At 44.8% G+C, this 512281-nt stretch overlaps 3 protein-coding genes across 13 annotated transcripts; 1 reads left to right on the forward strand and 2 right to left on the reverse strand.

The window, feature by feature from the left end:
* Positions 1–62362: 62362 nt before the first annotated feature.
* LOC137527743 (beta-1,3-galactosyl-O-glycosyl-glycoprotein beta-1,6-N-acetylglucosaminyltransferase 4-like) lies at positions 62363–114156 on the reverse strand. Of its 4 annotated transcripts, none has more exons than XM_068248596.1 (3): positions 113997–114156; positions 75722–75781; positions 62363–66104 (listed from the first exon to the last, which is right to left on the reverse strand). In XM_068248596.1, the coding sequence occupies exon 3, from the start codon at positions 66101–66103 to the stop codon at positions 64790–64792; it is 1314 nt and encodes a 437-aa protein (XP_068104697.1). In that variant the 5' UTR covers position 66104; positions 75722–75781; positions 113997–114156; the 3' UTR covers positions 62363–64789. The 4 variants fall into 4 exon arrangements, with proteins under 4 accessions (XP_068104697.1, XP_068104706.1, XP_068104717.1 ...); XM_068248605.1 differs by lacking the exon at positions 113997–114156 and adding an exon at positions 104547–104590; XM_068248616.1 differs by lacking the exon at positions 113997–114156 and adding an exon at positions 96625–96671.
* Positions 114157–192894: 78738 nt separating this feature from the next.
* Positions 192895–442749, reverse strand: ANKRD31 (ankyrin repeat domain 31). Of its 5 annotated transcripts, none has more exons than XM_068248640.1 (26): positions 442482–442749; positions 389718–389901; positions 381113–381180; positions 378170–378237; positions 377342–377388; positions 375501–375574; positions 373752–373804; positions 358804–359391; positions 338976–339133; positions 329823–329971; positions 326761–326819; positions 324848–325047; positions 304892–305073; positions 298588–298622; positions 296821–296885; positions 293680–293777; positions 290881–291012; positions 284812–284954; positions 275864–276020; positions 272566–272651; positions 247797–247878; positions 244898–244994; positions 242858–243797; positions 210898–211038; positions 206248–206344; positions 192895–195025 (listed from the first exon to the last, which is right to left on the reverse strand). In XM_068248640.1, the coding sequence occupies exons 2-26, from the start codon at positions 389840–389842 to the stop codon at positions 194883–194885; spliced, it is 3987 nt and encodes a 1328-aa protein (XP_068104741.1). In that variant the 5' UTR covers positions 389843–389901; positions 442482–442749; the 3' UTR covers positions 192895–194882. The 5 variants fall into 5 exon arrangements, with proteins under 5 accessions (XP_068104741.1, XP_068104749.1, XP_068104738.1 ...); XM_068248648.1 differs by lacking the exon at positions 442482–442749 and adding an exon at positions 414299–414357 and having other exon boundaries at positions 338976–339097; XM_068248637.1 differs by lacking the exon at positions 442482–442749 and adding an exon at positions 414299–414357.
* Positions 442542–484214, forward strand: HMGCR (3-hydroxy-3-methylglutaryl-CoA reductase). 4 transcript variants are annotated; one of them, XM_068248694.1, is made up of 21 exons: positions 442544–442706; positions 454822–454912; positions 456691–456874; positions 460204–460315; positions 460401–460488; positions 460780–460864; positions 460954–461059; positions 466233–466339; positions 468031–468150; positions 470010–470173; positions 470277–470515; positions 472721–472890; positions 473995–474189; positions 474465–474623; positions 475379–475536; positions 476671–476776; positions 476990–477160; positions 477305–477445; positions 477528–477686; positions 478702–478856; positions 481590–484214. In XM_068248694.1, the coding sequence occupies exons 3-21, from the start codon at positions 456710–456712 to the stop codon at positions 481642–481644; spliced, it is 2655 nt and encodes an 884-aa protein (XP_068104795.1). In that variant the 5' UTR covers positions 442544–442706; positions 454822–454912; positions 456691–456709; the 3' UTR covers positions 481645–484214. The 4 variants fall into 4 exon arrangements, with proteins under 4 accessions (XP_068104804.1, XP_068104795.1, XP_068104777.1 ...); XM_068248676.1 differs by lacking the exon at positions 454822–454912; XM_068248685.1 differs by lacking the exons at positions 442544–442706; positions 454822–454912 and adding an exon at positions 442821–442969.
* The last annotated feature ends 28067 nt before the right edge of the window (positions 484215–512281 follow it).

Consider the following 512281-nt stretch of genomic DNA (forward strand, 5'->3'; position numbering starts at 1 on the left):
GATTCTCAGGGCTTTCTTTGTTTTCAACAGCATTTCCTGAACAACAGTTGCAAAATTTAACTGACATAATAGTGTGCAAGTGATTAGGGAGGCTGGCTGGTATCTTGCTATTTTGGCAGTTAAACTGTTGTTCAGGAAATGCTGTTAAAAACAAAGAAAGCCCCGAGAATCCCCCTTAAAAAGATGGACTGTCCCAAAACCTGTCATCTGTCACATTTTTTAACTGCCTACTTTTTTCGCGAAAGAACCCCTTTAAAGGGATACAAGCTGCAGCCACATCACTGACAGCTATGCTGTATGTTGTGGTTTTACTGTTTGTTGCTGAAGTTGGCATTAGCAGCAGGCACTAGCTATTGAAGAAGAGGGCGTGCTAATTTAGGTGCCAAACAGTAGTTAAGATAACAGTCATGGCACACAAGCACCGCCAGCAGCAGGCAGGACTTTTCAAAGGGAACCAGAAGCAAAAGTTATATGGAGGCTGACATATTTATTTCCTTTTAACCACCCTGGCGTTCTATTAAGATCGCCAGGGCGGCTGCGGGAGGGTTTTTTTTAAATAAAAAAAAAACTATTTCATGCAGCCAACTGAAAGTTGGCTGCATGAAAGCCCACTAGATGGCGCTCCGGAGGCGTTCTTCCGATCGCCTCCGGCAGCCAGAAGTAACACGGAAGGCCGCAATGAGCAGCCTTCCGTGTTTGGCTTCTCCTGTCGCCATGGCGACGAGCGGAGTGACGTCATGGACGTCAGCCGACGTCCTGACGTCAGACGCCTCCGATCCAGCCCTTAGCGCTGGCCGGAACTATTTGTTCCGGCTGCGCAGGGCTCAGGCGGCTGGGGGGACCCTCTTTCGCCACTGCTCGCGGCGGATCGCCGCAGAGCGGCGGCGATCGGGCAGCACACGCGGCTGGCAAAGTGCCGGCTGCGTGTGCTGCTCTTTATTTCAGCAAAATCGGCCCAGCAGGGCCTGAGCGGCAGCCATCGGCGGTGATGGACGAGCTGAGCTCGTCCATACCGCTAAGATGGTTAAACCTGGTTCACACGGACGCTTGGCGGGCATTTACTGCCAGTGTCCGGGACTCGTCGTTAAACGCTCCCATTCAAGTGAATGTGAACATTTTGTATCTAGCTTTTACCGCCATTTGCGTGGAGGCGGTGTACTGATACCGATTTTCCCCGTCGTTTTAGGCGACCCTTGGCGCTACATGTGGCGTCCAGGGCCGATTACTGCCATGTCTTCGTATCCCCCTGCAGGGACAAAAAATTCCAATAGCGATGGGAAGCCGCTGTAAGCCCGAATGAGATGCCACCGAACGGGACACCCGCTGGAAGCCAGGCAGAAGCCCATGTGAACTAGCCCTAAACAATACCAGATGTCGGGCAGTCTTGCTGATCTCTTTGGCTGTAGTAGTGTCTGAATCACACACACCTGCAACAAGCAGGCAGCTAATCTTGTAAGATTGTTGTCAGAAATATCTGATCTGCATGCCTGTGCAGGGTCTATGGCTAAAAGTATTAGAGGTAGAGGATCAGCAGGACAGCAAGGCAACTGGTATTGTTTGAAAAGAAAAAAATGGCAGCCTCCATATCCCATCAGTTCTAGTTCCCTTTAAGGCTTTACGGCTAAATATTATAACACAGAAAAAGGGATTGCAAAACAGTAACAGATAACAATCATATGAGTTATATTTTACCCAATGATAAACAATTATGTGGCATTTTACTTTGCGGTTGCAGATCTGACTGACTACAGTATTCTCACTCAAAAAGCAGAACCAGATAAAAGCAGAACCAATAGCTAATCTAGAAAGTGTCATTTTAATAATGTCATTGGAAATATGTTGTGAGGGTTTCCAGCTCATTTATTCTCATGCAGCACGGTACTTTTGGAGCACGCAGTAAAAACAGGCTCGATAGAAATCAAGAATTATCATTCATCTTTATAGCGGAACTGAAATAAACTAAAAAAATAAGTTTCACTTACCTGGGGCTTCTGCCAGCATACATTTCAAATGGGCGCCGGTAGACTTGGGCGCAGGATACAGCCGGTATATGGGTTATCCTGCCGCTGCACAAGTCCTGGGCGTGTCAATTACTATTCCCCCTCCAGGCCGCCATGGATAGTGGGGAATGATATAATTCGGCTTCCAGATATTGCTGGAGGCCGAAATATTGTGTTTTAAAAGCAACATCAGCTCCGTCTTCTGATGGCGCCGACGTTACTCACTGAGCGCTGCTATAGATGTAATTGCTATTACAGTCTATGGTGGCGCCGGCTGCGCCCAAATCTTTCTGCGTTGAAAAGCTCTGCTCCGTTCTGCCAGCCCCCTGCAGCTGACCTGTGCCCGCGCAGCCACTCAGTGATGCTCCGGTCCCTATGCCGCGGCTCACTATCACTTCACGCAGTTGGAGTGCACTGCGCCTGCCGCGCGCCTCCTCGTTCAGAGATTTTCTCGTACTGCGCCTGGGTACAGGGGACCACTCTGCAGGGTACACAGGGACCACTATAAATTTGTGAAGGGGGGAGGCCTGGTGGGGTCCGCTAGCTGGCTCTAGGGCCCTGGCGGGTTTAGAAACAAAAGGGCCTAATGCCGTTTGTGGAAGGGGGCCTAATGCCACTTATGCAGAAAAGGATTAAGATGAAATAGGGAACTAAGCAAGAAAGCGTTTTTTGACCCCGTTGATGGTCATCTGGCTTTTTTTTTTTTTTTTTAAGATTTGGTGGGGACCACTATACTCTCTTCAGGCCCTAGGCAATAGCCAAGGATTGCCTTGCGGATGATCCGGCTCTGCTCTCAAGAGGGGGGGGGGGGGGGTGGAGGAGGGAGGATGGGGGTGGGATGGAGTTAGTGGAATTCCATGTCATTGTTGCCCTGGTCCTATTAAGCCTAACACCAGTCCTGCTTGCGCTGCAAGCGCTGACCACAGAGCTACCATTAGCCAACCACCAACATCTCAGAATAAGACATTATTCGGTACTGGGCTCTAGCCATCATACTATAAAGGGCACAAGTGACAATAAGGAGAAAGATTTTATGTGATGTTTCTTTCTAAGAAATGCCAGTTCCAGATAATTGTGAAATTGAAATAATCAAATGGGGAAGTGCTTCTTTCTGTGGTAAAGATGGGCCTCTCGGTGTTGTGACTGGGCAAGATGCAAGAGCAAAAGATGTGTTTTAGCTTTCAAAAGGTGATGGCAAATGGTGACAAAATTCTGAGAACGGCCAAGTGCACACCAAAACCGCTAGCAGATCCGCAATATCCTAGCGGTTTTGGGAGCTAATTTCAGAGCGATTCTAGGTATGTTTAGTGAGGTTTTCTAAACATACCTAGCGGTTTTGGAGCGTTTTCATGTAGCAGATTACACATATTGTTACAGTAAAAGCTGTTACTGAACAGCTTCTGTAACAAAAACGCCTGGCAAACCGCTCTGATCTAGCGTTTTTCAGAGTGGATTGCGTTTTTCCTATACTTCCTATACTACATTGAGGCAGAAACGCTTCTGCAAACCGCAAACGTGCAGCAGGAGGCACGTTTGCGGTTTGCTACAAACCTCAAAACACCGATGTGCACCATCCCATTGAAATACATTAGCCAAGCGTATTTACATGCGGATGCGGCCGGCGGATCGCACCTAAAACCACTCAATGTGCACTGGGCCAACGTGTATGGTTTACTCACAACTTAAGGAGAAATTATACTGTTTTTATTGCCGACTATTTGCTGTTACACCTACAGATACATCGAAATATATGACTCAGTTCTAGATGTGGTGGAAACTAAGTCTGAAAGTACATGACCATGAGGAGCACCTATGTCGCCTTGCAAAGTGGAAAACATTGGCTGCAGGACTGAAGCTACATAGCACCAGCACCACTGAATCTGAAACTAATGCTATGGAAATAAGGTGGAGGTACATCTCTCACACTCTGCTTGATGTTGCAATGTTTCTTGCCAAGCGAAACCTTCCATTCTGTGGCCACAAGGAAGATGAGTCTTCATTGAATAAAGGAAACTTTCTTGAGATGGTTGAGATGCTGACAAAATAGGATCCAGTGCTGAAAGAGAATCTTTTGAGACGAAAGCAAAGCACATGTAGGCGTAAAGCATCAGTCCCCTTACCTGTCAGCACAAACTCAGAAATAGTTTGAGTAACCTGGAAGATAAGTGAAAGAGAAGTTTGTCAAGGATAGAAAGTCTGCTAGTATTATGAGACAATACACCAGGTAGAGGACATATTAACCAGATGTCAGATACATACAGTGGCTTGCAAAAGTATTTGGCCCCCTTGAAGTTTTCCACAATGTGTCACATTACTGCCACAAACATGAATCAATTTTATTGGAATTCCACGTGAAAGACCAATACAAAGTGGTGTACACGTGATAAGTGGAACGAAAATCAAACATTATTCCAAACATTTTTTACAAATTAATAACTGCAAAGTGGGGTGTGCGTAATTATTCAGCCCCCCTGAGTCAATACTTTGTAGAACCACCTTTTGCTGCAATTACAGCTGCCAGTCTTTTAGGGTATGTCTCTACCAGCTTTGCACATCTAGAGACTGAAATCCTTGCCCATTCTTCTTTGCAAAACAGCTCCAGCTCAGTCAGATTAGATGGACAGCGTTTGTGAACAGCATTTTTCAGATCTTGCCACATATTTTCGATTGGATTTAGATCTGGACTTTGATTGAGCCATTCTAACACATGGATATGTTTTGTTTTAAACCATTCCATTGTTGCCCAGGCTTTATGTTTAGGGTCGTTGTCCTGCTGGAAGGTGAACCTCCGCCCCAGTCTCAAGTCTTTTGCAGTCTCCAAGAGGTTTTCTTCCAAGATTGCCCTGTATTTGGTTCCATCCATCTTCCCAACTCTGACCAGCTTCCCTGTCCCTGCTGAAGAGAAGCACCCCCAGAGCATGATACTGCCACCACCAGGGGCGGACTGACAACTCACGGGGCCCCCGGGCAATAGGAGATTATGGGGCCCCTATACCAGTGTTTCCCACCTTTCACGTTATATTTTTACAGACTAAGATATAATAATTTACTGACAACAGTAAATATGTTATAGTGTGATATTTTATACTGATAAAAACCCCTGCGCCGCGCTACGCGCTGCGCGCCAAAAATAGGTGTGGTCACGCAACAGAATGTGGCCGTGGTTATGGGTGGGGCAAAATATACATGACCTTAGCAGTGGTGTAAAAGGTCTGCCGGGGAAGTTTGAACTCTGCCACAGTGTTTCCCCCCAAAATACATGTAATCTGACAGCATTTCACCAAAAATCCATGCAATTTGGCAGAGGTTCCTCCAAAATACAGATAATATGGCAGTCGTTCTCCCAAAATAGACGTTATCTGGCAGCAGCGGTTCCCCCAAATACACATAATTTGGCAGCGGCTCCCCAAAATATGCGTAATCTGGCAGCGGATCACCAAAAATACATGTAGCAGCAGTGGTTCCCCCAAAATACACAGAATCTGGAAGCAGCAGTTCCCCCATTATACACAAATTGGCAGCGGTTCCCCAAAAATACACATAATCTGCCAGCTGTTTCTCAAAATACACTTAATCAGCAGCAGTTCCCCAAAAATAGTTAATCTGGCAGCAGTGCCCCCAGTATAGGTAACCAGGTCAAAAGGTATCCCCAGTGGAAGTAACCAGGTCTATAGGTTTTCCCAGTGCATGTATCCAGGTCTATAGGTGTCCCCAGTATAAGTAGCCTAGTCTACAGGTGTCCCCAGAATAGATAACCAAGTCTATAGATGTCCCCATTTAAGATAGCCAGGTCTATAGATGTCTGCAGTTAAGATAGCCAGGTCTATAGGTGTCCCCAGTATAGGTAGCCAGGTCTACAGGTGTCTCCAGAATAGGTAGCCAGGCCTATAGGTGTCCCGAGTACAGATAGCCAGGTCTATAGGTGTCTCCTGTATAGATAGCCAGGTCTTTAGGTGTCCCCAGTATATGTAGCCAGGTTCGTAGGTGTCCCCAGTATAGCCAGGTCTATAGGTGTCCCCAGTATATACAGCCAGGTGTATAGGTGCCCCCAGTATATGTAGCTAGGTCTATAAGTGCCCCCAGTATATGCAGCCAGGTGTATAGGTCTCCCCAGTATATGCAGCCACCTGTATAGGTGTCCCCAGTATAGCCAGGTCTATAGGTGCCCCCAGTATATGTAGTCAGGTCTATAAGTGCCCCCAGTATATGCAGCCAGGTGTATAGGTGTCCCCAGTATAGCCAGGTCTATAGGTGCCCCCAGTATATGTAGCTAGGTCTATAAGTGCCCCCAGTATATGTTGTCAGGTGTATAAGTGCCCCCAGTATATCCATCCAGGTGTATAGGTCTCCCCAGTATATGTAGTCAGGTGTATAGGTCTCCCCAGTATAGCCAGGTCTATAGGTGCCCTCAGTATATGTAGCTAGGTCTATAAGTGCCCCCAGTATATGCAGCCAGGCTTGTAGGTGTCTTCAGGAGGGGAGACAGCCAGTGAAGGAGGACGATTTGCATAGCAGCGGAGAAGGGGGGGAAGTCCCCCCCCTTCACTCACCTTGGGGCCCCCCTTCCTGCCTCTCCCCTCCAGAATCTGTAAAGTGTCACACAGCGCGTAGCGGCTGACAGCGGGCGGAGACTTACCGCTGTACAGCCACCGGAGGGAGCACTGATCTGTGTGCCGCTAGTCTGGGCTTGAGAAGCCCAGACTAGTGGCACACAAATCAGCGCTCCCTCCGGTGGCTATACAGCGATGAGTCTCCACCCGCTGTCAGCCGCTGCTCGCTGTGAGTCCGACACTTTACAGATTCTGGAGGGGAGAGCCAGGAAGGGGGGCCCCAAGGTGAGGGAAGGGGATTGAAACTTCCCCCCTTCTCCGCTGCTATGCCCATCGCCCTCCTTCACTGGTTGTCTCCCCTCCTGCTCAGGGTTCTCGGGCCCTCGGTCCGTGCCCGAGTGCCCTAATGGTCACTCCGCCCTGGGCCACCAGCATATTTGACAGTGGAGATGGTGTGTTCAGAGTCATGTGCAGTGTTTTCCGCCACACATAGCGTTTTGCATGTTGGCCAAAAAGTTCCATTTTGGTCTCATCTGACCAGAGCACCTTCTTCCACATGTTTGCTGTGTCCCCCACATGGCTTGTGGATAACTGCAAACAGGACTTCTTATGCTTTTCTGTTAACAATGGCTTTCTTCTTGCCACTCTTCCATAAAGGCCAACTTTGTGCAGTGCACGACTAATGGTTGTCCTATGGCCAGATTCCCACACCTGAGCTGTAGATCCCTACAGCTCGTCCAGAGTCACCATGGGCCTCTTGACTGCATTTCTGATCAGCGCTCTCCTTGTTCGGCCTGTGAGTTTAGGTGGACGGCCTTGTCTTGGTAGGTTTACAGTTGTGCCATACTCCTTCCATTTCTGAATGATCGTTTGAACAGTGCTCCGTGGGATGTTCAAGGCTTTGGAAATCTTTTTGTAGCCTAAGCTTGCTTTAAATTTCTCAATAACTTTATCCCTGACCTGTCTGGTGTGTTCTTTGGACTTCATGGTGTTGTTGCTCCCAATATTCTCTTAGACAACCTTTGAGGTCGTCACAGAGCAGCTGTATTTGTATTGACATTAGATTACACACAGGTGCACTCTATTTAGTCATTAGCACTCATCAGGCAATGTCTATGGGCAACTGACTACACTCAGTCCAAAGGGGCTGAATAATTACGCACACCCCACTTTGCAGTTATTGATTTGTAAAAAATGTTTAGAATCATGTATGATTTTCGTTCCACTTCTCACGTGTACACCACTTTGTATTGGTCTTTCACGTGGAATTCCAATAAAATTGATTCATGTTTGTGGAAGTAATGTGACAAAATGTGGAAAACTTCAAGGGGGGCGAATAATTTTGCAAGCCACTGTATGCTAAAACCAGCAATGGAAAAGCTTAACCTTCCTGGAGTTAAAGCCACGCAGGAGGATTTCTCAGGCCCTGCTGGGCTGATTTGCATATTTTTTTTTTCGCAACACGCAGCTAGCACTTTGCTAGCTGCGTATGCACTCCGTGTGCAAAACTGCTGCTCTACCCCCTGGCGGTTTTTAATAGACCGTCAGGAGGGTTAAAGAGAAACTGTATTGAAAATAACAAAACGAAAAAAGTGCTTAATTTTTACAGTAATTATTCATAAATAATTTTTGTCAATCTTTGCCTATTGTAAAAATTTCTTCTCCCTGATTTACATTCTGAAATGTATTACATGGTGATATCTTTACTGCTAGCAGGAGATATCTGTGGAAAGAGAGGATGCATTTTTGACAGTTGGAAACAGCTGTTATTTCCCACAATGCAACAAGGCTCCCACAGTGTGATGTCAGTACCCTGGTGCTGACATCACACCGTGGGAGGGGTTTCTCCACAATATCAGCCATACAGAGCCCCCTGATGATCCATTTGAGAAAAGGTAAACATTTCTCATGGGAAAGGGGATATCAGCTACTGATTGGGATGAAGTTTAATCCTGGGTTATGGTTTCTCTTTATAGTGTACCTGAGATGAGAAGCGTCTCAGGTACCATACTTACCTGGGGCTTCCTTAAGCCCCTTGAGGCCGCTTATCCCTCGCCGTTTCCCCGGGTGGCTCCTGTCCCCCGCAATTCGACCCGAAAGCTTGGCCGAGTTGCGCTTTGTCACGCAGACGCGGCTCGTCCGTGAACACGCACCTGTTGCGGCCCCGTGGCCAGGAACAGAACTACTGCACAAGTGCAGAACAATCCCAGCCAGGGGAACGCATTGGGGAGCGTGCTGCCGAGCCGCGCATGTGCGATGAAGTGCGACTCGGCCAGGCTTTCGGGACAAATTGCGGGGGACGGGCCACCCGGGGAGACAGCGAGGGATGAGTGAACTCAAGGGGGCTTAAGGAAGCCCCAGGTAAGTATGGTCAGGTTCTCTTTAAAGAGGCACTGTAACAACATACTGTATAATAGAAGGCAGTACATACTGTATTATAGAAGGCAGTATCCTGCCCCAGGCGCAGTTTGTTGAATTCTTAAAAAGGCGGCAAAATTAATGGCAGTTTAGGCGCCAAAACCTGACCTTTAGGCGCCAAAACCTGACCTTGCCCCAGGCGCAACTTGGTCTTGATCCGTCCCTGACAGTAGTTCTGAACGATTTCCTATTGATGTTGATCGAAGCATGGGTTTTCTGTTGCCCTTTTATTTTCTAAACATGTCCAACACCTGAGTACTATAAATCTCTTTAAATACACATATGGACTGTATCTATAGATAAATACATCATGCTTTGTAGTATAAATGGGGAACGTATGAATTCCATTTACCATAAGGTAAAACCCAATCACATATTTCCCCTACCTTCGATGATGGCAGTGTGCAGTGGCGTAGCAATAGGCGTTGCAGTGGTTGCGACCGCATCGGGGCCCTTGGGCCAGAGGGGCCTTCCCTCAACCGCAGTATTAGCTCTTTATTGGTCCTGTGTTCATAATTATCACTTCTATAGACGCTCTGAATGGTAGTAATCATTAACAAGCTGTCCCCATCCCCTTCTTGCACCTCTGACACTAGTTTTCCTTGGCAGGTTTTGGTGCACCATATCAATTGTTATGTATAGAGGGCTTGGGGGGGCCCAATAGTAAACTTGCACTGGGGCCCAGAGCTCCTTAGCTACGTCACTGGCAGTGTGTAAACACCCATAAGGAGAATAGGTGTATATCGTTCTTTGTGGCTTTTGAAATCAGTCCATTACAAACACCTGCCGGACTAGGTTCCCATGAAAAACAGCTCTGATTGTTACCTGATGCAATGTTATTAACGTCAAACCACACAAAACATACAGAAATTGTATTCTTTTGGTTTTGGGTGAGACTGTGTGTAGAGCAGGTTGTTTTCCTTCATCAGGGTCATCATGTAATGACTCACACACTATCCTGGTACATACGAGAGGAATCGGCGCGGGAGACTTGGGGGCAGGATACACTGCCGGTATATGGCTGATGCTGCTGCTGCACAAGTCCCGGCCGTATTAAATACTATTCCCCCTCCAGGCCGCCATGGATGGTGGGGAATGAAATAATTCGGCTTCCAGCAATTGCTGGAAACTGAATTATTGTGTTTTAAAAGTAACTTCAGCTCCGTCTTCTGACGGCGCCGAAGTTACTCCCTGTGCGCTGCTATAGCTGTATTTCCTATTACGGCCTATGGTGGTGCTGGCTGTGCCCAAGTCTCCTGCGCTGGACTGTCCCCCTTTCACAGACTGACCGTGGTCTCCTGCTCATACGTCTCTTCTGGTGCCATCCCTGGACATTGTGTTTTGCAGAACCTGGCCCTTTCTATATGAGAATAGAAAATACACTTCCTGGTGTTACGGGAGTAGCAATATGGGGCGAGTGTTTATTCACTCATTTTGTGCTCATTTGGGAACCAGATGAGGCTGATAGTAGAATATTGGTAATAATTAGATTACTCTTATGCTTTCACCGCTACCGAATCCTATTCCAAATACCTGTAACTATGCCAAACACTAACCCCCCTCCTTTCGTAGACCTAACACCTCTCCCCTCCCCACCTGCACCTAACGCGAGCCTACTCTACATATAGTATAAACCTACCCCTACGGAGCTGATATGCTTGTAAATATTCCTAACACTAACCCCTTCCCCCATCTGTTTATCAAACCCGATACCTAATAGCCAAACTCCAGAGTCGTTCCCCGATCACCAGTACCCAAACAAACCAAATATGCAGATGGTGACTTATAATACCCAGTGACGAACCAAGTAATTGTGGTCTACTGTGGCTGTTCTTCATTGTTGTGATGTAGCCGGCACCGTCCCTTAGCTTTTGCTGCATGAATCAAATGATTCAGGTGGCATCATGGTAGTGGCGGTCTTGGCCATGAGGTAAAGGTGTCAGAACACACAGTGAATCCCATCTGACTATCTGTGGGGCTATGCACCTTCAAAGGGCCTATCCTGTCCACTGCCAAAAAACAGCTACAGTGGGCATGTGAGAATCAGAACTGAATCATGGTGCAATGAAAGCAGGTGGCCTGGTCTGATGAATCATGTTTGGGGCCCCTCCTCCCCACTCTCACCAACCAAGTGCAGCCAATTGGTAAAAAAAAACTTGTTTGTTCACAAAATCTGTCCCTGCCACCTCCTCCTGCCATGCAGAGTAGCAGGTAGCAGGAGCTACTGTCAATTTTACCTGCTTCCAGACGCTGCTTCACAGCAGAGCACTCTCTGCTGTGATTCGCCAGCTCCCGATCACATGACCCTCATGGAGTTCAGGGGCCAAGGGGTGCTCATGCTATTATTTTTGCAGGAGGGCCCTATTATAGAGTAACTGTTAGGCATAACATACAAAATCAGTTCTCCATTGCAGGCTGGTATATTAGTAAAAAGGATGCTAACCAGGCAATTCAAAAGTTTTAAATCATTCTTACTTTTTTTTTCAAATAGATTTTCTCTCCCCATGCCCCCAGGCCTTAACATGGTACACAGGTGCAAAAGAGAATTTACATGGCATGCTGAATCAGCCTGATTGGCTGAAGCCTCTGTCACTCACCTCTCTCCTCTGTGATTGACTGCCTGGTCTCCCCTTCTCTGTGGTGGTCGCATGGCTTCTAGGGTGCAGGGAGGGGGTCCAGAGGCTATCTCTTGTCACTGTCCTTGGCCCCCCACCTCCAGTGGCATGTCCACCCCCTCTCCGCACAGCTGCCGCCCACCGCATTATCCATGTTGCACATTGGGGAAGGATAAAGGCGGCGCACACAGACTCACCTAATAATGGTTCCAGGCGCTGCAGTACCCTTCTATACTCTCTGCACTACCGCCGGCGGGAGTGGGGATTTTGCTGGAGGACACAAGATGGCAACAGGATTCTTGTCACTATATAAAAATCTCAGCAATGAAAACGTGGACACTACAATATATCTGTTATGTAAGTACAGCAAGTATTTATCTACTTATATATGTGGGGGTTTTTTTTGGGGGGGGGGCATAGTATAGCTAATAGTTTCTCTTTCAGTCTAGTTACGCCCCTGACGGACATCTTTACAAGTCTTGTGGAGTCCAGGCTGGACAGGTCACATGAGGGCAACCTACACAATATTAGGCACATGATTCCCCCACCTCTTGTTTCCTCCCCCACCTCTTATTTCCACCCCATTCCTTTAGATTGTGAGCTCGCAAGGGCAGGGTTCTCACCCTTTTGTGTCTTGGAATGTTATTCATTTAATAGCTTGCACTCTGTTATACATTTTAGTCATCATGTTAAATCTGTTATTGTAATCACCAGTTCTGTATTTTGTATCAGTGTCCATATTTGATGTATATCATTGTCTGTATGTATCATTATGTATCCCTTGTTTGTTTTCTTACACTTTACAGCGCTACGGAATATGTTGGCGCTTTATAAATAAATAATAATATTGATTTGAATGTTGTGGCATTTTGTGCATTCCTGCAAGGCACAGCAGCACATTAGTGGGAACATGGTGCATTGCTCTGTTGCTCTCTATGCAGTGGTGGATGTCCCTGCATATATAACACAGTGTACATACTGTGTTCTGTAAACCACAGAATAAGGTGTATACTGCAAACAAGCCCATAGGCAATACATGTCAAACTCTGGCCCACGGGCCAAATCTGCCCCACAGAGCCATCAAATTTGGCCCACGAATGGTTTCCACACTTTGCATTTTATTTGCCTCATTCAAGACCACCAGGTAAGCCATAGCTCCCAACTGTCCCTCTTTTGGAGGGACAGTCCCTCTTTAGGAGCCCTGTCCCTCTGTCCCTCTTTCCTCCTCATTTTTCCCTCTTTATTTATTTATTATTTATTTATTTGTTGTATTTATAAAGCGCCAACATATTACGCAGCGCTGGACATTAATTTAGGTTACAGACAATATTTAGGGGTGACATACAGCAATATGACAATACAGGAATACAAGAAAACCAGATCACACAGCACAGTATGAGTACAAGGTAATGCTTAGTCAGTCACTGGATGGGAGCATGGAGTTAGGCAAGTTAGGTTCACTCAAATGCATAGCATGGGTGCACAGTAATAGAGGTGCATGATCAGGTAGGACACAAAAGGAGTGAGGACCCTGCCCAAAGGCTTACAATCTAGAGGGAGAGGTAGGGACACGAGAGGTAGGGGACCAGAGTTTGGCTGTGGGTTTAGAGCAATTGTGAGGGGTGGTAGGCAAGAGTGAAAAGGTGAGTTTTGAGGGCCTTCTTGAAGGTGTTGAAGGAGGGGGCTGCCCTAATGGGTGGAGGTAGGGAGTTCCATAGTGTCGGAGCGGCTCTTGAGAAGTCTTGGAGGCGTGCATGGGACTGGGTGATGCGGGGGACGGTCAGGCGAAGTTCATTGGAGGAGCGGAGTGAGCGGCTTGGTGTGTATCTCTGAGTAAGATCAGAAATGTAGGTTGGACAGGTTTTGTGGATGGATTTGTAGGTCAGACACAATATCTTGAATCTGATTCTGGACTGGATAGGAAGCCAGTGGAGGGATTCACGGAGGGGAGCCGCCCTGGTGGAGCGATGGGAGGAGTGGATAATTCTGGCAGCCGCATTCATGATGGACTGCAGTGGGGCTATTCGGGTCTTAGGGAGTCCAGACAGAAGGGCATTGCAGTAGTCGAGGCGGGAAATTATGAGGGAATGGATGAGGAGTTTGGTGGTGGCAGGGGTCAGGAAAGGGCGAATCTTACAGATGTTACGGAGGTGGAAGTTGCAGGACTTTGTGAGGTTTTGGATGTGGGGAGTGAAGGAGAGTGTGGAGTCCAGGGTGACACCCAGACAGCGGGCTTGAGAGGTAGGGTGAATAGTAGTGTGGTTAACAGTGACCTGCACATCTGGGAGGTCCAGGGATGACCGGGGTGGGAAGATCATAAATTCCGTTTTGTCTAGATTTAGTTTTAGGAACCTAGCGGACATCCAGGAGGAGATGGCAGATAGGCAGGAGGAGACCTTGTCCATGGTAGTGGTGGATATGTCAGGGGTGTGGAGATAGATTTGGGTGTCATCTGCATACAGATGATAGTTAAAACCCATGGAGGAGATAACCTTGCCAATGGAGGATGTTCTTTCAGAACTTAGTTCCTCTTTCTATATAAATATCGGTATTTTTCTACTAAAAAATGTGTTTGATTGACCTTAAACTTTTTTCCCATCCTTTAACCACTTAAGGACCACAGTCTTTTCGCCCCTTAAGGACCAGAGCCTTTTTCTCCATTCAGACCACTGCAGCTTTCACGGTTTATTGCTCGCTCATACAACCTACCACCTAAATGAATTTTGGCTCCTTTTCTTGTCACTAATAAAGCTTTCTTTTGGTGCTATTTGATTGCTCCTGCGATTTTTACTTTTTATTATATTCATCAAAAAAGACATGAATTTTGACAAAAAAATGATTTTTTTAACTTTCTGTGCTGACATTTTTCAAATAAAGTAAAATTTCTGTATACATGCAGCACGAAAAATGTGGACAAACATGTTTTTGATAAAAAAAAAAACCCATTCAGTGTATATTTATTGGATTGGGTAAAAGTTATAGCGTTTACAAACTATGGTGCCAAAAGTGAATTTTCCCATTTTCCAGCATCTCTGACTTTTCCGCCCACCTGTCATGTTTCATGAGGTGCTAAAATTCCAGGATAGTATAAATACCCCCCAAATTACCCCATTTTGGAAAGAAGACATCCCAAAGTATTCACTGAGAGGCATGGTGAGTTCATAGAAGATTGTATTTTTTGTCACAAGTTAGCGGAAAATGACACTTTGAGACAAAAAAAAATAAAAAATTCAATTTCTGCTAACTTGTGACAAAAAAAATGAAATCTGCCACGGACTCACCATAGCCCTCTCTGAATACCTTGAAATGTCTACTTTCCAAAATGGGGTCATTTGTGGGGTGTATTTACTGTCCTGGCATTTTGGGGGGTGCTAAATTGTAAGCACCCCTGTAAAGCCTAAAGGTGCTCATTGGACGTTGGGCCCCTTAGTGCACCTGGGCTGCAAAAAGGGGTCACACATGTGGTATTGCCGTACTCAGGATAAGTAGTATAATGTGTTTTGGGGTGTATTTTTACACATACCCATGCTGGGTGGGAGAAATATCTCTGTAAATGACAATCTTTTGATTTTTTTTACACACAATTGTCCATTTACAGAGATCTTTCTCCCACTCAGCATGGGTATGTGTACAAATACACCCCAAAACACATTATACTACTTCTCCTGAGTACGGCAATACCACATGTGTGGCACTTTTTTGCACCCTAACTGCGCTAAGGGGCCCAAAGTCCAATGAGTACCTTTAGGATTTCACGGGTCATTTTGAGAAATTTCATTTCAAGACTACTCCTCACGGTTTAGGGCCCCTAAAATGCCAGGGCAGTATAGGAACCCCACAAGTGACCCCATTTTAGAAAGAAGACACCCCAAGGTATTCCGTTAGTAGTACGGCAAGTTCATAGAAGATTTTATTTTTTGTCACAAGTTAGCGGAAATTGCTTTTTATTAGTTTTTTTCACAAAGTGTCATTTTCCGCTAACTTGTGACAAAAAATAAAATCTTCTATGAACTCACCGTACTCCTAACGGAATACCTTGTTGTCTTCTTTCTAAAATGGGGTCATTTGTGGGGTTCCTATACTGTCCTGGCATTTTAGGGGCCCTAAACCGTGAGGAGTAGTCTTGAAATAAAATTTCTCAAAATGACCTGTGAAATCCTAAAGGTACTCATTGGACTTTGGGCCTCTTAGCGCAGTTAGGGTGCAAAAAAGTGCCACACATGTGGTATCGCCGTACTCAGGAGAAGTAGTATAATGTGTTTTGGGGTGTATTTTTACACATACCCATGCTGGGTGGGAGAAATATCTCTGTAAATGGACAATTGTGTGTAAAAAAAGCAAAAGATTGTCATTTACAGAGATATTTCTCCCACCCAGCATGGGTATGTGTAAAAATACACCCCAAAACACATTATACTACTTCTCCTGAGTACGGCGATACCACATGTGTGGCACTTTTTTGCACCCTAACTGCGCTAAGGGGCCCAACGTCCAATGAGTACCTTTAGGATTTCACAGGTCATTTTGAGAAATTTCATTTCAAGACTACTCCTCACGGTTTAGGGCCCCTAAAATGCTAGGACAGTATAGGAACCCCACAAATGACCCCATTTTAGAAAGAAGACACCCCAAGGTATTCCGTTTGTAGTACGGTGAGTTCATAGAAGATTTTATTTTTTGTCACAAGTTAGCGGAAAATGACACTTTGTGAAAAAAATCTAATAAAAAGCAATTTCCGCTAACTTGTGACAAAAAATAAAATCTTCTATGAACTCACCGTACTCCTAACGGAATACCTTGGGGTGTCTTCTTTCTAAAATGGGGTCATTTGTGGGGTTCCTATACTGTCCTGGCATTTTAGGGGCCCTAAACCATGAGGAGTAGTCTTGAAATGAAATTTCTCAAAATGACCCCGCATCTTGGGGTTGGGCCACGGCACCTCCTGGATACAGGAGTTACATCACGATCTGTTTATTAAATTGAATAAACGATCCAGTTCTCCCAGCCTTACTGTAGAGAACAAAGCTGTTGTAAATTGCCAATTGAATGAGGTAAAAAGACACTTTTTTATACCAGTGTCTTGTTTTTCGGGCAACTAAATAGGGCGCTAACCTCTGGTCATTGAAATCCACCCCTCCCATGTTAGTATTATACTCATGGACGACAAGGGGTTTTTCAATGACCTGAGTTCGCCGTTGAATTTCAACTGTCGTGTCTGCGTGAATGGTGGACAGGAAGTAAACCTCCCTCTTGTCCTTCCATTTCACCGCGAGCAGGTCGTCAGCACACAAGGTGGCCCTCTGCCCCCGTTCAAGTCTGGTAGTAATGAGCCGTTGGGGGAAGCCCCGGCGACTAGGCCGCACGGTGCCACAGCATCGGATTTTTTCGATTTTTAAGTGCTGAAAGAGGGCCACACTTGTGTAATAATTGTCCACAAAAAGATGGTACCCTTTCTGGAACAAGGGTGACACCAAGTCCCACACAACCTTTCCACTGCTCCCCAGGGAGTCAGGGCATCCGACCGGCTCCAATTTTGAGTCTTTTCCCTCATAGACCCTAAAATAAGATGTATAGCCTGTGGCCCTTTCACAGAGCTTATAAAGTTTCACCCCATACCGGGCACGCTTGCTGGGGATGTACTGTTTGATGCGAAGGCGCCCGGTAAAGCGTATAAGGGACTCGTCTACGCATATGTCCTGGTCAGGGGTATAAGCATCTGCAAATCTGGATGACAGGTGGTCTATGAGGGGTCGAATTTTGTGGAGCCGGTCAAAAGCAGAGTGGTCACTTCGATGACAGGTTTCGTTGTTATTGAAGTGCAGGAAGCGCAGGATGTTCTCAAATCGTGTCCTGGACATGGCAGCAGAGTACAGGGGAACATGATATGCTGGGTCCGTAGACCAATAAGACCGCAACACATTCTGCTTTACTAGTCCCGTGTAAAGGAGAAGGCCCAAAAAAATTTTCATTTCGGAAACTTGGACTGGTTTCCACCGAAAAGGCTGGGCAAGGAACTTTTCCGGATTGGCGGTTATATATTGTACGGTTGGTCTTTGCCACAATTAAGTCTAAGAGATCCTGGGTGAAGAACAGATAGAAAAAGTCTAGGGCCGATCCTAGATTATCTGTCTCCACCTGGACTCCAGACTGGGCGGTGAAAGGGGGAAGTACGGATGCGGCGGAATCAGGGGATTGCCAATTTGGGTTTGCCAGCACCTCTGGTAAACTAGGGGTAGTACGGGCCCGTCTTCTTGGTGGCTGCGACTGGGATCTTACTGCACGTGCCACCGAACCAGTTTCAACTTCCATGCTGGTGCTCGCCACTTCACCAGGGTCTACGGAAGTACTGGTGCTAGGTCCAGGAGATGTTGTGCTGCTGGTGCCTGCCCCACCATGAAATCTCAGACCAGCACGAACACCACTCTGCTGCCCTTGAGGCCGATCCTGCGCCACCTGCGGTCCAACAACATGGGGTGTGGTACGCCTGGCTTTAGCCGGGACCTCAACCTCGTCATCACTATCGGTCAGTGAGCCACTGCTCAATTCAGGTTCAAACTCTGACCCGGAAGATTCGTCGAATGAGGCGTCCCAATCGTCCTGGGCCATGTACCCGAGAACCTCATCATCGGAATACCCCTTTCTTGCCATGGTGGTCTGCTAAATTTAGGGGGTATTCCTCTGAGACTACCCAGAAAAAAAGAGCACCTACCTAGCAAAAGGGAGTATTTGAGAGGTAGAAAGCTGTGGTCACTGAGTTTTGATAAAAAAAATAAATCAAAACTGAGGTTTACAGTGCCACAGCTATTGTATAGTGTTTTTTGCAGTGATCAGAAAAAAAATTCTGTCACTGCGGTGGGGCGGGCTGAACGCAAGTGCAGGCGAACGATCAGGCCTGATCGGGCAAACACTGCGTTTTTTTGTGGATCCTAGTGACCCTAATAGATCTGACTGCGATCAGTAATGATAACTTACAGATACTATATAGTACCAATGTTGATTAGCGACAGTGATGACGCTAATTAGTGACTGTGATGCAGTGGGCTAAGCACTAACTGACACAAAGGGGCCTAGCTAACTGGCCTAACTGCTAACACTAGTGATACTAAAAAAGTGATAGTTTTCACTGATCACTGTTTTTAGATCACTAGGATAGTGACAGGGGGGTGGTGGTGAGTGGGGAATCAGAGGCAATCAGAAACAATCACAGGACAATCAAAGGCAATCACAGGGCAATCGCAGGCCAATCACAGGGCACTCAATTCACGGGACAATCAAAGCCAATCACGGGACAATCAAAGCCAATCACAGGCCAATCAAACCAATCACGGCACAATCAAAGTCAATCACGGGACAATCAAAGCCAATCACAGGCCAATCACAGGGCAATCACAGGGCAATCAAAGCCGATCACGGGACAATCAAAGCCGATTACGGGACAATCAAAACCAATCACAGGCCAATCAAAGCCAATCACAGGCCAATCAAAGCCAATCACAGGCCAATCACGGGACAATCAAAGCCAATCACGGGACAATAAAATACAATTACAGCACAATGAAATTGAATGTCAGCACAATCAAATACAATTACAGCACAATCAAATACAATGCACTGGGAAGGTGATTGGGGGGGAGGGGGGGTCTGAGGGCAATCAGAGGGTGTGGGGGGTTGACTAGGTGCCAGCACGGGGCAGGCTGGGTCCTGATCTGGTGGGTGGCAGACACAGGGGGTGACGATAGATCAGTGAGGGATTACAGGGGAGAATAGATGTACACAATGCACTGGGGAGGTTATCAGCAGGGGGGGGTCTGAGGGCAATCTGAGGGTCTGGGTGGGTGATCAGGTGCCCCCAAGGGACAGTTTAGGGTCTGCTCTGATGGGTGGTGGTGACAAGGGGTGATAGGCAGGTGATAGACAGGTGATCAGTGGGTAAGGCAGCTGCATACAAACGTATACAGTATACAGGGGAGTGGTCTGGGGGGGATCTGAGGGTAGGGGGGGTGATCAGGGGACCCTAGGGGGCAGTTAGGGACCTTACCTAGGGGATAGCGTCCCTAGATAGTGACAGGGAGTGATTGATGGGTTTTTAGGTGGGTGGTGGGGTGCTAGCAGTGGTGTGCTGGGGTGGTCAGGGGGGGTTCTGAGGGCTGGGGTGGGCAATCGGGTGGTCTGTGTGGGTAAAAAAGTGTGTTGCTATACTTATCACCAGGGCTGCCGTCCTCCCTGATAGTCGCACGACGAGTGACCATCAGCGGAGGAGGCAGCCAGTATAATACACTTTGTTACAATAACAAAGTGTATTATACACTCTGATTGGCCGGATCGCGCAAGTTTGAAACCCGCCGGCGCTACTGATTGGCCGGCGGGTTTCCGAGTAGGGTGGGCGGAGCCTATTGCCGGCGGCGATCGCGTCATTGATGACGCGATCGCCGCACAGCCACCGCTGATGCCGCCCCCGCCGATGGGCGTATTGCGGTCGTTTGGGCCCGGACTTTGCCGCCGCCCATCGGCTGGGGGCGGTCCTCAAGTGGTCAAATTGATATATTTCTAATTTTCAAATGTTACTATGAAGGGAAATGAACCAGGATAGAAAGGACCAGTGCGGTTTGAGTTAGAAAACAACATATTTTCCTTATGAAATCTTCATGGAATTCATGACTAGGGGTGTGCTGGGGGCGGGATCAGGGGTGTGGCAGGGGCATGGCTTAAATGTCCCTCTTTCTCATCTCTAAAAGTTGAGAGGTATGGGTAAGCTATATTGGAGGTGAAGCCCTAGATCACCAGGTAAGCCATGTGCCATGTGCACTAGACACCAAGGAACTGTATGGGGTAAGGAGAGGGGTCACTAGACATCAGGGAACAGTATACGGTAGGGTGGGGGTCACTTGACATCAGGAAACTGTTTAGTGGAGGGAGGGGGCTACTAGACAACAGGGAACTGTATAGGGGAGGAGGGCCACTAGACACCATGGAACTGTTTTGGGGAGGAGGGCCACTAGAAAGCATGGAACTGTATAGGGGAGGGGGGCCACTAGACACCAGGGAACTGTATAGGAGAGGGAGGGGCCACTGGACCCCAGTGAACCGTATTGAAAAGGGAAGGGGCCACTAGACATCAGGGAACTGCATAGGAAAGGGAGGGGGCCACTTAACACCAGGGAACTGTATACGGGAGGAGGGCCACTAGACACCAGGTAACTGTATAGAAGAGGGAGGGGGGCACTAGACACCAGGGAACTGTAAAGGGGTGGGAGGGCACTAGGCACCAGGGAACTGTAAAGGGGAGGGAGGGGAGCCACTAAACACCAGGGAACTGTATAGGGGAGGGGGCCAGTAGACACCAAGGAATTGTATAGGGGAGAGGGCCACTAGACAGCAGGGAACTGTATAGGGGAAAGAGGAGGGAGCATTAGACAATAGGGATCTGTAAAGGGGTGGGGGAGACCGCTAGACACCAGGAAACTGTGTAGGGGAGGGAAGGGGGCACTAGACACCAGGAATCTGCATAGGGGAGGGGGGCACTACACACCCGGGAGCTGTATAGGGGAGGATGGGGGGCACTAGACACCAGGGAACTGTATAGGGGAGGGAAGAGGGCACTAGACACCAGGAATCTGCATAGGGGAGGGGGGCACTACACACCCGGGAGCTGTATAGGGGAGGATGGGGGGCACTAGACACCAGGGAACTGTATAGGAGAGGAAGGAGGCCACTTAACACCAGGGAGCAGTATAGGGGAGGAGGGCCACAAGACACCATGGAACTGTAGAGGGGAGGGAGGAGGTCACTTAACACCAGGGAACTGTATAGGGGAGGGGGCCACTAGACACCAGGGAATTGCATAGGGGAGAGGGTCACTAGACAATAGGGAACTGTATAGGAGAAGGAGGCGCATAAGGATTGTAACACCGCCAGTGAGTTGAGCGCAAAATGAGCTAAATGACGGCTGGGGGCATAAGACACCAGAGATCTTTATAAGGGAGGGAGTTGACCACTAGACATTGAGGTTGGCCCACGACTAGGTCCCAGTGTATAGTTTCGGACTACTGTGTATTTAGTGTGACATTAGGTATAAATGTAAAGCATATTAAAAACAAAAAAAAAATCATCATCCCTCCTTCACTTGCCTGTGTCTCCATCTATCAGAAAGGGCAGGTGGGAGAGGAAAAAGAAAAATCTTGGACATGTGCTTGGACTTACCTAATTTTCATCTACAATACATTACCCAGTATCCTCACAGATGACAGACAGGGCTGGAGAACAATGGAGAATCCTAGTGATGCAGCAGATCTGGTCTAACCAGAATATTTTTAAAAAATTTCTGCAGTTAGGTGGCAACCAATGAGTCACAGCGGAGGACACGGAGGAGGCGTGACTACCTCGTTTCCTGTAATGTAAATTATTTTAAGGCTGTGCTTCAAAGCCTAAAAATAGCTCTGCTTGTTAAGCTACAAGTGATTTCACACATAATAACCAGCTTTTCCTCTTTGTGTTTTTATCTGTTGCTGTGTGCTCTGCAGTTTTGACAGCTGGGGGCAGCATACACAAAGGCAAAGTGGCCAGAATCTAGTTACATGGGTATACATTACGGCAGAGCTTTTCAATCTTTTCACAAATTGTTCCATTTTTATCCCCTGAAAAATGTCAAGTACCACCCGTGCGCCTGCACAGTAGAGCAGACCCAATCAGGCTTGGCTGTTTCCACCGGAATATGAGCGGAGAGCCGCTACTGCGCATGCGGGCATGCTGACAAGGAGATCTTCGGGGGTCCTATCTCTGCATCCCCTCTTCTGAGGAGGAAGAGGGAAGCCTCTTTAGCATTCAGAGGTGCCCCCCCTCCAAAGGTCCTCGCTGTGCTTCCCTGCAGAATAGTTCAGACCTCAGATCAGCAGTAGCCTGACCACAGTGAAGAGACATTTGTAAGCATATAATCGGGTACAACCCTTTGTACAGTGAGGGGATACAAAAGTCCTCTTATCGGGAGGTCCACCTCACCCACTTCAACATCTACTGTATTTCTTTAGGAAAATGCTATGATGCAATCTTTCAGTACAAAATTTGAAAAACTGTATTTGCACATATACAAAAACATTTTTTTAAATGTTTTTTAATCCACGAAGTCAGTGTTCATGAAGAGTATAAATATTTCCAAGAAACTATACATAAAACCGACAAGTACTGTGGTCACAGACTCCCTGAATAGCTGCATACTTAGCTCTGAATGCCAACGGGATAGTTTTTGTGTGCGTCTGGTTGGGGCAGATGCCCCTCTCCTTCCTTTTTTTTCTGTCCGTGTTTTGCTGGCTCTTGGTGCTGGTTGGGCCATACAGAATTGTGTATTATGGCCTGAGGAACCCCACAAGTGACCCCATTTTGGAAAGAAGACACCCCAAGGTATTCCTTGAGGGATATGGTGAGTTCATAGAAGATTTTATTTTTTTGTCACAGGTTAGTGGAAATTGATTTTCTTTTCTCATTTTCCACTAGCTTGTGACAAAAAATAAAATCTTCTATGAACTCACTATACCCCTCACGACATACCTTGTGGTGTCTTCTTTCCAAAATGCGGTCACTTGTGGTATTCCTATACTGCCCTGGCATTTTAGGGGCCCTAAACCATGAGGAGTAGTCTGGAAACTAAAAAGGTAAAATTGACCTGTGAAATCCTAAAGGTATTCATTGGACTTTGGGCCCCTTTGCACAGCTACGCTGCAAAAAAGTGTCACACGTGTGGTATCGCTGTACTCAGGAAAAGTAGTATAATGTATTTTTTGGTGTCTTTCCACACATACCCATGCTGGGTTGGAGAAATATCTCTGTAAGGGCTCGTTTCCACTGTAGCGGTGCGGAATCGCCTGGATTCCACCGCTGAAGAAATCGCATGCGGCTGCGTTTCCCCATGCAGATTTACCCGCGATTTCGCATGCGATTTCGCATGGCAAGGAGCCATGCGAATTTAACCATGTCACTGCCTGTGTTAAGTTCCATTTGCTTTCATGCGAAATCGCAGGGAAATCCGCATGACAAAGCCGCATGCGATTTCCCTATTGAATACATTAGCGGCGATTCGCCCGCATTCCTGCCGCACGCGAATCTGCACGACCCTGTCGTGCAGATTTTCCCCGCACCGAAAAACGCCGCCGCACACGTGGAAACAGCCCCATCCACTAACATTAAGTATGTGAATCCTCATGCAGTGCCCACATGCGGATTCGCTATAGTGGAAACGAGCCTTTAATGACAACTTTGTGTAAAACATTTTTTTTTTTAAATGGTCATCTACAGAGATATTTCTCACACACAGGATTGGTATGTGTGGAAAAACACCCCAAAACACATTATACTACTACTCCTGAGAACGGTGATACCACATATGTGACACTTTTGCAAAAGGGCCAAAAGTCCACTGAGCACCTTTAGGCTTTATAGGGGTGCTCACAATTTAGCCCCCCCCCCCAAATGCCAGGACAGTAAACACACCCCACAAATGACCCCATTTTGGAAAGAAGACACCACAAGGTATTCTACAAGGGGTGTAGTGAGTTCATAGTAAATTTTATTTTTTGTCACAAATTAGCGGAAAATGACACTTTGTGAGAAAAAAAAATGTAAAAAAAATCAAATTCTGCTAACTTGTGACAAAAAAATAAAATCTTCTATGAACTCGCCATACCCCTCACGGAATACCTTGGGGGTCTTCTTTCCAAAATGGGATAATTTGTGGGGTCTGTCCTGGCATTTTAGGGTCTCCGCAATCATTACATGTATGGCCAGAATTAGGAGTTTCTGCTATACTTGTTTGTGAGCTTTGTGGTCTTTGGCATCAATGATTTGCATTGAAATGAAATAAATCTAATTGGCTGTGGCTCCACCTCATTTTCTGAATTTAAACCCCAGTCACCAAAAGGCCAATTGTACCAGGCTTGAGGCTTGTGCCATTAACAGTGCAAGAATGGCAGCAATGAAATATTTGCCCTTGAAAATCAATAGGTGAATTTTGATTGTTTTTTGTAGGCTCCACCCACTTTTCTGAATATTAATCCCAGTCACCCAGTGACCAACTGTGCAAAGATTGAGAACTCTACCATTGACAGTGTAAGAATGGCTGCAATTTACATTCTGCCAGTAAAATTTGTATTTTTCTCCACCCACTAATGTCCTGACGTTTCCTAGGTATGTATTTGGCTGGTGTTAGCTGTGGCCACTTTTTCTAACCCTAACACACAAATACTCAATGACCAAGTTTAGGAGATTTGTGGTCTTTGGCATGAATAATTTGCATTGAAATGAAAGAAATTTGATTGGCTGTTTGGGGCTCCACCCCTTTTCTGAATTTGAACCCAGTCACCCACCCAAAGACCAACTGTACCAGGTTTGAGGCTTGTGCCATTAACAGTGCAAGAATGACAGCAATTAAATATTTCCCTTGAAAATCAATAGGTGAATTTTGATTGGCTTATGTAGGCTCCACCCACTTTTCAGAATATTAATCCCTGTCACTATTAACAGTGTAAGAATGGCTGCTGTTTACATTTCCCAGTGAAATTTGTATTTGTCTCCGACCACTTTTTGGTTATGGGAATAAAAAGTATCCTATATGTTATTCCAGGCCATGTACTATGTGTGTGCCAAATTTAATTCAAATCCGTTTAGCCATTTCTGCGTGATCGAGTAACAAACATCCAAACATCTGAACTCTCCCATTTACAGTGGCTTGCAAAAGTATTCGGCCCCCTTGAAGTTTTCCACGTTTTTTCCCATTACTGCCACAAACATGAATCCTTTTTTGTGGAATTCCATGTGAAAGACCAATACAATGACCCATATGCAATTCATTTTTTCACCTGAGTTTTCTCCTCTGTGATATTTTTAAACTTGTCATTAAAATGCCTTTTACGCCACCAAAAAGCAAGGAAATACTCAAAATAATTTTGATAGTACTATTTTACCTACTTTTTGGTACTTTTTTCATTGAAAAGTGCTGAAAAGTTATTTTAAATCGAAGATGAAAAAATATCTCCTGGGAGAAAAGTCAGGTGAAAAAGTGAATTGCATATGGGCCAAAGTGGTGTACACGTGAGAAGTGGAACGAAAATCATACATGATTGCAAACATTTTTTTTTAAATAAATAACTACAAAGTGGGGTGTGCGTAATTATTCAGCCCCCTTTGGTCTGAGTGCAGTCAGTTGCCCATAGACATTGCCTGATGAGTGCTAATGACTAAATAGAGTGCAACTGTGTGTAATCTAATGTACAAATACAGCTGCTCTGTGACGGCCTCAGAGGTTGTCTAAGATAATCTTGGGAGCAACAACACAGTGAAGTCCAAAGAACACACCAGACAGGTCAGGGATAAAGTTATTGAGAAATGTAAAGGAGGCGTAGGCTACAAAAAGATTTCCAAAGCCCTGAACATCCCACGGAGCACTGTTCAAGTGAGCATTTAGAAATGGAAGGAGTATGGCACAAATGTAAACCTACCAAGACAAGGCCGTCCACCTAAACTCACTAGCCGAACAAGGAGAGCGCTGATCAGAAATGCAGTCAAGAGGCCAATGCTGACTCTGGATGAGTTGCAGAGATCTACAGCTCAGGTTGGGGAATTTGTCCATTGGATAACTATTAGTCGTGCACTGCACAAAGTTGGCCTTTATGGAAGAGTGGAAAGAAGAAAGCCACCGTTAACAAAAAAGCATAAGAAGTCCCATTTGCAGTTTGCCACAAGCCATGTGGGGGACACAGCAAACATGTGGAAGAAGGTGCTCTGGTCAGATGAGACTAAAATGGAACTTTTTGGCCAAAATGCAAAACGCTATGTGTGGCAGAAAACTAACACTGCACATCACTCTGAACACACCATCCCCACTGTCAAATATGGTGGTGGCAGCATCATGCTCGGGGGGTGCATCTCTTCAGCAGGGACAGGGAAGCTAGTCAGAGTTAATGGGAAGATGGATCGAGCCAAATACAGGGCAATCTTGGAAGAAAACCTCTTGGAGTCTGCAAGAGACTTGAGACTGGGGCGGAGGTTTACCTTCCAGCAGGACAACGACGCTAAACATAAAGCCAGGGCAACAATGGAATGGTTAAGACTGGTTTCATAGTGGGATGTTAAAGTCCCACGTTACAGCAGCCAGTAACGCAGCCTAACTCTCAGCATTGTAAAATCAATGTGCTGTTCACAGTGCACACGTTGCGTTACATAGTAATGCAGCACGTTTAAACAAAGTGCTGCATGCTGTACGTTATACTGGGCTAAGCCACGTTAGACTGTTTGCACATGCTCAGTAATGTTGGAGGAGGAGGTCTCCCCTCCTCCTCCGCTGCCAGCCACATGGCTAATTAATATTCACTGCACTGTGGTGACTCCTGGTGGTACTGTAGTGTTGTCTGGATCATGAACGAATCGTTCATTTGATCCGGATCTTTTTTGTGAGTCGAATCATCTGGATCATCACAATGAAAGATTCGGTTCACAGTGGATATCTGTCTGGAAGAAACAGGAACATACAGAATGTACAGTGCAGGGAAAGTCCTGTCCTGCTAGTCATTTCACCCAGTCTGCTTCCCTAGTAAAATGATTCAAATGATTTGGTTCAAAGATCCGGATCTTTTCAATGATCCGATTCAAATGATCCGAATCCTTAAAAAGATCCGGACTTCCTATTACTAACCTGGTGCGGCTGCTTTGAGAGCTGCATAACGCAGCTCAATCTGACGTCCAACTTCAACACCACCATGCGTTGCCTTAGGGGCACGTTATGCGACCATAACGTCCCCTAAAACGCAACGTCTTGGTTGGAAAGTAGCCTTAAAGCTAAACATATCCATGTGTTAGAATGGCTCAGTCAAAGACCAGATCTAAATCCAATCGAGAATCTGTGGCAAGATCTGAAAACTGTTGTTCACAAACACTGTCCCATCTAATCTGACTGAGCTGGAGCTGTTTTGCAAAGAAGAATGGGCAAGGATTTCAGTCTCTTAAGGCCCATACTCACGGGGGACGGCCGTCGCCGCAACCGCGTGGCACGCGCGTGTTGCGGCGACAGTTCCCCCGTGTGTATGATGCGCGCGCCCCGAACCGTCGCCCGTCGGAGCTGTCGCCAGGCGATTGACCTGTTCAATCGCCGGCCACAGTCGTCGCCGCAACCTCGCCGGAACTGTCGCTAGCCCCGCATGTGTATGCGGGCTAGCGACAGCTACCCACACACACCACACGGAGCTTCCGGCGGGGGGGAGGAAACTCGGCGACAGCTTCCGCCGCATCGCTAATCCCTCTGCTGCCGTGTGGATGCAGAGGGATTTGGCGACGAGCTGTCGCCGAACTGCCGCCGAACTGTCGCGCACACGCTCCCGTGTGCGGCGACAGCTACAATTGTACCCCCGTGGGTACTTAGCTTTAGTCTAGATGTGCAAAGCTGGTAGAGACATACCCTAAAAGACTGGCAGCTGTAATTGCAGCAAAAGGTGGTTCTACAAAGTATTGACTCAGGGGGCTGAATAATTATGCACACCCCACTTTGCAGTTATTTATTTGTAAGAAATGTTTGGAATCATGTATGATTTTCATTCCACTTCTCACGTGTACACCACTTTGTATTGATCTTTCACGTGAAATTCCAATAAAATTGATTCATGTTTGTGGCAGTAATATGACAAAATGTGGAAAACTTCAAGGGGGCCGAATACTTTTGTAAGCCACTGTATAATATTAGTAGGATTTGGAGCGGCAAGATCGGACCCGCACAGCCACTGGCGCTGCTAATTGGCTGGCGGGCTGATGACAAAGGCCAGCCACAAAGGATGCCGGGCGATGCACGCGATAGCCCGCAATACAGCGCCCCGGGACCGTACACCGGTCGGCGTTAGGTGGTCCTGGGGCTGCCGCCGCGGCCACGCCCATCGGCCGTGACGCGGTTGGGAGGAGGTGAAAATAGCAGTGCCATTTTTTGCAATGCTTCATTTAGGCCTCTTTCACACCAATACGTTGCGTTTTAGGGGACGTTAACCACTTCCCGACCGCCCACTACACAGGGGCGGCGGGGAAGTGGAGCCCTGCAGGACGGCCTCACCCACAGAGGCGGCGGTCCATTTAAGGGCATGGGCGGAGCGATCGCGTCATCCGTGACGCGATCCTCCGCCGGCGCCTGTCACCGCTCGCTCGCCGCAACATCCCGCCGGCTATACGGAAGCGCCGGCGGGATGTTAACCCCGCGATCGCCGCATACAAAGTGTATAATACACTTTGTAATGTTTACAAAGTGTATTATACAGGCTGCCTCCTGCCCTGGTGGTCCCAGTGTCCGAGGGACCACCAGGGCAGGCTGCAGCCACCCTAGTCTGCACCCAAGCACACTGATTTCTCCCCCCCCTGCCCCAGATCGCCCACAGCACCCATCAGACCCCCCCCTGCCCACCCCCCAGACCCCTGTTTGCACCCAATCACCCCCCTAATCACCCATCAATCACTCCCTGTCACTATCTGTCAACGCTATTTTTTTTTTACCCCCCCCCCCCTGCTCCCTGCCCCCTCCTGATCACCCCCCACCCCTCAGATTCTCCCCAGACCCCCCCCCAGACCACCCCCCCCTGTTTACTGTATGCATCTATCCCCCTGATCACCTGTCAATCACCTGTCAATCACCCGTCAATCACCCGTCAATCACCCGTCAATCACCCGTCAATCACCCCCTGTCACTGCCACCCATCAATCAGCCCCTAACCTGCCCCTTGCGGGCAATCTGATCACCCCCCCACACCAATAGATCGCCCACAGATCCGACATCAGATCACCTCCCAAATCCATTGTTTACATCTATTCTCTCCTCTAAACACCCACTAATTACCCATCAATCACCCCCTATCACCACCTGTCACTGTTACCTATCAGATCAGACCCTAATCTGCCCCTTGCGGGCACCCAATCACCCGCCCACACGCTCAGATTGCCCTCTGACCCCCCCTTATCAATTCACCAGTGCATTAATTACATCTGTTCTTCCCTGTAATAACCCACTGATCACCTGTCAATCACCTGCCAATCACCTATCACCCATCAATCACCCCCTGTCACCCCCTGTCACTGCCACCCATCAATCAGCCCCTAACCTGCCCCTTGCGGGCAATCTGATCACCCACCCACACCATTAGATCGCCCGCAAACCCGCCGTCAGATTACCTCCCAAATGTATCGTTTACATCTGTTATCTTCTCTAAACACCCACTAATTACCCATCAATCACCCCCTATCACCACCTGTCACTGTTACCTATCAGATCAGACCCTAATCTGCCCCTTGCGGGCACCCAATCACCCGCCCACACGCTCAGATTGCCCTCAGACCCCCCCCCCCCCCCCTTATCAATTCGCCAGTGCATTAATTACATCTGTCCTTCCCTGTAATAACCCACTGATCACCTGTCAATCAGCTGCCAATCACCTATCACCCATCAATCACCCCCTGTCACTGCCACCCAACAATCAGCCCCTAACCTGCCCCTTGCGGGCAATCTGATCACCCACCCACACCAATAGATCGCCCGCAGATCCGACATCAGATCACCACCCAAGCGCAGTGTTTCCATCTATTCTCTCCTCTAAACACCCACTAATTACCCATCAATCACCCATCAATCACTCCCTATCACCACCTGTCACTGTTACCTATCAGATCAGACCCTAATCTGCCCCTTGCGGGCACCCAATCGACCGCCTACACGCTCAGATTGCCCTCAGACCCCCCCTTATCAATTCGCCAGTGCAATATTTACATCTGTTCTCCCCTGTAATAACCCACTGATTACCTGTCAATCACCTATCAATCACCCCCTGTCACTGCCACCCATCAATCACCCCCTGTCACTGCCACCCATCAATCACCCGCTGTCACTGCCACCCATCAATCAGCCCCTAACCTGCCCCTTGCGGGCAAACTGATCACCCACCCACACCAATAGATCGCCCGCAGATCCGACATCAGATCACCACCCAAGCGCAGTGTTTCCATCTATTCTCTACCCTAAACACCCACTAATTACCCATCAATCACCCCCTGTCACTGCTACCTATCAGATTAGACCCCTATCTGCCCCTAGGGCACTCAATCACCCGCCCACACCCTCAGAATGCCCTCAGACCCCAGCCCTGATCACCTCGCCAGTGCATTGCTTGCATCCATTCCCCCCTCTAATCACACCTTGAGACACCCATCAATCACCTCCTGTCACCCCCTAGCACACCTACCCATCAGATCAGGCCCCAATTTGCCCCGTGTGGGCTCCTGATCACTCGGCCAAACCCTCAGACCCCCTTCCGATCACCTCCCCAGTGCATGGATTGCATCTATTTTCCCCTCTAACCACCCTCTGAGACACCCATCAATCACCTCCTGTCACCCCCCTAGCACTCCTATCCATCAGATCAGGCCCAATACAACCTGTCATCTAAAAGGCCACCCTGCTTATGACCGGTTCCACAAAATTCGCCCCCTCATAGACCACCTGTCATCAAAATTTGCAGATGCTTATACCCCTAAACAGTCATTTTGAGACATTTGGTTTCCAGACTACTCACGGTTTTGGGCCTGTAAAATGCCAGGGCGGTATAGGAACCCCACAAGTGACCCCATTTTAGAAAAAAAGACACCCCAAGGTATTATGTTAGGTGTATGACTAGTTCATAGAAGATTTAATTTTTTGTCAAAAGTTAGCGGAAATTAATTTTTATTGGTTTTTTTTCACAAAGTGTCATTTTTCACTAACTTGTGACAAAAAATAAAATCTTCTATGAACTCGCCATACACCTAACGGAATACCTTGGGGTGTCTTCTTTCTAAAATGGGGTCACTTGTGGGGTTCCTATACTGCCCTGGCATTTTAGGGGCCCTAAACCGCGAGGAGTAGTCTAGAAAACAAATGCTTCAAAATGACCTGTGAATAGGACGTTGGGCCCCTTAGCGCACCTAGGCTGCAAAAAAGTGTCACACATGTGGTACCGCCGTACTCAGGAAAAGTAGTATAATGTGTTTTGGGGTGTATTTTTACACATACCCATGCTGGGTGGGAGAAATTTCTATGTAAATGGACAATTGTGTGTAAAAAAATCAAACAATTGTCATTTACAGAGATATTTCTCCCACTTAGCATGGGTATGTGTAAAAATACACCCCAAAACGCATTATACTACTTCTCCTGAGTACAGCGGTACCACATGTGTGGCACTTTTTTACACCCTAAGTACGCTAAGGGGCCCAAAGTCCAATGAGTACCTTTAGGATTTCACAGGTCATTTTGCGACATTTGGTTTCAAGACTACTCCTCACGGTTTAGGGCCCCTAAAATGCCAGGGCAGTATAGGAACCCCACAAATGACCCCATTCTAGAAAGAAGACACCCAAAGGTATTCCGTACGGAGTATGGTGAGTTCATAGAAGATTTTATTTTTTGTCACAAGTTAGCGGAAAATGACACTTTGTGAAAAAAAACTATTAAAATCAATTTCCGCTAACTTGTGACAAAAAAATAAAAACTTCTATGAACTCACCATACTCCTAACGGAATACCTTGGGGTGTCTTCTTTCTAAAATGGGGTCATTAGTGGGGTTCCTATACTGCCCTGGCATTTTAGGGGCCCTAAACCGTGAGGAGTAGTCTTGAAACAAAAATGACCTGTGAAATCCTAAAGGTACTCATTGGACTTTGGGCCCCTTAGTGCAGTTAGGGTGCAAAAAAGTGCCACACATGTGGTATCGCCGTACTCGGGAGAAGTAGTACAATGTGTTTTGGGGTGTATTTTTACACATACCCATGCTGGGTGGGAGAAATACCTCTGTAAATGACAATCTTTTGATTTTTTTACACACAATTGTCCATTTACAGAGGTATTTCTCCCACCCAGCATGGGTATGTGTAAAAATACACCCCAAAACACATTGTACTACTTCTCCCGAGTATGGCGATACCACATGTGTGGCACTTTTTTGCACCCTAACTGCGCTAAAGGGCCCAAAGTCCAATGAGTACCTTTAGGATTTCACAGGTCATTTTGAGAAATTTCGTTTCAAGACTACTCCTCACGGTTTAGGGCCCCTAAAATGCCAGGGCAGTATAGGAACCCCACAAATGACCCCATTTTAGAAAGAAGACACCCCAAGGTATTCCGTTAGGAGTATGGTGAGTTCATAGAAGATTTTATTTTTTGTCAAAAGTTAGCGGAAATTGATTTTAATTGTGTTTTTTCACAAAGTGTCATTTTCCGCTAACTTGTGACAAAAAATAAAATCTTCTATGAACTCGCCATACTACTAACGGAATACCTTGGGGTGTCTTCTTTCTAAAATGGGGTCATTTGTGGGGTTCCTATACTGCCCTGGCATTTTAGGGGCCCTAAACCGTGAGGAGTAGTCTTGAAACGAAATTTCTCAAAATGACCTGTGAAATCCTAAAGGTACTCATTGGACTTTGGGCCCTTTAGCGCAGTTAGGGTGCAAAAAAGTGCCACACATGTGGTATCGCCGTACTCAGGAGAAGTAGTATAATGTGTTTTGTGGTGTATTTTTACACATACCCATGCTGAGTGGGAGAAATATCTCTGTAAATGGACAATTGTGTGTAAAAAAAATTAACAAATTGTCATTTACAGAGATATTTCTCCCACCCAGCATGGGTATGTGTAAAAATACACCCCAAAACACATTATACTACTTCTCCTGAGTACGGCAATACCACATGTGTGGCACTTTTTTGCAGCCTAACTGCGCTAAGGGGTCCAAAGTCCAATGAGCACCTTTAGGCTTTACAGGGGTGCTTACAATTTAGCACCCCCCAAAATGTCAGGACAGTAAACACACCCCACAAATGATCCCATTTTGGAAAGTAGACCCTTCAAGGTATTCAGAGAGGGGCATGGTGAGTCCGTGGCAGATTTCATTTTTTTTTTGTCGCAAGTTAGAAGAAATGGAAACTTTTTTTTTCTTTTTTCTCACAAAGTGTCATTTTCCGCTTACTTGTGACAAAAAATAATATCTTCTATGAACTCACTATGCCTCTCAGTGAATACTTTGGGATGTCTTCTTTCCAAAATGGGGTCATTTGGGGGGTATTTATACTATCCTGGAATTCTAGCCCCTCATGAAACATGACAGGGGGTCAGAAAAGTCAGAGATGCTTGAAAATGGGAAAATTCACTTTTGGCACCATAGTTTGTAAACGCTATAACTTTTACCCAAACCAATAAATATACACTGAATGGGTTTTTTTTTATCAAAAACATGTTTGTCCACATTTTTCGCGCTGCATGTATACAGAAATTTTACTTTATTTGAAAAATGTCAGCACAGAAAGTTAAAAAAATCATTTTTTTGCCAAAATTCATGTCTTTTTTGATGAATATAATAAAAAGTAAAAATCGCAGGAGCAATCAAATAGCATCAAAAGAAAGCTTTATTAGTGACAAGAAAAGGAGCCAAAACTCATTTAGGTGGTAGGTTGTATGAGCGAGCAATAAACCGTGAAAGCTGCAGTGGTCTGAATGGAAAAAAAGTGGCCGGTCCTTAAGGGGTAGAAAGCCCTAGGTCCTCAAGTGGTTAAGGTCGCATAATGTGCCCCTAACGCAACGTATGGTGGTGTTGAAGTTGGACGTCAGATTGAGCCACGCTATGAGACTCTTGGTGCTAACCTGGGAAGTTCAGATCTTTTCAATGAGTTGCATGATTCGAATCGGATCATTGAAAAGATCCGGATCTTTGAACCAAATCTTTGATTCATTTTACTAGGGAAGCAGGAAGCAGGGGTGCAGCAGAGTGAGAGGTGCAGGAGAATGAGGGCACATTGAGGGTGCTAATAGGGAAGGGAGAGATGCAGCAGGAAGATTGTGCTTGTGTGTTTCTTCCAGACATCCACTCCGAACCGAATCCTTCATTGTGATGATCCGGATGATTCAAATCACAAAAAAGATCCAAAGAGCCGAATTGTTCATGATCTGGACAACACTACAGTGCAGTGAATATTAATTAGCCATGTGGCTAGGAACAATAGCGGACTCTCCCCTTACTGAGCATGTGCAAACAGTCTAATGCAGCTAAAACCGTGTATAACGCACAGCATGCTGCACTTTCTTTGAACGTCCAGCGTTACAATGTAACGCAACATGGGCACTGTGAACAGCCCATTGATTTTTCATTACTGTGAGTTGGGCTGCGTTACAGGCTGCTCTAACGTGCGTCTGCAACGTCCCACTGTGAAAGCAGCCTTAAGCTACTAAATCCCACAGATTTTTCATAACTTAATTAAAGCACCCCTGAACTTAGAAGAATATATAGGCTAACATACTTAGGTATTAACCACTTGAGGACCACAGTGTTAACCCCCCCCCCCCCTCCCCCCTTCTAAAGACCAGGCCATTTTTCTGTAAATAGGCCACTGCAGCTTTAAGGCCTCGCTGCAGGGCTGCACAACTCAGCACACAAGTGATTCCCCCCTTTTCTCCCCACCAACAGAGCTTTCTGCTGGTGGGGTCTGATCACTCCCCCAGTGTTTTTATTTTTTTTTATATAAATGTTTTGGTTTTTTTTAAATAAAATTGTATATTTATTTTGTATACCCCCTCCCTTCTCCCGCTAGCTGTGGTGCCTCCCAGGGGGACAGCTGTGTCACACGACTGTCCCCAGTACAGCGCTACAGTAGATCGCAGCGCTGTACAGCAATAAAAGTTGGCGATTTCGCTTTTGCGATCGCTGCTGGGAGACTGAAGACGGAGCGGGGATGCGCGCTTACGTGCGTGCAATCTCCCGCAAATCACGCCCCAAGGACCTCACACAGATCGGCGTTAGGTGGTCCTGGGCCTGCTGCTGCATCCACGCCTACAGCGTGACGCGGTCGGCATGTGGTTAAACAATGCATATTGCCTGCCTGTCCTGCTGATCTTCTGCCTTTAAAGGATACTGTGGCCTCAATTCTGGAAGGGTTATCAAACAAATTACCTCATGTGAGGTAATTTACCTCATGAGATAATGACCATTAAGGAATTCTGGTAGATTTTAGTTATGTTTACCTCATGAGGTAAATTACGACGTAATTCATAATGTAATTTGCATTAATTTTACTGAAAATAGCTATTCTTTCATGGAAATTAGGGGGCATGTTAGCACATCATTTACCGATCAGTTATGGACCTGCCTGTACCTGGAGGTAAAGTCAATTTGTATTCATTTTGCAGTTTTTAGTGGAGTTCCTATTACTGTTTAGTGTCGTTCCTATTCAGGCTGTGTAATAGAAAAAATTAGTAGAAATAAAACTCCAAATATTTACTGGATTTTTTTTTTTAAATAAGGGATGCCTATAAATACACTTTTCATAGGTTGCTACATAATCAAATACACCTACACCCCTCAAAAAAAAAAAAAATCTTCCAAAGGCTATTCTAACTTATGGAAAACAATTAACCACTTTACCCCCCGCGGTACGAATTTCTCCGTTCCTTTTTCCCCCCCTAAAAAAACCAAGGGACGGAGAAATCCGTACCTTCCGCGCTACCGCCGCTGTCCACGCGCTCCTGCCGCTCGTGCACGCCGCCGCCCACTTGCCCTGGAGATCAACGAACGGGAAAATCCATTCCCGTTCATTGATCGAAGCCCCCCGCAATGATCCGCTGCTTGCTGTATTAGAAACAGCGCGATCTTTGTGATTTTCTCAGCCTCGTACTGAAGGACGCTTACAGGTCGCATGTAAACAAACTCACTATGGCCATCTTGTGGCCAAATAGTAAAACTACACCCTAAAGCATTTTACATATACAAATACATTAGTTTTCCATAATAAATTAACTCATTACCTCCCACACTCCCCAATTTTTTATTTTTTTTTGTAATTAAAAAAAAAAATATATACAATAAAAAAAACAAAAAACATAAATAGTTACCTTAGGGAATGAACTTTTTAAATATTTATGTCAAGAGGGTATAACACTGTTACTATATAAACTACGGGCTTGTAATTAGGGATGGATGCAAAACTGAAAAAAGTGCACCTTTATTTCCAAATAAAATATTGGTGCCAAACATTGTGATAGGGACATAATTTAAACGGTTTTATAACCGGGACAAATAGGCAAATACATTTCATGGGTTTTAATTACAGTAGCATGCATTATTTAAAACTATAATGGCCGAAAACTGAAATATAATAATTTTTTCCCACATTTTTTCCTATTTTCCCATTAAAACACATTTAGAATAAAATAATTCTTGGCATAATGTCCCACCTAAAGAAAGCCTAATTGGTGGCGAAAAAAACAAGATATAGTTCATTTCATTGTGATAAGTAATAATAAAGTTATAGACGAATGAATGGAAGGAGCGCTGAAAGGTGAAAATTGCTCTGGTGTTCAAGGGGTAAAACCCCTCAGTGGTGAAGTGGTTAAAGACTACTAATATTTATTTACTGCATGCTTACCACTAAAATACCTCATGTTTTACCTCACTTTATGCATTTACCTCATGTTTTACCTCATGTTCGGAAATGGAGAAAAATCTTTCAGAATTGCTAAAAAAAGAGGAAAATACCTCATGAGGTATTTTACCTACCAAAAAATATTTACCTCACATAGCTACCAGAATTGAGGCCAATTAGGTCAAATTAAAATGCCAAAATAGAGAGAGAGAGGAGAGAGAGAGGAAACAGGGGCGGTCAGTGCCCTTTGACCCAGACATACTGCGCTGCCACATATGCGGTATGTCCTATGTAGCTGCCTGTGACTGCGCTCACCGGGACATTATCGCATGTGCAGTATACTGGTCCCTGGCAAGCAGCCCAATCCTCCCTTTATTCGTCAACAACTTTATAACTACTTATCCCAACAAAAGGATCTATACCTTGTTTTTTTTTTGCCTACATTTTACTAAGAATTATTAAAATGTCCGTATCACAATGTATGGTGACAATATATTATTTGGAAATATAGGTGCAATTTTTCTGTTTTTGTTTTCATGTGTCCGGTCCATAATTACAAGCCCTTATTATGTAGTAAAATAAGTCCCCAAGGGCTGGATCATACTGCAGGTGTTTTCTCAATTTTTTCTCCCGCGTGCACTTTTTAAAAACTCCCCCCAGTCCCCCGCCCCCCCCCCCCCCGGACGCTTGGAAGTGAATTACAAAACCGATCGGAAAAAAAATATGCGACAAAAACCGCCCAGCGCTAATGGCCACACAAACGGAACGCAATGTAAACAAGGCCTAAGGCAACTATTTATTTAAAAATATTATTATGAAGGAATGCTGCGCCACCCGTTCAAAAAACCACACTTAAAGATATTGTAAACACAAGTCCAATAGTGTTTTTTTCCTTTTAGGCAAACCAACAAAGTCAGTGCGCTGTGTAGAGATTCTCTGAGTCAAATCACAAATTCAAAATAGTCCACTGCGCGCTGCAACAACCTGAAATAGATCATATATATATAGTGTAATCCTGCTTGGAAAAGAGCATAACATCACACATCCAATGTGCAGGTGTAATAATAAGTGTCCACTCGTGATCCCACCACCAGTACGCTTGACGCTGTATGCAGAAGTGCGGGTGAGGTGAGACGCCGTAAGTGTACCGAGCGGGACGCCGCGCACGGACTTTATGGAGAGGCACACCGAGCCCAGCAGATTCACCGCTGTGATACGCTACTAAACCCTCTGGGAGCTTGTGAGTGTACAGTAAGCGCGAGAAGCGCAGTGTGATTTTATACGGAGTATTAATATATTGCGCAATGAGAGTTTTATATGTTTTATTAAGGAATAAAAGAGATTAACCTTTGGAATGTGGATATGGATCATTGATGAACCTAATGTACCATATGTTTGAACAAGTACCCCACCCTAATCTGGTGGCTACAATCTGGTGAGCCGCTCTTATACTAGAGGTGGTGGGATCACGAGTGGACACTTATTATTACACCTGGACATTGATATATATGATCTATTTCAGGTTGTTGCAGCGCGCAGTGGACTATTTTGAATTTGTATTTATTTAAAAAAAACATTTTATTTTTTTTTACAATTATTATTGGGGGGGGGGGGGGGGGGGTGAGGCTTTGGAAGTGGAAGGAATTAATTGTATTAATTTTTTATTATACTAAGGCCTATTTCACAGTGGGACGTTAAAGTCGCACGTTATAAAAAATTATAACGCAGACTAACACACAGCAATACAAAGTCTGTGCGACATTCACAGTGCACACGTTGCGTTGTGTGTAACGTGTAGCAATATTTACAAAGTGCTGCATGCTGTGCGTTTAGCAATACATTTGCTGCGTTATGTGTGTTGCAAATGGTCAGTAATGTTTTTTTTTTTTTTAAACGTAACGCAGTATGCAATGAAATCGGCGCACCAAGAGACACATAACGCAGTGCAAAATAACATCCAATTTTATAACCTACATGCGCTGCGTTAGGGGCACGTTGTGCGACTTTAACGTTGCATCAACCGCAACGTCCCACTGTGAAAGAGGCCTTAGTATTAAGAAGTCAGCGCAGATCAAAGAGGAATAAATACAGTCAATAACTTCACCACGGTGATATTCCAACCTCACATGGTCTCGTGGCCAACCATCACCAGAAAAGAGTAAGAGGGGCTTAGCAGCTGCCAACAACAACCCACATTATAAGGTTGTATGTCTCACATTCAGAGGTAATCCTAATGAACCTCGAGCAGATATGGATCCAAACTTCCAGCACTCCCTCACTCCGATATATGGTATGGTATTCAGGAAGGCCAATATATAAACACAACAAAAAATGCCAACTCTTAAGGCTCATACACACATCAGACTATAGTCTTTGAAAATGAAAGATCACAGACCAATCTTACCACCCTTCATGTAGTATGAGAGCCATACCTACACAGTCTATTCTATGGAGCTGCACTCCCCATCAGAAAAAAATCTTTGCAAGATGCTGCGCACAAAGATGCTGTACAGACACAAAAGATCAGTATCTGCAAAAGATCTGTTCCTGCAAAAAATCCATTCCTGCAAATTGCAATGATAGTCTATGAGATCTGCAGATCATCATACACACATGATTTAACTGACATTCATCTGCAGATCGAGCAATCATCCGCAGATCTGAAAATCCATCCTGGTGGATCTGATCTGCAGATGAATGTCAGTTAAATCATGTGTGTATGATGATCTGCAGATCTCATAGACTATCATTGCAATTTGCAGGAATGTATTTTTGGCAGGAACAGATCTTTTGCAGATACTGATCTTTTTGTGTCTGTACAGCATCTGTGTGTGCAGCATCTTGCAAAGATTTTTTTTCTGATGGGGAGTTCAGCTCCATAGAAAAGACTGTGTAGAGTATGGCTCTTATACTACAGGAAGGGTGGTAAGATTGGTCTGTGATCTTTCATTTTCAAAAGACTATGGTCTGATGTCTGTATGTGGCCTAAGTGTAAATAGTTTATTGCAAAAACAATCGGTATAGACCGTTAAAAATAAGATAAAAACAAGGACTTACATACGGGGCCCAGGAACTGGGAACCCTTAATAAAAACTTGCGTGTGTGAGCTGGTCCACAGCCAATAAGACATTAAGGTGCCGCCTGTCTTCTTTCCGACCGGTTTCTCAATCTAGCGGCATCAGGGAATTTTTTTATTATATATGCAAGCTGTGTGTGTAATTTTACTTTTTCGCCACTAGATGACACTGCAGAAACTATCCTGAATTACCAGGAAGTGTTAATTTTTTTTTTTTACATTTTACATTACTTTTGCTACTTTCTTTATTATCAATGGACATGGCCCCTGATCAGGGTCATTCCCATTCATTACAGACATTGTGATTGGTTAGTGGAAAGCTAGCTCCCCTTCACCAATCATGGCTCTCCATGTCCCGATTGGTACGAGCGGCAGATTGGGCGCGTGCGTGCATGCGCAGCAGTGAGCAATGCATTAAAAAGTCCAAGAGCCGTTAAGAGGCTCCAGCAGGATGTTTTAATGCGGCGGGTTGTGGCTGATGTGTTTGATACTCTGATAGGGACCAAAGGATTGCTGGTGGACAGATGAAGGATGTGAAACCCACAACTTTCAGCTCTGTTGCCAAGCAATTGTCTGTGCTTTTAATTATTGCCAGTGCAGCCGAGTAACAAAGTTACTACCTCTGTATATGTTTGTCCTTGAAGAAAATCTGACGCTCTTAGAGGAATACAAAGGCTATTATGTATTTACGGAGTTGACATATTCTGCAGCACTTTACTGAGGACTTTGAAAAAAATCCCTCTGAGTGACAATGTAATGTGATCTACTGTAATTACTTTTTAATGAATGGCAGTTGCCAGGCTGTCACACGCACCCTTCGGCTTCATTAGTCTGAGTGACACACCTGCAGCAAGCAAGCAGTAGTATCAGAACACTTGTGTATAATGTTGCAAGAGGTACTTTGGCTGGCAACTTGGTTTACATTTTGGCTCCTTGTGTGATTGAGTTTGACACAACTGCCCTACAAGGTTCATACCCACCACCTGATTTTTGCTACAACCTCTTCGCAATAGGTGACCTTTTTTCATGATGAACAATCATTTCTCGTGATATCGTGTAACGTCATTTGACTGGAATTAAACAATGTTCAGCGGCATGCCGCGATACCGACCCTCATGTCGGATCATTGAACGACGATTGTTCAGGTCCCAATTAACCGCTGCAAACATTTTACAACTGTTTAAACTATTGTTTAAACAAACAATCCCGCCGTTTCCACGATCGTGAGGATGGATCAGGGAAAAATAGTTGGTCGCTACTGATTCATCTTCATGTGGATCCTTCGCTTAAATGATACAATTGAGGGTAATCTTTGCTCTGGGTCTTACTTGTGCTTTGAACAGGCTGTATCGGTACTCAGGTCCATGGGTCCAGGTGCTCTGCTAGTGGAGATCGACATTAAAGGGCAACTGAAGTGAGAAGAATATGGAGAATGCCATATTTATTTCCTTTTAAATAATACCAGTTGCCTGGCAATCCTGCTGATCTATTTGGCTGCAGTAGTGTCTGAATAACACATAAAACAAGTAGAACAAGCCCTGGACACCTTCCCCCCCCCCCCCCCCCCCCCCCCAGCTGTGTGCAATAACACCTCCGTCCCCTGCATATGCTTGCATCTGCCCGGTCCCCGGTCCTTGGAAAAATTCCCTGATGCTGAAGCGGTCCTTGGGTCAAAAAAGGTTGGGGACCACTGGCTTAAAGTATTAGAGGATCATCAGTAAAGCCAGGCAACTAGTATCACCTATGAGGGCTCGTTCACACTACAAGAGCTTTTCTAAGCGCTTTGAGATTTTAAAAGCTCTTACTAATGTTATCCTATGTGTGTGTTCACACTGGAGCAATGTGATTTTGTACAAAATCCTCCATAGCATTGCATTAGCAAGAGCTTTTAAAATCTCTAGCGCTTAAAAAGTTCTTGTAGTGTGAATCAGCCCTAAGAAAATAAATATGGCAGCCTCTATATCCCTCTTGTTACAGTTGTCCTTTAAGTTGGCTTTTCGTCTACTTTCTATTTGGCAAGGTAGTTATAAATTCTTTAGGGTTTCAGTATGAGGGTAATTTTTTTTTCTACGATATGGGCCTTTCTATCGAGCGCTATAAAAACAGCGCAGGATATTTGGGCGCAGCCGGCACCACCATAGGCCATAACAGGAATTACAGCTATAGCAGCGCTCAGTGAGCAATTTGGGCACCATCAAAAGACAGAGCACAAATTACTCTATACACTGTAATTCTGCTGCCAGCAATAGCTGGAAGCCGAATTACGCCTTTCCCCCACTATCCATGGCGACCTGGAGGGGGAATAGGAATTACTGCCACTTGCGAGGAGAAGAGTAAGTCTTTTAACGGCTTTATCCTGCACCCAAATCTCCTGGTGGTCAATTCTCTTGTTCCTGTATTCTGAAAATGTTGCATCCATTTTGGCATTGGTGGTTCAGAGATTGTGCCCCATATGCAGGGCATTTCATTATATGGATGACTTCCTTTTCATCAGAGAGGTGGGACCGGACGCATTTCTTTGGTTTCTTTTATTTTGGGATGCTTGTGGGAGAATTGGATGTACAACTAGCTATTGAAAAGACATTGCTTCATAGTGCTGAATTGGTATTTTGTGTTATCACTTAAGTAGGAGCAAGAACATCCTGCAGTGTGCAGGAGGTGAGACCGAGGTATGCGGGGGTTCACTCACCTGGCAGCCGCCGCCTTCATTCTGATGCGTTCTGTGTGAGTTCCATCTCCTAAATGAAAAGATTGACAAGTTTTTGTTAAAGGGGAACTGAAGAGAGAGTTATATGGAGGCTGCCATGTTTATTTCCTTTTAAGCAATACCAGTTGCCTGGCAGCCCTGCTGATTCTCTGCCTCTAATACTATTAGCCATGGCCCCTGAACAAGCATGCAGCAGATCAGGCGTTTCAGACTTTAAAGTCAGATCTGACAAGACTAGCTGCATGCTTGTTTCTGGTGTTATTCAGATACTACTGCAGGGAAATAGACCAGCAGGGCTGCCAGGCAACTAGTATTGATTAAAAGGAAATAAATATGGCAGCCTCCGTATACCTCTTACTTCAGTTCCCCTTTAAAGGAATACTTAAGCCAAAAATAAAAATGATCTTAACTTACCAGAGACTTCTCCCAGCTCCCTGGACTCTTGTGCCTACGTTGTCATCCTGGCCCCCTCCAGCCAGCAGCGGCAACCCCAGCAAAGCTGACTGGTCACAAGAGTAGGCAGCTACTGGCTCCAAGCCGCGTGCACCATGATCATGCTCCTGTTGTCGGGAGCGTTCTGCGCAGGAGCAGTAGAGATTTCTGCATTCTGCGCAGTAGCCTCCATCTCTCAGCAACATGCCAGCTTTGCGGAGGTCGCCCCTGCTGGCCTGAGGGGACCAGGAGGACATTGTGGGCACAAGACGAGTCCAGGGGGCTGGAAGAAGTCTCAGGTAAGTTAAAATCATTTTTTATTTTCGGCTTAAGTATTCCTTTAAGGGCCTGTTTCCAAAATACAAGCTTGTGATTGCGATCGTTTACGTCACAAAAATGAGTCATCAGCGATCTGTACTCACTTGGTCTGTGTTTGCAGTTATCAGCACATCAGGGAGAAAAACAAAATTCCTCCACAGCGATCGGAAAGACTCACTGGCAGTTATCACAAAACCTCCACTGCAGTTGCTCCCGCTAGAGGGGACACAACCAGTTATTAGGTTTAGAGGGAAATGAGGGCTGGTTCACATGGGCGTCTGCCCCACGTTTACCGCCAGCGTTCGGGACATGGCCTTAACCACTTGAGGACCCACCCTTTACCCCCCCTTAAGGACCAGCGCTGGTTTGAGTGATCTGTGCTGGGTGGGCTCTGCAGCCCCCAGCACAGATCAGGGTCCAGGCAGGGAGATCAGATTGCCCCCCTTTTTTCCCCCCTATGGGGATGATGTGCTGGGGGGGTCTGATCTCTCCTGCCTGCTGTGGGTGGCGGGGGGGGGGCACCTCAAAGCCGCCCTCCGCGGCGAAATCCTCCCCCTCCCTCTCCTACCTGGCCCCCTCCTGGAGATCCGGCTGCACAGGACGCTATCCGTCCTGTGCAGCCAGTGACAGGCTGTCTCCTGTCACATGGCGGCGATCCCCGGCCGCTGATTGGCCGGGGATCGCCGATCTGCCTTACGGCGCTGCTGCGCAGCAGCGCCGTACAAATGTAAACAAAGCGGATTATTTCCGCTTGTGTTTACATCTAGCCTGCGAGCCGCCATCGGCGGCCCGCAGGCTATTCACGGAGCCCCCCGCCGTGATTTGACAGGAAGCAGCCGCTCGTACGAGCGGCTGCTTCCTGATTAATTAGGCTGCAGCTGGCGACGCAGTACTGCGTCGCTGGTCCTGCAGCTGCCACTTTGCCGACGCACGTTATGAGTGTGCGGTCGGCAAGTGGTTAAACGCTTTCATTCAAGTGAATGGGAGCGTTTGTACCAGGCTTTTACTGGCGTTCATGCGAACGCGGCGTTCGGATCCCGATTTTCCCTGGTAATCGAGGCGACCCTGAACGCTACATGTAGCGTCCTGGGGCGGTTAACCTCCACAGCTAATGTCCCTCTATGGGGAAAAAAAAACACTGACCGGCGCTGAAAGCCCGAACGCAACGCCGGCCAAAGCCGGTCAGACGCCGTGTGAACCAGTCCTTACTTTTTCACATGAGGCCATGTAAGTTTGGATAGTTTTTCCTTAGTAAATAAAAATCAATTAAAAACGTTTGTGTTAATCAACTTTCCTTTGTGTAATATTTGAATTTGTTAGATGATCTAAAACTGGTGTGACAAACGTAGAAAAAAATGTATATATTATGTGTGTGTGTGTATATATATATATATATATACACATATATATATATATATACACATATATATATATATATATATATATATATATATATATATATATATATATATATACACATATATATACACACACACACCACCCTGAATGACTGCTGAAATTTGAACATGAGCGGCGATCTGGAAAAAAGGGCACCGCCTTAGGATATATTGGGAAAAGCTGTGATCAGCAGAAAAGTATGGAAAATTAAGCGCCCAAGGCCACAGCGGCAATAAAGTTACATTTGGGCACCTGATCTTACCAATTTAAAAGTTGGTATTTTCACATATGCTATTTATAGCCGCAATTTGCATAGAGGGTAGCCCCAGAACCCAAATGTAACTCTATTATTGCTAATCACGGCTTTGCAGTGGTTAAGTATAAAGTGCCACGGAGGATGGGAGTGGTCAAGGGTTAGGCACCAGCTGGGGAGGGTTAGGCACCTGCAGGGAAGGAGGTTAAGGGTTAGTCACCACCAGAGGGGGGAGTTTAAGGGTTAGACATCGGGTTAAAGGGAACCAAGGACCATTTTCTTCCCTGCAGTTTCTCCCGCTTTCTAATAGCTATAGGAGCTGCCATATATCCCCCCTCACACTCCAGTTGCCGTTATTTATCCAGGGGCAGGTGTGAAGATCGTATCTGTGACTTCTCTAAACTCTTTAAAGCACAGTGTTATAACTCCATTTTTGTCTGGTTGCTTGAGACTTCTGGTTAACGGAGTTCTGGATAACGGGTGTTTTACTGTACTCCCAACTGCTGCTGTTCAGCACCAAACAAGTGGACAGGGTCAGGAAGAACGTATTATTATTATTAATTGTATTTATAAAGCGTAGTGATGATCAGAATTTGTTCATCTGACAGAATACCGAATGACGCCTGGTAATTCCATGGAATTAATAGTTAATACCACTTACTTTTGTGGTTAATTGAAAAGCCCCCCCCCACATGCAATCTTCACCAAATTTGCCAGGTATCTTCAGGAGAATAGTGGAAACAAGGCAAAGATTTTTCAAAAAGACCTTGTAGTTTTTGAGAAAATCAATTTTGAATACTTCAAAGAAAAAATGTTTTTTTAAAAAGGGTAAAATAACATTTTGCTGCATATACTTTAACCACTTCCCTACCAAAGGTTTTTTCCCCTTCAAGACCAGAGCAATTTTCACAACAGGCTCCTCCCATTCATTCACCAATAACTTTATCACTAATGCTCACGTTGAAACGATCTATATATTATTTTTTGCGGGACAAACTAGGCTTTCTTTGGGCTGCACATTTTGCTAAGAATTGTTTTATTTTATATGAATTTTACAGGGAAGAAGAAGAAAAAAATTGCAAAAAAAGTCCTCATTTCTCAGCTTTCAGCCATTGTAGTTTAAAAATAAAATGTGCTATTGTACATAAAACAGACACATTTAATTTGCCCATTTGTCCCGGTTATTACAACGTTTAAATTGCGTCCCTAGTACAATGTATGGCGATAATATTTTATTTGGAAATGAAAGATATATTTTTTCAGTTAGTGTTTTTTTTTATACTATAAAAATAATTAAAAGCCTTTATTTACAAAAGCAACACTATACCCTATACACAATACTATACCCTCATGACATACATATTTATACAGGGGCATATTATATATATATATATATATATATATATATATATATATATATATATATTGTAAGGGAATGAGTCCAATTTGTGTAGTCTCAGGGGGTTTAGGCAGATTGCAGGGACCAGTTTGGTCTTAGAAACAACAGTTCAGTCAGCAGACCAAGTTTTAAGCTGATAGCATCAGCTTTATTTACATATCCAACACACAGGAGTACAACAAAAAACAAAACATAAAAATAAACCCTAGCCTGTCCGGCTCTAACTAACATACATAGATTCCCTCTCTATGCAATAGAGAGGATCTAGCATCCAGCTCTACAAACAGTATGTTTAAGTTTGGTTACTCACTGTGTCTGGCTCTCTCCTTACTGCAGGCAGGCAGATCCCAGGAAGAGAGAGAGACTAACACTGGAGACACCATATTTAAAGGGTTTCCCCTGAAGCCTAATGAGGCAATTAATTAGCCAGGCTTCTTCAAAAGCCTGGATAGCCTGGTGAATGGAAGTCCCACCCGCTCACTTCCATTCACTCCAGGGCCCCTTTTACCGGCTTTTCCAAAAAGCCAAATGCAGTGAAAGAACACCCTTTCACTGCTGAAATGCTTGCTGCCCTGGAGTTTTAACATATATAAGAGAGAAATCTGGGAGAAATATACACACCTTCTACCTCTAACCCAGCATTTCTCTCACACACCCTCCCCCTCTGTTTTGACGTAGGGGTCGGAACATAACTAGCCTCAAGACAGTGTACCCGGGACAAGGCATCTGCATTTCCCAGCTGGGACCCGGGTCTATGCTCCACTGTGAACTTGTAGTTCTGAAGGGCCAGGAACCATCTTGTCACCCTTCTATTCTTTTCCCGATTTTCACACATCCATTTTAGGGGGGCGTGATCAGTAACTAATGTAAACTGGCGGCCTAACAGATAGTATCTAAGCTCCTCCAGAGCCCATTTAACTGCTAAGCATTCCTTCTCTACTGTAGCATAGTTTCTTTCATGGATGTTCAGCTTTTTACTCAGGAAAACCACAGGATGCTCTGAACCTTCTCTGATTTGGGACAGTACTGCTCCCACTCCCACATCGGATGCGTCCGTCTGCACAATAAAGTTTTGTGTGAAGTCTGGGGTAATCAGCACTGGTTGGCTACATAAAGCTTTTTTAAGGGTCTGAAAGGCCTGTTCTGCCTCAGAGTTCCACTTGATCATTATAGACTTGGTCCCTTTTGTAAGGTCAGTCAGGGGGACCGCTATAGTGGCAAAATTAGCTATGAACCGTCTGTAGTAACCAGTGATTCCCAAAAAAGCTCGAACCTGTTTCTTTGTCAGTGGTCTAGGCCAGTCCTGAATTGCTTGCACCTTGTTAAGCTGAGGCTTAACTAGCCCCCTACCAATGTTATACCCCAAATATTTGGCTTCTTCCAGGCCTATGCTACATTTCTTTGGGTTGGCTGTCAGTCCGGCCATACGTATGGAGTCCAGCACGGCCTGTACCCGAGGTAGATGGGATTGCCAATCCGCGCTATGGATAACCACGTCATCCAGATACGCTGCTGCATACTGTCTATGGGGCCTTAAGATTTGGTCCATGGTACGTTGGAAGGTGGCAGGGGCCCCATGTAACCCAAATGGCAACACAACATACTGGAACAGTCCTTCGGGAGTGCTGAAAGCAGTTTTCTCTTTGGCTTGGTTTGTCAGGGAGATCTGCCAATAGCCCTTGGTCAAATCTAAGGTCGTCAGATATCTGGCTGTTCCTAGTCTCTCAATTAATTCGTCCACACGAGGCATAGGGTAGGCATCAAATTTGGAGACAGCATTTAATTTTCGAAAGTCATTGCAAAAGCGCCAGCTTCCATCCGGTTTAGGAATTAAGACAATTGGACTGGACCAATCGCTATGCGACTCCTCAATGACCCCCAACTCCAGCATTTTTTTAACTTCCTGAGATATGGCTTCTCGTCGAGCTTCAGGCACCCTATAAGGATTTATGTTAACCCTTACCCCAGGTTCAGTTATGATGTCATGTTTTACCAAAGAGGTTCGACCAGGTTTCTCCGAAAAAACATCCCTATTCTTCATTACAAGGGCCTGTACTTCTTTCCTCTGAGTGTCGGACAAGGAGTCTGCCACCTTAACCTCTGGCACTAAGGGTTCTGCACTTAGAAATGAAGTAGGCTTGGTGAACAGTGACATCCTTTCTTTCCAAGGTTTGATAAGATTGACGTGGTAAACCTGCTCAGGTTTCCTTTTACCTGGCTGGCAAACCTTATAATTTACCTCGCCAATCTTCTCAAGAATTTCAAAGGGTCCTTGCCACTTTGCCAAAAATTTGCTTTCTACTGTGGGTATTAGAACTAGTACTCGATCACCAGGGGAAAAATTACGTATTTTAGCACTCCTATTATACACCCTCCGTTGGGCTTCCTGCGCCTGCTCCATGTGTTCTCTTACTATGGGCAGCACTGCAGTTATCCTGTCCTGCATTTGGCATATATGCTCAATGACACTTTTAAAGTGGGTGGGTTGACCCTCCCAGGTCTCCTTGGCTATGTCCAACAGGCCCCTAGGGTGTCTACCATATAACAATTCAAAAGGGGTGTATCCTGTAGAGGATTGGGGAACCTCCCTTATAGCAAACATTAGATAGGGTAATAAGTAGTCCCAATTTTTCCCGTCCTTGTCAACCGCTTTCTTAAGCATATTTTTGAGGGTTTTATTGAACCTTTCCACTAACCCATCAGTCTGGGGGTGGTATACAGAAGTGCGAAGTTGGTCCACTTTGAACAATCTGCACAACTCCTTCATGACCCGGGACATAAATGGGGTACCTTGGTCAGTAAGTATTTCTTTTGGGATTCCCACCCGGCTAAAGACTTGTACCAACTCTCTAGCAATGGATTTCGATGAGGTATTACGTAGGGGAATGGCCTCGGGGTATCGGGTAGCATAATCCATTATTACTAATATATGTTGGTGTCCCCGTGCAGATTTTACTATCGGGCCTACCAAATCCATTGCTATCCTCTCAAATGGTGTCTCTATCACAGGGAGAGGGACCAAAGGGCTACGAAAATGTGGCCTAGGAGCCGAATACTGGCAGTCTGGACAGGAACTACAGTATTCCTCGACTTCACAATGTAGTCCTGGCCAGAAAAACCGTTGCAAAATTCGCTCCTTTGTCTTCTCTACCCCTAAATGTCCACCCATCACATGTTTGTGTGCAAGGTCAAGTACCATACGTCGGTATGGTTTTGGGACAACCAGTTGCTCCACCCGATCATTTCCCTTTTCTACTACCTGATATAACAGGTCATTTTGGAGGGCTAAGTAGGGACAAGAGGGCGTGGAGTCAGGGTTTACGGGTTTCCCATCTATAACTTTTACATTAGCCCTTGCTCTAGATAAAGTGGGATCCTTTAACTGTTCTGAAGCAAAATTATCCCTCCTAATCTCCAAATCAGGCATGTCATTTTCTTCCTCAACCGAGTCTACATGGACTTCCCCCCCTGGTATCACCTGGTCAACCTGGGGTTCCATGTCTACCTCATCAGCTTCCCCTGCTAAAACAGAGAACGGAAAATCTCTAGTAGCCCCAGCCTCCGGTACACCCTCAAACACGTTAGTACCGGAATCAGGGGAGCTTCCCTTTGAGCAAGATTGGTTCATAACCTTGTCTGTCTCCCACAATTTCCAAAAATGTGGGAAGTTTCTACCCAAAATGACATCGTGTGGTAAAGTGGGAACCAACCCTACGGGGTACATTAATGTCCCGTAGGCAGTTTTGATTTCCACTTCCGCAATAGAATACTCGCGAGTATCCCCATGTATACATGTAACCCCTACTTTATCATGCACATATTGAGGAGTTTCAACCAACACAGATTTCATCAGGGTAACCTGACTACCAGAATCCAACAATGCATTTACTTGTTTTCCTTCCACAACAACATTACACAGGTGCTTATCATTCCCTGTCTGTGGAAGGGCTGTACACACAATCTGAGCATACATTGACGTACGTCTATTTGTTAAGGCCATATCACACTGCATAGGTTCATCAGTTAGGCTGCAGTCTGCAGCAAAGTGTCCCAGCATATTGCACCTGAAACACCGCACTAACTCTTTATTAGGTCCTCGGCGAGGAGGGGGCCCTCCTGACACATTTTGGTACTCTCTGAGTCTAGCGCTAGTAGATTCTCCACGTTGGAGCATGCTCTTATCAGTTGTAGATCCTTTTTTCCAAGCAGGAAGCTTTCCCTTGGGAACCTGGGTTCGCTCTACTTGTTGAAGGCTGAGTAGCTCCTCAGCAGAAACGTACCTCTCCACCATTTCCACAAGCTGATCAGCAGTTTTTGGCTCTGCATGGCTTACCCATTTGCGCAAAGGTGTCGGTAGTGACCTAAGGAACCGGTCCATCACTACCCTCTCCACGATCTGTGGTCCGGTTAGAGTCTCCGGTTGCAGCCATTTTTTAGTTAGATGAATTAGATCATGCATCTGGGAGCGGGGAGGCTTTTCTGTTATAAACATCCACTGATGAACACGCTGGGCGCGGACTGAGAGCGTGACCCCCAGTCGGGCCAGAATCTCAGCTTTTAGTCTGTCATAATCTTTAGCGGCTACGTGATCCAGATCAAAATAGGCTTTTTGGCCCCTTAAAAATTTTTGGTTTTTTTTTTTTTTTTCTTTTTTTAATGCCAAAGCATCCTCCACCACATGTAAGGGAATGAGTCCAATTTGTGTAGTCTCAGGGGGTTTAGGCAGATTGCAGGGACCAGTTTGGTCTTAGAAACAACAGTTCAGTCAGCAGACCAAGTTTTAAGCTGATAGCATCAGCTTTATTTACATATCCAACACACAGGAGTACAACAAAAAACAAAACATAAAAATAAACCCTAGCCTGTCCGGCTCTAACTAACATACATAGATTCCCTCTCTATGCAATAGAGAGGATCTAGCATCCAGCTCTACAAACAGTATGTTTAAGTTTGGTTACTCACTGTGTCTGGCTCTCTCCTTACTGCAGGCAGGCAGATCCCAGGAAGAGAGAGAGACTAACACTGGAGACACCATATTTAAAGGGTTTCCCCTGAAGCCTAATGAGGCAATTAATTAGCCAGGCTTCTTCAAAAGCCTGGATAGCCTGGTGAATGGAAGTCCCACCCGCTCACTTCCATTCACTCCAGGGCCCCTTTTACCGGCTTTTCCAAAAAGCCAAATGCAGTGAAAGAACACCCTTTCACTGCTGAAATGCTTGCTGCCCTGGAGTTTTAACATATATAAGAGAGAAATCTGGGAGAAATATACACACCTTCTACCTCTAACCCAGCATTTCTCTCACAATATATATATATATATATATATATATATATATATACCAATGATCCGGAACTGGTTAATATATAGTAATTCCAAGCACTGTTTACACATTTTAAGAAAACTGACAGTGTAGGGTCACCCTCCCAAGCTTCTTTAACCCCTTGTCACCCATGCAGGCTGGTAGAGCCAGAATGCAGAGCCTGGACCACGTGGAGCTTCACAGACTAAGCTATACAATACCATGTGGTCCATTGTATTGGGGGAGAAATGTAATGTATGAGGGGAGGAATTAAAATGAACATGTTACAACAAGAAAAGTATTTTAATATTCTTAATTAACTATAAATACTTACCTTTGGATATTCCCATGCCAGTATCCTCGGAAATGTCCCATGCCAATACCCTCAGATTCTCGAAAGAGCGGCCGCACATATCGATCTTTGTACTGGCATTTGCTATTCTAAGTAAAGCAGGCCCCAGCAGAGCATCTTTTTAGTCCATCCAGGGCTCCCCATTTGTCCTTTAACCTCTTCCCCACCACAGGTTATTGCCCTATAAAAACAGGAGCAATTTTCACATGTCATGCTCCTCCCATTCATTCACCAATAACTTTATCACCACTTATGACCCCAAAATGATGTATACATCATTTTCCTCGCTACAATTTAGGCTTTCTTTTGGTGGTACTTTTTGCTAAGAATAGTTTTAACTGCACTTTAAAGAGAACCCGAGGTGTGTTTAAAGAATGTTATCTGCATACAGAGGCTGGATCTGCCTATACAGCCCAGCCTCTGTTGCTATCCCAAACCCCACTAAGGTCCCCCTGCACTCTGCAATCCCTCATAAATCACAGCCGTGCTCTGAGGCTGTGTTTACATCTGTAGTGTCAGTCTCAGCTGCTCCCCCGCCTCCTGCATAGCTCCGGTCCCTGCCCCCGTCCCTTCCCTCCAATCAGCAGGGAGGGAAGGGATGCAGGCAGGGACTGGAGTTCTGCAGGAGGCGGGGAGAGCAGCAGACTGACACTACAGAGATAAACACAGCCAGCTCTGACTAGCTGTTTGTCAGCAGCGTGGCTGTGATTTATAAGGGATTACAGAGAGCAGGGGGACCTTAGGGGGGTTTGGGATAGCAACAGAGGCTGGGCTGTATAGGCAGATCCAGCCTCTGTATGCAGATAATATTCTTCAAACCCACCTCGGGTTCTCTTTAAAGGAAGTAATAAGAAAAAATGAAAAAAAAAAGTCACATTTTCAGCCATTATAGTTTTAAAATAAAATGTGTTGCGATAGAAAAAAAACCAACACGTTTTACTTGCTCATTTGTGCTGGTTATTACAATGGTTAAATTGAATCCTTAGTACAATGTATCACGGCAATATTTTTTCCATTTGCATTTCTTAATACTAGATGAATAATTACAAGCCCTAATTTGCAAAAGTAGTAGTGATATACCCTAATAACATACATATTAAAAAAAACTGAGTCCCTAAGGTAAATATGATTTTTTTTTTATGCTGTCACTACTCTCCTGGTGCTGAAGTGAAGTCCACAGGGGTGTAGATACACAATGCTTCGGTTAGGAACTGGTTCACAGACCAATAGGAATCCTTCTATTTTCAAGATGCATACATTTGCGTAATTCTGCACCAGATCAGATTAATTTGCATCTCACTGGCCACACTCAGTGGTGTCACCATTAGCTGTTGCTCCAACTTCTGCAATCCTGTCCATCTATACAAGCCTGTTACGCTCTTACCTTCCAACTGAAGTAGTAGGTGTCACACAACAAGATGTGAGTAAATTATTTATTGTGTAATTAGCCTTTGGGTCCTTTGTATTACCAGCAAAGCAAGAACCATCTGTTTCCATCAGAGTTCTTTGCACAAGATAGTAAGCGGGTACAATTACGTAGGATAATTTACACTGGCCATGTGATGGGTGTGAGTGTGCAGATAATTGCCTGGTCAGACCATCACACTATCCACTTCTCCCTCTCAATACCAGCCGTCAAACACCAGGTCAAGAATCAAATAAAATATCGCCGCTTAAAACCTCAACATATCCGAGATAACCTTAGCTTTGATGAATTGACTGACTCCAGCTTGGACCCTGATACTCTGGTGTTTAAATACAACAAATGTGTGTCCTCCACCTTTGAGACCATTGCTCCTCTGCGCACCAAATATCTTACTCCACACCATCATGCACAGTGGTTTGATAACGCTATAAAAGAGCTGAAAAGACGAGGCCGAAAACTTGAGAGGCTGTGGCGCAAATCTCAGTCCCCAGAAGACAAACATGCCTTAATCTTCCACTTGAAGAGCTACCAAAAGGTAATCACGGGAAAAAAAATCATCCTTTCTATCACAAGAGATTGCAAATGCAGTTAACAAACCAGCCCAACTGTTCCGCACAGTGGAAAAACTCTGCAACCCAGCATGTCAAAAACTTAATATCGAGTCTTCAAAGGACCTCTGTGACCAATTTGCCCATTTCTTCACAGACAAAGTCTCCGCTATAAGGTCCGCCATCCAACTTACAACATCTGAGCCTAATATAGCGCCGAAGACCATTAGCAGAGACAACGTAACACCTTGGTCAAACTTCAAAGAAATTGATGAAGAAGTCACATCAAGCATCCTCCTTCACGTCCGCCTAACTACCTGTGACCTGGATCCTGGCCCAACACAGTTCATGTTGAACTGCCCCGACCTGTTCGTACCGGTATTCCTCAAAATTGTTAACTGTTCCTTACAATCAGGGATATTTCCTGCTTTACTGAAGGAAGCAATCATCAGGCCTCTCCTCAAAAAACCCTCCCTGGACCCAGATGCAATGACCAGCTACAGACCTGTCTCTAACCTCCCCTTTCTGGGAAAGCTAATTGAAAAAGCTGTATACCTCCAGCTAGAAGCCAAAATCCTACAAAATAACAGTTATGACCCATTCCAGTCTGGCTTCAGGAAACACCACAGCACTGAAACTGCCCTCATCCAAATATGCAACCACCTGCTCATGGCAAGAGACAGAGGAGAGTGCTCGATCCTCATACTGCTAGACCTTTCTGCAGCCTTTGACACAGTTGACCATGACATCTTGATAAACAGGCTACAGGAATACTGCGGCATTGATGGCATAGTACTTCAGTGGTTCCAATCCTTCTTGAGTGGCAGAACCCACAAAGTGTCTATAGGGCCCTTCCTGTCCACCCCTGTAACACTTAAGTATGGGGTGCCCCAGGGCTCAATCCTCTCTCCCCTGCTTTTCACGATTTACATGCTACCGTTGGGAAAACTAATCCAAAAACATGGCCTGACATACCACTGCTATGCAGACGACACCCAACTATATCTTTCCTTCAAGCCTGGTGTGACAGACCCAACTCCAACTATAAACGCCTGCTTAGGCGAACTACAGCAATGGATGAATGACAACTGGCTGAAACTAAATGCAGACAAAACTGAAGTCCTTCTGATTGGAGGGCAGAGCATGATAACAAAACAACTTAACTTGCAGTCTTCACCACTGGGAATAGGAGGCACGGATCTACGCAGCTCTGATCATGTGCGTAGCCTGGGAGTTCTAATTGATGGAGATTTAAACTTCAGAACTCAAATCTCTGCTGTGGTGAAATCATCCTATTTTCACCTGAAGAACATTGCAAAAATCAAGCACCTCATACCCCCAGAAGATCTGCCAACCTTAGTCCACGCCTTCATCACATCCCGACTGGACTACTGCAATGCTCTCTACACTGGCCTTCCAAAAAAGGCCTTGTACCGCCTACAGCTGATACAGAATACTGCTGCCAGACTGCTAACCAACCAACCCCGTCACTGCCACATAACGCCAGTCCTGCATTCCCTTCACTGGCTACCTATAGAATGGAGGGTCCTGTTCAAGATCGGCCTACTGACATTTAAATCCCTGAATAATCTAGGCCCTGGATACATGAAAGATATGTTACAGCTGCGTAGCAATCCCCGCATTCTCAGATCCACAGGTTCTAATAATCTAGTCATACCCAGAGTCCACTTAGAAACTTTTGGTCCCAGAGCCTTCTGTCATACTGCCCCTACGTTTTGGAACTCCTTACCTCAACAGATCAGGACAGCCCCATCCCTGGACGTGTTTAAATCCAGACTGAAAACCCACCTGTTCAGTCTGGCATTTGCAGAAATATAACTTTTGTTGTGTGAATACTTCATCCTACTAATTACTGAATCTGAGAGAGCCTAAGCGCTTTGAGTCCTATGGGAGAAAAGCGCTATAGAAATGTTATTGTATTGTATTGTATATAATGAGGCTTCCTAAAATGACCACTATCGCAAAAAAAAAAATTAAAATACATGTAAACATATATAAATAAGAAGTATGTTTCTTCCAGAGCAAATTGAGCCATAAATTACTTGTCTCCTACATTGTTGTCACTTACAGTAGGTAGTAGAAATAAGACAGAACCGACAGGTATTGGACTAGTCCATCTCTTCATAGGGTATTCTCAGCATGGCTTTTATTCTTCATAAAGACATTCCCTGAAAAGGATCTGTACAATGATGCTGGCCAGCCTCCCTGCTTGCTGCACACTTTTTTGGCAGTTGGACAGAGCAACTGCCATTCACTAAATGCTTATGAAAATAAAGAAAACTCTGAGAATCCCCCACGAGGAGATGGGCTAGTCCAAAACCTGTCAGTTCTGTCAGATTTCTACTACCTACTGTTAAGTGACAGCAACATAATAGAAAAGTAATTTATAGCTCATTTGACTCTGGAAGAAACATACTCCTTATTTGTTTGCGTTTACATATATATTTTACAGTTTACGATTTTTGCGATAGTGGCCCTTTAAACACAGATGCTGATTTAAAGTATTTATACATGCAAAGATTATCATTAGACTTTTGTGATAGAGGGATACTTAATTATTAAAATAGTTTCTGCTGGAATTATTTGAGTGCCATATCCAAACATTAATGGCAGTAATAATAATAATGGCAGTATTTGTATAGCGCCTTTCTCCTGTCGGACTCAAAGCGCTTGCGAGGCAGCCACTAGAGCGCACTCAGTAGGCAGTAACAGTGTTAAGGAGACTTGCCCAAGAAACTCCTTACTGAAATAGGTGCTGGCTTACTGAACAGGCAGAGCCGAGATTTGAACCCAAGTCTCCTGTGTCAGAGGCAGAGCCCTTAACCATTACACTATCCAGCCATTAAAGTAGGATAATACTCTCAAAACTAAAATTTCAGTAACTACTCTTAATTACATAAAAGAACATTTTAAAGGACTTCAGGTGAGTAAAAAAAAAAGTTTTTTTTGTCACTGCAGAGAGCAGTACAGACTTGCTTATCTCTGGCTAATCGGCAAATGTAATTATTGCCAGCAAGAATCTCTCTGCCTGTGCCTTAACTCTGCCACCTTCCTTTTCTGATGAAGTGGCTCAGCTGTTGCCAGGACAATGGGTCTATTCAGCATCAAAACACAAAAAAAGCAAAACTGTTGCTTTTTTTATGATTAAAAAAAATCCTACAAATAGCAGCAGCAATCAAAGTGCACCAAAAGAAATCTCTAATTGTGAGAAGAAAAGGAGATAAAGATGTATAACCAAGCAATAATCAGTTAAAGTTGTGAAGTGCCAAATTGTAAAAAAAAAAATGGCCTGGTCACTGGGGGGTATAAACCACTGGTCCTCAAGTGGTAAAGGCTCTAAAATGATAGTTCCAATCGGCCAATAGGGGCTTCTGGCACACACGTGTCAAATTTGGTTATCACAGTAAGCAAGTATTTGTCTCCTTTTTATAAATGCTTCTTGTCTGTATATTTTTCTGATCTTTTATAGGCAAGGCATTTACAGGCATTGCTGGTGATTTTCCTGCAGCAAATAGGCATTGGATCCAACAGCCAATATAAATCAATGGGCTTATTCACATTAAAAGGCAACCTAAAACAAAAGGGATATCGAAGCTGCCATGTTTATTTTCTTTTAACCACTTCAGCCTTCAGTGTTTTTTTCACCTTATGCATCTCAGCAATTTTAACCTCCCATTCATTTGTCAATAACTTTATCACTGCTTATCACAATGAAATGATCTATATCTTGTTTTTTCCACCACTAATTAGTCTTTCTTTGGGTGGTACATTTTGCTAAGAATTTTTTTTTCTAAATGCATTTTAATAGGATTATTAAGAAAGAAATTGAAAAAAAATCATTAGTTCTCAGTTTTCAGCCATTATAGCATTAAAATAATACATGCTACCATCATTAAAACCCAAGTATTGTATTTGCCCATTTGTCCCGGTTATTACACCATTTAAATTATGTCCCTATCGCAATGTATGGCACCAATATTTTATTTGGAAATAAAAGGTGCATTTTTTCAGTTTTGCGTCCATCACTATTTACAAGCTGAGAATTTAAAAAATAATAAAAATATACCCTCTTGACATGCATATTAACCACTTAAGCCCACAGGGTTGAATTTTTTTTTTGCATCTGAGCAACTTTCACCTCCCATTCATTTGTCAATAACTTTAGCACTACTCATCACAATGAATTGATCTATATGTTGTTTTTTCCACCACAAATTAGGCTTTCTGTGGGTGATACATTTTGCTGAGAATGAATTTATTCTACATCCATTTTAACAGGAATATTAAGAAAGAAGTGGAAAAAAAAAATCATTATTTCTCAGGTTTTGGCCATTATAGTTTGAAATTAATACATGCTACCATCATTTAAACCCATGTACTTTATTTGCCAATTTGTCCAGCTTATTACACCATTTAAATTATGTCCCTATCTCAATGTATGGCGCCGATATTTTATTTGGAAATAAAGGTGCATTTTTTTATTTGCCTCCATCACTATTTAAAAGCCCATAGTTTAATACATTGTATTTATATACACCTTTCACATGCATATTTAAAAAGTTCAAACCCTTAGGTAACTTAATGTTTTTGTTTTTTTTTAATTATTGCAATTTTTATTTTTTTTTTTATTAAAAATTTTATTTGGGTATTTTTTCATGTGGGAGGTGAACAGCTGATTTTAAATGTTAAAATATGTCTTTATTTAACAAAAAGTGGTTTTGGGTGTAGTTTTACTATTTGGCCACAAGATGGAACACAAGAACAGTCAAAAAGTCCTGGGAGCGAGCTCGAAAAGAAGATTGAAGCAGAGGAACTTTTTGAGCTCAGAAAAGCCGCAGCGTCTGAAGAGAGTTAAAAAAGTTCAAACCCTTGGGTAACCATTTATGGTTTGTTTTTTTAATTTTTTTGGGGGGGGGGGGGGGGGGGGGGAGAGAGTGTGGGAGGTAAACAGTTAATTTTAACTGTAATTGTATGTCAGTTTATTTAAAAAAATGAATTTAGATGTAGTTTTACTATTTGGCCACAAGATGGCCTCAGTCTTTTTTTATGTGTCCTGTTAGTGTAACATATATGCTTACAGGAAGCATATATGCCTCAGAAGCCGTCGGTCTTTCTAACGGGGACTTAGATCATTGAATGGGAACTGCGTTCCCATTCATTGATATCCGGGCAGTGGCACAGGAGCACGCGATCAGCCGCGGGAGCGCGCGGTAGCAGCCTTTTGGACGTAGCAGCTACGTCCAAAAGGCTTAAAAGGAACCTAAACTGAGAAGGATATGGATTTTTCCTTTTACAATAATACCAGTTGCCTGACTGTCCTGCTGATCCTGTGTCTCTAATACTTTCATCCACAGCCCCTCAACTAGCATGCAGATCAGGTGCTCTGACTGAAATCAGAATGGATTAGCTGCATGCTTGTTTCAGGTCTGTGATTCAGCCACTACTGCAGCGAAAGAGATGAGCAGGATGCCAGGCAACTGGTATTGTTTAAAGTGGACCTCAACTCTTGCTAAGGACAAAAGGAAAACAGAGAAATGCACCCTGTATGCCTGTCTAATCCCCCTCATCTGAGTCTAATCACAAGTAATCACATGGCAGAGATGGCAGATAAGCTCATTTGAAAGCACAGGATGTTAACAATATGTCTGCTTCCATGAATCAGGAAGTAGAAACAGTACAGATTTATTGCAGGATTTGTATCAGCTGTAACAAAGAAATGTTTAAGGTTATTATGCTGTTGAGTATCTTTTAGAGCAGAAAGGATGTTCTGAGTTCAGGTCCGCTTTAAAAAGGAAATAAATATGGAAGCCCGGTTCACATTAGCGTTTTTTGCAGATCGGAACCGAAACGTATACTGTACAAACGGAACAGATGTGAAAGGATACAATGTTAACCTATGGATCCATTCACATGCATCCGTTGGTACGGATACGTTCCGGTCCCCGGATCTAAAATTGCTGCAGGCCCTAATTTTCCAGACCGTTCTGCCCTGCGGAACGAAACGGATCTGGACAAAAAAATGCTGCAGCATTGGGGCAATGGAAGATGGAACGTTTCTTCACACTACTGAAGAAACGGACCGTTCCACAGGGGATGGGGGCATGTGCTGACACGAACCTGAGCGACGGGAGGGTGAGGGAGGGTGCAGCAGCCGGGCGGGTGAGGGAGGGTTTAGAAATACCTAATCTTCTGTAGCAGCCGACGGAGGTTTCCGTCTTCTTCTGTGTCATGTGACTAGTCACATGACGCACTGTGTAGTCACAGAAAAAGAAGAGGAAACCTCTACCGCCGGCTGCTGCAGAAGATTAGGTATGTATTTGCAGCAAAATTGAGTGAAAACGGATCTGATCAATCATTGATCAGATCCGTTTTCCCTTTCCATTTTTAATGTGAACCGGGCCGCAGACAGAGCCATCCGGATATGGTAAAGGGGAGCCCGGATCTGCTCACCGGATCCTTTTGGCTCCAAATGCTAATGTGAACCGGGCCTAAGTCTCCCTTTAATGCAGTTCCTGCATGCTGGGAACAGTGCACCACTCTTGCGCACACAGTGCATGCTCTTTATCAAATGTTATTAGGTATTTTGTCAACACATCCACGTTGTAACAAAGACACGTGGAGTGCAGAAAAATGTACGTAATGTCCAAACGCTACAAGTGGGAACCTTAAGTCACTCTGCAACGGATCCGCGGGATCGGTCACAGCAAGCAGACCCCACTTCTGTGCAGCCCGAGATAATCCAAGGCAGGCAGATGCGTTCCCCCATATAGCCTATGGGGATTATGCATCTGCCCCAGGCTACAGCCAAACTACAGCGGACCATCGGCTCCCGCTGGCCACACGTAGTGTGCCACAAATAGGAACAGTCCCTAAAGCTGGAAGATGTGCTGCCACGGATGAAAGGTGAGCCCATCGCTCCACTTCCAGCATAATTACACACAGTTCCATTAATGGAATATCCCCAGTTCACCGATGCCAAAATAGACAAGGTGGCTGAAATCCCATTCAGGGCTGCCATGAGACTCCCCCTCCTTCTCCACCAAATGTTTAAAGAAAACCTGAACTGAAAATTAAAAGTCAAAATAAGCATACACAAGTCATACTTACCTCCCGTGTAGTCTACTCTTCAATCTCTTTCTCCTCTCCTGCGTCCCAGTATGTCCACTGTGATCAATGGAATTCTCTGTCCTCCATTATGAAAATGGCCATCACCCCATAACAGCTTCCTGGTCAGCACACTGTTCAACTGTAACATCGTCCACTTGAGCCATAGGGAAACGTGGACATTACCGGGCATATCAGTTGTCTACTCAGCTATAACTGACAGCAACTGATATATTTCAGTTCTGACAAAATGTTGTCAGAACTGGAAGGGATCATTGTTGGAAGAAAATGGTGAGCTTCTTAGAGGAACTGATGGCAAGGTAACTAATGTTCATTTGAAGTTACCTCATTTGTTTATTTTAAATAATTTTACTCAGTACAGGTTCCCTTTAAGGCAGGGAACACACTATGCAAAAACGCTAACGTTGCGCCTATGGGCCACATGTAAAAGCGCATATGCCAGTAAGTGCCTTTTTCAAAATGTGCAAATAGCACAAATGTTGAAAATTAATGGTTTTCTGCACTGCCTAGTGTGCTCCCAGCCTGAATCTCCTTCAAGGTTCACTTCCTCTAGGGCCCTCGTACAAAGTGAAATTCTAGACCAGGCATGGGCAAACTTGGCCCTCCAGCTTGCTAATGAACTACAAGTCACACAATGCATTGCAGGAGTCTGACAGCCACAGTCATGACTCAAAGGCAAATGCATTGTGGGACTTGTAGTTCCGTAACAGCTGGAGGGCCGAGTTTGCCCATGCCTGTTCTAGACCTTGGGCTGGAACTAAAGTATTACTCGTATGATCCAGAGGTTTGACCTGGTCCCAGCCACCAGTGTAAGGTTGCCATGGCTGCATGGAAGGATAAGCCATTTGACATGTCTACAAAATCATAACTGGCTGCAGATCGAAATGAAATGGTCAGTTTTAATGAAACAAAAATTATAAAAAATACTTTATAGCAATTGTACATGTTACAGCAATGCTAAAATCAAAATTGCATCTTTATAAAAATAATAATAATCATAACATACAACAAAACATTGTAAACAAACATACGAACAAATGCCATCCAGTGAATTTTAACCACTTTCAGTAGTAAAACATGTGCTTTGTAACACTATAATTATCACTTGGCACACAAAAAATAGACTCAGTGCTTAAGAATTGAACGCCTTCTTGAAATCTCCAAATTACTATAATTTTCTGTAGATCTTTTGGTAGCGGACGTATTATTTTAGCCCATTTGCCAGTACTTAACCTGTCAGGGATGTGCACCAGTGCGTACCTACATTTCCAAGAAAGGCTGAGGAAGTTTATGCGCTGGACGAGAAGTGAAACAAGTGCAATCATAATATAAAAGAAAAAGAAAGTTGGCAACAAATGAAAAGCTATTAAATACAGCTGTGGTAGGCAACCCAACTCTTAAGGCACACAAAGATGAGAGTGGGAGGAGGTCTTTGGCAACCAATCACTTTCCGGGACAGCATTTTTTTTCTTTTTATAAAGGAAGTGTCTGAGCTTAATCAAAGCAGCACCCATGGGTTATCATCCAACCAGGTACTTCAGTTCCTAAAACACCTGCCCCCCCCCCCCCCCCAACCTTTTTAAGTTCTAGGGCTGTCATCTTCTGATTGTCCACTGCGTGGAAAGGAAGAATAGCTTTGATAAAATACGGAAGCAGATGACCAGATTTTGGCAGCATTAGAACCAATTTTGGCATATATACTTTTCACTGCAGTTCCTTGGAAATCTAAAACACAAATGACTGCTGATGTAGGGTGCCACAGGTCTAGAAGTGCTTAATACAATAACATTTGTTACTCCGATAATTTTTTTTCCAGATGATTGTTGGAGGCTGGGAGACAACGGTTGTAGGGTAATGTTGGCTGTTCAAAAACGGCCTGAACCCTGGTGGATAATCCGATTAAGTACCCATGTAAACCTAGGCATACATTGCTCAATCAGCACTAGATATGGTAAAGAATTAATAGCTGCTGGATTTTGTTTGTTTGCCTGGTCTACCTTCTTGCACCATTAAATGCCAGACAACATTTCAGAAGATACATTATCCAATATCAGACATTCTGCCGCTTGTTTTATACTGCATCATGCAGCACAAACGGCCATTCCAGATCAATGTTTTGGTTGCAGATTATTGTGAATGCCTTAGTTTGTACCCCTTAAGTACTGGGTGGTTCTGACCTTAAAGGACAACTGAAGTGAGAATATAGAGGCTGTCATATTAATTTCCTATTAGACAATACCAGTTGCCTGGCAGCCCTGCTGGTCTATTCGGCCGCAGGAGCGCCTGAATTACACCAGAAAGAAGCATGCAGCTAATCTTGTCAGATCTGACAATAATGTCAGAAACACCTCATCTGTTGCATGCTTGTTTAGGGTCTATGGCTAAAAGTATTAAAGGCAGAGGATCAGCAGGGTAGCCAGGCAACTGGTATTGCTTTAAATGAAATAATTATGGCAGCCTCCATATCCCTCTTGCTTCAGTTGCCCTTTAAGGATCAGAGTTGTCCTTCTCCTATTTTTACACTGTGATTAGCTCACAGTGATCACAGGGTCAGTAGCCACAGAACCGGCTGCAGCAACACCAAAAAGGGACAGGAGCAACGAGAATGGCTAGACCCCGCGGAGGCACGTAATTGAAATCTATGCCCTGGCAGGGTAAACAGGCAGTAAACAGGACATAGATTTAAATCACCTACGTCCAGAAGAGGTTAATAGATGTTAGATTCAATATTGATATGGAGTTTGATGTCTAGTTCACTAAAACAGTACAGTGCATGCCTAGCCTAAGATGTGATAGTCCCAGAGTTACTACTGTTAAATTAGGTCATTGGAAGCCTTTCTACGCATAAGAACCACATACAGTCTCCCAATTTGGCTTTAATAGCTACAGAGCACAGTGTCATACTACAATCTAAGATGGCCTCATCTGCCCTGTAAGTTGCCTTAGTTCTTGGTACTAGCCACAAATACGAAATGCTGTGACTTGGAGGCCCTCTGAGCGAAACAGGTGGTTTCAGCGCGAGGTGCTCACCGCCAAGTGCCAAAACCAGGTGCCCCATAGCAGCTGCAGAGTGCGTAAGGTTAATTCGAATTACATCTCTCTCCAAGTTGCGACAACTCGAAGGGGGAATAGTATTTAATGACGCCGGGGAGTTTTGTGGCAGCAGGGTGAGCCGTCATTCGCCCAACTCACTGGCGTCCCAGCAATACGTACGCCCACAGGTTCCTCTACATGGCAATTACATGCTCTTCACTGATGAGTTCTGGAACAACCTCGAAACATTCACTTTTAAATAACTTTGCAAATAAATTATATACTTTGGTAAAACAGTAATTTTGTTCCCAAGCACAGGACCACAGGTTCTCCTAAAGTAGAAGTAAGGCCACTGTACAGTACAGTTTCAGTCATCTCCAAGACAAAGAAACCCAGTCTTTCTGCATCTCTTCAATCTTTTCAATCAAGCATTTGATTAAAATAGGGTCTACTTTTGGATCAAACTTGTTTCCAAACCAATGTCCTGATTTAATGAGCCATCGTAGTTCTGCAGCCCCATAAATACAAACACTGCGAATGTGGGAGCCAGTACATGGTGGATAAAGACTTTCCTCAAGATAGCTCCACTTCACTAAACGAGTTTTGCTATCGAGGTCTGTGATGTCACCCTGTGTCCTTGGAACCTCACCTGGAACACCTGGCACACGAACAAGGGTGGCCCAAAAATGTTCATCTGGAGAATAAGTATCTTTACTCCACTCTAAAAATTCAGCGACCAACGGGTTACCAATAATGTACTGAATGAATGAACGGCTTAAAACAAAGTAGGCACTTCCAATATATATTTCAATACCAGCAGGCGGTGGAGTCTTCTGTGTCGATGTCTTGATGGGCATTTTGACGTAATCAGAACCTAAAAAATATTGAATTTCATGATGAAAGGTATAGCGCTCTTTCTTTTGCTCTGGTGGTTTTGATGTCTCAAGCATGTTCTTGCCATCAAGCTTTTTTAACTCAGAGACAAGTTCATAGTTCGATTTGAGTGGCATGTCCTGCCCACACAAATTAATGACATATTTCCACTGCACGGGGGAGGACAGCAAATCAGACAAACAATTAAGATCTGCCTGCAGCCGAGAAACATGGGCATAAATCACATTTTCAAGTTTGGATGCAATAAAAACATTGGGAAAGCAGCTGGCTAAATTGGACATGGCTTTCTGGAATTCTGAAGTTGACTTAAGGTCATAATGTATACAGTATACATTAGAAGGACTGTAGATTGTACGCAAGAGACGTTCAATGTTTATAGCATCTTTATGTACAACCAAGGAATAGGCAATTGGAAAGTCCATTTCTTCCTTTGAGATAGGCTTTTCATGGTAGTGTCGCAAATTCTTATAACTCTCACAGTCTTTGGTCATTGCTGAAACCTTTACATCATCAAGATCGAATATATTTCTCCTCCTTAGTTCTAAACTCTTCCCAATCTCTGTGGGTTCCAACTCAAAGATGGCTGTGCAGTTAATTCCAGGGGAGGAGTCATGTGGTTGCCTACTTTTGGTCACACCAGAATAGAATACCTTTGGTTCCACAAAATAACTTGGTGGCCTTGGAAATTCGATATTCATAAACTTAAAGATGCCCAGCAAAGACACGCTGCAGATCAACACCACAACCTTCTGGCGGAGAAAAAATGTAGTACTGAACCTGCACCTCTTCATTCTGCCAAAAGAAAAATTGCAAATGTAAGCATTTAGAAATAAACTTTACTATGCACTGAAATAAGACAGTGTTGGTACAGAAACTCAGAGCCAATTATGATACAATTTGTACATGGTGTGACATGTAATGTCATTAGATAAACATGTATCACTACCGTTTCTAGGGGCGGGCAAGGCTGATCGCTGTCTGTCTGGGGTGCACTGCCATTGGGGGGAGAATCGCGGCTTATACAAAAAGAGTGCAGCGGAGTGACTCACCATCCTGGTGAGATACACGGGATTGGCATCCTGGTTTCCATGGCTTCAGTGCATCAGTCATCACATGACCAGCCACCACCGGTGGTTTAGGTCTTCATTGATGCTGCTACTGTTGGATACCAGGCGGCTAAAGAGGAAGGCAGATCCTGTGCGTCTCTCACTTACTTCTTTGCTCCACTGTGCTCTTTGCATGATGGATGGTCTGGCTACTTGGGTTCATATATAGCTACCTAAATTGGGGGGGGGGGGGGTGTTACCTGGGTTCATTTATGGCTACCCCTATGGGGGGGGGGGGAGGTAATCTGCATCTACCTAGCACACACTGCAGCATGTAGTCCTTGTTTGTTTGGCACACCCCAGCTTGCATCCTTGTTTGTTTGGCTTCATGCGCATTGCCATGTGACCACAGTGAGCCTGGAGCTCTAGCGATCACTTCAGAAGCTGGCGGAGACAAGGTAGCAAGCTGAAGCGAGGAGAGGTACCTCTGCTTTCGCTTCGGGGGGCATCACACATAGCATATCACCCAGAGATAACCTGACAAACCCCCCCCCCCCCCCCCATTTTACACCCAAATTGTGGGTGTAAAAAAAAAGTTGGCTTACCCACGGCGTTACACAGCAAATTGTAAAGAGATTTGTGTAGCGTCCATCTATGTTTCATGGCGATTTTTGCCTATTTCTTTGAAACAACTATTGGATTTCCCCTTTAACTATTCACAGTAAAATGCCAGGAATCATATTAGCTCTTAGATACAGCAGGGAAAGAGGAGTTAAAATGCACGTGTATACTGCACTTATGTTCTCCCGTCTCCCCGGATCTACTTATTGTATTTTTTATCAGAAATACATTAATGCGCTCTATGTCTGAATCCATTTAATAACTCCGTTTTTAAGTGCCTCCAGCAGAAAGATGGACACGATGATTGAGGTGTAATTAGTTTTTTCCTGGTGTTCTGGGAGTCAATACAAAAAAGCATTGCTATCACACTGGCAAACAATTCAGAGGCTACAAATTATGGGCTGTTGTGCTGAAGTGAAAGCTGCAGTATGTCTGCTGCCTCGCACAGCAATTCCAGCCAACGCAGCAATCAGCTCACACCGAGCACACAGCATTCTGCCACTTATCCACTCCAAAAGACCCATCATCAGATCACATCTTCAATAGATCCAAGCAGAAAAAAAGCAGATTAGGTGGATAGACACTGACCTGAGATCTGACTGCTAAAAACCATTTCTCATAGAAAATGAATAGCTATGCTCAGAACGGTCAAGTGTGCTGGTTCCTTCCTGTGGGGGCGAGGCACAGAGAAACTGAGGGTGTTAACATTTCAAGGGGAAAAAATACTATTGACTCCTAGTGAAAAAAATCAACCTGTATCACATGGTACAGAGCAGCATTGGCCAGGGGATGCTGAGGGTGGCCAGACAGACGTTAGCATTGTTTATTTATATAGCGTGTGGAAATAATTAATATAGCCTTTATAATTGAATTGTGTTTATATCCTTTATATACTTTGTATCCTATATACTAAGAGCTTTTCAGTATATTATGATAATGAGAGCAAAACATTGTGGCGAGATTTTTTGGTGTTGCGGGGTCTTCTGAAGTAGACACAGAACCTGTCTATACCAGTATTTCCTGTGACGATTCTGAAACCCAGGAGAACTGATTTCTTGAGAAATGGAACTCTGATAATAATTTGGCTGGGAAGTAGAAACTTATACAGCAGGCCCACCCAGACAAACTGAAAGTAGCAGGAATCAGTGATGAATGGGAGACAACGACATGTGATGTATAGATGACAACGCCTATGACCAGAGTAGAAGAGAACTTTATAAGGGGTGGGAGTGGGAGGAGGAGACTCTTCTTTTTGTGCTAGCAACAAGTTAACACTTGTGTGCATGTAAAGCCTGGGAGAAAAGCCACGCGTGTAAAACAAAAACGCCTTGATCCTGACCTAACAAGTCTCTCTTGGTGCTTCTTTGGTGATGAAGTGAATTTTTTTGACAAGCGCCATCCTCTTTCATAGCAGTGTACACAGTAAAAAAAAAAAAAAAAAAAAAAACACAACACAAATTATAGGCATTTAAAGGTAACCAGAGACGAAGCACCCTCATGTATTTTACCATATATATGAGTGGGAACTTTAGAGAAAACACCTACCCTGCTCTCGGTTTCATTCTTCTCTGCTAAATCTGCCTGTTATCAGCCCTGATAAGAATCCCCGACTGAGCATTCAGTCTAGCTTTCACCGGAATGATTATAGCTGAGTCAGTCTTCTGTGATGTCTTTTCAAGCCCAAGCCTGCCCCCTTGTGGCTCTGCTTTGCTGCTATAAGGCTAAATAGCAGGAAAGCAGAGCCAGAAGGGGGCAGACTTGGGCTTGAAAAGACATCACAGAAGACTGACTCAGCTATAATCATTCCGGGAAAAGCTAGACTGAATGCTCAGTCAGGGATTCTTATCAGGGCTGATAGCAGGCAGATTTAGCAGAGAAGAATGAAACAAAGAGCAGGGTAGGTGTTTACTGTCATGTTCCCACTGATATATATGGTAAAATACATGGGGGTGCTTCGTCTCTGGTTCTCTTTAACACCTTCAGTACCAGCAAACCAGAGACTGCTGACACCAAAAACCGCCGCATACCGACGAATCGCCACTAGTGCTATTCACATCTCACAACTGTCGTCTCAGCCCACCCGCTCTGTCGTCTCTATGACAGCAGAGCTCTGTGAGCTGGTCAAAAAAAAAAATCCCACTTACCTACCTGAGGTTTCTTCCATCCCCCTGAAGTCTTCTTTGTCCCTCGCTGTCACCCCACTCTCAGCAGTTCCTCCACTGTCCTCCTCTGTAATCCGTCCGACTGATGAGTTGGCCATCCACTGTGCATGCGCGGCGCTGGCCACATGCATCTTCTATCGCACTCACATGTATGGGAGCATTCTGTGCATGCGTGGTAGAAATGTTTGCTTACTGTGCAAGCACAGAGCGCTCCCGGCCACAGGTGTGCAATAGAGGATGCGCATGGCATAGGGCCACGCATCCAGTGTTGGAGGGGGACAACGGAGGAACGGCTGAGCGCAGGATGACTGAGTGACCAGGAAGACTTCAAGGGGTTGGAAGAGGCCCCAGGTAAGTTAATGGGCAAGGTGGGCAGCAGTAGATAGACAGATGCAGTTAGGGCCTGGGCACACTGTCGCATTGCTATGCAGATTTCAGCTACGTGTCTTATGCCTTGTAAATGTTACATTAAGCTAGTCCAGGGCCGCTGATGGCGACCACCTCTGTCAAGAATCTAGCTTGTGTACGGCAGCACCCAATATCACTTGGGGCATCAGCGAGCAATGTGCTTGGCTAATCAACTTGTCAAGGCACTGGCTGAGAGCAATGTTTTCACCACATCCACTCTGTGACCCTCCTCGTGGGCCACTACCACAGCTCTCCTCCACCTTACGTGGCAAAAGAACACGTCTGTACAGCCTCGGCCCTACACTGGAAGCAAGTCCTGATCCCTGCTGGGCCTCTTCCCTTATACGCATGTTCCAGCCAGTAGTGCATGAAACACAGAGACAGAGCGTACATAGACTGCCCCGTCTGATGTGCACAGACGGGTCAGTCAGCACTATGCAGCAGAACACTACTGCACGCAGTACTTCTGTGCACAATGCTGAGCTGTCCCTTTAAATCTAGTTGAGCAACGCAGGTGCTGTGTTTTTATAAAGCACACATCCACCTCTGCAGATCAAGGCGACAGCGAGTCCTGGCTTTTATAACCTAAAATTAAATGTTTTAATTGCTGGAATATAGAACACTGGTCTGTCTTGCTTAAAGAGGAACTGCAGTAAAAATAACAAAATTGCTTATTGTTTACTGTATTAATTTATAGATTATATAGTCAGCGTTTGCCCATTGTAAAATCTTTCCTCTCCCTGAAGTGGAAGTATATTACATAACCAAAAAGTGTGAAACAACTGAAACTATGTCATATTCTAGGTTCTTCAAAGTAGCCACCTTTTGCTTTGATTACTGCTTTGCACACTCTTGGCATTCTCTTTGATGAGCTTCAAGAGGTAGTCACCTGAAATGGTTTTCACTTTACAGGTGTGCCGTCAGGTTTAATAATTTCTTGCCTTATAAATGGGGTTGGGACCATCAGTTGCATTGTGGAGAAGTCAGGTGGATACACAGCTGATAGTCCTACTGAATAGACTGTTAGAATTTGTATTATGGAAAGAAAAAAGCAGCTAAGTAAAGAGAAACGAGTGGCCATCATTACTTTAAGAAATGAAGGTCAGTCAGTCCGAAAAATTGGGAAAAAAACTTTGAAAGTGTCCCCAAGTGCAGTCTCAAAAACCATCAAACGCTACAAAGAAACTGGCTCACATGCGGACCGCCTCAGGAAAAGACCAAGAGTCACCTCTGCTGCGGAGGATAAGTTCATCCGGGACATATTTTCAGTTGTTTCACACTTTTTGGTTATGTACTATACTTCCACACGTGTGAATCCTTAGTTTGGATGCTGTCAGTGTGAATCTACAATGTTCATAGTCATGAAAATAGAGAAAACTCATTGAATGAGAAGGTGTGGCCAAACTTTTGGTCTGTAATATATAATATATATATATATATATATATATATATATATATATATATATATATATATATATATATATATATATATATATATATATATATATATATATATATATATATATATATATATATATATATATCTATTATTATACACACACACACACACACACACACACACATCACTTTCTGGTTAGCGCCCATGTTTGTTTGTAAACACTGCCTAAAACTGGCCATAAAAACCAGAATCGCGGCAGGGAGTGGCAGAAACGGCTAAGAGGGATCCAGGAGATCCCAGTGACTTGATTGGTATGTTTTTTATTGCACAAATCAGACAGGACAGATTCTCTTTAAGCTTTATCTTTTATTATCTGTGACTTCACTAATTATAGGCTGCCTATTATCCGTGGGGGTTTTTTTCCACTCTCCCACAATAATTCTCGGCCATCTCTCTTTCTACTTCTGCAATAGCAGACATAATGGAGCCCTTATTATTCTAGCAAAGCAGTCGTTGCATTCAGCGTGACTAGAGGAAAAACGAAACAGATCCTCATTTCAATGTTAGCCTGGAGCTGCCATTCCCCCACGTCATTACCTAGAGATCAGAAGGAACACAATCAATTATAGGATTATAAATTATTCCTTTGAGAGGCCACTGAAAACAATTACTATGTAGGAATTTAATTCATAGCTGCCCAGGAGACACCAGCTGGTACCTTTTTGAGTTGGCAGCTTTTCCCTGGCAGCTCATATAACAGAGCTGTCGGAACGTGTCTGGAAGATAATGAAAGTTGTGGCTGAAGTGCAATGTGTAGCAGAAGCCAGCCTCTCTGCGGCACTAGCCATTATGCACACACTGGCCACCTATCATTCAGGAGGAGAGACTTCCATAGGCTAAGAGCCAGGTGGTATAACAAAATAAAAGATACCGAGAAGGTCTTTAGCTAGAAGCACACTTAGCAGAAACACAAGTGTTGCATAAAACACTGCGTTTTTGCCGCTAATGGAAGTCTATGGGCCACATGAAAAAAACGCATATGTGTGTTGTATGCGTGCGTTTTTCAAAACGCTTTTTTTTTTTGCATTATATTCAAAAACGCATTACAAACGCACATAATAAAAGTCAATGGGAACCCAATGTATTGCGTTTTGTATACGCTTTTCAATGCATTTTTTTTTATTGTTTTGTGATGCATTTCTGCTTCCTGTTGTCTTCCAAGTGATTTGTAGAAAACGCAATGTAAAAACGCATTGAATATGCATACAAAACGCATAAGCGTTTTGTATATGCGAACCACAAATGCGTAAAAATGCACGCAAAATGCTAGAAAAACGCATATGCGGAAAAAAAGCAAACGCACAAAAAAAAGCACACAAGAAAACCCCACACATATCAGAAAACACGACCTCTCACGCTCTGCTAGGTGTGCACCCAGCATGAAGATACTGAAGAGGCTTCGCACATCCTCTTGGGTCCCACTGCTGCTGTGCACAGAGCCCTGGAACGTATCAGATAAGAGCTTGTGGGGTATGTTCTTGTGTCTGCGCTCAACACTGTGTGCGGGTACAGCCTTGCTTGCGCATAAAGCCGAAGCCCCTCCTATATGAGCAGCTTTGGCTTAGTGCTTCAACCCTTTAGCAGCCAATTTAAAGTCTTGTATGCTCTGAGCCATCCTTCTGCACTTTGAGTCCTATGGGAGAAAAGCGCTTTACAAACGTTATTTGTTGTATTTATAATTACCACCTTTGTAAACAAGTAGCTCTGACACCCTTTTTTTAAAAGCAATATTATTATTTCCAAAGCCATAATGTTAAAGCAAACCTGAATTGAAAATAAACGTATAAGATAATTCATTGTAGGTGTAGGATCAATGATAAATAGAAAAATAGTAGAACATAGAAAAATAAAAAGACAAAACAACAAAACAAACAAAAAAAAAAAAGAAAAAAAAAAACAGAACCGAGTCTTGCTTGCTAATCACTAGACACCAGGTACGGGAGAGGAAGGTGGGACCACTGGACACCAGGTGTGTTTATATGAGGGATGTGGGCAGGGTTGTGGAGTCGGGGCAATTTTGGGCACCCGAAGACGGAGTCGTTGATTTCATAAACTGAGGAGTCGGAGTCGGATGATTTTTGTACAAAATCCACAGCCCTGTTAAGTATTAGACTAAGGAGTCGGAGTCGAGGAGTCGGAGCCATTTTGGGTACCCGGAGTTGGAGTCGTGGTTTCATAAACTGAGGAGTCGGAGTTGGAAGATTTTTTTGTACCGACTCCACAGCCCTGGATGTGGGCCACTAGATGAGGTAATACACAATAGAGGATGGGGGGGCACTAGACACCAGGGAACTATATAGGGGAGGGGCGACCACTGTACAACAGGTATGCTGTAGAGGGGAGCGAGGGGGGGTATTAGACGCCAGGGAATGCTGTATGGGTGGGGGCACCCAGAGAAGCAATATGGAGATTTTAAAAGTAATAGCCTGGGCTTTGTATCTGCAGGTGGTTTCTTTCATTATGTTACATAAAACAGCAGACTTGCTCCCTTTTTATCACCATTGATGTTCTCATTCTGCATTCTAAAGGTCTACTTGTTTACTGTGAAGATCACTGAAAAGCACTATGCTGCGACAAAGGGCCAGGAACTTTGCGGCAGCAACATTTTGTGCGCTCTTCTTTAACTGAAGGAGACACCCCTCTAGAGAAGGTGTTGTAGCCACACTTGTAAGTGGAGGAGCCCTGGTTCTGCAGAGTTATGGAAGGCGTAATATTTTCCAGACTCGTTGCATCATTCTTTGCGGATGGACCTCTAGACCAGGGTTTCTCAACATTTTATTAGTGTGTACCCCTTTTAAAACCCTGTACGCATCGAGTACCCCCTAGCATAGTAAACATGATCACAAGTACCCCTTGACAAATATATATTTAATCGTAGTACATGATAATTGGTTCTAAACAATGCACAAGCATTTATTATTGCTTTTAATTAGCTAAAATACTAATTTGGTGTTGTTTAAATAAGAATTATAATTTTCTAAATCTCTAAATTTGTAATTCTTGGTTAAGTATATCAAGCCCGAGTACCCCCTGGACCCATCAGAAGTACCCCCTGGGGTACGCGTACCGCATGTTGAGAACCTAGGCTCTAGACCATGGCAGTCACCACAGGGAAATTGCTATAAACGATTGGGGGTTTAACTACATGATTTGTACTTATGACTCTTCTATTGCTCATTTTCAGTAAGTAGTCTCTGGGTGTTTAAAGAGAATCTGTATTGTTAAAATCGCACAAAAGTAAACATACCAGTGCGTTCAGGGACATCTCCTATTACCCTCTGTCACAATTTTGCCGCTCCTCGCCGCATTAAAAGTGGTTAAAGAGAGTCTGAAGCGAGAATAAATCTCGCTTCAGACCTCATAAATAGCAGGGGCATGTGTGCCCCTGCTAAAACGCAGCTATAGCGCGGCTTAACGGTGGTCCCTTCACCCCCAAATCCCCCTCGATACACCGGGGGAGCGCTTCCTGGTTGGGGCAGGGCTAACCGCCGCAGCCCTGCCCCACGCGCGTCTGTCAGCGCGTATCTCCGCCTCTCCCCCGCCCCTCTCAGTCTTCCTTCACTGAGAGGGGTGGGGGAGAGGCGGCGATGCGCCGCTGACAGACACGACTGGAGGCAGGGCTGCAGCCGTTAGCCCTGCCTCCAGGAAGAGACAGCCAGCGACTTTTTCACGACACACTTTTGCGGGGGGTGGGTTGGGGGTGAAGGGACCCCCGTTTAGCCGCGGGATAGCGGCGTTTTAGCAGGGGCACACGTGCCCCTGCTATTTATGAGCTCTGAAGCGAGATTTATTCTCGCTTCAGAGTCTCTTTAAAAACAGTTTTAAAAAGTTTGTTTATAAACAAACAAAATGGCCACCAAAACAGGAAGTATGTTGATGTACAGTTTGTCCACACATAGAAAATACATCCATACACAAGCAGGCTGTATACACCCTTCCTTTTGAATCTCAAGAGATAATTTGTGTGTTTCTTTTCCCCTGCAGTTCTCATGCACTGAAGTTTCAGGCTGCTCGTTTCTTCCTGCAAACAGCTTTGCCCTTGTCTGTAATTCCTCAGTATGTGAAAGCCCAGCCAGCTCAGAGGACGATTTATCCAGCTTGTAAAAGATAAGAGAGAAGAGAGAAGCTGCTCTAATCCTAAATAACACACAGGCAGTGTGCATAGAGGGGCCTGGAAGGGGGAGTTCATAGCAGAACCACAACACTGAAGAACTTGGCAGCCTTCCAGACACAGGCCGACAAGTCTGACAGGGGAAAGATACATTGATTTATTACAGAGACTGTGATAGTAGAAAGTGCTGCAGTAAGCCAGAACACATTAGAATAGCTTTTGGAACTTGTATTATGAGAAAAAACAGGATGCAATTTTTGTTACGGAGTCTCTTTAAAGTCCTACCCCATTGAGCAACATTAATCTATGTCATGCACTGATGAGGATCAACCAATCCGAAACAGTCTGTATGCATGTTGGATTATTGTGGCTCTGTACAATTAACAAGCTGACACATCATTGCATTCCAGCAGTTCTGGAGGCGTGGTTAGCTTACAGGGACAACAAAGGATGATTTGCATATTCAGCAGTGATGCATTGTGGGATCATAAACTCACTCCAACCACAATAATCACAAATAACTTCTGCTTTAAGAAGGCAAACTTTTGTTTAATTTTCAAAATAGAATGACATTTGCCAATAAAATACCACCATCTACTTACTCAGTTCCTCAGGAAGGGCAGCTGACAGGAAAGAGGTCCTGGAGATGGCATGGCAGCCCCCTGAAATAGACAAAGAGATAACGCTTGAATGTAGTTAAAGAATTCAGAAAAACTGTTCAGCAAAACTGACTGTGGGCAGTGTCAGCAATACATCATGACTGTTTCTTTCAATATTTTACCCATTCAAAGAAGCGCGTACACAAATGGAACTGCTCTTAAAGATTTTAAGCCTCATCTACATGTGTAGATGAGGCGGCGATCCAGCATGCAGCTAATCTTGTCAGATCGGACAATGGCCTCAATTCACTAAGATCATGCTGGAGATAAGGCGAGAGAAAAACTTACCTCCACACAGTGATAGAGTTATCTTATCTCTTCATTCCTTACGTTACCTCCTCTGTAGTTAATTTACCTCCTCTGTGGTTATTTTCACACACAGTTAATTAACAGCCTGTCTTTAACTCTGGAGTTATTTTAAGGATTGAAGAGTTAACTTAAAAGGCAGAAGTGTTAACTTTAGGTTTGCCTGAGGTAAAATGTTTCCTGAATACTACATGCCTTATCACCATGGTAACAACTCTTGAAACGTTATTAAAGACAGGAGATAAGCTTAGTGAATTGAGGCCAATGTCAGAACCACCTGATCTGCTGCATGCTTGTTCAAGGTATATGGCTAAAAGTATTAAAGAAAGCCTGTAGCATAGAAAAGTGCCCTTGGAAGGTACTTACCTCGGGAGGGGGGAGCCTATGGATTCTATCGAGGCTTCCCCCATCCTCCTCCGTCCCACGGTGTTCTTGCTCTGCCCCTCCGAACGGCGGCCATGTAAATATTTACCTCTTCAACTCCAGCGCAGTAGCGGCTCTCGTCTTGGGATCAGGTGGAAATACAGCCATTTCCGCCTGATGCTGAGCTGAAAGCTGCTACTGCGCCTGCGCTGGAACTGGGGAAGGTAAATATTGCAGGCGCTACTGTGCCTTGGATAGAAGATTATGCCAGATTGAGTCAAACTGGATTTTTAGATTAGGTACGGTAATCCCTAAGGGCTTACATTCTGAGCTGCCACTATCACCTTTTCTACCTATTTAGAGATATGAGAGATGTTTGTGGGTGAAAAGAATGAGTGATGTGGGCTGCAAGGGTCCCTTTAAGAGGCCGTGCGTATAAATGGAGGAACCACGAAGATCCCACCGTGTCTATGAGTGTCATCCTGATCTGATGAACTGTATAGTGGGTGAGGTCAATAGAAAGCTCTTTACAATAAGAATGAAGGTACCCAGCAGTATAACTATGTGTCAAAGTTGTGTGTAAGATGATGTGGCCAATCACTGAGAGAGGAGGCGGAGATATGCAAATGGTTAAAGGAGGAGGTCTTTGAAAAGTAGGAAGATGGTGCCGCTCACATGACCGTCTGACGAAGCCCTTGGGGCGGGCAATACTAGTAATGGAAGTGAGCCGGAGGGTGACGTCACCCGCTACGCTGCGCAAGGAACCAGGACAACGCAGACTCTGTTTGTATGGCAACGTGTGTCGGGGAAACAGCCGTAAAGAGGTGGTGAGAGCCCTCTGGGCATCGCTCTATACTGCATGCTAGTCTCCACTCCCCCCATATAGCAATCTGTCTATTTGCACAGTATGAACTGTCAGAGCAATAATTCAGCATGGACGGATGTTTATCTTTGGAGCGGTTAACTCTTGACAGGATTTATTAAACATGGACTGTGTTATCCACACTTCCTGGACCCGAGTGCTCTGTTAACACACTTTTTGATGCCATATAATAGGAGAGATACTCCCGGGAGTTTAGGACATTAGTGTGTATGCAGAGTATGCATGCGTAGCGTGTGTGACACAGCCGGCTGTGTTGGTTAGGCTGTTATACACCTTGAAGGCTCACGGTTTTACGGGGGATTGTGTGGGATGTTTTGTTATGCAGATTCATAAATTGTAGTGTGATTAGTAGACCATGTGGTATTGTGTAGTTTGTGGAATATCATTCGGCTTCCAGATATTGCTGGAGGCCGAATTATTGTGTTTTAAAAGCAACTTCAGCTTCGTCTTCTAACGGCACCGCCATTACTCACTGAGCGCCGCTATAGCCGTAATTACAGTCTATGGTGGCGCCGGCTGTGCCCAAATCTTCCTGTCCTGCGCTGAAAAGCACAGCTCCACCCAGCGAGACCACTGTGGGACGGAGGACAATGCGGGAAACCTCGATAGGATCCAGAGGCCTCACTCTCCCGAGGCAAGTACCCCCCTCCCCATCCACCCCCAATCCCCCCAAGGGGCACTTTTTTTTTTTGGTACAGAGTCTTTTTAAAGGGCAGAGGATCAACAGGACAGCCATGTAACTGGTATTGCTTAAAAGCAAATACATATGGCAGCTTCCATACCTCCTCTCGCTTCAGTTATCCTTTTAATAAATTCAGGCAGGTGCGAAAGATCTGTGACCAAATAAATAAAACTATATCTGCTTCCTATGCAGTTAGTTTGTCTGCTTTTTTTTAATGTAGGGACTAGATTGGCAGAGAAAACGCTGTTTGCAGTGAACTGGTTCAACACACTGAAGTTGTTTGTAGACCAAGATCATTCATTTTAATGATATGAGTGTTTTTATTACTGTCTATGTAAAATGGTGCCCATACATGGTACAATTTTTTCCGATTAGATAATTTTATTCAATTATTACGTTAGATTGAATATAAAGATTTTTCCAACGTGTCCGATCAGATCTTTCAAAAAAAAAAAAAAAATCGTTAATTTTTCTTGTTAAAAAAAAAAAAAAAAAGCTTCTCTTTGATTGTTTTGGTCTAGTAAATAGGAAAATCAAAAGTTTTTATTGTACTGTGTATGGGCAACATAACAGGGATGCATTCATATTGGAGTGCAGAGTATATATATTAGTACGTGTCGTTCACAGAAGAGTAATTAAAAATACAAACAGGATACTGTTATTTTTAATTATAATAAATTGCCAAGCTTGACGGAGACATCTGGCTGCTGTTACACCCCCATACTTTTAGTTCCAAGGCCTGACATATTGTGACTGGTTTGTGTGGACTGTCAGCAGAAGCAAAGTATGGGCATCATTTCATATCACATACATCCGGAGATAAAAAAAAAAAAGTTCACCTTAGCTCCTCCCACACCTACAGCCCTCACCTTAGCTCCTCCCACACCTACAGCCCTCACCTTAGCTCCTCCCACACCTACAGCCCTCACCTTAGCTCCTCCCACACCTACAGCCCTCACCTTAGCTCCTCCCACACCTACAGCCCTCACCTTACCTCCTCCCACACCTACAGCCCTCACCTTACCTCCTCCCACACCTACAGCCCTCACCTTACCTCCTCCCACACCTACAGCCCTCACCTTACCTCCTCCCACACCTACAGCCCTCACCTTACCTCCTCCCACACCTACAGCCCTCACTTTACCTCCTCCACCACCTACAGCCCTCACCTTAGCTCCTCCCACACCTACAGTCCTCACCTTACCTCCTCCCACACCTACAGTCCTCACCAGGGCAGGATTATCAACCAGGCAACAAAAGCAGTTGCTTGGGGCCCCATTCAGAGTCAAAGGGGCCCCATCAGCACATAAACCAGCCCTCGCCATCCAGTCAGCGGTGGCTGGAAGGTATAATGGTTAAAGGGACTCTGAGCAGTGCAGTAACTATGGACAGATGCATATCATTTTAAAGCTCTCTTTCTCCTCTTTCCAACGATATATATAAATGGCTGCCCTATGCCTTTTAGTTTTCGCTTTTTTCGCGATCGAAATCGCAGCCACAGGACGACTTTTCTCCAAAGTCGGCAGCTCGATTCAGCACAATGCAATGAAATATAAGGAACCCAGGGGGATATAATTACAAACATCATGCTGGTAGGTGTGAAGATGTAATTAATTAGTTGTGGGTATGCTTAAAGGCGTACCCACAGGCACTGCTCGGAGTCCCTTTAAGGGCTCTGCCTCTGACACAGGAGACCAGGGTTCAAATCTCGGCTCTGCCTGTTCAGTAAGCCAGCACCTATTCAGTAGGAGACCTTAGGCAACTCTCTAACACTGCTACTCCTATAGGGCGCGTCCTGGTGGCTGAAGCTCTGGCGCTTTGAGTCCGCCAGGAGAAAAGTGAGATATAAATGTTATTTGTCTTGTCTTTTCAAATGATCCCGTGATTGTCTTCAGAGCCAGGCTCTCCTCCTAGGTCCCCCTCCTGCTACTGTGCGCTCTGCCGCTGCCCACTCCGCCCTCCCTTCCTACAGAGAACCACAGCTGCAGCAAGAATGATTAGCAGCAGTTGGCAAACGCTCACTCACCTATCCATGATCCAAGTGATAGAGATCCCATCATCTGAAACCCATCTGTCTCTTCTACAGTGCAGCCACTCGCTCTGAACATCCTGATTCTCAGATCAGACAGGAAGTAGGAAGTAGTAATAGTAGTGGTAACAGAGCGGCAGCACTCTAGAGGAGACAGATGGGCTCCGGATGACAGGACCTCTTTTGCTTGGATCGCAATAGGTGAATGTGAGTCATCTGGTGCTGTCATTCTCCCCCGCTGCGGCTGCCTTCTCTGCTGGACTATCGTATTCACTGGGATGGAGGCTGCATGGCGGCTGTCTAGTTTGGGAGGAAATCGGTTGTTCAGTGGTGGGGGTGGTTATGTAATTCTGTCTGGGGAACGGCTTCCGGTTAGGCGGTGTCCAGATCTTTCTGCTATTGCCAGGCTCGAGATGCAGGGGGAAAGTGCTGCTGCTGTGATATCTGGCGCCCTCTTCACAGGGGTGCCCCAGCCCCTCAGTGCAAATGTCCCAGCCATTTATCTCTCACTCTGCATTTTGCCGCTGCTATTCCCTGCATTGTGCACCCACAGAGGAAAGCGGGCTGTTGCCCATAGCAACCAGTAGCTCGGCTGCCCCGGTGTGTGCGGCATGTTGCTGTGCAGCTGCATCTTTTGATTCTATTACAACATGATGGGGGGGGGGCCCAAATCAGTTACTTTGCTTAGGGCCCCATTTAGCCTTAATCCGGCTCTGGTCCTCACCTTACCTTCTCCCACACCTACAGTCCTCACCTTACCTCCTCCCACACCTACAGTCCTCACCTTACCTCCTCCCACACCTACAGTCCTCACCTTACCTCCTCCCACACCTACAGTCCTCACCTTACCTCCTCCCACACCTACAGTCCTCACCTTACCTCAGGGCAGGAGAATACATCCTGCCAGGTTAAATGTGGCCTCCATCTCAACAAGAGTCACCCCTCCCCCCCCCCCCCCCCTCATTGGGACCCTGAGCATTCCTGCAAAGACATTATGCTGGGGCTTCTACCCGTTCCCCCATCAATTTCTGAAGGTGTGATGCCGCATCATCACAACAGCTAGGTCTCCAACAGGGACATCATACCACACATCTCTTCCCATCACCAATGGCTGGAGGGAGGGATGTGCCGTTACATCCACAGAACACCCCCGAGAAGACCGAGCAGTGTGTTGCATACAGATGGGAGGACAGAACTGGGCCCGTATGCAATTCACTTTTTCTCCTGAGTTTTCTCCTAGGTGAGATTTTCACAACCTGTCATAAAATTCAGCAAGCAAGCAAATACTCACCAGCCTCTGTTGCTATATATCGTCCCTCCAGGGCCCCCCTGGAGTGGCGCTGGAGTGACGATATATAGCAACAGAGGCTGGTGATTAAATGCACAGCCAGCCTCTGTCTGCCATTAGGATTTTTAGAATCCACCTCGGGTTCTCTTTAAACTAAATTTTCTGCATTTTACAATTGAAAAAGTAACCAATAGTTGGTGAAAAAGTACTATCAAATTTATTTTGAGTATTTGCTTGCTTGCTGAATTTTATGACAGGTTGTGAAAATCTCACCTAGGAGAAAACTCAGGAGAAAAAGTGAGTTGCATATGGTACCTGAACGGAGAGGGATACGGAGGCTGTCATATTTATTTCCTTTTAAACAATACCCGTTGCCTGGCTGTCGGGCTGATCCTCTGTCTCTAATGCTTTCAGCCACAGAACCTGAACGAGCATGCAGATCAGGTCCTCTGACTAAAAGTCTGACAAGATTACCCCCATGATTGTTTTAGGTGTGTGATTCAGACACTACTGACGTCAGAATAATTAGCAGTACAGCACGGCCAGGCAAGAGTTGTGTGAAAGGAAATAAATATGGCAGCCTTCATATCCCTCAGTAGCGGGGCCCTTGATGCACACAGAGATGCTTTGGCTTCATGTACTGTGCAATCAGATAGTGGAGTCAAAGACCTGCACAGATGAGGGTTTTTTTGGTGTGAGGGAGCCGGTGAAGGCAGGAAGTGGGGGGTGCTTGGGTTGGAGGCTGTGGTGCAGAGTTACGGTAGTTAAGTAACGAGAGGTTAAAAAAAACATGAAAACCTTGGACATGAGCCATGAAAAGCGTTCTCCAGCAATGAACTGGCAGATCAGGTGTTTTATATTCATATTTCAAACATCTTCATAAAAATGTCCTCGGCATTTGAAATACATTGCTAATAATAACATATTCAGAAATAGGTCCCTATACTAAGGCTTCAGAGACAGCAGCTGGATCATGCTTTGAACAGCCCAACTATCATCGAGCTGCTGTCACCAGCTATCGAATGAGCTCATTATTGTTCTCTCGACAAGAGGAGCTCCAGTCTAGCAGCGCTTTCATTAGATTCCTTCAGATCAAGGGCAGGCTTCTGACAGCATCTTCCCTACTTTCCGAGATCATCATCAAGTACAAAAACATTAAGACACACAAACCATTAAAGCTCAACTCTAGGGAATCATTTCATTTTTGCTGTTGGATGAGTGTAGCAAGCAGTACAAATCCTAATTTGTTTATCTACCGTGGTTTCTGCCCCCGATGTTCCACTCACTAATCATAGGACCTTCATGACGTTCATATGAACTCTGGCAGTTCTTCAAACAGGAAACAACAAGTGGAAATTACAACACAGGTTCTAAAGCTACATACAGAGGCTGAATTATTGCTGCTGGTCATGGTTGCAGGCAGCAGTTCAGGAACTGCCGAGGGAGGCTTAAAGTGGACCTGAACTCTTGCACAGGATAGAAGGAAAATATATAAAAGTGCACCCTGTATGTATTTAGAGAGTTTAGCCTGTCTAATTCCCCCTCACCTGTGACAAATCACAAGTTGTAATTTGATCCCTCAGCTGTGTCAACTGACTGCCACAGCAGACAGCTAATTGGTAAGCACAGGATGTTATAACAATAGGTCTGCTTCCATGAAAGCAGGAAGTAGACACATTGCAGATTTATTGCAGGATTTGTATCAGCTGTAACAAAGAAAGGGTTTTCTTTGAAAGACAACTGTAGCAAGAGGGCAATGGAGGCTGCCATATTTTTTTAACAGTTTAATTTTTATTGATTTTTTTGAAAATGAGAAATACAACACAGTGTTTATAGAAGAGTAAATTACAGTTGTGGTCACCATAATATGACACTCCGTCTGAGAGATTCTTGTTGCAAACATTCTTGATAAGCAATAATAATAAAGATGCATAAATATAGTTTGTAGTATCAAATTAGTGTCACATATTGGGTTATCTATATCCAATAAACCACCCTGTAGATGAGGGAGAGAAGAGTGGAGAAAAGAAGAAGAGGAGGATGCCATATTTACTTCTTTTTAAGCACTACCAGTTGCCTGGCTATTGTGACACTACTGCAGCCAAATAGCATGTAGCAGGGCTGCCAGGCAACAGGTATTGCTTAAAAGGAAATAAATATGGCAGCCTCCATAAGCCCTCTTGCTACAGTTGTCCTTTAAAGGTTATGATGATGTTGATTACCGTTTAGAGCAAAGAGGATGTTCTGAGTTCAGGCCCGCTTTAACCACTTAGGACTGCAGTCATAAAACCCCTTAAGGACCAGAGCCTTTTTTTCCATTCGGACCACTGCAGCTTTCACGGTTTATTGCTCAGTCATACAACCTACCACCTAAATGAATTTTACCTCCTTTTCTTGTCACTAATACAGCTTTCTTTCGGTGCTATTTGATTGCTGCTGCGAGTTTTACTTTTTATTATATTCATCAAAAAAGACATGAATTTTGTCAAAAAAAATGACTTTTTTAACTTTCTGTGCTGACATTTTTCAAATAAAGTAAAATTTCCTATACATTTGAGCGCGAAAGTTATTCTGCTACATGTCTTTGATAAAAAACAAAACCATTCAGTGTATATTTATTGGATTGGGTAAAAGTTATAGCGTTTACAAACTATGGTGCCAAAAGTGAATTTTCCCATTTTCAAGCATCTCTGACTTTTCTGCGCACCTGTCAGGTTTCATGAGGGGCTAAAATTCCAGGATAGTACAAATCCCCCCCAAATGACCCCATTTTGGAAAGAAGACATCCCAAAGTATTCAGTGAGAGGCATGGTGAGTTCATAGAAGATTTTATTTTTTGTCACAAGTTAGCGGAAAATGACACTTTGTAACAAAAAAACAAAACAAAAAAAAGTTTCCATTTCTTCTAACTTGCGACAAAAAAAAATGAAATCTGCCACGGACTCACTATGCTCCTCTCTGAATACCTTGAAGTGTCTACTTTCCAAAATGGGGTCATTTGTGGGGTGTGTTCACTGTCCTGGCATTTTGGGGGGTGCCTAATTGTAAGCACCCCTGTAAAGCCTAAAGATGCTCGTTGGACTTTGGGCCCCTTAGCGCAGTTAGGCTGCAAAAAAGTGCCACACATGTGGTATTGCCGTACTCAGGAGAAGTAGTATAATGTGTTTTGGGGTGTATTTTTACACATACCCATGCTGGGTGGGAGAAATATCTCCGTAAATGACAATTGTTTTATTTATTTTTACACACAATTGTCAATTTATAGAGATATTTCTCCCACTCAGCATGGGTATGTGGAAAAATACTCCCCAAAACACATTATACTACTTCTCCTGAGTACGGCGATACCACATGTGTGGCACTTTTTTGCACCCTAACTGCGCTAAGGGGCCCAAAGTCCAATGAGTACCTTTAGGATTTCACAGGTCATTTTGAGAAATTTCGTTTCAAGACTGCTCCTCACGGTTTAGGGCCCATAAAATGCCAGGACAGTATAGGAATCCCACAAATTACCCCATTTTAGAAAGAAGACACCCCAAGGTATTCCATTAGGAGTATGGTGAGTTCATAGAAGATTTTTTTTTTTGTCACAAGTTAGCGGAAATTGATTTTAATTGTTTTTTTTCACAAAGTGTCATTTTCCGCTAACTTGTGACAAAAATAAAATCTTCTATGAACTCACCATACTCCTAACAGAATACCTTGGGGTGTCTTCTTTCTAAAATGGGGTCATTTGTGGGGTTCCTATACTGCCCTGGCATTTTAGGGGCCCTAAACCGTGAGGAGTAGTCTTGAAACCAAATGTCGCAAAATGACCTGTGAAATCCTAAAGGTACTCATTGGACTTTGGGCCCCTTAGCGTACTTAGAGTGCAAAAAAGTGCCACACATGTGGTACCGCCGTACTCAGGAGAAGTAGTATAATGTGTTTTGGGGTGTATTTTTACACATACAGATGCTAGGTGGGAGAAATATCTCTGTAAATGACAATTATTTGATTTTTTTTACACACAATTGTCCATTTACAGAGAGATTTCTCCCACCCAGCATGGGTATGTATAAAAATACACCCCAAAACACATTATACTACTTCTTCTGAGTACGGCGATACCACATGTGACACTTTTTTGCAACCTAGGTGCGCTAAGGGGCCTAACGTCCTATTCACAGGTCATTTTGAGGCATTTGGATTCTAGACTACTCACGGTTTAGGGCCCCTAAAATGCCAGGGCAGTATAGGAACCCCACAAGTGACCCCATTTTAGAAAGAAGACACCCCAAGGTATTCCGTTAGGGGTATGGTGAGTTCATAAAAGATTTTTTTTTTGTCACAAGTTAGCGGAAAATGACACTTTGTGAAAAAAAAAAACAATACATTACAATTTCCGCTAACTTGTGACAAAAAATAAAATCTTCTATGAACTCACCATACTCCTAACGGAATACCTTGGGGTGTCTTCTTTCTAGAATGGGGTCATTTGTGGGGTTCCAATACTGCCCTGGCATTTTAGGGGCCCTAAACCGTGAGGAGTAGTCTTGAACCCAAATGTCTCAAAATGACCTGTGAAATCCTAAAGGTACTCATTGGACTTTGGGCCCCTTAGCACAGTTAGGCTGCAAAAAAGTGTCACACGTGGTATCGCCGTACTCAGAAGAAGTAGTATAATGTGTTTTGTGGTGTATTTTTACATATAACCATGCTGGGTGGGAGAAATATCTCTGTAAATGACACATTTTTGATTTTTTTTTTACACACAATTGTCCATTTACAGAGAGATTTCTCCCACCCAGCATGGGTATGTGTAAAAATACACCACAAAACACATTATACTACTTCTCCTGAGTATGGCGATACTACATGTGTGACACTTTTTTGCAGCCTAGGTGCGCTAAGGGGCCCAATGTCCTATTCACAGGTCATTTTGAGGCATTTGTTTTCTAGACTACTCCCCACGGTTTAGGGCCCCTAAAATGCCAGGGCAGTATAGGAACCCCACAAGTGACCCCATTTTAGAAAGACGACACCCCAAGGTATTCCGTTAGGGGTATGGTGAGTTCATAGAAGATTTTATTTTTTGTCACAAGTTAGTGAAAAATGACACTTTGTGAAAAAAACAATAAAAATCCAATTTCCGCTAACTTTTGACAAAAAATAAAATCTTCTATGAACTCATCATACACCTAACAGAATACCTTGGGGTGTCTTCTTTCTAAAATGGGGTCACTTGTGGGGTTCCTATACTGCCCTGGCATTTTACGGACCCAAAACTGTGAGTAGTCTGGAAACCAAATTTCTCAAAATGACTGTTCAGGGGTATAAGCATCTGCAAATTTTGATAACAGGTGGTCTATGAGGGGGCAAATTTTGTGGAAACGGTCATAAGCAGGGTGGCCTCTTAGATGACAGGATGTATTGGGCCTGATCTGATGGATAGGAGTGCTAGGGGGGTGACAGGAGGTGATTGATGGGTGTCTCAGGGGGCGGTTAGAGGGGAAAATAGATGCAATCAATGCACTGGGGAGGTGATCGGAAGGGGGTCTGAGGGGGATCTGAGGGTTTGGCCGAGTGATCAGGAGCCCACACGGGGCAAATTAGGGCCTGATCTGATGGGTAGGTGTGCTAGGGGGTGACAGGAGGTGATTTATGGGTGTCTCAAGGTGTGATTAGAGGGGGGAAATAGATGCAAGCAATGCACTAGCGAGGTGATCAGGGCTGGGGTCTGAGGGCGTTCTGAGGTGTGGGCGGGTGATTGGGTGCCCGCAAGGGGCAGATTAGGGTCTAATCTGATGGGTAACAGTGACAGGTGGTGATAGGGGGTGATTGATGGGTAATTAGTGGGTGTTTAGAGGAGAGAAGAGATGTAAACACTGCACTTGGGAGGTGATCTGATGTCGGATCTGCGGGCGATCTATTGGTGTGGGTGGGTGATCAGATTGCCCGCAAGGGGCAGGTTAGGGGCTGATTGATGGGTGGCAGTGACAGGGGGTGATTGATGGGTGGCAGTGACAGGGGGTGATTGACAGGTGATCAGTGGGTTATTACAGGGAAGAACGGATGTAAATAATGCACTGGCGAATCGATAAGGGGGGGTTTGAGGGCAATCTGAGCGTGTGGGCGGGCGATTGGGTGCCCGCAAGAGTCTAATCTGATGGGTAAAAGTGACAGGTGGTGATAGGGGGTGATTGATGGGTAATTAGTGGGTGTTTAGAGGAGAGAATAGATGTAAACGATGGATTTGGGAGGTGATCTGATGTCGGATCTGCGGGCGATCTATTGGTGTGGGTGGGTGATCAGATTGCCCGCAAGGGACAGGTTAGGGGCTGATTGATGGGTGGCAGTGACAGGGGGTGATTGACGGGTGATTGACGGGTGATCAGGGGGGATAGATGCATACAGTACACAGGGGGGGGGGGGAGGGTCTGGGGGGGTCTGGGGAGAATCTGAGGGGTGGGGGGTGATCAGGAGGGAGCAGGGGGCAGTTTAGGGACTAAAAAAAAAAATAGCGTTGACAGATAGTGACAGGAAGTGATTGATGGGTGATTAGGGGGGTGATTGTGTGCAAATGGTGGTCTGGGGGGTGGGCAGGGGGGGGGTCTGAGGGGTACTGTGGGCGATCAGGGGGCAGATCAGTGTGTTTGGGTGCAGACTAGGGTGGCTGCAGCCTGCCCTGGTGGTCCCTCGGACACTGGGACCACCAGGGCAGGAGGCAGCCTGTATAATACACTTTGTAAACATTACAAAGCGTATTATACGCTTCCTATCCGGGGATCGTCGGGTTAACAACCCGCCGGCGCTTCCGATTGGCCGGCGGGTTGACGTCGCGGGTGGGCGGAGCCTATTGCCGGTGGATGCGCGCGCATTCCAGCGCGCGATCCCCGGCCAAAGAGTGCCCCAGGACCTGACGCCATTCTGCGTTACGTGGTCCTGGGGCTGCCACTTTGCCGCCGCCAATATGAAGTAGGCGGTCGGCAAGTGGTTAAAGGACACCCTAGATTTTCAGGCGAGACCTTGCAAAAGGAGTGGCTTGTCTGAGTTTTTTTTTTTAGCATGTATGAGCTTTGAACGTATGATTGTAAACAAGCGTACGTATTGATATATTGGTTGGTTGCAGAGGTGACCCCATTGAACTAGACTGAATAGGACAGCAGTACTTTGTTGGAATGCACTGAAGTGTGCCCATCAGACAGGTCTGACTGCCTGATGTCCCTGTGCATCACAAACGGATATGCATTGGTGAAATCTGCTTAGCTGTATGACAGTGTGCCCTGTCCCTAACTGCTTTTTTTTTTATTTAATCTGATAAAGACACTAGGAGGAGTATACACACAGACATAACTGGTGCAGCCAAGAGCATGCCCAGTCGACAATTCAACTAAATTTGAGGCAGAAAGTTGGTCGTATGCTTCGATCGGACATGCTGGAAAATCTCAGGCCGACATGCTGAATTGGATGTGCAGCAGTAACGGTGTGCAATAATTGTAGACGAACTGCCCGTGCAGTTAAAGTGCAACTGTCGGGCATAAAATCAATTCTTTATTTGTATCTGGTAAACAAGTAATAAGGATGCTAACCAGGCAATCCAAAAGTTAAAATCACTATTACTTTTCTTGTTAAAGGGGCACTATGGCGAAAATTTTCAAAAATTTAAATATATGCAAACAGACAAATAAGAAGTACGTTTTTTTCCAGAGTAAAATGAGCCATAAATTACTTTTCTCCTATATTGCTGTCACTTAAAGTAGGTAGAAGAAATCTCACAGAAGTGACAGGTTTTGGACTAGTCCATCTCTTGATAGGGGATTCTCAGTAAGGCTTTTATTCTTTATAAAGATATTCCCTAAAAAAAATTAAACAATGATGCTGGCCAGCTTCCGTTTGCTAAAAAGTTTTTTAGGCAGTTGGACAGAGCAACTGCCATTCACTAAGTGCTTTTGAAAAATAAATAAATCCCCGAGAATCCCCCATAAAGAGATGGACTAGTCGAAAACCTGTCACTTCTGGCAGATTTCTACTACCTACTGTAAGGGACAGCAACATAGGAGAAAAGTAATTTATGGTTCATATTACTCTGAAAAAAACATACTTCCTATTTGTATACGTTTGCACATATTTTACATTTCACAATTTTTCGCCATAGTGCCCCTTTAATAAATCATCATTCCCCAGGTTACCTAACTCTTATTTTTTACACACAAAATTTGATACACAAAAAGGAAGTTGCAGGGCATGCTGGGTTGTCCTTTTTTGCTTCTCTACTTCCCCTCAGACTTCACTTATGCAGCCTGATTGGCTGCCTCCTCTTTCCCTCCTGTTTTCCCCTCCCACACCTGTTCCTCTCTGATTGGCCAACATTTCTCATGCTGAGACAATGCATTTTCTATAGTGAAGGGTGGGCAAATCAGACAGAGGAGACTTATGCTGCTTACACACTTAAGATAAAAGTCTTTGGAAAAGGCAAGATCACAGACCAATTTTACCCCCTTCCATGTAGTATGAGAGCCATACCTACACAGTCTATTCTATGGAGCTGAACTCCCCATCAGAGAGAAATCTTTGCAAGATGCTGCACACAAAGATGCTGTACACATGCAAAAGATCATTATCTGCAAAAGATCTGTTCCTGCAATAGATCCATTCCTGCAAAATGCATTCATAGTCTATGAGATCTGCAGATCATCATACACACCTTGTTTAACAGGCAATCATCTGCAGATCATCTGCAGATCAGATCCACCAGGATGGATTTTCAGATCTGCAGATTGCCAGATCTGCAGATGAAGTCTGTTAAACAAGGTGTGTATGAGGATCTGCAGATCTCATAGACTATGAATGCATTTTGCAGGAATGGATCTATTGCAGGAAGAGATCTTTTGCAGATAATGATCTTTTGAATGTGTACGGGCATCTTTGTGTGCAGCATCTTGCAAAGATTTTATCTGATGGGGAGTTCAGCTCCATAGAATAGACTGTGTAGAGTATGGCTCTCATACTACATGGAAGGGGGTAAAATTGGTCTGTGATCTTGCCTTTTCCAAAGACTTTTATCTCAAGTGTGTATGCAGCATTAGAAGAAATTACATCAGGATTGGCTTCAAATAGCCACACTTAAAATGGGAAATGCTAAGATTTTCTCTTTTTTTACTGTAGAAAAAAACCCACTAAAATCCAAACGTGGACAGTGTAATACATGTTATGTAAGTAGAGCAAGTATTTATCTACTTATATATGTGTTTTGTTTTCTGAGATAGTATGCCTGACAGCTCCTCTTAAACCTGTCTGCCATCCACACTTTGTGTCCATGCCCTATTTCCACATTCAGGCCCCATGTGACTACTGGCATGACGTTAAACATTCGCCACGTGCTAGAATGCCGGCAACCAGCCTCAGAGAGAGATCTGTCTCTTGGTTGATCGGCCGCCAAAATTGCTAAATGTATGGCCACCTTTAGAATCTCAGCAGCATAAGGAAAAGGTGGGCAGGGAAAGACATAGAAAGACTACTGCCAGCTCCTTCCTGACTCGTAAGCATTTATGGGAATAGGGAGGAGCTAAAGTTGTCCAATAAAAAAAATGCCCAGTCATCTCAACAAAGAATGGAGTTAGAGAAGCAAGCCAATCAGGTACTTTCAATATATTAATTGCCAAAAAATACAAAACTACAATCTTCAGTAACTCAGGAAACCAGCAAAAATGTAAAGGGCCACAGGTTTTGGGTCAGTCCATCTCTTCATGGGGGATTCTCAGGGTTTTATTTGTTTTCAACAGCATTTACTGAGAAGCAGTTTAACTGCAAAAATAGTAAGATGCCAGCCAGCCCCCCTACTCACTTAAACACTATTTTGTCAGATCTGCTGCTCGACGCAGGTTCCTCACTCTGCCATCACTATGACAGCAGAGCTCTGTGAGCCGGTGTGGAGTCGATTTCATTGGCTCCTGACCCTGTGATCAAGGTGAGCCAATGAGATTGGCTCACAGTGATCACAGGGTCAGGAGCCAATGAAACGATTTTACAGAACAAAGGGTTACGTAAAATTAGCTGTTTTCTGCCTTACCAAATGCAGAAAGGCTGAATTAAAGCCGTTGTGTGGTAGGCTTTCTTGTAGTCAATCCAGGTTGTTTTCAGGTTGGTCTGTTTAGAGTAGACTAAGGTACACACTTGTCACCTCCATGTAGTATGAGGGTTTAGCTACACAATCTGCTTATAGTATTCAATATCTGTAGACCCACATACTACATGGAGGTGGTAAAACTGGTCAGTGATTGGCCAATCATTAAAAGTGTGTAACCGGCTTATGTATTGGGCAATGGCCTTGCTTGCAATGCAGCCTATCACCTATTAAACTTCAAACAAAACCCACTATGTGGCTTATTTGTTAAAGTAGCAATGTAGAACATAAACATTCATCTATTGTAGGCTAAGCAGAGCTAGAACTGTATATATACATTATTTATGATGATATTATCTGAGAAATAGAACATTTTATTATGTTTTCTATTTTAATTGCAGTTTAAATTCATTAGGGGTTGGAGTCGGTGCATTTTTTCCCAACTCCAGGTACCCAAAAATTGCTCCGACTCCTGGACTCCAACTCCACAGCCCTGAACACAATACAGGTAATAAGCAATAAGATACAACACCACAATACAGGTAGTAGTACAATGCCAGATCACACACTGGAGTGGTTGTCCCAATAATACAAGTTCACATTCTGGGTAGAGTGTACAATCCAGTATAATACACAATGAGAGAGGGCGGAGATCTGTACGGAATTACTGAGAGTTCTATGCACAGAGGGCGATACTGGTGGCTTGGCAGTTGGAAAAAGCTGTTATTCCCCACAATGCAATGAGGTTTCCAGACAGTAAAGGGTCACGACGAGAGTCTTGACATCACACTGTGGGAGGGGTTTTACCACAATATCAGCCACATAAACCCCCCTGATTATCTATTTTGGGAAAAGGTAGAGATTTCTCATTGGAAAGGGGTTATCAGCTACTGATGGGATGAAGTTCAATCCTGGGTTACAGTTCCTCTAACAATAATTTATCACAAAGAAAGGCTTCTGTAAAACAAATTCTGCACATTATAGACGGCCTGAATTAGTTAACATTTTAACATATTGGGCTCGATTCACAAAGCGGTGCTAACCCAGTAAAAGACTTTAGGCGTGATAACCATTGCACCACGCTGGTGAAAAGCCAGTTTAGGCGTGATAAGTTTAGGCGTGATAAGTTTAGGCATGATAAGTTTAGATCGCGCGCAAAGCAGCGCCATTAAACTCTATGCGAAGTGCACCAGACTTTGCTAGCGCAAAACTTTTGATCAGCTGTGCACTGCGGTGCTAACCCAGTTGGTGCTTAAACTTATCACGCCTAAAAACTTATCACACCTAAACTTATCATGCCTAAACTGAATTTAGGCGTGATAAAGGGCTTTTCACCAGCGTGCTAACTGTTAGCACCGCTTTGTGAATCAGGCCCATAGTTTGTAAATTTAAAAGGTAGCAACTAACAGTCCAATTTCTAGCAAAAAATTGTTGGTTGTAAATAATCTCTATTGATGGGCACAATCGATTATGAACAACTAGTGACGTTAGCCCGTTTAAAACGGGCTAGGTCTGTCTACACGCGCCTGCGTGCACCCGCCCGTTGCGCACGCTGCTCACGCACCCGCCGCACACCCGGCCGCCCGCTCACACGCCCGCCTGGCTCCATCCCCGTCGTCCTGCCTGTGTGAGGTTGGGTCCGTGCTGCGCACATGCGCAATAGCAGAAAGCACGGACCCAGCTACACTGCTGTACGCAGGGACAATTGCCTATTATTATATAGGATTATAAAAATAGTCATCCGATTGGATTTTCGTCAAACCAAAATTTGGATTTTCTTGTGGCTGTAATAGATAGGAAGCAAAGATTGGTTTGTTGATGGTGTAGTGAACAATTTTTCTTCCGATCAGAATTACCGTATCTGATCGCTCAAACTATTTTTCACTAGAAATTGGATCGTTCGTGGCCACCTTTAGGAGTGTTGGCAGCATTGCAATGCCGTTATTGGTGTGCTTAGAGCACAAGGATCAAGACACTTTAAAAAGGTGAAAAGGGATATACCAGTATAAAGACTTGCAGAAACGGAGGTGCACAGTATCAAGGCACTGGCCACACAAAGCCCTGTGATGTCATAGCTGCTGGCTTCAGCCAATGAAAATCCAATATTTTATGCTTTTCAGCTAAGCTGCCAAGTAGGCTACCTGCCAGCTGAAAGTTCTTTGCTATTCTAAAACTCTGCAGGGTTCAGCTCATAAATGAACATACTTTTGTGCGTTTTCCTTTCTAGGGACTACTAATCCCTTATATATTTGCAGTTATTACGGCTTCTGCTGTTCTATTATAAGCTGCAGATGAAAAGGAAAAAAAAAATAGAGAGTAAGGTTGAAAGAAGGAAAAATCTAGATCAGCACAACCTTTTATACTTAAGAGACCCTGTCACCACCACAGAGGTGAAACACTTACCCATATTTTTCAGACTAGAAGACGCTCCTGATCTTAAGGCACACCTAGGTTTAGAGGACAAAAACCAGGGGAGAAAATATATACTAAACTTGGTGCATCCTTGGTGAAGGGGCATCTTGTGGATTATGCCCCCTTTGTACCTCATGTCCCCTTGTGTCTCCCTGTGTCCTCCCCTGTCTCCCTTATGTCCTCCTGTGTCCCCCATGTGCCTGGCTCTATCCTCCTTATGTCCTCCTCTATGCCCCTTTGTGTCCTCCATATGTCCCCCTGTGTCCTCCTCTGCATGGGCAGAGTACAGGGAGTCCCCGACATTGCGGCGGGTTGGAGGTTCGTATTGTCAGATGTTCACAAGTCAGGAACTCCCTGCATTTGGACTATAAGTCACACAGTGACTTCCCCTCCCCCCCCCCCCCCCCCCCACACACACACACACTTTTGGGGGAGAAAAAGTGAGTCTTATAGTCCAAAAAAACACAGTACATTCTGTAAATTAAGACAGTTGAAGAGAATCTCCATGCAAAATACATATATTAAAACAACATACATATACATGGTTAAAGAATATGAGGTACCCTGCTGCAAGGGACACAATAACCTCAGTAGAAGGATTTACAGATACTACATTTTTTACCCCACCTAGAATGATTGGATCAGGTGAGCAAAATGTATGAGGTCTATATTTACATTTTATTATTATGGTAAAAAAAAACAAAAAACACTGAAATTCTTCCTGCTGGGATGAACACATCATTATGCCAATTCCTTGCAGGTGCATGCTGGGAGTGACATCATCTGACGCTGCCATGAGAACCGCCCTGGCTCATCTTCAGTTAAAATAAAGATTTCTCATTGCTTTCAACAGAATTCTGCTTTAAAGTGAACCCGAGGTGACCGAATGAAAAAAAAAGTAAAATACTTAGCTAGTTAGAGAGAAGCCTCTGGGTAATCTAAAGGCTTTCCGTGACCGCCTCAACCCCACCCGTTGCCACATACGGACTCTTGGAACGTATCTGGCAAGAGCTTGTCAGATGTTATCACGGCCCAGCTCTTCATACACGAGTGTAGCCGTTCTGCACCTGCGTGACAACAGCTGTGCCCTTACAGTAAGCTGAAGCCACTTGTCCACGAGCAGCTCTGTGGTATTGAGCAGGCGTGGCCATACTCATGAAGGTGCAGTATGGCCACCTTTTCGCATGATTAGGGTTTTAGCCACAAGCATTCAGAGGGTCCCTGGCAGGGGCGGTGGTCTGGAAGAGTATCTTCCTGGACGTGTCCTTTAAAGAGAGGCACTCAAAAGTATCACATTTTTTCTTTTTGAGTGCCTCTCTTTAAAGGACACGTCCAGCAGGACTTAAAATAAAAAAAATCCACCTACCTGGGGATTCCTCCATGCCCTTGCAGCCGTCCTGTGCCCTTGCCGTAGCTCGGCTCCCCGCCGGTGGCCCGAGATCCTCTCCGGTACAAGAGGTCTACTTGCACTCCAACATGCGGCTCACGTAGTCGTGCTGACATCAGCCGGACTGTACCATGCAGGCGCAGTAGTTCTGCGCTTGCGCAGTTTAATCCGGATGACGTCAGTGTGACTACGTGAGCCACATGCTGGAGCGCAAGTAGATGCTGATCTGGCGAGGTCGGCATCTGCACCGGAGGGGACCGGAAGCCACCGGAGCTGTGGCAAGGGCACATGATGGCTTCCAGGGCCTGGAGTAAGCCCCAGGTAAGTGAATCTTTTTTATTTTATAGTCTTCCTGGACCTTCCCTGTAATGTGCAACTCAGGGCTCACAATAAAATTGGTCGGTAGGGAGGAAAGTATGCACTCACTCCCAAGGAAGGCTTTCCTCTGGCCATTCCTGATCACACTGGCCAAGGAAAATGTAAATAGTAGTGAGGAGTGACAATAGCCATTTTCATTCCGCCATTGTTTTAAAAAAAGGTCACTTTTTTGCACAAATGAACATATTGGCGGAAAAATATGGGCATGGGAAAAATAATTTTCAACAAATGAAGTCTATGGGTATGAGAAACATTTTCATACAGATGCGTATATATGCAAAAATGTATGGGCATGAACACATTTTCGCCAAATGCATAGACATCAATGGGAAAGAGTAAAAAAAATAAAAAAATAAATAAATTCACAAACGCTCTAAAAAATATGCATCTTGCAAAAATTCTGCTCATCCCTAGTAAATATCATACAAGCGTATTCTGACAGCTCTTGCCATAAGCAAGTTGGTTCTCATGAAGAGCGGCATCGTCCAGCAGTGTGTGGTAAAGCGAGAGCTGTGTTTGGCGGGGGGGGGGGTCTAACTCACCTAAGCCACCACCACCCTTCCAATGGGTTCTAGACTGCCAATTCTAAGCCAATACTTCCACTTTGAAGGCGAAAGTGTAAGAAGACGGAACGCAGCAGAACATATCGGAAGGGAGGTGATGGCTTACGGTAGTTAGACCCCGCACACACAGCTATCACCTACCGCACCCTGCAGAACCCTGTCGCTTTTCACAAGAATGTTCTCCCTCATCCCTACTGACCAACCCTCTAGCAAATCGAAAGCATGGATTGCTCTTGACCAATGACTGCTTTTCCAGTGGGAGCTTTGAAGTTTCTGTAGTGCTTGTGGCCACGCACTTCTCCTTCCCCACAGAACAGAACACACTACTAGCACAAGAGACGATCACTAAGTGACTAGTTCCTGTACCGCCTCCCAATAGACAGAACATTGTAGTATAAAGTCTGTACCTTGGTTTTGTGAGATAAGGGGATCATTAGTTACAATACGTACTAATCTATAGAACAGCAGACGTCAGTGATCCGGAGTTGCATCACCTGTCAAAACAGGCAGACGTAGGACTGGATTACTAGTGTGTGTGAGCATTGTAGACTCCCTGCCCTTCCCAACATGAGTCACTTTTACTTCTGATTTCAGTCAATACCATTTGTAAAGATCTCTTTTCACATTCTCAGCACAAATGTAACAACCGATGACTTTTGCAGATTCAGCAGCAATCAGTGCAAAGCCATTGACCAAAGTTACACGTTACCAAAACTAAAAAAAAAGCTAGTTTACTTAGCCTGACGAGAGAATTCCTACACAATTACTCATGATAAGTGTTAAATGAATATACTATTTACGTACTTTCTATACAGGGAACCATAGTGTTAGAACAGGGTGGAGGTCGGCTTTTATCTTATCGGGACAAAAGAAAACCAACAATCTTTATGTGGAATGAACGAGGCAATCTGTGACAGTTCTAGTACGTACTTTACACATAAGCAGGCCAAAGTGGAAAGGCCCATTCTCCATGTATGTATTGACCCAGTGGCGTTCAGCTGGGCATGGAGAGGTCTCTCCCCACGCTAGGAAAAGTAGAGGAATATAACAAATATCTTCTCCTACCGATTGCCTAGCTTTTTCTTTACTGAAAGTAATTCGGGGTCTGGCTATTGCCGGCACCCAAATTACAGTGATTTCTTGCTGCGTTGCTATAACCGTAATAAAACTACGGTCTATGTCAGAGCCCATAGCAGGCACTATGTGCCTTGGACCCGACACAGAGATCACCTGTCTCGCATTATCCTTTAATACTGGCCGCACACCACAGAGCATTCCATATTACAGGAGTCCCAAGATTGCCTGTAAAATGTTTTTCTAGTTTAGAGTACAGAAAGTTACGATCTGTTTTGGACTTTCACTGTATGTGAAGAGCAGGGATGTATTTTCTTCACATCCTACAAAACAAGCATAAAAAAACAAAAACAAAATCCACACATGGTGGTACTCCAGTTCACAACACAGCTCTAGTCTAGTTTAGTAAACCTCATAGGAAAATTCTGCTAACATGATTGGATGGATAGCACACTTTAGAACTGCTAGGTTTCAGATAGGTTGTGGTAAACTATGCCCACACTATTCAGCCAATCACAATGCTTCATGCTGTAGAGGATGCTGTGATTGGAGAACTGTTCCCTATGAGGTTACCTGCTAGGTCCTCTAAAGTAGAGTAGTGCCTAGCCCACAACACACACCAAGTCTATCCTGTTTACAAAACCAATCAGAAATAGATATTAATTCCACATTTGTAAACACACCAAGTCTTGAGGCTACTAACTGCAGTCCTATCCTGCAAAAGGAATATACAAAGCACATAGAATGCCTAGCAATACGTCTATACAATAAATCGTTCAACTATGGCCAAAAGGTTCATGAAAGATGGAGGGATGACGGTGTATGTGTCTATGCTGGGGGAGTGGTTGTAAAGAAGGGATACATGCGGTGTTCGGGAAACATAGGAAGTAGGAGGTGTCAAAAAGTATCAATAAGTAGGAGGTGCCAAAAAGTAAAAATTCTCTGTACATGTACCGTATATTGTCATGTAATGAAGAAGTGGAAGCTGACTCAACTGGCTATCACGAGTTCCAAGAACATATAAGGTTGAAATTCTACCTTCAAGGAGTAGACATCAACCTGGGTTGTAATCAAAAAGTTTTTCCAGAGCGAGACATACTCCTGTCTAAGGTCCAAGATTTGACCTGAAGAAGTGGTTTTGACTGTGAAACGTGTTGTTCTATAAAGTGCATAATAAAGATAAGAAAAACTTTTTGAATACAGCCTTACTTGAGGTCTACTCCTTGAAGGTAGGATTTCAACCCCATATCTTCTTGGTACACGTGATAGCCAGTCCAGTTAGTTTCCAATACTTCATTACATGAAAATACACATGTACAGAGAATTTTTTTATTTTGGGCGCCTCCTACTTTCTACAAGTTTCTCTTACTTTTCATCCCTGATCAAGGGCCGCTTCCCATGGGGACGGTAGTTCGCCTCGAGACTATGTATGGGGGAAAAAAAAACGTCTCCGGGGGGAGCAGGAAGCCTCAGGGTCCCGATGAGGCTTCCCCCATCCCTGTAGCTGCAGGCAATCCAGCGCTGGCTCCCCGAAGTTTCCTGCAATCCTCCCTCAACAAGCCTGACAAGGCTTGATATTTTTACCTTCCCCGGCTCCAGCGGGTGGCGCTGTTGCGGCTCTTAGCATGGAAATAGCCGATTCCAGTCGGGTCCGCTCTACTGCGCAGATGCAGACATCTTACGCCTGCGCAGTAGAGCAGACCCGACTGGAATCGGCTACTTCCGTCTATTTCCGAGACCAGAGCAGCTACTGTGCCGGAAAGGTAAATATTTACATGCCCACCGTTCCTGGACCCGCAGCGAGACTACCGTGAGACAGAGGAGGATGAGGGAAGCCTCGATAGGATCCAGAGGCTTCTCCCTCCTTAGGAGAGTACCCCCCAGGGCCATTTTTTTTATACAGATTCTCTTTAAGTGGTTGCCTCCCTATCAACGCAACCTTATGAGTATATTCATACTATCTCTATCATTGTGACCTAGTGATATTGCACCAGACTGGGCTTCCGATGTCCCTGTGTTTTTTTTCCTTCACAAGTCTGGATCAACATTTGGTGTTCGGCATAGTTAGAGGTCATCTTCTGGGCTAGGGGAGAGGTGAGGGTTAGAATATTGTAGTTTTTAAGTGGTACTAGTTAGGCGTTTGGAATGTTAAATATTAGTGTTGGAATCTCTGCACGGGTAGGAATGTATTCCCAGACAGCTGTGCTAATACCATCAACCCAAACTGAGAAACTGCAGTCAAAGATCTTTTAGCGCAGGGGTCAGGAACCTTTTTGTATGAGAGAGCCATAAACGCCACATATTCTAAAATGTAATTCCATGAGAGTCATACAATATGTTTCAATCTGGGACAGTAGGGCTCACGTCCCTGTTGCCATGGTGATGTGTATACAGTTGATCCTCCATGCAGCGGAAGTGTCAGACACATCCAGCTTCTCTTGGGTTTCAGCAAAATAAGCAATTTCCCAGAGATCCAGACAGGAGAAATATTAACTAACAGCTTGTACAATTAGCTAGCTGACTTGGGAGTTGATTCACTTTGTAGGAGGAGATCCAAGCACTATGTCCAAATAGGCTGCCTGTCAAGTGACAGGCAGCCTATTGGGCCAATCAAAGTGTGGGGATCTCATTCTACATAGTCACTGGACCTGACAGGGTCCAGAGTGGGACAATTGGAGCAGCCGTTGGTTTTGGTGTAGCGCGAGTAAGTTTGAAAATTTTACTTGCGCTGCCACACTAAGCTGCGCTGCTTGAGCGATGTGAATCAACCCCTACTGATTTGTATGCGAGCCAGATGTAGCTATCAAAAGAGCCACATCTGGCTCCCGAGTCATAGGTTCCCTACCCCTGTTTTAGCGTTTACTCAAAAGGAGGTTAAACATAATAAGCTGAACATGTCACCAAGTGCTCTGGTGAGTGTACCCATAATTGGCCAAACCCAAATGAATTCATCTCAGAGGACAACTGGGATAAACAGCCCACAGAGTGCAACTGTGTACCCACGTTCACCGTGTTGCTCCACATGCGAAAGGTGGGTGAAGAAGCAAATCAGTGAGGGCATGGAGTTGGTAGGAGTAATGCTCTGCATGCAGGCTGAAATCCAGGCGACTGCGTGGATAGTTGGGTTTGAAAATTGCAGGCATTTAGGAAGAAAGATTACAGTGCAATGTTAATGAAGAGATTAAACTGCATGAAGCCAACTGGGTAAATTCACCGCTACCTAGGTGACATGTTCAATTGGTTAGGGTGACGCGAGGATAAAGATGCTTCACTTCTTGACAAGAATCAGCCAGCAGTACATCATGTTCTTCTCAATTTTCCCAACACTTCAGCCTCTCCAAGTCCAGCAGAACAACCCGCATACTTCACAAGTCTCGGCAAGAGACTCTCCCGTTTCAAGCAATACTTTCCTGTGTGATCTGCATGCTTTTACAGCAAGCTACACCTCTGTCAGCTGAAACCATGGCTGTTCAGCTGGCATCCTGCCACCTTCTTAGGCTTCTTGTATATATTTCCAGTGCTCTCCTCAGCCTCACGACATGACAACCCCCCTCCTCCACCATAGACAACACTAAATAATAACTCTTCATGATGAAGCATGTATCATGGCATTCACCCCCAAGCATGCTTTACTTTACACCACCCATCTCTTAACAGGTAATGGATTACATTTATCTAGGGCACACATGAGCTACTATATGAAGAAATGGCATCCTCTCTCCTGAAAAAAAAAAACACGCTATGCATGCATCACATGTTTTATGAAATCCTCTGGGGAAAATGACAGTAACTTTCTCTTCCTCTCATGGATGTTAAAGAGGAAGGAAAAGTAAGAGAAGGAGATCGAGAAGGAGCAGGAGAAGGAAAAAGGAGAAGAAGAAGTAGTGGGACATCTCAGCAGAGACAAAGAGATCAATGATGCAGCTCTTTGTTATAAGAACAATAAACAGCTAGAAGCTCAGTCATAATTTACTGCTTCCTATGTCCTTATGGAACTTTCACTCAGTTACCTGTGGGGCTTGGAAGTCTTTACATATTTTGGGGAGCAAATCTGCCAAAGTATCTGTCCCAAAGGTCGTGTCCATTATGTGTAGGATTATAGTGGTACCTAAAATTAATTCCAGATTTCGTAATACAGCATCCTAGTTTTCCATTGCCTCACAAAATGTGCCCTAGGTTCACAGGGTCTCTCTACGATTGATGGATGATGGCCTTGCTTTTTATATGAAGAAATAAAGTTATATTTTATGGACTTGTTTTATTGTCTTTTTTTCTGCTTGATTAAACCTCTACCATTGTAAATAGAAATGATGTGCAAAACGCCTAAGAAACAGAAAAACAAAACTTATACGCAACTTCCAAGACCCTGAATTACCAGTTGTGTGGACCGACCCCTCAGTGTTTAGTTTTGCTATGTTGAGGGGTCTCAAGTTCAGTAGCAAGGCACCATTGGCTACATTTGTGAAGTGCACGAGATAAAACAAAGAAAATATAAAAAAAACAAACTAAGATAGGAAAGGAAATAAATGAAAAGATAAAGGGAAAAACCAAAACAAAAAATAAATAAATAACTTACAACCACCAGGGACAAAGAGTATCAGGATAAAGTATTGCAGACTTGATATAAGCCAATGCAGGGCTACATTGTCAAAATTTAAAGATACATGCATGAGAATTATATAAGTGTGGTTTATCACCTAAAAGTAATATTGATATCTGGATGTAGTTAAAAACACATGCTCAGGTCAGAACTGGTGGATAGCAGGCGAGGAGGCAACAGTCCAAGGTCACACAAATTGCAGATGAGCAGGCATGGTCAAACAAGCCTCTTCAGGTAATAGGAGCAACAGTTTTACAGCAGTCAAGAAGGTCAAGATCACAACAGATTACAGGATACAGAGCTGGAAAGGCTCAGGCTACCGAACACAGACAGAACAATCCACACTGAATGCTGGCATGAGGAGGCCTTTTATGGCAAGACATACAGTGCTTCTGGCATGCCGTTTTCTGCAGCGGAAGCATGTACTCCAGAACACGCACTTGTTCACATTAACTGATGTGTCATCAGCCAGACATCTGCACACCCAGGATCAAAGCCATAAGTTCACTGCCAGGAAAGCACCCAGGACCACAGGCATGCTGGGAAATAAGAAGGGGGTGGTGAGAATGACAAATTGTACCTCAGAAATGATGGCTGTGAAAGCAGCTATCCAAGACCATGGAGAGCAGTGGACAGCTTAGCAGCAAGAGGCGGTGACCCTCTCTGCAGTGCTGTGACCCTTCCCTCCTCTCTATAGTGCCTTAGCCCGCGCCCCCTCTCTGCAGGGCCGCAGCCCGCGCCCCCTCTCTGCAGGGCCGCAGCCCCCGCCCCCTCTCTGCAGGGCCGCAGCCCGCGCCCCCTCTCTGCAGAGCCGCAGCCCCCGCCCCCTCTCTGCAGGGCCGCAGCCCGCGCCCCCTCTCTGCAGGGCCGCAGCCCGCGCCCCCTCTCTGCAGGGCCGCAGCCCGCGCCCCCTCTCTGCAGAGCCGCAGCCGCGCCCCCTCTCTGCAGGGCCACAGCCCTCGCCCCCACTCTGCAGGGACGCGCCTCCTCTCTGCAGGGCCGCAGCCCGCGCCCCCTCTCTGCAGGGCCGCAGCCCGCGCCCCCTCTCTGCAGAGCCGCAGCCCCCGCCCCCTCTCTGCAGGGCCGCAGCCCGCGCCCCCTCTCTGCAGGGCCGCAGCCCGCGCCCCCTCTCTGCAGGGCCGCAGCCCGCGCCCCCTCTCTGCAGGGCCGCAGCCGCGCCCCCTCTCTGCAGGGCCACAGCCCGCGCCCCCACTCTGCAGGGACGCGCCTCCTCTCTGCAGGGCCGCAGCCCGCGCCCCCTCTCTGCAGGGACGCAGCCCATGCCCCCCCTCTGCAGGGCCGCGACTCCTCTCTGCAGGGCCGCAGCCCGTGCCCCTCTCTCTGCAGGGCCGCGCCTCCTCTCTGCAGGGCCGCAGCCCGCACCCCCTCTCTGCAGGGCCGCGGCCCGTGCCCCCCCTCTGCAGGGCCGCGCCTCCTCTCTGCAGGGCCGCAGCCCGTGCCCCCTCTCTGCAGGGCCGCGCCCCCTCTCTGCAGGGCCGCAGCCTGCGCCCCCTCTCTGCAGGGCCGCAGCCCGCGCCCCCTCTGCAGGGCCGCAGCCCGCGCCCCCTCTCTGCAGGGCCGCGCCCCCTCTCTGCAGGGCCGCAGCCCATCTTTAGTAATTATAAGTTTGCTCTGGTCAACTGCTCCAATTTTGCTCCAGGTTTTTTTTTTACAACTGTCGCTGACAGAGATGATCAATGAGACATAAATAATTGGTCCTTGCATTTCAATTTCATGTAAAATGTTATCCAGCTTGAACTTGGACCAATGAAAATTGACAGGCAGGTATTCTGATTGATCTCACTTCAAGCTGCACATAATTTACATATACACATGAAATTTGAATGCAAGGAGAAATAATTTGCATCTCATTGACCATTCCTAGGGTACCCAATTTCATGAAAGCAGAATCCTGCACTGCTCATAGAAGAGCCATGTGTAAGGGCACATTTCTTCTGGGCACCCGCAATGGTTTCAGATACGGCACCCGTGCTGATGCAAATCTGCATCCATACCCCATTGCTGTGTCATGCACGGCTTGAGGGCTTATTCACAGTGGGACGTTGCGTTAGAGTCGCAAAGCAGCATTACAACACAATGCAAAAAAGGTGGTAATGCACATTAACGCTGCATTACCGTCACATACAGTAGGTATAGTAAAGCTTACAGGCAATGGAAACTATGCTTTCCTGTACTCATTAACGTGTGCGTTTAGAGGTAACGAACTGCAGCAGTGCGTTACCATAACGCTAAACGTTACAATGCAACGCTACGTCACACTGAACAACCCATAGGATTAGCATTGCAGTGTGGTAAGCTGCGTTATAAGACTTTATAACGCAGCTCCGCAACGTCCCACTGTGAATAAGCCCTCAGGGATTTGGATACAAGCTGCGAAAAATGGAAGCATACAATACATCATTTTTTTTTGCGCCTGCAAGCATTTTCGGACACGTTGCATTGAATTGCATTTAATAGGCTGCTATCTCGCCTCCAAAATAACGTTTGGAGAACAGCCGCAATTTATGGCTGCTGGATATAGGCCCTAAAACAAATCCAGATGTAGCTCAGGTGTGCAATGTGCCAGTTTCTGCACAGAAGGTATCTCTATGTCAGAACATTGGCGAGCTGTAAAGCTGCCTTTGGCTTAAATTTTAGCTGCATTTTTAACTAAGCTCCAGCCATCAAAGAAAACTACCTGGGCTTTTTTTCCCTGATGCTGTGCAAAGCATGATGGGATTTCCTATGTTATTATTCACGTTGCCTAGCAACTTGGAGGGATGATCAGGACACAGGACAGTTGGAACTGTGACTCATGCTCCCTGTCACCTCCTTTCAACCAAAAAGATGGCTGCCCTTATGAAATCAAACATTTGCCTGTTCTTAAAACAGTGTGGGTAAGAGATTATATTACCGATCTATTTTAATTAACATAACTAATGTAACTTAATGACAGTATGTTTGTTTAGGCTGAAGTTCCTTTTTAAGATCAGCCAAGTGGGTGTAGAAGACGGCTACAAGCAGTGCAAACCTGTCCCAGGCGCCTGCCAAGAAATACCTGCAGGCAATACATCACTTATACTAGTCAAACACCACAGTGCAAGCACATAAAACACTTGCTTAGGTACAATGTACAGTTCTTGTTCAGCATTGTATACAATCAACCACAGGTGAGGCCAGATAGAGGAAGAGAGGTCAAGGACCTTCTGGGCATGACTTCAAAGCTGAACGCCAAGCAAATATCAGCAGGAAAAAAAAATACTCATTTAAAGTAGACTTGAACTCTTGCACTGGAAAGAAGGAAAACAGAGAAATGCACCCTGTATGTATTTAGAGAGTTTAGCCTGTCTAATTCCCCTTCATCTGTGCCTCATCACAAGTTGTAATTTGATCCCCTAGCTGTGTCAAGTGACTGCCATGACAGAGACCTCATTTGTAAACACAGGATGTGAACAATATGTCTGCTTCCATGAAAGCTGGAAGTAGAGACACTGCAGATTTATTGCAGGATTTGTAACATCTGTATCAAAGAAATGTTTTCCTTTAAAAGTTATTATGCTGTTGCTTATCTTTTAGAGCAGAGTGGAAGTTTTGAGGGGAAGTTCTGAGTTTAGGTCAGTTTTAACTGACAAAAACAAAACAAGTAAAAATTTAAAAAATAGATTTAAATATAAAATAAATGGAATATTTTCAAGTCATTTTTAGGAGACGGAGGATAGATACAATTGTTTATTTCATTTGTTTATTTTCACCTTGGGTGTCCTTTAAAGTCACATGGCCTTGTTTTGTCAACCAACTTGAAATGAGCGAGCTGGTGCATTGTCATCATGCTGTAAGCCTCAATCCAACGCTAGGTGCACACGATACGTTTTTGCGTTTGATAGATAATTGCCATCATGTCCGATATTACTTTCGTTTTACCTCTCGATTTCTCATAGAAGGGAATGAAAATTGATAAGAAAAGACAAGAGAATCGAGCGGGAAATCGAGTGGAAAAACGAATCGATCAAAATGGAAAATTGACTGTAAAAATGCCTTGTGTATACCTAGCATAATACATATCACACTTTAGTCCAGGCATGGGCAAACTCTGCCCTCCAGCTGTTACGGAACTACAAGTCCCACAATGCATTTGCTTTTATGAGTCATGACTGTGGCTGGCAGACTCCTGCAATGCATTGTGGGACTTGTAGTTCCGTAACAGCTGGAGGGCCAAGTTTGCCCATGCCTGGGCTAAACTCTCAAAACACATACAGGGTGCATTCCTCTTTGTTTTCCTTCTGTCCTGTGCAAGACTTCAGAACCACTTTAATGTATATGTACAAAGTGTTCTGGGTATATTACCTGTACCATCCAGTCTGTACTAAATACTATATTTGTATGTACCACAGAGGAAGTGGGTACTATATAAATCAATGCAAAAAATAATAATACATTTCCCAGTAGCTCCCCGGGGCAATTATGCCTTTTAAAAAGGGAGTCTGGCGCGCCCGTGTGTTCTAGCCGCCGGGAGGTTGATATCTGGCTGATCCTGCTGCTGCACAAGTCCCGGTGGCGTTAATTACTATTCCCCCTCCAGGTCCAGGTGGATAGTGGGGAATTATATAATCCGGCTTCCAGCTATTGCTGGAGGCCAATTTACAGTGTTTTAAAAGTAACTTCAGCTCCCTCTTCTGACGGCACCGAAGTTACTCCCTGTGCGCTGCTATAGCCATAATTCCTATTACGGTCTATGGTGGCGCTGGCTGCGCCCAAATCTCCTGTGCTGTTATTACAGCACTCCAGGCTGCCTAATCAGCCATTCACACATACATTTTCCTGAGCATCTCCGCACAACCTCCAGCTCATGTCGGTCAATACTTGTGATGGGCAAATAAATGTTATGAATATGAATGTCAGTTAGGCCAGGCACAGAAGTGACAATGGCTGAATGAGAAGTGGCCAGTCATTTAGCCGGCAGCTGCATAAATTCATGAGCTGCTGATTAATCCATCGCCAGCTTCTGGCTTTCCTTTGGCCGTTGTCACTTCCATTTCCTGTTCAGTAGAAATATTCATATTCATCAGATTTACTTCTCAGCACCAGTCAGCAGAGATGCTCTGTGGTGATAACGTATTCTTCCAGCATTATTATTATGCATTTATATAGCAACGACATTAGCATAATATACAGGCATGTTACTGACCCTAGGAGGAGATCACAATCTAATCTCTATCATATAGTCTACAGGGCTCAGGAACCTTATTGGCTGAGAGAGCCATAAATGCCACATATTTAAAAGTGTGTTTTCCTGAGAGCCATACAATATGTTTCAAACTGGGACAGTGCGCATGCGCAGCGGAGGACTCATGTCCCTGTTGCCATGGTGATGTGTATACAGTTGATCCTCTGGGCAGCAGAAGTGTCAGACACGTCTTCAGCTTCTCTTGGGTTTCAGCAACATCAGCAATTTCCCTGAGAGCCAGACAGGAGAAATACCGACTAACAGCTTGTACAATTAGCTAGCTGACTTGGGGGTTGATTCACTTTGTAGGATGAGATCCCCGTACTTTGGCCCAATAGGCTGCCTGTTAAGTGACAGGCAGCCTATTGGGCCAATCAAAGTGTGGGGATCTCGTCCTACAAAGTCACTGGACCTGACAGGGCCCAGAGTGGGACAATTGGAGCTGCTGTTAGTTTTGAGGGGAGTGTGAGCAAGTTAGTAGTGCCTGCTGTGCGCTGCCACACTGAGCTGTGCTGCTTGAGCAGTGCGGCTCAGTGAATCAACATCTATTGATTTGTCTGTGAGCCGGATGTAGCCATCAAAAGAGCCACATCTGGCTCCCGAGCCATAGGTTCCCTACCCCCTAGTCTACAACATGCTATTTCTCGTCTGATCAATATGAATCGGATGATTATTTCCATCACGACCGATTTGCTCGGGTTCAATAACAGGATTGATTTTCCAAAGTTATCATGGGAAAAAAAATCGATCCGGTTATCAATCGGGAGCAGTTTGGGCATGTACACACGATGCAACTTCCTGTCAGCTTACCAGTCGATTGGACGCAAAATTCTATCATGTTCACCCAGCATAATGCCCCTACCACCGTCTAAAGGTGCCCAATAACAGTACAATTTTTAGCAAATGATCATACAGGTCCTTCTCAAAAAATTAGCATATTGTGATAAAGTTCATTATTTTCTGTAATGTACTGATAAACATTAGACTTTCATATATTTCAGATTCATTACACACAACTGAAGTAGTTCAAGCCTTTTATTGTTTTAATATTGATGATTTTGGCATACAGCTCATGAAAACCCAAAATTCCTATCTCAAAAAATTAGCATATTTCATCCGACCTATAAAAGAAAAGTGTTTTTAAAACAAAAAAAAAAAAAAAAGAGTCAACCTTCAAATAATTATGTTCAGTTATGCACTCAATACTTGGTCGGGAATTCTTTTGCAGAAATGACTGCTTCAATGCGGCGTGGCATGGAGGCTCAGGATGCTTTGATAGCGGCCTTAAAGGGATACTTAAGTCAAAATTAAAAATGACTTTTACTCACCTGGGGCATCCCTCAGCCCCCTGAAGCTGGATGTGCCCTCGCAGCCCCGCTCCGATCGTCCTGTCCCCGCCGGCGGCTACTTCCGGGTTCGGCGACAGCCGCCGACAGGCTGGGAACGCGAGTGATTTTCCGCGTTCCCAGCCGCTACATCACCCTCTATGCTGCTATAGCGTATAACATATACGCTATAGCAGCATAGAGGGTGATATAGCGGCTGGGAACGCGGAAAATCACTCGCGTTCCCAGCCTGTCGGCGGCTGTCGCCGAACCCGGAAGTAGCCGCCGGCGGGGACAGGACGATCGGAGCGGGGCTGCGAGGGCACCATCCAGCTTCAGGGGGCTGAGGGATGCCCCAGGTGAGTAAAAGTCATTTTTTAATTTTGACTTAAGTATCCCTTTAATCTCATCCAGAGTGTTGGGTCTTGCGTCTCTCAACTTTCTCTTCACAATGTCCCACAGATTCTCTATGGGGTTCAGGTCAGGAGAGTTGGCAGGCCAATTGAGCACAGTAAGACCATGGTCAGTAAACCATTTACCAGTGGTTTTGGCACTGTGAGCAGGTGCCAGGTCGTGCTGAAAAATGAAATCATCTCCATAAAGCTTTTCAGCAGATGGAAGCATGAAGTGCTCCAAAATCTCCTGATAGCTAGCTGCATTGACCCTGCCCTTGATAAAATACAGTGGACCAACACCAGCAGCTGACATGGCACCTCAGACCATCACTGACTGTGGGTACTTGACAATGGACTTCAGGCATTTTGGCATTTCCCTATCCTCAGTCTTCCTCCAGACTCTTGCACCTTGATTTCTGAATGACATGCAAAAGTTGCTTTCATCCGAAAAAAGTACTTTGGACCACTGAGCAACAGTCCAGTGCTGCTTCTCTGTAGCCCAGGTCAGGCGCTTCTGCCACTGTTTCTGGTTCAAAAGTGGCTTGACCTGGGGAATGCGACACCTGTAGCCCATTTCCTGCACACGCCTGTACACGGTGGCTCTGGATGTTTCTACTCCAGACTCAGTCCACTGCTTCCGCAGGTCCCCCAAAGTCTGGAATCGGTCCTTCTCCACAATCTTCCTCAGGGTCCGGTCACCTCTTCTCGTTGTGCAGCGGTTTCTGCCACACTCTTTCCTTCCCACAGACTTCCCACTGAGGTGCCTTGATACAGCACTCTGGGAACAGCCTATTTATTCAGAAATTACTTTCTGTGTCTTACCCTCTTGCTTGAGGGCGTCAATGATGGCCTTCTGGACAGCAGTCAGGTCGGCAGTCTTACCCATGATTGCGGTTTTGAGTAATGGTCCAGGCTGGGAGTTTTTAAAAGCCTCAGGAATCTTTTGCAGGTGTTTAGAGTTAATTAGTTGATTCAGATGATTAGGTTAATAGCTTGTTTAGAGAACCTTTTCATGATATGCTAATTTTTTGAGATAGGAATTTTGGGTTTTCATGAGCTGTATGCCAAAATCATCAATATTAAAACAATAAAAGGCTTGAACTACTTCAGTTGTGTGTAATGAATCTAAAATATATGAACGTCTAATGTTTATCAGTACATTACAGAAAATAATGAACTTTATCACAATATGCTAATTTTTTGAGAAGGACCTGTATGTTCAATACGCTCATTCATATTGAAAGGAAAGGAGATATTGTATTTAATCAAATTGAAACCATTGGAAAAAAATTGCTTGGGTCTATAAATCCCACACCATTTAAAGGGAGTCTGAAGTGAATTTTTAAAATTAAAAAACAGATAAACAGATACTCATCTAAGGGGAGGGAAGGCTCTGAGTCATACAAAGCCTTCCCAGTCTCCTCCCGGTCCCCACAAACCCCCTGCAGGCTCTCCCATTAGCAGTCCATCACCGTTCAGTCATGGACTGCTCTCTTCCGCATTGTGTAGGCTTTGGCAGGCTTCTGAAGCACTTGGGGTTCCGAAGACAGACCGCTCCATACTGCACACAAGCAAGCATCCTCTCTCGTGCACTTGCGCGATCGCAGTACGGAGCCAACGGTCTACGGGAGCCCAAGTGCTTTCGAAGACTGCCGAAGTTGGAGGAGCCTGCGGGGGAATGAGGAGACCAGCAGGAGAACGGGAAGCCTCTATAGGACCCAAAGCCTTCCCCCTCAACTTAGGTGAGTATTTTCAAAATTCCTTCAGACTTGCTTTAGCCTTATGAAAAATTGTGCAGAAATTTCTTCCACTCCTGATCAAGTTTCAACTGAAAAAAAAAAAAAGATCAGATTTCTCACTTGAATTAAAGAGAAACCGTAACCAAGGATTGAACTTCATCCCAATCAGTAGCTGACACCCCCTTTCCCACGAGAAATCTTTACCTTTTCTCGAACGGATCATCGGGGGGTTCTGTATGGCTGATATTGTGGTGAAACCCCTCCCACAGTGTGATGTCAGGACCATGCTGCTGACATTCCACTGTGGGAGCCTTGTTGCATTGTGGGAAATAACAGCTGTTTCCAACGGCCGAAAAAGCAAGCAGCATCTCCTTCCACTGACATCACCTGCCAGCAGTAAAAATGTCACCATGTGATAAATGTCAGAATGTAAATCATGGAGAGGAAAGATTTTACAATGGGCAAACACTGACTAAATCATTCATTCATACATAATTATTATAAAAAATTAAGCACTTTTGTTCACTATGTTATTTTCACTGGAGTTCCTCTTTAATCAAAAAAACTTTCAATTTTACTTTGCAAATGATTAGCTTTATTGAATTGCCTTAAAATCAGATATCTCCAGTATTCGTCCCTTCATTATGCTGGATACACACGGTGCGTTTCTGAACTCGATGCGCCCGGCGATTCGATTATTTCTGACATGTCCAATTCACATTTCAATGGATCGTTAGGTCGATTTGGCATACTTTACATGTAAATCGACCTAACAATCATCGAAATGCGCTCGGGAAATAATTGAGTCGACGCGAATCGACGGGCGCATCGAGTGCGGGAACGCGAAGTGTGTATCCAGCATTACACAAGAGGCTAATAAAACGCTTGTACGTGCTCTAATCATGTCTCATTTTGATTGCTGTAATACCCTACTCTGTGGCCTACCAAAAACAGACCGTCACCTCCCAGTCCCAACTCTGCTGCTTGTGTCATCCACCTCTCCTCCCAATCCTCTGATGCTGCCCCTCTCTGCCAATCCCTCCATTGGCTACCAATCAACCAAAGGATCCAGTTCAATCTCCAAACACTATCATACAAAGCTTCATAGGCTATCCCCTTCATCCATTTCCTTATTCATCTCCAGATATCATCCATCACAGAACCTTTGCTCCTTCCAAAAGACTGTTTTGTTGTCCAGCTTTTTGGTCACCTTCTTTCACTCTCGCCTCCAGGACTTCTCACGAGCATCACCTCTCCTTTGGTACTCTCTCCCACAGCCTATGCGTCATGTTCCAAGCCTGGGAAATCTCAAACATACCCTCAAGGCACACCTTTTTTTAGACAACATTATAATTCGCTGTAACTAGAATTTTTAACGGGGTTCTGTGGGGTGTTAAAAAAAAAAAGCAAAAAGCGTCACTTACCTGGGGCTTCTACCGGCCCCCTGCAGCTATTAAGTCCCACACCGTCACTGAACCCTCCACTGTTCACCGCCGCCAGTGACCTGCTAGTTATTCGTCTAGACAAATAGTACTGCGGCTGCGCATCCTAGCTACCGCGTGTGTCATCGGGAGTTTACTGCATAGGCGCAGCACAAGAAAGGTTTGTAATGCAGTAAGCTCTCTATGACACACGCGGGAGCGAGGACGCACAGCCGCAGTACTATTCTTCTAGTTAGATTAATAAATAGCAGGTCACCGGCGGCGACAAATGGCGGAGGCTTCAGTGACGGCGTGGGACTTCATAGCGGCAGAGGGCCTGTAGAAGCCTCGGGTAAGTGACGCTTTTTTTGTCTGCTCCCCCAGTGTCTCAACCCCACTACCCTGTAGATTGTAAGCTTGCAAGGGCAGGGAACTGCTCCTATAGGTTCCGGTTTCTGTGCAATTTATCAAATGAATAGTGACGTCGCTAAGGAGTTGTGGGCCCCGATGCAAGTTTTACAGTGCCCCCCCCACCCAAGCACTCTATACATAGCAATTGATACAGTGCACCAAATCCTGCCAATGGCAACTACAGTCTGAGGCCCGCTTCACACTAGCGTTTTGATGAAATACTTACCGGTGGCATGGGTCCGTTCCATTCTGAGAACATCCGTTCGCCATCAGGATCCGGTCAGGTCACATTCAGTTTTCATCCGGATCTTCTTCCGTTCTTCATGCGTCCTGGATCCGTTTCCAAAGAGGGGCCTGGAAGGTCTGGAAAAGCGCTGGAGTCCTTCTTGGGGAGAGCCTGCTGTGCGGACATCATCCTCCTCGTCCCGCGGGGCCCTGCTTCTGGATGGTCGGGTCCTTCCCTGTCCTCCGCTGTGTTCTGGGGTGGCTGTGGAGAGGCTGGGGGCTGTCCGGCGCTGGGTACGTCCACGTGGCCGCCTGTACCATAGAGAACCCCACAGGGAGTGGGGTAGGATGTCCGGCTTTCATCCGGAAGTGTGTGGTGCACTTCCGTTTCCCCTCAGTTCCTGTTGTGCTGGATTTCTTTTCCAGATCCGGTCCGGCGGCGGTGGACGGAGGACCGGTCCGGAAAATTGGAGCATGTTGGAAAATTCCAGACCGCAGGCCAGACTGCAGACCGCATCCGGAGGAACGGACGAGTGCGCATGGGTCCATTGATTAACAATGGACCCGTAATCGTCCGTTTCGTTTGCGGTCCGACTGCGGTCCGCAAATAAACGCCAGTGTGAACCGGGCCTCAGGTGTAAGAACGGGATCGGGAACAGTTTGTTAATAATTACCACTATTCAAAGTATCTATAGAAATGATTATTATGAGAACAGGACCAATAGAGAGCTAATACTGTAGTTGAGGGAGGGCCCTTCGGGGCCCCTCTGGCCCAAGGGCCCCGATGCAGTGGCTACCTCTGCAACCCCTATTGCTACGCCCCTGCAAATGAACATCGATCAGTATTGGTGATGTTTTTCAAACTACACATGAATCGTATGTATCAGTACTTGTGTCACTGGTTGCCCTGAGTGTACAGTATGTTGAACTGCTCATGTATCTATGCTCCCCATTTTTGTATATTTAGATTGTGAGCTCCTCTGAGCACAGTCAGTGACATGACTATGTACTCTGTAAAGCACTGCAGAAAATGTCACCACCATATAAATACAAAAATAATAATTTGATCTGCTTAGTCAGTCTACCTCTTCCTCCTAGTAAACTACATCAGTGAGTCTGCAGTTCACTGAAGCCGCAGCTCACAATTCCAAATACAGCAATGTTTCTAGTTACTGCTGCATTATTAATAGGAGGCCCACAGCAGCATTTTATGGAGAGGAGATCTGTGGTACAGGAAGAGTACTGCACGTTGTGGTGAGCAGCACACAGCATCTCTCTGCAGCCCAAGGCTACTACTCCAGCCCAGTCTGTGTGTCTGTCCTGGCTGCAGGTAACGGTACACTGACAATCTGACGTGAGTATGATTAGGCTGCTCTACATAGAAAGTAGCTGGAGAAGAGTTACTTACCAAAGTGCAGGAGCCGGTGGCAGCTGTGCGAGGAGGAGCTGCTGCTGCTGGGGATGTCGCTGCTGTCACACGGAGGCAATCTACCAGGCTGGCAGCCACAGATGCGATCCGCCCGTCTGCGCTGTGAGCTCAGAGTGTGGTTGGCAGGGCAGGAAGGAGTCTGAGCTTTCACATGTGGTGTAGGGAAGGGGGCTGGCTGACGTTAGTAGGAGAGGGAGGGCTCACATAGAAGGAAGTGGACAGGCTGTCTGCTCGCTTTATCAGCTACATCTCTCGTAATTCTGTAATATCTGATTAATTTAGCATTGCTATGTTTAATTCTACAGGCTCGCCTGCTATTGGAATCAGCATGTGTTGGCTGGCTAGGGCTAGCACAGCGGAATGCACAAGGCTGAGCCTGTGTGGAAAACTTTGAAGAGTTATTATCATCTCTGTTCTACAAAAGAAAGAATGAAAAAAAAAAAGAAATAAACAATCCTTATCAAATCAGCTTACTGGGACGATTTTGCCACTAAAATACAGAGCGGTTTCAGGGATTGAGATTCGCTGATGCAGCGGTCACAGCTGCCCACTTCGCAAATCAGAATTGCAATGCTTATAATGCTAGGTAGCATACAATTTTCTGTTATGCTGGGAGCAGGGCCGGGCCGAGGCATAGGCTGGAGAGGCTCCAGCCTCAGGGCGCAGTGTAGGAGGGGGCGCACAATTCATTCAGCTGTCATTCCTAATTGTGTTTGAAGCAGAAAGAAATAAGAAAAGGAGATACATGGAAGTGACTACAAGCCATATAACTAGAGATTAAGGTGTTGGGGGCCCTGGGGTGCCTCTAGTCTAATAGCAATCAGTGTGTGACAGCTGGGGTGGGAGGGATGGAGGGGCGCACTTTGGTGTCTCAGCCTTGGGTGTTGGAGGACCTTGTCCCAGCTCTGGCTGGGAGTACACCATACAACTTTCTGTTAGATTCTTCTGTTAGATGTTCTGTTAGAATGCATAATTAGATTATTTTCTGTAGAGCATGGTCATTACCTCTGGTGCATTGTCTTCTGTTTATCTCCTGCTGAGTAGACCAATGCCTAATTGCTCGGCAGATAGATGGTAAGATAGATACATTTCCAACATGTTGAACTTTATCTATCTGGCAGGTAAATCTAACAGAAAATTGTATGGTGTATTCCCAACATTAGATTTACCTGCCAGATAATTTCCAACATGTTGGAAATTATCTATCTGCCTAGCAGTTAGGCATTGTTCTACTCAGCAGGAGATAACCAGAAGACGATGCACCAGAGATAATGACCAGTCTCTACCAGTACTTTACAGAAAATAATCTAAAGGTAGCCATCTGTGAAGCTGCCAATGGATGACACTACAATTGTTGGCCTAGTTGGTAAGAACGATGAGAAGGAGGTAGACAGAGTATGCAATTGGTGCAGGGAGAACAGCTAGTCCTAAACACAACCAAAACCATTGAGATGGTCGTTGACTTCAGAAAGCATGCCACTAACCCATTCCCAATTACAGGTCCTTCTCAAAACATTAGCATATTGTGATAAAGTTCATTATTTTCTGTATTGTACTGATAAACATTAGACTTTCATATATTTTAGATTCATTACACACAACTGAAGTAGTTCAAGCCTTTTATTGTTTTAATATTGATGATTTTGGCATACAGCTCATGAACACCCAAAATTCCTATCTCAAAAAATTAGCATATTTCATCCGACCAATAAAAGAAAAGTGTTTTTAAAACAAAAAAAGTCAACCTTCAAATAATTATGTTCAGTTATGCACTCAATACTTGGTCGGGAATCCTTTTGCAGAAATGACTGCTTCAATGCGGTGTGGCATGGAGGCAATCAGCCTGTGGCACTGCTCAGGTGTTATGGAGGCCCAGGATGCTTCGATAGCGGCCTTAAGCTCATCCAGAGTGTCGGGTCTTGCGTCTCTCAACTTTCTCTTCACAATATCCCACAGATTCTCTATGGGGTTCAGGTCAGGAGAGTTGGCAGGCCAATTGAGCACAGTATTGCCATGTTCAGTAAACCATTTACCAGTGGTTTTCGCACTGTGAGCAGGTGCCAGGTTGTGCTGAAAAATGAAATCTTCATCTCCTCCATAAAGCTTTTCAGCAGATGGAAGCATGAAGTGATCCAAAATCTCCTGATAGCTAGCTGCATTGACCCTGCCCTTGATAAAACACAGTGGACCAACACCAGCAGCTGACATGGCACCCCAGACCATCACTGACTGTGGGTACTTGACACTGGACTCAGGGGCGTAGGAATAGGCCCTGCAGCCCCTGCGCCCGCGGGGGGGCCCGGCCCCCCCCTGGGGCCCGCTTGGGGCCGTTTTGTGGGTGCTGGAGGGGTGGCAGCATGAGGGGAAAGCCTTGCCCACAGTCGGCGGGGAGAGGGGTAGTTCCCCCCTCTCCCTCACCTCGGGGCTCTCCCCTCTGTGCTCCCCTCCAGCTCGTAAGTGTCTGTGGGGCTGTGGTGGGCAGCGAGCGGCGGGCAGATACATACCTGCTTCCGTGCGTTCCATCGGAGACTTCTCCCTCTAGCGGCTGACGTCACTTCCGGAAGTGACGTCAGCCGCTAGAGGGAGAAGTCTCCAATGGAACGCACGGAAGCAGGTATGTATCTGCCCGCCGCTCGCTGCCCACCACAGCCCCACATTACTGCTGCCCTCATTACGATTTTCAGGTGTCTGCTGCCCTCATTACGATTTTCAGGTGTCTGCTGCCCACATTACGATTTTCAGGTGTCTGCTGCCCTCATTACGATTTTCTGGTGTCTGCTGCCCTCATTACGATTTTCAGGTGTCTGCTGCCCACATTACGATTTTCAGGTGTCTGCTGCCCTCATTACGATTTTCAGGTGTCTGCTGCCCACATTACGATTTTCAGGTGTCTGCTGCCCACATTACGATTTTCAGGTGTCTGCTGCCCTCATTACGATTTTCAGGTGTCTGCTGCCCTCATTACGATTTTCAGGTGTCTGCTGCCCTCATTACGATTTTCAGGTGTCTGCTGCCCACATTGCGATTTTCTGGTGTCTGCTGCCCTCATTACGATTTTCTGGTGTCTGCTGCCCTCATTACGATTTTCAGGTGTCTGCTGCCCTCATTACGATTTTCTGGTGTCTGCTGCCCTCATTACGATTTTCAGGTGTCTGCTGCCCACATTACGATTTTCAGGTGTCTGCTGCCCTCATTACGATTTTCAGGTGTCTGCTGCCCACATTACGATTTTCAGGTGTCTGCTGCCCACATTGCAATTTTCTGGTGTCTGCTGCCCTCATTACGATTTTCAGGTGTCTGCTGCCCTCATTACGATTTTCAGGTGTCTGCTGCCCACATTGTGATTTTCAGGTGTCTGCTGCCCACATTACGATTTTCTGGTGTCTGCTGCCCTCATTACGATTTTCTGGTGTCTGCTGCCCTCATTATGATTTTCTGGTGTCTGCTGCCCACATTACGATTTTCAGGTGTCTGCTGCCCACATTACGATTTTCAGGTGTCTGCTGCCCTCATTACGATTTTCAGGTGTCTGCTGCCCTCATTACGATTTTCAGGTGTCTGCTGCCCACATTACGATTTTCAGGTGTCTGCTGCCCACATTGCGATTTTCAGGTGTCTGCTGCCCACATTGCGATTTTCTGGTGTCTGCTGCCCACATTACGATTTTCTGGTGTATGCTGCCCACATTAGGATTTTCTGGTGACTGCTGCCCACATTGCGATTTTCTGGTGACTGCTGCCCACATTGCGATTTTCTGGTGACTGCTGCCCACATTGCGATTTTCTGGTAACTGCTGCCCACATTAGGATTTTCTGGTGTCTGCTGCCCACATTACGACATTCTGGTGACTGACTGCTGCCCACATTAGGATTTTCTGGTGACTGCTGCCCACATTACGATATTCTGGTGACTGCTGCCCACATTAGGATTTTCTGGTGACTGATGCCCACATTGCAATTTTCTGGTGACTGCTGCCCAGATGGCGATTTTCTGGTGACTGCTGCCCACATTGCGATTTTCTGGCCCACATTACGATTTTCTGGTGAACACTGCCCACGTTACGATTGTCTGGTGAATGCTGTCCACGTTACGATTTTCTGGTGAACGCTGCCCACATTACGATTTTCTGGCCCACATTACGATTTTCTGGTGAACACTGCCCAAGTTACGATTGTCTGGTGAATGCTGTCCATGTTACAATTTTCTGGTGAACTCTGCCCACATTACGATTTTCTGTCCCACATTACGATATTCTGGTGAACGCTGCCCACATTACGATTGTCTGGTAAATGCTGCCCACGTTACAATTTTCTGGTGACTGCTGCTCACGTTACTATTTTCTGGTGACTGGTGCCCACATTACGATTTTCTGGTGAACTCTGCCCACATTATGATTTTCTAAAGGCCCACATTACGATTTTCTGGTGAACTCTGCCCACATTACGATTTTCTGGCCCACATTACGATTGTCTGGTAAAATGCTGCCCACTTTACAATTAATTTACAGTGAAACGCTGCCCCATTACGATTATTTGGCACCTATGGGGGGGGCCCCATCCAAATATTCGCAGGGGGGCCCAGTGATTTCTAGTTACGCCCCTGACTGGACTTCAGGCATTTTGGCATTTCCCTCTCCCCAGTCTTCCTCCAGACTCTGGCACCTTGATTTCCGAATGACATGCAAAAGTTGTTTTCATCCGAAAAAAGTAATTTGGACCACTGAGCAACAGTCCAGTGCTGCTTTTCTGTAGCCCAGGTCAGGCGCTTCTGCTGCTGTTTCTGGTGCAAAAGTGGCTTGACCTGGGGAATGCGGCACCTGTAGCCCATTTCGTGCACACGCCTGTACAAGGTGGCTCTGGATGTTTCTACTCCAGACTCAGTCCACTGCTTCTGCAGGTCCCCCAAGGTCTGGAATCGGTCCTTCTCCACAATCTTCCTCAGGGTCCGGTCACCTCTTCCCGTTGTGCAGCGTTTTCTGCCACACTTTTTCCTTCCCACAGACTTCCCACTGAGGTGCCTTGATACAGCACTCTGGGAACAGCCTATTCGTTCAGAAATTTCTTTCTGTGTCTTACCCTCTTGCTTGAGGGTGTCAATGATGGCCTTCTGGACAGCAGTCAGGTCGGCAGTCTTACCCATGATTGCGGTTTTGAGTAATGAACCAGGCTGGGAGTTTTTAAAAGCCTCAGGAATCTTTTGCAGGTGTTTAGAGTTAATTAGTTGATTCAGATGATTAGGTTAATAGCTCGTTTAGAGAACCTTTTCATGATATGCTAATTTTTTGAGATAGGAATTTTGGGTTTTCATGAGCTGTATGCCAAAATCATCAATATTAAAACAATAAAAGGCTTGAACTACTTTAGTTGTGTGTAATGAATCTAAAATATATGACATTTGTAATGATCTGCTCTGCTGTCTGCGCAGGCAGACAGCTTTTTGACCATTTTTTAGGTCTGAGTGCTGCAGGTCTCTGAAAAAGAGACCTGTCTTCACTCTGTGAGTTTCAGAGCTGCTGTTCTGGTGAGGAATTTGCATCCACTTGTCATGCAAATTGCTTAGCTGCTTCCTTTGATGGCTTGCACTTGCAGTATAAATACCATTTCCTCCCAGAATTCCCTGCTGGTCATGAAGGTTTGTTCCTGCTAACTTTCCTGGAGTCTCAGCCCTCTGCTCATTGCAGGCTATTATTGCTAACTTAGAGTAGTTTCCCTTTGGCAGTGCTCCTTGCAATTCCTATTTAGTGCAGTTAGGTTTGTTATATTTGTACTGCCTATTCTGTCTGGTCCTTGCGATTGCACTGTTGCCAGCGGTTGGCGGTAGTGAATCGTTCTGTCTTTCCCTTGCGATTGTTCTGTCGCCAGCGGCGGCTGACAGAAAATCGCTCTGTCTGTTTGGATCGCACTCGCCCTAGCGTTAGAGGCGGTGGATCTCTCTGTATTTAGTCTTGGAGTTTAACCTCAGCTGCGGTTGCTGCTGGTTACTCCTTCTGTCTGTCTTGTTGTACGGCTCGCACTCGCTCTTGCGGAAGAGCAGTGGATTCTTTCAGTCCTGTTCCTGTGTACGGAACGCACTCACACTTGCGGAAGAGCAGTGGATTCTATCTGACTTGTTTCTGTTGTCTGTTTGTCCGGAGTAAACGCTTGCTGTTGCCTGAGGTAAGGCAACCGATTAGCATTCGTTTCTGTTATTTGTTTGTTTGTGTTTTCTGTGTTCTTTTGTTAGTCAGGGTTGGCGCGTTTTGTCTCTGTTGCGCTTTTCGTGCGGAGACCACGCCATTAACGTGTTTTGTCGCTGTTGCGCTTCTCGTGCGGCGACCGCGTTTAGCGAGTGCGTTTGTTATTTTCCTTGGCGTTCGGATTGTTATGGTTTGCTGTGTCTTTCTTACTACACCTATGCTCTGTCTTTGCTCAGTCTTGTGTCGCTATTAGCAATCGCCATTCTGGCGATTGCTTTCCCACTTGGTCTTCGCTGGTGTCTGTTCACCGTCGCCAGGTGGCGACTGGATTGGTGGACATACATACATTCTGTCTCTGTGCTCACTCTCTTTCACTAGGGGCTGTCTTGCCCTATATAGCTTCCCCTCGTACAATTCCTACCTGGAATCTGTGGCGGTGCAGAGGGTTTATTCCTCTGCACTCCACAGCTCCATCTGCCGGTGGGAATTCGCCTCTACAGGTGCATTGCACCACAGCTGGGTTCTGTTATTCCGGCGTTTGTGGAGGATTTCCGCAGTGTCAGCGCACATCTTGTGCGCTGACCACGGAGATATTTCACAATCGTTACAAAAGTCTAATGTTTATCAGTACATTACAGAAAATAATGAACTTTATCACAATATGCTAATTTTTTTTAGAAGGACCTGTATATTGTTGGCACAGAAGTCTTAAGGGTACCCAGTGTCCGTCTCTTCGGCACAATCATCTCTTATGACCTGACATGGTAGGCCAACACCATTTCAACTCAAAGGAAGGCACAACAGCAAAGACTCTTCTTCCTCCGCCAACTAAAGAAGTTTGGCATGGCTCAGGAACTTCTGAGGTCCTTCTACTCTACCATCATCAAGTCAGTCCTTTGCTTGTCCATCCTGGTCTGGTACTCTGGCTCTTCTGCCAGGCATAGATACAGAATCCAGAGGGTCATCAGCTCAGCGTGATAATTATCGGGAAACCCCTTCCCCCTCTGGACCTCATCTACTGTACAACACCAGGCTGTGTGCTACAGCAACAAAGATTGCTGGCGACTACTCACACCCAGGACATAGCTTCTTCAGATGGCTCAAATCGGGCCGGAGGTTCCAGACGAGGACCACCAGGCGTAGAAACCCTTTCTTCCCTGCAGCCGTCAGACTCTTGAACACTGTCTGGGCGTAGGAACACTTCCTTCCTCGAAATTGTCAGACTCTTGAACACTGTCCATGCCCCTCTGCCCCTCTGTGACCCCCCCCCCCCGCCCCCGCTCCCAGGCCATAACCACCTGTGGTCTGTTACCATCTGGTGTTATCGTTTTACTGTTACTGTGTTACCTTCTGTTACATGCCTGTTGGTCTGTAAATCTGAATTTCTCAATTGTTGAGTTATTTTCACTGTGCCACACCTAATTCCGGACATGACCCAGTTGTGCTTGGGAGAATAAAAAACCTTCTGAAATAGTGAAATCGCAAGTCATAGGCTTTCATTATCCCAGTGCTTTGAAAACCACCATTGATTCCATGAAAGTGCAGATCGTGGCCGAAAATGCTCTGGTGGGTCTTGCTTTGTCACCCAAGGAGCAGCACAGGTGACCAGTGATGTGGTTTAGCTATGTCAGACATGAGTGAACCCTATTGTCCAGAAAGCCTCATGCTTGTTCTAGGCTCACCATCCCCCACCCTCTCTATGGAACAGAACAGGCTGTTTAAGTGTAGCTAAGGGTCCTGTCTGAACAGTGATTGTTTAAATAAATGTCACCTGAAATGATTACCATCAATATGTGTTTAGTGAATAAGCAACTTTCCTGCATCCATGCGCAGCTCCCAAAGTGTCACCTGACCCGGCAGATCAGGTGACAGACGGGGAGCTGTACACAGTGGTCACTGGAAAGCTGCTGGGAGCTGCAGGATGCATAGCAGACGGTGCCCAGAGGATCGGTAAGTTGTTGCTGCTGCTTCAGGTGAAGTTTAGTGCTAGTTTTAGTGCCAGTTAAAGCAACCGGCAAGCACATGTATCTAGCAATCCCCGCCTGTGCTGGCTACTGGGGACTTTGCTGTAATGTAATCAATCCATACTAGACACAGACAAGACACATTTTATATTGCGCTTTTCTCATGGCGGACACAAAGCGCCAGAGCTGCAGCCACTAAGGGCACATGCTATAGGCAATAGCAGTGTTAGGGAGTCTTGCCCAAGGTCTTCTACTGAATAGGCGCTGGCTTACTGAACAGGAAGAGCCAGATTCAAGCCCCGGTCTCCTGTGCCAGAGGCTGAGCCCTTCACCGGCACACTATCCAGCCACTGCTAACACCAGCCAATACTAAGTAATGTAATAACATTATACTCAACTTTATTAGTGTCAGAAAAGGAATCATTAAAACCCGACAGTCCTGCATCAGCCACACAGCTCAAAAGTCCAAGGCAAGCCAATATCAATATCTTAAGTAGCCTCAATTAAATTCATGTATTCAACAACATGGAATTCACTGAAAGTTCTCGTAATCCTGAAATTAATACTGGAATGATTTTACAGGAGGTTGCACAGGAGTTCAAAAGTTATGCAGCCAAGAAAGGTTGGACAAACTGGGCTTATTTTTCGCTTGGAAAAAGACAGCTAACAGGTGACCTGATTAACACGTATAAATACATCAGAGGGCAATATAAAAGCTTGGCAGATAAGATTTTTGTCCCTAGGCTTGTACAAAGGACAAGGGGACATGAACTGCGTATGGAGGAACTGCGCTCTGCTGTCCCCCATAAATCACACAGCCGTGCTAGGGACATCTCTAGCAGGCTGTTTACATCTGCACTGTCACTCTCGCCACTCCCCTTCTCCTCTATGTCGCCGATCGCGTCCCTTCCTTCCCCGCTGATTGGAGGGAAGGGACGCAGATGGGGAGCGGAGATATAGAGGAGGCGGGGAGCGGCGAGAGTGACAGTGCAGATGTAAACAGCCTGCTAGCACAGCTGTGTGATTTATGGGGGACAGCAGAGCGCAGGGGGGCCTGGGGGGGGGGGAGCAGTATAGCAACAGAGGTTGGGCATTATATGCGGACCCAGCCTCTGTGTGCTAATAGGATTATTAAAATCCACCTCGGGTTCTTTTAAGGGCCTATTCACACTTTGGCATTTTTGAAGATTGTGTGTAGCATTTTTAGAGCGATAACAATGCGATTCTCATTCACTGAATGTCAATCGCAGAGCGTAATTGCCGGAAAAGCACAATGTAAAATCGTAGTAGCGTTTTGTGATTCCTGGTATGAATAGGCCCTAAAAAAGAACAAGGATATTAGTCTGTGTAGGGACAACAGACTCTGAGACACATTGTGGGGAACTTAGTGATATTCTGTAGTGTACTCTGCAGAGCAATGAAGAAAATGTCAGTGCTAAATAAATTAACAGATATAAAAAAGTTAACAGTAATCAAAAGCCTAGTTTCTACCAAGCAGAAAGCATACTTACTCAGTGAGGACATGGCAATACTGTAAGAACTGGAGAATGTACATTGGCGACTATGGATAATAGTTACACTACTGAAGCCAAGTCTTAAAGGTATCTGAGCAGCTGGGTCAGAGCTGGATTAAGATGTTTTGGGGCCCTAGGCAAGGTAGTATATTTGGGGGCCCATTGTGGTCCTTTTGGTAAGCTGAAGGGAAGAGAAGTTAGTTAGCAGGTGGGCCCTTGGACACCAACTAGACCCCAAGCACCTGCCTAGGTTGCCCAGGGGATAATCATGCTCTGACTTGGCTTCTCTTAAATAAATATATAAAATAAACCTTCCTCTAAGGGAGGGTCATGAGTGCTGTGGGTTTTGGGGAAGGCTGCATACATTTCCATACTTATGGGGGCCGCTCCGTGGCTCCCCATTTACATGAGGGCCTCCATCTTCTCTGTCCCAGTAGTACCTGCAGGGATGCTTTGTGCCGGGATAGGTGAGTCCCAATGATGCTGAAAACGCAGCAGGGGCCCTGAGGACAAGATGAAGGGAGACCTGGGGGGGACCTGGCAGTGCTCGGGGTCCTGGGGCAATTGCCCAGTTTTCCCTATGAAAGTGCCGGCCCTGGCAATGTACAGGACTGGTTATCATTTTCGCCACCTCCATCCAATAACAGAGCCAAAACAAATCAGGACTTGATACAATGTTCTAGCCTTTTGGAGCTGCTCAACTCCGCTCCTCTTGATGTTGGGTTTTCTCCCCTGTAGGAATAAATTATGCGCTTTATCGTTTAAAGCCCTGCTTAAAGAGACTTTTCAGGTGGCTGTTCACATCAATGTGCCTAAATAATACCTTGTTATCATCATTCCTTATTATCAGCTCGCTCATTTCATACTTTGCCCCAGTGGCGTAGCAATAGAGGGTGCAGAGGTTGCGACCGCATCAGGGCCTTTGGGCCAGAGGGGCCCTCCCTCAATCACAATATTAGCTCTTTATCGGTCCTGTGCTGATAATATTCAGTTCTATAGATGCTAAAGGTGGCCATCAACGGTCCAATTTCTAGCGAAAAATCGTTCGAGCGATAAGAAATTCTGATCGGATTGGTTGCAAATAATCTCCGTTGATGGGGACAATCAATTACAGATGATTATAAAATCAGTCGTCCGATTGGATTTTCGTCGAACCAAAATTTGAATTTTCTTGTTGGTTGTGATAGATAGGAGGCAAAGATTGGTTCGTTGATGGTGTAGTGACCGTTTTCACTTCTGATCAGAATTTCTGATCGCTCGAACGATTTTTCAATTGAAATTGGATCATTAGTGGCCACCTTTAGAGTAGTACAACTTTTTGTTGTACCTCTGACACTGTGGTTGTCCTTGATTGGGTTTGATGTGCCGTATCTATTGTTATGTACAGAGTGTTTGGGGGCCCCGGTGTAAAACTTGCACTGAGGCCCACAGCTTCTTAGCTACGCCACTGCTTTAAGAAGTAATATTTTGACACAAAAAAAGGCATTTCATACTTTGCCTGTTATTATTAAGGAGAACCCAAGGCGGTTTTTCAAAATCTTAATAGGACACAGAGACATGTTCTGAGCACAATTACTTGCCTCTGTGTCCTCCTATTGCCGCCATTAGTACCCCTCCCAGGCTCTGCTGTCCCCCACAACAAATAGCACCAGGCTGGCGACAATCTGCTTGCCGCTAGCCTTCTATTTACCTGCAGCCTGTCACTCAGCTTCTCCTCCCCGCCTCCTCTATTGCAGGGCTCCCCCGCCTCTGTCCCCTCGCTGCCCGCCTCCGTGAGCTTCCTCCAATTGGAAGCTAAGCCACGAACCCTGGAACTTCCAATGCATTTTACCTCTAGCAAATGCATTGGAAAGGCCCACAGAAAAACACAGAGCCCATTTAGTATGTTTGTCAGCGGATCTCTGATCTGTGAAACAGTCCATACCTGGGCCCATATGCAATTCACTTTTTCTCTGAAAGAAAACCTATATCGAAAAAACAACCCCCTGGGGGATACTTACCTTGGGAGTGGGAAGCCTCTGGATCCTAACGAGGCTTCCCCGTCCTGCTTTGTCCCATGGTGGCAGCACTAGAAGCCCCCGAACAGCGGGCATATCAATATTTACCTTCCCAGCTCCAGTGCAGTAGAGGCTCTCTGATCAGAATCAGGGGGAAATAGCCGATCCCAGTCAGTTCCACTCTGCTGCGCAGGCACAAGTCGCCCGTGCAGTAGAGCAGACCTGACTGGCGCCTGCACAGTAGAGCGGACCTGACTGGAATCGGCTATTACCGCCTGATCCCATCGGGGAGCCACTACTGCGCCTGCACTGGAGGCGGGAAGGTATATATTGCAGGCGCTACTGCTGGTTTCAGGGGGCTCAAGCGCTCCCCCCGTGGGGCGGAGGAGGATGAGGGAAACCTCGTTAGGCTTCCCCCTCCTGAGGTAAGTACCCCACGGGAGGGTTTTTTTGTTACAGAGTCTCTTTGAGTTTTCTCCTAGGCAATAATTTTTCATTTTCTCTTTAGCATAACTTTTCAGCATTTCGCAATGGAAAAAGTACCCAAAGTAGTAGAATAAGTTAAGTACTATCAAAATAATTTTTGTGAATTTTTTTGCTTGCTGGGGGTTTTAAAGTGAACCTTAAGTCACATTAAAAAAACGAGTTTTACTCACCTGGGGCTTCCCTCAGCCCCCTGCAGCCGATCGGTGCCCACGTAGAGTCGCTCCGATCCTCCTGGACCCGCCGGCGGCCACTTCCGGTTTCGTCGTCACCGGCCGACAGGCTGGGAACGCGAGTGATTCTTCACGTTCTCAGCTACAATAGCACCCCCTATACTGCTATTGCGGCCTTCCTTGGGTCCAGCAGGATCGGAGCGACTCTACGTGGGCACCGATCGGCTGCAGGGGGCTGAGGGAAGCCCCAGGTGAGTAATACTCGTTTTTTAATGTGACTTAACCTCCCTGGCGGTCTATTAAGATCGCCAGGGCGGCTACGGGAGGGGTTTTTTTTTATTAAAAAAAAACTGTTTCATGCAGCCAACTGAAAGTTGGCTGCATGAAAGCCCACTAGAGGGCGCTCCGGAGGCGTTCTTCCGATCGCCTCCGGCGCCCAGAATAAACAAGGAAGGCCGCAATGAGCAGCCTTCCTTGTTTTGCTTAGATCGTCGCCATAGCGACGAGCGAAGTGACGTCATGGACGTCAGCCGACGTCCTGACGTCAGCCGCCTCCGATCCAGCCCTTAGCGCTGGCCGGAACTTTTGTTCCGGCTGCGCAGGGCTCGGGCGGCTGGGGGGACCCTCTTTCGCCGCTGCTCGCGGCGGATCGCCGCAGAGCGGCGGCGATCAGGCAGCACACCCGGCTGGCAAAGTGCCGGCTGCGTGTGCTGCTTTTTATTTCACGAAAATCGGCCCAGCAGGGCCTGAGCGGCGACCTCCGGCGGTGATCGACGTGTAGAGTCGTCCATACCGCTGAGGAGGTTAAGGTTCACTTTAAAGGCATTTTATTGACAAGGTATCAGGTATGAAAATATCAACTTGTAGAAAACTAAGGAGAAAAAGGAATTTGCATATGGGCCCAGGGAGTTTTCTCCTAGGAGATCATTTTTCATTTTCTATTTAAAATAATTTTTCAGCACATTGCAACTGAAAAAGTACCAAAAGGTTGGTGAAAATATATTATCAAAATTATTTTGAGTATTTTCTTGCTTGCTAGTGGTTTTAAATGTATTTTATTGACTATTTTTAAAATATCACCTAGGAGAAAAAGTAGGTGAAAAAATTAATTGCATATGAATGAGCCCTGGAGTGAACTGAACCATTACAGCAAAAAATAAAATACGCAGTTAAAATCTGACAGAACCAACAGGTTTTAGACTAGTCCATCTCCTCATGACTCACGAGGGCTTCTCAGAGTTTTCTTTGTTTTCAAAAGCATTTCCTAAATGGCAACTGCCAAAATAGTAAGATACCAGCCAGCCTCCCTACACACTTGCATATTCTTTTGGCACTCTTAGCAACTGCCATACCGAAAATGCTTTTGAAAACAAAACAAAAAACCCTGAGAATCCCTCAAGAGGAGATGGACTGATCCAAAATCTGTTGGCTCTGTCAGATTTTAACAGCTTAGTTTTTCACTGGAGTGGTCCTTTTTCTGATAATAAAATATGAATTCTACATTAATTAAAATGTATATAAATGGCTGCCCCCCCCCAAAAAACAAACAAACAAACATGTACATAGTCAGAAGAATGTACCTGTTTGAAACGGCAGTCCCTTATTTCCAAAGCAGAGGAAGAGGAATAAGGAAGTTTTTTTATATGAAATCAATAGTTATAACAATCAGTGCCAGCTTAGTATAACCTCCAAGTCATTTAAAATTCATATAAATACTTATATGAATTTGAAAGAACTTGGAGGTGATAATAAGTTGGTTGTTGTTGTACAGTAATATACTTGCCCAGCGCAACCTGGTTTTACTTTTAGAAAAAGTGAATTGCATATGGCTGTCTTATTTTCGGGGAAACACGGGTGCCCACAATTTCAGCCATGATGACTATTTATTAGGGGTATTTTCACACTGACCCATTGTACTGCAACGCACCCTAATTAAGGCACTGTAAAGGGGCAGGATTAAAAGTCTGTACAGTTCACACGTTATCAGTTGGGATGAAGGAGAAACACGGGAAAGAATTGCAATAGCTGAAAACACTTCTTCTTTGTTGTGGATATTTATATATGAGTAAATAAAATTCTACTTGATTTTATGCACAATTGGCATTATCAAATTACTACTATTATTGTTGTATAGTAATATACTTGCCCAGCGCAACCTGGTTTTACTTTTAGGTTTTATAATTTATGTGTGGGAGAGTGGGTAGCCACACTTTATTGGTTAGCTGCGGGCTAAATAAACTTAATAAGGGGTTCCCATAATAAGCGGCCTCCACCTTTTGAGCAATTCACTTTTTCACCTGAGTTTTCTCCTAGGAGATAATTTTTCATCTTCAATTTCAAATAACTTTTTAGCACTTTGCAATGGAAAAATACCAAAAATTAGGTAAAAAAAATTACCATAAAAATTATTTTGAGTATTAGCTTGCTGGGGGCTTAAAGGGACTCCGAGCAGTGCAGTAACTCTGGAAAGATGCATAGCATTGTGAAGTTCTCTTTCTCCTCTTTCCAACGATATATAAACCGCGATCGAAATTGCGGCGGCCGCAATTTTGATAGCGAAAATAGCGAAAAACTAAAAGGCGTAGGGCGGTGGTTTATATATCGTTGGGAAGAGGAGAAAGAGAGCTTCAAAATGCTATGCATCTTTCCATAGTTACTTGTATTACACAGGACGACTTTTCCCCAAAGTCGGCAGCTCCAGTCAGCACAATGCAATGAAATACAAGGAACCCAGGGGGATATAATTACAAACATCATGCTAGTAGGTGTGAGGATATAATTAATTAGTTGTGGGTATGCTTAAAGGCATACCCACAGGCACTGCTCTGGGCCCATTCACACTTGTGCGGGAATCGAGCGATTCCCGCTCACGGCAAACCGCTAGCGGTTCTGCAAGAACCGCTACACAATGTAGCGAGTGGCAGTGTTCTCACTGCCGCGGTTGCGGTTAGCGATAACCGCAACCGCGCTGCATGCAGCGGTTTGCCGGCGACGAGCGTTCCGCGATTAGCGATCGTGATTAGCGTGCACAGCACGCTAATCGCGATCGCTCCAAAACCGCCGCAGTGTCCAGTGATTTTTCCGCGCTAATCGCGGGAAAATCACTCCCGCAAAACGCCGGCGGTAATCGCCGGCGTTCTGCGGTTCTAAGTGTGAATGGGCCCTTAAAGGCATTTTATTTTAAGTTGTAAAAATATCACCTTGGTGAAAACTCAGGTGAAAAAATGAATTGCATATGGGCCAGTGTCTTATATGAACGTTTGCTCCAAAAGATGTGCTAGGGTTTATTTTCAGGGGATGTCTTCTATATCTACCAGGAAGTGTCTCTCAGCAGAACATTTCTTATTCCTTGGTACTGTGCTGCTCCTGGATTTGAAGGTATGCTACTGTACTGATCTGCCACCTGCCCTGTCACCCCCAGCTGATAACTTTGCTGTGCGCTGGGATGACGGGACCGGTGCCCCAACTGCACTGCCCCGCTGTGACCTAGGCTCCGCCTAGGCGACACAGCAGGGCAGTACAGTTGGGGCACCGCTGTGTCGCCTAGGCGGAGCCTAGGACACGCACGCTACCCCCTCCTGCTGGAACGAGCGGATGGTCTACGAGCGGTGATGCGGAGAGGCCTGTACGCCAGGCAATGGATACGTGAGATATGCTGTTTTTAATCTGAACTTGGTACGCTTAAATTTATTGGGGCTTTTGGCCATATTAAAAAGATTGTTTTTTGTTATGAGAACTTGAAGTGGTGTTTGTGCTATATTTATAGATCTCTGGAAAAGGTTATATTGATACGCCTATGAACTTGTTGTGCGGGTGAGCAGGGAACTGAAGGGGGAGAGTGTGTCCCCATCCTGCATGTGGTGATAATAGCTCCTCACAGCGTGTATGACTGCACAACGGTGTGCTGTATTGGAGGTTACTAGCTATATACCTGTTCTTTTACTTTAGGCACATTGAAAGAGTGCTGGTGAGAAACAGAATATCTATACCAGGGGCGCAACTGCATTCGAAGTATACTAATGCTATGTCCCCGCTTGCTGGCTGCCTCTTCCTCCTCTTTAACTTCAGCTAGGTCTTATTTTAGGGGTAGGGCTTATATTTCAAGCATGCTCAAAATTCCAGATAGGGCTTCTTTTCAGAGGTTATCTTATTTTCAGGGAAAGAGAGTATTTTTCCAGAAAATCAAGTATTTCTCACAGAAAAGTATTGCAGTAACACGTTTTACAATACAATATACAATACAATAACATTTCTATAGCGCTTTTCTCCCGTAGGACTCAAAGCGCTTAGGCTCTCTCAGATTCAGTAATTGGTAGTAGCATGAAGTATTCACACAACAAAAGTTATATTTCTGCAAATGCCAAACTGAACAGGTGGGTTTTCAGTCTGGATTTACTACACTGTACACGTTTATTTCCTTTGTGTGTATTGGAACAAAACAAAAAAGGGAGGAAAAAAGCAAATTAAACATAATGTCACACAAAACTCCAAAAATGGGCTGGACAAAATTATTGGCACCCTTAAAGAGAGACTGTGACAAAGAATTGAACTTCATCCCAATCAGTAGCTGATACCCCCTTTTACATGAGAAATCTTTTCCTTTTCACAAACGGATCATCAGGGGGCTCTGTATGGCTGATATTGTGGTGAAACCCCTCCCACAGGAAACTGTGAGAACCATGGTCCTGGCAGTTTCCTGTCTGTGAACCTCATTGCATTGTGGGAAATAACAGCTGTTTATGGTTTACAGCTGTTTCCAACTGCCGAAATAATAAGCAGCATGTCCTGTCACTGACGTCACCTGCCAGCAGTAAAAATGTCACCATTTGATAAATGTCAGAATGTAAATCAGGGAGATGAAAGATTTTACAATGGGCAAACACTTACTAAATCATTTTATACATAATTATTGTAAAAATGAAGCTTTTTTATTACATTATTTTAACTGGAGTTCCTTCTTTAACTTAATATTTGTTTGCACGCCCTTTGGAAAAAAAATAACTGAAATCAGTAGCTTCCTATAACCATCAATAAACTTCTGACATCTCTCACTCTGCTGGCCACTTCAGAACTCTCCAGCGCTTTGTTGCCATCCATTTCTAGGCAGGGCCGGATTTGTACTTTTTACCGCCCAAGGCCAACTATACCGTCTGTATGGTTGTTATCTCCGTGTGCCGCAATGAGAATTCTACTTACTTTCTATCATTGGATGTCACAGACAATAGCTATTTCAGTAATATGCGTATAGATTATAAGTTATGTTTTCCTTAACAACTTTTATGTTATGTTTGCCATTTCATTAATGATGGACCCATTGTGTCTCCATGTGAGTTAGGCTGATGTGGCTGATGTGTACCTGCAGGATAGCACTTACAGGACTTGCAGGGATGACACAAGTACAGGACAGAGAGTTCAAAGGTTAAAGCTGTCCTTGTAGACAGGGATGGCTGCATAAAACAGCTTTACTGCCCCTCACTGAGCCGCACCTAAATTTCTGGTGCCCTAGGCCATGGCCTATGTGACCTTACCAGAAATCCGGCCCTGTTTCTAGGTGATTTTTGACATATGTTTGGGGTCATTGTCCTGCTGGAAGATCCAAGATCTCGGATGCTAACCTAGCTTTCTGACAGTGCGGCCCAAAATCCTTTGGTAATCTCAGATTTCATGATGTCTTGCACACATTCAAGGCACCCAGTGCCAGAGGCAGCAAAACAACCCCAATACTTGATTTTCTGGAAAAATTTCTCGGGTGCCAACATTTTCAACCATGACTGTATGCACCGAGACAACACAGCTGCAATAAGAAAAGTCATTTGTTGTGTGATTTTCCAGAGGAATGTGCAGGTTCTTATCAGGTTCAATAAGCTATTGGATTGTTACTGAACAGCATTCCTTGTCTTACTCTCCCAACAAAAACTCACCAGTAACTCCATTTCATTTTTTGTGTTGCGAAAGTTGTTGCAAAATGTTTCAACATTAAGACTCACTTTTATACAGATTCAAAGCAGGATTGTAAGCCACAAAATCAAATTCCATTTACCTACTGCTTTGTGTTTATTAACTAGTCTACATCTTGACTCTGTATGGCAAGCATTTCAATATAATCATAAATGTTTCTGTTGTAATGGTCAAAATCTTCCTTTCTGCTTAATCCTGGTTAGTGTGTGTAATGATCTTACTGCCTTTAAATTGAATCTTAACTGAGAAGAAGAACAAGTTTCACTTACCTGGGGCTCCAACCAGCCCCCTGCATCCGTCCTGTGCCCATGGTGTGCCAAACCAATCCTCCGTTCCCCCGCATCGGCTTAGTTTCGTTTCGCTGACTGATCATTTGGCAGTACACTGCGCCTACGTGGCCCTGGCCACGTGCATCCCCATACGTGTTCACGTCGGTGAGCACGTCCTGTGCAGGAGCAGGAAGTTTTTCTCTTACTGCGCCTGCACAGAGGCAGTAGACCGCCGACTGATCAGTCGGTCAAAACAAAACTAAGCTGTGGTGGGGGAATGGAGGATTGGTTTGGCACGCTATGGGCACAGGGCGGCTGCAGGGGGCTGGTCGAAGCCCAAGGTAAGTGAAACTCTTGTTCTTCTTTTCAGTTACGATTCACTTTAAGGGGTTTTCCTTGTATAATCTGGTTTTATACTCATCGCTTTTTGTGGAATGACATTTGACTGTACTGCCTATTACAATGGCATACACTTCAATACAAGTCGACCTTGTGTATAAGTCGACTTCAATATTCAACCCTCCTTAATTTTTTTATTAACTCAAGTATAAGTCTACCCAGCAAAGTTAATGGCTGCACTTGGGGACCAGGAGGGGTTAATGACTGCACTGCATACAGTATTGCAGCCATTAACCCCTCCTGTCCCTGAAGTGCAGCCAATACCTCCGGGGCATAACTAGAAATCACTGGGCCCCCCTGCAGCGTTTGGATGGGGCCCCCTCCTGCCAACACCACCCCCACGCTTTCTGCACAGGTAAACTGAGAACCAATGTTATTAATTTGGCAAGTGCACACTTGAATATTTTTTCCCATGCAGATAAAAATAAACAGCAGTGAAGCACTGCATGAATTTTCTCCATCAATTACATTAGCTTCTGTGTTAAAATATGCATGTTTTCACACATACAGACACATATGGGACTTGATTCACTAAACTGTGATAACTCATAGCACAGCCACGCTAGCGTTTTCGAGATTCGGAATTGAGAGCGGAAATTCACGATTGCAAGCGGAAACAAGCGCAAAAACTATAGTGTGGTCGTGCTATGAGTTATCGCGGTTTAGTGAATCAGGCCCCTGGTGTGCAGAAAATGCATGCAGAAAGCCAACAGACGAGTGTGCTCCCAGCCTCAGCTTATTACACTCACTCTGTCCATGGAGCAGAACTGGCTCTGCAAACTCCTCAAGCATCACTACAAGACACAGCACTTGGAGAGAGTTAGAAAGGCTAGGGGTAGAACAGCACTGTACACAAGACCCTGCTGAACATTGAATAGGAATTGTCTACAAATCTTTGTCTACAAAAATTTGTATGATTCCTTATCAGTGGCTAAGCAGATGCAGTCATTAGAACAATTGTGCAGAGAGCAGAACGTTTTTTCTCTCCTTGCCCGTAGTTGTCAGCCTCTTAGGATGGGCCCCCTGTGGCTTCTGGGCCCCCTGCGGCTGCATCCCTTGCAGGGTCTATTGTTGCGCCTCTGAATACCTCCTCCAGGCCCCCAAGTGCTGCAATTATTTACTCCCCTCTATGCATCCCAGTATTTCCCCCCTGCCCATTTCCTTGTTAATTGCTGTGACCAGGACTTTCAGAACTGTGTTTTCTTGGCATTTCCTTTCCTCAAAGTATCACTTACCACATTGCTGCAAGTGGGAATGTCACTATTAGTTCACACATTACTCAGTGTTGCATGTGACTCATGTATAAGTCGAACCCTATACTTTTATGAAGTGAATCAGACCTACATTTCTAGACTTATACTCCAGTATATACAGTATATTTTTATTGCTGTTTTTGTCTTTTTGTCTTATCTGTAATACTGTGAATATATCTTGATGCATATCCTTATTCACTTCTGGCCCGATATTTTGCCTTTTTCCGTCCAAGCCTAATATGCCTAATATATTTTAGGGGGGAAACGTTACCTAATGTTTATTTTTTAAGGGGAGAAATGGCTAATTATGTATATTTTATGGGGCAACCACTGCCTAATTATGTGGGGTTTTTTTGTGTGAGGGAAATGCTAACAATTATATTTATTTCTGGGTCAACCTCTGTCTAATTATGTTTGGAAAAACATAGGGGGTATATAGGCTCGTGGATGACCAACAAAGTGCTGAAAAGGTTGAGAACCACTGGTTTAATAAAGCAATAAAAAACATATTTCTTTCTTTTTACTCCTTGTTTTAACCATTTAAGCCTCCTGGACGTAGAAGCTACGTCCAGGAGGCCATGTGCGCTCCCGCGTACTGCTACGGCCGATCAGGCGCATGCACGCGCACCCCCGGCTGCGGATCGTTAGCCCAGGAATCAATCGGGACATGATGCCCGATTATTGATTCCTCTAGAAATGTCGGCGAACGGTTCGGGAACTGTTCGCCGGCGAACACCTCACCCTGTGCTAGTGAAAGCGTCCTGCTTCTATAGACAGTAGAAACTACAGAAGAAGCCATGCTGGGTTTAGGTGATACTGGAAGAGTGGAAAGAGGTCCAGGAGGGAAGGCCGAGCAGAGGGATTGTCAGAGTCCTTATAAATAATACCAGGGGATACAGCAGAAGCAATCTGTAACATTGGATGACAAGATGTCACTAAACTAACAATACTAACTAACTAAGTTAAGGGACCTTGACTTACATGCAGGTACCTACCTTGTCCCACATTTTTGTGTGCCCTGGAAGCCCTTGGATTGAGAAAAGCCAGTAAATATAATGTTCAAGAATTGGTATAGGATAACTGCCAGGCTGGAATCGAGAGATTTGCTGAAACCTAATTTACAATAAAAGTTTGTTCTAAACACAATTACTTTGTTTTTAGACAAGAACTCACGATTTCCACCACAGTATACAAATCTTTTTTATGATAAAACCAGAAGAGTAATACCTTAGCATATGCTGCAAAAAACCCATGGCCTATCTCTGATTTATAGATGGCCTTTTATTCATTTGGTCTACAAGTGAAGGAGGTCTTCTTCAAGTCTGATGTGACAAAAAACCGCCACAGAAAGTACCTAAAAGAGACTTTCTTCAAAGAAGGATAGAGCCCTCTAAAGGCTGATAACCAAATCAGGAAAGCAAGGCACATATTCTGAACTAACCTCTAACAAGATGGGCAGAACCTGTAAGAGAACTTGGTCCGACTGGCTATCACCTATAACCCACATTTGGAGCTTTTGAAAAGGGAAATTCAACTCATCTTACATAAGAATGATTGACTGGGAGAACATCCATTAAATCTTACTGTTTGAATTTTTAAATATTAGCCAATAAATGATATTATACTGATTCCCTAAAAAAAATAAAAATAAGAGTTCCAGAATTCCTTCTGACTCACATAATGTGGCAATCCCTGCCTTCCAGCAGTATTAGTAGCTGTGTCACGCTTTGTGACTGGACAAGTTGACATTTAGAAAGGTATGAATAGCATGCAATTCATCTTACACATAGTTATTCTTTGTCCTCTAAGTTCTAAGCCAAATCCTTTTTACTTTTACTTTTCAACTAGGTTAGCATCTTCATCATACTTCATTGTTGTTTGCGCCAGAGCTTAAAGCCCTGGGCATACTTTCTTGTTTTAAACATTTGATTTTATTAGCCGACTGAATATAATTTTTTACCACACCCAAATAATTCGTCATTTTACCAAACGTTCTACAAAATCAATCAAACCTGGTTGACAAAATAACACTGCAGTTTCATTTTTTTTATTTGTCTACACAGTCGTTCACTTGTATCACACAAATTATTGTAGACGATTTGGTTGTATCATGTATGACTGCCTTTAGTTACCTGAAATCAGGGGCAGATTTACGCTAGGCATGAGCCTTGAGGGGCCAGCGTTCTAAGAGGTGGCTGTCACTGGTTTGGAAACATGCGCTCGCTGTCTTGGAGCTGCGCTGGCATCACCGCCCACAGAGCATAGAGAGCTGGATGGGCAGTCTGGATGTGACTATGTAGCCCGCCCATCTATCTCTCTTCGCTTTAGGGGTGGTGACACTGTGGTTCCAGGATAGTGAGCATAGGCATGCCAGGAAGGGGAAGGGGTGGAAAGGTGACAGCTGTGCCAGCCAGAGAACAGGACAGCCAGTACACTTGTAGAGCAGTTTGCCCGAGGGCGATTCCACATTCCCATTAGGATTTAAAGTAAACCCGAGGAGAGATATACAGAGGTCCACGCAAGGGACGGAGGTCTTTGCTCCCTAGTGCCCACCAGGTAACACCTAGGACAACTCTGACTAGTGGTTAGGAAAACAGTGATAACCCAGTAAGGAGACTCTGAGTGAGACAAAAGGTGCGGTAAGTATACAGTTCAGGGCAAGCGGCTAACAGTCATATCCAGTAATCAGGCAAAGGTTCAGGGCAGGCAGCTAACAGGCGTATCCGCTATCCAAGCAACGCTTCAGGGCAGGCGGCTAACAGGAGTATCCAGTATCCAAGCAAAGGTTCAGGGCAGGCGGCTAACAGGCGTATCAGCTATCCAAGCAACGCTTCAGGGCAGGCGGCTAACAGGAGTATCCAGTATCCAAGCAAAGGTTCAGGGCAGCCGGCTAACAGGCGTATCCGCTATCCAAGCAACGCTTCAGGGCAGGCGGCTAACAGGCGTATCCGCTATCCAAGCAACGCTTCAGGGCAGGCGGCTAACAGGAGTATCCAGTATCCAAGCAAAGCTTCAGGGCAGGCAGCTAACAGGCGTATCCACTATCCAAGCAACGCTTCAGGGCAGGCGGCTAACAGGAGTATCCAGTATCCAAGCAAAGGTTGAGGGCAGGCAGCTAACAGGCGTATCCACTATCCAGGCAAAGCTTCAGGGCAGGCAGCTAACAGGCGTATTCGCTATCCAGGCAAAGCTTCAGGGCAGGCAGCTAACAGGCGTATCCGTTATCCAGGCAACGCTTCAGGGCAGGCGGCTAACAGGAGTATCCAGTATCCAAGCAAAGGTTCAGGGCAGGCAGCTAACAGGCGTATCCACTATCCAGGCAAAGCTTCAGGGCAGGCAGCTAACAGGCGTATCCGCTATCCAGGCAAAGGTTCAGGGCAGGCAGCTAACAGGCGTATCCACTATCCAGGCAAAGCTTCAGGGCAGGTGGCTAACAGGAGTATCCAGTATCCAAGCAAAGGTTCAGGGCAGGCAGCTAACAGGCGTATCCACTATCCAGGCAAAGCTTCAGGGCAGGTGGCTAACAGGAGTATCCAGTATCCAAGCAAAGGTTCAGGGCAGGCAGCTAACAGGCGTATCCACTATCCAGGCAAAGCTTCAGGGCAGGCAGCTAACAGGCGTATCCGCTATCGAGGCAAAGCTTCAGGGAAGGAGGCTTACAGGAGTATCCAGAATCCAAGCAAAGGTTCAGGGCAGGCAGCTAACAGGCGTATCCGCTATCCAAGCAAAGCTTCAGGGAAGAAGGCTTACAGGAGTATCCAGTATCCACCTCCCACCCCCTCCCAACCAGCTCCTCCTCCACCCTATCCTCCCCTCACATCCTTCACTCCTACTACCACCGAGGAAGTCCACCACCTACTGCAGACTTCCCATACCACTACTTCCCCCCTTGACCCCATCCCTTCTGATTTACTCCAGCCTCACTTCACGGAATTGGCCCCAGTCCTCACTACCCTGTTCAACCTCTCCCTATCCACAGGCACCTTCCCCTCAGACTTCAAGCAGGCTACTGTACTACCCCTGCTCAAGAAACCCTCACTCGACCCCTCGCTACCCTCCAACTACCGTCCTATCTCCCTCCTCCCCTTTGCCTCAAAAGTCCTTGAGCGTCTGGTTCACAAATGCCTGACCCAGTACCTCAATGCCAACTGCTAGACCCACTCCAATATGGATTTCGGCCTGCCCACTCAACCGAAACTGCTCTCACCAAAGTGGTCAACGACCTTGCCTTAGCTAAAGCTGAAGGTAAATACTCCATTCTCCTCCTCCTTGACCTGTCAGCAGCTTTTGACACAGTAGATCATCCCCTACTCCTCCAGTCCCTCCAGTCCTTGGGCATTCACGATCTCGCCCTGTCCTGGCTTTCATCCTACCTCTCCAACCGCTCCTTCACGACCGCCTTCAATGAGTCCTCGTCCACCCCCAACCACCTCTCGGTGGGAGTCCCCCAAGGTTCGGTCCTTGGCCCCCTACTGTTCACCCTATACACATCCTCCATTGGCAAGGTTATCTCCTCCATGGGTTTTAACTATCATCTGTATGCAGATGACACCCAGATCTACCTCCACACCCCTGACCTATCCATGGACAAGGTCTCCTCCTGCCTATCAGCCATCTCCTCCTGGATGTCCGCTAGGCTCCTGAAACTAAATCTAGACAAAACGGAATTTATGATCTTCCCACCCCGGCCATCCACGAACCTCCCTGATGTGCATGTCACTGTTAACCACACTACCATTCGCCCTACCTCTCAAGCCCGCTGTCTGGGTGTCACCCTGGACTCCACACTCTCCTTCACTTCCCACATCCAAAACCTCACAAAGTCCTGCAACTTCCACCTTCGTAACATCTGTAAGATTTGCCCTTTTCTGACCTCTGCCACCACCAAACTCCTCATCCATGCCCTCATAATTTCCCGCCTTGACTACTGCAATGCCCTGCTGTCTGGTCTCCCTATGACCCGAACAGCCCCACTGCAGTCCATCATGAATGCGGCAGCCAGAATTATCCACTGCTCCCATCGCTCCACCACGGCAGATCCCCTCCTAGAATCCCTCCACTGGCTTCCTATCCAGTCCAGAATCAGATTCAAGATACTGTGTCTGACCTACAAATCTGTCCACAAAACCTGTCCAACCTACATTTCCGATCTTACTCAGAGGTACACACCTAGCCGCTCACTCCACTCTTCCAATGAACTTCGCCTAACCGCCCCCTGCATCACCCAGTCCCATGCACGCCTCCAGGACTTCTCAAGAGCTGCTCCAACACTATGGAACTCCCTACCTCCACCCATTAGGGCAGCCCCCTCCTTCAACATCTTCAAGAAAGCCCTCAAAACTCACCTTTTCACTCTGGCCTACTACCCCTCACAAGTGCTCTAAACCTACAGCTGAACTCTGGTCCCCTACCATTCGTGTCCTTACCTCTCCCTCTAGATTGTAAGCCTTTGGGCAGGGTCCTCCTCCTTTTGTGTCCTACCTGATCTTGCACCTCCATTACTGTGAACCCATGCTATGCATCTGAGTGAACCTAACTTGCCTAATCTCCATGCTCCATCCAGTGACTGACTAAGCATTACCTGGTACTCATACTATGGTGTGTGATCTGGTTTTCTTGTATTCCTGTATTGTCATATTGCTGTATGTCACCCCTAAATATTGCCTGTAACCTAAATTAATGTTCAGCGCTGCGTAATATGTTGGCGCTTTATAAATACAATAAATAAATAATAAATATCCAAGCAAAGCTTCAGGGCAGGCAGCTAACAGGCGTATCCGCTATCCAGGCAAAGCTTCAGGGCAGGTGGCTAACAGGAGTATCCAGTATCCAAGCAAAGGTTCAGGGCAGGCAGCTAACAGGCGTATCCGCTATCCAGGCAAAGCTTCAGGGCAGGTGGCTAACAGGAGTATCCAGTATCCAAGCAAAGGTTCAGGGCAGGCAGCTAACAGGCGTATCCACTATCCAGGCAAAGCTTCAGGGCAGGCAGCTAACAGGCGTATCCGCTATCCAGGCAAAGCTTCAGGGAAGGAGGCTTACAGGAGTATCCAGTATCCAAGCAAATGTTCAGGGCAGGCAGCTAACAGGCGTATCCACTATCCAGGCAAAGCTTCAGGGAAGAAGGCTAACAGGAGTATCCAGTATCCAAGCAAAGGTTTAGGGCAGGAGGCTAACAGGCAAATCCAGTATCCAATCAAAGGTTCAGGGCAGGCATTTAACAGGCGTATCTGCTATCCAGGCAAAGCTTCCGGGCAGGCACCTAACAGGTGTATCCGCTATCCAGGCAAAGCTTCACAGCAGGCGGCTAACAGGAGTATTCAGTATCCAAGCAAAGGTTCAGGGCAGGCGGCTAACTGGCATAGCCGAGGTCACAAGCTGATGTCGGTACCAGAGGAAACAGATCAAGAATAGTCAGACAGGCCGGGTCACAATCGGGAGTACAAACAGAAGCAGGGCTGGTCAGAAGCACAATAGCTACCAGGCTCACCGAGCTGCTCCTGAAATGGATCCTGTACAAACAACTATAAGCAAGATACATGGAACATCGGATGGATCCATAGAGAGTCTGATAATGCAAGCTTGAATTCAACTTCATTAAACTTTTTTTAATACAGAAAAGGAACCAATGAACTTTGGTCCATATTCCTTTGACTGACACCTGAGTTACAGTTTGGTTGTGGACAACCAGACATTGCCACCTGGTTTGAAAACAAAACTTTCTCTCCTGTCCTTGTCTGAATGGTACTTCGCCCTATCCTGAGCCTGTTGAAGTTTCTTCTGGAGCTAGAAACGTTTTATGAGAGGTTAATATGAACCAAGAGTAGAGAACTTTTAGATCTGAGGTCAGGAAATACCATTGACTGGAACCCAAAATTTGCAAGAGACAAAGCCTAACCCGCAGAAGGATGCACAGCATTGTTATAAGCAAATTCTGCCCTGGCACAAAGTGGACAGCATACATATATATACAAAGTACATTCTTTCTTTATCTCCAGCCAGGTGGAAATGCCTTACAATCAACTCCATGTAGTTCTCTGTGCCCAATGTCATAATTCTTTTCAGGTGGACTGATATGAGGGGGGTAACATTTGATGCATTTCTTATGTGAGGCAATCTTTTCTTCATTTCAGAGAGGGGTAATGCATGCTGTATTTCTGCATTTCTTATGTGGCATCATTTTTGCTGCATTTCTTTTGTGGTGTAGCATTTGCTGCATTTCATATGTGGTGGTACCGCTTCCTGCATTTTATATGTGGGGCCATATTTTGTGGTTTTTGCTGCAACATTGGCCATTTTAGGACTCATGATTATTAAAAAGTATGCTAATACATGGCCACTTTCAAGTGAACGCTGCTAGGCACTGCCTTCTTCTTTCTCATCTCTCTAGAAAAGAGGGCCCTGCCACTTAAGTTGATTACACAATACACCACAATGATTTATTGAAGGTTAAACAGCCTGACTCTTTGCCCTTCAAAAGAGCCCTATGGAAGTAGGTGTGGCCTGGACTACACTTTTCTCAGATGGTACAGGTGCTTGCCCTGACAGTCCAGGCTGAAGAGGAAGGTCCAAACACATTCATGTAACTGTGCATATTGGGTACCAAAACAGGTGTGTATGTATTATTGTAATGTTTTTACTTTCTGGAACGTGTCCCCAACAGACCAGCAGGGAATGAAAGTATACTCTGCACATTTTTTGTCTCAGTTTGTAACTGTAGAAAAAGGCCCAAAATGAGTGGCACTCCCTATTCAATATACAAGCAGTGGGTTAAAAAAAGCAAGTTATTTTCTCACCATACCATCAGCGGTAACCCCTGTCTCTTGCTGGGACGTGTGCTCGTCGGTCGATTGGAAGAAAGCTTGAATGCGATTATCCAAGGTAGAAGAAAAAAGTAGAGAACTCCGGGCACCTTCCGTCCAGTGCTTTATTGGCAAGTGTTGGCAGACAGTGTTCACGGTACCATGTCAAAGAGATACCTGCTTTTGGTGGTCCTCAATGGTGGTGGTGCGGTGGAGGTGCCAGGGCACTAGGTGGTACTGGCGACGGCCGTTTCGCGTCTATCCAGACGCTTGGTCACGTTGCGTACCACTGTGGTACGCAGCGTGACCAAGCGTCTGGATAGACGCGAAACGGCCGTTGCCAGTCCCACCTAGTGCCCTGGCACCCCCACCTCCACCGCACCACCACCATTGAGGACCACCAAAAGCAGGTATCTCTTTGACATGGTACCCTGAACACTGTCTGCCAACACTTGCCAATAAAGCACTGGGCGGAAGGTGCCCGGAGTTCTCTACATTTTTTGTCTCAATCAGAAATATATCATATTTTTTAACAATCAAGAATCCTACAGTATCACTTTAAACTCCAGTGTTTAATCTACAAACTCTCTTTTTGATGTGAATGGAAAATTTATTAAAGAACCCACCACAGCAGATAGTGTGATTACGGATACACTATCTTCATGTTATCTAGAGGATTCATCTGCAGAACCTCATCTGAGTGATTTATGTTATCTGCTTCTGTTTATATGTTGGGCTAAGTGCTTAATTATCGTTCAGTGTGCCTGCCCTGTTGTTCAATAAATATTATCACTGTTGCTGGCAGCACTATAGATAAGTGTATAAGTAGTGTTCTGCTTGGGTCTTATTACTGTAAGTGTATTGAAAGTAGTAGTAGCTGAACTAGTAGTCATAGCATCAGTTTTGAGTAATGTAACGTGATAGTCTTTTTTTATTATCCCAAACAAAAAACTGTTATAAAGACGTGTACACACACCGTACTTTTTCAAACGACGGGTCCATCAGACCCTCTTGCGGTACGGTTGTTTTTCCAACAGTTGCACGGGAGTACGAGCTGTCGGCAGACTGATAAGATACTGGGCGGATCAGTCAAAAACAGTCTTATCAGTCTGCCAACAGCTTGTACTCACGTGTAACTGTCGGCAGAACAACCGCACCGCAGGAGGGTCTTATGGACCAGTCGTCTGAAAAATTACGGCGTGTGTACGTGCCTTACGATTAGCTTTTGAGAATTATTCTCTCCGTCAGGATATTTGAATACAGAAACAGATCTATGACACAAAGCAACCCTGAAGAGCGAAAAAATAAAAAAGTTAGACATTCACCTATGGAGAGAATTCTTTGGATCCTTTACAGTCTTCCTGGTCCTCTCTCCATGCCCTTGTTCCACTGTGGACTCCTCATTTAAGTTATTCAACCTGCAGGTTGGATAAGTCTTCGGCCCTACTTGGTCAGCCTTTGGAAATACTAGTGTCTCTTCCCCAGATGAGCAGATCCGTACTGAGCACTCATGACTTGAGTCCAGGCTCGCACATGTGCAGTACAGATGCACCTGTCTTATGAAGCACTTGGGGATGTGAGTATTTCTGAAGCCTTCTGAGGACTCCCAAAGGCGTGAAATTTGAAATCTGGGACAGCAGTGGAATGAGGGGACATAGCAAGGACCGGGAAGGCTCTATGGGATCCAGAGTCTTCCCTCTCTTTAGGTGAGAATCAAACTTTTATTTATTGGCTTCAGGGTATACTTTAAAGAGATACTGAAGCGAAAAAAAAAATTATGATGATCTGTATGTGTAGGAAAGCTAAGAAATAAAGCAATAGGAACAGAGATATACGTCTAATATTGTTTCCAGTACAGGAAGAGTTAAACTTCAGCTGTTATTTATGCAAAAGAGCAATTCAGCTCCACGACTTCCAAAGTCACAGAGAGCTCTGTCTTCTGAAGCTTGTTATGTCAGCTGTCAGTCACAGTATCTTCTTTTTCCTGCAAAGGACAGGTCAATAGTTCACTGTCCTGCTCTTTAACCACTTGCCGACCGCACGCTTATACCGTGCGTCGGCAAAGTGGCAGCTGCAGGACCAAGCTGCAGGCTGATTAATCAGGAAGCAGCCGCTCGCGCGAGCAGCTGCTTCCTGTCAATTCACGGCGGGGGGCTCCGTGAATAGCCTGCGGGCCGCCGATGGCGGCTCACAGGCTAAATGTAAACACAAGCGGAAATAATCCGCTTTGTTTACATTGTACGGCGCTGCTGCGCAGCAGCGCCGTAAGGCAGATCGGCGATCCCCGGCCAATCAGCGGCCGGGGATCGCCGCCATGTGACAGGGGACGTCCTGTCACTGGCTGCACAGGACGGATAGCGTCCTGTGCAGCCCGGATCACCGGGGAGGGGACAGGTAGGAGAGGGAGGGGGGAATTTCGCCGCGGAGGGGGGCTTTGAGGTGCCCCCCCCCCCGCTAAATGCCTGCAGGCAGGAGCGATCAGACCCCCCCTGCACATCATCCCCATAGGGGGGAAAAAAGGGGGGCGATCTGATCGCTCTGTGTGCCCTCTGATCTGTGCTGGGGGCTGCAGAGCCCACCCAGCACAGATCCCATTAAACAGCGCTGGTCCTTAAGGGGGGGTAAAGGGTGGGTCCTCAAGTGGTTAAAATCATCAGAATGCTGAGTAGTGTGTAAACTGCAAATATTAGAGAATGATGCAATGTTATAAAAAAAACACTATATAACTGAAAATAAAAATATGAGAATATTTTCTTTGCTACTAATGTTCTAGTAATTATCCGTACTACACAACCAATTCATTATATCATAATTTTTTTCCGCTTCAGTGTCTCTTTAATGTGAACATGTAATACTATTAAAAGAGCCATAAATACAGTGTAGGGATGTGATGGAGGGGAGTATCCAGGGCTGGGCCAAGGCAGAGGTGAGAGAGGCTCCAGCCTCAGGGCGCAGTGTAGGAGGGGGAACACAACTCACTCAGGTATCATTCCACTTTTGTGTTTGAAGCAGAGAGAAATAAGAAAAGGGGATGCATGGCAGTGACTGCAAGTCAGATAACTAGAGATTAAGGTGTTGGGGGTCCTGGGGCACCTCTCAGTCTAATTGCAATCAGTGTGTGACAGCTGGGGTGGGAGGGATGGAGGGGCGTACTTTGGTGTCTCAGCCTTAGGTGCTGGAGGACCTTGTCCCAGCTCTGGGAGTATCACATAGGTGAATGTGGCCGTAAAGATGTCTGATTAAAGTTTCCTTTTGAACATGTAACACTAAATGTTGATTCATGTAACTGCAAAGTTTGCAACATTTGCTTTGGCGTTGTTTAGTCCACTGCTATTGTTGGCATGATCAGAGTATACACACTACAGGGCTTGGTGGGACCATCTCGGCCGAGCATTTAGTGTGTGTATGGTGGCCCCAATGCATCGCCAAGAAGTTCGGAGTGCCGAATATTCTTGGTCAATTCTCCTTACCGCCTCCTGCTGGAAGACACTCCATTTTGCACCACAAGATCATCCCTCCTCCCCTTCAATAGCAACATCAACTGTTCCACACAAGCAGGGAGGTTTCCCACCTGTCTAAAAAGAAGCAGTCATTAGACCGCTACTCAGGAAACTATCCTTGAACTCAGATGCTCTAAACAGCTACATACCTGTCTCCAAGCTCCCCTTTTTGTGGAAAGTTATTGAAAAGGTTGTGTATCTCCAGCTTGAAGCCGGGGTCTTAAGAAAAAAAACATCCTTGATACTCTTCAATCTGGCTTCAAAAAATAACACAGCTGTGAAATAGCCCTTACCCAGATCTGCAACGTTCTACACATAGCAAACGGCCGAGGCCAATGTTCCATCCTGATTTTGCTGGACCTCTCAGTGGCTTTTGACACAGTTGATCATAAAATATTGCTTAACAGGCTACAAGAGTACTGTGGCACAGATGGCTTAGTTCTCCAGTGGTTCAACTCCTTCCTGGCTGGTAGAACACAACTCCACTAATATACGTGCTTAGGTGAGATTCAGGAGTGGATGAATGATAAATGCTGACAAAACTGAGATTCTAGTTATCGGAGGTCATTGCTGGACGGCAAAGCAGCTCCAGTCTCAGCCAACACCACTAAGAATAGGGAGGGAGTTCAGACCTGAACTGATCAGACTAGGTTTCTTTTCCATGGACAGTTGAGCTGTGTGTTCAGCAAGCAGTTACTAGGCAGCAGTGAGCAGTTACCAGGCAGCAACAAGCAGTTCTATTCTAGGAATCTATTGTGGGTGAAGTGGATCACCCCAAAAAGGACATTTAAGGTTTTTTCTCTTTTTATCCTGTAAAAAAGTGCAGTCCCAAATATATTGATACCACAAGCAACAAGCAGTTACCAGGCAGCAGTGAGCAGTTGTGAGAGTTTGAGAGGCATTTCACTGCCTATAAACAGTCCGTTGAAAAGAGGCCTTAAGCTGGCCATACACTAGGCCGATTCCCGCCAGATCGACAGCAGATTCGATCACTGGGATCGAATCTGCTGTCACATCGTTCCTGCTACACGCCGAATTTCGATCCATTTCGTCCGATCCCGTCGATCGCTCCGTGCGGAAAATTACCGTCGATCGCCCGCGGGTAGGGAGCACATCGCTAGCGGCGCTCGAGTGCCCGACGACCGACGCAATAGAGCCCGCATACATTACCTGCTCCGCCGGCGCGACTGCCCCCGGTCACCACTGCTCCGTCTCCGCTCTGGTCTGGTCTCCGGGTCCGGCATGCTTCACTTCCTCCTGCCCGGCAGGAAGTTTAAACAGTAGAGGGCGCTCTACTGTTTAAACTTCCTGCCGGGCAGGAAGAAGTAAAGCATGCCGGACCTGGAGACCAGAGCGGAGACGGAGCAGCGGTGACCAGGGGCAGTCGCGCCGGCGGAGCAGGTAATGTATGCAGCGGCGGGGGGGGGGGGGGGGGGTAGCGGCAGCACCAGCACCACCACCACAACAGATTGTGAACGGTTTCAGGCTGAAATCGGTTCACAATCTGTTTGCAGTAAAGGTAGCCATACGATCCCTCTCTGATCAGATTCGATCAGAGAGGGATCTATCTGTTGGTCGAATCTGATGGCAAATCGACCGGTGTATGGCTGCCTTTAGTGTGCAGCCTTGGTGTACTGACTGATGGGGAATTCGGTTTCAGGAATTAAATCTCAGCTGTTGTAAAACATTCCTTCTATCTCCTAAGGAACAATGGAAAAATTATGCACCTTATACCTTCAGCAGATTTTCCAACCCTATTTCATTCCTTCATCGCATCCCGGTTGGGCTACTGCAATGTTTTCTATACAGGCCTTCCAAACAAAGACACGCACCACCTGCAATTATGTGACTGCTGAAAGCTAATCCTTTGATAAGTTTTGAGAATACATGTAGAGCCCGTTCTCACTAGAAAGTAGCAAAACGGTAGTGCTTAGCGCTACCGTTTTGCGCGGGAGATTTTCCCATGAGTAGCACAGTAACCTAACTGTACACTCCCACGATTCCTGATGATCGTGATCAGTGCTTGTTCAAGCACTTGACTGCGATTGCTCGAGAATCGCGGCAAAATGCTGCAGGTAACACATTTTGCGATTGCCGATAATCGGCAACCACCCGCGATCGGCAATTGCGGCAATGAGATCATTGCCATTAGGTTACTTTTGTGCTAGCGCTTTAATAACCCGCTAATCACCCTAGTGAGAACGGGCCCTAAGTGCTGAGCCACACTGCAGAGCGCTTTTAGATCCATCAGCGCTGCATTTGTGTGTTTAACTTCTTAACGACCGCATCGCGCCGATAGGCGTGAACGTGGCGGCTCCCCCAGGACCGCGTAACGCCAATTGGCGTTAAAGAGAACCCGAGGTGGGTTTGAAGAATATTATCTGTATACAGAGGCTGGATCTGCCTATACAGCCCAGCCTCTGTTGCTATCCCAAACCCCACTAAGGTCCCCCTGCACTCTGCAATCCCTCATAAATCACAGCCACGCTGCTGACAAACAGCTTGTCAGAGCTGGCTGTGTTTATCTCTATAGTGTCAGTCTGCTGCTCTCCCCGCCTCCTGCAGAACTCCAGTCCCCGCCTGCATCCCTTCCCTCCCTGCTGATTGGAGGGAAGGGACGGGGACAGAGACCGGAGCTATGCAGGAGGCGGGGGAGCAGCTTTGACTGACACTACAGATGTAAACACAGCCTCACAGCATGGCTGTGATTTATGAGGCATTGCAGAGTGCAGGGGGACCTTAGTGGGGTTTGGGATAGCAACAGAGGCTGAGCTGTATAGGCAGATCCAGCCTCTGTATGCAGATAACATTCTTTAAACACACCTCGGGTTCTCTTTAAGTCCTGGAGTGGCGATTGCAGGGGATCTCGTGCGCCAATGCGTTCGCATCCCTGCTTGAATGACAGAGCTCCGCTTCATCATCAGTCTCCCAGCGGCGATCACTGTACTGGGAGGCTGTACTGGGGACAGCTGCGTCACTCGGCTCAGGAGTGGTCGGCTCTCATAGGCTGATGCCTATGACAGCCGATCGCTGTCATTGGCTGGCGGTGGGAGGGAGGGAGGGTGGGAAAATTCAATAAATACCAAAATAGGCAAATTTCTAAAAAAAAAAATATATATATATATATATATATATATATATATATAAATAAACAAACAAACAAACACTGCAGGAGCGAGCAGACCCCACCAACAGAAATCTCTATTGGTGGGCAGAAAAGGGGGAGGGGGAATCACTTGTGTGCTGAGTTGTACGGCCCTGCAGCAAGCCCTTAAAGCTGCTGTGGCCTGAATTGTAAAAAAATAGCCTGGTCACTAGGGGGGTGTAAGCCTATGGTCCTGAAGTGGTTAAAGAGGAATGGTCGCAAAAAAATCGTAAAATTTAAAACGCATACAAATAAGAAGTACGTTTCTTCCTGAGTAAAATGAGCCATAAATTACTTCTCTCCTATGTTGCTGGCATTTACAGTAAGTAGTAGAAATCTGACATTACCGACAGAGATTTTGGGTTAGTTCATCTCTCCATAGGGGAGTCTCAGCATGGCCTTTATTCTTTATAAAGACACCTCCTGAAAAAGATTTACACAAAGATGCTGACCAGTCTCCCTGCTCACCGTACACTTTTTTGGCAGTTGGACTGAGCATTCTGAAAGTGCAAGTGCAGAGCAAGTGCATTTTGAAAATAAAGAAATCCCTGTGAACCCCCCATGAGGTGATGGGCTAGTCCAAAACCTGTCAGTTCTGTCAGATGTCTACTACCTACTGTAAGTGAAAGCAACATAGGAGAAAAGTAATTTATGGCTCAATTTACTCTGGAAGAAACATACTTTTTAATTGTATATGTTTACATATCTTTTAAATTTTAGGATTTTCGCGACAGAGGTCCTTTAAGATAACATTTAAAAAGTAGATGTTCAAAAGAATGATTTTTTTCTTCCATGCACTTTAGAATAGATTAGGGATGATCAATGAGATGCAAATATTTCTGAGTTGATGTAAATGTATGCAGCTTCAAAATGGCCCAATCAATTTAAAGCTGAGTTTAAATTGATTGGTCCATTTTCAAACTTTATTGAAAATTATGAAACATTTGTATAAATTTGCATAAACTCAGAAATATTTGCATCTTATTAATCAATTACTACTATGCAAAATCCACGCATACCACAAATCTTCCTTTTATGAATGGCTGGTTCAGGGCACCACCTCTGACACAATTTGCCATTAAAATCTGGTCAATTCAATCATTTGATTGAATTGGGTAGAAAATCGATGCCCCAACATGCTTGCCTTATCAACGGATCTAATGATTTTCGGAAAACAACAGTCGATCATACCGGATGGAAGATGTCAATCAATTGGCGGCAGGTCGGGAGCGGTGGTAGATCAATGGCCCATGGGATTATTCCTAGGTTTCATGCTGAAATCTATTATAAATCTATGAGCAGTATGTGGAGGGATCAGATCAGATTATGATCGGAGAGTGATCTATCTTTTGGCCACATGGACCGGTGTATGGCCAGTCCTACATGTCAAATTTCTCTCATCTGCATAGGAGACACAATGGGGTTAAAGTAAAAAAAAAAAAAAAAAAGTCCTTTAGTGCCTTTAATGCCTTTTTAACGCATGATTCAGAAATAAACAATCACGAGAAAAGGTTTGTGTTAATTTCATACCTAATTATGTGCATAAATCAACACCTGACAATTATGTGTAAATTCAGTAATTCCACATTTGGAATTACCCAATGAATCACCACAGGTTTTTAGCCTTATAAGTAGTGCTTTTGGTATGATAAATATTCTGTTTCAATATTATTTGTCTGGTACATTCAAAAAGAGTGGGGTGGAGTTTGTGGAGTTTAAGCGGTGGTCCTATACCAGGACATGACAAATTTAAAGCCCTGTTCTTGCACCGAAACATTTAAAAAAGTCTTTTGGGTCAAAAGATATTTCCCATTAGGCCTCTTTTTCCATTGTGCCGCTGTTTCCCCATTGCAGATGACACTCCACCTTAAAAGGTAAGATGTTAGGGCCCTTAAAAGTGCTAATAATGTCATATAATCATGAAATCGCAAGTCTATGGGGGCCCTTATCATGGCTATTCTGATCGACAGCAGTGTAAGGAAAGCAGAGCTGGTCTACCATGCCTTTAGATCTTAAAAAGTGGGTAATTTGAAGGTGCTGCCACTTTGAACCTGGGACAGGAGATGTCAAAGAGACATATGAGCAGGGTTGGGCAATGCTAACAAAGTCTCCCACCTTTGGAGGACACGATAGTGACCAGCCCCTAAGGAAACCCTCAGTTGTGCCTGGCGTAAAATCGGGGTTGAACAATAAGGGAATTGTTAGTAAAAAGGTTTGCACATCTCAAACAAGATAAGTACAGTGGCTTGCAAAAGTATTCGGCCCCCTTGAAGTTTTTCACATTTTGTCATATTACTGCCATAAACATGAATCAATTTTGTTGGAATTCCACGTGAAAGACCAATACAAAGTGGTGTACACGTGAGAAGTGGAATGAAAATCATACATGATTCCAAACATTTTTTTACAAATAAATAACTGCAAAGTGGGGTGTGCGTAATTATTCAGCCCCCTTTGGTCTGAGTGCAGTAAGTTGCCCATAGACATTGCCTGATGAGTGTTAATGACTAAATAGAGTGCAACTGTGTGTAATCTAATGTCAGTACAAATACAGCTGCTCTGTGATGGCCTCAGAGGTTGTCTAAGAGAATATTGGGAGCAACAACACCATGAAGTCCAAAGAACATGCCAGGCAGGTCAGGGATAAAGTTATTGAGAAATTTAAAGCAGGCTTAGGCTACAAAAAGATTTCTAAAGCCTTGAACATCCCATGGAGCACTGTTCAAGCGATCATTCAGAAATGGAAGGAGAATGGCACAAGTGTAAACCTACCAAGAGGCCCATGGTGACTCTGGACAAGCTGCAGAGATCTACAGCTCAGGTGGGGGAATCTGTCCATAGGACAACTATTATTCGTACATAGATGTGGAAGAAGGTGCTCTGGTCAGATGAGACCAAAATGGAACTTTTTGGCCAAAATGCAAAATGATATGTGTGGCAGAAAACTAACACTGCACATCACTCTGAACACACCATCCCCACTGTAAAATATGGTGGTGGCAGCATCATGCTCGGGGGGTGCTTCTCTTCAGCAGGGAAAGGGAAGCTGGTCAGAATTGATGGAAAGATGGATGGAGCCAAATACAGGGCAATCTTGGAAGAAAACCTCTTGGAGTCTGCAAAAGACTTGAGACTGGGGCGGAGGTTCACCTCCCAGTAGGACAACGACCCTAAACATTAAGCCAGGGCAACAATGGAATGGTTTAAAACAAACGTATCCATGTGTTCAAATGGCCCAGTCAAAGTCCAGATCTAAATCCAATCGAGAATCTGTAGCAAGATCTGAAAACTGCTGTTCACAAACGCTGTCCATCTAATCTGACTGAGCTGGAGCTGATTTGCAAAGAAGAATGGGCAAGGTTTTCAGTCTCTACATGTGCAAAGCTGGTAGAGACATACCCTAAAAAGACTGGCAGCTGTAATTGCAGCAAAAGGTGGTTCTATAAAGTATTGACTCAGGGGGCCAAATAATTACGCACACCCCACTTTGCAGTTATTTATTTGTAAAAAAATGTTTGGAATCATGTATGATTTTCGTTCCACTTCTCACATGTACAGCACTTTGTATTGGTCTTTCACGTGGAATTCCAATAAAATTGATTTATGTTTGTGGCAGTAATGTGACAAAATATGGAAAACTTCAAGGGGGCCGAATACTGTTGCAAGCCACTGTAACAGAAATGACATCTTATGGGTGCTCAGTCTGTAAACCAGGCTGTGAAAGTCTTACTAGGATGATATAGAAAAGAGTGACTCACAAACCAGCATATAATTAATGTAAAAAATTGTATTGAAACACCTTCAAGTTGCAGAAAAAAATACAAAAGAAAAGCATAAAGCCAATACAGTGTGAGATACTGTAGAATGGTACACAACAAATGGGGGCAGAGTGGAACGCCTATGGCGTCACTAATGTGCATACTGTACATCCAGGCTACAGCAGTGTAGCACATGAAGCATAGTATAACCTGGTTACAAAAAACAAAAGTGGCAACAGAAGCATTAGATGCCAATAGCAGCGTGACCCCATATTACAGAGTGTTTACCCTGACAGCACCGTTTTGGAATAATTATTTGTCGGAGGGTACAAGTTTGAGCTCTTTCCTGGCTGCTGCAAAACACTGAAATGTCCAATGTCTTAAATACTCAGAGTGAGAGTGGCACGCCCACGCTGGACGCCAGGGCCGGCCTATCTGATGCTGACGCCGCATGCACCATCGTGTCACTTCCGGTTCCAGGTGCTTCTGTTTACAGCTAGGCAAAGGCAGACGTTTGAAGCCAGCCTTCCTTCCATCTCTCTATACACAAATAGTGCCCACCACAAGTTGATATTGCTATGCATGATATTAAAAATGGACAAAGAAACCATACAGCATGTTTGTGCAAGCTGATACTCACCGCCCAGTTGTACACCCAGGATTGATGCTGTTGCACATTTTTTTATACTGATTTTATATGCTGAATTTTGGACAATAAAAGAGGTGTACTTTTACGCTATGTGAAGCGGTTTTCTATTTATGAGGTGTGCTGGAGGCTGCCCTGAAGTGCTGAGTGACAAGAGCTGTTATTGCCAAAGAGGCTTGGGGTGGCCAGATGCCCTGCAAGTGAGTAGTGACCTGCTGGGTCTCAACATCTGGTGAGTCGTTTCTCTGAAAGGGGGAATGGATGTGGTGTCACACCTCCTGGGGTGGCGGACTGCTTCCTGTCACAAAGGACATTAGGATATAGCCTGGAATACTCTTTCAATTATGATTGGCCAATCACTGACCAATTTTACCCCTTCCATGTAGTGTGAGGGTTTCACAGATATTGAATACTATGAGCAGATTGTCTAGGTAAACCCTCATTCTACATGGAGGTGGTTATTTGGTCAGTGATTGGCCAATCATAATCGAACGTGTGTACCATGCTTAACTCTCCGGATTGCCTGTGTTCATATACAATACAGCTTGGGTGCTACTCTAATTAATTAAACTTCAATGTCCAGTGTCCTAAAAAGTGATCGAGAGCACTCCATCACTGACATAAGCTACAATTGCCTTTTTGGTTTCATATATATATATATATATATATATATATATATATATATATATATATATATATATACACACACATACATACAGGGTGGGACATTTATGTGGATACACCTTAATAAAATGGGAATGGTTGGTGATATTAACTACCTGTTTGTGGCACATTAGTATGTGTGAGGGGGGAAACTTTTCAAGATGGGTGGTGACCATGGCGGCCATTTTGAATCCAACTTTTGTTTTTTCAATAGGAAGAGGGTCATATGACACATCAAACTTATTGGGAATTTCACAAGAAAAACAATGGTGTGCTTGGTTTTAACATAACTTTATTCTTTCATGAGTTATTTACAAGTTTCTGACCACTTATAAAATGTGTTCAATGTGCTGCCCATTGTGTTGGGTTGTCAATGCAACCCTCTTCTCCCACTCTTCACACACTGATAGCAACACCGCAGGAGAAATGCTAGCACAGGCTTCCAGTATCCGTAGTTTCAGGTGCTGCACATCTCGTATCTTCACAGCATAGACAACTGCCTTCAGATGACCTGAAAGATAAAAGTCTAAGGGGGTCAGATCGTGAGACCTTGAGGCTCATTCAAATGGCCAGTGATGACTAATCTACTTTCCAGGAAACTGTTCATCTAGGAATTCTCGGACCTGACACCCATAATGTGGTGGTGCACCATCTTGCTGGAAAAACTCAGGCAACGTGCCAGCTTCAGTGCATAAAGAGGGAAACACATCATCATGTAGCAATTTTGCATATCCAGTGGCCTTGAGGTTTCCATTGATGAAGAATGACCCCACTATCTTTGTACCCCATATACCACGCCATACCATCAATGTTTTTGTTCCAACAGTATTGGAGGGATCTATCCAATGTGGGTTACTGTCAGACCAATAGTCTGTTAAGTTCACATTCACATAAAAGTTTGCTCATCACTGAACAAAATCTTCTGCGTAAACTGAGGGTCCTGTACCAATTTTTGTTTTGCCCATTCTGCAAATTCAGTGTGCCGATCTGGGTCATCCTCGTTGAGATGTTGCAGTAGCTGGAGTTTGTAAGAGTTCCATTTGTGAGTAGCTAATATCTGCCGAAGGGTTGATTGACTAATGCCACTCTCCAGTGACATGCGGCGAGTGCTACGCTGTGGGCTCTTCTTGCTGAATGAAGCTTGGACAGCCACTGATGTTTCTTCATTTTGGCAAATCCAACACTCAACCAGTTTCATGAAACTTAGCAAGCAGTTTGCTAACTGTAGCATGGGAGATGGGTGGTCTCGTAGGGTGTCTTGCATTGAAATCTGCTGCAATGACCCGGGTTACTGCGTTCACCAGACATCAACACAATTTCTATCCGCTCCTCATGTGTTAACCTCGGCGACATGTCAATAACTGTAAACAAAGAGAAACTTGTAAATAACTCATGAAAGAATAAAGTTACGTTAAAACCAAGCAAACCATTGTTTTTCTTGTGAAATTCCCAATAAGTGTGATGTGTCACATGACCTTCTTCCTATTGAAAAAACAAAAGTTGGATTCAAAATGACCGCCTTCAAAATGGCTGCCATGGTTACCACCCATCTTGAAAAGTTTTCCCCTCTCACATATACTAATGTGCTACAAACAGGTAGTTAATATCACCAACCATTCCCATTTTATTAAGGTGTATCCATATAAATGGCCAACCCTGTGTATATATATATATATATATATATATATATATATATATATACTGTATATATATATATATTCAAGGGATAGTTTGTTATTTGATTACAGTGGGTTTTTTTCTTATTAGGTATTGACAACAATTATATGTGTAAGCGCTTAAACCTAAATCTATTGTATACTTTTTATATGTGTGCCCAGTGAATGCATGCACTTCAAGTGTGAACAAACTTTGAATAGATGTAAAGTCCACAGTTTTGCTATATTTTCAGCCAGTGAAGCGCTCTGCAGCTTGAGCGTATGTGGCCTTGTTCTCATTAACCATTAACCTGCCTCTCTTTTTCACCGTATCTTCACCTTGTTGGCCATATGTTCATCAGCACTGTGTATTTAGCTTCTCTTCCAGTATGCTCTGCTGCTTCATTGGCCTTAAAGGACAACCGAGATGACGTGACATGATTAGATAGACATGTATGTACAGTGCCAAGCACACAAATAAGTAGGCTGTGTTCCTTTTTTCTTTCTCTGCCCGAAAGAGTTAAACATCAGGTATGCAAGTGACAGTTTCTGTCCATGTCAGGACAGGGTCGTACTATAGCATAACCCTCACTTATAAGGAATTACAGTCATAAAACACTTTCCTGTCAGTAAATGGCTTCTGAGAGCAGGAAAGAGATAATAAGAGTTAATAGTTCACAGATTTGAGGCATACTTCAATGCATGTGTCATTAAGCAGAGACAATGAAACTGTAAAAACAGTAAAAACTAGAGGTAAATATAAAATAAAACTGTGGGATATCTAAAAAAAAAATACATTTTTAGGAGAAGAAGGCTAGATACAATTGTTTATCTCCTCAGTTTATTTTCACCTTGCACAGCACAGTATAGGCAGTGGCGCCGGCAGCAGTAGGACCCAGCGAGGGAGGAAAGATTTATGTGTTTACAATCCTGGGTCATTTGCGTCAGGCGCCGACAGGACTGGGGATTAATGGGACATGGAGGACTCCATAAGAAAAAAAAACACTGCAGTAAGTCTTTTCTCAGCCTCCTCTATTTAACAAACTGTCAGTTTTGAAAAAAAAGTTTGGAGTTAAAGGGAACCAGAGAGGAACATTCATTAAAAATACAAAAATCTTTTATACATACCTGGGACTTCTTCCAGCCCCATAAGCCTGGATCGCTCCCACGCCGCCATCTTCCGCTTCCTCTATCGCCGGTACCGGGTCCCGTCACTCCCGGCGGACGCGTCAATTGTCCGCATCACAGGGGCTCCCTTCGTACCCGTATGCATGAGGCTGCGCAGTATGCAGCCTCACGCATACTTATATGGCGGGAGCCCCCTGTGATGCGGACAATTGGTCGCGTCTGCCGGCCGACTGGCGGTAATGACGGGACCCGGTAGCGGCAGATCCAGGCAGCGGAGGACGGCGGCGTGGGAGCGATCCATGCGTATGGGGCTGGAGGAAGCCCCAGGTATGTATAACAGCTTTCCCCCAATGTCTCTAGTTCCCTTTAAAGCGGACCAAAACCAAACATTTTTTTTAATTCAAAATATTTAGTTGCACCACTCTGACACATACAAAGATAAATCAACACTCCTTCAAGCCTATGAGCATTTCAGTGCATGCTTTTCACCCTCCTCTTTGCATAACTAGGGTTATACAGGTGGCAGCCATTAGCAATTCCTCCATTGCCGGACACCATCTACTCCACCAGTTTGCCGGATTATTTCCCAGCAAAATTAAAGGAAGGGAGGGGTTCCTCCAATAAATGTAAAATATTTTATATTTGTCATCATGCAGCTGAAAAAGTCTGCTATTTATTATTATAATTTAGAAAATAGATTTTATTTCTGAAATCTTGTATTTTTAATTTGGGTCCACTCTAAGTGCCTCTTTAGGCCCCGTTCAGACTGCAGAACGCAGACCGCAACGCATGCAGACCGCAACGCGTACGAACGCACGCCATCCGCGTTCGTATGCGTTGCGTGGCTGATCCCATCACTGAAAAGTGAATGGGACAGCCATGCGTTTTTACAAAAAATGCGTGCAGCATGCGTTTCCGGACCGCACAGGTCCGGAACGCATGCAGTGTGAACATCAGACATTGCACTCTATGCAATGTCTGATGTCGTGCGTGTTGGCCACCTGCACGCGTTTCCAAAACGCGGCTGGAAACGCGTGCAGTGTGAACGGGGCCTAAAGCTACATACTCACCTGGCGATGCAGGAAGATGGATCCAGCGTTATCTCCCTAGCTACGAGTGCCCCCCATTCATCTTCCTCCATTTTCCGGCTGGTGGGTATGCGCAACGTCACGCAGTGTTACATGACGAGACTTCAAGCAATTGCGGTACTTTGCGCAGCATTCGTTACGTTAGAGATCTTAAGGATCCGATCCCCCATTATGGTCGTTATCGCCGTACAACACTAAGCGATGTTCATGTGATCGTGTGCCTGTACCCATGTCGCAAGGTCATGGAAACGACTACTTGTCACTCAAAAAATCTCTGCCCGTTTGGAAAATTGTCTGAAAAATTACGAGGTGGGTACAGGCCTTTACTGGGCATTGTGTATTGCAAGTTTTCAAAATGTTAAAGCAGTAGGATCAGCCATACTATGCCAGGGAAAAAAAAACACATATATAGGTAGATAAATACTTGATCTACTTACATAACACATGTATTATACTGTCCACGTTTTGATTTCAGTGAATGTTATATAGTAAATGACGAGAATTCTGTTCCTGGTGGGGGCCATGTCTTTTGCCCACAGTTAAGGCTAACTCATGATGTCATTTCTGCCCTTTACTTTTTTTCTTGTCTCCTCCTATCGCTGAGTCGCCTCAGCCTTGCTTGTAAACACAAGTGAGTAGGGGATTAGGTTTCAGATAAGAAGCTGGCAGGGAAATAAAAGGGAAGAGGAGGAATAAATTATAGATAAAAAGAACCCCCAGCATGCAATTCTTTGGCACGACTACTAAAGGGCCAGTGTTCCTTAAGTATGTGATAACTCCAAATCATAGACAGCAGAAAAAGTTTTGAAAGTTTTGAATGCAGACTTAGCATCTTTATCACTTAATACACTCAGACCAGTTGCTGTTGAAATTTGATTTTTATGGTGACGATACCGCTTTAATGTTCAGGCATTATACAGAACTGGATCAGAACTGTACCATTCAGATTCAATTCCTGAAAGGATACCCGAGGTGACTTGTGACATGATGAGATAGACATGTGTACAGTGCCTAGCACACTAATAACTATGCTGTGTTCCTTTTTTTTCTTTCTCTGCCTGAAAGAGTTAAACATCAGGTATGCAACTGGCAGTTCCTGTCATCAGGACTGGGTTAGACTACAGTGTGACCCTCACTGATAAGAAATTACAACTATAAAACACTTTCCTAGCAGAAAATGGCTTTTGAGAGCAGGAAAGAGATAGAAAGGGTCATTAGTTCATCGATTTTAGCTCTGGCATACTTCAATTAATATGTCATTGAGCAAAAACAGTAAAAACTTAATAAGTAGATTTAAATATAAAACAACTGCAGAATATCTTAAAAAGTCATTTTTAGGAGAAGGAGGATAGATAGATAATTGCCGCGGCTGCTCAGTTCTGATAGCCGCGAGTGCGGCTGTGCAGCACTGAGTCCTTCTCCGGCTTCACCTTCACTCCCAGCGGTCATGCGCGCTTTACGTCCACGAGACCTCTGGGAATGAGGACGGAGCTGGAGGAGTACTCAGTGCTGCCAAGCTGCACTCGCGGCTATGATAACTGCGCAGCCGCGGCAAGACCTGGCAGCCATCTTAATTGTGGCATATCAAGATGACTCAAGGGATCGAGACCCCACCGGAGCCTGCAATTTTAAACAAAACCACAGGCGGAATGAAATGGGGCTTGGATGGCATCCCTGAGGATTATTCATCAGCATAGGTATTTAACCACTTGCCGACCGCACACAGCCGCGGCATGCGTGGTTAGGCGGCGATCACGTCATTCATGACGTGATCTCCTGCCGGCAACTGGCTCCGCCCACTCTGCACCATAACCCGCCGCCCAATTACCAGCCCCGGCGGGTTTCAAATGCGGCGATCCGGCCAATCAGAAGTGTATAATACACTTTGTTTATGTAACAAAGTTTATTATACAGGCTGCCTCCTCCTCTGATGGTCACTTCGTTGTGCGACCATCAGAGAGGACGGCAGCCCTGCACATATGTAAAACAACACACACTTTCACCCACACAGACCCCCCGATCGCCCACCCCAGCCCTTAGAAACCCCCCTGACCACCCCAGCACACCACTGTTTGCACCCAAGCACCCACCTAAAAACCCATCAATCACTCCCTGTCACTAACTGTCAACGCTATCCCCTAGATTAGGTCCCTAACAGCCCCCTAGGGTCCCCTGATCACCCCCCTACTGTCAGATCCCCCCCAGACCACCCCCCCCCGACCACCCACCTGTATACTGTATACATTTGTATACAGCTGCCTTACCCACTGATCACCTGTCTATCACCCCTTGTCACCACCACCCATCAGAGCAGACCCTAAACTGTCCCTTGGGGGCACCTGATCACCCACCCAGACCCTCAGATTTCCCTCAGACCCCCCTCCTGATAACCTCCCCAGTGCATTGTTTACATCTATTCTCCCCTGTAATCCCTCACTGATCTCCCGTCGTCACCCCCTGTGTCTGCCACCCATCAGATCAGGACCCAGTCTGCCCCGTGCGGGCACCTAATCAACCCCCCACACCCTCAGATCGCTCTCAGACACACTTTCCCCACCCCCTCCAATCACCTTCCCAGTGCATTGTATTTGATTGTGCTGTAATAGTATTTGATTGTGCTGACATCATATGTGATTGTGCTGTAATTGTATTTGATTGTCCCGTGATCGGCTTTGATTGTCCCGTGATCGGCTTTGATTGTCCCGTGATTGGCTTTGATTGGCCTGTGATTGGCTTTGATTGGCCTGTAACTGACTTTGATTGTCCCGTGATCGGGTTTGATTGTCCCGTGATTGGCTTTGATTGCCCTGTGATTGGCTGTGATTGGCATGTGATTGGCTTTGATTGACCTGTGATTGGCTTTGATTGTCCCGTGATTGGCTTTGATTGTCCCGTGATTGGCTTTGATTGTGCCGTGATTTGAGTGCCCTGTGATTGGCCTGCGATTGCCTTTGATTACCTTGTGATTGGCTGTGATTGGCTTTTTTTTCTCGTGCTTGGCTTTGATTGTCCTTTGATTGTTTCTGATTGCCTCTGATTCCCCACTCGCCACCACCCCCGTCACTATCCTGGTGTTCTAAAAACAGTGATCAGTGAAAACTGTCACTTTTTTTTAGTATCACTAATGTTAGCAGTTAGGCCAGTTAGCTAGACCCCTTTGTTAGTGTCAGTTAGTGCTCAGCCCACTGCACCACAGTCACTAATTAGCGTCATCACTGTCGCTAATCAACATTGGTACTATATAGTATCTGTAAGTTATTAATACTGATCGCAGTCAGATCTATTAGGGTCACTAGGATCCACTAAAAAACGCAGTGTTTGCCTGATCAGGCCTGATCGTTCGCCTGCACTTGCGTTCAGCCCGCCCCTCCGCAGTGACAGAATTTTTTTTTTCTGACACTGTATAGCTGTGGCACTATAAAGATCAGTTTTGATTTTTTTTTAATCAAAACTCAGTGACCACAGCTTTCTGCTCCTCAAGTACTCCCTTTTGCTAGATAGGTGCTCTTTTTTCTGGGTAGTCTCAGAGGTGTACCCCCTAAATTTAGCAGTCCACCATGGCAAGAAAGGGGTATTCCAATGATGAGGCGTACAGGTACATGGCCGAGTCAGATGAAGACGATTGGGATGCCTCATTCGACGAATCTTCTGGGTCAGAGTTTGAACCTGTAGAGAGCAGTGGCTCACTGACCGATAGTGATGATGAGGTTGAGGTCCCGGCTAGAGCCAGGCGTACCACACCCCATGTCGACTCGTTGGACCACAGGTGGCGCAGGATCGGCCTCAAGGGCAGCAGAGTGGTGTTAGTGCTGGTCTGAGATTTCATGGTGGGGCAGGCATCAGCAGCACAGCATCTCCTGGACCTAGCACCAGTACTTCCGTAGACCCTGGTGAAGTGGCGAGCACCAGCATGAAAGTTGAAACTGGTTCGGTGGCACGTGCAGTAAGATCCCAGTCGCAGCCACCAAGAAGACGGGCCCGTACTACCCCTAGTTTACCAGAGGTGCTGGAAAATCCCAAATGGCAATCCCCTGATTCCGCCGCACCCGTACTGCCCCCTTTCACCGCCCAGTCTGGAGTCCAGGTGGAGACAGATAATCTAGGATCAGTCCTAGACTTTTTCTATCTGTTCATCACCCAGGATCTCTTAGACTGAGTCGTGGCAGAGACCAACCGTAAGGCCACACAATATATAACCGCCAATCAGTTCCGAATAAGTTCCTTGCCCAGCCTTTTTGGTGGAAACCAGTTCAAGTTTCCGAAATTAAAATTTTTTTGGGCCTTCTCCTTCACATGGGACTAGTAAAGCAGAATGTGCTGCGGTCTTATTGGTCTACGGATCCAGCATATCATGTTCCCTTGTACTCTGCTGCCATGTCCAGGACCTATTTGAGAACATCCTGCGCTTCCTGCACTTTAATAACAATGAAACCTGTCATCGAAGTGACCACCCTGCTTATGACCGGCTCCACAAAATTCGGCCCCTCATAGACCACCTGTCGTCCAGATTTGCAGATGCTTATACCCCTGAACAGGACATCTGCGTAGACGAGTCCCTCATACGTTTTACTGGGCACCTTTGCATCAAACAGTACATCCCAAGCAAGCGCGCCCGGTATGGGGTGAAACTGTATAAGCTCTGTGAAAGGGCCACAGGCTATACATCTTATTTTAGGGTCTATGAGGTAAAGGACTCAAAATAGGAGCCGGTCGGATGCCCTGACTACCTGGGGAGCAGCGGAAAGGTTGTGTGGGACTTGGTGTCACCCTTGTTCCAGAAGGGGTACCATCTTTTTGTGGACCATTATTACACAAGTGTGGCCCTCTTTCAGCACTTAAAAATAGAACAAATCCGATGCTGTGGCACCGTGCGGCCTAGTCGCCAGGGCTTCCCCCAACGGCTCATTACCACCAGACTTGAACGGGGGCAGAGGGCCCCCTTGAGTGCTGACGACCTGCTCGCGGTGAAATGGAAGGACAAGAGGGACGTTTACTTTCTGTCCATCATTCACGCAGACACGACAGTCGAAATTCAACAGCGAACTGAGGTCATTGAAAAACCCCTTGTCGTCCACGAGTATAATACTAACATGGGAGGGGTGGACTTCAATGACCAGAGGTTAGCGCCCTATTTAATTTCCCGAAAAACTAGATGCTGGTATAAAAAATTGTCTTTTTACCTCATTCAATTGGCAGTTTACAACAGCTTTGTTCTTTACAGTAAGGCTGTATCGTTTCTTCAATTTCAGAGACAGATCACTATGGAACTCCTGAATCCAGGAGGTGCCGTGGCCCAACTCCAAGATGCAACTAGCCGGCTGCATGGAAGGCATTACGCCTATCCAATTCCGAGTACCCCAGGTCACCGAATCCGAAGAAAATGTTGTCGTGTCTGCAGCAGGGCTGGAATAAGGCGTGACACCACTGTTTATTGTCCCACCTGTCCTGACCAGCCTGGCCTATGCCTAGGGGAGTGTTTTGAGAGGTACCACGAGCAGGTACACTATTAGAGAGTAGGGAACTCCAGACACAGCAGTAGGCGCACAAGGGTCTCTCAGTGCTATTTCACACTGCTGCGATGCGTTAGGGCAAATTGCCCAGCAAAAGTCACACTTTGCGGTCCCCCCCTAGGCTGGAAGTGCTTGACTTAACGCTAGTGCATGCCTACGTTACTGCGTGGCTTCTGCAGCAATTATGTTCGGCCCGGAAGTCATGTTAGTCTCTGGCGACGCAGTTTATTACTAGGCCGAATACTACTCTTGTGGTATTCCCTGAAGGTCTGTTTTGGGCGATACGGTGCGGCGGGCTCAACCTACAGGATATGCCAATATGCAGTGTGAAACCAAACATCTGTGTAACGATTGCGGGTTTCTATTTCCGTGGTCAGCGCACAAGATGCGCGCTGACACAGCGGAAATCCTCCACAAGCGTATAATTAGTTAGTACCCAGGTTAGGTGCAATGCACCGGTAGAGGGCAATTCCCACCAGCAGATGGAGCTGTGGAGCGCAGACGAGCACAGCCTCCGCACGCCACAGATGCCAGATGGGAATTGTATGAACAGGAGCAAGTAGGGCAGAATAGCCCTCAAAGAACTCTCGTTCTTTGAGGGCTATTCTGCACAGAGACAGGATTAATGTGTGTCCCCCAATCTAGTCGCCACCCAGCGACGGTGAACACACATCCGCAGAAACAAGAGTGGGAACGCAATTGCAAGAGATGCGATTGCCAGAAGTGACAGAAGGCAGAACAGAGCAGAGTACGAGAAAAGCAAAGGCACTGCAAACAACAATGAGAAGATAAAGAAAATAACAAACGCTAGCTAAACGCGAACACCGCACTCATTCGCAACAGCGAACGCGTTTCTGCACGATCACCGCGCGTTAGGCGCCCAGTGATAAGCGTGCCACCCTAACTGACCAATGACACACCAACACGAAATAGAGAATGCAAACGCTTGCTAACGGTTACCTCACTGAGCCTACAGCAAGCGTTCGTATCAGACAAGACAGACAGACAGGTGGGGCTGCCAGTAGCAACCGCTGCTCTGGCTAGCACACCTAAGGCAGAGATACAGAAGGAGGCACTGCCACTACCACTAGGGCAAGTGCGATCCAGACAGATAAACAGAAGGGGTTACCAGTAGCAACCGCTGCTCTGGTTAACACCCCAAAGGCAGAATACAGAAGGAGGCACTGCCACTACCACTAGGGCAAGTGCGATCCAGACAGATGGAGCAGCCAGTAGCAACCGCAGCTCTGGCCTACACTCCCAGACAGACAGAACGATTCCCTATCGACTGCCACTGGCGACAAGGCAATCGGGACACAGAAGGAAGCACCGCCACTACCATTAGGGCTAATGCAATCCAGACAGATGAACAGAAGGGGCTACCAGTAGCAACCGCTGCTCTGGTTAGCACCCCCCAGACAGACAGAACGATTTCCTGTCGACCGCCGCTGGCGACAGGACAATCGCAACAGAAAGACAGTACAGGCAAAACAGATAATACAATCCGACTGCACTAGAGGGAATGCCTAGTACAGTCCCAAGAATTACTCTAATATAAACTTTAACAAACAGGCAGGGCTGACACTCTAGGAGTGTTTAGCAGTAACAAACCATTCAACTGACCAGCAAAGGATTCTGGGAGAACATGGTATTTATACTGCCAGCATTCAAAGGAGGCAGCTAGACAATCTGCATAACAAATATATGCAAATTCCTCAGCAGCAGAGCAGGTCTGAAACTTGCAAAGCAAAGACGGGTCTCTTTTCCAGAGACCTGCAGCCCTCAGACTTAAGGAATGGTCAAACAGCTGTCTGCCCGTGCAGCCAGCTGAGCGGATCATTACAATCTGGTTTCGAGAGACCCTAATACACAGGGCTGCCAGAAACCTCTCCTTTCACATGGGACAAAATGCGTAATGTACTTCGCCACAACTCTGTGCGATTTGCACTTTGCACATTTTCCCATGAGGGAGGAGAGGTTTGTCCTCGGAAGGTAAGTAAAAAAAAAAATACAAAAAAAAAAGTACAGGTGAACAAAAAAAGCTAATGTTTGGTTCACAATATCAAGGTTTTGTTTGAAGAAGTGTATAAATGTTAACGAAGTTATTGCTTTGCTGCTTGCTTGTTTTTTTTTTCTCTTTTTTTCCATCCATTACCCTTCCAGGTGGACCGAGAGACTGACCAACCAGCTGCAGCACTGATGGTGCATCCTGACAGAAGTATTGCACGCCTGTCAGGTTACACAAAATTCTCCCTAACTTCCCTCTCTATATAGAGCTGGCCAAGTCTTCTTAGTACCACATTTTTTATCACCAATTGATTCATGTATGTAAATAATTTTATTACAACTCCTATGAATCCCCCTAGATTTTTATACATATAGACTTGCAGCAATTTTATTTTCAATGACATTTCCTATCATTCCCTTAGGATTTTTATATACATTGATTTGCAGCAATTCTATTATTTATTCACTACTTATTCATTTTGTATAATGGTTTCTAGATGCATACATTTGCAGCATTTTTATTTATGCACGCCTCCTGAATACTAATAACTGTATCAGTTGTCAATACTCCCAATTAATGATAATATATATATGGACCACCATTGTAGGTGTGCATAAGTGGATATGAAAGTATGTAAATATGCAATTCATGTGATAATAACGTTATGTTGTATATATGTATATATATATGTATATTGTAAGATTCTGGTATGCTAAGGAGCCTTTTTTTACTGATGTAGGCACTGTTATTGGCCTGAGGAAGCGGGCTCTGACGTCACGGCGGATTTTGCCGCCGCATCGGCATCGCTTCCTACCAGGTCAGGTCTCTCCAGGGTGCATCAGAACAGAAGGGCGCACGCGTGCACCCAGAGACAGGACCTTTATGCGTTAAGGAGGAAGGTCAGCTGACCGGCCGGTCAGCTGACAACTCTGATCTAATCTTGCCGCCTGATTGGTTGAGGCGAGTGGGCGGAGCTGCGGGCATTACCTCTTGCATTTAAGACCCGGGCTGTCTGTACATCATTATCTGCTGTTGCTGAAACTTTGTGGTTAAGCTCTCAGACCTTAGTTAGTTCCGAGTGTGCTTTGATCCGGCAGGACCCCTGGGATTTCACACATAGCTAGGAATTTATTGATAGCTATAATTATAATTGATATTGTTGCCTTTATGTGTATGAACCTTGCCTGAACTTCTGACTATCCTTTTGCCTCACGATTCTGTACTCAGCCTTTCTGTCTTGTTGCCTCCCCGGCCCGACCTCGACTCTGTCCTTGCCCTCAGACTCTGTACTTCCGCATATCTGATTGTTGCCGACCTTGGCTATACTCTGACTACGATATTGCTACTACGATTTTGTACTGCGATCTGACCGATCAGTTACCGACCCTGCTTGTACGACCTCTCTAGAATTAGTGATAGTCCCCAAAGCCATGGGCTATCAGTTAGGAGTACTCCTGAGCTATTGTGCACCAAAACACGTGTGATCACACCTTTATTAAAATACTGACATTTTGCTGTATCTATTACTGTTGTATTACTAACTAGTCTGGTTGAGCACTCTGATCAGCAGAGTACCACTGATCATTACATAACAGCAGACCAAAGAGTTGTTATGGAGGCTCAGATTCAAGCATTAACCGCAGCCGTGGCGCAGTTAAATGCCACTGTGACATCACAACAGGCTCAGTTGAACGCCTTGACTGAAGCCGTTAACCGTTCACAGAGATCTGAATCATCACGGCCTCCCTCTCTGGTCCGAGAGCCTAAAATGGCTCTACCTGAGAAATTTTCAGGGCATAAGTCAGATTTCAGAAATTTTAGGAATAGGTGCAAATCATACTTTGAAATGAGACTCATTGCATCAGGCTCTGAGCTACAGCGGGTAACATTAATTAAAACCTTGAAGAATGGGGATTCACAAACATGGGCCTATAACTTGCCTGAGGGTCATGAGGCTTTAAGTTCAGTTCAGGCTTTCTTTGATGCCATGGCGGTCATATACGATGACCCAGACATTGCAGCCACAGCAGAAAGGAATTTAAAAAGGCTACGCCAAGGGCATGGTACTGTGGAAGATTACACCTCACAGTTCAGAAAGTGGGCAGTCTCTTCCAGATGGGAACATTACGCTTTACTGGACTGTTTTTTGTCAGGGTTGTCTGATTCAGTTTGTGACATCATGATCAGCCATCCTGAACCCAAAACATTAGACAAGGCTACATCCTTAGCTATAAAGATTGATCGCAGGGTACGGTACTATAATCAAGGCAGGTCACGGGGTATTCCCAGAAGAACTGTGGTCTCCACCCCGCAAGTCACGACTACTCTGGATGAACCAATGCAGATTGGTCATTCAAAGTTGTCGGAGACAGAGAAGACCCAAAGGCGTAAGAAGGGCCTCTGTTTGTACTGCGGAGAAAAGGGCATCTCATACAAAATTGCAGTAAGAAGACGGAAAACTTCTCCGCCTAGGTGTAGTTGGAGGTACTACCCTAGGCCAACCTGTTTTACCTCCGAAGTTTTCAAAAATGTTATTACCTTGTTCTGTGACGTGGAAGGGTCAAGTTTTTTGTACACAGGCCTTTGTGGATTCTGGTTCTGCAGCCAACTTTATTGATTTGAGTCTGGTTTCTAAGTGGGAAATTCCCATCCTCCCCTTAGACAGGCAAATCTACGTCACCGCTATTGATGACTCTCCACTGCAGAACAAGCAACCCCTCTCGCAAACTCCCCTTCTCACCTGTCATGTGGAAGTTTTGCATAGGGAGGAACTGCAAATTTGTGTGTTAAAGATGTCATCCGCAATGATTGTTTTGGGACTCCCATTGGTTACGCCAACACTCACTCAAGATTGACTGGAACACGGGGCAATTACTGGCCTGGTCCCCCGCTTGTCAATCTTCCTGCCTTGAGAAGATTTCCCTGTGTTCCACTGAGGTTGTAATGGAAGGTGTTCCTTCCTCCTACTTAGAATTCTCAGATGTTTTCTGCCCACAAGCAGCTGATAAGCTTCCCCCGCACAGAGAGTTTGATTGCCCCATTGATCTGAGGCCGTGTACCATGCCCCCCAGGGGGCACTTGTATAACCTCTCAGGTCCAGAACAACTTGCTATGAAAGATTACATCAAGGAGAACCTTGAGAAAGGGTTTATCCGTCCCTCCAAGTCACCAGCAGGAGCAGGTTTTTTCTTTGTCCAGAAAAAAGATGGTGGATTGCGCCCATGTATTGATTATAGGGCACTTAATAAGATAACTATTCCCAACCGTTATCCACTACCCATAATTGATGACTTGTTTTCTCACGTTTCTGGGGTGCAAGTGTTCTCCAAACTGGACCTGAGAGGGGCATATAACTTGATTCGAATCAGACAGGGGGATGAATGGAAGACCGCCTTCAACACATCCGATGGGCATTACGAGTACTTGGTGATGCCCTTCGGGTATTCCAGGAATTTGTCAATGAAATTTTCAGGAATGTTCTGGGACACTTCATTGTCATATACTAGGATGACATCCTGATCTTTTCTTGCAACCAAGAGGAACACAGGGATCATGTGAAATTTGTTTTGGGTAAACTCCGAGAGAATCACCTATATGCAAAATTAGAAAAATGTCTGTTTGAAGTGTCTGAGATCGCCTTCTAGGGGTACATCATCTCCTCGCATGGTTTATCAATGGACCTCAAGAAAGTTTCCGCAGTGCTGGAGTGGCCATAGCTTGCTGGTTTGAAAGCGCTCCAACGCTTCTTAGGTTTTGCGAACTATCATAGAAAATTTATCAAGGGATTCTCTTCAGTGGTAGCACCCCTCACCAATGTGATGAAAAAAGGGGCTGATACTTACAATTGGTCTCAGGAAGCCTGTGAGGCCTTTAATCAGCTCAAGTCTCTGTTCTGTGCTGCTCCCATTTTGCATCATGTTGACGTCTCATGCCCGTTTATTGTGGAAGTAGATGCCTCTGAAGTTGGAGTGGAGGCTGTACTGTCCCAATATTCAGGGTCTCAAGGGCGCTTACACCCCTGTGCTTTCTTTTCCCGTAAGTTCTCCCCAGCAGAGAGAAATTACGACATCGGTAATGGGGAGCTCTTGGCCATAAAGATGGCATTTGAGGAGTGGAGACACTGGCTGGAGGGGGCGGAACATGTCATTACAGTTTACACAGATCACAAGAATCTGTAATATATTGAGGGTGCTAAGAGGCTCAATCCGAGACAAGCTCGGTGGGCACTTTTCTTTTCACGATTTCGATTCATAATTATGTATAAAGCGGGTAATAAAAATGTAAAAGCCGATGCATTGTCCCGTTGTTTCGAACCGGAGACAGTACAGCCCTCACTCCCTGTCAACATCTTGCCAGAACATATTGTGATTGCAGCCACAGAACCCATGGAGGATTTGGCAGTCACTCTGCAGGCTTATCAGTCTGAGGCACCAGAGGGGAAGCCGGATGGGGTATTGTTTGTTCCATTACATCTGCGGCTGCAGGTGTTGCAGATGTTTCATAGCCACAAGAATGCAGGGCATCCTGGTATAGGCAGGACTGAGGAGCTTTTGTCTCGCAGTGTATGGTGGCCTTCATGGAGAAATGACTGTAAGGAATTTGTTACATCCTGCACCGTCTGTGCTTGCAGTAAGCCATCCAGACAGGCTCCTGTGGGTATGTTGCAGTCATTACCCACTCCCACAGAACCATGGACCCACATATCCATGGATTTTGTTGGAGAACTCCCCAGTTCTGAGGGAAATACAGGGATTTGGGTAATCGTAGATCGTTTTAGCAAAATGGTCCATTTTGTTCCGTTAAAGAAACTTCCCTCAGCCCAGGAGTTGGCAGATCTTTTTGTCATTCATGTCTTTCGTTTACACGGAATACCGGTTAATATAGTGTCAGATAGAGGGGTGCAATTTGTGTCCAAGCTTTGGCGGGCCTTTTGTCAGCATTTGGGCCTCACTCTGTCTTTCTCCTTGGGTTTTCACCCCCAAACCAATGGCCAGATCGAGAGAATGAATCAGTCACTGGAGCAGTTTCTCCGATGCTATGTGGCTGATTCACAGCAGGACTGGGTAAATTTCCTTCCCTTTGCGGAATTTGCCCAGAATAATCTCCAGAACGCTTCCTCGGGGTACTCTCCATTTCAGGTGGTTTCTGGAAAGTCACCAAAGTTTTGCCCCTTGCCAATGTCCAATTCTCTTTTTCCAGCATTAGATGACTGGCAGAAATCGTGTAAGAGGATTTGGTCGTTGGTAAAAGCCAACGTGGAAAAAGCCTTTAATGTACAAAAGAGGCAGGCTGATAGGAAGCGTTCACCTGAATGGGACTTTACCCCGGGAGACATGGTATGGGTATCCACGCGCCACATAGCTTTAAGACAGCCATCGGTTAAATTGGGGCCTAAGTATATTGGGCCGTACCCCATTACAGAAAAGATCAATGAAGTAGCGTACAGAGTTGCCCTTCCAGCTACCATGAAAGGAGTTAAGTCTTTTCACGTATTGAGTCCTCCCTCCCCCCTCCCCGGTAATTATCAATGGAGAGCCTATATAGTATGAGCTAGAGGAGATTTTGGATTCCCGTAGGGTACAGAACTCGCTGCAGTACTTGGTCCACTGGAAAGGGATATGGTCCTGAGGAGAGGTCATGGGTCCCGGCTTGTCATCTCCATGCTAAAGAATTAAAACAACAGTTTCACTTGTTGCACCCTGAAAGTGTTTCAGGGGCGTGTCCTCTCAGGGGGGGTAATGTCAGTAGTAGCAAAATTACCTCTACAGCGGAGAGCGGCGCGTCTGACGTCAGGGCAGATTCCACCACCGCCTCCTCGGCATCGCTTCCAACCAGGTCAGGTCTCTCCAGGGTGCATCAGAACAGAAGGGCGCACGCGCGCACCCAGAGACAGGATCTTTATGCGTTGAGGAGGAAGGTCAGCTGACAACTCTGGTCTAGTCTTGCCGCCTGATTGGTTGAGGCGAGTGGGCGGAGCCGCGGGCATTACCTCTTGCATTTAAGACCCGGGCTGTCAGTACATCATTGTCTGCTGTTGCTGAAACTTTGCAGTTAAGCTCTCAGACCTTAGTTAGTTCCAAATGTGCTTTGATCCGGCAGGACCCCGGGGATTTCACACATAGCTAGGAATTTATTGATAGCTATAATTATAATTGATATTGTTGCCTTTATGTGTATGAACCTTGCCTGAACTTCTGACTATCCTTTTGCCTCAAGATTCTGTACTCTTTCTGTCTTGTTGCTGACCTCGACTCTGTCCTTGCCCTCCGATTCTGTACTTCCGCATATCTGATTGTTGCCAACCTTGGCTATACTCTGACTACGATATTGCTACCGATTTTGTACTGCGACCGACCGATCAGTTACCGACCCTGCTTGTACGACCTCTCTAGAATTAGTGATAGTCCCCACAGCCAGGGGCTATCAGTTAGGAGTACTCCTGAGCTATTGTGCACCAAAACATGTGTGATCAAACCTTTATTAAAATACTGACATTTTGCTGTATCTATTACTGTTGTATTACTAACTAGTCTGGTTGAGCACTCTGATCAGCACAGTACCACCAATCATTACAGTACCTTCATAGAAGATTTTATTTTTTGTCACAAGCTAGCGGAAAATGACACTTTGTGAAAAAAAAAAAACAATAAAAATCAATTTCCGCTAACTTGTGACAAAAAATAAAATCTTCTATGAACTCACCATACTCCTAACGGAATACCTTGGGGTGTCTTCTTTCTAAAATGGGGTCATTTGTGGGGTTCCTATACTGCCCTGGCATTTTAGGGGCCCTAAACCGTGAGGAGTATTCTTGAAACCAAATGTCGCAAAATGACCTGTGAAATCCTAAAGGTACTCATTGGACTTTGGGCCCCTTAGCGCAATTAGGGTGCAAAAAAGTGCCACACATGTGGTATCGCTGTACTCAGGAGAAGTAGTATAATGTGTTTTGCGGTGTATTTTTACATATACCCATGCTGGGTGGGAGAAATATCTCTGTAAATGGACAATTGTGTGTAAAAAAAAAATCAAAAAATTGTCATTTACAGAGATATTTCTCCCACCCAGGGTCCCTTGATGAGTCATATGCTGACGAAACATGTCGGGCGGAGCCTAACTACGCAACCAGGAACTAGGGAAGCAGCACGGCGGCGTCCCACGTGAGTGAAAGCCGGGAGTAGTGCGCACGAACGGCGGAAATGAGTGGGACTACAAGGACCAGCCAGCTGGTGGCCAACCAAGCGGGGGAGAGCCCGTATTGAAGCAAATACTCTATGTGCTTATACCCAGTGGGAAAGTGTGAGTGCATTATCTTTTTATACACAATACATTTAAGACGGTTTTACGCTATGAGAGGTCTTTTATTGAGTTCTAGAAATTGCACTGTGAACGCAAAGATGGCATCATAAAGTGGTGGAGTTCTATCCAGTATTTTGCCAGAGTGGTGGGGGACGACCCGGGAACGGTCCCAATGCTACAATAGACCCATCTGAGGGTCTTCCTAGACGGTGAGTCAGGCACCAAAGGGTGAGGTGGAGGCTGTTCTATTGGATGTCTGCCAGGCACAGGGGAATATCAAGTCTTATCTCTAATTTTGGATGCAACGAGAAACTGTTTCCTATGACATTGCATTGAAATGCTCATATCACGTGGATCATATGATTGAAACAGCGTTATAGAGAACTGTTGTGGCACATAAATGGGATCCTAACCTGCTTTGCAATATTGATGTGTAATACGAGTGTATTAGGACTGTTTTATAGTGCTTTGTGCACATAACTTTTAATAATACCTGAGTGCGCTACCTCTGTGCATTGTTTGTCCAAATTCAGAAGAGGAGGCGAACCAGGCATTTATTTTACTTAAATTTTTATGTGTTTATACAGCTTTTTATCTCTTTGTGGTCGTTACTGGGGTTAGCTTATTCAGTGCACCCAGGTGCATTTGTGTTTTTCTATACACTTGACGTTCGCTGCATTCAGCTTTACTGTTTTCCTCTTGCAACAGCTTGTTGTACTAATTATGTTTATGAACTCACAAAACTTGATAAGCCTGAGAAAAACAGCCCAGCTAACAGATTTTTAGAGGAATAGGTTTGTACGACTGTTCCAAAAGGCAATCTGCTTAATTAAGCAGTCTGTTCTACAAGCATTTTTCTAAAACTATTTCAGTAAAAAATACTTCATAAAACTCTTTTTTCTTGTTTATATGGGTAAACAGTTTTGCCAAGTATGTCACCAAGCAGCTATCGCCACGCCATTCCTAATAGATGTTAGTTCCAATCTAAACCAGTTCCTGCAAGTGGCAGTCAGTCGGTGCATACCACAGACACTGGGAAACAAACTAGATGTTCCTCAATGAAAAATATATCAAGAGAGAAAACTCAGTGGACAGCAACTGTAAACTAAAAAATGTCCCTGCCTGATCCCAGCCACATGTTTACACTCTTCAAATTCTTGGCGGATTTAACAATAACAGCTTCATCTTGATATGTCCCTTCATAGACTGGTGTTAGTCAGTAAGCGGGGGCTTTGTTTGGAAAGCCTGTGTCTAGTTTAGCCCCAAACCATGTTTATTTTGTTTTTATGTGCATATAAAACAGAAGCATTCCAGGATTTCTAATATAATACACAATCTGAGGGGGTGTACCAGAGAAAATAAATGCGTGCACAACTGGACAGAGCCCTGTACAGTACAATAAAAAGTGTACACACTTTATTAGTTACAATATCAATGTTTGTGTGTTTGTTAGAAGCATCAGATGAAGGGGGTAGCTGGAGGGGTCTTTGTTGATCCCTCACCACTCCTGTACGGTTACACAAAGTGGGATGTAGCTATCCTCTAGTTCCCCAAACAAAGACACACACAGAGAAATGCGGCTGTGAACTTGTGGAGTATGGCCAACACAGGGACAACATGCCGGCAGAAATGTCGCCCAGTGTGGTTGGTATACACTGTCAATGAATCCCACAGTCTGAACGTAAATGCTAGACTAACTGATGGAACTCACATGTACCATACTAAGAAGGTTGTCATATACTGTATATACACAGTGACCTAACCACCTATACCGAACATCTTTCATCCGAAGGGCTTTGGCAGGAGGGCAGGGTGTAAGTGCTATCTACAATATAAACAGTATCACCCCCCCCCCCCCCCCAAGTTACATCAAAAAATCCTCCAGCAGCAAATAGCCCACGTCAGAGCTGAATATAGGTGGTTAGGCGAGAGGGTTGATGAAATCTGTTAAAAATCTAGATCTAGTGTGTGGAAGGATTCGATATCTCTCTGTCCACATTGACTGATCTTTTGGCAACATCTGGTGCTCATCCATTAGAGCATGGACACCTTAAAGTGAACCTGAACTGAGTAAACTAAGCACATGATGTACCTGCACATGAATATTACATACCTAATTATTAGTTTTGTTACGGACCCTTGTGGCTAGGGTTTTAATCTAGTGCACTCCCTCCTTCCCGTTTGTGTTTTTTGTCAGCATGCACACAGCTTATGCTGGTGTATGTGAATTGTTTGCGTGAATACATTATGTTAGCTCCCTTGTGCGATTGGTAAGATGCGCTATCTGTCCCAGGAAGAGGACGTCAGGATGAGTGCTCCTAATCCCTAGATAGGTTTGATGCAATGAATGTTTGCATGTCTGCACTATGCATGTTACAGGGCCAGAGATAGGACACCTAAGTTTACCTGGGTACTTCTGCGCAGCGTAGGTGACTAAGCAAGAAAATGCATTCCTTTGTGAACTAAGACCCCGGCTTTTAACTTAGCTGTAGGGATAACCAGGGTCGGATTTCTGGGAAGGCCACAGAGGCCACGGCCTAGGGCGATAAAATCAGATAAGATCATAAGGGCGGCAGGACTTGGAGAGAGAAGAGGTTATATGTCAAAGTAAATCATCTCTTCTGGTCCCGCAGCGCAGCCAGCCAGCGCCCTGCTGTTACACTTGGTGGTATATCCTCCACGGTCAGCACACAATGCAGATTTTGACGTGAAGGAGGCACACACGCCAGCACAAGGAACCAGGATCTCCCCACTTTAGTGGAGGAGAGGACTGACTCCAACAGGAGATGTGGCGCACAGAGCAGGCGTAGATCCGAACAGCCACAAACAATCCTTCCACTGTAGTGGCTCAGCGCAAGGTAGCGCTGAGCGCATAAACCAGAACTCAGGAGATCAGGGCAGGTAGACAGAATGAACGTTTGCTTAACTAGTCACTGCTTAAGTGACAGCAAGCGTCCATAACAAGACAGACTGGAATGAGGCAGCCAATACGATTGCAGCGGTGGCGTGCCTCACAAGGACAGGACAGAAAAGTCGGGAAATAGAGTCAAAGAAGGCAGACGTAATCCACACAAATATACAATAGGTATGATTTCCTAGCGTATTACGGTTACAGCTATCAATGACCTGCAAACGACTAACTGACATATGTATATATCGGCGATAAACCGATATATGACATAAGCAAGGAACACTAACTAAGAACTGGAGCAGGACTAGGAACAGGACTGAACTAGCTAAGCACGGGTGATCACGATACACGCAACCTACCAAAACGTGCTGGAAATTAACTAACTGAACACAGAATATAAACAGTTCGAGTACGTATATATCAGCGACACTGATGTATTAACGTAACACAAATACCAAGAAAATAACAAACGTGCTAGTATGCGTATATATTGGCGATGAACCGATATATGACGCAAGACAAGCAAAGTAACAACTTCTGATAACAAGAGCAAAACTAGGAGGACTCGCTGACCCCTTCGCAGGAGTCAGCGCAGTCCACACGGACTAGGAACGAGGTGGGGGCCGGACAGAGTAACAGACAGAATCTGAGACTATGATAGCCCATGGAACACAGCAGGAAGCAGTCCTTTATACTGAGGTCATCCAATGGGAGCAGACATGCAGATTCCCACACAGGTGAATGGTAATCAATCACAGGCTGACAGCAGGAAAGGGCAGACAATGATATGCAGCCTGCAAGAAAGGGATTGCAGCTCCATTGCAACAGACAATGTTTGTTTTCACAAAAGCATATGAATCTGTCATTAACTTCAGAGCGACTGCAGATGGAATCAACGCTCAGTGTTAGAGCACGCAAAACTATGCGAGCAAATGCACACAAAGAAATAAAAAACTGCTTGTCTTCAGTAAAACTGCAGCCAGCAGTACATGCTACAGAAGTGATCATAACACCTGCTCTGCACTAATAGCTGAATTCCAGAGTTCCCGAATCCCTGCTTCTCTCTCTCACACTTCTTGATGTGTTATAACAATCAGAATCAATCATAACTGCCACCTGATGATCCATTCCTGGTGATGGACATACAAGTGGACGTGAGAAATAAAAGGGATTTACATTACAAAGCAGATAGAACTAAGTTCCGCTGAGTTTTAATGCAGGAATTCACAAACTCAGTGAGCTCTGCTAGTTTCTTTACTTTCTCTTTTACAGCTGTGACACTAACCCCAGAAGCAGTTAATTACACTCTTATCTCCTAACCATAATTTATGACTGTTTCTCTTTTGTTTTTTTCTTCCTAGCCAGCAGTGGTCTCAGTTAACTCTTTCCAGACTCATTTTCTGTCCTTCAGCTCCTACCATCTATAATTGCAGGAATAAAAATGCTGTTTGCTTCCCTTTCATTGCTACACTGTCACCTGAGCTGTTACTACCTCTATGCTAGTGTGTATGGTTTGGCATCCTGCTTTCCTGTAGCAGCAGTACCATCTTAGCCATCAGCGAAAGCAGAAAGTTTTGAATCAGGATGATACCATTTATTGGCTTAAAAGAAAAAGCTTTCTGCTAATAAGCCTTCTTCAGACTTTGTTCCTGTATACTGTCAGTATGTTAGAGCACACCACCATATGTACATTCAGCAATCAAAAGAGATACATAGATTTTTCAGCAAATATAAATAAATGTCATTCAGATGCTTTAAAGTGGAGCTGAACTCTTACACAGGACAGAAGGAACACAGAGAAATGTATCATGTATGTATTTAGAGAGCCTGACTAATTCCCCCTCCTCTGTGTCTAATCACAAGTTATAATTTATCTCTACACTGTGTCACCTGACTGCCACAACATCTAAGCTCATTTGAAAGCACAGGATGTTAATGATATGTCTGCTTCCACGAAAGCAGGAAGTAGACACACTGCAGATTTATTGCAGGATTTATATCAGCTGTAACAAATAAATGTTTTTCTTTAAAGGTTATGTTGTTGCATATCTTTTAGAGCAAAGAGGTAGTTTTGAGTTCAGGTCCACTATAATTACAACAGAACATCCAAAGTGGGTCTTGACAGGATGTTTGCTGCTTACCTGTTCTCTGTTTTGGATGGGCTTCTCTCCATTGCACTGCCCTGCCACTTGTATGTGACTTCGATTGCAGCCAGTCACACAGAAGACAAAGAAGCAGCGCATGCTCTGGCCACTCACGCTCCCTGTAATTTCTCGCTCCTGCCCATGGCCGGTACAGTGTTATGCATTCTTGACACGTACCGGTCATACATCAGCGTCATTTCTCAAGTATGCATGCCCAGAACACTATCAGCTGCTGTGCACATTCGGGCAGGAGCGCAAATTATAGGAATTATTTGTTGAATAGGGGGCAGAGCAGCACAACTGAAATGAGCACATTGAAACCAGTGATCGCTAGTCAGAGTGTTGGACAGAATGTTTTTTGGTGGTGGTGGTGCTGGGGGTAGGTGACAGCAGGCCTAGGGCACTGGAAAGTACAAATCCAGTACATAAGTACAGGATTAAAGGGAACCTAAAGAGAGGGATATGGATGTTTCCTTTTGAACAATACAATTTGCTTGGCAGTCCTGCTGATTTTTTTAGGCTGCAGTAGTGGCTGAATCACACACCTGAAACAAGCATACAGCTAATCCAGTCTGAGCACGTGATCTGCATGCTTGCTGAGGGGCTGTGGCTCAAAGTATTAAAGACATAGGATCGGCAGGACAGCCAGGCAACTGTTATTGTTTTGGAGGGAGAAGTCCATATCCTTCTCAGTTTCGGTTCCCTTTAAGAGTCTTGGTAGCTCCTCTGGTGTAAACCCTGTAAGGAGGATGGTAAAGTCACATGCAAAACAGACTTGATCTTTGCAGACACTGTGTCACATTTAGCACAGTTTTGTTATGAAGTTTACTGGATTCTGATTGCAGTACTGATATAGCCCTGGTCTTGCTGTGCATGAGCTGTACATTTATATTACATATATGATATTTATAGTTTTGTTACTGCTTCATAGGCATAGCTTATTGGGTACAATGTTTAAGTATCATTGATAACTATGGCAGAAGTGGTCAGTGGTGCATATACAAACTGCCTTGCTATAAATTATTTTGTCATGATTTCCATGACAACCATCAAGCATTGGACACCTCCAGTCTGTGGCTTCACTGAACTAGGTCAGGTCACTCTGATGCTGTTGGTTTCAGTGAGGGATTCTTTTCACCTAGGGATGCTTGATTTAGGCCCTGAGGTTGGGCAGTACCTAGTCAACAACAGAAGAAGAGTATGAGTTGGAGCTGGGCATAGTTTGGGATGACTAGAACTGCAGTAAATTAGATTTAGTTAGTTCAGGTTGGAAAATTAGGGTTATTAATCAGAATATTCATAGGGATGGGGAGGGTCAGTGAGATGCAGGTTGTTCCGAGTTCATGCAGGATTATGCAAATATATGCAGCTTGAAGTGGACCAATCAAATTCCACCTTGATGGAATTGGATTGGTCCATTTTCATTTTGCATACAAACTTTGCATAGTCCTGCATGAACTCCAAACTATTTGCATTTCACTGGCCATCCCTAGCCAAAAACAGTGTTACCTAGCCAGAGCTGCAGAGAACCAGGAGCTCTATTCCTGATACTTTATCCCTGCACCCCAAACTACAGGCACTCCCACTAAAAACTCCCCTTCTTCAGCATGCTCCCTCTGGTGGTCAGTAGCCCTCAAATGGATGAGCGTTATCTGTTCTTCACATTTTTAGATAGCTGCAATGCACTAGCATGAATATATTGGTTTTAAAAAGGCCAAATGATTATAATCTCTAATATCTTTCTTCTTTCATTCTAACCATCTGTCCTTTAAACCCAAAGTTCAATTTGGGGTTTTATTTTAATACTTAATAGACAGTTGAACATTCATCTACCTTTATCTGGTTTCCATTTGGCATGTCTTTAACTGGGCATATCGGGGACTGGCCAGGTCAGAGCATTTGCTATGTTAACTCTTGAAGCAATACTGACAGTACATTCTGCAGTGAGGACAATGTTCTCATTGCTGCTGCTCTGAGGAGTCACATGATCAACAGAGCAGCCAGTGGAAGTATTCAAGGGGAAGAGGGCAGGACTTTTACCTCAGAAGACAGAAGCTGATTGGGTAACTCGTTTTTAGAAATGACTGGAAGGACAGGTACACATTTTGGGAACTGCTGCTGTTATTAACATAAGAAGCTGGTGTGTTCTTTCTAGTAAGCGTACTCTGTCATGCAGATCTTTCTTCAGTGAAGAAAGTGACAGGTTTACTTTGACTGTGCAGTTTCTAAGATTTGCTGAGTTAATTTGCAGCTTGCACATTCCCAAGGGTTATTTAAATCCTAGAAGGGAATTCTGCCAGTAAATGTAGGGCAACTGAGGCAGACTGCCACCAATGTTATCCTCATGGAATTCACTCAGACAGACAGAGACATTAAAGTGAACCTCCGGACTAAAAATCGACTCAGCAGCACTGAAAAGGCCTGGTGTTTCTTTAACAGTTTCACAGCATCAGAACTTTGTTTCTCTTATCCAAGCCTCATTTTTAGCTGCACAGAAGAAAACTGCCCGGGCTTTTTTCCCCTGATGCTGTGCAAAGCATGATGGGATTTCTGATGTTGTTGCGCTCGTTCTGCTGTTTTGGTGCAATTTTTTTTTTGACATTTTGAATTTGACATTTAAAGCCAAGCGTGTGCAGCTGGGAGGGGTGATCAGGACACAGGACAGTTGGAACTGTGTCTCCTGCTCCTTGTCACCTCCTTTCAACCAAAAAGATGGCTGCCCCCATGACAAAGATGGCAGCCCCCATGAATCACAAACATTTGCCTGTTTTTTTAAAACAGGGTGGGTAAAAATTATATTACCCATCTATTCTAATTAACATAACTAATGTAACTTAATGACAGTATGTTTGTTTAGGCTGAAGTTCCCCTTTAATGTTCTTTTTACCAGGACTTCATCAGTTGTACAACTCTTACCTGATCATGACCTCCACAATTTTCACACCACTGTTTAAAGGCAGATGCATTTTAATGACCTGATGCTGTTGCACTGCAACAAGGGGATGGGCCATTGAAAGTGGAAATCAGGAGCCAGCTAATCAGTGGCGTAGCTAAGGAGCTGTGGGCCCCGATGCAAGTTTTACAATGGGGCCCCCCAAGCACTCTATACATAGCAATTGATACGGTGCACCAAAACCTGCCAATGGCAACTACAGAGTCAGAGGTGCAAGGAAGGGATGGGAAACAGTTTGTTAATGATTACCACTATTCAAAGTATCTATAGAAGTGATTATTATGAGCACAGGACCAATAGAGAGCTAATACTGTAGTTGAGGGAGGGCCCTTCGGGGCCCCTCTGGCCCAAGGGCCCCGATGCGGTCGCTACCGCTGCACCCCCTATTGCTACGCCCCTGCAGCTAATCCAAAGGTCCTTTCCATTGACAATTAGAGAAAAATGAAAAAGTTAGGCTTCTGCTATATAGGAAACATGGGCTACCCGATTCCTTTGTGTCCAGCCCTATTGCTAGAAGCCGCGTATAAACAGGTTAGTAGATGGTACCTCTTGAGACAGAACTCAGTAACTCCATTCATAGATCAGTGCTGTGACTGGCTGTAAGCTGCAACCTGAAATATCACCCTTTTACAAAGTGCAACCAATAGGCAGCTCTGGCTGGTCTGCACACACCAAGACTCCTCTTAACTAGAATCCTTTATATTGAGGGAAGCAGAACTGTAATCACGTCATCAAGTCAATATTTTATAGATCTAGTCCTAGGACTGTTTTATTATTGTGGAAATGTGTTGCAGTAGATTAGGAACTTGTCACGGTACATAAAGATCTTTTCCTTACTCCGCTGGAGAAAAGCCTCGTACACACGTATGAGATGGCGTTCGGCGGGGATCGGGGCGTGATCCCTTGGGCGACATTCTGCTTGTCTATACCAACAGCTGAAGAATAGCCATACACTGTAGCCTGCACTTCATAGGCTGGTAGTGTTGGTGCTCAAATGTGGCATAGCGAATTTGGAACACCTGAATACTCTCACATTTCAGTACCGAACAAGCAGACAGGGGGCATTCAATTACTTGCGCTTCATGGTGCATTTCATGTGACTGATGCTTCCTCCTTTCAAAGCGGAAGGGAATATCAGTCACGTGACCTTCCCATTGCTTGGGCAGCACGGTGGCGTAGTGGTTAGCGCTCTCGCCTTGCAGTGGTGGGTCCCCGGTTCAAATCCCAGCCAGGTCAACATCTGCAAGGAGTTTGTATGTACTCCCCGTGTCTGCGCGGGTTTCCTCCGGGCACTCCGGTTTCCTCCCCCCCCCCCCAAAAAAAAATACTGATAGGTTAATTGGCTTCCCCCTAAAATTGTCCCTAGACTACGATACATACACAATACATACATAGACATAGGACTATGATAGGGAATAGATTGTGAACCCCTCAGAGGGTCAGTTAGTGACAAGACAAAATATACTCTGTACAGCGCTGCGGAAGATGTCGGCGCTATATAAATACTAAATAATAATAATAATAATCCAGCCCTGGGGATAACAGTGATGCCTGGATAAGTGAATCTGTGAATGCATTTGTAGCAAGTGTGCGAAGGGTTACTGATTTTTGCTTTTTCTGGCCACACCCCCTTTCCTTAAATTACTTATTTAAATGTCCAAATTAGAGGCGATGTGCCTGGATTTTTTTTTTTTTTAATAACTAAGTACAGCGATGCGATCTAAGGCAGCGCTGTACTGGGGACAGCCGTGTGACATGGCTGTCCCCCTGGGAGGCAAAATTGTGATCCGCGGTCATAGGCTGAAGCCTTTGACAGCCGATCACGCTGATTGGCTGGCGGGAGGAGAGAGGTGGGTTTAAAAAAAATAAAGAAATTAGTAACATTTAATAAATAAATATTTATTAAAAAAAAATAAACACTGGGGGAGTGATCAGACCCCACCAGCAGAGAGCTCTGTTGGTGTGGAGAATCACTTGTGTGCCGAGTTGTGTGGCCCTGCAGCTAGGCTTTAAAGCTGCAGTGGCCCAATTTGTGAAAATAGGCTTGGTCATCAGGGGGATTTAACACCGCAGTCCTTAAGTGGATAAAGATCCCGCACATCCCATGTAGTATGAAAGTGGTCCCAACATGATTGAAGATGGCTGGGTCATATCCACCCTTCCCAGTCATTTGTCTACCTGAACTGCCAAACATCTGCAAGATTATGCCACGTAATTGTTTTTGGGTTAATATTTAAACTCCATCCATGCATATTGCAATCTATGCACCTGCCTGGCAATTAGTGAGAATCTCACAATCCTCACAGTCACGTCATATTAATGTGCACTTTGCCCACTTGTGTAATTACATTTTACTGCCATAAGCAGGAGTCACCACTTTTCCCCGAAGCTTCAAGCACACTTAGCAACATATAACATATTCAGTGATGAATGCAAAATAAAGATAAGTACATTGTATACTGGGGTTTGGCATGTTTATCTCTCTTTCACACGCACCTCTTTTCTCTCATCATTAGTTTTCTTTCAAAGTAACATTTGTGAAGAAGAAATATGGTAATTTTAAGAATAGGAATGATGTTTAGAACCAATTTAAAGGACAACTGTAGTAAAAGGGATATGGAGGCTGCCATATTTATTTCCTTTTAAACAATATCAGTTGCCTGGCAGTCCTGATCAGGGGCATAGCAATAGGGGTTGCAAAGGTTGCAACTGCATCGGGGCCCTTGGGCCAGAGGGGCCCCGAAGGGCCCTCCCTCATCTACAGTATTAGCTCTCTATTGGTCCTGTGCTCATAATGATAACTTCTATAGATGCCTTGAACAGTAGTAATCAGTAACAAAGTGTTCCCCACCCCCTTCTTGCACCTCTGACACTGTAGTTGCCATTGGCAGGTTTTGGTGCGCCATATCAATTTTTACGTATAGAGTGCTTGGGGGGGTCCCATTGTAAAACTTACATCTGGGCCCACAACTTAACTACGCCACTGGTCCTGATGGTCTATTTGGCTGCAGTAGTGTCTGAATAATACCAGAAACAAGCATGCAGCTAAACTTGTCAGATCTGACAATAATGTCAGAAAACACCTGATGTGCTGCATGCTTGTTTAGGGTCTATGGCTAAAAGTATTCGGTACACACATCAGATAAAAGTCTTTGGAAAATGAAAGATATCAGACCAATTTTACCCCCTTCCGTGTAGTATGAGAGCATACGCTACACAGTCTATTCTATTGAGCTGAACTCCCCATCAAATAAAAATCTTTGCAAGATGCTGCACACAAAGATGCTGTACACATGCAAAAGATCAGTTCCTGCAAAAAATCAGTTTTTGCAAATTGCATTCGTAGTCTATGATATCTGCAGATCTCATACACACCTTGTTTAATGGACATTCATCTGCAGCTTATAACATTTTATAGCCCCTATTTACTTATCTGTCACAATGTGATCAGAGGCAAAGGGTCACTGCCTCATCCATCCTCCACCCCCTTACCTAGTGTGTCCCCCACTACCCTTTAGATTGTAAGCTCGCAAGGGCAGGGTCATCCTCCTAATGTTTACTGTTTTTGTCGCAATATTTGTGCTGCTTGAGACTCTGCTGTACATTTGTTAGTTGTATCTATGTTCCCCTTGTCGTCTTATTGAGCTTTGTAAAGCACTGCGGAATATGTTGGCGCTATATATATATATATAAAATAATAATAATAAGACAATCATCTGTAGATCCATCCTGGTGGATCTGATCTGCAGATGGCGGTTGGTATTGCTTAAAAGTAAATAAATATGGCAGCCTTCATAGCCTTCTCATTACAGTTGTCCTTTAAAGCAGTAGGATCAGCCATACTATGCCGGGGGAAAAAAACCACATATATAAGTAGATAAATACTTGATCTACTTACATAACACATGTATTATACTGTCCACGTTTTGATTTCAGTGAATGTTATATAGTAAATTACGAGAATTCTGTTCCTGGTGGGGGCCATGTCTTTTGCCCGCAGTTAAGGCTAACTCGTGATGTCATTTCTGCCATTTACTTTTTTTCTTGTCTCCTCCAATCGCTGAGTTGCCTAATGGCCCATACTCACGGGCTATAATTGTCGCCGCAACACGCGGCGCGCGCGTGTTGCGGTGACAGGTCGCCCGTGAGTATGCTCCGTTGCACGGGCGTGCACCCCGAACCGTCGCTGATGTTGCCAGGCGATTGGCGCGGTCAATCGCCTGGCGACAGTCGCCGCCGCAACTCCGCCGCAACTGTCGCTAGTCCGCGTGAGTACGCGGACTAGCGACAGTAACCTCCATTGAAGTCTACGGAGCTTCCGGCGTGGGAAGGAGGAACGTGTGCTGGCGACAGGCCACAAATGCTGCCCGTGAGTATGGGCCATTAGCCTTGCTTGTAAACACAAGTGAGTAGGGGATTAGGTTTCAGATAAGCAGCAGGCAGGGAAATAAAGGGAAGAGGAGGAATATATTATAGATAAGAAGAACCCCAAGCATGCAATTCTTTGGCACAACTACTAAAGAGCCAGTGTTCCTTAAGTATGGGATAACTCCAAATCATAACAGCAGAAAAAGTTTTGAAAGTTTTGAATGCAGGATTAGTATCTTTATCACTTAATACACTCAGACCAGTTGCTGTTGAAATTTGATTTTTATGGTGACGATACCGCTTTAACACAGCTATAAAATCAGCTATAAAAGAGAGACAATTGAGGAAGACGGGGACATATGAATTTGGTTCCCAAGGAGGGAACTTTCTCTTTGAAAGAGAGACATATGAGAGCCGTGGATAAACAAGCCCTAATGCTGGGAACCAGGGCTGGTTTAAGCAACAATGGGGCCCCAGGGCAAAATAAACCTGGGGGGCCCCCCCAACATATACCCTGGAACAAAAATCGGCATTAGGGGACCTTTTTTGCAGCTGGTATAGTCAGGGTGTGAAGTCCCAATCGGTCGGAGCTCCACATTCTGGCTATCCCAGCCTGCATGGGGGACAAGGGGTTAAAAAGTTTCAGGAGGGGGGACCCCACAATTTTTTTTTTAAATTCCCACACTCTAAACATAAAAAAAAAAAATTGGGAAAATAGGAAAACATGCCAGGGATCTTCATACAGCCATATTGCGGCTGTATAGCGATCCCTGGCCAAAGCGCTGCGGCTGCGTATGGACCCCCAGGAAACCCCGTCAGGAAAATTATTGCGCTTTCGTTTGATGCATGTAAAATTACACTACCGTTAGGTTTGCTACTAAAAGTGACATTTACCGCATTTAAAAGTATACTTTTTTCCTTCTAAACTTTAAAATCGATTTTCTCAAAAACTATAAGGTCTTTTTGAAAAATTGTTTTTTCCTCTTATTCCCAATGAACTCCTTAACATACCCTGCAAATTTAGGGTTTCTAGAATTTAAGGTGGATTTGCTATTAACCATTAAAGTCGGCTGGTTTTTAAATGTGTTTTTTTTCTTTGAAACTTTAAAATCGATTTTCTCAAAAACTATAAGGCCGATTTTGAAATTTTTTTTTCCTCTTGTAGCCACTGGGGGCCCCTACAAGCTCTGGGGCCCTGGGGAAGCTGCCTCCTTTGCCTTAATGGTAGCGCCGGCCCTGCTGGGAACACACGATTCAATATCCTGTCCGATCAGCGGGAATCAGGCGATTATTTCCAACATGTGCAATCTGTCTCTGATCGAGAAAGAAATCATTTTTGCAAAGTTATCAATAGAATATCGATTCCTTTATTGATCAGGAGCAGTTTGGACGTGTACACACGGTACAACTTCCCATCCGACCACCCGGCGATTGGACGGGAAATTGCATTGTGTGTTGCCAGCATAAAACTGATGACTGAATGGAAACATACTAATAATAGAATATAAATATACAAACATAAGAACATATACAAACATAAGACAAGAATGTTACATATCTAGCCACAAAAACAAAACACAAAAAAAACATTTTTTTTTTCAAAACTGCAAAACAAAAACAGAAATTCAGCTTTGCTCAATATATGTAACACTTAAAGAGACTATAACTTTAAAAAGTTCCCCTGGGGGGGTACTTACCTCTGAAGGGGGAAGCCTCTGGATCCTAATGAGGCTTCCCCTGTCCTCCTCCGTCCCACGGTGCTCTCACTGTGCCTCTTGTAAGCCACAGTCGACAATTTGTCAGGCTGTGGTGCAGACGCAGTAGCACCTGCAATATTTACCTTCCCCTTCTCCAGCGCAGGCACAGCTTGACTCGGGATCAGGCAGAAATAGCCGATCCTAGTCGGGTCTGATCTACTGCGTATGTGCAAATCGCCTGCGCAGTAGAGCGGACCCGAATGGAATTAGCTATTTCCGCCTGATTCCGAGCCGAGAGCTGCTACTGCGCCTGCGCTGGAGCCTGGAAGGTAAATATTTACATAGCCGCTGTTCGGAGCCGCATTGCAAGACCACTGTGGGACAGAGCAAGATGGTGGTTTCCCCCTCCCAAGGTATCGTAAGTACCCCCAGGGGCACTTTTTAAAGTTACCGATTCTCTTTCAGTAGACAGTCCTATCCTTTCATTTGTTTTTAAGTTTATTGCCTATCCTGTTTTGCTGCAATGTTATCTTGAATCCTTGAAAATTATGAGGCATTTTAGAGACTCATTTTAAGGCTTTCGTAAGTCCTTGGAAATCAGCTTGGCGTGTATTATAAATGAGAGATTAAGGATAAGGTGTGGGTGTAGTATGCCACAGTATTATTTAGATTGTGGCGAAAGTCTCACTAGCCAGTGGACAAAATCTAAAGTTATAGGTAGAACAATTGTATATGCTTTTAGGCCTCATTCACACCAAAAAATGAAAACACAAGCGTTTTGCTTTGTTTTTTTCCCCCTCCCGGCGCTCCACTGCGCACTGCATTTTTTGAAAAAGCGCTTTTCTTTGCCAGAGCAGTTTTGAGATTCACTCCCTGACACAAGTCAGGAAGTGAACTCTTTGACCTGGAAAAGAATAAATACAATGTATTTATTCTAAAAAAAGCGATAGCAATCGCCGCGGTTTTGTGATCGTTTAGCGATATTCCTATACCTTCCATTATAACAAAAATGCCCCAGGCACCGCTTTGCTGAACGCACAGCGCATGCTCCATGCTGATATGAACCTTCTCATAGAGATTCATTGCACAAGCGTTTTGTGGGCGATTTTAAAAATCGCCTGCACTTGAAAAAAGGCAGAAAACACCCCTAGTGTGAACGAGCCCTCAGTGATACTTTGTGATGCACTGCCTGGGGTTAAGGATTGAGCAATAAATATGCATGACAAGTGACTATGGTTTTCAGTGCTACAAAAAAGGCAATGAAAACTTTGCCACTGCCGCACAGTAAGGCCCGAGACACAACGTGAGCGCTTTCCGAGCACTTTTCTGACCATTAGCGCTGTCTGAGCATTTTTAAAAAAAGCACTCCCATTGACTTGCATTAGAATTGCGGTAAAATCACAGTAAAATAGGAGCAAACGCGATTTAAAAAAAAAAAAACACGATTAAGGTGATTTTACAGTGATTTTAAAGCAAATCAATGGGAGCGTTTATTTAAAAAAAAAACGCTCAAAGAGAGCGCTGAAGGTCAGAAAAGTGCTCAGAATGCGATCATAGTGTGTCTCGGGCCTAGAGCAAAAAGTTATGTGACCTTGTAAAAACTACCAAATACAAAATACTGTATTTTTTGGACTGTAAGACTCACTTTTTCTCCTCCAAAAGTGGGGGGGGGGGAATCACTGCGTCTTATAGTCCAAATGCAGGGAGTTCCTGACTTATGAACGCTGCCAATACTAACCACAAACCCGCCGCAATGTCGGGGACTCCCTGTAGTGTGCCCATGCAGAGGAGGACACAGGGGGGAAACAAAGGGGCATAGAGGAGGACATAAGGAGGATAGAGCCAGACACATGGGGGACACAAAAGGACATAAGGGAGGCAGAGGAGGAGACAGGGAGATACAAGAGGTACAAAGGGGGCATAATCCACAAGATGCCCCTTCACCATGGATGCACCAGGTTTAGTATATATTTTTTTCCTCTGGTTTTTGTCCTCTAAACCTAAGTGCGTCTTATGGTCAGGAGCTTCTTAAAGTCGGAAAAATACGGTAAAAGTGAAACTTCATGGTCAGTGGTGTAGCTATGGGCCCACGGGCTCTGATGTGAATCTTAAGGTGGCCACACACTCTTCCAGCCCAGTTCAGTGCTGGAAGTGCTATGCTACAGACGCAGACATAGATCATATGTTCTGGTCCTGTCTAGTGCTGTCCCCCAGCTGGAAAGACATTTGTGACCACATATCTAAGATTACCAAAATACATATTCCAGTGGAGCCGGTATACTGTTTATTGGGGGACACTACCAAACTTGCCCCTTCCCGTGCTCAGAGAACGTTAGTTGGGCTGCTATTGTACTACTACAGGAAGGCAATAGTATTAAATTGGAAAAACCCTGTTCCACCTTCTATACAATACTGGAAAAAACTGGTTAACGATTCCCTACATCTATACAAAGCAGCATAAGCGGCTAGAGGGTGTCCTCAGAAATTTGATAAAATCTGGAAGCTATGGACCAGCAATAAGAGCACTTCTATGTAATTTAAATACCCCTTACCTAGGCGATGTTAATGCCTTATTTTGTAGTAATCTCTGCTATAGATGTTAAGATGAGAAGTATTATCTGTAAGTTACTTTATAAGTATTCCAGAACAAACTGTAACAGTCTTACTGGTTGGGGGGGGGGGGGGGGGGGGGGGGGATCCGGGTGAGTTGGGGCAGTAGCAATGTGCATTCATGTGTAAGTTTATGTTCTGTTTTGGTGCACCTGATACCCACCTGTGTGTGAGGGTCAGGTGTGTATTTCAATGTTTTATGTTTATAAAAGTTAAATAAAAAGAAACTTTAAAAAAAAAAAAAAGGTGGCCACACACAATAGACAGCCTTGAGACAGCGTGTAGCGTGAATCGGTGGGAGGCCCTAGAGCTGCGCAGCCGCACTCGCGTTTATGCGGACTGCGCAGCCGCCGCAACCTCCATCCGCCATTTTAGAGGAAGCATAAGAGCCCGACCCGAGCTGTGGGGTCGGGAGCCGGCCCGGGGGGCAATTGAACAGCGGGGACCCGGCGGAACTGCACGGAGGGCGCGGATGGTGTCCTCCGTGCATTTAAATGTCATGCAGGTGCTGAACTTTTTTTTTTTTTAAATTCGCCTCGTAAGTCCTTTAAGATGGCCACTAATAAGCCAACCTCTTTCATCCAATCTTACCGTTTCTACGTGATATAAGGGAACTGCCTATATTATCCATTTAATATATTCACTCAATTTACCCTTCTACTACATAGATTTGGTAAGACTGGTTGACAAAGATTGGATCATTAGTGGCCACCATTTTAGGCATTACGAAACATTTAGGGCCCATTTCCACTACATGCAAATTTATTTGCATTTTCTGCACACCAATTCGCACAGCAGTGTATTTCAATGGGCCTGTTCCCATTGTTTCCAGAAAAAAAAATCTGTGTTGTCACTTTCTCCATACGATTTGTTTTGTCCGTTTTTTTGCATGTTTTTGTGTGCTTTTTCGTTAAGGTCAATAGAACCAAAACAACCCCCCCCCCCTCCCCCCCTCAAAAAAGATAAGGTAGAGCACGTAAAAACCACATGCATATGCATTTGATTTTGCATCCGGAAAATAGCATGCAAATTCACATTCTTCTAGAACGGGCCTTACATATTGGGAGTAGTTTAAGAAAAGACATTAAAAAGAAGAGAGTGTTAAAGTGCCCCTTTGTTTTGGCCTGGGGGTGCAAGCGGCAGTGCTGTCACAGGGTCAGGGCTTGCTATACTAAATTATAACAGGCCCCGGCAGAGCATCTTTGACAGTGCCACTGGAGCTCACCATTGGTACCTTGACAGCCTTGAGAAAGCCTAGTGATTGGGTGAAACATGTAGGTGGGGAGGAGGCGGAACTGGGCAGACCTCAGGACCCACATGTAACACAGCACCAGCGTGTCCAACGTGTGTGTGTGTGGTCACACATCACAAGATCAGCCAGCGGCTTTAATTGTACATTATGCCCCTCCAGGATATAATGTACAATTACAAAAAAACATCAGGAAAACATATCAATGCAGATAGTGTCCTGGCCTATATTTTAACCGGGGACACCAACGCTGCAAGGCAAGAGTGCTATTCCTTGTTATATAATGTTAAAGGACAACTGTAATGAGAGGGATATGGAGGCTTCCATGTTTATTTCCTTATACCAGTTGCCTGGCTGTCCAATTGATCCTCTGCTTCTAATACGTTTAGTCATAGACCCTGAACAAGCATGCAGCAGATCAAGTGTTTCTGACGTTATTGTCTGATCTGACAAGATTAGCTGCATGCTTGTTTCTGGAGTTGTTGAGAAACTACTGCAGCCAAATAGACCAGCAGGGCTGCCTGGCAACTAGTATTGTTTAAAAGGAAATAAACATGGCAGCTTCCATATTCTTCTCACTACAGTTGTCCTTTAAGGCATTGTTCCCCAACCCTGTCCTCAAGGCCCATCAACAGTGCATGTTTTGTGGAAATCCACAGAGGTAGTTAATCAGCTCTGCTGAGACACTAATTACCTCACCTGTGCATGTTTGTGGTTTTCTACAAAACATGTACTGTTGGTGGGCCCTAAGGACAGGGTTGGGGAACTCTGACTTAAGGGCTCTTTGATTACCTTTGACACAGGATACCAGGGTTTGAATCCTGGCTGCAGCCAGTTATCCATTCAGCAAGCAGCCTTTAGGTAAGACTCCCTAACGCTTCAGGATGGCCTCTTGTGCGCTCCTTAGTGGCTGCAGCTCTCAAGCACTTTCAGTCAGATGGGGAGAAGCGCCACACAAATGTTGACATTATTATTATTATTCACATGAAAGGCTGACAGCAGTACATTTAACTGTTTGTCAGCTGCTCCTGTTTACAGAGGGCTTGCAGTTGGCTGCAAAAAGTCCAGCGCTTGCGATGATCCCTGGCATGTTTATCTTACAAGCAGCAGGCTCCCCTGGATACCATATAATAATAATTCTAGTTTTTGAATAGCTCTTTTCTCCAATAGCCAATAGAGTGCACTCAGTAGGCCTTAGCAGCGTTAGGCCCCATTCACACTTGCGGTTTGAGTCCGCAAGTGTCCGGGGGCAACAAGTTGCCACCAGTTGCGGATCCGGAATGTATCAGTTCCGGCTACAATAAAGTAGCCGGAACTAGATACATTGCAGTGCCAGAAAGGCACCGCAAGCATGGAGGATACCGGCGTGTAGTCCGGGCTCCCCAAGTGGCATAGGACCGATGCTGGAAGCATCCGGTCCTATTGCCAGTGTGATGAGAAACATCCGTTTCTTATTGCACAGCATGGCCGCATGTTCGGGTCAGGATCCGGCCCGGGTGCGTGGGCCGGATGACCGGACCCGAAAAATAGCGCATGTTGGAAAACTGTCCGGAGTCCGGATCCGTTCTGTACGGAACATCCGCATGTGAACATCCGCATAGACTTTGCATTGCTATGCGGAACGTACGTCCGTTTGTACAATATACGGTCCGGATCCAATCAGGCGGATCCGGACAGCGAACGCTAATGTGAACCAGACCTTACAGAGTCTTGCCCAAGAACTCCTTACTGAATAGGTGCTGGCGTACTGAAATGAGAAGAGCCAAAATATGAACACAGGTCTCTTGTGTCAGAGTCCTTAACCAGAACACTATCTGGCCACTGCTGGATAGTGTAATGGGTAAGGGCTCTGTCTGCTGTGTTTTTTTACCGGGTATAGCCACACCACCCATTCGGTTGCATTATTTTGCAACCGGAAGGTGCTTCACCAAGGCAACTGGGTGGCTAAATAGAGCATTTGCTTTGCTTTGTTAATATCTAAAATTGAAATCGCTGACACTTGGCGCTTACCTGTGTGCTTCGATTTTTGTGTACAGAGCTTTTCAAAGCGCTTTTGCAGAGCGATTTGTTTTGCACTCTTTGACCCGAAAAATAATAAATGCAATGTATTTATTTATGAAAGCGCGAACGTAATCTCAGCATAAAGCGATTTTGTGAGCATTTTGCGCTTTTCCTATACCGTCCACTGTAGCAGAATCGACCAAAAATGGTACAGGCAGCTCTTTGCTGAGCGGAAAGCAGACGAAACGCGCTGATATGAACCTTCCCATAAGAATTCATTGCACAAGCGATTTTAGGGCGTTTTTTTTAAATCGCAGAAGTTTAAAAAAAAAAAAACGCAAAAGGCCCTAGGTGGGAACAAGCCCTAAATGCAGCATTTAGCCGCCTGTGTGACAGAGCCCTAAATCAGTTAGTCATAAAATCATACAAAAAATACAGCCACTGCTTGGACTTATTGGACTACTGAAAATGTAAATGAAATTCTGCACTGGCCTCGTCTCTTACCAGAGAATTCCAAGGAACATTGTTTTCTGCCGGTTTCATTTATTAGCTCTCACGGTGCTTAATATGCCATTTACTGACTTTTATGATGATGAAAAGTCCACATTACACAGCCAGATTTATTTGTACTATATACCGTAATTAGGAATCTGGGAACACATTTTGACTATCGCGTACCAAGATGATATACTGTATGCATTTGTTTGTACAATCAGTGAGATTTCACAGAAACTAAGAAACTGCAAACCATCAACAATGCTGTAAAAAAGATGTAAAGCGAGACTCCACTTTTATTGACAAGAGGTAATAAAAAATCCTCACCAAGGTAGCTCCACAAATTACCCGGAAACATTTAGTTCTGAATAGTGAAAGCTTTTTTGAGTTTTTAAAGCACTCTTACTTAAAAAAAAAAATGCTAAATGAGGGCCAGTGCACACCAAAAAGCGCTAGCGTAAAAGCAAACACTTAGGGCCCATTCACAGTTGAGCTTTTTGGCAATTTGGCAAAATGCTCAAACGCTAGCCCTTTTTAAAAGCGCTAGTGTAATGAAACCCTATGGGCCTGTTCTTACTTGGGCGATTTGCGCTAATCGCCAAAAATCACCCAAAAACGCTAAACGTAAACGCGTAGCCTGCACCATTTTCAGGAGATTTCCCAGCGATCGCGTTTCAGTGCTATAGAAGCGCTAAACGCGATCGCGGAAAAATCACCAAGTGTGAATGGCAATTTTTTCACGTTAATTGCGCAAAATCGCCACAGCAAAATGCTAGCAAAAGCGTTAGCGTTTTGCGATCAGCAAGTGTGAATGGGCCCTTAGCGCTTTTTGAATTGTTTTTTTAAGGGATTCTAGGCATGTGCCTAGTGATTTTCTAAGCATGCCTAGCGATTTTTGGAGCGTTTTTATGTAGCCTTTTATTATATTTTGTTACAGTAGAGCTGTAACTAAACAGCTTCTGTAACAAAAATGCTTGGAAAATCTCTCTGATCTAGTGCTTTTTTTAGAGAGCGATTTTCCACTCTCCTATACTTTACATTGAGGCTGAATCGCCTCAGAAATCAGCTGAAATGCTGCAGGACCCGAGTTTGCGTTTGGGGGAAAAAAAGAATCGCTCTGGTGTGCACCATCCCATTGCAATACATTAGCCAATCGCTTTTCAAAGCGCAAGTGTTTTTCAAAATGCTCAGAACTGCTCTTGGTGTGCACCAGCCCTGAAATGTGATATATAATAAAAAGTATTAGCTATAGGCTCACTATACACCAGCCTGTTCTGGATATGAGTCTGTCTTTTAGGGGCATAACAAAATCATTTGCATATTCAGAAGTGATGCATCATGGGAAACCGTACTTGCTCACTTAAAGCAGAATTGTATTGCAAATACCTTCTGTTTGAAAAAGACAAAATTATACTTAACAAACTCATAGTTGGCTGCAAATAAAAATGAAAATGTAATTTTTAAATTCATGGAATCGCAACAAGGCTGCAATAGAACGAGTAAGCAGGGCCGGGCCGAGGCAGGAGAGGCTCCAGCCTCAGGGCGCAGTGTAGGAGGGGGCGCACAATTCACTCAGCTGTTATTCCCCATTGTGTTTGAAGCAGAAAGAAATAAGAAAAGGGGATACATGGCAATGACTGCAAGCCAAATAACTAGAGATTAGGGGGTTGGTGGGGTTGGAGGCACTAAGGCACCTCTTAGCCCAATAGCAATCAGTGTGTGATGGCTGGGGTGGGAGGAATGGAGGGGCGCACTTTGGTGTATCAGCCTTGGGTGCTGTAGGACTTTGTCCCGGCTCTGCGAGTAAGCAGTATGTGATTTTTAATGAAAGCGGGATATATCACACTGTTAGCAGGATAAAGCTGCACAAGTTAACAGAGAGCTGAGATATGCTGCAGAGCGATGCTGTCGCTGCTGCTGTACAAGTCCAGCCAATGAGGTTTATCCATATACTATTGTAAAATATAACAAAACAAACCACTACAAAAGAAAGATTAAACTGAGCGGTAACTGTGATAGGGAATAACAATTGCTTTGCCAAGAACTGCTTCCTTCAAAGGTCCAGCCTGTCGCTGTTCATGAATTCCTCCCAGATCTGGTCCATTATGTGGCTTGGAAAGAAATCCCTTTTATCATGAAGTAAAATGTCCTTCAGCCGCAGTGCTGTGTGTATTGGGCTGTGGCGGCTTGGCAACGCTGCAAGTAAAGATATTTTTATACAGTTTAAGTACCATTACTTAATGATGATATTGTTCTCAAGTCAAGCCTTGCGTTGCATGAAAGTTTTCAGCATCATAAAACAGACCATGCTATTGTCCATTGTGAAGACCGCATTAAGATACGCATTACAGGCAGTGAATTATGTCATGGCTGGATGTAAGGGGTGTGTGAACATTAACCTAACAATAGAACTGAGAAGTACAAACTGGCAGGAATCATTGACAGGAGGTGCTACCTTTACACAATTATCTATGAATGCAACTACATCTGTAATACCCCAGGCCCAAATCCCAGATATAATATAAAAATCCTGTCAAATCCTGCTCAGATCTTTCAATGGATTATGCAGTGCACACTTTTCTCAATGGGGTTGATGCACTAAAGTGCGGTAATATTGCTATCCGCAGACAACGCATGACAATATTACTGTTATTACCGGCAACATGTACCGAGAGTTACACTATTAGCCAACCTGTGGTCCTTGTTACTAACCCATGTTACTGTCAGTAACTCGTGTTACCTTAGCAACATTTGTGCCACTCGAGTACTGAGGGTTGGGGTAATAGTGTAACTCGCGGTACATGCTGCCGGTAGTAACCGTAATTAAGTAGTGCACTGTCTACGCACAGCAATATTACCGCACTTTAGTAAACCAACCCCAATGACCGTTGTTCAATTCACTTTTTTCTAAGTTTTCTCCTAGGAGGTCATTTTTTGTCTTCTGTTTAAAATAACTTTTCAGTACTCTGCAATTGAAATAGTATTGGTGAAAGTACTGTACTGCCAAATTATTATCAGTATTTTCTTGCTCGCTGGTGGCTTAAAACGCATTTTATTGGTAAGGGGTGAAAATGCCACCTAGGAGAAAAGGTGAATTGAATAAGGGCCAGTTATGTGCCCATCCCTTATAGAATGTTTGGGAAGGGGTTGGCTCAAGCTCCAACTTACGGGGAAAGTCAATATAGCCAAAGCACACAGAGGAAGGCAGTAGTGTGCACTTTTTAGCACGGCCGTTTTCACGTGAATTTTCGCATTGCGCGCAATTCACAAGAATTTCTGCACGAAAACTATATCGATTTTGCGCGAGAATTCGCATTCGCGCGCAACGCGAAAATTCACGCGAAAACGGCCGTGCTAACAGTTAGCCCCGCTTTGTGAATCAGGCCCTTTATGTTTTACCGTTTCTTTTTAAACGTGATGAGAAGTGTCACACAGGACAGGAGCATAATTACTAATAATTACCTCCCCTTACAAAAATGTGGTGGGTTCCCCAACATTCTCACTCCTTCCTCTGTAGAAACCCCATACAACCAGGTGCCACTTCTGCTAGGAATCTTGTAATAAGTGTGACCACCATAATCCCTCCACTCATACTGTGTGGCCAGAGCCGGATTAAGGCTAAATGGGGCCCTAAGCAAAGTAACTGATTTTCCCCCCTATCCCCATCATGTCATAATAGAATGAAAAGGTGCAGCTGCTGTGTGCACAGCAACATGCCGCACACACCGGGGCAGCCGCACTACTGGTTGCTATGGGCAACAGCCCACTTTCCTCTGCGGGTGCACAATGCACGGAATAGCAGCGGCAACTTGGAGCCCATCTGTCTCCTCTAGAGTGCCGCCACTCTGTTACTACTACTATTACTACTTCCTGTCTGATCTGAGAATCAGGAAGTTCAGAGCTAGCGGCGGCCCTGTAGAGGGGACAGATGGGTTTCGGATGACGGGACCTCTATTGCTTGGATCATGGATACTGTATGCTAGTGGGCATTTGTCATCTACTGCTATCATTCTTGCCCGCTGCAGCTGTGGTTCTCTGTGGGAAGGGAGGGAGGAGCGGGCAGTGGCAGAGCGCACAGTAGCAGGAGGGGGACCCAGGAGGAGAGATCAGCTCTGAAGATAATCATCAGTGGGCGGTGTCTTTTGACAGGATTGCAAGGACTGGATTATGTGCTGATGGGGCCCCTTTGACGCTGAATGGGGGCCCCAAGCGACTGCTTCTGTTGCCTGGTTGGTAATCCGGTCCTGTGTGTGGCCACGGTAAATCCTTTTCTGGATGGGCGACCTCACTATTGGAAGTGGAAGGAGGCAGGGTAAGAAGATGAAGGCCCTATACATCAGGGACCTCCTGACACTGAAGGTGTATGTTTCCCTTTCCCCAAGCCTCCATGGCAGCACTACGGGTATTGGCCCCGCCCCCTATACCCCATTGGACCATATAACTATAAGAGTTTGATCAGCCCCCCGACAAGTGTCTTTTTTCCTGTCCCTCACCTCTTGGACTGGCAGGTTGATTACCTGTGTAACTATTTTTCTTTTTTACTCCCTTACCGGCCGCATCATGTGGCTAGCGCACAGGCTGCCTCCCCTGTTGCAAGGCTGCTTATACGCTCTAATAGAGTAGAATTGCAGCGACCCCGTTCTGCTGTGTCTTGGGGGTCCCTATTTATCCTCTTCTAAACAGACCATTAAGCACTAATAGTGTAATAATGGAGAAGCTGGATATGCCTATTGCTTACCGGGCTAATAGCTCGGAATTGGGCAGGTATCCTTCCCTCCTGCAGCTGCGGAGCGTATGGGTGCTCTAGCAGCTTCTTCTTCTTCTCTGGTGGCTAGTGAGGAATGGCGCCGGTATACTCTTTGGCGTGCGTTCCACACTGATCTTTAAACGCCAAGAGCACTTCCGTCTCGGCTGAAACCGGAAGTTCGGCTTTCGGCGGCGCTGATTGGTGGAAGCTCTGGAGGCGGAAATGTGACGCGTAAGGCGTACTAGCTTACGTGTCATGGAACGCATGACTCCAGGAAATGCGACGGAAGGGGGAGTGGCCGTACAGGGAGGCGCAAGGTGATGATGCCCTGGCCTCTATTTAATGCAGCAGCGCAGGTTAGATGGCGCTGATCGGACTGTCATACTGTCGTTCTGCGGAGCAGAAGGAAAGTGTGTTCCAGCTTAGTCAGGTAGTGTGACGAGGCTGTTAATGTCTGTGTATCTTACAGTAGTAGTGTTGTTCTCTCCTGTTCTATACTATGCTATTTCTTTCTATCTTCCAGCTTGCTGCTGCTTTTCGGTAGCCTCATTATGGATACCTATTTGCCCTACACAGACCAGCACTATTATTACAGGTAAGGGAGGTTTAAGGTAAGTTCTTACATAAATGGAATTCAGGAGTGCTGACTGTCGTTTTTTTTTCACTCGTAGCGATACAAGGTCTCGCAACAAGAGAAGATCATCTCGGTCTCCAAAGAGACACACATCAGGACACTCGGAGGATAGATCAAGAAGAAGAAAATCAAAACACAGCAAATCTCGCAGAAGATCCAAGTCGAGATCAAAGTCTCCGGAGCATAGGCAGCAGGGAAAGCTCTGTTGGGCATGTGCGCAGCCTGTAGTCCCGGGAAAGTTGGTCTGTGCTACTTGCTTCCAAGAATTGGGGAAAGAATCGACTTCGGAACCAATGGATGTCTCTGACTTAATACAAAAGGCAGTTCAAGAGTCAATGCAGTTATATGTCGTCACTTCCACCTCAGTCATCTTCAGTTCAAAGTAACCAGGATTTGCCTTCTACATCAGCAGCCGCCACATTGCAAGATGATTATCAAGTGGGGTTTGATTTCGCGTTAGTGGAGCCCTTTGTCGCAGCTGTCAGAGAGGCGATTGAATGGGAGGACTCAGATAGGGAATCTGAAGAAGCTAAAAAGAAGACAAAAAAGCAGTATTATAAGCACTTGACAAAGGCCAGGCTTAAGTTTCCGGTGATGGTTGAAATTCAATTGGTTATTGAAAGTGAATAGAAAAAAACTGAGAAGAGACCCCCTCTGGCTAATAAGTTTGCCAAGTTGTATCCCATTCCGGAAAAAAATGCTAAACCACTGGAAAACTCTCCGGCTGTGGATGCGTCAGTGATTCGCCTTGCGAAACATGTGACGCTTCCATTAGAAGATACCATTTAATTTAAGGATACGCTTGAGAGAAAATTGGATTTTGATCTGAAAAAGATACATACAATGTCGGGAGTAGCCTGTAAACCGGCAATAGCCCTCACATCTGTGGCGAAAGCGATTAAAGTGTGGACAGAGAACCTGGAGCGAGGTATCAGAGAAGATGCAAATAAGGAGGACTTGATAGCATGTTTGGAAGATTTAAAGATTTCAGGGGATTTTGTTGGTGAGGCTGCCATCGATGTCCTACGAGCATCAGCCAGATCAATGCTTTTCTCTGTTACTGAGAAGAGGGCCTTATGGCTAAAATCATGGGCAGCTGATCCGTCCTCAAGACTAACGTGGTGTAAAATTCCATTTGATGGAAATTCCTTATTTGGAGAAAAGATGGATTCGGCAATTAGTAGAGTAACAGTGGGCAAGTCAGGGCTGATACCGCAAGATAAACGTCCATCAAGACAATTCTCAGCCAATCAAGCTCAATCGCAGTCTGCAAGATATAGAAATGCTAGATTCTACAGACCCGGGAAGAATGTTAAGAGACCTTGGCAACAAAATCAAGGATCAACAAATAGAACGTCTAAACAGAGGGTTAATACTTTGGGTCAACCCAACAAAAAGTCTTTTTGACAATCACAATGCCCAGCAGTGCCCGGTGGGGACAAGACTAAGGAAATACTCTCACGTTTGGAAACAGAACATCAAGTCACCTTGGGTCGCAAGAACGGTGACAACCGGTCACTTCTGGACATTTGCAAAACATCCTCCTCACAACCACTTCACAAGAACGAGGATCCCATCATGCCCAGACAAAAGACATATACTGGAAACCTATGTACAGGAACTCCTGGCAAAACAAGCAATAATTCCGGTTCCCACTCAAGAACGAAGAAGAGGGTTCTATTCGAATCTCTTCTTCGTGCAGAAAAAATTGGGGGACTTGAGACCAGTCTTGGATCTAAAGTACCTGAATTCCTTCATTCATCTCGACAGGTTCAAGATGGAATCGCTCGGAACAATTATCTCAGTAGTAAAGTAAGAGGATTACTTACTTTCCATAGATCTGGAGGACGCCTACTTGCACGTCCCTATTCAAGCATCCTTCCAAAAATATCTGCGTTTCTGCATTTAAAATCAACACTTCCAATTCGTCTGCCTGCCATTCGGCATATGTACAGCACCGAGATCGTTTTCAAAAATATTACTAGCAGTAATAGCGATCCTAAGACTTCAAGGATTGCGAGTCCACCACTATTTGGACGATATCCTGTTGTTGGGAGACACAGAGGAGCAGATAACACTTCACAGAGACATTCTGTTAAACACGCTAACCGAATTCGGTTGGCTAATAAACTACCGAAAAAGTCAGTTGAACCCAACCAAAGATATAATATATCTGGGAGCAAGGTTTCTGACAAGTCAAAATGCAGTGTGCTTACCGGACGAGAAAGTGCCGGTAATAAAGGAAAGAGTTCTGCAAGTAGTCCTCGCGACACAGATTCAAGCGAAAGGTTGTCTTCAAGTCCTGGGGACAATGTCCGCAGTTATACCGATGATTCCATGGTCTCAATGGAATATATGAGATACCTTCAACAGGGATTCCTAAGACAGTAGGATGGTCAAGATCTTCAGCAGACTATTTTAGTGAACAACAGCATGAAAAGAGATTTGAGGTGGTGGCTCACGGACTACAATCTCCAGCAACGGGTTCAATTGAATCCGGAAAATCCAGTAATCATCTCCACAGATGCAAGTACTACAGGTTGGGGAGCGACCTGTGGGACTCTGACGGCTCAAGGTCAGTGGCCAGTTTTTTTGAAAAATTGGCCGGCGAACAGGCTAGAATTAAGGGCAGCCTTCTGCGCTCTGAAACACTTCTGTCAGCAAATAGACGGCAAAGCTGTTCTACTACGCATGGACAATGTTACAGCAGTGGCATATGTGAAGAATCAAGGGGGGGACTCGCAGCCAGACTCTTTTAGAAGAGACAGCGCAGATATCCAACTTTGCGATGAAGCATCTGATTTCTCTTTCAGCAGTCCACATTCCGGGTATTCCGAACATAGTTCCGGACTTCCTAAGCCGCGTTCAAATATCGAACAACGAATGGACGTTGGAGGAGAATGCTTTCAAAATGATTTGCAGCCATTGGGAGACACCAGAGGTGGACTTAATGGCAACTGCCAACAACAGGAAGTGTCGCAGATATTTCAGCCGTTACAAGGAGCAACAAGCGGAACAAGTCGATGCATTGACGGCTCCTTGGTTGTTTCAAGTCGCATATGTATTCCCTCCGGTGCCGCTAATCCTTCGGCTTTTGCTCAGACTCAGAAGAGAACCAGTGACCCTGCTTGCTGTGATACCATTTTGGCCAAAGAGGCCTTGGTTCCCTATTCTGCAACAGATGACGATGGAGCCACCTCTGAACATCCCTTGCACCAAAGATCTGTCTTTCAGGGACCGGTAGTGCATCCCAATCCGGCGAAGCAACATTTGATGGCCTGGAAGTTGAGAGGCGGAAATTAAGGGATGAGGGGTGTTCGGAGGCAGTGATAGAGACACTGCTAAGAGCTAGAAAGAACTCATCAAATAGCACTTATCAAAGAATATGGAAGTTATTTATTTAACAGGTGGCACAAGCAGGCTTCAATCCTATACATCCACCAGTACACCAGATATTATCCTTCTTACAATCGGGGTTGGATAAGGGCCTCAGTTTTCATTCTCTGAAGGTACAGGTTTCGGCAATCTCAGCCTTGTCAAGTTACAGGTGGGCGTTGCACCCTCTGATAAAACAGTTCATTTCTGGGGTAATGAAAATTCATCCACCAATCAAACCCATGTTTGCGAAATGGGAGCTACCTATAGTTCTGGAATATCTGACTAGACCTCCTTTTGAGCCGATTGAAGAATGTTCTTTACTTAACTCTGAAAACGCTATTCTTAGTGGCGATCCCATCAGCACGCAGAGTGTCTGAGCTTCAAGCAATGAGTCATGCAGAACCTTATTTGGTTTTCCTTCCAGACAGGGTTCAGATACGGCCAGTGCAAGGATTTCTGCCGAAAGTCTTGACTTCCTATCACTTAAATCAGGAGTGGTCACTACCTAACTTTTCACAGGAAGAATCGGAGAGTCTCCGATCACTGGATGTAGCCAGAGTTCTTAAGGCCTATGTGCAGGCTACTACAGATATACGGAAAACGGATAGACTGTTTGTAAATTTCTCAGGTTATAGGAAAGGGGAAGCAGTTTCTACAAGGACAGTTTCAACATGGCTTGTAAGGGTCATTCAGGACGCATATAGAGCGATGGGACTCACACCGCCAAAGTAAATTAACGCTCATGCTACCCGGAGTATAGCTGCTTCATGGGCGGCACATGCAAGAGTGGCGCCAGACAAAATATGCCAAGCGGCTATCTGGACTAACATTAACACGTTTATTTCACATTATAGAGTAGACACTAATAGTAATACTACTTTGGAGTTTGGGAAAGCAGTTTTGACTTCTGATTCTGCTTCTGTTTTGTGTTAAAATTAAACTATCACTTGATTATTGCACCTGCATCAGTCTCCCGCCCGTCTATTCTGTTACTAGTTAATTCCCGTAGTGCTGCCATGGAGGCTTGGGGAACGCGGAAAATTGTATACTTACCTGACGGTAATTTTCCTTTCCCCGAGCATACATGGCAGCACAGGGTACCCACCCATTCGGTGAGGTGCTAGTTACAAGACACTTGTCGGGGGGCTGATCAAACTCTTATAGTTATACGGTCCAATGGGGTATAGGGGGCGGGGCCAATACCCGTAGTGCTGCCATGTATGCTTGGGAAAAGGAAAATTACCGTCAGGTAAGTATACAATTTTCCGCTATAGTGATGCCCCTAGTGTTACATTGGTGACTGTATCAGTCATCTGCATACTGAAAACAGTCTTCTCATGTAGTGTGCCAGTAATCACTAGCTGTCCCTTTGTCAGTTGGAAGGGGTGAGCATAGCTTGTCAACAAATGGTTTGTCTAATTGTTTCCTGACATCAGTGTATGCTAAGAAAAGTAGTGTACCAGTGACAGGAGGACAGCCTTGGGGGCACAGGTGTTCTTCCTTGTCTGTTTTTTCATTACTTATAAAAACTGTGTGTTTTTGTTAATGTTTGTGTTAATTTTAGAGAATTTAGTAGAGTAGGTTCTACAATAAATGAATCAGAAACACTACTACCTTGATGGCAGGGTAAGGCCTTAGGGCTCTTTCACATCAGAGCTGGTGTTGGAGAACGCTCAACGCATAAGTTTTGTTGTATGCGTTTTTAATGTGTTTAATGTGTTTTCAATGAGTTACAGCACATAGGAAAACGTAGGTATTTTTTTTTTCTCTTTTAGTTTTCAACTTTCTACTACGTTCCTCTGTTGCATTCTGGGATTTTATGCCTGCGTTGAAAACGTATTTAAAACGCGTAATGCTTGCGCTTCACATTGACTAACATTGTAACACATAACGCTAGCGTCGGCCGAAAAACAGCTCCCGGGTGTGTCGTACCGCACCACCCAAAAACGCTGCGTTATATGTAAAAGCTAAAATGAAAGTCTATGGACTTTCATTTTACCTTGGGTAACGCAAACTTTACCCGTTGCGTCAAAAACGCAAAAAATCTGCGCAAATGTGAAAGAGCCCTTAGACACTTGAGCAGTTACTAGGCCTGGTATTACAGAAATCCTGTTGTCCCCATTCTGTTTGCCTGATGAAGCGGGCGTTGTCACAGACTGTTGCATGGTCGCAGACGCGTCCTAGAACCACCCGTGAAGCACATGCGATCGCAATCGATTCTCTGCATCGTTTACGATGCAGATCAATAGAATCTGGATTGGTTGTGTAGAGGCTACCTGTAGCAAACTGGAGTTTCTCTTTCTCCCAGCTGTCACGGAACAGCCGAGAGGAAGGTAGGCAAACCTGGAAGATTTGCCGTCGATTTTTCCGATTTGCCAGTCATTGCAGTGATCAGAACAGAGGACTGGCAGTAATTTAGGTGCAGGATGTCTTTTGATTTGCTAATTAGCTTGGACAATGCTTGTGTCCAGGAATAATGTTTACTTTTAATTACCTCAGCTAGATGTCAGAGTCACCAAATTGTGACTCTATTCAGAGAACGGCTGCCCTCACAGTTGGAGCCAGACTGGCCGGAGCCATCCAGCCAGCCTAGGAAAACATAGAGTTTTGATCTTTTGCATATTTACGGAATATCGTAAATAGGATATGAGAACGGTATCATTGGATTGGCAGAACCGTGCTGCATCTTTTGATACCAGCCGAGAGGGGCCAGGGGCCCCTACAACCAAGTTATCAAACTTCTCAAGAACTGGATCCGATGCCCTAGCCATGTCTGATGTCATATTAATCTGTATTTTCTGATAATCAGGAATCTGCTATCCACCTAAATATGACATGTACCGTTTATGAGTTTAAGTTTAGCATTAGCATGAGTTTAAGCATTTAAGTTTAAGCCTAAATCTCTCCCCAAGGACTTGAACTGTGGTTGGTTGGTAACTCAGAGGGGGCCGGCATTGCCACACACCCAAACCAGCTTCATCAAAAGCACATTGCCAGTAGGCGGACCTCAGTCCTCCAAATTCCATCTGTATGAGAGCCTGTCTGCTGCTAGCCAGAGGACACGTGGTTAGTGGCCATCTTGTTTGGACTTTGCTCTGATCTGAAACAAAAGAACTTTGCTGAAATTGAAACCAAGAACTTTATGATTTTCCCACAAAAGGACATCTCTCCATGAACTTTTAAGTATCCGTTTTTCTCCATTTTTATTTTCTATACTTCGTTACCCTTTGTCTCTATAATTGTTGATTTTAACGATTTTCTGTATATATTAATTATTTATATTGCATTAATAAACCGACGCTATCATCAGTTGTTGCTTCAGCTACCCTATTATTCAGCCATACAGAAACTGAACCCAGACTTCTGAGGAGACGCTACTGTTGTTGCTAGCTAGACAGAATAGAGTGTGTTTAACCGTTTTATTTGCAGGTCGAGAAATAGCCAGTCAGTGAGTTCCTCTGTCTCAGAAAACAGAGGTGGTAGCAGTTATACCCTGAAATAGTGTGTAATCTGTAAATACCGTAACCCGCAGGCTCCCTTCTAGTCGGGCTGCTGCCCAAATTCCGGCGGTTTCTGTGCAAAGTTCGCGACCACAGCTTGCATGGTCTGTGTGCTGAAACCGGTTGGAAGGCAATTTGCGGTCTGGCCACTAGGGGTTCTGTGACAGGTGTGACCTGCAAAACACGTTGCACTGTATTTTTGGGGTACTATATAATAAATGTATTGATTTATATGAAGACAGGATCTCGTCTTTGCTTTTGGGAGGCAAGTCTACCACTTCCTCCAAGCGATTTTTAAGTTTTTATCGACTTTTATCCTACTGGCGCCTCTGTTCTACATACAAATATACCATGTCCACTCCTGGTGGAGGGGAGTGCTACCCCCTATCTTGTTTCTTTACTACAGAGAGCGACTTCTTAATCCTGAGTGAGGACAGGTCTAATCTCCTCACCTGTGTATATAGTGGTTGCCTGAATGGTAACCCATGTTTGTGAGTATAATTCTTCTCACTAATACTACTTACCAATTGTCTATAACATACTACACTATATTGGGCTCTCGGTTTCTCCTATTTTATCAGAACAAGAATGTTAAAACAGCATTGAGCGTTGATCATAAATGGTGTCAGACACCAAATATGCCCAGTTTAAGTCTTTGTGAACTGCGCAAGTGCAGAATGCTCTGCGCCATGGGAGCATGACAGAGAGACGCAGGGGTGCGCACATGCCTGCACAGTAGCATGCAACCACAGCTGTGGCCAGGGATCTTTCAGAGGGGACAATGGCACCTTGGAGGGCAATGTAACTACAGCAAGGGACCTGATAGACTGCTATGGCCTGGAAGATGCCCCAGGTATGTAAATCTAATCAACCTAATAGCAATGAGCCACTCATGCATAGAGGAAAAGCTGTGCACAAGCTGCTCCCTGCTACTGCGCAGACATGGGCCGTACTTTGTGTCTGTACAGTGCAGCTGCGCTCGTAGATGGAGGGAGAAGTTCCAGCGCAGGATCGGAGGGGCGTCAGAACATCGGGAAAGCCTCTGGAGTATCCAGAGGCTTCCCTCTACTGAAGTATCTAACTAACTAGTTTCAGGTACCCTTTAAAATATAAATCCATTTGAAAACATTAAAATATTTTTCTTCACTTAATAACTTACGGCTGGTTTGGTTCTCTGGGACTGGATGATTTGTTTCCTTCGGTGCAAATTCTTCTAGGATCATAAAACTTAATAGCCTTTTCCCACAGTATGTTATCTAAAAAAGCAAACACCAATAAAAAATGACAAATATTAGCAATAGCTTCCCCCACTGGTTTGTACCGGTTTGTTATTGTGACTCATAGGCTATGTTCAACTGGGCATTTTATTGTTATATTCCAGATGATGTTTTCTAATCCCAGTGCATTCCTTATTGCATATATGGTGATGTAGGTCCCTAGTATGTATGCTTGGAGAAATAATTCAGTCATGATCTTCATACTCAATGAGGCAAGCATATTCTCTTAAATTTTGTGTTGTAAAAACAATTAAATTAGGAGACTAAAGGCACAAACTGTTGTTGAAGTGCTTGGTTTATAAATGCAAAAATGGCATATAGTCGGTGATGAGTGAGGCTGAAGACTCCCACCTCTGTTTTTTAGAGATAGTAACATAGTTTGGTTTAAAAAAGACATCCATCCATCAAATTCAACCAGAAAGGGAAAGAAAACAAAACAAAAACAAAAAAACACCTTCTTGAGCCCGCACATATACCATTTCATCCTGGGGAAGGTAAAAACCTTACAAGTCCTGGACCAATTAGCTTTAAAATGGGAAAAATCTTCCTGACTCAAGATGGCAGTCAGATAAATCCCTGGATCAACTCACCCGGAAATTACCTAATAATTATAGCCATGGATGCCCTTCAATGCAAGAAAAGAATCCAAACTCTCTGTAAGAACCCCCGTCCCCCCAGGGGATAATTACCTCGGGAGGGAGAAGCCTCTGGATCCTAATGAGGCTTCCCTGTCCTCCTAAGCCGCGGCAATTCTATGCTGGAAACCAGAGCCGGGACAAGGTCCTCCAGCGCCCAAGGCTGAGACACCAAAGTGCGCCCCCCCCATCCCTCCCACTCCAGCCGTCACACATTGATTTCTTTTAGACTAAGAGGTGCCCCAGGGCCCCCAACACCTTAATCTCTAGTTATCTGGCTTGCAGTCTCTGCCATGTATCCCTTTTTCTTATTTCTCTGCTTCCAACACAATAGTGGAATGAAAGCTGAGTGAATTGTGCGCCCCCTCCTACACTACGCCCTGAGGCTGGAGCCTCTCTCGCCTCTACCTTGGCCCGGCTCTGCTGGAAACCCCTGAACACCGACACGGTAAATATTTTCTTACCGCGATCCAGCGCAGGTGCAGTAGCGGCTTTCCGATCGTGCTCAGGCAGAAATAGCCGAGCCCGATTGGGTCCGCTCTACTGCACAGGCCACTCAGTGCATTTGTATTGCCCTCTGATGTATTAATACATGTTAATCAGGTCACCGCTCAGTTGTGTTTTTTTTCAGCTAAATAATCCAGTTTGTCCAACCTTTCTTGGAAATTGAGATCTTCCATCCCTTTGATTGGTTTAGTTGCCTGCTTTTGTACCCATTACAGAAGGTCAATGCCCTTTCTATAGTGTGGTGCCCGAAACTGTATCCCATACTTCAGATGTGGACTCACAAGTGATTTATACAGAGGGAGTAATATACTAGCATCTCGAGATTGTATTTCCCATTTTATGCATCTCAGAATTTCATTTGCTTTAGCAACCACTACTTGGCATTGTCTACGATTACTTAACTTATCAACCAGTATTCCAAGTCCTTCAAGTCTGATGTTCCCAGCTGTATGCCATTTATTTTATATGGTGCTCTACCATTAGTACATTCAAGGTACATGATTTACATTTATCAAAATTAAATTTTATCTGCCTGCCCATATGACCATATTGTCAAGATCCTGTTATATGTTTCTATCCTTCTTAGGGCTCAATTCATAAAACATTTGCGGTAAAAAAAATTCTTGGAGGGAAAACACTGCATCGTTATTTTAGACTTTTGTGTGCTAATTCATAAAAATGTTTACACTTGCGATAATAGGTCAGGGAATTCCCGCACTAAACTGGTGGTGCTGCTGAGTTGTTACATTTGCTGGTTGAGTTGATACCTTTTCTCCTGCAGAGACAGAGTTAGTATAAAGGAGGCAGCCCCAGCATCCCTTTACATGGGCATTTTCCTGCCTCTCCTTCTGAATCTGCACTGAATCTGTCTTCCTAAACAATCTATTTAATTGCTGCAGCTTAGAAGAACTTCAATAAATGTTACATATGCAGGCTTTCTGATGTGAAATTTATCTGAAAACAGGTACCCAAGGGGTTAAAAAAACACAGCCTTGGTATTCTGGGATGCCTGGTCTGCTCTGCTCTCACTGCAGCTGCCTGGGAGGTCTTTCTCATTCACTTAGCTGTTATCCTGACTGTTACTGCTGGCTTATCGCCTTATCTAAACAGCCGGTGTTCTCCAACAGAATTCCATCTGCTCTAATCTTTATGAATTAACCTTCAGTGACATGTGTTGTGATAATCTCCGCACAAGGCGGTAAATTTCCCGCACTGCTCAGGAATTGTAGGTTTTCATGCGGAAACAGCATTTATGAATGAACACTTTGCTAAATGGTCGGGAAAGTCAGCTGTTTTGAGCATTACCGCTTGCGGGAATGCTTTATGAATAGAGGCCTTAGTGTTGGTAATTCTCCATATTTTGTATCATCTGCAAAGATGGCATTGGCTACATTACTCCGTATTCTATCTACTTAATCCTCAGATGGCTGTTTTAGTTTGACCTAGTTGTCCAGTGCTCAAAGTTGTCCAGTGCTCAAAATCTGCTCCTTTGATTCTTCAAATATCCTAATGTCATGTAACGCAAACAAGTAATATCTTCATAATAAGTGTTTCTCAACTCAGGTTGTCAAGCATTCCTACATTTGTGATTACTTAGGAAGGTGATCTTGAAGGACACGAATGTCCAAGTTCTTCAAAATATTTATGCAATGTAAAGTTCACAAAGCCATCAGTATCCAAAATAGTGGCAAGTATTTACTTAATCATGGAAAAAAAACAAGTGAAATCTCTAAGATATGTTATAAATAATGCTGATAGCATTGAGAAGCACAGCAGCTGTGCAATGAGTTATGAGGTACGCACACAATGGGGTGTATTCACTAAACTGCAATAAGCAGAATAACATGGATAAAGACTTATTGCACAATGAGTAGTGATGATTGTAATGTATTAACTACTTGCCGACTGCTCCACGCCAATTGGGGTGAGCAGTGCGACAGCCCCAGGACCGCTCCACGCCGATTGGCATGCACGGCTCTCTATGGGGCTAGCAGGAAATCGCCTGCAGGCTGCGCGCGCATCTCCTACTTGGGCGATCGCCGCTCAGAGACTGTTAGATGGCGAAGACGCCAACTAATTAGGTCGTACAGGGCTGCGATTTAAGGCAGCGCTGTATTGGGGACAGCCGTGTGACATGGCTGTCCCCTCTGTTGCTCTGGAAAGTGATCCGCTGTCATAGGCTAAAGCCTATGACAGCCGATCACGCTGATTGGCTGGCGGGGGGAGGGAGGGAGCGGGTAAAAATAAAAAAATACTGAAATGTATTACAAAAATAATAAAATAAATATTTATTTTAAAAAAGTAAACACTTGGGGAGCGATCAGACCACAGAGAGCTCTGTTGGTGGGGAGAATCACTTGTGTGCGGTCCTGCAGCGAGGCCTTAAAGCTGCAGTGGCCAATTTAACAAAAAAATGGCCTGGTCTTTAGGGGGGGTTTAACACTGCGGTCCTCAAGTGGTTCATTTCGCTTACATGAAATTTTATGTAAACTGTGGCAATTATGACTACACGTAATTATGTTTTCGAAATAAAATTGATTTTGCGTAATCCATTTGTACAATTTGCATGTTATGAAAAAACATTCCCACAAACCAGAATGATTAGGGGAAATAGAGGTAACAAATCAAACCTTTTTTTTTCTCACAAAAACTCTTGTATTTTTTGAGTAACTTCAAAGAAACAATGGTTTTTAAACTTAGTAAAAATACATTTCTCTGTGGTACACTTCAATATATACCAAGTACCAAGTGCTGTGTAATTATTTTATACATTTTAAGAAAACAGACAGTGCGGGATACCCCTGCCCAAGCCTCCATAATCTCTTGTCGCCCATGCAGGCTGGTATAGCCAGGTTTCGAGCCCGAACCATGTGAGTTTCCACACCCAAAGCTATACCAGCCTGCACTGTCTAAGATGTGGGTGGGGCTCTGGAAAAGAGGGGCGGCAAAGTCTCCTCCTCTCTCCCAAACACCTGAAGAAGGGGGAAACCCTGAAACGTGTTGTGTTTTGCTACGTTATAGATAAACACAAGTTTATATCGCTTTTTGAGTGTCTCCTTCATTTTTATATTGTATGCACTTTTATGGACTGGTGACCCACAGAGGGACAGGGTGTGTAAAGTCTGGGTTAAGTGATTACTCCAGCAGACGTATATGTATTGCTTGTATGATGCGCCAGTCGTTCTATGGATGAAAAGGCAGGAAAATTACATTATAGTGTTAGAAGTGGAGAGGAGAACAGGGACCCACATGGGTTCACAGGTGGCTGATTTTTGGCAGGGAAAACATGCACATGCATTAATGAAACCTTATTGCTTGTTCCAGTTTCTGTATGAACTTTACTCTACTCCAGCCTTGCTTTTTCATACTTACAAATTTCTACAGACCTACCTTATCAGCTACATATTTCCAGCTTACTGAAATGTTATTTCCCAGAAGAGCCTTCACCCATTGTGTTGGATCCTGGTAGACTGCTCCAGAGCAATCTCTAATACGCCCATCTGGTAGCAGGCTGACTTTGTGGCTGTAATCCTATGATAAGCACAGAGGAAGTTAGTAAGTGCCAATGTATTACAAAGACCTTTGCAGAGCATAAATAATTATTCACACCACTGAGGCTCACTGAGTCTCACAATCTAATGCCCCTAGCACTCTATAGAGCCCTAGTTGTCATCATGTGGGAGTCTGGGACACATACCCCAGGGGGTGTTTGGTCCAGGGGCGTTCCTAGCATCCTAAGAGATCTGGGGCACTTTTGGGTACTCCAGTCAAAAGATGGGTGTGGCCATGCACTGGAATGTGGGTGCAGTCATGGGTGGAGCAAAATTTACATGAACTTAACAGCGGTCTAAGCAGGCCTGTCCAGCAAAATGTTGTATGAAGCCCCTCTCTCCATCAATACAAAACAAAATGCAGCATATCACATAAAGAGTTACAGTTATCTGGCTTACAGTGGCTTGCAAAAGTATTCAGCCCCCTTGAAGTTTTTCACATTTTGTCATATTACTGCCACAAACATGAATCAATTTTATTGGAATTCCACATGAAAGACCAACACAAAGCGGTGTACACATGAGAAGTGGAACGAAAATCATACATGATTCCAAACATTTTTTTTTTACAAATAAATAACTGCAAAGTGGTGTGTGCATAATTATTCAACCCCCTTTGATCTGAGTGCAGTCAGTTGCCTATAGACATTGCCTGATAAGTGCTAATGACTAAATAGAGTGCACCTGTGTGTAATCTAATGTCAGTACAAATACAGCTGCTCTGTGAGGGCCTCAGAGGTTGTCTAAGAGAATATTGGGAGCAACAACACCGTGAAGTCCAAAGAACACACAAGACAGGTCAGGGATAAAGTTATTGAGAAATTTAAAGCAGACTTAGGCTACAAAAAGATTTCCAAAGCCTTGAACATCCCACCGAGCACTGTTCAAGCGATCATTAAAAAATGGAAGGAGTATGGCACAACTGTAAACCTACCAAGACAAGGCCGTCCACCTAAACTCACAGGCCAAACAAGGAGACCGCTGATCAGAAATGCAGTCAAGAGGCCCATGTTGACTTTGGATGAGCTGCAGAGATCTACAGCTCAGGTGGGGGAATCTATCCATAGGACAGTCGTGCACTGCACAAAGTTGGCCTTTATGGAAGAGTGGCAAGAAGAAAGGCATTGTTAACATAAAAGCATAAGAAGTCCCGTTTGCAGTTTGCCACAAACCATGTGGGGGAGACAGCAACCATGTGGAAGAAGGTGCTCTGGTCAGATGAGACCAAAATGGAACTTTCTGGCCAAAATGCAAAACGCTATGTGTGGCGGAAAACTAACACTGCACATCACTCTGTATAAAATTAAAGAGAAAAGAGACCCTATAACAATAGCACCACTCAGGACAATTATGGACAGTATCAAACTATATGCATATTTATTATATCAAAAATAGCTAAAATATTTGTGTGTTTGTAATTCAAACAAAAAAGACAAAGACAAACACTTATATAGCGCTTTTCTCCTGGCGGACTCAAAGCGCCAGAGCTGCAGCCACTAGGACGCGCTCTATAGGCAGTAGCAGTGTTAGGGAGACTTGCCTAAGGTCTCCTGCTGAATAGGTGCTGGCTTACTGAACAGGCAGAGCCGAGATTCGAACCCAGGTCTCCTGTGTCAGAGGCAGAGCCCTTAACCATTACACTATCCAGCCACAACAATGCACTTCAAATAATATTCATGGTTTAAAAACAATTAAAAATAGGAAACAGACCCATAAAATCCTCTGCCTGAAATATAATAATACCACCATGCATAATATACAATATATAAAGCCTCTTATATGAACTAGAAACTATTAAGTCCTCAAAGGGCTCAGTGCATGAGCCCTAAACGGAATAAACCCAGATTCAGCATTCAATTTTGCATGTGTAAGATGAGACAATCTCAATATATCATATGTGCTAAACAAACAATAAACAACACCACATGATTGTACAAAAATCTGTGATAAAGATGAATCATACCCAAATTAAAAAGTGTTAGATCAATAGGATAGGCAGGACCAGTGAATGAAAAAACGACAGCCTGTAGTGAGAAAAGGTTAGATCAATACTTAGCCAGGTGTGGTGGAGGAGAAGGCAAGCACAGCGGAGGCAGAGAGAGACGGGGGGTCCCCTCAAACGGACCAACTAGTTTCGCGGGAGTTACCCCGCTTTTTCAAGACGAGAGGGAGACTCTTTGATTGTATATTATATCTTGATTTAACCCTAGCACACTGCAGGCATATGTGGGAGTAGAGGACTCACCTTTTTGAATCATACTGCACATCACTCTGAACACACCATCCCCACTCTCAAATATGGTGGTGGCAGCATCATTCTCGGGGGGTGCTTCTCTTCAGCAGGGACAGGGAAGCTGGTCAGAATTGATGGGAAGATGGATGGAGCCAAATACAGGGCAAACTTGGAAGAAAACAAACAAAACAAAACAAACACAGAACATTTATATCGCGCTTTTCTCCTGGCAGACTCAAAGCGCCAGAGCTGCAGCCACTAGGACGCGCTCTATAGGCAGTAGCAGTGTTAGGGAGTCTTGCCCAAGGTCTCCTACTGAATAGGTGCTGGCTTACTGAACAGGCAGAGCCGAGATTCGAACCCAGGTCTCCTGTGTCAGAGGCAGAGCCCTTAACCATTACACTATCCAGCCACCACCAACAATAAACAACACCACATGATTGTACAGAGACTGCAAAAGACTTGAGACTGGGGCAAAAGACTTGAGACTGGGGCAGAGGTTCACCTTCCAGCAGGACAATGACCCTAAACATAAAACAAGGGCAACAATGGAATGGTTTAAAACAAAACATATCTATGTGTTAGAATGGCCCAGTCAAAGTCCAGATCTAAATCCAATCGATAATCTGTGGCAAGATCTGAAAACTGCTGTTCACAAACGTTGTCCATCTAATCTGACTGAGCTGGAGCTGTTTTGCAAAGAAGAATGGGCAAGGATTTCAGTCTCTAGATGTGCAAAGCTGGTAGAGACATACCCTAACAGACTGGCAGCTGTAATTGCAGCCAACGGTGGTTCTACAAAGTATTGACTCAGGGGGCCGAATAATTACGCACACCCCACTTTGCAGTTATTTATTTGTAAAAAAATGTTTGGAATGATGTATGATTTTCGATCCACTTCTCACATGTACACCACTTTGTATTGGTCTTTCACACGGGATTCTAATAAAATTGATGCATGTTTGTGGCAGTAATGTGACAAAATGTGGAAAACTTCAAGGGGGCCGAATACTTTTGCAATCCACTGTATATGCTGGCTGGTCTGGCTTTCTGTCGAGTGAGCTGGCCTGCTGCCAGTCCCCCCATAGCATTCCCTGACTTTCTAGAGGACCCCCTACCATGCTCCAACGGGCCTCCTATTGAGGCAGCACAACTTTTAGCATGCTTCCTTAGAAGAACCACAGTTCCCTGCATGACCCCATAAAGGCATCACAGCATCTAGCATGGCATCACAGCCACCAATATGCCCACTTAGAGGCACCATAGCATCCAGAATACCCCCCATTGCTGTGTGCCGTGGTACCATGCTGGGTGCCATGGTACTTCTATGGGGCTTGCTGGATGCTATAATGTCATGCTGGGTGCTGTGGTGCCATGCTGGGTGCTGTGGAGCCTCTGTGGAGCATGCTGGGTACTGTGTGGTGCCATTCTGGGTGCTGTGGTGGCACTACTCTGCCTATTAGGTTTCTGAGTACAAGGGCTGTACAGGCACGCTGTGCAACTATGGCCAATCCCTGTGTGGCTGCATGGCCTGCAGCACCGGGAATGCAATGCACTTTGTTGATAAGTGATCCACTATGGCAAATTGCTACACTACATCAGGGACAGCTGTACTCATGGTACATTCTGGGTCAAGACAGTCCAAAACAGTGGCTTCAGCTAAGGATTATCTAGCGGGTGTATGAGGCTTTAGGCAATACTTGAATTTATCAGAATTAAAGTTTGAGATTACATAAATAATAACTTATGAATGAGTATTTTTGTATTTCATATTCAATTAAACCCAAAATATGAAATCTGTTAAACATCTGTTTGTAGTGAGTGGCAGTAATAGAAGCCTCTCTGGTGAGATTTCGATCAGAGAAGAGTTTTGTTTCTCGGTCGAATCTGGTGACCATCTGCCAGTATACGGACACAAAAGGAAAAAAATTGAGGTAAAGCTTAATACCCTGGCTAAAGAGGCAGGACTTGAGCCTTGCCTGTCACAGTTCAAAAATATATGGAGGAGACAGAGGAAATAGGTGTTGATGTCAAAAAGAAAAAAGATAAAATGTGACAGAAATAACAACAGTAACAGCATTACAGATGGAGACATAAAAGTAGTACCAGAAAAACTAACTAAGGTCCACACTGAGATTTTAGGATCAAAATTTAACACATGAGCTGATATCTTAGAGTTATCATTTGTTATCAGCAGATCAGACAAAGATGGAGAGTGCCGCCTATTGGCCACTAACATAAGGCTAAAGGTATGTATGATTATTAGATAAAGGTCTGCCGATAATGACTGCTTTGGCCTATGATTGTTCACCTTCCTAATGTGTGTACTGACAATGTCACTTGTTGGATCGTTAACGACCCTCGACACACAAGCATGCCTTGTAAGCTAGTGATGCGTCTGTACAGCATTGGTCCACGATTTGTGGCCTGAGGGATCGTTTTCTGAGCCACAATAATTCCTCAGCTTAAGACTTCAGGTGATGGAATTCATTGCGTAAGTGAAGAGGAGGAGAACAAGTGCGACAGCAGGCCAGAGTTATCACTTCATGGCATATTGTAAGTAGTTAAACATCCTGAGAACTTTCACATATACAAATATTCAGCATTGTGAAAGGCTCACCAATCACACCCACTCAGAATCAAGACAAGTGTGAATTCCTCAAACACATGTTTGTTTTGTTGGAGATTTGTATTGAAAAACCTAGTGACACCAGCTATTACATAACACCACCCAAACCTGGATTAGCTGCTGTAACGATCGGTGTAACGCAGAGAGGGTCTGATTATTGGTGATCTGCAGTATCACCAAAAATACAGATATATACCTGATTATTGATGATCTGCAGTATCACCTGTCAGGAATATATTGAGGTGCTGATGATATTAGGAAATACAGGAACATATCTCTGTCATTTTCTGTCTGCTATATCTCACATGTGTATTCTGCTTTGAAGGGATGGTTATCTGGCTGTACTACATTTGCATTGAAGTTCTCTGGAAGCAGGGGGCTGGGACATTAGCATACAGTTCCTCTGGACAGCCAGAAAACAGGTAATTAGGAAACACTTAATCAGACAGTTGCTTTGAAGCAGATCACACAGGACATCCTGCTGCAATGTGAAAGCCTTAATCAATTGTCACCTGTAACCTGGGGAGATTGGAGGTTAACAAAGTCTTTTGTTGTATAGGACACTGTTCACATGTGGATGTCAGATCTCTGGGAAATCAAATTATGTCTGAGGATGTTATTAAATCTAGCTTCCCCCCGTCCACACAGGCTTACAGCCTCCAGGCGTATTTCATAGTATAAAACCGCAGCTAGGATAGCCACAACTTGTAGTTCTTGGAGGTAGCTCACACGGCTAGAACTAACCTGGTTCCTGACCAGAAGTGCGTACCGCCCGCAACAACACCAGATCGATACGCTGGTACGTTTATTTCCCGTTTATTTTGGTAAGCAAAATCGCTTTGTGTGTTATCTTTGTAACTGTATCTTGTAACTATTTTTACTTTGTTTTTTGTAATCTTTTTGTATATATTCAGTTCTGCACTGTTCTAGGTTTTTTCTGGAATATTAAATTATTATTTAATAAGTTTGACTTCTGCCGTACTAAACTAACACTCATAGCCTAGAAGAGACTGAAGTGTAACCGTGTATAAGTTCATGCCTAATTGTACGCTTGAGCAACACTACCGTAGGAAATTGTAATTGCATTGTGTGTGGGGGCGTTTGTCATACGTTGGCCTAAGCGCGCAGCTGACCCAACGTACGAACAACGCCAGTGCGAGTAGCTAACAGTATCGTTCGGAACGACTGTTAGTGGGTCTTTGCTTCACGACAGTGTAAGATTGCAACTGTGTGTGTGTGTGGGTGCGTGGCGTTCCCGTATTTGGCCTAAGCGCAAAGCTGACCCAAATACGAAAACGCGGAGTGCGCGCTGAGGACTCGACAGCAGAGTGGAAGTGTCTAGCAACGCTAGTGGTGGCAGTGAGAGGTGTTTTGAGGGGTTCCAGCCTTGTTTGTAGCTTAAATAAGGCTGTTCCCCGCTTAATCTGGTCAAACCCGCAGTCGGGAACCGTATACGCAGGCGTGCCGCGGGCCGGTTCTTGACATAATTGGCTGGCAGCGGTGGGATCGTTTAGTACATTAGTACGCAGTTTAGCTCGCTATTCTGAGTACTAAAGGCTGGAAGCTTGCTAGAAGCAACTAGCCTACAGAAGTCTACTCAGTGCAGAATCTATATACGTTTTTTTTTTTGTTCAAAGATACACACTTGGTGTTTGCTTTCCCTCCCCCCTTTTTTTTTCTTTTTATTTTGTGCAACACGATGGCTCAGAAAGCATCCAGCTATGCAAGGCAAAACAAAGAGATACTACTCAACCTGTGTGAGCACAAAGGCATCGAGACGGTGAGCGGCCAGACTAAGGAGCAGTTAGTTCGTGCGCTCGAGGAGCATGATGAGGCAGAACGAGCCCGTGCTTCAACGTCAGCAGATGCAGCTCACGACACGCCAGAGGAGGAATCGCTCCCGCCACAGGATGCGAGTGGAGACGATGTCCTGGATGATCCACCTAACACGGAGATGACATCTCTGGAAGCCGACCTACAGCTACTAGGTTCGGCTGAGCCCGAACTGCGCCTAAAGCTGATTCTGGAACATCGGCAAGCAGAGAGGGAAATACGACAAGCAGAGAGGGAACAAGCTGCCCAGCGACTCCAGGCCGAGAGGGACAGACTCCGGGCAGAGGAGGGAAGAGCTGAACGGCAACACCAGCTGGAGCTGGCTAAACTTCAGCAGCAGAACCGGTCTGCTGGACCCGCAGAACGCGAAGGTGAGCGAGTCCACAGAATCCCCCTGGATAAGTTCCCCCGCTATGGACAAGGACTCTGACATAGACACTTTCCTACAGGGGTTTGAAAGGACTTGTCGGCAGTATGGGGTGCCCCGTGAGCAGTGGGCAAGATACCTCACACCAGGGCTGAGAGGCAAGGCCCTGGAGGCGTTTGTGAGTCTCCCCCAGGAGGAAGAAACAGACTTTGAGGCAATTAAGAAAGCCATTATTGCGATACCACCTCACGCCAGAAGTGTATCGCAAACGTTTCAGGACAGTGCAGCGAGGTCCTAATGACAGCTACCTGGATCATGCTTGCAACCTGCGCACTGCCTTCCAGCAGTGGGTAAAAGGACTGTCAGTGGAAACTTTAGATGCCCTGCAGGAACTGATGATAAAAGACCAGTTCCTCCACACCTGTCCTGTTGAGGTCCGGCTGTTTGTGCTGGATCGAGAACCAAAGACAGTGGATGAGGCTGCGGAAATGGCCGATTCCTACACCGCCCATAGAGCACCTGAGTCCCGGAGGACTACTACGCCCAGCTGGAGAGGAGAACAGATTGCTAAACCTGTTTCACCCAGCACCCAGAGGAGGCAAGCACCGCTGTCTCCTGGATTCAAGCAACCTGACACTCGGAAATGCTTTGTATGTGACAGGGTGGGTCATATCAGCACGACTTGCCCAGAGAGGAAGAGGGAGGCCCCAAAATCCAGTGAGGCCTCAAACCCCAGTGAAGTCCCAACGGCTTTGTGTGCTACCAGGAATGCTACTGGCTATGCAGAGAATCTGCAGCTTGTCACGGTTGGGGGTACAGTTGCCACTGGGCTGAGAGACACTGGAGCAGAAGTGACTCTCATACATCCCCAGCTTGTGAACCCAGAGCAGTACATACCTGGGAAAATGATTGCTGTCAGAGGAATTGGGGGTGTCACCCCAGCCATACCCACCGCCTTGGTCCACCTGGATTGGGGGGCCGGCAGTGGACTGAAAGAAGTTGGGGTAACTGACAAAATCCCCACCAACGTTTTGCTGGGTACTGACCTGGGACGGTTAGTAGCCCGGTATGAGCCTAATCCAAACCCTGTGGGGCCTGCACCCCCAGCAGAAGTTCAGGACTCTTGCAAGGTACTGTCTGATAATGCTGTGCAAATGGGGAGTGCTGGTGAGGCCCCAGGGGCTATGGACTGTGTGCTAGGAGCCAGCCCTAGTGATTCTCCAGTGCCTAGGCCTGGAGTGGGACATGTTGATATGGAGAATGCAGAAACTGATGATGTCATTCATGACACACGGACTATCGAGGTGATCGATGCAGGAACTGTTGAGGCTACTTGTAAAGTGCTGAGTAGCAATGTGTGTAATGATACAGATAATGTGGATGTTTTATGTGATGTTCTAAATGTCAATATGTATAAGACGGATAATGTTGATATCATATGTGTTGTGCTACATAATGATGCTTGTCCTGTGGACACTCCGTCGGCTGCAGGAGTAACCAGCAATGGTCGCTGGGCTGCAGCAGATGGATTGCCCACTGAAGGGGCAGACGGCACCAGGCCGGGTCTTCACCCTTCCGATGTTTTTAAGACCAAAGGTGATGTGGTTTATGATACGTCTAATGTGGACGCTCCCTCAGCTGCAGTGGTAACCCGCAGCGCTAGTGGGTCTACAGCACAGGGACTGTCCACCGAAGTGGCAAATGTTGCTGGGTCAGCCACATCCAATCCGGAACCTGGCCCGGAGGGCCCAGGAGCCTCTCCGTCTGCAGCCTTCCTGGAATGTGTGACAGGCAGCACTGAGCTCTCTGGGGCTGTTCGATTTGACAGCAGCCTGGAAGAGCTCAGGGGGCTAGCCAGCAGGTCACCAGCTGGGAGGGGCGGGCTGAGAGGGTCCTGGGGAGTTATTCCCTCTGAGCTGTCCGAAGTGGAGGAGGCAGACCGGCAGATAATCGTTCCCCAAAGGGACCGAGAGATAGCTCCTGCCACTATAGAGGAAGTGCGTGTAGCGACGGTTGGAAACCTTCCCCAGCTGCAGCACTGTCTCTATGGTCGCAAATTCACGGTTGTCACTGACTCGCATTCCCCTGGTTGGTTACGTCAGGTTGCCAAGGGCAACGACACATTGCAGCAACCTGACCAACTTTTCCATTCCTGTAGCTTGGAGCTAAGGAGTTACCCCCCCAGGCCCGGCCGTCAGTGTCGGCTTTGGCAGGACGATTCGTTAGAATCATCTGCCGGCGCCGTCTGGAAGAGGGGGGCGTGTCAGGAATATATTGAGGTGCTGATGATATTAGGAAATACAGGAACATATCTCTGTCATTTTCTGTCTGCTATATCTCACATGTGTATGTGTATGTGCTTTGAAGGGATGGTTATCTGGCTGTACTACATTTGCATTGAAGTTCTCTGGAAGCAGGGGGCTGGGACATTAGCATACAGTTCCTCTGGACAGCCAGAAAACAGGTAATTAGGAAACACTTAATCAGACAGTTGCTTTGAAGCAGATCACACAGGACATCCTGCTGCAATGTGAAAGCCTTAATCAATTGTCACCTGTAACCTGGGGAGATTGGAGGTTAACAAAGTCTTTTGTTGTATAGGACACTGTTCACATGTGGATGTCAGATCTCTGGGAAATCAAATTATGTCTGAGGATGTTATTAAATCTAGCTTCCCCCCGTCCACACAGGCTTACAGCCTCCAGGCGTATTTCATAGTATAAAACCGCAGCTAGGATAGCCACAACTTGTAGTTCTTGGAGGTAGCTCACACGGCTAGAACTAACCTGGTTCCTGACCAGAAGTGCGTACCGCCCGCAACAACACCAGATCGATACGCTGGTACGTTTATTTCCCGTTTATTTTGGTAAGCAAAATCGCTTTGTGTGTTATCTTTGTAACTGTATCTTGTAACTATTTTTACTTTGTTTTTTGTAATCTTTTTGTATATATTCAGTTCTGCACTGTTCTAGGTTTTTTCTGGAATATTAAATTATTATTTAATAAGTTTGACTTCTGCCGTACTAAACTAACACTCATAGCCTAGAAGAGACTGAAGTGTAACCGTGTATAAGTTCATGCCTAATTGTACGCTTGAGCAACACTACCGTAGGAAATTGTAATTGCATTGTGTGTGGGGGCGTTTGTCATACGTTGGCCTAAGCGCGCAGCTGACCCAACGTACGAACAACGCCAGTGCGAGTAGCTAACAGTATCGTTCGTAACGACTGTTAGTGGGTCTTTGCTTCACGACAGTGTAAGATTGCAACTGTGTGTGTGTGTGGGTGCGTGGCGTTCCCGTATTTGGCCTAAGCGCAAAGCTGACCCAAATACGAAAACGCGGAGTGCGCGCTGAGGACTCGACAGCAGAGTGGAAGTGTCTAGCAACGCTAGTGGTGGCAGTGAGAGGTGTTTTGAGGGGTTCCAGCCTTGTTTGTAGCTTAAATAAGGCTGTTCCCCGCTTAATCTGGTCAAACCCGCAGTCGGGAACCGTATACGCAGGCGTGCCGCGGGCCGGTTCTTGACATCACCGATAATCAGATATATTACTAACCTCTGGACACCTGAGTGATATGAGTGTTTGGTGCAACAGTAATACTTTGAGGACAATATCTGGAGGACAGGTACAAAGGCAGTAAGGAATACTGCACTAGAGAACTAGTACCTTTCAGCAGCCTGAGAATCTCCCGCAGAGCGGAGTCAGGCTGGGAGAAGGAAGGACCAGAGCGTGAGCGACACCAATAGGAGGATGTCACTGTGAACTATCTCTTAACTGGGGAGATAGTTCTCAAGGTCGGGCAAGCCAGGTCGGCAACACACGGACAAACAAAGTACAAAGTGTTAGGCTTGGTGGTGTATTCTCCACAGTCAGCATGCAACGCATGAGCTGGCGTGGAGGAGGTACACACACTAGCACAAGGAAACAGGCTATCCCTAGTATAGTGGAGGGGAGGACTGACTCCAATAGGAGATTGTGGCGCACAGAGCCGGTGCAGATCCGACAGCCACAAACAATGCTTTCGTTATAACGTCTCAGCGCAAAGTAGCGCTGAGCGCATAAACCAGAACTGAGGAGATCAGGACAGGTAGACAGAATGAACGCTTGCTAGCTAGCGGCTACTTAGCGACAGCAAGCGTCCAAAACCAGACAGACTGGAATGAGGCAGCCAATGCGCTGCGGCGATGGCGTGCCTCACAAAGACAGGACAGGACAGTCAGGGAACAGCAGGATTAAGATAGATGAACGTAACACAGATAAATATACAATAAGTATGTTTTCCTAGCGTATTACAATTACAGCTATCAATGAAACTATTTGTAACGTCTGACTAACATATGTATATATCGGCAATGAACCGATATATGACATAAGCAGGAACGCTGACTAGGAATGGAGTAACACAGGGAACAGGACTCAGAAGGATTCGCTATCTCTTCGCAGAGATGAACGCAATCCACAAACGGTAACAGAACAGGATTCAGAAGGATTCGTTATCTCTTCGCAGAGATGAACGCAATCCACAAACAGGAACAGAACAGGATTCAGAAGGATTCGTTATCTCTTCGCAGAGATGAACGCAATCCACAAACAGGACCAGGAACAGGATAACTAGCTCAGCACGGGTGTTCACGGTACGCGCAAACTACCAAAACGTGCTGGAAAACTGACTAACTGAACACAGGAAATAAACAGTTCGTGTACGTATATATCAGCAACACTGATGTATCAACGTAACACAAATACAAGGAAAATAATAAACGTGCTGGTATGCATATATATTGGCAATGAACCAATATATGATGCAAAGACCAGCAAAGTATCTTTATAACAAGAAACACGATCGGGGGCTAAAGCGACAGCAAGGCAGGCTTAAGCTGAAGCTATGAAAACCCAAGGAAACCCTGCAGGAAGCAGATCTTTATACTGAGGTCATCCAATGGGAGCAGACATGCAGATTCCCACACAGGTGAATGATAATCAGTCACAAGCTGACAGCAGGGAAAGACAGACAAAGCTATGCAGCTTGCATGGAAATAGATCAGAACTGCCTGAGCTGCAGCACTACTACTTCCAGCAATAGCTGCTGCAGCAGCGATCATTACAGTACCCCCGCCCTTAAAAGCGGATTCCAGACGCTTTTCAAAACTGAAATACCCAACAAAACAGTCTGACTGATAATTCATGATGACCAGGACAGCCCGGCAAGACCGAATTCCAGAATCAGTCCCCACAAGACTGGACCCATCAGAACCAGAACCTATAGAACCATGTCCATCAGTACTACAAGCCCCAGTGTGACACCCATCAGAACCATGATTTCCAGAAAAAAGCCCTCCGAAATTCCCTGAGCGATACCCACCGCCTTCCAGGAACCGTTCAGAAACGCCAAAGCCTTTGCAATGCCCACCGGTACTGTCTTTACCAACACAAAACCCACTGTTGAACCAGTCCAAGGCACCAGGACAAGTTTTCTCAGAGACCTCCCAGAACACCTTGAAGCTCCAAAGAGATCCCCATAGGTCAGAATGCCCCTTAGGCTCACATGGAGAACTATCAAGAACCCCTATGGAACCTAGGGCAATTCCCGAGTCAGGGCCACAAGGACAAACATCAATATCAGGGCTTTCAGGGACCAGAACCATCTCTGGGCATGCAGGCAGACTGGCAACATCAGAACGTGTTCCCACTAAGGAAGCATCAGAGCACGCTAACACCTTAGACACACTTGGGCATTCTGGCACACAAAGAACATCTGGGCACACCGGCACAAGAGAAACCTCTGGGCATGTCAAGGAACTGTGAGCCTCAGGGTCAGCCAAGACAGGACCAAAACCAGGACTGGCCAAAAAAAAATCATCATGACTAAACTTCGCAACTACTGGACTTTTACGCGAGAATGCTGGATCAGACTTAGATGTCGCTGATTCCAGCAAAGTCAGTAACAAATCAGATTCAGGGGCACTAACAAGACAGGACAAATCTTCTGATGTATGCACTGAACCAGATAGGGACTCCACAACTACCTCTGGACTGGACAGAGACTCATTTAATACACTGGATTGGAGCTCATGAGGCGCTGCAGAACAAGTCAGTATTGCAGCAGCCCCCACTGGACTAGGCAAAACTGAGGAATTCCCTGGACAGGAAGGGGACTCTGGAACCTCTGCCACAGCGGCCAGAGGACCAGAATCTTTCAGGATACAGGGCTGGGTTTCAGGAACACTCATCAGACCGGACTGAAATTCTGAGATTTCTATTATTTTGACCAGAGAATCAGAATTATCCATGTTACAGGGCAAGACTTCTGAAACATTCAGAGGACAGGGCTGGAGTTCCTCGGCTGTTACAACACTGGAGAGGGACTCAACATTGGTTAAATCAGACTGTGTACAGGGCAAGGTATCTAACACAATTGCTGACGAGGACAATATTTCAATGGCTTCTGCTTTGCTGGGCAGAAATTCACCAAGTTTTATTAGAGCAGACTGTAATTCCAAAACAGCTGCTAGACAAGTGAATATTACTGCAACACCAACTGAGGTAAGCAGTGCCTCAGACCCTTCTGCTAGAGGGTTTGAAATATCCAAAGTACTGGGTGAAGCATAAGACTCTGCGAGCACAGCTTCACTGGACAGGATCACTGAACAGTCCATATTGCAGGGCAAAACCATGGAAGCACCTGCTGGACAGCATAATGATTCTGTGACCTGAGTTTCATTGGAGAGATCTACTGCACAATTCATGGTACAGGGCAAATTTATTGGAAAATTTTCTGAACAAGGTAATAATTCTGCGATTTCAGGTTCACATAGCAGATGCTCTGAGCTATTCACGAAACTAGAGCGAGGTGTAGAAACAGGAAGATCAAGACACAATGTTTGCGCATCTGAATCACCATTCATTTGTAAAATTGGAAAATTCAGATGCTGGGGTTCTGAGTTTACTAGACAGGATTGCTGGGACTCGGAAACTGATGTAGTGCATCTATTGGCATCTGCTGGATCAGACAGGAGTTGAACTTTATTAACACAGGTAATTTCTGCAGAAGTGTTTGCAGAGACAGGCAAGATTTTTCTGGTGTCTGTTTCACTAAACAAAGAGTCATGAGTACTGGCTAGGCTGGACTCGGAAGTCAGCAGGACCTCTGGATTCTCTGCTGAGAAATTTGCGCAGGGCAAGGTTAAGAATGTATCAGTGGCTTCTGTTTTACTGGGAAGTAACACTGAGTTATCCATGGTACAGGGTGGAATTGCAGGAACTTCAATTTCACACAAAAAGAGCTCCGAATCACCTGCTGAATCAGCCAAAGGTGCTGAAGCAGGCGGGTCAGAACGCCAAATTTGCGAATTCGGAGTCACATAAAAATCATCCAAAATCAGTTCCCACACATCAATCAAGGGAGCCACACAGTCATACCTACACACACCAGCCTCTATTAGGTTATAGGCTGACTTAATGCATGCGTTCAATACCATTTCACTTTTTGCACTGTAAAATTGACAAAATGAACTTGAATCATTCTTCCATTCACAGACCAGGGCTTCCATCTCTCCCCTCTCGAATGGAGGATCCCATGCATACTTAACAGCGAAACATTTAGGCTGATCACAGTCTGCAGATATGATTGTGGCAGGCACATGTATAGGGTTAATTAGCAGGTGATTGGCAGATTCCTTATTCTTAAGAATCTCCAATACCTGTAGCAAGTGTTGAACTGTAGTGTATGCAAACTTCCCTTGGTTCACAAATAAGTTGATTTGTTCAATACTCTGTAATATCTCATCATAATCATACTCAGATAATTCTTTTAAACAAAAATCTTTATTTTCCCTAGCCATGAAGGAAAGTTCATTAGTAGTTTCATAAGTCCATTTAACTCCCCTGAAAGACAATTGCATTTCATTATCTGTTAATGGCAGAATCTCATTATAGGTCTCAGTCGCTAAGGATAACGATTCTACAGATTGGACACGTTTCTTAGAACGTTTGCGTTTTGCCTTTGACCTTGCGGTCTTTAGTGATTTATTCAAAGCTGCAGGAAAATTATCAGTAACACTTTCTGCTTGCTGCTCATTCTTGCAAGCAATTGAAGGAGCAGCTGATTGGCCTGCTGCCAGGAGTTCATTAAGAGGAAAAGGCAATGGATCTATGCGCAACCAGTTATGGATCACAAACGCTAGAAATTCCAGCGGTCTCTCTTTCAAATCGGAATGATTGAGAACATCAAATGCCCACTGGAATAATTCCCCTTTAAACAAAATATAACTTAGTTGGAGTGCCCAGGTTGAAACAGGAGTCGCTTGGAGATCAGGATTGGTCAGGAACCTGGCACATTCAGAGAAAAACTCATTTTCTGTTTCAGAGCTAAGTTCTTCAAACTTCTTAAAGGAACAGGAACCATAATTAACAGTGTCATACTTTCTGGGAATCCCCCCCACAATGGGGATTGGTAATGGGGTTTTCATAATGTAAGGCTTGGTGGTGTATTCTCCACAGTCAGCATGCAACGCATGAGCTGGCGTGGAGGAGGTACACACACTAGCACAAGGAAACAGGCTATCCCTAGTATAGTGGAGGGGAGGACTGACTCCAATAGGAGATTGTGGCGCACAGAGCCGGTGCAGATCCGACAGCCACAAACAATGCTTTCGTTATAACGTCTCAGCGCAAAGTAGCGCTGAGCGCATAAACCAGAACTGAGGAGATCAGGACAGGTAGACAGAATGAACGCTTGCTAGCTAGCGGCTACTTAGCGACAGCAAGCGTCCAAAACCAGACAGACTGGAATGAGGCAGCCAATGCGCTGCGGCGATGGCGTGCCTCACAAAGACAGGACAGGACAGTCAGGGAACAGCAGGATTAAGATAGATGAACGTAACACAGATAAATATACAATAAGTATGTTTTCCTAGCGTATTACAATTACAGCTATCAATGAAACTATTTGTAACGTCTGACTAACATATGTATATATCGGCAATGAACCGATATATGACATAAGCAGGAACGCTGACTAGGAATGGAGTAACACAGGGAACAGGACTCAGAAGGATTCGCTATCTCTTCGCAGAGATGAAGGCAATCCACAAACGGTAACAGAACAGGATTCAGAAGGATTCGTTATCTCTTCGCAGAGATGAACGCAATCCACAAACAGGAACAGAACAGGATTCAGAAGGATTCGTTATCTCTTCGCAGAGATGAACGCAATCCACAAACAGGACCAGGAACAGGATAACTAGCTCAGCACGGGTGTTCACGGTACGCGCAAACTACCAAAACGTGCTGGAAAACTGACTAACTGAACACAGGAAATAAACAGTTCGTGTACGTATATATCAGCAACACTGATGTATCAACGTAACACAAATACAAGGAAAATAATAAACGTGCTGGTATGCATATATATTGGCAATGAACCAATATATGATGCAAAGACCAGCAAAGTATCTTTATAACAAGAAACACGATCGGGGGCTAAAGCGACAGCAAGGCAGGCTTAAGCTGAAGCTATGAAAACCCAAGGAAACCCTGCAGGAAGCAGATCTTTATACTGAGGTCATCCAATGGGAGCAGACATGCAGATTCCCACACAGGTGAATGATAATCAGTCACAAGCTGACAGCAGGGAAAGACAGACAAAGCTATGCAGCTTGCATGGAAATAGATCAGAACTGCCTGAGCTGCAGCACTACTACTTCCAGCAATAGCTGCTGCAGCAGCGATCATTACACAAAGACAGGAGGCTGATTCGGTAGTCCTAAGCAAGGGCGCCTCTAGGCATAGGCAGTACAGGCCATTGCCTGGAGTGCCATTGGTCCTGAGGGGTGCCATGTTGCTGGATTATGCCCAGCCCTGGGATAAGCCCCGTCCCGTGGGTGTTCTATTACTTGCTTCTGCTACATCTACTTAGTGTAAGTTGCAGGTAGCTGCCACCTCTGTAACTTGTGCATCCTTCTTTCCCCCTTTGTGCCTCCTTCAGTCCCCCTGTGCCTCCTTATTTCCTCCCATGCCTCCTTTTGTCCTCCTTTGTGCCTCAATCTGTCCCTATTGTGCCGCCTCCTGCCCAACGGTGTGCCTCCTTCTGTCCCCGTGCGCCTCCTTCAGTCTCCCTGTGCCTCCTGCTGTCCTCTTTTGTGCCTCCTTCTGGCCCTCATCCCTTTTTCTGTCCCCCTGTATTTCCAGCTGCCCCTCTGTGTACATTCATCTGTCCTCCTGTGTCTCATTCTGCCCCCCATTGTGCCTCCCTTTGTCCCCCAGTGTGCCTCCTTCTGTCCCCTTGTGTCTCCTTCTGTCCTTTTATGTGACTACTTTTGACCCTCGTGTCTTCTTCTGTCCCCCTGTGCCTCACTATGTCCCCCTGTGTGCCTTCTTCCTTACACATTTCTTCTTTCTTATATGTATTTTCTGGTGAAACACTGCCACTATAAGTGTAATTTCTGGTGAAACGCTGCCGCATTACATTTATTTTCTGGTGAAACATTGCCGCATTATGGTTATTACCTAGTGAAACGCTGCCACATTGCGATTATTTTCATGGTGGGGGGGGAGGCGCCACAGGTTTTCTTACCCGTAGTGACAAAATGGCTAGAGGCACCCCTGGTCCTAAGGCACGCAGGGTTTGGCAACAGAGTATCAGGTATAGCGAAGCACCGAATCAGTGAACAGAAGAGTGGTCAGGAAAGCAGTAAGTCATAACAGATAATAAACAATTTTTTCAAACAATATGTGAGGAGCGCTGACACTTTCCACAGCAATAACCGTATCTTTTTGTATTTAATTTTTATTGATCAATTAAAATCATTGAGTATAAAATGAATAAATTGAATTTATGGATTACATATACCACACACAGTCACACACGTTTTCTCACACAACCTGAGAGTTTGCTGATGAGTTTCTCAAAAAAGTACAGGTGCACCCATAAAAAAGTAATCAAAAATCTAAAATCAAAAATGGTTTTAGTAAAAATATATAAGATTATATAAATGTGTATGCATAGGTTTGCAAATTGATCCCACAAGTGTCCACATAGGGATATCCAATCACACTACGCCAGCTTAATCCCAATAACCATGAGGGCGCTTACTGGTAGGTGAATTGTAGTCCTCAGTCCGCTCCTATACGTCTTACCGGTGATGGTTCTGACCCGGGTCTCCCGCTGTAGTAATCCAAGAGGGGGGCTATCATAGATCTTCCCGTCCGTATCCACCCGCCGTTGCAATAGCCAGGTGAAGGAAACGGGTCCTATCCAGAAGCCGCTCGTCACTCCTCGTACTCCGCGGCAGGCACCAGTAGCACTTCCTGGGGTCAGGGTTCTGACCAGAGACGTCACTTCCGTGCGTCTCACCGCTGCTTCCCTGCGCTCCAATCTCCACCAGTCATACAATATCCACTGGTCCTACAAGGAGACAGTCGGTTCGGTAGCAGCTAGTTCCAATAGATCTAATGGGGCGCCCCACTAAAACCTCATTAACATGTTTCGACACTAAGCGTGTGTCTTCATCAGAATGATTGGAATTGGAGATAATAAACAATGCCTAGTCTTGGGTGTGAGCTCCGTGATCATCAACACCCTGGAACTAGTCTGACATATAACAGAATGATAACACAAGTCCCTAATCTTGGGTGTGAGGTCCGTGATCATCAACACCCTGGAACTAGTCTGAAGTATAACAGAATGGTAACACAAATCCCTAATCTTGGGTGTGAGGTCCGTGATCATCAACACCCTGGAACTAGTCTGAAGTATAACAGAATGGTAACACAAGTCCCTAATCTTGGGTGTGAGGTCCGTGATCATCAACACCCTGGAACTAGTCTGAAGTATAACAGAATGGTAACACAGATTCTGACAAACAGGTCTGAGTGCTTCCACGTAGTGATCGCAACGGCAGACAACCAGTGGATGACCAGCACCCGGTATATATAGCACATCGCTCTCCAGCGCCTCCACTAAGTGCTGGACCAATGGGAACTGGTTGAATCGTCAGCTGACCGGCTTGGTCAGCTGACTCCCTTCTGGCTGTCATAAAAGTTCTGCCTCTCAGCGCGCGCGCGCGTCCTTCTGAACCTGTGTGGACTATCAGTCCCAGCCACACCAGACATGGGTTGTGTACCACCGCGCTGGACGCGGAACCAGCCGCACCGCTATCCGGGCATGCGGCGGTTTCTCCGCGTTCAGCCATACTAGCAGATGTAGGCCTACGCGTGCAAACCGCCGCGTTAGATGCGGAATCAGCCGCCTTGTTCTGAGCACACGCGGCGGCTTTTCCGCGTTTTCTCACAGCTGGATAGACAAGTATTGATTGACTGAATCGATTTGTCAAATTAAACTTAAGGTGGCCATACACTCGTTAGATTAGCAGCAGATAGATGATCAGATAGATCCCAGCCAGGTCAACATCTGCACGGAGTTTGTATGTTCTCCCCGTGTCTGTGTGGGTTTTCTCCGGGCACTCCGGTTTCCTCACACATCCCAAAAACATACATATAAGTTAATTGGCTTCCCCCTAAAAATTCGCCCTAGACTACGATACATACACCACATGGTACATACATAGAAATATGACTATGGCAGGGATTAGATTGTGAGCCCCTCTGAGGGACAGTTAGTGACTAGACTATATGTATATACTTTGTACAGCGCTGCGGAAGATGTCGGCGCTATATAAATATTAAATAAGAATAATAAATAATAATAATAATAGATTTTCTGATCTATCTGATGTGTTTAGGAACGTTTTTTACTAGGAACAGATTTCCAATAGATTTCAGTATTAAATCTATTGAAAATCGATCTGATGATATTTTTTTGCCATCAGATTTCATAGGTCCTATGAAAATTGATACGCAATCTCAACAGATCGACCTAGATTTTCCAGCATGTCAGATCGATTGAAATCTTTAGACTTTGGTAGTGAGTAACACATTTACAGTGATGTGAAAAACTATTTGCCCCCTTCCTGATTTCTTATTCTTTTGCATGTTTGTCACACTTAAATGTTTCTGCTCATCAAAAACCGTTAACTATTAGTTAAAGATAACATAATTGAACACAAAATGCAGTTTTAAATGATGTTTTTTTTATTTAGTGAGAAAAAAAACTCCAAATCTACATGGCCCTGTGTGAAAAAGTGATTGCTCCCCTTGTTAAAAAATAACTTAACTGTGGCTTATCACACCTGAGTCCAATTTCTGTAGTCACCCCTAGGCCTGATTACTGCCACACCTGTTTCAATCAAGAAATCACTTAAATAGTAGCTATCTGACACAGAGAAGTAGACCAAAAGCACCTCAAAAGCTGGACATCATGCCAAGATCCAAAGAAATTCAGGAACAAATGAGAACAAAAGTAATTGAGATCTATCAGTCTGGTAAAGGTTATAAAGCCATTTCTAAAGCTTTGGGACTCCAGCGAACCACAGTGAGAGCCATTGTCCACAAATGGCAAAAACATGGAACAGTGATAAACCTTCCCAGGAATGGCCGGCCGACCAAAATTACCCCAAGAGCGCAGAGAAAACTCATCCGAGAGGCCACAAAACACCCCAGGACAACATCTAGAGAACTGCAGGCCTTGCTTGCCTCAATTAAGGTCAGTGTTCATGACTCCACCATAAGAAAGAGACTGGGCAAAAACGGCCTGCATGGCAGATATCCAAGGCGCAAACCACTTTTAAGCAAAAAGAACATTAAGGCTCGTCTCAATTTTGCTAAAAAACATCTCAATGATTGCCAAGACTTTTGGGAAAATACCTTGTGGACCGACGAGACAAAAGTTGAACTTTTTGGAAGGTGCGTGTCCCGTTACATCTGGTGTAGAAGTAACACAGCATTTCAGCAAAAGAACATCATACCAACAGTAAGATATGGTGGTGGTAGTGTGATGGTCTGGGGTTGTTTTGCTGCTTCAGGACTTGGAAGGCTTGCTGTGATAGATGGAACCATGAATTCTACTGTCTAGCAAAAAATCCTGAAGGAGAATGTCCGGCCATCTGTTCGTCAACTCAAGCTGAAGCGATCTTGGTTGCTGCAGCAGGACAATGACCCAAAACACACCAGCAAATCCACCTCTGAATGGCTGAAGAAAAGCAAAATGAAGACTTTGGAGTGGCCTAGTCAAAGTCCTGACCTGAATCCTATTGAGATGTTGTGGCATGACCTTAAAAAGGGGGTTCATGCTAGAAAACCCTCAGATAAAGCTGAATTACAACAATTCTGCAAAGATGAGTGGGCCAAAATTCCTCCAGAGCGCTGTAAAAGAGTTGTTGAAAGTTATCGCAAAAGCTTGATTGCAGTTATTGCTGCTAAGGGTGGCCCAACCAGTTATTAGGTTCAGGGGGCAATCACTTTTTCACACAGGGCCATTTAGGTTTTCAGCAGAATTTTTCAAGCCGTGCTTAAATCAGTTCGCAATTATACCTTAAATTATAACTCTGTAGGTGGGGCGCTTCAGTAAAAATAACCTCCTCTGGTTATATATAGTAAAATAAAAAGTCCCATATACTAGCGCTCAATGTCCAAAAAGATGCAACTATCCGCAGACACTTGACTCCTCAGGGCATGTATACCCCTTTAAAAGCAAAAGATATCAGAAAAAAAACATCATAGTGCAGGATGTCTATAATTGCTGTTTTCCACCTGTGTGCTCCCAAGAACCGCATACAAAACGCACCACTAGTGCCAGCAACCACTTCCACTAGGGATTAGGGCTCACACACCCCCTCTAGGTGCCTGCTCACCAGATATTTTCTTTAGATCTGCATATCTCTCAACGTCGTATCTTGCATCAATAGAGTATACCTCGCAAAAATAAAAGCCTTATTATGTGTAAAACCACTTTAATAAAACTTCTCGCCTAAAATATTATGCGTACATTATAAATATCTTGGTAAAAACCCATCAAATAGTCACCGTTGCCTTCAGGAACCGTTCCGGTCTCGGCTGCGTGTGAGCTTACTTCCTTGTTCGGCACGTCTCTCTTACCTCCGCCGGGCAATCCGACCGTCCAATATAAGAAAGAACTCATCCAGGTGCTAAGGAAAGGCCTGGATGAAGGTATCCTTACTGATGCAGAATACATACATTTGGTCCCCACGGCCCCGAGGGTTCCGGTGATCTACCAGTTACCTAAGATTCATAAAAATCTGGAGGAACCCCCGGGGCAACCAATAATTAGTGGAATAGGATCCATAAATCATAGAGTGGGACAATACTTGGATACATTTTTGCAACCGATTGTGGCAAATGTACAATACAAATTTTGGAACAAACGGAGATATTACAGACCACCATTTTAGTAACAGCAGATGTGGGGTCGATGTATACAAACATACCACATGATGGTGGAGTTGAGGCAGTACAATACTATCTAACCCAGGAAGAAAATATACCAGAAAAACAAATAGAGTTCATATTGGATTTATTAAAATTCACATTGACGCATAATTATTTTTGGCATAAGGGAGATTATTTCAATCAACGATATGGATGCGCGATGGGGGCATCTTATGCCCTGTCCCTAGCCAATTTGTATATGGCAAGGTGGGAGGAGGTGGCCATAGAAATTGGTGGTACCAATGTGGGGTTATGGAAACGTTATATTGACGACCTGCTGATACTGTGGCAGGGTGACGCAGGGTCGTTGGACAAATTTATATCAGAGGTCAATGGAATTGTACCGAATATACAACTTACAGTAGAATACGATGAACGAAAGATACATTTATTGGACTTGGAAATAATGAAAAATACGCCTAAGTTGACCACACAATGTCATTTCAAGAAAACAGACAGGAATGGGTACATACCCACAACAAGCTGTCACCATAGAACATGGATTAAAGGTGTACCGAAGGGACAGTTCACCAGAATTAGAAGGAACTGTTCCAATATAAATGATTATGAAATACAAGCTGAAATAATAAAAAGAAGATTTATGGAAAAGGGATATAGGGAAATAGAATTAAATGAAACTATAAGGGAAGTAGGACAACGAGAGAGGTTATCTTTATTAGCTGACAATCAGAAACAGGAAGAAACTCCACAGATGGCCTTCATAACAGAATATTCAAAACAACATAAAGAGGTGGAAAAGATTGTCAAAAAATATTGGCCAATTCTAATGAATGATATGGATCTCAGTAGATGCCTTCCCCCTAAACCCAGGTTCATATACCGTCGAGCACCTAACCTAAGAGATGAATTGGTACCAAGTTGTGTAGACCCTCCAAAGAGGATTAATTTACAGGGTTGGCAGGAAAAGGGTTTTTTCCCTTGCAGAACCTGTAAAGCGTGCAGGATGGGTCTAACCCAAAAAAGGACTCAATTTCGGTCTGAAGTAACCAATAAAGAATATAAGATTGACCAATTCATTACGTGTAATAGCAATCATGTAGTCTATCTGCTCACGTGTACCTGTGGGAATCAATATGTTACACGCCCACTGAAGGAGAGAATGGGAGAACACATATAGAAAGTGGGTAAAGGACATGACATCACTTTAAAAATAAACATAATTGTGACCCAAGGAATATGCAAATAAGTGGAATAGAGAAATTGGAACCAAACTGGAGAGGGTGCCACAAATTAAGGGAAATTTGTAAGAAAGAAACAAAGTGGATATATATGTTGAAAACACTTGAACCACTAGGTATGAATATTGACATCGATATCAATTGTTTTTTGACTAACGGTTGAAATATAAGTTGGGAAATTGAAATAGGGGAACACTGATATAAGTTGAATAATATCGTAATTTTTGTAAGTTGGTATGCACGGTGCAGGTTAGTAATAGATAATTAGTAATAATGGTGTTAGATACACGTAGTACGGTTGACACCCACTAGAGGGTGTATAACACAACAGCAAGCATTTAAGGTAGAAAGTCAGAGATATAACCGGTAGATGATAAGTGATTGTTTATGTAGAATACCATACAGTACATGCAACTCATCGATTTATGCAGGAGGGGGAGCGCAGAGGGGAGAGCCCGAGGTGAAGGAGGGGGGGCCTGCCCCCTCCCTGCTGATGTGCAAAGCTCTCCCCTCATGCTGCGACCCCTCTTGCCCCCCTCAAAACTGCCATGAGCGGGTCCCAGGGGGGCTTTGGGCCCTTCCCCCGCGGGGGGCAGGGGCTGCTTCCCCTATTGTTACACCAGTGTTTATGTCCTTTTGTAATCCATCTGAATTTGGCCCACGGTGTGCCTGTGGTCAAAGTGGGCCTGAACTCAGAACATCCTCTCTGCTCTAAAAGATATGCAACAGCATAATAACCTTTAAAGAAAAACATTTCTTTGCCACAGCTGATACAAATCCTGCAATGAATCTGCAGTGTGTCTACTTCCGTCTTTCATGGAAGCATCCTGTGCTTTCAAATTAGCTTATCTGCCTTATCTGCCGTGGCAGTCGAGTGACACAGGGGACAGATCAAATTACACTTGTGATTAGACACAGATGAGGGGGAATTAGACAGGCTAAACTCTCTAAATACAGACAGGGTGAATTTCTCTATGTTTTACTTCTGTCCTGTGCAAGAGTTCAGGTCCACTAAGAGCTTCTTGATTTAGTGTGGATGGAGTTAGCAAGCTGAAGGTGCATCATGACAGGTCTTTTATGCAGCACAATTATCAAACAACTTTTGTTGTGAAACAAGTTGAAACAACCCCCCAAAGAGTTGCTTGCTATTGTTCACACAACTGATGAGACTGATAAGACGTCAATCCAACTGTTCCACAACAAAAGTTGTTTGATAATTGTGCTGCATAAAAAGCAGCATTGAGCGTGTGTATGGGGAAGAAGGTAGACAGGGGTAGAACAGGGGTGATGTATAATCATTGAAGATGATAAAGGAAAAAATGTTGTATTGTGGCCTGTAGAGATATACAGTACATATCAGAAGCAATTTGATAATTAAGATATGTGACACATTACACAAGGCTTCCACCCTATCTGGCTGTCACATGATTGTTATATGCATGTGTTTGAACAGTGGACCCTTTATAAACAGCTTTTGTTTCACTCATAACTGCTTGGCATACACATTAGCAATTCGGCTGCCAAACTGCTGAATGATTCTGTTGCAGGTGAGATACTATTCACCTGTTTATTTGATTAATGGATGTTTTGAGTTTTAGAACCATTTCTGCAGCATGCTTATAAATGACTTCAGATGAATCTTGTGCTATACTTGTTATGATCTAAAATGTGTTTTTTTTCATACAGGTATTGAATTTGGCGGTGATATGAATAGGTTACATTTGTGTCTCATATCTTTTGCATGTTATCTCTCCTTGGTCTTTATTTAAAGGGAACTCGAGGTGAGAGGGATATGGAGGCTGACATGTTTATTTCCTTTTAAATAATGTGCATTGCCTGGCTGTCCTGCTGATCCTCTGCTTCTATTACCGTAAGCCATATGCTGCGTACACACTGGCGACTATGGTCGTTTGAAACAGCTCATTAACAATCGTTCCACCGACAATCGGGGAAAGAACTTTACCCAACGATCAATAACACGAACGACAAAAGAACGACATCGGGAAGATGGAAATATCCAACCTGACGGATCGTATCTACCGACAATCGTTACAAAACTATAGTGTTTACAGACATCGGCCGAGAACGATCACTGCAAGGGCCAATGCGCCTGCGTTGGATTCTGCCCAGCTTATGTACTTCCTGTGTAGTTACATTACAAATTTCAAATAAACTTTGTTTGCAAGCTAACTATCATATATTTTTATCTATTGTAACTCAATGTTGGTAGTTTTTTTTTAATTTTATATAAATATGTACGCAACATTTCCTTCTGATCGTTCTTTTATGCGAGAACTATCGTTAAAATGTGTATGAAGATCGCTGCATCCCATCGTTGCATACCAATCTTTCCAATATCGTTCGTCTGGTAACTATCTTTCTTTCTTTGCAAACGATAGTTATAACAAGTGTGTACGAAGCAATAGACTCCAAACAAGTATGCAGATCAATTGTCTATGGCAAATCTGACAACATTAGCTGCATGCTTGTTTCAGGTGTGTGACTTAGAACCTACTGACCAGAAAAATCAGCAGCCAGGCAACAGGTATTGTTTAAAAGGGAATAAATATGGCAGCTTCCATTGATCTAGCACTTTGTGTTCCTTGTAAATCACCTTTTCTCCTAAGTTTTTCTCCTAGCAGATTCTTTTTCATACTCTTTTTAAAATAACTTTACAGCACTCTGCAAATACAAAAGTACCAAAAATGTGGTGCTAAAGTACTGTAAAAATTATTCTGCTGGTGGCTTATGAGAGCCAGTTCACACTATCAGCGATTACGCTCAGTTTGCTGATTGCCAGCATAGCATAGCGTGTTGTCTTTTTGTTTACCCCACCCACTAGAAGCCTCTTGTTTGTCCCATCATCCTTTCAACCCTCTGCAATGAACAGTAGACCTTTCTTGTCTATAGCTGATAAGTGTATCTATACAGGCAGCATTCATGCATTCAAGGGCAACACTAATTGGAGGTGTGTATTAGCCCCTAAAGCCTCATACGCACACTCAACAGCGGTCAAACAACTTTTGTTGTGGAGCAAGTTGAAACAACGGAAACAAAAAGTTGCTTGTTATTGTTCACACAACTGATAAGACTTATAAAAAGTCAATACAACTGTTGGATTGGGATGGGGGAAGCCTCATTGGGACCCTGAGGTTTCCCCCTCCCAAGGTAAGTACCCCCCAGAGAATTTTTTTTTATTACAAAGTCTCTTTAAAGGGAACCAGAGACGAAGCACCCTCATGTATTTTACCATATAGATCAGTGAGAACATTAGAGAAAACACCTACCATGCTTTCTGTTTCATTCTGCACTGCACAGCTTGTTTCTTATCAGACCTGATAAAATGCCCGACTGAGCATTCAGTCTGGCTTTGCTATAATGACTCAGCTATAATGATTCCTGAGTAGAGCCAGCCAGGGGCAGGCTTGGGCTTGAAAAGACATGAGAGAACACAGACTGAGCTATAAATATTCCTGAGAAAAGCCAGACTGAATGCTCAGCTGGGAATTTTATCAGGGCTGATTAGAAGCAAGCTGTGCAGTGCAGAATGAAACAGAGAGCAGGGCAGGTGTTTTCTCTAATGTTCCCACTAATATATATGGTAAAATACATGAGGGTGCTTCGTCTCTGGTTCCCTTTAAGGGCAGGCATTATGCATCCTAGTATTTTGTCATGTCTCCATTTCCATCGGTTGGCCAGAATTATATATTCAATTCACTATATTCCATAAATATATGGAAGTCTGTGACTAGGGATAACTTTAGTGTGATTTTCCGTCTTAAAACAAAAGGTATTTGCGATAATTCAGCTTTAAGTGAACATCTGTGGCATTGCTTTTTAGTAGGCGGGCTTTTCAGTCTCTTTTAGTCCCCTATACCCTTAGAGACCCATCTCAATCATTGCACCATCATAACTGGCACATGACACACAGGAAGGAAAGTTTTTGCAGCTTCACACACAAAGTGGAGCGGCCACAAACAGCTTATAATTTTTGAAACCATTTTACTCCCATACAGTCAACATGACCCAACAATAATTAGTGTTATTTCTATTTTTCACGAGAATATGTTTTCATAAGAAATAGTTTTGAAATGATAGCAGGTATTACGCATATATATTTCTACTGCCTATGTTCTTGACACACACAAAAAAAATACATCTACCACTCATGATCTTTAGTTAAGATTTAAACAGAAACGATACAGAAACTAAGCTGTCTTCAGTAAAGAAAAGAAAATTTCTGAAGTGCCGTATTAAAGTTCTTTTACCTTACACTAGGAGACTGACTACTTATTTAAGGTAGGATCTGTCCATACAGCTATATCGATAGCTAGCGAAAACGGTCAGATTTTGACTGGGATGTATATTGCTAGTGAATTACAAATCATTTCCTGTATACGTTTATTCATCTTATTGAACTTGTGCACTACTATCATAAGTACCCTCCAGGGCGCCTCCTCATCTTCCTGTATCATTAATTTCCCCTGTGGACCAGGGGACACACCTTGATAGGTGTAATTTTTTCCGAAGGAGCTGCGACCGGAGAGAATTCAACACAAGGCTGAGTGGGGACGGTACTTTCCCACATGCGACATACAGTGGTTGCCTTATATGCAACCCGGCTTTGTGAGTATAACTGATCTTTTTCTTAATGCTTGATTGAAGCTGCACGTGAGATAATACACCAGATCGGGCTCCCGGTGTTTTTTTCCCATTCCCTTTTCTTTTTTATTCAGTAAAAGAAAAGAAAATGTACAGTCACCGACTACATTCACCGACGTCATGACGTCAGTCCCGATCCTCCCCATAGCGGAGAGTACTGGAGCTGTGCGGACGGCGGAGAGGTTGCAGCCGTCACTGGAACAAGGCTTGGTATGTAAATAGCGGCTGGATTATGTGGGATTGGGGGCACATAAAATGGCTTCCCTATTGCTGCCTACATGTACCTGAACCCCCCTCCACATCTATTTAATATATACAGGGGGACTCCGTATGCAGCGCAAAACCTTCTGAGCAGCATGCCTGATACTGTGTCGGGCATACTGCGTTCAGCAAAAATTTTTTGCTCGACACAGTGTCGGGCATACCGCTCAGGAGGTTAAGGCTGCATGTTTGACATTAAAAGGACTCAGAGCTGAACTAAAGAAAACGTTTTATACATACCTGGGGCTTCCTCCAGCCCCATACGCTCGGATCGCTCCCACGCCGCCGTCCTCCTCTGCTCACAGCTTCGGTACCGTGTCCCCGCACTTCCATCAGTCGGAGCCAGTCTCACGTAAGAGAAGTGCGCTATTTGCATATCTCTCCAGCAGGTGCTGGAGAGATACACAGAGTAGGGCACTTCTCCGGCGTAGACTGGCCCAGACTGACAGAAGTGCAGGGACACGGTACCGGAGCTGCAGACATCTGAGGACGGCGGTGTGGGAGCGATCCGAGAGTATGGGGCTGGAGGAAGCCCCAGGTATGTATAAAACGTTTTCTTTAGTTCAGTTCTGAGCCACTTTAAGCAGCCAGGACATATGGGTATTTCTTCTCATAGAAAAGCATTACTTGATTCTGATTTACAGTGTCTACATGTAGACACAAAGGTCTCATTATAAACGTCTGTAATAAGATTTTCTGTTTTTATCAAACTTTGTAATGATGAGCATGTGTGGTTTTAAACAAATAATAAGACTTTGAAAGTACTTTGCTGGAGTTATAAAATGAAAAACAACAGTGGCATAAGAAACACGTAAGCATACATCTATACTGTAAGGTGCTGAATCAGAGACATTTGCTTAGAGGATGACGTTGCTTCAGGCCTCTATCCTGTAGTCATTAAATTCTATTTCAAGCCTTGGAAAAGCCACAGATTTACTGTTTAGATCAATACTTGTAACATAACTTTCGACCTATTCTTAGGAATCAGACATCAAACTAAATGAGACCACTGCATATTAACAGCCAGTGCTGATCCAAGGGAAACTGATATACCGTATATTCCGGCGTATAAGACAACCCCCCAACTTTTCCATTTAAAATATAGAGTTTGGGATATACTCGTATAAGACTACCCCTCTTCCAACGCGCTCCAAATAAAAATTAAAAAAACATCATATACTGGTGCTATGTATGAACAGATACTGGTGCTGTACTGTATGTGGTACCCAGTAAATAGGCAATTGACTGGTTGGATTGGTCATCAACTCTCCCTCTCCCTAAGTGGAGTGGTCAGCTCTCCTTGTCTACCTATTTAACAGGCTGGCTTGGATGGCGCTGAGCCCATAAAACACGCTTCTTTCACCCTTCAGGCCCGCCCATGTAACCTATTTACCTCCTTTTCTGCCTCTCAGATCTCACACATTTGCGCCTGCGTTGCTTTAGTCCTCAGCAGCGAGATCTGAGAGTCGGTAACAGAATAGGGCTTATCACCTGGCATCAATGACACCCGGCATATAAGACCGCCCGACTTTTCAGATGATTTTCAAGGGTTAAAGAGTAGTCTTATATGCCAGAATATACAGTAATTGTTTAAAGTAATACTATCCATTAAAACAACTTTTTTAAATGCTGTGTGTTAGGGCACACATTACCACAAATAATAGGAGCAATTTCCTTCCTCACACAGCTCTGCCTCTCTGCTCTAAAATCCTCTGTCAGTTTTAGATACAAGAAGTCTCAGGCTCTGCAGGGCTAGACCATGTTCCTGCACAGGGGGGTTGCAATCAACTCCTCAGTGTATAATGTATTAATCACCTTGCTGAAAAAATCTTATTCAGATGGTGGTAAGGGGTTAAAGATTTCAGTAATGTGTGTTCCTCGTTTTCTGTTCTCTGACTGATAAAGATCCTGATAATGTAAACAGTGTCTCTCCCTCCCAGCATGGACACCACATAGCAACCTAGGAAGTAGATGCAGCCTGGAGTGTATCATCACAGCCAAGCCAGTCCGTCAGGATTGTGTATATACATCACCCCTGACTGCTAGTTATATTACAGCAATATTACAGCACATCTAGTTACCTGTTACCTCCTCAGATCAGACTCTTCCTCAGACTCTCCTGCATGCTGTGAGACAGTGAAGTATATTTGTGAGCCGTGTGAGGAATGAAGGATGATTTTTAATCAGGGAGAGAGGGAGAGAGAACTGGGTGAATAAATAAAGTGCCCCTAGTACTAGTGGCAATGTGTACCCTAATATAGAGTATTAAAAAAAACAAAAAGTTGTTTTAATTGATAGTGTTCCTTTAAGCGGTTTGCACAGTGTCTAGACCAATGAGGATTTTCATTGGTTCAGACAGTGGACCAATGGGGAGCCCTGGTAGGAGCTTCAAAGATGCTTTGCTGGGGCTCAAAGTCAATTACAGCGACGTGAGTCAGAGCTAGGGGAGGCGGTTGTTTGGCAGTAAGTGCAGGCTCTTGAGATGGGTGGGCACGCATGTCTTGGGGGAGCGAGGCAGCAGTACCGCACTGGTGAAAGGCAACACCACAGCGCAAAACCTCACTCCCCTTTGCCCGGGATATAGGAGCATCTTTCAGGCTTTCGCCTCAGTAATGCTCCCTAATGATCGGTCATTGCAAGAGCAAGACCGGCAATAGGATTTGTCGCTAATCCTCCTGCGGTGCCAGGTGATAAGTAGCTCACATGTGCAAGCTACTTATCACCTTGAATTGCATCTGGCTCACTAGCGCCTCATTCAATTAACTTTTTCTCCTCAGTTTTCTCCTGGGAGATATTTCACCTTCTCTTTAAAATAACTTTTTAGCACCATTCAACTGAGAAACTACCAAAAGGTAGATGATAAAAGTGCTACCAACACTATTTTCAGTAGTTTCACACTTGCTGGTGGCTTAAACCGTATTTTATTAACAAGAGGCATGATCCCCTATATTGCATGTACAGGACTCCCACTGTGAACTGGGACTCCCACTGTGAACCTAGCCTTAGGCTCCTTTCACACTACACCAGTTGCGTTTTAGAATAATTCTGCATGTCACTCACTGGCCGTACAATTCTATGGGCCTCTTTACACTTCTGTGATGTAACGGATCACATTATTGTAACTTGCTATACGCAGGCTTTGAATTAACATCTGTGTCCAGGCTGCATTACAGTTCACATACATTACAACACTTGTGCCAAGTAACGTGCACAGTGTGAATCCAGCCTATATGTCACATATCATCATGGAATAACAGCTGGATAGACCAAATTACCTGTAACTGGAATGACAGGACGTCTTTCCCTGGCTTCAGCTTTCCCATCCTGATCAGTTTTTTCCATGGAACCATTCTTGCCTTTCTCTCAGTATCTACACACATCTGCTGTTTCCCATGTGACTGGCTATAGTGAATGTTACTGGTGCACTCCTCCATGCTGCTATTACCTGTGACTGTCTCCATAGACAATCCCTTCTCTACTATATGATCAGCTGTAGAGCGATCAAACTTTCTTGAGTAAAGTCCTTCTTGATGCTGGCAGCGGGTGCTCTGTTGCCTCTCATTGCTTGCCTGGTGAATAATCTCATTAACAGCCCTGTTGCTATTCTCTGTAATGGTTAATAAGCTGCATGCAGGAATAGAATTAGGGGACCTGTTTCCTGGAGCGTCAGTTTCTAAATGATCAATTACTGCTCTGTTGAAGTCTGTGAGGGTAAAGCTGGAACATGAGCCTGTGCCTAATAAGCCATTTTCAGTTCCCTGTGGCATCTCATCAAATGTCAGGCCAGAGCTGTGCGGTCCCGTCTCTTCAGATGCCAGCGCGGCAACAGGGACTTCTCTGGTTCCACTTATCTCTGAACTTGAAATGAAGCTCAGAAATGTTTTTTGGAACTGGTTGCTTTCAGAGTCTGGCACTGCGCAGACTGCTGGCATCCTTGTTGCCATGGTGCTTCCATTAGGGAGGCTGGCACCGGGCCTTTCATTATGTGTAAGTAAGGCAGATTTCGGATTCTTTCCAGGAGATGCAGTGCGGTAACGCAGAGACGAGCTCTTGCCTTTATGATGAGAAGCCGATCTCTTCATCTGTTGATATGCTATTATGTTCACCGCCACTTGCCTCTGATTATGGACTAATTGCAGCATTGACTTCTGTCTGCATGCCAGATTAGCTATTTTGTCTCTTAATATTCCTTGTTTAAATGAATCCACCGAAGCTCTTAGTGAGACAGAAAAACAGCAAAATAAGAAGTAATAAAAACAGCAACACAGAATCAATATGTATAATTAGCGAACGTAGATTCTCTGCAATCTTATGATGTCCATTCACAAATAGATTTAAATGCCATTTTTTAAACTAGTGATTAAAGAAAAGCAGTTGCAAAATAATAATTGATAACCTGATCGCTTTAATCTAAAGCTGTATAGTTTACTGGTTAAAGGATACCCCAGGCAGGGGGTGAAAGTTCACATTTACTTACTGCGACTTCTGAAATCCGCTCGCCCCCCCTTCAGCTAATTCCGTCCCTCTGAATCCTCCAGATCCCCTCGATGTGCCGCTGCCCCCTCAGAGGGTCTGTGACAGGTACCCTGGTTGGGGCTTATGCACATGTGCAATGCCGCCCACAAGCCTCCTCAGTCGCACTCCCGTGACTGGGACCATTCTGTGCATGCGCAGTTCACAAAGACTTGAACTGCGCATGTGCAGATCACTCCGGCTACATGCCCAGGTGCACACAGCAAATATTTGGAGAAAGACTTTGGCACACTGGAGAACTCTGAGGGACCTGACATGCTGCGGGGAGCTGGAAGAAGCCCCATGTAAGTAAATCTGAACTTTTTTCCCCCCACCTCAGGTTTTCTTTTAAGATGCCACTTTTGACACAGGAGAGCAGTGTTTGAATCCTGACTGCATTCAGTTACCTATTCTGCAAGCAAATTCTTCAGGGTGGCCTATTGACCACGACCTTAGTAACTGCAGCTCTCAAGCGCTTTGAGTCCAACAGAGAAAAGTGCTACACAAATGTTAACATTATTATCTTAAAATCATTTCTCAGATTTGCTAAAGCTTATAATAGATGTCATGCTCACATCTAATGTGTGTGACCAGTATTGAGGTACATGAGAAAATATTTGCTCTATATACTGTAAGTCTGATATGAATACTACTGTTTCTATCTCCCCACCTGGAACAGAACAGACAGGAGCAATACCCCCTGCTGACAGAGTGACTGACTGCCCAGATAATGATGGTGGGCAGGGGGACTGACAAACTACAGCACTTCTAGAAGACTTCTAGGACCTGCAGCATTTAGTTACCTATACTTTATTGCAAGTGCATCTCTTTCCTTTCTCTGCTGGGTGGCCACGTTGTTCAACACATCTTGAATGTGACGCATTTCTTCAACATATTTATCTACGCATATTTAGAAAGACACATGTTACTTTTATCCAACTACAAATATTTGATTAAAAAGGTAGAAAAAATAGTACTTATGTTTACAACACTATTTCTCGGCAAGCTGATTTGATGAAATAAGCCCTTAACCTCCTTGCCGGTTATCCCGAGCTCAGCTCGGGGTAACCTGCGCAGGAGCATTTCTCAGGCCCCGCTGGGCCGATTTGCATAATTTTTTTTTCCTACATGCAGCTAGCACTTTTGCTAGCTGCGTGTAGTACACGATCGCCGCCGATTCGCTGCTACCCGCCGCGCCGAGCCGCCCCCCCCCCCCCCGCCCAGCCTGGCCAATTAGTGCCAGGCAGCGCTGAGGGGCGGTTCGGGATTCCCTGTGACGTCCCGACGTCCATGACGTCGGTGATGTCATCCCGCCCCGTCGCCATGGCGACCGGGGAAGCCCTGCAGGAAATCCCGTTCTCAACGGGATTTCCTGCACACTCTGGGGGATGCCACCGCTCAGCGGCTATCATGTAGCGAGCCCTGGGCTCGCTACATGATTTAAAAAAAAAAAAAGTGCGGTGCTGCCTCCTTGCCGGATTTTTTAGACCGGCAAGGAGGTTAAAGCGGAATATAACCCTGCATTTCAACTTTGCTCTAAAACATTATTTACAGTATATTATATGCAACCAGCATTTTTTTTTTACTAGACCAGCATTGGAAGGGTTACACACAGAGCTTTAAAGTTCCTGGAGAGAATTGCAGACGCATCCGAAGCTTACATAGATACATTTTGTTTACATAAATGTATCTAAGTGTTGAATGTGACTCACTCTCTCTGACTGAGAAGGAGCTGGAGGACAGCCAAAGAGTGTGTAACATTTATCACTTGTTACATTCTATTTAGTTAAATGTATCTATCTGAACTTCTGCATATCTCTCCACGGAACTTTAAACCTCTGTGTTTAACCCTTCCAATGCTGGTCTAGTGAAAAAAAAATGCTGGTTGCATATAATATGCTGTAAATAATGTTTTAGAGCAAAGTTGAAATGCAGGGTTATATTCCGCTTTAAGGTGTACCAGAGATGTGACATGATGAGATAGACGTGCATATACAGTGGCAAGCACACAGACACTTATGCTGTGCTCCTTTTCTCTTTTCCCTGCCTGAAAGAGTTTATAATTAGCTATGGAACTGACAGTTTTTCTCCAGTCAGGACTCAGTCCTCACTGATAACAAATTACAGCTATAAAACACTTTCCTAAGCAAAGCTTTTTACTGTGAGAGGAAAAGAGAAAAAGGTCAGTGGTTCATGTATTTTCACTCTGGGACTATTGAGACACTGCAATTGAGCAGAGATTATGAAACATCAAATCTGCTTTGTAAATGTTCATGCATAAAATAAAACCGTGAGATTTCTAAAAGAGTTATTTTTAGGAGTAGAAGGACAGATCCAATTGTTTATCTCATTCGTTTGTTTTTATCTCTGGTTCACTTTAAAGGGAACCAGAGCTGAAAATATAAAGAAGTTATACATACCTGGGGCTTCCTCCAGCCTCATACGGGCTGATCGATCCCACGCCGCCAGCCTCCTCTGCCCGCAGCTACGAGAACCGGCTCTGCGCTGATCCGTCAGTCGGAGCCAGTCTAAGCGTAGCAGAGGTGCGCTCTTTGCGTATCTCCGCAGGAGTGTATGGAGAGATACATAGAGGGTGCACTTCTCCTGCGTAGGCCGGCTCCGATGATGTCAGCGACGGGAGCCGGTTCTCGTAGATGCGGGCAGCGGTGGATGGCGGCGTGGGATCGATCAGCGCGTATGGGGCTGGAGGAAGCCCCAGGTATGTATAACTTCTTTTTCATTTTTTTCACCTAGGGTACATCTCTGGTACCCTTTAAAGTGGAAATGAGCATGCATTGTTTATAATACATGATCAACTACATTAACCGCTTTGGGACCTGCATTGTTGAAATATATGTCCTGTTTGTGTCCACTTATACCCACCAGGGCGTAGATTTTAACTTCTGCGTTCACTCACACACGGCGTGCCCGTTGTTCACACCGATATTGCGATGCTGCAATACGCTCGCTCTGCTGTCAGTCATGGTCCTCTTCTGCTGCTTGGCCATATTTCTCCTCCTCCAAGAGACAGGCTCCCAGCTGCTCACTAACCCCACATGACCACATGCCTGCCCTTCTGTCAGGAGTCTGCCAGTTTTCAGGTCAGAGGCGTCTCTAGAGGGGTGCAGACATGGCTCATGCCATGGGCGCCATGCCTGCTCCTGTCCTGCACCACCATGCCTGCCCCTGTGCTGCGCCATCATGCCTGCCCCTGTGCCACCCAGTCACTCAGACCTTCACTCAAACCAGATTAATTCTGATATCTTGGGAACATGGCTTTTTAAATTATGTATGTAGGGTGCACTTAGCTTAGTGTTATAAAAAAGGACAGGGAGGGAATAAGAAGAGATATGTTGAACTCGATGGACGTATGTCTTTTTTCAACCAAAATAACTATGTAACTATGTAACTATGTTCGAAAAAGTAACTTCAGCAATAGCCTGAGCCAAAAATCACGGGCAACCATAACACATGTACAGAGAAAGGATGCTGTTTGTAGTTGGGAAGGTGGCCCCGATGGGGAAGGGGGGGTGCAATTTCAAGGGGGGGTGCAATTTCAGAATTTGTCATTGGCTCTATATTACCCAGATATGCCCCTGCTTCAGGTAAGTTCACTTACTCTCTCACCTCGGGTTCCTTTTAACTATGTTTGCTAGCCCCCCCTGCCTTTTGAACACAAATCTTTTAGCAGGGTTGTCATACCTGCATCTTCAGGAGTGTGAAGTTCTGTAGTTAGTAGTCTCTTTTGCTTTCTCTCCGTTTCTTGCAAAGTGGTTATGATATCCTGTGGATAAGACATTACATATAAGGACAGCCTTCTTGCACTGATCACAGACAGGGCCGGCGCTACCATTAAGGCAGAGGAGGCAGCTGCATTAAATGGACGTCGGTATGCACCCCTAGTAACAAGGTAACAGGTAATGAACAGGCGGGTGCTACAGTCGATAAACCAGACCTGTATGAGGTCTTACAACATCTAAAGATGCAAAAAATGACCGGCACACCAAGCTAGTGAATTGCTTAAATCTTGTGTTTATATGATATAATCATCAATGAACAGGATGGTCACAAAGTACAATGGGCTGTGGACAACAGATCACAGCCCAGTAAATGTACACTCAGTTAGTGGTAACAATAATGGTACAAAGCTGAACAACAGAGACAAGTACAAAACGTGGATGGTTACATAAAAAACATGCAATCACTACATGAGATCAGCAGCAGCTGTGAAACGCATATAGAGCTAGTGCTGGGAGCAAACAGTATATCTAATCAGGCTAGTGAATCTACCCAGTAAGGCTCTGAGCTTCTGTCAGCGTTTCAGAAGTTAGTGCAGTGATCAGCAGAAGGAATGTCCATATTTACCCTGACAGCGCTGTTTCGTTCTCTTTATCAAAGGGTATAGGAAGAGTCCCCAGGCAGTGCTGTACCAGCTTTGTACCATTATTGTTACCACTAACTGAGTGTACATTTACTGGGCTGTGATCTGTTGTCCACAGCCCATTGTACTTTGTGACCATCCTGTTCATTGATGATTATATCATATAAACACAAGATTTAAGCAATTCACTAGCTTGGTGTGCCGGTCATTTTTTGTATCTTTAGAGGAGGCAGCTGCCCCAGGGCCCCAGAGCTTGTAGGAGCCCCCAGTGGCTACAAGAGGAAAACATTTTTTTTCAAATCGGTCTTATAGTTTTTGAGAAAATCGATTTTAAAGTTTCAAAGGAAAAAAAAACACATTTAAAAACCTGCCGACTTTTATGGTTAATAGCAAATCCACCTTAAATGCTAGAAACCCTTAATTTGCAGGATATGTTAAGGAGATCATTAGGAATAAGAGGAAAAAACAATTTTTCAAAAAGACCTTATAGTTTTTGAGAAAATCGATTTTAAAGTTTAGAAGGAAAAAAGTATAGTTTTAAATGCGGTAAATGTCACTTTTAGTAGCAAACCTAACGGTAGTGTAATTTTACATGTATCAAAAGAAAGAGCAATACATTTCCTGACGGGGTTTCCAGGGGGTCCATACGCAGCCGCAGCGCTTTGGCCAGGGATCGCTATACAGCCACAATATGGCTGTATGAAGATCCCTGGCATTTTTTCCTATTTTCCCAATTTTTTTTATGTTTAGAGTGTGGGATTTTTTTTTTTTTTTTTTTATTATGTGGGGTCCCCCCTCCTGAAACTTTTTAACCCCTTGTCCCCCATGCAGGCTGGGATAGCCAGAATGTGGAGCTCTGACCGATTGGGACTTCACACCCTGACTATACCAGCTGCAAAAAAGGTCCCCTAATGCCGATTTTTGTTCCGGGGTATATGTTGGGGGGGGGGGGGGGCCCAGGTTTATTTTGCCCTGGGGCCCCATTGTTGCTTAAACCGGCCCTGATCACAGAGTGGATCTGAGATCAGAACATTCAGTACAGCAAGTCCCTGTAGACAGACACAAGACATGGGAAGTACCATACATTTCAGCAGGTAAGAGCTACTGTGATAGAGGTGGAATGCCTACACTATCGAGGAGCTCACATTTTGCATAGTAGTAATTTTGTAGAAGAATTTGGAATTACGATGCAATATCCTAATGCTAAAGTTAAAAATATTGCAAAATTAATTTCACACATAATCATCAAAAAGCATTTGGTGAAACTGAATTTTCCTATGCATGGCCATAAACTTTTGCGCAAATTTATGTAAAACATTTGATCAAAACAGTGAGCTCTGTTACCGTAATCTCACGTATCTGGTAAAAATGACATGACCTCAACACTACTTGCGAAATCCTAATTATAAGCTTGCAATTAAAAAAAATTACGTGGAATTCCATGAAATTATCCATAATGATCAACTCCAGCCTACACATCTGAAATGTAAAATGATGCATTTAGATTCTGCTGTAGCTAGAGAGATCAGGAGGATGCCAGGCAATCTGTATTGTTTAGTTTACAAAAGGTTTTATTGAAGGTAATAAAAATACACAAAGATTGCATAAAGCATACAGTATAAAAAAACATACAATCAGATGGTCATAAATCGACATAGTGGAAGATACTTACACTGGTGACATCAGAGATAAAAAATATGAAAAACTGGGATTTGGTCAAACTAAACACTAAAACAAAGAACCGAATACAAGCCTCCCAGGCAAACTAGAGAGCTAAGCAAATGTGATAAAATAAATTCTAACCCATAGGTTGAAGAACCCTAAAAAATAGGAAGAAGATCCAGGTGGCAAACGGGATTGTTTCAAAGGGAATAAATATGGCACTCTCCATATCCCGCCCACTTCAGGTGTCCTTTAAAATATGTGGTTCATACTCTGACACATAGTGCATCTCTTGTATCACCCACATTATGGGATTCACATGTTAAAACACTAATGATCAGGAGTTTTATTTTTGCCTTCACATGGTTTATTTAAAAAAAAAAAGTCAGGCATACGAATTCAAAAGAACTCAAGAGCAAGAACTCAGATTTACTAACTGTTCTCCCACAATGGTCAGATTTAAATTCCCTTTCCTTTCTAATGGAAATCAATGCTACCTCTATAAATGTTTACCTTGAGGCCGGTTTTACACCTGACCAATGTGTTGCGCCCCCCCAATAAACTTCATTCATCTGACCCTGTGGAAGAGTGCGCCGACAGGGTCATATGCATAGTGCTTGCACTTCTCTTGCCATGTGACGTACTTCCTGCTGCACAGGAAGTACATCACTGGGATTCCCAGGTTTTCCTGTCCTATTTCTGTCGTCAGCTGCTGCCAACATATTTCAAATCCCTACGTGGTCCATTGACTTACATGACTTCTGCCGCCACTGAATCGCTGCGTAAACCCGACAGAAATGGGGTGTTGACTTTGTGGCAGCTCAGCAGCCAATCGGGGACTACGTGGTAAGTGTGCTAGGCCCCATTGCCTTGCATTGTCATTGCGTTACTCTGCAGTAAAACAGGGTCACACAACGCACACTTGCAAGGCATGCGTAAAAGGGGCCTCAAAGATTTTTTTCTTTTTAGAACGGTGGTCTGTATTCATTTTAATAATCATATTTACATTTTAAAGCCATAAGTGTTCTAGCATGCATAAACATTTGAAATAATTAAAATACTTTTCTTCATTCACCCTATTTATAGTATATTCTACAGCTTAATATAATTAAGTCATTACAAATATGATAATTTCACTTTATTCTAGAGAACGTCTTCAACTTTTTTTCAGTTTCAATTTTTTTTATTTTTTTTTTACATGTATATTGTATTTGTTTGCATCAATATTAATAAACTGTTTACTACAGACTACAGTGCTTATCTGCAAAAATGAAACGCATGAACAGCAAACTGAAACCAAAAAGAATGAATGTGATTATTTGACAAGCCCTTGCCTAATGCAGGTGTCCTCGGCCTCGAGCCAACAAAAAAGGTTCAAAGTCCAACCTGGAACATAAGTGTATAGGAAAAGTTGAGCGAGTTCATGTAGGGTTTGATATGAGTTCATCTGCCTGCGCTAGGGGGCTTTTTTTAAGCAGACGTTTTAATAAAAATCAGATCAAAGAAAGGCAATGTATAATGACGCACATGCACAAGCTAGGAAAAGTACACAAGAACCTATTTATTTCTGTTGGGAAAAATTGTAGGCAGGAAAAGAGGAGGAGAGTCGGCACTACAGCTCTCTCTGCGTACAGGAGGGAGGTGGCAGGAAACACAGCCTTCTTGCCCTTTGGTGTAGACAGCGTGCTCAGGCTTAAATGTATACAAGAGATGCGCAGTTGAGGACAGAGTGGATAAGTCGGCACTTACTGTAAACTTCCATTTATTCCAAAAGGTGGTGACACATCATATCAACACAGTGTATCAAAGGTAAACATACCATATACAGAGGCCGTGCAGTGGTGGTGGGTGCTGGGCCAGAGGAGCCTTACAGCCGTTTCACGCAAGGTACGCCCTTCTACGGAGTGCGTACCTAGCGCGAAACCGCCGTAAGGCTCCTCTGGCCCAGCACCCACCACCACCGCACGGCCTCTGTATATGGTATGTTTACCTTTGATACACTGTATTGATATGATGTGTCACCACCTTTTGGAATAAATGGAAGTTTACAGCAAGTGCCGACTTATCCACTCTGTCCTCAACTATTTATTTCTGTGTAGCAAAAATAATATAAACAAACAAGAATATAAACAAACAAGAAGAATGAATTTTGCCAGGGATAAAAGGCAAGGATGCTCATCATTTTTCAGGACCTGTGCAGAGAAAACTAGAGCAACGTGCAGCGTGTCCCAAAGGAAACCAATCAGATTGACATAACAATGACATTCATTTAACACTTGAAATGTCACTGCCTTTTCTGGGCAACAGCTTCACTTTTGTGGATTTTTTTTTTAACCTTTCCTATTGTGCTTTTAACCAGTGCAAACATGAATGTGCATATGACTGACATTACAGATTCTTCCCATGAGTTTCTTCTAGATGCTCAAATTCCTACCACATTCCCAAAAAGTCTGATAGATTAATTGCCCCCCCCCCCCAAACTTGACCATAAAGCGGGATTGTCACCATAAAAATCAAATTTCAACAGCAACTGGTCTGGGTGTATTAAGTGATAAAGATGCTAATCCTGCATTCAAAACTTTTTCTGTTATGATTTGGAGTTATCACATACTTAAGTAGCACTGGCTCTTTAGTAGTCAGTGCCAAACAGTTGTATGCTGGGGGTTCTTTCTATCTATAATATATTCCTTCTCTTCCATTTATTGCCCTGCCTAGCTGCTTATCTGAAACACGATCCCCTGCTCACTTGTGTTTACAAGCAAAGCTGAGGTGACTCATCTATTGGAGGAGAAAAGAAAAAGGGGCAGAAATGCCATCAAGATTTAGCCTAAACTGTGGGCAAAAGACATGGTTCCCACCAGGAACAGAATTCTCTTAATTTACTATATAACATTCACTGAAATCAAAACGTGGACAGTACAATACATGTGTTATGTAAGTAGATCAAGTACCGTATTTATGTACTTGTATATGTGTTTTTTTTCCCAGGCATAGTATGGCTAATCCTCCTGCTTTAAACTACAGTAGGGACATTAGTCTAAAGCAGGGGCGTAACTAGAAGTCCCCGGGCCCCCCTGCAAGAATTTGAAAGGGCCCTCCCACCCTGGGGCCCGCTCATGGCCGTTTTGGGGGGCAGGAGGGGTCGTAGCATGAGGGGAGAGCTTTGCACATCAGCGGGGGGGGGGGGGGGGGGGGGCAGTCCCCCCCTCACCTCAGGCTCTCCCCTTTGGGCTCCCCTCCTGCATCTATCAAAGTGGCAGCAGCGGCAGCAGCTATAATTACCTCCATTCACCACGGAGGTCTCCGATCTGCAAGGGCTTCGCATTACTTCCAGGATTGCTTGTTGTTTTAGGAAAACAGTACTTTTGGTGGTACCGGAGGACAGAGTTGGTAAGTCATTTACCTCAGATCTTTCAGTAATCTTAATAAGTGGCACAAGGGTGTCATTTATGAGCATAAGGAATCATAAGTGTTTATTTATCCCTTCCTTGACTTTTCAGCCTTGCAGTTGCTTTTTTGATTATCAAAATAAATAACCCTTTCCAAGTCAGGAAATGACATCACTTCTTGGAGCTGTAGGAACCTTTCACATCAGCTGTAGGTGGCTTATAACACAACCACCAATGATAGAAATAAGTAATAATTTACTCATAATAATTGTGCCCCACCTGTTTATCCTGACTGTATCTAAGTCTAAAAATGAACCTAAGCAATGACATTAAAAACCTAATTTATGACTGCCTCTAGACATAAGGACGGCATGGAGATAACATTTGTAAGCCTATCTATGTAATAGATAGCGGAGATGCCGCCGCAGTGGTGAGCGGCATGGCGGCTGTCTCTGTGTCTCAGCCGGCGGCTTTCGCCGCGCAGTTACATGGTGGAGTTTTGCCTGGTCCGTCAGTTACACATAGACTGAGGGCTACACGCGCGCGCCAGGACCTTTATGCGAATAGAAGGGGAGTCAGCTGATCGGCCGGTCAGCTGACTCCAGCAGTGCTCCTGATTGGTTGAGTGACTAGGGCGGCACTGTGGGGCGCTCTCAGTATATATAGGAGTCAGTAGCTCCTCGTCTGTTGTTGCAAATGCTACGTGTTAGCACTCAGACCTTAGTCAGATCCCAAAGTGTGCTAGAACCAGCAGGAGCTGGGGATCCACACTTAGTCAGATTCTGTTGACAGCTAAAGTACTAATTGAATTGTATTATTTGTTATGACCTTCTGCTAGCCTTGACTGCTCTTCTGCTTACTGATTCTGTGCTTCTGCCTATCTGATCCTGTTGCCGACTCAGCCTGAACAATACTCTGATCTATGCCTTCTGTCTTTGTATCGTATCTGTCCGTTTGTTGCCGAATCTGTTTGTCTGACTCTCCTGCCCTCACCAGTGAGCCAAGTCCCTGGTGAGGGATTCTCTGTACGTCTTAATCACCTGCTCCTCAGGTGACCAGTGGCTGCAGTACAGTCTTAATCACCTGCTCCTCAGGTGACCAGTAGCTGCAGTACAGTCTGAATCACCTGCTCCTCAGGTGACTAGTAACTACGGTACTGTCCTCATCACCTGCTCCTCAGGTGATTAGGAGCTGCAGTACAGTTTTGATCTCATGCCCCTCAAGTGATCACCTGCTGCAGTACAGTCTGAATCACCTGCTTCACGGGTGATCAGTATACGTCGTCTTACTGTGCACCACCTGCTCCTCAGGTGGACTGATTACTAGTTCATCTGCATCTCCAGCTTGCTGGAGTGCTGATCCCTGTGTTCTATAGAGATATCTCCCTCTACCAGCTTCTCTGGGGGAGTTGGTATCTCTATCTGTATTACTGTTGCACCAAACACCTATCTTTACATCTGGTTGTCCTGTGTCTCGCTATACTAGCATTATTGGTGATTCTGCAGATCACCACATAATCAGGTATAGTATCTGTATTATTGGTGATACTGCAGATCATCAATAATAAAAAAATCTGTTCTTGCTGACACCAATCGTTACAGAACAGCAGACCAAACATTATGGACGCACTGCGTAGTCAGGTTGAAGTCCTGACCACCGCGGTAAACAATCTTACCGGGGTGATCAATACCCAACAGACTCAGATCACTCAACTGTCTGGGACAGTATAGGTACTTCAAACGACTATTGATACAGTGCGATCCCCTTCCGTCACGGACCTTCGATTGTCCGTACCCGAAAACTTTTCTGGGCATAGATCTGACTTTCAGAATTTCAGAAACCGTGTGCTATCCTATTTTGAGTTGAGTTCCAATCTGTCAGGATCTGAGAACCAGAGGGTAACCTTTATAAAGACCCTTTTGTCAGGAGATTCACAAACATGGGCATATAGTCTTCACACAGGGCATGAGGCATTATCCTCAGTTCAGGAGTTTTTTAAGGCCATGGCCGTTATATACGATGATCTGGATATTGCTATCACGTCTGAGAGGAAACTAAAGACTCTCAGGCAAGGTCGTAATCCAGTGGAGGTTTATGCCGCAGAGTTTAGGAGGTGGGCTGTATCAGCTAGATGGGGAACGTATGCTTTATTATTCTGTTTCCTGTCAGGACTATCTGATGCAGTTTCTGATTTGATGTTAGGTCATCCTGAGCCTAAATCTCTAGACAAAGCAATTTCATTGGCGGTGCGGGTTGATCGCCGCCTTCGCTATCAAAAACAAACCCGTGGCAGAAATGCTGTAAGATCTGTTTCCTACGCCTCTGCTCCACCCTCGTCACCTCAGGACGAACCGATGCAGATCGGTCAGTCTAGGTTAACACAAGTGGAGAAAAATCGCAGAAGGTCAGAAAGACTCTGTCTATACTGTGCTGAGGAGGGTCACATTGTCCAGAATTGCTCTAAAAAGTCAGGAAACGCTGCCGCCTAGGTGTAGTCAGAGGTAATACCCTAGGCGAGCCGTGTTTACCTCTAGAAAATAACCGCTTACTCCTCCCTTGCTCCATTACCTGGGAGGGTCGGGTCACGGCCACAAAAGCATTCGTGGACTCAGGCTCTGCAGCTAATTTTATAGATTATGACTTTGTCAAAAAATTGGGGATTCCCTTACTTCCTTTAGACCGTCAGATTTTGATCACAGCGGTAGATGACTCTCCGTTACAGTGTAGACAGCCTTTCTCCCAGACCCCCTTATTGTTGTGTAATATAGGGGTTCTACATAAGGAGAAACTACAGTTCTTTGGCCTGCAAATGGCAACCTCCACCATAATCCTCGGTATGCCTTGGTTGCAACTACACTCCCCTCAGATCGACTGGGCTTCAGGTCAGCTACAGAGCTGGTCAGCCCATTGTCATCATCATTGTTTGGAGAAAGTTGCTGTTTGCGCCACCAAGGTTCAGGTGAAAGGGGTGCCAGTGCAGTACGCAGAATTTTCTGATGTGTTTTGTCCAAAATCAGCAGAGAAACTCCCGCCACGCCGGAGCTTTGACTGTCCCATAGAGTTAAGATCAGGTTGTATGCCCCCTAGAGGCCATCTCTATAATCTGTCGGGGCCAGAGAAGCTGGCTATGCAGGAATACATTAAAGAAAATTTGGCCAAGGGCTTTATCCGTCCTTCCCGGTCACCAGCAGGGGCTGGGTTCTTTTTTGTACAGAAAAAGGACGGTGGGCTTCGACCTTGTATTGACTATCGGGGTTTAAATAAGATCACAGTGAAAAATTGCTATCCACTGCTTTTGATTGATGATTTGTTTGCTCAGGTGACTAATGCCAGTATCTTCTCTAAGCTAGACCTACGAGGAGCATACAACCTGGTACGCATTAGTGATGAATGGAAGACGGCATTCAACACGCCCGATGGGCACTACGAGTATCTGGTCATGCCCTTCGGGTTGTGTAATGCCCTTCGGGTTGTGTAATGCTCCTGCCGTCTTCCGGGAATTGATCAATTAAGTCTTTAGGGAAGTTCTGGGAAAATTTGTGCTAGTGTATCTGGACGATATACTGATTTTCTCACCCAATCTAACCGAACATCGGAAACACGAGAAGTTCGCTTTAAGAAAATTGAGGCAGAACTCGTAAGCGAAGTTAGAGAAATGCCTCCTTGAAGTCACTAAGGTCCCTTTTTTGGGATATATTATTTCCACTTCAGGTCTCTCCATGGATCCTTAAAATTGGAGTGGCCTCAACCTGTAGGATTGAAAGCACTCCAAAGATTTCTTGGCTTCGCCAATTACTACAGGAAGTTCATCAAAGGGTTTTCCTCTGTAGTGTCACCCCTCACCAAGAAGGGGGCTGACACTTACCATTGGACAGTAGAGGCACAGTCTGCCTTCGCTACGTTGAAAAAGTTATTTTGTTCTGCTCCCATTTTGAGATACGTGGATGTCACCTTCCCCTTCATTGTTGAGGTGGATGCATCGGAGATTGGGGTTGGGGCAGTACTGTCTCAATGCTCTGGCCTTCAAGGCAAACTACATCCCTGTGCCTTCTTTTCTCGTAGGTTCTCTCCAGCCGAGAGGAACTACGATATTGGCAATAGGGAGCTCTTGGCCATTAAGTTAGCCTTTGAAGAATGGCGCCATTGGCTGGAAGGGGCAGAACATACGATCACGGTCTATACTGATCATAAAAATTTGGAGTACATCGAAGGGGCCAAAGGTTCAGGTTTGTCATCACGTATACACCGGGAAGTAAGAATGTCAAAGCAGATGCATTATCTAGGTGTTTTGAGCCCGAGACAGTTCAGCCATCAACCCCTGAGACCATCTTACCTCAAAGATTGGTGGTGGCAGCCACGGAAACCTGGGAAGACTGGGCAGTTACCCTAGGGCCTTACCAGCAAGATATTCCAGAAGGGAAGCCCGAGGGGGTTCTGTTTGTGCCACTTCCTTTTCGCCTACAACTCTTGCAATTGTTCCACGCCCATAAGAATGCAGGGCATCCCGGGACTGCTCGAACTCAGGACCTACTGGCCAGATGTGTATGGTGGCCTTCGTTGGCTCTTGATTGCAAAGAGTTTGTGAGAGAGTGCTCTGTGTGTTCCAGAAATAAACTCTCTCGTCAAGCACCAGTAGGTACGCTACAACCTTTACCGCTGCCAAATGAACCATGGACCCACTTGTTTATGGACTTTGTAGGGGAACTCCCCAGGTCTGAGGGCAAGTCTGATATCCGGGTGGTAGTTGATAGGTTCAGTAAAATGGCCCATTTTGTCCCTCTGAAGGGACTCCCCTCGGCCCAGGCATTAGCTGATCTCTTCATCCAGCACATTTTCCGGCTGCATGGCATTCCGGAGAATGTGGTGTCAGATAGGGGAGTCCAGTTTGTGAATAAATTCTGGAGAGCCTTTTGCCACCAGCTCGGTATGGACCTATCATTTTCATCAGGCTACCACCCACAGACCAATGGACAGACCGAAAGAGTAAACCAGTCCTTGGAGCAATTTCTCAGGTGTTATGTGGCAGATGCGCAGTCAGATTGTGTAAAGTTTCTGCCATTTGCGGAATTTGCGCATAATAATCTGAAAAGTTCCTCTTCAGGTTTTTTTCCTTTCCAGGTGGTTTCGGGGAGATCTCCCAAATTCTCCCCAATACCAGTGGCATCTTCCCCTTTTCCGGCTCTAGAGGAATGGCAAAGGGCATTGAAGGAAATTTGCGGGCTTGTAAAAAGGAGTCTGGGAAAAGTCTTCCAGACGCAGAAAAAACAGGCGGATAAAAGGCGGTCTGTTGAGTGGAAGTTTTCCCCAGGAGACATGGTGTATGTGTCTACTCGGCATCTGGCGTTAAAGCAACCATCACCTAAGTTAGGACCCAGATTTGTAGGCCCATATCCTGTGTCCAGAAAGATTAATGACGAGACATATGTGATTGATCTCCCAGCCAGCATGAGAGGTGTGAGATCATTTCATGTTTCTTTGTTGAAGCCTGCTGAACATGTGGATTCCTCCCCCCCCCCCTGTGATGATTGACGACCAACCTGAGTATGAGATCGAGAAGATTTTAGATTCTCAATTAGTGCAGAATTCTGTACAGTACCTGGTCCATTGGAAGGGGTATGGTCTGGAGGAGAGAACTTGGGTTCCGGATTGCCGCATGCATGCCGAGGATCTAAAGAAAGAGTTTCACGGGTTACACCCTGAAAAGCCGTGTAAGAAGTGTCCGGGGTCCACTCCTCAGGGGGGGTACTGTAATAGATAGCGGAGATGCCGCCGCAGCGGTGAGTGGCATGGCGGCTGTCTCCGCGTCTCAGCCGGCGGCTTTCGCCGCGCAGTTACATGGTGGAGTTTTGCCTGGTCCATCAGTTACACATAGGCTGAGGGCTACAGGCGAAAGGACCGTTGTGCGAATAGAAGGGGAGTCAGCTGATCGGCCGGTCAGCTGACTCCAGCAGTGCTCCTGATTGGTTGAGTGACTAGGACGGCGCTGTGGGGTGCTCTCAGTATATATAGGACCTGCCTGTCAGTAGCTCCTCGACTGCTGTTGCAAATGCTACGTGTTAGCACTTAGACCTTAGTCAGATCCCAAAGTGTGCTAGAACCAGCAGGAGCTGGGGGTCCACACTTAGTCAGATTCTGTTGATAGCTAAAGTAATAATTGAATTGTATTATTTGTTATGACTTTCTGCTAGCCTTGACTACTCCTCTGCTTACTGATTCTGTGCTTCTGCCTATCTGATCCTGTTGCCGACTCAGCCTGAACACTACTCTGATCTAAGCCTTCTGTCTTTGTACCGTATCTGTCCGTTTGTTGCCGAATCTGCTTGTCTGACTCTCCTGCCCTCACCAGTGAGCCAAGTCCCTGGTGAGGGATTCTCTGTACGTCTTAATAACCTGCTCCTCAGGTGACCAGTAGCTGCAGTACAGTCTTAATCACCTGCTCCTCAGGTGACCACTAGCTGCAGTACAGTCTTAATCACCTGCTCCTCAGGTGACCAGTAGCTGCAGTACAGTCTTAATCACCTGTTCCTCAGGTGACTAGTAACTACAGTACTGTCCTCATCACCTGCTTCTCAGGTGATTAGGAGCTGCAGTACAGTCTTGATCTCCTGCCCCTCAGGTGATCACCTGCTGCAGTTCAGTCTGAATCACCCGCTCCACGGGTGATCAGTATACGTTGTCTTACAGTGCACCACCTGCTCCTCGGGTGGACTGATTACTAGTTCATCTGCATCTCCAGCTTGCTGGAGTGCTGATCCCTGTGTTCTAGAGATATCTCCCTCTACCAGCTTCTCTGGGGGAGTTGGTATCTCTATCTGTATTACTGTTGCACCAAACACCTATCTTTACATCTGGTTGTCCTGTGTCTCACTATACTCGCATTATTGGTGATTCTGCAGATCACCATATAATCAGGTATAGTATCTGTATTATTGGTGATACTGCAGATCTCCAATAATCAGAAAATCTGTTCTTGCTGACACCAATCGTTACAATCTACATATCAGAACAAACTACAGCATTCCTGTTCCTCTTAAAGGGAATCTGAAGTGAAAATAAACTTATGATATAATGATTTGTACATGTAGTACAGTACAAGAAGAGTTAAGAAACTTCAGTTATCTATGCAAAAGTGCTTCTCTGAGCTCTTCGAACCAACTTGGGTCAGCTACAGTGCTGTTTTCTGAAGCACTTATCTCAGCTGTCTCTAATTGTTTTGTCTTTATTTAAGGTTATACTGGCAGGCAGTTCAAAGGGTCATTAGCTCTGCTGTTTCATCACTTTAAATACATACAGAGAGTAATTTGTAAACTGCAAATAATAAAAAATAATGCAATGTTATAAAAAAAAAACACTATATAACTGAAAATAAAAATAGGAGACTCTTTTCTTTGCTACTAATATTCTATTCGTCATCCATACTACACATACAATTCATTATATCATAAGTTGTTTTTTTTGCTTCAGTATCACTTTAACCACTTGAGGACCACAGTCTTTTCGCCCGTTAAGGACCAGAGCCTTTTTTTCCATTCAGACCACTGCAGCTTTCACGGTTTATTGCTCAGTCATACAACCTACCACCTAAATGAATTTTACCTCCTTTTCTTGTCACTAATACAGCTTTCTTTTGGTGCTATTTGATTGCTGCTGCGAGTTTTATTTTTTATTATATTCATCAAAAAAGACATGAATTTTGTCAAAAAAATGACTTTTTTAACTTTCTGTGCTGACATTTTTCAAATAAAGTAAAATTTCCTATACATTTGAGCGCGAAAGTTATTCTGCTACATGTCTTTGATTAAAAAAAAAACATTCAGTGTATATTTATTGGATTGGGTAAAAGTTATAGCGTGTACAAACTATGGTGCCAAAAGTGAATTTTCCCATTTTGAAGCATCTCTGACTTTCTGACCCCCTGTCATGTTTCATGAGGTGCTAAATATCCAGGATAGTATAAATACCCCCCAAATGACCCCATTTTGGAAAGAAGACATCCCAAAGTATTCAGTGAGAGGCATGGTGAGTTCATAGAAGATTTAATTTTTTGTCACAAGTTAGCGGAAAATGACACTTTGTGACCAAAAAAAAAAAAAAGTTTCCATTTCTTCTAACTTGCGACAAAAAAAATGAAATCTGCCACGGACTCACTATGCTCCTCTCTGAATACCTTGAAGTGTCTACTTTCCAAAATGGGGTCATTTGTGGGGTGTGTTCACTGTCCTGGCATTTTGGGGGGTGCCTAATTGTAAGCACCCCTGTAAAGCCTAAAGATGCTCATTGGACTTTGGGCCCCTTAGCGCAGTTAGGCTGCAAAAAAGTGCCACACATGTGGCATTGCCGTACTCAGGAGAAGTAGTATAATGTGTTTTGGGGTGTATTTTTACACATACCCATGCTGGCTGGGAGAAATATCTCCGTAAATGACAATCTTTTGATTTTTTTTACACACATTTGTCCATTTACAGAGAGATTTCTCCCACCCAGCATGGGTATGTGTACAAATACACCCCAAAACACATTATACTACTTCTCCCGAGTACGGCAATACCACATGTGTGGCACTTTTTTGCACCCTAACTGCGCTAAGGGGCCCAAAGTCCAATGAGTACCTTTAGGATTTCACAGGTCATTTTGCGACATTTGGTTTCAAGACTACTCCTCACGGTTTAGGGCCCCTAAAATGCCAGGGCAGTATAGGAACCCCACAAATGACCCCATTTTAGAAAGAAGACACCCCAAGGTATTCTGTTAGGAGTATGGTGAGTTCATAGAAGATTTTTTTTTTGTCACAAGTTAGCGGAAAATGACACTTTGTGAAAAAAAAAATAAATACAAATCAATTTCCGCTAACTTGTGACAAAAAATAAAATCTTCTATGAACTCATCATACACCTAACAGAATACCTTGGGGTGTCTTCTTTCTAAAATGGGGTCACTTGTGGGGTTCCTATACTGCCCTGGCATTTTAGGGGCCCTAAGCCGTGAGGAGTAGTCTGGAAACCAAATGCCGCAAAATGACCCTTGAAATCCTAACGGTACTCATTGGTCTTTGGGCCCCTTAGCGCAGTTAGGATGCAAAAAAGTGTCACACATGTGGTATCGCCGTACTCAGGAGAAGTAGTATAATGTGTTTTGTGGTGTATTTTTACATATAACCATGCTGGGTGGGAGAAATATCTCTGTAAATGACACATTTTTGATTTCTTTTAAACACAATTGTCCATTTACAGAGAGATTTCTCCCACCTAGCATGGGTATGTGTAAAAATACACCACAAAACACATTATACTACTATTCCTGAGTACGGCGATACCATATGTGTGACACTTTTTTGCAGCCTAGGTGCGCTTAGGGGCCCAACGTCCTATTCACAGGTCATTTTGAGGCATTTGTTTTTTAGACTACTCCTCACGGTTTAGGGCCCCTAAAATGCCAGGGCAGTATAGGAACCCCACAAGTGACCCCATTTTAGAAAGAAGACACCCCAAGGTATTTCGTTAGGTGTATGGTGAGTTCATAGAAGATTTTATTTTTTGTCACAAGTTAGTGAAAAATGACACTTTGTGAAAAAAACAATAAAAATCAATTTCCGCTAACTGTTGACAAAAAATAAAATCTTCTATGAACTCGTCATACACCTAACAGAATACCTTGGGGTGTCTTTTTTCTAAAATGGGGTCACTTGTGGGGTTCCTATACTGGCCTGGCATTTTACGGGCCCAAAACCGTGAGTAGTCGGGAAACCAAATTTCTCAAAATGACTGTTCAGGGGTATAAGCATCTGCAAATTTTTTTTTTTGAAAATGTATTTATTGGTATTTCAGCGTTTCTTACATCTTTAAACGTGAGAGGATTAGTACATAGCACTGCATATATGACATTATTACATAGTGATACAATTATGCTTAAAGCTTCATCACATAGTTTGATTACTTACTTGCATACATGTGAATGAGCGCTCACTACGCATTAAAACTTACTAAATTATAAGTTTGTGCCATCGTTACTTTATATTTGCTGCTTTTAATAAAGTTGCTTTACCTAACTAATATTTATAGTGTGCTGGTTTGATTTTTGATGCTTTCTTTCTCCTCCCTCCTCTCTGAACACTAACATTAGTTTTAAAAAAAACCCTGACCCCTATCCCTCCCCAGTCACATAATTTCCTCTATATATATGGAGCTATAGTCGGGTCCACATCCCCGGTGCAGACCCGATCCTGAAAGGATAATGCATGTTATCATAGATCAGACAGTGACATGAAAATAGACATAATGAACAAGCGATTTATAGGCCTAAGATTAAGTTAGGTGACGGCTAGGCGACCCAATGTGCCTTGCAGATCTTCCATGGCATACCAGCTGGTATATTTAAAGGGTTCCATCAGGGTCTTAATGTCAGAAGTAGTAAATGTGGATATAATGAAGGGTTTCCATCTACTGAAGAATTTCTTTGAACTCTTTTCTTTATGAAGCAATGTTCCTATTTTCTCCATTGCAAATAGCTCTAGCATTTCTGCCTGTAGATCCCATGTAGACGGGTTTGTAGGATATATCCATCTGTTGAAGATAGCTTTGCGTGCGGCACAAAGTATAATGTGGGTTAAGTCAGATGGTGCCGCCGTTTTCATAGAGGGGTCCATGCTTGTGGGTACAATATTGAATAGAAACAGCAAAGGATCTTTAACAAGCGTTTTTTTGCATATTTGATTTATATAGGTAATCACTTTAGACCAGAATTTCTCTATTTTTGGGCAGGCCCAGATACAGTGGTAGAGGTCAGCTCGTGGGTGTTTGCATTTTGGACATTTGGATTCATATCTTGCTGGTGGAGTTATAGGATTAAAGTTGAAAGCGTATTTAGCATGATGTAATAATAGAAAATACGATTCTCTCCAGTTTTCACTGATGATGAGTTTCCGGACTTTTAGATAGGCTTCACACATGTTCTCTATAAGTTGTGGGTCCTGAAACTATTTAGTCCATCCCTTAAAGCATTTTGAGGCATACTGTTTTCCTTGCACTTGTAATAAAGTATGATGAATAGAAGACAAGGATAAATTGTCCACTGTTGGTGCTATAAATTTATCAAAGGGTGTGATAGTGGCTATGTTAGCAATATTGAGTAGCTGCGAGTTGACATGAGATCTGATTTGTGCAAAATTAAGAAATTGTGATCTAGGGATCTGAAACGATTCGCATATGTTGGGGAAGGTTTTCCATTTATGTGTGTCTAGGTTCAGTAGTTGGCCTAAATTAGTAAGACCTTTTTTTCCCATCTAAGGAAACCCTCATGTTGCATCCCCTGGGGGAAATTGGGGTTGCCCCATAATGATGTATATTTTGATACCCTCCATGGCATTCTAAATATTTTCCTCAATTCCCTCCAGACTAGCACTGTGTCTCTGAATAGAATGCTGTGTTTGAGTCTGGAGGGAAGTGATGACCAAGTTCCATGTAATATACCTACTAGTGACCAAGGTTCGGCAATACTTGCCTCTAGTTTGTAATCAGAAAATTTGGAAGTCTGAAAAATCCAGTCACGTACGTGTCTGGTTAGGCAGGCTATATTGTATCTTCTGATGTCAGGGATACCCAGTCCCCCATATTCCTTGGACAAGGACAGTTTTTTTAGAGATATTCTAGCCCTTTTGTTACGCCATAAGAAATTAGAAATTGCTTTTTGTAATTGCTGTATTTCTCTGTGTCTAAATAGGAGAGGTAGTACTTGCATGGGATACAGCAGTCTTCCGAAAGTTACCATTTTTATCAATGCCGCCCTGCCCATAAGATTCAGCGGCAGATTGGCCCAATTTTTAAGCTGATCTATCACTTTTTTCACCAGTGGTGTGATATTTAAATTATATAGAGAGTAGGGGTCTGGTCCAATTTTGATGCCCAGGTAAGTAATTGGGCCTGAAGTAACCTTTACTCCCCAATCATGATTTGCAGGGATGGTGGCGTTTCTAGATAAGAACATCAGTTCACTTTTAGTGGGGTTGATCCGAAAGCCTGATAGTGCACCTACTTCAGATATTAATTTTAATATGGGTGGGAGTTGTTTGCTTGGGTCAGTGAGGAAAAGCATGATATCGTCCGCAAATATAGCTTGCTGTACAGGGTGATTATTGAGGAGGATTCCTACATTTTTGTTCATGAGTAGTCTGGCTAGCGGTTCCAAAGATAAGTTGAACAACAGGGGTGACAAGGGACAGCCCTGTCGTGTACCTCTGGAGATATTAAATGAAGTGGAGAGATATCCTGGTAAATGTATTCTTGCTGTGGGTGCCTGATATATTGATTGAATTAAATTTAAGAAATTACCCGTAAAGCCCATCCTGCAGAGCGTCAGTTTCATCCATTGCCAATTTACAGCGTCAAACGCTTTTTCAGCGTCCAATGTTAGGACTGCTGCTTGCTTATGTGTAGTGGGGAATGTCCTGACACTCTCCAGGACAGCCAAGAGTTTTCTGATGTTAGTCACTGCTGATCTTCCTTTTGTGAATCCTGTCTGATTGTGGTTAATGAGTTTTGGGGTTATGTGAGCTAATCTGTTGGCCATTATCTTTGTGCGTAGTTTCATGTCCTGATTTATTAACGATATTGGTCTGTAGGACTCAGGGGCGAGGGGGTCTTTGTCTTTTTTTAATAATAATTTGATATATGCTTCATTCCCTGATTTTAAAGTTATTTGGTCCAGCAAGATTTTATTATATAGTTTCGTGAGTGTTGGGGCAATTTCTGTTTTTATGCTTTTAAAAAATTCAGCAGGGAGGCCATCTGGCCCAGGGGCCTTATGATTAGACAGATCAGTGATTGCAGCAATAACTTCTTCTTGAGCAATTGATGCATTTAAGGTTTCTAGATCTTCTGGTGCTATTTTAGTGAGATTTGCTTCTTCAAGCCAGTGGCGTGCCTTTATATCTATATCTCCTGAAGGTTGTGTGTAAAGGGTCTTGTAGTATTCAGAAAAAATAGTAGCTATTTCTTTGGGGTGAGAAGTTATATTACCCTGCTGGTCACTAAGTTTTAAGATTGGGGTAGGGGCAAATATGCCTTTAGATATGTTAGCTAGTAATCTACCAGATTTATTGCCATGTTTGAAAAAAAAAAATGACGTTTATTGGGTTGTAATTGTATTTCCCTAAGTTTTAACCATTTGTCTGCCTCTGTTTTGTGTTTGATCCATTCGGCTCGTGCATTGGGTGAGGGGGATTGCTGGTAGCATTGGTATGCCTGTCTAACCTTATTGATTGTACTTAAATACGCTTCATTTGTCTTTTTTTTCCTTGTGGAGGAGTATGCCAAGATCCTACCTCTTAGTACTGCTTTGGCAGTATCCCAGAATAGAGAGATATCTTCAATATGCGCTTTGTTGTCCTCATAGTATTCTAGCCACCATCCCTGCAAAGATTGAGTAAAGCTATCGTCTCCATATAGATGAGAAGGGAACCTCCATAATATATCTGTCCCATGTGGGATCTTTTCCAATATATCTATTTCTACTGGGGCGTGGTCGGAGATTAAAATATCCTGAATGGAAGCTGATATGAGTCTCGGGGCATAATTATTACCTATCCAGAGGCTATCAATGCGGGAAAAAGATGAATGAGGTGCGGAAAAAAAAGTGAATTCTCTATCGTATGGGTGGAGAAATCTCCAAGCATCTATAATTTGTAGGGGGTTGAGAAGATTTGTTAATAGCGAGTGTTTGGGTCTTTGTTTTATTCCCTTGTTTTCATTCTTAGTATCTTCTACGTAGTTTGGCACCTCATTCCAATCTCCTCCCAATATGAGAGACTCCGGATTCTCAGCATCTGCAAATTTTGATGACAGGTGGTCTATGAGGGGGCAAATTTTGTGGAACCGGTCATAGGCAGGATGGCCTCTTAGATGACAGGTTGTATTGGACCTGATCTGATGGATAGGAGTGCTAGGGGGGTGACAGGAGGTGATTGATGGGTGTCTCAGGGGGTGGTTAGAGGGGAAAATAGATGCAATCAATGCACTGGGGACGTGATCGGAAGGGGGTCTGAGGGTTTGGCCGAGTGATCAAGAGCCCACACGGGGCAAATTAGGGCCTGATCTGATGGGTAGGTGTGCTAGGGGGTGACAGGAGGTGATTGATGGGTGTCTCAAGGTGTGATTAGAGGGGGGAAATAGATGCAAGCAATGCACTGGTGAGGTGATCAGGGCTGGGGTCTGAGGGCGTTCTGAGGGTGTGGGCGGGTGATTGGGTGCCCTAGGGGCAGATAGGGGTCTAATCTGATGGGTATCAGTGACAGGGGCTGATTGATGGGTGATCAGTGGGTGATTAGATGGCAGAAAAGATGTAAACACTGCTCTTGGGAGGTGATCTGACGTCAGATCTGCGGGCGATCTATTGGTGTGGGTGGGTGATCAGATTGCCCGCAAGGGGCAGGTTAGGGGCTGATTGATGGGTGGCAGTGACAGGGGCTGATTGATGGGTGGCAGTGACAGGGGGTGATTGATGGGTGATTGACAGGTGATCAGTGGGTTATTACAGGGAAGAACAGATGTAAATATTGCACTGGCGAATTGATAAGGGGGGGGTCTGAGGGCAATCTGAGCGTGTAGGCGGGTGATTGGGTGCCCGCAAGGGGCAGATTAGGGTCTGATCTGATGGGTAACAGCGACAGGTGGTGATAGGGGGTGATTGATGGGTAATTAGTGGTTGTTTAGAGTAGAGAACAGATGTAAACACTGCACTTGGGAGGTGATCAGATGTCGGATCTGCGGGCGATATTTTGGTGTGGGTGGGTGATCAGATTGCCGCAAGAGGCAGGTTAGGGGCTGATTGATGGGTGGCAGTGACAGGGGGTGATTGATGGGTGATTGGCAGGTGATCAGGGGGGATAGATGCATACAGTACACGGGGGGGGGGGGGGGGGTCTGGGGAGAATCTGAGGGGTGGGGGGGTGATCAGGAGAGAGCAGGGGGCAGTTTAGGGTTAAAAAAAGAATAGTGTTGACAGATAGTGACAGGGAGTGATTGATGGGTGATTAGGGGGGTGATTGGGTGCAAACAGGGGTCTGGGGGGTGGGCAGGAGTGATTGATGGGTGATTAGGGGGGTGATTGGGTGCAAACAGGGGTCTGGGGGGTGGGCAGGGGGGGGGGGGGGGGTCTGAGGGGTGCTGTGGGCGATCAGAGGGAAGGGGGGGGGCATGATCAGTGTGCTTGGTGCAGACTAGGGTGGCTGCAGCCTGCCCTGGTGGTCCCTCGGACACTGGGACCACCAGGGCAGGAGGCAGCCAGTATAATAGGCTTTGTATACATTACAAAGCCTATTATACTAAGTACATGCGGCGATCCGGGTGCTAGTAACCGCTTCCGAACGGCCGACGGGTTACGGCGCGAGGGGGGCGGAGCCAGTCGCCGGCGGCTGATCGCGTCACAAATCACGCGATCGCCGCATAACCACACCTGCCGCCGCCTCCGCCGATGGGCGTATTGCGGTCGTTTAGGCCCAGTCTTTACCGCCGCCCATCGGCTGGGGGCGGTCGGCAAGTGGTTAACTGCCTAACGACTGATCCACGCCGATTGGCATGAGCAGCACGGCAGCCCCAGGACCCCTTCACGCTGTGAATAGCCTGGAATGGGGATTGCAGGAGATCGCACACGCCGATGCGCATGCATCTCCGCATGGTTAATAGAGCTCTGCCCCGCCATCCGTCTCCCAGCTGCGATTGCCGCTTGGAGACTGTTAGGTGGCGAAATGTTTAATAACTCTGCACAGCGCTGCGATCTAAGGCAGTGCTATACTGGGGACATCCGTGTGACACGGCTGTCCCTTTTGGAGGCAGAGAAGCAATCCGCTGTGATAGGCTGAAGCCTATCATAGCCGATCGCTGTGATAGGCTGATGGGGGGAGGGAGGATTATTAAATTAATTTAAAAAATAGGTATACTGAATAAAAAAAAAAAAATTTACAGTAACTAAAACAAACAATCCTGAGGGCGATCTGACCCCACCAACAGAAAGATCTGTTGGTGGGGAGAAAAGGAGGGGGGAATCACTTGTGCGCTGTGTTGTACGGCCTTGCAGCGAGCCCTTAAAGCCGCAGTGGCCTATTTTAGTTAAAATGGCCTGGCCACTAGGGAGGTTTAACACCACGGTACTCAAGAGGTTAAATAAAGAGTCAGCTGACAACAATGTCCTTAGAAAAGCAATTAAGACTAATGCACTATCAGTAAAACAAAAGGATCTGCTGATACTGATGCTGGCATGCACCATGGGAAATTACCAGCTTCACAAGATTTCCTGGAACAAAACATACCACAAAGCTGCTAGGCTGCCTTTATTTTAGCAAAGTACAACATATTTTAAGTTAGTGTAGAAAAAATGTTCCTGGCTGCTGGCTTTTATTCCCAAACAAAATGATGTGACAATAACCACATACTCCTACGAAGGACAATAAGCAGACACAATCCAAGTTAACAGCTGCTCTGGATAGCTTCACAGACATCTAGTAAGATAGAATAGACTCCTGCAACACTAATGAATGGAAAGGTAATAAACATCTGCTCCCCGGTGTATAGCTATGGGAGGAAAATATCTCAAGTAATTAAGAGTGTGAGCGGTAATAGTTCCATAAATAAAATGTTTCATAAATAATACATCTCCACTAAAGCTAGACAGTTTTTCATTGTCTATAGTTATGCTGTTGATAAAATGTATCCCTCAACAATGTCATTGCTAAGATACTTAGATGTTTGTTGTGCATTGTGGCATCGTATGTTATAATTTAGCCATCATATGTTATAATTTAGCCACTTTGGGGTTGATGCCGTAAACTTCTGTAGTGCCCTTACCACCTCTTTCATCTACATTTTTTAGGGTTTTGCTAACTTCACTTTATATTATGATTTGGCTGCTTTAAACACACATTAATCAGTATAAGCACAATTAAACATAAATGAATCCCCTGTAGAAGCCCCTCCCCCCCCCCCCCCCCCAAAAGAAAGATAATTCTACCACAGATTCCAGACTCCCGAGTAGTACCTACAGTAAGTGGTCAAAAGAAGTCTAAAGGGTTAAAACGTTCTACCTCCTGATTATAAAGAGAAACAGGCAATGGAAGAGATGAGTAGGAGGGGCAAAAGCATCAGGTGTCCTTGATGGGACTATCATTGTATCAGAAACTCCCATAGTAGAAGAAAATGATGAACTTCAGGTGGTGAATTGGAATGGATTAGAGATCCCTGATTTGCATATGAGCTTCTTAAAGCGGATCCAAGATGAAAAACTAACTATAACAAGTAACTTGTCTATATATCTTATGTAAAGTTTAGATAGTTTACACAGCAAATCTAGCTGCAAACAGTTTTAATCGAATATGATTATTTCTTCCTGTGATACAATGACAGCGGCCATGTTGTTTGTAAACATTACGCAAAGGCAGGCTTATCTGTATCTTGAGCCATCAGCCTAATCCCCTCTTCTCCTCACTCCTCCCCTCTGCCTCTGAAATCTCTGGCTAGTAACACCTCCCCCTCCTCCTGCCCAGACTGAGCTCCCATGAGCCCTTGCTACTGCCTTGGCTCTCTGAAAACCTGTGGGCGTGGCTTTTTTAGTTTATAGGGAATTAGAGTATTAAAACAAAAACAAAAAAGTATTTGGCTTGAGGAATGTCCTATAAACAATAGGAAAGGAACACAATTATGCAATGTGTAAAAGTTCACCTCGGATCCACTTTAAAGAGAATCTGTATTGTTAAAATCGCACAAAAGTAAACATACCAGTGCGTTAGGGGACATCTCCTATTACCCTCTGTCACAATTTCGCCGCTCCTCGCCGCATTAAAAGTGGTTAAAAACTGTTTTAAAAAGTTTGTTTATAAACAAACAAAATGGCCACCAAAACAGGAAGTAGGTTGATGTACAGTATGTCCACACATAGAAAATACATTCATACACAAGCAGGCTGTATACAGCCTTCCTTTTGAATCTCAAGAGATCATTTGTGTGTTTCTTTCCCCCTGCAGCTATCTTCCACTGAAGTGTCAGGCTGTTTCTTCCTGCAGAGTGCAGACAGCTCTGCCTGTATGTAATTCCTCGGTATGTGAAAGCCCAGCCAGCTCAGAGGAGGATTTATCCAGCTTGTAAAAGATAAGAGAGAAGAGAGAAGCTGCTCTAATCTAAATAATACACAGGCAGTGTGCAGAGAGGGGCCTGGAGGGGGGAGATGCATCACAGAACCACAACACTGAAGAACTTTGCAGCCTTCCAGACACAGGCTGACAAGTCTGACAAGAGAGAGATAAGTTGATTTATTACAGAGATGGTGATAGTAGAACCTGCTGCAGTAAGCCAGAGCACATAAGAATAGCTTTTGGAACTTGTAGGATGATAAAAAACAGGATGCAATTTTTGTTACAGAGTCTCTTTAAAGTGTAGCTTGGGTTAAGTACAGTCCCTACTCTGCCTTTATCGGTAGTGTGGCCGCTTCACCAAAAACAGAAATTTTAAAACCAAAATTAAAATTTCTAACACCCAACCAGGGATGAAACACGAGAATTTGACTAGCTGGTGGCACCCAAAAACCGATGACATCACTTATGACATCACCCACGTGATGTCATTTTCAATTAAGCAGATGAAAGATCTGGGCCCATATGCAATTACCTTTTTCTCCTGAGTTTTCTCCAAGGTAGTATTTTTAAACTTGTCAATAAAATGCCTTTTAAGCCACCAGCAAGCAAGAAAATACTCAAAATTATGTTGATAGTACTTTTTTTTATTTACTTTTTGGTACTCTTCTAGTTGAAAAGTACTGTAAAGTTATTTTAAATAGAAGATGAAAAATTATCTTCTAGGAGAAAACTCAGGTGAAAAAGTGAATTGCATATGGCCCCTTGAGTTGATTTGATGTGTGGTGCTTGCATATAGAAGATTTTGCTGTGAAAAGACAACATGCGGTCAAAGGAGCTCTCCATACAGGAGAAAATAGAAACAAATTAGAAAAATGTTGTCTCTGTCGAATATTATAGACCTAACTGTATTAGTAAAGGCCGACATACCATACTGCTTTGTTGTCTGGTTCCATATCTCTTCATGTCTGGGGCAGGTGAAGACTTTACATTCACTTCTTCTTGCTGACGTGTTTCTATAAAATAAAGTAATTAATCTACACACAAATTTAAAATCATTTAAGCATAGGTAAGGTAAATGATCTGTTAACCAAACCTATACAAACTTATACACACAAACTATCTAAAGGTACACACACATGTCCAGCAAAGTGCAAGACCAACATGTCCGAACCACAACTAACTGTTTACAGGACTTGTATTTTCTGTGCACCAACCAACTGAACGATCAACTCATTTCCATACTACGTACGAGAAATGATGGACTGCACGAAATGGCCGCATTCAAAACAAGTACTTTGTTCGAACAACATTGTATACACGTGGCCAACTGCAGGAGGATATCAGCCCAACAGTCGTGTGAGTTGATCAGCCAGATATATCAGGCAAAACACCTGTTATCAGTCGCTCGTCTAGTCATTTTCCCCACATACGCCCGATTGTCGTCCAAGAGACCAAAATCAGACAGTCACAATCAGGCAGTTTGCTTGAGTGTGAGTATGGGCCTTTATACTGAAGCTATACATCTAAGGCTGAAATTGTTGTATGAAACAATGCCATCCAACCAGCAGCACACATTAGCTCCAAATGTGGCCCTTCAACTCTCTCAGCTCCAGATGTTTCAACAGGAACTGCATATTCCAGTGCGCTCACTGCTATCTCCTGTTTAGTTAAAAATGTCTCAGACCACACTAAACGTGTGTGATAAACAAATATTTAATAAATATTTAGTAACATCCTGCAATTGTTGTGGTACATAAAATTTAAAAATGTATAATCAACTCAAAATGAATTTGAATTACTGATTAACATACAGTAAATAAATATATATATATATATATATATATATATATTTTTTTTTTTACACTTCGACATTATCAAGTATGCTATTAGATTTATTTTTTTTTCCCTCCGCCATGAATAGGAAGAAGATGCAAAGACTATGTCCAGAAACTTGACAACGTTATACAATGTTGCAGTCATACTAGTAATAAAACCATTAAAGCCTGATACCAGAATGATCTCATATATGTGGTATTCCCCATAGTATTGCCCCTCTGATACAACCAGGGCCAGCTTTAGGTTTTACAAGGTCAACAAAGATCAGAGCACAGAGCACACTGTGTTCTCAGTAGTAAGGCAGATTTTAGGTAGCCAGGTATGCCCCTAAGTATTAGCATTAGCTAGCCATATGTGCAACCAATATATACACATAAATAGGGAAATAAGGTACTTATAGTGAATGTAAATGTGACGTAGGAGTAATAAAGTGAATAGATAATTGCATGTAGAAGTGGCACCAGTGCAAATGAGGTAAGCAAAGTATAGTGAAAAAACATAACAAAATGTAATCCAGAAACTGCACCAAGGTGTTTCCACTGATTTCCGATCGCTTTTCTGATCGATTTTCCAATCACTGCTGTACAAAATTGATCAGAAAAACGATCAGAAATCAGTCCGTTGAAAATTATCAGTTCAACCCGTCTATCTGATGGCAAATTGCATGGTGTACCAGGCATAACTCAAGACCAGACATAGGGCTCGATTCACAAAAAACGTGATAACTCATAGCACGAACGTGCTAGCGTTTTCACACGCAATCACAAATTTTCACGATTGTGCGCGAAAATGCGTGCGAAAATGCTAGCGCAGCCGTGCTATTAGTTATCACGGTTTAGTGAATAAAGCCCCTAGTATTATAATTTATAAGGACAAGTCATTTATAATCCTTACTCTGCACTAAGGCTCAACACACACCATGCAATATTGGTCATACAGATTTACCAAATCTATGTAGTATAAGGGCCAACAGATTGAAAATACCTTGAATGATTGATTGGATAAGCTCTTATACTACATGAAAGTGGTAAGCTTGAACAACCAAGATTGTATGGTGTGTGTTGAGCCTAAGAGAAAAGAACTCACTGGCGCAGTTCTATTGTTTGTATATACCATCATGTTTATTATGTTATTATTGAATTATTATTGAATAAAACAAGTTTCTTTTTGTGTGTGAAATAGGCTGATATATGCCTCACTATCTGTATGGGCTCATTCACATTACAAGAACTTTTCTAAGCGTTTTGTGATTTAAAAAGCTCCTGCTAATGTAATGCTATGTGTGTGTTGTCACTTGAGCAATGTGATTTTGTAAAAATCCCCCATAGCATTGCATTAGCAAAAGTTTTTCAAATCACTAGTGTTTAAAAAGCTCTTGTAGTGCGAACAAGCCCTGCTGTATGTGTGAGCAGAAGTCTGATCTGCCCGCTATCTATAAGGTTTAGCTCTGCAAGTGCTTAGCCTTCAGTGTTGGCTATCTGCTGCTTCAGCATGGATATTCATATGCTGTGACCATGGAAACAGAACTGTGTATTGACCTACTACCTGGATCCTTATCTAAGTTTCTATAGAACCAGTCCTGTTCATTTAATATCTTTCTGCAGGCTGTTTACTATCTGCTGCTCCAGCGTGGATATTCCTGGCCTGCGACTGAGCAAACACAAATATGAACTGATCTACAGTCTGGATCTCCACCCAAGGTCCTATGCTTGCAGTTTTTATTGTTTAAATAAGCTCATTTAATTGAGCTTGTTATCCTGTGCATGGGGAATTGGGAAACATCCGTGTACACCTTCTGACAACAGTAATGCAAAAAATACATATTCACCTCCAGTTTTTGAAAGAGTATTCAAATTTTAATAGACTGCACATACAGTAAGATAAGAGAATGCAGGGCCAGCACTTCTCTGCGTAATTCTGTTTACAGCATAGGAGGAGATGAGCCGATGACAGCCGGGCGATCACCAAAACTAACCGAGTGGAGCACCCGGCTAAAGGGCCTTGGGAGAAAACTGCACACAATGAGATTTGCTGGCAGATTTCTTGCCATATCGATTATTTCCATCATGTCCGATCTGATTTCTAAATGATTTTCCGATCGATTTTCCATTCCCTTCTATGGAAAAGAAGTCAGAAATCAAATTGGACATGTTGGAAATAATCAATCTGGCAATAAATCTGCCAGAAAATCTCATTGTAGGCATTACTTGTTATAGTGCAGCCTCATTATGTGCTCAGTTCCCTGCACCCTGTGCAGCATCACAGAGACCATGGATGACTGTAGTATCCTATGTGGGAGATCTAAGCTGCAGGATCACAGCTGTCAATCCCTCAACTTTGTAAATCAGGAATATAGTGAAACAAATTGCAAGTGAATTGTTTTGCTCACCAGCGCTCACTCTTTCCTTTCCTATTTCCGTATCTTGGTGGTCATGTGACTGTAAGAGTTCTGCCATCTTGTCGCTGCAACATTTGTCAAAAGCATTCTCACCGTTTTCATCTTTTGCATATGGATCAGCACCCCATTCCAGGAGCAGCCTCACAGTCTAATCACAAAAACATTTTACAGCGTTTGAACTGTCAAGTGAGAAGCTTCCACATATATAAACAGAGCAGCTACTAGTACGTAATAAATTGTATTCATGACAAGACACAGAACATTTATGTAGCATTTTCTCCTGGCGGACTCAAAGCACCAGAACTGCAGCCACAAGGGCACACTCTATAGGCAGTAGCAGTGTTAGGGAGTCTTGCCTACAGACTCCTTGCTGAATAGCCTTACTGAACAGGAAGAGCTATTATTCAAACCCAGGTCTCCTGTGTCAGAGGCAGAGCCCTCCTAAGCAGTACACTATCCAGCCACTATTCATATTAAAAGAGTTTAGCTAAAAACCTGCCAATCTATCCCTGCAGTAGCAAGAAGCAATCCCGCTTTTCTGGGTTTTTTCAGATGTACAGTTATAATAGAATTAGGCTAGTTTCACATTCTGCTAAAATAGGATTCCAGTCGTAGGAAAAAGTCGCATTGAGTGTTGTGCGCACAATCAGGGCCGGGCAGAGGCAAAGGCTCCAGCCTCAGGGCGCAGTGTAAGAGGGGGTGCACAACTCACTCAGCTATCATTCCCCTATTGTGTTTGAAGCAGAGAGAAATAAGAAAAGGGGATGCATGGCAGTGGCTGCAAGCCAGATAACAAGAGATTAAGGTGTTGGAGGGGGGAGGGTTGGGGGCCCTGGGGCGCTCTTAGACTAGGTCCACAATTGTACGTTCCAGATAGGATCCGTCTGAAACTGATCAATGTTTGTAAAAAAATAAATTTCTCTCCGTTTTGAGAGAAAATGTTTTTTGCAACCTATGTTTCCGGTCCGTGGAAACGTATTCCCAGCACTGGCTGTGTGTGGGGGGCCGCCATGCTTGAGGGGGTAGCAGGCAGGAAGGAAGACAGCGGTGGGCAGGCCTGTTTCTAGTGCTGTGCGGTCGCCCTGAGCGGTGAAGGGGGGGGGGGGGGGGCGCAGTGATGGAGGCCGAGCCGCAGCTGTGGGGAGGGCGGTCCGCCCCTCTCCCTCCCTTCCTCTCCTGGGCCGCCCTCTGTGCTCCCCCCACCGCTGCAGAGTGAACGCAGCAGGAAGCTCTGTATACAGCAACTCACCTTCCTGCGTTCCAATCGCCGATCACCTGCCGCTGGTCTCCTCCTGTTGCTGTATACAGCGATTCCTGCTGCGCTCACTCTGCAGCGGAGGGGGGAGCACGGAGGGCGGCCTGGGAGAGGAAGGGAGGTAGAAGTTGAGCCGATCCACGCCTGACTCTCCCCTCCATTATGGGGAGAGGGCACCTACCTATCTAGCCTATTCTGCGGGCAGCTACCTATCTAACCTATATTGTGGGTACCTACCTATCTAACCTATACTGGGGACAGCTACCTATCTAACCTGTACTGGGGCACCTACCTATCTAACCTATACTGGGGGCACCTACCTATCTAGCCTATACTGCGGGCACCTACTTAGCTAACCTATATTGGGGCGCCGAACTAGCTAGCCTATACTGGGGCAACAATTCTGGCTACCTATATTGGAGGCACCCACCTAGCTAACCTGTACTGGGGGCACCTAGCTATCTAACCTATAGTGGGGGCACCTGCCTATCTAGCCTATTCTGGGGGCAACTATACTGGCTACCTATACTGGAGGCACCTACCTGGCTAACCTATACTGCGGGCAATTATACTGGGGCACCTATGCCTGACTACCTATACTGGGGGTGCCTATAACTGGCTACCTATACTGGGGGGACCTATAGCTGGCTCCATGGGGAAGGGAGCCAGGTATAGGTGCCCGCAGTATACCTGGCTCCCTCCCCGTGGACGACCCCCCTCCCCACCGCTAGGGCCTAGAAACTTCCCTGGGACCCCCTTCCCTGCTCCCCCTCCAGCTAGTTTCAATTATTTAAATCATTTAAAATCAATGTAATGTAGCAAGCGGGGAACTTACTTCCTTGCGCCCACCGCTCGCCGTCACTTCCTGCAATGCCATCCAATGAACAACAGAGGGCTACATTGCAGGAAGTGAAGGCGAGTGGTGGGACGCAAGGAAGTAAGTTCCCCGCTCGCCGCTTGCTACATTACATTCATTTTAAATGATTTAAATTATTAAAACTAGCTGGAGGGGGAGCAGGGACGGGGGATCCAGCTGAGGAAGAGGGGGAGGACCTCCCTCCCCGCCGACTGCTGCCACCCCCGTCCTAGCTGCTACCCCTTCCAGCATGGCGGCCCCCTCCCCACCCACAGGCTGACACAGAAAACAGATCTGTTTCTGTGTCCAAAGCTGCCTGTGTAGAGGGGGATCTGTTTTCCTATTGCCCTTCACTACCCCTGCGTGTATCTGGATCCATGTACGGTTCATGAAAATCCTACAAATACGGACCGTCCGTTCGGGTTTTCAAAACGGATCCCCCAGAACTCAGACGGATCCGTTTTTGTTTAAGTGAAGATGGCTGCTATTTTTAACATTGGTATCCGTGGCTACGTTTTTGATCCGGGCCAAAAAGCAGAGCCATGGATACGTCTTTAATACAAGTGTGAACCTACTCTTAGTCTTAGACTAAACTGCATGGGATACTACAATAATTAAAAACAATGGTGCTGGCTCATGCACCATTGTTTTTAATTATTGTAGTATCCCATGCAGTTTAGTTAGGAGGGGGGCAGATGAGAGGGAATATCCTGCACGCTGGTGCCCCCTGCTGGTCATATAGCCATTGTCTATATGCAACTGAAGCCCTCTCCTACTAATTGGCTGACTTGCTCAGCTTTTGCTTGATTATCACTGCAAGCTAGGTGTATTATGTGTGCACTTTTCATTGGCTTATAAGCAGCCTGCAGGCTTTATAAAGTAGCAGAGAACTGTTTGAGAGTGAGGTTCTCCAATTGTGTGTTTGGTAAGTTTTAGAGCAGTAGGAGACAGGCCTTGGAGGTGGCAGCTCCAAGGTTTTGGCTGCGCTCACATATGGTGTTAGATGCTGGTTCTGGGGCCCCGGGCAGTGAGAGTTCCCGGGGCCCCAGGCTGGCTCATGCACCATTGTTTTTAATTATTGTAGTATCCCATGCAGTTTAGTTAGGAGGGGGCAGATGAGAGGGAATATCCTGCACGCTGGTGCCCCCTGCTGGTCATATAGCCATTGTCTATATGCAACTGAAGCCCTCTCCTACTAATTGGCTGACTTGCTCAGCTTTTGCTTGATTATCACTGCAAGCTAGGTGTATTATGTGTGCACTTTTCATTGGCTTATAAGCAGCCTGCAGGCTTTATAAAGCAGCAGAGAACTGTTTGGGAGTGAGGTTCTCCAATTGTGTGTTTGGTAAATAGTAAAACTACATCTACATACTTTTTTTTAATAAAATAAACGTACATTATTACATTTGAGATGAACTGTTTAACTCCCACACCGAAAATTACCCAAATAACATTTTTAATGGAAAAAAAAAATACAATAAAAAACAAAACAAAACCATAAATAGTTACCTAAGGGTCTGAACTTTTTAAATATGCATATGAAGAGGGTATATTACGAACATTTTTTAAATTATAAGCTTGTAAATAGTGATGGACGCAAAACTGAAAAAAATGCACCTTTATTTCTAAATAAAATATTGGCGCCATACATTGTGATAGGGACAAAATTTAAATGATGTAATAACCGGGACGAATGGACAAATAAAGTACATAGGTTTTAATTATGGTAGCGTGTATTATTTAAAAGCCATAATGTCCAAAAACTGAGAAATATTGAATTTTGTCCATATTTTTATTAATATTCCTATGAAAATGCATTAAGAAAAAAATAATTCTTAGCAAAATGTACCACCCAAAGAAAGCCCAATTGGTGGTGGAAAAAAACTAGATATAGATCAATTAATTGTGATAAGTAGTGATAAAGTTATTAGCGAATGAATGGGAGGTGAAAATTGCTCTGTTGCATAAGGTGAAAAATCCCAGTAACACAGCATGCATTGAACCAATCGGGCCCAGTGCACACCAAAAACCTCTAGCAGATATGCAAAACGCTAGAGGTTTTTGAAGCAGATTTCAGAGCGATTCTAGTTATGTTTGGAGAGATTTTCTAAGCATGCCTAGCGTTTTTTGGAGCGTTTTTGTGTAGCAGATTACAAATATTGTTACAGTAAAGCTGTTACTGAACAGCTACTGTAACAAAAACGCCTGGAAAACCGCTCTGATCTAGCGTTTTTCAGAGCTGTTTTCCACGATCCTATACTTTAACATTGAGGCAGAAACGCCTCAGAAATCTAAAAAATGCTGCAGCCCCTGAGTTTGCGTTTGTGGAAAAAACAAAAAGCTCTGGTGTGCACCAGCCAAGCGGTTTTCCCCCTGCAAGCGTTTTAAAAAACGCTCCAGAACCGCTCTGGTGTGCACCAGCCCTTACACGCATTGTGGTGTCACAGTGACTGAATCTGTCAGGAAGATCGATTAGTATGTGTACATATGTATTTTAAATTTCACCATTTTTCTTGATAGTGATACTTTAAAGTGAACCAGAGACGAAGCACCCTCATGCAATTTACTAATTTATCAGTGGGAACATTACGGTAAACACCTACTCTGCTCTCTGTTTCATCCTTCTCTGCTCAGTCTGCCTGTTACAGCTCTGATAAGAATCCGCGACTGAGCATTCAGTCTAGGTTTGGCCTGGAATCATTATAGCCGAGTCAGTCTTCTGTGAAGTCTTTTCAAGCCCAAGCCCACCCCCTGCTTGCTCAGCTGCTCCTGCCGAGGAAGAAGCTCTGAAACAAAAGACAAATGTGGCTGCTGTACTATTTCATCTGTGATCTGTGTGCAGTCATCATTATTATCTGTGCAGTTTCATTCCTATGAGAGACACTTCCTACAGGCAGCCACACAGCATACCAGAATAATGAAGTTGAAAGCACACAGATGAAAGGCTGCAGCAGCAGCCCTGCTTGTCTAGTTTCATAGAGCCTAGACAGCTCATCCAGAACAGCTCATAACCCGGAAGCAGAAGGGGTATGAGCTGGCGACCATATTGGATTTTTCCTGGAGCATTAATGGATAAAACACTCAAAAAGGCACACCAGAGCGGCGAAATTATCAGGTAGAGCATTTATTTTTTACAAGCTATCGATTGATATGTTTATTTTGTGTCAAACGTTCATCTCTGGTTCCCTTTAAGTCAAACAATCACAAGTGGTGGTCCTTTGGGTTACTAAACCACCAAATACCACCTTAGGGTTAAAGGACACCTTCCATATGTATTTCCTTTTAACCTCCCTAGCGGTATGGACAGAAATGTCCGTTCAAAAAAACATGCTGTGAACAGTATAAACATGCATACACATCAATACTCTCCTGCACTGTATACTAGACCCTTGCTTGACACATTTTGGCAAGTTACAGGAAAAAAAAAGTTTTAAAAATACATTTTATCACTGTTTGCACAGAAATCCTGGGGAAATTGAACGCTGGGAAGGTTAAGCAATACCAGTTGCCTGTCTGTCCTGCTGATCTCGTTGGCTGCAATAGTGTCTGAAGACTAGTTCACAGTGTTCAGTTGCATTGCAGAATAATTCTGCATGTCAACTCACTGCTCATACAAGTCTATCGGCCTGTTCACAGTACTGCGCTGTAACTGATCGTGTTATTCTGACTCGCTACATGCAGGCTTTTATTAAAGCCTATTTCCAGTCTCCATTGCAGTTCACACTCATTATATCAAGTGTGTTATGCAACTGACCACTGTGAACGTAGCCTGAATCACACACCTGAAACGCCCACCCAGCAGGAGATGACGACGGACCCGTCGTTGCCTCCAGTCCGGCGTGTGTACGGACCTTTAATGGCAGAGGATCAGCAGGACAGCTAGATAATATGCATTGTTTAAAAGGAAACAAGTATGGCAGCCTCAGTCTATATCCTTCCAGCTTTAGGTTCCCTGTAAGCTTGATTTTCACATGAAAAGTCCAAAGTTTTATGATATGTCTTTGCAACTACTAATGAGTTTGATGTGCAATTTTTTCTAAATATAAATTGCAATTAAGGATTTTTACATCACACGCTTAGTTTGAATTGCTCTGGTTTTCTGACAAATGAACTTTAAATTTAGTTTTTTCACTAACAAGGAGTTGATGCATCATTATGAAAATGTCAAGTAGCAATCAGCAGTAGATGTGCCAACACTGGCACTGACAACCATCGAGTGATGCAAGAAGTAGCACCAGTCACATCTTACTTATGGATTAATATTTGATTATGATTACCGTACATGTTATTTTTTAACTCTACATAGTCTGTTTTTCTCTCTCTCTTTCCTCCTGACAAGTACAGCCTATTCCTTCTTTCCAACTTGCTGCGAGAGTGTAATAAATCTAATAAAACCGCAAATGTCTTCGTCCATTTGTGCCGGCACCACCGCATCGAGCAGGGCCGCTGCCACACACGCATGGGATATTAAGCATGCGCACGCGGGCACATGCGCAGTACAGCAGGAGGCACTGTGAGCAACCTAGCACCTGTTAACAAATGAGACTAATGGCTTGTTTAAAAATATAGTGCTCACAGGAGAAAACTATGCAACCTCCACTATGATTATAAAGACAATTTGGTGGTGAAACCCCCTCTGAATCTGTAGAAATTTCATATTGCACGTACATGCAACCTGCAATCTGCAATCACAGTTTGGGAATAAACTTGATCGCGTACTGGTTAAGGCCTGTTCACATCTGAGCGTTTTGCTGGCGATTTCGGCAAAACGCTCAAGCGCTAGCGCTTTCTAAAGCGCTAGTGCCATAATACCCTATGGGCCCGTTCTCACTTGGGCGATTTGCGTTAATCACCGGCGATTAATGCAAATTGCCAAATGCAAATTTGTATCCTGCACCATTTTCAGGTGATTTCACGGCGTTCGCGTTTAGTGTTATAGAAGCGCTAATCGTGATTGCAAAAAAATCGCCAGAGCAAAACGCTAGCAAAAGCACTAGCGTTGTGCAAGTGTGAATGGGCCCTAAGGGCTCTGCCTCTGACACAGATGACCAGGGTTTGAACCTCGGCTCTTCTTGTTCAGTAAGCCAGCGCCTATTCAGTGAGGAGACCTTGGGCAAGACTCCCTAACGCTGCTACTGCCTAAAGAGTGCACCATAGTGGCTGTAGCTCTGACGCTTTGAGTCTGTTCTGTGTCTGGTCTACAGAGCTTTATGCTCCAGGGGATGGTTGCTGTAATCCCCAGCTAATAATCGAAGATGCAGCTTTTTATGCATGTTTATAAAACATCCCTGCAACCTCAAAAGAGAATTATGTTAATTTATATTTTTAATTTAGACAGCTTAGTCTTCTAATAAAGCTTATTATCCCCTTTGTGGATCACACAGTTTGGGTGGAAAAGAAGTTTCCATCTCTAACGAAGCCACATGGTTTCTAGGGTTGGTGGTACTCTGACAGGAGGAAAAATTAACACACATATATGCCGCCATGTGCCAATGCTAAGGACAAGAGGATCTTTCACCATCTCTGTTTGTCACCAAAAGAAGGTAGAGGTAATACAAGGAAGGAGCAGTCGGGGGCTACCTGGTCATCTTCTTAAGAGGAAGAAGAGCCCTTGTGTGCTAGATAAGGAAGGCAACACGTAGGCTTTGTTCACGTTATAAAGCGCCAGCGCTATCCCAAGCACTGAACGATTTATAGGGTTTTTTTAAGCGCTTTTACAAGCGCTTTCTGCGCGATTTTTGCTTAGAAAAGCACTTTTCTAAGCGCTTTTGTGGAGTGATTTTTTTTTTCCAATTCCTGAATTCAGTCAGGAATGACATCAGTCAGGAAGTGAACTCTGTGACCCAGAAATGAATAAATACAATGTATTTATTCATTAAAGCACTCGGGAAATCGCAATTCAAAGCGATATTTCAAGCGCTTTGCAATTCTCCTATACTTTCTATTAAATCGCAAATACTCAGAAAATGGTGCCGGAGCCGCCTTTGCGATTGGATAGAAAGCTCATCGCTCATGTGAGAACACTCATATAAGATAACATTACACTAGCGCTTTTAAGGCGATTTTTAAAATAGCCAGCGCTAAAAAAAGAGAGAAATTGCTCTTAGTGTGAACAAGCCCTAAGTCTCAATAGTTTATCCACAACGAGCAATAATGTTTCCTCATCATTCATAAATTTAATTAAGCAGCCTCATGTTGTGATTAAAATGGTTTTAACCGAGGCTTATGTACTTGCATTACTCTTTTAAAATGATTTGGGACTCCATTTGTTTACTGAAATGATACCAGAGCTGAAGTCAGCTGTAAAAACTAAGTGAGCAGGCATGTATGGGAAGATGTCCTGATGCACACCACTCCCCTCCTTTGCTACCTATATGCCAACCTCGGCAGCCTCTTCTGGGTCGGGCATCAGTACGCAGGTGCTATCCCAGCTGTGCATGTCCTACATTGCGCGCCTGCATGTGCACAGCGTAGCCGTGACATCAGGCGCATGCACAGTGCACTCCCGGCCGCATGGTGTAGGATGTGCGCAGCCAGTCCAGCGCCTGTGTACTAATGCCTGACCCAAAAGAACGGGGGGGGGGGGAGGGGGGGCATCAGGACAGCTTCCATACATGCCTGAAACTCCCCACCCCCTCCGTTTTTTCATCTGACTTCAGCTCTGGTAACCTTTAAAAATGTGGCATTATTAATCATGTATGTATATTGCACTATTCAATTTAAGGCATTTCCAGCACACTTACAGTTGAGCAAAACATGGTTCAAGCTAAATATACACTGGCATACACTGATTACAACTTTGCTATGATATACATCCACACATTAAACCTCAAAGTGGTTCCCAAAGACTGCATCATGTATGGGAACCGTCCCATTAAGTCCTCTGCGGTTGACATCAGCTCCCGCTTCCAGCAAAGCCAGGCTGATTTCACAAAAGCCCTTGCAGGAAGCCTCGTGTAAAGCCGTCCAACCTGTCAACAAAGTACAGAATACACATCTGTAAATATGCACCGTAATTATACAGGTAGGATCTGTTCCAGAGCAAAATGTTACATAATTATTCTAACAATAAACCATAAGTATTCAGTAATAATGGAGAATGCTGAGGCTTTATTAGTTCCTTTTAAGGTTCCTGGCTTTAAATTGGCATACCTCATAAAAACCCATTGAATTCCCTGCAAAGGAGCAATAATTACATGCGTTCTGTTGCCAAGCACTTCTGCTATTTCTTGCTGAACAGTGCCTATTCAACGCTTTCTGCTTACCCTACAACACATTCCAGCTATTAGAGGTGGACCTCCTGGGTGACCGGCCATCCTCCCCTCCAGGACCTGCTTCTCCACTTAATGAATGTTCCACATTTTCAACTCAATGTGGAAAAGCTGTTCAAATATTATTTTCAGAAACGGAGGATTATTACAAGAAATAATACTTCATTAGGGCCCTTTTCCACTAGCGGCGTTTGCGATGCTGAATCGCAAAATCACAAACCGCTAGTGATTTTTTAATTCACTACGGTTTGCTAAATAACATAGGAATCGCGGTAGGTTATTTCCACTACCGCGATTTGTTTTTGGCTCAAACGCGATCGCGCTGCGTAGCTATATTTGCCGCGATTTTGCTATGCACACTACAGCATAGAAAAATCGTGAACGCAATCGCCGGAACTTTCCTGCATTTTGCGATTCAGCAATCGCTAGCATTCAGTGTGAACGCTAGCGATTGCTAGTGGAAAAGGGCCCTTACTACAAAAGGACCTTCTTTTACAGTTATCCCAGTTAAAGAGGAACTTTACTGAGAGAGAATGTCAAATGATCTCCCAGAGTGCTCAGAGGTAAAAGGCTGAGTGACATCATAGCCCAGGCTATGATGCCACTGGATGGGTGGGGTTACAAATCAATATACAGAAATGTATAGATATAAGAAGTGTTTCTGATGCTAAAGCCAATGAGTATTCTGATTAATTGTTATGTTCTTCTGACTAAAGTCAGGGTGTCAGATCACTGAATGAAGCTACACAGTCATATACAAGTTTCTCTAAGTTACACTACTTTTGTATGGTTGTGATACAGTTCTGTATCATGCCTGAAGAAGAAACATAAAGTTTCAAAAGCTTGCATAGAAATCTTGTACAGCTCATCATTACCTAAATATGTTTTGTTTTATTACTTTGTATTCTCTCCATGACTATAGCCTAGTACACACATCCAATTTTGATTTTGAATTTTATCCCCTCCACATAGTATCAGGGTCAACAGATTTTGAATAGAGGAACATATTGCATAGGTAAGCTCTCATACTACCTGGAAGTGGTAAAACTGGTCAATCAAAATTGGATTTGTGTACCAAACTTAACACTGGACCACATACAACTGGCCGCATAACTCTTATAACATAAATCAGGGGCAATAATAAGGGGGGTCGAAGTCCACCTCCAAAAAACCAACAGGGTCAGCCTCCCTATTACAGGAGGCAAAGGCATTACAGGAAAAGGGGGGAGAGAGGAAGAAAACCAGAAGAGCAGGGCGTAAAAACCACAAAGTAAGGTGTGACATATCTAATTTAGGTGAACCTACTAATAATGTGGTTAATCTGTCTTGTTATGTTTTGAATAATGATGAAATAAAAATTCTTTCAAGAGGTTTATCCTTTGCTCCCACCCATCATTTTAATGTCTTTGAGACTATTCTGGATGTTAACAGGTTTATTCGATCCCTCCTTCTCAGGAAGCACTTTGATGGTCCTGAGGGGATACAGCAGCCGGGTGCTTCCTCACAATGTGTGGATCTTCCTAATATTGGTGACTTTGGGGATACCTGTGCAAGATGGACTTTGGAAACCCTGGCATCTGATAGCACTGGTTTGGTAACCCTAAATGACACCAAGCCCGTACAGGTGAGGAATCCCGACTTCTACCCTATCTCTGAGAGATCTCCATGTGTTGAACAGTTTCAAGAGCTAGTTGAGAGGGATCTCCTCTCGCTGGCCTGGGGCTCTGTAGGGACAGGTCCATCCAATATCACTGCTGCTGAACGTGTTGCACTTAAAGGCTTGCAGAATAATAATATTGTGATTAGGAATGCAGACAAAGGCGGTTCCGTAGTGATATTGGATAGTGACACATATAGAGATGAGGCCCTCAGACAACTAAATGATGTGGACACTTATCTTGGCCTAATGTCGGATCCTACATCTGAATTTCAGGCCAGGTTATTGAATCTCCTGTCCTGTGGGGAGAGCATGGGCATCTTTGACCACAGGATGTGTGAATACTTGGGAGTCAAATTCCCTGTGGTTCCCATATTCCATCATCTACCCAAGATCCACAAACCTGGCTACCCCCCTGAGGGTAGACCTATAGTGGCGGGTATCGGGTCTTTGGGGGAACGACTGGGTTGTTGGGTGGACTCTCTTTTGCAGCCCCTTGTTCGACGGCTGCCGGGGTACGTTAAGGATACCAAGCACCTTTTGGCCAGTCTGGATAATTTCCAGTGGAAAAGGGGCTATACATGGGTTACCATAGATGTGAGGTCACTGTACTCATGCATTCCCCACACATTGGCCCTCCAGGCCCTCAATTTCCACCTTACCCGTTACTCTGACTATTCCGCGGATCTTTGCACTTTTATACTTATGGCTGTCGAGTACCTCCTGACCCACAATTATTTCATGTTTGACGGCAGGTTTTTCCTCCAGAGGCGGGGCGCTTCTATGGGCGCTAAGTTCTCTCCATCCTAACCAATCTCCACATGGGATGGTGGGAGGAGCGCTATGTCTTTGGGGGTGCCTGCCGTCGCATGGAGGACGTTGTGTGGTACGGAAGGTACATCGACGATCTGTTGGTCATTTGGAAGGGTGACGTGGAACAGGTTGGGGACCTGATGGAGTATTTCAATTCAAATGATTTGAACCTCCAATTCACATATGTGGTGGGAGTTGGCTCTATTAGCTACTTGGATCTGAAATTGAGAGGGGATACTGAGCGGGGTAGCATCCTGACCACCACCTACAGGAAACCATCTAGTGGCAACACAGTCCTAAGAGCTGATAGTTGCCACCCTATACATACTATTCGTGGTATTCCTGTGGGTGAGTTCACAAGGGTAAAGCGCAATTGCTCTGATGTCGACCAGATGGAACAGGAGTTGAATACAGCTGAACTCCGTCTAAGGGCGAGAGGGTATCCAGGGTGGTGCATTAAGAGGGGAAGGGATAGAGTGGCCAAGAAGTCTAGAACAGACTTGGTTAATCCTCGGGTACCACAGAATCCCGAACCCCAGAAACCTACCTTTGTCACCACATATTCAAATGAGTACAAACAGGTGAATGGGATCATTGCAAAATATCTCCCTATGCTTCGAGCTGACATGGACCTTTCCAATATCCTCAGCGATGGAGTCAGATATGCAAGTAGACGTGCTCCAACCTTGGGACAAGTTTTGTCCCCCAGTTTGTTTAACACGGGGGTCACAGGTAAAACGTGGCTGACCACGGTTGGCTCCCATAGGTGTCGTTTGGCGACCTGCAAATATTGCCATGTCCATGTAAAATCCAAAACTGCCGTCTCCGCCTCTAGTGGCAGGAGTTTCCCCATTTCACAGTTAAATACTAGGGTCCCACATGGCCTAAATGCAAGATGGGATTTGGCTACTATCACCTAAAAAGAACTCTGCTCTCTGACCCCCAGATCTATGGTGAATAGGCTACTGGTCCTGCTCCTCCTTGCTCTTTTCCCTTTGGGAACCTTCTAGGCTACTTGCTCCTGGTTTTTAGTTTGTATATACATATGTTTCTATATATGCATTTTAATGTTTTATTGATGTTTTGATTTGTATGTGTGGGCGGGGGATGGTACCTTGCAGACACACTCCCCTTGATATGTAACCACTCCCCAATTGGGATGGTCTTGGGGCGGGTACCATGCATTCACATCACTATTTATGTGTTCAAACTGCCATTTGTGTATGAGCTATGATTAAGGACGTTTGAGTCCGAAACATGTCAGCTATGATGCCTGCCGAGTTTTAATTTGGATATGTCCTTAATAAAGGTTACTTCTATCTGATAAGTGCGGACCATCCCTTTTGTACTGCATCCTTTGGTCTTGCTAACCTGGGTCGAGCACTGCAGTGGAAGTGGTGGAGTGGAGCTGTGTTCACTTTGCAAATTGGATAAATCAGAGAGCTGCCTGAAACAAGTTTTTAGCAATAGTATAAGATTTTTGCAGCTATTGAAAAACATATATATTTTTTAAATAGACTAAATTTCAAGTGTTTTTCTGAAGGGAAATATGAGCTGAAAAAATCCTGTGGCCTGCGCAGAACGTTCCCTGTCAGGGGACCACAACCGCGAACAGCGCATGTGCAGAAGCTGCCGACCCGGTGCTGCTACAGCGGGGACCCCAGAAGTGTGTCTGACTGTGGAACTGAAGTGAGGGACACAGAGGCTTCGAGGGGATGGAGAAAGCCCCAGGTAAGTAAATCAGCAGTGGAAATTTTCAGCTCATGTATCTTTTAAGCATTGTACGCGTGCTAGATCAGTGGTCCTCAAACTACGGCCCGCGGCCCGAATGTGGCCCTCCGAGGTTTTTCACTGGCCCCCCAAACACAAAATGTATAAATTATAGATGTGGCCCACTACAACTTTAACCTCTTGAGGACCGCAGTGCTAAACCCCCCTAGTGACCAGGCCATTTTCAGTAAAATAGGCCACTGCAGCTTTAAGGCCAAGCTGCAGGGCCGCACAACACAGCACACAAGTGATCCCCCCCCCCCTTTTCTCCCCACCAACAGAGCTCTCTGTTGGTGGGGTCTGATTGCTCCCCCCATGTTTATTTTTTTTCGACATATATTTTTGTTGTTTTTTTTTTAAATAAAAATACCTGCTCCTTTAAATTCCCTCCCCCCAACCGGCCAATCATGGCGATCGGCTGTCATAGGCTTCTGCCTATGAGAGCCGATCGCTCTCTTGTCCCCCAGGGGGACAGTCGTGTGACACGGCTGTCCCCAGTACAGCGCTGCTGCTGATCGCAGCGCTGTACATGTAAATACATGGCGGTTTCGCCGTGTAACAGTCTTCCGAGCGGCGATCGCCGCTCGGAGACTGAAGGCGGAGCTCGGCTCCGCCCACCAAGCGGGAGATGCGCGCGCATCCTGCGCGCGATCTCCTGCAAACTCCTGCCCCAGGACTTTACGCCAATTGGCGTTGGCTGGTCCTGGGGCTGCCGCCGCGGCCACGCCCATTGGCGTGACGCGGTCGGCAAGCGGTTAAATGTCATAGCCCCGCATATAGAATAGCGGTGCTGGCATCACCCATCCATATACTGTAGAAGCCAGTGAGCAGTCATTCGTTGGCTTCCAATCCAATTTTGCATCAGGTGACACTGCTGTCCAATTGGACGGCAGGTTGTCACCTGGGTATGCTGCACTGTCTGGTGCACACAGACGTTCTTTGGGTGTCGCATGACTGAATGACTGCTGCTGGGAGGTCTCCTCCAGGCATGATTGGGGGGAATCAATACCTAGACTCAATGTAGTGTTTTTCAACATCATTTTATGTATGTTCAGGGCAGGCCCCCCAACAGTCTGAAGTATGTTGACCTGGCCCTTGACCGCAAAAAGTTTGGGGACCCCTGTGCTAGATGGTTCTAGGCCGATACGGCCATTTAGGGTGAGCGTCTGCTGAGAATGTAGCGTGTGTACAGAAACCTCGTTTGATGCTTCAGCAATGCCAAAGGCCTTATTCTCTGCATTCACCCCACCCACTCTGTGATTCTCCTTGTTTGTCGCTCCATTGGCCCTCCTCCCCCCCTCCACCCAAAAAGCAATGTATAGCATTAAGCAATAACTATTGTATTTCTGAAATAACTGAAATGGAAAGGAAACATTCAAATCTGACCTGCATTATCTTGCTGATTTACATGGATTCCTGCTTTGATGAGAGCCGTAACTTGTGCCAGGTCTCCTTTCCTCGCTGCTCGAAAGAGTTTGGTCTCCCCCAGAAAGTCTCGCTTGTGTATGTTCCCTAAATCTTTATAAGACAAATGCTTATTAGTGGCTGATGGAAATGACCAAACACTTAAAGTACACCTATGAGAATAAAAAATACTCATCTCAGTAGAGTCTCTGGATAGTCCAATAGGAAAGTATTTAACTTTTTTCTTCGATATCACAGGTGTGCTTTAAAGGATGCCGAGGTGGGATTAAATAATTGGCTTTTATTGACCTGGGGTTTCTTCCAGCCTCCTGAAGTCTTGAAGTTCCCTTGATATCCTCCCACTCCCCTCTGTTGATCTGCTTTCAGACCCGGTAAAGTGAGTGAGTCGGCTGGGTCGTGCACTACTGTGTATCTGCTTATCTGGTGACGCGCCTACTTGATCCCGCTCCTGTGGCTGGGACTCATGATAATCGGCAATACTTAAAGGGGCAGTTTAGTGAAAATTATTATTTTCCATTTATCACATATCAGGTATTTAATATGGAGAGCAAATGTTTCTCCATAGACCTTGTGTTAAAAAAAAGTAGATGATATCACTTAATTCTGCTTTCACAGAGAGCTGAGCTGCTTCATTAGCATACTATGCTACGGACTTCACTGATACCAGACACTCCAGCTGATTATAACCCTGACTCACACACTACAGAGAGCCGTGCTGTTCTCTCTAACTAGCTAAGTAAATAAACAAACAGGCTGCTACATAAGTAACTAATTAGCAGCCTGCTTTATCTATTTACTTAGCTAGTTACATGTGAGAACAGCAGCTCTCTGTAGTGTGTGAGTCAGCATTATAATCAGCTGGAGTGTCTGGTATCAGTGAAGTCCATAGCATAGTATGCTAATTTAGCAGCTCAGCTCTCTGTGAAAGCAGAATTAATTGATATCATCTACTTTTTTTTAACACAAGGTCTATGGAGAAACATATACTCTCTATATTAAATAACTGATATGTGATTAATGGTAAATAATAATTTTCCCTAAACTGCCCCTTTAACTACATATGCAAAGAATGCTACTGGCCTCAGCAGTGCATTTAAGGAGGAGGTGTGTAGCTTGGTCAGCGCATGCGCAGTATTGTTCAACCCAACTTACTTGCAAACTTTACCGGGCTGGCAGAGGATCAACGAAGGACATCCTAGGACACAGAGGGACCTTCAACTACGGAGGGCTGGAAAAATACTTAGGTAAGTAAAAGCAAACTTTACAGCCCTAACTCAGACTTGTGCCACAAAGCTCTACTGTGAAGAAAACATGCTAGCTTGCTCACCACAATTTTCTGCAGTGGACAAAAAGGAGCCTAAAAACCCTCTACGAATATCATAGCTAAATATATAATTGTGCCTTTTTAAAAACAGAAGGTATTTGCGATAGTTCAGCTGTAAGTGAGCAACTGTGGTTTCCCATGATGCATCACTCCTAAATAAGGAAATTATCTCTTTGTGCATACAGAGTTTACAGAAGTGGGCTCCACTCCGCATGGTCTCCTGGGTTGATCATCACAAAGATGCGTGCTTGTGTCACTATCTCTCCCCATGCTGATGCCGCTCAGCCGAACCTCTTGGTCTCATGTACGGCTCCTCCCCACCAGTTTTGTCACACCCACGTGACTTATCAGGGGATGTGAGCCAATGCGAGCTTGTGGCGCCCAATTTAAAAACAGAATAAAATGGAAAAAAGTTGAGGTGGCCTACCTCAGTGATGAAAACTTTTGTATAAACAAAGAGTTTTTATTTTGCACAGGCAACGCGTTTCATGGGTCTGAGCCTGCTTCCACAGGCCAATAAAAGTGCCAATTGAAAAAAGCCATCCAGAATAGGGAGCCTCTCTATTCTATAGAGGCTCCCTATTCTGCGTGGCTTTTTTCAATTGGCAGTTTTCGTCACTGAGGTAAGCCACCTCAACCTTTTTCCATTTTATTCTGTTTTTAAATAGTTTTATACTTACACCAGGGCGCCTCTTTCCTCATATTATTATTATTTAGTATTTATATAGCGCCGACATATTACGCAGCGCTGTACAGTGTATATATATATCTTGTCACTAACTGTCCCTCAAAGGAGCTCACAATCTATTCCCTACCATTGCCATATGTCTATATTATGTAGTGTAAGTACTGTAGTCTAGGGCCAATTTAGGGGGAGCCAATTAACTTATCCGTATGTTTTTGGAATGTGGGAGGAAACCGGAGTGCCCGGAGGAAACCCACACAGACACGGAGAGAACATAAAAACTCTTTGCAGATAGTGCCCTGGCTGGGATTCGAACCGGGGACCCAGCGCTGCAAGGCGAGAGAGCTAACCACTACGCCACCGTGCTGCCCCATATTGTGCTTCTAGAATATGGTGTTGTACAAGTGAATGACACTACAGTAGTGCTCAGTGGCGTAGCTAAGGAGCTATGCGCCCCGGTGCAAGTTTTACATGGGGCCCCCCCAAGCACTCTATAAGGACAACAACAGCGTCAGAGGTTCAAGTAGGAGATGGGAAACAGTTTGTTAATGATAATTACTATTTAAAGCATCTATATAAGTAATTATTACCAACACATGGCCAATAGAGAGCTAATATTGTGATTGAGGGAGGGCCCCTCTGACCCAAGGGCCCCAATGCGGTCGCTACCTCTGCAACCCCTATTGCTATGCCACTGATAGTGCTCTTTTTCAAACAGATATAGTTACCTTTCCCTGCTTAAAAAACATACCTTTCTTCTCTGACTGTTTACACTGATTGTGGGATGTAGAACCTGTACCCGCATTCTTTGTAGCTAACAACTTGCATTCTGCACTTGGGTATTTCTTTCTGTATAAGGGTGGAAAATCACAGTGAAGCATATTAAGCACTGGTTGTTTCAGACAAAACTTTCCTTGTAATTCATAATATTTAATGTTACTCCTCTCTCCAGAGAGTCATGCCATTACCACACCTCATGAAGGTGCTATTTTCCTGCCTGCAGTGCTGGTATTCTGGTTATATTTCTCGCTGACCACAACTTGTATGCCCTGATTATTTTCACTGGACAATAAAAACGATTTATATGCTAGTTTTAAAATATTGGTAAAAAGGAGTGGAGGACAGGCATCCAGTTGGGCTGGAGAGCGTTAGGTTAAAAAGGAACTGTAAGTAGAGGATTTTTTTTTTACAAAACAAAGGAAAAAAAGAGCGTGTTACAAGGAGAAGAGAATGGAGAGATAAGCAAAAGAGAGGAAAAAATCCTCTTGCCCTGTCAGTATGGTGTAGAAAAAGTGCCTCATGCAGCATGGGAAGAATCATGTTTACTACTAGCACGCAAAGCTAGAGGGATTTTTTAATTCCCTTACTTGAAGACACGCCCCTTTTTTTCTTATATAGCTACTCAAGTTTATCTAGATTGCTTACTGCCCTGTTTCGCACTGAAAATCACTGCAAAATCCCCGCTATATAGTTACAATTGAGGTTGCGATTCTCATTCTGGGAACAATTCTTGTTCTCTGAATGAGAATCACAAATGCAGTTGCCGCAATTTTCAGGGTGAAACACTGTTATGTTCTGCTATTTCTCTGTTCTCCACTAGGCTGCTATGCTGGAGCTGTGTCTTATCCGGTCGGTGTCTGATCACATTTTCCACAGTATTTGAGCACCCCAGTCTTGTTGGTTCCTGAAATAGGGTATATCGAAGCTATCTTGTGAACAGAGGTTGTTCTGAAGGTCCCCTCCCTATCCTCAAAATTTGGAGTGTGAAGGAGGTAGGAGCGTTGAGATATCAGGCTTGTAATATCAGCAGCAGCATCTATTATGAAAATCAGGAAAGATTTGCATGAGATGTCATTACCCACAAGGCTGTGCATCCAAGGCTGAATTTGAATAAGACCGGGTGGGAGAGATTTCCATTGGCTGCAGGACTTTTCCCCCCTCTGTGAACTGAGTTTTCTCTGACAAACCTGCCATCAGCTTCACACTGGTGGTGAGTTAATTTCCAACTTCCAGCTCCTCTATAAAGTGATTAATTGTACAGATCAGAATAGGGTTGTGTACCCTGGCAGCACTTGTTATACTGAGGTCATGATGGTGGCACTTGTTATTTGGGGGACATAATGATAGCACTTGTAGTACAAAGGACATAATGGTGGCACTTGCTGTATGGGAGACATGCTGGCAGCACTAGTAAAACATGGAAATGTGAATAGATGAGAAAAAAGTAAATGTAGGTTTGGTCAAGAAGCATGAAATGTGTCTCAAACATGGTGTATTTCATCATTACTCATCATTACACACATTTCAACACTGGAGAAATCTCAGTGCAGCTCTGTCTCAGAGGCGTAGGGATCACTGGCACCCTGCTGTGGCTGTTATGCGGGCCATAGCCAGGGGGTGTCAGTGGCCAGTGATGGGGGTAGGGGGTCTGCGGTGGGCCTTATGGAGTTTTCATGTCGAGCCACCTGAGGTGCAGAGTACCAAGCGGAGGAGAGCGGTAACTCACCTCTCCAGGCTTCACTGACGATCCACCTCGGCATCCCTGTTTCCATGATTCCCGTGGCTGTCTTTCCTTATGTGACACGTCAGCCGATTTCGGTGGGTTCCACGAAGAGAGATGGCACTGGAATCATAAAGATGGTGACTATGGAGGATTTAGATTGTTGGTGGAGCCTGGGTGGTGAGTTATTTCTTCCACTCTGCTCACTACTCTGCATGGGGAGTAGCATTTGGCTTCCTATACTGGCACAAGCTACGTAATACAAAGGACTCCTTTGGATACCTATACTGGGGGGCTACCTACACTGGGGGGGGGGCTACTTCTAGCTACCTATACTTTGGGTAGCTCTGGCTACATATACTGGGCGTCTTGTGGTTACTTATACTGGAGAATGCTACTTAATACTGGAGAAACCTCTGACCATCCAAACTAAGGCACCACTGGCTACCTGTACTGGTTTACTGTTGGGCTACTTGGAGCTACCCAATTCTGGGATGCACTTCTGCCTACCTAGAACTGGAGGGGAGTAAATCTGGCTACCAAACACAAAGGTTACCTAGAACGTGTGTGTGTGTGTGTGTGTGTGTGTGTGTATATGGCGGGCACAAAGGTGCCTTATAATTTTTTAGGGGAGAAGGACCCAACCAACAATTTTGCTACAGTATCATGTGATTTCTAGCCATGCACTGTGTAAGCTGAAAACAAAAGGCATCAGGGTCAGGTTATAAAATAATTCAAACATAACATAGTTTTGGACCATTTTTATTGACACAAGTTATTTTTTCATCTATTCTCCATCTCTGTCTACTGCTTCAGCCATTGCAACACCATTGAAGTACGCTCTGCTATATTAAGAGATAACTGGCAAACCTTAAATGCGCAATAGCATTACAGCCAACAACGCAATTGCTTGTTATTGCATTTTTAGTTTTTTGAGAGATTGTCAGGGTTTATGAGAGTTTCTACTACAGTAAAAAAAATAACGAGTTCTAGAAATTGTGCCATTGAGTAGGATGGATATGTAAGTTCTCAGGTTTAAATCCCAGCCAAGGATACTACTATTGAAAGGGAGTTTGTATGTTTTTTCAGTGTTTGTTTTGGTTTCTTACCACATCCCAAAAGCAGGTTAACTTTCCACCCTTCAAAAATTGCCCGGGAGAAGGCTAATTGACTTTTACCCCAAAAATGGCCCACGACTATTGTTATAATGTTTATGGCCACTACTTGCTTAAGTTGGTCAAAAGTCCAATCAATGGGAGATAAGTGCTATATAAATGGTAGCTTTTATATAGCCATTGTCCTTGGTTGCCAGGTGACAGATTTGTAATGCGGTGTTGCACCTGCCATTACCTACTTCCACAATTTCCTGCATATGTAGATTTAAAAACATACTGGATTCTGGCTGATGTCCTTAAGGCTGTGTCAGCTGTCGTATCGCTTTCTGTGGTGTCTAGTACCTTAAAAAAATAAATAAAAATGTTCATTATAATGGTTAATTAGGATACATTATAGTTTTACTAGAAGTATAGATTTGCTCGCAAATCCGAAACGCCATTGTACATCTAAACAAGGCATTGTCTTGGAATTCAGTTCAGCTCATTCCCATGGACAATGTGGATGAAGCTTATTTACTGCTTCTTTACCCCCTGTTAACCATTGAAGCTCACTACTCATGGTGCGGTTGGTCATAGCTTTTGTACAAGCTTAATTGTTCCCCAAGTGTCTGTTGCGATGAAAGAGCAAAAAGATGGGAAATCTTGCGGACCCAGCAGATGTACCAATGGGGATAACACGCTCTAGTTGCTCCTCAATGCTCAGCTATATGGCGGGCTGATAGAAGAAAACAAAGGAGGGGGAGTGCCTGCTACCTACGCGTAGCAGATTTGGCTACACTTCCCATCTCATTTGTCTTACAGATACCTACAGGCAGGTAGTAGCACCACCCCCATACCTCAGCTTCCCCATTGGCGGAGCGCCCATCACTTCAAGGCTGCCCACCTTGACACACCCGTGGGCAGTATAACCTGCCCACCATTTTTCCAAAGCTCCACTACTTAAGGCATCATGTGCATGCTGGTGATGTCACTTGATGAAGACGGGGATACACCGAAACGTGTTGTGACGTCATGGCACACAAAGGGCCTGATTCACAAAGCAGTGCTAACAGTTAGCACGCTGGTGAAAAGCCCTTTATCACGCCTAAACTCAGTTTAGGCATGATAAGTTTAGGTGTGATAAGTTTAGGCATGATAAGTTTAGGGGTGATAAGTTTAAGCACCAACTGGGTTAGCACCGCAGTGCACAGCTGATCAAAAGTTTTGCGCTAGCAAAGTCTGGTGCACTTCGCATACAGTTTAATGGCGCTGCTTTGTGTGCGGGACTTTGCGCGCGATCTAAACTTATCTAAACTTATCATGCCTAAACTTATCACACCTAAACTTATCACGCCTAAACTTATCACGCCTAAACTGGCTTTTCACCAGCATGGTGCAATGGTTATCACGCCTAAAGTCTCTAACTGGGTTAGCACCGCTTTGTGAATCGAGCCCAAACAGTCCACAGTGGATACCCAGGGTTTCCTATCCATCTAGATCCTAACTGCTGCTGGCCACTGCAGTTCTGAGGTTTCACCCCGTTGGATGACAGCTTAAAGCTGAGATACGCTAGTTTTTATCTTCATTCCAGTAAGTGCATACTGTATTGCGCATGTTTGTTCAATTAAAGGGTTTAACGCTACGGAGCAGTCCCCCTACTTTGTTTTCTTCTGTCTGTTGTGATGGCTGAACCTAGTCACTGCCACTCGCATATTGCACACAACTGTTTTCAAGCACATGTTTTTCTGCCACCAAAATAATTGCAAGTTCAAACACCTGTGTGTATGATGCCACTCACTTATATGGCAGGCGGCAGCTGAGCAGTGAAAGACCTGCTAGTTTATTGTGCATTTTGACCATCTGTGCTAATAGAGCAGTCAAAAACACACACCGCTAGGAAGAAAATGACAACTATTCCCCATGTTGGTTGAATCAATTATACTGAACCCCCAAATGGCATCAATCAAAAATACAGTATGTGTTATAGCAGCATGTGGATATTCTAACAGACTATTTTTGTCAGACATTTAAAAAAACAAACCACAAGTATAATATAAAATCCTACCGTGACTTGTTTTTGAAGCTGCATAGTTTGGCTCCCTGAAATAAAACAAAGCATTATTCTGCAACAACAGATCAAACAATACAGGTGCATAAAATTAACTACATACTGAGAACATGTTTTACAAAGCAGGGCCTAATTCACTGCTTTATACAAAACAGCGAAAAATTTCTAGAACTCTTTCAACCAATTAAAATGCATTCGCTTGTTTGCTAAGGGCTGGTTCATGTAGGAGTCTTGGTGAGATGCTTTTATTTTTAGCGAGGGGAGCACAGAAGTGCTGCGGTTGAAATGAGACGTCAGGAAACGACGGGATCGAGCGCTGCACTTGTGCGAATGACAATAAACGATTCTACAGACAGCAGGCCATTTTTTTTTTAATGGACAGCGCTCAAACACCAAGCATGCAATTGTGGTTTAACGTCCATTCAGCGCTCATACAAGGGTTGACTATTCCAGCTGGTTTGATTTCTTTGACTTATTATGCCCATATTCTTGATCAATTAACTTGACTTTGATTTAAGACAGTTTATCAATTCAAAAAGGGTGACTGAGCATGCTTTGCCAAGTAGACTGGGACGGGAACAGTGACAAGACAAGACAAATAACATTTATATTGCGCTTTTCTCCTTGCGGACTCAAAGCGCCAGAGCAGAGCAGCAGCCACTAGGGCGCGCTCTATTGGCAGTAGCAGTGTAAGGGAGACTTGCCAAAGGTCTCCTACTGAATTAGTGCTGGCTTACTGAACAGGCAGAGCCGAGATTCGAACCCTGGTCAACAGTGGGGCAGTGGGGAAGCCAAGGCCACACACAGGCGTAGCTGCATCGAGGAGCACCATACTAGAGGTTCAAGCTAACATGCTGAAATCTGAGATTACACTGATGAGGTGGTAGTATCAATCCCTCCTCTCCAATCACTTTTCAATCAGGTGTGATCAATCATCAACCTTATCAACCATTATCAACAAATGTATGTCTGGTTTTAAGCACTGGCAACTCACTACTGAATCACCAGAGACTGAAATTAAGCAGAGTTTTGTGACAGTTACTGATAATGCAGCTGCCTTTTAGTTACTTTCACTATCCTTCCTGCCTAAATGTGCCTATTAACGGTACACTTTTTAGTGACCAATCTTATTTTTTAGAGAAACCGAGAGCCCAATATAGTGTAGTATGTTATGCAAAAATAAAGTGAGAAGAGTATACTCACAAGCATGGGTTACCACATAGGCAACCACTGTATAGGCAGGTGAGGAGATTAGACCTGTCCTCACTCAAGGATAAGTCGCTCTCTGTAGATCAGAAAAAGGGGTAGATCACCCCTCTGCCAGGGGTGGACACGGTATAGCAGTAGGAGAACAGTGGCGCCAGCAGGATAAAAATGGATAAAACCTTTCAAATTTGCTTGGAGGAAGTGTTGGACTTACCTCCATAAAGCAGACACGAAAGACTGTCTGAACAGTAGCAATCACATTTATTATATAGTACCACTTTTTGGGGTACTATATAATAAATGTGATTGCTACTATTCAGACAGTCTTTCGTGTCTGCTTTATGGAGGTAAGTCCACCACTTCCTCCAAGCAAATTTTAAAGGTTTTATCCATTTTTATCCTGCTGGCGCCTCTGTTCTTCTACTGCAACCTTATTTTTGTTCAGATTATTTAGATCCTACAGTGGAGGAAATAATTATTTGACCCCTCACTGATTTTGTAAGTTTGTCCAATGACAAAGAAATGAAAAGTCTCAGAACAGTATCATTTCAATGGTAGGTTTATTTTAACAGTGGCAGATAGCACATCAAAAGGAAAATCGAAAAAATAACCTTAAATAAAAGATAGCAACTGATTTGCATTTCATTGAGTGAAATACGTTTTTGAACCCCTACCAACCATTAAGAGTTCTGGCTCCCACAGAGTGGTTAGACACTTCTACTCAATTAGTCACCCTCATTAAGGACACCTGTCTTAAAGGGACTCCGAGCAGTGCAGAAACTATGGAAAGATGCACATCATTTTAAAGCTCTCTTTCTCCTCTTTCCAATGATATATAAACCACCACCCTACGCCTTTTAGTTTTCGCTATTTTCGCGATTGAAATTGCCGCGGCGGCGATTTCGATGGCGAAAATAGAGAAAACTACAAGGCGTAGGGCAACGATTTAAGTGTCGTCAGAAAGAGAGCTTTAAAATGATATCCATCAAGCCATAGTTATATTGTATTACACAGGGCGACTTTTTGTCAAAGTCAGCAGCTCCATTCAGCAGAATGGAGCTGCTGACACTGGGGAAAGTGTCGTCCTGTGTAATACAATATAACTATGGCTTGATGGATATCATTTTAAAGCTCTCTTTCTCCTCTTTCTGACGACACCTAAATCGTTGCCCTACGCCTTTTAGTTTTCTCTATTTTCGCGATCGAAATTGTGGCCGCGGCAATTTCAATCGCGAAAATAGCGAAAACTAAAAGGCGTAGGGCGGCCATTTATATATCATTGGAAAGAGGAGAAAGAGAGCTTTAAAATGACATGCATCTTTCCATAGTTTCTGCACTGCTCGGAGTCCCTTTAACTAGTCACCTGTATAAAAGACACCTGTCCACAGAATCAATCAATCAAGCAGACTCCAAACTCTCCAACATGGGAAAGACCAAAGAGCTGTCCAAGGATGTCAGAGACAAAATTGTAGACCTGCACAAGGCTGGAATGGGCTACAAAACCATTAGCAAGAAGCTCGGAGAGAAGGTGGCAACTGTTGGTGCGATTGTTCGAAAATGGAAGGAGCACAAAATGACCATCAATCGACTTCGCTCTGGGGCTCCACGCAAGATCTCACCTCGTGGGGTGTCAATGGTTCTGAGAAAGGTGAAAAAGCATCCTAGAACTACACGGGAGGAGTTAGTGAATGACCTCAAATTAGCAGGGACCACAGTCACCAAGAAAACCATTGGAAACACATTACACCGCAATGGATTAAAATCCTGCAGGGCTCGCAAGGTCCCCCTGCTCAAGAAGGCACATGTGCAGGCCCGTCTGAAGTTTGCCAATGAACACCTGAATGATTCTGTGAGTGACTGGGAGAAGGTGCTGTGGTCTGATGAGCAGAGGCGTATCTGGGTAATATTGCGCCTATGGCAAACAATGAAATTGCGCCCCCTGCCCCCCAAGCGCCCTTCTTTAAGAAAATAAAAAAGCTACTTGGGGCTTTGCAGGGCTGGGTGCTTTGCTGGGCGTTTGGCTTTGCTGGGCTGGGTGCTTTGCAGGGCTGGGGGATTTGCTGGGCGCTTTGCAGGGCTGGGGGATTTGCTGGGCACTTTGCTTTGCTGGGCTGGGTGCTTTGCTGGGCGCTTTGCTTTGCAGGGCTGGGGGATTTGCTGGACGCTTTGCAGGGCTGGGGGATTTGCTGGACACTTTGCAGGGCTGGGGGATTTGCTGGCCGCTTTGCTTTGCAGGGCTGGGGGATTTGCTGGGCGCTTTGCTTTGCAGGGCTGGGGGATTTGCTGGGCGCTTTGCTTTTCAGGGCTGGGTGCTTTGCTGGGCGCTTTGCTTTGCAGGGCTGGGTGCTTTGCTGGGCACTTTGTTTTGGAGGGCTGGGTGCTTTGCTGGGCGCTTTGTTTTGCAGGGCTGGGGGATTTGCAGGGCGCTTTGCTTTGCAGGGCTGGGGGATTTGCTGGGCGCTTTGCTTTGCAGGGCTGGGTGCTTTGCTGGGCGCTTTGTTTTGGAGGGCTGGGTGCTTTGCTGGGCGCTTTGTTTTGGAGGGCTGGGCGCTTTGCTTTAAAGGGCTGAGTGCTTTTCTGGGCGCTTTGCTTTGCAGGGCTGGGTGCTTTGTTGGGCGCTTTGCTTTGCAGGGCTGGAGGCTTTGCTGGGCGCTTTGCTTTGCAGGGCTGGAGGCTTTGCTGGGCGCTTTGCTTTGCAGGGCTGGGTGCTTTGCAGGGCTGGGTGCTTTGCAGGGCTGGGTGCTTTGCAGGGCTGGGGGCTCCCGGCTCTGTACTATACTACATTAACCACAACACCTATTCAACTACCACCAGAGTCCTTCAGGACTGGTATCCTATTCCTTTTACTTTGGTGGTTAGTGGACAGTGGTGAATGATCAATCACTTATTTTTACCTTAAATGAGATCAGACATGATCTGATCTTTGCTGGACCTTTTCCCGCCTAGCTGCTGCTTCTCAGTCAATGTGCGGTGCACACATGGTGTCACCTGACCACCCAGCACATGCAGCTACATCCACGCACTGTTTCCTCCTCCTCTCTCCCCTCCCACCTCCATCACGTATGTGGCCAATCAGGAGGGGGATCGGAGATACAAGGCAGCGAGTGGCGCTGATGTTGCTATGGCAACCAGAGACGCTGCGGGGATGTGTGTCCCCGCAGCGTATCTGGTCACCATAGTAACGTCGGCCCCGCTTGCTGCCTTGTATGCCCGATCCCCCTCTTGAGTCCTGATTGGCCGCATCCGTGATGGAGGTGGGAGGGGAGGCTGAGGGAGGAAACAGTGCGTAGCCGTGAATGTAGCTGCATGCGCCGGGGGCTAGGTGACACACGGGGGCGCTGCACATCGAGCTGCCTGTCCCAGTGAGTGCCGCACACAGTCCTTCGGCCACTCCTCTCCTTCAGCGGGCCGCGGGCGGGATGCATAGACAATGGCGCTGGCGATGAGCCAGCTACTGCGCAGAGGGAGGTGATTAATTGCTTTCTGGGGATGCGCCCCCCCAGGTGAGTGACAAAGGGCGCCCATGGCAGGTGCCCTATGTGCACCCCTATAGATACGGCTCTGCTGATGAGACCAAAATAGAGCTCTTTGGCATTAACTCAACTCGCTGTGTTTGGAGGAAGAAAAATGCTGCCTATGACCCCCAAAACACCGTCCCCACCGTCAAGCATGGGGGTGGAAACATTTTGCTTTGGGGTTTTTTTTCTGCTAAGGGCACAGGACAACTTAATCTCATTAACGGGAATGGACGGAGCCATGTATCGTGAAATCCTGAACGACAACCTCCTTCCCTCTGCCAGGAAACTGAAAATGGGTCGTGGATGGGTGTTCCAGCACGACAATGACCCAAACCATACAGCAAAGGCAACAAAGGAGTGGCTCAAGAAGAAGCACATTAAGGTCATGGAGTGGCCTAGTCAGTCTCCGGACCTCAATCCAATAGAAAACCTATGGAGGGAGCTCAAGCTCAGAGTTCACAAAGACAGCCTTGAAACCTTAGGGATTTAGAGATGATCGGCAAAGAGGAGTTGACCAACATTCCTCCTAAAATGTGTGCAAACTTGGTCATCAATTACAAGAAACGTTTGACCTCTGTGCTTGCAAACAAGGGTTTTCCACTAAGTATTAAGTCTTTTATTGTTAGAGGGTTCAAAAATTTATTTCACTCAATGAAATGCAAATCAGTTGCTATCTTTTATTTAAGGTTATTTTTTCGATTTTCCTTTTGATGTGCTATCTGCCACTGTTAAAATAAACCCACCATTGAAATGATACTGTTCTGAGACTTTTCATTTCTTTGTCATTGGACAAACTTCCAAAATCAGTGAGGGGTCAAATAATTCTTTCCTCCACTGTATGGCATGAAAACATGTAAGCTGATGGGTCCAATCAATCCTGGAATTTTGCATTGTCTCCTAAGCAATGATTATTCTGTGGATTTTTTCATTGATATGATCATAACTGAGGATTTATAGTCTTGTCACTAGCTGTGCTTCAGAGGAGCTCACAGTCTAATACCTACCATAGTCCTATGTCCATCTGTGCATTTTTGGGATGTGGAGGAAAGGGATGTGCCTGGAGAAAACCCACGCAGACACAGGGAGAACATACAAACACTTTGCAGATAGTGCCCTGGCTAGCATTTCAAGAGGGGATCCAGTGTTGCAAGGTACTATCCACTACACCACAGTACTGCGCAGGATGGATTCTTTAGTGGCGTGGATGGATTTAATATAATCGTCAAATAATCTGAATGATTTTACAGAAAATATGATTGTGGGCACCTTAAAGATGATTGTAGCTACGTAGACTTGTACTAATGTAGTGCTAAAGTAGTAATTTTGCAGCTATCTACGGATCACTACTGGATGATATATACAGGTATTTTCAGTGTGACATACACTAGGTGTCATGTAATTATTACTAAGTTATATTCTCAAACTATTCAACTTGTTGTAAGGCAGTCATTCTACAATCTGGTGGGGTTATTATTGCTTAAGTTATTCACAATATTATCAGGCTGCAATTTCTGACTTTTCCAGTGACTTCAAATCTAATTTTGTTTCTTAACAGATAGACTAGTATGGTAGCTTACATGTGTTGCCAGGAGGCATTTGGACCTGGTTTCTCCTGATGTCTGAGACCTTTACAGATGGGACTGTAGGCAGTGGCCATTGCATTGATGTTACTTTCTTTGAAATGTTCATAGATCTGCACTGTCTGAGAAGTGTTTCATGTACATACTTGCCTCGAATGCAACTGGCTTCTCTCTGTTTTCTGTAATATAAAAGAGCAGGACAATCAAAGGGACTTTGTAAATAATGCATAATATTTCATGTGGATAATTTTTTTTTTGCAGGAGATGCTGAAATTCAAAGGCAGGGAGAAGAGATATATGTGAGCAGACTTGGCCAACAGAGGTATTTTCTAATTAATATTATTATTAATATTTAGTATTTATATATATATAGCGCTGACATCTTCAGTAGCACTGTACAGTGTATATATCATGTTGTCACTTAAAGGGATACTGTAGGGGGGTCGGGGGAAAATGAGCCGAACTTACCCGGGGCTTCTAATGGTCCCCCGCAGACATCCTGTGTTGGCTCAGCCACTCCCCAATGCTCCGGCCCCGCCTCCGGTTCTCTTCTGGAATTTCTGACTTAAGTCAGAAAACCACTGCGCCTGCGTTGCCGTGTCCTCGCTCCCGCTGATGTCACCAGGAGTGTACTGCGCAGACACAGACCATTCTGGGCCTGCGCTGTGCGCTTTTGATGACATCAGCGGGATCGAGGACACGGCAACGCAGGCGCAGTGGTTTTCTGACTTTAAAGTCAGAAATTCCAGAAGTGAACTGGAGACGGGGCCGGAGCATCGGTGAGCGGCTGCGCGGGCACAGGATGTCTGCGGGGGACCGTTAGAAGCCCCGGGTAAGTTCAGCTCATTTTCCCCCGACCCCCCCTACAGTATCTCTTTAATTGTCCCTCAGAGGGGCTCACAATCTAATCCCTACCATAGTCATATGTATGTGTGTATCGTGTAGTGTATGTATCAGTCTAGAGCCAATTAAGGGGGAAGCTTAGTATGTTTTTATGTATCTGTATGTTTTTGTTTTTTCATTGGGGGGGGGGGGGGGGGGTGGGAGAAAGACACAGTGCCTGGAGGAAACTCAGGCAGAAACAGGGAGAACATACAAATTGTTTGCAGATGGTGCTCTAGCAAGGTATCACGCTGATGTGTGAGAGGAGTAGACGTAGTGAACAAATACAATGCTAGAGAGTAAGCGTAGTCAGGATCAGGCCGTAGTCATAACAGTGACAGAGGTAACAATGGTACAGAGTCGTAAAGCAATCTCGTAATCAAATAACAGGCAGAGTCAGCACTAAGGTCAGATGTCAGTCTAGTCAGTAGGATCAGGCAATAGAGTAGTCTAGGCAGGCCGAGTCGGTACACGTGTAATCAGATGGCAGCGGTACAAAAGGATAAGGCTAGGGCAGAGTCAGGAGGCAGGCGAAAAGTCGGTACACAGAAATATATACAATCAGATGTTACAGAAATAAACTACAAAATATATACGAAAATAACAAAGACTGACTAACTACAGTACATATATATTGTGTGTCTACACAATATATGAATGTAGCTCAAATCACTAACTAGACCTAGAACCAGCGAACTGATTTGTATCAAGGCCAGTGAGCAACTGACTCACTGGCCTAATATACAGTGGGTTGCAAAAGTATTCGGCCCCCTTGAAGTTTTCCACATTTCGTCATATTACTGCCACAAACATGAATCAATTTTATTGGAATTCCACATGAAAGACCAACACAAAGTGGTGTACACGTGAGAAGTGGAACGAAAATCATACATGATTCCAAACATTTTTACAAATAAATAACTGCAAAGTGGTGTGTGCATAATTATTCGGCCCCCTTTGATCTGAGTGCAGTCAGTTGCCTATAGACATTGCCTGATGAGTGCTAATGACTAAATAGAGTGCACCTGTGTGTAATCTAATGTCAGTACAAATACAGCTGCTCTGTGAAGGCCTCAGAGGTTGTCTAAGAGAATATTGGGAGCAACAACACAGTGAAGTCCAAAGAACACACAAGACAGGCCCAAGACAGGTCAGGGATAAGGTTTTGAGAAATTTAAAGCAGGCTTAGGCTACAAAAAGATTTCCAAAGCCTTGAACATCTCAAGGAGCACTGTTCAAGCGATCATTCAGAAATGGAAGGAGTATGGCACAACTGTAAACCAACCAAGACAAGGCCGTCCACCTAAACTCACAGGCCGAACAAGGAGAGCGCTGATCAGAAATGCAGTCAAGAGGCCCATGGTGACTCTGGACGAGCTGCAGAGATCTACAGCTCAGGTGGGAGACTGTCTATAGGACAACTATTAGTCATGCACTGTACAAAGTTGGCCTTTATGGAAGAGTGGCAAGAAGAAAGCCATTAATAACAGAAAGCATAAGAAGTCCCGTTTGCAGTTTGCCACAAGCCTTGTGGGGGACACAGCAACCATGCGGAAGAAGGTGCTCTGGTCAGATGAGACCAAAATGTAACTTTTTGGCCAAAATGCAAAATGCTATGTGTGGCAGAAAACTAACACTGCACATCACTCTGAACACCATCCCCAATGTCAAATATGGTGGTGGCAGCATCATGCTCGGGGGTGCATCTCTTCAGCAGGGACAGGGAAGCTGGTCAGAGTTGATGGGAAGATGGATGGAGCCAAATACAGGGCAAACTTGGAAGAAAACCTCTTGGAGACTGCAAAAGACTTGAGACTGGGGCGGAGGTTCACCTTCCAGCAGGACAATGACGCTAAACATAAAGCCAGGGCAACAATGGTATGGTTTAAAACAAAACATATCTATGTGTTAGAATGGCCCAGTCAAAGTCCAGATCTAAATCCAATCGAGAATCTGTGGCAAGATCTGAAAACTGCTGTTCACAAACGCTGTCCATCTAATCTGACTGAGCTGGAGCTGTTTTGCAAAGAAGAATGGGCAAGGATTTCAGTCTCTAGATGTGCAAAGCTGGTAGAGACATACCCTAAAAGACTGGCAGCTATAATTGCAGCAAAAGGTGGTTCTACAAAGTATTGACTCAGGGGGCCGAATAATTACGCACACCCCACTTTGCAGTTATTTATTTGTAAAAAATGTTTGGAATTATGTATGATTTTCGATCCACTTCTCACATGTACACCACTTTGTATTGGTCTTTCATGTGGAATTCCAATAAAATGTATGCATGTTTGTGGCAGTAAAGTGACAAAATGTGGAAAACTTCAAGGGGGCCGAATACTTTTGCAACCCACTGTACCTAACTGATGATGAGCCAGGCCAGCGCACAGGAGGACGAGTCTAGCATCAGATCTGCCTCCTGAGCCTGGAAAGGCCGCCCTGGCTCGTGTGCATGCAACTGGGAGAACTGCGCACGCGCGCCCTGACTCACCGCCGGAGAGACGCCGGGGATGCCATCCAAAGATGACGCGCTGGAGATCCCCCGCGCGAGTGAGTCCTGCCGGAAATGCCGCGGGACCCTCTGGAACAAGGTAAGCTTGTTACATTACACCCCCCCCCCCCCCCCCCCCCGAGGAGTGGTCTCCGAACACTCTTTACCAGGTTTATCGGGGTATTCCAAATGGAATTTCTTTACCAACTGATCAGCATGAACCTGGCGTGCTGGTACCCAACATCTCTCAGGACCGTAACCCTTCTAATCCACCAAATACTGTAAAGAGTTACGGACATAAGTCGAGAATTCTTTTTACTTCATATTCAGGTTCTCCATCAACCTCAACAGGAGGTGGAGGAGCAGAAGTAGACACAGCAGGTTTTAAAAGTGAAACATGAAATGAGTTACTCCCTTTAATGGTCTGAGGTAAGGTCACCTGATATGCGACATCATTAATTTTCTTTAGTATGGGGTAGGGACCAATAAATCTCGGTCCTAGCTTCGCAGACAGTTGTCCCAAAGGAATGTTACGGGTGGAAACCCAAACAAGGTCTCCAGGAAAAAATTCTAATTTAGGTGAGCGCCGAGCATCGGCATAGAATTTTTGTCGAAATTCTAAATTTGGATAACAATCCAAAATGGCGACATCTTAGTGGAAGAACCAGGGAGATTGTTGAACGCGAATTCTGCAAACGGAAGAAAGTCAAGCCAAGATTCTTGGCAATAGGAGACAAAACAACGTAAAAATTGTTCTAGAGATTGATTGTTTTTTTCAGTTTGCCCATTAGTCTCTGGATGGTAACCAGATGAGTAAGACAGGGTAATTCCTAATTTACTGCTGAATTCACACCAAAAATGTAACACAAACTGAACTCCCCGATCAGACACGATGTTGTCAGGGATTCCAAGTAACAGGAATATGTGAACCACAAATAATTTTGCCAATTCTTTAGCTGAAGGCAAGCCAGAGAGAGGTACAAAGTTAGCCATTTTGCTAAAACGATCCACAACAGCCCAGATTACCATTTTTCCTCCCGAAGGAGGTAGATCCACCACAAAATCCATGGCTAGGTGAGACCAAGGCCTAGAGGGAATAGGCAAAGACATGAGATGACCTTGCGGAGCGACTCGCAAGGAGTTATTTTTGACACAGATGGCACAGGCTGCTACAAAAGCCTTGCAATCTTTCTTGAGCGAAGGCCACCATACATGCCGAGTCAACAGTTCCAAAGTTTTAGCCTCTCCTGGGTGACCTGCTAATTTGGACTCATGAAATAACTTAAGAACTTGCAAACACAAATGTAATGGGACAAAGTCTACATCTGCAGGTTTATCCAGAGGACTATCTGACTGAAATGGTTGTAACAAAGCATGTACATCAGGAAATTCTGTAGTCAGTACTGCGGCAAGGACATGGTTGGGAGGTAAAATCATTTCTGGAACGACCGGTAATGTGTTCTCCACATCAAAACTTTGTGACAAGGCATCCGCTTTAATATTTTTGGAACCTGGTTTATAAGTGATGACAAAATTAAAACAGGAAAAGAACATTGCCCAACGTGCCTGCCTGGGATTCAATCTCTTTGCCCCCTCTATGTATTTGAGATTTTTGTGGTCGGTGTGGATGGACTTCCCCCTCCAACCAATGCCTCCACTCTTCGAAGGCCATCTTAAGTGCCAATAATTCTCTACTGCCTATGTCATCGTTTGTTTCTGCTGCTGAAAACTTCTTGGAAAAATATGCACAAGGGTGCATACGTTCTGGTTCACCCGAAAATTGAGAGAGCACTGCTCCCACCCCAATTTCAGAGGCATCCACCTGAACAAAAAATGGCAAGGTAACATTGGGGTGAGTCAGTATGGGAGCAGAACAAAAAGCAGACTTTAGTTCAGAAAAAGCTTTGCAAACTTCGATGGACCAATGAACAGGAGCGGCATTCTTTTTTGTAAGATCAGTGATAGGAGCAACCAATGTAGAAAAGTTTTTAATACATTTTCGATAATAATTAGCGAACCCCAGGAATCGCTGTATAGCCTTAAGCCCTTTGGGCTGTGGCCAATTCATCACTGCTGAGAGCTTTTTCTGATCCATAGAAAGACCTGTGTTGGAAATTATGTATCCCAGGAAGGGCACCTGAGAAACCTCAAACTGACACTTATCTAGCTTGGCAAACAGAGAATTTTCTCTCAGCTTTTGCAACACAAATTTGACATGACCTCAGTGCTCCATCAATGTTTTTGAATATACAAGAATGAAATCTAGGTAAATTACTACGAATTTACGTAGAACATCTCTGAATACGTCATTAACGAAATCCTGGAAGACAGCCAGGGCATTACAAAGACCAAAGGGCATGAAAGATATTCGTAATGCCCATCATGAGTGTTAAAGGCTGTCTTCCATTCGTCTCCTTGACGTATACATATCAGATTGTAAGCACCCCATAAATCGAGCTTAGAAAAAATCCTAGCCCCTGACACCTGTGCAAACAGATCGTCAATCAGAGGAAGGTGGATAGCGATTTTTCACAGTTATTTTATTCAGTTCCCTTTAATCGATACAGGGACGTAGACCCCCGTCTTTTTTTTCCACAAAGAAAACTCCCGCCCCAGCTGGTGATGTGAAGGGTCGGATAAAACCCTTATCTAAATTTTCCTTAATATATTGCTTCATGGCCAATTACTCCGGACCAGTCAGATTGTATACATTTCCACGTGGTGGCATAGTACCAGGTAGCAATTCAACAGGGCAATCATAGGGTCTATGAGGTGGCAACTCATCAGCAGATTGTGGAGAAAAAACGTCTGAGAATTCAAGATAAGGTGGGGGAATCTCATCTGACTTCACCCCTAAACTTGAAAGTAACATGGTCTTTAAACACTTCTCTTGGCAGAAAGGTGACCAACTGGTAAGTTGACCGGAACTCCAATCAATACTAGGGTTGTGAAGTTGAAGCCGGGGTAGCCCCAACACCAAGGAGCTGGACGGCATTTTGAGTACATAAAATTGTATTAACTCAAAATGCATGACCCCCACCTGCAGAGAGACTTTAGGAGTGATGGAAATGGGAGTCTCGGACTGCAGAGGAGTGTCATCAATAGCAATAACAAACAGTTTGGTCTGCAAGGGTTCAAGCGGAATACCCAGCTGTTTAGCAAAGACAGAATCAATGAAATTTCCGGCTGCTCCGGAATCAAGAAAGGCTTCACAGATTTCAGATGTACCTTTCCAGGATACAGTAACTGGCAACAATAGTTTTTTACTTTTTAGGGGAGATGACTGCTCACCCAAGTGAAGTCCCCTCGCTTCACTTAGGTGCTGGAGTTTTCCGGAACCCTTTTAACAGAACAAGATTGAGCGTAATGACCTTTTTCACCACAATACAGACATAAACTCTCTTTCTCCTAAGTTTCTCTGTTGGAGAAAATTTGGAATGACCCAACTGCATGGGCTCGTCAGCCGAAACAGAACTAGGATAGTTTTTCCTCTGCCTACGGTACCTGATATGCCTGTTTGCCCGTATGGCCAAGGAGATGGCATCCTCCAAGGTCCTAGGCTCAGGGTGACTGATAAGCACATTATTAACAGCATCAGATAACCCCAACAAAAACTGATCTAATAATGCTGCATCACCCCATTTTACTGATACGGACAATTTCCTAAACTCTGCCGCATACTCCTCCGCCGTATTACGGCCCTGACGGAGGTCTCTGAGTTTACGGGCAGCCGTGGCTGAAATGTCCGGATCAGCATATATAATGGCTATTGCCTTGAAAAAAATTTCCACAGACGTAAGGGCCTCATGGTTAGGGCTTAGACCATAGGCCCAAGTCTGAGAATCACCCTGAAGTAAGGTTTTAATAAGGGCGATTTTTTTGAGATTCAGTTACTGACGATTTGGCTCTGACCTCAAAATAAGACACACAACGATTCTGAAAGTTGCTGAAATCAGAACTTTGGCCAGAAAATCTCTCAGGCAATGGCATCTTAGGTTCTTGAATAGGTACATTTTGTATATTGGGTAATGATGGTTGAGCGTTTGAACTAGCGGAAACATTTAATTGAGCAAGTGTGTTAGTCAATTGGGTCGGCTGAGTCTGTTGAGTGGAGACATGCTCTGAGAGCTGACTGACAGCTGCTGCTAGTGTCAAAACCTGGTTACGTAGCTCATCCATTTTATTTTTTATTGGGCCTTGATAATATCATGCTGATTCGTGAGAGGCGTAGACCTAGTCAACAAATACAATGCTAGAGAGTAAGCGTAGTCAGGATCAGGCCGCAGTCGTAACAGTGACAGGGGTAACAATGGTACAGAGTCGTAAAGCAATCTCTTAATCAAATAACAGGCAGAGTCAGCACTAAGGTCAGATGTCAGTCTAGTCAGAAGGATCAGGCAATAGAGTAGTCTAGGCAGGCAGAGTCGGTACACGTGTAATAAGATGGCAGCGGTACAAAAGGATAAGGCTAGGGCAGAGTCAGGAGGCAGGCGAAAAGTCGGTACACAGAAATATATACAATCAGATGTTACAGAAATAAACTACAAAATATATACGAAAATAACAAAGACTGACTAACTAGAGTACATATATATTGTGCGACTACACAATATATGAATGTAGCTCAAATCACTATCTAGACCTAGAACCAGCGAACTGATTAGTATCAAGGCCAGTGAGCAACTGACTCAATGGCCTAATATACCGGATGATGAGCCAGGCCAGCCCACAAGAGGACGAGTCTAGCATCAGACCCGCCGCCTGAGCCTGTAAAGGCCGCCCTGGCTCGCGTGTTCGACTGGGAGAACTGCGCGCACCATGACTCACCACCGGAGTGACGCCGGGGATTCCATCCGAAGATGGCGGTGCTGGAGATCCCCCGCGCGAGCGAGTCCTGCCGGAACCGCCACGGGATACGTCGGAACAAGATAAGATCGTTACACAAGGATTCAAACCGGGGACCCAGCACTGCAAGGACACCATGCTGTCCACAGTATTTTACATGCTCTACAAGAACACTGAAAAAAAAAATAAGATAGTTACTAGAATACCTATTTTGTGTTCTAGAAGATGTTTCAGCATTCTCTATTTCTAAGTAATTAAGAAGATTCCATTACATTTTATGAGTACAAGTGTGGGCTAGTGCACACCAAAATCGCAACTGCAATCACTAGCGCTTAGCAATTGCGATTTTGTAAAGCGATTTTTGAATGAATGAGCATTTTTGCACATTCATTTATGCTAAATCGCTCCAAAAAATGCTACATGCAGCACATTTGCAATTTTTTAAAAATCACAACACTGCTGTGGGAACACCCTCATAGGGTTACATTAGCCAAGCGCTACTCAAAGTGCTCTTGGTGTGCTTCAGCCCTAACTCATTTTTATTTCAGCCAAAAATCTAGTTCATGTTTTTATGCTAAAGGGACCCTGTTTAATAGGACCCTGAGCAGTAACCCCCCCCCCCCCCCCCCCCCCGGGAAATTTGGACTTACCTGGGGCTTCCTCCCACCCCCTGTAGCCCGCAAGGTCCCCCAGCATCCTCTTCTGCTCTTCCTTGGTCTTGTGTGGGCACCCATCCCCTCCTCACGCCGGTCCTGCGCATGGCATTTTTTAAAAGACCGTCGTGATGACGTGATATTGCACTTTTTCCGGATCAAGTTGGTACCGGTAGCAGTGTGAGTGGGTGTAAATGAGACTGTATGTGTGAGCTGGGGTTGCCTTTTTAATGGAGTACTCATGCTGTTGTTTTAATTGGTTTTATATGGTTGGGTGCCCTTTGTATCATGTTAAATTAAAATTGCTTTTTTCTACTTTTTCATTAACCCAATGAAAGGCGTCGCTTTTCTTTTTTGATATGGTATTATTTATTAGTGATGTCATTCGTGTCTAGTACAGTTGCTGGATATTTTTAAGATGTGGTTGAGTCTGTGCAGCCTTTTCTTTTTGTTGGACCCAAAGGCTACCCTTTGTGTTCTGCCAGCCAGGAAGGAGGAGAACCATTGGAGGACCAAATGCCATCAATGCCACAGTACTCTTGCAACCTGTTGCAGGGAACCTTAACTAAGAGGGATATGGATGTTTCCTTTTAAACAATACCAGTTGCCTGGCAGTCCTGCTGAGCTCTTTGGCTGCAGTAGTGGCTGATTCACACACCTGAAACAAGCATGCAGCTAATCCAGTCTGACTTCAGTCAGAGCACCTGATCTGCATGCTTGTTGAGGGGCTGTGGCTAAAAGTATTAGAGACACAGGATCAGCAGGAGAGTCAGGCAACTGATATTATTTAGAAAGGAAAAATCCATATCCTTCTCAGTTTAAGTTCACTTTAAGGCCTGGTTTACACTTGTGCATTTTGTGTCAGATTTTTCTCTCAGAAAATTTGCATTGATTTTGCAACTTATGGTAGTGAATGGCGCAGTTTCCATTCAATGCAAATTTTCATACGCATTCATATGCGTAAAAAATTCTGAAGTCCTGTATCATTTTTCGGACATCGCGTACGATTCGCGTAGAATGCTTTGTATAAGCAATGCGAATTTTCGCGTTATTTGCCCGAAAATTCGCATTAGATCCATGGTTACAGGAAGTTGTCAGCAGTCATGACTAAGCTGTTACTAGGCATATTATGTTATTTAATATTCGCATAAAAACAAGTAAAAATTTACATGTGAATTTTCACCAATCAGAAAAATCTTATACGATTTTTGCAGGTGAAAATGTCACGCTACAGTGGAAACGTAGCCTAAGCAAGATTTCATGATCACCTGTATCAAAACTCGTTGAAAGGTCAAGGAAGATGAGGATGGAACACTCAACTTTGTCTCTGGCCATGAGCAGGTCATCGCAAATCTGGACAAGGGCTGTTTCTCAGTTAGATGAGCAATATGTTTATAGTTTTCTCAGCTGAGAGTTGGGCTGACAGACATTTACAAGAATGGATGGGGCCCACAGCACAAAGTTTGATTTTAAAACTGATTTGAAGCATAGTGCAAACCCTCCTCCTTTGGGATCATGAATAGTTGTCTGGCACGGCAAATTCCAGAGTGGGCCCAGCATTTTGAGATAGCCAGGTCTCAGTGACAAAGGCCAGATCCAAAGTCTTTTTTACACTATACGTGTTGCCGTGCGCATTTTGGTGACACGTATGGTGTGCGACACGCAGAACATCAGAAGTGCATATACTGCACTGTCTGATGTTCAGACTACATGCGCTGCACAGCAGTGCACTGCGCTATTGCACTGCTGCACTCATTTTTCAGCAAAGCGCAGCACTGGCCCATTCACTGTAGTGAATGGGATCAGCAGCGCAAGGCACGGCAGCGCACATGGTGTGTGATTGCAGGCATTGCATTTTATTGACATCTGCGCTTCGAAGTGTGAACGAGGTCTAAGGGGATTACCCTGTAAAATGCCTAGAAGTCTCATTCATTAGAACTAAGAATACCTGTAGGAAAGATGAAAGGGCCCCTAAGGTTTAAAAATGTGTCAAGTTGAAGTAATCTTATTTTTCTTTGAATATATCCTTACCAGAATAAATGTGAGTTTCACAGAAATATTTAAACAACAACTGGTAAAACCACATACCGGTACTTGTGTGTTTCTATCAAGTATCTCTATCTCTCAATGACTTGTAGATAGCAGAAAACAAAAATAGGCTGCTTTGTATCAGGGCTGCGGAGTCGGAGTCGTGGAGTCGGAGCAATTTTGAGTGCCTGGAGTTGGAGTCGAGAAAAAATGCACCGACTCCAACTCCTAATAAATTTAAACCGTAATCAAAATAGAAAATATGATAAAATGTTCTATTTCTCAGATAATAGTCATCATAAATAATTTATATATACAGTAATAGCTGTGCTTAGTCCATAAAAATGAAATAAACCAATCAAAATTAGTTACTTGTGCTGCTTCAATAAAGCAGTCCCCATACAGTGGCTTGCAAAAGTATTCGGCCCCCTTGAAGTTTTCCACATTTTGTCACATTACTGCCACAAACATGAATCAATTTTATTGGAATTCCACATAAAAGACTAATACAAAGTGGTGTACACATGAGAAGTGGAACGAAAATCATACATGATTCCAAACATTTTTTACAAATCAATAACTGCAAAGTGGGGTGTGTGTAATTATTCAGCCCCCTTTGATCTGAGTGCAGTCAGTTGCCCATAGACATTGTCTGATGAGTGCTAATGACTAAATAGAGTGCACCTGTGTGTAATCTAATATCAGTACAAATACAGCTGCTCTGTGACAACCTCAAAGGTTGTCTAAGAGAATATTGGGAGCAACAACACCATGAAGTCCAAAGAACACACCAGACAGGTCAGGGATAACGTTATTGAGAAATTAACCACTTAGCAACCCTTGCCACGCTTATCTACGCCCCTTTATAATTCACCTGGGGCACAGGGGCGTAGATAGGCATCTCCTGTTTGTTTTCCCGCTGTGAGCGTTCGCGTGCGCGATCGCGTGCATGCGGATGCGCGGTCGCGTGCACGCGGATGTGCGGTCGCGATCGGCACCCGCTGGTCAACCAATCAAAGTGCTTACAAGTTTGAATAAGCACTGCCAAAGCCAATGGCAGTGCTCATTCATTCAGAATGTGTGTAAACATTGAATCAGTCACTATGCTGTTACAGTTACTGAGATCACTCGTGAGAGGATCTCAGATAACTAATTCAGCATTAGTGACTGATCAGCATCAGTTAGGTTTTTTTTTAATAAATTTTACCCCCATTAACCCTTGCCTCCCTAAAATGTTAAAATTGCTGTGGTTTTTAGGGGAAAAACCCTGTGGTAGAGAAGTGGTTAAAAGCAGGCTTAGGCTACAAAAAGAATTCCAAAGCCTTGAACATCCCATGGAGCACTGTTCAAAGGATCATTCAGAAATGGAAGGAGTATGGCACAACTGTAAACCTACCAAGACAAGGCTGTCCACCTAAACTCACAGGCCGAACAAGGAGATTAGAAATGCAGTCAAGAGGCCCATGGTGACTCTGGACGAACTGCAGAGATCTACAACTCAGGTGGGGAAATCTGTCCATAGGACAACTATTAGTCGTGTACTGCACAAAGTTGGCCTTTATGGAAGAGTGGCAAGAAGAAAGCCATTGTTAACAGAAAAGCATAAGAAGTCCCGTTTGCAGTTTGCCACAAGCCATGTGGGGGACACAGCAAACATGTAGAAGAAGGTGCTCTGGTCAGATGAGACCAAAACTGAACTTTTTGGCCAAAATGCAAAACGCTATGTGTGGCGGAAAACTAACACTGCACATCAATCTGAACGCACCATCCCCACTGTCAAATATGGTGGTGGCAGTATCATGCTCTGGGGTTGCTTCTCTTCAGCAGGGACAAGGAAACTGGTCAGAGTTGATGGAAAGATGCATGGAGCCAAATACAGGGCAATCTTGGAAGAAAACCTCTTGGAGTCTGCAAAAGACTTGAGACTGGGGCGGAGGTTCACCTTCCAGCAGGACAATGACCCTAAACAGAAAGCCAGGGCAACAATGGAATGGTTTAAAACAAAACATATCCATGTGTTAGAATGGCCCAGTCAAAGTCCAGATCTAAATCCAATCGAAAATCTGTGGCAAGATCTGAAAACTACTGTCCATCTAATCTGACTGAGCTGGAGCTGTTTTGCAAAGAAGAATGGGCAAGAATTTCAGTCTCTAGATGTGCAAAGCTGGTAGAGACATACCCTAAAAGACTGGCAGCTGTAATTGCAGCAAAAAGTGGTTCTACAAAGTATTGATTCAGGGGGGCTGAATAATTACGCACACCCCACTTTGCAGTTATTTATTTGTAAAAAATGTTTGGAATCATGTATGATTTTCGTTACACTTCTCACGTGTACACCACTTTGTATTGGTCTTTCACATGAAATTCCAATAAAATTGATTCATGTTTGTGGCAGTAATATGACAAAATGAGGAAAACTTCAAGGGGGCCGAATACTTTTGCAAGCCACTCTATTGATTGTGACTGTACAGTATATACAGGTATGATGTGTACACAGGAATCTCTTATATGTACTAAATAACATCTATGCTGTAAGTATCAAGCCTGATGTGTAGCCGTGTCACTAATAGAGATGGTCAATGAGATGGAAATAATTCTGCATTGATGCTGATTTATGCAAATGTGTGCACTCCCTTTGCTCATGAAATCAAATAATTTGATATGTTGTTAAAATTTGGTTTGGTGACTACGAATTAAAGGGTACCTGAGATGGATGAAAAGAAAAGTTTTATACATACCAGGGGCTTCCTCCAGCCCCCTTCATGCCAATCATTCCATCGCTGTCCTCCTCCACCACCTGGATCTTCTGCTATGAGTCCTGGTAATTCAGCCAGTCAGCGCAGTCTGGCCACATGTCGCTCCCACAGCCAGGAACAATTTGCACCTGCGCAATAGTGCTGTGCAGGTGTAGTACGCTCCCGGTGGCGGAGTGTGTGCATGCGCAATACGCCCGACTGGCTCAAGTACCTGGACCCATAGCAGAAGATCCAGGTGGCGGAGGAGGACAGCAAGGGACTGATTAGCCTGAAGGGGGCTGGAGGAAGCCCCAGGTATGTATAAAACTTTAATTTCATCTGTCTCAGGTTTACTTTGTTACACAGTAGTACTATACTCTACATATGCACTCCCCACAGAGCTGCAGGGAATCCACTGAGAATGTTGTGCACATTGAACACAGAGGTGTTGTCCCATAAACCTGGTTCAGATTGTGCATGAAGAATGTGTAATAGAAGAAGAATCTCCTCATTCCCCTGCAGAGTACCTGCACATCATTCTTACATGTACCCACAGTTATATTGCCTAGGGCCTGATCCATGTTCTTTGTTCCGGTCTGTACCTTTTACAAGTACTCTTACCAAGGACTAGTTTTAGTCCAAAGGGAATAAATACAGTGGGTTGCAAAAGTATTCGGCCCCCTTGAAATTTTCCACATTTTGTCATATTACTGCCACAAACATGAATCAATTTTATTGGAATTCCACGTGAAAGACCAACACAAAGTGGTGAACACATGAGAAGTGGAACGAAAATCATACATGATTCCAAACATTTTTTTTACAAATAAATAACTGCAAAGTGGTGTGTGCATAATTATTCGTCCCCCTTTGATCTGAGTGCAGTCAGTTGCCTATAGACATTGCCTGATGAGTGCTAATGACTAAATAGAGTGCACCTGTGTGTAATCTAATGTCAGTACAAATACAGCTGCTCTGTGAGGGCCTCAGAGGTTGTCTAAGAGAATATTGGGAGCAACAACACCATGAAGTCCAAAGAACACACAAGACAGGTCAGGGATCAAGTTATTGAGACATTTAAAGCAGGCTTAGGCTACAAAAAGATTTCCAAAGCCTTTAACATCCCACGGAGCACTGTTCAAGCAATCATTCAGAAATGGAAGGAGTATGGCACAACTGTAAACCTACCAAGACAAGGCCAGCCACCTAAACTCACAGGCCGAACAAGGAGAGCGCTGATCAGAAATGCAGTCAAGAGGCCCATGGTGACTCTGGACGAGCTGCAGAGATCTACAGCTCAGGTGGGGGAATCTGTCCATAGGACAACTATTAGTCGTGCACTGTACAAAGTTGGCCTTTATGGAAGAGTGGCAAGAAGAAAGCCATTGTTAACAGAAAGCATAAGAAGTCCCGTTTGCAGTTTGCCACAAGCCATGTGGGGGACACAGAAACCATGTGGAACAAGGTGTTCTGGTCAGATGAGACCAAAATTAAAACTTTTTGGCCAAAATGCAAAATGCTATGTGTGGTGGAAAACTAACACTGCACATCACTCTGAACACACCATCTCCACTGTCAAATATGGTGGTGGCAGCATCATGCTCGGGGGGTGCATCTCTTCAGCAGGGACAAAGAAGTTGGTCAGAGTTGATGGGAAGATGGATGGAGCCAAATACAGGGCAAACTTGGAAGAAAACCTCTTGGAGACTGCAAAAGACTTGAGACTGGGGCGCAGGTTCACCTTCCAGCAGGACAATGACTTTAAACATAAAGCCAGGGCAACAATGGAATGGTTTAAAGCAAAACATATCTATGTGTTAGAATAGCCCAGTCAAAGTCCATATCTAAATCCAATCGAGAATCTGTGGCAAGATCTGAAAACTGCTGTTCACAAACACTGTCCATCTAATCTGACTGAGCTGGAGCTGTTTTGCAAAGAAGAATGGCCAAGGATTTCAGTCTCTAGATGTGCAAAGCTGGTAGAGACATACCCTAAAAGACTGGTAGTTGTAATTGCAGCAAAAGGTGGTTCTACAAAGTATTGACTCAGGGGGCCGAATAATTACACACACCCCACTTTGCAGTTATTTATTTGTAAAAAATGTTTGGAATGATGAATGATTTTCTATCCACTTCTCACATGTACACCGCTTTGTGTTGGTCTTTCACGTGGAATTCCAATAAAATTGATGCATGTTTGTGGCAGTAATGTGACAAAATGTGGAAAACTTCAAGGGGGCCGAATACTTTTGCAAGCCACTGTATGGCAGTCTACATATCCTTCTCACTTCAGTTGTCTTTTAAAATTCCTAAGCGTTGGCATTCATGTTACATACTTTCAATCAACAAGACTGTAATATGCAAATTAGAGGAGTGGAGTCGAGGAGTCGGAGGAATCCTAAACTGAGAAGTCAGAGTCAGTGGATTTTTCTACCGACTCCACAGCCCTGCTTTGTATGTCACTTGTAACGAGAAGTGCTACAGCTCAAAGAAGTAGAAATATGTGTGCTGTGAAGAGTGACCTTATAGTGAGGGAAATATGTAGGCTGTCGTATGTACTTCTTGTTAAACAGCACCAACTGCTGATCTTTATTGTTTCAGTACAGTCTGGATCACACCCCCAGAACTGGGCCGAAGGCAGAGGTGAGAGAGGCTAAAACCTCAGGGCGCAGTGTAGGAGGGGGCGCACTACTCACTCAGCTATCATTGCCTTATTGTGTTTGAAGCAGAGAAAAATAAGAAAAGGGGATACATGGCAGTGACTACAAGCCAGATAACTAGAGATTAAGGTGTTGGGGGCCCTGGGCCGCCTCTTAGTCTAATAGCTATCAGTGTATGACAGCTGGGGTGGGAGGGACGCACTCTAGTGTGTCTCAGCCTTGGGTGCTGGAGGATCTTGTCTTGCTCTGCACACACTTGAAACAAGCATGCTGTTAGCGTGGACAAACTCTAGTCAGGGCAGCTAATCTGCAACCTTGTTCTGAGTGAGTGACATAAGGTTCATACACATGCACAATTACTGTCCCCATACAGATCAGGACTCAATTCATCGAGCAAGTTAGGAGCCGAGTTCTGTACAGATGTTTAGGTAGCCTATGGGCTCCTGTTACTATGGAGGGGGCAGAGGGGTAAGGAGGAGAACAATGGGCTCCTCTAAGACGACCCGGTGCTCCAAATCTCTTGGCAATGCATCGGAGCTGCCATATGCACACTAGATTCTTGGCAGGGGCAGCCCTGACCATTCAAGAACTATCAAGCATGTGTACAGGGCTAGGGTGTAAAAGGAAGTGTGTCAGCAGAGTAGTCAGGAATAATGTACATGCAAATAAGATTTCCACTGAATCAGCACCCAGATATACACTCCTGAGGAAAAGCCGGTGCCAGGCCTGGACCAGATGGCTCTGACCGTCCAGGAACAACCAAAGTAAGGAAAGAGGCAGCACACCACAGGCTGCAAAAGTTGCTTGTATTGCGGAACAGACACTACACATTATGGACACACAAGTCCTTCATCAGGTGCATAACCTGATGAAGGACCTGTGTGTCCGCAACATGTAATGTCCGTTCTGCAATACAAGCAACTTTTGCAGCCAGTGGTGTGCTGCCTCTTTCCTTACTTTGGTTGTTCCTGGACCATCAGAGCCATCCGGTCTTACTTTGGTTGTAGCCAAGAATAATGAATTGTTTGGAAGAAAATACCGGGGCTGCCTCCGCATCCCCCTCAATTCAGGGTCACTTAGGTCAAAAAAAGATTTCAAGGCGGAATGTTCATTAGGAGACACTCACCAGTAGTTTTGACAGTCTATGTGTATATGTACAGTACACTAGAGATTCAGGGCCCTTTCACACCGGGGTGGTGCAGTATTTTTACCGCACCGCACCGCCAGGCAATGAAAGTCTATGGAGACTTTCATACTGCCATGGTACGGCATGACGGAATGACAGAAGTGACGTTTTCGCCACAACCCAATTGCAGGTCCAGTACTTAGTTACCGTGCGGCTTATGCGTCAAGTTGCGGCGATCTGCTTGGGCCAGAAGTCATGTTGGTCTATGGCAACGTGTGCATTTTTTAAAAAAATTACCGACACCCCCAGTTTTACAATACGGATCCGTGCATTTCCGCATACAGCGAAGCAGGAAGTGACTGCAAGCAAACATCATTTCTTGCTTGGCCCAATGCCACATTGGGAATACCACTTAGTAATGCAGCATTCCCAAAAACTCCACAAAGGCCTGTTTTTTGGCGGTTCGGCTGCTGCACTGCCAGTTTGGAGTGTGAAATCGGCCTCAGGTGTCAACATACTAGGCCATATGCAATTCACTTTTTCTCCCAAGTTTTTTCCTATGTGGTATTTTTACACCTTAGCAATACAATACATTATAAGCTTCCGGCAAATGAGAAAATACTGAGAATAATTTTAACAGTACTTTTTACTTACTTTTTAAAGGGAACCTAAACTGAGAAGGATATGGATTTTACCTTTTAAAATAATACCATTTACCTGACTCTCCTGCTGATCCTGTGTCTCGAAGGGCCCGTTTCCACTGGAGCGGAAACCGCTCCGAATCCGCAGAGTTTCCCCGCACACAAATCGCACGGGGAAACTCTGCCATAGGGGATAATGGCGCTGCCGGCCGAATCGCTTGTGCTAGCGATTCGGCCGGTACTGCCCGCAGAATTCGCTCGGGAGGCTGCGAATCCCATAGCCGTGCATGGCACGGCTCATGGGATTCGCCTGCGATCCCGCACACCCAGAAGTGCCGACACGCGTCTCCCTGACGCGTGTGGCACAAGTGGAAACGGGCCCTAATACTTTCAGCCGCAGCCCCTGAACAAGCATGAAGATCAGGTGCTCTGACTGAAGTCAGACTAGATTAGCTGCATGCTTGTTTCAGGTGTGTGATTCACCCACTACTGCAGCCAAAGAGATCAGCAGGACTGCCAAGCAACTAGCATTCTTTAAAAGGAAACGTCCATATCCCTCTCAGTTTAGGTTCACTTTAAATTGAAGAGTGCTAAACATTTGTTGAATCCTTTCTACAAAACTGATCTAGATCCATCAATCAATAGAAAATTCCATGGAATGTTTCTGTACAACTGTTTTGTCCGATAAACCTAAGGATCAATATGTCTATATAGTGTGTGACCACCTTGATACGTATTCTCTATATTGTAAAATACATACAGGTAAACATTTCATGTAGATAGTTTCACGTAGTTACCGTATTTCAGTTTCTATATAGCCGGTCTCCTTTAAAAGGAAAACATTTAAAAAAGCAAATTAGGTAAATTAAAGATATAAAAACAAAATGTAAGCCCCCTGTAGATTGTAAGATTGCAGTGTTATTCTGCTGTACACTTCTAGTCACTTCTAGTGTTATTCTGCTGTAATTTATCATATGAACATGCACAAGTATTGGTAATATTTCAAACCATACAACAATTTTGTATGAATTTGTATTGCTGGTGGATGTCCTGATTGTAAAGAGGTTTGAGCTTCTCATGTATCTATGTTCCCCACTATTTGTTTTGTACTATGTACAGTGATACGGAAGATATTGGCGCTATATAAATAAAAAATAATAGTTATAAGTTCCATCAAGGTGGTACTGAACAATGGGGTTGATGCACAAAACGTACATAGTTATTAATAGATTAGAGTAAAAAAAATTCAACCTAATAAAATAAAAACACAAACAAAAAGAGGGATACAAAGAGCCCAATATAGTGTAGTATGCACTGGTAAATGAAGGAGTGTGGAAAGAGTATGTGCAGTATACTCACAAGTCCGGGTTACCGCATAGGTAACCACTGTAAAAGCAGGTGGGGTCGGCTGCTCCCACTTGACAGCCATGCTTTTGGTGTATATGCAGAGCTTTTGTTTGGGTTCAAGGTGCGTTTGTAGTTTCTGGGGGGGCTCAGCGCACCTCTGATTGGAGGACATTCGGAGGCGGCCTGGTGTTGCGCTGATCCACCTTTTGCGCAGTTTACCTGTATAACCCTAGTTATGAAAAGAGAGGAGTGAAAACCATGCACTGAAATGCTCATAGGCTTGAAGGAGTGTTTATTTATCTTTGTATGTGTCAGAGTGGTGCAACTAAATATTTTGAATTAAAAAAAATGTTTGGTTTGGGTCTGCTTCAAGATGTCTGAGACAGTTCTGCACGGATTTCTAAAAACCTACCTAAAAACCTACCAATATTTTGTCTCAGACACTCTTGATAAATGTCCCTCAATGTTTTTATTCGTAAATAAGGAGAAATATTGTCACCAGTACCATAGGAATGGGTATGTTTAGTTATATTGTTAAGCACTCATACCTTTTAATAGCTTTACATTTATTCCTGGAGTAGATGATCTTTTGATTTCTGACAGATTTCCGTAGACCAAAAATAGAACTTTTTTGTTTCCTCGATCCATTTTGTCTTGAAGCCCAGTTTATCCTCATGTCTTGTGAGCCACTGACACGTTTATTTGGAATGGTTGAGGATTCCCAAGCATTGTTCATGGTTTCTAGGTTCTAACAAAACACACTCTTTTATTTCTGGTTGAAGATATATAGCAAAATAGTTTATTTTCATTTCAAGTTTAAATGACAGCAAACAGCTGGACCTGCAGTCAAACAGGAATGCCCCCAAATAATACAAATATCCATGTCCACCTCCCTCCCACAACACCCCTCACCTATCCCTAAGATGATGCCCCCATCTCCCAAAACCCTCTCACATATATTGGGGGAGAACTTCCAGCGGTGTAGCATATTTTTTTTTTTTTTTACTAGATGTGTATTTGGGCTGGCAGGCTGGGGTTGCAGAACGATATATAAAATTAGCACCTCGTAAATTAATTCAATTAAGAATTTAAAGAGGAACTCCAGTGAAAATTATGTAATAAAAAAGTGCTTCATTTTTACAATAATTATGTATAAATGATTTAGTCAGTGTTTGCCTATTGTAACAGCTTTCCTCTCCCTGATTTACATTCTGACATTTATCATATGATTACATTTTTACTGCTGGCAGGTGAGGTCGGTGAAAGTAGCTACTGAAGCCATAATCCCTTGTTTAGGGATAGTTGTTCCAGTATGAATTTGTTCCTTTCACCATTCTTGTCAACTGGTTTTCTTCTCTTTCCAAAATGTGCATTTCACGATCCTTAAAAGAATATCCTTTCTCTTGACGGCTTTCAAAGTCATTTGTCATCCACATACCACAATGTTTTGCAATGTTTGCCTAGACATTTTGGAAACAGTACAAACCTTCACCCAGGCACTTGAACAAATAACTTCTACATAACAGTGACAATTGCTTAGACTGTTATCTGACATAAGTGCATAAGCTAAAGGTATAAAATGCATAGGAGTCTCCTTCCCCGAGTAGAACTGAGGGAGTTACTCTTTGGGAGAGTCTTCTAATGAACACCAGAATAAAAAAAGTTTTCAGATGAAGCCACCTTGTCCTTTTTTTAATATAACATTACCTGGATCAATAAGGACATGACCAAAACTATTAAAGGAATACCAAGGCGGGGGAGGGTCAGATTTCCTTACCTGGGGCTCCTTCCAGCCCCTGCAGTCTATCTGCAGTCCCTCGCCAGTGTTCTCCCCAGACATTTTTTCCAGCCGGGTGGCATGAAATAGTAGCCGGGTGGCATGAAAAAGTAGCCGGGTGGGGAGAGATGAAAATGCAGGGCAACTCTACTTACAGCATAGGAGGAGGTGAGGAGGCGAGCCGATGACAGCCGGGTGGTCACCAAATCTAGCCGGGTGGAGCACCCGGCTAAAAGAGCCTGGGGAGAACACTGCTCGCTGTAGTTACGATCCCCTGCAGGCTGCTGCTGCTAGCCCCCCCAACATCCAAGTGGTGCCGTGTTGGAGGCTACTGTGCAATCTGGGCATGCACAGAATGGTCGTGATCGAGGGGTCACACAGATGGGCATGCGCATGCACAGTAGCCACATCTTTCAGAGGAGACAGCAGCGCCCTGGTGGGCAGTGGAACCACAATGAGGGAGCTGGTAGACTGCTGGGGGATGAAAGAAGAAGAAAAAAGTCCCGGGTAAGTAGAACTGATCTCTGCATACCCCCCACTCCCCAAGTCCTACTGGTAATCCTTTAACTATAAGTGGATGTCATAACTTTATTACTGACACACATCAGAAAATGACAAGCTGAATATGAACAAGACAAGTGGTAGATGGTGACTCAACATTTTCATACAGAATGTGCAGCTTACCTCTGGTTCAGGAGATTCTGCTTGGAACTGCTGTTCAATCTGAGGCCTGTCACTCAAAGCTATAAAAATTAATGTGTAGTTACATAGTTTTGTTTTAAAAAACTACAAATTTGCATCAGGTTTAACCAATAAATAATTGCATGTGGTAAAAGCGATTATAAGCCTATTTGGCAGGGCCCTCCTCCCTGTGTACTCTTCTCTGCCACCATATGGACTCAGTGACTCGTCTGCTATATTTATCCCTACATAGTTATATCACTATTTTGTGTACCAATGTTGAACACTATAATGTCCCAATGTATCATTATTTAATGTTGTAAAGTCTTCCGTATCTATTGTACAGCGCTGGGTCATACAATATAACAGTGTCAGCACTCAGCAATAGTCATCTGCTATAACACACAATAAGATTAGGTTATGAGATTTAGGTTTTCCAAAGGGGGAATGTAAGTGGGGGTCAGTAGTTTAGTGAGACCAAACAATTCTGCCCATGAGAAGGTCTAAGAGAATTTTGATTGCACGCATGTAGTGGTGGTTCAGTAAGTCAGCACCTATTCAGCAGGAGTTCCTGAGCAGGACTTCCCAACACCGCTACTGCCCATTGAGTGTGCTCTAGTGGCTGCCTCGCAAGCGCTTTGAGTCCTATACAAAAAAAGGAATTACGGTATATTCTGGCGTATAAGACTACTTTTTAACCCTTGAAAATCTTCTGAAAAGTCAGGGGTTGTCTTATACACTGGGTGTCATTGATGCCGGGTGATACGCCCTGTCCTGTTACCGCCTCTCAGATCTCGCTGCTGAGGACTGTAGTGAAGTGGTGCAGGCGCACATGTGCGAGATCTGAGAGGCAGAGAGGAAGGTAAATAGGATACAAGGGCGGGACAGAAGGGTGAAAGAGGCGTGTTTTTTGGGCACAGCACAACCTATTCTTCCAAACCACTCTGATAAACAGGTAGAGAGGGAGAGCTGACCAATCTGCTTAGGGAGAGTTGACCAATCCAACCAGTCAATCACCTGTATACTGTTATGTACTGGGAACCACATACAGTACAGCACCAGTATCCGTTCACACATAGCACCAGTATATGATGTTTTTTATTTTTATTTGGTGTGCGTTGGAAGAGGGGAAGTCTTGTATGGCGAGTATATCCCAAACTCTGTATTTTAACTGGAGAACGCCCAGTCATCTTATACGCAGGAATATATGGTATTATTATAGTGTGTAGACTTTTCATGCATAAGAGATTTGTGAATGAAGAGATTAGTGACCAGTAAAAAAGGTACGCTGGCAACCTCCAGTGGCGATTCATGGTATTACAGATAGAGAGATTCCTTCACCGAGAAAAAGAGTTATTATTATTAAATTCTCCTCAACAAGGCAATACAGCAGGATCCTTGGAGTATTACGGAGCCTCCCTCCTTACTGATAAGGTACTTGTTCCAGCCAGGATTGTAACCCTATATCAAAGGAATCACCCGTAAAACACACCTAAGTGAGAGGGAAATGGAAGCTGAACGATTTATTTCCTTTTAAACAATGGAAATTGCTGGCTGACCTGCTGATCCTCTGCTTCTAATTAATTTAGACATAGACCCTGAACAAGCATGCAGCAGATCAGGCCTGACTAAATTAGCTGCATATATGTTTCAGGTGTGTGATTCAGACCCTTCTGCAGCCAAAGAGATCAGCAGGACTGCCAGGCAACATGCATTGTTTAATATCTTCCTAGAAGAAAATACTACATGGATGTGTTAAAGGGAACCTAAACTGAGAAGGATATGGATTTTTGCTTTTAAAATAATACCAGTTGCCTGACTCTCCTGCTGACCCTGTGTTTCTAATACTTTTAGCTACAGCCCCTCAAGAAGCATGCAGATCAGGTGCTCTGACTGAAGTCAGACTGGATTAGCTGCATGCTTGTTTCACGTGTGTGATTCAGGCACTACTGCAGGCAGCCAAAGAGATCAGCAGGACTGCCAGGCAACTGGTACTGTTTAAAAGGAAACATCCATATCCCTCTCAGTTTAGGTTCCCTTTAATGTACTATAATAACCTCAGTAGTTGAAGGTGTGCAAAGGGCAGCTCTTTGTCACCTTAGTTTTTCAGTATCCAAACTAATCTCAATTAACCTAATAAAGGTGATGAGGGATACCAAGAATGTACTCTGTACTCAGGGCAGCTGATTGCTCATGTACAAATATGGAAATCTGGGGATGTTCTGTAAACCAAAGGGAGCACTATGGTACTCCTAACAGTGTGCTATTGCCAAAGTTGCAAAGCAGTGAAACATGCCTAATAAGAAAAACATAGCGGACTGCAAACCAAACTAGAAAATAATTTTAATACAATATTTCTTATGAGTAGATTTGCTTACAAAAATACACTGACTCTAGTCATCTGAATAATCGCAAATACCTTTTGTTTTCAGAAGGCAAACTTTTGTTTTGTATAATACTCTAGTAAGAGGGCTGTTTGGTCCTTTGTAGCCCCTTACACACTCCTAGGAGCTCTGGTTCACCATGAGCATGCTGGGTAGTCTAACTCTGAGCGTTACAAGTCCTACTCCATAGAGCCACATTAATCCATGCCATGCACTGATGAAGACTATCCAATACAGAACAGTCTGTGTGCATGTTGGATTATTGTGGCTCTGTACAGGCTGACACATCATTGCATATCAGCAGTTCTGGAGGTGTGTTTAGCTTACAGGGACAACAAAGGATGATTTGCATATACAGCAGTGATGCATCGTGGGAGACGTCATATGCTCACTCTAATCTGAAGTCTAGTCACAAACACCTTCTGTTTTAAGAAACTTTTGTTTTGCATATTATTTTAGTCATTCAGCCCTTTACACACTCCTAGGAGTTCCGATTCACCATGAGCTTGCTGGGCAACCTGTAACTAATGAAAAGGCTAATGATTCAAGTCAGGTAGATAGCAATCATTTGAATGTTCTACCAGACATATACTGTAGTAGTGTATAGCCAGCATTAGAAACTTTTCATAACAATTATCCTTGTTTGTAAGACTGGTAATTTAAGAACATTACAGATCATACCTTTTTCATCAATACACTGACTTCCTGCAGCTGTCTTGGATCTTACAGAACAGTGCCCTCCAGTGGCCAAATTGAAATTGGCAAGTATAGAAGGACTGTGTTGTGAACTGTCATCATTCTGATCGTGCACAATAAATGTGCTGTGCTTCCTAAGAAAATCAGGAAATATATTTTCAGTTGAGGGAGGGTTTAATATTCTTATAACGTGTCAAAATAATTATGATGCGTAGATTTGATACAGCAGATGCTGGCGTTATATAAATCCAAAATAATGATATATGTGTGTCTGATATGGCACAGGAAAGCATATCCTCCTGCTGCACATACATCACACTGGGTTTGGGGATCCAGTGAGTATTCTAGCTCTACACCTCTGGCACAAATATACGCTTCATGCCTGGGTGTCACCCTTCACTCAGCACTCTCCTCCACCCCCCTACATCCACAACGTTTCCAGGTCCTGCCACTTCCATTTCTACAACATTGCCAACATTCTCCTATACGTAACACTTAACACCGCCAAACTCCTGGTCATCTCCCATGTGGACTACTGCAATGCCATCCTTCCGGGATTTCCCAAGACCAGACTCCGACCCCCGCAAGTTATAAACGCAGCTGACCAGCTCATTCACTCCTCCCGCTGCTCCTCCTCAGCTGCCCCTCTTCGCAGATTCCTTTACTATCTCCCTCTCAGAATTACATTTAAAGTGCTTTGCCTGGCATACGAATCCATCCACCATTCCTCCCCTTCATACATCTCGGGTCTCGTTCAGAGATACTCCAAAACTTGCTCTCTTCACTCCTCATACACTCTACAGATGTCCACCCCTCGCATCTCTTGCTAACTTGTGAGGTGGCAGGACTTCTCTGGAGCAGCCCCTACTCTATGGACCTCCCTCCTGTCCCCATCAGGCTAGACCACCTTCAACTCATTCGAGCAGGCCTTAAAGAGAACCCGAGGCGGGGTTCTTCCATCGCAATCCATATACAGAGGCTGGGTCTGTCTATAGAGCCCAGCCTCTGTTGCTAGTTAGTTCCCTCCAAAGCCCCCCCTGCGCGCTGTCAGACCCCATAAAACACAGCCGCGCTATGCGGCTGTGTTTACCTCACTACTGTCAGTCTTGGCTGCTCCTCCACCTCCTGAATCGCTCCGGTCCCCACCTGCGTCCCTTCCCTCCAATCAGTGGAGAGGGAAGGGACGTGGGCGGGGACTGGAGCGATTTAGGAGGCGGGGGAGCGGCGAGACTGACATTAGTGAGATAAACACAGCCGGCTGCGACACGCTGCGTGTCGCCAGCGCGGCTGTGTTTTATGGGGTCTAACAGCGCGCAGGGGGGGGCTTTGGAGGGAACTAACTAGCAACAGAGGCTGGGCTCTATAGACAGACCCAGCCTTTGTATATGGATTGCGGTGGAAGAACCCTGCCTCGGGTTCTCTTTAAAAGAAACTTGTAAGGACTTTAAAAAAAAATAAAAAATAGAGTTTAACTTACCCGAGGCTTCTACCGGCCCCCTGCAGACGTCCTGTGCCCGTGGATGTCTTCAGGGGGCGGTAGAAGCCCCAGGTAAGTTAAACTTTTTTTTTTTTAAAGTCCTTCCAGGTTTCCTTTAAAGATCCATCTGTTCACTATTGCTTCATAGCTCCATTCCCCTCCCTTAGACTCACACCTCACCCACCTCTGTGTCCCTCTCCCCCACCCCATAGATTGACCGGGTCCTCCTGACTCATCTGCTATACTTATCCCTACATTGTTACATCACTATTTTGTGTACCATTGGTGAGCGCTATAATGTCCCTGTGTAATATTGATTTATGATGTAATGTTTCCCCTATCTATTAAACAAACCGTAATCTATTGCCTAATATGTTAGTGCTTTATAAATATAAGCTATTTAATAATGATCATTTTTGTTGAGTATAGTTATAGACTCCTCTTTCAATAAGTAACCAAAACAATGACCAATTCAAATAGCGGAAAGTTTCAGGAAATTAACTGTACTGCTTTCTCATGACAAACTCCCCATGGAGACTTTTTGAAGTTAAAACAGGCAAAGTGAAAAGGTCTTTCTCAACAGCATCAGGGTCTCTGCCTTGACGGCAAGCCTCCAAGTTGCTTAAAGCAAACCTAAACTGAAAATTAAAAGTCAAAATAAACCTACACATGTCATACATACCTCTCGTGTAGTCTACTCTCTCTCCTCACTTGCGTCCTGTAAGTCCACTGTATCAATGGAATTCTCCCTCCTCAATTTTGAAAAATGGCCATTACCCATAACAGCTTACTAGTCAGCACACTGTTAAACTGTAATATCGCCCACCTGAGCCATAAAGAAATATGGACATTACCTTGCTCATCAGTTGTCCTTTCAGTTATACCTGGCAACAACTGATATAAATCTGACAGCAACTGATATATTTCAGTTCAGTTCAGTGACAAAATCATGTCAGAACTGGAAGGAATCCTTGTAAGAAGAAAATGATGAGCTTCTGAGAGGAATTGATGGCGAGGTAAGTATGTAATACTCATCATGGGCTTGATTTATAAAAGCGTGATAACTCAGTTATCACGCCTAAAAACTCAGTTATCACACCTAAAAGCTTTGCACGTGCAAACTAGGGTGCTAAGTAGTTTGCACCCTAATTTGCACCTTAGTTTGAACGTGCAAAGCTTTTAGGCGTGATAACTCAGTTATCACCCTTTTGTGAATCAAGCCCCATGTGTTTATTTTAAATAATTGTTACTCGGTTAAGGTTCCCTTTAAACTAATATCAAGAGACCAGGTGTTACAATTTGGTAACAATTAGCTAGCCAATTCTTCAGGAAAACATTCCTACACCTTTTTTTACGTCTGTAAATAAAGGCACACAAGGCCATTAAAATGGGGGTCCACATCAAACTGAAAATACGAGTGCCTTTACATTATCACTGTCACGTTCTGAGCAGGTGCTGTTGACCCTGTCACCAGTGGTTGGCGTGGGCTCTCCCAAGGCGTGGAGTCTATGTGGCTACGGGTCTTCACCAGAGCACCCCGCAAGGGTTGATGGGCCGCTACCCCTAGTGGGCAACGGACTACTTTGCTGCCTGGTAGCCACAGGTCACGACCCTTAGGATTGCCCCACTGGAGACGAAGGAGAACAGTTAACGCTGCGTTGTGGAGGAGAGATATCGAAGTACAGAATGGTCAGGCAATCCGGGTTCAGGGCAGGCAGAGTTCAATCATAAACGGTAAACCAGGCAGAGGTCGAGGCAGGCGGAGTACAATCAGGAACGAGCAAACAGGCAGAAGGTCGGGGCAGGCGGCAGTCAGGCAGAAACAGGAACAGGCTAAGGTCGGCAACAAGAAGGCAATCAGGTAGTAGCTGACAGAGCACACGGTACACTGCTGGCAAGCTGTACGAACAGACAGCACTGACCTGCAGGGCAGACTGGCTTATATAGGGCTTTTTGGCGCCAATTGATGACGCTGCGCATGCGTACTAATGTCCGCATTAACCCCCTGCGCATGCGTACTTTTAGCAGGAACAACTTGCCGCGCATGCGTACATGCGGACAAATGACTGCGTACACCCGCGCAGGCGCGTTGCCCGCAGGAACCAAAACAGGAAGTGGCCAACACACCGAACGGCGTGATGCCATGTGACAGACAAACATGTCGGCTACGCGTGTGCGCATTTGCGCGAGACGGACCCCGGAGCCGACGAAGAGGACGGGCATGCTGGACGGGATGACAGGCAGGCTGGTGAGTATGACATTGCCCCCTCCCCAGGGGCATCCTACGGATGCCACCTGGAGCTGGCTTTGTAGGGTATTGTTTATGAAACAGCTTAATTAACCTGGAAGCATGAACGTTAGCTGCTGGCTCCCATGAATTCTCCTCAATACCAAACCCCCTCCATTTAATGAGATAATAAAGTACATTTCTACTCTTCTTGGAGTCTAGTATTTTTTCTATTTCAAATTCTTCAGAACCATCCACCAAGATGGGAGGAGGTGGAGCAGTAGATCGACCTTTAAAAGGATCAGACACAACTGGCTTTAAACAGGAAACGTGGAAGACTGGATGTGTCTTCATGGAGTCTGGCAGTTTTAATTTGTAAGCCACAGGATTGATCTGTCTCTCAACAGGGAATGGTCCAATGAATTTAGGACCCAATTTCCTGGATGGACACCTCAATTTGAGATTGGTAGTAGAGAGCCATACCAGATCACCTGTCTGAAAGTTCGGTGCAGCAGTTCTCTTTCTATCAGCCTTCGTCTTAATTCTGAGTTGTGCTTGTTTAAGATTTTTCTGTAATTTTTTGAAGTTTTCCGTAATACATGAAAGTCTCTGTTGAACTTCAGGTACCTGAGAATTGTATTTCAACATAGGACACATGGTAGGATGAAATGCATAGTTGGCATAGAACGGTGTTTGATTCGTAGAAGTATGAACACTATTATTATAGGCAAATTCAGCGGTTGCTAACAAAGAAGACCAATCCTCTTGGGATGCGGATGTAAAACATCTTAAATACTGTTCCAACACTTGGTTTATTCTCTCAGTCTGCCCATTTGACTGGGGGCGATAGCCAGAGGAAAGTGACAAGGTTATCTTGAGCCTGTTGCAGAGTTCTTTCCAGAATTTTGAAGTGAATTGAACCCCCCTATCAGAGACAATATCGGAAGGAAGTCCATGGAGTCTCACAATTTGATTGAGAAAAACTTCAGCAGTAGTAGCAGCATTGGGTAGCCCCTTTAAAGGGACAAAGTGTGCCATCTTTGTAAATCGGTCAACGACCACGAAAATTGTAGTGAACTCGTTGGAAGGAGGTAGATCTGTAACAAAGTCCATTGATATCATGTCCCATGGGCGGGAGGGTATGGGCAAGGAGGTAAGTAAACCCCATGGTCGACGGTGAACATGCTTGGATCGAGCACAGACGTTACATGACAATACATATTTCTTACAATCTTGGTGGAGTTCAGGCCAGAAGAAGTTACGCTGTATTAGTTCTTGTGTCTTGGCAACTCCAAAATGACCGGCCAGCAAACTATCATGACCTAACTGCAAAACAGATGTGCGAAGATCAGCAGGTACGTATACTCTATCATTCTGAAAGAACATGCCATCTTGAGGTTGCAATTGATTCGTTACTTCTTTTGGTAAGGATCTTGAGGATTGTTGTATCCGAGTAAGAAGATCAGGTTGGAGTAGTAAGACATTTTTGGAGGACAGAATGGTATCTGGAACAGGATTAACAAGAGACTCCTCAGGGAACATTCGAGATAGTGCATCAGGTTTAACATTCTTACTACCTGGTCTGTAGGTGACATGGAAGTCAAAACGGGAGAAGAATAGGGCCCAGCGGGCTTGTCTGGGTCGTAATCGTTTGGCAGTCTTGAGGTATTCCAGATTCTTGTGATCTGTAAAGACAAGGATTGAATGTTGTGCTCCTTCCAGCAAGTATCTCCATTCCTCAAAGGATGCTTTAATAGCCAGTAACTCTCGGTCTGCAATGTCATAGTTCTTTTCAGAGGGGTTCAGTTTCCGAGAAAAGAAGGCAACAGGATGTAATAGATTCTTAGGACCAAAACGTTGGGACAACACAGCCCCTACTGCCGTTTCGGAAGCATCTACTTCTAGGACGAAGGGCTGTGTAGGGTTGGCATGTTTAAGCACAGGCGCTGTGGTAAACAGTTGTTTGAGTCTCTCAAAGGCGGTCTGAGCTTCAGGAGTCCATTGGAACCTTTGATGTGCTTTGGTTAGCTGAGTAATGGGTGCCACGATGGCTGAAAAGTTCATTATAAATCTTCTATAAAAGTTTGCAAACCTTGAACACCTTTCTTATCCGTGGGAGTTGGCCAGTCTAGAATGGCCGAAACTTTTTGAGAGTCCATCTTGATGCCTGCAGGAGAGATCTGTAGACCGAGGAACTGAATGTCTTCCCGTTCGAACTCACATTTCTCTAGTTTTGCATATAAATTGTGCACACGGAGGCGAGCTAACACCTTTTTAACATGGACTTGATGTTCAGCCAGAGAAGAAGAAAAGATGAGAATATCGTCCAGATACACTGCCATAAACACATCTATGAAGTCACGGAAGATGTCGTTGACAAAGTGTTGGAAGGTTGCAGGAGCATTACAAAGGCCGAAGGGCATTACTAAGTATTCATAGTGTCCATAGCGGGATCTGAAGGCGGTCTTCCATTCATCTCCATCGCGAATGCGGATGAGATTATACGCACCCCTAAGGTCGAGTTTAGTGAAGACCTTAGCAGTACGCAACTTCTGAAACAGATCAGGAACTAAGGGAAGTGGATACCGGTTTTTCACAGTCACTCGGTTTAACTCACGGTAATCCACACAGGGTCGAAGAGAACCGTCCTTCTTCTCAACGAAAAATATCCCAGCCCCGGCAGGAGAGGTAGAGGGACGGATGAAGCCCTTTGTTAGGTTTTCCTCAATGTACTGTTTCAACACTGCTGACTCAGGTTCGGAGAGGGGGAATACCCTTCCAAAAGGAATTTCAGCCCCTGGATGCAGCTCAATTGGACAATCATATATTCTGTGAGGAGGCAGGGCATCAGCGGCCTTCTTGTCAAAGACATCTCGGAACTCTTGGTAGAGAGGTGGGAGCAAGGCTTCTAACTCGGGTGTGAGACAGAGAAGTTGTCCAACTTGAGGGAGGCAGAACTGTTGGCAGTATTTGGATTGGAAGTTAACTTCACCTGATCTCCAATTAATTGAAGGGTTGTGAGATTGTAGCCATGGAATCCCCAGGATGATAGGAAATAGCGGAGATGGAATTAGGTCAAAGGTGAGAAATTCCTGATGATCCTCAGAGGTAATAACAAGGATGGGATAAGTCTCTTGTGTGATGGGACCTGATTCCAAAGGAGACCCATCTGCTAACTGTAGAGGGAATGGACTGGACTTCTGACGAACTGGAAGCTGAAGCTGATGGGCCAGACGATCATCAATAAAACAGGAACACGCTCCAGAGTCTATGATAGCTCTAATTCTGGTTATTCCTCCTGGCCCCTGTAATGACAGAGACAAAGGAACATGAGCGGACGAGGACTGATGAGTGGCAAGGACTGAAGTGGGTTCAGAGTTAAGCTTACCAGAAGGCCTTACTGGACAACTATTGCGAAAATGTCCTGGAGCGCCACAGTACATGCAGAGGTTGGCCTGGCGGCGATGCTGACGTTCCTCAGAGGATAATGAAGTTCTGGCCAAACCCAACTGCATAGGTTCAGGAGCCTCTAGGGTATTAGATGCGGGTGGACTTGAGCTAGGTGCTGGTACAGGAAAAGAAGGAAGATTCCATGCAGTCCGGGTGTTGCCAGATCTCTCTAGCCTTCTCTCTCTTAGCCTTCTATCAATCTGGGTGGAGAGCTGTATAAGTTCTTTTAAGGTAGCAGGAATGCCCACCCGGGCCAGCTCATCTTTGAGTTGATCTGACAGTCCCAGTCGAAACTGAAATTTCAATGCGGCATCATTCCATTGAGTGTCCCCACTCGAACGGCGAAAGTCAGAAATGTACTCCTCTACAGGCCTACGACCCTGCCGAAGATTCTGAAGGGCTGACTCGGCTGAGGCGGTGCGAGCAGGGTCATCATAGAGTTCAGCAAGAGCTTCGAAGAAGGAAGTGACTGAAGATAGAGCATCATGGTCTTGTTCTCTGAGCTGCAGGGCCCAAGCCTGCGGCTCTCCCTGGAGTAGGGAGATGATGGTGCCCACTTTAGCTTGCTCGCTGGCATATGTTCTTGGTTGTAGGGAGAATAACAGGAGGCAGGCGCCTTTAAAGTTTCTAAATTTGCTGCGATCTCCTGTGAATCGGTCTGGAAGAGGAACCTTTGGCTCGGGTGGTGGAGCGGAAACAGTTACATTGGTTGCGGGAGCTGCAGTAGCTGGGTTAGGTATGGCTTGAATCTGTGACTGTAGTTGAACGTAACTGTTCTGTATCTGTTGTACTGAGAGACTGAGCTCAGACACCATCTTGCAAAGAGCATCGATATCGGATGGACCTCCAGTAGCGTTCATGATGGCTGTCTGTTTCTGTCACGTTCTGAGCAGGTGCTGTTGACCCTGTCACCAGTGGTTGGCGTGGGCTCTCCCAAGGCGTGGAGTCTATGTGGCTACGGGTCTTCACCAGAGCACCCCGCAAGGGTTGATGGGCCGCTACCCCTAGTGGGCAACGGACTACTTTGCTGCCTGGTAGCCACAGGTCACGACCCTTAGGATTGCCCCACTGGAGACGAAGGAGAACAGTTAACGCTGCGTTGTGGAGGAGAGATATCGAAGTACAGAATGGTCAGGCAATCCGGGTTCAGGGCAGGCAGAGTTCAATCATAAACGGTAAACCAGGCAGAGGTCGAGGCAGGCGGAGTACAATCAGGAACGAGCAAACAGGCAGAAGGTCGGGGCAGGCGGCAGTCAGGCAGAAACAGGAACAGGCTAAGGTCGGCAACAAGAAGGCAATCAGGTAGTAGCTGACAGAGCACACGGTACACTGCTGGCAAGCTGTACGAACAGACAGCACTGACCTGCAGGGCAGACTGGCTTATATAGGGCTTTTTGGCGCCAATTGATGACGCTGCGCATGCGTACTAATGTCCGCATTAACCCCCTGCGCATGCGTACTTTTAGCAGGAACAACTTGCCGCGCATGCGTACATGCGGACAAATGACTGCGTACACCCGCGCAGGCGCGTTGCCCGCAGGAACCAAAACAGGAAGTGGCCAACACACCGAACGGCGTGATGCCATGTGACAGACAAACATGTCGGCTACGCGTGTGCGCATTTGCGCGAGACGGACCCCGGAGCCGACGAAGAGGACGGGCATGCTGGACGGGATGACAGGCAGGCTGGTGAGTATGACAATCACGGTCCTCTGCCTTGCTTTAGTAAATACACCTGGGGCTGTTCACACTGAAGAATACAAACAATCGTTGAGAGATTTCTGAGGTCAGCATGAAGGATGCTGACAATAGCTTGTAAGATACTTGCTGAGGAGAGAGCTTTTCTACAACTATAACCTCATATGCTTCACTTCTACAAATATTACTATACTGGTAGATGTCAAAGCGTACAGTGCTGTTAAACAACAAACAATTGTTTCAGGAGATCAGTGACAGAAGCAATGTTTTGGAATGGTTTTCTTACTTGGAGTGGAGACATTCAATCTGCTCATCATGATCCAGGTCTGCAGTGCAGCATTGCCTAGAAGTAGTGAGGCCGTACCTTATGCTTCCTGGAACACTGAGAGGTAAAAGCGTCTGTGATTCCTGTGAGGCAACCAGAGGGATATCTTCCTGTATTACCTGTGTTATCAAATACACAACAATAAGAAACAAGGATTTCTGTCCCAAGGGAAAATCTGACTTTGTATTACAATGTTTAACGATCACTATGCAGCATAGTATTTTCTGTTGATTTATTTTTTATGTACAAGTATGATCAGGGGTGTAACACAAGCCCTTGCCATCATGGGGGGGGGGGGGTCCCGGGGACTGAGTCATTGTTAGATGCTGAGCATGGCAGCAGAAGCATCATACATTAACCAGAAATTTTTTGAGATTAGATAGGAGGTGAGTATAACTCGATCGAGCACAAACAGACTAACAACAGTTATCAGTCAAAAGGTAATTTATTTAATCATTAATCATATATCAAAAATTAAAAAGCCAACCCCCACAATCCCACCTAACCCCACCTGCCTAACAGCCGGCAAACAGAGCACCTATAACAAAAAATATTGACAGTGGAGCATATAGTGCAGCTTCACTCCAAAAATATATATTTGCGACTGGCATCAAATGAGGATGATAATCTAGTTGCAGTTCATAGACCAGGTGTAGCATATATAGTTCATGCAAGTCAAGCAAAAATTAAGCAAGGATTAGAGCCATGCCAAACGAAGGATGTGCATGTAGCAGAGTCTTATGGTGGCTGACGTTGCAGACAAACAAGCAAGTAAAAAACTGGTCTCTCAGAAGCACCAAGTGAGCAGACAGCCAGGCAACAGAGCAAAAAGTTCCATTAGGCAGCAATAAAGCATAAACATTGGTGTTCATCAGCCCATCAGCCAGTTGACAGACCAACCAATTCCATTAGACAGCAATGAAGCATAAGCATTGGTGATCATCAGCCCAGTGGCAAAGCAGCAGCAGCATTGAATGGCAATTGTGAAGCACATATCTTCCTTTCATTCATTGGACTGCTAGAAGACCCGTGCCAGAGGAGACGGACAAAAGAACTTGTCCCTGTGTCTGCTATAGATATTGCCCTGCTGGGCGTGCTTACAGTTGCTGTATCCCGCTGGATGGACCTGCACTGGCTGGAGGTAAATGGTGAGGTGCCGATGGCATTGGTATTCTCGAGCGGTGGGATCACGGTGGGTCAGCAGGAGGCCAAGGAGGAATCACCCAGCGTGAGGAGCAGGGACGGGATGCAGCACATGCGTCCTCGACCGGTTTCGCCGGACTTCCGGCTTCCTCTGGAGGAGTGTGTAGCTTCCTGTGTCCTCTGTAATTTATTCCCATACATTCCCATACTATTCATCATACATTACCTGATGTCAGCTAGCTAAACATCCTCTTCACTCCTCTCTTCTGCCACCCATACAATATAACTCCCTTCAGCTCCCATGTCATGTGATGTGCATCAGGGAGCCCCAAGTAGTTATACTGTATGGTGTGGCTGTGAAGAGGACATGTCTCTAGCTCCGCTGATGGGCAATGTATGAATCTGACACTGCTGCCATACTCTGCTCACTCAGGGTGAGGGGGGTGCTGGGACAGTTATAAGCTAGTGTAGGGGAGCCTGGCCAAATTTTTGATCGGGAAGGGGAGGAAGGAGTATAAGAGTTTTGCAGGGGCCTGGTCGGCTCAGTTTTGTTGGGGAGCCTGTTGGCTCCAGTTACACCCCTGAGCATGTCGAGTGCCAAGGACAACTACCGTATGAATGAGTGGAAATTATTTTTTTCTGTTCTCACACTTATCTGAAATTATTTCCTGAAAATAGAGTAATGGGTCATTGCAGATGCCAGATAAAGTTATAATGCGCTGATGATCCATACGTATCATTACAATGTCTAAAAATTTACCTATCATCAAAAGTACAATATGGCTGTAAAAATATAGTCTTTAACATAACCAAAGCAAAGTCTCCAGACTGATAAGTACTGCCTATTATTTTCTTATGGGTGCACTAAAACAAAACTTGACAAAATGTGACAGTGATGACATTTTTTAGGCCCGATCCAAGTCACTTTTTCTCCTAAGTTTTTTCCTAAGAGCAGTGGCATACCTACCATTGGGCGCAGGGGGGTGTGATGCCCCGGGTGACTGACACTCATAATAACCAGCACTGGGTGTCAAATGCCCTAGGTACGCCACTGCCTAAGAGATAATTTTTCATCTTCTGTTTAAGATAATTTTTGTACTCTGCACAAAATAACCAAAAAGTGGTAAGTGAAAAAGTTCTGTCAAGATTATAATAAAGTACCCTTTAGGTTGCTGGTGGTTTAAGAGACATTTTATTTATAATATGAAAAAAAATCACCTCTGAAATAAAAACTTTGCAGAAAAAGTGAATTGGATTGGGCCCTTAGTGCTCTGACTAAATACCAATCTTTTGAGTTTTACCATGTCCTGATTAACAAAGATAACACAAACTTTGAAAAGTCACTATCTATTAGGAACCTGCCTGTTTCTGATGATGTTTCTGCCGAGACCCTGGGGGAATCCGTTGCTTCCGGTTCTCGATGCTTGTTCCACGCTGATGACGCTACTGCTCAGTCACAGGCCGCACATTCTGATAGGTAGAGATGTCAGCGAATGGTTCGGGAACCATTCGCTGGTGAACCCCTCACACTGTACTACTTCCGGGTCGCTATGACCCGGAGTAGTACGGCTGCGCCTGTTGCCAGGCACTTACTGCGCATGTGCATGACGTCATGAGTGACGTCACGCTCATGCGCAGAGAGTGTCCGGCAACAGGCGCGCGATCAAAGACGCGCACCATCGCCCCAGCGCAGCCGTACTACTCCGGGTCGTAGCGACCCGGAAGTAGTATTTGCCCATAGAGATTCGCTAGCGAACGGTTCCCTAACATCTCTACTGATAGGCGGAGGGCGCGTTCCCAGTACGCCCTCTGCAGATGTAAACAATGGTCGGCTGACACCGGTCAGCTGACTATTAGATGACACCTAGGTAGGTTACCGCTGTGTGATTGGATGTGCGGAGTGTGGCCGGCCACTGATTGGATGAAAGCTGTATTTAAAAGGTGGCCATACATTAGAAGATTATGGGCAGATTCAACCAAGAGACAAATTTATCTCTAATCGAATCTGATTAGAGATAAATTTGTCTCTTGGTCGAATCTGCCCATACACTACAGGCCGATTCCCATCCGATTTCAGCATGAAATCATCAGGGAATCGGCTGAGCCCACCGCGTCCACCCGGCCGCTGCCCCCAAAATGTATAAATGTATGTAGTGTGTGCATTTATACATTACCTGTCCTGTAGCAGCTTCCGCACGGTGACCGTCCATCTCGCCGGGTAACAGCCACATACACACTATGGCACATATCGTCTGACGTCAGATGCTATGCACCGCCGGCGTGTATGCGGAACCCGGCGAGATGGATGGAAACCGTGTGGAGGCTGACACCGGAAAGGTAATGTATAAATACACATCAAACAAATGATAACGCTCATAGGCTGCAACTGAATTGTAGACCAACAGGGGCATGCAGAGCCCCACAGGGCTGAATACATGCCTTGAATGCAAATCATGTACTAGTCCTAATCTGTACTTTGAATGCAAATTGATGCACATGGATGCAGCTAGCCATAAGTATAATTACATGAGTTTTGTACAGCAGGAGACATTGGCAGCGCTTCCAAACAGAGGCTGCAACCTATCTATTGCAGGTAGTCAATTCGGGTACAGCCTCTGTTTGGAAGCGCTGCCAATGTCTCCTGCTGTATAAATTCACACAATACATACATTTATACATTGTGGCGGCAGTGGCGGGGTTTTCGTTGTCTGTCGTTCGTTCGCAAATCGTCCGCCGTACTGCTGCACACCCGACCAACCAACTTCGGCCCGACATCTTGCAGCATGCACGATCGACCGTGCGGCCAATTTCTGTCCCAAAATTGGTCGCTTTGTCGGTCGGGCATGCACTTGGCAGCACCAATTGGTTGGTTGGTCGGCTAATGTATGGCCACCTTAAAAGTGCTCCCAGTCACCGCCCGTGATAAGCATAGCTATGGCTAGTTGCTGAGTAAATCACTCACATTGTTAGATTACTGGATCTTGACCTTTGGGTCTCCTGCATATGTGCGGACCTCCCGTGCATGCGCAGTAGACCCAGACTGACGTGACTGAGCCTGTTACCAGAGCTGATCACATCTGGGTGGCAGACCGCGGGAGGATGACTTAAGACTCACACGTGCTTATGGGGCTAGAGGAAGCTGCGGGTAAATATTGATTTTTCATAGATCTTCAGCTCTGGTTTACTTTAAGCTGTGTTGTTTTGTACATGTCAGAACATATTCTGACAATTTGCAATGGGGGTGGGGTCACTTTGGCATCTTAGCCATTAAATTTCAAACGAAGCTGATAACACACAGCAGCTAGTCTGTTAACAGTATAGACAGTACCAATTTTTACAGTATGTACTGGGGAAACATGCCACTATATTAAAACAGGGCTAAAATCAATACTGCAAGTTATGCATTAACACATTCATTATCAGGGCACCCATTTACAACATTTAAACTATACTTACATATAAGCACAATGTAACGCCCCAATCCCATCACAAATCTAAGTAGGCACTCGGTTGCAGAGCTTGCTTCTTTCTGTGTATAAGCACCTTGGTTAGCTGATGTCTGATAAACCACTTGTAAACTACTTGGTTAGGAGTCCAGAAACTGGACTCTCCCCTTATCAATGACTGTTTCCGAAACACGGCGCACACGCGTGTTTCGCACGCTCCGGCCTTGCGCGCGGTACTTTGCTAATTAGTGCGCGCAAAGGATTTTTAGTGGCTTTTCACAAGCGTGCTAACAGTTAGCAGCGCTTTGTGAATCAAGCCCTTTGTGTTAGGTAGATAATATGTAATCAACAAGTGACCACTAGATGGCACAACAACTTTAGATTTCTTCTATGAATCTGGTCTTTATGGACCTATGGATCATTTTTAGTAAACTCAGGGCTGGTGCACATCAGAAGAGAAGCGTTTTGTGATTTAAAAGCTCCTGCTAACGTTATCCTATGTGTGTGTGCACACTGGAGCAATGTCATTTTGTAAAAAGCCCCCCTAACATTGCATTAGCAAGAGCTTTTAAAATCTCTAGTGATGAAAAAGCTCTTGTGGTGTGCACCAGCCCTTAGTTTCAATTGGGCGCAGGGTGGGCCGAATGAAGTAATTCTGTGTCCGGCTATCGCCGGCACCGGAATTACGCTTAAAATCCTGCTGCGTGGCCATAGACCTATTAACATTATGTCTAAGTCAGCGCCCAGATCAGGCGCAGGGTGAGGTAGGGAGTGCGCTAAAGTGACCTGTTTCGGAGTCTTCCCCCCCATAAAAAAGTTAGATACTTACCTCAGTAGGGAATAGCCTCTGAAAGGTTCAGAGTCTTCTTCGAACTTCCTTAAGGCCTTGTTCACATTGGGCTGTTTTTGAGGCGTCTTTGTTTTCCCGATTCCCGGCCCTTGGGTGGGCAATTTGTTTTTGTGCTTAGCGGTTTTCTAAGGGTTTTTTCCGAGCGGTTTTGTAATTCACTCCCTGATGCAGGTCAGGAAGTGAACTCTTTGACCCGGAAAATAATAAATACATTGTATTTATTCTTAAAAACGCGAACGCAATCGCTACACATAACGATTTTATGAGCGTTTTGCATTTCTCCTATACTTTCCATTGAGGCGGAATCACCACAAAAATGGTCCACGTACCGCTTTACTGAACAGACAGCACATGACTCGCACTGATATGAACCTTCTCATAGACATTCATTGCACAAGCATTTGGTGGGCGATTTTAAAAATTGACCGCTTGTAAAAAAAAAAACCCCGAAAACGTCTGCAGTGTGAACAAGCCCTAAGGGGGTACACACGATACAATAAAATGATCCAATTCGATAAAAACGATCGGATTTTCCCAAACATAAAAAGCTTTTTTTTTTATTCCAGCAATAAATCCGATCGGATTTCCCCTTTTTATTCGATAATAAGATAAGATAAGACTGGAGTCCTGGATTTTTCGGATCAATTTTTATGAAAATTGAATAGTGTGTGGTAGATTGTCGATTTCCTTATATATGTTACGGCCAGAACCCGAAGTTTGGCCAGAACTAGAAGTGGCCGGCCACTTCGGGTTCTGGCCGGCCAATGCGCGAACTGGCCGCTGCGCTGCGGCCAATGTGAGAAATGAAACAATTCCTGTAAGGTTTAATGTGATGTTGTGGCCGCAGCGCAGCGGGGCAAAAAATGTATCACACATCTTTACTTTATTCAATGGCATTAAGCCGCCCGGCTTTTTCCTCTGCCTCTCTCTCCTCCCCCCCCCCCCCCCCCCCGCCTCTCTCTCTCCTTCTCTTTATGGGCACAGCCGGGCGGGGACACGCGTGTCCCTCCGGAGTCGTTCGTCGCGGCAGGGGAATCCTGCCGTTCTTGCAGAGCGGGTGCTGGCAGAAGCAATGTCTGCAGCCTCCCCGCTCTGCTCTCCTGCCGCGAGGAACGACTCTCCTGGACACGCGTGTCCCCGCCCGGCTGTGCCCATAAGAGAAGGGGAGAGAGAGGCGGGGGGGGGGGGGGGGGGGGAGGAGAGAGAGGCAGAGGAAAAAGCCGGGCGGCTTAATGCCATTGAATAAAGTAAAGATGTGTGATACATTTTGCCCTGCTGCGCTGCGGCCACAACATCACATTAAACCTTACAGGAATTGTTTCATTTCTCACATTGGCCGCAGCGCAGCGGCCAGTTCGCGCATTGGCCGGCCAGAACCCGAAGTGGCCGGCCACTTCTAGTTCTGGCCAAACTTCGGGTTCTGGCCGTAACATATATAATGGCAAGCAATTTTGTCAGAGTTTTCAATCATTTTTTTCATAAGTGGTTAAAAATTGACCACACGTGTGTGTGTGGGTTACGTTGATCAGATTTTTTAAATGTTACAATCAGTCAAAAAAAAAAATGTATTGCAATTCTTGAATTGAAAATATATTTTAAAAATTGTATGGTGTGTGGCCCCTTTTACACCCCCTCCTGCACTGTGCTGGGACCCTTTATGCAATCTTGGACATTACTGCTGAAGATTGCTTGCAGCCTCGCTCCCCTCTGTATATGAGCACAGTGGCAATGTACGGCCTGCACGGTAGCATGGAGCTTCTGATGAGTCAGTAATGACGAAACATGTAAGGCGGGGCGAGACACGGAAGTAACAATATCACACGAGGAGATCCCGAGCAGCGTCCGGAACTGAGGCGGAGTGGAGGTGCAAGCCATGCCAACCACAGTAGAGGGACTACAGGTGCCAGCCGGGGGCCCAACAAAGCGGGGGAGAGCCCGTATTTAAATTACTCCGTGCTGATTTCAAAGAAGAGGAAATTTTGAGTGTACTTTTATGCTTTTTTAAAATAAATGTCACTGGTTTTACGCTATGTGAGGCGTTTGTTTTGAGGTAATTCTAATGGGAAGCTGGAGACTACAAATGCAAGGATAAGGAGCATCTGATACCCAGTGGTGACTGTCATCAGCCCGGTGTGGTGGGGGACGGCCGAAGTGTCCCAAGGCGCTGATAGACCTAATTGGGGGTCTTAACATTTGGTGAGTGTCTGTTCACCTGGGTGCTGGTGAAGGTGATAGGAAGAATAGAAGCTAATCAGTGTGACTCCTTGGCAGATGTGGACTTATATTGACTTTTTACAATTTTTAGTGGCACAGGACTCTATAGCCACAGCTAGTAGATTGTTTCATTGAACCCTTGTAACGATTGGTGTCAGCTAACAGATTTTCTGATTATTGGTGATCTGCAGTATCACCAATAATACAGATGCTATACCTGATTATATGGTGATCTGCAGAATCACCAATAATGCTAGTATAGCCAGATACAAGACTACCAATGTGAGATAGTGTTTGGTGTAACAGTAATTAGGATGAGCGGGTTCACCCGAGGAGCGGGTGACCCAGACAGTACTGCAGCTGGTGCTCACTATTGGGCAGGTGAGTCAGACCGTGCTGCAGCCGAGAGTGTTGGAAGCACAAACGCAAGTAGAAGATAATACAACCAGAGCTGAACAACTGATCACCTGTGGAGCAGGTGATTCAGGTAGTACTGCAGCCTAGTAGTGTTTGGTGCACAGCACAAGGAGGAGTAATACAATTAGTACTGCACTAACGATCCTCTGTGGAACAGGTGATACGAACTGTATTGCAGCCTAGGCGTAGTTGATACAGAAGGTACTGCAGCCTAAGTGTAGGCAATACAGACAGTACTGCAGCCTAGGAGTAGATGATACAGACAGTACTGCAGCCTAGGAGTAGATGATACAGACAGTAACTTCCCTCACGAGTGGCTAGGCCCACTGGTGCGGGTAGCGAGGTCAGACAGGCAGAATAGGCAACGAGCGGACAGGTACAGTAAAGAAACGGAAGACTCATTCAGCGTCAATAACAAGCAGGGTCGGCAACGTGAATCAGATGGCTGAGGTACAGAATCGACAAACAGGAGGATAGTCAGAGTAAGCAGAAAGTCATAACAAATAAACAATGTGTGAGAAAACGCGGAAAAGCCGCCGCGGGTGCTCAGAGCAAGGCGGCTGATTCCGCGTCCAACACGGCAGATTGCGCGCATGGACCTGCATCTGAGCGCAGAGAAACCGCCGCATGTCCTGAGAACAAGGCGGCGGATTCCGCGTCCGACACGGCAGGTTACACGCATAGGCCTACAGCTGGCAGTGTGGCTGAACGCGGAGGAACCGCCGCATGCTCTGATAGCAGTGCGGCTGGTTCCGCGTTCGGCATAGCGGATTGTTTACAGCACAGGTCTAGTGTGTCTGGGACTGATAGTCCACACAGATTCAGAAGGACTCGGGCGGAATACAAGAGGGCAAGAAACTTATTCGGGAGGAATACAAGAGGGCAAGAAACTTGCTTGACAGGTAATTGAAAAATGCAAAGAAAGGATACGCAGACAAGCTGAAGGAGGACCTCTCCTCAAATGACTCACAAGCCGTTTGGCGAGGGCTTAAAGCTGCAACCAATTACAAGCCCCCCCCCCCCAAAGCGCACCTCCCAGCACTGAGCTGGCGGAAAACCTCAGCGACTTCTACTGCAGGTTCGAGGAGAATGAGGTTCCTGCGAGGCTACAGGCTCCCATCACTTCACCCCATATCGCCGTACCACCTGGCCATAACTTGCCTCCCCCAGCCGTAAGCGAGGCGGACGTGGCGTGCCACCTGTCCAGGCTAAAGGCCAGGAAAGCCTCGGGCCCTGACGGAGTGTCGCCAGCCTGCCTGAAAACATGCGCACAGCAGCTTGCTCCTATCCTCTCCTCCGTCTTCAACAAGTCCCTACAGTGTGGCAGAGTACCGGCATGCTTCAAGAGGTCCACCATCATCCCTGTACCCAAAAAGCAGGGCACGTCCGACCTCAATAATTTCAGGCCTGTCGCCCTCACATCGGTCATAATGAAAACTTTTGAAAAGGTGGTCCTGCCCCTCCTTAAACACAAAACAGAAACCCAACTAGACCCGTACCAATTTGCATACAGGGCAAATAGGTCGACCGACGACGCCATTAACATCTGTCTGGAGCTTGCCTACAATCACCTCGACAAACCAAATTCATATGCCAGGGTCCTCCTCGACTTCAGCTCAGCATTTAACACCATTAGCCCCCATATACTATGTGAGAATCTGGCTGAGCTCGGGGTCCACCCCACACTCCAACTGTGGATCAATGACTTCCTTACAAACAGATCCCAGGTGGTAAAGCTGGGCTCCACCTCCTCGCAACCAAAGACCACCAACACAGGGGCTCCACAAGGCTGCGTCTTGTCACCATTCCTGTTCTCCCTGTATACGAACAATTGCAGATCCTCAGCAAGCTCTGTCAAGGTAATCAAATTTGCAGACGACACCACCATAGTCGGCCTGATCTCCAACAATGACGAGCAGGCTTACCGCCATCAAGTGGAAAGGATTTGTCACTGGTGCAAGGAGAACAAGCTGGTCCTCAACAACGCAAAAACCATTGAGATTATCATTGACTTTTGGAAACATGCCCCCTCGCCACCTCCACTGCACATTGGAGGAATGGTGGTGGAGAGTGTGCCCTGTGCCCGCCTCCTGGGCACCACCATCTCCAACACCCTGAAGTGGAAGGCTAACACGGTCTCCACCCAGAGGAAAGCCCAGCAAAGGCTTTACTTCCTCCGCCAACTGAAGAAGTTCGGCATGTCACAAAAACTCCTGACGAACTTCTATACCGCAACCATCAAATCCGTCCTCTGTTCTTCCATCCTTGTATGGTATGCTGGCTCCTCCGAAGGCGACAGACGCAAACTACAGAGGGTCATCAGGTCAGCGGAAAGAATCATCGGGAACACACTCCCTGCCCTGGACTCCCTCTACAACGCCAGACTACGCTCCAGAGCACTGAAGATTGCCAAGGATCCCTCCCACCCCGGCCACCAGTTTTTCAATCAGCTCCCCGTAGGGCGGAGGTATCTAAGGTACCGGTCCATCTCCACAAAGACCACGAGACACAAAAACAGCTTCTTCCCCTCAGCTGTAATTTCGCTGAACTCTATACGCTCTGCCCTTTCTCTCCCCCCGTAGGCTGCCCCCCCCCCATGACTTTCTGCATATAAACCACCACATGGCTGATGTGTTTGGAAAGGTATCACGTATATGTTTGGAACCAGATGTGTTTGTAAAGTATTGATGTAAAATATTGTTCTTGTGATGTTCTATGCTCTATTGTCTCATATGTTTCTATGTACATGCCCTGTATTCTTGTGCCAAGCCCAATTCCGGGCACGACCCAGTCGTGCTTGGCGAAATAAATGCGATTCTGATTCTGATTATATGACAGCCAGAAGGGAGTCAGCTGACCAAGACGGTCAGCTGACAATTCCACCACTTCCTATTGGTCCAGCACTTAGGGGAGGCGCTGGAGAGCGCCTTGCTATATATACTGGGTGCTGGTCATTCTCTGGTTGTCTGCCGTTGCGATCACTACGTGGAAGCACTCAGACCTTTTGTCAGTTTTGTGTTACTGTTTAGACCAGTTCCCAGGGTGTTGATGATCACGGACCTCCCACCTCAGATTAGGAATACTGTGTATTATCTGTGTTATTCTTCAGACTAGTTCCAGGGTGTTGATGATTACGGAGCTCACACCCAACTCTAGGAATTAGCTTTACCATCCTGTTATATCTTCAGACTAGTTCCAGGGTGTTGATGATCAAGGAGCTCACACCTTTAGACTAGATATTGTATATTATTTGTTATGACCTTCTGCTTTTCCTGACCTCTCTTCTGATCTCTGATTTGGTACTTCGCTATATCTGATACTCTGTTGCCAAACCTTGCTTGCCTTAGGATTCCGTATCAGTCTCTTTCCTCTGTATCTGATCTGTCTGTCTGTTGCCGACCTGGCTTGTCTGACCTCGAGAACTATCTCCTCTGTTTAGAGATAGTTCACAGATCTGTCAGTGACACTCCACCATTGGTGTCACTCACACTCTGGTCCTTCCCACTCTCTGCCTGACTCCTCCCCTTGGGAACTTCAGGCCATTGGAAGGAGCCTGCGCTCTGGGCAGTATCTCTTACTGCTTTGCACCCCCTATACGGGGGCTCTCATCAAAGTATTACTGTTGCACCAAACACTCATATATACTCAGGTGTCCAGAGGTTAGAGCTATATCTGATTATTGGTGATACTGCAGATCATCAATAATCGGGTATACATCTGTATTCCCAGTGATACTGCAGATCACCGGTAATCAGACCCTCTCTGTGTTACACCGATCGTTACAGAACGGCAGACGTAAGAATGCAAATGGACGCTATCACCGGCCGTCTGGGCACACTTACCACTTCGGTGGATAACATCAACCAAGTGCTGGGTAGTCACCGGACATTAATTGACGCATTGTCCGGGTCTATACAAACCCTCCAGACAGCTGTGGATGAAGTGCGATTCCCTCCTAGCACAGACATACGTATGCCTGTACCTGAAAAATTTTCTGGTCACAGATCTGACTTCCGAAATTTTAGGAGTAGAGTGTTATCATATTTTGAGTTGAGACCTAATTCTTCAGGAACTATGACCCAAAGGGTTACATTTATTAAAACTTTGTTATCAGGTGATTCTCAGACCTGGGCGTACAGTCTGCCCGATGGAGACTTGACCCCAACCTCTGTAGAGGAATTTTTTAAAGCCATGGCTATAATTTACGATGATCCAGACATTGCCTCGACTTCTGAACGGAAGCTCAAACTGTTACGTCAAGGTAAGAGTCCGAGTTGGAGAGTATGCTGCTGAATTTAGGAGGTGGTCAGTATCAGCCAGGTGGGATACCTTTACCCTTTTAGATTGTTTCTTATCAGGGTTGTCAGATGAGGTCTCCGATCTTATGTTAAGTCAGCCTGAACCGAAGTCCATTGATGAGGCCATTTCATCGGCCATCAGAATAGATCGCCGGCTGCGCTATCAGAGACAGACCCGGGGTAGGAACTATGTGAGAATGGTATCCCACGCTGCGCCCCCTGCGACTCCACCTCCTCCCATTTCACCTCCTCCCGTTTCGCCTCCACCTGAACCAATGCAGATTGGTCGGTCAAAATTGTCTCAAGTGGAGCGGAAACGCAGAATAGCAGAACAGCTTTGTCTTTATTGTGCAGAGGGGGGTCATAGAGTACAGAATTGCCCTAAGAAATCGGGAAACGCTACTGCCTAGGAGTAGTTGGGGGTAATACCCTAGGCGTACAGTTTTTACCCCTAGATGATAAATGTTTGCTTCTTCCTTGTACTATTTCATGGGAAGATAAGTCTGAAGTCACGGAAGCATTAATTGACTCAGACTCAGCAGCTAATTTTATGAATATTGAATTTGCAAAAAAATTGGGTATCCCGGTCACCCCGGTAAAACCCCCTATTCAAGTTACGGCAGTGGATGATTCCCCCCTGCAGGGTAACAGTCCTCTGTCACAGACCCCTGAGGTGGGAGTCACTATCGGGGCACTACATAAGGAACATTTGTTTTTTTTTGTGTTACACATGACAACCTCCACGATCATTCTTGGCATGCCTTGGTTACAACTTCACTCCCCTCAGATATTGGGCCACTGGTCAGCTAACGAGCTGGTCTTCCCATTGCTTTCGTCATTGTTTAGCAAAGGTAACCTTGGGCCAGACCAAGATTCACGTGGAGGGAGTACCAGATCAGTATTCTGAATTCTCAGACGTGTTTTGTCCTAGATCAGCCGATAAACTTCCTCCACATCGCCCTTTCGATTGTCCCATCGATCTCCGGTCTGGTTGTATGCCCCCTAGAGGTCACCTCTACAATTTATCTGGGCCAGAGAAATTGGCCATGCAGGAATATATCCGTGAAAACTTAGCTAAAGGATTCATTCGCCCTTCCCGGTCACCTGCTGGAGCAGGCTTCTTTTTTGTAAAGAAAAAAGACGGAGGTCTTCGACCATGCATTGATTATCGGGGTCTGAATAAAATCACAATAAAAAACCGCTATCCATTACCTTTGATAGACGATTTATTTACTCAGGTCGCCAAAGCTAAGATTTTTTCAAAATTGGATTTACGGGGTGCATACAACCTGGTACGGATCAGAGAGGGCGATGAGTGGAAGACGGCCTTTAACACATCCGATGGGCATTACGAGTACCTGGTGATGCCCTTCGGGTTGTGTAACGCTCCGGCCGTCTTTCAGGAACTCATCAATGAGGTGTTCAGGGAGGTTTTAGGGAAATTTGTCTTGGTATATAGATGATATACTAATCTTCCCAGCTGACCTCACAGAGCACAGGGCTCATGTCAGATTTGAGTTGCACAAGCTAAGACAAAACATGCTTTATGCTAAGTTGGAGAAATGTATTTTCGAGGTAACATCTGTCGCCTTTCTGGGGTATATAATCTCTACCTCGGGTCTTTCTATGGACCCCGCCAAAGTCTCTGCTGTCCTGGAGTGGCCTCAGCCAGTGGGACTGAAGGCTCTCCAAAGGTTCTTGGGGTTCGCAAATTACTATAGAAGGTTCATTAAGGGGTACTCCACAGTCATTGCACCCCTCACCAGTCTCACAAAGAAAGGGGCAGATACCAACCACTGGTCCCTCGAAGCTCTGGCTGCTTTCTCCACTCTGAAAGAATTGTTTTGTTCTGCACCCATTTTTAGACACGTCGACACCTCTTATCCCTTTATTGTAGAGGTAGATGCCTCAGAGGTTGGGGTGGGGGCTGTGCTGTCTCAGCGTTCTGGGTTGCAGGGAAGATTACACCCGTGTGCCTATTTTTCACGTAGGTTTTCACCAGCAGAGAAAAACTACGATATTGGCAACAGGGAGCTTCTGGCCATTAAATTGGCCTTTGAGGAATGGCGTCATTGGCTAGAAGGAGCAGAACATACGATTACAGTTTACACTGATCAAAAAAATTGGAATACATTGAGGGGGCTAAGAGATTGAGTCCCCGTCAGGCTCGGTGGTCACTGTTTTTCTCGAGTTTCAGATTTGTAATTACGTATACTCCGGGTAGTAAAAACATTAAAGCCGATGCTTTATCCAGATGCTTTGAGCCAGAGACAGCACAGCCCTCAGACCCAGAGACTATTATTCCACAGAAAGTGGTATTGGCTGCCACAGAGACTTGGAAGAATTGGATGGAGACTTTAAGTCCCTTCCAGCAGGATGTTCCTGAGGGTAAACCTGAAGGGGTCATGTTTGTGCCATTGCCATTTCGTCTCCAGATATTACAGATGTTCCACTCCCACAGAAATGCTGGGCATCCTGGGGCCTCCAGAACACAGGACCTTGTTGCTAGGTGTGCTTGGTGGCCTTCTTTGGCAACTGACTGTAAGGAATATGTGAGAGAATGTGCAGTATGTGCAAAAAGTAAACCCTTCCGTCTGGCACCTGTGGGAACATTGCAGCCTTTGCCCACCCCGAGTGAGCCATGGACCCACTTGTCCATGGATTTTGTGGGTGAGCTCCCAAGGTCTGAAGGCATGTCGGTCATTTGGGTGGTAGTCGACAGATTCAGCAAAATGGCCCATTTTGTGCCTCTGAAAGGACTCCCCTCGGCCAAGGAGTTGGCCGACCTTTTCATCATGCACATTTTCCGGTTACATGGCATTCTGGAAAATATAGTGTCAGATCGGGGAGTCCAATTTGTTTCTAAATTTTGGAGGGCATTCTGTCATCAATTGGGCATGGAACTGTCATTTTCGTCGGGCTACCACCCACAGACCAATGGTCAGACCGAGAGAATAAATCAGTCTCTGGAACAGTTTCTAAGGTGCTACGTCGCGGATGTGCAAAATGATTGGGTCAAGTTCTTGCCGTTTGCAGAATTTGCACACAATAATTTGAAAAGTGCTTCCTCTGGATTCTCTCCATTTCAGGTGGTAACTGGTAGGTTGCCTAAGTTCTCCCCACTGCCAGTAGCTTCTACTCCATTTCCAGCTTTGGAGGCGTGGCAAAAGTCATTTAGGAACATGTGGGGAACTGTGAAAGAGAATCTAGAGAAGGCTTTTCAGAGTCAGAAAAGTCAAGCTGACAAGAAACGTTCTATTGAGTGAAGGTTCCGGCCAGGAGACTTGGTCTGGGATTCTACTCGTCATTTGACTTTGAAGCAGCCTTCGCCCAAGTTAGGACCCAGATTTGTGGGTCCTTTCCCAGTAACGAAGAAATTCAACAATGTTACGTATGCCATTGACCTTCCTGCCAGTATGCGTGGGGTGAGATCGTTCCATGTGTCCCTGCTTAAGCCAGCAGTGCATGTAGATTCCACTCCTCCTCCCCCTGTGATGGTGGATGACCAACCTGAGTATGAAGTGGAAAAGATTTTAGACTCACGTATTGTACAGAACTCAGTACAGTATTTGGTTCACTGGAAGGGTTATGGCATTGAGGAGAGAACATGGGTACCTGATTGTCGCATGCATGCGGACAAATTAAAGAAGGAATTTCACGCCCTACATCCTGAGAAGCCGGGTAGGAGCTACCCGGAGTCCACTCCTCAGGGGGGGGGGTACTGTGAGAAAACGCGGAAAAGCCGCCGCAGGTGCTCAGAGCAAGGCGGCTGATTCCGCGTCCAACACGGCAGATTGCGCGCATGGACCTGCATCTGAGCGCGGAGAAACCGCCGCATGTCCTGAGAACAAGGCGGCGGATTCCGCGTCCGACACGGCAGGTTACACGCATAGGCCTACAGCTGGCAGTGTGGCTGAACGCGGAGGAACTGCCGCATGCTCTGATAGCAGTGCAGCTGGTTCCGCGTTCAGCATAGCGGATGGTTTACAGCACAGGTCTAGTGTGGCTGGGACTGATAGTCCACACAGATTCAGAAGGACGCGCGCGCTGAGAGGCAGAGCTTATATGACAGCCAGAAGGGAGTCAGCTGACCAAGACGGTCAGCTGACAATTCCACCACTTCCTATTGGTCCAGCACTTAGGGGAGGCGCTGGAGAGCGCCTTGCTATATATACTGGGTGCTGGTCATTCTCTGGTTGTCTGCCGTTGCGATCACTACGTGGAAGCACTCAGACCTTTTGTCAGTTCTGTGTTACTGTTTAGACCAGTTCCCAGGGTGTTGATGATCACGGACCTCACACCTCAGATTAGGAATACTGTGTATTCTGTTATTCTTCAGACTAGTTACAGGGTGTTGATGATTACGGAGCTCACACCCAAGACTAGGAATTAGCTTTACCATCCTGTTATATCTTCAGACTAGTTCCAGGGTGTTGATGATCAAGGAGCTCACACCTTTAGACTAGATATTGTATATTATTTGTTATGACCTTCTGCTTTTCCTGACCTCTCTTCTGATCTCTGATTTGGTACTTCGCTATATCTGATACTCTGTTGCCAAACCTTGCTTGCCTTAGGATTCCGTATCAGTCTCTTTCCTCTGTATCTGATCTGTCTGTCTGTTGCCGACCTGGCTTGTCCGACCTCGAGAACTATCTCCTCTGTTTAGAGATAATTCACAGATCTGTCAGTGACACTCCACCATTGGTGTCACTCACACTCTGGTCCTTCCCACTCTCTGCCTGACTCCTCCTCTTGGGGAGCTTCAGGCCATTGGAAGGAGCCTGCGCTCTGGGCAGTATCTCTTACTGCTTTGCACCCCCTATACGGGGGCTCTCCTCAAAGTATTACTGTTGCACCAAACACTCATATATACTCAGGTGTCCAGAGGTTAGAGATATATCTGATTATCGGTGATACTGCAGATCATCAATAATCGGGTATATATCTGTATTTCCGGTGATACTGCAGATCACCGGTAATCAGACCCTCTCTGTGTTACACCGATCGTTACACAATGCAATTAGTACTTTAAGCTATCAACAGAATCTGGCTAAGTGTGGATCCCCGGCTCCGGCCGGTTCTAGCACACTTTGGGATCTGACTAGGGTCTGAGCGCTAACACTATAGCATTTGCAACAGCAGACGAGGAGCTACTGACAGGCCTGTCCTATATATACCCAACCATGCTCCACAGCACTGCCCCAGTCACTCAGCCAATCCGGACGCTGGCTGGAATCAGCTGACCGTGCGTAGCCCGTAACCTGTGAGCAATAGAAGGACCAGGCAAAGTCTCAGCATGTAACCGTGTGGCAGAGGCCGCTGGCTGATACGCGGAGATAGCCACCATGCCGCTTGTCTCTGCGGCGGTATCTCCGCTATCTATTACAACCTTAATTTTATTTATCGAATGGGCATAGTTGTGTGAAACGCCACCTTCTAGGATTGAAGCATGGAGCTTGTGCCTGTGCAGTACTGCTGCTGCACTCTTACATGGAGGGGAGCGTGGCCAGCAGTGGAGGGAACATGGACATTGGAGAAACCTCTGGAGCATTCAGACGCTTCCCTCTGACGGATTTCACTTTTCTTTAATCCTACAGGTTAAACAATATAAGACTTTTAGTACTATAGTACAATATAGGACTTTAAAAAATTAAGTCATCCCTACTGTAACAATTTCTCTTACAGAGCTGCGTCCTCACAGCACATTGGGCCTGATGCACTACTCTGTGGTAAAATTGCTGTGTGCAGGGAGTCATAGCAATGTGCGTGTTAACCTGGTAATGCCCATGGCCCTAAAGGGTTAAGGTGCGCTGCTCCTCCAACGCATGGGCGTAACAATCACCCCTGCGACCCCTGCCGTCGTAGGGGGACCCAGAGGCTTTGGGGGCCCCTCCATCTCCCTCTCCCCAACCGTAAGTGTAGCCAAAATAGCAAAGAAACCTCCCTATTCACTCACGAAAACCATGTGCAGGAGTGTATGTAATTATTTCCTGCTTCCAGAGGCTGCTTCACAGCAGAACACTATCTGCTGCCATTCGCTGGCTCCCGATCCACGGGGTTGGCAGGGGGGGCCCTATAAAGTCTAGTAATGCCCCTGCCCCAACGGTAAAATTCCTGTGCATTCCTTGCGCACAGCAACTTTACAGTGTAGTGCATCAGGCCCATTGTCTGGTTTACGCCCGCAGAAATAAAGTCTATTCTGTGATTCTTTAAAATGTGATTTCTCCTGATCTGTCTCCTTCCATTCATCTGAGAATTATTATTATTACTATGCATTTACCCTCTGTCCCTGAAAATAAGACCTACTCTGAAAATAAGCCCTAACTGGAATTTTGTGCATGCTTGAAAAATAAGCCCCACCCTGAAAATAAGCCCCAGCGGAAGTTAAAGAGGAAGAGGTGGCCAGCAAGTGGGAACACATTGGTGCAATGCAGATTGGGCACTGGTGCTGTCATCCCAGCACACAGCAAAGTTATCAGCTAGTGCAGGGATGACTGGGCAAGTGTCTGATCAGTACAATAGCATATCTTAAAATCCAGGAACAGCACTGTACAAAGGAACAAGAAATGTTCTACTGAGAGACACTTCCTCATAGAAATATAAGACATCCCCTAAAAATAAGCCCTAGCGCATCTTTTAATCTTTAAGAGCAAAAATTAATATAAGACTGTTTCTTATTTTCGGGGAAACACGGTATATAGGCTGACATTCTCAATAGCCCTTTAGTGAAACCCCTGAATAAATCATGTTAGTAACAGTCTATCAGAAGCTCTCACAGTCTAATGTGTATTTCATAGTCATAGACTAAGTGATTTGAGTGTTGGGTGGTGCTGATAGTGAAAATATTGGTAATGTAGCATTACAGTCTGCTAAAGGCCTGCGAAACCAGGCTCCCATATGAGTTGATACACCTTCCAGGGTCCTTGGGGGGAGGACTAGTGCAGATAGTGTCCTGATTAAACATGGAATCTATTTCCTATATCATGCAGAAAATTAGGAGATCGTACATTCCGCATGGAGATGACTGCATGGATGGATCCATGTAGATACATTGAATCAGGGTACTCCAGGGCCGATTCTGGCCCTTTTGGTGCCAGGTAAGAGGGCCTGAGAGGAAGTTGGAGTGTGAAGGGTGCACCTTAGGTTAGTTGAAGGTAGGCTATAATTAAAAGGGAAAAAGTTACTGGAAATGTACTTTAAGTCTCTGATTGGCTGGTCTCCATCACATGGCAATTTGTCCCTTCTATATCCTGTTTTGCCTATAGAAGATATAAGAGTAATGTTCATCATTTGTGACCGATAATAAACAACTGACTCCCTTCTGTAATTACTTGAGTAATTACTTAAAATCGTACATTTTCATATCTACATACACACACATATGGTCCCTTTCATTGTGGGAGGGAATTTGATCCTACCTGTCCCGAGTTCTGTAGAGACAGCTTGCATCCTCCTTCCTCAGTCATGTGATCACTATCTTCTTGCGCAGGTGCTGTATTTGGTATTAGTGTAACATCCAAACTGGACACATTCCACACTGGTGTCTGTCGTTCTTTATCTGATGGGTCTCTTACAATATTGCATTGCAGCTGCTCTATACCAGATTGCACCTCTAGTCTTAGAACTGAATTAATGGACTCTACCAGTTCCGGAGTCAACTCACTGCTGTCATCTCTAGGCTTTTCTATGAATAGCAGGTATGCTTGGTCACTTATTTCATCTCCCATTTGGGTCTCATTCCCCAATGGGCTTAGTGGCTTCAGCAGATCATACACGCTAGGTTCTGCTGCAACAACACAGCCTGATGTATTCCTCCTTATTTCAACATCGGGTAACTGCGTTTCTTCATTTACACTCTTTGCCTCATAGTCTTCATTTACCATTTTCACGTCAGAGAGTTGTAGCTCTCCCTGTTCTCTACTTTCATGCACTTTGTATTGGAGATGAGAGCTTTGCTTAACGCCAGTGCCCGATGGTAAAGGAGTCAATGCACCTTCCCCGTTCGCCTGCATCAGAAAACAAAAGCAGCAATGTAAGTAATATATCAACCGAAATATTTACAGAACATTTCTACCCCAGTTGTATATTCTTGAAAAAATGTGTATAAGTTATTACAATGTAGCTGGATTTGACCCACATTTGAGTAAGGGTTGGTTCACACGGATGGTTTCATGGAGGTAAACAACAGGCATTTAACCACTTTATCCACAAGTCAGTAGATACAGTGGGTTGCAAAAGTATTGGGCCCCCTTGAAATTTTCCACATTTTGTCATATTACTGCCACAAACATGAATCAATTTTATTGGAATTCCACATGAAAGACCAACACAAAGTGGTGTACTCATGAGAAGTGGAACGAAAATCATACATGATTCCAAACATTTTTTACAAATAAATAACTGCAAAGTGGTGTGTGCATAATTATTCGGCCCCCTTTGATCTGAGTGCAGTCAGTTGCCTATAGACATTGCCTGATGAGTGCTAATGACTAAATAGAGTGCACCTGTGTGTAATCTAAAGTCAGTACAAATACAGCTGCTCTGTGAGGGCCTCAGAGGTTGTCTAAGAGAATATTGGGAGCAACAACACCGTGAAGTCCAAAGAAAACACAAGACAGGTCAGGGATCAAGTTATTGAGACATTTAAAGCAGGCTTAGGCTACAAAAAGATTTCCAAAGCCTTGAACATCCCACGGAGCACTGTTCAAGCGATCATTCAGAAATGGAAGGAGTATGGCACAACTATAAACCTACCAAGACAAGGCCAGCCACCTAAACTCACAGGCCGAACAAGGAGAGCGCTGATCAGAAATGCAGTCAAGAGGCCCATGGTGACTCTGGACGAGCTGCAGAGATCTACAGCTCAGGTGGGGGAATCTGTCCATAGGACAACTATTAGTCGTGCACTGTACAAAGTTGGTCTTTAGGGAAGAGTGGCAAGAAGAAAGGCATTGTTAACAGAAAGCATAAGAAGTCCCGTTTGCAGTTTGCCACAAGCCATGTGGGGGACACAGAAACCATGTGGAAGAAGGTGCTCTGGTCAGATGAGACCAAAATTGAACTTTTTGGCCAAAATGCAAAACGCTATGTGTGGCGGAAAACTAACACTGCACATCACTCTGAACACACCATCCCCACTGTCAAATATGGTGGTGGCAGCCAGAGCCGGGACAAGGTCCTCCAGCACCCAAGGCTGAGACACCAAAGTGCGCCCCTCCATCCATCCACCCCAGCCATCACACATTGATTGCTCTTAGACTAAGAGGCACCCCAGGGCCCCAACACCTTAATCTCTATATATCTGGCTTGTAGTCACTTCCATGTATCTCCTTTTCTTATTTCTTTCTGCTTCAAACACAATTAGGAATGACAGCTGAATGAATTGTGCGCCCCCTCCTACACTGCGCCCTGAGGCTGGAGCCTCTCCAGCCTATGCCTCGGCCTGGCCCTGGTGGCAGCATCATGCTCGGGGGGTGCATCTCTTCAGCAGGGACAGGGAAGCTGATCAGAGTTGATGGTAAGATGGACGGAGCCAAACACAGGGCAAACTTGGAAGAAAACCTCTTGGAGACTGCAAAAGACTTGAGACTGGGGCGCAGGTTCACCTTCCAGCAGGACAATGACTTTAAACATAAAGCCAGGGCAACAATGGAATGGTTTAAAGCAAAACATATCTATGTGTTAGAATAGCTCAGTCAAAGTCCATATCTAAATCCAATCGAGAATCTGTGGCAAGATCTGAAAACTGCTGTTCAGAAACGCTGTCCATCTAATCTGACTGAGCTGGAGCTGTTTTGCAAAGAAGAATGGGCAAGGATTTCAGTCTCTAGATGTGCAAAGCTGGTAGAGACATACCCTAAAAGACTGGCAGCTGTAATTGCAGCAAAAGGTGGTTCTACAAAGTATTGACTCAGGGGGCCGAATAATTATACACACCCCACTTTGCAGTTATTTATTTGAAAAAAATGTTTGGAATGATGTATGATTTTTTATCCACTTCTCACATGTACACCACTTTGTATTGGTCTTTCACGTGGAATTCCAATAAAATTGATGCATGTTTGTGGCAGTAATGTGACAACATGTGGAAAACTTCAAGGGGGCCGAATACTTTTGCAAGCCACTGTATACGTCCTCTGTGACTTAATCTAAGCTACGTCAGTAGATATACGTCTTGTAGCAGAAGCAGTGCTGTGCAGGATTGGGCTTGCTCCTGTGCACATTTCTGGCACCATCTGATGCAGCACTAATTGGTGAATGGGAATATATGTTTCCTGAGCTAATGAGATTGATTTTTACTATTAAAAATACTTTTATTTTCTCATTTCATAGTGAAAAATGCACTCTGTAGCATTATTTCAGAATCAAATATCTGCACCATAAATTTGTGAAAAGCAGTAAGAATAGCCAAACAAAATTTGTGTTTTTTATCTACAGTAGCACTTTTTATTTTTAAACTGGAATTGGTAAAACTGAGAAATAAATGTTTTTTCAATTTTTTTTCTTTGTTTTCCCATTAAAATTCATAGAAAACAAAATAGTTCGAGGGAAAAAAATGAAATACAATGAAAGCCTAGTTTGTCTTGAAAAAAACAATATATATTGTGTTGAAAGGCCAACACTGCCTCCACACAGAGGATAGCCCAACAGAGACTTTTCTTTCTCCGCCAACTAAAAAAAGTTTGGTATGGCCCAAAAACTTCTGACAAACTTCTACTCTGCTACAGTCGAATCTGTCCTATGCTGGATAGACGCGCCCTAGCTAAAGCAAAATACTCTTTTGGGCGTTTCTTTGTGTTATAACTTATGCTACATTGTCTTTCTCTGCATCTGGTATAATGTTCTGTTCCTTTCTGACTGCTTGACTTTGTCCTGTATCTGTACCTATATCCTGTATCAGTACCCTGTACGTGCCAAGACCAATTCCGGGCACGACCCAGTCGTGCTTGGCCATAATAAAGATTCTGATTCTGAGATTTCATTTATGTGTGGTAAGTAGGGATAAAGTTATTTCTGATTAAAAAAGGACATAGCTAAACTGTCAAAACTGCTCTGGTTCATAAGTGGGAAAAAAGGTCTGGATGTGAAGTGTATGTGGGGCCCCTGGAATGATTGTTTACAGTCGTTCGTGCAAACGCCACGCTCGATCACACCATTTCCTGTCATCCTGGTTTTCCCTGCAGGCTACAGGTAACGTCCAGGGTTGGGTAACCAACGGGTTTCTGTGCTCCAATGCGGGAGTTAAATGACGGGAACTGATGCCAAAACGCTTCTCTGCTCTCTTTAGCATCATTTGCGACGTGACGCCACCGAGCACCCCATGTAAACCGGCCATTAATAAGGTGGCTGGAATCAGCAGGCACTCCTGTTCGCTCTTTCTTGGTAAAGCGTCCTTATGCTTAGGACTGTGAAGCGATATGCATTTAAACTTAATATGCAGAAGAAATGAGGGGAATCTTTCTCTATTACTCATTCTGAACTGGGTTTGCAGGTAATATATATTATGTATATGTAGAATATACTGCAATACTATTGCATAATCCTAATTAAATTATATGAACATCTCCAAATGTAATAATATGTCAAATAATATTTTATTTTATGAGCCAAATGAGTTTTTTTTAATCTCACGTGGAATTGATCCTAGAGCTGACAATAGTTACACGTGTTTGCATTTAAATTATTATGTTTAAACATATTACAACTCAAATGAAATGAAAAAAACTTGTGCTATAATCCAGTTTAAAATGATGTATCCGTTTGCATAATACCTCAGGTGAATTTTAACACACTGTATTTTTTTCATTACAATTTTAATGTATCAGGAACCGGAGTCTGACTCCAGGTACCCAAAATATTGCTTTTGCCTCTGACTGACAGTCTTGGCAAGAATGTTCATTTATTAGTAACTATGCCTCAACCCATAAGATTCCAAACTTCAGGGAACTACACACAATGGGATTAATTAATGAATTAATGAAGGGATTCATTAATTAATGAGAGGAGCGCGAGTTATGCTCACGCTACGCGTGGTAGTGCAGCGTAGCCTGCGCTACTAACTTACTCGTCCTAAGTTATGGCCACTCCACTGAACCCGCCCTGTGCCCCGGCGGATCCAGTGATTTTTTTTTTAAATCAGCTTTTATTAAAACATTAAAGCAGAAAAATGGAACAAAAACAATTTTTGATGCAGCAATGCGTCACCAACCAGCACAAGATACAAATTACGGATATTAGCAAAGAAGAAAAAAAAAAAAAACTCTATGCATAAATTACAGCATTAGAATGTGCAGAACAATAAACCCACCAAGCACCCAGATACTTTGTAAATTATTGAAACCTTCACATTAAAATACAAGGACTTAAGATGTGGGACCAAATAATCTATTACGAATCAGCTCAAAGTCAGCCAACCCAGGTGTATCAATCAGAATCAGAATCAGATTTTATTTCGCCAAGTACAACAGGGTTGTACCCGGAATTGGTTTTGGCACTACAGGGTCGGTCATGATACAGTAACACACAGCAGTACGGTAACAAACGTATGGTGCAAGGCACACACAGTGGTACAGTTACACAGTATGGTGCATAAGCTTACAGTAAAAAGAATAGGCAAGCATACAGTAGTAGGCATACAGTAGATACAAAAGATACATATAAGATTAGCCAAGGAGAAGGACCTGGGGGCAATCTGCTGCCGTCTATGGCACTCAAACGCTCTGCAGCGATAAATGAATCAGACGCCCCACAGTCAGACCTCGGTGCACGACAGAGTGAAAGAGAAGTGAAGAGGAAGAGAGAAAAGTTGAATCCCCATGGTACTTGCTGGCTGGTTAGTGTCCTGGATTTGCATCCCCCCTGGCCAGGCGACAGACCCCCACAGGCTGCTGCTGGCTTAAAATGTACTGGAGGCTGCTGTCCTGGTAGCATGCAGAGCAGCCTAGGAAATGGCAGTCAGATGGAGTGGAAGAGCTAGAAGCCTGCACTAGGTGTGCACTTGGCAGCTGAGACCCCGACGTCCAGGCAGCAGCAAAGAGATGGATGTATCCAGCGGGCATGCACAGCCTACTATTTCAGCACGTGGGCGGCCGAGCCTCCGACATCGCAAAGCCTCACGTGGATGATGGCGTCCTGATAGCCACATGGTGCGACCGCGTGGATGCAGAGAGGTGTTTGGTTCTGCCGAAGGAGGCTGAATGTTAGAGTAGGAGCGAAGCAGTCAGGCGTTCGGATCCTTGAACTGTCCCGGTGCCGTTGAGTGACTCTGTGTGTGGCCCAGCGTGCGTCTGCAGGATCTGGGCAACCCGCTGGAGCGAGTGCTAGACTCCGGACGGATTCGGCAGGGGAGCTGGAGCAGCGGCTAGATCACATCGGGAGCCGCTGTGGTTGTTGCAGTGGCCGAGCACCGGCGTCACGTGCGCACTACCCACGTGGGGAGCCGGTCTTCATAGCAGTGCTGGTGTGCGCCGGGAGCCAGAGAAACGCCCATACAACCGATGGCGAGGTGAGCCATAGGAGAGCACTTGGGGTGGCTTTCGGCTCGGTTCCAAGGGAGGAAAGTGGAAAAAAAGAGTAATAGAGCCGGAGCCCTGTGGCCGTGGCTACCTAATACGGCGCCATGAACCCTAAATTTTTTAAAATTTATGAGGAGCATCTCTGTGGGTGTAAATTAATTTTTCCATTTTTAGGTAGTTATTCATCTGTAAAAGCCAATCCTCAATTGTAGGAGGTGATGGCTGTTTCCACATGAATACAATTAGTTCTCTAGCTTGGAACAGCGCTCTTTGAATCAATAGCTGAATATGGTCTGCCAAATTTGTTCCAGATACCAAGCCCAGGACACAGCTCTGAGCTGTTCTTGGAATGTTAGAGCCCAATACCACATCTAGAGTATCAAACACTCCTTTCCAATATCTATGTAGTTTAGGACATTTCTATAGCATATGAAGTAAGCCATCATGGTCCCTACAACATCTAGCACAAATAGGATCTGAGCGCAAACCCATGTCATATAATCTCTTAGGAGTCAAACAGTTCCTGTGTATAATATTTAATTGTGACAGCTATTGAGTTGCATTTGTAGAAATCAAAGGAACTGACTAAAGGATATCCCTCCAATCCTCTTCACTTAAATCTCCCAGATCCTTTCTCCACCCAGCCAAACATTTAAGTGGAAATTTCTTAAGAAAAAAGGACAATACAAAAGCATAACAGGATGATATGAACCCACTTCTGGATGTAGACTGACTTATCATATTAAATATAGGAGTGGGGGAAAGTTGTAAATTAACAGACAGTTTTTGGTGATTGAGAGCATGGGATAACTGAGCGTAATGAAAAAACAAGAGGGGGGGACTTAGGAGTTTCCAGTAGAGTAGCAATAGTGTCAATGGGGTGGAGTTGACCTTGATCTAAAATCTTGGAAAGTAAATTAATTCTCTTCCCAGCCCAGTTTTTCAGGAACGAAAGCTCTTTTAAATCAAGTAGCCTATTATTATTATTATAAAGTGGAGAAAAAGAAGTCAAACCCTCAACATTCTGTATGTCTCTAAGTCTATCCCATATTTTCTGCATAAGATTTAGAGTTTCTGCTTTGAAACTCAGAGAACCCAGGATTTCATTAAGTAGCAATCTGTTTCGTGCCAACAGATCTGTTTCGTGCCAACCTACTAGATGTTGAGCCTGTGCTGCTAGTAAACCCAGGCATTAGGAACAGCCAAATCCCCCTCATCTTTGGGATATTGGAGATATTGTAATTTAATTTTAACTCTACCATTTCCCCAAATGAAGTCTCTAAATATTTTATCAATAGTTTTAGATGGAGCCATATAGGAGCATTGTGTAGGACATAAAGTAGTTGGGGCATTGTGACCATTTTAAGTAAATTAATTCTTGCTACTGGGGATAGTGGAAGTTTAGCCCAAGATTTAATTTTATGCCTTATTTTCGCCAGTATACGGGTAATATTAAGCGTTTCAAAAGAACCTATATCAGGGGCAAGGACTATACCCAAATATTTAAGAGAGGAGACTATTTGAATATCTGAGCAACAATCCGGCAGCAAAGGGGTCTGTCTATCGAGAGGAAGTAGACAAGACTTGTTCCAATTAACTACTAGGCCAGAAAAGTGTCCAAATTTAGATAAAGCATCCATGGTTGCTATAAGTGAGGGACCTAAATCTTGAAGAAACAGAAGCGTGTCATCAGCATATAATGCTACGTTCTCCTCCAGTTTACCAAACCGAAACCCCTTTATATCTGAACTACCTCTAATCAATTCTGCCAGGGGTTCAATGGCAATGGCAAACAACAAAGGGGAGAGAGGACACCCTTGCCTAGTGCCCCTTCCTAAATTAAATTTAGCTGATAAGGAGTTGTTCAGTGAGTTTAATGGACGTGATCCCCACACTTTGATTGGCCCAATAGGCTGTCTGTTAAGTGAGCTTAATGAATCCACTCCAATGGGTCATATCCTATTCTGAGTGATCAGCAGGTCTAGGACCCCCCCCCCTCCCCCTCTTCCCATTGTGCTTTCCACAGTAGATATAGCCAGATGTGCCCTCAGTATTTACTAACCCCCCCCTCCCCCCCAGTATAGGTAGCCAGATGTGCCCCTAGTATTAGCTACTCCTGCCCTCAGTATACATACTCAGATGTGCCCACTGTATTAGCTACTCCTGCCCTCAGTATACATACTCAGATGTGCCCCCAGTATTCGCTACTCCTGCCCTCAGTATACATACTCAGATGTGTCCACTGTATTAACTACTCCTGCCCTCAGTATACAAACTCAGATGTGCCCCCAGTATTAGCTACTCCTGCCCTCAGTATACATACTCAGATGTGCCCACAGTATTAGCTACTCCTGCTCTCAGTATACATACTCAGATGTGCCCACAGTATTAGCTACTCCTGCTCTTAGTATACATACTCAGATGTGCCCACTGTATTAGCTACTCCTGCCCTCAGTATACATACTCAGATGTGCCCCCAGTATTAGCTACTCCTGCCCTCAGTATACAAACTCAGATGTGCCCACAGTATTAGCTACTCCTGCTCTCAGTATACATACTCAGATGTGCCCACAGTATTAGCTACTCCTGCCCTCAGTATACATACTCAGATGTGCCCACTGTATTAGCTACTCCTGCCCTCAGTATACATACTCAGATGTGCCCACAGTATTAGCTATTCCTGCCCTCAATAAACATACTCAGATGTGCCCACAGTATTAGCTACTCCTGCTCTCAGTATACATACTCAGATGTGCCCACAGTATTAGCTACTCCTGCCCTCAGTATACATACTCAGATGTGCCCACTGTATTAGCTACTCCTGCCCTCAGTATACATACTCAGATGTGCCCACAGTATTAGCTATTCCTGCACTCAGTATACATCCTCAGATGTGCCCACAGTATTAGCTACTCCTGCTCTCAGTATACATACTCAGATGTGCCCACAGTATTAGCTACTCCTGCCCTCAGTATACATTCTCAGATGTGCCCACTGTATTAGCCAGGGTTTTGGAGTCGGAGTCGGAGTCGTGGAGTCGGAGTCGTGGAGTCGGGCAATTTTGGGTGCCTGGAGTCGGAGTTGGAGTCGGGAAAAAATGCTCCGACTCCTAATGAATTTGTAACTGTAATTAAAATAGAAAATATGATAAAATGTTCTATTTCTCAGATAATAGTCATTAAAAACAATGTATATATACAGTATATATACAGTAATAGCTGTGCTTAGTCCACAAAAATGAAATAAACCAATCAAAATTAGTTACTTGTGCTGCTTCAATAAAGCAGTCCCCGTATTTTTAAGGTCAGATATATATGATGTGTACACAGGAATCTCTTATATATACTAAATAACATCTATGCTGTAAGAATAAAGCCTGATGTGTAGCTGTGTCACTAATAGAGATGGTCAATGAGATGGAAATAATTCTGCACTGATGCTGATTTATGCAAATGTATGCACTCCCTTTGCTGGTGAAATCAAATAATTTGATATGTTGTTAAAATTTTGGTTTGGTGACTACAAATTAAAGGGTAACTGAGACGGATGAAAAGTAAAGTTTTATACATACCTGGGGCTTCCTCCAGCCCCCTTCAGGTTAATCAGTCCCTCGCTGTCCTCCACCACCCGGATCTTCTGCTATGAGTCCTGGTAATTCAGCCAGTCAGCGCTGTCCGGCCGCATGCCGCTCCCACAGCCAGGAACATTCTGCACCTGCGCAATAGTGCTGCACAGGTGTAGTATGCTTCTGGCGGCGGAGTGTGTGCATGCGCACTACGCCTGACTGGCTCAAGTACCTGGAATCATAGCAGAAGATCCAGGTGGTGGAGGAGGACAACGAGGGACTGATTATCCTGAAGGTAGCTGGAGGAAGCCCCAGGTATGTATAAAACTTTAATTTCATCGGGTTTACTTTGTTACACAGTAGTACTATACTCTACATATGCACTCCCCACAGAGCTGCAGGGAATCCACTGAGAATGCTGTGCACATTGAACACAGAGGTAATGTCTGTCACCCTTAAACCTTGTTCAGATTGTGCATGAAGAATGTGTAATAGAGGAAGAATCTCCTCATTCCCCTGCAGAGTACCTGCACATCATTCTTACATGTACCCACACTTACATTACCTAGGGCCTGATAGATGTTCTTTGTTCCGGTTTGTACCTTTTACAAGTACTCTTACCAAGGACTAGTTTTAGTCTAAAGGGAATAAATATAGTTGTCTACATATCCTTCTCACTTCAGTTGTCTTGTAAAATTCCTAAGCGTTGGCAGTTAAGAGACGAATTTCATGTTACATACTTTTAATCAACAAAATTGTAATATGCAAATTAGAGGAGTCGGAGTCGAGGAGTCGGTGGAATCCTAAACTGAGGAGTCGGAGTCGGTGGATTTTTGGACCGACTCCACAGCCCTGGTATTAGCTATTCCTGCCTTCAGTATACGTACTCAGATGTGCCCACTGTATTAGCTAACCTCCCCAGTATAGGTAGCCAGATGTGTCCCCAGAATTAGCTTCTCCTGCCCTCAGTATAGGTAGCCAGCTATCCCTCCCCTTTTTTGGTAGAAAAATGTGCCCCCAGTATTAGATACCACCACCCCCACCCCCAGTATAGGAAGCCAGATGTACCCCCTCGTCCCAGCCCTGGAGCTATTTATCCCATGGCCATCACATGAAGGTTACAAGCAAATCCAATTGCCAGCTTTACCTGTTTCGATGGCCAAGCGTAAAGAGCCAGTAGCAGCTGTCCGCCAGAGTGTTGCTCCCATGTGCCGTTTAATGGGGAGCAAGGCTGTCCTTCAGCACCATGGCACTGCTACCTCCTGCTACTTCCGTCACTGTCATACTCAAACACACTATGTTGTTAGTAGGGTGGTAAATGTGTGTCTTCCACTCCCCCAAGCAAGCATTTTCATGCCCCCTTTGCAAGACAAAGGTCAACCAAATTTTATATCCTAAAACAATAGCCAGACAATGGTGAAAAATGTTCCCTATAATCAGTTTCCACTTGTTGCAAAATCATACCTATTGAGTAAGTTTTTGCATGCTCCGCTCACTGCAGTGCAGTAACTTATGTTAACTACTTAAGGACCTTAGTGATTGAAATCTATGCCCTATTTTCATGGCTACCTGGCTGCCAGGGCGTAGATTTCAATCCACCAACGCCGCTCGTTCTTGCTGCTTTCGTCGCTCCTGACGATCTCCCTGCTGTCTCCCCGCCGCAACTCACTCGCTCTGCTGTCTCTATAAAGGCGGAGCCCTGTGAGCGGGTCAGGAGCTGATTTTATTGGCTCCTGACCCTATCCATCAACGTAAGCAGCTCCCATTGGCTTACATTGATAGACAGGTTTAGGAACCAGTGAAAGCGGCTCCTGACCAGCTCACAGGAACTCTGCCGTCATAGAGACGGCAGAGTGGGTGGCCCAGGTTCCTGATGTGCGGCGTGTATGTGTGGCGATTCGTCTGTATTCATCACTATTCCGTTGTTTCTTGTACCGGCGGTCTCTGGTCCTTAAGGGGGCAGAGGCCGCTGGTACTTAAGTGGTTAAAAGTAGTATCTGCTTCCAGTGCAACATATCCGCCACCAGATGTGAACGCAGCAGTAAAACGGAGCAGAGCGGACCCAGATCTGTCTGCTCCGCTCAGTGCCCCACGGATCCGTTGCAAATGGGAACCGAGCCTTACACAAATACTGCTATGTTGTATTAATGTTCTGTTTATATAATATCCTGATCTAAAATTAATTAGGATGTAGGGTAGAAGCTAGACACACATAGGCAACACAATTATTTCTATCTTTTTAATCTAATAAACGCTTACTTACACACATGGATGAAAGAATCACCTCAAAAATCCCTATATAAGCACACCCATTAAGTATAATCCAGTAGTTAGGTAACAAGATCTTTGTTTATAATTAAATTGTATAGATAAATCTAACAGTATGACCCAAATGAGTTCAAAACAATATTTACAATTGATGTTGCAAGAAATGTACGCCGGGTTCATTTTCAAGTTTTAATTTCGCTGTAATAACTCATAACTTAACAATACAGAGAAACGAGATAATCGGCTTAACAATGTATGCTGAAGGCAAACTTGAGTACCAGATGTATCAATCTCAATATGATAATGTATTACAAACATTTATGTAATCTAAAACAATCCAACATCAAACAGCACTGATCTCCCAGAAAATACCCCGAAGACAAGATCAATGTTTAGCCTTTGATACAATTCTCCAAGACAAGCAATTATAGCTTTCCATACACAAGCCATACATCAAATGAGGTTACTATTGGTGAAATATTCTTCAGAGGACCAACAAGAGGTTATGCAAGGGCCAGGGGGGAACAGGCAGCCCCGGGCCGCCCATGAGGCTGGGTGAGGCAGGTTCCTCAGGCGGCGGAAGTGGAGGGGGACCGGGGGGTTGGATGGGGGGAGCAGCTGGGAAGGAAGAGCAGTGGGCACAGCGGTGGGGAGGGGGGGTCGGCCCCCCCTCCCTCACCTGGGGCACTCCCATCCGTGCCCCTCTCCAGCTAGCTTGCTACCCCCTGCTGCTACCCCCTCCAGGCTACCTAACGGGAGGGGGGGGGGGGGGGGCGGGGGGGGAGTGGCATCCTCACAACTTTGCCTCAGGCAGCAAAAAGTCTATAACCGGCATATCGGTAGCACACACTGTGAGCAATCTTAATGACCCATTCAGTGGTGTAACTAGACAATGGGTCCCCATGGCAAAATTTTCATGGGGTCATCATTTCTAGGCCCTCTTAAGTAATGCTTTCTGCCTTTAACCTATGAATATGAATTGACTGAGCAATTTACATTCTCATACAATGCACGCAGTGTATAGTCCACGAGCACTGAGACAAAGTCAGAGGGGGGAGCAACACGGCAAAGTTAATAGTGAACACATCAAGCACCATCTGGACCCCCTCCAGGGCACCATAGCAGTCACTATGGCTGCTATGGCTATTTCTACGCCCCTAGACCCATTGTGGGCTAGGAAGGAGGGGGGGGGGGCTGGAGGAAGCACCAGATAAGTCCAGATTTCCAATTTATTTGGATTAATGGCTACATTTAGGTGAGAGGGTTCATGTTGGCTGATAGGGTTGGGGTGGGTTTGCTTTTACAATTACAGCTAAGTGGTTACAGTTAGGCAAAGGTGGGTAAGGTAGGAGGTTAGAGTTAAAGGGAAAATGAGGTGGGCATTTTTGTGAAAACAAAATGCTACCTGAATGGGGGGGGGGGGGGGGGGGGGGCATCAACTCCTGTGTCCTGCAATCATCAGTTTTTTTATAGAAAAAAAACAAAAATCAGTGCCGCGATCCCTGGGGTCACGACGCTGCAGCTCTGGTTCTGTGTGTCTCATTACAGAACAGAGAGGTGGGGGAGCGGAGAGCTGCCCAATCAGAGCTAGGGAAGGTGTGTTCCTAGCGCCAGTGTGGGCGCTTTCCAGAGGAGCCTCTCCTGCAAGGAACGCCCCTTCCTCTTGAGATTGCCAACAAGCAGCTTGTCACAAATTTTAGAGGTTGACTGCGCAGTGGGGGGGTGGGGTGGGAGACGGCTGAGAGCAGCAGCATAGGGGACACAGAGGCATGTCATGGAGCATGGAACATGCCCCTGTGTCCCATCTGACCCCATTCCAACCGTCCCCCCCCCCCCCCCCCCCCCCCCCCCCCCGCGGCAGGTACACTTTAAGCATTAAGATTAGGCATCAGCAAATGCTCCATGTTGCAGATGAGATCAGGATTAGGATCAGGGATGACTAAAGGTAGCCATACACTGGTCGATTTGCCATCAGATTCGACCAAAAGATAAATCCCTCTCTGATCGAATCTGATCAGAGAGGGATCGTATGGCTACCTTTACTGCAAACAGATTGTGAACCGATTTCAGCCTGAAACCGTTCACAATCTGTTGTGGTGGTGGTGGTGCTGCCGCCGCTCCCCCGCCCGCATGCCCGCATACATTACCTGCTCCGCCGGCGAGACTCCAGTCCCCAGGTCTCCGCTGTCTTCTCCGCTCTGGTCTCCAGGTCCAGCATGCTTTACTTCTTCCTGCCCGGCGCCCTCTACTGTTTAAACTTCCTGCCGGGCAGGAGGAACTGAAGCATGCCGGAGACCAGCGTGGACACGGAGCAGCGGTGACCGGGGGTAGTCGTGCCGGCGGAGCAGGTAATGTATGCGGCTGTATTGCGTCGGTCGTCGGGTACTCGAACGTCGCTAGCGACGCGCTTCCTACCTGCGGGCGATCGGCGGTAATTTTCCGCATGGAGCGATCGACGGGATCGGACAAAATGGATCCAAATTCGGCGTGTAGCGCAAATGATTGGCAGCAGTTTCGATCCCAGTGATCGAATCTGCTGTCGAAACGGCAGGCAAATCGGGCCAGTGTATGGCCAGCTTTAATGTTGCAAATGAGGTTTGAATACACAAGCTCAACAAAAGTCTTTTAAATGCACAATTATCTTAACTTTTGTTGTAGAAACTATTGTTCAAACAACTGATAAGACGCAGCTCAAGTAAATCCAACTGTTTTTGGTTTGTTTCAACAACAAAAGTTGTTTGATAATCCTGCATTTCAAAGACTTTTGTTAAGCGTGTGTATGAGCTATTAGAAAAGAGTAATGAACCAGCTGATTTTAGGGCAACGCTGCGTGCCTGATCTGGGCACCCGGAGTTTCAGCCGGGCGCTGCACAAATTGGTAAAAAAAATATGTAATTTGGCTGCCAGCAGTAGCTGGTGCCTGAATTATGTGTGTCCCCCGAGTTGCTACAACTCTGTTCAGTGGAAGGTTGAAATGAAAAAAGGCTAAGTAGAAAAATATAACTATTAAGATACTTACTGGTACCTCACATGCTGGTGAATGAATTAAATGTTGGGCATCTTCACACAGACCTGTAGAAGAAAGTTGCTTTAATGCAAGATATAAGGGCTGATAAGAAGGTAATGGACACAAAAATAGATGTAGATACCATAATAATGTGAACTCAAAATAATAGGCAAATAAATGAGTATGTAGACAGACCAGCTTTATCTAACTTCTGTAAATTCAGCTTTGCAGCAGTTAGGAATTAGAAAAAAACAAAGAAGGGATTTTCAAGAAGGGATGGTACATTTCATTTACACATTAGATACATTTGTATTCACAGATTTTTCTTCACAATCACTTTCCAATACGTTTTATTCATTCATTTAGCAGGTTGAAGTCTATCAAAGGGTTTCATTAAAAAAGAAAAAAAAATCCTTGCTTCCACTGCTTCTCTCCTGAGGATTATGTAACCTGCATTGTAGGCAGTACAATCAAGCGAAATGGGCTCCAACTGCCATTTTATGTGTCCACATATGGAACAAGGAGCAACAAGTCGTTGTAGTCACAGATGCACATCAAGTGGAAGAATGGTAAAAGGAGTAAAATGGGGTCCTAAAATGTAATTGAGAACATTAAAAATGATCAGTGTATATGCTATGGCTTAGACATGTTATGGAGGCTCTATGGGATCTTTACATTAGTTATTTTCATACTACCCCAGACATAACAACACAAGTTGTTTAGGTGATACATTTAAAGGACAACTGAAGTGAGAGAGATGTGGAGGCTGCCATATTTATTTACTTTTAAGCAATACCAGTTGCCTGGCTATCCCGCTGATACTCTGCCTCTAATACTTTTAGCCATAGCCCCTGAACAAGCATGCAGCAGATCAGGTGTTTCTGACATTATTGTCAGATCAGATCTGACAAGATTAGCTGCATGCTTGTTTCTGGTGTTATTCAGACACTATTATAGACACATAGATCAGCAGGACAGCCAGGCACCTGGTATTGTTTAAAAGGAGAAAAATATGGCAGCCACCATATCACGCTCACAAGATTTCTATGCAAGCTTTCGGAACTTTATGTCTCTTCTTAAGGCACGTTACAGAACTGGATCTGAAGTTCTGATCCAGTTCTGTAATATGCCTGAAGAAGAATCTTAAAAAGTTTTGAAAGCTTGCAAAGAAATCTTGTACCGTTAGCCATTAAAGGGGCACTAATTGCTAATTTCCTGCTGTTACCTCCATTTAACATAAATATTTGTTTGTTGAGCAATGCTATTGACACTTTTTGTGGCAGATCAAAAGGACTTTTTCACAGCCTTCTACCCATTTATAGCTTTGGAGTCAAGTCGGAAGATGTACCTTTCTGACGCGATTCAGCATGATCCATTATGCAGTAAGAGGCATCTGTATCAGTAGTTTGAGCTGCCGATAGATTCCCCAGCATACACTAGCGGCCGGGGACGCGCTGGACTTGCATGAACTTTGATCCCCGTCTTTGAGCATGAACAGCTGCAAAATGGATGCCCTCATGGAGATGAGTGGCTAAAGAGCAGCCCCCATAGGTACGTTAATTTAACGCTGCCCCCCTCCCACACACACACACACACACACAAAGCAAATGTAATTCATGAACCTTCCTAAGCGGGAGTTTCATTTTAAATCTCTCTAAAAATAGGTACTCCGTTTGCTTTAAAAGTCAAGTTCAACTTCATGTTTCATCATAAAGAACCCTCCATACATAACCTTTCCTTTCAAATTTACAAGACACATACCAGGTTCACAGACTGTATCATCTCTGATGGAGATAGCTTGCATCTCTGGAAGGCTTGAGTGCTTTGTCCAGTTCCTACAATTGTATTATAGGTCATATCATTTCACATTATATTATACTGTTTTAGTAGCTAAGAAGAGTACAGTAGTTCCATTATGTGACATTTGACCCCCAGAAAAGAGTCCTGCACTCACACACATACGGGTTGATTGCAAAGGCAACCGTAACCAAGAATTGAACTTCATCCCAATCAGTAGCTGATACCCCCTTTCCCCTGAGAAATACTGTATATTCCTTTTCCCAATCAAATCATCAGGGGGCTCTGTATGGCTGATATTGTGGTGAAACCCCTCCTACAGGAAACTGTGAGGACCATGGTTGCATTGTGGGAAATAGCTGTTTACAACAACTGCCAAAAAAAGAAAGCAGCAGCTACTTCCACTGACATCACCTGCCAGCAGTAAAAATGTCACCAAGTGATAAATGTCAGAATGTAAATCCGGGAGAAAAAAGCTGTTACAATGGGCAAACACTGACTAAATCATTTAGACATAATTATTGTAAAAATGAAGCACTTTTTTTTTAATTACATTATTTTCCCTGGAGTTCCTCTTTAAGGTTGCTGCATCTGTTGCAGTGCGTAAAAGTCAATACGTACAAAAGCATCATGTGGAAAATTCAGTTGCATTGTAAGCATACATCTATGGACTGTATGTTCTACTGTATGTATTGCATTGCAGTAGTAAGGTAGTAGGAAGGATATGATTCTTCTTTCCTGCTTCCTCCTGCTCTCCACCCAGTTTTGTTTTATTTTATCTCCCTGCTGTAATCAGTGCTTGCCATGTTTGCATCAGCAAAGTAGATTGTGTATTTCTGCATATCTCCCTACTTTCTAATGCCTGGTACACAGGATCATTTCCGGCATGTCCGATCTGCTCCTGATTGAGAATAGGATCGATTTTGTGCAGTGTCGATCTAAAAATCGATCCCATTCTTTTGCAGATCGGACATGCTGGAAATTATTCTAAAACTTAAAACATTTCTGGGAAAACATGAAGGCTTAGGCTTTCTTCACATCTAAAATCAAAATCGCAAATGCCAGCTTTTTGCGATTTTGTGAGTGATTTTTCCCCCTCCCAACGCTTACATGCGCGCTATGATTTTGTATAGTGCTTTTCAAAGCGCTTTTGCAGAGCGAGTCTATTTTTTCACTTCCTGACGCAAGTCAGGAAGTGAACTATTTGACCCGGAAAAGAATAAATACAATATTGGCCTCAATTCACTAAGCTTTATCGAACGTTTGATAATTTACCTCATGAGTAAAATCTAATTTTGAATTCATTAAGGTGTTATAGACTTATTGAATGTTTTATCGATAAAACGTTCAATAGTTCTATAACACCTTAGTGAATTCAAATTAGCTTTTACTCATGAGGTAAATTATCAAACATTCGATAAAGTGTTTGATAAAGCTTAGTGAATTGAGGCTAATATATTTATTCTTAAAAGCGCGAACGCAAATGCACCACAAAGCGATTTTGTGAGCATTTTGCACTTTTTCTATACCTTCTATTGTAGCAAAAACACCCTAAAAATGGTACATGCAGCGCTTTACTGAGCGGAAAGCAGACGAAACGCGCTGATATGAACTATCCAATAATGATTCATTGCACAAGCGATTTTAGGTCGTTTTTTTTAAAAACGTCGGCACTGAAAAAAAATGCAAAACGCCCTAGGTGTGAACGAGCCCTCATGGTTCACACCTTGTCTCGAGGGGGCACAAAAACTGACTTTGTCCCTGGGTACTGAAAACCGTAGCAACAACCTCTGACTGGAACAAACCTTAGTATGGACTGAGATGTCTCCTCTTCCTGTGGTGTGCCCCAAACCTAGGACATAATTGCAAGAATTGATCACTACTGTAAGATAATCGAGAAAAGAAACATCTCTACAAACAGGAAAATCGTCAGATCTCAGAGTTGAGAGGAGTTAGAACCATGGTCGGCTTTGCATTTGTCTGTCTGCTTGATGTGGAGTCCCTCACTTTCTGGCCTAGAGAACAGAAATCAAGGGAAAGCAGCGCATGGCCACTATGGAAGCAGAAGAGTGGCTGCCAGTGGAGCAGCGATGAGGGACACAGAGACTTCAAGGGGCTGGAGGAACTGTTACCACATGCGTGAAAATCTTAGTGAATAGTCAAAAAAAACATTTTTTTACTGAATGATCTAATCTACCTCACATGAAATGTTTACCAAACAGATATTAGTAAACTGAGCCCTTATGCTGGGAATACACCATGAGTTTTTTTTTTGGCAGAGGATGGCTTGGCAAGCAGGGATGGCTTGATAGATAATTTCCAACAGGTCCGATCTGATTTTGGTCGTTTTTCTGATCAATTTTCTTATAGGAGTGAATGGAAATCCATCAGAAAAACGATCGGAAAATCGATCAGAAAGTAAATCTGCCAAAAAAAAAAAAAAAAAAAAAAAAACTTGTGTATTCCCAGCATTACTGTAATTGGCAGGGTTGGATTCAGCCAAAAATGAGCAATTCAAATCTGACAGTGGCTCTAGTCCATCTCCTCTCTACCCAAAATAAAAGAAGTGCTGGATTTCTGTTTTAAGGTACCACTTGCTAGCAATTTAAGTACCAGTACAATGGAGAACATACCTTCCTCAAAAAGGATCCAGTGATTGCTCTGCCTACAGGTAATATCTCCGGAGATAGCTGACCTAGAACTGCAAACCATATAGTTATAAAAAAACAAAAAAGTAGGATTGTATATGCTGACCTAATTACACTTTCATTATAATCAACTGAATATTGGCGAGAGATCAGAGAAGGCAAAATGTTATGTAGTGGCAGAGGCACGTTTGGGCTCATGGGTGTGTCTCTGCAGTGTTCAATTATTAAGATGCATTAATATTCATTAGTTTATAACAATGCATAGACATTTGATAAGCAGCTTTAATAAGGAAATACAGTTTATTTTACACATCTAAGGGCCAAGTCATACAGGCCTCTGAACCGGCCGCCCAGCGTCTCACTCAAATGCTTTTCAGCAAGCATGCAGATCAGCATTTGACAGCTTTCAGTGAATTTTGCTATTCTTCACCCCTGGAGGGGGACACAGGATTGTGACGCTAAACAACCCTTCCAGGGGCACCTCAAACAACGGGAAAAATAGGGGTCAAGATGCGTTTGCACAAACCACAGTAAATGACAGTACCGGCGCTGCCCTTTCATGTGCATGGGCATCGCTTAACATCAAGTGTCTCTGCATCGGAGGAAGTCCTATATAACAGAGTTTGTCTCTAACACTGAGTGCACTGATCTGCAGCTCAAGGTTGCCAAAAGCTGGGGAGATCTGTGAACGATCTGTGCTTTCATAGTAAGACGTTACAGGCGCACGTTAGTGCAGCCTGTAACGCAGCCCAACTCACAGTAATGAAAAATCAATGGGCTGTTCACAGTGCCCACATTGCGTTACAGTGTAACGCTGCACGTTATTTAAAAGTGCAGCATGCTGTGCGTTCTACCTCGTTAGACTGTTTGCACATGCTCAGTATTGTGTTTTTTTGGTTTTTTTTGAGGAGAGGAGGAGGGGAGAGACCGCTATTGTTAGCTACATGGCTAATTAATATTCACTGCACTGCCCTGTAGTGATGGGAAGTTCGGCTCGATTCATTGAATCGATTAATTGAAAAAAGCCGGACTTCCTATCTCTACTGTTCAGAATCGATTCATTGAAAAGAGCCGGACTTCCCATCACTAGGTTCAGTCCTGCTGCTCTGAATTTTCGTTTCTGAACAGTAGAGATAGAAAGTCTGGCTCTTTTCAATGAATCGATTCATTGAAAAGAGCCGGACTTCCCATCACTACTGCAGTGTTTACTTCCTGGAGTGGCCGCTGATTGGCTGGCGGGACCACGTGATGCGGAGTGTTCCGATCACGTGGTCCCCGCAAGGTACGAGACAAAAAAGGCGCACCAACAGCCGCACAATGCGGCTCACTCTGGCGTCCACCTCCAACACCACCATGCGTTGCGTTAGGGCCACGTTATTCTACCATAACGTCCCCTAAAACGCAACGTCCTGGTGGGAAAGAGGCCTAAAGGGAAACAGAAAATCCCTTTATCAGCCCGCAGAAACACTTTAAATTGCATATGGCTGCGGTCACATTAAAAGAATACTGTTGCTTTCCATGAGGTCAGACTGAAATCCAGAAGCCTGGTTAGAGAGATTGGTTTCATGGCATCCTGAAATTCTATTGCACATATCTCTCTAGAAGAGACCATGACTTGCAATCATAGGGATGCAGCATTTGGGACTGCACTGGGGCACTGAACCAGAGAGGCCCACCAGAGACCCGCCTTCAACTGCTGTATTACCTCTTCACAGGTGCTATGCTGATAATGATCACCTTCATATGTATTTTGAACAAGGGTAAAATGTTCCCCTCTCCGGCTGGAGTTAGTTACAGTGATTGTAATCCTTCCGATTTGTCCCAATAGTCAGGAGAACTCAGAGGTGTGATGCTGAATCTCTGCCCACATTATCCACCTAAAACCAGCTGGTCCTACATTGACATGTCTTGTTGAGAGAGGGGTATGTAGCAGCTGGAAATCATGACAAGTGTAGTTCTGTGTCTACCAGGAAGATGGCGTAGGAGGCTGCCTATTAGTCATGATGTGAGAATAGAACAAAAGGCATGGCCAATTGCACTAACAATGGGGCGGCCAGGAAAAATCAAACTAACCCCCCTCCTCCCCCCGACAGACCCAAGACCTCCCCCCCCCCTACCCTAAAGGTGCCATTGGCTGATGCCAAATTCTCTCCAGGGACCCCAAGCAAGCTGCAGGGTCCCCAGGTCACCCCCTAACTTAACTATGGTCCCCAGAGCCCTGCAGCCTTTGGCATTTCACTTGTCCACAAGCGGCAAGCATGCTCCTCTGTCAGTCTGAGCACTCCCGAATTCATCCTTACAGGGTGCCTCTACTATCCTGCTGAAGACTCTGCAAGAGCCCCAGGGACAATAAAGTTGGCGGGTGACCTAGGGGGGCCCTGCAGCTGGCTTGGGGCCCTAGAGCAATTGCCCAATATACCCCTATCCTGACGATAGGGGTATATTCACTAACAGGCCCGTTTCTATGAGCGGGCGAGGCAGGGAATTGCCTGGGGCGCAGCTGTGTGGGAGGTCGCAGTGGTGGGCGCACGCAGAGCGGGTTATGAATGAAGATACTTACATTGCCGTGCAATGCAGGTACTTGCTTCCTGGTACCTTGCATTCCATCTCATAGTAACAGCACCCCCCTAGGAATGCAAGGGACCAGGAAGTACGTGCATGCGGTGCATGTGTCCAGGCAATAGGAGCACTCCCAGTGGGCAGGCTGGGAGCATTCTGTATCTGCGCAGTTTAAGTCTTTGTGAACAGCGCAAGCGCAATACAGTCCTGCCTATGGGAGCGTGATCGCAAGAGGCACAAAAAAACACTGACCCTGGATACAGAGGGGACAGCGGAAAGTCAGCGGAAAAAAATCATAACAATAAATTATTTTTCTCTGTTAATACAGAGCTGCACAATAAATGCTGAGAGGTGAGAAATCAACCTTACCATTATTATTTCTCTCTATAATGCCTCCAGTGGGTGAAGAAAGAGGAACGCTGCTGTTCACAAATAACCTTAATCAAAGAAATAAAACATGTGAGCATAAATAAGCTGTACAGGCGGTAATGTAAAGTATGAGTCTTGTTATTAAGCATTTGATTATTAAATAAAATAATCATTTTCATGAATCATAATAATATTAAATAAAAAGTCATGAGGTCTGTGTAAATATAATCAATCTTGATTAAAAGATTGCTAGGTACACACTATGAGATTTTCTGGCAGATTTACTGTCAGATTGATTATTTCCAACATGTCCGATCTGATTTCCAATCACTTTCCCATCGATTTCCAACTATCTCCCATTCACTTCTATCGAAAATTGATCGGAAATCAGATTGGACATGTTGGAAATAGTCAATCTGACAGTAAATCTGCCAGAAAATCTCATAGCGTGTACCTGAGAGTGAAAACTCCCTACAGTCAATGAAAATAAAGATACTATTGCGGTATTTCTAACTTGTTTACCTTGACTTTCCAGACATTTCCAAGGTAACTAATGATAAAGTGACCAAAGTCTGCTTTCAGTGAAACAAAGACAAGGGCGGAGTTCTGCACTACAGATCATACAGCATAAGAATGTAGCTTTAAGCCCCATCTACACCTTGCCATATTGCAGCGATCCGGCGGCTCGATTAGCCGCCAGATCGCCTCTTCCGCGTGCCCGCCGCGTCCCCGCTCGCGCGCCGCATTCGATTCCCCGCTCGTGCCCGCTCGTCCCCGCCGGCGCCGCTAATCACCCGCACGATTCCCTGCCATTGTCCCCTCGCGGGGAGCGAGCAGGGAATCGGCGGTGCGGAGATCCGTCCTGTCGGATCTTATCAATTGAGCCGCATCGCCGTCTCGATTGATAAGGAGCATCGCGGCCGCATCTACTCGTGTAGATGCGGCTTAACACATTAAAGAGTTTTACCTTTCAATTCAAATCACTAAAGAGCAGATAAACAGAAAGCAGTTAGCAGATAGAAATGTCACGAACCCGTGGATTTCGGTTCGCGAACCGCGAACTTCCGCAAAAGTTTGCGAACCGGTGAATCATCGCGAACCACAATAGACTTCAATGAGCAGGCGAACTTTCAAAACTACAAACACTAATTCTGGCCACAAAGTGATGGAAAAGATGTTTCAAGGGGTCTAATACCTGGAGGGGGGCATGTCGGAGTGGGATACAGGCCAAAAGTCCCGGGGGAAAATTACGGATTTGACGCACAGCAGGGTTATAATCCCTAAAGGGCAGAAATCACATTGCATTCCTAAATTGGAGGCCTAAAGTGCTTGCAAACATCTTGCGTGAGTATACATCAATCAGGGAGTGTAATTAGTGTACTGCTTCACACTGACACACCAAACTCACTGTGTAACGCACCGCAAACAGCTGTTTGTGTAGTGATGGCCGTGCTGGACTGGTGCGCACCATGGAGAGAGTGCAAGCGATGGCGGTTTTCAAGCCCATATGTTCGAGCTGAGGTAGCTCAATGACAGAACAGCAGTGACTGAGTGTCCAGCTGATCGAATTTGGTCTGTCCACAATGAAGCAACGACCTAATTATCTTCTTGGGTCAGGTGTGCCCCCCAACACACTCATATAGCCGGTCATTGCTTCATTGTGATACGCAAGCCCTTCTCCGCGGCAAGGTAACAATCACGAAGGGGAATTGACACATGTACATGCCTTTTGTTTTGTTGTTGCAACCGCAGTGCAGCCAGAAAATTAGGCAGCCATGTACACGCACCTGAAAAATTATTATAGTGGCCGCTGCTAGCAGCGGCCTTAAAAAATCAGGAATCCACCTGGAGTCCTGGACCCTGTTGGTGGTGGCGAAGAAGGCAGTCAAGCGGCCTGCAGGCAGAGATGTTGTGTGGGGACCGACTTAGTCTTGGGGCAGGCAGTCACACGGTGTGCAGGCAGAGATGCTGTGTGTGGGGACTGACTTAGTCTTTGGGCAGGCCTGACTGTGCTTTGCAGACCAGGCATCCATGGTCAGATGGACCCTTGACCCAACGCTGTGTGCCAGAGATGACACCACTTGCCTTTCAACATCACGGTACTGTTTGGGTATCGCTTTTTTTGATAAATAATTGCGGCCTGGTATCTTCCACTGTGGTGTGTGGCTTTGTTTTTGTGTGCTGCTTTTCCTCAGGTGATCATCCCATTGCAGTTTGTGATTTTTCATCATGTGCCTTCATAAGGTAGTTGTCCCTACGTGGGTCTTGGTCTTTCCACGGCTCAATTTTCGGTGGCAGAGAGTACAGATGGCATTGCTCTCATTTGAGGCAGACACACACAAAAAAATTCCACACCGCTGAGCCCTGGGGTGATGGCACTTTGGTGATGAATACTGGGGGTTTATGGCACGTGCCTTATTCTGAACACTGTACTTTGGTCGAGGGCCGCACTAAATCACATCAGCACAATCTCGAACAGACCTGCCGGGTGGCCTGCCTCTGCCTGTTGTTTTGTCCATATTGGGGGGATGAAGTGAAAGGTATGCACTGACTTGACTAATACAATGTGCAGTCACACAGGTGCAGTGAAAGGTATGCAGTGACTGCTGGTATAACAATGTGCAGTCACACAGGTGCAGTGAAAAGGTTGCAGTGACTGCTGGTATAACAATGTGCAGTCACACAGGTGCAGTGAAAGGTATGCCGTGACTGCTAGTATAACAGTGTGCAGTCACACAGGTGCAGTGAAAGGTATGCAGAGACTGCTGGTATAACAATGTGCAGTCACACCGGTGCAGTGAAAAGGTTGCAGTGACTGCTGGTATAACAATGTGCAGTCACACAGGTGCAGTGAAAAGGTTGCAGTGACTGCTAGTATAACAATGTGCAGTCACACAGGTGCAGTGCAAAGGTTGCAGTGACTGCTGGTATAACAATGTGCAGTCACACAGGTGCAGTGAAAATGGATGCACTGACTGCTGGTATATAAAACAGCGTGCGGTCACACAGATGCAGTGAATGGTATGCAATGATTGCTATATAAAACAGCGTGCGGTCACACAGATGCAGTGAAAATGGATGCACTGACTGCTGGTATACAGTATACATACACTCAGGGGCATAAATAGAAATCACTGCGCCCCCCTGCAAAACCTTTGATGGGGCCCTCTGCCACCCCCTCCCTTTCTGCACTGGTAAACTGAGAACCACTGTTATTTAATTGGCTAGTGCACACTTGAATGTATTTTCCCCATGCAGAAAAAAACTGACAGCAGTGAAGCACTGCACACATTTTCTCTATCGATTACATTAGCTTCTGTGATAAAACGTGCATGTTTTCACACATACAGACACACATGGTGTGCAGAAAACGCAAACAGAATGCTGTCAAACGAATGTGCTCCCAGCTTCTGCTTATTACACTCACTCTGTCCATCTCTGATGGAGCAGAACTGAGTCTGCAGACTTCCCCAGCATCACTACACTACACAGCACTTGGGGAGGGTAGAGAGGTTGGGGGCTGAGCACTGTACACAAGAGTATGCTGGACACTGAATAGGGACTGTCTACAAATCTTTGTCTACAAAACTTTGTGTGATTCGTTCATTAGCGGCTGAGCAAATACAGTCATTAGAACAACTGTGCAGAGAGCAGAAAGCTTTTTCCCCTTAGTTGTCAGTCTCTCAGGACAGGGAAAAGAAACTTCTCCCCCTCCTGCGGCTTCTGGGCCTTCCTGCAGCTGCATCCCTTGCAGGGTCTATTATTACGCCCCTGCATACACTATATGCATATACACACATACTTTGCACATATAAACAGTTATGAATTCTGTTGACCTTGCCACCAGTGGTTGACATGAGTTGTACCAGGATTTCTAATCTAGTGGCCTCCTGGTCTACAACAGGGCAACCTGTAAGTGTCAATGGACCTCAGTGGATTTTTTTGTTGCCGATGACCAACACGTCAAGGCCTCTGGAGCTGCTCCATTGGACACAGAGGGACCAAGTGACACTGCGATATGGAAAAGTCAGAGTTTATGAAGTCACAAGCTGAAATCAGGTCTGATGGTAGGCAAAGTCTGTAGACTGGTTTAGATTGACAACTTGTAGCAGTTCGCAGTGGCGTAACTACACGTCCCCGGGCCCCCCTGCAAGAATTTGAGCACCCCCCCCCCCCGTTCCCCCTGGGGCTCGCTCATGGCCATTTTGGGGAGGGGCAGGGGGGTCGCAGCATGAGGGGAGAGCTTTGCACATCAGCGGGGATTCTCACTCAGTACTGTCAATTTTGAGCAGCTCCTGTCAGTACCTTGTGCATTTTACAGCTTGTTCCTGTTAATGTACCGTATGCCTGTATGACTATTCCTGTTCTCCTATTCCTTCTTCAGTCCCAACTGGGCTTGTACAGCTAGTCATGGCTGATCTCTTGTTCTAGTTACCCAGTCTGACCTGATCTCCTGCCCCAGTTGCTTACCACACCTGTATGACTATTCCTGATGTCATGCTCCACACACTGAAGCAGTCTGTAAAACTACTCCTGATTGTCTGCACCAATTATCCAAGCCAGCTTGCGCAACTACTCCAGAACTCGCTGGCGTAACAATAGGGGAAGCAGGCCCTGGCCCCCCCTGGGGCTCGCTCATTTCCGTTTTGAGGGAGCACGAGGGATCGCAGCATGAGGGGAGAGCTTTGCACATCAGCGTGGAGGGGGGAAAGTCCCCCTCCCTCTCCCCTCGGGCTCTCCCCTCTGCGCTCCCCTCCTGCATCTATCTAAGTGTCAGCAGCGGCGGCAGCAGCTATAAATACCTCCATTCACCACGGGTCTCCGATCTGCAAGGGCTTCACATTACTTCCTGTTTTAACAGGAAGTAATGTAAAGCCCTTGCAGATCGGAGACCTCCGTGGTGAATGGAGGTAATTATAGCTGCTGCCGCTGCTGCTGCCACTTAGATAGATGCAGGAGGGGAGCGCAGAGGGGAGATCCCGAGGTGAGGACTGCCCCCCCTCCCTGCTGATGTGCAAAGCTCTCCCCTCATGCTGCGACTACTCCTGCTCCCCCAAAACGGAAATGAGCGAGCCCCAGGGGGGGCCAGGGCCTGCTTACCCTATTGTTATGCCAGCGAGTTCTGGAGTAGTTGCGCAAGCTGGCTTGGATAATTGGTGCAGACAATCAGGAGTAGTTTTACAGACTGCTTCAGTGTGTGGAGCATGACATCAGGAATAGTCATACAGGTGTGGTAAGCAACTGGGGCAGGAGATCAGGTCAGGCTGGGTAACTAGAACAAGAGATCAGCCATGACTAGCTGTACAAGCCCAGTTGGGACTGAAGAAGGAATAGGAGAACAGGAATAGTCATACAGGCATACGGTACATTAACAGGAACAAGCTGTAAAATGCACAAGGTACTGACAGGAGCTGCTCAAAATTGACAGTACTGAGTGAGAATTGCCAAGAGGGAGCTTAAAGAAGAAGCAGATTGAAGTATTTCGTACTTAATCTCCAGTACTTGCGTACTTAATTCTGTACATGCACATGTAAACAGTAGCATGAAAATGGTAAGACATGCACACACCCCCAACGAAGGTCATAAGACCCAAGATGACTATGTGTGTGCACAAGACAACATGTAAGTCCAATGGCTGCAGCAGAAGCTATCAGGGCACGAAGTCTAAGGTCACTGCCCCAGGACTTCCCCACTGGAATCAGAGAGAGTAGGTGACACTTCAATGTAGAGACGTCACATAGTAGATAGAATAACAAACTGAGATTTGGTATGAAGAAAGGATCCGCAAACCAGAATTGGCTTAGTGAAAAATGTCCATTCTTTATTAGAAAAATCCACATGACAGGAAATGTGCAATAAAATCACAGAATCGACTGACGCGTGTCGGGCTTACAATCTGCCCTTAGTCAAACTGAGATTTGGCTTGCAGCAGACAGGGCAAAGTCAGGAGACAGGCTGAGGTCAGCAACATGTAATGGATATGGAGTAGTCAAGCAAGTCGGATCAACTAACTGGAGGCAGGAGGGTAGATGTGATCATACAAGCCAGGTTAGGCAACTGAGGCAGGAAATCAAGAATAGTTGTACTGCCAGGGTTGGTATCTGGAGCAGGAGATCAGGTCAGACAACTGGAGCAGATCAGAAACAGTCTTTCAAGCTCAGGATAATATTCTGACCTGAACGCAGGCTGTGCAATAAACGGTATATTTCTAATATAATTATAGGAAGGATTGGTATTGTAGGTTCAGAGAGCTTGAGCTAGTGAGTGTGAGGATCCGCTGGGCTGCCTGCGCAGGCAGGCAGCCTTTTGACCACTGTTCAGGTCTGCATTCTGCAGGTCTCTGGAAGAGAGACCTTTTGTCAGTATTGCAGCTTGCTGCTGAAGAATTTGCATACGTTTGTCATGCAAATTGCCTTGCCACATCCCTTGTAAGCCTGCTCTATATATACCATGTGATATCACAGACCTTTGCTGGTCATAAGAGTTAGATCCTGTGTGACACTCGCCGGGAGTGTCAGCCTTGCTCTTTGTTGAAGATTAGCCTAGAGTAATCCCTGGAAACTGCACTGGGCAGGTTTCCTTAGTGCAGTTAGGATTGCTTATCTGTTTTGTTTGTCTGTTGCGATTGTCCTGTCCCAGCGGTGGTCGACAGGAAATCGTTCTGTGTGTCTGGGTGCTAACCGGAACAGCAGTTGTTACTGGTAGCCCTTTCTGATCTGTTTCCCTGGATCGCACTAGCATCCTGCGCTAGTGCTGTGGATCCTTCTGTTCTGCTACTCTGTACCTGGATCGCACTAGCATCCTGCGCTAGTGCTGTGGATCCTTCTGTTCTGCTACTCTGTACCTGGATCGCACTAGCATCCTGCGCTAGTGCCGTGGATCCTTCTGTTCTGCTACTCTGTACCTGGATCGCACTAGCATCCTGCGCTAGTGCTGTGGATCCTTCTGTTCTGCTACTCTGTACCTGGATCGCACTAGCATCCTGCGCTAGTGCTATGGATCCTTTTGTTCTGTCTTCCTGGATCGCGCTAGCCACTTTTCGTTAGTGCTGTGGATCCTATCGTTCGCTTATTTATGTTTTCGTGTGTCTGTCTTGTCTGCTACGAACGCTTGCTGGAGGCTCGGTGAGGTAACCGTTAAGCAAGCGCTCGCGTCCTCTGTTTCATGTTTGTCTGTCGGTGGTTAGTTAGGCGTGCTTGTCTCTATTGTGCTTATCACGTGGAGACCGCGCATAAACGCGTGCACTGTTGCGAATGAGTGCGGTGTTCGCGTTTAGCTAGCGTTTGTTGTTTTCCGTATCTCCTCATTGTATGTTTTGCTGTGCCTTTGCTACTCTCGTGCTCTGCCTTGCTGTAGCCTTGTGTCACGTCTGGCGATCGCACCTCTCGCGATCGCGTTCCTACTTCATATCTGCTGTGGTGTGTGCACCGTCGCGGGTTGGCGACTAGTTTGGTGCACACACATACAATCTGTCTCTGTGCTCATTCTCAATCGCCTCTCTTGCGATTGCGTTCCGTCCCTTCGTGCAATTCCTGTCTGGCGTGTGTGGTAGGGCAGAGGAACTGTTCCTCTGCACTCCACAGCTCCCCCTGTCGACAGGAATTTCCCTCTACAGGTGCAGTGCACCTTCTGCTGGGTTTCCGCAAATTATACGTTTGTGGAGGATTTCCGCAGTGTCAGCGCACACGTCTTGTGCGCTGATCACGGAGAGAATTGCACAATCGTTACAGTGAGATCATGTAAGTTGATATTAAATTGTGCATCCTTTACAAACTATTTTGTATATAATTCTTCAATGTGTTATTGGTGTTGGCAAACCTAATGTAGACTACTACAGTACAGTGTATATTCCTATTCATCGATTTATCCAGTTCTCCACCCTTGGTGGAAGGGTGATACACCCTCTTCTTCTTTCGCAGAGAGCGACATCTTAATCCTGAGTGGGGACAGGTCTAATCTCCTCACCTGCCTATACAGTGGTTGCCTGAATGGTAACCCGTGTTTGTGAGTATAATACTTACTTGTCATTTTGTTCCTCCCCATTCCAATACATACTACACCATACCGGGCTCTCGGTTTGTTTGTTTATCTATTCAGAAGACTAGGGGGGCTTACTAAAGGTGCCTTACCAGAGACATTAAAATAGTGTGAAACACTGTAACTGTCACTGCAGATAAAACCAACAAAAGAAATGTGAAATAATATTTGCAAAAATCTTTATAATGTAAATAGCTGAATGGAGGGGGTTTACCAATGACAGTGGAATTTCACACGAAAACATCACTGAACAAAAAGGTTTGTTCTGCTGCTGTTTAATTTGCTGGGTTGTATTAACAGCTGTTACATAAATGCCATATGACAAGATAAGACATAGAAACCAACTTGCTAACATTAGTACAGCTTGAATAAATACATATTGTCTTTTGGAAAATCTAAATATACAAATAAGCTGAATTAAGGAAGATGTTGGTGGCAACGGCAGGTCATATAGAGTCGTTGCTCCAAGGTGAACCCTGGCAGACACCTGGCAGACAGTAGACGTTCCATTACAATGTGAGGAAAATAAAATGATGGTGCTACAAAAATAATATATAGAATAAAAAACCTTTGGAGATGGGAATCATCCTCTTCCTCATCACTGCCAGGAAGTGAACCATCCACTATAGTCTCATCGCTGTCACAGTCGGAAAGCGTCGGAGGTTTCAGACAACACAAACCATAATCCTCCATGGCGCCAAAATCAATTTATTCAGCCTGGCAACGATCAGAGTCCGAGCAATTTCATATGCCTGCAATTCAAAATACACACACAGCTCACAACTGTTTCTCTTTTGGGTCCAAATCCTTAGGGCTCATTCACACTGAGTGGGTTGCAGTGAGTTTTGACTCACTGCACATAGGGCTTGATTCATTAAGCTGCACTGTTAAGCAGCGCATCTTAATGTGACGGAGCGGCCGCCAATGCATGCCTTACATAGTAGCGCTCGCTGCTATGTAAGGAGCGTGCCTTCCTTAGATAGGAGCGTGCCTTCCTTAGATAGGAGCGTGCCTTCCTTAGATAGGAGCGTGCCTTCCTTAGGACATGCATTACTTAGATAGTAGAGTGCTGTCCTTTACATAGTTACTATGTATAGGAAGGCACGCTCCTATCTAAGCAAGGCACGCTACTATCTAAGTAAGGCACGCTCCTATCTAAGGACGGCACGCTCCTATCTAAGGAAGGCACGCTGCTGAAGAAGGCACGCTCCTATCTAAGGAAGGCACGCTCCTATCTAAGGAAGGCACGCTTCTAAGGAAGGCACGCTTCTGAGGAAGGCACGCTCCTATCTAAGGAAGGCACGTTCCTATCTAAGGAAGGCACGCTCCTATCTAAGGAAGGCACACTCCTATCTAAGGAAGGCACGCTTCTGAGGAAGGCACGCTCCTATCTAAGGAAGGCACGCTCCTATCTAAGGAAGGCACGCTTCTGAGGAAGGCACGCTTCTGAGGAAGGCACGCTCCTAAGGAAGGCACGCTCCTATCTAAGGAAGGCACGCTCCTATCTAAGGAAGGCACGCTCCTATCTAAGGAAGGCACGCTCCTAAGGAGTAGTGAGCGCTACTATGTAAGGCATGCATTAGTGGCCTCTCCTTCACATTAAGGTGTGCTTAGCAGTGCAGCTTAATAAATCAACCCTATAGTGTGCATTACAAGGGAACAGGAAAGTCTATAGACTTTAATTGTATCATTTACACTACAACAGTGAATTGCTGTGCAGTGCATTTTGACTCGTCGGAAGTTAAAGTGGACCCAAATTAAAAATACAAGATTTCAGAAATAAAATCTATTTTCTAAATTATAATAATAAATAGCAGCCTTTTTTCAGCTGCATGATGACAAATATAAAATATTTTACATTTATTGGAGAAACCCCTCCCTTCCTTTCATATTGCCGGGACAGAATCCGGCAAAATGATGGAGTAGGTGGTGTCCAGCAAAGGAGGAATTGCTAATGGCTGCCACCTGCATTACCCTAGTTATGAAAAGAGAAGGGTGAAAAGCATGCACTGAAATGCTCATAGGCTTGAAGGAGTGTTTATTTATCTTTGTATGTGTCAGAGTGGTGCAACTAAATATTTTGAATTAAAAAAAATGTTTGGTTTGGGTCCGCTTTAAAACTCCCGGCAATGCACAGCAACTCACAAACCCATTCACAACCATTCATGAGTTTTCATTCATGCATTTTCATGCATTTCACTCACTGACTAGTGTGAATGAGCCCTTATGATCTGCTGTCTTCCCATAAAGAGATAACTGAAATAACATGTAACATTATGAGATAACCCTGAATGTATAATTACAATCCTATTTAGAATTAAGCTGTTTTCTCACTGTAAGGACGGCAATACACAATACAATCAAATCGATCATTTTTTTTTTTATAAAAACAATCGATTGTGTGAGAAGTCAAAATAAAGAATATTTTTCAATCAATCCATGCATGTTGGGTTGACGTGGCTCTGTAAAATGTATACGTTATAGGCTTGCTATATACCAAGCAGTTAGTGTGCCTGGCTTCAGGGGGAAAAAGACATGATTTGCATATTCGGAAGTGATGCATCATGGGAAACCACACTTGCTCACTTTAAGCTGAATTATCACAAATACCCTCTGTTTTACGAAGATACAATTATGTTCAGTGTTGCTTTTCAGTAAGAGGGCCGTTTGGTCTCCTTTAGCCCCTTATCCTTCCAAGTAGATCTGGGTCACCAAGAGGTATCTGGGTATTCTAGAGCAGTGTTTCTCAACGTTGTTATAGCATGTGCCCCTTTAGCAATGACTGCCTTGGCCTGTGCAAGGGTTCAGGTCCACTTTAAACACAAAATAAGACAAAGATTACAGGAAAGTCCTAATTGGGTAGGAACACACTAGGCAGAATCACATACGCGTTTTTCATAGCACATAGTGGAAAAAGCATATGCAATTCTGCCTAGTGTGTTCTTACCCTTTAGGATTACAACTATTGATTATTTCCTCAGCGTCTCATCAGTTTATTTTCACTTCAGGTTTACTTCAAGTCAGTGTCGGACAGGGAGGTGGAAAAACAGAGGAAATCCACTTGCTGGCCAAGCAGCAGTAACCCTGTGTTATCACTTCCAATTGAAACCTGCAGCAAGTCTTCATTGTGAGCAGCAACACCTGATTACTGCTGTTTGCCCAGCAAGTGGATTTCCTCAGCTTTCCCAGCTCCCAGGCCAACACTGTTTCAAGTTGTAGTTCAGGATATACTTCCAAACCTCTTACTTGGTCATTTACAGATGTCCTCAGCTTTGGGAATCACGGGAATAACGCTGGCAGACAGGTGAGAATTTACAGAGCATGGGTACAGGCGGGACATTTAAGACTTAAAGGAAACCAGAGTTGTCAGGGAAAGAAGATTTGATACTCACGTGCAGCTTCCTCCAATAGCATAAGCACGTCCCTCGCCTTCCTCCCGTGTCAGTCTTCTGTGCATGCAGGGGAGGTCAGCGCATGTGCAGAATACCCTGACTGACGCAACTGAGACCATTACCGGGCTGTTCACAGCTAAACGGCAGACCGCGGGAGGACGGCGAGGGACTTAGACGTGCTTTTGCTGCTGGTGGAAGCCGCAGGTGAGTATCAAATATTCTTCCCCTGACAGCTCTGGTACACATTAGCGGGCGGCCAGGCAGGTAGCGTCGGCTCCACCACTAGGCCGATTTCCGATAGATTACATGCTCAAATCTCTCGGAAATCGGTTTGCGGTGTATGGGCAGGCAACAGATCAGAGAGCGATCTATCTCATAGCCAATCTGACCATACATCGCCTGAATTCCTGCTATTACGCAGGTGTAGCCGTGCTTGCGCGGCTTCAGTTTGGCCGCGTTTGTGCCAGAAAAGTAGCGTGGCGGTTCTGATCAGCTGGAGATTCTGCAAATGGCAACTGAGGACCAGAGGACACCATGGGAAGCCTCATTAGGATCCAGAGGCTTCCCTCTCCTTAGGTAAATATTTGTTCTCAGATTCTCTTTAATAGCTTTAAGACCATTTATGGTATATGTTTTTTTCCTATTAGTTTTACTGTGTGTTTCACGCTATGCTCGGATCGCTGCTCTCCGTGCCCCCTGCACCCCGTTAGCCCCCCCCATAATGTCGCCAGACTACGTGGAAGGGGCTTCCACTGCAGGCTAATGGCCCATACTCACGGGCTACAATTGTCGCCGCAACACGCGGCGCGCGCGTGTTGCGGCGACAGGTCGCCCGTGAGTATGGGCCGTCGCACGGGCGCGCACCCCGAACTGTCGCCCGTCGCTGATGTCGCCAGGCGATTGAAAAGTTCGATCGCCTGGCGACAGTCGCCGCCGCAACTCCGCCGCAGCTGTCGCTAGTCCGCGTGAGTACGCGGACTAGCGACAGCAACCTCCATTGAGGTATGCAGAGCTTCCGGCAGGGGGAGGAGAAACGTCGGCGACAGCTTCCGTCGCGCCGCTGGTCCCTCTTCCGCGTGTGTACGCGGAGGGACCTGGCGAGGAGCTGTCGCCGGCCTGTCGCCCACACGCTCACGTTTGCTGGCGACAGGCCACTTTTGCAGCCCGTGAGTATGGGCCATTAGGAATGCCTGCAAAAGCCCCATCCCCGCCTATCAGAACATTCTAACAGTCTCTAACAGGCTCTCCGCTGCCTGCTCCCCTCCTCTCCCCCGCCTCTCAATGTCAATCAGCGCTGTGTTCTCACAGAAGAGCACTGGTGCTTCCTCTGCAGCGTTGTGACCCCTAAGGTCACCGAAAAGAAAGTGATGGATGGCTGCAGATAGGAGCGGTGGGGAGAGGAGGTAATGAGCCTAGTCCAGCAACCCCCACGGACCAGGCAGCATGTTTTTTTTTTTACTTGAAGACCCGGCTCGGGTTCTCTTTAATCCTTCAGACAGTAGATGGAATTTCAATTTCAACCCACTTTAAAGGACACCTGAATTGAGGAGAATATGGAGACTGCCATATTTGTTTCCTTTTAAACAATGCATATTGCCTGGCTTTCCTGCTGATCCTCCACCCCTAATACTTTTAGTTATAGACCCTGAACAAGCATGCAGATCATATGTTTGACTTAAAGGAGTCATCAGGGCAAATAAGCTAAAATAAGTGGTACTTACCGGGGGCTTCCACCAGCTCCAAGCTCCCAGGACGTCCCTCGCCGCAGCTCTGCCGGCAACCGTTCGCCGCAGGTCCGTCCCGGTCCCCGAGGATGACGTCAGAGCGACCTCCAGGTGCGAGCGGCGCTGTCAATCACCGCCACGTGGGCCGGAGCGGACTGCGCATGCAATGTGAAGCGGCCCTTGTGAAATGATCTCCTCCACTTCATGGGTGCATGTAGCGGCTGGACAGTGTACTGGTTAAGAGCTTTGCCTTTGACACAGGAGACCAGGGTTTGAAACTTGTTCCTGTTCAGTAAGCCAGCATCTATTCAGTAAGGAGACCTTGGTCAAGACTCCCTAACACTGCTACTGCCTACTGAGCATGCCCTAGTGGCTGCAGTTCTGGTGCTTTGAGTCTGCCAGTCCACTCATCTTATGGATGAAAAAGCAAAGCTGAACCTTTAATAATTATTTTAACTATATGTAACTTATGTTATTATGATTCTGTTTTAGTTTTTTTTTACTATTTTTAATTCATAGATATTACGTTGTGTGTGGAGTATTAGTGTACTCACTTTCCTCTTGCTTTTGTGCTATCGTATTACTCCCCAAAACGTAATAGGATGCCATCAATCTCCCTTATATATTATGGTATCTTTTTGCGATTTGCGTAATTTTTTGTTTGTTGCATGCAGCTAGCACTTTGCTAGCTGCGTGAACTTACCGATCGCCGTTGCTCCACGCCGATTCGCCGCCGCTCGCCACGTTAGAGGGTGTGTACCCCCCCCCCCCGAGAGCCCTGCGCAGCCTGGCCAATCATTGCCAGTGCTGAGGGGTGGATCGGGACTCCCTCTGACGTCACGACATCCATGACGTCGGTGACCTCATCGCGCCCGCCGCCATGGCGACGGGGGAAGCCCTAATGGAAATCCCGTTCAGAATGGGATTTCCTGACGGGCCTGATCGCCGGAGGCGATCGGAGGGGGTGGGGAGATGCCGCTCAGCGGCTGTCATGTGGCTAGCGCTAGGCTAGCTACATGATTTTAAAACATTTTTTTTTTTTTAAACTGCTGCACTGCCTCCCTGGCGGTTTTAATTGACCGCCAGGGAGGTTAAGAAACTGATGGAACTATTTCCAGACTTTCACACATTAGAAGGTGAGAGAAAACACTGCATTCTACTAGGAGAAGAGAAATCCACAGTAACAATCGCTGCACACTATGTCACAGCATGCCACAGACTGAGAGGAGCATAAGTTAACTGTAAACTCCCCCCCCCCCCCCCCAAATGTCCACGAACTGCTAACTCACTGCACCCCCACCCCATCCCACATTCCTCCTGCTTTGGCAATGCCTGTATTGAAGCTTGGTCATGCCAATAAAGCTATCTTTGATTTGATTTGTAGTCAAGTTACTAAGTGTCCCTCAGAGGAGCTCACAATCTAATCCCTACCATGGTCAGTCATTTTGTATCTGTAGCAGTCTAATGCTGGGAATACATGGTTCGTTTTTGAGCCATTTAGATGGCTCGATAATTTCCGGCATGCCCGATCGTTTTGCCGCTCGATTCCGCATTGAACACAATGGAAAAAGATATGAGCGGAAGATAAGAAAATCGCCTGCGGAATCGAGCAGGGAATCGATCGAGCGGGAGAATCGAGCCGTGTATGCACTGCATTATGCTGGGAATACACGATTAGATTTTTCAGCAGATTTACTGTCCGATCGATTTTCTGATCAATTTTTCTATCAATTTCCATTCTCTTCTATGAGAAATCGATCAGAAAAAGGATCGAAAATAAGATGAGACCTGTCGGAAATTATCTATCGAACCATCTATCTTCCAAAATATCTTTAACTTCAATTAACTTATTTGTATATTATAGGGATGTGGGAGGACACAGTATAACCAGAGAAACCCACGCAGGGGCTGGGAGAACATACAACCTTCTGGCACAAGTTTGAACCTGGGACCCAGTGTTGCAAGGTGAGAGTGCTATTCACCAGGGCAGCATAGTGTAGTGAATAGCAGGGATGCTCAAATCCGAATTCGGGTGAAACCTGGATAGTTGCTATGAGCCTGCGCAGTCCGCTCCGGCCCACGTGGCGGTGATTAACAGCGCCGATCGTGCAGGCGCAGTACAGAGCGACCTGGAGGTCGCTCTGACGTCATCGCCGGGGACCGGGACGGACCTGCGGCGAACGGCTGCGGGGAGAGCTGCGGCGAGGGATGTGCTGGGAGCTTGGAGCTGGAGGAAGCCCCAGGTAAGTAGCGCTTATTTTCTTAAAGTTTGCCTTATAACTTCTTTAAAGGGAATCTGAAGTGAAAATAAACGTATGATATAATGATTTGTATGTGTAGTACAGCTAAGAAATAAAACATTAGCAGCAGAGATATGAGTCTAATATTGTTTCCAGTACAGGAAGAGTTAAGAAACTCCAGTTATCTGTGCAAAGAGAGCTCTGTCTTCTGAAGCTTATTATCTCAAGTATCTGCCACTGTATTTTTTTTCTGCAGCGGAAAGTTCAAAAGTTCACTAGCCTGCTCTGTGAAACCATTTGGAATGCTGAGTAGTGTGTAAACTGCTATTAGAGAATGATGCAATGTTATAAAAAAAAAAAAAAAAAACACTATATAACTGAAAATAAAACTATGAGAATATTTTCTTTGCTAATAATTTTCTAGTAATTATCCGTACTACACAATAAATTCCTTATATAATTTATTTTTTCGTCTCAGTGCCACTTTAAGGGCTCTTTCACACTTGGACGTTACGTTTCATGCGACGTTAAGGTCGCATAACGTGCCCCTAACGCAACGCATGTGAGCTTTGAAGTTGGACGTTATATAGAGCCACGTTAAGCGTCTCTTGATGCGTCCGTGATGCGTACTTTTTGACGCATACTATTGGACGAAAACGGTGCATGCGGCAAATAAAAACAGTACTGAGCATGTGCAAACATCCGAACGCAGCCACATACGAGTATAACGCACAGCACGCTGCACTTTCATTTGACGTGCAGCGTTATACTCCAATGCAACGTGGTCACTGTGAACAGCCCATTGCTTTTTCAGTGCTGTGAGTTGGGCTGCGTTAGAGGCTGCTCTAACGTGCGCCTGTAATTTCCCACTGTGAAAGCAGCCTAAAGGACATCCGAGGTGAAAATAAACTGAGAAAAACAATTGTATCTATGCTCCTTCTCCTAAAAATGACTTTTTTTTAGATATCCCAAAGTTTTATATTTAAATCCATTTTTTTTTACGTTTTTACTGTTTCATTGTCTTTGCTCAGTGACACTTTCAGCTCAAATCTATGAATTGTTGACCCTTTTTATCTCTTTCCTGCTCTCAGAAGCCAGTCCGACCCAGACAGAAACTGTCATTTGCATACCTGATGGTTAACTCTTTCAGGTAAAGAAAGAGAAAAAAGGAACATAGCTTAGTTATTAGTGTGCTTGGCACTGTACATACAAATGTTTATCTTATCATGTCATATGGCACTTCGGGTATCCTTTAAAAGCACTCCTGAACTGTACTTAAAACTGTTGACTTTTAGTTACCTGGGACTTATTCCAGCCCCCCTGTAGTCCATGAGTTCCTTCAGCTAATTCCCCTCCGTCTCCCCACTGGCAGCTCCGTACGATGTGTGACTGGAACTCCAGTTGCGTTGACTGTGCATGTGCCATCCAGCATGCGCACCCTTCTCGATCTCACTCCTGCTACTGGGAATGTTCTGCGCATGCGCGGTTCATTCTTTTGAGAGCCACACATACGCATAACGCTCCAAGACTGCACAGTTCTGTTGCAATGCAGGGGCCCAAGGGCCAACGGAGCGGTGCAGATGTGAGGTCACCCGGCAGGGGTAGTGAGCGGCGAGAACAAAGCTATTGGCAATCATTCGGCCGGGTTGATTTGGCTGGCATAATGCTGTCTAGGCAGCGGTCAGGGGTTGCTGTACACACACTTGAATATTGTCAGACCGCCTCAGACAACTTTAATCTAGCATGTGTATGGGCCTTAAGTGACTACACTGACTGCTATTACCTATTCTCTGAATGTGTGTCCAGCTTGCAGTGCCTCTGGCTTAAGTCTCCCAAGGATGGATACTGTATATGAGTATGGTAGGGATTGGATTGTGAGTTCCTCTAAGGGACAGTTAGTGACACGATATACTCTGTCAGCGCTGTGGAAGATCTCAGCACTATAGAAGTACTAAATAATAATGCTAAAGCTGGCCACTAACGGTCCAATGTCTAGCGAAAAATCGCTCGAGCGATCAGAAATTCTGATCGGATTGGTTGTAAATAATCTCCATTGGTGGACACAATCGATTATGAACGAGTGAAAAAAATGTCGCCCGAATGAATTTTCGTCGAACGAAAATTTGGATTTTCTTGGTGGTCGTGATAGATATGAAGCAATGATTGGTTAGTTGATGGTGTAGTGAACGATTTTTCATCAGAAGTTCTGATCGCTCGAACGATTTTTCGCTAGAAATTGGACCGTTAGTGGCCAGCTTAAGGATCGTTTCTTTATGAGCTTGTGCCCAGAACTGTTGCCCTAGAGATTGAGACCACATCCGTCCAGGTAACAGCAGCGCTGTGGAGTGGGTAAAAAAAAATCTGACTCCTCAGCTTATGAAACCTCCGACTACAGGCACCCAAAATTGCTCCGACTCTGACTCCTTAGTCTAATACTTACCAGGGCTGTGGAAATGGAACAAAAATCATCCGACATCTACTCCTCAGTTTATGAAACCACCATCTCTAACTCCGGGTATCCAAAATTGCTCCAACTCCGACTCCACAGCCCTGGGCGACAGTTATAGTGCGTTTGTACAAACCTTAAGAGATTGTTCTGTTCATCTTTTCCTTTACATGCTACACTGACTTTCCATGAAGGAAAAATCTGTAATCTTAATCCATGTGGGTAAATCTCCTCCACTCACACTACCAGTTTACCTATATTTCACCACAACAACTTCAAATAGTCAACACGAGCATCCTTAATCTGAAAGAATAACACCTAACCTCTCCTAGCAAATCCAGATGATCACGTCTTGTACTCTGTCCACCAAACACACTCTGCAGCTTGCTAAGCTCTCCAAGGTATCCAAAAATAGTTCCATAATACACACAGAAAGAGCGCCTTGTATCCAGAAAAGGACTAGAAAGTCCCAAACACAACAGTATATCTACTATTCTCACCTAGGATGCCCATCTGGGTTTAATACGTATGTATCTGCAGTATCTTTTGTACTTTTGAGTTTAACAGACCTGCTCACTCTACACGCTTTGTTGCAATTAGTATATCATATATTTGCGTACGTTAAAAAGGGGCGCTGGGAAAAAAAGGGCGCGGGGTTTTAAACGATAAGCATGGATAACGTTTAAAAATGTATTGTACTGTATTTCGTTTAAAATTAATGTTTTATAAAGTTATAAATCATTAAATAATGTGCATTAAATCGGCAATTGTAAAAACGTTAATCTTTCGTTTAAATAGTGAAACGTATAATAACGTTTAAAAAAAAATTTACTAAGTAACCCTCCCTGTACCTACCCCTAACCCCTAGACCCCCCTGTTGATGCCTAAACCTAAGACCCCCCCCTGTTGGTGCCTAAGTAACCCTCCCTGTACCTACCCCTAACCCCTAGACCCCCCTGTTGGTGCCTAAACCTAAGACCCCCTGTTGGTGCCTAAACCTAAGACCCCCCTGTTGGTGCCTAAACCTAAGACCCCCTGTTGGTGCCTAAACCTAAGACCCCCCTGTTGGTGCCTAAACCTAAGACCCCCCTGTTGGTGCCTAAACCTAAGACCCCCCTGGTGGTGCCTAAACCTAAGACCCCCCTGGTGGTGCCTAAACCTAAGACCCCCCTGGTGGTGCCTAAACCTAAGACCCCCCTGTTGGTGCCTAAACCTAAGACCCCCCTGTTGGTGCCTAAACCTAAGACCCTCCTGTGATAAGCATTAATAACGTTTCAAAAACATATTGTGCGGTTTTTTTCGTTTAAAAATAATGTAAAAAAAAAAAAAAATAAATTGTACTGTTTTTCGTTTAAAAATAATGTTTGAAAAAATATTGTACTGTTTTTCGTTTAAAAATAATATTAAAAAATGTATAAATCATTAAATAATGTGTAATCATGAGAAGCAGTAATAAAACATTAACCACTTCACCACTGAGGGGTTTTACCCCCTGACCACCAGAGCAATTTTCACCTTTCAGCGCTCCTACCATTCATTCGTCTATAACTTTATCATTACTTATCGCAATGAAATGAACTATATCTTGTTTTTTCCGCCACCAATTAGGCTTTCTTTAGGTGGGACATTATGCCAAGAATTATTTTTTTCTAAATGTGTTTTAATGGGAAAATAGGAAAAATGTGGGGAAAAAAAAAATTATTTTTCAGTTTTCGGCCATTATAGTTTTTAAATAATGCATGCTACTGTAATTAAAACCCATGAAATTTATGTGCCCTTTTGTCCCGGTTATAAAACCGTTTAAATTATGTCCCTATCACAATGTTTGGCGCCAATATTTCATTTGGAAATAAAGGTGCATTTTTTTCAGTTTTGCGTCCATCCCTAATTACAAGCCCATAGTTTATAAAGTAACAGTGTTATACCCTCTTGACTTAAATATTTAAAAAGTTCAGTCCCTAAGGTAACTAATTATGTATTTTTTTTAATTGTAAATTTTTGAATTTTTTTTTAATTACAAAAAAAAAAAAAAATGGGGAGTGTGGGAGGTAATGAGTTAATTTTTTGTGTAAAAGTCATTTATTTGTATGTGAAAAATGTGTAGGGTGTAGTTTACTATTTGGCCACAAGATGGCCACAGTAACTTTTTGCTTTATTGCGACCTCCAAGCCTCCTTCCGGAAGCTTGGAGGAAGAATAAGGAGGCTGGACACGTGAGTTTCTTCTCACAATGATCGCGCTGCCCATAGGAGAGCAGCGGGTCATTGTGGGGCTTAGATCAACGAACGGGAATGGATTTTCCCGTTCATTGATCTCCGGGCGAGCGGGCGGCGGCGGTTTTACTAGCGGCGGGCGGCGTGTTTACGAGCGGGAGCGCGGACAGCGTCGGGAACGCGGAAAGTACGTGTTTCTCCGTCCCTGGTTTTTAAAGGATGGAAAAAGGGGCGGAGAAATACGTACGCGCGGGGGTAAAGTGGTTAAGTTTCCGGGCGCCGCTTTTAAAACGTTATTTTTCTCCGGCGCCCTTTTTTCCTATCGGGCGCCCATTAAACGATATTTATTATGGGAGTGAATGGCGGCGCCCGATTTGTCCACTAGCCTCCTGCGCCCTTTTTTACTGTTACCCATATATTTACCTACACATTGTCTTGGTGGGATTATGGAGGTTGACATATTTATTTCCTTTTAAACAATGCAGATTGCCTGGCTGTCCTGCTGATCCTCTGTCTCTTAAAGAGAATCTGTACTCTAAAATTTTTACAGCAAAAATCATACCATTCTATTCATTATGTTCTTCTGGGCCCCTCTGTGCTGTTTCTGCCACTCTCTGCTGCAATCCTGGCTTGTAATTGCCAGTTTTAGGCAGTGTTTACAAACAAACACACACAGCTTGTGATAGGCTCACATAAGCAGAGTGTGTGAGTCATACAGAGCCTGCAGGGGGCCTGCAGAGGGTGTGTATCGCTTCTATCCAATCATAAGCAGCCCTGCACATCCCACACATTCAAGCCTTAGCCCGACAGACACGACAGAGGAAAGGAAATAAGATTTATTACAGAGACCGTGCAATTAGGAAAGGCTGCAGTAAGCCAGAGCACATTAGAACAGGCAAAGGAACTTATAGGATAGAAGAAGTAAGGCTGAAAATTTTGTTACAGAGTCTCTTTAAAACTTTTAGCCATAGAACAAGCATGCAGATCAGATGTTTGACTGAAATTGGACTGGATTTACCACGCTTCAGGTGTGTGATTCAGACTCTACTGAAGTTGGAAAGTTCAGCAGGACAGCCAGGCAGCTGATACTTTTTAAAAGAAAATAAATACGACAGCCTCTATATCCCTCTTACTTCAAATGTCCTTTAATATACAAGTGTTCATGTTTCCTTAGGGTTCAGTTCACATTACATGCATTTTAACTGAAATCTTTTGCACAATGCACTGCTAAGGAACAACTTATCAGTTAAAAAGCATCAGTTTTTAAATGTTCAGTGTGAAAGAGGCTTTACTTTGGGAGAGGGAGGTCTGTGGATCCTTTATACTGGGGGGGGGGGGGGGGGTACCTAATACTGGGGGCACATCTGGCTATCTATACTGGGAACGGGGATTCCAAATACAGGGGACACATTTGGCTACCTATACTAGGGGGTAACCTATTTAATACCGAGGGCACATCTGTATATACTGGAGAGGGGGGGTAACTAATACTGGGGGCACATCTGACTATCTATACTGGGAAGAGGGGCCCCTACTACAGGGAACACATCTGGCTACCTATACTGGGGGGGAAGGGGGGACTACTGGGGGCACTTCTGGCTATCTATAGTGGGAAAAGGGGCTATCTAACTATCTAATTCAGGGAACACATCTGGCTTCCTATACTAGGGACATTGCGTGTAAGGTCCTAAACAATGCTAATGTATACTAGCACATTGCCATGAAGGTTATTATAAATACAGCTTGCTGGTTAAAATCTAGCCTGTAATTGATTTATGATTTGCAGGGGTTAATCTTTCCAATAATACCTCTCATTTACTGCACAGTGGCATTTTAATTACCGGTATTACTGCAGAGCACGTGGTGTGGGGAGGGAACTGCCTCCCACACAGCACCGAGGCTCGGTTCCCACTTGTGTCTGCCGGACCAGCGGAAGCAGACAGTGTTATGTCCACTCCGATGGTCTGGCTGTTGCCCGGGGCAGATGTGTTACCCCCATAGGCTATATGGGAGAACGCATCTGCCTGCCCGGGATTATCGCCAACTGCACAGAAGTGCGGTCCACTTACTGCCACAGATCCCTTGCAGCGTGACAAGTGTGAACGGCTCTTATTTATAAAATAGGAGCTGTTCACTCGATGAGCGGAAAACGGACAAAAAAATGTCCGCTCTAGTGGGAACAGAGCCTGACTGCTGTATTTGCCATCAGTGTCCTGTATGCCTTAAAGTGGCATCAGAGATCACATGTGATCGCTAAACAGCAGATGTTACTGGAGTAACATCTGTAGCTCTTGGTGCACAGATCAAACCGGTAGTAAACAAGCTGCTTCATTCTGTTCTCTACCAGTGTCTCTTTGAGAGCAAAGCAAGGCAGTCTGAGGCCGGGAGCCCACTAGCAGCGCTTTTCTGAGCGCTTTGTAATCTAAAAAGCTCTTGCTAATGTAATGCTATGGGTGTGATCCCACTTGAACAATGTGATTTTATAAAAATCCCCCATAGCATTGCATTAGCAAGAGCTTTTTCAAATCACTAGCGCTTAGAATACGCTGCTAGCGGGTTTGAGCCCTGAGAGAGCATGGTATGGGTGCCTCTGATGTTAGGTACACACTATGAGATTTTCTGGCAGATTTGCTGTCAGATCAATTATTTCCAACATGTCCGATCTGATTTCTGATCGATCTCCGATCGTTTTCTGATAGATTTTCGATAGAAGTGAACAGAAAACAGTCGGATATCAATCTAAAAATGATCGGAAATCAGATCGGACATGTTGGAAATAATCGATCTGACAGCAAATCTGCCAGCAAATCTCGGTGTGTACCTAGCATCAGAGCATGCACTGGCACAGAATGTCACTGTATGGTGAGGCAGTGTCTGTGTATGGTGAGGCAGTGTCTGTGTATGGTGAGGCAGTGGCCTCAATTCACAGAGCTTTATCAAACACTTTATCAAACGTTTGATAATTTTCCTCATGGGTAAAATCTAATTTTGAATTCACAAAGGTGTTATAGATTTATTGATCATTTCATCGATAAGACATTCGATATATCTATAACACCTTAGTGAATTCAAAATTAGATTTTACCCATGAGGAAAATTATCAAACGTTTGATAAAATGTTTGATAAAGCTCCATGAATTGAGGCCAGTGTCTGTGTATGGTGAGGCAGTGTCTGTGTATGGTGAGGTCTGTGTATGGTGAGGCAGTGTCTGTGTATGGTAACGCAGTGTCTGTGTATGGTGAGGCAGTGTCTGTGTATGGTGAGGCAGTGTCTGTGTATGGTGAGGCAGTGTCTGTGTATGGTGAGGCAGTGTCTGTGTATGGTGAGGCAGTGTCTGTGTATGGTGAGGCAGTGTCTGTGTATGGTGAGGCAGTGTCTGTGTATGGTGAGGCAGTGTCTGTGTATGGTGAGGCAGTGTCTGTGTATGGTGAGGCAGTGTCTGTGTATGGTGAGGTCTGTGTATGGTGAGGCAGTGTCTGTGTATGGTGAGGTCTGTGTATGGTGAGGCAGTGTCTGTGTATGGTGAGGCAGTGCCTGTGTATGGTGAGGCAGTGTCTGTGTATGGTGAGGCAGTGTCTGTGTATGGTGAGGCAGTGTCTGCGTATGGTGAGGCAGTGTCTGCGTATGGTGAGGCAGTGTCTGCGTATGGTGAGGCAGTGTCTGCGTATGGTGAGGCAGTGTCTGCGTATGGTGAGGCAGTGTCTGCGTATGGTGAGGCAGTGTCTGTGTATGGTGAGGCAGTGTCTGTGTATGGTGAGGCAGTGTCTGCGTATGGTGAGGCAGTGTCTGCGTATGGTGAGGCAATGTTTGCGTATGGTGAGGCAGTGTCTGTGTATGGTGAGGCAGTGTCTGTGTATGGTGAGGCAGTGTCTGTGTATGGTGAGGCAGTGTCTGTGTATGGTGAGGCAGTGTCTGTGTATGGTGAGGCAGTGTCTGTGTATGGTGAGGCAGTGTCTGCGTATGGTGAGGCAGTGTCTTTATTATTATTATTTAGTATTTATATAGAGCCAACTTCTTCAGCAGCGCTGTACAGAGTATATGGTCTTGTCACTAACTGTCCCTCAGAGGTGCTCACAATATAATCCCTTCCATAGTCATATGTCAATATTGTGTAGTGTATGTATCATAGTCTTGGGATAATTTTTAGGCTGAGCCATTATCTGTCTATTGTGTGAGGAAAACAGAGTGCCCGGAGAAAACCCACGCAGGCATAGGGAGAACATACAAAGTCTGTGCTGATAGTGCCCTGGCTGGAATTCAAACCGGGATTTCCGATTGTTTTTTTTGATCAATATTGTATAGGGGTAATCAGAAAATCAATCAGAAAAACGATCAGAAATCAGATCAGACCTGTCGGAAATTATCTATTCGACCAATTGTCTGATGGGAAATTGCATGGTGCGTATCAGGCATTAGTAACAAAAAACATACAAATTTGGCACATTTAAACAAGTACTTTTGTTTACGCATGCAAACTCTGCCCTGTAGATTACACAGAGCTGGTATTTATTTACTAGTCAAAACAGGAGAGAGTGCCTGAGGAGAGCTACTGAAATACAGTTTTCTAAGCAAACAGCACTTGGGGCACCACATTAATCATTGCCGTATTGCAGGATTTTCCCACCAAAAACTCCACATCTTGTATAACATCATGTGCTCTCATTATGTCATCCCTCACAAACAATATACTGTATGCGATAGCTTGACAAGACTCCGGAATGTTGACACTGCAATGCTGTCTCTGTGAGATTGTGTCAAATTAATCTCTGCGACATAATAGGGAAGTGTGTATGGCAGCATGGCAGAGTAGTCCCTAGGGCATGTTACATGTTGGCAGTGTAGTCTACATATGCGTATTAGTCAAACACAGCAAACCCTGTGGGAGCCCAGCAAAAAAAATAAAGCATTTTCTGTGCGAGCACTTCAAGGTAGTCATAGCTAGACAGGTGAGAAGAACACGGCTAGACAATCTTTGGTGGAGCACAGCTCTTTATCAGGTCTTTGGAGTCAGTACAAAAATCCTCTGCCTCCAACTCCGACTCCTGAGTTTAAGATTCCACTGACTCTGACTCCTCTAATTTGCATTTTACAATCTTGTTGATTGAAAGTATGTAACGTAAAAGGCATCTCATCACTGCCAAAGCTTAGGTATTTTAAAGGGCAGCAGAAGAAAGAGGGATATGGAGGCTACTACCATATTTAATCTCCAGGCTATTTTTTACTAATTAGGCTTCAAGGGCTCGCTGCAGGGCCGTACAACTCAGCACACAAGTGATTCCCCCCTCCCCCTTTTCTGTCCACCAACAGAGCTCTCTGTTGGTGGGCTCTGATCACTGCTGGATTGCTGGGTTGTTTGTTTGTTTTTATTTCTTTGGGGTTTTTTATAATACAATTCACTATTTTTTTTTATCCCCTCCCCCCCCAGCCAATCATTGCGATTACATAGGCATCAGCCTATGACAGCCGATTGCTCTTGTGCCTCTCGTGAGCCGTAAATCACAGCACTGTACATTGTAAATAGACAGCGGTTTTGCTGTCTAACAGTCTCCTAGTGGCGATTGCCGCTGGGAGACTGATGACGGAGCAGAGCGCGAGCGATCTCCTGCAAAACCCCGCCCCAGGACTTCACGCCAATTGACATTGAGCAGTCCTGGGGCTGCCGCTGTGTCCATGCTAATTGGCGTTTTAAACATAAATTACCAATTGCCTGGTTATCCTGCTGATCCTCTGCCTTTAATACTTTTAGCCAAAGACCCTGAACAAGCATGCAGCAGATCAGGTGTGTCTGACATTGTTGTCAGATCTGACAAGATACCGTGTTTCCCCGAATTTAAGACCTACTCTTAAAATAAGACCTAGCTTATATTTCGAGTATGCTCGAAATATAAGCCATCCTCCTTATATAAGGCCTAGTGCCAGGGACATAGCCGGCGCTGGGGACCTGCTCCCTGACCCCCCGCCCGCTCGCTTGCCCGCTTTACCTTTTACGTTCTCAGCTCCCAGTCCCCTCCATTAAAGAGACTCTGAAGCGAGAATAAATCTCGCTTCAGAGCTCATAGTTAGCAGGGGCATGTGTGCCCCTGCTAAAACGCCGATATCCCGCGGCTAAACGGGATCCCTTCACCCCCCCCCCCCCCCTGCAAAATCAACGACCAACTTGGTCGTAAATTTTGCTCTTCCTGGAGGCAGGGCTAACGGCTGCAGCCCTGCCTCACAGCGCGTCTATCAGACGCCTCTCCCCCGCCCCTCTCAGTGAAGGAAGACTGAGAGGGGCGGGGGAGAGGCGGAGGTACGCGTCTGATAGACGTGCGGGAGGCAGGGCTGCGGCGGTTAGCCCTGCCCCAATGCGGAAGCGCTCCCCCGCTGCACGGAGGGGATTTGGGGGATCAGGGACCCCCGTTAAGCCGCGGGATAGCAGCGTTTTAGCAGGGGCACACATGCCCCTACTATCTATGAGGTCTGAAGCGAGATTTATTCTCGCTTCAGACTCTCTTTAAGAAAGTCTGGATCCCCTGCTGCTTATCCTCCGCATAATTTACACCGCAGATCAGCGGTGACGTCAGTCATGTAGTCCGGGAACAGCGCCGCCCTGTACAGGAAGTAAACAGAGATAACTTCCTGTTCAGGGCAGCGCTTACCAGACTACATCAGCTGCCTTTACTGCTAATCTGCGGTGTGCATTATGTGGAGGAAAAGCATCAGGGGATCAGGACTTTCTTAATGGAGGGGACTGGGAGCCTAAAATTTAAGAGGTAAAGCGAGCGGGTGGGAACTGAGTAGGCGAAGCGGCGGGCAGGCGGATCGGTTGCTATACAATGGGGATTTAGCTATAGCCAGGAGGAATCTGGCTATATACTAATGGGAGGTCTGGCTACCCCCAGAATGTAAGACCTCCCCGAAAATAAGCCCTAGCACATCTTCTGAAGGACAAAATATTATAAAAGAGGGTGTTATTTTCGGGGAAACACAGAACTTTCCCTCTCCTTAGGTAAGTATTTGCTTCATTTTTTTTTTTTTTAATGCGGTTCCCATTCACTTTAAGCATTAGTGTACCTCTGTGTTTTTTTTTAATGTATGCCAGAGATGTATTTTAACTAAACTTAAGATATTGCTACAGAGTAGCTGTTTAATAAAAATCAAAATTAGTCCTTGGTAAGAGTACTTGTAGAGGGTACAAACAGGAACAAAGAACATCGATCAGGCCCTAGGCCATACATGTCAAACTCTGGCCCGCGGGCCAAAACTGGCCCTCAGAGCCATTAAATTTGTCCCTCAAGTGGTTTTCCCACTCTAGACCACCAGGGAAGCTATATTTTAGGTGAAGCCCTAGAATAGCAGGGAAGTCATATGGGGGAGGTAGGGGGAATGCACTAAACACTAAGGAAATGTGTAGGGGCGGGGGTGGGGCCTCTAGACACCAGGGAACTGTATAGGGGTTGGAGGGGGGCCATTAGACACATGGGGAGTTTATAATGGAGGATGGTGGCCAGTAGACATTGAGGTTGGCCCTTAACTTGGTCCCAGTGTACAATTTCGGCCCACTTTGTATTTGAGTTTGACACCCCTGCACTAGGCAATCTAACTGTGGGTACATCTAAGGGTGATGTGCAGGTACTCTGCAGTAGAATGAGGGGATTCTTCCTCTATTACACATTCTTCATGCACAATCTGAACCAGGTTTACAGGTGATAGACACCTCTGCGATCAGTGTGAACAGCTCTGCGGGGTGTGCATATGTACAACTGTGTAACTTAATTTGTAGTCACCAAACCCAATTTTAACAACATATCAAATTAATTTCATGAGCAAAGGGAGTGCCTACATTTGCATAAAAAAATTGCATAAACCAGCATCAGCGCATAATTATTTCCATCTCATTGACCATCTCTATTAGTGACATGGCTACACATCAGGCTTTATTCTTACAGCATATATGTTATTTAGTATATATAAGAGATTCCTGTGTACACATCATATATACAGCCACAATCAGATGTGTATATCGGACTTTAAAAGAGAGACTGCTTTGATGCATTGATTTATTGTTTTATTGGTTTAGTAAATTTGTGTGGGCTTTATGATGACTATTACCTGAGAAATAGAATATTTTATATTTTCTATTTTAATTACAGTTTAAATTCATTAGGAGTCGATGCACTTTTCCCTGACTCCGACTCCAGGCACCCAAAAATTGCTCAGAATCCACAGCCCTGCTCTTTATTATGTTTGAAGTAGATTAAAATAAATATGAAAGTGCATACACACCATCACTACCTCACCTATGGACCCGACTGTACACACATACTGCTCTCTACTCATCTGTGGTCCACACAGCATGATGGATGGTTGGTGGGGCCCATTTGGGTGATCAAAATCGGTTAGTATGGTGAGCTTTAGAGAATGTTTCCCTAACTCAGGTGATAAAATTAAGGCAAACTAGTTCAGCAATGATAGGAACCAATTACATCACAAACAGAACCCAGAGGCTTTTAAGCGGAGCGGAATATCCTAAAGATAGTGCTATTATTGAAGAAAAGTTACCTACAGATGTATTTGGCTAGGTTGCCGGCATGCTTTAATCCTTATTTGCTAGCAAGCTGCTCCTGTTTGGACAGATCATAGACAAATCCTTCCAGCCCCCAGCCTGTGTCTCACAACTGTACATGCAAGGGGAGGGGGAAGAGGAAGGAGGGAGAGAAACACTGTGTGTGTAATTCCTTATCTCAGTAGCCAAGCATTGCTGAAGACTAGAGCTTGTATTTTACAGACAGGAAGTTTGGAACCAGGATTATTATCCTGATTCGAAACTTCCTGTCTGTAAAGTACAAGCTCTACTGTATTGCCTAATTTAAAAGAAAAAGAGTACGTTTTCAGCTTCCAAGCCTTCTTCAGACTATTCTGATTCTGAGGTATTTATGGCAAATAGATAAGACCCTTGGTAGACCTTGATAGGACCCTCCATAGACTCAGGCTGACAGTTTTTTTGCAGACCTTATAGTGTTTACTGTACAATGCTTGTGCCTGGAAACAGTTAACTGAATGTTACTGAGCGGGGAAGGGGGGGCACTCAAGGGATCACAGTGATTCCCAGGGGGGCCAGTGCCCCAGTGTAGTGCTGCCCATGCTCCAGGCCAACCACTCCCTTCTCATCGCTGGCCCTAACTGCAATCTCCAGGCCCCACCACTCCCTCCTCATCTCTGGTCCCAACTGAAATCTCCAGGCCCACCACTTCCTTCTCAACTTCTATCTCCAGGTACCTCGGTCCCCCCTCTCATTTCTGGTCCCCACTGCTATCTCCAGGTACACCACTCTCTCCTCTCTGGCCCACACTGCAATCTCAAGGCCCTCCACTGAAATCTCCAGACTTAGGCCTTGTTCACATCTAAAATTGCAATTGCTGATGCCAGAATTTGGGGATTTTGTGCGCAATTATTTTTAGTGCCTCCCGGCACTTTCCTGCACATTGCGATTTTTTGTAAAGCGCTTTTCTAAAAGCGATTTGTTTTTTCACTTCCTGGCGCAAGTCAAGAAGTGAACTCTTTGACCCGGAAAAGAATACATTCTTAAAGGATACCCGAAGTGACGTGACATGATGAGATAGACATGTGTATGTACAGTGCCTAGCATACAAATAACTATGCTGTATTCCTTTTTTCCTTCTGCCTGAAAGAGTTAAATATCAGGTATGTAAGTGGCTGACTCAGTCCTGACTCAGACAGGAAGTGACTACAGTGTGGCCCTCACTGATAAGAAATTCCCCCTTTTATTTCTTTCCTGCTCTCAGAAGCCATTTTCTGCTAGGAAAGTGTTTTATAGTTGGGATTTCTTATCAGTGAGGGTCACACTGTAGTCACTTCCTGTCTGAGTCAGGACTGAGTCAGCCACTTACATACCTGATATTTAAAGAGTAACTGTCAGGCTGCAAAAGCTAATTTAAACCTCTATTCTCCTGTGTTAAACAGTTTAGAAGAAAGCCAAAAAGGCCATACTGCAGTTAAAAATCTCTCTTACTTTAGATGTTTGCTGACAGCAAGGCTCCGTATTCCCAGGCTCCTAAGGAGGACGCAAGCCGAATAACAGATACTGCAAAGCATTCTGGGGCCCTCCCCTGGCTGCTAGTGAGGCTCAAGTTTCAACAGCATGTAACTCAGTCCAGCGCACAGCACTAATAAATCTCGGGCAGAGTACACTGCAGGAGTCCGCTATTGTTCCTAGCCACATGGCTAATTAATATTCACTGCACAGTAGTGTTATTCATTACCAGCGTTTGTGAGAGTGGAATCATCAGTAAGCAGGCAGGACATGACAACACATTTGGCTTCATAGGAGACAGACAAACATGGAACCTGCCATGAGCTGTCAGGAGCATCATTCTCTGCAAATACTATATAAAAACTATGTGAAGTACAAACATGGACATTGAAATGCATATGTAATGTAAGTACAGCCAATCTTTAGCCACTGATATATGTGTTTATTTTCTCTGAGACCTTATACCTAACAGCTCCTCTTTAACTCTTTCAGGCAGAGAAAGAAAAAAAGGAACACAGCATAGTTACGTGTGTGCTATTCACTCTACATACCCATGTCTATCTCATCATGTCATATGTCACTTCGGGTATCCTTTAAAAGCGCTGGGGAAATCGCTATACAAAGGGCTTTTACAAGTGCTTTGCGATTTCCCTATATCTTCCATTGAGGCAAATCGCCCCAAAAATGGTACAGGCAGCGCTTTGGTGAGCGGATCAGAATCGAACCGCCCATATGTGAACACTCTCATAGGGGATCATTGCACAAGCGCCCTTAGTGTGAACAAATCATTACCGCTACATCCTCATCTCTGGCTCCAACTGAAATGTCCAGGCCCACCATCCCTCCTCATCTATGGACCCAACTGCTATCTCCAAGCACTAGACTCCTCCTTCATCTATGGACTTAACTGCAATCTCCAGGCCGACCACTCAGGGCTGGTTCTCTCATGAAGCAAGGTGAAACATTTGCATCAGGCGCAGAGATTTGAGGGGCAGCATTTTTGTACTGTGTGTACCTTTCTGAGGAGGAATTGAGTGGCTGAGAGTGAGCAGTTTGTCAGTCACAGACTCACAGCCAGGCAGTGTGGTATTGTGTTGAGCTGCAGTATATCATGTGGGAACATTAAGGCTACTTACACACCAGGACGTTAGGGGACGTTATAGGGCACATAACGTGCCCCTAACGCATCGCCTGGTGCTCTCTGATGTGGACGTCAGAGTGAGCCGCGTTGTGCAGCTCACTCTGGCGTCCGTGATGCGTACTCATGGACGCATGCGGCATCACGTGGTCCCGCCCGGTCAGTGAATATTAATTAGCCATGTACCTGGCCGCTCTCCACTCCTCCTCAACACTACTAAGCATGTGCGCACAGTCTAACGTGGCTTAGCCGCGCATAACGCACAGCATGCAGCACTCTCAACGTGGGCACTGTGAACAGCCCATTGATTTCTCATTACTGTGCGGTGGGGCTGTGTTACAGGCTGTACTAACGTGCGCCTGTAACGTCTCACTGTGAAAGCAGCCTAAATGAAGCAGATTAAATTGTCGGGTGCAGTGCGATCATTCCAAATTTGGGTGGGGGGCGCATCCTGACAAGTTTGCCTCAGGCAGCAAAAAGTCTAGAACCAGCCTGGACCACTCCCTCCTCATTTCTGGTCTACATCACAATCTCCAGGCTCACTGTTCTCTCTGATCCCAACTGAAATCTCCAGGCACACCACTCCTTCCTCACCTACAGATTCAACTGCTATCTCCAGGCACCACAGCCCCTCCTCATCTCTGATCCTCATTGCAATCTCCAGGCCCACCACTCCCCCCTCATCTCTGGTCCACACCACAATCTTCAGGCTCACGCCTCCCACCACACTATGGACCAGGCACATCACTCCCTCCTCATCTAGTGGCCCAATTGCATTCTCCGGGCTCCAGTCGCTTCCAGAGAGCGAGGAAAGCTTGTCAGAGCTGTGTGGGACATTTTCGGAGGGGAGTAAACTTAGATGGGGACCCTGATGACACAATGGGGGACAGTGGCAGCACCGAGGGGGGTCATTTGTGGCTGGAGGAGTGACAGAGTTGACAGTGGTGGTGCACAGGGAAGGCATAGTGAAGGCACAAGGGGCATAGCAGGACACTAGAGGCAGAGTGGAGGCACAGTGTTCCTACATACATACAAATTCAAGTTAAGAACAAACCTATGATGTTAACCGAGGACTATCTAAACACTTTTTTTCTGAAACAATCCAAATCACTTAGACATTGAGGTTAACACTCCTCAGCAAGAAACTCTGAAGCCTCATATTAGAACTGTCCCAAAGCGCAGGTGAAATCACTCCAGTGGGCCTGGGACCCACTGGGAGCAATTTTGCAGCACTCACCATTTGCCAGTGATCAACAAAACACTACTACAGTGGATCCCTATGGGGAAGGTCCCACTCGCAGCAAATCGCTGCATGGAGCACTTTCAGGGCAATCTCAAAGCCATCAGTGGCTGCAGAGCAAAATTGCGATTGCTCTGGGAATCGCAGCGAAGTTGCGGAACTTCCACGAATCAGGAAATCATAGGCAAATTGAGATTTTCCGTAAAGCACACATAGTGAGTCCCTAGCCTCACTGTGTTTCTCTGAAGTCCTATTCCTGAAATATTCCACTTCCCGTCTGTGGATATGTTACCATTTTACAGATAAGAGGTGGAAAACTAAAAGCAAAAGAAAGGTATGTTGCTACATCTTAGGAGAATATAAAATATATATATATATATATATATATATATATATATATATATATATATATATATATATATATACGCATCTACAAGGAGCAGCTGTGTTATAGGGATATTTTACCCTCTTTATTCCCAGCTTTCTTTCTGCAGTACCTCCCTCTAGGCTGGATGATGCAGAAGAATAGCTGTTTGAATACCTCATCCCATTATGCTGGCTTCATTACTTGGTGCCACCCACGACTGGTCATAAGAAAAAGATTCACTAGCACTATGGCACAAGTGACGTTACTGGCTGTAGCTGAGACATAACTATGTAATGGAATCCCTATCTGTTAATGGAATGCCTATACATGAGCACAGCAGTGTGAGAAGATTTTACCTCATGTGCCTCGAGTGCAGTCAGTGTAGGGGAAAAAAATGTCCTCTGCTGAAGATAAGCTCCACCCTCACATTGGGAGACTTGTGTACAGTGTGAAGGAGGAGTCTCATTTGCTCCAACTAAGCTCCACCCTCAATCTGGAAATCTTTGAAAGCCTGTGGAGCTTTCATCCAGCACAATCATATTAGGACCAATTTATTACATGGACAAGGATAATGCAAACTCAGAACTCTTGCTTGTTCAAGCAGCTGGTATGTGATTATAACCTCAAACAATTGCATGTCTTTTGCTCTTGTTACCCTGGCCTTGAGCATGTCTTGATAAATCAGACAACACACACACTGGGCACTACTCATGAGCTCCTTTGAAAATGAAAATGCCAGGTTATGCTGTAGGCTGGTTTACACCTGCCTTGATGAATCAGTCATACAGAGTGAAATGAGTTATTAGGCAAGCTAGCAGCTTTGGCTCCTCCTGTTTGCTATTTGTACTTTTTGGTAAGGTGAGACAGAGAAAGGGCTTAGAAAAAATGGCAGCCAGACCCCTGGACACCCACCACTACAGTGTCTTGTGGTTGATCCAGCCATAAATCTGTCCATTTATGCCAGTTTATGTTGTGGCAGCTTGTTTTGATGTGGCCAAATGCTTTTCTGGTGCTGCACAGAAAAACCTTTTTACAACGTTTGCTGTTAATTCCTCGTCATGTTTGAGCCCTGAAGCTATTTGTCATGGAAAATCTCAATCAATCTTGATTGAGGGCTGGTGCACACCAAAAACCGCTTGCAGATCTGCAAAACGCTAGCGGTTTTTGAAACGCTTTTTCTTATTTTTATGAAGCGTTTTGTGTAGCGTTTTTTTGGAGCTTTTTCGTGTAGCAGATTAAAATATTGTTACAGTAAAAGCTGTTACTGAACAGCTTCTGTAACAAAAACGCCTGGAAAACCGCTCCGATCGAACGTTTTTCAGAGCGGTTTGCGTTTTTCCTATACTTAACATTGGAGGCAGAAACGCCTCCGAAATAAAAAAATGCTGCATCCCGGGAGTATGCGTTTCTGCAAAACGCCTCCCGCTCTGGTGTGCACCAGCCCATTGAAATACATTACCCTAGCGGATCCGCACCCGCAAGCGGATCTGAAAACGCTACAAAACCCGCTTGGTGTGCACCAGCCCTCAATGACAGTAAGCGTCATGACATGAACGCTCCCAATCATCGCAGTACGTGACGTGATGGAACCCGAGTGGTAAACGCCAGAGATGCACACAGGCAGCCATCCGTCTGAGACAGTCCTTAGGGCCTGGACACAGTAACACATTTGTGCCTGCCTCTGTCTGTTTTTTCTGCATCTGTAAGGGCTCATTTCCACTAGGACTAGTGGCTGTTTCCGATTCAGCCACAGCTCCCATTCTGCTGCGTAGCCGCACAGGGCCGGACCTAGACTTTTTGCCGCCTGAGTCAAATTTAGAAAAGGGGGGGGGGGGCGCCGAGCCGGAGGGGTAGCGGGCAGGACAGGGGTATTGGGCCTCCCTCGCCTGGGTCCCCCGATCTGCGCTCCCCTCCAGCTGTAAATAGGAAGCAGCCGATGCCCGATAGTAAGAGGCACAGGTGGGGAGAACTCACCTTTTCCGCGTTCCAGCGTGCGCTCCACTGACGTCACTTCCTGCATCGCCGCCCACTGTATTGTAAGTGGACGGCGATGCAGGAAGTGACGTCAGTGGAGCGCACGCTGGAACGCGGAAAAAGGTGAGTCCTCCCCGCCCATGCCTCTTACTATCGGCATCGGCTGCTTCCTATTTACAGCTGGAGGGGAGCGCAGATCGGGGGACCCAGGTGAGGGAGGGGGGGGGTCCGACCCCCCCCTCCCCACCGCTAGGCCCAATACCCCCGTCCTGCCCGCTACCCCTCCGGCTCGGCGGCCGGCCCCCCTGCACCCACGGACGGGCGGGTGCTGCCCCTAGAAATTTGCCGCCTGAGGCAAAAGTTTCACCCCGCCTCATGAGCGGGCCGGCCCTGTAGCCGCAGCACTAATCGCTGAGCTGTGCTAGCTTAGGATTCGGTTGCTTGCTGCATAAATATGCAGTATGCTGTGCAGATTAGCACCGAAGGGCAACCTGGACGGCAAGCCATGTTACAATTGGCAGCTTTTACCCATGCAGCTTGCAAGCAGGGAAATGCTGCGAATCTGTACATAGTGGAAACGGGCCGTAACATTGATGTGATGCTGAAGAGGGGACAGAAGTGTGTTAGTGTGTGGGCTCAAGCCCTTTAGAACATTTTTAAAGTGTACCAGAGATGAATAAATATAAAAGATGTATACATACCTGGGGCTTCCACCTGCCCCCTCCGCACAGAATGCTCCCACACAGTCTAAGGCCTTGTTCACATTATAAATCGCCAGCGATATTGCAAGTGCTGAGCAATTTATTGAGCTTTTTTAAAGCGCTTTTCCCTGCGGTTTGCGCTTACAAAATCGCTATTGTAAGTGCTTTTCTAATCGCTTTTGCTCAGCGATTATTTTTTCACGTCAGGAAGTGAACTCTATCCAGAAATGAATAAATACAATGTATTTATTCATAGAAGTGCTTGGGAAATCGCTATACAAAGCGCTTTTTCAACTGCTTTGCGATTTCCCTATACCTTCCATTGAGCCAAAGCGCTTAGAAAATGGTATGGGCTGCACTTTGCGATTTTAGTACACCGAAAGTCGCACATGTGAACACTCTCTTCGGGATACATTGCACACACACTTTTGGGGTGATTTCTAAAATCGTCAGCACCTGAAAAAAAACGCAAACGTTCAGAGTGTGAACGAGTCCTTGCTCAGCCTTCTTGGTGTCCCGGTAGAAGACCTGTAAGTTTGGCCAGTCGGGGTCAATCAGTGCGTGTGCAGTGCGGCTGCGCACGCCCACATCTTGCTACCAGGCTGCGAGCGGCACAAAGCACTCCCGTCACAGCGCGCATGTGGCCAGGCATGCCCAGTGCATGCGCAGTGCACCCTGACTAGCCAAACTTATGGGGCTTCTACCGGGACACCAAGAAGACGGAGGGAGATGGCGTGGAAGCGTTCCGTGCAGAGGGCGCTGGAGGAAGCCCCATGTATGTATAAATCTTTTATAATCTATTATCTCAGGTTTCCTTTATTCATGTTCACAGTGTTCACAGTGGTGCATTGCAGTGCGGAGTAATGGCTGCTTTGTAATATTGCTTACCACCAGGGCCAGATTTACCATATTGCACTGTAGGCACATGCCTATAGACGCCTAATGATAGAAAGGTGGCTCACTCTGCTCCTCGAGTGCCTTCCCTCCTCCTTCCCTAGGCAACTTATTACTGGCTACCTAATGCTAAGGGACATCTGTAGCTACCTATGATGGGCAAGGTAAGTAAGTGGGGAGTGACAGCTTGGCGACCCAGCCCACTTGTGGTGCATTTTGGCAGGGGGTTTGTAGGTTCATGGAGGAGGAAGTCTAGGGTGCCAGGACATCTGTGCCTATAGGCTCCTGTGAAATAAATCCGGGCCTGCTTACCACACTGCAATGCACCACCTAGAGCGCAGTGACCTGGACATCAGAGCATTTATTCCAGTCTGTGTCGGCCGGACTCCTGCAGAATTTTATGATGATTCAAACGTGTCTTTATTTATTATGAGTTGAAGAGCAAACCATTTCATACAGGCTGTAAAGCAGTATCAGCAGTATATCAGTTCAAGTTAGTACTAGACTGCTCGATTGTGCCATCAGCCTATAAGCAATTTTCCAATTATTCTACTCTTCTATACCATAAAATAGCCCAATACTTATAAAATAATTGCACAATAACTATAAGCAGTATTACAAAACTGCACAGGATTGTGATTACACAAGGTTGCCTCCTTTATTATGTTCCCAACAGCACTCCATTTTCGCCAACAGCAATGTTCAATTATACAGTACTTCTACAGTATAGCATATAACAATCCAATACTTGTAACAGGAGGATTGCAAAATTGCCATACCCTTGGGCAGTCTTGTAATCCTGTTTATGGCAATTTTGGAAATCTGTTTCAAGTAAGTATTACATAGTACAGAAGAGTTACATTGGAAAATTGCTTTATAAACTGTTAAGGTCCGTACACACGCCGGACTTTAGGCAACGACGGGTCCGTCGTTGCCTCCCGCTGGGTGGGCGTGCCAGCGACAGTCCGGCGTGTGTACGCTCTGTCGTCAGACTGATACGGCTGTTCCTGAGCGATCCGCCGGGCGGATCGCTCAGAAACAGCCGTATCAGTCTGACGACAGAGCGTACACACGCCGGACTGTCGCTGGCACGCCCACCCAGCGGGAGGCAACGACGGACCCGTCGTTGCCTAAAGTCCGGCGTGTGTACGGACCTTAAGGCTTCTTTCACAATGCATCCATTATGTTCCGTGTTGTTCTATCGCAATAGAGAATACAATCACATCCCAACACAATTGTCACGGAACAGCCGTGAGAAATGCAGACGAAACGGGAAGATTCGCACAGTCGATTTTCTGATTGCTTCCCAGTTAGATTTGCGCAGTCACTGCAGCATTCAATGAGTTCTGGGTCACCATGAGCTTGCTGGTTAGTCTGTGCCTCTTGGTGTTACAAGCCCTACTGCATAGAGCCAAATTAATCCATGCCATGCACTGATGAGGATCAAACAATCCGAAACAGTCTGTATGCATGTTGGATTATTATGGCTCTGTACATATTAACAAGCTGACACATCATTGCATTCCAGCGGTTCTGAAGGTGTGTTTAGCTTCTAAGGGTACAATGGTTAATTTGCATATATTCAGCAGTGATGCCCTGGGAGACATCTCAAGCTCACGCCAACCTGAATAATCGCAAATTCTTTCTGTTTTAAGAAAGCAAACTTTTGTTTTACTGCAGCATTCAGAATGACATTTTTTCCTTTCCTGAAGTATGTTTGTTAAACAGTGAAGTTAATGTTTGTGTAATTAGCTGGTTCAAAAGAAACTTACAGCTGAGTGTGTTTCAGCACCATTTGGCCTAAGCTACTTTAGAATGCAGGGAGCCCAGAAGACAGTTCACTCCTACCTGTCACAACTGTGACCAGGTAATTAACCTCCTCACTGTTATGCTGGGAATACACGGTTCGTTTTTGCCTTCGTTTAAACCTTCGATTCGTTCGGAAAACGAATCGAGTGTTGAAAACGTATGTGAAAATAGTCATAATCTCATTATAGTTTCGATTAATAGACCCCAAAAACGAACGACTAGTGATCGAACATGTTTGATATTATCTCTCTTTATCCATCTAATCGAGCCATTGGTAGGCTTGATGGCTGTTCAGATCGATTATATATTCGTTTATGCTAGTCCGTCCCTGTAAAAAGGGATTTTCGTTTCGTTTCTTTGCAGCCTTCGATCATTGGAAAAACGAAACCATCAGAATCGAAAAAAAAAACGAAACCGTGGGTGGTGATATTAACCGTATGACCGATTATTTCGGGATCGAAAAGGACAAAAGGCACAATCGAAACGAAGGTTTAAACGAAGGCAAAAACGAACCGTGTATTCCCAGCATTACCTGTGAACAACAGCATACACAGGAATAGTCAGAAAAACCCATAGTAGGGGCCTATTCAGAAACGGCAGTCACATAGACAGAACGGCAGCGACACAGCATGACTTCGTAGTAGGGACAGCCCAAAGTGAAAATATAGCCAGTCATTTTTTGGTAAGATTGTAGCAGAATGCCACTGACTATCTACTAATTTGAATTACAGCATTTTATAAGTTTATTTAGGACCAGGCTATTTTTTTCCTGATCTGTGCTGCGTGGGCTCTCCAGCCCACAGCACAGATCAGGTTTGCAGCATGGCGATCAGACTTCCCCCTTTTTTCCCCACTAAGGGGATGTCCTGCTGGGGGGGTCTTATCGCCGCCGGCTATCTGTGATTTGTAGGGGGGGCTCCTCAAAGCCCCCTCTGCAGCGATTTCCGCTCTCTCTGCCCATCCCTCACTCTCCCTTACGCTGTGGGCTGCGCAGGACGGATATCCATCCTGCGCCGTCTAGGATAGGCTTCAGCCTATCAGATGCCGGCGATCCCCGGCCAATCAGAGGCAGGGATCGCCGATCTCCTTTACTGTGCTGCTGCGCAGCAGCGCCGTATGATGTAAACAGTGTTTACATTTAGCCTGCGAGCCGCAATCGGAGGCTCGCAGGCTGTTCATGGAGACACGCTCCGTGAACTGACACACCACTTCGACCTGCCGATGCCTATCGGCGTTAGGCGGTCGTTAAGTGGTTAAACCTAAATCTCTCTCCAAGGACTTGAACTGTGATTGGTTTGTCAACCAGAGGGGCGGGCTTGGTCCCACCCCAAAACTAGCTTCCATAAAACCAGGATGCATACAAGGAGGGGCAGTCCTCCCTTGTGTACCATCACCTGATCAAGCCAGCCAGCCAGAGGACCATGTGGCTGGTGGCCATTTCCTGAACTGAAACAAAGGACATTTTCCATGTGCTCAGATTTCCCAGAAAGGATATATTTCACCTGACCTTAAGTATACGTATTTTCTTCCATTTTTATTTTCAGACTGTGCTACTAATGTCTCTATAATTGTTGATTTTTATTATTTTCTGTATATATTAATTATTTATATTGCATTAATAATAAACTAATAAAAAGTCATGTTATTTGTTCAGCTACACCTGCTATTCAGCCGCACAAACTGAGCTCTGGCTTCTGAAGAGTCGCTACTACTGTTGATAGCTAGATAAAATAGAGTGTGTTTAACCGTTTTATTTGCAGGTATTAGGATCAGTGTAGTTAGGCCTCCTACCCTTCTGTAGGAGTGGTGGCAGTTATACACTGAAATAGTGTGTAATTTGTATTACTATAACTCGCAAGCTCCCTTCTAGTCTGTCTGCTGCCAAAATTCCAGTGGTTTCTGCGCACCAGATTGCATGGTCTGTGTGCTGAAACCGATTGGAAGGCATTGTGCGGTCCGGCCACTAGGGGGCTTGTGACAACGATGCAATCAGTGGCGTAACTAAGGAGCTTGGGGCTCGGTGCAAGTTTACATGGGGCCCCAAGCACTTTATTGATGTGGAGTCCCAAAACCTACCAAGGACAGCTGCAGTGTCAGAGAGTCAGAGTAAGGAAATGGCTTGTTAAGGATTACCACTATCCAATGCACATATAGAGGTGTTTATTATCAGCATAGTACCAATAAAAAGCTAATAAGATGGCTAAGGGAGGGCCCCGATGCAGTCGCAACCTCTGCATCCCCTATTGCTACACCACTAGAGGCAATTATATCAGGCAGTGGTGGTGTAGTGGTTAGCGCTCTCGCCTTGCAGCGCTGGGTCCCTGGTTTGAATCCCAGCCAGGTCAACATCTGCAGGGAGTTTGTATGCGTTGGTTTCTTCTGGGCATTCCGGTTTTCTCTCACATCCCAAAAACATACAGATAAGTTAATTGGTTTCCCCCTAAATTGGCTGTAGACTATGATACATGCACCATACATTCATAGACACATGACTATGGTAGGGATTAGATTGAGAGCCCCTCTGAGGGACAGTTAGTGACAAGACAATATACTCTGTACAGCGCTGCTGAATATGTCGGTGCTATATACTGTAAATACTTAAATAAATATGCCTACTAGCCTTGAAGCCTGTTAAATAACAGGCACCAGAGAACTTCCTCTCCGCATGGCCATGTGCCACGCATGCACGGCAGGCACCCACCTGACACGGACACAAGGACATGGTGGACACAGTGGCTTGATTACACAAAATGGTACGTTCACATTAGTGCATCAGCGGTGCAATGTGGCGGGTTACTGTGCAGCATGATGTGCATTTACAGGGTATCATGCGTGTTTACAGTGGCAGCGAAGCACACTTTCAGTTGTACTGTATTCATTGCTTCGCACTTATAATGTACAATGCGACTTTTTGGCACCGTTGCATTGCAATTGTATCGCAATGTGCATAGTATGAAGGAAACTTTAGTGAAATGGTTTGCTGTACAGCACATGATAAAGGAAAGTTGACTTTTTTGAATCATCATGAGACCTTTTTTATCAAGCCATGAGTGGTGTAGTGGATCGCTGAAAAGATTATTTTTGATTATGACTGTATATGTTCTCCTAAATATGGATCGTTGGTGCTCTTTCGGAATGACACCGAGTTGGCGATACGCAAGGGGCCTGATGCATGAAGAAGCAGTAAAGTTGTCATGTGCAAGTGGTGCACAACAACTTTACTGGTGCTTACAGCCAGGGATGCTCAAATCCGAATTCGGGTGAATCCGGATAGTTGCTATCCGGATTTCACCCAGATACCTGTGCGGGGTGGGCGGGGGGGGGGGGGGTCAAGCTTACCTGTCTGACGTCTTCTTCGGTCCGTCCCTCGGCACCTCCCACGATGCTTTCCATGCGGCGGTCACGTGAGTACAAACACTTCCTCCTTCCGGGTTGAAGCCCCCCACCCCCCGCCCACCCCGCACAGGTTTACTGGGTAAAATCCGGATAGCAACTATCCGGGTTTCACCCGAATTCGGATTTGAGCATCCCTGCTTACAGCAGGCGGGAAAGTGTGGGATCCCCTATTATAATGCGCGTTAACAGGGTGACACATGTGCTGCTATGGTAATGCATGTTTTGTTAATAGAGTAACATGTGCAGCCCCTTTCCCCCCGCTGTTAGTGCCAGCAAATTTGCCAGATGAGAACATGTAGGGCTGGATTTACCATAAGGTACTGTACAGGCGCCTGATGACCGAAAAGCGTCTCACACCCAATCCTTCCCTATGTCCTGATAAGAGAGTAAATGAGAGCGTATTTATTTACTTACTGTATTGTATTTATAAAGCGCTAACATATCTCTCTGCATTTCACAGACAAGATCTCCCTTCAGTCAGGGGCACCTCTAGCTAATTAATACTGAGGTTCTTCTGGCTACCTAATACTTGGTGCACCTCTAGCTACCTAATATTGAGGGTACTTCTGGCTACCATATATTAAAGCGACTCTATAACACCATTTTCAGCCTTATTTCTTCTATCCTATAAGTTTCTATACCTGTTCTAATGTGGTCTGGATTACTGCAGCCTTTTCTAGTTGCACAATCTCTGTAATATATCTAATCTTCTTTCCTTTGTCAGGCTTTATCGACACACAGAGGAACGCACTGCTCTGCTGTGACAGGGAGAAGTTATGCATGCCCTCTGCACGCCCCCTGCAGGCTCTGTGTGTGTGCTTTGCCACAGACAGCCACAGACAGCTGTCTGTTTCAGCTTGTCATACTGAGAAACTGCGAGAATCCCTGACAGGAGTGCAGATAATTCACAATGTAATAAAAACTAGTAGTATACTATATGATACATGATATATATATATATATATATATATACACATACATACATCACTTTCTGGTTAGCGGCCATGTTTTTTGTTCGTAAACACTACTTACAACTGGCGATTAAAAGCTAGGATTGAAGCGGGGAACGGCGGAAACGGCAAAGAGGGATCCAGGAGCTCACAGTGACTTGATTGGTATGTTTTTTATGGTACAAATCAGACAGTACAGATTCTCTTTTTAAGGGGCACCGGCAGCTACCTATGATGGCATGGTAAGTAAGGGAGAAGTAAAATCTGGGCCAGCCAGCACAGTTGCGGTGCAGTTTGGTGGGGGTCTGTAGGTTCATGGAGGGCAAAGTCTAAGGTGCCAGGACATCTGTGCCTATAGGCTCCTGAGAGGTAAATCAGGGGCTGAGATAACAAATGATTTCATACAGCTTATTAAAGAAAAGGAAAATGGTACATTGATGTTTGTAGAAAAATAAAAAAATAAATATGCTTTGGCTTACCGCAGACACTACCAAAATAAGAACTGAACTGTGGAGGGAGGGAGGACTAGTCTGGGACCACATCTAGAGAAGGGCACTCCACAGTTGGTCACAGATGGCCTGCATCCACTTATAACTTTAGCCGAAAGTCAAAATTGTAAAGTTGTGAATACAGAGACTGAAGGGGGGAATGGGGAGAGGAGCAGACAACACACAGAGGTATGTGGATACAGCATGCACATACCTCTGTGCTTATCTTAGGTAGCTTTGCCTTGGGTCGGGTATACTTTAAAATTCTGTTGGCTAAACCTGTCCTCAGGGTTACCATTGTAGTTTCTGTAAAAAAAAGTCTGTTGGATTGAGTATTTTCTCATAAAGCAAGAGCCGGATTGAGACCATATAGAACCACAGGCAGAGCAATTATTAGTTAGTCCTCAGCTAACTAGGTGTGTCCTTAAAGTGTACCTGAGGGGAGATGTGACATTATGAGATACACTTGTATTTATGTATGTACAGTGCAAAACATATTAACCACTTAAGTACCAGCGGACTCTGCCCCCTTAGGACCAGAGACCACTGCACTGGTACTAGAAATGGCTGAACACCGACAAATCACCGCATATACCCACCGCAACCGCCGTCCAAGACGCACGCCGGGAACCTCAGGCCAAAAATTCTGCCGTTTCTATGATGGCAGAGTCCTATGAGCCCGGTCAGGAGCCGCTTTCATTGGCTCCTGACCGTGTCTATCAACATAAGCCAATGGGTGTTGCTTACATTGATAGACAGGGTCAGGAGCCAATAAAATCGGCTCCTGACCCGCTCACAGGGCTCTGCCATCATAGATAGCGATGCGATCACTGGGAGCAACGAGAGCGACGGGAACATGCGGCAGTGGTGAGTTGAAATCTACGCCCTGGCAGCCACATCAGCATCAAAACAGGGCGTAGATTTCAACTAGTGACAACCTCAAGTAGTTAATAACCAGGCTGTTTTACTTGTTTTATTTTGCTGCCTGAAAGAGTATGGGCCCATTTCCACTAGTTCTCCATCAGTTTTTCTGGATCCAGGCTAACCATCATTGTATGGGAAATTGATGCATGATGATGCAGAAATCTGCAACATGCCATCCATAATTTTTCTGCATCAGAAAAATTGCGTTAATTGGAAACGGGCCCATAGGCATTCAATGGAGTCCGTTTTTCTGCATCTGCATGTATTTTCATTTAGTGACACTACTGTGGAAATCGGGCTGCATCCGCAGTTTCCCTGCAGGCAAATTGTGCGGGGAAACTCTGCCATAGGGGATAATGCTGCCGACATTGCAGCATTTTTCCATGTGGGTGGCAGCGAATCCCATAGCTGTGCATGGCACGGCTTCTGGATATGCATTTTTCCTTTTAAAATAATACCAGTTGCCTGACTCTCCTGCTGATCCTGTGTCTCTAAAGGGGGCCATACACTAGGCAACCAACCAACCAACCAATCGACCATTCAATTCGATTATTATAATCGAATTGGATGAAAATTATTGCTGCCAAGTGCATGCCCGACCGACAAAGCGACCAATTTCGGGACAGAAATTGGCCGCACACTCGATCACGCATGTTGGTAAATTTCGGGCCGAGGTTGGTTGGTCGAGTGCGTGGCGGTACGGCGGCCGTTTTACGAATGAGTGACGAGACGACGAAACCCCCGCCGTTGCCGCCGCAATGTATAAATGTATGCAGAGTGTGTAGTGCATTTATACATTACCTGTCCGGTGTCAGCCTCCACGTGGTTTCCGGCCATCTTGCCGGGTACCGCATACACGCCGCCGGCACTCTGACGTCACGAAGGCGCATAGCGGCTGACATCAGACGCTATGCGCCGCTAGCGTTTATGCTGTTTACACGTCGAGATGGACGGATGGACCCGGCGAGCTGCTTCAGGACAGGTAATGTATAAATGCACTGCATAATTTACATACATTTATACATTTTGGGGGCAGCGGCGGGGGGACAGCGGCGGCTCAGCCGATTTCATGCTGAAATTGGAAGGGAATCGGCCTGTAGTGTATGGGCAGATTCGATTAGAGACATATTTATCTCTAATCAGATTCGATTAGAGATAAATTTGTCTCTTGGTCGAATCTGCCCATATTCGTTCTAGTGTATGGGCACCTTAATACTTTCAGCCTCAGCCCCTCAACAAGCATGCAGATCAGGTGCTCTGACTGAAGTCAGACTGGATTAGCCACATGGTTGTTTCAGGTGTGTGATTCAGCCACTACTGCAGCCAAAGAGATCAGCAGGACTGCCAGGCAACTGGTATTGTTTAAAAGGAAACATCCATATCCCTCTCAGTTTAGGTTCCCTTTAAATAGTAGTCAGAGAATTAAGTATTCAATGCTCCCCTTCCCCCCATAGTTAGCAGTATTAGATAGCCCTGTGTGCCCCTATAGATAGTAGCATTAGGCAGCCCATAGCGTATTATTAGATATTCAGATGTTTTCCCCGGTTAGAAGTATTAGGTAGCCCTGTGTGCCCCCCAGCAAGCAGTATTAGGTAGCCAGATGTGCCCCCTAGAAAGTAGTATCTAGCTACCTAATACCGGTAACTGCATTGCCATGTGTGCCCCTAGCTAGCAGTATTAGGTAGCAATGCATACCCCCCAGTAGTAAGACAATAGTATCAGGTAGACAGATGTGCCCCCTCCCAGCAGTATAAGGTACATGAAAAAAGGGCGCAGGGGATTGCCAGTAGTAGAATATCGCTACAATTAGTGATATTCTTCTGCTGAATTCCGATAGTAAAATATCGGTAATAATTACCGATATTTTACTTTGGGTAAACCTAACCCTACTCTCACACAGAACACTTCCTCTACAAATGCCTAACCATAGGAACCCCCCCCCCTTGTGGTGCCTAACCCTAAGAACCCCCTAGTGGTGCCTAACCCTAATACCCCCTGGTGGTGCCTAACCCTAAGACCCCCCTAGTGGTGCCTAACCCCACCCCCAAACCTTTATCCATCCTGCGCGGTAAAGCCACGATAAGCAGCTAGGGTGGTAAATTACGGGCAGACATACTAAAGGAGGAGCGCCCACTATGCATGCCGCAATTTGCATTTCCACAAGCTCCTTTAGTATGTCTGCTGAGGCACCTCCCATCGCCAAAATTTACCAACCTAGCTGCATACCATGGCCATTGTAAAAGCCGCAATTTGCGGCAAAGATGGTACATTTGGGTGCCAGGAGGCGCCCCATAGCGGGAGTCTCAGTGCGCCCAAATTTCAGTTTTCTGACGCAAATTGCGGCTTTTACAATAGGCGCCTATGGCAGCGCCCTTTTTTCCATAAGAGCTCATGCTGCCTTTTTGCCTGTTCCGAGCTGGATGTTAGAAGTATTAGGTAAGTTGGAGCCACAAACAGTGGGCAGGCCTGTCCAAAACAAAGAACAGGTAAGCAGAAGGATCCCATACTTCACACGCTGGCATAAATATAGTGTCATTTCAGGTGTCCTTTAAACACAGTGACAATTTAGCACTTAGGGGGTTGATTTAAGTGCAGGGACACATCTTAAAGTGTGCCAGAGCTGAAAAAATTTAAAATATTAATACATACCTGGGGCTTCCTACAGCCCCATCCACTCGGGTTGCTCCCACGCCGCCATCCTCTGCTGCCTGCAACTTCGGTATTGGGTCCCGTTACTTATGTCAGTCAGGGCCAGTGTACGCAGGAATAGTGCGCCCTCTACGTATCTCTCCAGCAGATGCTGGAGAGATACGCAAACAGCGCACCTCTCCTGCATAGACTGGCTCCGACTGACGTAAGTAATGAGACCCGGTTCCCAAAGCTGCGTGCAGCAGAGGATGACGGCGTGGGAGCGAACCGAGTGGATGTGGCTGGGGGAAGACCCAGGTATGTATAAATCTTTTTACTTTTTTCATCTCTAAGTCCCTTTAAAATTAAGCAGGGAGTGGTTAAACTGGGGCACAGAGACTGCCACTGCCATAAACTTCTCTAGGGGGGAAAAATCCATAAATTTAAAGATAAGAGTGCAGGAGTGAGAGAAAGGGGAATGCAGGGCTCGGATCATTAAAAGTGGCTGGCCAGTAATAATGTTACTGTCTGACAGCTGGGCTAAAATGGAACTGATATTCCCTGTCCATGATCAATGAATGTGTGTGGGAAAACACCGGAGTTCTGCTCTCTAGAACCCTACAAGCCTGCACTAATCACTACAGCTTAATATCCTAGGACCATCAGGAGACAGCAGATGCTACAGAGGACTGTGTGACTGTCACCTCTGGAACTCAGGCTGCAGACAGTGTGCACAGAGCAATGCAGGGCAGCTGTGGGCCAGGACATTTAATTTACTTTGACATGTGGTCTCATCTCTCCGAGTTCTGCCACCATCCTGCTTTTCCCGCCCAAGGCCCTGGCCTTCCCAGGAATCCGGCCCTGCCCACAATAGTAAAATTAGGTAGTCAGATTTGCCCCCCACGTAGAAGTATGAGATAGCATTGTGAGGGATCAGATCCTGCAACCTCCCCCCCCTCCCTCCCCTTCCCCATGCAGTTAGCTGCAGTGGAACTAAAATTAGCAACCTATCTGTCTGTTGCTGCGATCCCTGCATAAGCACGCCTCCAGTGTCACCATGTTCAGCTGCATTTCCCTTACCCACTAACATGTATGATTTAATGTTAAGTAGTGTTGCCTCACATGGAGACCTGGCTGAATGGGGAGCTGTGGAGATGCCCAATGCTGATCAGAGGAGAAAGCAGGATTGTGCCACTGAACAGGTGCATTATATGTCCTCTACACCAGTGTTTCTCAACATTTTATCGGTATGTACCCCTTTAAAAACCCTGTACTTAAAAAGTACCCCCTAGCATAGTAAACATCACAAGTACCGCTTGACAAATATCTAATTAATCGTTGTACATGATAATTGGCTCTAAACAATATCCAAGCTTTTACTATTGTACCCGAGTACCCCCTGGACCCATCAGGAGTACTCCCTGGGGTACACGTACCACACGTTGAGAAGCTAGGCTCTACACGATATTCCACTGCTTGCTGTTCAGTATTTGAGGAGGCCCACTGCTGGTCTCCATGAGACCCGCACCTTTATTGCTAGATGGGGCCATAAGGCTCAGAGCTGTTGCCTCGGTTCCACTGTGAGCAATCAGACCTTGGATACAGCTTCTATGTGGAGAGGTCATGCCAGGGTCACTTGGAATTTTTGATAAAGCAATAGAGTTTTGGATATGATTGTGGCAAAAAAATGTTTGTAGAAACCTTGTAAAGGTCAAGTGTGTATCTGATATTTCGAGTTTCATAGCATTTGGATGAACTACTGTATGTTTTTTCCAGTGAAGAGTGATCTTTGTTTTCAGAGTCTCCATTTCAGAAACTCTAAACTCTTGCCTAGTGTGTCTAATTTGAGGGGAGCTCAAATGTCCATGTCAGCCGTGACACTAGTTACAAAAAGTGAAGTTCCATTCCCACAAGAAAATATGGAACAGAAAGTATTATTAATAAAACATAGTTGGTGAACCAAGAGCAATCCAGTAGATTAACATGTCCCAGTCCATAACCCTCTGTGGCAGTCTGGAAAACTGGGACTCTGTTAAGCTTGGAGGTGTAATCTCCACAGTCAGCATACAACACATAAGCTGACGTGAAGGAGGTACACACACCAGCACAAGGGATCAGGATATCCCCAGTTTAGTGGAGGAGAGGACTGACTCCAATAGGAGATTGTGGTGCACAGAGCCGGTGCAGATCCGAACAGCCACAAACAACACTTTCGTAATAACGTCTCAGCGCAAAGTAGCGCTGAGCGCATAAACCAGGACTGAGGAGATCAGGACAGGTAGACAGAATGAACGCTTGCTTAACTAGCCACTACTTAGTGACAGCAAGCGTCCACAATAAGACAGACTGGAATGAGGCAGCCAATGCGTTTGCAGCGATGGCGTGCCTCACAAAGACAGGACAAGATAGTCAGTCAGGAAATAGCAGGATCAAGATAGATGAACGTAACACAGACAAATATACAATAAGTATGTTTTCCTAGCGTATTACAATTACAGCTATCAATGAAACTATTTGTAACGTCTGACTAACATATGTATATATCGGCAATGAACCGATATATGACATAAGCAGGAACACTGACTAGCACTGGAGCAATACAGGGAACAGGGCTCAGAAGGATTCGCTATCTCTTCGCAGAGATGAACGCAATCCACAAACGGTAACAGGACAGGATTCAGAAGGATTCGTTATCTCCTCGCAGAGATAAACGCAATCCACAAACAGGACCAGGAGCAGGATACTAGCTCAGCACGGGTGCTCACGATACGCGCAAACTACCAAAACGTGCTGGAAGGCTGACTAACTGAACACAGGAAATAAACAGTTCGTGTACGTATATATCAGCGACACTGATGTATCAACGTAACACGAATACAAGGAAAATAACAAAATGCACAAGTATGCGTATATATTGGCGATGAACCAATATATGACACAAGACAAGCAAGTAACAACTTCTAGAACAAGAGCAGAACTAGGAGGACTCGCTGACCCCTTCGCAGGAGTCAGCGCAGTCCACACGGACCAGGAACGAGGTGGGGCACGAGCAGAGTAACAGACAGAATCTGAGACTATGGTAGCCCATCAAGCATTGCAGGAAGCAGTTCTTTATACTGAGGTCATCCAATGGGAGCAGACCTGCAGATTCCCACACAAGTGAATGGTAATTAATCACAGGCTGATAGCAGGAAAAGGCAGACAATGATATGCAGCCTGCAGGAAAGGGATTGCCCCTCCACTGCAGCAGACAATGTTTGTTTACACAAAAGCATATTAAACTGTCATTAACTTCAGAGCGACTGCAGATGGAATCAGCAACTAGTTTAAGTGCAAACCAAACTATGCAAGAAAATGCATGTAATGACATCAGAACTGCTTGGGTTACAATACCACTGCAGCCAGCAGTAAACGCTGCAGACATGATCATAACAGACTCTCCCTGTTTTCCTGACCCTTTGACCTATATCCAGGAGCTCGGAGTTGGAGTGCTGTAACCCTCTAAAAGATTGTCCCAACGTTTTGCTGATGTATTTCTATGTGTGTGGTAACTTTAGCATCTAAGGCTAAATTTCACCTTAGATGTTAGCCTAGTGGAACCAAAACGGCTCATGCGAGAGGAGTGGAGGCGCTGAGATGGTCACATAGACTGTTGCTAGGCGACCAGAGTACACAGAGCAGTGGAACTTTCCAGAAGCCCCGCGCAATCTGTGAGACGCTACGGCGCAGGGCAGGAGAGGCTGAGCCAGAGGGAACTGGCTGGAACCAGAGCGTGCCAGTTGCGTGGAGGGACTTGGAGAGTCGGGAGGAGGCAGAGCACGCGGGAGAGAGGCACAGAGGAGAAAGGCCACAGCAGTCACCCCAGAGGCTAAGAGGGGACCCGGTGGCAGTAGAGAGGCCACTGCAGATGCAAGTAAGACAGCGGCAACCGGCCCAGACAGTGACCGGAGGGCAGAGGCAGCGTGCACAGAGCACATCCGAACTAGCCCAGACAGAAAGGAACCCCTGCAGCCAGATGAGTATGAGCCTTAGAGCCAACTACAAGTCACAGTGTGTGTTCAGTTAGTAGTCAGTGTTCAGCGGAGGCTTGCTGAGATAGAAATATAGCAACCCAGAACCTGAACAGGCCAAATCTGTTCAAAGCACTGTCACTAAAGACTGCTCATGTGCAAAAGCTTTAAAGATACAGAGACATTGTGTTAATTAACAGCCTCCATAAGTATCCCGCAGAGCTAACACAGCCACCTGCTTGCTTGCAAGTCCTGTTATGTCTCTGGCTGGTTTGACTTTCCATTACAGCAGAACTTCCAGTGTCCTGGTTGAGTCAGTGGGCTACTTTTACTATAAAGGGGCCCATACACTCAGCCGATTTTCTGGCCGACCGATCGATCGCAAATCGGTTGGCCAATCGACCGATCGATGGCCGATTTCGATGGATTTCCATCGAACTGGCAGTGTGGAAAATTTAGGTCGATCTAATGAGATTGCTTATCAGTTTGCATTGGCCTTAATGGAAATCTGATGGCAAAAAAATGCCATCAGATCGAATTTCAATAGATTTTAAACTGAAATCTATTGGAATTCTATCCTGGTAAAAAATGTTCTAAAAACGCATCAGATAGATCATCAAATGCATTTCTTATCTATCTGCTGCCAATCTGACGAGTGTATGGGCACCTTAAAACTTTAGTGACATGGAATGGACTATTGCTACACTCATGCAGCTTGGAAGTGCTTTTCAGTAGCTAGCAGGGAGCATATTTACAACTTTTAAGGGGGTTGGACACTATGACCAAAAATAACATCCAAAAATAAAAAATTACCTAAAGATAGTTAGTGCCCCAAAATCTACATGTACACCCCCACCCCTTTTTAAAAAAAAATAGATATTTTTTTATTACCTGGTCTGTGTGCCTTTACTGAACTGTGTCAATCTGTGCAGTGCCAAAAGGATAGGTGTACGAAGGAAATAAAAAGTGTTTTAAAAGTAACTTCAGCTCCATCTTCTGACGGCACCAAAGTTACTCACTGTGCGCCGATATAGCCGTAATCCATATTACGGTCTATGGTGGTGCCAGCTGCGCCCAAATCTCCTGCCCTATAATTGATGTGCTCGCAGGATAGTGGGAAGTCATTTTTTTCAGCTACAATAACTAGCTTATCTCAAAATGCATTTAACAGAAACTTGTCATCTCAGATAAGATAAGGATACTATGACCAAAAGGTAGTTGAACGCCCGACCCCCCCCCCCCCCCCCTTCCTTGTAGAGTTTATACAGTGATGTGAGCTTGTTTTGTAGGTGATGTTTGCTACAGTAACCTGTAAAATTAGCAGTACATTAACACTGAGCTAGGTGAACACTAAAAACAATAGGAGAAGTAAGCTAAATAAATTATTTCTTTTGGGATGATTTATTTTAATATTTTCAGTTAATATGGAGTTTCATCCCACTTTAATGGTATCTAGAGGCATTATACAGTGATAATGGGTGTGTATGCAGATGCAGAGCTGGATTGTAGGCACAGGCGTTCTTGTGTCCTAATCTCCACCCCTGAACACAGGCCACACCCCAAAGCAAAAATATTCTGAACTCTAAACCCCTCCTTATGTCACTAACTGTCCTTAGAATTTTACATCTAATCACTATCTCATATCATCCTTAGTGACATGAGACAAGGATTAGGATGTACTGTATGTGCCTGAGATAAGTGATATGAGGCAGGGATTAGACTGTAAGCTCCTGAGGTCAGTGATCTGAGGAGGGGGGGCCACCTTTACCACATAAGGTGCCTGTAGGCACTTGCCTACAATGCCTTATGTAAAATACAGTCCTGCAGATATGTATATTCACAGCCTTGCATTACACCTTGCTAGACCATGGCGCTGAAAGTGGACAGAGAAGCAATACAGTAAGCAGGTAGGTGAGTATACATCCACCCTCTTCACTATGTAGCACTGAGTGTAATTCTTCTTTTATGTATCACACCTATGATATATTTTGAAATGCTTTTTACTCTTGTTTATTTTCTGCAATATAAAAAAAATCTGAATAAAATGCAGTTTGTTCTTTAAGCCTTAATCAAGGTATTTTATTTGGCTTGAGACAACTAAGCACAATCTGGTTCTCTGCTGGTGACATCATTTATTATGAAGCTCAGTCCATTCACTTGTTGCCATGGAATCAACATGCAAAACCGTTTTGCAAAAAGTTGTCACATTTTCATAAAATATTTGCATACTTTTGTTAAACCTGCTTTAATAGCAGAAGATATTTCACAATCTGTAAAATTCAAATAAGAAACATGATGTCATTTTTAAAGAACAGACTGATCCTGGTCTTGATTTACAGCTGTTGTCAGCATTTTAAGAGCATAAGGCTCAGTTTACATAGATGGTTTCCCAGAACGTAAATAGTGAGTTTTAAAGGAGAACTATAGTGAGAGATATATGGAGGCAGTCATATTTCTTTCCTTTTAAGCAATACCAGTTGCCTGGCAGCCCTGCTGGTCTATTTGACTGAAGAAATGTCTGAATCACACCAGAAACAAGCGTGCAGCTAATCTTGTCATATCTGTCAAAATTGTCAGAAAAACCTGATCTGCCGCATTCTTGTTCAGGGCCTATAGCTGAAAGTATTAGAGGCAGAGGGTTAGCAGGATAGCCAGGCAACTGGTATTGCTTAAATGGAAACAAATATGGCAGCCTCCATATACCTATCACTACAGTTCTCCTTTAACCTCCCTGGCGTTCTATTAAGATCGCCAGGGAGGCTGCGGGAGGGGGTTTTTTTAATAAAAAAAAAAATATTTCATGCAGCCAACTGAAAGTTGGCTGCATGAAAGGCCACTAGAGGGCGCTCCGGAGGCGTTCTTCCGATCGCCTCCGGCGGCCAGAAGTAACACGGAAGGCCGCAATGAGCGGCCTTCCGTGTTTCGCTTACCTCGTCGCCATGGCGACGAGCGGAGTGACGTCATGGACGTCAGCCCACGTCCTGACGTCAGCCGCCTCCGATCCAGCCCTTAGCGCTGGCCGGAACTTTTTGTTCCGGCTACGCTGGGCTCAGGCGGCTGGGGGGACCCTCTTTCGCCGCTGCAGCGGCGATCAGGTAGCACACACGGCTGGCAAAGTGCCGGCTGCGTGTGCTGCTTTTTATTTGAGCCAAATCGGTTCAGCAGGGCCTGAGCGGCAGGCTCCGGCGGTACTGGACGAGCTGAGCTCGTCCAGACCGCTCAGCAGGTTAATGCCTCATAAAGCCACTCTTATGTAAACTCTCAGTTGATGCCAATGTACCAGTAAACACCAGTTCATGTTCATGTTTTAGGTTACTTTCACACAGGTGCATTGTGGTCCATTGTGTAGGGCATTATAATTGCAATGCAATTATATTGTTATGCTACTGATCACATTGGTGCATTGGAAGTACAATATGGTGTATATTTCAGGCATAACGCAATGCGTGCAGTACCACATTAGGCAGTGAAGCATACTTTCTACGTACTGTATGCGTCGCACCACAGACATTACGTGCAATATGACTTTTCCCTTCCATTGCTATCGTTTTCTTCCAGGGAACTCAACGCAACTCAGTAGTATAAAATATTCTGTGGGTGGTTCCTTTAAACCCTACTTGCAATGTCTGGGAAGTGCCTCCCTTACCAAGATACGCCGCTGCCACGTTAACAGACAGCCCTGACTGACTAAACCCATTAAACAACTGAAAAGACAGTCCAAGGTGGCAGCATGGCGGTGGAGGTAAAACTGTACTGCAGAAGACTTCCTGCATTACAAAAATGTGCTGCACCAGCTCAGGGACACCCTTGCCCTTGCAAAGCAGTCATACTTCTCCTCAGGCATTTCTCCAGTCCCATAACCCTAAACAACTTTTTAAAATTAACTCGAGGTGAGAAATATGGAGGCTGCCATGTTTATTTCCCTGGCCGTGCGCGTCCTTGTGCAGGCGATGGGAACGTGCGCGGCCAGGGCCATGCAGGCGCAGTGGCCATCAACCTGGAAGACGGTGATAATGAAACTGAGCCATGTTGCGGGACCAGAGGATCGTTCCGTGACAGCGTGGGCAGAAGCCCCAAGTAAGTGAAACTTTTTTTAATCCACACTTCAGGTTTCTTTTAAAGAGAACCCGAGGTGTGTTTAACCACTTTACCCCCGCGCGTACGTATTTCTCCGTCCCTTTTTCCATCCTTTAAAAACCAGGGACGGAGAAACACGTACTTTCCGCGTTCCCGACGCTGTCCGCGCTCCCGCTCGTAAACACGCCGCCCGCCGCTAGTAAAACCGCCGCCGCCCGCTCGCCCGGAGATCAATGAACGGGAAAATCCATTCCCGTTCGTTGATCTAAGCCCCACAATGACCCGCTGCTCTCCTATGGGCAGCGCGATCATTGTGAGAAGAAACTCACGTGTCCAGCCTCCTTATTCTTCCTCCAAGCTTCCGGAAGGAGGCTTGGAGGTCGCAATAAAGCAAAAAGTTACTGTGGCCATCTTGTGGCCAAATAGTAAACTACACCCTACACATTTTTCACATACAAATAAATGACTTTTACACACAAAATTAACTCATTACCTCCCACACTCCCCATTTTTTTTTTTTTTGTAATTAAAAAAAAAATCAAAAATTTACAATTAAAAAAAATACATAATTAGTTACCTTAGGGACTGAACTTTTTAAATATTTAAGTCAAGAGGGTATAACACTGTTACTTTATAAACTATGGGCTTGTAATTAGGGATGGACGCAAAACTGAAAAAAATGCACCTTTATTTCCAAATGAAATATTGGCGCCAAACATTGTGATAGGGACATAATTTAAACGGTTTTATAACCGGGACAAAAGGGCACATAAATTTCATGGGTTTTAATTACAGTAGCATGCATTATTTAAAAACTATAATGGCCGAAAACTGAAAAATAATTTTTTTTTCCCCACATTTTTCCTATTTTCCCATTAAAACACATTTAGAAAAAAATAATTCTTGGCATAATGTCCCACCTAAAGAAAGCCTAATTGGTGGCGGAAAAAACAAGATATAGTTCATTTCATTGCGATAAGTAATGATAAAGTTATAGACGAATGAATGGAAGGAGCGCTGAAAGGTGAAAATTGCTCTGGTGGTCAGGGGGTAAAACCCCTCAGTGGTGAAGTGGTTAAAGAATGTTATCTGCATACAGAGGCTGGATCTGCCTATACAGCCCAGCCTCTGTTGCTATCCCAAACCCCACTAAAGTCCCCCTGCACTCTGCAATCCCTCATAAATCACAGCCGTGCTGTGAGGCTGTGTTTACATCTGTAGTGTCAGTCTCAGCTGCTCCCCCGCCTCCTGCATAGCTCCGGTCCCTGCCCCCGTCCCTTCCCTCCAATCAGCAGGGAGGGAAGGGATGCAGGCGGGGACCGGAGTTCTGCAGGAGGCGGGGAGATCAGCAGACTGACACTATAGAGATAAATACAGCCAGCTCTGACAAGCTGTTTGTCAGCAGCGTGGCTGTGATTTATGAGGGATTGCAGAGTGCAGGGGGACCTTAGGGGGGTTTGGGATAGCAACAGAGGCTGGGCTGTATAGACAGATCCAGCCTCTGTATGCAGATAATATTCTTCAAACCCACCTCGGGTTCTCTTTAAAGAAGCAATCATTAAAAAAAAAACCTTTGGACTCTACAGTCCTCTCTATTGTCCACTCTCACTTCTTCCTTTTGCTTCCAAACTATTCAGAATCACAAATGTCTGACTTTCTCACTCTTTTTTGCAGCTCAGATGTTTCCTTTAATGATGTGAATAGCTTGTAGCTGATTAGCTTCTCTGAGGTTCTGTGCAAAGAATTCCTAGTTTAATAATGTAATGTAATTTATTGGTTACTTTTGCTGTGATTTTTGGTGATGAAAATGCATTTAGGGCCCAGTCACACTTGTGCGTTTTCAGAGCTATTTCAGCATCGCTGATACATTCCTAGTGCTTTGGGTCACCCTGAGCTGCTTGGTTACTCTGAAAATCGCTAGCGGTTTGAAAAATGGGTGTACACGAAAAGTATGTGGAAATGTTCTTATCTAAGCGAGTTGCGATTTGCTGAAACGCAAACGCGTTGCCTGCAGCATTTTCTGAGCGATTTTGAACGATTAGCGTTTCCATGTTAATTATAGGAACGCTGGAAAATCGCTCAGAAATCGTTAAACAACAGAGTTTTCCCAGCGATTTTACCCAGCCAACCTTGCAGATTACACATAAAAGGCTAATTGAACTAGAAATCGCAAAACGCTAATCGCTGGAAAAACGCTTTCTATACAGTGAAAAATGGCTGGGAAATCACTAGTAAAAACCACTGGAAAACTCCAGAAAATCACTCAGGGCCCGTTCACACTTAAAATCGCAGAACGCCGGCGATTACCGCCGGCGTTTTGCGGGAGTGATTTTCCTGCGATTAGCGGGGAAAAAAATCACTGGACACTGCGGTGGTTTTGGAGCGATCGCAAATCGCGGAACGCTCGTCGCCGGCAAACCGCTGCATGCATGCAGTGAGAACACTGCCACTCGCTACATTGTGTAGCGGTTCTTGCAGAACCGCTAGCGGTTTGCCGTGAGCAGGAATCGCGCGATTCCCGCTCAGGTGTGAACAGGCCCTCAGCGTTTGCATTGAGCGATTTCTAGTGTGAATGGGCCCTTATAATCAGTAGCGCAAAAGTAAACTTGGAGCTTTGATCAAATGATATTGTCTGGTCTGTCTTATTCATCAATCCCAATGCATCGTATTTGACTGTCTGTCAAGGCCACTGTGTGTTGTTGCAGTTTCCTTAGGACCTACGTTACCATCCTTTCAGCTGCGGCCAAATTTCAGTGCAGGGTGAAGCCGAGAGACGGCCCACCCTGCTGCAGGCAAACTGCTGGGTGGCGTTAATGCTATCCCCCCTCCGAGTTGTTGCAACTCGGGGAATACATAATTCAGGGTGAATTACTGATTTTTGTAGTTTGATCTTTTGCCGGCACTCAAATTAGTCACTGAGCGCCGATGCGCCCAAATGATCAGCGCATGGCTGTACCGACATTTACTGGTTTGTGAGAGCCCTGCCTAATTAAATCACAACTATGTGGCTAGTTACTGCAGACAAGCAGTGGCTGGATAGTGTAATGGTTAAAGTGAACCTGAACCAAGTAAAATTATGTAAAATAAACACAAGATGTACCTGCAAATGAATATTACATACTTACCTCACCATCAGTTCCTCTCAGAAGCTCGCCATTTTCTTCTAACGATTTCTTCCTTTTCCGACAAGATTTTGTTAAAAATGAAATATATCAGTTGCTATCAGTTATACATCAGTTGTTGTCAGTTATAACTGAAAGGACAACTGATGAGCATGTCCATGTTTCCCTGTGGATCAAGTTGGCGATATTACAGTTTAAAGGACCACTATCGCAAAAAAAGTAGGCAGTTAAAATCTGACAGAACCGACAGGTTTTGGGTTTCCTCCAAACCCTTTGCAGCTAACTGTCCCACGCTGACAGTAATTATGCGCCTGCGCAGTACGCCGCGGACAATGTGGGCTTCATTGACAGCGGCGCTTCACACAGGCACAGTAAGAAGGACGTCGAGGTTGGCCTCTGCACCGTGCGGGGACCCAGGGCTGGCTGTCTCTTCCTGTTCAGTAAGCCAGCACCTATTAGTCATTGGGCTAGACTCCCTAAAGCCTCTTTTCCACTGACAGCTGATAAGCAGTAAAATGCCTCTCAAACTCTCACAACTGCTTGCTGCTGCCGTGTAACTGCTTGTTGCTGCCTGGTAACTGCACAATGCTGCCTGGTAACTGCTTGTTGCTGCCTGGCAACTGTTTACTGTTGCCAGATAATTGCTCACTGCAGCCTGGTAACCGCTTGCTGAGCACACAGATCAACTGTCCAGGGCCTAAAGGTGCGTACACACATGCAACTATAGTCGTTTGAAACGATCGTTCCCTGATCATTTAAAAAAAACAACAAAGGGCTGTGGAGTCGGAGTCATGGAGTCAGTCGAGGCAATTTTGGGTGCCTGGAGTCGGAGTCGGGAAAAAATGCACCGACTCCTAATGAATTTAAACTGTAATTAAAATAGAAAAAATGATAAAATATTCTATTTCTCAGATAATAGTCATCATAAATAATTTATACATACAGTAATAGCTGTGCTTAGTCCACAAAAATAAAATAAACCAATCAAAATTAGTTACTTGTGCTGCTTCAATAAAGCAGTCCCCGTATTTTTAAAGACAAATATACATATCTGATTGTGACTGTACAGTATATATGATGTGTACACAGGAATCTCTTATGCTGGGAATACACGTTTCGTTTTTGCCTTCGATTAGTTCGGTAAACGAATCGAGTGTTGAAAACGTATGTGAAAATAGTCATAATCTCATTATAGTTTCGATTAATAGACCCCAAAAACGAACAACTAGTGATCGAACATGTTTGATATTATCTCTCTTTATCCATCTAATCGAGCCATTGGTAGGCTTGATGGCTGTTCAGATCGATTATATATTCGTTTATGCCGTCCGTCCCTGTACTACGTTTCGTTTCTTTGCAGCCTTCGATCATTGGAAAAACGAAACCATCAGAATCGAAAAGAAAAACGAAACCGTGGGTGGTGATATTAACCGTACGATCGATTATTTCGGGATCGAAAAGGACAAAAGGCACAATCGAAACGAAGGTTTAAACGAAGGCAAAAACGAAACGTGTATTCCCAGCATTATATATACGAAATAACATCTATGCTGTAAGAATAAAGCCTGATGTGTAGCCGTGTCACTAATAGAGATGGTCAATGAGATGGAAATAATTCTGCGTTGATGCTGATTTATGCAAATGTATGCACTCCCTTTGCTCATGAAATCAAATAATTTGATAGGTTGTTAAAATTTGGTTTGGTGACTACGAATTAAATGGTACCTAAGATGGATGAAAAGAAAAGTTTTATACATACCTGGGGCTTCTCTCAGCCCCCTTCAGGCCAATTAGTCCCTTGCTGTCCACCTCCACCACCCGGAGCTTCTGCTATGAGTCCCGGTAATTAGGCCAGTCAGCACAGTCCGGCCACGTGCTGCTCCTACAGCCAGGAGGATTCTGCACCTGCGCAATAGTGCTGCGCAGGTGTAGTACGCTCCCGGCGGCGGAGTGTGTGCATGCGCACTACGCCAGACTGGCTCAAGTACCTGGATTCATAGCAGAAGATCCAGGTGGTGGAGGAGGACAGCAAGGGACTGATTAGCCTGAAGGGGGCTGGAGGATGCCCCAGGTATGTATAAAACTTTAATTTCATCTGTCTCAGGTTTACTTTGTTACACAGTAGTACTATACTCTACATATGCACTCCCCACAGAGCTGCAGGGAATCCACTGAAAATGTTGTGCACATTGAACACAAAGGCGTTGTCTATCACCCATAAACCTGGTTCAGATTGTGCATGAAGAATGCATAATAGAGGAAGAATCTCCTTATTCCCCTGCAGAGTACCTGCACATCACTCTTACATGTATCCACAGTTACATTGCCTAGGGCCTGATAGATGTTCTTTGTTCCGGTCTGTACCTTTTTACAAATACTCTTACCAAGGACAAGTTTTAGTCTATGACTAGAGGGAATAAATATGGCAGTCTCCATATCCTTCTCACTTCAGTTGTCTTTTAAAATTCCTAAGCATTGGCAGTTAAGATACAAATTTTGCAAAAGTAGTACATCGTTAGAAAACGGTTGTTCGTACTAGGCTTGGCATGCGCATTTCGTTATATCTCCATAGAACCTTTCATTTTTATGCGCAAGCGCAACAGTTGCTTTTCGTGATGTAACATTCGTTCTATGAATGTGTCCTGTGACACGTTAATTGCTACATGATTATACCATAATTGTCATTTTAACAGGACAGAGTGTATTTTTGTATGTTTTGTCAACGCTATATTATGTAAATTTTCTACCTACAAACCTACATTATGAAATCTTGTACTGTGATGTAATATATACGTAACGTTAGTTTTACAATGTAACGTACGGTTTGAACCGTTCGTTACGTGCGGGCGGAACTTGCTATGATGTCACTTCCAGGAACAGTATGTGACATTGTTCCAGATCGTTCGTTAACAAACGATCAGATCGTTACACACCTTTTAAAGCTAACTTTACTTAGGTCATTCTTTCGTCAATTAAAAGATCGCTCATAACGAACGATCGTTGTCATATGTGTATACACTGCTACTGCCTACTGAGTGGGCTGGCTGCAGCTCTGTTGCTTTGAATCCGCCTGTAGAAAAGAGCAATATAAATGTTATTTGTCTGGTCTAGCAGACAAATGTTTGCTTGTTTTCCATGTTAGGAATGACTGATTTATTCAAACAGGTACGAAAAATCTGAAGAAAAAGTAGAACTGTGCCTAGCAACCAATTATCATACTTTATTTTTTATTTACGTCCTGACACCTGATTGGTTGCTGTGGGCAACTGCTCATATTTGCTGTATATAAAAATCAGTCCCTTTGCAGAATACCCAGACAGCTCATGGTGCCCCAGAACCATTCAACCTCCAGACCGTTATTTTTGTTTTCTTTCGAATGATCGCTGTGTTTGCTCTTCCCTCTTCCGAGAAAGCGTGACATGTCGTGGGTGAAGCAGCTAGCTGTAAGGTTGCCGTGTCCCCCTCGCTCCCGGCTCTCCCCTATTATTGGTTCCCAGACAGTGAGGCGAGATCGCCTTCTCTCACACGGATGCTCGTTGCCGCAGCAACCGGAATGACGAGCTCACCTGTGCGAGGCGCCTATTGGTCACAGGATCAGGCCACTAGCAGCCATGCAGAAGCAAGCCCCGCCCCTCAGCTGGAGCTGTGTCTCTGGGCTGGTCAGATGACGTGCTCGTTCACTCGCTTTGCGGCGGCGGAAGGGAGAGCTTCTTGTAAGTCACTGCCGCTTCCTTTGGTGCCAATCTCCCCGCCGCCGCCGGGCCAGTCAGGATAGATCCAGCTGCCTGAAGGTGAGTGTGTGGGCCTTGTACTGGTCACATCCGTGGTGTGGATTCTGATCAGGCACTGGCTAGGGCAGCCCTGGGCAGGGTCCGTAGGTTGGGTCCTCATCTTTGGAAGCTGCTTCCTGTGTGTAAAGGATGAGGTCACGACACGGCAACAACAAGGTCTGGAGGAGATATGAGGGGCTGTAGTGACCCTTGTTAGTTTTACTGGCTAGTTCACCCTAGTTGCCCCTGATTTTACTGGGGAACCGGCTGTGGTTGCTGGTTAGGTAAGTAACTTTCCTCAGGTAGTCATAGTATCTAATGTACGTGCTGTTAGGTTGCATTGGGGGGAGCAGCAACTGGAGGGGATTGTCACTGCTTTATATGATGTAAAGGGCTCCTCTGGTACTACAGTCGTGATTGTACAATCTTACCACAACTGTATGATGTGACAAACTACAAGGGAAGCTAACAAAGTATAAAAAAAATGGATTCCTCAGTAGAGTGAAGTCTCTAGATAATCCAGAGGCTTCCCAGATCCTCCTGTGTGATGGGACCATCTGAACATGTTTGACAAGAGCATGTATGTTTTTGCGTACAAGCGCAGCCATACTGCGTCTACACATCACTGTCCAGTAACATGAAGCTGGATGTGAACAGCCATTTCCTCCATGCTCGAGTGGCTTTAGGCTACTGCGCATGCATAAAGCATACTTTTGTAGGCCCAGTATGGCCGTGCTTGTACATAGTAGCCTGACCACAAACAGGAAGAGGGTCTTGTGCAGCAGTTGCGGGGGTCAGCGATGATCTGGTAAGCCTCTGGAGTATCAAGAGGCTTCCTATTAGGTAAATATCTGTTTGTTTTTCTGTCACAGGTTTGCTGTAAAGTATGTTCAAAATATATTCACTCAGCTCACCTTTGATCTGGTAAAATTGTACAATGTGTTGATGGGCAACTCAAAGATGATATGCATATAACGCACCGGCCCTGCATTCTGTCATATCGCTCCACCCAGCTACTTTTTCATGCCATCTGGCTGGAAAATCTTTCTGGGGAGAACACTGTGCACTTTATCAATTGAAAGGGTGTGTTAGAAAATATGTTGACCAGATGAGGAGGAGCAGAAGGAATGGGCATCGCACCTTGGACTGAATCAAATGGCACAATGCAAGTGGTTAAATCAAATCTCTATTAGGTCTGATTGAGTGGACACTCACTTCTATCCAATGGGTTTCTGATCTGGTAGAAACAGTTGTATGTGGTCCGGTGTTAAAGTGTGTACACATTTTTTACTCATGTTGGGGATCGGGACCCGAACACCTTGGGTGACACCACTGGGCTGGTCTGTACAGACGTGTGTCAGCTGTGGAGCTGACAACACGTTCTGTTGCTATGCTGGGTGCGGAGGGATGACTGAGTGGTCCATGCGTGATGTCGGGTGGGTGAGCGGCGTGCACAAAGAAGTTGTCCGTCGCTCGACCAAGTTGATCCACCTGGCGGATCGCTTGTGGAGCGGAGGTTGGAGGCTGCTGTGCATGCCTGTCTTTAGTCAGGTGTGTGTCTAGAGGGCTTTTAGTCATGGAGAAAATCTGAAGACAAAACAGAAATTCTTTAAAGGAGAACTGTAGTGAGAGGTATATGGAGGCTGCCATATTTATTTCCTTTTAAGCTATACCAGTTGCCGGGTAGCCCTGCTGATCTATTTGGCTGAAGAAGTGGCTGAATCACACCTGAAACAAGCATGCTGCTAATCTTGTCATATCTGTCAAAATTGTCAGAGAAACCTGATCTGCTGCATGCTTGTTCAGGGTCTATGGCTGAAAGTATTAGAGGCAGATGATCAGCAGTATAGCCAGGTAACTGGTATTGCTTAAATGGAAATAAATATGGCAGCCTCCATACACCTCTCTCTACAGTTCTTCTGTAAGTAAATAACTTTGACTGTCCTATACAAAATTTCCTTGCAAACTTTCAAAACTTTTTTTCTTTTCAGGCCTGATGCCGAGCTGGGTCTGGTAGCAATTGATTGTTGTTGCCCTGTGTATGGCTAGAAAGGAAGCTTTACTTTGTAGCAAAGTACATAGGTTAGGTTACTTACCACTCTGGTTACATCATCCCTGTGCATAGAGATGAGGTTTTATTTCAAGTTGATAGATTTTTAGCTGCTGAAACCAGAATTGAGGGGCTGAACTGGAACTTAGTAAATCGTGGTTATCTTCCTAAAAGCTTGATTGATTAGCTAAAAGTGCTGTTTCTAGTAGTTGTGGGAGTGTGTGAATGTTGAACAGACCACCCCTGTCTACCCCAATAGCAAGTGTGCATGGGGGAGAGATAAACAAGGGGTGGGTGGGGGGGGTGGCGAGAGATATGTCCTGTACACACTGTGCTATTTCCTGTTGGATTGAGGAGTCGATTTGATAATTTACAATTGGTCGGATTAACTCGACATTCGATAATAACGCAATCTATTTCCCATTTACTTCTGCGGAGTATTGATCACATTCTAGATTGGGAGTTGATTTGTTTTTAACTTTTTGTTTTATAAGCAGTAGGTTTGGCAGAGATTTTTTAGTAATTAAATGAACATCCTTCATAGAACAGAAGGCAGTGTTTGCTTCAGATTATTGTCAGCGCCATATTGAAATCTAGACGGGCCCTGCCCAGCAGAACTCTGGCAATCTACAGTCGCCATTGTTCCTGTGACTGCTCTACTCAGCAGTCTTTTATATACACAGTTATATTTGTTAATAAACTAAAGACAATATTCTTCATAAACAATTGCATCCAATATATAAAGGCTTGCATGGGTTTGTAGCTGTAAATAGATCAACTGCTTACAGGAGTTGTAAATAATTTATTATTAATAAGATCGTTTCTTTAATATGTGTGTGTGTGTATGTATAATATATATATATATATATATATATATATATATACTCTCTATCTCAAATGTGCAAAGCTAGTAATGTTACATTTAGGGTCTGTGCTTTTGTTTTATACCAGTCACCTGTTATAAATATTTTAATAGTTTGCATTAGATTTTCAAGCAGTGTCATTACAGTTTCAGTAATATGACACACAGGTCCTGTGCTTTAATAGCCTTCATCTTATCTGTTATAAATATTTTATTTGACATTTCTATTAGATTTTGTAACAGTGCCCTTGTAATTTTAGTTTCATCAGTTGTGCATGATGAAACTGCAAGGTGTGTTTGTTTCATTGAAGTTCTAACTCCCAAGTTACATGTCGTCTTATCTTCTTTGAGTGTCTTAGTTGGGGTTAATCCGAAAATCATTCAGAAGCTGATCAGTGTCAGTCCGTCCCCATGTCAGTTGTGTGAGCATGTCAACCTTTTTGTGCCATAAATATGAATTGAAAACCTTCTGGCTTTACTGACGCCATCCTTGTATCTATTGAAATAATTGCTTTGAAGGTTTATGGCTTTTGCATACAGATGTGTCCTCTTTCGGCTACCTTTGTCTAAAAATAGTATTCTCCTTTAAAAAAACAGAGTAACCAAGCGGCTCAGGGTGACCCAAACCACTGATATAAAACCATTTGTGCTTATTTCCATAAACTATTTCTATATATAGTACATTAACTTAAAGGGAAGGTCCAAGCAAAATAAAAAAATGAGTTTCACTTACCTGGGGCTTCTACCAGCCCCATGCAGCCATCCTGTACCCTCGTAGTCACTCACTGCTGCTCCAGTCCCCCGCTGGCAGCTTTCCGACCTGGGAGGTCGGCGGGCCGCATTGCGTACATTTTTACGCATTCCCGCTAGTGCAGGAACATTAACATATACATTTCTACGCATTACTGGTTCAATGCTTAAATTTTTACGCATTGAACCAGTAATGCGTAAAAATGTATGTGTTAATGTTCCTGCACTAGCGGGAATGCGTAAAAATGTACGCAATGCGACCCGCCGACTTCCGAGGTCGGCAAGCTGCCAGTGGGGAACTGGAGCAGCAGCTAGTGACTACGAGGGCACAGGATGGCTGCATGGAGCTGGTAGAAGCCCCAGGTAAGTGAAACTCATTTTTTTATTTTGCTTGAACCTTCCCTTTAATAATTCCACATAAACATTCTAAAACAAATGCAGTATGAAAAACTTAGATGATTTATTTTATAAATGTCTTTAGAATATTACTCATTTGAAATGATACATGAGCGTTGTGTGTGTAAATGGCCAAGAGACCCCCTTGTTCTCGGCCACTTCTACACACAAAGCTTTGTGATTCAGCAAACCTGAACCTGATGGTCCTATCATAGCTTAGAGAGGATTGCGGACAGTGAAATGAATTGGTGAAGCCATGTGACTGCAATATTGTGGAACCATGCTTTGCAGTTTTGTATTAAGTCTAGGGTGTCTTATGCTGGGAATACATGGTTCGTTTTTTGATAGATAATTTCCGACATGTCCGATCTCCGGCCCGATCATTTCGCCGCTCGATTCTGCATTGAAGACAATACAAAAAGATGTGAAAAACGAGCGGAAGATAAGAGAATTGCCTGCAGAATCGAGTGGCAAAATCGAGCCGTGTATGCCCAGCATTAGATTAATTACACAGCGTGTGTGTGCCCATGCAGGCATACAGTAGCAGTACTAACCTTTCAGTAGTGTTCTGATGTAATCCAGACAAGGGTAGTAAACCTGTCACTTGTTAGCTGACCCTTTTATTATCACAGGCCAAGGTTGCTGGATCTCTTACCTGGCCATATGCTATGCAGTGTTGGCCTAATCCAGTGAATGGTCATTTACTGCTTGTTCAGAAATTGATCAGGTAGTGGTGGTCACTACACCAGCTTGTTCCACTTGATTTTGACTAAATTAACAGAAGATTTGTTTAAAAACCCAACAGAAACACCTTTTTAGTTTTGTTCAAAGCTATGCAGCTCTTGAAAGCAGGGCTGTGGAGTCGGAGTCGTGGAGTCGGAGTCGTGGAGTCGGGCAATTTTGGGTGCCTGGAGTCGGAGTCGGGAAAAAATGCACCGACTCCGACTCCTAATGAATTTGTAACTGTAATTAAAATAGAAAATATGATAAAATGTTCTATTTCTCAGATAATAGTCATTAAAAATAATGTATATATACAGTAATAGCTGTGCTTAGTCCACAAAAATGAAATAAACCAATCAAAATTAGTTACTTGTGCTGCTTCAATAAAGCAGTCCCCGTATTTTTAAGGTCAGATATACATATCTGATTGTGACTGTATATATGATGCGTACACAGGAATCTCTTATATATACTAAATAACATCTATGCTGTAAGAATAAAGCCTGATGTGTAGCTGTGTCACTAATAGAGATGGTCAATGAGATGGAAATAATTCTGCACTGATGCTGATTTATGCAAATGTATGCACTCCCTTTGCTGATGAAATCAAATAATTTGATATGTTATTAAAATTTGGTTTGGTGACTACAAATTAAAGGGTACCTGAGACGGATGAAAAGTAAAGTTTTATACATACCTGGGGCTTCCTCCAGCCCCCTTCAGGCTAATCAGTCCCTCACTGTCCTCCACCACCCGGATCTTCTGCTATGAGTCCTGGTAATTCAGCCAGTCAGCGCAGTCCGGCCGCATGCCACTCCCACAGCCAGGAACATTCTGCACCTGCGCAATAGTGCTGCACAGGTGTAGTATGCTCCTAGCGGTGGAGTGTGTTCATGCGCACTACGCCAGACTGGCTCAAGTACCTGGACTCATAGCAGAAGATCCAGGTGGTGGAGGAGGACAACGAGGGACTGATTATCCTGAAGGCGGCTGGAGGAAGCCCCAGGTATGTATAAAACTTTAATTTCATCTGTCTCAGGTTTACTTTGTTACACAGTAGTACTATACTCTACATATGCACTCCTCACAGAGCTGCAGGGAATCCACTGAGAATGCTGTGCACATTGAACACAGAGGTGTTGTCCGGTTTGTACCTTTTACAAGTACTATTACTAAGGACTAGTTTTAGTCTAAAGGGAATAAATATAGTAGTCTACATATCCTTCTCACTTCAGTTGTCTTGTAAAATTCCTAAGCGTTGGCAGTTATGAGACGAATTTCATGTTACATACTTTTAATCAACAAAATTGTAATATGCAAATTAGAGGAGTCGGAGTCGGTGGATTTTTGGACCGACTCCACAGCCCTGCTTGAAAGCACATGCGTTAATGGATCACTAGTGTTGACCAATAGATTTCCCATCAAGCTTATGCTGAACCAGACCTCCTGTGTAATGCTAGGCATACACCTAGCCAATTATGCGCCGGATCGAGCCGCTGGCTCGATGCCGGCGCATCCCCGCTCGTCCGCGCATGCGGGATCGAGCGGGGAATCTATCCGGCAGGTCATCGGACCTGTTGGATATTTTCAATCGAGCCACCAGTGGCTCGATTGATAAGGACTGAAAATGTCGTGAATGCCGGCATAAGGGACTGAAGGAGATCAAAAAGCCTCTGTTAGTGATGATCAAATAATTCTTGCAAACGTCTCACCTAAAAAGATAAAGAGACCTAGCCTATCAAGGCCAGCAGCTGATGATCACTTAGCTGGTTACTTACCCAATAGCTAGAGGACGATTGGCTAAAAGTAATGGCTCCCTTGGGTCAGTGTAGATTTTCATATTGGAAAAATCTGATCTGATGAACAACATGTACAGCTGCAAGCAAGACGTCATCATACATAACCCACACATGCTAGCAGTGAACCAACCTTTAATTTTTTGAATTTTCACCTACTCTATAATAGGCAGCTAAGATACCAGGATAGTAGTACTACTGTGTGTACATCAGTGTTAGGGCTAGTTCATACTGGGAGCTTTTTCAGTGCTTTGCTGATAGCCGGCAATCAGCAAAGCGCTGCTCCTTAATGTATCCCTATGGATACATTCACACTGCAGTGTTTGCGATCAATCACAAACGCACTGAATGCCGCGTTTTGGGGGTGATCGTGCTGTGATTCTTCTATTGAACAGGAATCACAAGTACAAATCGGCGCTGAATCGCAAGATAGCATAGAAGTGTATGGAAAACGATCAGAAAATCGATCGGACAGTAAATGTGCTGAAAAACTTATTGTATACTCCCAGCATAAGGCTTGGTTCCCACCTGTGTTTCCCATAGGGAGCTATGGTAGAAACACGTCCGCACCAGACGTGAACGTGTTTCCCATAGAGAAATGCATTCGTACCAAATGTAACGAGAAAATGGAGCGAAGTGGACGTTAAACTCTTCCTCTCCGCTCTGGGACGAACAGACCATTACAAGTGGGAACAAGGCTTGTATTGTGAATCTGAAGTGGTGGTTTGGCGACAGCACATTGTTTAAGTGTATTGCGCCACAACCTGAAAAATTGCAAACATTCATGGAAAATCGAGTGTAGAAAACTTGACTGGAAGCCCAGAGTGTTGGAAACTGCTCCTCCAAGCATGCCCCCAGCCCAAAAATATACCGACAAGACAACACACACTTGGTAGACTCTATAAAAGAACCTATGACATTACATCATCTAATCAAGTCAGTGTCAACTCTCCTGTCGTAACAGAATCAGTATAGACTTTAATCGCCAAGTATGCTGCTCGACATACTTTGAATTGGTTGTGGTGCACATGGCAATTGCATAACCAATTCAGAGTATGTTGAATGGCAGTTGATTCTGTTACTACAGACAGGAGAGCTGACACTGAGGCCCTGTTCACATTACAAACGCGGACGGCCGTGCGTTCGGATCGCAACGCATATGCACGCCATCCGCTTTTGTATGCATTGCGTGGCTGATCCCATTCACTGAAGTGTCAGCCTTGCGTTTCTGTAAAAAAAAAAAAAATCGTGCCGCATGCGTTCCCGGACAGCACTGGTCTGGAACGCATGCAGTGCAAACATCATGAAGTCTGATGTCGTGCGTGTCGGCCTCCTGCACGCGTTTCCAAAACGCAGAGGGAAACTCGTGCAGTGTGAACGGGGTCTGACTTGATTAGATTGTCATTTCATATCCTCTTTACAGAGTCTACCAAGTATGTGCTGTCTTGTCAGTACTTTTTTGGGCTGTGGGCACGCTTGGAGGCGCAGTTTCCAACACGCCGGACTTCCAGTCATGTTTCCCACACTCAATTTTCCATGAGTGTTGGCAATTTTTCAGGTTGTGGTGCAATATACTTATTTAAAGGATTTTTGAGTTGGAAAAAGTAGATCTAGCTTTACTTACCTGGAGCTTCTTTCAGTCCCTAGAAGTAATTTGTGTCCCTCGCTGCAACTCCATCTTCTCCTGGCTCCTGCTGGCAGCCTTTTGAAGGACCACTGACCCCTGATGGATTGGCATCTTCGGGTGTGCCTGCGTCATCGGGATTGTACTGCGTATGCTCCCGATGACGTGGGTGCTATGAAACTCCCTTCTGTCTTCCTCCCTCATTCTGGATGCTGCCAGTGGGTTGGGCAATCAGTTGTGATCATGTGACACTCAAAGTAGGATGATACCAGACTATACTTTCCAGCATCACTGCATTACAGTGGCAACTGTGACAGCAGGTGGTGGCAGAAGCAGCAAGCATGGAAAGAGTACTTGTATCTGTCCTTTTAATTAACACTGGAGTTGCAGCACAGCTTGCTAATGAAGCACTTCTAAGGTAAGTTGCTAAGAGATATAGGAAGGTATTATTGCCAACCATTTTTAGCACAAGGAAAAACAATAGACTGCAGGAGAACAAACCTCTCACCTGCATGCATCTGTATTCATTTCTATGCTCCAGAATTGAATGAGAGCTTGTCGCTGGGCTGGCACTGCATTCTCTACTTGAGGACTCAGAGGCAGAACTATGAAGGAGAATTAGAACAAATCTAACGCAAAAATGCAGTAGTGCGACCTATCCAAATCCTTGATCTGAACATCTACTCCATATGATCTCTGCATTTTCTGCTCCAGTTTTCTTTGAATTGGTTTTGATAAACCTGCCCCGCTGACAATGGTTCGCTTACAAGAAGCAACCAAGACTAGGGGGCTGATTCACAAAGCTTTTCTGTTGATTTATCTCACCTTACTTATTATCTCAGAATTTATCTCACCTTAAAGGGAATCTGAAGTGAAAATAATGATTGTATGTGTCGTACAGCTAAGAAATAGGACATTAATAGCACAAATATGAGTCTTAGTCTTGTGGTGTTTCCAGTACAGGAAGAAACTTCACTTATCTATGCAAAACAACTTCTCTGAGCTCTCTGACTAATTTAATTTGTTACAGTGCTATTTTCAGAAGCACTTCTACATCAAAGAAACAGATATTTTACTGCAGGAAAGTTCCTAGGGTTATTTAGTTCTGCTTTGTTTCATAGTTTAAAATATATAGTGTAGTGTGTAAACTGCTAATATTAGAGGATGATGCAATGTTATATAAAAAAAGAAAAAAAGCTATATAACTGAAAACAAAAATAGGAGACTTTTTTTCTTTGCTACTAATGTTCTATTCATTATCCGTACTACACATACAATTCATCATATCATGTGGTTTTTTTGTTTTTGTTTTGCTTCAGTGTCACTTTAACTGACTTAACTCATTATTTATCTCTCCTTCTTTGATTTAACTCATACATTATCTCTCCTTATTTGTTTGACTCGTTCATTTGCTCTACTTACAGTTAAGCAGAATAATAAGTAAGCCTTGTGAATCAACCTCTTGTTGCCTTAAAGAACACTTAAATTGAGAGGGATATGGAACAACCTATTTATATCCTTTGAAACAATGTACATTGCCTTTAACATGTTTAGCCACAGACCCTGAACAAGCATGCAGAGCAGGTGTTTGACTGAAGTCTGACTGGATTAGCTGCATGCATATTTCAGGTGTGTGCTTCAGACACTACTGCAGCCAAATAGATCAGCAGGATGCCAGGCAACTGGTATTGCTTAAAAGGAAATAAATATGGCGGCCTCTATATACCTCTCGGCTCAGGTGTACTTTAGTCTGTATGGCCAAGTACATCTGCATAATGGCTTTTTGAATCTGAAAGTTTCAGTTCCTAAAGTATACTTAAGTAAAATATTTAGCAATTGAATGAACTGTTAGTATTACTGTTTTGTAAGGATCCCAGCAGCTGCATCTGTGTAAATATACAATGTATGACCAATTCTGATATAGTTAGAGGAACACCAGTGAAAATAATGTAATAAAGTGCTTCATTTTTACAGTAATTATGTATAAATGATTGTCTGTGTTTGCCCATTGTGAAATCTTTCCTCTACTTGACTTACATTCTGCCATTTTTACTGCTGGCAGGTGATGTCAGTGGAAGGAGATTCTGCTTGCTTATTTGGCAGTTGGAAACAGCTGTTATTTCCCACAATGCAACAAGGCTCCCACAGTGTGATGTCAGAACCATGGTCCTGACCTCACACTGTGGGAGGGGTTTCACCACAATATCAGCCATAGAGAGCCCCCTGATTATCAGTTTGTGATAAAGGAAAAGATTTCTCATGGGAAAGGGGGTATCAGCTACTGATTGGGATGAAGTTCAATTCTTGGTTACAGTTTCTCTTTAACTACTTTTCCAGGTCCCTTGGAGTTTACTATAAATGGATACTACTGTTTTCCACAATAACTTATGCTGGGAATACACCATACGTTTTTTTCGGCAGATAGATGGTTCGATAAATAAATTCTGACCTGTCCGATCTTATTTTCGATTCTTTCTGATCCATGTCTAATAGAAGTGAATGGAAATGGATAAGAAAAGATAAGTCGAGTGGAAAATCAACCGTAAAAACGCATTGTGTTTTCCCAGCATTACTTCCATCACACTTGTAAACCTGCTGTAACAATCACACCCACTTTGAACAGCCTTCAGCACTCTCTCTTTCTCTATGTTCATTTACATGCACTGTGCCTGATGGTCATATATGTACTAGTCTTACATTAAACATCATGACTATTTTAAGAATGCGCCTTGTAAAATGTTATGTTTAGTTGGCCTTGAAGAGCCTAAAGCTGCTTGTTCCTACAAAGATTGCTGTCAGAGCTGCTTGTTTAGTAGGTCACTTTCTTAATAGTGCCATATGTAATATGAAACTTATAGCACACTTTTATAAAGCTTATTCTATGGAATCGTTTGCCATAATGCTTCCAATACATGCTCCCCATACAGACTGCTATACTCACCTGCTCTTTGGAAGCCAGACGTCTGGTTCCTGGAAGAAACCATGCACCAGAAAGATATTGTTTGTAACTGGCATGCTGAGAGGCATAGACTGGGCACATCCAGTACATTAATGCATAGTGCCCTCTACCAGCGTAGTATTGCACTCGTATGGCTCACTTGCTTTGTGCTGTACTCAAAGGGGTGCTGGAATGCTGATTAAAAACAATATAGTATTATTGACGCAGCACTAGGGATAAACTGTAACCTGAACAGCTGGTAGTACTAGTAACCCTGTGATGTATGCCATCACAGAACCAACACAGGAGTCTTCATAAACTGCATTTTACTTCTTTAAATGTATTTGTTAATCCTTGTTTCCACTTCTTAGTATGTCAAGATTTGATGTACAGTATTTGGCTGTGTCCTAGGGCAGATTTGCTCCAGTACAGGGCTCTGTTTACTCTGTATTTTGTGGTGTGCTGTATGCTGATGAGGCTGACATGTGAGTTATGTTTGAACTCCTTTTTAGTTTCCTGCATTTGTAAAATTCCAAATTCCCTTTCACTTAACTGGTTTTAGGTTGAACTGCAATCAAATATTGATAATTGGGCGAAGTTGGTCACTGATTATACCAATAATACTGTTTGTACAAAAAATTGGGTCCGCATACCTTAACAAAGATGACTTAGGTGCCCGCTGGCTCCACTCCTTGCTGTTATTGGCGTTTTATTGACCTGATGAAGTGGCTACAAGCCGTCCTATTGCTCAATAAAAGTATTCCTAATTGAACGGATACTGAGTTGTCTTTAAGGTAGGCTGACCCCTTTTTTATTTAATTTTTTTTTTTTTTTTTTTTTTGCATAGAGTATTATTGGTCTAGTCAGTGACCATCTCATGGCATACTTTGGGTGCCTCCCAGCACCAAGTTTTTTAGCTAGCTACCCTATTGGTTTCTATTTTACCTTTATGATCTCCTCAGAAAATCTGATTTTTTTTTATTTATTTTTTCGGGAGCTGCGCCCTACGTGATCATCACAAGGCCAAGTAGGGAACTGTCTTTCCCCACACACGCAGAAAGCGGTTGCTTGGATTGCAACCATGACTTGTGAGTACCCATCTCATACATTATCCTCTCTTGCCGAATATCCTAACATACTTCACTATATTGGTCTCCTGGACTCCTTGTGCTTCTTTCCTTCCTCTATATACCCCCTGGAGGTTAAAATCTCTCTTTTGGAGATTTTCCTTAGCTTTCCAACAGAGCTTCACTGGAAACACAAAATGAGGGAACTCTATCCCAAGACAACACATGTGGCAGTAACAAACTTTATTCATTGAAGGCTGAGAGGTTTTGGTGGGCTTTTTACTCTTGTCTCCTTGTATGAAGATGACAATTCTGGCACCTTTTTTCTCTGACGTGTTACTGCTTAGGGAAGAAGCTAGTGGATAGTTTCACAGTGAAGACACACCCTGTAATAAAAGTCTGTCAGATGTGGTAGCCCTTTCCTGATTCGGTTTTATCTGGAATTTCACTTTACGCTCCCTTTTTTAAAAAAAAAAAAAACACTTTCAGACTAAAAAGTGCCAACATTGACCTGACAGGAGCTTTTTTTTTTTTTATTATTATTTCTTGTTCTTGAGTTTCCAGCATACAAGAAATAATGATACAATTCATATAGTTGAAGCAATAGTAGAAGATTCAACATTGTATATGAATGGCTTCATAAAGCAAAAGTACTCAACTGAATACAGGCCCTGTTTCCACTACACGCAGATTCTGGGTGCAGAAAAACTGACTCCAATGAATGTTTTTGGGCCTGTTTCCACTAAACGCGATTTTTCTGATGCATTCATTGGAGTCAGTTTTCTGCATCCAGAATCCGCGTGTTGTGGAAATAGGCCCTAACTTGAATATCTGTGTACACCTTAAACTAAAGTCAAATGTATATGCTTTAGTCTGCGTTTTTAACGTCTTTCAAGGATATTTTCTGGTGTGATTGCTGAGTCATGCATTGACACGTGAGCTGCTTTCGGTTTGTTAGAAATTCATCATCATTTGCAATCAGATATATGAAGCACTGATGGTTATTTATAGTTTTTAGAAGCTCTTCTACAAGAGCCTGTGAGCCTTACTTGCAATGATAGACTCTCAAACTTGTCTGTTGTGCTGCGTGTTCCCTGTGCCAAATAGCAATGACTGTTACGTGTCAGCAGTGAGTAATGCTGCAACAGCCTTGCAATTAGTCACGTTTGTGGCATCAAAGCTTTAGTGTGGGTTATAAGCCGGTCTGGATTCTCTGGCTAATAGCCTGGGTTATTTAGTACAGAAGAATCATTTTATAGTAGACTCCAAGGGACCAGGAAAATAGTTAACTATATCAGAATTGGTCATTCATTGTATGTTTATACAGGTGCATTTGCTGGGACTTGAAGACTGAGTTTACATTATCAGAGTTTACTATGAGATTTTCCTGTATTACTGCTGTTACAGATGCACATTACCCCAAAGTATTTTGACACCACAAAACTATTACGTGTACCATTCATGTTACTAGAGTTACATTGTTACAATAAATGCAACAAAGCGCATGCGTGAGCGTTACTGCAATTATGAACACATTGGCAGCAGTGCGGTTGTTGACCTCTGAATCCTTCCTTGGCTTTCTTCTTGACAGCATTTTAGAGTTTTTGGAAATATCCAATGCATTATGATTCCACAGTGACAACTTTTTGTTTGTTTGCTTTTTAGTATACAGGCCCAAATTTTGGTGGTTGGGTGTTCAGTAAAAAGCCACAGGCTTTTGACAGACTGAATAGTAATTTCGGTATTCAAATATATGGTGAAATATTCAGTATACATAATGTATGATTTACTCTTTTCAGATCCCACCTTCGTTTAAAGATGCTGTCCCGATTATTCCGCATGCACGGCCAGTTTGTGGCATCTCATCCATGGGAGGTCATCGTGGGTACCGTGACCCTCACCATCTGCATGATGTCCATGAACATGTTCACCGGAAATGACAAGATCTGTGGATGGAACTATGAGTGCCCCAAGTTTGAAGAAGTAGGTTTTGAGCCCAGCCTGTAACTTGCTGTTCCCCCAGACAGTGTCCAATCACGGCAGTCCAAAACCCTCTTCTCTGTGAGGAGAGAAGGATGTAAGCGTAGTCACAGTCTGTATTTCATCAGTGCTTTATAGGTGCATTGACTGTGACAGTATACGTAGTGTGCAGTGTTTGATGGATCCCAAATAGCAGATTATGCCCTTCTTTGGATGGTCAAAAAGAATGTCCAGAATGCTCTAAAACCCCTATTAATTCTCACCCACCTGTGCAGGATCTGGTAAGCCAAACCAATCCACATAGACAAATAAGGCTCCACAGGCCAGGTGGGATAGATGAAAACTGGTATACTTTTTATTGGTAACCCCACACAGAAAGAAAACACATCCACAGGATCAACTGATGCGTGTCAGGCTCAGAATCTGCCCTTAGTCATAGTTTGGATGGTAGTATATTTGGTTCAGTCATCCAGATAGGTTTTTAAAAGCATGAATTTAAAGAGTTGACTGTTGTGGGTCACTGTTTTTATTAGTATGACTGAACAATAGGTATCCTTACTACCTCAGCAGTACCGCCTGCTGCCATAAGTCATGCTCTGCTGAGCCCTGGCAAGTGAATCTATCACCTCCCACTCCCTATGTGACTGCTGGCTGGCATATATAATGTCAGAGGCAATGCAGTGACGCCCCCATGGTTCTACGAGTGGGGTGTGTCTTGGCTTACAAACCAGAATGTGCACCCCAGACACTAGGACTTGGCGTTGCTCAGCAGAGCTTGTTCGAGATGGCATAGAGCCCTGCTTAGGAGTATACATATCCATGCCACCAGTAATTCTCAATTTTTTAAAGGGAACCTAAACTGAGAAGGATATTGATTTTTCCTTTTAAAATAATACCAGTTGCCTGAATCGCCTGCTGATCCTGTGTCTCTAATACTTTTAGCCACAGCCCCTGAACAAGCATGCAGATCAGGTGCTCTGACTGAAGTCAGACTGGATTAGCTGCATGCTTGTTTCAGGGTGTGATTCAGCCACTATTGCAGTCACAGAGATCAGCTGGACTGCCAGGCAACTGGTATTGTTTAACAGGAAACATCCATATCACTCTCAGTTAAGGTTCCCTTAATGCTGAAATTTCAGCAGTAATCCAAACGCATAACTAAATGACCTACCGTATATACTCGACTACAAGTCGAGAAATTTAGGACTGACTCGCAATGTAAAAGTGGGGGGGTCGACTTATAGTCGCGTCAGACCTAAATTTCCAAACTTATAGCCGGGTGCCACTTTCTCCTCATTAGGCTACACTGCACTGCCCCCTCTCTAGCTCTCCCTCCCTCCTGTCTCCTCCTAATCATAACTGTTGCCAGTTTTACCTACAAACCTCCCCTCCCAGCCGCTATGGTGCCTTCCGCTCTCTCCCCCACGTGGCCGCCTCTCTCCCCCGTGTTCAGTGACAACAGTGTAGCAGAGCTGACATACGTTACCTAATCCACCGCTGCGCGCTGTGTCCTTTGATCGGGAGTCACATGGTACTGAAGCGGGAGAGACGCTATAGTATGCTCGCCGGCATGAACGAGGAGGAGATCAAAGGACACAGCGCGCAGCGGTGGATTAAGTAACGTATGTCAGCTCTACTACGCTGTTGTCACTGAACACGTGGGGGAGAGAGCGGAAGGCACATAGCGGCTGGGAGGGGAGGTTTGTAGGTAAAAAAGGATTAGGGGGCTTGAGAGAGGGGAGAGAGCGGAAGGCACCGCAGCTGCTGGGAGGGGGAGTTTGTAGGGAAAACTGCCCATAGTACTCGATGCCTAGATATGTGCATATATCCGCTCTGCATATGTGAAATGCTGCCAGGATGGGAGGAGAGAACTAGGGTGCACAAAGAGAATTCTGGGTTATATTGGAAGGCTGCAAGTACTGTTTAGGTAGGGGTAAATGTGATGTGTGGAAAAATGCCAAATGCCCATGAATGGTGTTTTTAAAAAGCCTTCTAATATGTAACTTCCTTCTCTAGTCAGCAGTCAGTAATTATCTATTTTTTTTCTCCTGGTCCCATTACAGTAATGAGCTTGAGCATCAGAATGCAGAACAAAATGAGTTGAACAGTGAAAAGCTGAAGCAGCACCTGGGGACCAGGAGGAGTTAATGGCTGCAGAGTTTTATGCACTACAGCCATTAACTTCTCCTGTTCCCTAAGTGCAGACATTACTTCTCCTGGACCCCAAGTGCAAAACCAGTAACCCCTCCTAGTCCCCACCTGCAGCCATCAACTTTCCTAGGCCGACTTATACTTGAGACTTTGAAAAATACCAGCTTTTGGGGATCAAATTTGGGGGTCGACTTATACACGGGGTCGACTTGTATTCGAGTATATACGGGTAATATCTGTTTTTAATATCTGGTATTTTTGTAAGTACCTTAAAGCCCATAAACAGAACTGAACAAAAGCTTTACAAAGCTCTATATAATTTCATCAAGGTTTCCCCAATCTCTGATCCAAACCCCCCAGACTTCTTACACCAGTAACTAACAACTGATGAATTTACTGCAGTGGTATGAGATTTGCAGCTGTTACATGATGATCATGATGTATTATGGGAGCTGATCATCTGTAGAACACAGAGTTCTGCAGCTCCACTCAAAAAGCAATGTTGGGATTGGCAGCATGCAGCAGCCCGACTACTATCTTGAATTTACATGTTGGCTGCGCATACAGACCATCCTCTTATAAGCTTGATTTGCTAGGATAGCAGCAGAACTGTGATCGTGTGACCAGATTAAAAATTGATCGGTATATTTTGTTAACCCGAGAGGAACCTCAGATCAAACATCAGATACTTGACCAAGAAGAGGGAAGTATCTGTGCCTGGGACCCTTCTGAAGTTCGGGACTGTGCTTCTCTTCATGCACGAGTATGGCTGTGCTGCAGCCTTGCACAAACGGCTCTGGCTAATTGCGCAGGCGCAGTACAGTTGGGATTGTGCATGAAGAGAAGCGCGATTGCAAGAAGATTTTTTTGATAAGTCGTTGATGGATTTCTTGGGGTGCTTGCAAGGGGAGACATACATACGCACTCACTCCCTTTCGCTCTTGCTTCCTTTCGCTCTTGCTTCCTTTCGCTCTTGCTTCCTTTCGCTCTTGCTTCCTTTCGCTCTTGCTTCCTTTCGCTCTTGCTTCCTTTCGCTCTTGCTTCCTTTCGCTCTTGCTTCCTTTCGCTCTTGCTTCCTTTCGCTCTTGCTTCCTTTCGCTCTCTCACGCTCTCTCTCTCTCGTCAGTGGAAATAGCCTGTGTATGAATTAGTTTATTTAAGGTGTACCTTGTATATTACAGGATGTTCTGAGCAGTGACATTATCATCTTGACCATCACCCGGTGCATTGCAATTCTGTACATCTATTTCCAGTTCCAGAACCTCAGGCAGCTTGGATCTAAATACATTTTAGGTAATCTATTAATACAGCCATCTGCAGTTATAACGCCCGCACACTTTTACTCTGCAAATTGACCTGGGTTTGTTTCTTTGTTTAGGCATTGCTGGGCTGTTTACCATCTTCTCAAGCTTTGTCTTCAGCACCGTTGTTATTCACTTTCTAGACAAAGAGCTTACTGGCTTAAAGTAAGTGTCCTCATACACCAGACTTGCAGCACAGTGTTCTCCCCAGGCTCTTTTAGCCAAGTGCTCCATCCGGCTAGTTTTGGTGAGCACCCGGCTCATCAGCTCGCCTCCTCATCCTCCTCCTATGCTGTAAGCAGAGTTGTGCAGAGAAGCGTCGCCCCTGCATTCTCCCCACCCGGCTACTTTTTCATGGCACCCAGCTGGAAAAAATTTCTGGGGAGAACACTGAAGCACATGCTTTAATACAGTAGTAGGTATGTACAGAGGTGACTTATTCTCTCTCTCTTCCAGTGAGGCTCTTCCATTTTTCCTGCTGCTCATAGATCTCTCCAAGGCCAGCGCATTAGCCAAATTCGCCCTGAGTTCAAACTCGCAGGTAGGCACAATTTCTTTGTGTTTGTTTCACTTCAGTCACAGTCCATTGTTGGTCGGTGATTTATCACCTTAACCTGGGTTTTCTTTCAGGATGAAGTACGAGAGAATATTGCTCGTGGTATGGCCATTCTGGGGCCGACCTTCACCTTGGATGCTCTTGTTGAATGTCTAGTTATCGGAGTGGGCACAATGTCAGGTATTTTGGATCACTTTTGCAATGCTGTTTACATGCGGTGTATTTTTAGAACCATAGTTTTTCATGGAACTTACAGGCTGCTGCTTGCTATTGTGTTCTTGAAGCACCTGCAAGACGGCAGTTTTTGTTCCTTGCAGGGCCATAATTTCATCCCTTTGTTTTCCCTGTCAAGATAGTGCAAACAAAGTGATTCATGTGAATAGGTGCCATCAAGGAAGTTGGCAAACCTTTCCCCATTTTAAAGTTATTGCTGTGCTTCAGTCTTTGTAGTGAAAAATCCACTCACTAATGATTAAAATACATAAGTCACCTAACCTGCGGTAGAACGTACCACACTTGGCCACCCCTGTCAAAATTGAATATAAAATCCCCTGTAGTTGCGCTTCGGTTTTAAGTTCCGAAAGCTTTCTGTATCTTCACCAGTCGGCAATCCTCACCGTAAAACGACACCTCAAGGGAAATGAAAACACAATCTCCTAGTGTAGATTTCATAGCTAGTGGTGGCTAGATAGTGTAATGGATAAATGCTCCGCCTCTGATACAGGAGACCTGGGTTCGAATCTCTGCTCTGCCTGTTCAGTAAGGAGTTCTTTGGGCGATACTCCCTAACACTGTTATTGCCCACTGAGTGCTCTCTAGCGGCTGCCTCACAAGCGCTTTGAGTCCGACAGGAGAAAAGCGCTATACAAAAAAAGGAATTACTATTTATTATTACTACAAGCACCAAGCTTGTATATTTCACTGGTGCACATCGAAGTGTGGGAGAGGGTTTAGGGATGACCTCCACCTCGGGGTTCAGGATCTTCCCCCGCTCCCCTACTCACCGCACTATTTCTTGTGAGTATCGTCAAATCTCCCTTGGCTTCACTCTACAGTCAACCTCAACCAGTGGGCCGTAGCATGCATCAACTTCAGTATTGGTTCAAACTAGCATGTGTCCCTCCTGGCTCCATCCCTAAACAGTCTCCTTCACTCGCCTGCGCACGAGTGAGATACACGCTAGGTGTATTTCCTAACTGTGCAATCTACCATATGATATTGGCCTCAATTCACGAAGATCATGCTGGAGATAAGGCAAGAGAAAACTTGCCACCACACAGTGAGAGTTATCTTATCTCTTCATACCTTAAGTTACCTCCTCTAGTTAAGTTACCTCTTCAACTTTAGAATTCTGGAGTTATTTTAAGGATTGAAGAGTTAATTTAAAGACAGAAGTTAACTTTAGGTTTGCCTGAGGTAAAATGTTTCCTGAATACTACATGCCTCATCACCATGGTGATAGCTATAGAAACGTTATTAAAGACAGGAGATAAGCTTAGTGAATTGAGGCCAATGTCTTTCCCTTGAGATGTGGTTTTACTGTGGTGATTGCCAACTGGGTGAAGACACAGAAAGCTTTCTGAACTTTAAATACTGCGGGCAAACATAAGGAGATTTTTTTAAACCTTTCCCTGTTGCTACAATTTCCTTTGGAAGCAGCAGTAACTCAGCTCTTTTTTTCTCCATAGCGCTGCACTTTTCTAAGCACCAGTGATTTGAAAGGATTTTCGAATGTAATGCTATGTGTGATCACATCGCTCAAGTGAGAACGCACACATAGCATTACTTTAGCAAAATCCTTTCAAATCACTGGTGCTTAGAAAAACACTTGGTGTGAAAAAGCCCTAAGAGGATTTCCTCGGCTGAGAGGAGTGCACTTTATTTTCCATAGCACTTATAGAGAACATTATAACCACTGACTCTCATAGGGCCTTGACATTTATTCATTTTTTCCTAGCTGGAGGCTAGATAGTTACTGTAGATCAGTCTGTGTTCGGAGGGCAGTCTTTTGACATACCTGTCATGAATGATAATCAGAGATCAGAGCTAAACAGTGTACGGTATATCATTCCTAGAACTAAGTGTTTTAAATAATCCATAGCAATAATGCTGTGTGCACAGGATGAGAACTAGCACTGTGGCGTAAAGGACACCTGAACTGAGAGCGATATGGAGGCTGCCATATTTATTTCCTTTTAAACAATACCAGTTGCCTGGCTATCCTGCTGGTCTCTTTTGATGCAGTAGTATCTGGATCATACACCTGAAACAAGCATGCAACTAATCTCATTACACTTCAGTCAGAGCACCTGATCTGCATCTCAGGGTTTATGGCTAACAGTATTACAGGCAGAAGCTCAGCAGGACAACCAGCCAATCTGCATTATTTTAAAGGAAATAAATGTCAGCTTCCATATCCTTCTCACTTCAGGTGTGCTTTAAAATACACCTGACCTGTAATTGAAAAATATAGTAGGTGGTAAAGCCTGCACCATATCTAGCATTACCTCCTGTGTGGGCAACCATATTGCTAAAATAGGTTCTGCGAAGCTTACACCCCTGTTGTGTTGCCACCACTACCTGTTGGTTCCCCAGGTCTTCCCAATGGGCCATGCTAAGTGTTGGTAGCGTGTGACGACATGTATGAAGTCGCGTAACATTTGTGCCACCAGCAACAATGGAGAAAAGACACAGGAGGAGGCGTACATTTGAAATAGCCGCAAGTTAAAATAGGCGCGAATATCGGTAAACTTAAATTTTGCGTCTGACAGCTGTAGCAAGAAAAGCATACCGGTAGGAGTAGCAAAGATCTTTTGTTTCATTTTAGCGGCTATACTAACTGTTGAATCCAAAGCCTCCATAATGTTTGCAACATGTTTAACATACATGTTTAACATGTATTTACATAACTTTTATTCCTTACAGAAAAAAGCTATAGGGATCACTTTTATTTATAATGTACAGTACGCATAAGTAAAATATACATATAACCATTAATACACCTCTGAAAAATTACCGGAGAGCTGCAGAGGCGGTGAGGCAGCAGCGGGAAACCGTGGCAGATGCTGCAGGAGATGGGACAGCTGAGGTTGCCAGCAGCACCAGGGAGGAGCAGATGTTGAAGGAGCAGCACATAGAGCAGGGGACGGGACAGCATGGATTGTGGCTCCGGTGAAGAGTCTTCCCCTAGTGCCGCTTCTTCCCCTGAGGGTCTCCCCAGCATCTCAGTGATGGAGCCCCGGGAGGAAGGAGATAAGCCGCTGGTGAAGCTGGGATCCCTCCCTGGAAACACTCCAGTCCAGTTACTGTTAAACACCGTTAGTAAGAATGTAATTGCCGGTAATGTTGGCCCCTAATACCACCCACATGCTGTACTGAATGATGCCACTTTAGCTCATGTAGAAATAGCGCACAGCTTAGTGACTATTAGAGAATGTATCATTTTTTTCTTATTATTGGAAAATAACATTATGGCAATTGATTCACTGCGAACAAATTAGTTATGTAAGCAAGATGTTAACAAATGTCCTCCACAGGGGTTGATAGTGCAAATATATCTGATACAGATAAAAAGTTTCAACAAAATTATTTGTGTAAAATCACTGTCAGCTGGTGCATTTGTAAAACCCATGGTGTCCTCCACAATAAAGCAACATATCTTCTGCAATGCAATATGTTTCACACAACCGAGAAATCTGACAGGGATTGCACTGAAGAAACTCCTACACTCAAAGAGCAGTTTGCCATTGTCACTTGCAGCATGCAGACAGCCCATTAAGCTGCTAATAGCCGCTAGCGGGGATCTGCACCATTGTCCTAATTCAGACACAGGACGCTGGCTATCAGCTGAAGATTAGGATAAAGATGAAGAGAACAGCACAACGGGTGTGCTTGCAGCAAATGACACCTTGTCTCAGGAGATCAAAGGATCACATTAGAGGAAGACATTAGTTACCTTCCTATGCATTTAACTCATGATCAATTAACAGCCAAACTATAGTAGTTATCAACTTATTTATTGCACAATTCACAAATTGCATGATTGAAGGGCATCATGACATGTAAACAAGAGTTTACAACAATAACTAGCTGGTTTGTAGAGGAATAGGGACAGTTAAACATTAACAGAAGCCGAGAAGTTCAGAGCTGAACAGGGGATAAAATAGCGGTGCAGGAGAGAGCTCACCATGAGAAAAACATCGGAGCTGTCCAGGAGAGAAAATGGGATAATTAGCAGAGAGCAGTGCATGATCAGTGCTCACCAGGAGGTAATTAGCACCATAGCACATGTGCCCCATAATTTAACATGGTAAGCTATTTGGCTATAACATCGGCTATTAAAAATGAGACCATAATTGTGCAGTTAACAGAAACGATTGCATGATTTTAGGTTGAGCAATAGGGGCTATTGCAACAGGGGAAATTAATTCGTTTAAGAATTTATCTGAAGACGCATCATAAATGATTAACTGTATGATCGTCAGTAGGTGGTTATTATGTACACGTAAATACTCGGTAATGACATTCACATAAATACCTGTACACCCGATAGAAAATGATGAAGTGAGACATAGCCGCAATGAATAGAGCGGGATTGCTGCAGCAGCGGGATAAGGGTGATGAAGGATATAGCCGCAATTAATAGAGTGGGATAGCCGCAGCAAATAGAGCGTGATAAGGGTTCACTATGCAGAAGATGGCCTGTTTAATGAAAAGCCGCAACCCGCGCCCATATTATGCAATCTGCGCCGTGAAAATATGATGTAGCCGATAATTGCATTGTTGGGATAGCCGCGCCTAAATTAACTTGCGCTGCTATCAGCGTGTTCGCAGGAGGAGTGCGCCATTTGACAAGCTACTGTCATCACTCTGCGTGACCCAGGAGAAAACATTTTAGTTTGGGGGTGGGGGGAAGAGAGACTGGCCAGGAGTCCGTTTAATCTTTTTTTTTTTTTTTTTTTTTATACACTTACCCGGGGCTTCCTCCAGCCCCATAAGCATGGATGTGTCCCTCGCCGTCCTCCAACGCCTCTGTTCAGCCGCAATCTTCCCCGGTAAGTGGCTCAGTGACGCCAGCTGTGGACCACCTGCGCATGCACGGACCTTCTGCACAAGCGCAGAAGTATCCGGCTGAGGTCACTCAGTCAGACTGAATCCGACTGAGCCGCGTACTGGGAATTGACTGCGGCTGAATGGAGGACGGCGAGGGACACATCCATGCTTATGGGGCTGGAGGAAGCCCCGGGTAAGTAAAAAAAACAGGAGGAAGACTCAGCTCGGAGTCTCTTTAAGCTTTTAATTTTAGTAAGCTTTTTGTTTTCTAGTAATGTTAATGGTGTTTTATTCGTTACAGGTGTACGTCAGCTGGAAATAATGTGCTGCTTTGGCTGTATGTCCGTCCTGGCAAATTACTTTGCTTTCATGACCTTCTTCCCAGCTTGTGTGTCTTTAGTCCTGGAGGTGAGTGGTAGGAAGTCTCCCTCTTCTTGTCATTTTATCTCGGTCTTTCTCTGTCACTCCTAGCTATGTAACTTGCTCTCTTACAGTGATTTGCAAAATTATTCGGCCCTCTTGAAGTTTTCCACATTTTGTCACATTACTGCCATAAACATGAATCCATTTTATTGGAATTCCACGTGAAAGACCAATACAAAGTGGTGTACACATGAGAAGTGGAAAGAAAATCATACAGGATTCCAAACCTTTAAAAAAAAAAAAAAAACTGCAAAGTGGGCTGTGCATAATTATCCTGCCCCCTGAGTCAATACTTTGTAGAACCACCTTTTGCAGCAATTACAGCTGCCAGTCTTTTAGGGTATGTCTCTACCAGCTTTGCACATCTAGAGACTGAAATCCTTGCCCATTCTTCTTTGCAAAACAGCTCCAGCTCAGCCAGATTAGATGGACAGCGTTTGTGAACAGCAGTTTTCAGATCTTGCCACAGATTCTCGATTGGATTTAGATCTGGACTTTGACTAGGCCATTCTAACACATGGATATGTTTTGTTTTAAACCATTCCATTGTTGCCCTGGCTTTATGTTTAGGGTCGTTGTCCTGCTGGGAGGTGAACCTCCGCCCCAGTCTCCGGTCTTTTGCAGACTCCAAAAGGTTTTCTTCCAAGATTTCCCTGTATTTGGCTCCATCCATCTTCCCATCAACTCTGACCAGCTTCCCTGTCCCTGCTGAAGAGAAGCACCCCCAGAGCATGATGCTGCCATCACCATATTTGACAGTGGAGATGGTGTGTTCAGAGTGATGTGCAGTGTTAGTTTTCCGCCACACGTAGCGTTTTGCATTTTGGCCAAAAAGTTCCACTTTGGTGTCTTGTGACCAGAGCACCTTCTTCCACATGGCTTGTGGCAAACTGCAAACGGGATTTGTTATGCTTTTCTGTTAACAATGGCTTTCTTCTTGCCACTCTTCCATAAAGGCCAACTTTGCGCAGTGCACGACTAATAGTTGTCCTATGGACAGAGTCTCCCACCTGAGCTGTAGATCTCTGCAGCTCGTCCAAAGTCACCATGGGCCTCTTGACTGCGGATCAGCGCTCTCCTTGTTCGGCCTGTGAGTTTAGGTGGATGGCCTTGTCTTGGTAGGTTTATAGTTGTGCCATACTCCTTCCATTTCTGAATGATCGCTTAAACAGTGCTCTGTGGGATGTACAAGGCTTTGGAAATCTTTTTGTAGCCTATGCCTGCTTTACATTTCTCAATAACTTTAACCCTGACCTGTCTGGTGTGTTCTTTGGACTTCATGGTGTTGTTGCTCCCAATATTCTCTTAGACGACCTCTGAGGCCGTCACAGAGCAGCTGTATTTGTAGTGACCTTAGATTACACACAGGTGCACTCTATTTAGTCATTAGCACTCATCAGGCAATGTCTATGGGCAACTGACTGCACTCAGACCAAAGGGGGCTGAATAATTACGCACACCGCACTTTGCAGTTATTTGTAAATAATGTTTGGAATAATGTATGATTTTCATTCCACTTCTCACGTGTACACCACTTTGTATTGGTCTTTCACGTGGTATTCCAATAAAATTGATTCATGTTTGTGGCAGTAATATGACAAAATGTGGAAATACTTTTGCAAACCACTATAGTTGTGTTTTTATCTCATGAAATTTTATCATCCATTTCCGTGCAGCTCTCCAGGGAAAGCCGCGAGGGCCGTCCTATCTGGCAGCTCAGCCAGTTTGCGAATGTATTGGAGGAAGAGGAGGACAACAAACCAAACCCTGTAACACAGAGAGTAAAGATGATCATGGTAAGTGGCCTTGTAGTCAGTAGGCTTACATCCCAACTGAACCGAAAATCAAAAAATGCTCTAAGTTCTTACAGGAGCATGTTTATGTATATAGAAGTATTTCCTATGGAGAAAACTTTCCAAAACTTTGTAGCAGGGCTTACCTGTATCTGTGCAGCAATCCATTTGGAGACCTCAAGAGCTTCATTAGTTTCCGTTTGAGCAGATCTTACAGTTGCTTAATGCTAGGTACACACAATGAGATCTTCTGGCAGCTTTACTGTTAGATCAATTATTTCCAACATGTCTGATCTGATTTATGATCGTCTTTCCGTTCACTTCTATGGAAAATCACATCGGACATGTAGGAAATAATCCATCTGGCAGAAATTCTCATTGTGTGCACCAGGCATAAAGGACACCTGAAGGATATAATGGCTTCCAGATTTATTTACTTTTAAACGATACCAGTTGCCTGGCAGTTGTGCTGATCTTTCATGCAGATGCTCTGTACAGCGCTGCAGAGGTTGTTGGCGCTATATAAAAATGCATCAGTATTTTCTGAATCGCACACCTGAAACAAGTATGCAGCAGATGAAGTCCAATATATGACCTGCATGGTTGTTCAGTGTCTTTAGCTAAAATTATTAAAAGGATCAGCAGGACAGCCAGGCAATTTGCATTGTGTAAAAAAGAAAAAAAAAAGTCACCCTCCATGTGTCTCTCATATGCGGCATGTTCTGTTCTATGGAGAGATGTAAACAGCATCCTGTAAAAGGGAAATTCCTTATACAGTAATACCTGTCAGTTATCAGAGATGCAACACAATGGACCACTAATGCCTTTGCCATCAGGGGACACCTGTACTCTATCCTTTCCTGAGACAGACGGGAGGGATGGTTTTGGCTTAGTGAAATCTAATGTATATGTGTGATGCTAGGTACACACAATACAATTTTCTGACAAATTTACTGTCTGATCGATTATTTCCAATAGGTATGATCTGATTTCAAATCGATTTTCAAGAAAAGTGAACGAAAAATAGATCGGAAATCAGATCAGACTTTTCAATTAATCGATCTGACAGTAAATCTGTCAGAAAATTGTATCTTGTGTACCTAGCATTACTTTAGTGTGGGTTATTGTTTTAATATGTTTAAAGCATTGGATCAGCTTGAGTGTAGGTTATTGTTTAGAAACTCAGTGGATTAACATGACAGCCTGGATTTTTTTTTCTTTTTTATGTCAGCAATATTAGCCTCCACATTCCCTAGTTTTTTTATGTTGACATTTTCTAGCATTGTTTCTGTAAATGTATAAATTGTTCCACAAAGCCAATTTTTGATTAGCTAGTCATGGTGATTATGGGGGTTATGTGATTGGGGACCACAGTGATTGGTCTCCAGTCATCCTCCTGGTGCCACGGTCGTGCATATGGTAGTGTGCAGGTAATCTGAGCTGGGTCAGTAAATTACCATTAAGGCAGTATGGGGTACAGTATATGCTACAAGAATACAAAATGACCATGTAGAACCAGGAAGGGGTTAAACCCAAACCCTCCTAATTCCATTTTGAGCCACTAGAGATTAAACAAATGTAGTACAGTACAAAGAAAGTGAAACCTATAAATGGCCTGTACTGCTGTCTTCTGGAGTACATGGACAAATATGTTGTGCCTCCATAGAAAAGGGAATCATTGAAAATAGTTTTTGTGAAGGTAGCTGTTATTGTCGGAGCTTCCTAATAAGTCTATGGCAGTCACTTCAGTGTTACTCATTGGCTGCCTCATTGCCCTGGCACTAGTATACAGATTGTGAATTTTCTTTTATCACTATTAAGTTTGGTACACAAATTAAAATCTTATATTGTTTTGTGTTCAGTCATTAGGATTGGTTCTGGTTCATGCACACAGCCGATGGATAAGTCAACCATCTTCACAGAACACAACGTCTATCCCAGATAATAAGATTTCCATAGGCCTGGATGATACCATTCCAAAGAGGATTGAGCCCAACATGCCTCTCTGGCAGTTCTACCTCTCTAGGTACCAAGAATGTGTTGACATGTTATCATATAACTTTATTATGCATTTAGCATTTCCTTGTCATTTGAGCTTCTGCCTGCTAACAGATGTTTTTGTTCCTCAGAATGGTCACCATGGACATCGAGCAGGTCGTAACGTTAAGTCTTGCTTTGCTTCTGGCTGTTAAGTACATATTCTTTGAGCAAACGGAGACAGAATCCACCCTCTCTCTGAAGAATCCCATTACATCTCCTGCTGCTGTGCAGAAGAAACCTATTGACAGCTGCTGTAGAAAAGAAGCCATACAAGAAAAACCAGCCAAAGAGATTAAAGTGGAGGATGTCTCATCAAAGGAGGAAAAAGGTACAGTGCTAACAAAAATACTACCTGATAGTAGTCACCAATAATTGTAAGTCTAGGTGTACTCAAAGAGAACCCGAGGTGGGGTTCTGCCAATGCTAGCTGCACACAGAGGCTGGGTCTGCATATACAGCCCAGCCTCTGTTGCTATCCCAATCCCCCGCCCCCCCCCCCACCCCTGCGCTCTGCTTTCCCCTTATAAATCACAGCCGCGCTGTCGACACGCAGCGTGTCGCAGCGGGCTGTGTTTACCTCTGTAGTGTGTCTTGTTCTCCCTCCGCCTCCTGCATAGCTCCGGTCCCCGCCCGCGTCCCTTCCCTCCCCGCTGATTGGAGGGAAGGGACGCGGGCGGGGACTGGAGCAATGCAGGAGGCGGAGGGAGCAGCAGACTGACAGTACAGATGTAAACACAGCCCGCACAGCGCGGCTGTGATTTATGGGGGATAGCAGAGCGCAGGGGGAACTTAGGGGGGATCTGGATAGCAACAGAGGCTGGGCTGTATAGGCAGACCCAGCCCTCTGTGTGTAGATAGCATTGTCAAAACCCCACCTCGGGTTCTCTTTAACTGTGACTAAAATATCCTAAAATAGAACCTTGGGTTGTAATAACATTTTACTGTTTTTGCATTATTGATTTAGCCCTATTTTAAGAAACTGGCTTGTCACCCCCAATACTGTGTACATTTAAATTACAGTATGTAGTGATCCTTGCTTGAAATTTGTAGGTACTTCTAAAATGTTCCCTCTCCCCTCCACGCTTGTGAAATTCCCCTCCTTCCTTTCCTCTGCAGATTATCAGAACTTTATCATGCCCTGACAACTACATAGTCTTGAGTCCATTTTTTTTTTTTTTACTGTTGACTATAGGAGTAACATGCTAATATTCTAGAACAAGGCTAAAATCAAAAGTGCAATTACATTGCATACTGCTAAAAGGAGTTGATGCACAAAGCTGCAGTAATATTGCTGTGCGCAGGTGGCGAAACCATAATATTACTGTTACTGCCACCAGCAGTATACAGCAAATTGCGCTATTAGTGTAATACGTGGTACTTGGGTAACGCAAGCGTTGCTAGGGTAGCACACGTTACTGTAACAAAGTACCCCAGGTCGCTGTCTGCACGCAGCAATATTACGCGGCTTTGTGCATCAACTTTTAAGCCCTTTAAAAATAATCACACTTCGGTATACACTAAAGTCTTAAATACATATGTGATCATTTTGGCAACAGTTTGCTGCAAGGAGGTGAAGATTCATGCAAGTTCAGCGCAGCCAAGATGCATGTACGGTAGTTGTGCCATGGGGAGAGGATAAGCAGAGGCATCTGATGATAAAGCAGTGAGGTGACCAATTGCTTATCGGATGAAAACCAGTGAACCGTTGCACCAACACCAAAAAGTCAGCTTGAAAAGATTAGACCATTTTCTGAACCAACAGCAATTCAATGACTGAACATTTTTAAGGCTGTAGACACACTGAGCTCTTTCTGAATGCTTTTCTGACCATCCGAGCTTCCTGAGCGTGTTTTTTTTTTTTTTTTTTTTTTTTTTTTTTTTTAAACTTACCTATTGACTTGCATTAGAATCACAGTAAAATCACAGTAAAATTGCTGCGATCGCAATTTTAAAGAGAATCTGTACTCTAAAATTCTTAGAGTAAAAAGCATACCATTCTATTCATTATGTTCTGGGCCCCTCTGTGCTGTTTCTGCCACTCCCTGCTGCAATCCTGGCATGTAATTGCCAGTTTTAGGCAGTGTTTACAAACAAGACATGGCTGCTAACCAGGATGTGATGGGCTGAGAGGAGCGCTTGGAGAGGTTGTGTAAAGCTTCTGCCTATCACAAGCAGTGCTGCACATTCCACACATTCCAGCCTGAGCCCGACAGAGGAAAGAAGATAAGATTTATTGCAGAGACAGTGCAACTAGAAAAGGCTGCAGTATGCCAGAGCACATTGGAACAGGTGTAGGAACTTATAGGATAGAAGAAATATGGCTCAAAATTTTGTTACAGAGTATCTTTGATGCAAGTCAATAGGGGTGTTTGTTTTTTGTTCACTGACAAGAAAGAAAGCTCTGGACTTCCATGTTTACAGAAGATTACTTTAGGTTGTGTGTTTGTATGTTGCCCAGGTTTACTTTCAGAATAGTACTGAGGACTCCATCCTTCTGCTCTTTCTGTAACTTATCTTAAATTGCTTATTTCAGAGGCTGTTATCAAGCCATTACCTCTGGAAGCGCCACCTAAGGCTAACTTTGTTTTGGGAGATTCCTCTTCCTTGGACTCTTCGAGTGATGAGGAGAGAGAAGCCAAGTTTGATATTCCTGAGGAGCCACGGCCCATTGATGAATGTGTCTTCATTCTGAGGAACCCAGATGTAAGTGAATGTGGGGATGCTGGAGAATGCAGTGATGCTCCTGGTTATTAGATAGTCTGAAAATCATGTGAATCCACATTGTGTTATCAGTGGATCCCACGTAGCTGAAAAAAACACTGGAAATTCTTAATATTTGGACACGTGTGTAATCCATTTAGCATTAAAGATGCCTTAAGCACTGAAACTTAGTCAAGAAACAGATGTTTGTCTTAGATGTGTTTTTTCTGAAGAGGCCTTTAAGGTATTGTGACAAAAATATAAATAATCCAAACCCAGCCCCATGTAGAGCACAAACTACTTCCAATCTGTGTGCTACTGTAGTGTTGTATCACTCCCTTAGCAATATGGGTGGAGTTGATTCAAACAAACTCCTTGAGTGGGATACAGTGGTCAACTCCACCCATATTGTGATGAATTTCTGCTTTCCCAGTTACATGTTTACTGAGAACGGGACCCTGGCAGTTGGGGGGGTATGCAGAGCGGCAGCATAGAATGATGCATACCTGCTTCCAGTGACTATACAGGTCCTCTTCCCTTCCCTTCAGTGTACAAGTGGCATGCAGCCAGCCAATCGCTATGCTGCTTCTCTCCCTGTCACATGAGTTGCTGATCATCTGCCTGCTATATATTTGTAAGTCAATGACCCCAGCACAAGCCTACACATTAGCTGCCTTGACTCGCCCTAAGTCACATAGCTGCACATTATTACAGGTGTGACTGGGGCGTCATCTGTAATATATATATATATATATATATATATATATATATATATATATATATATATATATATATATATATATATATATATATATATATATATATATATATATATATATATATATATATATATATATATATATATATGTGTGTGTATTTAATTTTTTGTTTTTTTTATGCTTAGTCCTTTCTTCAAGCCCCCATTTCATTTCAGTAGATTATCAATGTTGTCTACATCGGTATGCACAAAGCAAGCTGTTATTTGTAGTGTAAATAGAAGTTATTGCAATGCACAATTAATCCATCTATGGTGTGTTTGACTTGTACGGATATTTGTGTGTGTTTGTGTTAATAACGTGAACCTTTTTTTGTCCCCCCCCCCTGTAGAAAGGTGCTAAGTATCTGAGTGACGCTGAGGTGATCCGCTTGGTGAATGCTAAACACATCCCGGCTTACAAGCTGGAGTCCATGATGGAGACCCTCGAGAGAGGAGTGGCTATCCGCAGACAGATGTTGTCCAAGAAGCTGCCAGAGTCCTCAGCTCTCCAGAGCCTGCCTTACAAAAACTACGACTACTCACTGGTAAGCCCAACCCCAGACTCTCCTGCTCTCCACTTTATAAGGCTCAAGCTTCTTTACTGCATCTAGGCAATGTGTGGATAGTGCTGATGAAATCAGAACACCATTAACCTGTTGTGGATGCGCTGTATTGAATCTATATCCAGTTTGCAACCTCTTATCTCAGCCAGGACATAATTTGAATAGCCCAAAAGATTATTTTAGAATAAATGATGGTAATGGTGACATTGTGCAGCATTGTAACACAAGGGTTAACCATGTTTCTCTTCTCCCTCCAGGTAATGGGAGCATGCTGTGAGAATGTCATTGGATACATGCCCATCCCTGTTGGTGTGGCAGGACCTCTTCTCTTGAACTACAAAGAGTATCAAGTACCCATGGCAACAACAGAAGGGTGTCTTGTGGCCAGTACCAACAGAGGCTGCAGAGCCATAATGGTGAGATTTAACTATTATTAAAACGACTAGTGATGCTGAGGCTACTCTGCCTCATTGTAGGTGGCACGCCACTCTGGATTTATGCAAAGGAAACTTTAGTGATAGAATGTGTCTACCCCAGTGATAAGCTGCCAGTGACTGCACCATATTTACTCTGGCGATTGAATAAACTGTAGTGATAAACAATGGGCACCAGAGTAAGAACATTACATTTTTCAAGTATGTAAAGAACCGTTACCTAAAACTCACATCACTTGTGTTAAAAAGTTGTTTCCCCTTATCTCGCCAATAACTGGTTTACCAAATTGAATTGAAAATCACATTCAGGTGATTAAACAGAATTGGGGCCTGATTGCAACCAGCCATACAGAATCTAAACTGAACGTATATATTCATCTTTCCCATTAAAGTAATTACCACAGGATTTCCTCTACAGTGTTGTACTATGGTCACACAAATTTCAAAACTAATGCAAAAATACTTGCTGAAACGTCAGTCTAGATATAGATGAAATTTGAAAAAGTTTATATACTCCTTAGGAACTTTAATCAAGACAACTTATAATAACATCTACAAGCCAGATGCAAGAGTTACTTGGACTTCACTGACCATTTAACACACTGGCATCTGCAATATTTGCCTCTGTATGGGGATAGAAATCCCAGGGATCTATTTTGGAGAGTGGTGAGAATGCACTGCTATGTTTGCATAGCTGCTGTTTCTTGGCCAAACCTCACTGTGTATCCTCCTTTCAGCTGGGTGGAGGCGCTCGCAGCCGAATCCTGGCTGATGGAATGACTCGAGGACCAGTGGTCAGGCTGCCAACAGCTTGCGATGCAGCAGAAGTGAAAACCTGGTTGGACAGCCCAGAGGGATTCAAAGTTGTGAAGGATGCCTTTGATAGTACAAGTCGGTAAGTGGTTTATATATCTTCCTGATGGATGCTTTGTGTTTGTGTACTTTAAAGGATACCAGAGCTGAAGCAAAAAGTAAAAACATTGGGAGCAGGTATGTATATAAAGTATTTTTCATGCCCACCACTCCCCCCATTCTCCTCCACCCCCCCCCCCCTCCTTTTTTTGGCAAATGCACCCCCCCTGCCCCCTCCGCAGCCAGTTCTTGGTTGGGCATTAGTGAGCAAGCACCAACCCGGTGTGTCCTTGGTCACGCGCCCATAGCCGGGAGCGCTCTGTGTGCTACAGTTTTCATGCGCGCTACAGTTTTCATGCGCTGAGCGCTCGCGGAAGTGCAATCAAGAATGCCTGCTCACTAATGCCTGACTCGGAACTAGCTGCAGCTGCATTCGTGCGAAAAAGGAAAGGGACAGAGGAGAACGGGGGAGAGCTGGACATGAGAACTACTTCAAAATACATGCCTGCTCTCCCCATCCCTGTGTTTTTGTTTTTTGTTGTTGTTGTTTTTTTGTTTTGTTTTTTATTTTACTATTTGTTTCACCTCTGGTATCCGTTAAGAAAAGCCACCCAGTGTAAGAAATTTATAGTAGAAAAAGCTGAATGTCAGTAGCTGATCAGTACAGAGATGAGCGAGTCGGATCTCCTTTCATTCTGGATTATGAAGGATGCAGCCTTTTTTTTTTTTTTTTTTCTTTTTTTGTAACGCAGCATATATGGCTTATTGTATATACAGTAAACTCCAAGGGACCTGGCCAAGTAATAACTATATCAGAAGTTTACTATATCAGAATTGGTCATACAGTATATTGTATATTCATACGGGTGCATGGTCTGGACAAGACACAGAACATTTATATTGCGCTTTTCTCCTGGCAGACTCAAAGCGCCAGAGCTGAAGCCACTAGGACGTGCTCTATAGGCAACAGCAGTGTTAGGGAGTCTTGCCCAAGGCCTCCTACTGAATGGGGACCTGGGGTCAGAGTTTACTACAGCCAGAGGTTTACTATATCAGAGTTTAGTATAATGAGATTCTACTGTAATAAATCCAATCTGATCAGTCATCTGTGTGATATTTGCCTTTTTAAATCCTCTGTATTGTCCTCCATATTAATCTGTGGTTTCTTGCCTTGTAGATTTGCACGACTTGCCAGACTTCAGACAAGCGTGGCAGGAAGAAACCTGTACATCCGCTTCCAGTCAAAGACTGGAGACGCCATGGGAATGAACATGATATCAAAGGTAAGGCCCATTATAAATAGTGCTGCTATGAGGAGATCTAGGCCACAGGTAATCAAGTATCCACTTACATCATTCTATTTATGGCTGATGAAATGAGTCTTGAGAGAATATCTTCAGAGACACATAACTGGGTGTATCTGGCAATGATCTCTACATTTACACAGAAATTGATTTCAGCATTTGACAAATGTCTGTCTCCTCTCATTGCCTCAGGGAACAGAGAAGGCTCTGGCGAGCCTGCAGGAAGAGTTCCCTGAGCTGCAGGTTCTGGCTGTAAGTGGCAATTACTGCACTGACAAGAAGCCGGCTGCCATCAACTGGGTGGAGGGGAGAGGAAAGTCTGTGGTGTGTGAAGCTATCATTCCAGCAAACGTCGTGCGAGAGGTGAGGATAATCAGTTCTGCTTGTGTGTCAGAGCCATAGATGCCCTCAAATTACCATTATTAGAGTTAGGAGTCTATGAAAGTGCTGTGCGCACATTAGTGGTTGATATTGGTGCACGGTCTGATGTCCACCTTTTATCTGCAGGTACTAAAAACATCAACTGCTGCGTTGGTGGAAGTCAACATCAGCAAGAACTTGGTTGGTTCAGCCATGGCTGGAAGCATTGGTGGTTACAATGCACACGCAGCTAATATTGTGACTGCTATCTACATTGCCTGTGGACAGGTAAGGGAACACTCACACTTTATACTGTATGTTGTGTGAGGGGAATTGAAATGTGCTATACTGACAGCTGTCCCTCTTGCAGGATGCAGCTCAGAACGTCGGGAGCTCTAACTGCATAACCCTGATGGAGTCCACGGGTCTTACAAATGAGGATTTATACATCAGTTGCACAATGCCTTCTATAGAGATCGGTACTGTAGGAGGAGGAACCACCCTGCTCCCTCAACAGGCTTGCCTGCAAGTGAGTACAATAGGGCTGGTTATATGTAAGCACCGCCTACCATATGGGTAACAAGATGGCACGGCTGTATTTTTAGTGCAGGCCCTGGAAAATGGTTAATGGAAACCTTAAACCTGGATTTTTATTTTGTTTTTGTTTTTTAAATTATGATTATTAATAAAGCTCTACAAGTGTTGTATGTTCTATTCTGAGCCATGATTATGAATGTTTTAGTTAGCTTCAGTGATGCCTCTTTCCTTCACTCTCCTAATGGTATTTCCGACCCAGGTTTAGGTTGAAAAAAAAACATGCTGCTAGTGGTAATCCTGAGCCTGGGTCGGGGCTACTGCTGGGTGGATTGCTGCAGAGAGTGCAGCTGAGCAGAATTTAAAACCTATCTCCATGGTGGATGGAAAATCGACCAAAAAAAGCATTGTGTGTACCCAGCATAAAAGTGAAAAAAATTGCACGGTTTTTAGACCATGAAATCCAGAACCAATCAGAGAAGGTTAGACCTCTTCACTTAATTATCCTATTAAGTCTGCCTGCATTGAATCTGGTTCCCTGCAGCACCCTCCTCTTGCCCAACCCCATCCCCCGGTATGTAAATAATGTCATCTCAGAAGCATACAGATAAAAATGTACTTCTTAGAGAGAGGATAAAATGACAGGTAACGTCTGTTTTAGAATAAGAGCAAAATAGCAGCCCCATGACCATACGTTCTGCAGCTTTGCCCAGCTAGATAATAGCTTTGATAGCGTTGTGAATTATCTGAATTTTTGTTGATAGGCCTTTCTGTTTTTGGATGCCTTTGGCCCAAACGGGTTCAAAGACCATTTTTTTTTGTTTTGTGTTTTGTGAATTAGCAAAACCTTTAGCAGAAATTACAATGTGTCAAGGAAACCTTAATTTCCGGTTGCTTTGAACATCCAGACTAATGCTCAATGGCTTGACTTTTAGCTGTTGGGTTCAGGTTGGTTATGCTGTATGCTTAATGACCCTTTTTTTTTTTTTTAATTGATTTTGTTTTAACAGATGCTCGGTGTGCAGGGTGCAAGCACAGAATATCCTGGTAAAAATGCTTGCCAGCTTGCACAAATAGTATGTGGCACAGTAATGGCGGGAGAACTGTCCCTCATGGCAGCCTTGGCAGCTGGACATCTAGTGAAGAGCCATATGGTCCACAACAGGTAAAGCAATCCCGATTGCATTAGGAATCACTATTCAGTACTCCACAGTATCCTAATCTCACAATAAGCTGGCCAAGAAGCATCAACTAAATCCTTATATTAGAGTTCACCATATTGGCATCATTTGCCTCTGCTGGTACATGGATAACTGGATCAGTAGTGGAACAGTTTCCAAGAGCAACCAGTCAGGTCTCATCTGTTAAATGAACTAAAGGGATACTGTAGGGGGGTCGGGGGAAAATGAGTTCAAGTTACCCAGGGCTTCTAATGGTCCCCCTCAGGCATCCTGTGCCTACGCAGCCACTCACCGATGCTCCGGCCCCGCCTCCGGTTCACTTCTGGAATTTCAGACTTTAAAGTCTGAAAACCACTGCGCCTGCGTTGCTGTGTCCTCGCTTCCCCTGATGTCACCAGGAGCACAGGCACAGACCATACCGGGCCTGCGCAGTACACTCCTGGTGCCATCAGCGGGAGTGAGGACACGGCAATGCAGGCGCAGTGGTTTTCAGACTTTCAACTCATTTTCCTCAGAATTGCTGCTGTTGAAGTGTAAATGTTTACAGCACACTATATAGGAATCTAGAAGGAATACAGGTGTGGTGACAATGTAATAAGTAAAGTGCAGCAACTTATAGCACCTGACCAGAATTCACTTTACAGAAACCAAACTAAAGCCATATTGGGTCACCTTGCTATGGGTACCGTACTTGCAGTGTTGTACAGAATAAGCACAGGGTTCTGCCATCTCACTGTTGAGGTTTGCTAATGTAAAATAAATGTGGTGGTCACCCGTTTTTATGAACACCTCCCCATTGTAGCAGCTGGCTGGCCGAGAAGCTTCCTCATGCCTCTTTCTTACTAACTACAACCTTGAAAGACCTAGGGAAAAAGTGTAGGCTGATATACAATGATGTACAAACTGCTGTGAGAAAGGAGTGCTGTCAGTGGGTTCCCAGTAATGCATTACAATTGTATTATGCGGCGAGAAATTGAGCAAATTATTAATAGATGCACATAGAGTGGTAACATCTTCCACAGCCATTTACAGAGTGCTGTGAATGATTCCCCATCATAGGAGCTTGCACACTAATATCCCTACTTTACACATTAGTGTATTATCCCTACCAAGGTCTAGGGCCAACTGAAAATGGAAAATGGCAAAATAACCTACCAGTATATTTTGAGGGTGTGAGCAGAAACTGTTGTGCTAACCACTTAGCCACCATGCTGCCTGTTTACTTTGTATGTTTACCTATACTCTTGCGGGGGGGGGGGGGGGGGGGTTATTGGTATGGAAGATTGAGGCTTACCAAAAAAGATAAAACAGATTAAAACTGTTAAAAGAATAGGTAATTGGAACACTTATCTTTTCTGAAGTTCCGTCACCCAAACTTGGACTAGAAAAAATATATATTTCATATACAAAACGGGACAACATGTTTCATGGGGGTCATCTGCTTCTTCAGGTCAGTGGTAGCAACAACGTACTTAAAGAGGCTGAGGCGAGAGATACGAGCGAGTATGAGAGCCAGTTGTCTATATGGGGTTTAGGAAATCTCTCTCAAGTGACAGCAGCAAATAAAAAAAAAAAAAACTACAACGGTTAGGGCTCGTTTCCACTATCGCGAATCTGCATGCGTCCAACGCATGCAGATTCGCACATGTAATGCAAGTGGATGGGCCTGTTTCCACTGTAGCGTTGTTGAGGTGCGTTTTTTTCAGCAGTAAAAAAACGCACAAAAGAGCCAACGAATTCGCCTGCGAGTGGAATGCATGCGAATCGCCGCTAATGTATTTAATAGGAAATTCGCATGCGGCTATGGTATGCGAATTTTCATGCGAATTCGCATAGGTACCAATGTAATTAAAACAGGCAGTGACATGGTTAATTTCGCATATACCCTCACCTATGCGAATTCGCATGCGAATTTGCGGCAAAAACCGCGCAAAAATTCGCATCCGCATGCTAATTCATGGAATTTCAACAGCGGTGGAATCCAGGCGATTCTGCACCGCAATAGTGGAAACGAGCCCTTAAGAGTAAGGATTTGTTTCCAGGATTCGCATTAAGTCTGAATTCCGGACACCAACACATGCAAAATCCACATTTGAATTTACAGCCCATTGAAATCATTAGGCAGTCTGCAGCTAATAGGGGTTTTTGTGTGTTAGTGTCTGGGGAAGAATGCTGCCTGTAGCAGTTTTTCTGACAACTTGCATTCATTCCTTGACAAAACATAGCACCGCCCTGGACAACACAGGCATATATTGTTTTGCAAGGAAGAGGCAGAGCGGGGCACCACTTCATTAATATCCCTTTATTCCGGTGTGGAGGAGCAGGTACAAAGCAGTGGGGGTATTCTAGTGCCTGACAGCCGTTTCGCTGGTTAGACCAGCTTCTTCAGAGGCAGAATAGGTATACATTGTATTCACACATTATCTGGAATTTCACATTGTACCTGGGCTCTAGTGGAAACGAGCTCTAAATTTCAGTCAAGTGGCCTATTACTGGTACTGCCATTTTCATACTAAAGCCTTGATGATCCATGGAGGCTCCAGGATAGAGTGTGGGAGAATCTCTAATGTAGACCCTGAGAACAGTAAAAACCTCAAGAGTTTTTTAACATTCCCTAAGTTATCCGAAATTAAAATATATGCTTTGTGTGCTCAGTGAACTTTCTTGTCCTAGCACTTATTTTGATTGTAACCTTTTTGCTTTTCCCTCCCTTCCAGGTCAAAAATAAACCTTCAGGATGTCCGAGGCATGTGCACAAAGAAAGCTGCCTGAAGCCAGGAGATGTTCAGCTCAGTAAAAGGACCATAATTGTGAGATGAAAAACGGAAACCCCTTCATAGCGAAGGTGCTTTGTCACCAGTGGGAAGGGATGTGATTCAGGCATCCTCAAAGGAAGGCCTTTATAGCAGCCTCAAACACAGGTCTATGTGCCTCCTGTCCTGTTCATTGTCACAGGGCCTAGCTACCACCATAGGCTGAGCTCTATTGTCTGATGCTGCTGAGGCCAAAACGCCAAAATCAACTAAGGACTTGTCTGTACATTTTTTTTTTTCCCCCACAGTTCGCATAAACTATTAATTTTCAAGCTACTTTTGCAATTCTGTTTAAAGAATGGTTATTTAATTGTGTTGGGATTTGTAATATACCTCGGTTTTAGTTATAAAAAAGGAGTAATTTATTTCTTATACTTACGGTGTCTGTTCCAGTTTTTCAGTTCGCCAAATCTTAGCAGCTGTGCTAAACCTGACTTCAGGCTTTTTACACTATCCTGAAATGTGTCCCGTAATGGCGGCTGCATCTGGGATAGTCATGTCCTTGTATGGTGTAAATGGTAGCTCTATCCTTGTGGAGCTGGTTATGCCTGGGGTCCCAGAAGAACATCTGTCAGGCGAAAAGCAGGGAAGATGCCACTGCTGCCCTAACTGCAGTGGCCGTGCCACGGAAAGACCATTGATTTTATATAGAATGAGGCAGCTTGCGGCAGTGTGGTACAGCAGTATTACATTCTGTGCACATCAAAATCTGATACGTGCAACAGACTGCGCCACATATGACAACAAGCTTTACCCACTTGGTGCAAAATGGACATTTTATATAAATATCCTATTTGTGCAAATGGGATGTGTAATAAACGGCCATTCTGCCAAAATGCACGAGTGACACAGGAGTGTGCACAAGTTTTAACCCCTCGATGGCTGGTGTCAAGTGTTTAAAGCACCCTTGAATTGGGGTAAAGACAATTGAATTAAGCCCAAGGAAAGCTATATTACCTTATCCTCAGAAGCCTGATTGTGCTTGTTGTCTTCAGAGTCCCTCCCATACTGACAGTCAATTAAACAAGGACGGGGAATGGGAGGGACCTGAGGACAACAAGCAGCATCTGGCTTCTCTGGGTAATGTATTCTAGTCTTCCAGTGGCTTCATCCAGGGGTTGTAGGCTCCTAATCTGCATGCTTTATTGGTTGCACAGAGCAGAAAGTAAAAATCATCCCCAGGCCACCTTGCCTTAGGTTAAGGCTAAAGATGTGTACACACGTATAACGGTTCTCGGTATTGGCAGCCACCTCGGCCGAGAATCTAGTATATGTACATCAGCCAAGAACATTGTTCTATCCTTCTCCTTTCTCACTTCACCATTCACTGCTGTCAGCCCTCCTCCCCATTCAATAGCAACAGAACACGTCGCTAGCCTGCAGAACTCGTCCCAGATCACGTCCTGAGCAAAGTCAGACTGAATGCTTAGTCAGGGATTTTATCAGGGCTAATAACAAGCAGGCTGAGCAGTGAAGAATGAAACGGAGAGCTAGGTAGGTGTTTCCTCTTATGTTCCCACTAATATATATGGTAAAATACATGAGGGTGCTTAGTCTCTGGTTCACGAAGTATTTTACAGTCCCTAAATTTTTATTAGTTTTTCTTTAAAGAAACACATACTTGCCTAAGAGCCTCTGGATCCTAATAAGGTCCTCTCGCTGTCATCTAGTCCCTTGTTGGTGCTTGCAGACCTTCCAGCTGATTGGGGCAGTGCAGCCTTTCCTGCTTAGTATTATGGCATGGAGTGGCTCCAGCTTTCTATGCAGGCCCCACTGTACTTGTGCAGGTACAGTAGGGCCGGGAGTATGCCTGAATATGAGAGCGGCTCAGATCAGATTACTGACAAGCCCTTGCTTGTATCTATTGGAGGGTCTGTGAGCTGCAACGGGAGACTGGAGGACACTGGGAAGCCTCATTGGGATCCAGAGGCTTCCCTCTTTTTAGGTAAGTGTGTGACTTTGTACCCAAGCTTCGGCTAGGGTACACTTTAATTGATGCTAGTAAGATTTTTAAAACCAGATTGTTCTGTGGTGTTCTGGCGCTGGTGGCCAAAGTTTTAATGGTGGTCTGTCACTACCTCATGAATAGCTTTGACTATTACATGCCAAGCCAGCAATGACATCACAGCCAGACCACACCTTCCAGATGGGGAACACCACGGCCAGACTGCCCAGCTCACTATTCCATACACTTTTATATGGCTGTGCATATTGTGTTCTAGATTTTGTACTTTTTATAACTGTTTTCTTTTTGTACCATACTGATTTTCTGTTGTTACTTGGTATTTTTTGGAGGCATTAAGTCGGTTCTGAGGCGCAGCTGCTGCCTGGAGAGACAATGTGTTCACTACTGCTACGGTGCCTGTGTCACTTTTTTGCACTGGTAAAGAGCTGACATGATGAATAAAGCATCTGTTTCCGTTTTCTGTTTCCCCAATCTGGTATTTATTGGAATACAAAGTGAGAGGTCACAGTTTTCTTGTATTTTAAAACCGAAGTCACTGGAATAAATGTACTTATTTTTTTAAATGTCCTGTTTTTTTCTGGTGCCTGTCTCATTCTTCCAAACGTCACATCACATGGGGGATGGGGGTTATAACACTACGCAGAATAGTACAAAAACTATGACCAGAGCAAATGTAAAATAGAGCTGCAATCTAGTGTTGGTGTACAAATCAGGGCTGTGAGGTCTGTACAAAAATCATCCAACTCCTCAGTGTATGATTCCACCGACTCTGACAATGACTCCTCAACTCAGACTCCTCTAATTTACATAGAACAATCTTGTTGATTAAAAGTATGTAACATAAGACATTTCATCACTGCCAAAGCTTAGGAATTTTAAAGCTATATTATTATCCGTCTTGTTTGAAGATAATGGTCCGCACCACATCCAAGTATAAATCAGCTTTATTGAAGATCCATAAAATGCTGTGTAGCAGCTACAGCTCGCTATTTCGGGTTACGTGCCCTTTTACAAGCCTCAGCCGCATTTTATGGATCTTCAATAATTTATTCTTGGATGTGGTGCGGACCATTATCTTCAAACAAGACGGATCTTCACCCTGTTGGTACAAGGGGTTGGTTCCTGCACACCCACAGAGGATTGCTGAGGTGCTGTTCCTTCTCTCTTGAAAGCTATATTAAGATGGCATCTGCCTTTGGGAACAAAAGGCTTCTGGCTAGGAAGCTGACTCTACCCTGTCAGCCATCCCGTTCATGCAGAATTGGTACAGGTGTTTGCAAAAAGTACACGTTAACACTCAAATGCACTTATTTACACGAACGACATATTAAAATGATATACCGTGTTTTTTTCGGACCATAAGACGTGTGTGTGTGTGTGTGTGTGTGTGTGTGTGTGTGTGTGTGTGTGTGTGTGTGTGTGTGTGTGTGTGTGTGTGTGTGTGTGTGTGTGTGTGTGTGTGTGTGTGTGTGTGTGTGTGTGTGTGTGTGTGTGTGTGTGTGTGTGTGTGTGTGTGTGTGTGTGTGTGTGTGTGTGTGTGTGTGTGTGTGTGTGTGTGTGTGTGTGTGTGTGTGTGTGTGTGTGTGTGTGTGTGTGTGTGTGTGTGTGTGTGAGTGAGGAGAGTGGTTTATGGCCTCAAGGATACTTATGTTTCTTGTACAGCAGAAGATAATGGCAGCGCTTCCAAACAGACACTGCACCTGATTGACTACCTGCACAAGTGTGCAGAGCTCGAATAACTGGCAGATTACACACTTTGCATTCAAAAAAGGTACAGTAAAAGGAGGGCGTTAGCTTCAGCATAAATTGTGCACAAATTATTCCCTACTAGACTCTCCCGCAATGATGACGTGCCCCTATGGGAGAGACCTAACCACTAGTCTAACAGTGAAGCATAATTCAATCACTAATCTAACGGTTAAAGAGAAACCGTAACCAAAAATTAAACTTCATCCCAATCAGTAGCTGATACCCCCTTTCCCATGAGAAATCTTTTCCTTTTTCACAAACTGATCATCAGGGGCACTAGACAATTGTAAAGAGGCGCCCTAATCGTAGATAAAAGCATCTAAAAACAGTTTAAAATTGACAAAAACGTGAGGTAGCTTACCTCAAGGACGACAAATCTTTGTAATAAACAAAAGATTTATTTATAGCACAGGCAACGCGTTTCGTGGGTCCAAACCCGCTTCCTTAGGCCAATACAAGTGCCAAGCTAAATGGAATATTTAGCCAAGGAAGCCTCCTCAGATTCCTCAGAATCGAGCAGTGTATTCCCAGCATTACTCCTGTGTACAGACAAGTGTTCCCCCTTTCCACTGTGAGATGGGGAAGAAATTGGTTGACTTGTACAGAGTTATACAGTGTATGGTAAATTCTCCACCCTTAGAACATTAAAGGGGAACTTCAGCCTAAACAAACATACTGTCATCAAGTTACATTAGTTATGTTTATTTTATTTTTTTTCCCGCAGTCAGCAGCTTTATAAAAGCCATGTCCCAACCTGTTAACTTGGCTTCATCAGTGCCCTCTTGTAGTTGGGAGTAATTTGCATCAGTTTGCGTTGGTCTCTGAAAATCTTTATTATATAGAAATCTATAAAAAAAACTAGAACACACACTAGATCCTCAAAACCAATTGGGATAAACGACCCCCCCCCCCCCCCCCCTCCTCTACTGCCCGAAACCTATTTAGCCACACCACCCTTCCCCCCTTCCGCTCCCCATTACTAGCTTCAAGGGCCCATTACTTCCTTTACCAGAAAGAATATCAAAAGTATCATTAGTTATGTTAATTAGAATAGATAGGCAATATAATCTCTTACCCACCCTGTTTTAAAAGAACAGGCAACTGTTTGTGATTCATGGGGGCTGCCATCTTTGTCATGGGGGCAGCCATCTTTTTGGTTGAAAGGAGGTGACAAGGAGCAGGAGACACAGTTCCAAGTGTCCTGATAACCCCTCCCAGCTGCACACACTAGGCGTCAAATTCAAAATGTAAAAAAAAAAAAAAAATTGCACTAAAACAGCAGAACGAGAACAACAAAATCAGAAATCCCATCATGCTTTGCACAGCATCAGGGGAAAAATGCCCGGGCAGTTTTCTTCTGTGCAGCTAAAAATGAGGCTTGTATAAGAGAAACAAGTTCTGATGCTGTGAAACTTAAACACCAGGCCTTTTCAGTGCTGCTGAGTAGATTTTTAGTCTGGAGGTTCACTTTAACCCCAATCCCTCTGGCATTTGGTTTAATGGACACGTGAAGTGAAAGGGATATGGAGGCTGCCATAGTTCTTTCCTTTGAAACAATACCGGTAGCCTGGCAGCCCTGCTGATATCTTTGGCTGCAGTAGTGTCTGAATCATAAACCTGAAACAAGCATGTGGTTAATCCAGTCAGAAACATTTGATCTGCATGCTTGTTCAGGGTCTATGGCTAAAAGTATTACAGGCAGAGGATCATTAGGACAGCCACGTAACTGGCATTGTTTAAAATAAAACAAATATTTCATCCTCCCTGCTTCAGGTGCACTTTAACTCACTAACAGCCGTGTCATGCTGATGGGCGTGGCAGCCCCAGGACCGCCTAATGCTGATCGGCGTAAAGTCCTGGGGCTGGCTTTTGTAGGGGATCGCGCACGCATCCCCGCTTGGGGGGGTGGATTCTGGCAGACCATGCAAAACCTCCTGAGCGGCGTAACGCTCAGGCGGTTAACAAGCATGCTGCTTTATGTGTGGCTTCTCCTTACTAAACTATAATAAGGACGTTTGCACACAAAGGGAACACTGCAAGCAGGAGCAGCTAGAAAACTTGGACAGATTATGCAGAGCTGCAAATGTAGAGCCCTTCTCCTGAGGGCAACATCTTCTTGCTGGACTGAGAGAAGACTCTTAAAGAGGAACTCCAGTGAAAATAATGTAATAAAAAAGTGCTTCATTTTTACAATAATTATGTATAATCAGAATCAGAATTTATTTCGCCAAGTACAACGGTGGATTGTACCCGGAATTGGTTTTGGCGCATACAGGGTCGTTGGTGAAAAACAAGAAAATAGCACGGTTAAGCATGGTACATACGTAGACGTGGGACAAGTATACATAGGACAACATTACAGTTTGTGCGTACATTTAAGCAGAGCGTCGTATACAATTAAGCATGGTACATACGTATAAATAAAAGCAAAAACAGAGCATTACAGCATACACGTACAATTAACGTAATACAAACATAGCATAGCAAGACATACACTGATAGCGGGAACAGAAAAAGAGTGGGACTGGAGGAGCAGCCTGAGAGCTGATATGAGCGCTGCCATTTTCGGCACTGGACGCTACACAGCGACGCGCTCCCAACTAGACAGGTGCTACCGATTGTCCGCAAAAAGTAGAGAGGATGCTGGGGGGGGATCATGATGGAGGCGGCCAGCAGGGATCACTTGAGCCAGGTTGCTCGTGGAGAATCGCTCCTAATTTCAGGGTCCGCACGGCTGGTTGATGAGGGTGCAGACACAGTGGGGCCCTGTGGTGCCAGGGGGCACCTTTGCTGGGCAGCAGTGGTGGACGTGGGGCCACCCAGGCTGCCCAGCAGTGGTGGACATGAGGCCGGGGGGCACATCGGCTGGGCCGCAATGGTGGACATAGGGCCGGGAAGGGGGCACCCTGGCTAGGCAGCAGAGGTGGACAGGCCAGGGGCAGCATACCTTCTCTGTGGCTGCGAGGAGCAGCAACAGGCCCTCCATCAACACGGTGGCAGCCTGGTCGTGGTCGTTCTCCTGGTGACTGGGGGAGCCGCTGCAGTCAGGCCTCCTCTGCACGTGGCGTGTGTCCCATGTGCCCTTGCTGGTCCCTAGGCCCCTCGGCGACCCGTGGTGGAGAGGGACCGGCAACCCCAGCAGTCCTGGGCTGCAGACGTCCGGTGATGGGGAGGTCTCTGGGGGAGGTCTCCGGCGGCGGCGGGAGCACGTGGCGGCTTCTTCCCAGGCGGCAGCCCCCGACAATCAAGAGCGACCGAGGGCAGTGTGGAGCTGCCGCTGCCCCTCTCCGTTTGGTCCCCGGCAGGAGAGGCGGAAGCTATGCAGCGTGGAGGCGGCGTGGTGCGTGCGGCGTTCCCTGGCTCCAGAGCGGCGTCCCAGCTCCCCTGGCAGCAGTGATTGATTCCCCGGGCAAGCAATCCTCACCCCGCAGCACGCTACCTCCCGATCCTCCAGCAGCCTGCGAGGCACCATCGTGGCCCCTGCATCATCCCCAGGTGGGTGGAGGTGGTCGGGAGGTCGCTAGAGGGGGTGTTAGGGGAAGGGGAGAAAAAAAGACCGGAGCCCTGTGGCCGTGGCGTCCTCACCCGGCGCCATCTTGGTGATGACATATAGATGTATAAATGATTTAGTCAGTGTTTGCCCGTTGTAAAATCTTTCCTCTCCCTGATTTACATTCTGACATTTTACTGCTGGTAAGTGATGTAGCTGCTGCATGCTTTTTTGGCAGTTGGAAACAGCTGTAAACAGCTATTGCCCACAATGCAGCAAGGTTCATTCACAGACAGGAAACTGCCAAGAGTAGTACTCAGAATTTCTTTGTGGCAGGAGTTTCACCACAATATCAGCCATACAGCGCCCCTTGATGGTCTGTTTGTGAAAAGGAATAGATTTCCCATGTAAAAGGGGGTATCAGCTACTGATTTGGATAAAGTTCTATTCTTGGTCGGAGTTTCTCTTTATTGTAAATACACCGGTCCGTTACAGAAATTCTGTGCTACAGTACTGCAACGTGAATAAGGGTCCTTTCACAGTGCATCAGTTGCCTTGCAGAAAAATTCTGCATGTCAAGCAACAAACCTATATACTCTGTACAGCACTGTGGAATATGTTGGCGCTATATAAATACTAAATAGTAATATTCTTGCCTCTGGTGTTGATTTTCCACCCAAAAAAATTCTGAGGCCACTTATCAGACTGAATTTTCATATGAAGTCCAGGTTGCAGAGGCTCTTCTTGAAGATAATTCTGTCTAGTAAACATTAAAAGAAACACACATTTGTGCAAAATGTATAGATAAAGAGCTAAGCATTCTTCTAGCCACTGTCTGTGATCACCAGTAGGCAGTAGTGCTGACAATTTAATCTGTTGTACATAAAGAAGATTTGACGTAAGAGCTGCACTGGAGACATTAGGGTTTACAGTTTGAGTTTTTGTCTCAAACAAATGATGCCCGATAGGTCCTCTTTTCTTAATCTACAGTAATTATTTGTGAACGTGTACCTGTCATGGGGAAAAATAAGTTTTCCTTACCTGGGCCTTCTTCCAGCCCCCTGAAGTTTTACAGGTGCCTTCAGTCTCCAATTACACTCCTTCGAACAGCCGAGTCCCTCTGAAAGTTCTATGACACACTAGTTGCAAGCTACTGCACATGCAATGCAGCTTGCTTTCTGAGGGTCACAGCTGATCAAACCAGTGCAATGGTAAAGGCAGCCATACACTGATCGATTGCCACCAGATCAACCAGCAGATAGATCCCTCTGTGATCGAATCTGATCAAAGAGGGATCTATTGGCTGCCTACACTGCAAACAGATTTTGAATCAATTTCACTGTGAAACTGATTCACAATCTGTGGAGCTGCCGCCTGCATACATTACCTGATCCAGCCGGCGCGAGTCCCCCGATCTCCGCTGTCTCTTCTCCGCACTGGGCTTCAGCTTCACTTTACTTCCTGTCGGGGAAAGATTAAACAGTAGAGAGCACTCTATGTTTAAAGGAAGTGAAGCCAGCCGGAGCCCAGCGTGGAAAACAGACCGCAGGACACACGCCGGCGGAACAGGTAATGTATTGCCGCTATCGACTCACTCCCGACCCAGCGGCGATCGAGGGAAATTTTCCACACGGACAGATCGACAGGATCGATAGATTTCAGACGGAAATCGGTCAGCATTTGCGCATTGATTTCACAGCAGATTTGATCACAGTGATCAAATCTGCTGTCTATCGGTGGGAAATCGAGTAAGTGTATGGGCACCTTAAGAAACTGAGGGACCTTTAAAGTGAACCTCTAGACTAAAAATCGACTCAGCAGCACTGAAAAGGCCTGGTGTTTCTTTAACAGTTTCACAGCATCAAAACTTTGTTTCTCTTATACAAGACTCATTTTTAGCTGCACAGAAGAAAACTGCCCGGGCATTTTTCCCCTGATGCTGTGCAAAGCATGATGGGATTTCTAATGTTGTTGCTCTCGTTCTGCTGTTTTGGTGCAAATTTTTGTTTTCTTACATTTTGAATTTAACATTTGACGCCTACCACGTGCAGCTGGGAGGGGTGATCAGGACACAGGACAGTTGGACCTGTGTCTCCTGCTCCCTGTCACCTCCTTACAACCAAAAATATGGCTGCCCCCATGACAAAGATGGCAGCCCCCATGAATCACAAACATTTGCCTGTTCTTTTAAAACAAAGTAAGAGATTATATTACTTATCTATTCTAATTAACATAAGTAATGTAACTTAATGACAGTATGTTTGTTTAGGCTGAAGTTCCCCTTTAAGGCTTTGGGAGGCTGGAAAAAAAAACCCAGGTATGTTGAACAAAACTTGTTTTCCCGTGACAGGGTTACTTTAAGAGTAAAGGAATACAGTCACTTGAGTCTTTATATAACAAACTTAAAGGCCACAATGTACAAATGTCTGTAGCTGTGAGCAGCGACAGACAAGACCCCTCAACTGATTAAAGGCAGCGACAATTTATGCTCACAACAGTTGTACACATGCGAAAACAGAAAGGGCAAAGACACGGCAGAAGATGTCTGTGACAGATAGAGCCGAAAACCGGATGTCTGTTGAGAGCAACTCAACTGTGTATTAAAGTGTTCTGCAGACAGTAAAGGACAGCAACAGACTTTGCACAACGGAACCCACGAGCAATTCACCAGTTCAATCGCTCGGACACGGCTGTACCTGCAGACTGACTATGTTGCTTGCCAGGTCCACATGAACGAACTGTTGAGCGAACCGTCGCTCAACATGTCTGTACAAACATTTGTACTCCGTGTGTATGGGCCTTAAAGAGACTCTGTAACAAATTTTTCAGCCTTAGTTCTTCTATCCTATAAGTTCCTATGCCTGTTCTAATCTGCTCTGGCTTACTGCAGCCTTTCCTAATTGCACTGTCTCTGTAATAAATCAATGTATCTTTCCTCTGTCCTGTTTGTCGGGCTAAGGCTTGATTGTGTGGAATGTGCAGGGCTGCTTGTGATTGGTAGAAGCGATACACACCCTCTGCAGGCCCCCTGCACACTCTGAATGACTCACACACTATGCTTAGCTGAGCCTATTAGAAGCTGGTTAGTTTGTTTGTAAACACTGCCTAAAACTGTTAATTACAAGCCAGGATTGCAGCAGAGAGTGGCAGAAACAGCACAGAGGGGCACAGGAGAAAATAATGAATAGAATGGTATGCTTTTTATTGTAAGAATATTAGAGTACAGATTCTCTTTAAAGTGAACTAGAGACGAAGCACCATCATGTATTTTATCATATATATATCAGTGGAAACAGAGAAAACCCCTACCTTGCCAGGGGCGTAACTAGGCCCCACCGGGCCCCCCTGCAGATTTTCAGAGCGGGCCCCCCCCCCCCTGGGGCCCGCTTGGGGCCGTTTTGTGGGTGCTGGAGGGGTGGCAGCATGAGGGGAAAGCCTTGCCCACAGTCGGCGGGGAGAGGGGTAGTTCCCCCCTCTCCCTCACCTCGGGGCTCTCCCCTCTGTGCTCCCCTCCAGCTCGTAAGTGTGTGGGGCTGTGGTGGGCAGCGAGCGGCTGGCAGATACATACCTGCTTCCGTGCGTTCCATCGCAGACTTCTCGCTCTAGCGGCTGACGTCACTTCCGGAAGTGACGTCAGCCGCTAGAGCGAGAAGTCTCTGATGGAACGCACGGAAGCAGGTATGTATCTGCCCGCCACTGCCCACCACAGCCCCACACACTTACGAGCTGGAGGGGAGCACAGAGGGGAGCACAGAGGGGAGAGCCCCGAGGTGAGGGAGAGGGGGGAACTACCCCTCTCCCCGCCGACTGTGGACAAGGCTTTCCCCTCATGCTGCCACCCCTCCAGCACCCACAAAACGGCCCTGAGCGGGCCCCAGGGGGGGGGCGGGCCCCCCCGCGGGCGCAGGGGCTGCAGGGCCTATTGCTACGCCCCTGTACCTTGCTCTCTGCTTCATCCTTCACTGCTCATCTTGCTTGTTATCAGCCCTGATAAAATCCCTGACTGAGCATTCAGTCTGGCTTTGCTCAGGAATCATTATAGCTGAGTCATTATAGCAAAGCCACAAGAGGTCAGACTTGGGCTTGAAAAGACAGAGAAGACAGACTCCGCTATAATGATTCCTGAGCAAAGCCAGACTGAATGCTTAGTCAGGGATTTTATCAGTGCTGATTAGAAGCAGGCTGAGCAGTGAAGAATGAAGCAGAGAGCAGGGTAGGTGTTTTCTCTTATGTTCCCACTGATATATATGGTAAAATACATGAGGGTGCTTCGTCTCTGGTTCACTTTAAAGAGGAACTCCAGTGAAAATAATGTAGTAAAAAAGTGCTTCATTCTTTTACCATAATTATGTATAAATGATTTAGTCAGTGTTTGCTCATTGTAATATCTTTCCTCTCCCCGATTTACATTCTGACATTTATTACATGGTGACATTTTTACTGTGGGCAGGTTATGTAGCTGCTCCTAGCTGTTTTGGCTGTTAGAGACAGCTGTAAACAGCTAATTCCTGTCTGTGAGCCTTGTTACATTGTAACAAACTGCCAAAAGTGCCGCGGTACTCAGAGCTTCTTGTGGGAGGGGTTTCAGCACAAAATCAGTCATACAGCGCCCCCTGATGGTCTGTTTGTGAAAAGCATTATATTTCTCATGTAAAAGGAGGTATCAGCTACTGATTGGGATAAAGTTCAATTCTAGGTTGGAGTTTCTCTTTAAAGGATACTGCAGCCTTTCGGCTGCAGAGAGATAAAACCTGCATTGTGTAGGTAAAGAAAAGGACATACTCAACGCTCCCTCCCGTCGGGTCCCGCTCGTCAGCCACAGCTCCCAGTACTGGCCGACTCTCCTGACCCGGACATACTGCGCCGCACATGCGCAGTATGTCCTGTAATCTTCGCTTCTGGCGTTGCATCATGACGCCAGAAGTACGGACACTCCCCCGCCTCCTGCGTGTGCGCTCCAGCGGCTCCACTATAAAGCTACATGCTAGGAGCTGTGCTAGGAGCTGTGGCTGACGAGCGGGACCCGACGGCAGGGAGCGAGGGGAGCGGTGAGTATGTCCTTTTCTTTACCTACACAATGCAGGTTTTATCTCTCTGCAGCCTTTCGGCTGCAGTATCCTTTAAGAGTAAAGGAATACAGTACCAAGCATTATACTGTACATTCAGAGCGTAGGTGTAATAAAGGACAGATCTTAGGTGTAATGAAGACCTGACTGAAGATGTGATGAATTACCTCACTAGAGCTGTGGTGAGGATTGTTGTCTATATACAGTAGGTCTGCACAAAAAAATCTCTTATCTTGAAAAAATGGGAGGTATATGTGCACTCTGGTGTCTGTTCAACACAAATAATGTGGCATGACAGATGAGTGTGCTCCTAGCCTCAGCTTATTACACTCACTTTGTCCATCTCTGATGGAGCAGAACTGGCTCTGCTTACTCCTCCAGCATCACTACAGTACAGAGCACTTGGGGAGGGGTAAAGAGGTTGGGGGATGGGCATTGTACAGAAGAGCCTGCTGCACACTGAATAGGATTGTCTGATTAGTTATCAGTGGCTGAGCAGATGCAATCATTAGAACAATTGTGCTGAGAATAGAAGCTTTTTCTCTCCTTGTCCTTAGTTGTCAGTCTCTCAGGACAGGGGCCCATAGTGACTTCTGGGCTCCCTGCTGCAGCATCCCTTGCAGGGTCTATTGTTACGCCCCTGCTAACCAACCCTGGCTTTGTGGCCTGTCACAATACCTCCTGCTGTACAGGATTGCTACAAGTATGTTGCTCAGGGGAATTATTGCACTGTAGTCTTTAGTAAGGCATCAGCCCCACTGAATTCTACCACACTAGCAGAAAATCTCAGGGGCTGCTCATTAGCACTCTGCAGGGCCAGGCCGAGGCAGAGGCGGGAGAGACTCCAGTTTCAGAGCGCAGTGTTGGAGGGGGCTCCGGTGCACAACTCACTCAGCTATCATTCCCCTGTTGTGTTTGAAGCAGAGAGAAATAAGAAAAGGGGGATACATGGCAGTGACTGCAAACCAGATAACTAGAGCTTAATGTGTTGGGGGGATAGGGGCCCTGGGGCACCTCTTAGTCTAATAGCAATCAGTGTGTGATGGCTCGGGTTAGAAGGATGGAGGGGCACGCTTTGGTGTCTGGAGGACCTTGTCCCGGCTCTGGCACTCTGGTCCCTCATTGTAAAATGTGATCAGTCAGGAGAGGACCTTCCCCTGCCGGTCCGCAAACCTAGAAGGCTGGAAACTGGGTTCTGGCTACCAGATGCCCTCTGGGGCTAAAACCTTCCCTCTGGACAGGAGCAGCCAGCATGTTGCATTTTCCCTCCATAAAATGCTGAGAAGCATGCAAATGAGACCAAAAGCCTTGAGTTGATTACTATTCTATCTGGGTGGCAGTTGTAGGTTTGGTACAGCTCCTGAAAGTGATTGTTACTGGAAGCTAAAACACTATTGTCAGTCACCAAAACGCTCCATCTAGTGACTGAATAGCAAAATACAATACATGTAGGTATGCCGCACTTATAACAGTAGAACCAGCTAGTCTGTGGTCGGAGAGTTCATCGGACATATATCCAGTTGTGTGCAGATAACATACAGGGAGAGGGACACTGTTGACTTTTATGTCATTATTTCTAAGAATGTAATGGGAGGCGACGCTGCACCGTCATCTGTACAGTGATCACAGATCCTGCCTACCACAGCCAGCTTCATTCATTGTATATCCTCAGCAGAGCAGTGCGAGCCAATGATCTCCACTGACATCACATCTCCCCAGCATATGGCCTGACTGCTGCTGGGCTTAACTCTCCACATTCCAGGCAGGGCTGACATGCTTTCTAAATATGCGAAGCTTCCACAGCTGCTAGACTCCTTTCACATCCAGCACAGCACGCTATACAAGCATTTAGTAAAGTTAAGTAACAAGTGGTGAAAATACAGAGTCCTTTTTCTGAATAAATCTGTGTTAAACACTACTAAACAATAATAATATAAAATAATGTGTGAGCACAGACTGCAGGAATGATCTGACTATAAGCAGATAAGGGTTAAGTTAAAAATATATAAGAAAAATGTATTAGCTTAAATACCACTATACATAACGGTAGTTTAAACTCATGTTCTTGAACACTGTACACGCTGGGTTGAGTCACAGTTCTTTGCCAAAGCAGTCCATATATCATCTGCCATGGACAGATTTAATCCAGTGAGTGTACATAGCTTGAGGCTTACTTTTGTCGTTTGATGTAATATAAGATTATGGGCCGTTCCAATTCACTAATTTCTCCTAAAGCCTGATGCACGCCTTGAATCTTGTTAGGCCAATCACTAACCAATATTACCAACTCTATGTAGTATGAGAGTTAACCTACACAATCTGTACATAGTCATCAAAATGTGTTGACCTTCATACTACATGGACATGGTAAAATGGACCAGTCATTGACCAACCAAAACTGAAGGTGTGTACCAGGCTTAAGTTTTCTCCTAGGTGATAGTTTTCATCTTGTCAATAACATGCCCTGTAAGCCACCAGCAAACAGGAAAATACTCAGAATAATTTTGATAGAACATTTTCACCTACTTGTTGGCACTTTTCCAGTTGCAGAGTGCTTAAAAGTTATATTAACCACTTCCCCTCCCCCGGGACGAGTAACTACATCCCTGCAAAATCCCATATCTCCTAGAAGGAACATAGCTACTACGTCCCATGCAGCCGCGCACTCCCGCTCGCCCCCTGCGCTTGTTACTACCGCTAATCGTTAGCCGCACCGGCGTACCTACCGGGGATGCGACCCCCTCAGCCGCAGGGGGGCCCGGGGCTGCTCTGGGGCCCGCTCACTGTGCGTGGGGGGAGCGCTGCTCTGGACCCCCCAGCAAGGTGCTCAACTGGCCGCAGCGTCTAATAGACGCTGCGCCAGTTCATTCCCCGCAGCCCCGCTCCAGCAGCCTGCTGCCTGCATAGTCTCCGGCAGGCAGAGCAGGGCTACGGCAAGATGGCCGCCGAAGAAGCCCTGCACTGGAGACTATTTGTGTCTCTAGTACAGGGCTTCAGCAGCCATCTTGCCATAGCCCTGCACTCTGCCTGTCAGCGCGGGAGATGTGCTGCAGGAGGACTCGGGGAGCTGCGAGCCAGATGCCGGGAGAGGAGGAGACTTCTGTCAGGTAAGTGAATTGGTTTTTGTTCACAGGTGCATTTTTTTTTCTAGTGTCTGCTGCCTACATTGTGATTTTCAGGTGTCTGCTGCCCACATTATGATTTTCTGGTGTCTGCTGACCACATTGCGATTTTCTGGTGTCTGCTGCCCACATTACGATTTTCTGGTAACTGCTGCCCACATTGCTATTTTCTGGTGACTGCTGCCCACATTACGATTTTCAGGTGTCTGCTGCCCACATTACGATTTTCTGGTAACTGCTGCCCACATTGCTATTTTCTGGTGACTGCTGCCCACATTACGATTTTCAGGTGTCTGCTGCCCACATTACGATTTTCAGGTGTCTGCTGCCCACATTACAATTTTCTGGTCACTGCTGCCCACATTGCGATTTTCTGGTCACTGCTGCCCACATTACGATTTTCTGGTGTATGCTGCCCACATTGCAATTTTCTGGTGACTGCTGCCCAGTGCCCACATTGCGATTTTCTGGTGACTGCTGCCCACATAAGGATTTTCTGGTGACTGCTGCCCACATTAGGATTTTCTGGTGTGTGCTGCCCACATTATGATATTCTGGTGACTGACTGCTGCCCACATTAGGATTTTCTGGTGACTGCTGCCCACATTACGATATTCTGGTGACTGCTGCCCACATTAGGATTTTCTGGTGACTGATGCCCACATTGCGATTTTCTGGTGACTGCTGCCCACATGGCGATTTTCTGGTGACTGCTGCCCACATGGCGATTTTCTGGTGACTGCTGCCCACATTGTGATTTTCTGGTGACTGCTGCCCACATGGCGATTTTCTGGTGACTGCTGCCCACATGGCGATTTTCTGGTGACTGCTGCCCACATTGTGATTTTCTGGTGACTGCTGCCCACATGGCGATTTTCTGGTGACTGCTGCCCACATGGCGATTTTCTGGTGACTGATGCCCACATTGCGATTTTCTGGTGACTGCTGCCCACATGGCGATTTTCTGGTGACTGCTGCCCACATGGCGATTTTCTGGTGACTGATGCCCACATTGCGATTTTCTGGTGACTGCTGCCCATATGGCGATTTTCTGGTGACTGCTGCCCACATGGCGATTTTCTGGTGACTGCTGCCCAGTGCCCACATTGCGATTTTCTGGTGAACTCTGCCCACATTACGATTTTCTGGCCCACATTACGATTTTCTGGTGAACACTGCCCACGTTACGATTGTCTGGTGAATGCTGTCCACGTTACGATTTTCTGGTGAACGCTGCCCACATTACGATTTTCTGGCCCACATTACGATTTTCTGGTGAACACTGCCCACGTTACGATTGTCTGGTGAATGCTGTCCACGTTACAATTTTCTGGTGACTGCTGCTCACGTTACGATTTTCTGGTGACTGGTGCCCACATTACGATTTTCTGGTGAACTCTGCCCACATTACGATTTTCTGGCCCACATTACGATTGTCTGGTAAAATGCTGCCCACTTTACAATTAATTTACAGTGAAACGCTGCCCCATTACGATTATTTGGCACCTATGGGGGGGGGGGGGGCCCATCCAAATATTCGCAGGGGGGCCCAGTGATTTCTAGTTACGCCCCTGGTTAGCCGAGAGATGAATGAATGGGAATGCAGTTCCCATTCATTAATATCTGTCCCCGAATGAATGGTTGCAGGCATCAAAGCGATGCTGCGATCATTTGTTTACATCCAGTGGAAGCCATAGGAACATTGCTTCCTATTTAGCGTACTATTGGTACGCAATAAGAAGTAATGCGCGAGGAATCTTGTGGCCAAATAGTAAAATTACATCTACAAACTTTTTTTTTCATTCACAGACTTTTTTTTACATCTAAAATTAACCTCTTACCTCCCACACTTCCTAATAGTCAAAACACTTTGTAAAAAATAAAATAAAAAATATACAATTAAAAAAACAAATACAAATAGTATCCTTAGGGACTGAACTTTATTAACCATTTATGCTGCCTGGACGTGATGCTCACGTCCTGGCGGCTGCTGTGCTTCGGCGTGCACCCCCGTGCCACCCCCCGGTAGGCCAGAGATCAATGAATGAGAACATGGTTCCCGTTCAGTGATCTAAGTCCCCAGCAGAAAAACAGACTGCTTCTCATCAGAGGCCACGGTCTTTCTGGGGGAAAAAAAAAAAGTTTCCGTCCTCTATATGCTTCCTGGAAGCTAAGAGGACTGGGAAAAAGAAAACCTCACTGTAGCCATCTTGTGGCCAAATAGTAAAACTACATCTACATACATTTTTTAATACAATAAACACATTATTACATTAAAAATTAACTGTTTATTTCCCACACCAAAAATTATCCAAATAAAAATTAAAAAAAAAAATTACAATTAAGAAAAAACAAAAAACCTAGACCTAAGGGTGTGAACTTTTTAAATATGCATGTAAAGAGTTTATATTATGCCCATTTTTTTTAATTATAAGCTTGTAAATAGTGATGGATGCAAAACTGAAAAAAATCACATTTCCAAATAAAATATTGGTGCCATACATTGTGATAGGGGCAAAATTTAAATGGTGTAATAACCGAGACAAATGGACAAATAAAATACATAGGTTTTAATTATGGTAGCATGTATTATTTTAAAGCTATAATGGCCAAAAACTGAGATGATTTTTCTTTCCATTTTTTTCTTAATATTCCTGTTGAAATGCATTTAGAAAAAAATAATTCTTAGCAAAATGTACCACCCAAAGAAAGCCTAATTAGTAGCGGAAAAAACAAGATATAAATCAAATCATTGTGATAAGTAGTGATAAAGTTATTAGCGAATGAATGGGAGGTGAAAATTGCTCTGTTGCATAAGGTGAAAAATCCCCGTGAGCTGAAATGGTTCATATGTATGTCAAGAGGGTATATTACTGTTACTTTTTAAATTATAAGGCTAGTAATTAGGGATAGACGCAAAACTAAAAAAAATAAACCTTTATTTCCAAATAAAATATTGGCGCCATACATTGTACTTGGGAAATATTTTAAACGTTGCAATAACCGGGACGAATGGGCAAATAAAATGTGTGGATTTTAATTATGGTAGCATGTATTTTAAAACTATAATGGCTGAAAACTGAGAAAAGTTTCCATTTTCTTATTCTTCCTGTTAAAATGCAGTTAGGCTTTCTTTGGGGGGTACTTTTTGCTAAGAATAATTTTATCCTAATTGGTGGAGAAAAAATAAGCTATAGATTGTTTTGTTGTGATAATGTCACGATCTGTTCCTGCTGGTGACGTTTGTGAACTGTATGGACTTCCTCTGTTCACCAGCAGATGTCCCCTCTTATTTCAAGAACATTGTAAAATCTTCATAAAGTTCCCTCTGTCCACCAGCAGAGGTCTCTGCATTCAGGAACTGTCTCTGCAGCCTTGGAAGAGGTCACATGACCATCCTGCAGAGTATAAAAGTCCAGCTACAACAGAACACTGTTGCTAGTTCATTGGTGATGATAGCCTAGAGCCTGTGTTCTGGTCCTTTTCCTGTTACCTGATTCCTGTCTCCTGATTCCTGTTACCTGTAACCTGTCTGTCTGTTACCTGATTGTTTGACTCCCTGGTTTATGATATTGGCTTTGTCTGACTATTCTTCTGCTCACTGATTGTATTGCTTGATGTCCTGGTATCTGATCTCGGCTTGTTGACTAACCTATTGCCTGCTGCTTATGTCCTGCGCTTGATTGTATATTATCCTGTGTATATATTAGTTAGCTTAGTTAGACAGGGTCCGGGGTTCACTGTGTGCACACTGTATATATTATATTGGTTTGTGTATGTCTGATCGTAAGACAATTGCCTGCAATCGTATTGCCAGTTTTGCAATCATATTGCTAGTTGTACAGTTCATTTGTATTTATGTTCATGCACCAATTGCAGCATCACTTGTGTATATATCCTGCCCTTGTAAATAAACCATTACTTTATTTCACATTTAGGCCTCTTGCACACAGCAAGCAATTCAGATTCAGATTCCGCTTTTTAATCTGTTTTTACTTCCGATTCAGATTCAGATTTGCAGTTTGCTCCTTGCACACTGCAAATCGGAATCTGAATCGGAAATAAAAACTGATTAAAAAGCGGAATCTGAATCTGAATTGCTTGCAGTGTGCAAGAGGCCTAACCCTGGTTTTGGTCTTCAGTATTTCCACATTAAGTGACATTCTGCATTCAGTGCAAATCTGTGTGCACTGCACGTTACAGATAAGTAGTAATACAGTTATAGGTGAATGAATGGAAGGAGCGCTGACAGGTGAAAATTGCTCTGATTTTAAGATTGAAAAACCCTTGGAGATGAAGTGGTTAAACAGAAGATGAAAAATTATCTCCTAGGAGAAAACATGAATTGTGTCAGGCCCTATGTGTCATTGAGCTCTGAGATCTGTGTTAATGTACATGGGTGGTAATTATGGGGGGGGGGGGGGGGGGAGAGCATAGTCTTGACCAATCAAAGACTGCAATATAACATTGGCTATTTTCTTTTTTAAATAATAGCGGTACATTAGGCCATAACCACTTAAGGACCATAGGGTTACACCCCCCTACTGACCAGGTGATTTTTTACAATTTATGGCTCTGCAGCTTTAACTGCTAGCTGCAGAGCGATGCAACTGCACACACAAATGAACATTGCCACCAATGGAGCTTTTCTTGCCACCAAGCAGTAGATCGCAGCGCTGTACAACGAATTAACTGTTGTCGTTTTTTTTATTCAACCTGCCAGCCACGATCGTGGCTAGCAGGTTGTTTACAGACTTACAGAGGGCCGCTCCGTAGCTACCCCACCCCAGGACTTCACATCTTTCGGCGTTAGGCGGTCCTGGGGCTGCCACCTTACCGACGCCTATTGGCCTCAGGAGGTCGGGAAGGAGTTAAACCCAGATTCTTAACTTTTAAAAACAAACTAAAGCTATGATATTTTAGGTAACCTCTATTTAGGATGAGGACTAAAGAGAACATTGTTAATAATGGTTTATCTGAACAGTTCATTTTCATTTCAGGTGTGGTTTAATTTTCTAGTGATTACTGGCATCATAACTATTTCACTTGCTTATTATGCCTATTGCAATTTAATAATTTCAATCATTATTTTGCAAAGCCTTACATGACAATCTTGACTTTGTTTTGCCAGTACAAAGGCGGTGAGAAAGAATTCTCCTTTACCTTGCCAGAGATGTGGGATTAGATGTAAGGAGCTTATTATGACACCACCTATCAACTCCTCTGTCCTTAAAAGCTACCAGAAAGATGTAAGTGATACAAATACACAGTGTACAGTGGCCTAGCAAAAGGGGATGCAGAGCATCAGGGCCCCTGGACCTAAGGGGCCAACATGGGGCCTGTTGTGTTCAGTAGTCAAGGTCGGATACAGAAGAACTGGAACTAGGTTTATGTACATTCTTCAGCAGTTCTCTACATGACAAAGTAGAGTGACCAGACGTCCCAGATTCGGGGTCCCCTGTCCCAGGCTGCATGAGGTCCCGGGAAACGTCCCGCTTTTAGCAGCAGGACGTCCCGGCCTCGGGACTCTGGCCACTGTATCTGCATGAACTGGCAGCGGCGTCTATAGACGCCGTGCCAGTTCATTGCCCGCAGCCCCGCTCCAGCCTGCATAGTCTTCCGGTGTTCCGACACCGGCAGGCGAGCAGGGCTATGGGAAGATGGCTGCCGAAGCCCTGTACTGGAGACTATTTGTGTCTCCAGTACAGGGCTTCGGGCGCCATCTTGCCGTAGCCCTGCACTCTGCAGGGCCGGCCAGGAGCGAAAGGAGACTTCTGCCAGGTGAGTAAATGCTTTTTTTTTTTCCAGGTGTTATGTTGCCCAAATTGCGTTTATTTTGTACTGACATGTTGCCCAAATTGCGTTTATTTTGTACTGACATGTTGTCCACAATGCGTTTATTTTGTGCTGACATGTTGCCAACAATGCGTTTATTTTGTGCTGACATGTTGCCCACAGTGCATTTATTTTGTGCTGACATGTTGCCCACAATGCATTTATTTTGTGCTGACATGTTGCCCACAATGCATTTATTTTGTGCTGACATGTTGCCCATTGCATTTTTTTGTGCTGACATGTTGCCCACAATGCAGGTAAAGGAATGATGTCCCGCTACACCAAGGGTGGGTGTAAAAAGTTTCTTCCTTTATTAATACATCAGTGGACACACAAAAGGCTGATGCATATCGGAGCTCTGAAGGGCTCCTTAATCATAGCTATGATTAAGGAGCCCTTCAGAGCTCCGATATGCGTCAGCCTTTTGTGTGTCCACTGATGTATTAATAAAGGAAGAAACTTTTTACACCCACCCTTGGTGTAGTGGGACATCATTACTTTACCTGCATGTTCTGAGACTTATGGTTCCTGCTCCCTTGGGGAAACAGCAACGGTGGTGGTAGCGTTCCTACTTTTCCCTTGCCCACAATGCGTTTATTTTGTGCTAACATGTTGCCCACAATGCGTTTATTTTGTGCTGACATGTTGCCCACTGTTATTTTGTGCAGAACTATTGCCCCCATTGCGTTTATTTTGTGCTGACATGTTGCCTATTGTGTTTATTTTGTGCTGAAATTTTGTCCACATTGCATTTTCTGGTGTCTGTGGTAACTGTTGCTGCACTTATTATTTAATTGTCATAGTTTGCTATGTTTGCTGCTTTGGGGTTACGTTATACTATTAAATAGCATCACACAGTTTCTGCACACCCATGATGCGAAACCTCGTTTGACCACATCATGGCGTAAACACTGCTTTCTTATGCCTCACTGTTACATCATTATGTTAGCTCCGCCCATATAATGTCATAGCCACCCCCAATTTTCAGCACGGCGCAGCCCCCAGTTCTGCGCGGCGCGCTTTGCGCCGCATCCCCCCATTTTTCGGTGTGGCGTGCTGCCCCCCCCCCCCAGGTTGAACCGACAAAAATCTGGTCACTCTACATAAAGCCTTATTTTCCAGTCTCCTAGGCAGCAGACAATAGGAACCATCAACCTACAACAGTGCAGACAATATCAGTTTTTCAAGTAGCACAGTGCCATCTACAGGCCAAATGTATGAACCACTCGTTACAAACGCTTTTAACAAATGTTAAATTAATATCAAATTATAACACAATTGCCATTTCTGGGTCACATAGCACAACATGGACTATTGCCAGATCCTGACCATATGACAGCAGGGATACAGACGGCTGTGCCATCTGATTTACAGACCCTGCCGTTCTTTTTTAGGTCTTACTTAAAGGTATTCAAAGTTTATCCCATCCTTGTCACCTGTTGTGTTCAGTAGTTACGGATGCAGAATAACTAGAACTAGGTTTATATACAGATGTCAGTAGCTTTCCACATGAAGCAGCATTTTTCTCTGTGTCTCCTAACCAGCAGAAAACAGGAACCAATGACCCACGACAGTACAGACAAACTTATCAATTTTACGAGTAGCACATAGCCATCTACAGGCCAAACGTATGAACACCACAGGGCCCTCTTCCAGTCACCGCATTGGCTTCTCCTTCCTAGACCAGGGATGTCAAACTCCAGTCCTCAAGGGATAAAGTCCTCACACATTTCTGGCACAGCTCAAATGAATTAATGGGACTCAATTAGGAAAGGTGTGGTCTATCAAGTAGAACACATTTCTACATTTTTCAAGCCATCCTAAACACTGGCATGGATATGGTCCTCCAGGACTGGAGTTCAACACCTGTGCCCTAGACTAACGAAGAGTTTTTCACGTTTGCTCATAAATGGATGAGATTCAGACTAGGTATTACCTCTTCTGGAGGCACCGATGCATTGACCCAGGTCTTCTTATTCCCCATGTGCCATTTATATGCACTGAGTGTTCAATTATAATCTTTGGGGAATATCTCCTTATAAAGTGAACATAATTGTTTCACAAAACCATCAGAGTGTTAATTTTGCCACTTTATTGCTGATTCAAATAGATGCTTGTTCAGGCAATTTACTTCAGGTTACTAATGAATAGTACCCATATATAGGGAAAGGTATTCTATATGCTTCTAGAAATTGATGAGACTGATATTATCTTCTCACACTATAAATTGTATTTCATGCAGTTTTGCTCTAATGTGAACACTGTTTGGTTTTTAAGTTGGGTAATTTTTATAAATGTATAATTACCATTATCACCATTTAGCTTATAGGCTATTAATCATTCTCCATGCCAGACGTCGATAAACAAAACATAAACTGTGGCTTGAAAAAGTATTCGGCCCCCTTGAAGTTTTCACATTACTGTCACATTACATTTTGTCACATTACTGCCACAAACATGAATCAATTTTATTGGAATACCACGTGAAAGACCAATACAAAGTGGTGTACACGTGAGAAGTGGAACGAAAATCATACATGGTTCCAAACATTTTTTTACAAATAAATAACTGCAAAGTGGGGTGTGTGTAATTATTAACCCCCCCGATTCAATACTTTGTAGAACCACCTTTTTCTACAATTACAGCTGCCAGTCTTTTAGGGTATGTCTCTACCAGCTTTGCACATCTAGAGACTGAAATCCTTGCCCATTCCTCTTTACTAAACAGCTCCAGCTCAGTCAGATTAGATGGACAGCGTTTGTGAACAGCAGTTTTCAGATCTTGCCACAGATTCTCGATTCGATTTAGACCTGGACTTTGACTGGGCCATCCTAACACATGGATATGTTTTGTTGTAAACCATTCCATTGTTGCCCTGGCTTTATGTTTAGGGTCGTTGTCCTACTGGAAGGTGAACCTCCGCCCCAGTCTCAAGTCTTTTGCAGACTCCAAGAGGTTTTCTTCCAAGATTACCCTGTATTTGGCTACATCCATCTTCCCCATCAACTCTGCCCAGCTTCCCTGTCCCTGCTGAAGAGAAGCACCCCCAGAGGATGATGCTGCCACCACCATATTTGACAATGGGGATGGTGTGTTCAGAGTGATGTGCAGTGTTAGTTTTCCGCCACACATAGCGGTTGTCATTTTGGCCAAAAAGTTCCGTTTTGGACTCATCTGACCAGAGCACCTTCTTCCACATGTTTGCTGTGTCCCCCACATGGCTTGTGGCAAAATGCAAACGGGACTTCTTATGCTTTTTCTGTTAACGATGGCTTTCTTCTTGCCACTCTTCCATAAAGGCCAACTTTGTGCAGTGCACAACTAATAGTTGTCCTATGGACAGATTCCCCCACCTGAGCTGTAGATCTCTGCAACTCATCCAGTCACCATGGGCCTCTTAACTGCATTTCTGATCAGCGCTCTCCTTGTTCGGCCTGTGAGTTTAGGCGGACGACCTTGTCTTGGTAGGTTTACAGTTGTGCCATACTCCTCCATTTCTGAATGATCGCTTGAACAGTGCTCCGTGGGATGTTCAAGGCTTTGGAAATCTTTTTGTAGCGTAAGCCTGCTTTACATTTCTCAATAACTTTATCCCTGACCTGTCTGGTGTGTTCTTTGGACTTCATTTTGTTTTTGCTTTTAATATTCTCTTGGACAACCTCTGAGGCCGTCACAGAGCAGCTGTATTTGTACTGACATTAGATTACACAAAGATGCACTCTATTTAGTCATTAGCACTCATCAGGCAATGTCTAAGGGTAACTGACTGCACTCAAACCAAAGGGGGCTGAATAATTATGCACACTCCACTTTGCAGTTATTGATTTGTAAAAAAAAATGTTTTCTCACCTTGTATTGGTCTTTCATGTGGAATTCCAATAAAATTGATTCATGTTTGTAGCAGTAATATGACAAAATGTGGAAAACTTCAAGGGAGCCGAATACTTTTGCAAGCCACTGTAAACATTCATAGAAGGCCTAGTGTGCACAATTTTGTAATTGTAGGTTTTAGACACTCCCTCCAGTTTTCGATTAGCCAAAATGCAAAATCCAAATTTATACAATATGTAATAAATTTGCAAGGAAGCCAGAATTTTTTGTATTTTGTAAGCCAATTCTATGCCTTAAAGGGAACTTAAAGGGATACTTAAGCAAAAAAAAAAAAGATTGGATTTTTACTCACCTGGGGCTTCCCTCAGCCCCCTGCAGCTGTCCGATGCCCTCGCAGCCCCGCTCCAATCCTTTTGTCCCCACCGGGCGGCCACTTCCGGGGTTCGGCGACAGCCGCCAACAGGTTGGGAACATGAGTAATTCTTCACGTTTCCAGCCACAATATCTCCCCCTATGCTGCTATTGCGGGCAAGAAGGCTTTAAAAGTGACATGGGGGCTGCCATATTGATTTCCTTCTAAACAAATTGCCTGAGAGTCCTACTTACCTATCAGTAATCAGTACCAGTGGAGTCAGTACTAATCTATGGTCAAAAGGAGGAAAGCAGGTTGGCACTTGCAGCGTCTTGTGATAAAAGGCAGCTTTATTATATCCGGCTGTAGCAATACAAACAAAACCTCATTTCCAATAAAAATTCCTACCCGATCTAGAGGCTGTGGGGTGAGGTTGGAGCGATGGACCACCTGCCGAACGTTTCGCTCACCTGAGAATCTTCTGAGACACTGCGCATAGAATACCCAATCTATCCCTCAGTTCCTCCAGTATAAAAATTGAATCTGCAGTGCACTAGCGACTGTAGCGCTGTTGCTGTGACTTTATAAATTGTGGAGTTGTGTAGTCAGTCAGTACTAAACCACCGACTCCAGGAACCCAAAATCTGCTCCGACTCCTCAGCCCTGATCATTAGTGTCTGAACCACACACCTAAACAGGAATGCAGCTAATCTTGTCAAATTTACTTTGAAGTTGGAGTACATACTTTGAGGGAAAAAAGGGTGGTACACTAACCCCCCCCCCTCCCACACACACTAAATGTTTTACATGTTGCACACCGTCCACTATTGGACTATGCCTACCTTTTGACCCCACCTGGAAAGGGTTTTTGGATTTGTACTGTATTTTTGTCAAAAATGCACAGCTATAGCAAGTACATGTGTCCACAACACATGCTGTCCATAAAAATGCAATCAAGCAAACCAGCATCTTCCAAAGCAAAAATAGCTCTCGAATAAGACAGAATGGAGGGGACATTCCAATGTTTCCAAGCTAGACTTCCTTTTTTAAGCCAGTTCATCTGTATACTATATACTGTGTATTTGGCTGTATCGGTGTCAATTTTATGCCAGGTAAAAAGGGCGCTGCGCAGACCGAGCATTTGGGCTCCGCCTTGTGAATGACTGCTATAGTGGCGCTCAGCGAGTCATTTGGGTGCTGGCAAAAGGTGGAGCCCAAATTACAATAAGAACAGCAAAATTAGGCAGGAAGCCTAATTGCATCTTACCCCCACTGTATTGTGTCATGGAGGGAAAACCAGTAATTAACACCACCTGGAAGTTTGACACAGCTGGGTGAGCAGTATTGCAGCTTAACCCAGCACCCTTTTTACATGTATGCATCCATTCTGTCTTATAAACAGAAACACTGAAGTGAGAGGGATATGGAGGCTGCCATATTGTTTCCTTTTAAACAATGCCAGTTGCCTGGTGTCCTGTCATGTATCAGTGTGAATCGCACACCTGAAACAAGCATGTCAATAAATCTAGTCAATTACAAACAGATCCTACTTATGTTGTCTCAGAGTGACAGGGTTCAGGTCTCTTATATAGGAGCTCTGTTAGTAATCACTTAGTATCTCAGTAGAACGATTCCTTGTATGTTTAATTCTTATATGTCAGTCTCTCATAGCCAGCTGTCACTCTGAGACAACATAAGTAGGATCTGTTTGTAATTTTCCTCAATGAAAACGGGACAATTTAAATTGGATCACCTTCGTGCACAGATATGAGCGCTTCTGCATAATAAATGTGTTATCTATAAACATAAGAACTATCTATTCACAAGTTTAACCTCCTTGCCGGTTATCCCGAGCTCAGCTCGGGGTAACCTGCGCAGGAGGATATCTCAGGCCCCGCTGGGCCGATTTGCATAATTTTTTTTTGTTACAAGCAGCTAGCACTTTGCTAGCTTGCTTGTAACTTCCGATCGTCCGCCGCTCGCCGCTGATCCGCCGCAATCCGCCGCAGCCGAGTCTCGCTCCCTCCCCGCCCCAGAGCCCTGCGCTCTCCCTGGCCAATCAGTGCCAGGCAGCGTTGAGGGGCGGATCGGGATTCCCTATGACGTCCCGACGTCCATGACGTCGGTGACGTCATCCCCGCCCGTCGCCATGGCGACCGGGGAAGCCTCTGCAGGAAATCCCGTTCTCAACGGGATTTCCTGCATACTCTGATCGCCCGAAGGCGATCGGAGTGGGTGGGGGGGATGCCGTGCCGCTTAGCGGCTATCATGTAGCGAGCCCTTGGCTCGCTACATGATTTAAAAAAGAAAAAAAAAAATTAAAAAAAATGTGCGGCGCTGCTCTCCTTGCCCGGATTTTTTAGACCGGCAAGGAGGTTAAGCACAAATTGGATCCCTTCTGTGCATTGATAAGTTATTCCTATCCTAGGGGGCGGCGCCAGGGGGGTGCTCGAGCACCCCAAAGCACCCCCTGGACGTGAACTGACTTCAGGCGTCTAAAAGACGCCAAGTCAGTTCACCACAGCGGCAGCCCGGAGCAGCAGGCAGGGCTACGGTAAGATGGCCGCCCGAAGCCCTGTTCTGCAGACTCGAAAAGTCTGCAGTGCATGGCTTCGGTAGCGGACCATTTTCCCGTAGCCCTGCTCTCAGCATGCAGGCAGGAAGTCTCGTGACGTCGGGAAGGAAGAGAGATCGTCTGCGCGCCCACAAGGAGGTCGGGACAGGAGGTCGGGAAAGAAGAGTCTTCTAGCTGTAGGTGAGTAAATGGGTTTTTCTTTTTCAGGTGGTGCTGATTGTGCATATTGGGGTCATTTTTGCTACGGATTGTGCCATATTGGGTCATATCTGCTACCGATTGTGCATATTGGGGTCATATCTGCTACCGATTGTGCATATTGGGGTCATATCTGCTACCGATTGGTGCATATTGGGGCCATATCTGCTACCGATTGTGCATATTGGGGCCATATCTGCTACCGATTTGTGCATATTGGGGGTCATATCTGCTACCGATTGTGCATATTGGGGGTCATATCTGCTACCGATTGTGCATATTGGGGTCATATCTGCTACCGATTGTGCCATATTGGGGTCATATCTGCTACCGATTGTGCATATTGGGGCCATATCTGCTCTGCTACCGATTGTGCATATTGGGGGCCATATCTGCTACCGATTGTGCATATTGGGGTCATATCTGCTACCGATTGTGCATATTGGGGTCATATCTGCTACCGATTTTGCATATTGGGGTCATATCTGCTACCGATTGTGCATATTGGGGTTATTGAACATGTTTTTTGTTCAAATCTGCTCACATTACGTGTATTTTCTTGAGAAAACCTGCACAATTATGTGATTTTTTGGGGGAAAGGGTCACCAAAACTTGGGCCCTCTGTCTTTGCGTTGCACTTTTAATGGGAACCCGAGGGTGAGAATAATATTGAGGCTGCCATATTATCTCCTTTTAAGTAATACGCAGCTGCCTGGCTGCCGTGTTGCGTCTCTGCCTCTAATTCTTTCAACCATAGGACCCTGAACAAGCATGCAGCAGGTCAGGGGTTTCTGACAATATTGTCAGAACTGACAAGATTAGCTGCATGACTTGTTTCTGGTGTAATTCAGTTCACTACTACAGCCAAATAGATCAGCAGGGCTGCAGGCAACTAGAATTGTTTAAAAGGAAATAAATATGGCAGCCACTATATCACTCTCACCCTGGGTTCACGTTAAATTACAGTTAGCCCGCCCTCATCCGGTCATGACCACACCCATTTTTTCACCGCAGGTTGTAGCCACACCCATTTTTGCCCGCAGGCACGCTTCGCGCGCCGCAGGTGGTCAGCTCCCCCGTAATTAGTCCAGCATCTGCATAGCACCCCCTAAAAAATTCCTGGAGCCGCCACTGTTCCTATCGAACTTATAGGTTAGTTGGCAATTCAGAGCACTGCTGATTTAAAGGGCCCCTATAACAATATTGAGTGGTTGTGGTGTGTATGAGTGTGGAATTTTGGAATTTTATACATTATATTTTAATAAAATTTATTCAATAGAATACAGAATTAGCGCGAGTTGTGATTACATTATATTTTGTGGTATTACATTGAGAGAGGGTTGAAGGTATCCCTCTGCAACACGCAGCTTGTGCTAGGGTTACTTACCAGCGCCATAAAAATTGTATCTCCAAATAAGCCAGTTTGTCTTGTGCAGCACAAGTTATAACTGTTTGGTACAGAATATTTATTATTGTACCTCCTGGTGTACTTGGCTGAGAAGTGAAGATGATTTGTACTATTTGTAAGAGATGTCTCGGTGTAAGATTAAAGGTTTTTGCTTTTGCCCTTTAATTACCTCTGTAGAATATATTTGGAAACTGTGACTCACACAGAGCCGGGACAAGGTCCTCCAGCACCCAAGGCTGAGACACCAAAGTGCACCCCTCCATCCCTCCCACCCCAGCCGTCATACACTGATTGCTATTAGACTAAGAGGCGCCACAGGGCCCACAACCTCCCCAACACCTTAATATCTAGTTATCTAGCTTGCAGTCACTGCTATGTATCCCCTTTTCTTATTTCTCTTCTGCTTCATACACAATTAGGAATGACAGCTGAATGAATTGTGCGCCCCCTCCTACACTGCGCCCTGAGGCTGGAGCCTCAACAGCCTATGCCTCGGCCCCTGGACTCACACCAGCAGTCTTACCTTTTTATGGGGCCAGGCTGTTGCCCAACTTTGCTGTGTAGGAGGACATGACTGCTTATGTTATAGGAGCATGCTGCAGCCTAATTGCTATTTAGGGTCATGGAATTTCTGTTTAGACCCCATTAACACTTAATCACTTGGTACGTAGCAGTGCATTGTGAAAAAGATTTCAGTTAAAACGCGTTAAGTGGGAACTGTGCCATAGGAAAACATGGACTTACTTTGAAAATAAGTTGTCCCTCTCAGTTATAACAGATTAGAGTGTAAACAGGGCCTGAGGGTCTTTTCCCTACACAGCTGAATCGCAGAATCACAAATCACTAGTCATTTTTAAAATCGCTAGGGTTGCTACTTTACATCATAGAAATCATGAGAAGCATTTTCCACTATAGTGATTCCGATCACAATCACTTTGTGGATCAATTTTAAGAGGGATAATGAAATGCAAATGATAAATCATAATTGCATACAAAAATTCAT

This window comes from Hyperolius riggenbachi, chromosome 1 (genome assembly GCF_040937935.1).
Source record: "Hyperolius riggenbachi isolate aHypRig1 chromosome 1, aHypRig1.pri, whole genome shotgun sequence".
NCBI classification, from domain to species: Eukaryota; Metazoa; Chordata; class Amphibia; order Anura; family Hyperoliidae; genus Hyperolius; species Hyperolius riggenbachi.

What these genes read in the sequence shown, in the direction of transcription:
- HMGCR (XM_068248694.1), top strand. Translation starts at nt 456,710, where the DNA reads ATGCTGTCCCGATTATTCCGCATGCACGGCCAGTTTGTGGCATCTCAT. An exon ending in AAAACTACGACTACTCACTG is followed by an intron (nt 474,190 to 474,464) that starts GTAAGCCCAACC and finishes TTCTCCCTCCAG; the next exon opens with GTAATGGGAGCATGCTGTGA. An exon ending in GAGGCTGCAGAGCCATAATG is followed by an intron (nt 474,624 to 475,378) that starts GTGAGATTTAAC and finishes TCCTCCTTTCAG; the next exon opens with CTGGGTGGAGGCGCTCGCAG.
- LOC137527743 (XM_068248596.1), bottom strand. Translation starts at nt 66,103, where the DNA reads ATGAAGAGGTGCAGGTTCAGTACTACATTTTTTCTCCGCCAGAAGGTT.
- ANKRD31 (XM_068248640.1), bottom strand. Translation starts at nt 389,842, where the DNA reads ATGGAGGATTATGGTTTGTGTTGTCTGAAACCTCCGACGCTTTCCGAC. An exon ending in CACCAGCATGTGAGGTACCA is followed by an intron (nt 359,392 to 373,751) that starts GTAAGTATCTTA and finishes TTTCTGATGCAG; the next exon opens with GCGAACGGGGAAGGTGCATT. An exon ending in AAAGGAAAGAGTGAGCGCTG is followed by an intron (nt 272,652 to 275,863) that starts GTGAGCAAAACA and finishes TTTATTTTATAG; the next exon opens with AAACACGTCAGCAAGAAGAA.